Source organism: Pelodiscus sinensis, chromosome 1, assembly GCF_049634645.1.
Source record: "Pelodiscus sinensis isolate JC-2024 chromosome 1, ASM4963464v1, whole genome shotgun sequence".
NCBI classification, from domain to species: domain Eukaryota; kingdom Metazoa; phylum Chordata; order Testudines; family Trionychidae; genus Pelodiscus; species Pelodiscus sinensis.
Window position 1 is genome coordinate 292,532,573 of NC_134711.1, and position 576,364 is coordinate 293,108,936.

At 43.8% G+C, this 576,364-nt stretch overlaps 4 protein-coding genes and 2 long non-coding RNA genes across 9 annotated transcripts; 3 read left to right on the forward strand and 3 right to left on the reverse strand.

The window, feature by feature from the left end:
* Positions 1-7,782: 7,782 nt before the first annotated feature.
* On the reverse strand, positions 7,783-87,448 carry COG6 (component of oligomeric golgi complex 6). The gene is made up of 19 exons (XM_075919116.1): positions 87,066-87,448; positions 85,515-85,658; positions 83,810-83,881; positions 73,311-73,369; positions 61,296-61,407; positions 60,097-60,179; positions 59,749-59,819; positions 59,537-59,630; positions 41,050-41,178; positions 40,870-40,961; positions 35,609-35,673; positions 30,406-30,497; positions 28,260-28,377; positions 26,700-26,831; positions 25,517-25,684; positions 21,396-21,503; positions 20,455-20,508; positions 17,104-17,183; positions 7,783-10,306 (listed from the first exon to the last, which is right to left on the reverse strand). Exons 1-19 carry the CDS (start codon positions 87,210-87,212, stop codon positions 10,159-10,161), a joined length of 1,968 nt encoding a protein of 655 aa, XP_075775231.1. The 5' UTR covers positions 87,213-87,448; the 3' UTR covers positions 7,783-10,158.
* Positions 87,449-115,053: 27,605 nt separating this feature from the next.
* Positions 115,054-356,857, forward strand: LHFPL6 (LHFPL tetraspan subfamily member 6). Its single transcript, XM_075919117.1, has 4 exons — positions 115,054-115,660; positions 117,480-118,050; positions 334,140-334,238; positions 356,252-356,857. The coding sequence occupies exons 2-4, from the start codon at positions 117,666-117,668 to the stop codon at positions 356,368-356,370; spliced, it is 603 nt and encodes a 200-aa protein (XP_075775232.1). The 5' UTR covers positions 115,054-115,660; positions 117,480-117,665; the 3' UTR covers positions 356,371-356,857.
* A 60,978-nt stretch (positions 356,858-417,835) lies between these two features.
* On the reverse strand, positions 417,836-467,107 carry LOC112546093 (uncharacterized). Of its 3 annotated transcripts, XR_012900696.1 has the most exons (6): positions 457,471-457,918; positions 456,720-456,848; positions 456,052-456,193; positions 428,975-429,492; positions 423,235-423,295; positions 417,836-422,792 (listed from the first exon to the last, which is right to left on the reverse strand). It is a non-coding gene; the product is annotated as an uncharacterized LOC112546093 (long non-coding RNA). The 3 variants fall into 3 exon arrangements; XR_012900697.1 differs by lacking the exons at positions 456,052-456,193; positions 457,471-457,918 and adding an exon at positions 466,983-467,107; XR_012900695.1 differs by lacking the exon at positions 456,052-456,193.
* A 6,115-nt stretch (positions 467,108-473,222) lies between these two features.
* LOC142827128 (uncharacterized) lies at positions 473,223-507,134 on the forward strand. Of its 2 annotated transcripts, none has more exons than XR_012901563.1 (4): positions 473,223-473,326; positions 474,020-474,081; positions 497,930-498,071; positions 506,485-507,134. It is a non-coding gene; the product is annotated as an uncharacterized LOC142827128 (long non-coding RNA). The 2 variants fall into 2 exon arrangements; XR_012901569.1 differs by having other exon boundaries at positions 497,930-498,035.
* Positions 507,135-518,187: 11,053 nt separating this feature from the next.
* NHLRC3 (NHL repeat containing 3) lies at positions 518,188-538,176 on the reverse strand. The gene is made up of 7 exons (XM_075919119.1): positions 537,951-538,176; positions 532,874-533,026; positions 527,007-527,154; positions 526,297-526,497; positions 522,154-522,245; positions 520,272-520,384; positions 518,188-519,253 (listed from the first exon to the last, which is right to left on the reverse strand). Exons 1-7 carry the CDS (start codon positions 538,041-538,043, stop codon positions 519,025-519,027), a joined length of 1,029 nt encoding a protein of 342 aa, XP_075775234.1. The 5' UTR covers positions 538,044-538,176; the 3' UTR covers positions 518,188-519,024.
* A 578-nt stretch (positions 538,177-538,754) lies between these two features.
* Positions 538,755-569,022, forward strand: PROSER1 (proline and serine rich 1). Its single transcript, XM_075919118.1, has 13 exons — positions 538,755-539,343; positions 546,961-547,026; positions 547,798-547,866; positions 548,291-548,385; positions 553,077-553,170; positions 553,731-553,841; positions 555,894-555,977; positions 556,625-556,703; positions 557,421-557,516; positions 557,633-557,677; positions 561,265-563,020; positions 563,655-563,802; positions 567,358-569,022. The coding sequence occupies exons 1-13, from the start codon at positions 539,299-539,301 to the stop codon at positions 567,478-567,480; spliced, it is 2,811 nt and encodes a 936-aa protein (XP_075775233.1). The 5' UTR covers positions 538,755-539,298; the 3' UTR covers positions 567,481-569,022.
* Positions 569,023-576,364: the final 7,342 nt, after the last annotated feature.

The following is a 576,364-nucleotide window of genomic DNA, read 5'->3' on the forward strand; positions in this document are numbered from 1 at the left end:
GCTGGATTCAGAATCCATTGTGCACAGTTAGGACCTGAAAATATATATTTATTTTTCTTTTGAATTCAGCTCAATTGTACATGCTTTTACTTTGGTTCTATTTTGCCCACAGAATCTTCCTGAAAGAGAAGTTACTCACATTGCGCAGTAACGATGGTTCTTCGAGATGTGTGTCCCTGTGAGTGCTCCACGTTAGGTGCTGGTGCGACCTCAAGCCTGTGACTGGAGATTTTTGGTAGCAGTGCCCTGCTGTGTTGCGCATGCGCAGTAGTGCTCTCTCACACAGTTGATGTCTATTGACTGCATGTCGGGTGCGGCACGTCTGTTCCTTCTCTACCTTGGCTATAGCTCCAAGGAAGCTCCAAAGTAGGGGAGGAAGGGGGATAGAGGAGCACATCTCGAAGAACCATCATTACTGCACAAGGTGAGTAACTTTCTCATCTTCTTGATGTAGATATTGGGATAGAGAGTACGCTTATTAAGTTTGCAGATGATACCAAACTGGGTGGGGTTGCAACTTCTTTGGAGGATAGGGACATAATTCAAAATGACCTTAGCAAGTTAGAGAAATGGTCAGAGGTAAACAGGATGAGGTTTAATAAAGAGAAATGCAAAGTGCTCCACTTAGGAAGGAACAATCAGTTCCATATATACAAGATGGGAAGCGACTGTCTAGGAAGGAGCATGGCGGAAAGGGATCTAGGGGTCATAGTGGACCACAAGTTGAATATGAGCCAACAGTGTGATGCTGTTGCAAAAAAAGCAAATATGATTCTAGGTTGTATCAACAGGTGTGTTGTAAGCAAAACTCGTGAAGTCATTCTGCCGCTCTACTCTGCACTAGTTAGGCCTCAGCTGGAGTACTGTGTCCAGTTCTGGGCGCCACATTTCAAGAAAGATGTGGAGAAATTGGAAAGGGTACAGAGAAGAGTGACAAGAATGATTAAAGGTTTAGAGAACATGACCTATGAAGCCAGGCTTCATGAACTGGGCTTGTTTAGTTTGGAAAAAAGAAGATTAAGGGGGGACATGATAGCGGATTTCAAATATCTAAAAGGGTGTCACAAGGAGGAAGGAGAAAATTTGTTCCTCTTGGTTACTGAGGACAGGACAAGGAGTAATGGGCTTAAAGTGCAGCAGGGGAGGTTTAGATTGGACATTAGGAAAAAATTCCTAACTGTCAGGGTGGTCAAATATTGGAATAAATTGCTAAGGGAGGTGGTGGAATCTCCCTCTCTGGAGATATTTAAGAACAGGTTAGATAGACATCTGTCAGGGATGGTATAGACGGAGCTTGGTCCTGCCTTGAGGGCGGGGGGCTGGACTCGATGACCTCTCGAGGTCCCTTCCAGTCCTATGATTCTATGATTCTTCAAGGGGTGTCCCTGTGGGTATTTCACTTTAGGTGACTGAAGAGCAGAGTCCAGCTGCAGAGGTGGGCTTTGGAGCCACATTCCAGATATGGTGGATAGTACTGCTTGTCCCACTGATGTAGTTGGGATCGGGTCAGATATTATGGCATAATGTCCGGTGAAAGCATGCTCAGATGACCAGGTTACTGCTTTACAAATGTCTGTAAGCAAGACGTTATTGAGAAATGCTGCAGTTGAGGCGACAGCTCTGGTGGAGTGAGCCGTGATAGTCATGGGTGATTGTTTGTCGTGAATGGTGTAGCAGACATGGATACATGAGGAGATCCATTTCGATAACCTCTGAGAGGAAACTTACTGTCCCTTAGATCTTTCTGTGATGGAAACAAAGAGCCTCGGGGACTTATTCCAAGGCTTCATCCTGTCGAGGTAAAAGGAGATGGCTCATTAGATGTCAAGAGTTTGCAAGGAGGCAGGGAATGCATTCTTATGCAGTTTCAGGAAGAAGGCAGGTAAGTTTATCAGTTCATTTATATGGAAAGTGGTGGTGACTTTCATTGAGGAATTTGGGGTGGAGTCTTAATGTCACCTTAATGTCCTTACTGAAAATTGTATAAGGGGGATGGGCCAACAGAGCTACTATTTCACCCACATGTTTACTTACTGTGATTGCTGTGAGAAGGGCTACCTTCATAGACATGTGTAGGAGAGAGCATGTGGCGAGTGGCTCAAAAGGAGGTCTTGTGAGACCTTTAAGACATGATTTAGGTCACACAAGGGAGTACAGGGCTTCACTACAGGAAAGGAGTTCTGGAGACCACTTAAGAATCTTTTGGCTATCAGGTGAGAGAAGATGGAGGCCCTGTCCAGAGGGTTTGTGGAATACTGTAATTGCCGCTGTGTGGACCCTTACTGAGCTAAGGGAGAGTCCCGATTCTTTTAGTTGAAGAAGGTAGTCCAATATTTTTTTAAAAGCTACATGAAAGAGTGCTGCACATAAGAAATTTCATCCCACCCAAAAGAAAACTCAACCCACCCAAGGATAGATAATGGTAGAAGGAACACTGTTTCTCAGCCCTCAACCTCCAGGACACCTATTTCCATATACCAGTGTTTCCCAAACTATGGGCTATGGCCCGGTATCGGGCCGCAGGAAAAAAGTACCGGGCCTCAGAGTGGTTGCCGGGGTGTTCCGGGCTCCCGGAGTGCCTGTGTGGTGCCGGGTCGCCCAAGCCCTTGGCCAGCCGGGGCAGAGTCTGCAGCTGGATCTTCCGGCTCCTGGCAGATGCATAGCTAGGGGAGGAGGGGAGAGCCAGCCATCAGAAGCAGCACTGAATGGGGGAATCGGGGCAGGCCAGGGAGATTGGGGGAGTGGCAGCCGGAGGAAGCAGAGCTGGGCAGGCGGCTGGCTGGGAGACCGGGAGGAGGAGTAGGGGAGAAGCGACTGCTGGAAGCAGGGCTTGCCTGGGGCATCGGGACTGTCCGTGAGAGATTGGGGGGCTGGCGGAAGCAGGGCTGCCAGGGGGCATGAGGTCAGGGGTAGGGAGCTGGCCGGGGAAGATGGGGGGGGGGGGGGGGGGGAAGAGGCCACCGGAAGCAGGGCTGGACGTGGACAGCAGGACTGGCTAAGGGAGATTGGGAGAAGCGGGGGAGAACTGGCTGTCCAGGAGCGGACTGGGGGAATTGGGGCTGGCCAGAGGCGCAGCGGGGGGAGCGAATCGGCCAGCAGGGAGCGGGACTGACCCGGCCATATGTGGGTCTCGGGGTGCTACCTCCCTTTCCTCCCCCCGCAAAGCACGAGTGAGTCCGGCCCGGGGATTCTATTGTGCCCCCCTCCCTCACACACACATATCCCCTCATGTAGTTGCAAACTGTCTGGCTGGTAGACACACTCATGCAATCTGAGCACATTTACCAGCCAGGCAGTTCAAAACTACAAACTGATACATCTAGTAATAATACAACTTACCTACTGAGAAAATACCAGACATATTATATGTCTGGTATTTTCTCAGTTTGTTTTTTTTATGTGTTTATATTTTTGGGCTGCAGAAAACAGTAAGGAAAAAAAAGGATTCTAACTAAAGTAAAAAGTTTGGGAAACCCTGGTCTAACCAGCTTTCTGTCTTGTCTGTCTTACAGTCCATTTATCCAATCCATATTCCTTAACTTGCTGGCAAGAATATTGAGGGTGACCATATCAAAAAGCTTTGCTAAAGCTAGCACTGGAGGCTTTGGGAGGACCAGAAACAACTTATTTGAATATTCATCATTTGATTAATGAATATGAAAATGAATGTTACCGGTCCTCCAAAAGTTCGTGAATGGATTTACTGGTCCCCATGTCAAAAAGTTTGGGAACCCCTGCCATATACCATCCATGTGGGTCACAGGTGCTTTCTTCGATTCATAGTCGGCACCAAGCTTTACCAGTACCAGGTTCTCCCATTTGCTTTATCAACTGTACCATGAGTTTTTTCCAAAACACTAGCAGTAATAGCAGCATACCTCCACCACTTGAGGATGATATTCCCTTACCTAAACAACAGTCTATCAAAGGAACTTCCTACTAGGACACACGAGACATGATTCATACCACTATTACTCTGCTACACAACCTTGGGTTTCACATCAATTACCAAAAATCCACATTAGAGCCCACACAAGCTCTAGAGTTTATAGGAGTTCACTTGGGCTATGTCTACACTACATGTTTTGTCGCAAAAGGCAATGCAAATGAAGCGATGATTAGCATTTTCTCACACTTCATTTGCATAATCTATTCTGACTGTTTTTGTGCAAAAACCCCTTTTTGCGCAAAACAGACATGTCCACACTACATGTTTTTGTGCAACAACCTCTTGCACAAAAATGGATTGGAATAGATTATGCAAATGAAGCATGAGAAAATGCTAATCAGCGCTTCATTTGCATTGCCTTGTCTGACAAAACACGTAGTGTAGACGTAGTCCTGGACTCCACCATAGCCAGAGCGATGCTCCCCAAACACAGGTTAGAGGTGCTCACCACTGTCACTGATACAATACGGGGACCACACCACACCATTCCTGCCCATTCTGATGGACCTAACCTGCATGAATTTATCTAGTTGTCTCTTGAACCCTGTTAAAGTCCTGGTCTTCATAACCACCTCTATCAAGGAGTTTCACAGGTTGACTGTGCAGTGTGTGAAGAAAAACATCTTTTGTTTTAACCTCCGGCCCTACATAAGGGTGGTGTGGTCAGGGGCGATGTATGTTTAGCAGAAGACTTCTGCGGTGCCAGTTTTGGTGGTGTTTGTGGTACTCCCACTATTGCTGAGGATGGTGTAGGTGTTGGAGCTCATGGTGATGGGATGTCGGCATGGGCTGGTCTCGGTGCCAGCTTCGGAGCTGCTTTCAGTACCATCATTGGTGCCAAGGTCCAAGTGTGCATGCTTATGTATAGTGCTGTCCTTTACCAGTGCAGTGCCAGAGGTGCTGGGTTTATCGGTTGTACTGGCTGCACTAGGCACGAGAGGTAATGACCTGGCTGGAGATACTTTGACCTTAGAAGTCAACTTCTCTGATGAAGAGGAGGGACGTTACTTTGCTGAAGTGGAAGATTTGTCTCTGTCTGAAGTCTTTTCAGAGGGTAATGGGCCCTCAGAGGGCAATTGAAGGACCTTTCATATAGAAAGGTTTTAAGGCGGTTTTCTCTATCTTGCCTTGCCTGCGCTGTGAGGTTGGATCAATGTTGGCTCTTCTGGGAGAGGTGGCCTTCCCCCAGGCAGTTTGTACATGATGAATGTCTGTCGGAGATCTGCATCGTGTCTCTGCATGAGTTGCACCTCTTGAAGCCTGGGGATCCAGGCATGGTAAAGAGGATAACTGCGAAAGCGGGATTTTTTTTTTTTTTAATAAACAGTAAACGGGTTGAATGAACTTGGAAAGTAAGGAAACCCAACTATTTTTTGTTGTAGATCAAAAAAAAGGGGGGGGGGCAACTGCCGAAGCTCTGACTACTGCCGAGGATGGAAGAGAAGGAACTGAGGTGCCATGCTGTGCGCGCAGTCAACCAACACCAACAAGGCAAGACAGCACTACTGAGCATGCGCGGCGCAGCAGCGCTCTGCTACGAAAAATCTCCAGTTGCTGGCACGAGGATGCACCAGCACCTAAAGTGGAACTCCCACAGGGACATTACTCAAAGAAAAATATATATTTTTTAATTCATTAGCTTTCCCAATTTGATTTTGATACATCATTAATGATGTGAATGCATCCATCCTTGTTGAAATTGAATGCAATTATATAACGGGACCTTTAAAATCTACACACAGTATTAAAAGATCAGATTTCAAGATGCACAGATGCTAAATGGTATGCTTGAGCCATTGACATTATGTATCAGAGTACACTATTTGAAACCTGAAGCCTAATGCATATGCATGCACATTTTCAAATGTTCCTAACCCCCTTCCCCACACCTCCCAAACACTTTAACACAGTATCCTATGTAATTTCAAAAACAACACTTTGGGAAATACATCATTTTAGCCTACAAGTCGCAATATGTAAACCTGCTTATTCATAACTCCAACACCAAATACTTAACTCTATATGGAACGTAAACATGACTCCTGCTATTAGACACTATTATGAAAACAGTTTTTACTTTAATTTTCAGTGGTTGCATATTAGACATGCATACCTGACAGTGAAACCTATGTGAAAGATTGCACCTACAGGCCACGCCACCAGTAAGTACTAGATGAATAATCTCAACCCTACTTTACTAAGTTTCTGCATTCTGCAAACAATAAGCGAAGGATACCATGGCTGACATAACATCTTTTATTGGACTAAAATCTGTTGGTGAGAGAAATTTTTATAAGCTCAATAACTCTGTGTAAACTCAAAAGCTTTTCTTTCTTTCTCACCAAAAGAAGTTAGTCTGATAAAAGACCTCAGCCACTTTGTGTGTCTAATATTGTGGGACCAATACAGCTACCACAACGCTGCATACAACAGCAGTAAGAGAAAGCTAGTTATTTCCCCCACCAATAATTCCATTTGTTACTATACTTATGGGACATCTCACAAGGAGTAAGCCTTAATGATGAGCAGTAGGTAGCTGCAGGATTAGGCCCTCTGCAATGACAACAGTGCTTCACATTTTCTGATGCATATTATAGAAGCAACATGGGTATTTTTTCCTTATCAACTTTTATTTTACAAATAAAAATCACACCTAGCATTTTTTTTTCCTTTCCAAGAGTAAGAGGAAAAAACAGGGTGGAGGAAACATGTCCACCTCGCCCATCTCCTACACAGAGCCATGCATCTGCGGGGCAGGAGACTGCTCTGGTAGCCGGGGTGGAGGAGCCATGTGGTGGGCAAAAGGCTGATTCAGCAGCCTGGGCCGGAGCCACTGTGTGGGAGCCGGAGCAGGAGAGTGGTGGGAGGTAGGTACCATAGTTGGTACCAGTGGGGGAGGCAGTGAGGCCAAGGACAACAGGGGCCCAACCCAGAAGCCAGCTGGGGGGAAGGCACCAGCTGTCTGTGACTGTGGGAGGAGGTACTGCATGCAGGTAAATTCCAGGGGTGGGGGAGGGTGGAAGAGAGGGTGAGGTGTGAGGCCAGGCACAGGTCTCTGGGCAATGTGGGGGGGGGGGGCAAGAGAGCAAGGTGTGGGGTCAGACACAGGTCTCTGAGCAGTGGTGCTTGGGCTGTGGGCCGTAGGTCCAGGTACTGGCTGGCTGTTTTTGGGGGCAGATAGCATATATATTGGTGGCATAGGGGGACATATTGCAAGGCTGGGCTCAACTACAAGGGCCAGACTATGAGCTGGCTATGTGTAGTCCTGATAGGGGCACAGGCAGTGGGGCATACACAGTGAGAGTTGGGGCCAAGGGCAAGCAGGCTGGGTGGATGGGTACAGATGCAGAGGTGGGTGGGTGTGTGTGAGAGAGAAACTGGTGGGTGCCAGAGCGGCACACATCCAAACAAGCATACGTTACTTCAATATTAGTGCACAAGACAAAACCCACTCCACTCACAGATAGAAAATCTTAGAGGAAATACTGGGCATCACCACTAAGGATGAGATCAGTTACTCTAAAGCTTTTGTTGACTACTTTTCCTCAATTATGATCCTTTGTTCTTCACCTTTATTGATCATGACAAAATTAGGTTTTTTTTTTTTTTTTTTAAGTAACAAATTAATGACCTTTCCATTACTAACAGGAAAGGAAGTGTTACTTAAGGCACAACATGGATAAGTCTCAGTCTGGACTCAAGTATAGTAAACAACTTCTCTCAAATCCTTTTACAAGCTATTGCCTGCCTACTGAAGTTTGGGGTCAGTTTCTGTGACTGGAGAAAATATTCATCTAGTCTTTCCTAAACTCTAAAATAGAACAATTGTTCAGTTTCTTGTCTGGTATCATAACCTCATCTTTATTATTGTCTTACTATTTGTTATGCCATTCCCATAATTTAACATGTTAATTAATCAACAGATTACAGTAAATTACACAATGTCAACAAAATGCTTTGCATACATACCATGGTGATGTAAAGATCAAACAATTTAAAGTGTCTTACTTGGTAACAGATGAATTAAAAGTACTCAAGAATTTTCCTTCAGAGCGTCTCAATTAAGACATGTTTTATGAGTTGAGGCTGGCTTCTTCATTTGAAACTTTTTCCAGGCTTGCTGGATTCCTTGCCTTGCCTGATGTTAAAATGATTTCATACTTTTTATTCTCCTTTTAAATTATTCAAGCACCCCAAACATTCACATTTATAACAGATCAGAGTAATTTATTTGAAGACATCTGACGATATTTCAGTCTTCTAGTTAATAAAATATACCACACACTAGAAAAAAAGAACACTGTCATTTGATATTACCACAGCAATTGATTTCTAACAGAATTGGATTGGGATTTTTTTTAGGAATTATTAAATTCTCATTTGCTGCTCTTCTCTGCCACTGTTTCTTTTACAGACATACATTGTGTAGTCAATGTGGCCACTGATTAGCATATAACTGCTATGGAGGCACATTATTTATATAAACCTCTTCAGGTGCCTGTCACAGTTATGGTCAGGTGCCCCTTGCAGATCAACTACTGAACTTCTATGAAGGGAATCCAAGCATGAAACCTTGGATGGATTAAACCTTCCTTGGCCTATGGCAGCGGTTATCAATGCCAGGCCATGGACCTCTAGGGGCTGGGGCTTTCACTGTGGCTGTTAGGAGAAGTGTGTCCTGCCCTGCCTCTCAGCCAACCAGTACAGGGCAGGGACAGGGTCTCCTCCCAGCTGCAGAAGAGCACTTCCCTGCACTGCAGGAAGGCCATCTGGAGCAGCTCCATGAAGCCCTCCTGCCATGCAGGGAAGCGCTCTTCCACAGCCAGGAGGAGACCCTGCACTGCACAGCCCTGCTGCAGTGCAGGGAAGCACTATTTTGGTACTAGTAGAAGACCCGGTTCCTGCCCAGCACTGGTTGGCTGAGGGGTGGGGCAGGACATGTCTCTCCCAATGGCCGTGGTGGGAGGGGTGGCACTGGGCAGAGTACCCCAGCCCTGGCCTCCAGAGCTGCTGTGACGTGGGCAGCAGTACAGGGCTAGGTGAGGGGGGCGGGCAGGCACTGGGGGCTCCAAGGGTAGGGCTAGTGCTGGGTGGCTCTGGAGACTGAGCTAGTAGTGTGAGGGGGACTATGGGGACAGTGCTAATATTGGGGGCTGACACTAAGGGGGCATTTGGCAGGGGTTGGATGCAGTGGTGCTCAGGAAACAGGTATTGGGAATCTGGTGGGGGGGTTCTAACAGGCAAGGGGCTGGCACAGAGATGTTTGGAATGGGAGGTTGGCACGGGGGGGTGGCTTTGAGGGCAGGAGGCTGGTACTGGGGTTTGGTGTTAAGGGATTCTAAGGGGCACGGGGCTGGCACTGCGGCATTTGGGATGGGGGGCTGGCACTAGGGGGGGTCTTCTAGGGCAGGAGGCTGACACTGAGCGGGGTGATGGGGACTCTTTGGGTAGTGGAGCGGTAGCGGGCTCTAGGTGTTAGAGTTGGCACCAAGGGCTGAACATTTTATTTGCATAACTACATATTCATCATTTTCATAATGAATATGTACATATGCAAATAAACTGTTACCAGTCCACTAAAAGTTTGTGAATGGGTTTGCCAGTCCCTGGTATAAAAAAGGCTGGGAACAACTGGCCTATGGCACATTTCCTAGTCACTGACTCTGTTACTTCTACACAGAGTTTCTCAGCCCCACATGTTCAAGCCCCACAGGATTAACGCTGACCCTCCAAGAGCTACCTATTGCTTAAACACACTCCATCCCAGAATTTCACCGGAAAATGTAATCCTAAATGTGATTTACAATTAATTCATTCAGGGGGCACATGTCTTTACAAAGCATATAACAGACACTTGCACCAGAGCCTAACAAACTTTGACTAATTCTATGGTACCGCCCCCAGCCACAGTGTCTCCTATCTGAGGTTGTGGAGCTCTGTTCCAGGTAAGTAGCAGGCCATATTATTTTTCATTTCGACTGGAAAGTTATCATGATTTTTCTTTTCCCTTTCCATAATAAGTGTATAGAAGTGGCCAGATTTCTGTTAAACACATTAAACAAAACCCCCTCACTGCCCTTCAGGCAACTGTATGGTAAAAATCAAAATTTAAAAAGAAACTTGCAAATATTGAGGCCCTTAATATTGAGGGAATGTAAAGTTAAGTAACATTAGGATAAGTGATCTACAAAATTATTTGGAAAATAAGTTTATGAGAGAAGTGTCTGAACTTGATGAGGAGATCTCTGTAGTATGGTTTCTGGATCCTTATATTCATTTGCTGGATTCATCACAGCTGCATATATATCACTGTAGGCTCTGCAGACCAGTTCTGTGGACTGTTTTATTATTTGCTCTCTGAAAAACCAAAAAAAGTTATGTAAACAGATTATACAGTAAAATTAAGATCTTAAATCTACAACAGAATGTGTGCAACTGATTTTCCACTATCCAAGATATTTGGATGCATCACAAGTCCTTCATGTCAACAGTGAAAATAACCAGCTTAGTGTTTACAACAAAAACAATTTTTGCATCTGAGTACTATACACACTTAAGACCATAAATGTGATCTTGATAAGCATGGAATAAGTCTCTATTTCTGCAACATGAAAAATTGAAAAGAATGGAATAAATGACATTTAATTTGCATACATGATCTTAACTCCAATTTAAGATGACTATCAAGTGGCTTTCCTCAGCTGATTTTTTTTTTAATAGAGTCCAAAATGTTTTCCTTCTGTTGTGATAGGCTCTCACAAAATATGGCTCAAATGTTCCCAGTTCTGTCCAACATGCTTTTATATTTTATTTTGAACAAAAACAATATTAAAATTCTGTCATCTTGTTAATTTGCAAGGCTAGAAATGAATGTTACTGAAAGTAGAAGACTGGACATTAAAATCATAACATTCTGATTTCCAGAAAACATTGTATCATTTTAAACAATTAGTATTTTTTTCATTCTACTTGTATGTTCAATTTGCTTTGGTTTCCATAACAACTTGCCTATAATTATGCATATCTACAGTACACAGCTAGATGTAGCTCAACAGTACAGTCATTGTAACTTCTGCTCTGTAGGTTCACAAACATCAGCCATTTTCAATTACATCAAGATGACATCTGGTGTAAAATGCAGTACCAGAGATGACAGCAGAGTTATATCCACTAGTGCCATATTTCAGTTTGGTACTACATCAGCTGGATTAGTGGGATTTAAGAAGTTAATAAGCTTTTAAGACATTTATTTGTAAGTCTTCAACTATTTTTCAGCAATTCCCTACTTTTAAATATATGAATGCTATGCAAGAGATTTTTAGCCAATCCGCAGAAATAAATTATCAAATTGTATTTTCTTTTGATATGCTACTAAGAAGCAGTCCTTTGGATTTCCTAAATGTCTTGGTTATTACAATACATGTAAATGATTCAAACCCATAACTGCAACTTTTGAAGTACTGCAAGTACAGAAATACACTCATTTTTTTGGGTAGATAGGTACCAACTCTCTTTTCTGCACAACCTAAAAATGTTAAACTGCTGATGTGTGAAAATCATTAAGCAAATGTTATGCAACACCTCATCTGGAGCTGGCAAACTAAATTACATAGAATAATATACAGTTACATATCATTGGATTGAAAATCAGTTTATTAAAAATATTTTTATTAAGTACTGAATTGCATCAACACCTGAGCCTTTTCAACAACTGATGTCAGTGGGCCCCGTCACCAATTATTGCATTCAAATTTCAGATGCCATAACATGATACAATTTTTATCATACAAACCATTGCATTTTCTGAAAACTGCATCTTAATTTCAGTTTCTATTTTCCTACTCAAACTAAAAATGTATTATAGTCATAACTACAATATTGATACATAGCTTTCAAACATAGGCATTTTCTTAATTTCGAAAGAAGGGTAATGGGATACTCTAATAAATATGAGAGAGTTTTCTAAAATTTTTTCCTCGTTATAGCACTTAAATGTTACAAATGAATTATCAGAAATAGTCAATAATATGGCTAATCGCTTGCCACAAGTACATGACCTGTTTTATAGAGACAGACAATCATTTTTCAGCTCCCAACAAGATAGAACAAGTGTTCAGCATGCTGGCATGGGGTAGATTTATACCCCAGTTCGTTTTGAACTAAGTGCTCTCACAGGCACATTCAGAGTCTGGTATACTACCACATAATTTATTGTATTAACAATACATTTAAAATATAGGGTATTTTGTCAGTTTTTACATTAGCTTTTCTCTGGACAGTCTTCCTGATGTCCTGACATCATCAACCCCTGTCTAGCTGTATTCCACATTCCTTTCTTTCTTTCCTCTGAAGAGTATCAGATATACTTCTACATCGGATGGCTGTTTGGAAGCCTACATGAAGGCTGTGTCTAGACTGGCCAGTTTTTCTGGAAAATCAGCCGCTTTTCCGGGAAAACTTGCTAGCTGTCTACATTGGCTGCTTGAATTTCCGCAAAAGCACTGACTTCCTACTGTAAGAAATCAGTGCTTTTTGCGGAAATACTATGCTACTCCCGTTCAGGCAAAAGTCCCCTTTGCGCAAAACTTTTGCGCAAAAGGGCCAGTGTAGACAGCTGAGATTTGTTTTCCACAAAAAAGCCCCGATCGCAAAAATGGCGACCGGGGCTTTTTTGCGCAAAAGCGTGTCTAGATTGGCACGGACGCTTTTCCGAAAATGCTTTTAACAGAAAACTTTTCCGTTAAAAGTATTTCCAGAAAATCATGCCAGTCTAGACGTAGCCAAAATGTGTTGGTGCTGTTAACTCAATTACTAATAGATCCCACAGCTGCACCATTTATTTACTTCTATTATTGATCCACAGCTGCTCAAAGTAGCAGGGTCCATGAGATTCTGCATTTCTGGAGGTATTCTTGGTCTCTCTCAGTGGGGGTGTGGGGCTGTTGCATACTTGTCTGTCTAGCTCCCCATGAACTGAGATCACTGAGGTTGTCTCCTGAACCTGCTCTGCCATTGCTGTGGTGCTGTTCTGCTGACTCTTGTCATGAAGGGCTGAAAGGCACTGTAGCTTACACACCATTTTCTCCAGGAACTGAGAATGATAGCTGTGGCTGTAGCTGAGACTGTAGAGATTAGGAACATCTGTGGATAGAACAGCTCACTGAACAGGCGAGGAAACAGGCGAGAGAAATGCTATTCTCTCGCGCTATATAAAAAAGATTTTCCCGCTGGATGACAAAACGACATCATCATGCTCTCTCACTCTCTGGTCGTGAAAGCCCCGCTTCCTATGCCGGGGTCAGCAACCCATGGCTCCCAAGCCAAATATGGCTCTTTTGCAACTCCTCCTCAGTCCCCCTTTGCTCCGCTGCCGCAGCAGGGAGCCCATGCTGGCGCTCCAGCCTCACAACCACCTTGCGAGGTTGGAGCATCAGCGGTGGCCTGGAGGACAGAAAGCCCCAAAGCTCCCCACCAGATCCGGTTTGGGGGGGAAGAAGTGCAGCTAGAAGCAGCTGTGCGTGCTGCCGCTTCCCTCCCCACTCTCCTGGCTGGGGGAACAGAAGCGCAGGGACGCTACTCTGGTATTTGGCCAATAGGAGCAGCAGGCGGTACCTGAAACATGGGGTTGGGAGCCACGTGAAAGCAAGTAAGTGGCCTCCCTCTCCTAATCCCCAGACCCCTCACTCCCAGCTCACTCACTCACTGCCCTGCTAAGACCCTGAACACCAGCCCGCTCACTCACCCCTTTCACTGAGACCCTGCAAGTCCAACCCCCTCACTCATACCCCCCAAGCTGAGACCCCTCACCCTCAGTCCCCTCACTCACCACTCTGCTGAGACCCTGTACTCCCAGCCCAGATCCTACTTCCCCCCCACATTCCTTCCAAGAGCCCGAACCCTCAGCCCGCTCACTCACCACCCTGCCGAGATCCTAAACCTCCAGCCCACTCATTCATACCCCAAGCCAAGACCCTGTGCCCCCACCTCCCTCAAATACTCCCTCCACCAAGACCCTGCGTCCCCCAGCCTACTCACTCATCACTCTGCTGAAACCCCACACTCCCATCTCCTTAAACCAAGACCCTCTGTACCCCCTGCTCTCTCACTCATACCCCCCCAGTTGATACCCAGCACCCCCAGTCCGCTCGCTCACTGCCCTGCCAAGACTCTAACCCTCACCCCCCTCAAGCCAAGACACACCCCCAGACCTCTCACTCACCACCTTGCTGAGACTCTGCACCCGCGGCATGCTCACTCATACACCCCAAGCCAAGAACCCGCATTCCACCCCCCTCACACATACCCTCCACCGAGATCCTGCACTCCCGGTTCCCTCCTGTACCCTCCCCCCTGGCCAGACACCCTATCCCCATCCTGCTCCTGCACCCTCCCCCTTAACTCACACCCTACTCTCAACCTGCTCCTGCACACTCTCTTGCTCCTACACCTCTCCCCTGGCCAGACACCCTATCCACTCCCAATCTGCTCCTCCACCTTCCCTCCTGGCCAGACACTGCACCTTCACCCCACCTCCTACCCAAACCTTGCACCTTCACCCCCTGCCCAGATCCTGCACCCCCATTCTTAGCTCAATCACTGGCAGCCCTGTCCTACACACTTAACCCCCATTTTTGGCCTCACCCCAGAGCTTAGCCGGGCCCACAAAAGTCCACTAACCCTGGAACCACATAGGAGTTAATCTGGTATGAAGTCTTGAACCTTAGTCTTCCCTACCCCTCCCCCCACCATGGGATTGGAGCACCAGGGTAGTGAGGTGTTTCAGTTGGGGGGCACATCAATGAGGGTTGGGGTTTTTGGAGGGTTGGAGGGGAGCTGGCGAGTACAGTGGCTGGGGGGGTGTTGGTGTGTATAGCAAGCAGGGGGCACAGTCCCCTAGTGATTCTTAACTTTATAGTTGCAAAAATAATTTTTCAGTCATATATACAATTATTTTAGTGGCAAGACAGTGTCCTGTGCAACACATACATGCAAATGGACAGTTAATATTGCTGATTCTATAGTATTAAAATAATACATTCAATGTCATAGTAACAGTTTTTCATATGATACTATATAATCTGTATTTTCACAAAGTGCCAAAAATAGCGACAAGACACTTTTTGATCATGTAGCCTCTATAATTTTTTTTGCATGTAAATGTTATATAATATCTTCACGAGCTTCACATTTAATTGGAAAGAAATTTTTGACATATCCTAGCCTCAGGGTTGAGTATGCCCATATCTGTCATTTTAAAATATTTTTATGAAAACAAGAGGAGAAAGATCCATAATAAAATCCTTACTTTGAATATTAAAGTGGAAGTTACAAAATTCAGCAAAAACTAATTGTAGCACTATATTAAATGACACAAGAATATCAGTATTTTACGGTGATGTGCAAAGAGGTTGCAGAATTCTGTAAAGTTGATGTAGAAATAGAGATAAAAAATGTTATATGGGGAATTGCATATTTCACATATCTTTGCAAGGCTTATAAAATAACAAAAGCAATTCCCAACAGCGATAAAAAACTGATAATGATGCAGGGAACATACTCTAAATCAGGGGTGGCCAACCAGTTAGACACGAAGAGCTAAAAGAACTGTGGATAGTAGTGCAAAGAGCCACACATCCCTCCCCCAGAGCCAGGTACCTCCAGCCCTCTCCCTAGCCCAATGCCCTCCCTCTCCTCCAGACCCAGACCCAGGCCCCCCCAGACCTCTCCCATTCTAACCCAATGCCTGGGTCTCACCGGAGCTACCATTGCCACAGCCACGCACTTCTCCCTCCAGGAACTGGGGCGTGTGTACAATGCAGGCATGTGGCTCCGAACAAGCCGTAACCCTGATAGCTGCATTTCTGTGAGCAAAGAGCCGCACCTGGCTCAAGAGCCACAGGTTGGCCACCTCTGTTCTAAATAGATTAGTCTCAGAGAGGCAGCTATATAAACCAGGTTTTCCCAACCTATGGGTCGCCATTACATTTCAAAAGGGTCGCCAGGTGTCTCCCCAGGTAGCTCTTAAGGAGCCATTCACACATTTTTTGAATTGCCCAGGGTCACCAAGTCTTCCTCAATTGTCAAAATGGGTCCCCATCTGGAAAAGGTTGGGAACCGCTGATATAAACGAGTGTCCATACTATCAAAGCCGTTATTTTGAAATAATGGGTCATGGAATTCGAAATCTATACTCCTACTGTTCATCAGGAGTAACGCTAATTCCAAAATAGTCATTTCGAAATAATAGTAGGTGTGGACATTCCAGTGTTATTTCAAAATAATTACTCCCAAGAGTAATTCAAACTAATTACTCCCCCGTGTTTCCTGGGGCTCTAAGTCCAAGGTAGTTCATCAACAATAATGGAGCCTGCTATGGACTAGTTTCGAGGCTTCCCTGTACTGTGGACATGTTAACTCCTGATTTAACAAATTCGAACTAAGTCAAATTGAGTAATTTTGAAATACTTTCCTAGTGTAGACATGGCCTCAAAGACTAACAAAAATATATAGTGTCATGAGCTTTTGTGGGAAAACCCACTTCATCAGATGATGAGTTGGAGCAGAAATAACAGAAACCAAGTTATTTATAACAGAAATTAGCGAATGAGGCTAATTAAGTGGGCTTCAAGTGTCCCATACTTAGCTTTTGATGTAAAAATGCAGTGTTAAAGGCAGAGGAGAACTGTGAAGTTAGTGTGACTCATTGGTTCACCAAGGTCAGAAGGGATCTTTCTGATCATCCAGTCTGCCTTTCATAGAACTTTGCCAAAATAATTACTAGAGCAGATTTTTTAGAAAATCATCCAATCTTGATTTAAAAATTGTCAGTGATGGAGGATTTATCACAACCGTATATTGTTCCAATGGTTAATTACACAGTTTAAAAATGCATGCCTTATTTCCAGTCTGTATTTGTCATGTCAGTATGTTGATGGACTCTGGAGTAGCTAATTTAGAAAATTATAAAATTACCCCTTACTAACTTCTTGCTCAAGAAAGTGTAACCAAAACAAATTAAAATAAAACCTGAAAGCATATCTGAACAGCATTTACAGTTGAATAATTCCACTTCTAACAGTCTGCTCTATTCCACTCATGTCTTTGTTTTTGCACACCAAAAAGGCAGAGAACAAACATTCAGTCAAAACACTTACTTCACAGTAGCGCTAAGAAGAAAATTCAGTTGTGGCATTAACAGATTATCGGGAGCAGACAAGTAACGATCAAACTGAACCTAGAAGTAGTAATAAAAAGTTAAGAGAGTTTGGCAAAATATACCACCCCAAAGCACCAAAAATATTTTACAGGAATGTAGGTTTACAGGGAGGGTTTAGTATATTGTTCATTTGCAGAAACACAGCTGCAATTCCACTCAACACAACTGAGTTGCACTGGTGTTATTTTACAACATAAAATGAAGAAAAAAAGGCTACATAGACATAATAAAAGGGTAGATTTTTGTCTGCAGAATCTTTACTTACAGTGACAGTGTATGAAACAAAATATACAGCATGACCTACACAACCCAGTGTAAGTGTTTTAAGCCTAGAGTTCCAAAAAAAATACTTTTTTTCATTTATGAACTCAGCAAGTTTTATATGGAAATCACTGGATTCAAGTAGCTGTGGAACTCTAAAATGCCATTTGTTTATGTAGTCACCTTTTCAGAGAATTGTACTTTAAAGTTTTTTTGAGAAGATTGACAGTTCATTTGTAACTAGCTATTGAACTGTGAGATTGCATCTGTGCCATTTAACATTTGTACATTCTTTAAGATGAAAAGCATTAAAAGATAATTTGTTTTTAAACTTACAGTGTAATGAAACTTAACACCCCCAAAAACAAACAAAAAATCAACTGTGACGTAGGACCGGGACCTAACTTTTGAGCTTCACTGAATTATTTGCATAAAATGAAAACTTTACTTTTCCCTATTATTTATAACTATAATTCCTATATTTCAAAGCACTGAGGCAAAAGAAATTTCAGGTGATTAGAACTCATTAGAATTACTATTTGCTCTCGGCAATTCAAAATATTTCACTGTGTAATATTATTGTATGTAAAACTGGTTCTCAAGGCTTAGAAACTTGATAGCCTTATTACCAGTTCACAAATAAGCGTATATTTATACTGCTTCATCAGGTTAAATGCTCATTATCAGCTAGCAGGAGTAAAAGGGAGGGGGGAAATTTTTAGCCCTTGGTGGCCTCACTGAGAGCACGGAGGCAACAGACTGGATTTCTTAAGTCAGCCTTTTCCACTGGAGCAGGGATTTACCTTCCTCAGACCTCAGGCCCAAATGGGCTGTGCCCTGGGCATGGCGCTCCTACCCCTGACTTTTGTACCTGCAGGGTTCCCTCCTGGTATCTAAATGTGTTCCTGCTCTCCAGTAGTATGTCATAGAATCATAGAATCATAGAATAATAGGACTGGAAGGGACCTCAAGAGGTCATCGAGTCCAGCCCCCCGCCCTCAAGGCAGGACCAAGCTCCACCTACACCATCCCTGACAAATGTCTATCTAACCTGTTCTTAAATATCTCCAGAGAGGGAGATTCCACCACCTCCCTTGGCAATTTATTCCAATATTTGACCACCCTGACAGTTAGGAATTTTTTCCTAATGTCCAATCTAAACCTCCCCTGCTGCACTTTAAGCCCATTACTCCTTGTCCTGTCCTCAGAAACCAAGAGGAACAAATTTTCTCCTTCCTCCTTGTGACACCCTTTTAGATATTTGAAAACCGCTATCATGTCCCCCCTTAATCTTCTTTTTTCCAAACTAAACAAGCCCAGTTCATGAAGCCTGGCTTCATAGGTCATGTTCTCTAGACCTTTAATCATTCTTGTCGCTCTTCTCTGTACCCTTTCCAATTTCTCCACATCTTTCTTGAAATGTGGCGCCCAGAACTGGACACAGTACTCCAGCTGAGGCCTAACTAGTGCAGAGTAGAGCGGCAGAATGACTTCACGAGTTTTGCTTACAACACACCTGTTGATACAACCTAGAATCATATTTGCTTTTTTGGCAACAGCATCACACTGTTGACTCATATTCAACTTGTGGTCCACTATGACCCCTAGATCCCTTTCCGCCATGCTCCTTCCTAGACAGTCCTCCTAGCACACTACTGAACTGATTGAAGGAATGGCTTTTTAACCTATTCCAGCTGATCCTTGATCTCCTCCAGGTCTTTTAATTAACCTAAGTGCCTCCACTAGTTAACGTGGATTCTTGATAGATTCCAGGTGTCTTAAGGAACCGGAAGTTGGCCTTATTTGGTTACCAGGGAAACAGGAACTTGTTTAACAAGAGACTAATATACCTGTTTTCTGCTACTCTCTTGGCCTGAGTCATGCCACAATATGTGTTATGACAGAAGGCACTCCTAACAGAATTAAGCCAAACTGTGTATTTGGTTTTGATTCTATGACCCTTATAGTCATAGTTATGTTTTCATCTAGCTGTAGGTCTTAATACATCATATTGTTTGGAAAAGAAAAAAGATCATTCATCTTAATCAGAAATTATTCAAGAATACAATGGGGCATTTTGATTCAAATGGTAACGTTTGTTATTATAAAGCTGATTAAAAGACTTGAAGAGTTTACATTTTTTTTCAACTGTTTCCATAGCAGTCATGTCACAAAGAAATTCTGTAATGTTATGTTGGGTCATTACTATAGTCCAAGAAGTTATATTGCATCACATAATAAAAACAAACAATCAGGGTTGTGTTTTTTGGAATAGTTTCATTGTTTCTAATAGTGGGCATTTGACCTGCTGAAGTAGTATAAATATAAACTTATTTGTGAACTGGTAATAAGGCTATCAAGTTTCTAAGCCTTGAGAACCAAAGATTTACTTACAATAATACTACACAGTGAAATATTTTGAATTGCTGAGAGCAAATAGTAATTCTAATGAGTTCTAATCACCTGAGATTTCTTTTGCCTCAGTGCTTTGAAATATAGGAATTATAGGTATAAATAATAGGGAAAAGTAAAGCTTTCATTTTATGCAAATAATTCAGTGACGCTCAAAAGTTAGGTCCTGGTCCTATGTCACAGTTTCAGTACACTGTAGGTTTAACAAATTATTATTAGTAAAGAGGTTAGACTATCAGCTATAGTGAGATACTGAGGAGAGGAATTAAACAGTGAGTTGATATTTTTTCCAGACAGGAAGAGAGAATACTCATCATACAGCTACCCAGAAGTGCAGGACCCATTACAGGGGAATAGAAGCTCTGCCACAATAGCTACAAGTTTAATTTAGTATATTATGTATGTTTTTCTTAGAATTTTTTCTTAAACCTCTTAGAGAGGGATGGATGGATGGATGGATGGATGGATGGATGGATGGATGGATGGATGGATGGATATTAAGCTACAAAAACATAATGCAGATTCTTAGATAAATATTTTAGCTTACAACTATAACAATATCCCTCCAAAAGTCAGAGCAACAACACGGCTCGATATGAAATTGCAAAAAGCTCACCATTGCAGCCTTCAGTGACACTGAATCCAAACTAGGCATGTTTGCCAGAGGACCCTAAAAATAGGTAATCGAAATAAACAGTGTTTTACACGAGTGGATAAAATGTGAAAATAATTATAGATTAATATTTTATTGTAATCCAGTACTAGATTGTAAAATCTTTGGGAACAGGGAGCATGTCCCACTACCTGTTATAATGGCAACAACTACACCAGCAGGCATAGGAAAGCAGTAATACATTCACTAAAACAGGCCACTTATTTCCCATAACTTTTTTAAACTAAAACTGCGTTCCTCATGTGTCCTCAAACCATCCTCTCCTCTCTTTTCATTACCAAATATCTCTACAGTCCCCACCATTTTGCGGTATTATAATTTGTTTCATGGAATCAATATAATCTAGAACAGAGTTTGAAAACAGGTTTAGAATAGGAATGGGCCTCTGCTGACCAGGAAATCAAATTTAGTATCTTAATGGGGATTACTAGGTTTTAAAAATGCTTGTTTAACATTATTTCCCCACTGTGTTGGGGATTCTCTCTCTCTTCTCCCTCCCTCCCTCTCCTCCACAGGTTTAGGAAACAACAACAGTAAATCTAAGTACCCTCCTCTCCATACTACCCTCTCTCTAAACACATGCTTAATTTTCATTTTTAATCATGGAGACCTCTTAGGAGAATTTTGAGTTCACTGAAGTTAAGAGACAAAAAACAAAAATCTGTCTGAAAACAAAGAAATGTAATAATATTTGTAATATCACAAATAAGCTGCATGAAAAGATGAGCTAAGATTCAAGGGTTTCAGCAGATAGTAAAAAATTGGCAAGCTAGTTCTGATGATCTTAAAGTTGAGAGTCACAACTGAGAACAGACAGTTTGACTGAAACTGTTGAAAGTGTGATGCTATGTATGCCATTCACTGCTGAGAAAGTAAATACTTACATGCTCTGGTTTGTGCTGCTGTATAGACTTGTATATGCAACTTAGACCGGCTCTAGTCAACACACAGGAAGCTTGTTCATTTATTAGAGTATCCAAATGTGCTTCAATCTGAAATTTGAAAGCAAGAAATATTAGGTAGAAATTATTTGTACGCTACAAAGTGACAGTTTAGTAGTCATCCATAAAAATCAGCTCAGCATAAAAGGAGAATGAGCACCTACATAAAACAAATATGCTAGCATATTTGTTCAAGAGGATTTTGCCAAAAGCTCTACGTAGGCAGACCCTGTGCTCAGATGAAACCCCCTCACTAACTCTAGAGGTGGTTGTCTCGGACATGCCGGTCTATCCATATTGTAATACTACGTCCTAAATGTTCAAATCTGAAAAATCCATTGCCATGAAAGACAAACATTAAGAATTTAATTCTTCAAAAAGTTATACAAGTTGAACCTCTCTAGTCTGGTTTGGCTCCGTTTAGGTCCCAAAGGTGTCAAAGAATTTGTTGGACCATGGGAGGTCAGTATTGTCGAGCCTCATTATCAATATTTTCACTGCTTACTTGGCTCTTAGAAGACATTTAGAGGTAAATTAGAGCTAAACAACACAGAACACAGGGTCACGACTAGTGGCTGTAAACAAACTTCATGGGAAACTAGGCTGCACACATAAATGGCCATTCAGTTATTAAAATCATGCTGGACTTCGGATGTTGCTGGACCAGAGAGTTCTGGACTAGAGAGGTTCAATCTGTTGTAAAATATCAAAAATGGAATGATATAGTTCATTGCAACTACATGACAGAAATATTTAAATTCTTATTGAAAATGCTGAAGAGCGCAAGATATAGCTATATGATCAAACAAAATAATAAAATCATTAAATTGCACAAAGAAAATAAAAACAATCTAAATCAGTTAGAAAATCAGTATAGGATTAAAAGACCATTTAATTTATTTTAAAGAAAGTTAATTACAAGCACCTATTCAAAAATGAGGCAATGAAGAGCTGTATATAAAGTCAACTTTGCTTTTATCATCTTCAGAAAATGCTTCCCTATTACTTCTGAAACATCAAAAATCCCATATATTCATAGAATAAGAACGTAAGAACAGCCATCCTGGGTCAGACCAAAGGTTCATCTAGCCCACGGGTGGCCAACCCATTTAACAAAGAGAGCCGAAACAGTGGCGGAAGAAATGCAAACAGCCGCACCAGAATTGTCAAGCTAAAAAAAAAGGAGGCTGCCCCTTTAAGGAGCAAGCAAGCTTAAGCTTTTTAGCCATATCAGGCTCCCGGTGATGGCCACTATCTTGGGCACAGTTTTGAATCACCGACCCGGTGAGCATAGGGAAGCCGGGGGAAGGGAGGGAAAGCCAGGGGACATTTGGGGAGGGCACAGGAGTGGCTTCGTAAGCCACACTTTTTGGGGGGAATAGCTGCGTGGCTCATGAGCTGCGGGTTGGCCTCAGCTGATATAGCCCAGTATCCTGTATTCTGAAAGTGGCCAACGCCAGATGCCCCAGAGGGAGTGAACAGAATAGGTAATCATCAAGTGATTCCTCTCCTGTCATTCATTTCCAGCCCCTGACAAACAGAGGCTAGGGACACCATTCCTACCCATTCTGGCTATTAAGTATCGATGGACCTAACCTTCATGAATGTATCTAGTTCTTTTTGGAACTTGTTGAAGTCCTGGTCTTCACAACATCCTCTGGAAAGAAGTTCCACAGGTTGACTGTGGGCTGCGTGAAGAAAACTTCCTTTTGTTTGTTTTAAACCTGCTACCTATTAATTTAATTTGGTGACATCTAGATCATCCTATTGGGAATAATTTTACAATTTTTGTGCAACTGCAACTTTGCTGGAGATTATAAACAAAGAACCCAAATACAATCAAATCAACCTAAAGAAGCAGCAATTTTCTTTTTCAGGTTTGAGTGGCCTTAGAAAGAGGTGACAATATATACTTTTAAAAAATACATAGTCCTCAATTTGCTTAATTTCTCTTCTAGTTTATACAAGAAACCCAAACTTCTATTACAGCACAAAGAGTCCAATTTAATAGATATAACTGATACAGAACCTTTATTAGGTATCCTACAAATGTTTGATATCAAGAGAGATCATAAACTTCTAAAGAATTTATCGAAACAAGACTATAATACATATTTTGCTCCTGATCTCTTAGGAAAGCCTAGTATCTGAATACAGTGATTTCAATTATCTTAAAAAGGTCTCCATTTTCCTATTCAGTAAATTATTCTTGATGAACACACCCAATAACTGCTTCCTTTTCTACACTCATCTATTTTAAAATCAGTAACATTCTTTTGCACGACCTCAAGATATCCCTTCCAATGTAGTTCTGTAAAATGTTTCCAGAAAGTGAATCTGGATTAGTAGCAAATGTTTCCCACTTAGTCTCTAGGTCTTGAATTGCAGAACAAACGAATTCTAGAATTATCTTAACACTCACTACTAGTTTGGTTTTAGACTAACTGGATTTTTTTATTAGTTCAAGTACCACTTCAAGTACCACAGTTTGTAATGCTAATGGCATAGTGGTGACAATGAAGAGGCATAAGGGATAAACCTCCTATAATATCCTCGTAAATATGACAGGAGAGTCACTAATTAAAAACTTAGGAAACACAAGGGGTTTCTTTGGATAGCAAGGAAACATTTTAAAGAACAAACCTGGACATGGGATTCAAGTTGTGGGCATTAATCTCTAAATATGGGTTGTGCCCAATGTGTTCCAAATTAAGTTTAAAAAGCCTATATTTGAATGTCTTAGTGAACTGTGGATAGTGTTACGATTACTTATTTTAATATTATAATATTACAATATTTTGGTATGTTTAGTAAAAAAAATATTGGGGGAGGGGAGAAGCTAGTATCTAATCCTAGCATGGATGTATTCCCAGATATAAGGAAATAGAATTTGATTACTCATAATTTGAGGCCAGAAAAGCTCACCAAATTGTCTAGTTCAAGCATCTCAAATTCATGGCCTATGATCCATCCACAGCCGGAGCAGCTGCATAATTCAGCCCAGGAATCGTTTAAACTACAATAGAGAACTGTATTTTCTGCACCACCTCAGAGGCAGTGCAAAGGCTTGGGGAAGGCAGGGGTAACAGAGGAGCTGAGGAAAGGGGGAGTAATTGCTGAGAAGAAACCAGGATGTCAACTTGGCAGGTTATTGTGTATGGACAGGAAAAGTATGAAACAGGATTTTAGGGAGATGGGGAGAGACTGCTGGAGCTTTTCACATGCAGACCCTGCCTGACCCTTAGCATCTCCCATTCAGTCAGATATATCTGTTGCTGTCCCCGGGTATCCCTGCACCACAATATGTCCTTGCACACCCCAGTCCATGAGCTCCACCACCAAGACATCATCTCTCTCCATCCTCATGTGTCCCTGAACCCCTCTTCCCAGAGGCCCTGAATTTCCATTTTACTAGCCCTTATGATCTCCTCTGTGATCCCCACAGCAGACCAATGCTATCAGTCTCCCCTTATCTCCTCTCTTTGTTCTGTAGCTGATCAGAAGTGGCTGCTCTGCTCTAGCACCATAGTGCCACATGGTAGAGAAAAAGGCAGAAGCTATTTTCTGCTAATTAATTAAAAATATGCATGGCACATTAATTGTGTGCACACAGAAGTGCAGAATTCCCCCCAGGAGTAGGTCATTAGGGATGTTTTTTATATTGTTTATACTTCCATTTGCTTTAAGTATTTCAGATCACTTGTCTTAAAATGAGTCACTAGAATAATAAATACTTTCACTTATATTGATTTACATTCAGATAAAAAACAGAGGCCAAAATTTTCAAACCTGAGTCCTGAAACGTGACTCCTAAAATCAATGTTTAGGTGCCTAAGAAAGAGGTGTAATTTTCAAAAATGCTATGCACTTTCAGCTGTCACTGATTTTAGTCGAAGTGGGGCTGTTCAGCACCCATGAAAATGCCTCATTTAGGTGCCTACATATGGATTTATAAGCCTAGCTTAAGGCACCCATATTTGAAAATGCTGATTATGCCTGCTATTTAAGTCTTGCCGGCTACAAAACAATATGAGATTAGCTTTCTACTTATTGTTGACACTTACCTGAAATTGTAACATTTCCAGACGTTTGTCAGTGAATTCAAAGAGAGCCAGGGTAGTCTTCATCATATAAAGTGAATTTACCATGAAGGTTGCCATGTCAGCTGTGCCTAAATTACTAGCAGATACAGTACACAGCTGTAATAATGGATCTAGCACACAAGACAGAACCTAAAGGGAAATATAAACAAGAGGGGAAAATGTTTCATGAGATTCTAGACTTGTGGGATAATGACCATTTTGTCTTTATCAATTTATTTTCCAAAGCAAAACAAAAAGAAATGAGATCTAGTGGAAAATAGCTCTTGACCAGCTATCAGAATGGTGGGTGTGGCAGAAGAACCTGAAAAGAACAAATTTTACCCTTGCAGGAGATAGAGCAACTCAAAAAGAAGACTGGGGATGCACAGAATCAAAGAAATGGCTGGGAGGGGCCAACAGGACATCTGATCCACCAACTGACACTGGAGCAGGACCAAGCATATGTTCACAGTATAAATGTAACTTTGGAAAATACGTAAACTCTCAACAGGATAGTAGAAGATGGGAATTGCATTATGGCATTCCATGTTGTGATATAACTATCCATTTTATTAGCCACAGTCTTATCAGTATTACAATCTGGGGGTGGGAAAGAGCCTAAAAACAGTTGGGCTACGCCTACATTGGCATGATCTTCTGCAAATACTCTTTAACGCTAGAATTTTTGATTTAAGTATTTGCACAAGAGAGCGTCTACACTGGCATGTGCCTTTGCAAAAGAGATGTGCTTTTGAGCAAGAGCATCCGTGCCAGTGTAGACGCTCTCTTGCTCAAGAAAGCTCCAATGGTCATTTTAGCCATCGGGCTTTCTTGCGCAAGAAATTCATGTTGCCTGTCTACACTGGCCTCTTGTGCAAGAACAGTTGTGCAAGAGGGCTTATTCCTGAGCGGGAGCATCATAGTTCTTGTGCAAGAAGCAATGATTTCACACATTAGAACGTCAGTGTTCTTACGCAAGAAATCCCCGCCAGTGTAGACAGGCAGCATGTTTTTGCTCAAAAGTGGCCGCTTTGGCACAAGATCGCGCCAATGTAGACACAGCCACACAGACAAAACAAGAAATTCATGCCTCTTCAGGATTTTGTATATTGATACCAACTATATACATATTTCTCTGTGCTCAAATGAATTGTACAAATTATACCTGCACAAAGTCAGCTTGACGAGCATCCAGGGGCACAACAGATGAGTCATGGGATGCCAGAACCTCTCGTAGCAATGCAAGTGTTTGATTCAGTGCAGAGCTTGGGCCAAGATCAGGTGGTGGGAGTTCAACCTAAACAACCAAGTGTTTATTCTCTACTTGTGTCATATTCACAGGAAATAATAAGCAGCATGTATCCCTGTTACTAGGTATCAATCAGCTATTCATAAAGCCACACAGTCAAGCAGAGATGGCATTCAATATTTTGACACTAGACAGATCAATAACTTTTTCAAAATATACTTGCTTAAAATACCACTTATTACTCACTCTCAATAAACAAAACCAACCTTCTCTTAGCATCTCAGTCATGGTCAGCATTAAAGTTAGCAACTAGCATCATGGCTGCTTTAGAAATTAGCAAAATTAAAATCTGTAGTGGCTTGTAAACTAAAACGAAGAGGAATGGTAATACAAACTTCACAAATTATTTTTATTGAAATTTAGAGTGTGAAGTGACTAACTCGTTATACTCTTTATATAACACTTGATAATGGAGAAATAATTTAGACACCTTGTACAGTCTCCAGGGGAAGAAAAGTAATCAAAGGAATAGAGGTTATCAAATAGAAAAAATCTTGCAATGACTGTGCTACAAATTCCCCACAGAGGCTAGGATAACAGAACTTTCTTGAATAAAATCTTAACCAAAAATGGAGGACAATTTTCCTCTTGTTCATACACTTTCATAATCTGTATATTTAGTAAACAATTAAGGCACGTGAATCATCTCCCTGTTGTTGATTAACAGATTGAACAAACAGAAAATGTAGATCACATTCCTTTTGATAGGACATAGCTCAATGGTACAGCCCAATCTGCGGCTCATCAGGGTTCTATGGGCAGCCCACAAGACATTTTGTTTACCACTGTAAACACAGAGGGTTGCGCCAGATTCTTCTGGCTTCTATCCATTTTTTTGTACCAGTACTACTAATGTAATATGCACATATAGCAAGGTGTATGCTGATTGCACAACACTTACTGTAAAAGCTGTGTGCTTCCTCTGCAGCCAAAGCACTTCTACAATTCAAATGGTACACCCGGCTTCTAGACACAGAAGTAGTTTCCTCCTGGCCGCAAAAAAAGTGGTTTACTGCGCCGTGGGAGGGCTGTGCAGCACAGGATCGCCTCCTAGCTGTGGAGGAGTGCTTCCCTGTGTGGCAGGAGGGCCACGCAGAGCAGCTCCATGAAGCCTTCCTGTCACACAGGGAAGCGCTGTTCCATGGCTGGGAAGAGACTCGCTCTTGCCCAGTGCTGGCTGGCTGAGAGGTGGTGCAAGACATGCCTCTCCCAACAGCTGGGGTGAGAGCGGTGTACCCCCGCCCCAGCCCCCAGAGCCGCTGTGGCTCAGCAGTTGGGAACCGCTGCTATAAAGGGCACAGCAACATGGTCAACTTTAAGATAATGAAACAAAATGTAAACAACTGATCTTTACTCCATTAAAGAAAAATTAGGATTTCTTTTAAAATATGACACGTTTACATTTCTGAAACAAACCTTTTCCATTAGTTTACTTGCATGTAGGCTCAGACTATTGAAGAATATCTTTTTGCTTAACAAATGCATTTCTTCTATTGTGATTAACAATGTGGCTGCGCTGTTTCCCACAATACCACTGAAACCGAAAAGAAAATATTTAGTTAAATCCAAGAAAAATATGAATATTTTAGTCAATATAATGTTCAAGAATATAACACATAGGGTGTGTCTAGACTACTGAGTTTTGTCGACAAAAGTGGACTTTTGTCGACAAAACTATACCAGCGTCTACACTACCACTGAGTTCTGTCGACATAATGTCGACAGAACTCAGCAGTTTTGTCGACGCTGGTACACCTCATTTTACGAGGCATAACACCTTCTGTCGACAGAGTTCTGTCGACAGTTATTGCCTGTAGGGTTGCGTCTAGACTACAGGGTTCTGTCGACAAAGCAGCTTGCTTTGTCGACAGAACTCAATGTGTCTGGATGCTCTTTGTCGACAGAAGTTTTGTCGACAGATACTGTCGACAAAACTTATGTCGACAAAACCCAGTAGTCTAGACGTACCCTAAGTCTAAAAGATGGAAATGCAAAGTGAGTTTTCATAGAGGAAACTGCTTTCCTGTTCCTAGGAAACAGCTTCCCCTATTATCTAATTTTAATAATTTGTACGTTAGGATGATTAGTGAGAACAAGCATTATCATCCAGGATAAAAAAAATAATATATTCATTAAAATAATATTGGCATTACAGTTTTGCTAAAAAGGAAACTTCTTAAGCATCCAATTCAAGTTTTGCCTTGGTTGGTTTTTTTGGTTCGTTTTAATGTTTAAAACCAACAAGAGAAAATGCTAATTTTTCAGTTATATAGCAAAAAATGCCGTACATATGTGCTATTTTATTTGTTCAAGATGAGCTAGAAACATGCTACTGTTTCTCTAAATAAAATGGAAAAACACTCAACTATGTTTTTGCTATAGAGAACAAAGTCTAAATATGAGAAGTATTGATAGTGTCATTACACCCCCATTACTTTCCAAGTAAATGTTTCTCCTCATGTACAAATTGTACATTTTTAAGTGTTAGAGTTCATGCTTTGCTACTGGAAATGTAAAATTTACTGGATATACTCACAACTATTTTATACCCATATGCCATGAAACTTTTCTGTACACTTTTTGCATATGAGCTTGTCTTCTAAACTAAAAATGATCCCAAGTTCAACTATTATATCTGAGTGGGACTAATGTGACAGCCTTAAAAAATAGCTGCTTGGTTTTCAAAGGACCACCAGCCCTAGAAACGTCACCACCTCTCAAATTAGACCTTCCTACAGTAATGCTACCCTTTTGTTTGTTCTATTTTTTGACAAAACCACTTGGCTAGTAAAACCAGTAATATAATCTCTGACCCTGAAACAATACATTACAGACAGTAATACCTACAGTTAAAGGTGCCAAACACTTCTCATTACAAGACATTTTTCAGTTGTTTGTAATTACCAAATTTTTCACTGTTTGGGCTAAAAAAATTATTCTGGTTTTCTTCCTCATCCCCTTCTTTTGGAAAGTTTTAGCAAAAATTGTTCAGCCATTTTGAGAACAACATTAGGGGAAAATACGTTGTTTAACTTATGCTAAAAAAATTCTTACAACTGTTTTAATGAGAAATTACACTGTTTAATGCTTTAGAGTAGGGCAGGTTGACTTTATGTCACGAATACGTTTTTTATCATTCCCATGAAAAACTACCAGGATAAAAGCATGGGAAAACAATGTACATATTCAGAGACTTGTAAAGAATTCGAGTTGAAGCTAAGATTTGCACAGGTAACTTTAATTCTGGCATTTCCTAACTTTTGAGTGTTTAATTTTGTAATCTTAATGTTCTCTTAATGTAGTTTTTGTGTACAGTTCAATTTCTATAACACCACAAAGTGATAAAGAATGTCTATATGCAGACAATTTTTTTCTGCTTACAGACAGATTTTTTTTTAAATCATTGCTGTCACAGGTCAGAGTTGTCTCTCCGCTCCATATGCTGCTGAAAACAGTCAGAAAAACAAAGCAAAATAAACAGAGGCAGTATTTTTTTACGGTATCAGAATTGATGCATGTTCAAACAGATGGTTTACTTAATGTGTTTAGTAATTTCATATACCTGATTGTATGATGATAGAACTTGAGAAGATTAGAAATTTTGTACAACAGAACTGCTCCTGGTTCAGCAACAATCACCTGCTCAATTCTGACCTTTTGGAACAAAAAATAATCATTTTTAGTTACATGCATATTGTGAAAATGAGCCTCTGTGCTTTTAAATGCATTAAAGATATTCATCAACAAACTTTGCAAGAAGCATAAGAACATTACATTGTCCATTTATATTGCAGGATTCTTCTTGAACGGTGCATTTCTTTGCAGCAAGCTGTAGGACAAAAAACAAGCAGGTGTTTGCCACTCCTTACAAATGCCCCTATTTCCCATAGAGTTTTGAGTGTAACTTGTTGCTGGTTATCTGTATATAAGATGATCATTTTCTGGATTAGCATCAGAATATTGGAATCCCACCTAACCCTGACTGGCAAGAAGAGCTGCAAAACTCCTAACATAAAACAGATCATCAATGGTGGCACTCAGACACACAAAATAATCAGAACTGATATATTCAGGGGTTTATTTAGGTCATTTTACTGATTTAATCTCACTTCCTAGTCATGACCTCTTACCGTACTTATCTTGAAAAGAAATGCTAATGGCAAGTAAGCGGATATATCCGAAGCTAATACAACACATTTATTTCTCAGAGGGGTAGCGGTGTTGGTCTGTATCTGCAAAAGCAAGGAGGAGTCCTGTGACACCTTAACAACTAACAGATTTATTTGGGCATACGCTTTTGTGGGTAAAAGCCTCTTTTTAAAATGAAGTGATTTTTACCCATGAAAGCTTATGCTCAAATGCCACAGGACAATCCTTTTACTGACTTGTTGACTAGATCAAGTGTTGCTGGGTTACAGAGCACAATAGGCCTCACTTATTTTGTCTCTGTGGCACATGCAGCCTAAACATAATCATAAGGCAGCTGTCCCAATTTCAGTTTTTAGGCTTTTATGAAGCAATCATGGCCAGTGACCACTATTCCCCCATGCGCTTCTATGTTACAAATGTATATACATATTGCTAAACATTCATCATCCTTCCAAAGGATTTGTCTGCTAATCAGTGTGGCATTTCAAGGACAGATTCACAAGGAAAATTAGACACAGTGACAATAAGTGTGACATGCCTTAATTTTAGGCTCCTAAAAAGTCATGGGAATTCAGAAAGCCTGAGTTTGGCATGTAGGCTCCCTATATAATGACTAGGGAAAGATAAGTGCATCAGAATGGCATTTACAAAGCCAGCACAGTAGGCAGCTCCTCGTCTAATTTAATTAATATGAGGTGTCAAGTGAAGGACATATACGAAACTTTACCCCCTTGAGGATACAGTACAAGCTTAAGTTTGGCTACAAGGAGGCATTTTCCTCTTTTTGGCTTCGCGTCTGCAAAGCCTTTCGGCATTAGGCAGTTACACATTTTAGCAAGAAGTTGCAGAGAGACCCTCCTTTGTAACAAAGTCAGGGTACTCACCAGGAATGTCAGAGCCCCCAGTTCAAATCACTGGTTCCTGGGTCTCCCATATCCCAGGTGAGTACCGTAAACATCGAGCTAAAAGTTACAAGTTCTCACTCCATAGGCAAGCTTGCCAGGCTAACACCAATCATCACACTTTCTGCTTTAGGTTTTTGTTGTTGTGTGCTATAGCAGGACAGCTAGGATGTTATGTACTGTATTTTCTGGCGTATAAGACTACTTTTTATACTAAAAAACATCCCCCAAAAATCGGGGGTCGTCTTATACACCGGGTATAAACATACAGGCAGTCCCCGATTTGCAGGTACGAACGGGGCTTTTCTCGCCCCGGAGGACACGGACTGTGGGACCTCGCGGTCCCGCTGCCCATGTACTCTGGGGCGAGAAAAGCTGCTCCGCGTCTCCCTGGTCTGCAGACCAGGAAGATGCGGAGCAAAGCCGCGGAGGGGCCCCGCTGCCCGAGCCCCTTCGCGGCTTTGCAAAGCCTCGGGGGAAGCCGGCAGCGGGACAGCCCAGACGCGCCACGGCTGTCCCGCTGCCGGCATCCTCAGAGGCTTTGCTCCCGGTGTCTCTGGTCTGCTGGAGACGGTCCCCAGCAGACCAGGGGCACCGGGAGCAAAGCCGCAGCAGCGGCGGGGTCTCGCGCCTCTGCGGCTTTGAAAAGCCTCAGAGGCGTGGCACACCGATGGCGCTGCGGCTTTGCTCCCCATGTCCCTGGTCTGCTGGGGGGGGGCGCAGCTAGTGCGCCCCCCCCCCCAGCAGACCAGGCTTTTGTTGTGGACCCTGGGGCAGAGCAGCTGGGGTGCTGCCGGTTGGCCTCTTAAAGGGGGGTAGTCTTATACGGCGAGTATAGGCGAAAACCTATGTTTTAACTAGAAAATTAGGGGGTCGTCTTATACGCCCAGTCGCCTTATACGCCGGAAAATACGGTATTCCAAATTTAATTGTTTTAGTAGGATATCTAGACCTCTTAAGTAATAAGAAAAAAATATGTTGTGATTTTAAACCACAGCCTCGTCTATGATGAAATGGAATGATTTGTTTTGCATTAAATTGCTTGTGTTAACAGCCTTACTTTTTATATTTACTCACTTATTTTAGACACACAGGATTGAAAATAGTAACCTTTAAGATCTACAAGCATAAATATAATATCATTAAGTAATAGGGAAAAATTCTATTCCCTATAACTACATTATTTCTTCAAATATTAGAAAATTACAAGAAAAGACATGCTTATAAGTAAGCCTAAACCATCAAAATCATATGCAATCCTGTATGTATTAATATGTAAGCAGGGAAGAAAAAATAAGTCTCTTAAAACACAAGTGCTACATTAACGCCTGTCATTTAAATGATTACGGAAAAGAAGATGCTGTGGTATATTGGCAGAAACAACCTTAGAGGTTGTGAAATACAATTTTGATTGCATGAATAATGGTGCTTTCTCCTTTGCCTCTTCTTTTATCTCCCCTCTAACTCCTCTATCCCTCTCTTAATTATTCACATCTCCTGTCAATGACATAGGAATATGTCAGCCACTGCCTGCCTTTTAATATTTAGATCACTAGACATTTTACAGTATTAGTTAACTATTCAGATAAAATACAATTCCTGGAAATAGCCTAATTCTTCTACTTTAAAACACTTGATTTATAGATTACTTGTAAGTATGCCTTATTAGTAAATGTACTAATTTTAAGTTAATTATCCTAAAGTTATTTTTGTGGAGTCTGAATTATAATAAGCATGGCAATAGCATGGATCTGTTTTTTAGGTATTTCCATCACATTTAATGAACAAGAGTTCATTTCTTTTCTATGCAATGAAGTAGAACGATTCAAAATACCATGGAGTCCACTAATCTCTCATTTCTTGCACAATTTACACATTAGGAATCTCAGTTAAATGTATTCGTCAGTATTTTACCCAAAAATAACTGAGTGAAAAACACAAAATGCAATATTGTAAATCAATTTAACTCTAAGTTCAGAAGTTTTCTTTCTTTTCTAGAAAGAAAAGGGAAGCTTTTATTACCAATCTCAAATCTGAACACCCTTGCACTTTGGAAGATATCAGATATTGCGCAGAATGCCCCAGAACCATATATAAAATGGGAAGACCTTTTCACTTACACACGTGCTATAAGAACAAATTTAATAAAATCTAGGGCCCTACCAAATTCAATCCATTTTGGTCAATTTCAAGGACACAGGATTTTAAAATTACAGGCAGTCCCCGGGTTACGTACAAGATAGGGACTGTAGGTTTGTTCTTAAGTTGAATCTGTATGTAAGTCAGAACTGGCATCCAGATTCAGCCGCTGCTGAAACTGATCAGTTTCAACAGCGGCTGAATCTGGACACCAGTTCTGACTTACATACAGATTCAACTTAAGAACCCCAGGCGTCCCCAAGTCAGCTGCTGCTGAAACTGATCAGCAGCTGATTCCAGGAAGCCCGGGGTAGAGCAACTCTGCCTCGGGCTTCCTGTAGTCAGCCGCTGGTCAGTTTCAGCAGCAGCTAACTTGCGGACGCCTGGGGCAGAGCAGCTCAGGTGCTGCTGGGTTGGTCCAGTAGCGCAGCCCTCTGCAGACCAGGGAGACGCTGAGCAAAGCCGCGGAGGACCCGGGGCCGGACCTGCGGCGCTTCCAGCTGATCTGGAAGCGGCCGCGGGTCCGGCCCCGGGTCCTCCGCCGCTTTGCTCCCCGTCTCCCTAGTCTGCTGGCTCCCCAGCAGACCAGGGAGACGGGGATCAGCTTTTCTCGCCCCGGAGGAGGCGGGCGGCGGGACCAGGCGTCCCGCCACTCCAGTCCTCCGGGGCGAGAAAATCCCTGTTCGTAACTGCGGATCCGACGTAAGTCGGATCAGCGTAACTCGGGGACTGCCTGTATAAGTGTCATGAATTCAGATATTTAAATCTGAAATTTCACAGTTCTGTAATTATAGGGATTCTGAACCAAAAAGGAGTTATGAGGGTGGAGGGGTTATTGTAGGGGGTTACTGCAGATTACAGTTCTGCTATCTTTAATTTTGTACTGCTGTAGGTGGTAATACTACCATCAGAGTAGGGAAGTTGGAGAGTGGCAGCTGCTGGCCAAGCACACAGCTCTGAAGGCAGAATCACCGACAGCAGATGTACAGAGGATAGTATGGTATGGTATTGCCACTCTTACTCCTGCAGTGCTGCATGCAGACCCGGGCCTTCAGTCAGCTGCAGCCACTCTTCAGCTGCCCAGCTCAGAAGTAGCAGTGGAGAAAGTGGCATCACATGGTATTGCTGCCCTTACTTTTGCGCTGCTGCTGCCTTTGGAGCTGGGCATCCAGCTAATAGCCACTGACCTCCAGCCACTCAGTTCTGAAAGCAGCACAGAAGTAAGGGCGGCAATACCATGACCACCTTAAAATAACCCTTCAAATCTCTTTTTGGTCAGGGCCATTTATTAGAGAAAAGCTGGTTCCCCCATTAAATCTGTATAGCATAATGTAAAAGCACACAAGACTAGATTTCATTGGGTGGGAACCCGATTTCACAGTCTAAGACACGTTTTCCATGGTCATGAATTTGGTAAAGCCCTAATAAAATCCCTCAGTATTCAAATGAGGTATATACCTACTCGGTTATTGTCTTCAGTTGAAACATATGATAAAATAAATTTTGCAATAAAAACACAATACACCTGTAATACATGGAAGGTGCACACAAGCACACACAAACAAAATTCTCCACCTTCAGAGGTCTGCAGACACCTTCTGTGATGTGCCCAACTACTTCTTGAATATTTTCTTCCACACCTACAGTTAAAAGAAAACATACGGTAAGCATTATGCAAATTTACTTTCATTTATTTTCTCTCTCACATTTGCTACTTTTGTTTTTCATAAGTCATACCTCTCCATAAAAACGGATTTGCGTTCACCCCAAGAATGAAATCTACCAGTCTATGACAACTTTGAGATTCACCATTCAAGAAATTCAGAAAGCCATATTTCCAACTTCACAAGATAGCATCTTAGATGAACACTTTAGTACTCTATATTCAAACATAATTTTGAAAATATATTTAATTCTTAGGAATACGCACAACAAAACAAACTAAAATAATCTAGCAAGAAGTTGTCATCATGCCTCTCCAAATTTCAGAACTTCGTGAGGATAATGGACAAAAATTAATTCCATCTGAAGAAGCTCAAAAAACAGTTATAATTTATCTTTGACAGGGTAAAACCCAAAATAACAGGAGTCCACACCATTAAATACATATACATTATGTGTTCACCACACACTTTCTTACTACAGCACATAGTTATGCACTGAGACCTTAACTAGTTCAAGTGAATAGTACAAACAAATCTTTATCACAAAACAAACCAACCAATAATAATCCCTATTGTCCTGCCTTGTCATGAAACAAAAATGCACTGCTGAATAGTAAGCAGAACTGTCATAAATGTATTCATCTGGAAATACCTGCTGAACAGGTCTCAATTTAATATTGACTCAAAATATATTATCAGAGTCAATACATCTCTAATTGTAATTTAAAACCCATCAATACGAGTTCAACCTCAGATAAGGCCCACGTGGTAAATTGTAACTAAGAGTGGTTAAGACGTAATAAAATCAGGTGACAGTACGCCACATGTGACTTCCCTATTTTACATCAAAACAGATTACCTGTCAGACACAAATTATGAATATAATAATCCTTGAGAAGAAAGATTATGGACAAGCCACATCATTTTATATTGACTGAGAGAGGTTGCTTATACAGACGCAACTAAAACACAGCAACTACACTCAATTAAAGTTGCAATGTACTAAACTGATAAATCAATGGCCACTCAGAAATATAACAAGTAAAAACATTGCCAATAAAGAAAATCAACTGACACAATAGAACATGACGAATATATTTTGTAACTTCTAATATCTAAAAGAGATGTACCTAATTCTCCATTTCCCTTTTAAGGACACATTTTAGTGCTCATCAGCACAACAATAAATTCTTGCCCACATACACAATAGTAGGGGAAAAACAGGTTAAAAATGGGGGAAAAAGTCTTAATGCATTAAGGTTAAATTTTAAGTTGAAGAAAATTCAGGTAGGAATTTTCTAAAATTCAGGTTTACAAACAGCAACAATGATCTGATCATGTTGCAGGTACATATAGGCATTATTTTTTCCATTTGATATGATAATTTTCATTTAATAAAAATAAACCTGCCAACTCTGTTAATTGCACAATAGTTTATCACACTAACCCAAAAGGTTACAGAATACTTTTTTTCACCCCCAAAGTCACAGAGCTTTAGCAGGCACCTGCACAGAAAGCAAATATAAGTCACAGACAGGAACAAATTAAGTATCTTGGTCCCACTCAGTTTTGGCTGATACTTTCCAGTGGAGTCCCTTTAACTTCACAGGATGGGGAAGTCTCTGTTGCTTCCCTTGAATAGAATTCTTGGAATTCTCCCTTCCTGTGGAGTTCAGGAACTCTGCAATAGAGGAAAGTCTCTGCTATTTTTTTCTTCTGGTGAAACTAATCTCCACAGTAGAAGAGAGTCTGCCTTTTTTCTGCCTCTCTAATGTATGGGGTTAAATTTCTTTGCACTTGCCATTAGACCTTTAAAATTGACAACAGCACAGTTGCTGGACTAATGTAAAAGTTTCACAGTTTGAAATGCAACACTTGTAAATGGTTTTAAACATGGGAATGTGCTATTTGACTATTCAAAAATAAAAGGCAGTTTTCTTAAAATGTGAGCTTAGACTTTTCACATTTTTCTTCACATGTCACTTGGGCTTTGAACAGTTTCTTCTTCATCAGTACCAAACCTCCATTCTCCCCACTCCTCTCCACCCCCTCCCAGCCAATTTTGTAGGAAGGGCTGGCCATGTTTTCAAATTAAAGGAAATTTTCAATTGATAAGTACATTTTTCTTAATTGTTGATGGATTTGTAGTCTCTAGGGGAGCTTATTTAAAATGTGAATTTTGGGAAGCAGACATTGAAGTTAACTATTTAATCTAAAAAATTATTTAAGCTAGAAATTAAATTGTGGCATCTTACTGAGCTCAGTCGGTGTGCAACCCCCGTCTTTTGAAAGCAACACTTAGTTGAGGGTTAGAAAATGATCTTGTATTCTCTTAGCTGACATCGTGTGACCTTGTAGGAGTTTTCCATATCATCATCTTACTATATATTTAGAAATGCGTGGCTATCTGTGATTTCATTTGTTCAAGATCTTTCCTAAACAGTAAGAACTAGGGCACCAAATTTGGTATGCAGCTTCCTCTTATCATAACTTAAAGCAAGGTCAGGGATCGGTTGTGCCAGGAATTCGATTGTTTCTTATACAAAGGAAAGGGAGGGGTCTGGCAGGATGATCACTGCAGAATGATCACAGGGGGACAGCAAAGAGACAGAAATAGGGACCAGGATGGCTAAAACCCCATTGGACCAGCAAGGGACAGGGATGAAGGAAGGGACAGCTATTTTACTATACATTTCAGAAAGTCTGTCTGTTGGTGTGTCTGTCTATATGTCTGTCTGCCCCCACCTTTGGGACAGCTGCAGCACCATAGACAGGCACTTCTCATCTGGCCCCAAATTACTGCAGTGAGAGAGGGCTGGGGTTATCCTCTCTCCCTGGGGCAACCAGCATACCAAACCTCTCATCCTCTACCCCATCTTAGGACAATGATTTAAATGAAGAAAAAGAAAAACATATCTGAGTTAAGGACCCAAGCAATATAGTGTAAATCTTCTAGTTTCTTTATATGATGCATATAATCTCCTAGCTCAGGATGTAGCTACTGCTCATGGCCAGATCCAATTTCCACTGAAGCCTTTCTCTTGATTTCAATAGGAGTTGGAATAGGCTCTTAGCGAGCAGTCTCACCAAAAAGGCTTCTTGATGATTTGGAATCCTCGCTCACACAGTGCAGGAAAATTTTAAAGCAAGACATCAGTTTTTAACATCTTGTACCGTATTCTCTCCAGAATGCTTAAAATTTAGAGAGAATGACAAGTGACCTATTTTTGTGGGAAATTAAATTTTACTATCAGCTTGAATGATGGCTTTGCCTTAGGATTACATTGTTAGAGTGAAGCTGTCTACAGGAGGCTCCAAGTTTTGGATAGCCTCTCATGTGTTCACAGTTAGGTACCAGATTCTCCCAGGAAATGAAACAGGAATTTGTCAGACACTCCTCTCGTGTACTCTCATCTTCATATTCTCAGACAGGTTGCTTCAATCTATGGCTAAGAGTGCCTATAGTTACAGACACTAGTAGTGTGCGTGTGTGTAGGCAGAGCATCTTGCCCCCAATTCCGATCATGTTACATCAGAATGGAGCATTTAAGTAAACAGACTTAAACTCCCAGTATATTGTGATTTCAGAATGGGAGTTGACCCTCTGGGGAGGTGTGTGGCTGTAAGGCACAGCTTGCAGAAAAAGCAATTAACTCATTAAACGCCAGCTCTTAACTGGTTAACCTTTTTAACATAGGGCCTACTTCTTCGCCCCATCACAGCTGTGGGTTCCTGCCACGACCATGAGGTCCCAATGCCGATGCAGGGTCTTGCCACTTGCCCTGTTGGCCCCTCCACTGGCAAGGCTCATATGACCTAGCATGACTTCACTGTCAAAGGCTGGTTAACTGGTAAGCATATCAGTAAGCCTGCTTACCAGTATGCTTATTGGTTAACGGATAATCATTCCTAGCACCCAGATGGATTCTGATTCCAGTTCTCAAAGAGCTCTTCCTTAAGAGTGTCTGTCTTCCTGCACAAGAAGCAGAAGCATGGGGCTACCTTGGCATGTGTAAAATTAAAGGAATTGATGTGTCTTTTCCTCTTGCACACACCTCAGTCACATCTGGGCTTCTTGCTTCCCCTTCTTCAGTGGCTGATGGAATTTGCAATGGGACATCCATCAGATTGTCAGTAAATAAATTATTAAATCAGGTATATAAAAAAGTGTTCTACTTTTATAGCATGCCTATAACAGGAGCAAAACAATTGATAATGTGGAGAGAGCTGGGGATAGGAGTAGAAAATGTTTAAACATTTTCAAAGGCCAAAATATTCATAACCCAAAATTATGACTAAACTTCCACACTTCTGACAGGCCAGGAGAACAAGGGTGCATTAAACAAACCAGATTAAATTTAAACCCCAGGACAGGACCCTATGAACCAGTTAAGGTTCAAGCAGGTCTTTGTATCTCCATATAACAAGAACTTGGCCTTGACTGGTAATTCTCTATGCTTGTTAGAGATGAGGCATATATGCCCAGCTGTAACAAGACCCTGACTGTAGCTTTAGAGAGATGTCACAATTCTACAGGGATTACCATTGTACTACTGACAAAAGTGCCAAATCTGCCTCCAGAACTGAAAGCAGATTGAAGACTCTGTACAGGCTCTGAGGACTAGCTGATGCAGAGGAATTTGAAGATTATGGAGTTGCATAGTTGTAATCAGGGATCTAATTTGGATTTTGGACCATTTTAATAATGACATGGCACAAGATGGAAGGAATCCAGACTTGACTCTTAGGCTGAAGAGGAGCATGCACTGCTGGCTGCTATAAAAATATTTGTTTACTAGAAAAAGTAAATCAATTATCAAAATACCCAAGTTACAAGCAGAGTATTCTACAATGGCATTTTTACAAAGTTCTTTTTCAGAAAAGTACTTGTGTTCTGAAGTCTAGCATGAAAAGTTCCCTTCTACATCTAAATATACTGAGAGGGTAGGAAAATTCACACATTAGTGAACTTTGAAATATTCTCTTTGATTTAATGGTTTTCTTCCTAGTAAACTGAACTATTGCATTTTCTGAAATATTTTCAATACCATTCACCCTCAGTGGAGCAACTGAAGCCTACTCTAGGAGTTGTGTCGTAGTTTTCTAGTATATTGCTCACCACTATTTCAGTTTCTACAGATTTGCAAAATATTCATTAACATCTAATAATACCTTGAGTAGTTACAAGCTTTAGCATAGCTTCCAGATGTTCTTTTTCAGAAGCAGTAGCTTGATGCAGCCATGCCAACATGTCTCCTACATATCTAAATAAAAACAAGAATTGTTATATACAGGATTTATTGTATGATTGACAAAAATATTCTGTAATGCACAATTTCATTACTATCCTACCTCAAAGGATCATGGGAGTGCATTTCTATAGGGCGGGGAGTACCACTTGGTCCTCCTCGGGTAAGAGCATCTATAAAGCCACGGACTACTGCACTTCTTCTAGCTGTTCCAAACTCATCTAGGGTATACCTATAATTGAAACAAGATATTTAGAAAAAAAACATTTTCTCTCTCAGAATATACATTAGCCTAATTTAAAAGCATTGTTTATAACCATTGATTTGGCTATACATAAAGTTGTATTGATGTTTCCACTATACACAGTCCAAATTCCGAGGTTTGTGATTTAAGCTGTAAAAATATGATTCATGAAGACACACCCTCTCTCTGAATTTTTTTCCTTTATAAGAAAAATCAAGCCCTCCTTTAGGCATGGCTCTCTGGCCAGATCACAATAGGGTTTCGAATTTATAATAGGACTGAATAACTGGGTACTGTTCCCAGCAGTCATCCAACTCACTTTTCCAGTAGCTAGTTAAGAAACCCAGGTTTCAGCCCAAGGACACCACACCAGCAACCCTGATCTATTCCATCCCCATTACTTCCACTTTCCTTGGCCTTTACCTATTCTAGCTCTATCAGGCTTCCTTGTCCATTCTTCTCTGTGTACACCTTTCCCTCAGGACCAGGATCCCGGGGCCTCTATTTTCTCCATGTTTCTTCCTTTCCCTCTCTAAACCCCGAGAGTTACTACAGGCCTTCATGCTGCAGTGCTCTTTCTGCTGGCTTTACACTAGCCCTGCTTGCTTCTGCTCAGATAGGCTTCATCCTCAATCAGTGCTTGTTCATCAAGCCTGGCTCTTCTTTAGGTGTGGCCTGTCAGGTTACTTACCCATTTGGGGCCAAATTAACACTTTCCAGGTTAGTGTGAGGGGAAACCCCATTACACAACTTCCTTTAAATTCTTCATTAACAGAGTCCCATATGAATCATTCCATTTTGCTTTCAGTCTTTGAGAACTTCCCTGGTGTTCCAATACTTATTGAAAATCAGCATTCATGGTCCAGAGGGCTTCATTCCCTCTTAACATTTGTGGATGCTAAGTATCCAGACCCAATGACTTAAATATATTTTACTTTAGTCTAGTAGCTACTGTTTAACATCCTTCTGAATTACTATGGAAAAGTGTACCGTCATAATATTGTGTGATTATGTTATCTAGTTTTTCCCAAATATAGAACACATCCACCTTTTCTGCATTATTATAGGCAATGCTGCTATTTTCAACTAGTAAAAGATCAATACCACTGTTATAATTCTTTTTGCATTAGGGATATGAATCCTGTGTAATTGGTTAACCTGTTAACCAATTAAGAGAGGCCATTGGAGCACTGCCTCCCCTTACCCCCAGGAAAGAGCTGGAGCAGCCCCTGCCTGCCACATCCTCTCCACGCTCACCACAGACAGGGGCTGCTCTGGACACCTTGAGAGCCCATGACATACTTCTGCCTGTGGATGGGGAGCTGCTCCAACCCCCACTGGTTAACCGGAACTGGGTAAGCATCAGTTAACCTCTCACACCCCTATTTTGCATACATAAACTCCTTGTAATAGGCCCTTATCTCTACTGGGTATACATATTTCCTTATATTCTTTTGCATCTCATATCCATTTTCTACAATTCCTAGCTTCTGGTTTACATTAATAACTATATTTCCTCTTTCTCTGTGCGTTTTTTTTAATTTTGCTTTTACTTCCCTTCTAAGCTTGTGAACTGAAAGCAAATACATCTTGAAACTTTATACAAATTCTGGCAATCCTGTCTCTTTGCAAAAAGGAAAAAGTGATCATATATTTATCAGAATGTTTTAAATTGGAGCTAGGATTACTGTCTCCACAGAAGAAAGCTCTACTACATTTTCCAGAATGCTGTGAATGCTTCCCAGGATCACGAGTCAGAATTAGGAATTTTAAATTTAGATTAATTGGGTAATCAAATAGTTGATGCAATTTGCATAGACTATTCGATTAGTCAATAAGGGCATCTCTGACTTACAGCCCCAGGGCTGTTGCCACACTTTAAAGGTGAAAGCACTGCCGGGAGAACGGGACCAGAGCTGGAATCAATCAGTCCCCCACTGGCCCTGTGCTCCCTACTACATTTCAAAGCAGCAAAACCACATGGAGCCTGGGGTCAGTGGGGGAGTCCCCAGCTGACCCTGGGCTCCACGTGGCACTGCCTCTTTGAAATGCTGCATGCAGCCCGGTGTTCCCGGGCTGCATGTGGTGTTCCAAAGTAGCTCCACATGGAGCCCAGGGTCTGGCTCTTTCTGATAGAGGCAGCAAGGTAGGGGGAAGGGACGAGTTGACTAATGTGTAAACTATCCAATAAGCATCTGCTTATCGGCTAGTCGACTTAATCATTCATATCCATAGTCAGAATCACATTCTGTATTCCCTAAAGTAAAGAAGGATTTGTGGTTGTCATGTGCCTAGGGATGTAAGCGACTAGTCAACTTCCCAAGTCATGAAGACTCCAGTCGTATGCGGGTTGATATTAGCTTGGAAATACAATGTGCTAAAATCAGAGCGCCCTTAGAATAGTTGGTAACAGACAAAAAGAGACGTGGAGACTTGCAGATCACCTGTGTTTTGTCAATATAAAAAGCTAGAGCCCGCTGAATGTCCAAGGTGTGAAGCCTGGCATCTCTATGAGAGGTGTGGGGCTCTGGGAAGAACGTAGGCAGGACTATGGGCTTGTTGATATGAAAGGAGATGCTGACCTTCAGCATAAATGATGGGTGAGGTCTTTGGCAAATATGGTGTATGGTGGGTCTGCCCTCAGGGCCCCTATCTCACTAACCCTTCCCACAGAAGTAATGACCACTAAAAACAACACCTTCACGGTAAGGAGCAGAAGTGGACAAGTGGCCATCGGTTCAAAGGGAGGTCTCATGAGACAGTCTAGGACAAAGTTTAGGTAATAGAGATTGAGAAGGCCTTTGAGGAATCTTCTGGTGACTGGGCAAACACAGATGATCCATTGATCTGCTCATGGAAGGCCAGAATTGCTGCCAAGTGCACCTTGACATATGAGATGGATAGGCTGCTGTTCTTTAGGTAGTATATGCAGTTGAGGATCGAGTGGAGAGGTGCTTTGTGAGGAAGGATGCGCAGTTGTTGGCTCCAGAACATCAGGGCTGCATCTAGACTGGCAAGTTTTTCCGCAATGCTTTTGCAGAAAAACTTGCCAGCTGTCTACACTGGCCGCTTTAATTTCCGCAAGAACACTGACGATCTCATGTAAGATTGTCAGTGTTCTTGCAGAAATACTATGCTGCTCCCGTTCGGGAAAAAGCCCTCTTGTGCAAATGCTTTTGCGGAAGAGGGCCAGTGTAGACAACGTGGTATTGTTTTGAGCAAAAAAGCCCCGATCGCGAAAATGGCGATTGGGGCTTTCTTGCGGAAAACCGCATCTAGATTGGCACGGACGCTTTTCTGCAAAAAGTGCTTTTGCGGAAAAGTGTCCGTGCCAATCTAGATGCTCTTTTCTGCAAATGCTTTTAACGGAAAAACTTTTCCGTTAAAAGCATTTGCGGAAAATCATGCCAGTCTAGACGTAGCCAAGTCTTTCCATTTGTGCAGGTAAGTGTTTCTGGTAGATGGTCTCCTGCTGTGGAGGACGGGTCTTACTTGTTCTGAACAGCCGGCTTTGGCACCATGAAACCAGAGAGAAGCCAGGTGTGAAGGTGGAGAGTGTGAAGTTGAGGTTGAAAGAATTTGCCTTCGTTCTGAGAAAGGAGATTGCGTTGACATGGGAGTTGGTAAGGTGGTTCTACAGATATTTGCTGGAGAAATGGGAAGAGGAAGTTATTCACCCTGTGCAGTAATGATGGTTCTTCAAGATGTGTGTCCTCATGGACGCGCACTGTTGGTGTCAGGCTTGTCCGGGTGCTGCAGAACGGAGATCTTTTAGCAGTCATCTGCCAGACCGTGCATCCATGTTGGTCGTCTCATGGCGTTTTGCGCCATTTCTGGTCACACCGTCTGGCTCCCGCCAGTTTCTCCTCCTTGTCGAGGTCTGAAACACATAATCAGAGACTCTTAAGAGGGGAGGAGGGCAGGTCATGGAGCACCCACGGGAACACACATCTCGAAAAACCATCGTTACTGCACACAGTGAGTAACTTCCTCCTCTTCTTCGAGTAGTGTCCCCGTGGGTGCTCCACTGTTGGTGACTCCACAACAGTACCCTGGAAAAAGGAGGCAGGGTTCCGAGTCAATGTGTTGCTGCCGTTGAAAGGACTGCAGAGGCAACTGCTGCATCAGTCACAAAAATGTTAGAAAGTGCATAGCGTTTTGCAAATGTAAATTCTGAGGACCATGTGGCCGCACAGCAAATGTCCTTGAGGGGGATTCCCTTGAGGAAAACAGTGGAAGACGGCATTGCCCTGGTAGAATGGGGCCTGACAGCATGTGGAAGGGTTTTGTTTCATAATGCATAGCACCACGTAATCCAGGAGACGATTATTTTCGATATATGTTGTGCTGATAATGGGAGATCTTTGTAACGGTCGGCTTACAGACGTCCGGAAGAACCGAGTACTTTCGATGTAAAAGTCCAGGGCTCGACGGACATCCAGAGAATGCGGTGCTGTTCTGAAGAATGTGGTTTCGGGTAGAATATGGGAAGGAATATGGGCTCGTTTATATGAAATTCTGAGTTAACTTGAGGTAAAAATGCTGGTTGGAGTCATAATATGACTTCTTGAGGCATAAAAACAGTATAGGGAGGGGACACCGATAGGGCTGCCAACTCTCCCACCCTGCGTGCTGAGGTTATTGCCAGCAAAAATACAATCTTCATGGTTAGAGTGGGTAAATCACACATGGCTAAGGGTTCAAATAGTCACCACATTAAAGGTATCTAGGACCAATTCCACGGGTCCAGGGGTTGCCTATGGCATGGGAAGATATTGGCCAATCCCTTCATAAATTGTCTTGTGATAGGGTTCAAGAAAACAGTACAGTCGTCCACAGGTTGTCGAAAAGCCATGATTGCCGCTAAATGGACTTTCAAAGAAGAAAGTGCGAGATCCAGGTGTTTGAGGTGGAGAATGTAGTCCAAGATGGATTGCACGGGTAGCGTGTTAGGGTCTAGCTTCCTGTCCAAGCACCAAGAACAGAACCGGCGCCATTTGTGCAGGTAAGTGGTATGCATGTTAGATCTTCTGTTATGTAGGAGAACATGCCAGACAGCCTGTGAACAACTCATTTCTCCTTGTTGGAGCCAATTAGGAGCCATGCCGTCAATGTGAGGCGATCTGGCTGAGGATGTAGCAGGTGCCCATGGTTCTGTGTCAGTAGATCGGGTCGTCTGGGAAGATGAAATGGGGGATGGAGCAACATGCGGAACAGTTAAGGAAACCATGTTTGATGCGGCCGGAAGGGTGCCATTAATATCACTCTGGCTCCATCCATAGCTATCTTCTCCAGAACTCTTGGAATCAAAGGAATAGGAGGAAACGCGTATAGGAAATGCTTTCCTCTTCAGTTAGAATCGTCATCTCTCTTGGATGCCAGACCGATGCCCGCTCTTCAACAATATTGAGGGCACTTCACGTTGTACTGAGCGGTGAAGAGGTCTATGGATGGATATCCCCAGCAGTTGAATAGCATGTGCAGGATGTGTGGATGTAGCTCCCATTCATGCTGCTCGGTAAAATGCCTGTTGAGGGCATCCACTGTGGTATTGTCCTCGCCAGGGAGATACGCTGCCATAATGGCAACTTCGTGCCAGTTGCACCAATTCCATAAACAAATGGCTTCCATGCACAGGAAACGGGACTGAGCCCCTCCTTGCCTATTTATATAGTATACTGTTGTCATGTTGTCCATGATGATACGCACCACGTGGCCGTGGATAAGAGGAAGGAAATGTTTGCAGGCGTTGAAGACAGCTCTCAACTTGAAAAGGTTTATATGTTGAATGGACTCCTGTGCAGACCACCAACCTTGGGTCTGTTTGTAGTGGAGATGGGTGCCCCATCCAAATAGGGATGCATCAGTTGTGATCTGCATGGTTGGCTGGGGTCAGTGGAAAGGTATCCCAGCCAACATATTGTGGGGAATGGTCCAACATGTTAACAATTCCTTAACCATACATGGCACCACCACCATCTTACGTACATCATGTTTGTGGGGCACGTACACTCTCATCATCCATGCTGGAGGCATCGAAATTGCAGTCTTGCATGTGCCACAACATACATTGTAGCTGCCATATGGCCCATGAATTGTAGGCAGGTAAGTATGGAAATCCTTGGACTGGTGGTGAGAACTTGAACAAGGTCTTGAATAGTGTGGAATCTGGTGGTGAGCAAGTATGCACGTGCCGTGAGTGAATCAAGTCAAGCCCGTATAAATTCTATGGACTGTTGTTGTGTCATGGATGACTTGGGAACATTGATTATAAGACCAAGTGCCTCGAATAGCGCCCTTGCCATGTTCGTGGTATGGAGTGCTTCGTCGAAAGAAGGCGCTCTGAGACAATCGTCCAGGTAAGGGAATATTATGATTCCCAACCGTCGGAGGAATGCCGCTGCTACTGCTAGTGTTTGAGAAAATCCTGGGAGCTGAAAAGAGGTCGAATGGTAAGACCTCATACTGGAAATGCTCGGATCCTACTACGAAACATAGCAATCACCTGGTGTGCCGGATGGATAGTCAGATGGAAGTAGGCGTCCTGTAAATCGAGGGATGCAAACCAGTCCCCTTGGTCGAGTGCCGAAATAATAGTTGCTAATGTTACCATCTTGAATCGCTGTTTGCAAAGGTACCGATTTAGCCAACAAAGGTCCAAAATTGGCCTCCAACCCCCTGACTTCTGAGTTAGAAAACAGTGGGAATAAAATCCCTTCCCTTTGAATTCCTCTGGTACCCTCTCCACTGCGTCAATATACAGCAGACAAGCCAACTCTTTGTCTTAGATGGCACTTGTGAGAGGGGTCCCTGAAGAGGGACGGGAAGGGAGGAATGAGGAGGGGGTGAAGTCAATGGAATTTGTAGCCTGATGCGATCAGATTGTCTGGTCTGTGATTATAGCGTCCCAACGATTTTGAAAAGACCTTAAACGATGGTGAAAGAGTCTGGTGGTCATGTCTCGGCCTACTGAAATTGGAATGGCTTGCAATCCCTCGTTCGATGCATCAAACCTGCTGCCTGGTGTTTTGCGGATTAGATGGCTTGTTGGCTTGTGGCCTCCGTCTCTGTTGATGCTGCCTGGGGCGCTGCTGTTCGTAGTGTCTGACCTGTGGTGTCGAGTAAGGGAAAGTCCTCTGTCTCTGGTAAGGCGTATATCGCTTGCAACGGTAGGGTGGCGTGTACATGCCTAGCATCCTAAGAGTTGTACGGGAATCCTTACCTGAGTGTAACACCTGGTCAGTTTTCTCAGCGAACAGGCTGTGCCTATCGAAAGGGAGATCCTCTACCTTTGATTGAAGCTCCTTTGGCACCACTGCCATGTGGAGCCACAAGGCCCTGTGCATGACCACTGATGTGGCTGTGGCCCACGCTGCCGCATCCGCAGTATCAAGGGTGATGTGTAGTGCCGATCGGGAGGCCGCATAACCCTCTTGCACAACAGTCTTGAGTACCTGATGCTTAGTGTCTGGTAAGTGTTTGAGGAGGGGAACTAATTTTGAATAATTATCAAAATGGTGGTTGGCCAATAATGCTGCATAATTGGCCATTCTCAATGTTAAAGTGGCCGATGAATAGACCTTCCTCCCCAAAAGGTCCAGATGCTTACTATCCCGGTCTCCAGAGGGGTTTTTATATTGCGGTGGTTTGGTTCTTTGTTGCACAGCGTTGACAACAAGGGAGTTAGGCTGTGGATGGTTAAATAAAAACTCCATGCCTTTTGCCGGTACAAAATACTTTTTGTTGGCCTTTTTATTTGTTGCTGGAGTGGAGGCAGGTGTTTGCCCTATGTCGTTGGTCATTTCTAGGATTGCTTCGTCGAATGGTAAAGCCAGCCACCTTTGATGTTTGTGAGAGCTGAAGATTTCTTAAGAGATGGTGCTGCTTCTGCTGGACCTCTGATAGCTGCACCTTTTGGCTATTGGCAATCCTTCTAAACAGATCCTGAAATTGGCGTAAGTCGTCCGTGGGTGAGGAGTCTTCAGGGAAGACAGCATCATCAGGTGAAGAGGAAGAGATGTCTGCAGGAGAACAGTCTTGTGGTTCATGTCTGTCTGACAGATGTCCCTCTTCTGGCTCAGACTGAAGTGTTATGGTTGGCTGGTTTCCTGTGGATGTGGTGGCCTCACCATAGAGGGAGAGGGAGAGATAGTTTTGTCACAGGTCGCATGTGTCCGATGATAGAACAGTGACTTGCATGAAGTAAGGTCCGGTGACTGTGAATAACAGCTGTCATGACGACTGTGTCTATGCCAACAGTCATAATAGTGTGGGGCGTATCTGTGGTGATGGCTGCATTTGTAAATCTCTTGGTACCTGGAGCTGGTGGAAAGTGTGGGGGAACCTTGGTGATCTGGATCTACTCTGTGAGTGCACCGAAGAGGATGATGGATAACGGTGCCGATGGTAGTTTCCAGGAGAAGGAGAGGCACTTGGTGAGTATCGGTGAATACTGGATGTAAATTGGCCTGAACGGATTGATGGAACTGGAGAAGGTAAAGGTGGTACAGGAGAGAACACAGCCTGTTGGCAATGGGGTCGGTAACTTGTGTTTTCCGATGCACTTTGGTCGGTGCCGGAGAATGTTGTTTTGGTGATGATGGCAGTGTCGACGTGGGAGTTGGTGTCGCCTGGGGAGTTGCGTGGGATGATGGTGCCGCAGTTGGTGCAGGCTGGTTCATCAGTGCCGGGGCAGCCGGTGACGCATGAGTTGTCGCTGATGTGCATGGTGCCGTTGGCACCATGTGAGGTTCCAGTCCCGGTGTAAGGCTCATCCCGGTCTGGGCTGCATGGCTGTTGCTGGTGCTGGTTGTACTGTTGGTGCCGGGATTGGTGCCGACGAACTGCGGACTTGCTATGTTTGTTCTGTCGGCAGATTGTAGTTGTGCCTGAAGTGCCAGGTTTGTCTCCCATGCTCATGCGGATTGCTGGCAGGGAGTGAGAGCGAGAAGGCCGTTTCTTAAAATGCATCGCCTTCAGAGAAGGACGATGTTTGGCTGCTGGTAGCAATCATGAAGGGCTGGGGGAGTCTGTTTGTGGCTGGAGCGCCTTATCAAAAAGCCGCATCTCCCAGTCCCATCGCGCTCAAGCAGTAAGCTTCAAGCAGTGGGGACATTTCTGGGGAATATGACCCTCGCCCAAGCACTTTATGCACGATGCGTGTCAGACGCGGGCATCAGATCATGGCATGTGCCGCACTTTTTGAAGCCTGGTGATCCCGGCATGACTTCATGAAGAACGTCCTCGTTTTTGTTTTTCTTTCTTTCTTTCTTTCTTTCTTTTAAGCAAACGCGCTGAACTATTATATACAACTACTAGCTAACTAACTAGGTAACAACTGCTAACTATTTATAATTTTTTGTCTCTCGATTCCAGACAGGATTAACATGAGAGGGAGCTCTCTCCGTTTGCGCCCGAAGACGGTTAGGAGGAACTGGCGGGAGCCGGACCATGTGACCAGAAATGATGCGAAAAGCCGCGAGACGACCGATGCACATGCGTGGTCTGGCAGATGACTGCTAAAAGATCTCAGATCTGCAACGCCAGGACAAGTCCGACACCAACAGTGGAGCACCTACGGGGACACTACTTGAAGAACCAGGCCTGCCTGGACAAAAACGGGGCTATTAAAATGACTCAAGCCCTGTCCAACTGAATCTTGGGGATCAATGGGATTAGGAAAAAGGCATAATACAGGCAATTAGGTCCAGGCAATTAGGAATGCATCACCCATGGACCCCTTGCCCAGTCCCGCTCAAGAGCAAAATCGGCAACATTTGGTATTGTTTGTGGCTGCAAAGAGATCTACTTCTGGGTAGCCTCATCTGTGGAGGATGGATTCTGTCACTGTTGGATGCAGCTCCCTCTGATGGTCTATGGACAAATTGTAACTTAAAGCATCTGCCCAGACGTTGTTGATCCCAGGTAGGTGTGATGTCTTCAGGGTGACTCCATAATGGATGCACCAATTCCAGAGATGCATGGGTTCTGTACAGAGGGATTAGGGACGTGAGCAACCCTGCCCATTTATATAGAACATGGTGGTTGTATTTATTGTCCATCAGAATATGTACAGTGCACCCCATCCATTACCATCCAAAATGCCTGCACGCATTCCTGACAGCTCTGAACTTGAGAAGGCTGATGTGCAACATGGCCTTGCATGGTAACTGTATGCCCTGCACTGTGTGGTGGTGAAGGTGTGTGCCCTAACCTATCAGTGAGGCGACCATGGTGATCTGTACTGACTGTTCAGGTTGCAGGAAAGGAATCCCCGTGAGGAGTTGCAGGGGGAAGTCCACCACTTGCTTGGGGATCGTGATAGGCTTCTGGAGTAGATGTCGAGATGGTATGTAAACTGCATGGTATGGAAATGAAGCCATGCATATTGGACCACATATGTAGTAGCGGCCATGAGGCCTAACAGAGGCAGATATGAACAGTAGTAGACAGGTTGGTGGAGTGGGTAGTCACTAGGTCTCATAGCACAGTGAATCATTGATGCAGTAGATAGGCCTAAAGCTGATATAGAATCGAAGCGAGTGCCAATGAATTAGATATCTTCAACAGGCTCTGGAATTGACTTCTGTTTGTTTATAAGGAGACCTACGCGATCGAATAGATGTCTGGTCTTCGAGATCATACTGGATATCTCTGCTTGTGTGTAGCCTTTTTAATGGTGCAGTAGTCGAGATATTGGAAGATGATGATTCCCTGTTGACGAAGATAGGCTATCACTACTGCAAGGACCTTTGAAAAGACTCGAGGGGCAGAGGATAGGCCAGAAGGAAGGACGACGTATTGAAAATGTTCCTCCCCCACAATGAAGCAGAGGTAACACCTGTGGGATGGATATTTTGCGACGTGGAAGTATGCATCTTGCAGGTGAAGGGCTGTGAACCAGCCCCCTTTATCCAGTGCAGGAATAATTGAAGCCAGCGTAACTATTTTGAAATGCTGTTTCCGCAGGAATTTGTTTTGCTTCCGGAGATCTAAAATAGCTCCCTGTATGCTTTTGGATCAGGAAGTAAGCTGAATAAAACCCTCTTCTCTGGTATGGATCAGGGATCCTCTCTATTGTTCCTAGTTGGAGGAGCTGATTGATTTCTTGGCTGAGGGATCTCATGAGAGGGGTCCTCGAAGCGGGATGGGGAAGGGAGGCGAGGTGTGGGGAAGTGAAGTGAAGGGGATAGTGTAACCTGTACTGATGATTTCTAGCACCCACTGGCCTGATGTTATAAAGTCCCAATGATGGAAAAAGGGACACATCCTGTAGTCGAACAAGTGCTTCTGGCTTATTCTCACTGGATGGATGGGGACGTTGGGCAGATTCTCAACCAAGATTTCAAATTTCCTGTTTGGAGGACTGGGAGCTGGAGGAGCGTGATTGAGGTGGGCACTTCCTCGGAGGCCTCTGCCTGGATTTATTGTAGTCATATGGTTTACGTTGAAGCCAGTTGTAGTAAATGTCTTTGTTCCTGTTGTATGAAGTGTCTCTCTTTCACTGGTATGGTGGAGTGTACATTCCAAGGGTGCGAACAGTTGTGCAAGAATTTTTATTGCTATGCAGGATCTCATCTGTGTTAGCAGCCAACAGCTTTTTGTTTGTCAAAAGGGAGATCCTCCACCTTCATATGAAGCTCCCTGGGCACACCTACAGCACGCAATCAGGAGGCTCTCCTCATCACCACCGCTGTGGCTGTCACTCTTGCCGCTGTGTTGGCTACGTCTATTACGTCTGTGTTGGCTACTTCTATCGGTAGTAGTGCCATGCAGGTGCTGGTATGCCCCTCATGAATTACTGCCCTGACGATGGGCCTCTTAAGAGTTGGGAAGGTGCCCCATCAGCTTGGCCAGCTTGGAGTAATTGTCAAAGTCATGATTAGCTAGCAACGCAGAGTAGTTCGCTATTCTGAGATGCAAGGTGGCAGAGGAATATCTCTCTTTGCCAAATATGTCTAGTTGTTTTATATTCTTTGTCATTGGTTGCGACTTGAGTTGAGGAGCTTTTGAGCATTGATTTGCTGCATCCACCACCAAAGAGTTTGGCTGGGAAGGGGGAAATAGAAAGTCCAAGTCCCTAGGAGGGATGAAATATTTCCTGTTGGCCTTTTTTATAAGTTGGCTGGATGGAGGCAAGTGTCTGCCAAATGATGTCTGATATATCCATTATTGCTTCAATTGGTAATGTAATTCTTCCCTGCGAGGAGAGATGGATGTTCTTTAGGAGACAATGCTGTCTCTCCTTTATCTCCTGAAGCTGAACTTCCTGAGTAGTGGCCACTCTTTTTAAAAGTTCCTGAAATTGTTTCAAGTCATCAGTAGAATGGTACCTCCTGGTATTACAGCCTCATTGGGAGATGAGGATAAATCATCCTCTGAGGAAAGCTGCAGGGCTTGCTGTCAATGTGCTTGTGGGGAATCTGACTCTCCTCCTCATCTTCCAATTCTGCAGTATTCAAAAGGGTATGGAAGCCTCTTTGGTGACACAAATAGGCGCCACAGATTGGTGCCTGCGGGGTTTCCAATACTTCCATGGGGCCCACTGGTGCAGATAATGGGGAGGCAGAAAATGTCAGTCAGGGTACCACTGTGGGTGGTATGGTCCCTCATGGTAATGGTGGAAATGATGAGATGTAGCAAGAGAGGAATGTTGTGAGGAGAAAATGCTCCTCTGAACATAATCAGCGACTCCAGCGTTTTTATGTAATAACGGAGACTTAATATAGCCGGGAGATAGACAGGGAGAGCACAGCACAGCAGTGGCAAAGGGGCTGAGTACTCTCAACTTCAGATGATAAAGCATGAATGTCTTCAGCTTGCTCGGTGTGGATAGACAGCTGCACCTGTGCTGCAGCATCTGGAGATGTCATCTGCACTGATGTCAGCGTAGCAGAAGGCTGTGCCAAAGACTCATGGGGCTGTCTGACAGGCAGTTTCCCGCTCTTTCCCAGTGCCGAGTGTTGCAGCGCCACATGCGGCAGTGCTGGGGCTTGCCAGCATGATCTCTTTGGCGCCAACAATGAACGTGCTGGCTGAGAGCGAGCGCAGGGTGTCGTCGCAGCTGCGCACGTTAAAGCCCTCGGCACCAAGTTGGCTGTGGTACATGGCACATCCCTGCTGGCCAGACTGTGGGAGCGGTTCAGAGGCAATGATCTCACCAGGGAAACCCTCGCCTTGAGATGTTTGTGAGACGAGGGAGACACAGAACTATGTTTCGGCAGGTCCCCTGGGTTTAAAGAGGGCTTCAGAGCCCACTCAAAAAGAATCATACAGAGCCGAAGCTCCTGGTCCTTTCTAGCCCTTGTTGTAAGGCTCCAGCAGTGATCGCATTTTTATGGGGCATGCGACTCCCACAAAGAGCATATACAGACCATCATCCCCATCCAAGGCAAGCTTGGGGTCATTACACTGGCAGTACTTCTTAAAGCCCTGAGAACCTGGCATTGTAGTAGTGTGGTTCTTTTCTGTTGTTGTTTTGGTCGTCTGTTTGTTTCTTCTCTCCTGTTTGAAGAGAGTGAATGCTTGAGGTGAGAGAGGAGCTTGATCTGCAACCAAGGGTGGTTAGCAAGGAACTGTAGTGGGAGGGAGGAGTGGGGAGAGAGGAGAAATTGGGCCATGCATGCAAGTTGGCAAACCTCCTTCAGTGCATGTGTGGCCCGACTGACAACTGCTAAGAAAAGCTCCAAACTGCAGCTCCAGGGATGACCCGTCACCAAGACTGGAGCACACAAAGGGACATCACCACAAGAAGAACTTGTCCACACCCATGATAAGTGGATATCAAGTAAACTAAAGTCATGCCAGACCATGGATGTTGCTAGACCAGAGAGATTCAACCTGTACTTAAATGTTTGCATAATCCATTGTATTTTTACCTCAAAATTAAGTCTGCTTGCCAGCTATTGTTAAAAAACAAAACCCATGTTTCTGCTTGATGAATCAAGTGAAAGCTGTATTTTTAAATGAATGTTGGTACTCAAAAGAGTATTGCCCACAAAACAGGGACAGTGGTGCCCTCTCTTGAAAAAAAAAAAATAGCACAAGGCCAGAGGTGTTTTCATGACCCAAATTGATTCTTTTTCCAAGCAATAAAATCATGATGATATGGCAATTGATAAGGTCTTTTAATTTTGTTCACATTGGTTTTGGGAACTGTAACATCACATTGACAATTATGTTTGCAAGGGGAAACAGAAAATAAATGTTCCCTCTTTTCCCTTCAATAGAATACAATATAATTATAACATAATTCTGTATTGTATAAAAATTCAGCAATAATTATTATCTGCACTCTAAATGGAGTCTTTACTACAGCTTTATAATAAGTATTCATTATGGAAAAGGAAAATAGTATTTGGATTCTTTTAGCTTCTCCTCCAACAATAGGCCAAATTCCCAGTGGAGCTATAATTACAGATGGGGGAGGGAACAAGGTGGAGAAAACCTTAAAACAAATCAGCAGGGAAATGTCTCATCTTGCTGTGGCTGCTCATGAGTCATCTACAAAACCACGCTTTTCAAATTTGTTTTTATTCTAGTTGGGGGGAGGAAGTGAAGATCCAGATGAAGCATTTATTTCAGTTGCTCTGGACAGACTGAAATTCCAGGAAGTGAATTGTAGGTCAGTAGTGCTATTACATTTTATTAAACTTAGTTAGCAAACCCCAAAACATTAAAAGCAAAATTGAAGATGTTTTCTACTGTTGCCTCTTACTGATTTTCCCAACTGCTGTTCGTCTGAGGAAGAATCTATATTAAAATGTAAGGACAAGTTTTCTATAAACACAGCTGTTTTCAGTTTGCACGACAGCAGTGTTTAAATCTTTGAAAATCTCATCAAGGAGGACAATACCAGCTTTGAACACTTTTGAAGTGTTGGTTCCACTACTAGGTTATTTACAAGAATGGCTGTGGGGGTTTTGTTTGTTTTAAATAAAAAAAAAAAAAGAGTAAAAAATATACCCTTCAATTCAAATCACCATAACATAGTATCAATTTATGTACATTTTCTCCTTTGTTTGCCATCTCACTGGCCTCCCAATTAATCAAAAATAAAATAAAAAGTGTAAAATGTTTAAGTATTTCTCAATTTTAAAATATAATAAACACGCACAAGAAATGAAATATCTAAAATACTGATGTTTCCAGAATACATTGATTTTACAACTAATTTGAACACATTTTTTCATTGCAACCTTTGTGGCATAAAATACTACAATAATGACAGACATTATTGCTACTCTTGAAACACATTTAAATAAAATGCTATAATAATTTCCTACCTATTTAAAAGCACACTTAGCTCAAGTTAGCACACACTTGAGCCAGTCTAACTCAAAACCATACTCAAGTTACACAGTGATTTGATTAGCAGTACAGATGATTAGCTGCAGATCAGTTGTGGTATCTTGGACTACTGCATTCAACAGCACTACCAGCTTGACTTGCAGTTAAGGATGTGAACGGATAATCAGTGAACGGGTGATGCTTACCAGGTAACAATTAACTGGTGCCCAGAAATAGCCCCTCCCCTACCTTGGCCATGGCTGCTGCAGGAGGAGGGCTGCTCCAGCCCCACCAGGCCCCTGCATGGGGCCAAGAGTTGGCAGCCCCACATGGGTCTGGGAACAGAAGCCAGGCTGGGATCCCTCTTACGGATGTAAAATCCTGCTTAATCAACTTTCAATCCTCCTCTCCCTTTCCCAACTAGCCAGATCAAGCTTCATGTACTGCTTAATCTGTAGGAAAACTTGTTATAGTCTTTACAACAGGTTGAGCTATCTCACTCAAAAAAGCTGAACATAAATTAAAATGTTATTCCTAGTTAGGTAGAAGCTTTATAGCCAGTAAATTATATCACAAACTACCACCTCTTTTCTTTTTTGTGTAAGCCTACTATTGTCTCTAGAAGAGATCTAGAAATTCTTAGTTGAAGCAAGCATTAGTATTTATTCTTTGAGATTTAATGAAAACACCCTATTGGTGTTTTGAAAGTGTTTACCTTTTTATTTATAGAAAACCATTTCTTTCATTTGCTACATTTTACAGCAAAATCAGACATCTGACTTGACCATACAGAACCTTCAGATGATATCTGAAATATATTTCCCACAGACAGTAGTACTGGATTACCAAAGATCAGAAACTTTCTCTAAAGGTTAATAACATATCACTGCTTTTTCTAAGGTTTTGAAGTAGGACCATTTAAATACAACACTGTGTTCTTTGTACAGGTTGACCCTTCCTGGTCTGGCACCTTCAGGACAAGACCAGTCTCGGGTGAGGGGAATTTGCCAGACAACTGGAGGTCCCTGACACCAGCCCCATAGCCAGCTGCTGACTCCTTCAGCCCAGCTAAGCTGCCTGCTGGCCAGCCCCAGTTCCACTGCCAGGTGGCACACCACTCAATCTGGCTGCTGCTACCGCAGCTCCAGCCCCACTGCTGGACAGCACGTGGCCCTGTCTACACTACTTCTGCCGGGCTGCCACGACCCCAGCTGGCTTCCCCTCCTGAGCTGCTGCAGCCATAGCCCTGGCCCTGCTGCTGGGCAGCAGGCAGCCCCAATCACACTGCCACTACCGCTGCCCAGGCTGCTGCGCCCCCACTGCTGCCACCCAGCTTACTGCGGTCCCACTGCCTCCCAGGCTGACATAGTCCCAGTCAGGCTTGCCATTCAGCAAATACTGCAGAAGTGCTACTAAAATGACAGGGAATTAGCATGGTAAAGCATCTGTTAACCGCCAAACAAATTATTCTCTTTTGGGGGGCTAAAAGGAGACGGAAATAATTTTTATTTCTATTTAAAATTACTTTCATTTCAAACTACATCTACATATAATTACTGAAAATTAACACTGCATTTAGGTCACAACATAGTAATACAATAGTTGGTATAAGATAATGAATGTCTGATGTTATTTCAAGTGTTTGATATTAAGCGTGATTTTTTTTTTTAGGTCTGCCACACAATATTGCTCACAAAGGCCTTAATTCAGCAAAGCACAAAAGCCCCTACCTAACTTTCAGCACTTAAGTAGTCATATTGAAGTCAAAGTGAGTGACTAATTGTGTGCTTAAAATTTGATACACAATTATTTTGCTCTACCCTGGCTGAATGCAGTACAAAGCATAACATGGGAACATGAACAGCCCAAGAAAAAACAAAGACAGCTCTGATAGTGCCACCTTGTGGTCAATACTTTTGTCATCAGCAAACTGGATTTAGATTAAAAAGTCCTGTTAGAAAATTCTGATAAATTAATCATTCACTATAAAAGATAAAGTTATTATAGCTTGCCCAGTCCATTTACGGTAGGGCAGGAAATGAACAAATGAAGTTTTCTTGATGACAATGGAAAAGTTGAACATAATAGAGTCTACAGTTGTCAATAGAAAGTTCTTCCTTTATACAACAAACATTTATATTTTAAAAGTTTTAAAGGTAGAAAGTTAAAGCATTCAAAAGTTAGAAAAAGCATGGAATTAACTTCTGTGTTGGTGAGAAATGTTGAGCATAGACCAGCAGAGAAGGTTATATGAGAAAGATGGAAATCTGGGGGAGAACACACAATTCACCTTGATCCCCATTAATACCAGTAAAGAAATGTACTTGTGCACTTTGAATCAAATCCTGTAAATCCTGGCTGAGGCCTTGATTGGGAGTTGCTAATAATTCAGGAAATTCAGATGATCTCCATTTTAAACCACACACACTAGTTTTACTTCAACTTTTTTAAAGTAATGCACTGAACAAGAAGACCTAACATCTTCAAGTGTCTTCTTTATATGAAAAAAGCATATAGTTAATACAATGCTTTTAATAGACTATTATATTTTGCATAATAGAAACTACTATCAGTATTGATAGACTCTTGATAAAATTTAGTATGATTTGGCAAATTTTTATTTTCCATAAATAAATGGGGTAACTGGATAACTTGAAACCTATACTAGCCCCACTAAACCAAATAAAACAAACAAAAACAACTCTTAAATGAGAGCACACACTCACAATTTAATTGGATGAAAGTATAACTGGAAAAAAATAACATTTTATTTTATTTGAAATAAACATTTGAACATTTTATTGGAAATAAAACCATTTGCAGAAGACCAGTAGTGAGAATTCTTGTACAGTGATTACACAAACAAGATACAGGAAGTTTAGAGATACTAAACCATGCTTTTCTTCAATGTTGATGTCAGACTAATAATCATGATGTTTGTTACCATTGTTTTTACAGGTATGATGTACCTGTGTTACAGACTTGGAATGGATCTATTTACTAATAGAAGAAAAGATAACCTTTCATGTGTTAGAAATGATCACAAATGTTTACTTACTTATACAAAACAGGTCTCTCCTGCAGGGCTTCCATGGCTTTGGTAAGAACTGGAGAAATGTCACATGATTCTTGTGTCAAAGTCCTACATTCACCTATAAAAAAGCAATACAATATCAGATAAACCTCTGCTATTTAGACAGTAAGATGGTGTTATTTAAAAATAACTAAATTTAAATCATAAAAACAAAAACAAAAAAAGTGTAACCCTACTTTGAACCCATCTGTAAAGTCGTTCATAAGAAGTCTCTTGGAGCAAAGCCATCTGTTCCATAATTTCTAGGCTACAAAATAAAAGTATGTTATTAGATGTTCATAGAAGCATATAATTTAAAAGTCAGCATTATAAAAACAAGGATATTTCAAAATGAACTATAGGACTGTTCATTGTTTTTAAAGTTATAGACTAACACAGCTACTTCTCTGAGACTTGTTATATTTATGTGTACATTGTTAGATTTACAGACCTTCTGTCATCATCTGAAAGAACAAACAGGGCATCTCCATACAGTTACTGTTTTAACTATTAAACGACTACTCAGTTATTCAAATCAAACTCACCCTGTTCTCTGTTGGTTTGTACGAAGAAGAATCTTAACATCATCATGAATTTGCTTTACTCTTCCTAATGCCTTGAAAAAATCCTTTAAAAATGAAATTCATGATTTAAAGCATTTCCAGTTTTTAAATAAAAATAAACTTAATAACCATATTAAAATGCTATACTGGTGGTTGCACCGACAACTATTTTGATATTAGGAATCAGCAGTTTTGGATGAATTGGCATATACAATTGGGCAAATGTCACTTTCACATGTGATCTCACAGCAGCCTTGTAACAATCAAAACCACAGGTACTGTCCCCTGTCCCTTCTTCTCTATCTCTCCGTTTCTCCTATCCCCACGCCTTCAAGGGCCACAGAGACAGCCCCTGACCACTTACCAAAATTTATGGAGTGACCCCTGGCAAAAATTATCGCCTGCACCGGGTTAGGGTCTAATCCAAAATCCAATTAAATCAATATAAAAGACTCAGTGTTTTAGTAGGCTCTTGAGAAGTAAACATTTGTGAAAACTGTTTTATGAAAAATTCTGCATTTTGAACTTACTGCTTTCTATCATAACTCGAATGTTTCTAATATTTGGTATTTTAACACATATGATCATGATCATTTAACATGTTTTCATTTGTGCTTTCATTAGTATTGTTTATTGCTTTCTGCTCCATGCTTAATAATACTCTGACTGCTAACAGGATGTCTGTGGAAATGAGATACTGAGTCTCAGCAGGTATTCTGAATTTCAATGAAAGTTTCCATGTAACTAAAATAATAAAAGCTATTAAATATACACTCTGGATATTTTAATTGCTTTTGCCATAGAACAATGTGCTTTTTTAAGCAAAAACATATCAATATATTTAATAGCTTAGTTTAGAAGGTGACCAAAAATAAATGAGTCAGCACCTAATATTTCAAACAACAATAAATGAAACAAAGAGGGAAAGTCCTACTTTAAATCAATGTAAACAATTTCTATATTGTGGTAGCCAAGCAAAATATATACACACAATAGTGGTACTACATGATGTGAAAGCATCATGAACAGCTGTTTATATGATCAAGAAAGAATTTTAAACTAAAAATAAAGAATATGAGACTTTAAAAAATTCTGTTGAAATAGGAGGAGAAATACAACATTAAAATATCAATTTGTTGTGTATTAGCTCAGTAGAAAACTTATAATACATTATTAGTTACCTCAGTAATTGGGCCATCTCTTGTGCCTCGAAGGAGGTTCATTTCATCTGGGGTCAGCTGGAATTTTTCTATGAAAGCACCTACAACTTGTGCTTTCATTTCTAGTCTTTGACTGTAATAAAAGTTTCAAGGATATTAGTATTTTATATTATGTCCAACTTATTTAGCATGCACTGAGCTTTGAAAACATTAGTATTTTATAAATCAATGCTCTCTTCCCTTCTAATAATGCAATCTTGCCCTCTGACAATTATACATGGTGTTACAATGTAAGTATCTACAAAGGTCACACAAAATCTTCATTGGTTTTACTTGACAATGTGAGCCATGTATTTAAAAGTAAAAGACAGCTATTAAAATAATTAAATTAGCATTTATATTATAGATTATCTGGCATAGGTAGCCACACTTCCATAGTTCAATATATGCCTGTCATTTCCTTTCATGAAGTTCACCAAGAAAGTGAAGTCTGCCTAAACCTTCAGAATACTAGAACTGCACCAACTGATACATCAATTAATCCTCTTTTCTGGAGAGCCAATTCAATTTCTATTTAAGCAAACAGAATCAGAAGTAATTAACTAATTCTATATACTGTACCATCAAAAACATACTACCCATATACCATTGTTTCCCTTGCCCCTTATGGTAAATCTCACAGGGAATTAAATGAAAAAAAGTATCTGAGCAGGTAGTATCTGTGTGCACATTGGGGCAAAAATGCAAGGCAATGAATGTACACAGCAGGTTTAGTTACACTGTACATGACTGGGCAATTGTGCTAAACTTGAGCAAAGAATCCACATTCCAGAATTCTAGACATATGCTCTACACAAGTTCTATTGACCAAGCATATACGAGGTGTCTGAAGGAAGGCTGGAAAAGATGATAATGTCAATGCAAAATGCATGGTTCCAGACGCTAAACCTCCAATGGAAAGGAAAGACATAGCACCTCAGTGCCCAAAGAACACACCCTCAAATTTTTAATCGAGTTCTGGAAGATAAGCGTTCCAGGGAAGTAAATTACCAGAAGATTTACTTGATGTTGCTCAAGTCACTAATTCAATTCGTTTTTCTTTTGCTTCATTTAAATCATTTCTCTGGGGTGGGCCTGGGAATGAGGGTTAAAGTCGTCCCCGGATAGAGAGGATTCCCCCAGCACACTCTCACAGCAGCAGTTTGGGGCCAGGAGAGAAGTGCCTCTCCATGGCTGCTGTAGCTCCAGTGGGCACAACAGCTCCCTCCCATTCTGCGTTAAGGAAAACAGTCCCATTCCAGGTAGATCCCATTTCCTGCCACTACCAAACCATGACCATGCTTTAATTTAAGAGTTAAGATAACCACCACAGGCGGAGGGCTGCTCCAGCACCATTTGGCCCCCCATGTGGGGCTGCCAGCTCCCAGCCACAGCAATGCATGGGAGGGCCCTGCTGGCCAGCAGCACCCCCCCAACAAGAACGCACCTGCCCTCTCCTACCCATCTGGCTGGAGGAAGCCCAGCCCCAGCTCCCTGCCCCCCCCCATTAGTACCTCCTGCTGGTTGGCCCAAGGGCAGTCATCCCAGCACCAATCTCCCCACCCTGTGAGGAGCCACACCAGTGGGGAGGGGAGGCAGACCCCTCCCCCCATAAGTAGCTGACAGGGTGTCTAGGCAGGCAAGCACTGGCCCTCCCTTGCCCCGTGAGAAGCTGCTAGAGGGCCAGGCAGGGAGGCTGAGCAGTGCAATCCCCTCCTCCCAACACACCCTATGAGGAGTCACCAGCTGGGGCAGGCAGCCCTGCTCTTGAAGGATTCACCAGGGCAGTGTAGCCCCGGGACCAAGGAGAAGCTGCCATCAGAGCAGCACCATCTCCCGCTACCATGGGCAGCTCCAGAAAGCCCCCCTCCCAACTTCTCAGCTCCCTGACCTGAGCTCCACTGCCCTGAATCCTGCGTTCCCTGCCTTGAGCCCCCCCCCCCCACTTCCCATCCCCTGCTTTAGCCCTTCACCCTTTACCCTGTCTCCTGTACTCCCACCCTCACCCTTCAGCAGCCCCACACCTGCCAGCCCTCTGCCCTGATTCCTACACACACACACACACACACACACACACCCTGCCCTGAGCCCCTCACATACCCAAAACCCTGCCCCAACTCTGCACCTCCACATATTGGAAGCTCACTGCCCTGAAGGACATGAGTAACACTGAGTACAGCTTCTAGCATTTAATAAAATATAATCTATTTTAAGCTATCCAGGAAAGTTGAAGTTGAAGAACTTAGGGTATGTCTAGACTACATGCCTCTGCCAAAAGAGGCATGTAAATTAGACTACCCGACAGTCAATGAAGCAGGGATTTAAATATCCCCCGCTTCATTAAAATAAAAATGGCCACCGCGCTGTGCCAGCTCAGCTGATCGTCAGCACAATGCGGCAGTCAAGACACGGATCAGTTGATGAGGAAATATTTTGCCGACCGATCCCTTATGCCTCGTGAAACGAGGTTTACAGGATCAGTCAGCAAAGGCTTTGCTTGCCAACCGATCCGTGTCTTGACTGCCGCGTTGTGCCGACGATCAGCTGAGCCGGGACAGCGCGATGGCCATTTTTATTTTAATGAAGCAGGGGATATTTAAATTCCTGCTTCATTGACTATGTCGGGTAGTCTAATTTACATGCCTCTGTCGGCAGAGGCATATAGTCTAGACATACCCTTACTTACTAGCTTGGGCAAGAGAGAACTGTAAGCTAGATGTGTAAAATCACAAAAACAAACACCTAAAGAACATAGCTGTAGGAATGAACTAACAGAAAGGAGACTACCAAGCATATTTTGCTCTTCTCTAGGGTCAGTGAGTCCCAGAGAGTTTTGTAAATATTAAGCCTTGAAATACGGTTGTATGGGAGACAATGGATATACAGGAATAATTCAATTCACTACTGAAACATGACCTCCAGTGAAAAAAGCAGCTAACAGTGTGCAGCAACACTACAAAATTATTTAGGGTAGCAAACAAACCAAAACTGCATAAAAGAACCAAGCCAAACTATGCAAATATATTTGGAATTTGACCACAATATTAATTAATTATTGGAGTGGTGGCATCTCCAGTTACAGAAAGCAGTAAGGATTTCTGCTTTATATTTCATCTAAGAGTTGGCATTTCCAGCAGTATGGTATCTGTTCCACATCAATACTCTGGGAAGTCTACCTATATAATCCACAAAGTCTCAAATCAGCAGATTACTTAGCAGTAGGGATGTTAAATTTTGATTAATCAGCTGATCGAGTAGTCGATGGAATTTCTGACTACTCAATTAGTCAATAAGGGGGGTGCTTGCTATCCCGCTGTGCTTCTCCCTTTGAAATGTACAAGAGTTACCCACGGCTCCTGTGCATTTTAAAGGGAGCGACACAGCAAGTTCACTGCCTCTCCCCCTTTGAAATGTACAGGAGCCACCCACAGTTCTTGTATATTTCAAAGGGAGAGAGGCAGCAGGAACCCATGCCAGCAGGGACGGAAGCAGTGCCCTCTGGCAGGGATTCCCCTCTATGCCTCTTCCTTTGAAATGTACAAGGATCGCAGGTGGCTCTTGAACATTTCAAAGGGAAAGGAACAGCAACAGAACTGGTGCAAGTGGGACTGTTACAATCCCCGCTTGCACCGTTTCCCCGCTACCTCCTGCCTCTTGCCAAGACAATGCTGGAGGGAACTGGCTTTTAAGAGGCAGCAAGGGAGACAAAGCAACTAGTCAAGTTCCTACTGAACTACCTGATAAGCATTTGCTTATGAGGTATTCAACTAGTCGCTTACATTCCTAATCCTTTCAGGGTGGTCACCCTGATCAGGAGTGATGCTGCACTTCATATTCACTTTAGATTCAGTATGTTCTTGGTGACAGTCTAACTGAACCACAAACTGACCCACTTTGAAATCTCACAATAATGAAATAAATTTAGTAAAACACAGACTAATGCAACATGCAGTACAACAAAGATTTGGGTTGTTGAATATCAGTGCTGCACAATGTATGCAGCAAAATATGCAAGAGCCTCTAGGTGGCAGCAATGTTTTATCTTATACAATATACCAATTGGATTATAGCAGAAAATGATTAAAACAAAGATTCTGTAAGTTTGTGTATTTAATTTCCGTTAAAATCCTGTTGCTTATTTATTTTGTTAACCAGATTGACATGCCACGGATAACTTACTTGAAGTAGTTAAAATCCCTTTCTACATTACACGTCCTTTTCCTAGATCATAGCTAGGCTTCCAAAATATGTTAAAGCTGTTCTTTAAAGGACTGTGTGTAACAAAGGACCTCTTTCCTTTCCAAGGGATTTAAGTTAGTTGCTTAAATCTAGGTCCAGAACCAGATTATGCCTTACTTATATATAGGCTTGGCAGAATTTGGTTTTTACTTTTTTATCATTTCCATGGATAATAGTGTTGTATGTTTTAAACACCTTTCCTCAATTTTTATCTAGTTACGTTTCCACAGTGGCATGAAATTATGGGGAGGTTTAATTAAATTTAAAATTTCATAAACCACTGAAAACAACTTGTCAACATCACATATCCAAATATCCTTAAATGAACATATAACTGTTCTTACCATTCATTCTTTAGTCCATTTGTAACAAACCTAGTTAAAAAAGCCTAAATCACTAGTTTTTGACGCTGAAAGGTTCTCTAACAGCATGTTCCTTGCTTTGCCTAGGGATGTTAGTGAGTACTGGATGTGCCCACTATAAATTGCCCTCATATACATCTGTTCCACACTAGTCATTGATGCTTGTAGGAACTGATGCGTTGTAAGTCCTCCCATTCCCCACTCTGAAGTCTTGCACACACACACAAATCAAAAACAATTTGTGCAAATGGAAGCCAGCCGTGGGAAAAAAATTCCCTGCTTTACATTCCAAAAAACGTGAACTTATAGTAAAACAACTTATCTTGGACTTATAGCGAGGATGGCCTGTAGTCGAGTGGAGTACCCGACTACTCCCTCCCCCCCACTCCCTCACTGCCTCTATCACAGGCAGCAAGGGGAGGAGGAAACAGGAGCCGGTGCTGAGGGGAGCCAGCTTAAAAGCCGGTTCCCCCCAAGCAGTACTTTTTCCACAGTGCTCCCTGTTTCACCCACCTCCCCCCACGCACTGCCTCTATCATAGGCAGAGGCTGTTCTGACAGCAGCCCCTGTTCACTGCTACTGGGGTTGGCAGCACAGAGGCTACTCTGGCAGCAGCCCCTGGCCACCACAAATAGGGACTTCTGGGCTCGGCGCAAGATGGGACAGAGCAGTCCTGACTTGTGCTGGTCCAGGACGCTATACCTCTGCCCAGCAGCTCTTACTACATTTAAAATGCAGAGCCGTAGCGCAGGTGGCTACTGGAGCCAGCACGAGCCAGGACTACTCAGTTCAAGCTCCAGCCATCTCTGGGAGCTTTCCACACTGAAGCTTTGCAGAATGGCCCCATATCAACTAACTAGTCGTGTAGTCGATACAAATTGTATCAACTACATGATTAGCCAGATAACCGCAATTTAACATAACATCCTTAGCTTTGCCTATTTGTAAAACTCAATTAACAATGGAAATATTTTGTTGGGTTCTAGTGAACTATGAAATAGATGCTCACTGACAAAAATTTAATCCTTCCATGTCTACTTATATTGACTAGCACTTTATTGTGAAAGCAGCTGCACTGACTTCAACATAAATAAGGTTGACAGATTCTAGCGCCTAGAGAGCAGAAGATTGTAAAATGAAACAACATCCTCCATATGGGAGTGTACAGCACTGATATGAAGTCACAGGTTTTTGAAATGTGTATATTTTCTTGAACAATAGCATACATGTAAACTATGTAGTTAAAAAAATTTGGAAATTAGCATTATAGTTCGAAGAGCCATCAATTCAGCAGACTACAGCAAGTAAGCACAATTAAAGATATTGCTAATGTGTATGTTAGCAATACATAAGGTATGTGCAGCAGCAAAAATTAGACAAAGAAGCATCTCTTTTGTATATGACATAGTTCAAAACATTTGTCTAGTGCTTGGCACAGTTTTTCAGGCCCTCCTAACAATGGAAGATAATTTTTAAATGGTGTGCTGAGCATGTACAGCATACAGAGAGAATGAAAATACTATATTGCTATGAAAGATACAATGCTTCCTTTCAAAAGTTAACTCTGGATAAAAAAAATCCAACACATCATGCAAACATACCACCAATTTGAGGTGGGGGGAGGGGGCAAACCAGTGTTGTACTTTAAGTTCTCAGGGGGAAACCATTGAAGAGCAATTTCCCAGTTAATAGTTACCATGGAAACAGAATACTTGGTGAGAACGCTCAAACTGCTGGGGAAATTATGCACTTCATGCACTTTTCCCTGGAATCAAACACAAAAGTGCTGTTTGTTAGGATTATCACCTAGACTCCTCAAAGTATGAGGCAGAGGAGAGACTGCCTTTTCTAAGGTTCAGTTTTATACTGCAACTAAATATTGCCTGGCAATCTGTCAGGTCTCCTTCAAATCCAGAGCCACAGCAGCACATTCTCATTCCTTGAGAAATTAATTTCAGTTTAATGCACTAAGGATTGATCATATTTTAAAGCTTTGAAATTTACAAGTTTCAAGATCAAAGTGTTTTAAACAAAAACAGCATAAAAAGAGACTATACCAATCATTTTGAACCCTCCTCCCCTCCCTCAGTAATTAGGAAAATATTGATCTATGCTAACTGTTCAGGGAATACACAAAATGGAACATAAGATTACTTCTTCTAGAGACACTAGTAAGTGCAAGGAAACCATCCCCAAACATGCACATCAATTGTAAATAGGACACAATGTTGTAAATGAAGAAAGGTGATGAATCATTTGTGTTTTATATTTTAACTATCAAACATACATTTTAATACAAGTGGTTAGAACCATGAATTGCTTATGCATTCACATAAGTCATAGGATATGATAAAGACTATACAAATGGAAATATGGGGGAAAAAATCACATTGAGTAGCCTCCATACAAGATGATAACAAGATGGGTGAAGTAATTTCTTATTAGGACAACTGTTGGTGAGACACAAGCTTTTGAATTTACACAGAGGCCTGTGTAAACTCAAAAGCTTGCCTCTATCACTGAAAAGTTGGTTCTATAAAAAAAAGTTTCTCTCACCCACTTTGTGTCACCAATATCCTGGGATCATCATGGCTACAATACTACATACATAATACAAGATGGTCAGGCCTAATTTACAATATCAAAAGATCTGCATAAGTACTGGCATAAAGAGACTAACCTTCTACTAAGGATGTTTAAACGCCTTCATGGTTACAAGCCGCCTCCCACTGCTGCCTCTGTATCAAAGGCAGCATCATGGGGGGAAGCAAACGGGAGCCCACTAAAATATTTCCTTGCAGAGCTGGCTGACAGAGACAGAGACAGAGACAGAGACAGAGTGTGTGTGTGTGGGTGCGCATGCGTGCGTGCATGCGTGGTCAATCATGTTAACCGATAAGCACCTGCTTATCAGTTGATCATTTAGTCAACTACAGTATCGCATCCCTAAGGTTGGAAGCTCTGTGTTTGTTCAGAATACCAACAGGTTCAATCTGTGGAATCCGTGGGCTATTTACTATCCAGTTTAAGGGATTTCTTGCACGTGTGAATTTATAAATTACACTCATGCAACAACATGGGCTTTCAAAAATACTGAATTAAATGGCCATAAACCAACCAAACAGCCATACCAAATTAAAAAAAAAAGTTCACAGAAATCATTTTTTCAATATTTCACAATATGGCTCCAAAAAGAAGGTTCATACTGACAACAAGAAAGTTGTTTTACATCAAATAACTTCCATTCCTTGTCAGGATGAATCTCTTTTTGTAAGCCACATGATTAAATATCACTTTGAGTCTGATGCTTGTTTACAATCTTTTGGCAATGACAAAGAGCCTTAAAATGGGTATGTATGCTTACTGTAATATTTGCAGTGATGTAAAATAAGGATCAGTACATTAGTATTTAATACATACATCATTTTCTCTTATGATGAAAAGTTAATATTCCAACTAGCACTAATCTACACAACATTTCCCATTGAGAACTTAGCTGTTCAAGAATCATAGAAATGTAGACCTGGATGGGACCTTGAGAGGTCCCCCGATACCTGGGACAAGACGAAAGATACATAAACCATCTGTCACAGTTTTCTGTATATATAAATTGCTCTTAAAGAACAATTCTTAAAGACTGATTCGGGATTCATCTCTGTTGTAATACAGCATTATATTTAACAACAAAAACTCTTGATAGATAATGTTCAATAGCAGTGCAGGTGGCCCACTGCTGGCATTGTGTAGAATAGACCAATTTCCTAATGTAGATAGTTCAAAATACATCAGTTATATGTGTGTGTGCTGGTAGTTCATCGTTGATTACGACGATGAGATGGTCATAGTTCTCATATATGGCTACACAGGACCACTGACAAGGGGGGCAAAGGGGCAATTGCCACAAGGCCCAGAGATTCAAAGGGGCCCAGAGCTCCCGGCCACCGGCTGCACTGGAAGCTGGAGTCCCAGACCCCTTTGAATTGCCACCAGAGCACCACTCCATGTGGCTTTGAGGGTTTGGGGGAGGACATGCAGTGGTCCTGGCAGCAATAAGGACTGACTGCCCAAGGCCACGGCCCTTCCAGCCAAGGCCCTGCCCTTTCCAGGGGTGCCCTCCATAGTCCCACTGTAACTGCTAGCACAACAAAGTAGTTGTGTTCCTGAAAAAAATTCTACTTTAAGCAAAATGATGTTGAGCAAACTCAAATTTCACCATAAGAATTAATGAAAACAGGGGAAGAGGTTAGGTTCCAAGGATATTTTTTTCAGCAGAGAAAAGGCAGAATATATACACACTCACTGAATGTAAGTTTTAAAAGACTGTAAACAATTTAGTACTCTATACAGCAAATATAATTGTGAAGCTTGCTAGAGGTAGAAGGTGGAACATTTTCCAGGGAACATGCTACTAAATGAGGAACTAGCACTCGGCTGAGCCTTTCAGGGTTAATATGTTGTTAATGGTGTGTCTCACTCTGGAGGCAGCATAGATTGAGGCAGAAGGGAAGAAATAGACTCCTGGAAGTGACTGCAAACACTTTCCTATGGAAACTGAACATGGTGATGAACCCACACTATCCTGCTGGAGTGGTGAACCAATCTTTATTCTGGATGGGGCATACTAGGGAAGTCATCACAAAGACTATTACATGATTAACTGATAAGCCTGGGCTTATCGGTTAATCTTGTCAACCACATGCATTTCCCCATCCCCCTTGCTGTCTCACAGTCAAAGGCAGCAAGGGGGAGGGAGCGGAAGCTGGTGCCCTTGAGGAGCTAGCTTAAAAGCAGGCTCCCCACAAGTGCCAGATCCACCTGTCTCCCTCCCCCTCCCCCGCCGCCCAATCTCTGCACTGCTGTCTCTGATAGAGAACTACTGACTAGTCATGTAACCACTAAGACTTCCATGTGGTTACACAACTATTAAATTACACAATAGCTAACATCCCTAGTGCATGCAGGGCTGCACAGCAAGGGGTGTGAGAGATAGACACGAAAACAAAGATGTACTCACTATGTGTGTATTTGTATGAGTGAGAGATGTGCATTACCCTTTTAAGCATGCTGGCCCCACTTCAAGTACACCGACCTTATAAATATACCAGGACATCCTGATACAAGATTTGGTAGATGTGATATCCTGTTTTATGGAGTTGGGGTGTGGAGTGGGGGGCTTGATCAGGGAGGGTGAGGGGTGACATCCTAACATTATCACCCCTTTATCCCCCTATAGTAAGCAGGGGATTACTAGGAGCAGCTCCAAAGCAGACGGCAGGAGTAGTGGGCAGTGGGAAGAGGAACAGTTGAACTGCAGATTCCCAACCAAATACTGTACCTTATGGGGAACTCAGGGTAGCTGATGTGGGGCTGCCAGCCCATCATGATTCTAAACCCCCACAAGGACAGGCTGTTTTGGAGTCATAAAAAAGGAATAGAGAGTAAGACAGAACATCTTATTGCCTCTTATTGACTACTGCGTACAGATGTGATCCCCTCATCTCAAAAAAGATGTATTGGCATTGAAAAAGGTTCGAAAAGGGCAACAAAAATGATTAGGGGTTTGGAACAGGTCCCATACGAAGAGGTTAAAAAGAATGGGACTTTTCAGCTTAGAAAAGCAGAGACTAAGGGGGGATACGCTAGAGGTCTATAAAATCATGACTAGTATGGAAAAAGTGAATAAGGAAAAGTTATTTATTTGTTCCCATAACATAAGAACTAGGGGTCAACCAAATGAAATTAGGAGGTAGCATGTTTCAAATAAACAAGAGAAGTTTTTCTTCACAAAGCACACAGTCAACCTGTGGAACTCCTTGCTGGAGGAGGTTGTGAAGACCAGGACTTTAACAGGGTTTAAAAAGAACAAGATAAATTCATGGCGGTTAGGTCCATCAATACATACTAGCCACAATGGGTAGAAATGGTGTCCCTAGCCTCTGTTTGTCAAGAGCTGGAAATGGATGACAGAAAAGAGATCATTTGGTGATTTACCAGTTCTATTCATTCCCTCTACGGCATCTAGCATTGGCCACTGTTGAAAGAGAGCATGCTAGGCTAGACGGACCTTTGGTCAGACTCAGTATGGCCATTCTTATGATGGAGGAAGATCAAGGTCTTCTCTTTTATAAGTTTCTCAAAATTATGAAGGATACACCAATCAACTAGTCTATTGAGTAGACTACTAAAGTGTTCAGCCCATTCTAAACAATTTCCTTCTTGTCTTTGATGAGGATATTACCATTTGCTGACTTCAAGGGAGCTATACTAGATTTAGATGGTCCATAGTTTGCTTTAAGAGAGTCAAAGAATATCTTTATGTTGCTTGGATCTGCTGAGTGTTGGACTTCTGCACCCTTCTTCTCCCAACACTCATCATGCCTTCTCCTTAGTTCAGACTGAGCCTTGTTCTTGTAGGTACTAAACAAATCTTTGAGGTGGAAGAAAGTTTATTCTGCCATTCAACAAATGTTTTATGCTGATCACTTAGGAGTTTGGAAATGTAACTGTTTCCAGTGACATGCTACAGTAAGTTACCACAAAGATTTTTCTAAGCAAGCACATTTGTTCATAAGATAAAAGTGTATCAGAGGAAATATAGTAGATAATTTTAAAAACTACAGACATATTAAAAAAATCAAACTTTGCAAAAAAGACTGAGGGTGAGAAATTATTTTGGACAAAGGATTGTAGTCTTAAGTTTTAGCCCTTAAAAATTGTTATACTCTGGTTTATTTGTAATAATTTCTGTTTCTCTTATTCTTGCTTAATATCAACTTTATTAATAAACTCATTTTGTTTTATCTTAAATTCATTTAAGAACTGTTATATTAAAATAAGGTGTCTCCCCTCAGCTGAGCCAACAGGCTAATGTGTATACTGTCTCTTTGGAGATGGGTGGAATAGATCATTTCTGTGCATGTCTAGCAGAGGAGACTGGACAGAGGAGCAGGGGAGGGTAGCGGCCACATAACCCCCCTCCTTCCGAGACCCTCCTCACCCACACTCTGACCTGCCTCTTCCTCCAAGCAATACAGCCCACGGGACTAGCAGGGCGGATACCAGAAGCAGGGGTCCGCCCGCCCCTCCCTCCCCCACACTCACTGGCAGAGGTACGGGAAGAGGAACAATGACCCAGAATCTGGGGGGAGAAAAGGACCCTAGCAGCTGGGGGCAGCCTGGGAGGAGAGAAAAAAAGGTCCATGCCTTCTGGCCTGAGCCCCTACTCATCCACACAACCCCCACACACACCCAGCCCCCAGCTCATGCACTCCTTCCTTCCCTCACATCCCCAAGGCCCTACCCTGTGTCCTGCACCCTCACTATGCCAGTCCCCTGCCCTGAAGGACCAAGATAATGCAGATAAGTCTACTAGTTATAAATAAGATAACGTACATACTTTTCTGCTTGTAGCTTTGTCGTCTTCACCATCAAATCCTGGGTCTGTTCCTTCGCTGCCTAGAATATAATTGGAATTATTGTACTTATATCAACCTTACATGCACTACCTAACTAATTCAAATTCTACTTTTTTTTTTAAATACATTTTAAAAACCCTCTAATTACAAATAATTTAAATGAATTACTCTTAACTGCCTTGTTATAAAAATGTTGCAAAAAAAGCAAATATGATTCTAGGTTGTATCAACAGGTGTGTTGTAAGCAAAACTCGTGAAGTCATTCTGCCGCTCTACTCTGCACTAGTTAGGCCTCAGCTGGAGTACTGTGTCCAGTTCTGGGCGCCACATTTCAAGAAAGATGTGGAGAAATTGGAAAGGGTACAGAGAAGAGCGACAAGAATGATTAAAGGTTTAGAGAACATGACCTATGAAGCCAGGCTTCATGAACTGGGCTTGTTTAGTTTGGAAAAAAGAAGATTAAGGGGGGACAGGATAGCGGTTTTCAAATATCTAAAAGGGTGTCACAAGGAGGAAGGAGAAAATTTGTTCCTCTTGGTTTCTGAGGACAGGACAAGGAGTAATGGGCTTAAAGTGCAGCAGGGAAGGTTTAGATGGGACATTAGGAAAAAATTCCTAACTGTCAGGGTGGTCAAATATTGGAATAAATTGCCAAGGGAGGTGGTGGAATCTCCCTCTCTGGAGATATTTAAGAACAGGTTAGATAGACATCTGTCAGGGATGGTGTAGACGGAGCTTGGTCCTGCCTTGAGGGCGGGGGGCTGGACTCGATGACCTCGAGGTCCCTTCCAGTCCTATTATTCTATGATTCTATGATAACAATCCTTAATCAATTATTTCCTAGTTTTCAATATTTAGGCACTTAGATTTATATGCTATTGCTCAGGTCCTTCAGGGCAGGGGGCAGAGGGTGCAGGGAAGTGTAGGAATCAGGGGAGTGGGGCCCAAGGCAGGGAATGGGGGCAGACAGTGGATGCTTCCGAAGCCAGCGAGGCCATGCTGTCCAGCTGCTGGCTACTGCCCTGGGCCAGGCCAAGGTGACAAGGGCCGTGCTGCCCAGCCAGCAGCTGTTGCCCTGAACAATGCCAGGGTGGCAGGGGCTTTGTTGCCCAGCTTGCAGCTGCTTCGCAGCTCTCCGGGGTTGGAGAGGAGATATAGGTGTCTCTCACTTGCTGGCTGTCCCTCTGTGGTCATTCTGCAGCATAAGAGTATGTCTACACTAACAAGTTTTGTTAACAAAACATATGTCGACACCCAAAAATCAATTTTTGTTTTGAAGGTGTTCACACTTGCTTCCTCTATTAACAGATCACGTCTACATTGGGAGCACCATCACCGACAGTGTGAGCAGTACACTGTGGGTATGTGTTAGAGATGTTAGAGTATAGTCATTTAAATCAGGGGTCTCCAAACTACGGCCCGCGGGCCGCATCCGGCCCGCGAGGCCCTCTCATCTGGCCCGTGGAGACCTTTTTGTCTGGCCCCGCCTTCTTCCGCGTGCACCAACCGGAGCCAATCAGGCGGAGGGTGGCTGCGGCGGTGGAAGGAGAGAGCTTGAGTCCGAGCATTGGTGTCAGCAGGAGAAACGGATTCGCAGGCGGCTGCGCAAGGCCCCAGCGCGCGCACGGGACAGCAGGTAGCCGAGGTCAGGGACGGCTCCGCGTGCCGCTTGGCCGGGCAGGCGAAAAAGGGGGGTCTCGAAGGCGGGCTCCGGATCAGACCCGGCGGCAGAAGATCGCGGGAGGCTGGACGGAGGGGAGGAAACCCGACAGTGGTTTCTCAGGGGCTAGGAGCGAGGTGCTACTTCTCCGGGGGCGGGGCTGAGGAGCTGGTGCCCATTGCAGGAGGCGGTCTGGTTGCTGTGGCACAGCCTCTGGGTGACGCTGTGCCGTGCCTAGCGCGCTGCCCTGGTCCCTGCAGTGCGCCCTGAAGAAACATCCCTCTCCCTTCCACGTCTGGTCTCTCTCATCCACAACCCAGAGCAGCACCGCCCTGCCGGGTATCAGTCTGTGGGAGCGTTGGGCACTGCTTTCCAACTTCCTTTACCAAGTGATAACGTGTCTGCTTTCAAACCAGCTTTTCCCATTAAAATGCATGCCCCTTGTTCCATGGGGCTATGTTACAAATTGTCACCTCATTCCCTGCATGATAGGAGAGCGATCACATCTCTTCAAGTGTGAGTGTCTTAGGCTGAACATATTGCCAGGATTATGTTGCTTACAATTTTCATCACATTGCGCAGGTGGAAATGAGTTCTCAGCAGTTTCCCCGTTCTGGAGCCCCTCCTGCAGGACTAGGACAAGCATCACCCCCAATTTCAAACAGTGATTTCTAAAGCCAGAAATGTCTGCTATTTTGGCATCCAGGAAACAATTTCACCATTCACACTAATACAGGTGTTCATGTGTAGTGTATCAATGTGTTATTAAATAATAACTGAATAAAATAATATTAAATAAATAATTAAAAACAACATCCATGTTTTGATTGTTTTTTATTTGGACCTCAGGTGTGTAGTCGGCCCCCGAACTGCTGTTTGATAGTTAATACGGCCCTCGGGCAGAAAAGTTTGGAGACCCCTGATTTAAATGATTAACCGATAATCCAGTCATCGGTTTATCCTAGCAACTATACGCACTCACCACCACCTTGCCTCTGTACCTCTGACAGAGGCAGAAGTGCGGAAGGTGAGGGGGTAAGCAGGAGCTGGTACACGCGGGAAGCTGGCTTTCAAACCGCCTTCCCCCCTTTGCTGCCGCCTATAGAGGTATGGGGAAGGCACAGGCAGGATGTCAGAGCAGCCTCTGTTCACGATGGGCCCAGGCTCGCCACGGACAGAGGCTGCTCCATGGGATGCAGGGGCAGCCTCTGTCCGCAAGGAGCTGGGCAGAGGCTTTTGCTGCCCCACACTGCTTCCTCTGCATCAAAACCAGCTCCCCACATGGACTGATTCCTGCCTGCCACCACATGCTTGTACCTCTGTATCAGAGGCAGAAGCATAGGGTGCCAGGGGGCTCAGTGGGAGTGGGGCTAAGAGAACACTGGCTGGTGGCTCCGGCTCTGGCCCCGCCCCCAGGAACCATTGAATAATTGTGTAACCACTAAGATTTGGTGCACTTACATGATTATTAAATTAAACAATATCTAACATCCCTAGTATGTATCCCACAGTGTATTATTGTGGGAAGGCAGAGCTGCTGATCCCTGTGCATGTTAGGATTCCCTCTGAGTTCTCCCACAGCATTCTCAACTGCTAGGAACAGAATCATGAGAAGTTCTGTGACTGAGGAAAGTCAAAGCAGCACAGCATATTTCTCTCCCCCCTCCCACTATGTTCTTAACACAAGGCAGAACAAGAGCATTGTAATAATTTGTTCTTTGTTTGTTCCCCAAAAGAAACAGCTCACTCAGCTGTCAGATGCTTTCCAGAACTTTGAGAGGGGAGAGGTGTTTGCCTGCAACACAGAATAGATCAAAATACTGAGCAGAACCATCAGGGCAAGCATTGTGGGATACTGGCAGATGCTAGTTCTGTCGACAGAACAAACAGTAGAGTCTACACTGGCTTTTTGTCAACATTAAAGAGAGGAGGAAAAGAAAAAAGTCTCTCGTAAAGAGTGGAACTTTTTGGTGCTAAAACTGGGTGTTTTTCCCCACTAAGAGTCCCATTGCAGTATGAACGCTCTCACTGTCTTGTCACCAAAAGGCAGTTTTTGGCAACAAAACTTGGTAGTGTAGACAAAGCATAATGCTTCCTACTATTAAAGCCCTTCCTTTCCGTTTGATGAGAAACTATCGCATTCCACTCGCGTGCCATTGTTCTGACACAAACAAATCCTTACCTTTCTTTACATTATGAGGAGAGGAAGTTTCATATCAAATCTGATGGTCCTCTATCTTACCGTTTAGGAGAAGATCTTGAACAGACTCTCGGACAGATGGTCAGAGAGACAGCTGCTCAAGCACTCTCAAATATACAGTAGATTATTAGACATATTACAAATTCCATTTAAAATTGTTGCCACTACTACAGAACCATGTAATCACATAATTAGTTTCAATTATTTTACTTGGGCTTTTAGTTGCAATTATTTTGTGCTACCTATGAGGCTGACATATTCATCTGAATGAAAACAGGCTCAGCTGTATTAAATTATCTATTTTCACAGAATAAAGAAACAGCAGTGCTTGCTAACTCTATTCAGCCCCGTTCCTTGGGCAACCCTCAAGTTTAGCATACCCAGCATAGGTTCTGAGTGCTCCTTGGCACTCAGAACACAACAGATTCATTAGAGTCACCTACCCAGATGACAGCCAAAGCTGTGACTCTCTCTAGTGTCAAAACTGACACAGACCTACGACTTTGAATCATAAAGTCATGAGCTCTATTTTATTACTGTTACACCTTCTTGAAACTGGAAATACCATTCCAGTGACAGACAGATAACATCCTGTGCTGCTTTGACATCCAGTGACATCCTGGCTAAAAAGCAGGGCTCAACAATTAATGTAATCTACTCACTCGTGGCGAGTAGATTACAAGCCAGCACAGCTGTGCAGCGCAGTCTGCACATGCACAGCTTGCCAAACCGCGCGGCTTGTGAGTGGGGCTCGCTGCGGCTTGGAGAGCCCTGCTAATAAGCATTGCTGGACCTATCCCCCATGAATTTATCTAGTTCTTTTTTGAACCCTGTTAAAGTCCTGATCTTCATAACATCCTCTGGGAAGGAGTTTCACAAGTTGACTCTGCGCTTTGTGAAGAAAAACTTCCTTTTATTTGTTTTAAACCTGCTACCTATTAATTTCATTTGGTGACCCCTAGTTCTTGTTTTAAAAAAAACAAGTAAAGAACTTTTCCTTATTCACTTTATCCATAACAGTCGTGATTTTGTACACCTCTATCATATCCTTCTTAGTGTCTTCTTCTCTAAAATGAAAAGTCTCAGTCTTTTTAATCCCTCTTCATATGATATCCATTCCAAATCCCTAATAATTTTGGTTGCCCTTTTCTGAACTTTTTCCAATACCATGATAACTTTTTTGTGATTATGATGACCACATCTGTACACAGTATTCTAGATGCGGACATACCAAGGTTTTATATAAAGGGAATAAGATATTCTCTGTCTTATTCTCTCTCTTTTTAATGATTCCTAACATTTTGTTTGCTTTTTTAACAGATACGGCACATTGAGTGGATGTTTTCAGAGGACTAACCACAATAACGCCAAGATCTTGCTCAAGTGGTAATAACTCATTAAGACCCCATTTTTGTATGTATAATTAGGATTATATTTTCCAATATGTATTGCTTTGCATTTATCAACATTAAAATTCATTTGCCATTTTGTTACTCAATCACTTAGTTTTGTGACATGCTTTTGAAGCTCTTCACAGTCTGTTTTGGTCTTAACTATTTTGATCAGCTTAGTATCATTTGCAAATTTTACCACCTCACTCTTTACCCCTTTCTCCAGATCATTTATTAATATGTTGAATAGGACTGGGCCCAGTACCGACCCATATGGGACACCACTAGTTACTTCTCTCCATTTTGAAAAATAATTTATTTCTACCCTTTGTTTCCTTTTAGCCAATTATCAATACATGAGAGGACTTTCCCTCTTTTCTCATGACAACTTAAGTAAAGTAAGAGCATTTAGTAAGGGATCTTGTCAAAGGCTTTCTGGAAATCTAAGTACACTATATCCACTGGATCCCCCTTGTCCACATGTTTGTTGATAGCCCCAGAGAACTCTAGGAGGGCATGATTTCCCTAGTAAGGCATGATTTCCCTTTTACAGAAACTATGTTGACTTTTCCCCAACAAATTATGTTCATCTATGTGTCTCACAATTCTATTCTTTACTATGATTTCAACTAATTTGCCCAGTAGTGATGTTAGACTTATTGGTCTATAATTGCCAGGATCTCCTCTAGAGCTCTTTTTAAATATTGGTATCAAGTTAGTATTTTTTCCAGTCATTTGGTATAAAAGATGATTTAAAGGAGAGGTTAAAAACCACAGTTAGCAGTTCTGCAATTTCACATTTGAGTTCTTTCAGAACTCGGGTGAATGCCATTTGGTCCTGGTGACTTGTTACTGTTTAGTTTATCAATTTGTTCCAAAACCTCCTCAAATGACACCTTAATCTGGGACAGTTCCTCAGATTTGTCACCTAAAAAGAATGGCTTAGGTTTGAGAATCTCCCTAACATCCTCAGCTGTGAAGACCTATGCAAAGAATTCATTTAGTTTCTCCACAATGACTGTATCGTCCTTGAATGGTCCTTTAGTATCTCGAACATGCAGTGGCCCCACTGGTAGTTTAGCAGGCTTCCTGCTGCTGATGTACTTACAAAATATTTTGCTATTACTTTTTGAGTTTTTGGCTAGCTGTTCTTCAAAATTCCTTGTTGTCCTTTATTATATTTTTACACTTCATTGGACAGATATTATGTATGCTCCTTTCCAGGAGACTGGACTAGATGACTTATTGACTGGATCTCTTTCAATCCTACATTTCTATAAAACATTTTCCTCACTAACAATTATGACACAACAATCAAGATCAGCGAAAGAGTTTGAGAATAGCCCCTAGATTTTAACTGGTGGTATGGAAATAGATTAATCATATTACAGAGTACTTAATACTCAGCCATATGTCCAAGCCAGGGGCAAATGATCATCAAGGTATACCATAAGGCTCAGAAACAGGTTGTTGTCTAAAGGTATGGGTAGGAAAGGGAATTTAGAGAGAAGAGGCTTAGAGTAGTTTAAAAAAAAAAAACAGTTGCAAGTTTTTTAGACGGTGTAAAAAAGTTCTCCAAATCTATTAACATATTTGAGAGAGTTTATCTGTGTTTGCTCAAGAACTTTTCCTAAACAGTATGAGTCAGGACCCCAAATTCAGTACAGTAAAACTCCCATTAGTCTAGCATCCAATGCTCTGGCACTCCTGATGGTCAGAAACCCGGAAGTGTTCAGGGCAGCCGGACAAATGGAGCTGCTCTGCACCCGGCTTCCCCGATTCAGCCACTGCTGAAACTGACCAGCAGCTGAATCGGGGAAGCCGGGGGCAGAGCATCTGGGGTGCTGCCGGGTTGGTTCCGTAGCACTGGCCCTCGGCACTGCGGGGCCAACCCGGCAGCACCCCAGCTGCTCTGCCCCCGGCGTCCCCAATTCAGCCGCTGCTGAAACTGACCAGCAGCGGCTGAATGGGAGACGCCTGGGGCAAAGCCGGACTATCGGAAGGGGGGGGCATCACCCCCACCCCACCCCAGACCCTTCATAGCCCCCCCTTCTGATAGTCTGGCATATCTGAAAATCCAGCACCCCCTGGGTCCTAAAGGTGCCGTATTATCGGAAGTTTACTGTATATAGCTTCCTCTTGTCATAACTTAAAGCAAGGTAAGGTTCTGGTTGTGCCAGAACAATAGGATATAGTTGGAATGGGATTGTTTCTCCTAAAATCAATCACCAGGAAAGTGAAAGGAGCTGTCAGGCGGTGCCTTCCCTCCTGTCCGGAACTTCCCCAGCTTCAAGCCTCCCTCCCCTGCAGCGCCCTTTAGGGAAGGTGGAGAGTGGGGCAGCCTCTCCCCACACCCCAGCAATGAATATGGGTACATTGCTGGAAGTTTTTCCTCATTCTGGCTGCAAAGTGCAGGAGGCAGACAAACCAGGACCTGCCCCACAGCCAAGGGACATGCACCCCTTCCCCCGCTGTGTCTGCTGGAGCTGCAATGTCCATGAAGAGGCACTTCTCACTTAGCCCCAAGCTGCTGTAGTCCTCTCTCCCCAGGGCAGCCTGCCCCATCTCAGAGCAATGATTCAAATGAAGCATGTACATTTTCATTTTATTCCACACCCCCAAATAAAAATGAGTTAAGAACCCAAGCAATGCCAGGTAAATCTTCTAGTATTACATATAAAAATAAAGCATAATATTATTCAGAAGTTTCTTTCAACCTTCTTACACTGTTTAGTTCTTATTTCCCATTATCAAACTGCCTTTGATTTATCTATCACTCAATGAATATTTTTATCAAAGGAGAAGTGTAATGAGGGGAGAAGAAGCCAGGGAGGAAAGAAACATCTGTTATTAATGAAGTTGCATTGGAATGGGACTTTGGCTAGGCACATTTTCTCTTACTGTGTAACGCTGAAGATACTTTTCACTAAGCCCTGTTAGATTTTCTTCCATTGTGATTAGTTAATGTACTACTAGCCATTGTCTAAAAGGTAGTTGAGCATGCATGCTATAAATTACTCTTCAAAACCAGACACTCTCTAATGCCAAGAAAGTATAATTAACCTTAAAGCAAAAAAGGAACAAATCAAAGAAAACATGTTTTTAAATATGCATGATTTTTTTTTCCAAAATGCACTTTAAAATGCATTTACCTTTTCCTTGAGTTTGTTAGGTTCTACTAGATTTTAGTATGCTAACAAGAAGTATAATACTGTGTGGCTGGATTATGAAATTGAATGCCTTTAGGACATTTTAAATCTGAACACTGTCACACAAATGTAAAAAAATCAGAATAAAGAAATGCAGCTTTTCATGGTCATTACAATGAAATTCAGGATTAAGGACTCAAACATGTTGTGAAAATATTATACCTAATTTTTTTCTCCAAAGTTAAATATTTTACTTATTTTCCCAAAATTACATAATTTAAAAAAAACCACAAAACACAGGCGAAGGTATCAGCCTTCTTTATGAAGAACATGTCTTTTGAAGAAGTCAAGGTCCTAGTGTCCTTTTGGAACTGAAATACAAATTGCTAAAAGAAATACTAACCCCAAAACTGAAGAGAACAATGTGAAAGAGTTTAGTTCAGAGCTGGCTATACACATCTGTACACATGTCTTACTTATTTAGCACACAAATGTGGTCAAGAAGTTGCACGTACATAGAATAAGAGAGATGCAGAAGTGTAGCCAGTTAATCAATAAGCTTGATACTTACTGGTTTTATTAACGGTTAAACTGTGTCTGGAATCCTGGCTGCTGGTCCACCATGCAGCTGGACTGGCAACCAGGACACTAGGTGTACCAGAATGCTGGGACCACAGGCCGCAGCAGCACTGTGAAAGCAGCAGCATCTGAGACCCCGGGATTCCAGCCATGCCCATGTATAAAATAGGGGTGCTGTCACAGCCCTAGCTCCCTGATTAAACATTTAATTGTGTAACCAATATAATTTTAATCAGTTACATGGTTATTAATTTTCATAACAGTTGCATACACACATTAAGGGACAAGATAGTTCATTATACTACATAATTTTTAGATTCAAAATTCAAGTACAGCATTCTTATCACTTTTTCCTGTCACATAAAACAGCAGTTCCCAGCAGCAGTCCGCTACTCACTGGTTACTAGGCTGCAGTGGCTGCCAGAACTCAAACTGGCTGTTCAAGGTAGCTCAGCTCTGGCAGCCATGGTGGCTGAGGCTCAGCAGCAGGAGGCGCCTTCCTCCCTCCTCCATGCTTGAGGAAGGACAGGGGATTCGAAGGAGGGAGCACGTGCACTGCCAACAGATGCTCCCCTTGCTCACGTGGCCGCTTGTGCAGGTGGTGGCACCAGGGCTGAGGCGGCGGCAGAAGAGGGTGGAGTAAGAAGTGCCTCGCTCTATCCTCCCCCCTTCAATAATGGCAGCCGGCTGGAGCTCCGCGCTCTGCTCGCGCGGATGCTTTTGCCAGCAGCAGCACTGAGGTGATGGCAGGAGGAGGCGCCTCCTTCCTCAGTAATGGGGGCCTGGACAGCGCTCCTTATCCCTAACCCCACCCGTGGGGGAACAAGACACGCTTGGGGAAGTAGGAGGTATGAAGGAGCATGCATGCTGCCAACGGTCGCTCCCCTAGTCCGCATGGCAGTAACAGCCACGCTCTCTAGGGGGCAATCTCGCTCTGGGGAGTGTTGGGTGAGGGTGTAGTGGAGTCACATGGCAAAAGGGTGTTGGCATGGGCTATAGAAGTCAGAGGTTAAAGGATCAAACAGCATGGGGAGTAGATGTGGGGGTCAAAAGGAGTTAGGCACTAGGGACCAAGGGACTGGGTTTGGCCTACGCAACCAGGTATTTGCATAATGAATATGAAAGACAGGCAAATAAAATGTTGCTGGTCCACCAGAAGTTTGTGAATTGGTTTGCCAGTCACCAGCATAAAAAAGGTTGGGAAATACTGATATAAAAAAAACCTGATGGATACTTCAATACTCAAAGAAGCATACACCCATAACTGAAACTGAAGTAGTAATATGTAACTCCCCCAAAAGTTGAATGCCTTTTCTTTAGAGCTCAAAAATACACTAGTTATTGTACTAAGAACAGTTACATTAATATTCTAGCAGTGCCTTAACAGAACAGTTAAAGGAATAAACTTTTTTAGTTACTGTGATAACAGAAAACAGTTAAGTAATTTGCCAAGGTGCAGTGGGGAAAGATAGGTAAAAACAGACATTTATTCCTGCAGTACCTGCAAACGAATGGTCATGTCCTGACAGCAGTTGCTCATTGCCTGAACATCTTCATTTATACTTTCAAGCTCCTAAGAATAGAAGAAGATTGGTAGTTTATTTTATTGGTATGTATTTTTAAATAGTAATTCTATATCAAGTCCACAGTTTGAATCTATCTACATAAGTTTTAAAAATGCTAATATGCATGATTTATCTATGTTTCATCAATAGTTCCCCTTCCTCACCTTCTAAGAAGTGATTTAGTCCAGTTTTCTTCTTAGATGTACTTTTCCTAGATTTGTTTAATTTCACTCAGTGGGACTATCAGTAAGGAATTTAGGAATAGACACACAAAATTGCCATTTTATTTTCCAAGAAGCAGCAGGCATTCTATCTTCCATGATGCATCAGCATCTGTACAGAGTATTCAGTTCACTGCGATTCCTGTACTAGTCAGCAAAATATGAAGGACCTTTTATTACTACAGAACAAACCTTGCCCTGCTTTCGTTCTCCAGTGCCCATCTATCACACTAATACTTTTTTTAATTGTAGTATAGATTGAACCGCTCTAACCCAGAACTCTTTGGTCTGGAAACATCCGTCGTCCGGAATTATTTCAATTAACCAAATGTCCACTTTTCATGGATGTGGCCAAGTTCCCACATTCCCATAAAGTTCGTTTACAACCACAGGTCCTAGCTCTCAGTGTTCTGTGCTGTTATTTAGCCCTAATTTACTCCTAAATGTCCTCTAGCAGCCCAGTAAACAGTGAAAGCGTTGGTAATGCTGTTAGATAATATTGATCTCCCGTGGCCCAGAAAATTCTCTCATTCAGAACAGGTCAGGTCCCAAGGGTGCCAAACTAGAGAGGTTCAACCTGTACTGAGTAAAGAGCATCTGTTTTGCTTAGTCTTAGGGAAGACACTTTCAGTTACCATATATGTAATAGTGGTCGATTAATCGATAAGCAAAAGCTCATGCAAGGTCTGGGACCTATACCTGCTGTGGCTCTGCATTTAAAATGTATAAGGAGCCAGGAGGGCAGGCAGCCTGGCGCAGTTCTGGCTCACGCTGGGTGTGGGAGATCAGTGCCCTCCCTCATCCTGGACAGAGGCTGCTGCCACCACATGCTTCCACCTCTGTATCAGAGGCAGCAGCGCAGGGTGACCGACAGCCAGTCCGCGAGGGGAGCTGGTTTTTAAACTGGCTCCCCTCACAGACCAGCTCTCACCTGGCACCCTGCAGTGCAGAATGGCAAGGGGCTCGTTGGGAGTGGTGCCAGATTGCACAGGATGCCAGCCCCACCCACAGGGATCACAGAATAGTTGAGTAACTGATAAGAATTCATGAGGTTAATTGACTATTCAATTAATTGATATTTAACATCCCTATTACCAAGGGCTCTACATATTTACATGCACTTAATCAAAACATTTCCAAGAAGGCCTTAGCTCCAGTGTATTTATGTTCATAAATAAAAGTGATGAACAGTTTACTCATGGGGAAAAAATGGTTGAATTATTGAAGATGCTGAAACAATTCTACTAAGAAGGTAAATTTGTTTTGAGACTTGTTTTTCACATAATCAATCAGTACTAGTGAGACAACATCTTTTACTGGACCAACTTTCATGGGGGAGACAGATGAGTTTTCAAGCTTACACAGCTCTTTTTCAATTCAATTCTAGATTTTTAAGATGATTTATTAACAATAATGTTACCTCCTTAACTTGCTTGAAAATGCAGACAAATTCTTCATTTATGGCTAAGCTACGACGCTCAATGTCTCCACGCAAGTTTCTTCTGGTACGCAAACTGTTTTCAACAAAAAAGGTTGAAAGAGCCTTGAGAGCTTCCAGCATTTCCTGTACAATATAAAAAAATAACTAAAACTTCTTTTCTGACATACAAGACACTAATGTGTATTCTTTAATCGGTTAGACCATTACTTTTTTTCTTTCCAAATTCTAATATCATGTGATGCATGACTGTGCCAGTCACAAATCAAAATTTAGATTAACACTGGGGATTTGAAAGTAACTGTCTACATGGTAAACCCATGAGTCTGGGCTCATCAGTTACAACACACAGTTACACAAAGTGCCCCAGCTCCCCCAACGCTGCTGCCTTTGTCTCTTTTAAGACAGCTCCCCGCACACACCAGCTTCTGGAGAACCAACTGCCCCCACTGAATGTAACCACTGAAAAAAGAAATCAATAGTTACATGTTTACTTGAAAAAATAAATTTTAACATCTCCAATTAACACAAATAATTAACTGCAAAGTGTTCTTCAGTGTGTTCTTCAGTTCATTATGGTCCAAAAAGTGTGGATAACACCTGCTGTTAATTTTAAAACAAAATACATGAATTGTAGTGTCCAAGTAATAGTCTTAGAAATGAAGGTTCACACACACATAATGTAGATAGTATTTATTGCAATTCGTATTGCAGTTATGAGATATTACAACTACCTGCTGAATATTTATTGCAATTCGTATTGCAGTTATGAGATATTACAACTACCTGCTGAATATTGTCTGTTGCAAACTGCTGACCATCCTGCAAGATCTCATTAAAACGAATCTGGACAATACCTCATAACCCATTAGCCCAATTAAAAGGGTAAATGTGTACTTTGAAACATTTGCTTCCATGACTGAAGCTTGTTATAGATTTCTTGGAGGACTTTCAGAAAGAAATCTAGGCGCCATTCTATAAGCTAGAGAACATACTGATATTGTATCCATTCCATCACTATTGCAGGTTTTACCCCCAAAGGACCAGCCATCTAAACCATGGGATGCAGACCTGAGCCTCACCTAGGTTCTTGTACTCCAATGAAAAGACGATGCAGAAGAAAAGAGCAAAGAGTGTAAGTCTGTGCTGGGGGAGACAGCACCATCCCTTCATTCCAACATTAAGCTGCCCCTATTCAGGATCAGTAACCTGCCAGGCCCAGTACAGTGGGTCAGGGTATGAACAGCTGCAGACAGCTGCTTTAGGGCTGTATGAAAGCATCTCAACAAGTTCCAACCACCACACCACGATGGGTACCGAAGTCAGTCAGGAGGGATTCCCCACTTCCCCGGGATTCTCAGGGGCCACCAAGTGTAACGCATCTCTCTCAGGCACGTGAACCTACTCCCCCTCCCCCCCACACTCTCCTGCTCCTCACTCCCACCCGGGCATCCCCCCATACTCGCCCCCCGTCCGGCCTGTCCTCGGTCCCCGACTCCCAGCCCCGCTTCCCCCAGGCCGTTCCCCTCTGACCTTGTCGTTGTCCAGCCGCGTCTCCAGGACCTTGTGGAGCTTACGGGACAGCGGGTTGCTGCCGGGGGCCGCGGAGCCGCTGGTGCCGGGGAGCCCCTGAGAGGGGCCGGAGAGCGGAGCCGCCACCTCGCCCCGGCTCTCCGCCATCTTCCCCTCCCCCAAGGAAGCAGCCTGGCCGCGCCACCTCACCGGGAGCGGAGCCGCCCCACACCTGCCGTGGAGAGACCCAAAAATATGCCCCCCCGGAAACCAAGTCCGAGGAATTGGATTCCGGCGTGTAGGCGCGCGCGGGGGACAGGGCGTGGTGTGACACCAGAGCGACTGGAGGGCGGCTGGCTCTACAGAGACGCGCGGGGAGGGGGAGACGTGGGCGGGGCAGCATGGCGGCGCACGAGGGGCGGGGCGAAGGTTGGGGGCGTGGCTGTAGCGGCGCACGGGCGGAATGGGTGCTCTGTTAGAACGACGGAGCCTGAGCGGGCACGCCCGGTTGGTGTCGCGCTCACAAGGCGCGTACACGGCAGCGCGCGGCTACGCGCCGGGTTGGGAGTCTCGAGCTGGGCGCGTTGCCTGGCGCGCGCAGGGGCAGGAGCGCGGCGGGGGAGCCGCGCACGCGGGCCTGCGGAGATCCGCCCTGGGTGCCCTGTGCGAACGTATTGCGGTGCCTGCTCACGCAGTCAGGGCCCCCTTGGGGTTACCTCCCTCCGCCAGCCTCCCCGAGGTGCCTAGGTCCCAGGTGTGGGCACCTAAGCCCCAGTGTAGGCGTCCGTGGAGGAGAGCTCACCCCGTGTAGCGTCACTCGGCACCGGCGGGCGGGGTGCGTCCGTCTCCTCCGTGCCTGAACACCTGCCCCTTGCCTCAGCCCAGCAGCGACGCGAGTCGGGGCAGACAGGCTTTTGGTGCTTATCTTGCCTGTGGGGCTGGCCTCTGCGCAGAGTGGGTCGGGTCAGAATCTGGTCCCCCTTGGAGTGGTGGTGAAAGAGTGGAACTTTGGGACTGGACCTTTTGTGTCCCGTCTCGCAGTGGGTACCCTAACTCGTGCTCTGCAGTCTTCCTTTTACATCAGGCCTGCACAACTTCCATAGCGGCGAGGGCCATATCACTCCAAAGAAAGTGTCAGCGGGCTGCAAGTAGGGATGCTCTCTCAAAAAAAAAAACCGAACACGCAGGCTAAACATTTTTGTTGAGCAAAAAAAAAAAAAAAAAAACACCACACGTGTCTCCACTTGGCTTCCTGGCATTTGTCTCTCCTGCATCCTGCCCCTTAGTGCCTTCCCCTTTCTCCTGACCTGCCCCCCTCCCCTACCTGGCTTCTGCCTTCCAGATTGTGGGGCTGCGCGAGCCTTTTTGAATCCGGCAGTCGCCGGCTGTGATGTCATGACGCCACGTCACGCCAGCGTCTTGGTGTCTGCCAGCGTCCCAGCATCTGGCTCGCGTGCCGCCTCCTCGCGCCGGAGCTGCATGCAGGCAGCCCGGCAGCGAGAATCACTGCACTTCCCCCTGCCCGGTGGTGTTCCGCTCCTCCGACCGGCCAGCAGATCGGATGGGGCCGCACAGTGAACCCCTGTGGGCCGCATGTGGCCCTTGGGTCGTATGTTGTGCAGGCCTGTTTTACCTGATGGTGGTTTCCCCATTCATAAGTCATTGATTGGGTCAATCATGGGTCACTAATCAGAAATAGGTGCTGTCATGCAGCATGTAGTGACTTACAAGTGTGAGTGTCTTCCCTGAGGTAAAAGTCTCAGAGGAGTAGCTGTATTAGTCTACAACTGAAAAAAAAACTTAAAAAAACAACGAATGGTCCTGCAGCACCGTAGAAGCTAACAAAAAATGTAGATCGTATCATGAGCTTTCCATATTTGTATTTTTGGACCCCTTGCTCCACTCATCCGAAGAAGCGGGCTGTGCCCACAAAAAACTCATGATGAGATCTACATTTTTTGTTAGTCTGAAAGATGCTGCAGGACCATTTGTTGTTTTTTAGTTTTTCCCTGTTATAGGCAATCAGAAATAGGGTAGTCACTCCAAACTGGTGGTGTATTGTATACAATGTTCCCTTTAATTTTGTATGTTTGGGTGCAGAATGAATTTTGATACGTGCACCAAATATGGAGGTTCTGCACATAGATGATCAGTGGTGGGGGTGAGGCTGAAGGGTTTGGAGTCTGGGAGGGTGCGCAGGGTTGGAGGATGAGGGTTCTGACTGGGGAGTGCAGGTTCTAGGGTGGGGCTGAAGATGAGGGAGTTGGGATGTGGGAGGGGGTTCAGGGAAGGAGCAGGGGGTTGAAGTACAGCAGGCCTGGGCCTGGTGAAAGGTGCCTGTCTGCTAGCTGTGGCAGCTCTGTTGTGGCTGGGTTGGGCTGGAGGAGGAGCACATCTGGCTACACAGCAAGTCGATGCTGCTGGGGACAACAAGGGGAGAACTTTGAGAAGGTGCCTCTCTCCCAGTTCCCTGCTGTGGCTGGAGGAGCACATCCATTCCCCCGGTGCAGAAGTTGTCTGCTCGGGCCGGAAGAGTGCATCTTTCACCCCAGGCATAGCAGTTCCCTGCAGGGACCAGTGCAGCACATCCCTCCCCAAGCTGGAGCTGGTAAATGGTTTACCAGCATCACAGGTGCCTCCATACAACCTGAATGCAGAACAGCGAGTGCAGCCCGGGGCCAATGGGAAGTCCTGCTAACTCCAGGTTGCATGTGGGTGTGCCAGCTTTGAAATATACAAGAGTCCTCAGCGGGAGCTCTTGTGCATTTCAAAGCGGAAGCACACTCATGGAGCCCGGGGTCAGTGGGGGACTCAGAGTCCCCCGCTGACCCTGGGCTCCATGTTGCACTGCCGATTTGAAATGTCACGCAGAGCCCAGGGTCAACTGGGGACTTCTCAGCTGATCCGGGCTCCGCACGGCATTTCGTGGATCCCGGGTTGAGCTGGAGATTCCCCAGCTGACCATGGGTTCCTCACGGCATTTCCCCAGAATCCGGGGTCAGCTGGGGACTCCTCAGCTGATCCTGGGTTCCACGGAAATGCCATACTCTCCTGGAGGAGACCCCACCTCTGTCCAGTACTGATTGATTGATGTGTCAATTGATGTGCGTTAACGCCTGCAATTAACACATGCACCAGGATGGAATATACAGATCCAGCAGATTGTAACATTAACATTTATAGGTTACATGAAGTATTTTGTTTAAAGCATCTGTCCTGTAGATATAAGGATTTCAGCCTTCAAAGACCTCAAGCTATCTTTAAAGCACAGTAAATGTTGGCTGCATTCTCACTGGTCTTTCTGAGTGCACCCCCTCATCTTAGACTTTTAGCCTTTACTTCAGTGGGGTAAAATCCCTCACTTTTCTCATTTACAAAGCAGGTTTCTTGGTAAAGCATCCCTATTTGCTAACTCTATATCCTTAGGGGGTCCAACTGTTCTTAGAAAATGCAAGTGACTTCCTTTGGGACTCAGAACACATTCTTCCAAACAAAGTATTATTTATTGAGCTGTCAAACAATTTTTAAAAATTACAATTCTGCAATTAATTGGGCTATTCATAATAGTATAACATTTTATATATTTTAGACGCTTACTACATTTTAAAATATATTGATTTCAATTACAACACAGAATAAAAAGTATATTTGCTCACTTTGTATTTGTTTTTATTACAAATACTTACACTGTAAAATACAAAAGAAATAGTATGTTTCAATTTCCCTATTATAAATACCACAGCACATTCTCTTTATCATGAAAATTGAAATTATAAATGGAGAATTATGTACAAAAAATAACTACATTCAAAAATAAACTTTAGAGCAGAAATGGGCAACCATGATTAGTAACTGAGCCGCATGAGTGTCTCTCCATCTCAGTGGGCTGCATGTGGCCTACACATCTCCCTCTCTGTCCCACTCCCAATGGTGGATATAAGGCAGGGCGAGCAGGACGGCTGCCCTGGACCCCGCGCTTCAATAGGCCCCGCGCCGAGCAAGCGGCGGCGCAAGCGTCTGCTTGGGCCCTGCGCTCCCCATGCAGCACAAGGGTGTAGCGTGGGGCCCAAATACCCGCTTGAGCTGCTTGCTCCCGCATGGCGGCCCAGCTGAGCAGCACAGCACTCAGCAGAGCGCCACGGTGGGAGGCGAAGGGCATGACAGAGGCTCCAGGTCTCACTCCCTGGCCATGTACGTCACTGCCCCACCCCCTTCACATCTCGCCGTTGCACTCGGCTGAGTTCTGCACCATTCAGCTGGGCCACCACGCGGGAGCTAGCAGCCCTTTGGGCTCCGCGAGTGAGAGGCAGGAGGGGGAGGAGAAGAGAAAGAGAGAGTGAGAGGCAGGAGAGGGAGAAGAGAAAGAGAGAGATGGAGAGAGGCAGGAGGCGGAGGAGAGCTGAGAGAGAGGCGGGAGACAGACGTGGAGGAGAGACCCAAAAATCCCATCTTATGATGGGCTATTGGCTAGTTTTTTTAATAACAAACGTTTAATATTGATATGTGAAACGTGTAATGAAGTAATGTGAATATGCAACGGGCAACGGATTGAAACTAATTTGCGCACGCACTACTACCTGTCGGCTGTAGCTATGGTGCATGCGCCATGTCACTCGCTTCGTTTTTTACAGATAAATAGCAATTTTATAAGTGTAAATTCGTCGACAACCCCAAATTATAAAATTATAAAATGACTAGCAGAGTGAGAGATGCAGGTAGAAAATATTTCTCGGGAAGCCAGAAATTTGAAGAATGTAATCTCAGTGTAAAAGATACTATGGAAAAATTGAAACTAATAAAGAATTACTTAAGATCTACTATGAGCCAGGAGCATTTTGTAGGTCTTTCGATTATATTGACTGAAAACGACCTGTGTAAAGAAATGGACTGCCAAAGAATGTGCTGCCAAAAGAGCTAGACAGCTATAATAGACTTAAATACAAATGAATTATTTTAATTATTAATGCAGAATTTTGTTTAAGAATGACTTATAATATAATTAAAATAAAAATTATCCAACTAAATTAAGTTTCTGTCAAATTTACCCAATTCACATTTAATATGAACATAGCCTTCAATTTGCGCATTAGACACCTTTTTTCTATTTTTTTTCTCCAAAGGGGGGCCCCACGAAATTGTGCTGCCGTGGGCCCCGCAAAACTCTCTTCCACTCCTGCTCACTCCCCTATGTGCCTCTTATTTTTTTGAAGAGTACTGGATCTTTCAAAAAAGGGTTTTTTTTCTGAAAGAACAGCATCTAGACGGCGCTTTCACTTTTGAAAAAACCTTTCAAATGCAAATGAAGAGCGGGATATTTAAATCCCTGCTTCATTTGCACTTTCAATCTGCCTAATTTACATCCCTCTTTCGACAGAGGGATGTAGTTTAGACATATCTCCAGTGATCAGAGCCACATGGGGATAGCTAAATTCCCATGAGAGTGAATGACTGATGATAATGTGGAGGCACATGGCACATTAGATATTCCAGACCTCTACTGAAATTCTAGGGATTTCTCAGCAGGTTTGATCCTTCCCATGGTAAGCCTCAACCCTCACAAAGGAAGATTAACAAGGAAATGCCACAAGTTCACAATCCTGTACTCAGAGATGAGCAGCCTAAAGTAGCTGCACATTTTGTTCTTTCCTAGTTGTAATTTAAAAATAATAAAGATATAAAAAACTTAGATGGGGCTAATGCAATGGGTCTGCACCCCAAACTGTGATTGTCAGGGGATGACTAACCTACTTGGATGAGGTTTCACAGAAGGGAACGTCATTGAGTCCAGTTCCAAGGAGTTAATTAGCACACAAAGGTCAGGTCTACACTACGTGGAAGATCAATCTTCTGGGGTTAGATTTAGTGGGTCAAATATAGACCCGCTAAATCTAACTCAGAGGTTGCCCCTGTCAGCACCAGTACTTCTGCTACTCACAAGGAGTAAGGAAAACTGACAGGAACATTTGTTGTGTGTGTGTGTGTGTGTGTATGTGTGTGCGCGCACCGACGGGAACATTTGCTGGGGGGAAGGGGACGGGGGCGTACGTGGAAACACAATTTAAGATATGTCAATTCCAGCTACATAATTAATATAGCTGGAGTTGCGTCCCTGAAGTCAATCTTCTGCTATCTTCGGGTATGTCTACACTACCCCCCTAGTTCGAACTAGGGTGGTAATGTAGTCAACCGGAGTTACAAATGAAGCCCGGGATTTGAATTTCCCGGGCTTCATTTGCATGTTGCCGGGCGCCGCCATTTTTAAATGTCCGCTAGTTCGGACTCCGTACCCCGCGGCTACACGCGGCACGAACTAGGTAGTTCGGACTAGGCTTCCTATTCCGAACTACCTGTACGTGGAACGAGAAGTACAGGTAGTTAGGAATAGGAAGCCTAGTCCGAACTACCTAGTTCGTGTCGCGTGTAGCCGCGGGGCACGGAGTCCGAACTAGCGGACATTTAAAAATGGTGGCGCCCGGCAACATGCAAATGAAGCCCGGGAAATTCAAATCCCGGGCTTCATTTGCAACTCCGGTTGACTACATTACCACCCTAGTTCAAACTAGGGTGGTAGTGTAGACACACCCTTGTAGACTAGACCTAAAAGAGGGAGGGTGTCTTGGAGGTTATGGAAGGACTTGCTTAACATGTTTAACATGTTTGGAACTAACCTCAAAGGCCCTGGGTCTTGCTTTGTTTTTTCATAATAAAGCAGGGCTGGATGAAGGCATATTCTGTATGAGCCTGGGGCTAGGCTCCTTCAGTCTCATGATGAGATCAGAATCTCATTTTTCATTAAAAGATGGGATTGCTCTTCCTCATGGCTGGAATGAAACATTTGAAATTATGGCCTGAGTATTCAGACAGCCTGAATCAATAATTCTAAGCAGTGAGATGCGCCAAGTCATTTGTTGCAACTCTGAAACCTTCTGCTATCCCAAAAGCCACAGCACACAGGTGTTACCGAATTGTTTGTATAATGCTTAATGAGCAGGTTAATAACATGTATTAATAGATTAAACATCTGTATTGCCTATGTACTAGCCTCTACAGTATGTCAATCAAAGTATGTAAATCATCAACAACTGTATGATTTGAAAATCAATCTTTGTATTGTGTATAACTGTACTGTTTTTGTTCCATTTTAAAATCTAATGCATATTCATGTGTTATTGGCAGTTGCCTTTGCCGAGCGTCAGTTGCTGTCGTGTCGGGGCGTTGGGCTTAGGCATAGGTTAGATCTAGAGGGTGAATGAGAGAGAGAGGATCGCGGAATTGTTACGGGAGAATGAGTGGTATCTAGTAAGTTAAGTTAAGAGTATAGACCAGGCGGAAGGCCTGAGTCTATCAATTTAGGTTAGGTTTAGGTAGTTTAGTATTTTAGATAGCTTAGATCACGTCATTGAGCTTGTTCGTTAGGCTGCGTCGGTCCACGCACGTCGGCCGTCGTCGTGTCTGTACGTCGGGTGCGTCGCATGGTAGTTAGGGTTTTATTTTAGGATAGGATTAGGTTAGTCAGAGTCTAGGTCATCCATCGTCTGATCCAGCTGCCCGAAGCGCAGGAAGAGTCATGACCAGCGGAAGGCGATCATCGCACTCTACTCCGGTGTCTTCGAGGGACTCCTGGTTGTACCTCTCCAAGGGCCCAAAAGGACCTAAGGATCGAGGTTGCCAGCTTCAGCGTCATCAACATCGTGGGGCTCCTGGCTGTTCCTCTCCTGAGGCCCGAAAGGACCAACAGATTGAAGTTCGCCAGCAACACCTCTATCGTCTCAGCGCCGTAGACTCTGGTAACCTTTATATGTGTTTGTAACTAACTGTTATTTGCTTGTTTGATCTTTTGTACAAAATATATTCTTGTGGTTGAAATCTAACAAAATCTAAAGTGTTAATTTCAAGCACCACATACCAATCTATAACAAAGGAAACCCAATGAGAGATGAGGGAGAGAGGGTCTGCATTTGTAATCTTCGTAAATGTTAATTAGGCTAATTGGATGATACATTAGCTCGGGGGAGCTTAACAGTTGTATACGTTACTTTAGCCGGGTAACACAGGAGAGTTTATGTGGGAAGAGTACATGTGGATTGTGCCTTATGCCCCGCATTGCCGTAATTTGATACATTTTCCAGATGTTTGAACTCTATCAAGGCATGAGAATCGTGCCATGATCAGCCCAGCTTGTACTGGTCCATCACATAGCAAAACAAAGGTGGGATGCTTGCCCCTTAACGTCCTAGGATCTAACTCTGCAGCCCTTAGGCTTTGTGTGATATCCTGCTCATGGCGCTATTGGGCCTGTTTCTCCTCTCAGTTACATAACTCTATGTAGCTCTAATGAAGTCACTGGCCCTGCACCAGTGTCATTCAGCTGTACATGAGAGAAGAATCAAGCCTGTTGGCCTCAAGGGTATCCATAGCGTGAGCCAGTATTACGCAACTTAACAAAAGCTTTCAAAACCAGCCCTATAATTAGCCATGTTGTTTTCACTGTCTGTGCTTCATGCCACACACGCAGCTTAGAACTATATTGCAGCACTATCAGTTTCATGTTTTAGCAATTCCCCCTAGAGCTTTGTATATATTGGAACTACATATACATACCACATTCTTGAGTAACTTGTTCATAATTCTTCAATCATATTTTATTTGCTAGGAATCTAGGGTGAGTGTCAGAACTGATATGGTGAATTATTAAATACAAATGTTTAATAGCAAATATTACATTGTATGAACAAAAATTCAGGTCTGATCATAAATGAGAGTTTTCTGTACCCCAAGTGAATATAGCTATTCACTTTTTTATGCCTGGTGCATTCATGAGTAGGTTTATATAATAAAAGTAATATAAATCGAGTGGTAGTTGCATATGTTAATATGAATTAAAGGTACAGACATACATTACATTTAGAAAAATCCATCTATTATAGGAACAACCTATGTAAGGGATTTGCCTGCAATTCCATGAGTTGGAGCAGTATCTTGTATTCATTCCATGAGGCATGAGGGGGTTATATGTCCTGAAGGAGCACACACCCTGAAATCTGTACCTCTTCATCCATGGTAACATAACCTTTGAATATGTGCTCCCATTGGACATCTGTCCTGTGCAAAGTCCTTTCTGAAAGGACAGCAGATATGTGGCGCCTAAGGGCCACTATCAAGCTTAAGAGTATGGCTAGACTGCAGGGTTTTTCTGGGATAGGTATCCCGAAAAAACTCTGCCGCATGCAGGGAACGTGTCTGCTCTTCCACTTTTTTTTTTGCGGAAGAGCAAACGTGATCTTTTGGAAGCCCTATATTCCTCGTTCCATGAGGAAGAAGGGGGCTTTCAAAAGAGGGTTATTTTTCTGCAATTTGGCCCAGTCTAAATGGGCCAAATTTCAGAAAAGCATCTTCTGACAAAAGTATCGGAAAAAGATACACAAAATGCGCTCTGCATTTTGTGTATCTTTTTCCGATAGATCCTTGCAGTCTAGCCATACCCTAAGGGAAGATGTTCATATGCTAATGGGAAAGGGGTCTGCTGTTGGTATAGTTAATCCACTTCCTTTCAATAGCACTTTCTACACAGGGTGGGGTTATGTCAATATGTCTTCAGTGCTCATCCTTTACTGCAGTGGTCACCAACCAGTACGTCGGGATCTACTTGTATTTTTTAGAGCCTCTGACAGATCATCCTGACTGGTTTGGCCAAGAGGCTACAGCACTTCAGCTGCCCCTCCCTGCACTGCTGTGCATCTCCCTTTGCCATGGAGCTGCCTGTCTCCAGGAGCCTCCTGCTTGCAGTGCAGCACAGGGAAGGGAGAAGAGGGGGCGCTGATGTCAGGGTGCCCTATCTCCCACCCTGTATTCTATCGCCACAGAACAGAGGCAGAGGACACAACAGAGCTTGGGATGAAGGTGGTTTGCTGGCTGCTTTTGAAAGTGGTGCATGGCCAGGGCAGGGGTGAGTCTGCCTTAGCCTCACTGCACCACCACTCAGGAGCCCCCTGAGGTACGCAATGTCCAGTTGGAGCTAGCTCTGATCCCCTGCCCCAGACCTGAACCCCTCCTCCACCCCAGCCTCTACCGCAGGCTCAGTTCAGAGCCCCTCTCACACTCCAAATCCCAGAGACCTGTGCCCTAACCCTCTGCCCCAGCCTGGTGAAAGGGAGGGAGAATGGGGGAAGGAGGAAGGGAGGACAGAGTGAGAAGGAGCAAGGCCTCGGAGAAGGGGCACGAAGGATGTGGGACAAGGGTATTTGGGTTTGAGGTAGATCCTGGATTGCACTTAAATTCAAAAAGTGATCTTGTGCTTAAAAAGGCTGGTGACCACTGCTGTACTGCAATCCTCTATAGAGAGAGCCAGCTTCCCTTATCTGGCTCTACAGTTTCTCACTCCTCCACTTCAGACCTGCCAGTTGGTCTGCAGCCATTCTAGGATCCTTTGAATCTCTCCTCAACTTCTGTTCTTCCACCTTCATCTCCTATTCTGTCCTTCACTGCTCTGTGTTCCCTTAACATCCAGACATCCTCCATCCAAACTCACAAATCTCTGGTGCCACTAATTTCATAGTTCTTACTTCCCAGCCAAAAATCTGTTTCAGCTTCAGAAGGAACATGTTTAAACCATGTACAAACTCAGATGTAGGTCTGTGAGCAAAAAGATTTTGTTATTTAAAAGTTTTAAAAATCCACAACCGACACCTCAAAATTAAAGTGGATAAAGTGATAGTCACCAAGATGAGCAAAGTTTAAAAGTATTGTTAAATTGACGAATGAGTTGACAGAATCAAGGCATACCTAAGTGTCAGAAGAAATTAACATCTGAAACACAACTGTGAGATAAGTCTTACTCCTTGCCAAGTCTGATTTATGCAGGATGAACCATGAACTTCTATGAAACCAAGTGATGGTCTCAATATATTCCATCACTCGTTATCTTTAGCGGCATCTACATTTCCTTCCAGTTGTCAATCTTCCTCCTTCCCCTCCCTCGGTGGACTTATTAAATAGTTTTATCCATCAGAGTTCCTTTGCCAAAGCAGCTAAGTGGTGTCTAGAAAGTAGAATTTTCTGTTGATTTTCCTCATTCCACGTCCTTATTTTGGCAGAAGCAGACCAAAAAATAACTGTTAGCACTGAGCACAGGAAAGGGTACAAAATCATGCAAGCTCTCTGCCTAGGGATGTTACCTTTTACATATTATCAGGGATGTTACCTTTTACATTAAAAAAATCCCCTCTCTTGTACTTAACCAGTACCGAACACCTTTTATCTCACATTTCAGCCAGGGGTGTAGTGCTGCCTAAGAGGGGTCTAAAATCTAGGCAGCCTGTACTGGTTTAGAGTGCTGACAGAGAGATGGGTAGGCCAAATCTGAGTGGTGTTGCAACTTGGGGCATGAGGTCATGCCACCACTCAAATCTGGCGCAGCAGCCCCTCGGTCATGCATGTCCTGTATTTTTGAAAGACAACATTAGTAATCCTAACTCTGTATACTACAAACAGGAATCTGATCTGATCTATCATGCAGAAAATGGGCATGTAGTTTGTGGCTTACAACCTGTGAAATGACCAGACCCAGCAAATAAAATAATATTCTTTTGCAATACTAGCAGCTTGTGAGGCTCAATCTGTGCTTGTCAAGTACATCAACATTCCTGTGAAATAGATATGTACCAGATGCTTCAAAAGTCTGGGTGGCCACGCAAGTAGAAAGTTGGACTGAACCAGAAACAGAGTGGCTGGAGCCAATGACTCCACACCCTGAGGGAACAGGGAAGCCAAAGAGCAAAACAGCTCTGACACTGTCCTCTTAAGTGGTGGGAAGCAGGCGCCTGAGGGGGCTGCATGAGGACGGGTGTATGATGGTGGGGAGAAAGGATGACTACAAGAAGGAAACCTGATGTGCCCTTTCCTTTTAATCACAAACTTTCGACCAGCAGAGAGTTCCCCTGCACAAGAGGAATTTTCCACCAGCTGTCTCCCTTGTTTTAAGGCCACTTTGTTTCATGAGCAGCCTGGAAAATGTGGCCCACAGTTAACTTTTATTTCTTTAAACTTCACGGGTTTTGAGGGCCTGGTGGCATCGCTATTCTTCTCTTGCACTCGTTATAGTCCTTGTGAGTACAGGTCAATGTTTGAAGTTCTGGTCTACAAATTGGGATATGTGAAGCACAGAGGCTAAACAACTTTCTAAAGGTCACACAGGGAACTTATTAAAATTTTGGGAACAGAAGACAAGATCTTGCTTTCACCATTAGTCATGTGACAAAACATCATGCTGCATAATAAAGTTTACAAAGAATGCCATGTTCTCTAGGACTTGTAGATAAGCTTGTGCTCTCTCACTTGAAGATTATTGTCCTGCCTCAAAATCAGCAACATGAAAGATCAAATATGTAATGCTGAGTCACCCACCTGGCTCAGGATCTGGAAAACACCTGTATGTTATGGCTGACTGAAAAGATAACATACAAAGTCAGTTCCTAATTCAGCTCATACCAAACCCATGAAAGGCCAGATCTGGTTTACTTCACTCTGGCAAAATGCCCATTGACATCAGGGCTGTGTGTTGCTTGCAAAGAGAACAGGATTCTGTCTAAAGTATATTTGGAATTAGATTTCTAGTGAACTGTGATTTTAGAGTTAACTACCAAGGTTATAATGCAGCTGTGCACTATGACACCATCACCCAAATGCTTAGCAGTTTGGGTAGTAATATCATACTCTCACAAATTACACAGGTTAGGACTGCCTGAAGGTTAATTTAACTTACACACCTGACTTTAAAACACCTTTCCAGTTTTTCATTTAAAAATCAGTGGTGCTGCCTTGTTCACAGCTACTTTCACATTTTTTTCTTCTTCACCATCTCCTTTTTTAACTTTCACTTCCAAGTCTTCTCATGTCCTTCCTCCCATTCAAATCCAGACCTCAGAGCAGGCTCCATTCTCCAGGAAGAGGCAGGGCTTCAGGCGGAAGGGTCGGGACCAGAGCTGGGGCAGCCAGCCTTCAGCAGTGTCTAGACCAACTCCTCCCCTCCTTTCCCGCCTGCCCCCATGAATCTGGAGTACACCAAAGGGGGCTCCAGTGGCAATTTAAAGGGTCCAGGGCTCTGGCTGCCACCACTACTGCAGTAGAAGTGGGTGTGGCCAGGAGCCCCAGGCCCTTTTGAATCACCAGGCCCCAGGGAAGTTGCCCCCTTTACCCCTACCCCTGTTGACAGGTTTGTATCAGAGGCACATCTCACTTTGTGCCAAGTAACCCATGCTGCTGAATAACAATATCTACATTTATTGTTCTTCTATATGATGGGATTTAGCCATGATTCTTATTAGTGATAACGAGAATAATAATGCTATCCCTGCTTTTGACCTGAGTTGTTAGCCAAATTTGGAGTGGGTTGTTGAGGATAAAACTATGTTTATTTACAAAGATTATGTATAATGTTTGGTTTCCCTGAAAACAGGAAGATTCAAACAGCAGGGAAACAGTTCCTTTGATCACTGATCCAAACATGCTTTCCAGCTAGCTATCTTAAATGTTTTTCCTTTTATTTAAAAAACAACAAATAGTTCTGTAGCACTGTAGAGACTAACCAAAAATGTAGATGGTATCATGAGTTTTTGTGGGCACAACCCACTTCTTCAGATGAATGGAGTTAAGGGGTCGAGGATATAAATAAATAACAGAGAAAGAGAGGGGATGGGGAGGTAAAGAGAAGGAAAAAAATATTGTCAATTTGAGTCTCTGTGCTACATGAGGCCAATAGAGTGAGCTATACGTACCCAGTGCTTCATGAAGCATAATGAATATGCAAATAAAATGTTACTGGTCCGCCAAAAATTTGTGAATGGGTTTGCTGGTCCACAACATAAAAAAAGTTGGGATCCACTGCCTTACTCCATTCATCTGAAGAAGTGGATTGTGCCCATGAAAGCTCATAATACCATCTACATTTTTTGTTAGTCTCTAAAGGGCATGTCTACACAGCAGGGCTAAACTCAAAATAAGCTATGCAACTTGAGCTACGTCTATTGTGTAGATTATTTTGACTTTGGGCACATCTACACAGCAGTTATTTTGAAACAGAGCACTCTTCCCCCAACTTCCCTTACTTCTCATACAGAAGTCAGAGTAAGAAGCCCTGTATTTCAAATTTATTTAAAAATAATGGGCTTGCTGTGTAAACACGCACTGCATTATTTCAGAATAACTAACATTATTCCGAAATGATGCTGCTGTGTAGACATGTCCTAATGTGCTACAGAACTATTCGTTGTTTTTTACGTTTTTTCAGTTACAGACTAATATGGCTACCCCTCTGAGACTTTCCTTTAATTGCCTTTCCAGCCAGCTATCTTAAGGAGAGGGGGATGGTCATGCCCAACAGTTCCAATGAGGTTTAACCCAGTCCATAACTACATACATGACTACTAACTCAACAGTATAAGAATATAGAGCTATTGAAGATAGTAGTTGTTGACATCAATGAGACTAGGAGTAGGGATGTAAACTGTTGTTAAGTATGTTTAACCAGTTAACAGTGGAGCAGCCTCCTGCTCCATGGCATGATGCAGTCCTTGCCCGAGGCATGGAGGGCCCAGCTGGGCTACTATAGCCCAGCTGGGCCCCCTGTGTTGTGGGCAGCTCTGGCTCAGCTGGGCCTACCACGTCACGGGCTGCTCTGGCCAGGCTGGGCTGCGCTACGGGCAGGGGCTGCTCAGGCCAAGCTGGGCCCACTGCGCCGCACCACGGGCAGGGAGCTGCTCAAGCCCAGCTGAACTGCTGGTTAACCAGTTACCAGTAAGCATCACCCAGTAACAGTGATGCTTACTGGGTTATTGGTTTACCTGTTACCCCTTTACATCTCTAGATAGAAGTAGATTTGCAGAGCTCAGTTGTGCAAAATGCTGAACTCTCTGGTTCCAATCCAGTAAGCATGCGCTTCAGTGCTTTGCTCAATCAGAGCCAGAGCACTCAGCACTTGACAGAACTGAGCCTGCAATCTCTTATTTTTCACCCATCAAAGTTACATCAAAGTGCACGTGGCTTGATGTTTGTGGGTAAGTTACATTTTAAGGAATGGTTAAAGGGGACGGTAGCAGAACTGGGAGCTCTTGCAGCACCAATCAAGGAGAAGTGAAAGGGTTTGGAAAACATGTCTCACCCAAGCTAGGGAAAAGACAGAGAACAGAGAGGATCAGCTTCCCACCCCCATTTCCTTAGGCGAAGTCCAGATTTGAAATGAACATGGGATGCATACATGAGTCATGACATGGTTTCTGAATATAAACATGCTCTTGGATCTTCCTCTCTTGAAGCAAACGAGCACACAAAAATGGTTTTGCTGATATCTAACTTTATTTTAAAGGGCTCTGGACATTTAAGGATATTTTGAAAAGAAAGTCCTCGGGTTCAGTGGGTAATTTTCCTTGAGAATGATAAACTGCAAATTAAATGGCAAAAAGCAATTAATTATTGAAGTGATAATATCCTTCTAAAGGTTAAGAGGTAATTTAAACTAAATACCTATGAGCACATTAACTGAGTTACTATCTTCCCCCTTATAAATGATAACATTAACAATCTCATTAGTTAGATTTTTCACTGGGAAAGAAGAATACTAAAAAATGCAAATATACAGATGACTCACAATACGTGTGTATGTGATTTTGCTGCAGCATAGCATGTAGTGAAAATTATTTCAGTGATTCACAATTAAATGTCCTCTAAAGAGCACAGAACATAAATACAAATGGAAACAAGTGCCATTTGAAGAATGATTCATATTTACAAGGATAATGTTGGCCAGCCCCAAAAGTCATTTCAGACACCATGCATAAGCTGTATAACAAGAATTAACTATTGTGTTTATATAATAGCCCATAATCATTATTACTATTGAGACATTGATAAAGTACTCTTTCTCTAAAAACATTTCAAAGTGCATTACAAACTAGGGGTTTTGTTCTTCCCTAGGTGAGACTAATCTATATAAGAGAGTAACTTACAGTTTCCAAATCAAGAAATGAGAACTCCTTGACTTTCAACTCACAGGCTATGTCTAGGATACCTCTGATATCCCGTAAAAACTCTGCTGTGTCCAGGGAATGCATTTGCTCTTCTGAAAACAGGTCAGATTTCGGAAAAGCCTCTTCCGAAAAAACAATTGGAAAAAGGTACGCAAATTGCGCTCTGCAATTTGCGTATCTTTTTCTGATAAAAAGCAGCAGTCTAGACGTAGCCACAGTTATGTGGAATTTTTCCCACTAGAAGTGGGGCCATGGAAGATTTCAGGGGTTCCAATTTCATAGATTTCCTGAGAGCCCTGCAATTCTCAAGGGATCTAAAGGAGGGAAGAAGCTTCTCCTTGTTAACAGAACCAGTCTTTGTTATAATCAAGAGGATTTTAATCTTTTTTTAACAGCACTCTCTAGCTGTTTTCCTTAAAGATGGCCTTGAAAGTGTTAACCATGATGACCCAGTCAAATAATCTCTTAGGAGTCAGATAGACTTCACCACAGCAAGAAGCTGGGGGTTGGGGGTGACGAAACCTAAAGATTCCTTCTACCAAACTTCCATACACCCTACCTTATACACACACACACACACATATATACATATACAGGCAGTCCCTGACTTATGCGGATCTGACTTATGTCGGATCCGCCCTTACGAACGGGGCTTTTCTCGCCCTGGAGCTCATGGGCGGCGGGTCGCCACCCGTGTCCTCCGGGGCGAGAAAAGCTTCTCCCAATCTCCCTGGTCTGCTGGGGGGGCCCAGCAGACCAGGGACACCCGAGCAAAGCCGCTCAGGTGGCGGGAGTCCTGCTGCCTGGGTGGCTTTGCTCGTTTGCCCCGGAGCAAAGCCGCCCAGGCAGCGGGACTCCCGCCGCCTGGGCGGCTTTGCTCCTGTCCCCCTGGTCTGCTGGGGGGGTCCAGCAAAGCTGCTGGACCCCCCCCAGAAGACCAGGGACACCCAAGAAAAGCCGCCGCCTTGGCGGCTTTGCTCCCGGGCAAACGAGCAAAGCCGCCCAGGCGGCGGCTTTACTCTGGTGTCCCTGGTCTGCTGGGGGGGTCCAGAAGACCAGGGGGACAGGAGCAAAGCCGCGGAGCACGCCCACAGCGGGACAGCCTAAGCGTGCCTGGGCTGTCCCGCTGCGGGCGTGCTCCAAGGCTTTGCTCCCCGTCTCCCTGCAGACCAGGGAGACAGAAAGCAAAGCCGCTGAGCACGCCCACAGGGGGACAGCCCAAGCGCGCCCAGGCTGTCCCGCTGCGGGCGTGCTCAGCAGCTTTGCTCCCCGTCTCCCTGGTCTGCTGAGAGACGGGGAGCAAAGCCTTGGAGCACGCCTGCAGCAGGACAGCCCGGGCGCGCTTGGGCTGTCCCCCTGTGGGCGTGCTCAGCGGCTTTGCTCCTGTCCCCCTGGTCTTCTGGGGGGGGGGGTGCAGCTAGTGCCCTTCCCCCCCAGCAGACCAGGCTTTTCTTGCCTACCCCTGGGGTAGAGCAGCTGGGGTGCTGCTGGGTTGCTCTAGTAGCGCCGAGGAGCCGCGCTACTGGAGCAACCCAGCAGCACCCCAGCTGCTCTGCCCCAGGCGTCCCCAAGTCAGCCGCTGCTGAAACTGACCAGCAGCGGCTGAATCAGGATCTGTCAAAAAAGGCTTCCTTTCTCGACAGATCCCCCTCTAGACTGCCGCTTTTTGCATCAGGTCAGGAGTTACCTTATGTGGCTGCTGCCTGAGGCTATCTGAGACCTGTGCTCCCCCAGACAGAAGGTTCTAAGGTTTCCCTACTTGCTTGCCTACCTCGCTGAGGGACAGCAAAGCATTTTTTTCTCTGCGTGATCTGGTTGCCCTCACTCAGGACACCACACCACTCTGCAGCACCCTGGGCATTCTGATGCATCTCCTGGACGTGTTGCTGCAAGCCTGGCAGCACGTTCTGCAAGCAGTAACAGTCTCCCTGGTCTACCCCACTGGGGGCTTGTGCCTCATTCCTCCCTTACATCCTTCCACTTACCCCTCCCTAAGCACCCTTCCTGTTATACAATAAAAGACACGTGTGTTCATTACAACAAAACCTCTTTATTGAACAAAATTGGAGTGGGGGGGGGGAAGGAAACTGAGGTGAGATTGGGGAAAGAAGGTGGGAGAGGGGAGGGGGAGGCAAGGGGAGGAAGTGGGAGGAGAAGCTCAGGGCTCAGGGTTGGTGATCTCACTGGCCCAACTGTCTCCCAGCACCATAGGTGTGGGGACCTCAGCATCCCTGTGGGTGTGGGGAGGGTGGCGAGGAATAAGCAGGAGGGGGAGAAGGAGTGGGAGGACGAGCGGTAGCTGTGGAGGTAGCAGGGGCTGGAGCAGCAAGACGCAGCAAGCTCTGCCCCAGGATCGACGACCACCTGGGGGGATGGACCATCCTGCCCTGCAGGATGCGGTCCATGGCATCAGAATAGGGTCAGGGGTCTGAGTCTGCCCCTGCTTGGGAGCTGCCCTTGTGGCCCTGGCATACACCTGCTGCAGCTCATTTATTTTCATGCGAACCTGCTCCTGGGTTTGGATGTGGCCTTTGATGGCCAGGCTGGCAGCCATCCCCCTGTCGATGGTTGTGTTCCTTCATTTAGTGCAGAGATCATGGACATTGGAGGCCTCCCTCCAAACGTGAATTAGGTCCCTGATCTCCGCACTGCACCAGACAGGCGCCCGCCTTTTCCGGTCCCTGGCAGGGTCCTGGGAGCTGGCAGACTGGGGAGTAGTGGAGGGCTGGCTGGCACTGGCTTATACTGGGGCCAGTGTAGTGTAGTGACTGCTGGCTCTGTCTGGCAGGCTTGGAGCTGGCACAGGCACTGTGGCCAGAGTCTACCCCTTTAAGGGCTCTAGGGAGTGGGGGAGGGAGAGGAATTTACTTGGTTGTGCCCAGAGTGGCCACCAATTTCAAAATTGGTACTATTCCTCCTGGAATGAGGTTTACCAATTTCAAAATAAGCCCTCCACTATTTCGATTTAATTTCGAAATAGCAGTTTGGCTGTGTAGACGCTGGTAAAGTTATTTTGAAATAACAGCTGTTATTTCAAAATAACTTTGCTGTGTAGACATACCCAAATAGAGTGTCCACACTTATTGGATGCTGAATCGCATTTAAGGACACTCGGAAGCACTTCAGGCAGGGCATCAGGACAGCACTCACTTCCTTGAGCTGCTTCCTGAAGCTATTTGAGGCTCGAGTTTAAAGGGACCCCCCTATACAGTTGTGTCTTGGGTTCCTCTCCTTTGCCTACCTCCTGGAGGACAACAAAGCTTTTTTTCTGCCTGCTGTGGTTACATAAGAACATAAGAACGGCCGTACTGGGTCAGACCAAAGGTCCATCTAGCCCAGTATCCTGTCTACCGACAGTGGCCACCACCAGGTGCCCCAGAGAGGGTGGACCGAAGACAACGATCAAGCGATTTGTCTCCTGCCATCCCTCTCCAGCCTCTGACAGACAGAGGCCAAGGACACCATTTTATCCCCTGGCTAATAGCCTTTTATGGACCTAACCTCCATGAAATTATCTAGCTTGTCTTTAAACTCTATTATAGTCCTAGCCTTCACAGCCTCCTCTGGCAAGGAGTTCCACAGGTTGACTACACGCTGTGTGAAGAAGAACTTTCGCTTATTAGTTTTAAACCTGCTCCCCATTAATTTCATTTGGTGTCCTCTAGTTCTATTTAGGGAACTAATAAATAACTTTTCTTTATCGGCCCTCTCCACACCACTCATGATTTTATATACTTCTATCATATTCCCTCTCAGTCTCCTCTTTTCTAAACTGAAAAGTCCCAGTCGCTTTAACCTCTCCTCATATGGGACCCGTTCCAAACTCCTAATCATTTTAGTTGCCCTTTTCTGAACCCTTTCCAAGGCAAAAATATCTTTTTTGAGGTGAGGAGACCACATCTGTACACAGTATTCAAGATGTGGGCGTACCATAGTTTTATACAGGGGCAGTAAGATATTCTGTGTCTTATTTTCTATCCCTTTCCTAATAATTCCTAGCATCCTATTTGCCTTTTTGACCGCCGCTGCACACTGTGTGGAAGTTTTCAGAGAACTGTCCACGATAACTCCAAGATCTCTTTCCTGATTTGTCGTAGCCAAATTAGCCCCCATCATACTGGACATATACTTGGGGTTATTTTTCCCGATGTGCATTACTTTACACTTATCCACATTAAATTTCATTTGCCATTTTGTTGCCCAATCACTCAGTTTGGTGAGATCTTCTTGGAGTCCCTCACAGTCTGCTTCTGTCTTGACTATCCTAAACAGTTTTGTATCATCTGCAAACTTTACTACCTCACTGCTTACCCCTTTCTCCAGATCATTTATGAATAAGTTGAAAAGGATTGGTCCCAGGACTGACCCTTGGGGTACACCACTAGTTACCCCTCTCCACTCTGAAAATTTACCAGGTCTCTTCTTGAACAATTTTCACAAGTCACGTTGCAATGTGAGCACTCACACAGTTTTGTCAACAAAAGGCACTTTTCCTCGACAAAACTTCCCAGTACTTGAGCAGCAGGGCCTAAAGACTTTTTAAAAATCCATTTTTCCCTGCTGTCTCCTACCTTGATAGATATACGGGTTGAACCTCTCAAATCTGGGATTCTCTGGTCCAGCAACTTCTGTGGTCCGACAGCGCCATAGATATTGTTGGACCAAAGAGCCTTGGAGGTGGGAGCAGGGCTGGGGAGCCCTGGCTGGGCCCGATGCAGCTAGACCAGGTGGTTGCCAGGGAAGTTCCCAGCCCAGCCAAGGAAACCCAGCTAAGCCAAATGGCTAGGGAATTGCAGCCCAAGCTGGGGAATCCCAGCTGCAGTGGGGCTTCTGGTAGCCCGGCCAGGGACATCCGCCTCACCCTCCAGTGGCTGGCTCCCGGCAGCAGGACAGCCCCGGCTGGGAACCCCAAGATACCCCTGATGGCACCGGGGCTGGATTGGGCAGCCCCGACCGTGGAACCAACAGCTAAAGTGGGGCTGGCAGAAGAGGGCAGACCCTGCTGGGAAACCCAGGGAGTTCCCAGTGGCAGTGGGGCTGGCCATAGCAGTGGCGCAGTGTGGCCAGGCAATCCCAGCCCATGGAACCCCCGGCAGCAGTGGAGCTGGCGGCGGCTGGGTAGCCTCAGCCCAGGAACCCTGGGGAACACTGTGTGGCAGTGTGGCTGGCAGTAGCCAGGCTGTCTTGGCTGGGAACTCTGGGAGACCTTGAGGCATGGGGCGGGCAGCAGGATGGGGAGCTCGTGCCAGGCCAGTGTTAGCGGGGCCAACGGCAGGGCAGGGAGTCCGAGGGAGAGGAGCCTGGGAGTGGAGCAGCCAACAGAGGAGCACCGACCTCCCCTGGTCCAGCAAATTCCCTTTGGGACAGCTCAGGTCCCGAGGGTGCTGGACCAGGGAGGTCCAACCTGTACTATCCAGTAGCACTACAGTCCAGCACTGGATCTGAGTTACTAGCATTAGTGATTGTCCAGTAGACAAAGTGCTACATAGTCCTGTATTGTGTCCAGTAGATGTCACTGCTGAGCAATACAAGCCCTAATCACATACTCCTGAGCAACACACACTTTCCTGTGCTTTGATAACCTGGGGAATAAGATACTTCAGTCTCTGATTCTATAACATGTCTCCTACTTGGCTGAGACCTCTGATGGAAATTTTAAATAAAAGATGCATTGCTAAGTATGTGCTGTTTCATTCATTAAACTACCATATTTTTCCAGACATGAGCTCCCACAAGGCGTATGAAAGAAATCATTGCAAAAACTATACTTTGTTATAACTCCCAGTGGATTTCTTTTTACACTGGCATCAATGGAGTATTGATGATTTAGTTGTATATTACTCTGGTGAGCCTGAAAACTTGAATGAATAAACTAACCGTCCTGAGTTGACCATAAGCAGAGAAAACAGAGAAACAGTAGAACAGTTCTTGCAGAAAAAGAAATCCAATTTCTAACCCAGTCATTCCTGTTTTAAGAGAGGATTTTTAAATGCATCTGCCAACAATAGAAATGTTGCTATCATGAGATGCTGGCCACATTCAAACTAGAAAATACACACCTTCTCATTTCAGATCTGATATGGCAGCAAAACTGTACAGGTGTACTTGGATCTGTCAATTCAAATTCGGCTTCCTAGCTTGCCTCAGCTTTGAAATTTGCAGAGGTTTGGATTCAAGGGTCTGATTTTGTTATATAATTGGTTGACTATATTGATACTAATTTATATGAACCAATCAGTATAGTTTAGGATAAACATATTTCATGAGCTACTATCATTTTTATTTTATTAACCATAATCCGAGTTCCTGTATATGTATCTAATCTATATATTTAGATACTGTATTACTATTAAGATGTGGTTGTATTTAAATAATATTGTATTATCTTGATCATGCCTTCTGCATATAACATCATATCAGTGGCCCTGTCTATAGACTTCAGTTGAAACTACTTTTAATTCAAGAACAGGCATGGCCTAACAATTCAGTTCTGTGAACTTCTGAGCATATCTGGCAGAGTGCACAGAACCACACAGAATCATGTTTTAAACACATGCTTGGGAGAAAACCAGATGAAGGTCTGCAAAGGAAAAGATACTCCTTTATCTCCTTGTGAAAAATGGTGAAAAATGCGATACATTGTTGGACATTTTATTTTGATTTAAGTCCTTGAACATATTCTCTCCTGTGATACCTAAACTGACAGTGAAATATCTTTTGTTGTTTGCTTTGATTAGACAACTAATCTGTCCTTGAGTGTGATTGTGTGTCCTGATCTGGGTTTGTTTACTATACAGAAAGCTACAATTACATGTTTTTCTCTGTTGGTTCTGCTGTGCTGATTAGTACAAAACAGTCTTTAGCATGTTTCAGCCCTGCTGCTATGTATCATGACCATCAGATATGGTGAGAATTACTCTCTGCATGCCCTACTAATAAAGAGTTGTTTCTTATAGTATATTCTTGAATGTTTTGCCCAATCCTGCTTTTAATGACTCCAGCAATGGGTCTTTCATGTAGTCATTTGCCTACTATTTGCCTTATTGGCATTCTTTTAGGGTACGTCTGCACAGCAACATTATTTCGAAATAACTAACGTTATTTCGAAATAACAGCCTGCATCTATACAGCAGGCAGTTATTTTGAAATAATGTCAAAATATTGTCAAGCTGGAGAACTTCTTACGGCGATTCCTGTAACCTTCATTGTATGAGGAGTAAGGAAAGTTGGAGGAAGAGTGTTCTATTCCAAAATAAGTGCTGTATAGATGCTCCCAATTTCAAAATAAGCTATTGATATAGTTCAGTTTGCATAGCTTACTTTGAATTAAGCTCTGCTGTGTAGATGCACTCTTACTGGCCTTCTCACCACATGGGATAGTTTCAAACAAGCAGAATGGATTTTAAAACCAGCTGGAGTTTCAGGAGAGACATGCTCTGGAGACAAAAACTGCTCTTGTAGCTAGTTTAGTTAAATTTGGTTTGAGGTCATTTCACTAAGCTAGTAATAGGAATGGCTCCCACTACTGGAGCGTTGTGTACCTATGGTTCCAAGTACTTTTGAAACTGATTTGAATGTTTTGATTAATTTCCCCCATATAGACACAAAGTGCAGTCCATCCAAAAATTGGAAGGAACAGTGAATGTTGCCATTTCATTGAAAGATAAAATGCTTTGGGATGGATGTAGAATCTTGTTCATTGTGGCCCCTTATAGAATAAGGGTACATCTACACTTGCTCCCTAGTTCGAGCAAGTGTAGACGATCCTGCGCTTCATTAGCATAATCTCACCTGCATGTTTTTCCGCTCAACAGCTGATTTGAACCAGGAAATGTGCTCCAGGACACATTAGGTCAAATCAAACACCTTGGTTAGAACTAATGTTACTCCTCATTTTTTGAGCAGAATAACTGTTGAGTGGATAGTACAGTATGATGGGGGCTAATTTGGCTACAACAAATCAGGAAAGAGATCTTGGAGTTATCATGGATAATTCTCTGAAAACGTCCACACAGTATGCTGCGGCAGTGAAAAAGGCAAATAGAATGTTAGGAATTATTAAGAAAAGGATAGAAAATAAGACACAGAGGTTACGTCTAGACTGCAAGCCTCTTTCGAAAAAGAGCGTCTAGACTGCAACCAGTACTTTTGAAAAAGCAAGCCGCTTTTTCGAAAGAAAGCACCCAGGCAGTCTGGATGCTCTCTTTCGAAAACGCCCTGTTTGCATTCAAGAACGCCTTTTTTCAAAAGAGCACTTTCGAAAAAAGGCATTCTTCCTCGTGAAATTAGGTTTACCGCCATCGAAAGAAAAGCCGCGTTCTTTTGATTTAATTTCGAAAGAACGCGGCTGTAGTCTAGACGCAAGTGAAGATTTTTCGAAAAAACCCTTGAGTCTGGACACAGCCAGAATATCTTACTGGCACTGTATAAAACTATGGTATGCCCACAGCTTGAGTACTGTGTACAGATGTGGTCTCCTCACCTCAAAAAAGATATTTTTGCCTTGGAAAAGGTTCAGAAAAGGGCAACTAAAATGATTAGGGGTTTGGAACAGGTCCTATATGAAGAGAGGCTAAAGTGACTCGGACTTTTCAGTTTGGAAAAGAGGAGACTGAGGGGGGATATGATAGAGGTATATAAAATCATGAGTGGTGTGAAGAGGGTGAATAAAGAAAAGTTATTCATTAGTTCCCATAATATAAGGACTAGAGGACACCAAATGAAATTAATGGGTAGCAGGTTTAAAACTAATAAGCAAAAGTTCTTCTTCACACAGCGCATAGTCAACCTGTGGAACTCCTTGCCAGAAGAGGCTGTGAAGGCTAGAACTATAACAGAGTTCAAAGAGAAGCTAGATAAATTCATGGAGGTTAGGTCCATAAAAGGCTATTAGCCAGGGGTAGTAATGGTGTCCCTGACCTCTGTTTGTCAGAGGCTGGAGATGGATGGCACAAGACAAATCGCTTGATCATTGTCTTCGGTCCACCTCCTCCAGGGCACTTGGTGCTGGCCACTGTCGGCAGACAGACTACTGGGCTAGATAGACCTTTGGTCTGACCCAGTATGGCCGTTCTTGTGGGATATTTAAATCCCCACTTAATTAGCAATTTCGGTCGGCCACATTTGCATCCCTAGCTCGAACTAGGGAGCAAGTGTAGACATACCCTAACAGATGTATTGGAGCATAAGCTTTCATGGGCAAAGACCCACTTCGTCAGATGCATCTGATGAAGTGGGTCTTTGCCCATGAAAGCTTATGCTCCAATAAATCTGTTAGTCTATAAGGTGCCACGGGTCTTCTCATTGTTTATGCAGATTCAGACTAACATGGCTTCCCCTCTGATACTTGTTCATTGTGAAATTTTCATGAATGGAAGTTGCATTGTAGCAGCTACCTCATATGTATTTGAATATAAATGCTCCCTTAAGATTGAATATACAACGTGTATAGACTACATGTGGTTGAGACATGGTTAGCATACTAAGCAAAGATTAAGGTACACTAGTGTAAAGGCGACAATGTCAGAGAAACCACTCCATATCTAATCCAGACACTTTTGTTTTAAAAGACAATTTTAAAAACCACCTAGGAATGAAGGAAATCTGTTTCCACAGTGAAGGAGATAGATTGCAAATGCCCTTTACGAATAAATTAATGTTTGTGTAGTTGTCCCCAGCTTTAACTAAAAATCGCCTTATATATGTGAGTATATTTTTTTTCATTAACATTTTAACAATTTTATATGTGTCTAAATCAATCAATGGCATAATTTAGACACATTTATCACTACACTTCTTTCAGGACCCAGTTCTCTCAATGGGAGTTTTGCCTGAGCAAGGAGCACAGGATCAGGCCTTAAACAATGGTAATTTAAAAATAATGCCCTATAATAATAATTGCACTTATAGAAGCTTTCAATCTTAAAACACTTTACACATCTTAAATGTCACATGTCCCTGATGAGAGTTGACTACCGTCATCATTTCCTGGATAGGAAAAAGCAAAGAATGGATAGATCAAAAATCTACATGTGCAAGGTGCTGACTGGCCAGATGTCAATTGTAGTGAAGACTCTGTGTTTGTCAGGAGGTGTTCAACGCTTTGAAGGAAAACATTCTGAGACTATACCTAGACTGCAGAGCTTTTCCGGGATACTGGAGCAGTTTCCGAAAAAGCGGACATGTTCTTTCAGCATCCCTGTATTCCTCTCCATGACAGGTATAAGAGATGTTCCAAAAGAGGAGTTTTTTCCAAAATTTGGCCCTGTGTAGATAGGCCAAATTTCAGAAAAGCTTCTTTCAGAAAAAAAAGTGGAAAAAGATACGCAAATTGCAGTTTGTGTATCTTTTCCTGACTTTTCTTTGCAGTGTAGACATAGCCTAACTGATTGGGGCAGTGTCACAAAGAAAGTCAGTGGCATAGTCAGCTAAATCATAAGACATTGGACTGGGATTCTATGTTTCTAGATTCAACTCCTGGTTCTACTGCAAATGTCTTGGAAAAATCACCTCATCTTTTTGTTCATCGGTTCACCCTCTGTAAAACCAGAGTAACAACATTTCCTTTGCCTATCTTGTCTAGTTAGTAAAGCATTTAAGAAGATGCTTAAACCTAAGCTTGTGTGTCAGTGTTCTATTGAAATCTAGTTTACTCACAGTTTAAGGTCAGAAGGGGCCTCTACAATCTAGATAATCTAGTCTGACCCCCAGTATAACAGACTGAAGACGCTTTGGGTCACAGTCTCTGTTTGAGCAGTACCTAGACAACAGACTGCAGCTCTTGGTCAAGGCCTCTTGGTGATACTGGAATACAAAGAGCAGACTAAAAATATAATATCCCTGATTTCCAGTATCTTGTTCTACTCATTAAACCAGACTCTCTCCATTTCTCCTTGAAACAATGTCCCTTAAGGAATGCACTTTTGAATTGTATGATGAATGGTCATTCTTTCCATACAATTTAAAGATTGCTTTTAGCTGTCTTGAGAAATAAATGGGCTTGATATTAGTCTGATTTTAAAATTTTGATTTAAAAAATGTAAGTATTATTAAAAACAATTGCCAGCAAAGTAGGTCTGTGATCTAAATCTGAACATGGGATTTCTTTAATTTAGCATCAGTAATATTCATGACCAGTACTTAAGTAAAACCAACCATTGTGGGCAGGAGGGATTGAACTTGTGACCTTCGGGGATTAAAACCATGAGCTTCTACCAGATATGCTAAAAACCAATTTTAAGCTAAAGCAGAGCATATTTTACTCTCCTCTGTCAGTGCCTCAGGGTTACAATTAGATCACAAGCCATGTTCCAGAATTGAAAAAGAAACACAAGAAGGGAAATTTTGCATTTCTGCTATAGATGTGATTTAATTCTGGCATAAACGTTTCTTTTAGTCTGGAGGGAAAAAAAACCTTATTCAAGTTAGAAAGAAAACAAAACAAAGCAGGAAAAATTTCATTCTCAGTGACTTTCAAAAAAGTTTGCCAACTCTCCCTCCCCCCCTTTGGGACACTTTGGGAAATGCTGCAGCCTATAGCCCTTGGCATGATGACCTATCAGCCCTGTGGGACTGCTGCTGCAACATTAGCTAAACTCCCACCCTCTTCTCTTAGGATAGGCCAGAACCATATTTCTCCCTGCAAAGCAGCTCCCAAAATCGTCCTGATCAAAGTGCAGGAGCATCAGCTGCAGCCTCCGCTCTCTCTTTCCCCCGACCCCCACTTTCTATATGCAGTGGCGTCCTCAGTGGATCAACCCATCTTCTTCCATTTAAGGTCTGCAGCCCGCACCCCTCTCTGATCTTTTCCTGCTCTCGCCATCATCTCTCCCTGTCTGCCTGGAAGAAGCCTCCCCTCGCAAGAGACACAGACCAAGCAGCAGCAGCAGCGCGCCCCGCTGCAATGTAACTTTCTCCGCTATTCCTCTGCCTACGCCTCCACCCCCCTTCTCCCCACTCAGCGCTCCCCCCCCCCCAGGAGTCTTGGGGGGCGGAGCCTGGGCGGGGCTCCCTTGACTGATGCTTCTCTGGGGAGTTTGACACCCACTCGCCTGTGCTCCCCCCCCATGTCCCGCCGGCTGCCGCGCCTGCAGCGGGGGCCCGCGCGGTGAGAGCAGGGCAAGGCAGCCGCGCGCCCTGCCTGCCTGGAAGCCCCTCGCGCGGCCGCCTCCCCGCGCCCGCAGGCACAGCCCCCTGCCGGCCGCGCGGTGCCACGCGAGCCTCCCAGCCCCGCGCCGCCCCCGCCTCCAGCCCCGCTCGCCCCGCGCCGCCGCCACCGCCGGGCTGCTCCCTCGCGGGCAGGGAGGGAAGTTCCCCGCGAGCCCCTGGCACAGCGGGACCGTGCCCGCCTCTCCCGGCCCGCGGGCTGCCCCGCCCCGCTCCTGAGCCGGGCGCTGCTGGCTGGCTGGTGCCTTCCCAGCCCAGGGAGCGCTGCTTGCCCCGCTGCAGCTGGCGGAGCGCCGCGCCCGGACTTGGAGCTGGCCGGCTGCTGCCTGGTGTCCGGCGCCTTCTCAGCTGACGGGCAACTTCAGGACCTGGCCAGTCCCCGCGTCCGGATCGCTGCGCTGCACCGGCACTTGCAGCTGCCACGTGAAGCAGGTAACGGGGGTGCTTCTTAGGGAGGGGGCTCCGCTGCAGTGCCTGCCCCGGACAGGGTTTTTTTTTTGGGGGGGGGGGGAAGACTGCGGTTGGGGGAATGGGAGAGCAGCCCAAGGGCTCCGGAAAGCTGGACGGGCTCAGATTTCAAGTTGACACTGACATAAGGGGCACATTGGTCGGCTCCCAAAAAGTCCAGCGCGGCATGAGGTTGTTCTTCTAAACTAGCAAGTCACTCCATGAATATAAGCAGACCTGTCTCGGGCCAGAGCTTGCTCCTCGGGAGCTTTGCAGCTCACTTCCCAGGGAGGAGTAGCATCTGGCACCTTACCACCAAAGGCTCCATATTGTCCTTACAGCTCCTGATCTTTCCCAATAGTGGAAACACTTGTGTCTTGATTATTATAATAATCAAATAGGGATTTGGGCTGCATGAGCCCCAAAGATAAAGACAGCCTCTGGTCAAAAGAGCATCTGGGTCCTCCTAAAGAGACATAGAGGAGACTGGATACACTGTGTCCCGTTTTCTAGGTTTTCCTTCCTGTTATTGATCTTTTATAGGTCTGAGGTGAGGTAACTACATACAGATTGTGGATACAAATACCTACTGAGTCTTCTTCCTGAGAATATACTTCATAGCAGAGGATTATCTCTCTTAAATAAATAAAAAAGTAAACAAACTTTCGTATGGTATGCATGGTTTAATTTCATTTTAAGACCCTTTCCTACATTCCCTACTGGTAAAAATGCAGTATTAATTGTATTGCTTGTACATAAAGTGCATTCAACTGACTAGGCATGTAGCCATGGTGTAAAAAAAAAAGTAAATAGCTGTCAGAATTCATTTGGCAGAAGCTGTGAGAAATGATCCTAACCACACAAATGCTATTGGACTCAGACTTAATGATCCATTGTGGATTTTAAAAAATTATTCCCACAACTTTTGGAGAGTAGCGATTAGTTCTGAACTGTAATTGGAAGTGGGAGGATGCTAAGGTGCTACATTAGAAATATGTAATTGTCAGAGAAAGAGACCTGGGAGTCAGGCTGGGTTCCTCAGATCTTGCTGAGTGATCTTTAGCAAGTCACTTGCAGCCGAAAAGGTGAATGTGTTTGCATCTTTTAAGTAACACTTGTTTGGGTTAATCAACTTGGGATCATTTTGGACTAATTTTAAGAGGTACTAATACACTTACAACTGCCTTTGACTTTAGCTGGAATTATGGATTCTTAATATCTCTGAAAATCCAGCATCTGAGCACTGTTGTACCAAAAATTCCTTGATGTCTCATTGTACTCATCAGTGAGTTAGGTGCTTTAATACTACTTATCCAACTTCTCTATAGCCTCAATCCTGCAAAGACTTATTCAGATACTTAACTTTACTTTGAGTCATCCCATTGAATGCATAGATATAAGCATGTGTGTAAATCTTTACAGGATCAGTGCTTCAGCTGGTAAGGATTAAATAGATGAGATGTTTTCCTTTCTCCTGTTGCTGTGTGGAAGACCAATAGAAACAACATAGGAAAATGATGTACTAACTTAATACACAGGGGGACAGTGAAACTGGCTCTACAGTGCTGGCAAATGACCATAGTAAACAAAATGGAATATTTATCCCTTATCTCTGTCATTTGTGGCAACTCTGGGTGTTATTTGTAATACATTTTGAGGTAGAAGAGGGATTTATGTCAACAATCTCTCATTGCTTTGAGATTCTTGGAAGGGAAGTGCTACACAGAGTGGAAGTAATTATTATTTATTGTATTACTTTAATATTATTGAGTTTTTCTTTTCCTCCTTGTTGTTATTTAACCAGGGACCTTCACCTTCATGACAGAAGAGTGTGTCATGGCCTTTAGGATTCAAGATTTTAATAGGCTGAGGATTGACCGAGACTGAAGGATTCTGGGTTACTCATAAATCTCTCCAAACTAAGACACACCCACCCTTACACACACTCCCACTCTCCTCATTGCTACTGTTATTGGTTGTGAGTAAAAAGATGGCATCCAGCCTTACTTGCACTGGGATGATTTGGGCACTTCTCTCCTTCCTCTGTGCTGCTGCCTCCTGCATAGGATTCTTTATGCCCTACTGGCTATTGGGGTCCCAGCTGGAGAAGCCGGTGTCCTTTGGCACTTTCCGGAGGTGTTCCTATCCAGTGCGGGATGAGAGTCGCCAGACTACAGTGATGGTAGAGCAGTGTGGTCGCTATGCATCCTTTCAGGCTATCCCAAGTGCTGAATGGAGGATCTGCACTGTGGTGACGGGGCTGGGATGTGGCCTCCTCCTTTTGGTGGCGCTGACTGCGCTCATGGGCTGCTGTGTGTCCGAGCTCATCTCCAGAACTGTGGGCAGGGTAGCAGGAGGCATCCAGTTCCTGGGAGGTAAGTCACAAGCTTCTGATTTTTGTACTGTGCTTGTACCGTGACTGCATTATTTCCCCCATGCTTACAACAGCACCTCTGCAGGTTGCAGTCCACCTTGTTCATTCTCATGTACTGAAGTTTCTGCCAGGCTGGCATGTAACCTTTTGGAACAGTATGCTGCATTAAATCACTTACTACTGGGATTAGGTTGTAAGAGTACAATTAGATTGTAAGTTCTATGGGGCTTTTGCCTTGTGTTTTTGTTTTCAGAAATGTTGTTGACTTCAGTAGGGTTCTGCACAGGGGCACAGGGTCTATCTACTTGGACCACCTGCAGGGTCAAACCCCAGATTCCAACAGGAGAATCTTTATTACAGAATAGAGTGATCCAAAGCTTGATTCTCAAGTCCCAGGTGGAGTCTGCAGTGCTAACAGTTTAAGGGGATTTTATTTTCTTCTTGCTTGAGAACAGATTTAATTTCAAAGTTCCTGAGATGTTACACTTGGAACCCCACATGCTATGTTTATAGAGTCATTTTTTCAGAGTAAATCATCACTGCATTGTTGTAAGTGCTACTGGAGCATTGCATATGTTTGAGCAATATTTTCCTCTTCAATAACCATTCACTTAAATGAAATTTTAGGCTGAACTATTTACAGTGGAGTTGGGTGTTTCTCTGGCATTCAGCACAGAAACCATAAAAGCTGTAATATTTCACACATCCTGTGATATCTGTATCTAGAAGTGCAAATTCAGAAAGCACAGTTGTGTGCTTCATTGGGATTTGTAATTCTCTTCCTTCCAAACAGAGGCTCATGCACTAATGAAACGGAAATACATTTTAAGTGTATCATTGCAAATGTGGCTGCACTATGCATATTAAAGTTGACAATCAGGGGAAAGGAAGGCTATCTGGGCCAGATTCTGAGTTTGTGTATGTTGTAGCTCCATTAAGGAGCTCATTTATACCATCTGAACATCTGATCCAAAGCTTTAAAGTAATTTCTAGACTTGGAAATAAACGGACACTGTTGCTTACCCTTCTCTCTGCTGTGTGATCTACCAGGCATTTCTGTATTTAATATGGCTCACAATATGGAAGAAAATAGCAACACCTTGAGTGATAATTATGACAGTACCTTATAGTTCCAGAAGCTCACTTTGTCACAAAATTCCACCCTCTTCTGCGCCCCCAGGCAGAGGGATGGAGATGTTTGATTAAATAATATTTGTGATCCCACTCAGACTGGTTATTTTCAAGTCCACCTCCTGCAAAGGTTTCACTTCTGATTACTTTTTAGCCACTGTGCTGTTTTTAATTTGTCTCTGATCAGATTATTTTAATTTTAATTTATCCAGTTTTCTGGCAGTGCTCCCTCCTTTCTGCAGGCTTGCTGGCTGAGCTGCTCCTGCTTCTGATTACATTCCATGCTAGTGAAATATGACAACCTTCTCAGTCAATGTTGAGGAAAGGGGAACAGGAAGAGTGGAAAACTCACAAATCTTTGCGGTTTTTGTCTTGTGCTGAAAGGATTCCATCCCTCTTCGATGGAGACTTGGAATCAAATGTGAGGCAGGAAGAGGCATCCTTAAGGTTACAGTAAAAGCCAGTGGCATTTTACAGCTGTGCAGGACAGCTTTCCAAGGAGGGGTGGCCCTAAGTGTTCAGAATTTATTTTTCGTGGGTGCTAATACAGAAGATCAGTGAACTTATGGTATAAACTAAAATCACAGACAACTGTACTTACAGTTCAGAAATTACTTACCCAGCATGTGTCATTTCCCTCTCTACTAGGTTTTAGAGTCGTCTCTGATTTCATGCAGACTGCTGGAAAATGCGTAAAAAATGAACAAATTGAGAAACCAGAAGATGCATGAAAAACAATTTAAGATAGTAAGGATGTAGGAGACAGGAGGTTCTGGTCGGTCAGAAACTTGGACAAGTTAAAGGGACGCTGTCAAAGTAAAGAGCGAATAGTCCTGCAGCACCTTAGAGACAAACAAAACATGTAGATGGTATTATGAGCTTTTGTGGGCACAACCCACTTCTTCATATAGAGCTCATGATACCATCTACATTTTTTCTTAGTCTCTAAGGTGCTGCAGGACTATTTGCCATTTTTTAAGTATTTTCAGTTACGGACTAACCCCTCTGAATCTGTCAAAGTAAAGAACATGGGTCTGAGCTTTAACTGGTGTAAAGCACCATAGTTCCAAGGTCTTAAGGACAGTTTACACCAGCTGAAGATTTCTCCCAGTTTCCTCCCCAAAAACCTCACTATTACTCTACCTGTATTATTAATCAAAACCTAGATTATTGAAATAAAAAGTATGTTAACTATTTAATGTGCTTTTCCTTTTTACACTATTTGTTTATACTTTTGCCTTTTACTCAGTTTGGCAGTGACTCTAGGTCCATCAGTTTCGCCTTCTGTTTATAGATGTTTTCGCTTTCCAATTGTCCTGCACCAGCACACTGATGCTGAATGTGCCGCCAACAATTCAGAGGGAATGTTTGAATGTAAAAGTATATTAACTGACATTAAACGCAAACATAAAAACATGATAGATTTTTCTAACTCATGGTGGGTTTTGATACTACTTTTACAGGGCTCTAACTTTTAAAAAAAACACTAACTTGGGTCAATAAAATGACTGGCCAAATGTCTTGAGATGCAGTTCTGATACAGTGTTTGGGAGGGAGCCGGTGTTGACAAATTGACCTCATTGTCCTCTTATTGAGATGATGTGGGTGGGCAGTCTAGTAGACACAAGGCATTTGTCTCCTCTCATATCAGGAGTAACTCCAGGGAGATCCCTGGTAAACCCCAGTGCAAAACCAGTTTCGCCTGTACGAGTGAAATGATACCAAGGTTTTACAGCTGCAGGTTTCACAGATTTGTTGCTGTATGTAGCAACCAAAGGTTAGTTACTCATCCATATTTACTATAAACCAACTCTTCTCCTAAAAAAAACTGCAAATCCCCACAGAATAGGAACAGCTGTTAAAAACTGGTTTGTCTAGCATTTAAGAGAATTATTTACTGTTTCACATGATCCCAAGAGTGGAGTCTGTATATATTTTAAAACAATACTAGTATAATATCCTGTGGAGGTTCTTAAATTTTTTCAGACTTAACAGAGAGATTGTCTTGTGGTCTCTTCCCTCTCATTTTCAATCACACACTCCATTTCCCATACTGTTTATGATCAGATGATATCATGACAGTAATTACAATTACTTACATAGAAAAGTAACATTAGGAAAGTGTTTAATGTAGATTTAATTTCTTCTTACACAGTTAGCAGCAGGAAAGAAGGAAAAGGCGCCAACAACATTTGGCCAGCCTGCTCTCTGTGGTCCATAGATCATAGTTTGAGAAATTGTTGCCACTGTAGTTGATGTTGGTACACTTTACAAGCACTTGTGCTGTATAGCTTCTGAATACTAACAACCAATGTGAAAGTTATACTGTTTATAACCTCTTGAGGGCACAGTTATGTAGCTGCATACAGGCTTTGCTGAGAACAGCAAGCTCAATGTATCTACCTGGTTTATTCTGACTGTGTGGAAGATTGATACATATATCATGTACCTATAATAGACTATATTGAAAGGTACGTCTTTAAAAATTACTATTGAGAGCATGACTGGAAAAAGGCAAAGTTTAACAAGTCTACAGCAAACCCTCCTCTGTAATTATTGATCCACTTTTCTTTTCACTGCAACTTGGCAAGTAAATTCCATTCTGATGGGTACAGTGGAAATTTGCAAGTAGATAGATTAGATATGACATACTAATGTGATGAATAAGTTCACTCTCTGAATGTGGAGCAATCCAATTAAATGCATAATGAACTAAAAGATTAACCAATTTTATTACAAGCAGTGTATCAAAAGATACAAGTATTTCACACACAGTACATTTAAATAGCATTATCTTGAAACACCTTTGGGAAGTGGCTAGCAAGGTGACTCTTCATAAAAAGGGTTGTCCATACAAAAGAGAAGGGACAAAGTCTGCACTTAGGCAAAACTCCCTTTCATTCTATACTGAGCCACATTCAGGAGAGACTGAATTGATGACCCACCATCTCTGATACATCTGTGAATTAGATTACACCCATTAGTCTTAGTTCTGGGATGCACGTTGTCACAGAGTATAATGAGTGTCCCTTTTTGGCTGCCCACCAGGAATGTCAAAGGGACTCTAAGCCTTTGCACTCTGCATTCCCAAAGGTGTTTCAGGAATGTGAGGCATGAATGTAGTCCAGCCATTGCCCCCAACTTTAGGCACACTCACACGGCCCAGACTTTCTATCTGGCTCTCCCTCTCTCTGTTTTGGGACCTGCTGTCCAACCACCTACCCAGAGTGGCTGACCCTTCAGACTCCCCAGTACTCAAACACACTCTCCCGCAGAACTCCACCTCCAAGAAGTTATGCTTCTGGATTACAATTTAACTCTCTCAGGGGCACGCAGTATTTGTGAAGGACTCTCTCTGTCAGTAACTTACTCTTACTTTGTTCAATTTATCAAATTTTATGCTCTTTGTATTTCATCATATAAAGCATAGGAGAGTGCAGATGATACAAAACAATAAAATCTCCTGCACACAATGTCCCTCATTAGCTCATCCTTCCCTCGAGAAATCATCTATATTCTTCAGGCAAGAAGAATCCTCCATCTCATTGTCTCCTTGCTCCTGCAGCAACTTCCTGTATTTTAATGTAGTGCAAGATGGCTCTGTCTCCTCTCATTTCCCCGATGAGTGCCTTTATAGAAGTAGGGATCGCCTAATTATTTTGCTCTGCCTTTTGCTGATTTTCCATTATTCTTAACCTGCTCATCCCTTAAGACAAGAAGAGAAAGTGTCTTCTCTCAGGTAGAGCAAGCCTATTGCCCCAACGTGTTTTACTTTGAATAGCTGATCACAGAATGCTGATCATTCACCATAGTCACTGGCCTGGGACAGACATGACACAGCCCTGCTAATTCATCAGGGAGGAATCAACATACATATGACATAGTAATTTCATAAAATCAAAATTCAGAAGTGATCAGGTGGAACTCCAGGTTTATTATGGCACTTGAAAAGGGAGTTGCTTGTCTGTAGGTAATTCTGTTGTAACTGACTAGGTTATACTATTGTGATTTTCCAGTAGTTTTAACAATGGAATTCCACGAGTTCAGACAAGAGTTCTTTTTGGCCATAGGAGGAGCCAAATGAACCAGCCTTGCAGATCTGCTCACAGCTCATTTCTCACTCTTTGTTCTCTTGTGTCTACACTGGCAGGTATTGCACCAGTGGGTGCATAAATGCCTGGATAACTGTTCTCAGAGAGTAGTTATTAACAGTTCACAGTCATGCTGGAAGGGCATTACAAGTGAGGTTCCATTGGGGTCTGTTTTGGGACTGGTTCTGTTCAATATCTTTATCAATGATTTAGATGATGGCATAGCAAGTACGATTATTAAGCTGGGAGGGGTTGCAAGTGCTTTGGAGGAGAGAGTCATCATAATTCAAAATGATCTGGACAAACTAGAGAAATGGTCTAAGGTAAATAGGATGAAGTTCAATAAGGACAAATGCAAAGTACTCCACTTAGGAAGGAACAATCAGTTTCACACATACAGAATGGGAAGAGATTGTCTAGAATGGAGTACTGCAGAAAGAAATAGGGGTCATCGTGCATCACAAGCTAAATATGAGTCAACAGTGTGATGCTGTTGCAAAAAATGCAAACATGATTCTGAAATGCATTAACAGGAGTGTTGTGAGCAAGACATGAAAAGTCATTCTTTCACTCTATTCTGTGCTGATTGAACCTCAATTGGAATATTGTGTCCAGTTCTGGACACCACATTTCAAGAAAGATGTGGAAAGACTGGAGAAAGTCCAGAGAAGAGCAACAAGAATGATTAAAGATCTAGAAAACATGAGCTATGACCGAAGAATGAAAAGAGAAGACTGAGAGGAGACGTGATAGACATTTTCAAGTATCTAAAAGGGTGTTTACAAGGAGGAGGGAGAAAAATTGTTCTCCTTGGCCTCTGATGATAGGACAAGAAGCAGTGGACTGAAACTGAGAAAGTGGCACCTGTACCAGAAGACATCAACACTGGGGCAAACTAGGAGAACGGCATTGTTTGATGTTACCGAGTAGGAATATTACATTGGCTTTATGTTTAATTTACGAGTGGCTCACAGCAGCTGCAGTTCACTCCAGCTGCCCCATCTGTTTTACATAGGCACCCCCTGGAGATAGAGTTCTGTGTACATTTGTGCAGACCACTCCTCTTTTTGGCTCAGCCTCAGCAGTCCTGGCTATTACAGCTTGGCTTGTAGAGCCAGCCACTATGGTCATTAGTAGTAATGTTTAAGGCCCACTTTACACCAATTTTACACAGATGCAGCTGTGTGTGTATATATATATATATATATATATATATATATATAATGCAACACAATACAGCATGAAGCCCCTTGACTCCAGTGAGAGTTTTGCCTTTGCAGGTAATGCAGGACCAGGCAGGCCATAAGTAAGGTGGCTAGCATGGAAAGTTATGATGAAAGGAAAGATATATAAAATGCAGTGCTTCCTGAGCAGGCTTTGCAGCCCAGATGGTAGAACATTAGGTAATAAGACCCCTGCCTATATGAAGAAAAAAGTGACAAATCCAGAAGTGAGTCTTAGGTGATGTAATTTACACACTGTGGGCTCCGTAGTGTGTAGATTACAACAATTTGACCTCTGTTACATACATCACACCCCCCCCCTTTATCAAGTGTAATTCTCCACTCTAAATATTATCTTGTTTGGCCCATTGAATCTGACTATAAAGGAGTCCAAGTTAACATACTCTTATACAGATCAGACAAACGTATAAATGTAGGCTCTCCTATACAGGCAGTCCCCGGGTTACGTACAAGATAGGGACTGTAGGTTTGTTCTTAAGTTGAATCTGTATGTAAGTTGGAACTGGCGTCCAGAGTCAGCCGCTGCTGAAACTGACCAGCGGCTGACTACAGGAAGCCCGAGGCAGAGTTGCTCTTCCCTGGGCTTCCTGGAATCAGCCTCTGATCAGTTTCAACAGGCTGAATCTGGACGCCAGTTCCATACAGATTCAACTTAAGAACCCCAGGCGTCCCCAAGTCAGCTACTGCTGAAACTGATCAGCGGCTGATTCCAGGAAGCCCAGGGCAGAGCAACTCTGCCTCGGGCTTCCTGTAGTCAGCGCTGGTCAGTTTCAGCAGCGGCTGACTTGGGGACGCCTGGGGCAGAGCAGCTGGGGTGCTGCTGGGTTTCTCCAGTAGCGCCGTTCCTCGGCACTACTGGACCAACCCAGCAGCACCCCAGCTGCTCTGCCCCAGGCGTCCTGATTCAGCCGCTGCTGAAACTGACCAGCAGCGGCTGAATCAGGACGCCTGGGGCAGAGCAGCTGGGGTGCTGCTGGGTTGGTCCAGTAGTGCCCAGAGTGGCGCTGCGGGACCAACTGGCAGCGCCCCAGCTGCTCTACCACAGGCGTCCAGAGAAAAGCCTGGTCTGCTGGGGGGAGGGCGTACTAGCTGTGCCCCCCCCCCCCCCCAGCAGACCAGGGAGATGCGGGCGGGGGACCGAGACGCACCGCGGTCCCGCCGCCCGGGTCCTCCGCGGCTTTGCTCCACGTCTCCCTGGTCTGCTGGAGACCAGGGAGATGGGGAACAAAGCCGCGGAGCACGTGGGCAGCGGACAGCCCAGACGCGCCGCGGCTGTCCCGCTGCCGGCGTCCTCAGAGGCTTTGCTCCCCGTCTCCCTGGTCTGCTGTTCTCCAGCAGACCAGGGAGACGCAGAGCAAACCCTGTTCGTAACTGCGGATCCGACATAAGTCGGATCCACGTAACTCGGGGACTGCCTGTAGTCACTTGTACTCACACTCCCCTCTAAATTTGATCCGTTTTGACTTTGTGGGCCTAAACTTTGTGTCTTCCTGCCTTTGTCAGCTGAAAGAGAAAGGAACAGATCCTCAGGTGCTGTAAATTGCCACCGTTCCATTGAAACCTAAGGAATTATGACAAGCTTTCATCAGCTGTCCCAAAGTTTTGCGGCTGTTTGGTTGGAACACTGGCCGAAAATGAGAATGGTTCCACGCATGTATGTAACTGAAAGAGATGTTAATGGGTGCGTATTCATTTGTTTACAGTGAACTGTGCTATTTTTGCAACAGTTTTTACTACTACAAAAAGCTTCAGCTATGTAAGGAAAAAATTCCATGCATGCCAAATTTCAGCCTGGAGCAATTTTTTTACAAGTCAGATTACAAGCCTCTGGCAAGTGAGCTGATAAGGGAAATGCTGACACATACAAAAATCAAAACCAAAACGAATGATGCTGCTAAAATATTGAGAAGAGAAGCTTTCCTTCTCTTTTCTTTTGCTGTTGATGCTGAATATAAAAGGACAGTATGGTGTTTTGATTATTGTTGCAGCTGTTTGGTTTTTAGGCAGAATTTTTATTAAGACCAGACTTTTCGATCTAAAGAAGATCCTGCATATATTAAAAATGCTTGTTTTTTTCATTTTCCAGCTCCTTTTCCATACTGGAGCATAGTAAGACTTAGCATTCGCACGATGCTTTACATTTCAAAAGGTTTTACAAACTAATTAAGCTTGTAATTAGTTTGAGACCTGAGGTCAATAAGGAAGTATTATCTCCATTTTACAGATGGAGAAACTGAGTCACTGTTATGCCATGTGATTTGTTTAAAGCCAAAAGGGTGTCAAGGACAGATGAAGAATTAGGAGATCTTAGCACAGAATGAATCTCATGCTTAGCTCATCAGTAGACCTTGCTGTCTTGTACAACAAAGTCAAATGAAAAGGGTCATTTGTCATGCTAATGAAAACCTTTAAGATACTGATTCACATTAATAGAGACTGTGGGACAGATTCTCAGCTGGCATAGATTGACATTGCTTCATTGAAATCAGGCCTGAGTTTGAGTTATACCAAGAGAATTTGCCCTAGTAAGTAAAGGTGATTCTATCAAGTGGGGTCTCTGTACATTTTGTCAATGTGGGACTTGATCCCTTTCATAACTATTATAAATATAATATCACTCTTTTTAGAGGCTGCATTGCAGCCCTAGGAACCCATCCAACAAAGCACTTAGGGCCAGAATGTTAACCTTTTATTCACAATCATTCACAGTTACTCACCTTAGTCATCTCACTCACCCATGCATAAATGCTTGGCTGGCCTGGGGCTATAAGAACTTTGTGGGTTGTGAAACGAGACAGGTCCAGGAAGGGTTAACCTACTGCAGGCTCAGTATTCAAAGCTTGTTTGGACCTTATGTTGCTCAGAAAGCTACCTAAATATTCTGCTAGGATCAAGCCCCAAGAGCAGTGATAGAGAATTACATGGTAAGAACATTTATTCTAAAATAAACATGATAGAAAATATTCCATAGTCACGCTTTTAAAATATCAACAGTTCAAATTAAAATTACTTAGAAGGAGTGAGGCAAATTCTGTGCACCTGTGCTGTGGTGTAAATCTGGAGCAATTCCGGTGAAATCAGTGGAAATACTCTGCATTTGTGTTGGAATAAATGTGACAAAAATGTGGCCCAGAGTTAGTACTTTTGTTTTTATGTTGAAAGACTTAGCTCACTGTGCTTTCCTGAACACCTTTAGGTGTCTGAATGTTATTGGAAACTTCACTGACTTACTGACATGTTGCAGTATTTCCAATTAACGTTGAGGTCATGTGCCCAGATTCCACAGACAGTGCAGGATTGTTCCCGACAGCACATTTTCCTGGGCTTTGTCCAATCCAGTTTTAAATGACTTATTAATGGGGCTTTTCTCGCTTCCTTTGGGAGACAGTCTAATAGGAATTCCATTAGAATTTTTTTCCTGATATTCAGCCTACATTTTCCTTTACTTAATGTCTTTTCTAGTACTCTTCTGTATACACCTCCTTTTACCATCTGAGCTCTTGGGCTTTGGCTTTTGAAAGGCTAATGAAACCCTCTTCTAACTCTTTATCATGAAGGTGAGGTCAGACACATGGTTTGCAGACTAGCAGTGCCTCCTCAGCCCCAGAGCATGGGGAGGGCTGGTGCTCCAGGGCAGCAACACTCTGACCCCCCCTACCCTCAGTTCTGGGGGTGGAGTGTGGTCGGGGCCAGACTGGCAATGCCTTTCCCTGCCTAGAATACCGGCCACCCATGGACTCATGTAACTCTTCTTACTTCCGAGGAGTTGTCACAAACTTGCCCTACTGTAACTGAGAGCAGAATTAGGCTGCTCCCCCTCGCCATTGTGTTTTCCTTTGAGACATCACTGAGGGTATGTCTAGACTACGGGAGTTTTCCGATATACCAGAGATATCCTGAAAAAACTCCACTGCGTCCAGGGAACGGGTCTGCTCTTCTGCTTTTTTTTGCGGAAGAGCAGACGTGCTCTTTTGGAAGCCCTGTCTTCCTCCTCCCATGAGCAAGAAGGGCTCTTCCGAAAAATTTTTTTTTTCCAAAATTTGGCCCAGTGTAGACGGGAGCACAATTTGCATACCTTTTTCCGATAAAGCCCCATAATGTAGACATTAGGGTCTGCTCCTGTTGAAATCAATGGGAAAATTCTTCTACTCCAGTGGGAGCAGGAACAGGCCTTATGGGTCAAACCTGGCAGCTCTTCAGCATAGTCAAATCCTACTCAATATAAAGAGATCCAGGGTTGCTCAGCCTTTTCAAGATGGTGCATAGGGTTGCTAGGTGGTTTGAACAAAAATACTTGGACACACTTGACATTACATCACAATCTATATTACATCTTATTTAGAAAATACCGGACATTTATATTTTCTCAATTTGTTTCCCAAACAGAAAGCTCAAATACTGGACTGTCGGGGCAACCCTAGTGGTGCACAGAATTTTTCAGGATTGATTCTTAGACTCTGATACTGCTTGCGCATGTGCTTAACTTTAACTTCAGTGGGGCAATGAACCTACTTAGCATGTGCTTAAGTGCTTTTCTGGATCAAGGCCAGAATGCTGAGTACCTTGCAGAATTGAGCAGTAGGTACCTAAACGTGTTATTTTTATGATAATTGATTACTTTGATTATTGATTAGTAAGTAAAATTTACTGCTGACTAACACAGAAAATCTTTAACTGAACTTATTACAAGTAGGAATATCATGGAAATCTCACGTTTATATATATGTATATAAACTTTAAAAAATATTATAAAATACTCTTATTTCTTGTTACATGAATCAAAATCTTCCAGAGAGAATACAAAAGAAATGCACTGCCCTGATAAACATTCTGTATCGTTGCTGTGGTAATGTAAAGATTTGACCCTTCTTTTGCAATCTGACAGTTCAGTTGTCTGGTATTGTCCCTGAATAAAGATGCCTTTGTACTATAAAGTGGCATTGTTAATTCCAGAAGAATGGTTTTCTAATCAATGCAAAGGGATATGGAGTTTGTCCCTTGCTTTAAGGATAAAGGATTTGAGATAAAGCCATGAATGATCAGTCTGGAATGATAAAAGCTGCTTTTAAAATAAAGCTTTCAGTGAAAGAGTATGAAACCTGCTTATGCAGTAGAGTACAAGAAATTGAGCCTGAGGTTTCCAAGGAAAGTGTGTTTTCTGACTTCTTCACTAGTTTGGGCTTTTGTCTGTGGCTGGAGCTACTGAAAGCCAATTTGGGACTAAGATTTTTTAAAAGAGAATGAACTTGATATTCAGAACAGCATGGGTTACTCAGTTTGGCCACAATACAGTAGAACTCCAATTATCCAAAGTGTTTTTTAAAAGCATTCAGATTAAAGGGGTTGCAGATACTTTGAATAGCAATGCATTATACTAGGGGACCTCAGTGAGTATGTGCGAGGGAATTTATCGTTACTTTGGTTTAACCAGGACACAAAGGAGATTAAATCCAATGTGGAATATGCATCCTTCAAACACTGTAATACTTTTATAAGCTTTAAAAGCCATGAAGTGATGTTTGGAGATTTGTATATCTGCCTATGAAAATTTGCAGTTTAATATGCAGTTATTTATTATTATTATTATTATTATTATTATTATTATTATTATTTTATTATTTAATGTAGCTCACAGACAGCATGGGTGGTGGGTAAAGGCTCAGCTGGGGAAGGCAGCCAAAACCCTGCCCCTTCTACCCAAAGCCACACACCTTCCCTGAAATCATGCCCCTTCACAACATTCCCTTTGCAAGCCCTGCCCAACACCAGCCGAGGGCTGGCTACTGTGAGGCACAGCCCCAGCCTTCTCCAGTTGCTAGGGAGCCGTGAGGTATGTCCCCAGCCTTCCCCGGCTGTTAGGCTGCCCTGCATTGTGGCCCCAGCCTTCCCCAGCTGCTGGGTAGCCAGGCTGCCATGTGGTGTGGCCCCAGCTCCTCCGAGGAGGGGGATGAAGCACTGGAATGGGTTAACTAGGGAGGTGGTGGAATCTACATCCCTAGTGGTGTTTAAGTCCTGGCTTGACAAAGCCCTGGCTGGGTTGATTTAGTTGGGATTGGTCCTGCCTTGGGCAGGGGGCTGGACTTGATGACCTTGTGAGGTCTCTTTCAGAGCTATGATTCTGTGATTCTTTGACTCTAGAGTAGTGTAGGCAGTTTTGGGAAAGCAGTGCCTTCCCTTGCCTATATTACTCGTTGCCTATGCAGTACAGCCTAGTTCGGGGTGGGCAATAATTTTTGACCAGGGGCCACTTCAGAAATTTTTTAAGTAGCCCCAGGCCATCTCAGGTGGAAGGGGCAGGGTCAGGACACTTCTTTGCTTCCCCGCCACAGACTCTGATTGGCTTGGGAGTGGGAGGAGCTTGTGAAGTCTTTGCCTTCCTTCCCCCTCTCTTCACTCCCTCCCCCCAGAGAACTGCTAGCTGTTCAGAACAGCTGGTGGTTCCCTCTAGGCACCTGCACCCCTGGCAGTGGGCAGAGACTTTGTGCTTCCCCCTACTCCGCCCTAGGTCAATCAGGGCCTGGGGTCAGGGGGAGCAAGAGAAGTCTGCCCCCGCCCTGTGAGAGAGCGCCGCGCTTAGAGTAACCCGCCATCTGAGCAGCAGTGGAGGTTGTCTAAGTGCCAAGCACCTCACAGGGCTGTGGGAGCACATAGTCTCTCGTTCCCGCCCCTCGCTCAGCCGACTCTAAGTGCCACATACTCCCCTGTTCCTAGGCCCTGATTGGCCTGGAGGCGGGGGAGCGGCAGGCAGGGCCGGCTCTAGGCACCAGCAAATCAGGCAGGTGCTTGGGGCAGCACTTTGCCAGGGGTGGCATTTCAGGTAAGCAGCTTGCGCCACCCCCTCAACGCCTAGCCCCGCCCTGCCAATTTTAAAGGGCCACAGCCCTGGGCCCAGGCTGCGCAGCCAGATGGCACCAATGTGCGCCCAGAGCGTGCTGGCCACCCCTGTCTCCTCTCCTGCTCCTCCCCGGCGGTCGCTAAGCAGCTGGCGCTGCCCACGGCAATGCCCAGCTCCGCCCCGCTGATTTTAAAGGGCTGTGGGAGACACCACGGCTGCGCAGCTAGGGTTACCAGGTAGACACTACACCCCCCCCCCCCCCAAAATACCGGACACTCTTGATCGTGGGAGGCGGGGAAGGGACCGGCCAGGAGGAAGAGGGGGCAGGAAGCAGAGCTGGGAGGGGATCGGGGGCCTGGGGGTCTGGACGGGAGGAGGGGGGGCCGGAGGAAGGGGAGTGGGAAGCAGAGCTGGGGGGGAGGTGCGGCGACTGGCCACAGCCGGAGTCCAACAGGCCGCGCCCCATCAGGCACTCCCTCTAGTTGCTAGTAGAAGCCTGGGGCAGGGGAAGGGGCTGGGAGCCAGTCCCTCTGCCCAGCTTCTGCAGGCAACCAGAGGCTCCTAGCTGGGAGGCAGGGCCGCAATTGGGCTTGGACCCTCTGGTTGTATGAAGAAGCCAGGTGGGGGGAGTGGCTGGGAGTCCTGGCCAGTGCCCCTGCTCGGCCTGGGTTTTGCACACGACTCCCAGCGCCAATCGCGGCCACCTCCCAGTCGCTTCCCCGCCCCCGCCAGGCTTCCCTCTGGCGCCCGGCCAGAAATTCTGAAAATATCGGACATTGCACGTGTCTGGTATTTTCTGAATTTAGCTACTGGACAGAGGATGCAAATACCTGACTGTCCGGTAGAAACCTGGATACCTGGCAACCCTATGTGCAGCCAGCACCGGCACCATGTGTGCTTGGTCCTGGAGCCTGCTGGCCAGCCCTATCTCCTGAGTCCTGCTCCTCCCCAGCAGCCGCTACCTCCTCCAAGAGCCTCTCCACTCCAACCGGAGGCTCCGCTCTGCCATGCCCACAGTCTGGACCCGGCCATCAGCCACTCCTCCACCTACATCGTGTGGAAATCCCAGGTAAGACGCCCCCTTCCTGCCTAGGATTGCAGATGTCCGGTAGGACAGTCTGGTATTTTCAGCTCCTGTCCGGTAAAAAAAATTCAGAGAATACCGGACCCCTGAGGTGTCTGGTATTTTCTGATTTTTTTTCCCTGACCAGGAAGCGAAAATGCTGGGCACAGTCAGTGGTTGGCCTCTCCTCCAGCCCGAACCCCCCTGGCACTCAACACGCTGAGCCCCCTGACTCCAGCCACCATGCTTACCTGGTTCCAGAAAATGGCTGGTGGCCAAAACACCTAAGGGAAGCTTCCCTGTTTCTATCTTAAAGGCAACACATGCTGTTTTATTTTATTTTTTTTGGCCTAAGTCCTTTTTTTTTTTTTTTTGCTCAACAACTTCGGTCACCCCCCTCCCCCTTTTTCCCCTTCAACAGAATCCCGGTGTTGTTGTTGTGTTTGTTTGGTTTTTTTTCTTTGGCAGGGCGGAGCGGGGGGGCAAAAATTGTTTTGCTTGGGGCAGCATAAAACCTAGAGCCGGCCCTGGCGGCAGGACCTCCACGGGATTGATCAACCCACTTGGCGGCCCGTGGAGATCCTTTTTGCCCACCCCTGACCTAGATGCTTCAGCTGAGATCAGGGCCCCATTGCTTAATGCATTGCACAAACAGAGAGTAAGAGACAGTCACTGCCCCAGAAATGTTGCAGCTGAAAGACAAAACGGGTAAAAGGAAAGGGATACAGTACCTGTATAGCATAGACAGATGCTTTGCAAATGTCCTGTTCTATGATTTTTATTTGTGTGGTTTAGATTTTTAAAAATTCTATTATATTGGGGCAAGTTTATGTATTTTAATGTATTATAATGTATAAATATAATCAGACATTTCCAGCTCAGATGTTCGGTGCAAGGAAGACTCCTGAGACTACTGGAGTACAAATAGTAATTATAAGTTTTCAAGTTCTTTTCAGTCATTTGTAATGTCTAGTTTTAGTCCTACACCTGCTCAGATCTTAGCTCTCACAGCAGTCATTAGCTTTGCTCCCAAGTCTTAAGGACTCATTATCTCACACAACCAGAGTACATCACTAGAAATGGAGCAGTACGTGGGTAAAGGTCTGTATTTCTAATTCCAAGCATTCAAAATCATGAAATGGGTTCCTCAGAATCATGAGATTATATAATGGCAAATTCAGGGTTCTTTTGGATTTTGAGCCATTAGTATTCATGTTTTTCTGTATAACTCTGAGGGCTAAAACTTTTTTTTTTAAATGAAGGCTGAGACTTTCTTGCAATCCCCTGACTTCAGGGCAGGGCTGTGAAGAGAAAAACTAAATCTCATAAAAGTTAGCTGTAGAGAAGACTGGTGTGATAAATGAACCAATCCTATCTTGAGTTTTACAGAGCCATTCAGAAACACATGCATCAGCTTGACTTCAGTGGAGTTACTCCAGGTTTATAGCAGTGTCACTGACAGCAGAATCTGGCTCACTGGACTATAAGGCTCACACTGGTGGAAACCCCTAGTAGAGTAATTGGTAAACTAGAATCAGGCCTTGAGACAAAGTAGGATGTATGTCTGTGCTTCCCTGATTTCCAGCATTGCTGTAGGGCAGCTCATCCCCTAAATCACAGCAGCCTTGGAATGCTCAAAGTTACACCAGCAAATAACTCTAAGTAACCATGCAGTTTGCCTGCTCTTTTGTGCCATTGCTGTTTAATGGGACTGAATAAAGTTCGACACACGTGTAAATGAGGGTTGCCAGGTGTCCGGTTTTGAACCGGACAGTCCAGTATTTGAACTTTCTTTTTGGGAAACAAATTGAGAAAATATAAATGTCCGGTATTTTCTAAATAAGATGTAATGTAGATTGTGATATAATGTCAAGTGTGTCCGGTATTTTTGTTGAAACCATCTGGGAACCCTGGTGTAAATGTTTGCAAGGCTGGACTCATATTTCTTAATGTGGCTTCTATGGGATGAAAGATCATATCTACTAAACATTCAGAATAATTATTTATTAATGTTTTATAATGGAGTGCTGCTTTGGAAGCCACTCATTTTGTAAGCAATGAGCCCTATCTTGAATGGCAGCCATTCATTTCTCATTATCTTATTTTATTTTTTCTGCTTTACTGGCAGTAACGTAGTCTTCATTCACTTACCACATCAGCACATTTGAGACCAGGGCTGCACCTAATTTGTGCTGAACTATTAGGAACTCCGTTGGATTTCTCCCTCTTTTCTGTAACAGAATGAAATAAAAAAATGTGTCAGGAAGAAGCGCTTCTGTGGTGCATTCAGTGATCTGAAAGAGCTGTGACAAACCTTAAACTAGGCAATGCAAATTCCATATTGTGCACTAAGCCCTGGGATCTGATCTATGAACACAGGAAGTCTGAAGGATAAATTCTTTAACTTTTCATCTCATGCATAAAAATTACATTCTGTTTTGATCTCATGGCAGAGAAAAGCCACTCTGCTTATCTCATCTACCCCAGTGGCTAGTCTGATTACAGAGCTCCCCTTTTTGGCACCTTTTTTAATTCAGTTGGGCTGCCTGTGCCCTTGGCGCTCAGTGGGTTTCATTAAGTTTCACAGCAGTTAGTTTTCATTCCCTGCGTGGCACTTTTTTTTTTATCAACATTTGGCTCTAGCGTCATTTCAGGCAATTGTGCTTTCTGCTAAGCACTTGCATAATAATAATTTTGCTGAGCAGGTTTGGAAAGAAGATTCTGCTCTGATTGCAACACTGTGTAAAACCGAATGAATAGAAAGACATTTCAGCTTTCAAAGTATTTTTTGCTTGTGGGGATAAAACAAAATAAAAAAGATGCTTCTGCTTTTCTCACAGTTGATATTGATTTTGAACACCACAGGTATCATAATTGCAGAGTAATATACTTGTATGGTGGTTGCAAATTCTATTGCCTGAGAGATAATGGCATTTTTTCTTTCAAGTGGAATTAGTGAATAACCAATACTGAGCCAAAATATTTCTTTATTATGGCAGGTCAAACTTTTCTGAAACTGTAAATGATCCCTGGCGTTTTGCTGGTTGGCAACTGGATATGAATTACTTTTGCAAGATAAAGGTCCAAGTTTTCGAAAATGTGTTCTTAACGTCAGGGGTGACGACAGCCCCTGCTCGCCCAGGGAGAGATGTTGGGGAGCCAGGCTCCCAAAAGGGACAGGGTCTCAGAAAGAAGGGGTGGGGCTGGGCAGCCAACCCTGAAAGCCACCTGGGCTGTGTGTAGACTGCAGGGTTTTTTCGAAAAAAGTAGCCTTTTTTCAAAAAAACTTCACTTGCGTCTAGACTACAGCCGTGTTCTTTTGAAATTCAATTGAAAGAACGCAGCTTTTCTTTCGATGGTGGTAATCTTCATTTCACGAGGAATAACGCCTTTTTTCGAAAGTGTTCTTTCGAAAAAAGGTGTTCTTGAATGCAAAGAGCTTTTTCGAAACAGAGCATCCAGACTGCCTGGGTGCTCTCTTTCGAAAAAGCGGCTTGATTTTTCAAAAGAAGAGGTTGCAGTCTAGACGCTCTCTTTTGAAAAAGCCTCTTTAGAAAGAGACTTGTAGTCTAGACGTACCCCTGGAGTGCACCACGCTGGCCCCAGGCACAGCTGGGCCCTGGAGCAACTGGTCCCTTTGCCTCCACCATTGGCGATGGGCCTACTTAAGGTTAGGCTCCTGATATTACATTTGCCAAAGTGATCAGTGATTTGGGGATATCTTATTGGAGACAATATAAAGGCTCTCTTTTTCAGTGAGTAGTTGCTTAATGCTTTTGAAAATTAAGCCCCTTTACATTTCTTACATAGACACCCAAAAATGAAGTTGTCCAGAAAATCACTAGGCATTTTGAACATAAAGGTCTGAAAGGTCAAATTTTGAAAAGCACCAAAAAGACTTACGAGCCTAAAGCCTGGCTTACAGTACAAAGTTAAGTAGACATAGGGCAGTTTATACAGTTTGAACCTCTCTAGTCCTACACTCGCAGGGTATGTCTACACTACCACCCTAGTTCGAACTAGGGTGGTTAATGTAGTCATTCGAAGTTGCAAATGAAGCCCGGGATTTAAATATCCCGAGCTTCATTTGCATCTTGCCGGGCGCCGCCATTTTAAAATCCCCGTTAGTGTGGACTCCGTGCCCGCGGCTACACGCGGCACTGAGTAGGTAGTTCGAATTAGGCTTTCTAATTTGAACTACCGTTACTCCTCGTGGAACTTTTCCACAATTCCCTACACTGAAAGTTAAATTGTCCTAAGCGCTCCTGATGAGGATGCACCCTGCATATATAAGGAGTGTAGATTGAAAAAAACTGATTCAATTACTGCAGTGTCTGTACATTAGCATAAGGTAGGTTGACTTAATTTGGTATTGTAGACTAAGTTCCACTTCCAAAATAACATAGAAGCCTGTATTTCATTAACAGCCAGAATTAGACTCCTAAATCCTTTTTAAAAATGGGACTTTTGGTCAAAATACACATAGGTGCTTTTTTAAAATGTTACTTTATGTCCTTAGTTAAACCTAATTAAGTGGCTTAATTTTCATTTATCTGGAATTCTCCTTGCTTGTACAGAGGCCTTGATGAAAAGGCCTCTGGTCACCGCAAGTTACCCTGAGGTTTGGCAGGACTCCTCAACTCATTCTGCAAGTGGCCATTCTCCAACTCCAAGGGAGCAACATGGATGTAAATCCATGAGGTAAACCTTCTGGGACTTACTGCAGGAAAGGGCCCCTCAGCCCAGCATGTGTGAGACCATTTTGTGTGGCAGTTGGTATGATTACATTTACTCTGTGTGCAAGAGTTACAGTTCATGAGAAATGAGCAGGGTGAGATGTTCCAAAGAAGAGAGCCAAGCAAGTCTTAATATGACTGCCAGGGAAACTAGGCCACTTTGAAGCAAGCGACCAGACTCTCAGCTACTGAAAATCAGCATTAGGCTGAAATCTGTGGAGTTGTGTTGATTAACGCTAACTGGAATTCTGCTCCAAATGCTTTTCTCCCCCCAGCCAGCTCAGCTTTCTGAATCAGGGTCTGATGGGCAGGCTGAAATAGATGAACTAGTAGTACTCTTGTTTACAGATTGACTGAAGCTGACATCAGTATGAAATCAGACACAATTAGATACTACGCTTTCTTCTGATAAACAGAATGTAGGGACGTAGAAAGTGTCATCCTGGGTCTCAGTAATTTCCATAGGGCTGGTGCACCCATGGAGTTGGCACCTATGGTAATTACTGTGACCCGGAATAATATTATTATTATTATTCCTGTTATTGTTGCTACCCATTGACAGAGGTCTTCAGTCTCTGCCTCATCACTACAGAATGCTAGAGGGACCCACCGTCTCCTTTGGTTCCCTGCTCAGGGATAAGAGAGTTGTTCAAATCTCCTGCTATTTCTCTGGACTGCCACCTATCTCATGGCTTTACAGGCTAGGTATCTCCTTCCTGGTAATCTTCTCCTATCCCTTCTGGTGGACAAGTGGTTTCTCTGGGCAGCTTCCTCTGCTCTTACCTTATGGCTGCGTTTCTCAAATTGTGGGTCCCGATCCCCCAGGGGGTCGTGAGCAACTTAGAGAGGGGGTCGCGGTATAATGAAGTTTGCGAACCCCTGGCTTATGGTATTTCCTCACTGTAGCTTTCCATCTCTCTAGCACCCACCTTAGTCTGACTGCACTGCAGCCTTTTATCCCACTCTCTTTAGCTGGCCTAGAGGCTGCAGCAGGGGGAGTGATGGCTCCTTTTTAACCTGGTAATGTCCATTCCCTCATAGGACTTGTACACCCCCCTTGCAGGCAATTTTATAATAGGTAACTAACCCTTTTATATAATATATGAAAAATGTTTTCTGCTCATTGGCAGCCCTTTAAGAATCAATAATATTATAACGGGCTATTTGAAAATGCAGATATTATACTGCATCCACCTTAATTCTTGCACAAGTTTGTATTGTTCTAAGATGATGAATTCTGTAAGTCGATGATAAAACCTGACAGTCTAGGTCCTTAGCCCTGGTCTACAGTAGGGAGTTATTTCAAAATTACTCCTTTTATTTCGAAATAACAAGTGGACCATCCACACTACCAAACCTGTTATTTCAAAACAAGGGGCTGGTTATTTCAAAATAATAACTCCTGCTTTCCACAAGGAATAATGCTTATTTCAAAATAGTTATTTCGAAATAGTGGTAGTGTGGATGGTTCACTTCTGCTATTTAGAAATAAGTACTCTCCAGAGTCATTCAAAGTAATTACCCCCCCGTGCTCCTTGGGGCTCTAATTTGAGGTAGCACATCCACATTAAGGGAGCCTGCCTTGGTCTAATTTCGCAGCTTCCCTGTAGTATGGACATGCTATTTCAAAATAGTTATTTTGGGAGTTACTATTTTGAAATAAGTTATTTTGAAATAATTTCCTAGTGTAAACATTCCCTTACAGTTTTTCAGCTAGAAAGACAAAAATAATGTTTAAGATACAAATTGTGATAGGCTGTGTATGTGATGCTTATGTACATACATGCACAAAAACAGAGGATGATTAATATTTTGGAATCTAAATTCAAATTAACACTTGACATTCCTATATGTATCAAGGTGACATGAATCAGAACTCAAAGGTGTACAGCTTTATTATCATGCTCACAAAGGTAAACATATAACTCATTTAGAAATAGATCACTGAAATACAGAATGTAATTTGGCATTGAAAGAGGGATATATTAAATTAACTGTTCTGTGGATCAGATTCTCAACTGTTGTTGATCAGAGTAGCGGATTTATACCAATTAAGAATCTGGCCCAAATGGGTGCAAAGCTCCATTCACTTAATATGATGGAAACCTCACTTAAAAATATTATCATTTTAAAGATGTAAAATAATCTCTTGAAACAGTTCAGATAAGCAACCTCCTTCAAATATACCAACTCAGGATATTCTTAGTCAATGAAGCTTAGCATGCAAATGCTTTCACTTCAATTGCCCTCATGAGGATAGTCAACATTTATACTTAGTTGTGATTATAGACTATATTAAAGACTTTGCAGTCTCTCTTTGCAATAAAGATAAGATATCTGAACAAGCTTTTGTAAAAAAAATTAAAAAGATAATGATAATCTTTGGATATTTCAAAAGATTGTAAATTCACAGTGATTGAGAGGCTGTTTGAAATACAACTCAGGGCAAATCTACTGTGCAGAGAGTCAGATAAAGTGGATGAGCTTTTTGAGCAATTGTGCTTTTATTTCTTCTTCTAAAATGAAACCCTAAAGCTGAAATAAATTTATAATTGTTAAATCATTCCTGGTCTCCCCGGGAGGACACGAAAAAACGTATGTTGGTAAATAAGTCATAATTATCCCTGATGGACATGTAAGTTATTCAATGGAGAGTAACAAGAAGCCAGCTGTATTTTTCAGGGGTAATGTACTTTATGATTATTTTTATATTTAGTTTATTTTTTGGATCTAAGAGTCTTTGTGGACCTTTTCAAAATAGAGGGAACCTCCTAGTAATTAACCAATTCTAAATGAAGGCATGCCTCCATTCCCAGTCTGAAAGGATGGCAGATCTAGGGATGCAATCGTGTAGTCGATTAACCGATTAACTGATAAGCAAAAGCTTGTAGGTTAATGCTATAGACTACATGCATTCCCCTGTACTCCTTGCCAGTACATTTTTTAACAGGCTGGCCAGCTGCCCGGCTCAGTCCTGGCTTGTGCTGGGTCTGGGACCTACCCCCGCTGCAGCTCTGCATTTAGGAGCCAGGTGGGCAGGCAGCCCTGGCTCATGAAGCCATTCATGGGACACCTGGATGCGAGCAGGGAACTCTTTAACTCCTGCCTGAATCGGGCTTGCTACCAGGTGGAGTGTGCCTTTGACCATCTGAAGGGAAGATTTAGATGCCTGCTCACTTGGCTGGACATGGGGGAACGCAACATCTCCAATGTGGTTGCTGCATGCTGTGTGCTGTACAACCTTCTAGAAAGGAAAGGGGACGCCTTCCTCCCTGCATGGGGGACACAGGCTGAAGGCACTTTGAGCACTTTGAGGTGAGGCACTTTGAGCAGCCCTGGACAGCTGCCATCTGGCAAGCCCACCAGTCAGGATTGCAAATCCGAGAAGCCCTGCAGGAGCAGGTCTCACAAGGAGGCCGATGATTGTGGGATTTCCCCATGCCTCCAGTGCCTTCCTCTCCAAATCCCCTCCCGGCCCCACATTCACGTTGCACACTGAAAACAGAGACAGGTGTTGTTGAAAAAAAATGTATACAGTTTACTTCACTGTGGATTTGTTACAAAACTATAAAACTCTTGTATTCAGAAAAATAAATTGTTTTTGTTAACAAAATAAAGTGCTCCCCTTAATGACTTTCACAGGGGGAGAGGGGATGTCAACCTGGAAAGGGGGAGGGAGGCCCACAGCTGAGGATGCCGCCTAGGATGAGGAGCCCCTGCCACCTTGGCTGCGGAGGCCAGATCAGAGTCAGATGCTCCTGCGGGCTGGGATAGTAGGGGGCTGGGCAGGAGGTGGGGCTGTAGCTGAGTCTGGGATGGCAGGGGTTTGGCGAGGGGGACAGGGCCTGAGTCGGGGGGCAGACTGAGCAGGAGGAGCAGGACCAGGCAAAGGACCGGAGAAGGCCATGACCTCCTGGATCGCAGCACAAATGTCAGTGTGCTGCTGGGCAAATTCCTCCAGCAAGCGCCTGTGCCACTCTGCCTCTGCCTCCATCCGTGGCTCATTGAGTCCTGCATCCCTTGCAGGACCGAGATGTGCTGGCGCACCAGATCCAAATAAGTGTGCCAGTGCCGATGGGTTCCCTGCAGCCGTTGGGTGGTGGGGCAGGTGTGGCACTCCCCTCCTGGTCAGCTGATCCAGCTGAGGAGGACAAGAGGGAAAAGTCGTCAGTCATGCATGCTCACGCTTTCCCTGAGAGGACATGCCCTCCTTCTTTTCAGTAGGCAGTGGCTGTCCTAGGGTCAGAGGATGCTCATGTGGGTCTCAGTAAGGCATGGTCTGGCCTGACCAGCAGCCACGGCCTCCCTGGAGCCCAGAAGGTGTGCAGGCCACCGTCCTGTGCCCTCCCGCTCCATACCCTATGGCCAAGCAGCACAGACAAGTGTCAGGCCACGGTTGGGGTTCCCACAGAGTGCTGAGAGGCCTGAAGCTGTGAGGCAATCCCCGCGTCCCCAACCCATGCCTGCACCTGGCATCATTGCCTGCAGGAGCAGGTGGTACCTCGCAGTCATTCGGGTGCAGGGGTAGGACAGCTCTCCCTGAGGGCGGCCATGGGTGTGCCCCTGCCCCCCGTCCTAGGCTGTGATCAGCATGACATGTCACAGCACTGCACCATCCACTTTGCTCCCACCTGCTGTGCCCTGTGTTTGTTGCACCCTCACAACACTCACCTTATGTTCCCTCCTTGGGGTCCAAAGTTGTCTGGGAGGCCTTCTGAGTTTGGGCGTCTGGCTTCTGGGTGCTCCTGGTGCTGTCTTCCTCCTCCTGTTCCTCCTCTTGGCGCTCCTGGTCATCTGCTTGGAGTTGCGGCCGCTGCTGAACAGGGGTCTCCAACCCAGACTCCACAAGATACTTGGGAGCCAGGGGTTCCCCTGCCCCCAGGGCTACGGCTAGACTGCAAGCCTCTTTCGAAAAGGAGCGTCTAGACTGCAAGCAATACTTTCGAAAAAGCAAGCCGCTTTTTCGAAAGAGAGCACCCAGGCAGTATGGATGCTCTCTTTCGAAAATGCCCTGTTTGCATTCAAGAATGCCTTTTTTCGAAAGAACACTTTCGAAAAAAGGTGTTCTTCCTCGTGAAATGAGGAGTACCGCCGTCGAAAGAAAAGCTGCCTTCTTTCGATTTAATTTAGAAAGAACGTGGCTGTAGTCTAGACGCAGGTGAAGTTTTTTCAAAAAAAGGCTACTTTTTTCAAAAAAACCCTGCAGTGTATACACAGCCAGGATCTGGTCCAGATCCTCATGGTAGGCACAATAGTGTGCCATTTTCCCAGAGTTGGAGCTGCGCTCACGGGCCCTGACGTATCCCTGCCTCAGCTCCTTCACCTTTGCCCTGACCTGCTCCAGTGTGCGGAGGGGGAGGGGGGGTGACTTTTTTTAGCCAGGCCTTCTGCCATTTGGGCATAAATGTCCACATTCCTCTTGCTGGACTGCATGGCCTGGAGGGACTCCTCCTCAGCCCACAGCCCCAAGAGGGCTTTGATCTCGGGCCCAGACCAGGAGGGTGCCCGGCGTTTGGGGCCCCTAGCTTCCTGTGAGGCTGTGTCCCTGGAGGGGCTAGGGGTCTCTTGGGGGGCTTGTCCCTGGGACATGTCTCCCGAGTGTCCCTACCAAGAAGAGCTGCGCAGTCAGGGTCCTGGCTGGAGCTGGCTTGCTGCCAGAATGCTAATCCTGGGTGCCTGTGCCTTTTAAAGATGGCTGCAGGCAGGAAGAATAGAGCTGAAACCTGTGGCAGGAGTGTCCACCAGGGCTTCTTCCTGGAGACCTTTATTGTCGACATAAATTCTCCCCTGCATCCACACTTATCTTTTGTTGACATAACTCTGTCGACAAAGGCGTTATTCCTCGTAGAATGAGGTTTACTGCTGTTGACAAAACTGCCGCGTTCTGTCAACTTACTGTCGACAGAACTCAGCGGTAGTGTAGATGCTGGTATAGTTTTGCTGACAAAAATCCACTTTTGTCTACAAAACCCTGTAGTCCAGACACACCCCTTATGCTAAGCAGTCTGTTGCCCCTTGTGTTTCTCTGAGTGCTTTTCCATGTGTTAAGCTTGAAAGCTTATCTCTTTCACCAACAAAAGTTGGTCCAATAAAACGTATTATATTTTACCCACCTTGTTTCTCTAATATTCTGAGACCAACATGCTTACAACCAGTGGAGCTGTCAGCCCCTTTTGTATTGCCAGGCCCCTGGGCAATTGCCCTATTTGTCCTCCTCCACCTCATCCCCGTTGGGGGGCCTGACTACATCAATACTGCTAACAGAGATTACAGGTCATTTTTAATTCATATAGAGGATACAGAATTGCATGACATCTAAAAGCTCCTGAGTCCCATGAAGAGAGGGAGAGGTGTTTGCTTTGAGAACTCAAAACCTTCAGTTTTACTTGGAAAGTGGGATTGAATTGAAGTCAGCTAAATGGATAGGCTGGGTAGTCTGCAGTGACCTGGAACACAGTACACAATCCAGAAAGGAAAACAGATGTTGACATATGTGTGAAGTGTCAACAGGTTTAAATGCAAATTCACTAATTCCAGTCAGAATTTTCCTTGCAAGTTATCCCCAAATACCTGGAGGTAAACCTGAGAGGATAGACAAAATCTTTAGCTTGATCCACAGTTTGTTAAATTGATGCTGTCAGGGCTGGTCCCTACTCTGGCACTGTGAGTGCATAAGATGAAGGTCCATAAGAGAGACACCTTAAATACCTTGCCCCAAGAGACTCTGTTTACAAAAACTTCTGAGAGCCACAGATGCACTGGCTCTGAGAAAAACAAAAGCTGCCACCACAGACTGATTTAAACCCTTAAAAAAAAGCAACCCAGGGAGGAACACTTAAATTCCTTCCCCAGGGGCACCCCAAACTCTTTTGCTCCAAGAGAGCTTGAAAAATGAAGAGATAAACTACAGTCTCTGGTAGCTGACCTCTTAATCTGAAGCATGCATACACACACACAGACAGACCTTTTGTTTCTTTCCAGGACACAAGACTCAAATCATCTCTTTAAAAAAGCTGATTTTATTAACAAAACAAAAAGATATACTTGATAAAGCATACTTAGTTGCTAGGTGTTACAGAGTAACTGAGTAAAACAAATGTAAACACATAACATCTCTGGGTATTTTCTTAGAGGGCATCTACGCAGCAGCGTTATTTTGGAATAATGGCCGTTATTCCAAAATAACAATGCGAGCGTCTACATAGCAATTTTGTTATTTTGAAATAAATTTAAAAATAACGGATGGCTTATTCTGACTTCTGTAAACCTCATTCCACGAGGAACAACGCCTATTCCAAAATAGCTATTTCGGAATAGCAGTAGTGTGGATGCTCCAACTGTTGCTATTTTGAAATAGCTCCTCCCCAGGACCATTCAAACTGATTACTCTCCAGTGCCTCCTCAGGCTCTAAATTGAGGTAGCACGTCCACATTAGGGAAGGCTGCCTCAGACTAATTTTGAGGTTTCCCTGAAATGTAGACATGCTATTTCGAAATATGCTATTTCGGAGTATTTCTTCCGGAATAGCTTATTTAGAAATAAGTGTGCAGTGTAGCTGTACCTTTAGATAGTGAATGGGGGAGAGAAGGCATAGATTCACACAGAGAAGTTTAACCAAACAACCAAAACAAATATAAATACCCTGATTGCGACTGAATACCCTTTTCCTCCTACTCACAATCTGTGCTGATCCATCCTTCAAGGCCTAGTGGTGGGCAAATTCCAGCCCGTGCGCCGGATTCGGTCTGCAGGGTTAGTACCTAGCGGGTCACCACCTCCATGTTTACCTGCATCTCTGCAGATATCAGAGGATTGCAGCTTTACTTGGTTAGTCCTTGGCGGGCCACCACTGCTATATTTACATGTGCCTCCACAGGTGTTGGAGAATCACAGCTCTGGTTGGCTGTGAATCTCCATTTTTGGCCAATGCAAGCGGCGGGAAGCAGCATCCCAGTCTGCGATGCTTCCCACCACTCGCATTGGCCACGAATGGCAATTCACAGCCAACCAGAGCTGTGATTCTCCAACACCTGTGGAGGCGCATGTAAATATAGCAGTGGTGGCCCGCCAGGGACTAACCTTGTGGACTCCTGTTTTTTTATTGCCTATCCTGATCTAGCCTATGGATGTATGGTTTTCGGGGTGGGGATTCTGCTCTTCATGGGTGTTTGTACCACACCTGGCGCAGTCCTGACTGGGACCTTTGTATACTGCACTAGGAATATGAAGAAATAATATATCTACTATATATTTTATTGAGTTTGTCTGTCTGTCTATTTGTCTGTTCAAGAACTCTTATACAGTAAGAACTAGGACCACCAAATTTGGTATACAGATTCCTGTTATCATAACTTAAAGCAAGGTAAGGGTTTGGTTTGCCTGGAAAATGGGATGTGCCTGGGATGGGTTTGCTTCTCGTGAAACCATACAGAAAAGAGACAGAATCACCAAGTAAGTAAAAGGGGCTTGTGCCCCCGAGGGACTGCTCAGCTCCGAGCTTCCCACCTCCTAGGCAGCCTTTGGGAAGAGAAGCGTGTGTATGGGAGGGGTAGCTGAAGCTTCCCCCCCTCCCGCATCCCGATTCTTATGGGAACATTGCTGGCTGTTTCCCTTCATCAGAGAGTGAGGGGAAAACACATAGTTTGCTGCATTCCTCATTTTGGCTGGGGAGTGCAGGGGCCAGATGAGATGTGCTCTTTGCGTTCACTCCCTGATATGTTCAGCTGCTGTATGACCCTCAAATCTTTTTCATTGTCACTGCTTCTTAGGATAGAGTTTCCATCCTGTAAGTGTGACCTACATTCTTTTTTCCCAAATGAATACATTTACATTTAGCCATATTAAAATGCATATTGCTTGTTTGCAACCCATTTCCCAAGATCTAGATTAGTCTGGATCAGTGACCGAGCCTCTTAATTTTTTGCACTCTCCCAATATTTTAGCAGTGTTGATTTTATGTTTTCATCCAGGTGTTAAGATAGTGTTAAGACCAAGCACTGCTTCCTGTGAAATCCTGTTGGGAACAGACCTGTTGATAACAATTCTCCACATACAATTATTTTTGAGACCTGTCGGTTTTTAATCTATTTAATGTATACAGTGTTACTTTAATATTGCTTTATTTTTTAAAATAAAATGTCATATGGTACCAAGTCAAATGCCTTTCAGAAGTCCAGAAGTCCAAATACATTACATCAATACTATTATCTTTACTAATCAAATTTGTAATTTCATTTAAAAAGACATCAGATTAGTTTGACAGGAGCTGTTTTCCACAAAACCATGTTGATTTGCATTAATTACATTACCCCTTTTTAATTCTTTGTTAATTAAGTCCCATATGAGCCGCTCTATTATCTTGCCTGTGATCAATGTCAGACTAATCTCTGGATATCTGGATCTCTTCAAGGAGATTCTACTCTTCCTACATGCTGAGAACAATTTATGAGGCACATAGACTAGATCTATTATGCAGATCAGAGAGGAGATTTTAGCCGATAGATCTTATGGCCTGTAATAATTTTTAGAGCCTTTATACCTTAATCTGTTTTGTAAATACATTTTCAAAAGATTAATGCTATGTGGATTATTTACTCTTTTCAAACGAGCCATCAATATGTGTGGTGTAAACTCATATTCAACCACACTTTTAAAAATGTATCTTTGATCCCAGAAACTAATAGCTCTATGGATTATACCATGTCATGTAATATATGATACTTTATAGCAGTCCATAATATACAACATTAGGACAGAATGGTGTGTTTTAAAAAGTTGTGATTGTGCATGAAGAATGGATGATTTTCAAGTTGAAATTCCAGCTAAAAGAAATCTTCAAAGCTCAACAACCCCTTTCTGTCCCATCCTGAAACCCTTTTTCTTTTTTCCAGTGTGAGATTTTTTTCTTTCACGGGTTGCATTAGGTTCAAGAAGTGAGTGATAAAATCAACTAACTGTAATAGAGGCTGTGGATATTCATCAAAATACAGCACTGTGAATGACCAGATTCCTAACCCTGCGCACCCCCTTCCAAGTCTCCTCAGTCCCTCCCCAGCCCTAACACTGGGGTTACTGTTGCACTTGTTCTCACCCAATATTTCAGGTGTGGTATTGCAAGCATTTTTATCATGGATACCTTCTCCAGCCTTTTCAACTGCTGCCAGACCAAAATGCTTACGTACTATATTACAATTTAAAATCCAAGTGTGCTTTCAGATTTCAGTAAAAAAGGATTTTTTTACACAATAAAGGTATTTCTTATAACACTGTTTTATTTAACCCCTCTTTTTGTTATGAAGAATGATTCAGTCGTTAGAGACCATATTCCTCTCAGTGCAAACTTTGTTCATACTGATCTATTTAGCTCCATTGATTTCAGAGGAAATTCTCCAGGTTCGCAGTGTGGAAACTGAGATCACTGTCTGGCCCTTTGCAGTATGCTGCTCTTAAATCTCTAAAGGCTGTGAAGGCACAACTCCATTGACTTAATGGAATTAATCCACTTACTCCGGTGTGAACTTGGCCCACCATATACAGCTTTTTCTCCCGTCACTCAGATTTGTTTGCTTTCTAATATTCCACAGACTTGACTAACTGTGTAGCTTTTAGCCCACTGAGGTTTATGGACACTGATCTCATACTGGGGTTTAAGTCACAATCCATAAAAGGCAATATTTACAGAACCACCTAAACCCCAGATCCTAAAAGATATTTTTAGAAACCTGGCTCCCACTGATTTCAGTGAGATTTAGGCACCTAAATGCTGTTGATGACCTGATCTTAAGTGATTTAGGTGCTTAAGTCTCACTGATCTTCAAACACTGGACACTCCAAATTCTCATTAATGGAGTGTCCAGATTCGGTCAGGCATATGTACACTATTTGAGTAGCCTCATTGAAGTCAGTGGTACTATTTTGGTCCAATCAAAATTTCCAAAGATAGGCTAGATTTTCATTTGAACAATAAACATTCCGATTAATTTAACAGTTGGTTAAACAAACTATTAAATTAGCTGAAATAATTAAGGCTGCAACAAACATAGCATTTACCTTGAAACAATGTCTGATTTTTCAGTAGTCTCCAATGTGTCCTGATTTTTTTTTAGTCTTAATCTGCCTACTGAAACTCAGTTTCTCACTGGGCAGTAAATGCTCTGTCATTAAAACTGCTGTCGATATATATATATTATATATTGATAAATATTTATTTATTTTGACTCTAGCAAATCACTGCTATTTATCTGTAATAACAACAAGTCTTGGTACTTATATAGGACTCAGTCTCTTAAAAGCTTTGTATAGACACTGATTCTCACAATAACTCTGTGTAGATAAGTGTTATCTTCATTTCACAGATGGGGAGGTTGAGGCAAACCGGTCTGCTGATTTGGTCAAATGTGAAGAAGGAGTGAACAGCAGAATTGGGTTTGGAACTCAGGGATTTGATTCCCATTGTCGTGATCAATTCATTGAATATGTATGTCCTATGTATAAGAACAAAATTTACCTTATTTTTAAATATGTGCAATGATGGATAGATCAGGCAGATTTTCTGGCAAACCAGTACTTGCAGAGAAGTCTTTTTTCATATATTACTTTTGTTTTTAACCTTTCAGTTTTAAAAAAATTCTTGCTTCACCACAAAAGCCAGATTCAGTCTGGTTTTGATTAGTAACACAAATAGTGGTAGAAGGCGTATGGCACCTACTCCCTTTGCACAGCCCCTGCAATTGCAGTCCCTCCATTTCGCCTACCCTTACTCCCGTGGCCATGTGCAGCACATTATGGGTGTGATGCAGAGACCACTGAAGTTCAAGGAAGAATGGAGCTGGCCACTAAAGAAATGGTCAGAAGGGAAGTGAAAGAGGAGGCCTGGCAGTTCATAACCACCCGAGGCAAGAGATCATTCTGCATGGTTGGAAACAGGTAAGGTTAGGGAAGCTGTGACTACCAGAGAGAAGAGAACATCCCCCACAGCTAGATGTTTTAAGTTGATGCCAAGGCCTCAAGATGGAATCTATGGAAGATACCTCTGAAGATCCAACATGTTGAAAGGAATGGAGAGATGTATGGAACTCAGGTATGGTTGACAGCTTGGCCCAATCTGTAAGGCAATCAGGCTTACCTGCAAAGAGTTCTTTAGGCGTCCAAGGAAAACAGATGCCCTTGTTGGAGATACAGTACCCAGAAAAAGTGAAAGAATATTCTGCAAGGGAGAGTTTTTAAAACATGTTGGGAACAAAAAGAATCTGCAAATTGGTATTGATACATTTCTAGATGGAAATGATAGACTTATCTATAGTAATAAAGAAAAGGCAAAAATGGTCAATAAAAATTTATGTTCTGAAGTTGGAGGAAAAACAGAAGATACAGGTTCTTTGTATGGTAACAACAGTCATTTCATTCCATTAATATTGGTTGCAGGATGATAAAAGAATCTACTAAAATTAGATATTTTTAAATCCTAAGGTTCATATCTTTTTTATCCAAAAGTTTTAAAAGAGCTTACTAAGAAGCTTGGTAGATGATTAATGTTGATTATCAATAAGTCTCGGAGCACCAATTTTTAAAAAGGGTTAAATGGGATGACCCTGGCAATCACAGGCCTGTCAGTTTGACATCAATTTGCAGGCAAGATAATGGAGCAGCTGATAGGGGACTCAATTAATAAAGAACTAATGGAGAGTAATGTAATTAATGCAGATCAACATAGGTGTATGGAAAATAGATCCTATCACTAAAAAAGATATCAAATTAATTAGAAACTCACCCTATATTTAACTGTAAATAAGATGTGAGGGAATGTTCACACTTGCCTTGAAAGGGCTATGGTAGGCTAAGAAAAGGGCCCTTTAACCAGACAGGGCACAGCTGAGTGGAATTGCCTGAAGTAATCCCCTGAGAAAATGAGGTGCTGAGGGAGAAGGTTCTAGGCTGGGTTTATAAAGACAGGAAGCTGATAGCAGAGGAGGTGGCAGACAAGTAGTCTGCAGTCACTCCCGCAAAGAAAGGAGGTGTGTTTGAGGCTATCTGGACAGGTAGCCTACAGTTACTCTCTGGAAGAAGGGAGTTGTGAGACTGGTAAACCCAGAGAAGGGGGGTAGAGCCAGAAGGCAAGTAAAGGCTCAGGAAAAAGGCAGCAGGGTTCTGGAGGGTGCAGACCCTGGCTGCTATCAGAGGGTCCCTAAGTTGGAACTTGGAGTAGAGGGAAGGCCTGGGTTCCTCTACTGGTCAGTAGGGAAGTGATATGGGCTGGATGGTGAATGGGAAGATTGTTTGAGCCCATTCATAAGAAGAACTTGGATATATTAAAAGGTGGTAACACGTACAGTGACCTGGCTGGAGGGCCACTCCATGAAGGAGTATCATCCAGAATTTCAGAGACAGAGAATGCAGCCAAGAGCGGCCAAAGGGGACCCTAGACCTGGAAGGAACTAATTATCTGACCGTCCAGGAGGAGGCCTCTAATGGTGTGAGGACACAGGGAATCATCATTGAGTGGGGCCATTGCCAGCAGGGTCCATGGCTGTTTGCCGGGGTGGGGAACCTAAGGCCCAGGGACCAGATGTGGCCCTTGGCTTCCTTGGATCTGGCACCTGAGACTGAAGCCCCTCCCAGGATTGGGGAGCACGTGCTGGTGCTCCAGCACCTTCCCCAACCTGCTGCAGGATTGGACCACACAAAATTTACTAGCCAGGGCCAGCCTAGGCTCTGGTGGAATGTGGGGAGTGTTGGGGCCACGTCAGTAAGGGCTTGTTTGATTTTTGTTTTGTTTCCCATTTGTGTGTGGCCCCCTCCCCCGACTGATTTTTCTGTGGGTCAGCAGCCCCCGACCCAAAAAAGGTTCCACACCCCTGCCCTACGCTATCAGTTACCTGGAATTAAAAATTAAAATCAACACTCATAAAGTTTGTAGGGGACCTAAAAATTCAGGGAGTGCAAAAAATGAAGAGGATAGGTCACTTATTCAGGGTGATCTAGAACACTTGGTATACTGTGTACAAGTAAACAATATGAATTTTACTATGGCTACATGTACATATATACATCTGGAAACAAGGACTCTAGGCCATATTTGTAGGATGGCAGACTCTATCATGGGAAGCAGTGACTGGTTGCTTTTCTAAAAAATCTGCTCTAGGAATTATTTTGGGGAAGTTCTATGGTCTATGCTATACAGGATGTCTGATTTGATAATCACAATGGTTTCTTCTGGCCTTAGAATCTATAATGTTAATACAAGTCTTTCCACAGACTTCAATGGTCTTTAGATCAGGCTCCAGAGGGTTTGGGGCCATGTGTTGTCCAGACCACAAATCCCTGGAGCAGGACTGGTTGCATGGGGACTCTCTAAAACAGTGTAGAAACTTCAGAGGAGTAGCTGAGTTAGTCTGTAACTGGAAAAACTTAAAAAACAACGAATAGTCTAGCAGCACCAGAAAGATTAACAAAACATGTAGGGTATGTCTACACTACAGTGTTATTTTGAAATATCTTATTTCGAAATAACGCATCTAGACAAAAAGTGCATTTCAACATAGCATTTTGCTATTTTGAAATAGCACACCCACACTGATAGGATGCTGAATCGCATTTAAAGCCAGCCAGAACCGGTTCTGGCAGGGCATCAGGTCAGGAGTTACCTTGTACGGCTGCTGCCTGAGGCTATCTGAGACCTGTGCTTAAAGGGATCCTCCCCCCTTGGACAGCCGGTTCTAAGGTTTCCCTGCTTGCTTGCCTACCTCTCTGCATTTTTTTCTCTGCATGCTCCGATTGCCCTCACTCAGGATACCACAGCACTCTGCAGCATGGAGCTGGAGCCGCCCCTGGGCACTCTGGTGCTTCTCCTGGACGTGTTGCTGCAAGCCTGGCAGCATGTTCTGCAGGCAGTAACAGTCTCCCTGGTGTGCCCCACTCGGGGCTCGTGCCTCATTCCTCCCTCACGTCCTTCCACTTACCCCTCCCTCATCCCCCTTCCTGCTGTACAATAAAAGTCACATGTGTTCATTACATCAAAGCATCTTTATTGAACAAAACTCTGGTGGTGGGGGGGGAAAAGGAAATTGAGGAGAGACTGGGGAAAGAAGGTGGGAGAGGGGAGGAGGGAGGGTGGGAGAGGGAAGGGGAAAACCTGGGAGGAGGGAGCTGGCAGGGGGAGGCAAGGGGAGGAAGGGGGAGGAGAAGCTCAGAGTTGGGGGTCTTGCCGGCCCAACTATCTCCCAGCACTGTGAGTGCGGGGGCCTCGGTGTCCCTGCGGGTGTGGGGAGGGTGGGGAGGAAGAAGCAGGAGGAGGAGAAGGAGTGGGAGGAGGAGTGGTAGCTGGAGAGGCAGCAGGGGCTGGAGCAGCAGGAGGCAGCAAGCTCTGCTCCAGGGTCGATATCCACCTGGGGGGCACGGACCATCCTGCCCCCCAAGATGCGGTCCATGGCATCAAAATAGGGGCAGTGGTCTGGGTCTGCGCATGGTTGGGAGTTGCCCCTTGTGGCCCTGGCATACAGCTGCCACAGCTCCTTTATTTTCATGCAAACCTGCTCCTGGGTTCGCATGTGGTCTTTGGTGGCCAGGCTGGAAGCAATTCACCTGTAGACAGTTGCATTCCTCCGTTTAGTGTAGAGCTCATGGACATTGGAGGCCTCCCCCCAAACCTGAATTAGGTCCCTGATCTCCACACTGGACCAGGCAGGTTCCCGCCTTTCCCATCCCCTGGCAGGCTCCTGGGAGCTTGCTGACTGGTCCTAGGGAGCGGTGGAGGGCTGGCTGGCACTGGCTGCTTGGTTCCTGCTGGGGCCACTGGGTCAGGTGCAGCAACTGCTGGCTCTGAGCTGGCAGGCTTGGAGCTGGCACAGGCACTGTGGCCAGAGTCTACCCCTTAAAGAGCACCAGAGAGGGAGGGAGGGAGAGGAGTTTTCATTGTTGTGCCCAGAGTGGCCACCAGGGCACCCTGGAAAGGCTGGAGGCCCCCTATTTCGTAATAAGTGTCTACACAACGCTTATTTCGAAATAGCAATTTCGAAATTGGTGCTATTCCTCATGGAATGAGGTTTACCAATTTCGAAATAAGCCCTCCACTATTTCGATTTAATTTCGAAATAGCGGTTTGGCTATGTAGACACTGGTAAAGTTATTTCGAAATAACTTTGCTGTGTAGACATACCCGTAGATGGTATCATGAGCTGAAGAAGTGGTTTGTGCCCACGAAAACTCATGATACCATCTACATATTTTGTTAGTCTTTACGGTGCTGCTAGACTATTTGTTGTTTTTTAAAGCAGCGTAGTAATGGATATACACCCCGAGTATCAGGTTATTCTGTATTTTCCTTGATCAGTGTGGCTCTGCACTGGCCTTGACCCTGAGCTGTGCTTACGTGGCTTGATCTAGCCCTACATCATCATTACTCTTTACCATCCCTGTAGTAGTTACCATTCTATTAAAACTTATAATTGTCTTAATGGTGTCTTTTCCCCACTTCATATTGCACAATCTTGAACTCTGCATGGGACTCATTACAAAATAACGTACTCCTCCATGCAATGGTGCCTTTTGGTGGTTTGGTGTCTTCTGATGAGCTGATTAGACCCATCTCAGACTCAGTGGAAAGAGGCATAAAATCCTATGTCTAGGCAAGAGAGTAACAAATGTCAGCCCTCATATCTGGGATTGCAGAGAAATCCAGCCTGGGTGGAAGGCCAGAGGGGTCCCCCCGATAATGATTTTCCCTTTCAGGAAGTAAGAATCTGGTGTTGTACTGGAAATGAGCAAACTCATTAAGTGACTCCTTACTTACAGATGGCTTCAGAATACTTATGCACAAAGGGAAAACAGTTGCTGGAGGCTTGCTTTAGCTTGTGACAGCAGGACAATAAGCATGGGTTAGTTATTTCCTACTGAGGCTGGATGGGGAACTGGTCATGTTGTAATATGAACCGCTTTGAAAGACTAAGATGTGTTAAACTGACAAGGCATGTGCACCAAAACACTGTGCTATAGCTTGTGTGTGCAGAGAAACAGGCTAGAATAGACCTAAGAAATATATTTCAAATGATGTGAATCTTAGGTTCCATTAGGTTTGCATTCAGCCTACGTGGGCATGTCTACACTGAAAAATTAAGATACGCAACTTCAGCTATGTCAGTCGCATAGCTGAAGTTGAAATATCTTAATTCGGCTTTTGATGCTGTCTACACAGTAGGAAGTCGAAAGAGGAACAATCTTCCTTCAACTTACTTTACTCCTCATGAAATGAGGGTTACAGGAGTCAGAGTAAGAAGTCCTCCATCTTGGCGTTATTTCAAAATAATGGCTTGCAGTATAAATGCACACTTTATTATTTTGAAATAACATTAGTTATTCTGAAATAATGCTGCTGTGTAGACATATCGGCTGTGTCTACACTGGCATGAATTTCCGGAACTGCTTAAAACGGAATACTATTCCATTTTCAGTTTTTCCGGAAAAGGAGCGTCTACATTGGCAGGCTGCTTTTCCGGAAAAGCCCTTTTTCCGGAAAAGCGTCTATGGCCAATGTAGACGCGCTTTTCCGGAAAAGACTACTGGGCTGTCTACACTGGCCCTTTTCCGGAACAGTGTTCTGGAATAAGGACTTATGCCCGAGCGGGAGCAGAATAGTTTTTCTGGAATAGCGGCTGATTTTGTACAGTAGAGCGTTGTTGCTTTTCCGGAAATTCAAGGGCCAGTGTAGACAGCTCACAGCTTATTCCGGAAAAGAGGCTGATTTTCCGGAATAAGTGGCCCAGTGTAGACACCGCCATCCTGTATGTCAATAGTGTTCTTTAAGTGCTTTGGGTCATAAGAGTAGACAGAATTCTTACTCTGATACAAATAAGCATTTTCATGCCTCATATTTTGAGTACAGGAATGGGATTTTGGTAAATTCTGTTTCAGATTCTGAACTTTATTTGGTGACAGTTGCTCAACTTGCCACATTAATAACTAACTGTATTAATAAACCAAGGGCAGGAGGAACTCGAACACTTGATTGAAACCTTGAAAAGGGAGAAGAAGGAAAATGCTCCATGTTTCCCACACACACTAAGCACTACAAACCTGATATCACCTTATCGTTGAGGCAAAGCTTGCAACAAGAAAGGAAAAGGTGAAATATTATTTTTTTCTTAAATACTCCTTATTTCATGTTAGTCTTTTTTATAAACCTAGCTTTAGATTCTTACACAATCTGAGCCTCCAATATCATCAGGGTTGGCCCTTGCCAGCTTGAGTATATTCTGTATTCTTTTAACTTGTCTGGACTTTGCCTCTGCTCTCGATTTTGCTTCTGTGGTTTCTTGAACTTGTCCATTGTATGGACAATATGTTACAAGAGATTGTCTCATGAACCCTGGCCTCTCCCATTCGTGATTCTGTGGCCCACGTTCATTCTACACAGCCATGTAAGAACTCATAGTATCCCAATAGCAGTTAGAAATAAGGATGAGACACCAGCACTAGTTTTCTTCAGACCACTAGCAAGTGCTTCATGTAACTCGGTGGCCCATGGGCCACAGTTTGGGAACTGATAAGTGCCTGCTCTGTATGTCAGGTCTTTCTTTTTTTTAATCATACCTCATGCTGGGTACAGCCTCTCACTGTGCCAAGCACCTTGAAATCTCTTCATAAGGCCCTCCAATATTAATCTACTTGCTCTGAAGTGCTCACTCTTGATCTAAAAAGACCACTATCAAACTCTGTTCCTTACAGGGTTTTGTATTTCTGTTTCTTAGAATATCAATGGTTCATCTTCCTTTTCTGAAGCCACTTGATATACAGTTTATAATTTCCTTTTTCCAAGTATGCTGCTAATCTGACTAAACATCCAGTGAAGGCAATAATTCTATATGCATCATGTCTTATGTGTAACTAACCAGGTTTTCCTATTGGTATAACCATCACTTGCTTCCATTCTGCTGCTAGTATTTGTTTGCCCCATATCTATCTATATGTTCTAGAAATGTGCATCTGCCTGTCTGTTTGGTATACAGATTCCTCTTATCCTAACTTAAAGTAAGGTCAGTGTTTAGTTGTGCCAGGAAAATGGAAAGTGTGGGGAATGGGACTGTTTTCCAGAACATGGAAAGGGAGAGTACAGAGAGGAGGGATGCAATATTCACAGTCACCACTGGGGGCAGTGAGTGCAAGACAGAGTATACTGCAGAGCCCCAGCTCACCGCTCTCTTGGTGGTTGGCTGCCTGCATCTTGCCCGCCAGACCAGGTAATTGGGGTCACCAGACTGGGTAAGTGGGGCCTCAGTTCCCAGGAGACAGCTACCTCCAACCCCGCCTCGTCCTGGGAGGGAGAAAGGAGAAAGCCCCCCTGCCTCAGGAAGGGGTGGGGAGAGAAAGACCTGCATTCCTGGAAGGGGGTTGCAGGATGGGAAGGAGACCCTGGTGGTCCGTCCTGCACTTCCACCATCTGGCCTCCTGCCCTGAGCCCCCGAATCCCCAAGGCCGTGCCCTCACTCCACCCCCAATACTGCCAGCCCCCTTGCCCTGAAAGACCTGGGCAACACTGGGTAAGTCTTCTAGTATTATATAATTTCACTGAAACTCAAACTCCTTTCCAGTTGGTTGTTAACATTGCATCACGTACGTTGCATATGTAGTCTTTATTTACTTTTGTCTATAGCTATTTTGGATTCCTATATGCTGAAATTTTCATTCAGAACTTCATCTTTTTAGTCTACCCAGCCATGTAAGAGCTCACAGTTTTCTTCAGCAAACACTAGTTGTTTTTTTTTTGTTTACAAAACTCTTTACTTTGATCTGCACCACTACTGACTTTTTAGAATTATTTTGCTAAAATGTTCGCTTTTCCTGAGTTAGAACTTTCACCTTTATCATTTGCTGTATCCCATTCATTCCTTTCACTTGTATGCCTCTGAATCCTGGGAATCTCTGTTCATTTCCCCACAATACTTTCTCCAGGGCTCTCTCTCTCTCTCTCTCTCTCTCTCTCTTTTTGACTTTGTAATCATTCCTTGTGCCACTGCTTTACATCTTTTATAGTTCACTAGCATTACCCGTTCCATTGTGATGGTAGACGTACACATGGCCTCCTCTCTCCCTTCTTTTCCCAGGGGCGGGGAGGCTTGGGTCGGCTTGGGCTGCGTGGCTGCCTCTCTTCCCACGGCTCTGGGGCTGCAGTGGCTGGAGCCATGTGGCCTCTTCCCTCCACACTGCTCCTGGGGGAAGGGAGGCACAGGCCCTGTGTCTTCTTCCTTCCTCACTGCACCAGGAGTGCTCTTCCCCTCCCCATGTTGGTGGTGGTGGGGCATGTGCACATGGCCTCTTCCCTCCCTGCTGCTCCCGGGGGGGTGAGGAAGCTTGAGCCATATGGTCTCTTCCTTCCCTGCTGTTCCGGGGATGCTGGGGCAGATGCGTGCACTCTCCTCCCCTCCTTGTGGTGGGGGGAGGGTGAGCGTGCTTGGCATGCTGCTCTTTTTCTTCCCCTCCTCGTGGTGAAGGCAGGGCTGTAGGTAGGGACAGGGGCCTGTCTCCCCCTAGACATTTCTCAGGTCTTCTCAAAAGTTCTCCATGATGGACATCTCTTCTTTTATAATAGTATAGATTAAGTCCTTGCTATTTGTTGTGCTTTTTGCTTGTTTGCCTTATTTCTTTAATTGCTGCTATGCAATTTTTTTCAATAGGGAACTGGAATTCATTGGCTGCAAGTCCCTTTATTATATCACAAAATGTCTCTAGATTATCACTTATACAGTTGGTACTGAGATACTCAATGTAATTACTCTTAAAGAGTCCTCAGTTTACTTGTCTAATGCTCCAGGTAGAAATTGCATCAGTGTTTTCAACATTGCAGTGTCCTTGATATGCAATTAACAGGGAAATGATTACTTCTCTTACATCATCTTTATAGATTTCTAAGTTGCATTTATTTGCTATACAGTATTGCTTGGTGCAGTTCCCAGAATTACATGTGTTAAGGTTCTATACACCAAATTAAAACTAGCAGGTGCACCAAAATTGGTCAGTACCAGGCTGTGCATGTCAATGAACTGTTCCAGGCATTTGCTATTAGAATCAGTATTCCTGGTTCTTCATAATTCATTCTGGCTATTAAGATCTTCACAAATAATATATGGATCTTTGAAACTCTTACCCAACTCTTCCAATTATAGATTGTTTTTTAGGCTTTTATATGGGTGGTAGACGTTGCAGATTCCTATAAAGGTGCTGTTATTTTGCAAAGGAATCTCAATAATACACTCAAAAGTTTAGTTCTATACATCAATGTCAACGTAAATAAGGCCTCTCTTTATAAAGAGACAGACTCTTCCTCCTCTTGAAAGTTCTCTGTTATATGTGATTACATTATATCTAGGAATGTTAACAGCTAATTGGCTAACTGTTTAACTGATAAGCGATTGCTTATTGGTTAATGGTCCCGGTTAATCACAACAACCCCCCCCCCCCCCGGCGTGCTCTGAATTTAAAACTTGGACCAGCAGGCTGGCTCAATCCTAGCCCACTAGTCCTAGTTTTCAGTGACAAGCATGCAAGTGAGCTGCCTGCCACCCCACGCTGATGCTGCTGTATCTAAGGGTGTGTCTAGACTACAGAGTTTTGTCGACAAAAGTGGACTTTTGTCGACAAAACTATACCTGCGTCTACACTACCGCTGAGTTCTGTCGACATAACGTCGACAGAACTCAGCAGTTTTGTCGACGCTGGTATACCTCATTTTACGAGGCATAACACCTTCTGTCGACAGAGTTCTGTCGACAGAAGGTGTTATTGCATCTAGGGTTGTGTCTAGACTACAAGGTTTTATAGACAAAGCAGCTTGCTTTGTCGACAGAACTGAATGTAGTCTAGACGCTCTTTGTCGACAGAAGCTTTGTCGACAGTATCTGTCGACAAAACTTCTGTCGACAAAAGCCTGTAGTCTAGATGTACCCTAAGGCAGCAGCGCAGGATGGTAGCGCGCTTCCCAGGATTGGAGCCAGGAGGGCACTGGCTGCCAGCCTCACTCCCAGGGGGGGCATAGAGTAACCTTGTAACAGCTAAGAAATTTAGTGGTTACGTGATTATTAAAATAATCACTTCCTAACATCCCTAATTATATCCTGGAAGTAGTTCTCACTTGCCGCATTTCTTGAACACATATCACATGATGTTTATTTTCCTTTTGAAAAACAGTTGTCTTTAATTCCTAACTATGTGTCATTAAACTACGCGCATTTCAGCAAAACACTGTTAGAGCCATATTGTTTATCTATATTTTCACCTTAATTTAAAATCATATGAACTCAGTATATTGTGAGATTGCCTGCATGCAAATAGCCTCACCTCTGTTACAAACTTTCTCTCCTTATACTACAGGCAGTCCCCGAGTTACGCGGATCCGACTTATGTCGGATCCGCACTTACGAACGGGGCTTTCTCGCCCCGGAGCTCGCAGGCAGCGGGACCGCCCAGAGCGCAGCAGTCCCGCCACCTCGACCTCTGGGGCAAGAAAAGCTGCTCCGGGTGCCCCATGTCTGCTGGGGACCGTCTCCAGCAGACCAGGGACACCCGGAGCAAAGCCGCAGCAGACCAGGGACACCCGGAGCAAAGCCAGAGCAAAGCCTCAGAGGCGCGGCACCCCGCCGCCGCTGCAGCTTTGCTCCCTATGTCCCTGGTCTGCTGGGGGGGGGGGCGCAGCTTGTGCGCCCCCCCCCCCCAGCAGACCAGGCTTTTGTTGTGGACCCTGGGGTAGAGCAGCTGGGGTGCTGCTGGGTTGGTCCTTCAGGGACCTACCTGGCAGCCCAGCTGTTCTGTCCCAGGCTCCAGGTTCAGCCGCTGTTGAAACTGATCAGTGGCTGATTCCAGGAAGCTGGGGGCAGAGCAATTCTGCCTCCAGCTTCCTTTAGTCAGCCCCTGGTCAGTTTCAGCAGCAGTGGCTGAATCTGGAGCCAGTTCTGACTTACATACAAATTCAACTTAAGAACAAACCTATAGTCCCTATCTTGTACGTAACCCGGAGACTGCCTGTAATCCCCAGCTCCTCCCCCTGCTGGGATTCATCAATAATTGGGTGCAGGTGACTAAACTAAGCTCTCCATCTCGTTAGGACTTTTTTGCCAGCACCAGGTGTACAGCCCATCACACAGATTATAATAGATACATGTTCTCAATAGCAGTATTCAGATTCTTGCCTTATAACATTTGTTTCAACCACTTTTCTGAGTCACTGCTCAAGAATATGGAACATTGTCATTATTCAGTAGATAATTTAGAGGATTCATTATTTTTTTTTCTCTTAAATGAACAGCCATCCTACAGGTGAATTTCAAAAGTCAGACTTATACACATTGGATGTTTAATGAGTACCACTAAAACAACTGCATTGGTTCTTTCTGTGTTAGTATCAAGCTTATTCTCTGGATTGGCTGTCAATGCACCATGGACATTCTGTAGGTGACAATTAAACTCCACTGTCTGGAGGAAAGAAAATAGATATCAAATTTCAAAATTAAGGCTTTTTCTAATATTGTTTTAGTAGTTTAATTTTGCATGCAATCATAATGCAGGCTGACATCAGTTGTAATGCCTAATGCCATGTTACTTTATTCTGGTTTTACCAAAACCTGGTTGTTAGTAAAGACTTAAGATCAGACTGAGAACTTTTTCAGCCTTTTCAATTTGAACCCATAAAGTAGTAATGAAAATGTGTCAGAGAGTTGTCAGTTAGTCATTATTATGCTTAAATGTTTGATGATGCCAGTAATACCCTCATTAGTACAGTACTAAAATGAGACATGTCACTTTTGTGTCCTCACTTCTTCTTACTTTACCTGACAGTATGGAAATAGGTTTCAAATGCTACATGCCTTACACGAGTGTTTACAGATTATAGGAACCTTCTGTCTTCTGCTGTAAAACAATGAGCAAACTTTCTAGATCTATATTTTACAAGAGAAGAAATTGCAGAAATGTTTCCTCTGTAGTGTGTTGCCAGTGACTTTGACTTACTCTAATATTGCTACTCCCACACCCCTGTGCGGACTGTCAGAGGCTTTGGAAATTGCATAGGGTTTTGTAAGGCAGTCACCTGTCCATTAATACAGAACTAAATTCATCCAATATATTTCATTCAGAATTAGCTCACTACTGTTCAGTTGCTGAAAATGTGAGTCCCGTGTCCAAGTAGTCAGTCAATTTCTAGTGAGACATGGTTCTTTTGAAGCATATTATATTTATATTCATTTATTGATTCTTCTTATTTTAGCTCACCATATATATTTTCTGGCTTCTGATCCGGTGCCAAGATTTTAATGAGTATCTAAATAGCAAAACCACAGAACCAAAATTATAGCTGGTGTTCAGTTTGCATTATTTTAGCCTACCTTTGTCACTTCAAATTTGTAATGTATGTAGAACAAAGAATCCCCCCCATACACATGCATATACCCATGCGTGCACACACACACGTGTATGTGTGTACACAAAGTTATTGTGGTAGGAAGTAGCATTTTATAATGTGTGCGTGACAGTTTTTAATGATCAGTGTCAGAACAGACATTTACAGATGCATTTCTGCTTATTAAACATGGCAAGTATAACAACTTAACTCATGTTCTTATAGGTTTACAGAACGTTATATTCATGGCCAAATTTGCTAGCAGACAGATTAAAATACACTGATACACCCACCACAATGGCCTTGCTTTCCCTTTTTCCAGGGCTGGGCAGGAGCTCTGGTTGGCAGGTCTGCAGGGCTCCCCTCAGTCCGGAACATGCAGCGTGGGCTCAGCAACTTTATCCCCCCCCACTCCACACCTGCGGCAGCTCACGCCCATACTGTGGGCTTGCCCGGCGCTCAGGTGTGCTGGGCCCGTGCTCCGCTCAGGGCCCGATCCTGGCTGTCCTGCTGCGTTAGCGGCTCTGCTTTGAGGAGCGGGACCAGACCTGCTTCTCCCTCCCAAAACTTTGCGGGCTGGGGGGGAAGGGAGGGAGCCACCCTCCTGCGAAGTGAGCCCAGCTCCCGTCCGGAGCAAGGGGAGAGTCTGGGGGCCTGCCCCTCCGAGCCAAGGCAGGAAGGGAAGGGAAGGGGAGGAGGGGGTGTGGCAAGAGGAGGGGCCGCCACCGGGCTGAGTAGAGGCAAGAGTGCTGGGGTCTTGGGCATATCCAGGCGGCCCGGGGGAGGAGGGAGGAAGAGGAAGGAGAGGACGCAGCCCCTCACAAGGATGCAGCATCCGGAATCCACCAGGGAGGGGGCAGTGCACGCGCCAACCGCTGCCAAGACAAAGAGCGGAGCCCGCCTGGGAGCCTCCCACCCCAGCTGCCACCACTGCTGCCATTGCTGCTCTGCTCCCGCCCCTCAGCCAGAGCGCGCCGGGCCCCCATCCCGCCACGAGCCAGCGCCGGCCGTATTATTCGACATTTCCGTTATCCGACCATCCTCCGGTCCTGTTTAGGTCAGATAATCGAGACTTTACTGTATCTCTAACCAATAAATTACATTCTTTCCCAAGATTTCTTCAGAATTTGACCCCTGGTTTAAAAATCAATTAAATCTCTAGTCTTTTTTGATTGCATATGTAGCCATCTCGCTTTCAATCTGCCAGAGGCATCTTCAACAACCATGTGGCATCAGCTTAGCCTGTTGTTGAACCATTCTTTACTACTGTCCAGATGCCCCGTGTAAGGCTTCATGAGCAAGGGCTATAAGGGGTAACTCATGTCCCCTAATTATTTGTGGGTTCAAAAGCACTTGATGGTGGCAGCAGATTTTATCCCCAAACTCTTAAGTTTTTTAGGATTTTGGGGGGGAGTTTTATACCAAAGCCTGGAAAGATAAGGTTTTGGGTTTGCTTTTGCAGTCCCCCAGTTCTGCATTCATTGTGTCAGAGTGGGGAATCAGCCTTGACAATGTGCCATCTGTTGCACCACCACAGTCTGGAAAGCCTATGTCAGCAAAACCAGCCACTATGTCATCCACCTTTTCCAGGGCACAGTCCTACGCAGCAAAATGTAATTTATTGCCCGGCACACTTGCATAAGTGCCTCCCATGACAGTAGACTTCCCAAACTGATTTGCAACTGAAGAGTAGCAATCAGGAATCACCAGCTTCAACAAAGAAATCGCACCATACTTCACTACTGAGACAGCAGCTCTCATTGCAGGTATTCTTGTGCTGCAGTTCTGGGGCTACCTCAGCACACAGTCCCCAGGAAAGTTGCTTTATGCATCCAAAAGTTCTGTGCCCACTGATCTTCATCCCATACCTGCATAACAATGTGATCCCATCATTCAGTGATGTTTTTCCCTAGCCCAAAAGCAACAATCTACTGTGCACAGCTGCTCTGTGACAGCCCTCTGCAATGCCACTTCACCACTGTCCCTATCACTCACATTGAAGTCTGTGTCCAAGTCTTCATCCTCTGCTATCAGGTGGACAAGTAGCTCCGCTGCCATGTGAAACGTCCTAGGCACATTGAATACAACATGGGAGAGAAGTCTGGGATCCGTGATTTCTCACAGCAGATGCTGGCGTTCACAGCAAGGATTGTCATTCAAGGAGTGCGAAAGTAAGCCAGAAGCCCAGAGAGGGCTGGAAAGCAAAGAGTGGCAGACAGGATGCTTTTCACGTTCCCAAAATGCCAGTGTTACAGTGCACATTCCCACAGTGCTTAGCGACTGAAGGTGATGCCAGGCCCTGTGGGAGGCTTACCGACATTGATTTACTCTTTCTGTCAACAAAGGAGCTAACAATATGGCCATGAAATGTCAACAGTAGGTGGTAGAAAAAGAGGTTTGACAAGTTTTCAGTTTTGGCAACTTTTACATGTCAACAACACTTTCGTTGCCAGACCTTTCCAATGTAGACATAGCCTAAAAGTCAGGCAGTGTAAATACTGCTTGTTGGTACTTTTGTGCACAGAAAGCTTCCACTCCCTTACTCCTAAGAGGCCTTTGCTTTGTCAGCAGGAGTGCTCTTCTGCTGACAAAGCACTGTTTACACTAGTATTTGCCGACTCAAAGATTTTGTCCCTTTGGAGTAAGGGACTAAGCATCTGTGAACGACAAAAGCTTTGTTCACTCAACTGCCAGTGTAGACAAAGCCTTGGTGTGAATGGGCCCAAGTTACCAAGAAATTGAGATAACTATCATCAAGAAATTGAGATAACTTCATCATGGTTTACCACTCCAACAGTTTTTGTACCATCTTCAGATGTTAATCAATATTGATTTTATATTTAGCTTCCAGGTCGCCGATTAAAATGTTAAATAGCTTAGGCCCAATCCATTTTCAATATCAACCCACTAGAAACACACCTATTGGAAGAGGAGGATTCGCCATTGATAACTGCTTTGCCAATTAGTAATTTTTAATCCATTTAACATGTGATTTATTGATATTTTTAGTGCTAGTTTTTTCAAATCAGAGTCAGAATTGTAGTATCTCAGAACCATGCTTTAGCAATGACACTGTGCATTTTTTTGCCTATTTTTGGATCTTTTTGTGTTTTCCATTTTAGTCCATTTAGCACTTAACCATGACGACTTAGTAACTGTGCCATACCCATAATCACCCAATGTGGAAATACAAACAAAATTACAGATAACTGCACCTGCTGTGTTCATGATTATGTTATATATTTTAAAAGGCCTGACAAACAAAAATGTCTCTGTTATTGACACCCTCCTCTGGAAACAGAAGATTATATAGCTCCTCATCTGGGAACAACACATTATATGGCATCATATATGATGTATGCCTGTTTGTACCATGTAATGCTATCCCTGTGCTCTGCCTGTCTCTTCTGGTTTTCTTGCCTGAACATTATAAAATCACCAGAAGTCTTCAGACTACCCACTTAATACTGTTTTTAAAGCTTTAGCCTCTATGATTATTTTGGTCCCCAATCTCACACATCTATATTGAACAGTCTGAGTCACTTGTCAGCCCATAATCCTAATTTATTCCAGTCACTTTTGAATGTATTTGCTTTCTTCCTTTGAAGGAAGGGAATATCTATGTGCCTTTTGTCTCCAGCTGCAAAACAACAGACTGTTTAAACTATATTTTTCAAGAGTCAGGGTACGCTTGAATTTCCTCACCCCTTTTCTTCAGATGGGTGATTGTTTTCAGCTATGAAAGCAGCTTTCTTAATGTGTCTTTACTCCCTCTTTTGATTTTATTCTGCACGTTAATTCAGGTTTTTCTTCGCCTCTGATTTTGAATAGATGTTCTCATCATCTCCTCCTGATGTGAGATTGAATTGTTCAATAGATGGTTTCTTTCTCTGGATCATACTGAGAGCCCTCTTGCTCAGACAAGTAGGTTTCTTTCATTATTGTTACTATTGGGCCTGCTGCATTCATTACAAACTGGCAGCCACAAGCTTTGTGCATAATATATTTTTCTGTTAATACGCTCTCCCCTCTGAAGTTTATTTTTCTCTCAGTACATGGGATAAATGACATGCATGGCTGCTATTAATGGTAATGGGAACTGCAAGTGTAAATCTCCCATGTGTCAAAATGAGAGTATAGCCTCATGTCTTCATCTTATACCTCATCCTATTGAATTTTGCTCTGTACTTTTCTCCTTTGGATTTGGATTTTCTCCTTCCTCGTAGAATGAGGAATACCGATGCCAGAAAAAACCCTCTGTTCTTTCGGGATTTTTTGCGCAAAACCGTGCTTGAGGTGTGGACGCTCTGCGAGGTTTTTTTCAGAAAAATGGACGTTTTTCCGAAAAAACTCTGTAGTATAGACAGCCACAGAGAATGAATTTTTCCTAGCCTTGAGCCTGATAGTTACACTGACTTAACTTTGTAGTGGAGACCCACCCCTAGATAGTAAGCATAATCACATGAGAAATACACTGATATACCTTATGAACCAACCAAACAATGAAGGTACCAATCATTCTTTGTCCGTGTAGATTCTGATGTTAGTACTCTTCCTCTCTAATTGCTAACTATGGGTATGTCTACACTACAAAGTTAATTTGAACTAACAGCCATTAGTTTGAATTAACTTTCATAGCGTCTATACATACAAACTGCTAGTTTGAACTTAATTTGAACTAGCGGAGCACTTAATTCGAACTAGGTAAACCTCATTCTACGAGGATTAACGCCTAGTTCGAATTAAGTAGTTCGAATTAAGGGCTGTGTAGCCACTTAATTCGAACTAGTTGAAGGCTAGCCCTTGCCAGGTTGCCCTGGTGGCCACTCTGGGCCAAACCAGGGAAACTCTTTTGCCCCCCTCCCGGCCCCAGAGCCCTTAAAGGGGCACAGTCTGGCTACAGTGCTTGTGCCAGTTGCAAGCCTGCTAGTACCCAGCCAGCAGACCTTGCACCTGGCACGGCATGAGCCAGCCACCCGCTGCCCATCAGCCCTCCGCCTCTTCCCAGGACTAGGCTGGCGGCTCACAGGAGCCTGCCCAGGGCCGCAAAAGGCAGGCACCTGCCTGGTCTAGTGTGGAGATCGTGGACCTCATCGAGGTTTGAGGGGAGGCCTCCAACGTACACGACCTCCACACTAGGCACAGGAATGTGGCCATCTAGGGCAGGGTAGCTGCCAGCCTGGCCACCAAAGGCCACATGCAAACCCAGGGGCAGGTTTGCATGAAAATCAAGTTGGTTCAGTGAGACCCCCAACCCTGAGCTCTGAGCTTAGAACATAAGAACATAAGAATGGCCATACTCGGTCAGACCAAAGGTCCATCTAGCCCAGTAGCCTGTCTGCCGACAGCGGCCAACACCAGGTACCCCGGAGGGGATGGACCAAAGACAATGATCAAGTGATTTGTCTCGTGCCATCCATCTCCAGCCTTCCACAAACAGAAGCCAGGGACACTGTTCCTACCCCCTGGCTAATAGCACGCCATGGACCCAACCTCCATGAATTTATCTAACTTCTCTTTAAACTCTGTTATAGTTTTAGTCTTCACAGCCTCCTGTGGCAAGGAGTTCCACAGGTTGACTATGTGCTGTGTCAAGTATCAGAGGGGTAGCCGTGTTAGTCTGCAAAATCAGCGAGGAGTCCTGTGGCACCTTATAGACTAACTGAAGTGTTGGAGCATAAGCTTTTATGGGCAAAGACCCACTTCATCATCCATGCATCTGACGAAGTGTGTCTTTGCCCATGAAAGCTTATGCTCCAACTCTTCAGTTAGTCTATAAGGTGCCACAGGACTCCTCGCCGTATGTGCTGTGTGAAGAAGAACTTTCACTTATTAGTTTTAAACCTGCTGTCCATTCATTTCATTTGGGCTGTGTCCAGACTCCATGCCTCCGTCGACGGAGGCATGTAGATTAGCGAGATCAGAAGAGGGAAATGAAGCCGCGATTAAAATAATCGCGGCTTCATTTAAATTTAAATGGCTGCCCCGATCTGCCGATCAGCTGTTTGTCGGCAGATCGGGAGAGTCTGGACGCGATGCCCCGACAAAGAAGCCTTTCTTCATCGACACAGGTAAACCTGGTTTCACGAGGCTTACCTGTGTCGATGAAGAAAGGCTTCTTTGTCGGGGCATCGCGTCCAGACTCTCCCGATCTGCCGACAAACAGCTGATCGGCAGATCGGGGCAGCCATTTAAATTTAAATGAAGCCGCGATTATTTTAATCGCGGCTTCATTTCCCTCTTCCGATCTCGCTAATCTACATGCCTCCGTCGACGGAGGCATGGAGTCTGGACACAGCCTTGGTGTCCTCTAGTCCTTCTATTATGGGAACTAATGAAGAACCTTTCTTTATTCACCCTTTCCACACCACTCATGATTTTATAGACCTCTATCATATCCCCCCTCAGTCTCCTCTTTTCTAAGCTGAAAAGTCCCAGTCTATTTAGCCTCTCTTCACATGGGACCTGTTCCAAACCCCTAATCATTGTAGTTGCCCTTTTCTGAACCCTTTCCAAGGCTAAAACATCTTTTTTGAGGTGAGGAGACCACATCTGTACACAGTACTGAAGATATGGCGTACCATAGTTTTATACTTCCCCTCCTCCTTCTTCCTCACCTGGCTATATTGGAATAAATTGCCAAGGGAGGTGGTGGAATCTCCCTCTCTGGAGATATTTAAGAACAGGTTAGATAGACATCTGTCAGGGATGGTGTAGACGGAGCTTGATCCTGCCTTGAGGGCGGGGGGCTGGACTCGATGACCTCTCGAGGTCCCTTCCAGTCCTATTATTCTATGATTCTATGATTCTATGATTCCCTCTTCCAGCTCCCTCCTCCCAGGTTTCCCCCTCCTCTCTTCCACCCTCTCTCTTCCCCTCTCCCACCTCCTTTTCCCAGTATCTCCAGGGGTTAATCCCCTCCCCCCCAATTTTGTTAAATAAAGAGAGTTTCTGTTTTTGACCACACGTGTCCTTTATTTTTTACATCAGGAAGGGGGGTTAGGGAGGGGTAAGTGGAAGGAGGTGAGGGAGGAATGGGGCACGAGCCCCCGATGGGGAGGACTGGGGTGGCTCTGCGGGCTCCTCGGGGTGGAAGCTCTCCTGCAGGGCCTCCTGGATCCTGACAGCTCCCTGATTGACCCCCCCCGGATGGCAGCCTGCGGCAAGTGCAGCCGGGCTGATGGCTGAGTGCTGTGATGTGCCGAGTGTGGGCACTAAGGGCACTCCAAGACAGGACTGCTTTGCTGTCCCTCATCGAGTTAGACAAGCAAGCGGGCAACCCTGAGAACTGTCTGTCCTTGGTGGGGGTCAGGTCCCTTTAAGCACAGCCATTGGCTAGCCTGAGGCAGCAGCTCCACACTCTAAGTCCTAACCTAATGCCCTGCCGGCACTGGTTCCAGCCATCCTTAACTTCAGTTCAGGGTCCACTCAATGTGGACGTGCTATTTCAAATTAGCAAAACGCTAATTTGAATTAGTTTTTAGGTCTAGATGCACTAATTTGAATTAGCTTAGTTCGAATTAGTGCTGTAGTGTAGACATATCCTATGGTCCTTGTCTGCTCCTTTTAACTGTCCAGTTTTTAGGTACTTATAGATTATCAGTTTTGCCTGTTACATACCAGGTCTGTTTTCCCTTCGATATTTAAATATCCACTGCCTCCTTTTGTTCCCCCCTGCCATTTTTTTCCTTTCCACACTCCGCCCCCCCCCCCCCATTTATTTTGGTTCTGGACATACAACACTCCGGTCATATGAAGAAGTGGGCGGTGCCCACGAAAGCTCGTGATACCATTTACATGTTTTGTTAGTCTTTAAAGTGCTACCAGACCATTTGTTGTCTTTTAAGTTTATTTAGTATACTGAATATGCTACTTTTTAAATACAAATGGGGCAGACGAAAAGTGATACAATGTGGTTATTTTACTTCCTTAAACTTATGTACAAACTGCATAATTGGTGATTATTTTTGTATTTTAAAATAGAAACTAGAGCCGTATATTTATAGAAAATGGTCAATTACACTATGTGAGCATAGTATAAAATGCACAGTGGGCTTGAACCAGCTCCCATTTAAGAATATGGCAAAATTCCCATGGACTTCATTGGAGCAGAATCAATCCACAAGTGCTGGCTTTCTATGACAGCATTATCCTTATTATTACTACATGACTATTTATTAATTTGTATAGCATCCAAACAGACAATTTAGGGATGGCTAAGAGAATGTTTCTGCCCTAAAGAGATTGAAATCAACGAAACTATGGTGTCATGGTTTTTATGTTGTCTATTGGGCTAAATTCTATTCTGCAGCTTCCATGGAAATCTGAGTCACATTTAGCAATCACTTTAACATTGGTTTGAGATATACATCAGCTATTTATTAGTTGTTTATAAATCAGGTGCACATAAATGTAAGTATGTTCTGATTCTGCTGTCACTGGTTTTTCACTGGAGCCATTCTCAATGTTAACCCATGTAAATCAATGGAAAGTTAGGCCTACAGATTAGATTTTTAAATTGCAAGGATTCTTTCCACATTCCTATTCTTCTGACCAAGTTAGCCCCTGGCTGTGTGATCCTTGTATTTTACTTGGGTAAAGAAATTGGTAACCTAGTTTAGAGAGACCAAGACAAACCTTACTGTACTTGAAACTAATGTAGCCAATTGTCTAATGTAGGAATTAAACTGTTTTAAAGAAAAAAATTAGCATTCCATACTACATTAAAACTTGTAAATAATGATGATAATAATGCCCAGATTTTATATAGGTAATATCTTTTAAATGATATATTCACACTATGATAAGAATGTGTGAATTGTCTTCTGTAAATTCATGTTCTTGTTGTGAAAATACCCAGTTCAATCAGTAGTCTTTAGCGAACACTTCATTATAAGAAATCTTTATGGAAAATGGTCACTTGGGAAGCAATTATTAATAATAACTGAATCCGTCATCACTGCTTTTGATCTCCTACATGCATGGATCTTCACTTCTAATCTTCATGTTGCTGACAGTGCAGCACAGTTCAACTATAGCTTTGATGCCAATAAGAACAAAGGGGCTTTTTAGAAATATTCAGTTCAGCAATTACTGTCATAGTCCCACACCTCAAATAGAGTTTTGTGTGTGTGTTCTTTGCACTTAATGCATTTATATTATCCTCATAAGTTAATACCGGCTTCCCACTTCTTTGCAGTTTTCAAATGAGAATTGTTTACTAATAAAGTCTACCATCACTAGGTGTTTGGAGGGTGTGTGTGAAATGTACAGTTACTTTGCAATCACGGTCAAGATAATAGCTGGGTCATTTCCTGCCTCAGGCAGGGGATGTCTGCCAAGCAGATACTATGCTCTGCCAATAACACTGCATCTTTCCACATCCCCACAAAATTAATTTTTCTTGAGGCTTTGGATAATTTACCTTGTCTAATGAAAGTACAGTCATTTCAGAAGCTACGTGCAGAATGACTCTAGAAACTTGCATTGTAGCAAGCACGTGCCATTGTAAAAAAAATATGGAAAGAAAAAGTTCATTCACTGAGTTGGTAATGGTTTGTAGTTTCGTTTTCTCGAGACGTCTGAGAAGGGAAAATAAAGTCTACAATGGGACAAATGCCCACATGAAGGCAAAGGATATTTGGAAGAGGCCTTAGAGTCAGGGAGGCAAAAATTGTGTATCTATTGTTCACTCAGCCCATCAGATGAAAGTCTCAAGGGGATCTCTGTGATCCAACCTATCACACCTGAGTATTACAATATTTTTATTAATTATTATTAGTTATTATCTAACTAATAAGGGACATCCTCTTTGGCTGCTTTGCCTTTCCCTCCATTGGCAGTTTGGCTGGTTGAGCCAGGTAGCCCAATCATCCTTGAGTTTGCCTAGGCCAGATCGTCCCTGCTGGAATGTTCCTGCAAAGCCTCTATGTTGGTCCTCCACATCCTCAAACACTTTTGTTATCTTGTATTTATATCATTATATTCACAGCATCCAAAGGCCTCTGTCTAATCACCTGATTCATAAAATAAGGGGAGGGGAAACTCACATTTGTAGTTCGTGGGTGAAGCAAACTAGCAGGCTATTATAGCCTGAGATAATTAAAAAACTGTAGGATTTGCCATGCCAGCCCACACTTTTGTTGCATCAGTTCTAGTATCCTGCCTTTGGCAATAACCAATGTCTGATCTTCAGAGGAAATAAAACCTACCCTTCATGTGACACCTTAATACACTAAACAGTTTTGCAGCCTTTGATGGTATAGGAGGGAGGAATTGCTTTTTGACTAAAGCAGTGATCAGTTAATGCCATGGGGTATTGTGATTTTATTTCCTGTATCTTAGCATGTAAAACTATAAACGTTCATTCAATCATCCAACTCATTGTTTAATCCAAATTTAATTTCAGATGGAATCTAGTTAGCTATGTGGCTTCTAATGATTGAGACCAGTATATGGGACAAAGGCTGTCTGTCGTGGAAACATGTATTTGTACTCACCTCATGGATCAAGCATCCTAAAATAACCACAAGTCTCCTTTTGGAACTGACTGTGTCTTAAATGAGGGTAACCAGAACAATGGGCTGGATTTCAGAGTGCATCTGATACACACAGAAAATGGATGGGTGTGTGTACAAAGAGGTTTTGAAATGTGGAGTTAAGGCAGCCCTAAGTTTGCTCTAAATTATGACTGATTGTAAATAGCTACATGGGATTAAAACCAGAGCTGAAGATCAGCATAGCATTGGAACGTCCCAGCACACCCTCCGTCTCCATGATGCTGGCAGCAGAAAGAGGCAACTGGGAAGAGCCCTAAAGCAGGCTCTACAGCTTGACTGGGGGACCCTTCGTCCCTTGGGCAGGGTTATGCTGGTGATGCGAAACAATGCAACTGTAAAATCTGGCTCAAGGACTGCTGATACATGTTGTTTCCAAACTCTGGAATTGTTTAGCATTATCTTGCCTGGACAATATCTATCTTTTGGCCTCTTTTGAGAAGTGACTGGAATATACATCACAGATTACACATATTGAAGCCCAACTCTGAAAATATGTGTTTCCAACTCCCATAGAAAATCAGTAGGAATTTTGCCTCTTCAGTAACTGCAGGGCAAGGCCCTGCCTGAGTGCTGCATTGCTTGTATGCACTTTCTGCTGTGTTGTAGCAGTTTTATTTCCAGAAGATTATTTTGAATGCCTGCAATTGTATGCTGGAAGTTTGCCACCGTTATTCTGTGTCTATATTCTCTAGGGATTTGCTAATTGTTTTGGTGGAGTTAACTGCATTTTAAATACACTTTCCATTTTAAATGTGATCCCTGTAGCAGATTCAATCAGTAACAACATAATCAACCTTCTCTTCCTCTCACTCAGCTCCTGTGTGAAAACATCTGATGCACTGTACAAGTGTGAGGTGGCTGTGGAGTTTCATTGACCTAGTTTATCTTTCTGTCAATTTAAACAAGAAGAAACTCCTCAGTAAATCATGTAATTACGAGGTGTACAGAGAAATGAACCTGCAGGCTACTAGATTAGGATGGCACTGCCTATAGTTAGTCTCCTTTGAAGCGGAAAGATTCCCCGTGGTACTTTTTCTCTTGGTGATTATTTTCCTTGATTCCTTCACAGTGGATTTATGGATTTGCTTTTGCATTAATCAACATGATTCTTAGTCCATACACAAATCACTTTTTTATATAATGTGTCCTGCCCACTGTAGAAATGCCTTCGTTTCTGTCTGGAAATGTCTAGAGACTTTTTTTAAACAAACCTTAAAATTCCATACATTATTTTTATTCACAAAACTGATTCTCATTTTATGAGTATAATTTCATTTTAAATGCTATTCAGTGGTTTTTGCAGCTGATTAAAGCCGTTCCGTCTAATGTTTTGTATTCTCTCTTCACACAGAATGCTGATTGTCATTTTAAGACAATTGCTTGTGTTTTTTATCATCTCATGATTTTTGGACAAGTGTTTCTGGGACAGTGAGGGTACATCTACACAGCAGCATTATTTCAGAATAACTAATGTTATTCTGAAATAACACAGTGTGCATCTACACTGCAAGCCATTATTTCAAAATAATGGCATGCTGGAGGACTTCTTACTCTGACTCATGGTAACCCTCATTTCATGAGGTGAAAGGGAAGTCGTAGGAAGAGTGTTCTTTCTTCGACTTCCTGCTGTGTAGACAGCGCCAAAAGCTGAATCCAGCTATTTCGACTTCAGCCACGCAATTGACATAGCTGAAGTTGCCTAGCTTAATTCGACTTTTGCCCTGCTGTGTAGAAGTACCTGGAGAGTGCAAAAGAAGACAGAGAGTGGAAGGAAGGAGGGATTAGGAAATGTAAAAATAATTGTACACATATTCATTGTAGCTTGTTTGATATATCAACAAACTGTAGGTCTGATCCTCCATTCTTTGCAATAGAATTTTTTTGAGTCCATAAAGATAGCTGGACTAAATCTTGGACAGGTTATGGAGTGGCTGCTACTTGCCCGATAGCTAAGATTGCAGCTAAATTTGTTCCTCTCTTCCTCCCTCCCCCATGGTTAGTCATTGTTTTTGGAACTGTGGCATAAAATGCTTGCCATGTAGTAATAGATCACTATAGTTCTGAGACCTTCCTCACAAAATACCCTGTAGGAAAGAATTAGGTGCACTGAATGGAAAAGGCATCAATTCTAGGCTGACTTCTTTAACTGAAAGTGTTAGTATTTAATATTAAGGGTTCTTTTCTGTGCTCATCACTATGATATCTAATTGTCTATAGGAACTATGCTTGCCTCTTTTTTTCACAAACTCATCAAAGAGTGGACTAATGCAATTTTCTGTTCCTCCCGTTCACTCATTTGATTTAGGCACCAATAAAATCAGCAATAATCAACTTTCAGCCAACAAATACATTCTCCAATCAACTTTCAACCAACAAATACATTTCTCGATCTTTAAACTGGTTGCTCAAACCCCAATACGAACAAAAGTCTGGATCTGCCAAGAGTGAAAAATGCAAGCCATATTAAAACAAAGGTGTGCAAACACAGTAGTTTTCTTCCCAAATAAACTTTTGAAAAATTCACTCAATACTGGAAACTGTTCACTTTTTCCTCTCTCCCACCCCAAAGCGCAGGTTTAAAACAGATAAATCCATCTTTCTTTCTTTCTTTCTTTCTTTCTTTCTTTCTTTCTTTCTTTCTTTCTTTCTTTCTTTCTTTCTTTCTTTCTTTCTTTCTTTCTTTCTTTCTTTCTTTCTTTCTGTTTAGCTATTTCCAAATTCATAGTACCCAAACCCTCTGACAAGCAGAAGAATCTTTGGAAATTTTGCCAACTACTGAGAATAAAGTGTTATATCAGAGCTATCAAAATGACTGATGAAGGATATTAAATTTGTTATCACAGAAAGCATTTTATATTGTATACTTTATCATGGGACATTTAATCGCCAGCATTTTATCTTGAGAGATTTGTAACCACCCATGAATGTTACAGAGAGGAGGCTCCAAACAATTGTTTATTTTAGCTAAGTGAAGATCCTTTATTTGATAAGTGGAGTAAATAACACTTTGCATTACATAATTTTTGTAATAATATAGGTTGGACCTCCCTGGTCCAGCACCTTTGGGACATGAGCGGCCCCAAACCAGGGAGTTTGCTGAACGAGGGGAGGTCAGTGCTTCCCTCTAGGCTGCGGGGCTCCTTGGCTGCCAGACTCATGGCTAGCTCCCGCTCCCAGGCTCCGGGGCTCTTTAGTCCAGTAACATGTGTGGTCCTGCTGCACCATGGATGTTTCCAGACCAAGGGGTCCCAGATGTGAGAGGTTCAATCTGTACATGTACTCTGTAAGTAACTATGACATTTTGTAGAACAGCAAATCTTAAAACTAAATTGATGCCTGGATTAAATATTGATGATGAAATGTGCAGGGCAAGATGTCATGGATCTGTATGGTCCATGGAATACTGCAGCATCCTAGCATCTGGATTCTACTACCACATAAAAGGAACCATTGAGTTGTCCTCTTTCCATACATTGAACAAAGAGCCACTGACAGCTTAAAGTGTTTGCCACATAGCAGGAGCTCTGATTTGCAATGGCAACATTTAGAGGGCCAAATTCTGGTCTTGGATTGACTTTAATGGCGGCACATACATCCAAGGGCAGTTGTAGTGCACCTTTTAATGAAGGAGTCTCCTTTCCTGACTGGTGGGGGGGCAGAGCTGGCAATTTAGTATGGCTGTTACAGAGGCAGTCGCACTGGACACTCTCACCAGTTGACATGTGTTTGTTTTCTGGTATACATTTTGTCTTCTAAATGGAATACACACCCTTGACTCTGGTATCCACCCCTACACACCTGACCTATCAGATTCTGAGTCTGTTTAAATGCAAGGCATACCGATCTGTTTACCAAAGCTTTTTATGAGGGAGCTGGTTGTGGGGGTGTCCTTGTTTGCATCCACTCTTAAGGGTTGGCCTATGTATTATGTTTTCTTTTTATGATTTGTGTTTCTACATATGCCTCCGGGTTGATGAGGGTGGACCCTCACCTGTTTAAAAGTAATTAAATAAAATGTGTCATCACTTTCGTGAGCTCAGGAGGCCTTTTGACCCTTGAACTAAACATTTCCAAAAATAAAATAAAAGTGTCAGGACACTGGAGGAATTAACTGTATCACCAAGCCTAGCTGGAACAAAGCCAGCCTCTCAGACAGAGGGTACTGGATTCTCCCATTGATGGAAAATGATACCAAAGTAAAAATCATGCGCTGCTATCTCACAGGATCTATTTGCCTATCATCAGTACTGGGGACTCGGAGTGCACATATTAAAAAAATATGCATAATCAATCCTCCTAATCATGCACAGGGGCCAAAATAGTCAACCTGGGCACCTAAACCCATTTGTGTTTGTTTAGATTTAAAACATTAAAGCCATCTGCCCAGGCCTGAAGGTGCTAGGATAAAATTAATTGTACAATCAGTACAATGAAATTAAATCTCAGCAGCATTACAATAATCAGTTTCACAGGAACCCAGCCAGCCACCAACTGCCTAAAAAGCATCCTTCAGCCCTTTTTTTGATACCTAACCAACAGTGGTCTGAAACCAAATTCCTGTCCAGTTGTGTTTCCCCGGGATTGCTAAAAGTCTGGTATCTTGCATTTAGGGGTCTAACTTTAGACAACAATGTTTGAAACCTGTAATTCCCATAAGAGAATTGACATACAATTGACTCCCCTCATAAAAACTCTTGGTGAGATCCTGGCCTCACTGAAGTCAGCTGGATTTTTTCCATTGACTTCACTGGAGCTTCACTGGAGCTATAACTTCATACTGAGTGTGGAAGTCTCCAGTGGATAATACATTGGTGAGTGAGCAGAAAGAAAATGCAGTGAGAACACCAGTGGCTCTACTTCAGAAGGAGCAGGGCCTTGCTTTCAAACACATTTTGTTAAGGATCTCAACTCTATTTCCCTTTCCCCCTCTCTTTTCCTCTTCCTCCTGAGATTTTTCAGGAAAAACAGTGTCTCTGCTCCACTTTCTCATGTATATAGATCAAGGAATTTATAGCTTTAAGAATATACATATAGTTCAGTTCCCAGCTAGATGGGTGTCATATATAACAATCAGTGGCCATTATTCTGTGTTCATACCAAGCTGTGAAATGCAGCATTGGCTGATATAAGCTCCCTGGCCATACCACAGCTGAATGCCAGTGTTCCAAGAGTACAGGAAGATGCAAACAGGACATAAATTCTCCTTCTCTGTTAACAAATGCACTAATTATCGTGACTCTTCCATAGGAACAGCATTCTCATTTCACCTGCTTTTGGCAGAGTGCAGTTAAATGGCTACAATGCTTAGAGGTCTTTAAAAAACCTTATTTGATCTAGGACATGCAACTATACTATGTTCTTTAAGCCACCCTAAAGAAAATGGATTACCACAAACATGTGAACGAGAATATAATTGAGGCAAAATTGCCCATGGGACTAATCAGAACACTGATTCTGATTTGCTTTTCTCACTGGTTCCCTCTTGGACTGTGTTCTGTCCATTTGGCATAGTAATACTCATTACTGAAGAAATATAACTCCTATGTGCTACTTTGAAACTATACACAGCCATTTTGCCTGAAAGCGTAGCAGTCCAAATTTTCCAAGTAGGTAAACACTAATTAATCATCAGATGATAGTGTTGCCAGATACTTTCACAAAAAATCAGGAACATGGCAGGGAAAAAATTGGTTGAGTAAAAAAAATACCAACCAACCAACCAACCAACCAACCTACCATCCAAAAAAAAAAAAGTCACAGTGCCTTTAAAATCTCTGCATTTCCTTCCAAATGCAGCAGGGGAACAGTGTTACCACCGTCCTTCCATCTGAGAAAAACAGAAAATACTGGATATTTTGGTATTTTCTGGGTTTTTTTTACTGGACAGAGCCTGGGTTTTTTTTACTGGACAGCCAGAGATACCGGACTGTCAAGGCGAAAACCGGACACTTGGCAAAGCTGCCACATCACCTCTGTCAGACTAAGGGCCTTGTTTTCATTTTAGAGAAAATAGGGCCTAGTTTTCAGAGGTGAGGGTGAACACATACCTCCCCTGTTGGAGCCAATAGGACCCGGGGCAAGCACACACAGCAACTCAAATGATCAAATTCAGTAATTCATGACTCCCAGATATTCTCACTCTATTTTAACCTTGAAACTTCGACATTCCAAATACACCTCTATCTGGGTATGTCTACACTACAAAGTTAATTCGAACTAACAGCCGTTAGTTTGAATTAACTTTCATAGCGTCTATACATGCAAACCGCTAGTTCGAACTTAATTTGAACTAGCGGTGTGCTTAATTCGAACTAGGTAAACCTCATTCTACGAGGCTTGTGCCTGCACCTGGCACAAGATGAGCCAGCCACCCACTGCCACCCAGCCCTCCGCCTCTTCCCAGGATCAGGCTGGTGGCTCCAGGAGCCTGCCCGGGGCTGCAAGAGGTGGGCGCCCACCTGGTCTAGTGCGGAGACCGTGGACCTCATCGAGGTTTGGGGGGAGGCCTCTAACCTCCACGATCTCCGCTCTAGCCACAGGAATGCAGCTGTCTACAGCCGCATGACTGACAGCCTGGCCACCAGAGGCCACATGCGGACCCAGGAGCAGGTCCGCTGCAAAATTAAGGACCTGCGGCAGGCCTACTCCAGGGCCTCCCAGCCAGTGGGCGACCTGGAGGCATGCCCTCACTTTGAAGCCCTGGACTACATCCTGGGGGCTCATGCAGTCCATGCCCCTCGGGTGGTGATCTGCTCCAGGGCAGAGAGACCCATCCTGGACATGGAGGAGGAGGACGCCGAGAGCCAGGAGCCTGCAGGGAGCCTGCCCAGGACCCAGGATCCCCGAGGCACCCCACAGAGCACATCGGCTGTGTCATCCGAGGCCAGGGAGGGTTCTACATATGAGTGCCATCATGCTCCCCTTATGGGTATGGAGGGCGTGGGGGGAGAGGGAACCCAGGGACTGTGTGTTTGTGCCTTGCCCACCATGGAGCAGCAGCTGGGTGTCATGCAGGGGCCCTGGACCGTTCCCCACACGACCTCGCCTTGCAGAGGGGGGGCTGGGTTTCACCCACCGTGTCCCCAGGGAGAACTGACCACCACTCTTGTTTCACCACAACTGCAGCACCTGGGACTGCAGGGCGCACCACCCCGCTTGCAACAACCACCCGCACCTGGACCAGCATGTGCACCAGGAACCTGGACAACTACCAGCGGCGACACCTGCAGCTACTGGAGCACCAGATCCACATCCAGGAGCCCTGGGTCTGGGAGGACCTGCGGCTTCGGCAGCGGAGCTTGGAGGTGCTGGAGGAGCAGAGCCGTGCCCTCGGAGGTCACTTCCAGACCCTGGTGGACAGGTTCCTGTCTCCTCCTGCTCCAGCCCCTGCGGACGCCCCAGCTCTCGCTCCTCCTCCCACCCCTGCTTCCCCTCCCGCTTCCTCCGCACCCCTCGTCCCTCCTGCCCCACCCTCCACACTCATTCCCCCCCAAAACCCCCTCACCTGCAGTGCTGCGAGACGGGAGAGCCAGCAGGACCCCCAACCCTGAGCTTACCCTTCCCTTCCTCCCCTTCCACCCCCTTCCAGCTCCCTCCTCCCAGGTTTCCTCCTCCCCTCTCCCACCCTCACTCCTCCCTCCCCCACCCCAGTTATGTACAATAAAGAAAGATTTTTGTTGGCAAAACAGGTGTGTTTATTTGACATTAGGAAGGGGGGTTAGGGAGGGGAAAGGGGAAGGAGGTGAGGGTGGAAGAAGGCCCCAGTGGGGCATGCAGGGAGAGTTCAGTCCTCCTCCTCCACCTGGAAGCTCTCCCGCAGGGCTTCCCGGATCCGGACAGCCCTCCACTGGGCCTCCTGGATGGCGGCGGTGCGGGGCTGCACGTACTGGCCAGCCATGTGTTCAGCCTCAACCATCCAGGCTGGCAGGAAAGCCTCCTCCTTCCGCTCACATAAATTGTGCAGCACACAACATGCTGCCACCATGGGAGGGATATTGTGCTCAGCGAGGTCTAGGCGGGTGAGGAGGCATCGAAATCAGGCTTTCAGGCGTTCAAAGGCCCCCTCGACCACGATGCGGGCTCTGGTAAGCCTGGTATTGAAGGCCTGCCAGGAGGCATTGAGGTGCCCCGTGTACGGCTTCATGAGCCAGGGCTGTAGGGGGTAGGCCGCATCCCCCACCAGGCAGATGGGCATGTCCACGTCCCCGACCTTGATGTGGTGGTCGGGGAAGAAGGTCCCGGCCTGCAGCCTCTGACACACGGAGGAGTTCCGGAACACCCTGGCGTCGTGTGCCTTGCCGGACCAGCCCACATTAATGTCTGTGAACTGGCCCCGGTGGTCACACACGGCCTGCAGGAGGACGGAGAAGTACCCCTTGCAGTTGATGTACTGGGAGGCCTGGTGTTCCGGGGCACGGATGGGGATGTGCGTCCCGTCGATGGCCCCCCCGCAGTTGGGGAAGCCGAGGGCGCTGAACTCCCGGATGACCATGTCCGGGTCGGCGAGGCGGACCACCCTGTGGAGCAGCACCCAGTTGATGGCTTTGACCACCTTTAGAGAGACACAGCAAACCACAAATCACTGGGGCACCCGGGTGGTTGGGAGTGTTCATTCCCTGGCACTACCCCACCCCCACTCCCGGAAGCAACCCCCGCAGGTAGCGTGTAGTACGGCCGGGACAGACCAAACTCTCCTGTGTGGGGCACTTTTGCCTCCTCCTCCCCCATTTTCCCTGGGGTGGCCAATCCTCTCCTGCATCCCCTCCCCCCCGGCCCAGTGGCCAGTGGGTTCTGTACCTGCATGAGAACTGCTCCGACGGTGGATCTCCCCATGCCAAACTGGTTCCTGATGGATCTGTAGCTGTCCAGCGTGGAGAGCTTCCACAGGGCAATGGCCACACGCTTCTGGAGGGGGATGGCGGGCTTCATGCGAGTGTCCCATCGCCGCAGAGCAGGGGCGAGCCACTCGCAGAGTTCCAGGAAGGTGTCCTTCTTCATCCTGAAGTTCTGGGTCCACTGTTGGTCTCCCCAGTGCTCCAGGACGATGCGGTCCCACCAGTCGCTGCTGATGTCCAGAGGCCAGATGCGGCGGGGCATGCTGGCATCCGGGCGCTGCTGCCGCTCCTCCACGACCCCCGGGGAGGCCAGGAGGAGAGGCAGGGGGCTGACGTGCACCAGATGGTGCAAGGCAGCCCCCACCCATTGCTGGCAGGCTTGCAGCAGCAAGTCCAAAAACTGGAGCAGCATGCCCAGGGTGAGCTCTGGCTCCATGGTGCCAACTGTGGCGGTCGCCCGAATGGGAACCACCGACACAGGCAGGTGGAGAGGAAAACGCTTTGCTGTCCCTCGGTGAGGTAGGCAAGCAAGCAGAAAAGGTGAGAACCGGCTGTCCAGGTGGGTCCCTTTAAGCACGAGCCTCAGATAGCCTCAGACGGCAGCCACACAAAGCAACTACTGACCTGATGCCCTGCCAGAACAGGTTTCAGCTGCCCTTAAATGCGACCCAGCGTCCAATCAGTGTGGATGCGCTAGTTCGAATTAGCAAAACACTAATTCAAATTAGTTTTGGGGTCTAGATGCGCTAATTCGAATTAGCTTAGTTCGAATTAACTAACTCGAACTAAGTTAGTTCGAATTAGTGCTGTAGTGTAGACATACCCTCTCAGATATGTATTTTAACCAAAAAACATTGTTTTTAATATGCAAGAAGGTAGAAAACTTGATTTCCCCTCTTCCTTCAATTACCATCTCCACAAAGCTCAGTCAGGAGCCGAGACTGTTTCTAAGTTTCATATAACATTGTAAACATTTATTACAAAAAGAATGTAATTGCTAGGGAGCAAAAATCTGCTGACTGAAGCATTACATTAAAGGTAGCCTTTACATTTATCACCACTACAAAATTTTCTATTAAATCAGATTTTTAACTATTTAACTCTTTGCAGTGTCTTCCACAGATCTGTGAGGTTGGGATTAAATACAGCCTGATTCTCCACTGTCCTGTGCAACCCACACACCTTCTGAGGGTGGTGTACTATCTCATCTAGTAGCATTAATAGATAATACAGAGATAACAGAATCTGCTCTATAGCATTAGCTAATAGCCAGCTGGCTTTTAGATCATGTGGCAGAGGTTCATCATCATGCACAAACCTCCAGAGATCCCAGTTTGGTTTTGCCTATCAGAGTTACATTTGCTTAGTCATTTATATAGGCACAAGCAGGACAGAGAGTGCTCCTAAATCCCAAGGGTAGAACTCACTGTACACCCACTTGGCATAAGGGGTAAGGCAATGGAGAACCAAGGCCAATGTGAGTAATCTCCCTAGTTTTTCTCTTTGGCTATGTCTACACTATAGCCTTTTTGCAGAAAAACATATGCAAATGAGGCTAAGCGTGAACTATGCCATGGCTCATTTGCATAATTAATGAGCACCCATTTTTGTGCAAAACCCCCCTCTTGCGCAAGAGTCATTCTTCTGGAAAAAAATGTGGAAGAATGGCTCTTGCACAAGAGGGGGTTTTGTGCAAAAAGGAGCAGTGTATACAGCTCCTTTTTGCGCAAAAGCCTCTTAAGCAAAAATGGGTGCTCATTAATCATGCAAATGAGGCATGGCAATATTCCATGCTTAGCCTCATTTGCATATGTTTTTCTGCAAAAAGGCTATAGGGTAGACAAAGCCTCAGAGTATGTCTATACTGCTCAGCTATTTTGGGATACCGGAGGTATCCCAAAATAGCTACCCGTGTCTACCTGCGTCATAGTACAAATTGTGTCTTATTTCAGGTTTAGGGTGCTGCGTTGTCGCTCCTAGTGCAGTCATTTGGCATGGAAAAAAAAACACCCTAAAAACCTCTGTATCACAGAGAGTTCATTATACCAGAAGATAAGTACTGGACTGATAGCCACTTCCTACAATGTAGTAATGTTCTGTATTTATGATAAAAGGGAATACCATTAATTATTAGTTGCTCTCGTGAGAGATGTGCTACAGGGCATCCTCCCTATACATCCAAGATATGTTTCAAAACACATGGATGAATAGCAAAACAATGTAAAACGGGAATTTTTTTCCCCACGGCTGACTTCCATTTGCACAAATTGTGGGTTTTTTTTGGCATTACATAAGAATGGGGAATGGGAGGACTTATAATGCATCAGTTCCTACAAGTGTCAACAATGTTAGTGTGTAACCAGTGTATACCGGGGCAATTTATAGCAGGGATGCTCTGTATTCTGCAAGTGTATAGAGTTCAGTGTAGCTACCGTATAAAAGCTGTATTTAATGTGCCAATGGTAAGTCCTATCTAGCAGGGAACACATGTTCATAACACGTGTACATGGAATGCTACTTCATTTCCTATTTAGCCTGCAAAGCACATAATGTATCTGATAAGAATGGGCACCCCTTGAGGGATTTCTTATCTTAATTTCACAAGTAGGGCTAACTAGAGTTTTCTGTTTCAAGAAGCTTTTTATTCAAAGCGAACAGCTTGAGATGTGCTGAAGCTCTGAGTGGAGAGTGAATCCAGGCATCATAGATTTAAAATATATCATGCTTTACAGGTATGAGCAGGAGGAACACAGAGGCACACTGTACAGGGTTGTTGCTTGAAAACAAAAGCATTATTATATGTTGTTTGTTTAATCTTATTGATAATCTGTTTCCCCCAAGAAAACAATCATCTTATACCTGTGCCATTTAGTAGCCAGGAAAGATCACAATAAAATAAAGTCCTTTATAAATGTCCCTAACATTTAGCCAGACTATGACACTTAGTCACGATGGTTTCCAGCATATATGTTCAGAGTCTTTTGACCCAAAGAAAACCCTTTCAAAGCTCAAGAAAACAAAGTAACTTCTAAGAGCATGTGTCTTGTTTGAACTCCACAAAGCAAAACATAGCAACAGTTAATAGAACATCTCTTGCCTTGAACTCCACTATACCTTATACTGGTCTGCGTTAAGTAAGATCATACTGTTTGAAAAACGTGGCCATTTGAAGAAACAACTCCATGTGACACAAAAAGGAATCCAGCTTCAGCAATGTGCCTTACATTTAACCATAGAAAAGACAAAGTGCATTAATTTGTTTTCTCCAGAGCTATTTGTAGAGGTATTTTTAGAGTGAATAAAAGTGGTGGAATCTGGCCCTAAAGCACATAACAAAATGAAACCAATCCTTCTCCCGAGCACACTGTAATTCAAGGACACATTGCTTTTAAAAGTGTCTATTTTTCTATATGGAGGGACAACGTTAAAGAAATAACCACCCATAGAGAGATCAAATTCCAAGTGTGTCACAGCATACTTGAAGCAGTGGAAACATTTGAAAGGAAATGTTTGAAGTCAGAGACTAGAGGGTCAGAGCTAATTTGTGCATTGTCAAACTACCCAAAGGCAGGCTGCACATAAATGCTGTTTTTTCTGCTTTAGTTTGTCATCATTGCAAAAACTGATTCTACATTCTGTGAACCTAATATTTATAGGCAAAGGTTACCTGATGAAAAAACAAGCTGAACTAAAGTACACTTTGTAATCACATAATTTCTTCTTGCAGCAGAACAGGATGACGGTTGTCATGTCTTTTGATTACAATGTTGTTTGTAAATTAACATTATATACTTAGTCCAAAATGCTCACTTATCAGAGATCAAAGCTTTCATCCATAGGCATATATTTAACTTCAGAATGAGGACTGAACTAGTTGGTAGTCAAAGTTGACTTCACTTATTTAAATGTGTTTGAGAGTGTATGTTTCAGAGAAGTACAAGCTTTTTCTTTTCTGTGCTGCTATATTAGACCCTAATCTCACATGTATTTAACATTACACAGAAACTGACTTCAGTGGGATGACTTACACATTCAAAGTTAAGCATAAATGTGTGTTTGTAGGATTGGTGTCTCAGCCTGGTTAGGGTTACTTACTGCAGACTAAGATTCAACATAGTAGTGCCAGCAAGTGGCAAAAGGCTGGTTTTCCTTCAAGCACAGAGCTGTAACCGAAGTTGCCAACTCTGGCCCACACTCTTCTCATTGATGATCTATTCTGGCTTTACACCAAGGTAACTGAGAACAGAATTTGGTCCACAGTGGAACCAGACTGTTTTCCATATACACTTGCCACATAGTTTAAGAAGGATTAGATTCAGGAGACACATCCTTAAATTGTAAGGCTAGCAGAAATATGGAACTAAAGGAATATGTGTAAGACCAAGTGTAAACGTTCTGGTCAGGGGCGTGCTTGTCCCTCCTCCCTCTCGCCCTTAATCCCATGCTCCCTTCACCCTGTAGGTCGCCTTCCGGCTTCCTGTTCAGTTATTCTTGCAGCCGACCGGCCTCTCTCGCCTTGGAGGACGGTTCGCCTCCCACAATGGGAAGAGGGGGGTCCGGGCCCACCCCCTCTCACGGACCCCAGCCCCCTCTCATGGACCCCAGCCCAGGGCCCTGAGGACTCGGACGTTATGGTCGTCCAGTCCGGCTGGCGGGGCATCTGTCTTAACGCGCCAGCCCGCAGGCTCTCTTTGCCCGCCCTGGGCTGCTTCCTCTCCCCAACTGGGTTTGGCCCGCCGAGTCAGGGCTTACCTTCTCGGCTTCGGGCCCATTCGTTGTCCTGTCACGGGGAGGACGCTCTCCGCGCTCCTTCCTCCCTCCCACTCCTCCAGCCGGCATTTAAATCCCCACGCCATGGCTTGTCAGCGGGGCCCCGCCCAAGCCGGTGTGGAGTCGCTTCTGGCCTGGCGCCATGGCCGCGGGGTGATGTCACACGCACCGTGATGTCACCGGGATTTCCCGGCTTGCCTGGACGTCTTGCGGCCGCGGCCACCCAGGAGCACCTCGCGCACCGCTGCGCGGCTTGAGTCGGGGCTGCTCGGGCGGCTGGCCGTGACCTGCCCGGCTCGACGGCTTGCGGCCCCGTCCCGAGGGCCGCCAGGCACACGGCCCCTGGATGCTCCGAAGTGCGAGGCTCTTCTGCCCCGTCACACCAAGACTAATAAGAACAGCCATAGTGGCTCAGACCAAAGGTCCATCTAGCCCAGTATCCTGTCTGCTGACAGTGACCAATGCCAGATGCTTCAGAGGGAAGGATCACAGGTAATCCTCATGTGATCCCTCCCCTGTCACCCATTTGGTGTGACACACCAAAGTATGCTGGCAAGAGACCTGTTTTCTGACCCTAATTAACTTGCTTAAACACAATGCACGTGGGAGGGGATCCATTCTTGGCACCCATTACAGTTACACAAGGAAAAACAGTTGCTTTTCCCTTAGGGAAGGAACTGAGAAATTTGGTAGGAAAACAGGAAAAATATTTGTACAAATATCTAACCACTGCAGTAATATACTGTTTTGAAAATTTACTGTAATATCCTTTTAAAAATAAGCATCTCCTCCCCCCCAAAAAAAACCCCCAGCAGAAATGTTGGGCCCGGTGATTTCCCCCTGATCCTTGGCTCTTGTACTTCTGAGAAGATTTAAGAAGTAAACTCTGTCCTGCCTTGGGAGGGCTACCTGCCATTTATTTTATTTTTTTTAAGCACTGCTATAAACCACAATGTGCAGAAGGACCAAAAAATAGATACCATCATGTAATAAGTCACTGTCATGTGTTTCAGTTTTCCAGCAAATATAGTAATTTCCTGTTTTAAAGTTGGTCTGTTTTGTAGAATGCTGATTCCTCTCAGATACATGTCTTCCATCAGCTAGAATATGCTTTTGGAGACATCCTGTGTAAACAGATTTAGCTCTTTGGTTACCAGGTCTCTTCTGGTAAGTGTCTCAGGGATTCAGTAATGAACTCCTGGAAAACAATAATTTTCCAAGTCTAAATTAATTCCTGCTGGCTTGGCTAATAACACACCAGGCTGGACACCTAGGTTCAGAAATATCCAAGAAAGGGTGGGGTTGTTTTGGTGTGGTTTTTTTTTTTTTTTTTTTTTTTTTTTTTTTTTTTTCAACTTTTGCCTTTTCGGGACAGCAGGAGCTGATGGTGTTCTGGCTTTCATGGTCTAGTTTCAATAGATTTTTGGCTATTTTTATTATTCCTGTGTATTTTTATAGCACTGAAATTATATTTGGCACAGTACAGACATGGAAGCAGACAAGGGGTCAGGGGTCCATTGCACTTTTGGTAGTTATTTACAGTCTGTTGTGTTGGCAGTATATATCCTTCCATGCCCTTCCTCACTGCACTCCACCTCACTTGGCAGTCGGGGCGGCCCGTGAGGCTAGGCAAACTAGGCAGTTGCCTAGGGCACTGCCGGTCCGGGCGCCCCGTGATTATGTCACGGCCATTGACGGCTGTGCAGGAGGGGGCGCCGATTGCGCCTTCTGCCTGGGGCACCAGCTGCTGCAGCCAGACTCAGGCCGCTCCTGTTGGCAGTCACTGTGCACTGGACTAAATGACTACACAGAATGCAAAGCCATAGAGAACAAAGTCTTCACAAACTAATGAACTGAAGATGCTGAACACCTTCAACTCTCATTGAAGGCCTCACCTCACTCAACCCCCCTGTTTTAAAGCCAACAGGGAAGATCTGTGGGCGTTCCATTTGGAGTTCTTTCCCCTTTCCTCACATTAGGGAGAGACCCCATTATGGGAGAGACTGTGAATCCCACCCACAAACCAAAGGGATCTCCATGAAGCCAGATAATCCATGCTCTGGCCTTCAGTGCTTCACCAAACTTACCAGTATTGTGGCTCCATTGGACTAGGACTCCTTTCCTAGACTGTGGCAAACCATGGGACACTGGATGTATTCCAGGGCGATATCTGTGGGACTATGCTTTGCATGCAGCGGCGGCCCGTCAATACAGGCGACCTAGGCGGTCGCCTAGGGCACTAAGAAAAATGGCTCTTGAGGGCTTTGGAGGCGGGGGTGCCGATCGCGCGTTTCGCTTAGGGTGCCAGTTGCCGGCAGCTTGTCTAGGGCCACTCCTGTTTGTGGTTCTCAGCCACTGCCTACCCAGTCTCAGTCCCCAGCCCTCAGCACAGAACCTGGGCAATGCAGAGGAGGCTCACTGGGGCAGAATGAATTCCAGACTGCTTGAGCTGTCCATACTCTGCCTCTTCCTCCAGCACACACCACAGACATCATAAAGAAAATGTGCAGGGGCTGAAGGAAGAGATGGTGCCAGAAAGGCAGGAGATCCCCTTTCTGCTCAGAATGGGGATCCCTCGACTAGGAGATAGGCTGTAGGACAGCACTGGACTCTAAGGGTGTGTCTAGACTACATGGCTCCGTCGACGGAGGCATGTAGATTAGACAGATCGGCAGAGGGAAATGAAGCCGCGATTTAAATGGTTTCACGAGGCATTCCTGCGCCGATTGACAAAGGCTTCCTTGTCAACAGCGGCGCGTCCAGACTGCCCCGATCTGCCGACAAACAGCTGATCGGCAGAGCGGGGCAGCCATTTAAATTTAAATGAAGCCGTGATTATTTAAATCGCGGCTTCATTTCCCTCTGCCGATCTGTCTAATCTACATGCCTCCGTCGACGGAGCCATGTAGTCTAGACACACCCTAAATTTGTAGTTTTCTCCAAAGAGCATCCCAGGCTGCTGAAGAAGGTGCTGGTTATGTGCAAGGCAGCAGGAAGGAGAGGAAGGAACAGGAGAGAGGAGAGAGTCCCATGGAATGGTGGTTAAACACCCTAGGCCAAAGTCACTTCATCAGGAAGACAGTCCTGTTGACATTTGATAATGGTTAGAATCATGGTCAAGTGGTTCAGAGTGTTTAATATCAAAGCCTATGGCTCTTTACCTAAAAAATAAAGCTCCCCTTGCATCACATACTGCCAGCTCATAGGGTTGTCCAGTATAGATAATTTCTTGTGTGAAGATAGTCCTTATGTTAACAATTCATCTCTGTCCAGGGAGGAGGGAGGCCCCTCTGCCTTACTGTGTCCAGAAATCTGTAGTCAATGGCCCACAGCCTCTTCGCAGGGCAAACAACAGTCAACAGCCTGGGCTCTGATCCCCTGGCAGGGGCAGAGAAATAAGTAAACATTATCCCTAAGCCTCCCAACAAGGGCTGGCAGCAAGCAATGATGTAGGGCTCCTGGCTAGAGCAGTTAGTGATATAACAGTCTATAGAAAGTCCTTCTGGTCTCAAGTGAGTAGACCACCCCACCAGGTAGGGTTGGCTGCATAGGGGTAGAGGGATCTGGTCCCTCCCTACTCACCAAGTCCCAGCTCATGGTTCTACTTGTGGCTGGTGGTCCCATCATCGTGTCAGTCAGGGAGATCACTGAAACACACTACTTTACTTCCTGGCAGCACAACGGGATTGAAGTCTGCTTGCCCTGGGCTACTTCCCACTCCACTTAGTTCATTTTGCTCTGATGAGGGGGACTCGGTTATCACACCTTGCAGTCAGGTGGCAGCCACTTCAGCCACTCCTCGGCACCCTCTATCTCTTTGCTCAGTAGGTGATGTTTGGCTCTGCTATTAGACAAGGATCCTGCAGGGGTATTCCAGCATCAACTGAGCTCCAGGACTCTTTTCTTATAGGCTATGTCTAGACTGCAGGCTTCTTTCAGAAGAAGCTTTTCCGGAAGAGATCTTCTGAAAAAACTTCTTCTGAAAGAGAGCGTTCACACTGTGAAAGCGCATCGAAAAAACCATATGCTTTTTTGACAGGTAGCGTCCACAATGAATGGACGCTATCTCGCATGTAAGCTGTGATGAGTGGCCATCAGAGCACCTGTGCTTTTTCTTCTTTCCTCTTCTTGCTAAAGAACTCCCTCTTCCTCATCCACACATGCCTTTTTCCGAAAGAGTTCTTTTGGAAAAAGGCTTATTCCTTGTAGAAGGAGGATTACCAATGTCAGAAAAAACCCTGTTCTTTCGAAAGAACACGATTTCAGTGTGGATGTAACTCAGGTTTTGTCGGAAAAATGGCCATTTTTCTGACAAAACTCTTTAGTGTAGACATACCCCCAGTTCCTGTCCCACCCCCAGTGGGTATTCCAGTGAGGCAGGGGGGACAAGGGACTTGGAGGGAGGTGTCCCTCATTATAAGGTCCGGAGGGAGGTCACTCTGCTTCACTACATAGCAATACTCATATTTCAAATACTCAATCACGAGTGCAGAACCCATTTTTCAAATATGCTGTGCAAAGATGCTGAGTATATCTATGAAAGCGGAAACACTGAAATACAGTGTCAAAAAAGAGGATATTTGTGTTCATTAGAGTGAGGCCATGTTGTGAGGCCATGTTCTCTAAATAGTTTTCATCAGTCTGTCATTGATTCAGGTGCCCTGCTTTTCTCACACTTTTTCTGACTCTAGTGCACTCGTGTCAAAAAGGATAAATTATTAAATTAAGTTCTGGAAAATCTTATTTGCACAGCAGAAGTTATTTGTCCTGCCATTGAATTTCCTGCTGTATTGATGCAGTCTTTGATCTTTTGTTCCAGGGTTTTAAAAGCAGCCATGCCACATAGTCTCTTGCAGGTTGATAGCCGCAGCGCTTTGTGAATAATCTACTTTAATGCCAACTTGCTTTGGGTGCCTTGGAGCTCATGGTCTGAAGATTCCTAATTTAAATGGACAATTCTGTGGAGTGTGCCTCTCTGTTTTAAACTACATTTTTAGCATACATCTTGCCACTCCATTTCAGCGGCCCAAATTCTTGGCATTGCCACAGAAGCCCAGTGTGTGATTTATCTTTCTTGAGCAAGACTTTCTCCAGTGCAGATTTAGTTTTGAAATTCTGCCTGTCACAAGCGGAACAAAAGCAAACACAATTATTTACACACAGTTAATACTTTACATCCCATTTGTTTTGTTCATTAAATCTGAATGAGCCAATGAATGAATGCCCAGAAACACTTCTGTAAACATATCCACCTATGCTATAAAGAATATACTGTAATTATTTAGAAAAATGAAAACTCTGTAGGGTCCAGTAACAGCCAATTAATTTTTTCACCCAAGGACAGATCATGCCTCAAGAAGATCTATTTTTATACTTGCTGATACATTATTCCTATACTTTTTTCTTCCTGCCTACAATTTTGGACAATTCAGAATAATCTGAGTTATTTTACTCTCATGTCTAAGCATTGCATGAGTTAACATAGAGTGACTTGCAAATAACCCTGAGGAAAGCCAGCTAGGAATGGTAACAGTATTATTCCTAATACTACAAGAGGCTTCATGAATGCTGCCCTTGTAACAATTTTTAATTAACTTACTATCTTCCCTGTCTGCAGTGAGAAGCAGGAAACTGTTTCAATGGGAGTTACTGCCTCTCTGTTTTATCCCTCATAAACAACAATCCTGGAGTGGAAAGGATTTGAAGACGCTCCTTTTAAAGGCATGATGTTGTTAGGAGTTAGGAATGTCAGATATACTGTTTTTTTTGCCATTCCCTTTTTACTGCCTATATGCGTTTATGCAGCATTACTGATTTACCTTGGCAGTTGTCACTCGTTATGTTTGCTGCAATGAAATGTGCAGTGACACGAGAGATGTAGCATTTCTAGGTTTTCTGAAGGACCAAAGAGAATTAATGTGTTCAGGGGCGGATACAGGGCAGGGCGAGCGGGGCGGCCACCCCGGGCCCTGTGCTTCAAGAAGCCCCGCGCGTGCGCCGTGGCAAAGGGGGGCCCTGTGAAATTGTGCTGCCCTGGGCCCCACAAAATGGTCATCTGCCCCGGATGTGTTTGTTGCAGTATGACCCTCAGGCTGTGTCTACACTGCAGATCTTACAGTGGCACAGCTGTACTGCTTCAACTGGGCTGCTGTAAGGTCTCTTGTGTAGCAATTCTATACTAGTAGGAGAGTTCTTCTGCCAGAATAATTAAACCACCTCCAACAAGCAGTGGTAACTGTGTCAGCAGGACTGTATTTTCTGCCAGCATAGTGCTTTCCATATCGGTACTTTCATCGGTGAAACATAATGTCAGGTAGGGGTGTGGTTTTTCACATCCCTGATTGACAAAAGTTGTACTGATAAAAATGCTAGGATAGACATAGCTTTGTTATATATTGCATCTGTTCTGGCCGGGTGCTGAAAGAAGATCTAACTCTGATTTTGCCATCTGCCTTAAATTGTCATAATCCTTCAAAGCTGGAGCCACATTTTATGTGTGATTTATGTGTTTAATTTGTCAACTTCTGCTGCTTGGAAAGCAAGTCCAGAATATTTTAAATAAAAGAAAAAGTATCCTCCTCCCAACAGAGACTCTGAAACAGCAATCTAATCCAGGCAGGTGACTATTGTACCTGCATGAATTCCTATTGAAGTCATTCCTGGTGGGATTAGGAGGGTGCCTGGTTCCACTCACACCCTTCTGAGTGATACTGCATTAGCTCTGCTCATCTCACTGTTATCACTATGATTAATTGTATTACAGTCGCATCAAGAGTCTTTCAGTTAAGATAGCCTATTGTGCTAAATCCTGTATGAACAATAAGATCCACTTATGGGGCTGGATCTTAGAGGTACAGGCAGTCCCCGACTTACATGGATCCGACTTACGTCGGATCCCTAGATACGAACGGGGTGAGGCAACTCCCGCACATGCACAGCAGCATTCCCGGGGCTCGCTCACCTGGGTCCTAGGATCCTCCTCCTCCTCGGGCCGGCTCCGACTGGGGTCCCGCAGAGCTGCCGGGCAGAGGAAAAGTGCCTCCCCACGCCCGCTGCCCCCCCCACCCCCCTGCCAGCAACAGGCTGCCCCCTCCCCTGAGCAACAGGCTGCCGAACAGACAAAAGCAGCCTCTCTGCCCCTCCTCCCCTCTATACATGCCGGGCTCCGGAGCGCAGCAGCGTCCCCGGGGGCTCGCTCACCTGGGTCCTAGAATCCACCTCCTCCTCCTCTTCGGCCGGCTCCAACTGGCCTCTGCCTGCAGCAGCTGGCCACAGGGACAGGGATCCCGCAGAGCTGCCGGGCAGAGGAAAAGTGCCTCCCCACGCCCGCTGCCCCCCCCCCCCCCGCCGTAGCCTCGCATCCTGCACGCCTCTCCCCTCCCCCCTACCAGCAACAGGCTGCCCCCTCCCCTGAGCAACAGGCTGCCGAACAGCAGACAAAAGCAGCCTCTCCGCCCCTCCTCCCCCTATACATGCTGGGCTCCCTGGGCAAACAAAGACTCCACCAAAACAAACAAAGTGCTGGCCTCATTGTGTTAGCAAAAAAAGGACCCTCCTCCTAGAACCCTGGGTGGTGTGTGGAAATAAAAGCTATTAGCTCAAAGCATGGTGCAGAGCTGTTTGGTATTTGATGAGTTACTCCTTTAGTCCTGAGTTTGTCACAGGGACAGAAATAGATGTGAAATCTTCTGAACAGGGGAACAGACAGCAAAACAAACATTAGAGGGGAGTTAACCTTTCCCTATGCTATCCAAAACTAAAAAAAATGTTTGGCTAGAGTTTCCCCTACAATATGTACCAGTTCCGACTTACATACAAATTCAACTTAAGAACAAACCTACAGTCCCTATCTTGTACGTAACCCGGGGACTGCCTGTATATGCAGAGATAGATATCATACTGTATATTTTAGAAATATGCATCTGTCTGACTGTCTATCCATCCATCTCTGAGTCCATTTGTTCAAGAATTCCTCCTAAACAGTTAAGAGCTAGGACCACCAAATTTGGTATGCAGCTATCAAAAAAGCAAAGTCAGAGTCTGATTGTGCCAGGATAATAGGATGTGCCTGGAATTCGATTGTTCCTCATATAGTGGAAAGTGAGGGGTCTGTTAGGAGGGAATTATACTCCAGAATTACCAAAGGGGACAGCAAGTGGCCAGAGATGGGAACTGGGACAACTGTAACTCCATTGGGCTAGCAGGGGCAGGAGAGGAGAAAGGGACTGCTATTTATTATATATTTCAGAGAGTTTGTTTGTGTGTCTCCAGCTGAGCCCGCTGCAGTGGCTATGGAGAGGTGCTTCCTACCTATTCCAAAGCTGCTGTGGCGAGAAAGGGCTGGGATTGTCCCTCTCTCCTTGGGGCAGCCTGCAAACTGAATCCCTAGATCCACCCCAAAGCAATGATTTAAATGAAGAAAAACAAAACATATTTGAGTTAAGGACCCAAGCAATTCTGAATAAATCTTCTAGTATAGTATAAAATAAATACTCAGCGAAACCTTCTTTACCCCTTAGTGCTGTGTCGTAAACTCTTTATCTTCCTGGTATCACTCCTGGCTTTCTCCCCAGCCTCTTCCAGTTGTCCCATAACCTGCATGCTTTGCAAAGGAGTTAGGGGAAGTGATCCCAAGTTGTGAGCTGCATATCGCACCCCGTGGACTACATTCTGTTGCACTGAAGGAGGCAAATGAGCACAAGAGGATTCACTGTATTTCCAAATTCAGCTCTAATTCTGTCCTGCGCTCCACCCTGGTTCCACCCCCATTGCTGGCATTGACATCAATGGAAGCTGTCTGCAAAGGCTTCTTAAATTAAATCTGCATGTATCCTTGCTCCTGGAAAGGAGAAGCATTGACAGAAACAGCTCCCATGCTGATACCAGCTACAAGAAGTTCAAGTATTCAGTGTATGAAGTGAAATTGGAAACAATCTGTTCTTATCTCAGTGTTGTACTTTTGTTTCTGTCTTTGGAAACATGATGGCTTCCTGTGGAGCGGAGCCGTATTAGGCAGCACCTAGTATCTGTACAAACCTAGGGGAGGGAATAATGAAAGAAGTGCTGGACTTGTCAACAGCAGTGAGACAAAGAGTATTTTTATTACTAATAAAATCAAGAAAATCTTTACTGTGCAACAGGTGGCACTGCATGTGTCAAAATGCCAGTACCACAGACACAAGAAAGGAACCTTTTATCTACGTTAGTTTGTCCCAGGAGGAATCCTATGTATTTGTTTTCTTGCTTGCTACTACATCAGTGTGCCACAGCATGCCCTCACTTATTGCTTCATCTTGGCCAGTGGCTGCTCTTCTAAGAAAGCCACCTGCAGCTTGAAAAGCCACCCATAAGCCATCATAATTTGGGGCTAGAAATGGGAGAAGGGGTTTAATGTGCTACTAAATAAATTCATGTTTGCTCAGTGGTCTTGCTGGGGGTTTTGTTTGGTGTCTGATCCTGTTTGACGATTAATTCTTGTGAATTAAGCGCAGGGTTGGGCAATCAGCAGACCACAGGCTGGACATGGTTCACTAGTTAGACTCTTACTGCCCTCTCCTGATTTAGCATAATGTAGATTTCTGGTTCCCTAATAGTGCTACGTTCCAGGTTACAACAGAAGAAACCAAGAAAGGTGCTAGCTAAATTGTGCAAAACAATGGAATTCAATAAACGAACTTTTTTTTTACTCCCTGTTTATAGTAACTTCTTGGGAGTTTGAAAATTAAATCTTCCTGCAAAAGGGACACGACCCTGCTTGTGACTGAGCAGGTACTTAAGTGTTTTGATACAGTGTGCTCTCCACCAAGAACAACAGATTCCTATGGGCCCAGTCCCACAGATCCTTATGCACATGAGCGGTCTATATGCAAATAATCCCAACTGAATATATCTTGAGAGTAGGGACTGCTCACAAGAGTAAAGGCTCACAACATCAGGTCCTGAGGACATAAGAAACATCTGCTGGTACAGTGCATGAATACTGGGTGCAGAATATTCAGTAGAGATTTGTATTGCAGATCTGAGTGCAAAATATTGTCCTGAGTTTGTTTCTCTTTCATTCCCTCTTACTCTGGATTTGTTTGTAGATGGTTGCTGATGAAATGGCTGCTGACATAGCATTTTAAAATTTATTTTAAAAAATTGGATCATTGCTTCTTCTTTCCCCTGCCTTCCCAAAAAAACACATGCAAGCAATTACATCGACTTTAGGTAGAAAAATGTGGGAGGACAAATTCTGGGACAGCATTTTAAATGTCCATTGTTCATGCTGAATAAGTTAGGATAGTTGCAAAAAAATGGACACATATGTGAGATAGTGAGTAATATAAAAGTCTGAGCAGAGGGAAGGAACTAAGAGGCCCAGATCAATCCTTGCTATCGGAAAATCCATGGCAGGATTGCAGGGGAAGGAAAACAAAACTCAGTTTCCTCCAGAATTCTTCTGGCAGAGAAAATCTGGGAGTCAGATAGGAAGGGGTGCCCTCCTTGAAAGAAGCAGAGGATTCTCCCCTGCCTCCCAGCATACAGCCTCCAAGAAGCCAAACACCATCTGCATGAGTGCTCTGCTCTTCCTGATGCCTTCTGATGCCGGGGCTCCTTGTCTAAAGGCAGGAGTCTTCACAAATGGTCTCAGACTGCACAACAGGGCTCACAATGTAACTTTTCCCTCTTGGACCCATTCCTAGCTTGACTCTTCTCTTCTGTAGGCTCCAGGAACTAAGAGGGAGGGGGTAATGCTGTGGAGGAAACTCGCTTTCTTCAAATTGAAGTTGACATAGCCACAGAGTATTTAAGAAACATTTGCTCATGACCTTCTTGCTCCCAAAGCTAAGTGCTAATTTGCATGATGCATTTCATTTGACATTAGTATTTACTGTCAGAAATGCTGACTTAAGATGCCAAGAGGTAAAGCCCTGGACATAGCATTGTATACAAAGTTATTTAGGAAAGCTACCCAGGCTGTACTAATAGAGCAAGGCAGGGCTAAAAACTCTCAACCCATCAACCCACAATTCTGATTAGAGCTGATATAATTTTCCTTAATATATCTGTAAAGCTTTTAAAGGGGACAGCACAATGCAGCTCAGAGATTCTTTGCTTCTTAAAGCCAAGATGTTAAACAACCCCTGTGGATAGTATATTAATAGTTTCATAGGGGATGTATACAATGCTCCCAGACTGACCATAGGAGAGAGCCTTCAGCCTTGGTCAGGAGACTTGGGCTTTTGGTGGTCATGGTAGGGCTGTAAAAATAATTATGTAGACTGCACTTTGCAGTTGTGGGTGGAGTTAGAGTTTGAGCTCTGACATCCATCTGCTCCCAAGGCTTCAGAGCTTGAGCTGCAACAGCTACACCAGTGTTTCCCGATTTTATTTGGCCACGGAACCCTTTTGTATGATAAAATATATTGCAGAACCCCTGACTGACTGTGCACACAGTGCTGAGTAGTGACATCATCGTCCCCACTCTCTGGCTATGCTAGCATTACACAGGGACACTTATCGTGGCAAACACAAATGAAAATTGTTTTCAATAAAATTCATAAATGAATGAAAATTCCATTCCATTACAATAATTCTGCTTGTAATGGAATTTTCTTGTGGAACCCCTATTTCACTTCGCAGAACCCTGGGGTTCTGCGGAACACCATTTGGGAAACACTGATCTATATACACACTACATATGTATATTTGTAAAATAAACAGCTCAAGATAGACTTACACAAAGTAAGATGAATGGTTTGTGTGTCAAACTCTTTTTAAAGCTTCCAGTTCCATATTAGATTTGAGAAACAGTGATCTATACAGTTATTGGGTATGTCTACACTACAGCGCTAATTCGAACTAATTTAGTTCGAATTAATTAATTCGAACTAAGCTAATTCGAACTAACGCATCCAGACTAAAAAGCTAGTTCGAATTGCTTTGTGAAGAACAACTTTCTGTTACTAGTTTGAAGCCTCCTACCCATTCCTTTCCTTTGGTGTCCTCTAGTCCTTCTATTATGGGAACTAATGAAGAACTTTTCTTGATGCACCCTCTCTACCCCACTCATGCTTTTATAGACCTCTATCCTATCCCTCCTCAGTCTCCTCTTTTCTAAACTGAAAAGTCCCAGTCTCTTTAGCCTCTCTTCATATGGGACCTGTTCCAAACCTCTGATCATTTTAGTTGCCCTCCCCTCTCCCAGCCTCTCTCTTCCCCTCTCCCACCTCCTTTTCCCAGTCTCCCCGAGTTTTGTTCAATAAAGAGAGATTCTATTCTTGACCACACGTTTTCTTTATTTTGTACATCAGGAAGGGGGGCTAGGGAAGGGTAAGTGGAAGGAGGTGAGGGAGGAATGGGGTATGAGCCCCCGATGGGGAGGACTGGGCTGGCTCTGCGGGCTTCTGGGGGTGGAAGCTCTCCTGCAGCCCCCCAATTGCCCCCTCTCCCCAAATGGTAGCCTGCGGCAAGTGCAGCCGGTCTGATGGCTGAGTGCTGTGATGTGCCCAGTGTGGGCACTCAGGGCACTCCAAGCCAGGACTGCTTTGCAAGCGGGGAACCCTGAGAACTGTCTGTCCGGGGTGGGGGTCAGGTCCCTTTAAGCACAGCCCTCGGGTAGCCTGAGACAGCAGCTCCACGCTCTAAGTCCTACTCTGATGCCCTGCCGGCACTGCTTCCGGCCATCCTTAACCCCGGTTCAGGGTCCACTTAATGTGGACATGCTAGTTCGAATTAGCAAAACGCTAATTCGAACTAGTTTTTTAGTCTGGATCCGTTAGTTCGAATTAGCTTAGTTCGAATTAACTAATTCATACTAAGTTAGTTCGAATTAGCGCTGTAGTGTTGACATACCCTAGTATATGTGCTCTGCCCTACCTTTGCTAAGCTGCTGTAGGATTTAACCCAGGGGCAAGGAGTGTTGGTTCGGATTAAAGAGGCAAAGCAGGCTTTTGAAAACCTGGGTCAAGACCCCTGTTGGATCCAATCCAGAGCTTATTTTGATCCAAGGAAGTCCATAATGATTCAAACTGATGCATGCAATCAAGGTCTAGGTGCGGTTATGCCCCATGAGGGATGTGGCATCCTGAACTCTCACCCCTATGGAAGCAACACATTGCCAGATCGAGCTAGATTTCTTGATGATGGCTTTTGCTGTTGTCCTCTTCCAAGTTTATTTAGTGGGAAGACAGTTTACTTTAGAAACTGGACATTTGCTTATTCTGGACTTCTTTCGTAAGGCCCTTAACCTACTGAGCATGATGCTGCAGCAGTGGATTATTCAGTTGTAGCAGAATGACTTTAATTTGATACATCTCAAAGAAATGCTGTGTTTAGTCATTCTTCTGGGTTGGCACCCTTCTATGCAGAAATGCCAGAGAACTTTTTGCTGAAAAATATGCCATTTGATTAAGGGCACTCCATAGATGTCACTCTTTAAGATGATGATTTGTGCAAGCTGATCACATGTACAAACAAAATGGACGGACTCGGTCTTTAAGAGAACTTGGTCTACATTCTACAAAATTGGGTTCCTAGCTCACAATAAAGACATGTGCTCCTTGTCATATGCAGATACTTGGGTATCTTATGTAGATACTTGGGTATCTTATTCAAGTACCCAAGAGATCATCCCAGCAGCATTGTGACAAGAAGTCCTGCATGTGGCTCCAGAAAGGCATTTGGGAATTAAATAAATGAAGGGATTTTTGCATAGTTATGCTTGGTGGCCAGGGGTGCACTCAGACTTTGAGCAAGGTGTGAAGACATGCTCAGATCACCCAGTGAGTGGAATGACTGTTTCTCCAGCCCCTTTGAAACCAGTAGTTATAGTCTTGGCAAAGAATTGCAGTGGATATTACTGGTCCCTCGGCTGCACTGAATGCACACAGTTGATTATTGTGGACTAGTTATCACATTACCCCTTTGCATTTGTAATTTCACATGACCCCTTAAATGTCATGCCTAGCCTCTTCATTTGTGATGTTTTGCCTATTTGAAACCTTGTTTGAGATAATGGGGCATCTTTTGTATCAAGAGAGTTTGAAGGTTTTCTGATGTGTATTGGCATAGTACACTGTAAATCTGGTTTGTATCATCCCCAAGGAAATGGAAAGACTGCACGAGTCTCAGAGGCTGCTGCTCTGGGGTGCATCAGAGTGTAACACTTGGGCACTCGGATGCTTTTGAAAATCCTACTGGGCACTTCTCTGCATCTTTAGGTACTTTGATAAATTGGCTCTTAATTGCCTAGTTTGCACAATGATTTTTTTGCAACGCGATGAGGTTTTTTTTTCTTAAAGCCTCATCTGCTGGAGTCATGTGAATATCTGAATAGTTTCTAGAAAAGCAGGAAAACATGACCTTTAGTGTCTCCAGCTACAGAAGACCCATAAAAACAACAACAGTTACTCTTGTCAAAAGCCTTGTTATGTTTCAACCAATCTCTTGATTTTGGGGGTAAGCCTGACACAGAATTATTGAATGCGTGGGACAGGCAATACAGCTTTTGGCACCCACATTTGAAAACTGTGGATCAGATAATTGTTATGTCTATTTCCATTTCTTTTTTAGATGATTATAACAAATGTACAGAAATGTAAATACCAGCTGTGCATGCAAAGAGCACAGGCAAATATTCTGGCTGGAAGCTGTTCAGTTGCTGCAGTCAGAAAAACAACAGTTCACTTAGAAACTTCCTTTCTATTCTGCAAGCTTTGCTCTTTCTCCCCTTGCACCCATAGTAATACAAGAATGCGTGCACAGAGACACACACACAAAACGGAAGTCAAAATACTGATGGAAGTTGGTCTGACAGAATATGAGAGAGTTGCAGGAAACTTTTTAAGTCCTACTTGCCAAGTTTCTATTCAAACTGAAGGGATCATGCAGTCAGCACAACACGTGGCAATGGATTGCTTAAAAATAGAGTACTTATGTCAAACGTGGAGGAAGTATTGATTGAAGCCTGAAGAGGAGTTAGTGCTTCCTTCAGTGTTTCTAATCTGGCTAAGTGACCCATACAAAGAAACCAGCTGCAGATTTCTTACTTGGCTGTCACCTGCAAGTGCAGAGCAGACAGGGAAAGAAAATCAAAGAGATGTCAGGTCACTGCACAGCAAATGGAATTTAATGTAGAAAAGTAAAGAAAACAGCAGACTAAAAATGTGAAATGAATGGAACTAGCAAGAACCGCTTAGAAAAGGCCCTTAGAATAGCAGTGGCTTGGCATACTAAAAGGCCTGAACTATTGACAAATGGATTTCCAAACGGTAAATGAAAAGCTGGAAAATTGCTAACTTCTCCTCCTGGAGCAATGAGATTCTAGGTTTAAAGGCATAATTCTTAGCAAGTGGATTATGATTTCCAAACTCTCTTTGTCAGGGTATTGGACCTGTTCCCATTTCCTGTCTCTTAGTTCGAAATAACCTGGTAATGTAGACATAGTCTAAGTCACTCCCATTACAGACTAATGCATGTGTTCGTTTGGCAAAGCCATTGAGGCAGAGCAGCACTGAGGTTATTCAGTAAATCATAAGCTTCCTTCTTGAAGGAAATAGAGCATTAAATAGAAAAGCTTGGTGAGCTTTGATGAACCTAATGGCTGTTCTTGTTCCATTGCTTTTTAGTAATTACATCAGGTGGATTTCTCTTTGTGTTTGTATATATATGTGGGTGTTGTGTTATGTCATGTCTCCAGTACATCACCTGGACTCTCACTTCAGGGAAGTTTCAGGCAACTGTCACGTGGGTATGTCTACAGTGCAAGACTATTTCAAGATACCAGAGGTATCCTGAAATAGCTACCCCGTGTCTTTTGAACATGTCTGCTATTGCAAAATATAGTGGACGCACTGTTTCGGCATTCCTGTAAACCTCATTCCACGAGGATTACGGGATGTCTCAAAATTGTGTGTTATTTTGAAATTTGGCACTGTGTGGATGTGCCAAACTTTGTAATAGCCTAATTTGAAAAAGAACTGAAATAAGATACGCAATTTGTACAGTGCAAGTTACATATCTTATTTTGAGCTAAGGGTGCAGTGTAGATGCACCCCAATTGTTCTTCCCAGAGTGTATTTTGCCACTGAGGCTATGTCTAGACTGCAAGCCTCTTTCGAAAGAGGCTCTTTCGAAAGATACTTTCGAAAGAGCCTCTTTCGAAAGAGAGCGTCTAGACTGCACATTGAACTTTCGAAAAAGCGGCTTGCTTTTTCGAAAGAAAGCATCCAGTGAGTCTGGATGCTCTCTTTCGAAGAAGCCCTATTTACATTGAAGAACGCCTTCTTTCGAAAGAGGAACTTTCGAAAGAAGGCGTTCTTCCTCGTGAAATGAGGTTTACCGCCATCGAAAGAAAAGCCGCGTTCTTTCGATTTAATTTCGAAAGAACGCGGCTTGAGTCTGGACGCAGGGGAAGTTTTCTCGGAAAAAGGCTACTTTTCCCGAAAAAACCCCTGAGTCTGGACACAGCCTGAGAGTTAAATGGAGAAGAAGGAGCACTATGGCCTATAAAGATGTTGTACTAGGAATACAGGAAATCAAACCAGGATTTGCCAATTAATTGGAATGAAATCAATAGAAAACAAGCAGTATTTAAACACATAAATCAGCGCTTCCAATAACTGATGACGTATGTCACTTAAAAGGTATGTCTACACTGCGGCGCTATTTCAGGATACTTCTGGTATCCCAAAATAGCTATTGTGTGTCTTTTGAACAAGCCCGTTATTTTAAAATATAACGGGCTCGCTACTCCGACGTCCATGTAAACCTTGTTCCACGAGGATTAAGGGACGTTTCAGAATAGTGTTTTATTTCAAAATTTGGTGCTGTCTACACAGCGCCAAATTACAAAATAAGCTATTTTGAAATTAACTTGAAATAAGCCATGCAATTTGTGTAGCTCAAATTGTGCAACTTAGTTTGAGTTAAGGATGCAGTGTAGATGCATCCTTAAGGGACATGGATTGCTCACCCTTGCCCATCCCTTTCTGTGTTGTCTCTTCCCAAGGATTGTTACCTTTCACACAGATTCCTTCTGAGGAGTGGAGCAGAAGGATGAGTGTTGTTCTCTCACCCAATTTCAGGCCCAGCCTCTCTGCTGCCTTTTTAAGAAGTGGTCTTTTTGGCATCTATTGTGTATAAATTGTTTTTTCTTTGAACCCTGTTCCTACGTTACAGTAACGACAAAAGCCACTGAGGAGCTGAACAGATGACAATATGTCATATTGTGCTCTTTTGGCAGAGAATGTCAGTTTCCACTGGAAAGTATTGATTCTGCAGATCACTGATGAGTAGGTTGAACCTTAACCTTCCACAGAGAAATTGAGCTGATTCAGACTGTCGAAAGGGTCAGTTGGGCGGGTGGAATTTCCCAGCTAGTGATTATCTCTGTAAGGTTCACCTATGAAAGAAAATTCCCACCTCCTCTTTCTCTTCAATTGGTCTCCAAAGCATTTTTTCCTGAGACAGCTGCTTCACCCCAGCAGAGCGAACGCTGCTGATGGGCTGCACCATTTTCTTTAAGGGAATAATGAACAGGCCTTAAATCAGGAGGTGAGCCTGGATGAGCGTGAACATTTTTGAATACAGCTGCTTTTGGAATGGCTGAAGTTCAGCAGCCTGGATGAGAGCACTCTGGAATGAGCAGAGTCATGCACCTACAGCATGAGGCAGTCAGCCGGATAGATCACAATTCACTAAATACAATTCAACTGTAAAACTTCCTGCCCATCTCTGTGGATTAGGGATGTAAAGGACTAGTCAACTACCCAATAAGCCTATGCTATTTGGTCACTACAAGTGCTCACTCCTTTCGTTACAGACTCTGCGATCTATTAGTTAATGCCAAAGCTGCACTTGCTATTCTCCTGAAGAATGGGCTGTATGTAACAGCCTATGCTTATTGGGTCGTCAAGTTGACAACTTGCATTCCCCCCACCTTTTTGCCTCTGTATAAGCGGGGGTGGGGGGGCGAAGGAGAGAAACAGGAGCTGGTGTTGGGGAAGCAGGCTTAAAAGCCGGTTTCCACCAGCACCAGCTCCACAGTGCCACCCGTTCCCTGCCCCCTGCTGCTGCCTCTAGCAGAGACTGGAGGTGGTGGGAGGGGCTGCTTCATGGCAGTAGTTCCTGTGTGTGGGAAGTCCCAAATCCCGGCTGCAGCCCCCCACGCACAGGGGCTTAGTTCTGGCTTTTGCCAGGTGTGGGACAAAACCCTGCCGTGGCTCTGCAATTTAAAACTCCATAGGAGCTAGGGAGCAGGCTGTCCAGCTCCGACTGCCTTTTAAATTGCAGAGCCAGAGCGGGACTTGGTCCCACACCCGGCACAAGCCGGAACTGAACCGGGCTGCCTATTGACTAATTGAGTAGTTGATAGAAATGTTATCAACTACTCAATTAGTTAAATATTCATATTTTAACATCCCTACTGTGGAGTATGCACGTTACCTTTAAATCCTGACCATCTTGTAGAAAACATTGCTGAGAGTTTTCTTTTGTTTTAAACTGTTCTGAATTTATATCAGGACCATTTTGTGGGGACTCCGTCCAAAAAGCCCCCGAACTCCCAACACTGCTAAGAGTTGAAATCCTTCTAAACATGAGTTATAATCTATGCTTTATATCCTGATTTGTATTTTCTACCATATCCTGATTTGTATTCAGCTGAGTTTTGATATTTTGTATGTATCTACTTTGTATTTTGTTACATATTTCTCCAAGTCAGCAAGTCAAACCTTAAGCATATTCTTAGCAATTAACTCTCATTTTGAAGAGTCACAATTTTCATCTCTCAGCTCCCACCCAAACATTATTCTGTATTCTGGCAAAATTATTGACAGCTGGAGAGCTAGTCCCTTTTTCCCTAGTGTCTAATTTCTGGAATTAACTTACTAAGAAGGTAGTTCACTTTGTAATGGTAATACGGACAGGTGGAACTGAACCTGGGACCTCTGGAGCTTAGTGCATGACCATCAGTTTGTATTAAAAGCCAGCTGGGTCTCAGCTAAGGCTGTGGAGCAAGCTCTTTCTCTGTGGTCTAAGTGCCACTGCATGGGACAGTGAACCACACCCAGTAGGTGTATGGGTTAAAACTACATACTGAGACTTCATATTAACAGTCTGCTTTTGACATCCCAGTGATGTGTGCTATAGAAAACTTAAAACAGATCCTAACAATAAGAGCATAGATTGCTTCAGAAATAATATATGAATATGGGAATTGCCATGGTGGATAAGTCTGATGTTTCATTTTGTTCAGTATCCTGATCCCAATAGCAGCTAAGAAGAAATCCTTCAAGAGGCAGTTAAGGGAAAGTTTCCTCTGAACCTGCACTATCTAGAATAGGCCCACCAACGGGGGGTAGTGGATGGGGGGGGGGGGGGGGGGAAAGGAGGTTGTTGTCCGCGCCTGGGGCTTGGTGATCCACAAGGACCTGGCTGCTGCCGCTACTGTGACAGTGGCTTTGGCTGGAGCCCCAGCCCATTTAAATTGTTGCCAGAGTGCTGGGTGGCTAGCTCAGTGTGGTGACTCTGGTCAGCCTTGGGGCTGGCTGCTCCAGCCCTGCCCTTCTGCCCTATGCCTCACCCCTTCCAGGAGCGTGAGGATGGCCCCTCTACTCTCAGGGGCCCGGCAAGTCTGTCAGCCCCCCAGCCTACAATTTTGAGGCTTAGGCCTCCATGCTTGAGGCTTATTATCTCGTCCAAGGCTCATGTCTATTATTTTTAATATTGACAGGTATATCACTGTATATTTTTGTTATCCCTATAACTTAAAGAAAAAAATCTTGCTACCAAAGACATTACCAATTAATAAAGGAGTAGCTGAAGAGCACATTCATTTTAAGGCTTTTGCATGATGGGGTGGACAAAACTAGGGCTGCCAGATACTTAAAAAAAAAAAAATACCGCACATGGCGGGAAAAAAAATTGGTTGTGCCAAAACATAAAAAAACCAAGGGACCAAAGTTGTTGAGCAAAAGAAAGAGGCACTGCGCCTTTAAATCCTCACACTCAAAGCTCCCCCCCACCAGACGCAGCAGAGGAGGAATGTCCGGAGCGGCCTTCCGTCCGAGAAAAGAAGATGTCCAGTATTTTCTGGTTTTTTTACCGGACAGAGACCGTGCCAATCCCAGACACTTTGCAACCCTAAACTGAACAGCTGTGCCACATATTGGGACTAGGTACTTTTCATATGACCTGTGTTATTTTGTCTATTGAATTGAAAAGGATACTGTGCCCAGAAAAGTCCACGTGAGTGAAATTAGATTCAGTATTTCCTTAGAGTGAGGTCCTTCTGTGAGCCCATTTCATAGTTTGGTTTGCAAAGCTGTAAGGAGATCAAGTGACTTTGCTAAGGTCACATACTGAGTCAATGTGTTAGCCTTAATGAGATTTTTAGTCTCTACAAGTGCTCACTCCTTTCATTACAGATTCTGCGATCTATTAGTTAACGCCAAAGCTGCACTTGCTATTCTCCTGAAGAATGGGCTGTATTTAAGAGACTTTATCACAAATGAGGGGTGGAAGTGGGGGTCATAGGAGCTCAGTCTGGGTGTGCTGTATTTTTTTTTAAACAAGAGCATAAGACACAGCTACAAAACAGAGGTGATGGTTTCTAGGGTGACAGATGTAAAATCGAAGGATGCATAACCTTGAGCTTGTGAAATCAAGTCAGTGCATAGTCCAACACACACAAAGCATGTAGCTGAATCTGAGGCATGAGCAGCAGAATGTGGGGTGGCTTGTAAATAAATTACCTCATTTCAGTGGTATGAAAGCTTTGCTGGTCTGGAAATATTTGGTATTCATTTCTTGGATGTACAAAATAGCTGTTGAGGTTCTTTATGCTGTGTTGTTGCTCTAGGGCCTTTGCTTTGCTGATAACATACGTTAAGTGTGATTTACAGGAACCGAACTAGGAAGATCCACCAAAGGATTGAACAAGATGAAAACATAATTAAACCTCCACAGAATTTGATCTTTGGGGAGTATGCACAAAGAAAATAGGATGAATTTAATTTACATATATATACAGTAGATAAAGCAACACATATAATTAATTCCACAGGAGCCCCTGCATTGTGTAACTTGTTTTGCTTTGTTTCTAATCTACGATTACATCATACAGCAGGGATACCTGACAGAGGGAAAGCAGTCATGGTGTGTGTCATGAGGAAGGCTTTGAACCTACAGTGATCTGTTTCTTTAAAATACAATGTTGGATCACAGCTCTTTGAAACATTTTCCCTAGGTGTCTGACATCCATTCTTTAGCCAGGCCAAGAAAGAGTGCACTCAACCTATGGCTCTGCAGGCAGGCAGGCAGACAGGCAGGCTTGTAAGTCTTTTGGCGAGAACCTGCCTCTGGCACCTCAGCCCCTCTCTTCACCAACCTTCTGCCCCACACTCCTCCCCGCTACTCAACATGCACCCATATACCCCCTCCCAGATCTGGCACCCCATCTCCTGCCTGAGATCACAGTCCCTTAGCCTAGATCACATCCCAAAACCCTGCACTCCAGTTCCCTGACATAGGTCACAACCACCTCCTTCACCCAAACTCCCTCCCAGACTCCATTCTCATTCCTGCACCTCAGTCCTTTACCCCACGCTCCGTTCTGCACTCTTAAGCCCCGCATCTCCTCCATTAATACCATGCAAGAGTGAGACCCCTCGACCACTTTCCAAAATCTTGGGAGTGGCTCCCTGTCAAAAATTATTGCCCACCCCTGCTTTAGAGTGAGGTCCTTCTTTCAGCCCATTTCATAGGTTGGATGGCAGAACTGTTCATCGGGGAATAGGGGTGATCTGGCACCACATCCCCTCTCCTCCACATACAGTTCTATAGCGTTTTTCTAACCCATCTGCCAGGACGGATGCAGAAGAACACATTGTAGACAGAGTCCTGGAATATACTAAAATACCTGGCCACAGATGTGGACCAAAGGGGGTGTAAACTGCTGAATTACATGGAAGTGCTGCAATTTATGAGCAAAGGAGACTCAGGGAAAGAGCCTGCATTGTCCATCAGATGGGTTAGGGTTATTTGACCCTTTATTGCATTTGACCCTTAATGATCTCTGGGTAACTCATTTTTTTTGTCCCTTCTATGTGTAGCATGCAAAAAGGAAACCATGGGGAATGTGATGTTAACACACAGATAATCACTGAGCTAGTTAATCACTTTGCATTGATTTTTCTCTAGCTACTTTGCTTCCTGGCAGAGATAATTAGAGAGGAGAGTGAGGATATACAACAATATTTTTAAATTATTACAAAATCAAGGCTTGCATTTGCATATTTGCTGTTGTAGTTGCAACATTTGCAGAAGGTTGGGGACAATAAGGGGCACAGTCTATTTTCTAATCCTTGTGTCTAGTAAATAGAATATAAAAGCTGGCCCAGCTCTGATACTTGGAATATCAATAAAGGTGACTGAAGGCTAATTTGACCCAATAATGCATCTGTTAATTAATTGTAAAGTACATAGTTCTGTTGTGTGCAGCTGCTTTGCTGCTCTGTAGAACAAAGAATCTGAGTCTCGAAAAAGGATTTAATACTTCAGTAGAGTGGTATTTTCTAGTGACACTTGAGTCTGCTGGAGATATGTCACCTCTTGGTGAAACCATAGTTCAGATCCTTGTAGAATGTTTTTGTTTATGAAGTTTTCCTTTTGGACAGACATCTTCATGGCCAGCAAAACTTACTTGTGCAAGAATATAATCAAATAATTGCGAGTTTGCAAAGGAGATTTATGGAGCTTGGAACCATGAAAAACTAATGGCTACTGGATGCATAACTGCTTTCAAAATCAAAATCCTTTGTGGACTGAACTGAGCAGTCAGTTTTGTTAGCTGTGTGGCCAGCCCATCATATGGCAATGAGGTCACTATTAGTAAAGGACAGAGATTCCCGAAAGAAAAGGAGTCTTGGCCTTTCTTGCTGCTCAGACTCCAAATCATTCAGATTTGTATCTCTAGGTACTCCCTGGGAAAGAAAATTAAAATTAAAGCTACTTTCACTAACAGGTGCTGGTGGCTTCCAAGCTAGGAAATAGTCCACTGAGCCAAATAATTTAATACCTCCATTGTGACATACTCTGTGTGTGAAATTCAACCCAATGCAGAGGACCAGCACAAAGCTATACCACAGGAGTCACCCTTGCACCGACAGACAATCATAGTACTTCAGTGGGACTTAATTCACCCCATGTCAACATTGAAGTCCAAAGGCTATAAACCAGTAAGTCCTTCAGCCCTGTGCACAGATGTGAATTGAGCCCATAGAGGGAAATGAATACAACTGTATACCTTGATTAAAACATTTTCTTAAAGGACACATTTAAAAAAGTAGCCAGGCTTCAAAATACTGAATTCTTTACTTTCCTGGTTTTCAGGGAACTGGCAGTGAAAGGGTTTGTTTCCCCCCGGAGAATTGACAGGAGGCATTGTGGTCTAATCCAAGTGGATCAATGGACTTTTTCATAGCTCGGGAGACCCTGGCACATGCTAGCAAAGGAGCTTTGATGAGCTCGCTAGATGATTCCTGGGTAGATTAGCATTTTCCTCTCATAATGTACTCCTTGTTATACAGATCTGATGAAAACTGTACTTTCAAAAGGACTGCTAGCTTTGAAAAATAATAATTTTCAAAGCACCCAGACCAAGAGTTATGACGGAGTTGATTTCTGGCAGCTCTGTGCCAACCCTTCCTCTCCTGTGCTAGTCAAGCCATTGCTGCTATGTCAGTGTAAAAGCTAAATTGCTCTTATTGCCATGCCAGGCCAGATAATCATTTACCTTTTCCATGCATTATTCTGTCTCTTGGTGCTCAAATTATGTGTGTGTTATGTAGGTGCAGGTAGGTTTAATTATTGGGGTAGTTCCCATCACCTTTTCTCCCTCAGCTTGAAAACTGAAGGAGCTTTGAGTAGTTTTTCATACTATCTAGCAGAAAGATTGATAATTGAGTTCACAACTCTAAGGCTATGTCTTCACTAAACAGAAGATTGATGCTGCCATGATCGATCTTCTGGAGTTTGATTTAGAGAGTCTAGCCAAGACTCGCTAAATCAAACTCAGAAGGTGCCCCTGCTGCTGGCAGGTACCCCAGCTTCTGTGAGGAGTAAAGGAAGCTGAGGGAAGAGTTTGCTCCCATCATCCTCCCTCTGTGGGGATGACAGGAAACCTCAAAACAAAGTATGTTGACTACAGCTACATAATTAACATAGCTGGAATTGCGTATCTTGATTCAACATTCCCTTTTAGTGTAGACCTGGGCTCATTTCACATAGGTGATTCTCATGCTTCATGGTAACTTTGGGCCTCAATTAATGTTTAAAAGTCAGCCTCAATCTGTTACATGACTTATTTTAATCCAAAACTGTTTGGTCTTTTAAAATCTTATATGTATGAAAGTTCCTCCTCTCCTGGTCTTGTCCCCAAAATATGAGCATGTTACTTTTTACAGTACATTGCAGAGATGTGAAAATTAATCAACTAATCTATCAACTATTTGACAAGGGCACTTCCGCTTTGAAATATAGCAAGAGCCCACCTGGCTGTTGCTACATTTCAAAGGCGGAAGTGCTGCACAGCAGGGGCTCTTGTGCATTTCAAAGATTGAAACACCGCATGGAGTCCAGCACGCCCTTCTCTTCTCCCACCTTCCTGCTTCTTCCTGATAGAGGCAGCAAGAGGAGGGGAAGCGATTAGTCGACTAATGTGTTGACCATCCGATAAGCTCACATCCCTAATACACAGTAAAGAGACCAACCAAAACTGAACAGGCATTAGCGACTATGGTGCTACCACCATATAGATGAGCTCAGATTTGAAAGGTTCCCATTGTTTGCTGAAATGATGAATTCCCTATTTTTTTTAAATCATGTAGCAACACAGGTCATTTGTTCCAAAGAGCTGCTGTCAGTAGGGTTACCAGGTGCCTGGTTTTTGCCCGGACAGTCCGTTATTCGTGCTCCCTGTCTGGTAAAACCCCCCAGAAAATACTGGACATGTAAAATGTCTGGTATTTTCTGTTTTTGTTGGACGGAAGGCTGGCAGGGACATTCTTCCCCTGCCACTTCTGGTGGGGGCGGACTGGGGAGGGGAGGAGCAAGGAGCATGGGTATTTTTAAAGGCGTAATGTCCTTTTTTGTTTGGGGTTTTTTTGATCAAACAGTTTTTTTCCTGCCATGTTTGGGATTTTTTGTGAAAGTATCTGGCAGTTTTTAAGTCCACTATCACAAAGGACTTATTGGGCAAAATGCTGATTCAGGTTTTATGCTGGCAGAATTCCCTTTGGCTTCTGTGGGAGTTTTTCAGGAGCAGAGACTGAAAAAACAAACCCCGAGTAGGTCTCAAGGAAGCATAACTTGAATCTGCTGTGATCTGGAATGTTCCACCAACAAATTGTGGCAGTGGTGAAAAATTGCACCATTCTCACAAATGCCAGATTATAAACCATGAGATAGCTTATTATGTATGAAGGGGTTGGTGTGTAGTATGCTGATTAAGAGGGCACAGAACCTTGTTTATGTATGTCAGTACTTTAGAACACCCGTTTTATGTCACAAGTCCCTTCTCCCTTTAATACAACCTCAAAATGGAGAATTTAGGAAAAATTCTGACGATGAAACTACAGTGTACAATACATGCTGTCTAAAAATTAGAGATACTCTGTAATTTTAACAAGGCCTTAGTTTTGTTCCCAAATATCTCAGCTACCAGGCCTTTTACAGTTCCAGTGAATAATAAATGCTTTAAAATGGCCATGCTTAGACTCATGACCTTTGAGATTCTTTTCAGAACGATTTATTTGCTACATTGCAATTTCAGGAGATAGCCTAAAAATCTCTCCATGGGGGACCAGAATAGCACCCTTAGAAATGTATGATTGTTTGAAGGGATTATAAAGATTAAAGAGTGTTCAGGGTCTCTTTAGGCAGAAGCTGATTTGCAAATCTGAACAAAAAGCAGATTTTGAAGTAAGTAATTTTGGAAGCTTAATGTTGCCTTCCACACTGTGTTCCCCTAGTGCTGCTGTTAATTAGTTTATAATCTTCTGTGAGGTTCTGTGCTTCTGAATGTGTCTATAAGGGCCTGATCCAAAGCCCTTTGATGTCAGTGGCAGCCTTTCTATGGGCTTTGGATCAGGTCCAAATGCATATCATATTGGATTACATGGTACCTGTGCTTTCTCCATAGTACTTAGCAACAACAAAGCCGCCTCCCAGGGTGTGCTGTAGAACAAAGCGAGCTTCACAGAAGAATGTGAGAGAAATGCTACAGAAGCAGTTTGCTCATTCTTAGGCTCCTGCTGCTTCTGTTGCCCTAAGAACTGCTGCCTTCACACTTCATGCTGCCGGTATCACTGCCCATGTCAGGATGTGCCAATTATTATAATCACATGACAAAAGCAGGTCAGAAATCTCTAGCATTTACTTTGACCCTAGAGTCTTGAAGGCAGTTCTGAACCAAAGCCGAGTTTGTGAGATGTGACTGAGTTGGGCTTATAAGGCACAGAAATGCCCACATTCCCCCACCCCCACATGAAGGCTACTCTAATTACTTGCTAGGAGCCCGGTGGGCTTGCGTCAGCTACATAACAGCAGGCATTATACTAAATGCAAATAGCCTCCGGGGGTAACCGTGTTAGTCTGTGACTTTAACAAATGAGTAGTCCTGTAGCACCTTAGGCTGTGTCCAGACTCCATGCCTCCTTCGACGGAGGCATGTAGATTAGCCACATCGGAAGAGGGAAATGAAGCCGCGATTAAAATAATCGCGGCTTCATTTAAATTTAAATGGCTGCCCCGATCTGCCGATCAGCTGTTTGTCGGCAGATCGGGAGAGTCTGGACGCGATGCCCCGACAAAGAAGCCTTTCTTCATCGACACAGGTAAGCCTCGTGAAACCAGGTTTACCTGTGTCGATGAAGAAAGGCTTCTTTGTCGGGGCATCGCGTCCAGACTCTCCCGATCTGCCGACAAACAGCTGATCGGCAGATCGGGGCAGCCATTTAAATTTAAATGAAGCCGCGATTATTTTAATCGCGGCTTCATTTCCCTCTTCCGATGTGGCTAATCTACATGCCTCCGTCGAAGGAGGCATGGAGTCTGGACACAGCCTTAGAGACTAACTATATATTTATATAGATATATATCATCATGAGCTTTCATCAGCAAAACGGAAAGCTCATGATACTGCCTCTCTATATATTAAAACAACCCTTTTCCTGTGGGATGATAGAGTGATGTCATCATCACTCTGCATCCCGCCTGCCTCCTCCCTCTCTCCTCCCTACCCTCTTTTCCAGCTCAAGCCCGACTTCGCTGCTTCCCCTCGCCACTTGGAATTGCTATTTTAAACCAAGCCCCTACTTCCCTTCTGCCACGCCCAGCCCACAGGGCTTTCAATGCCAAGAAACATGGCACAGTATCTGGCAGACCCCACATCACAGCCATCTCAGCCCAGGGGTGGGGCGTGTGCAGTGCTCAGGACAGCAGCCCAGGAAAAGGCAATAGGAGCAGGGTTTCCAGCCGGGCTTATGTGCCAGCAGTGGGCTCTTGGAGGGTCCCCCGCCGCCAGGCTCTTGGGGAGCCAGAGTGCCCAACTGCCCGGAGTTTGGTGGCCCCCACGATGACTCACCCCCTCCACAGCGGCTGCACTTTTCCTGGCTGCCAGAGTACTGGTCCCGAGGCTCCTGGGGAGCTGCCACGCTGACCTGTCTGCTCCTTCCCTTCCTCTCCCGGTGGGCGGGTGGACGGGTAGCCCTGGCCTTTGAGGGCAGGGTTGGGACAGAAAGCAGCAGAGGCAGGACCGCACGAGGGAGAGTTGGGACAGTGCCCCCTCACGCTGCTGATTTCCCCACTTCAGCAGGTTGCAGTGCCCCAGAGCGCCATGTGCACACACCTGCACCTCACTTTGCCACACACACACACACACACTACGTGCACCTCACTTTGCTCCACACAGTCTGCCCTGCGCCTCTCCGGTTTCCAGTGTTAGAGCTGGGCCTGGAAGAGGTGGGGGATTAAGATTGGGTGAGCAGAGAAAGGGCTGGCAGAGGAGGGGGAAGTAGAGGGACCCTGGTTCACATGGGGGAAGGGGTCCAGGCTGGTGGGGAATTGGGAGGGGAAAGGGGTTCGGGCTGGTCGCAGCCTGGCCCTCACTGGTGGCCTAGAGTTTGGGGTTGCCTGCCCCCTGCTAGAGGGGGGTTGGTGAGCAAGAAGGGAGCACAGCCCCCTAGTGTGTGTGTGTATAAATGAATGGTCCTGTAGCACCTTTGGGACTAACAAAAAATGTAGAGTCTCGATTATCCGACCTTCCTTTATCCGACATTCCATGTTATTCGACCTGCCTGTGGCTGCCCAAGGCAATTGCGCAGGCAGCAGAGCTGAGTGTGGAAGGGAAGGCGCCGGGCAGTGCGGAGACAAAGGCGGTGAGAGAAGAGGGAGGAGGGAGCAGGGCCATGCGGCAAGATGCTGGAGCCCAGCCGCCCCCGCCCCCTGAAGGTCGCGGGGAGCCCCGATCTCCCCCATCCCCTCTGGCCAGCAAGCGCTGCCCCCGACCTCCCCTGTCTCTCCCGGCCAGCCGCGCTGCCCCTGACCTCCTTGATCTCTCCCGGCCAGCCATGCTGCCCCGCGGCTGGCCGGGAGAGATAGGGGAGGTCAGGGTCAGCGCGGCTGGCCGAGGGAGGTTGGGGGCAGTGCGGCTGGCCGGGGGAGGTTGGGGGCAGTGCGGCTGGCCGGGGGTGGTCGGGGGCAGCACGGCTGGCCGGGGGAAGTCGGGGGCAGCGCGGCTTCCCATGAAGCAACCAAGCATCTGCAGAGCAGTAGCTGACGGGGAAAATACCATCCTTCGGTCCCGTTTAGGTCGGATAATCAAGACTCTACTGTAGTATCATGTGCTTTCATGAGCACAGCCCACTTCTTCAGAAGAATGGAGCAAGAGGTCCAGGGGTGCAAATAAATAGCAGAAAAAGAGGGGAGATGCAGAGGGAAAGAGAAGGAAAAAAATCTTGTCAATTAGAGTGTCTGTGCTAAATGAGCCTAATAGAGTGGACTGTCAGTGCCCGATACTTAGCTTTTGATATCATTAGGGTGTTGAATATAGTGGCTCATTCAGTTCATGTCTTTGTTCACACATTGATTAAATGTGTCTCATTTGCAAATGAAGGCAAGTTCTGCAGTTTCTCTCTCCAGCTGGTTTCTGAAATTGCTTTGGAAGGGTATAGTCAGTTTTAGATCCATTAGTGAGTGCCCGGGCAAGTTAAAATGTCCCCAGTAGGTTTCTATGTGTTACCATTTTGAATATCTGATTAACATCCATTAATCCTTCGTCATAGAGACTGTCCAGTTTGGCCAATATACATGGCAGAGGGGCATTGATGGTATAGATCACATTAGTTGATGCGCAGTTTTATGAGCCTTTGATGTGGTGGCTTATGTGGTTAGGTCCTGTGATGATGTCGCTTTTGTAGATGTGTTGCCAGAGTTGGCACCGGAGTTGATTGCAGGGCTGGGTTCCTAGGTGAGTACGATGGAGGTGTGTTGTGTGGTTACTGGAAATAATTTGTTTCATGTTAGGGGGTTGTCTGTGGGTGAGGAGTGGCCTGTCTCTCAAGGCCTCTGAGAGTGAGGGATCATTTTCCAGGATAGGTTGTAGATTGTTAATGATGCGCTGGATGGGTTTAAGGTGTGGGCTATAGGTGATAATTAGTGCTGTTTTGTTAAGTTGTTAGTTGGGTTTATCTTGAAGAATCTGATGCCTGGGTACTCATCTGGCTCTGTCAATCTGTTTTACTAAATGCAACTGTTCAGCCAGTAGCTCTCCTCATTGTAGGTAAGATACTATTATAATTATGGCCGGTAAGAGCAGAGGTATAAGTAAGTGGGTGCGCCCTGGGGTGCAGCTCTGGCAAGAGCTGTCTGAGCTATGGCAAAAGCCAGCAGGGAGCTATTTAAAGACCTGGCAGGGAAACCGGTTGCAATAGAACAGTACCTGTAAGAAATTTAGGTTATTTTCACCCCTGAGTAAGAGTCAATTGCTGTGCATACATAGGAGATTCCTTAGTGCAGTTCTGGACCTAGATGGATCCTGTAGTTCTCTGTGGCTCTTTTGCTTTCAGAGTGACTGAACAAAGCCTTCTCACACGGAAGGTGTCCCCAGGTCCTGCCCCAGAACTTGCAGTCACAGAAAGGACTCTGTGGACTACACAATAGGACTACCAAGATCTACAAGTTGCATAATACAATGTTCTATTTTGATAAGGGGGGGAAGCTGCTCACATAAAGCCGATTTTTTTCTTATTGTTGTGACCTAGTCCTTTGGCCTGTGATGTCTCATTTAGCACGATGAGCTTTCGATGTGTAGACTGCAATATGGCCACTTCCATACAGGACAACCCCACGCAGAGTTGGGTAATGTGATTTTCCATGCTTTGCCAACAATAGATATGTCTGTTCAGGAAACAAAAGAGGCATAACAGAACTTAAGTGTATAAATGAGACCATATCTCTCCTTATATTTACAGCCTGGGTGGCTCTGTCATCTTTGATAACACCAAAAGGACTGTTTGCTCAGAAAACAGTCTCACATTGTTCAGGAAATTACCATTTAAATTTATTTTAATTTATTGAACATCTACTATTCGGCTACCCACAGCAAGGAAGCATTGGAATGTATACGGAACAGTGAGCCTGATGAAGCCTAAATCAGACTTCAATAAGGGAATGTCATGTTTCATTAAAAAGCCTCTCCTCACCTTCCTTTTTTGTGCTATCAAGTGAAAATAAAATGAGGGTTATAATTACATGACTGCCTCCGCTCTGCATTATCTGTGAGATCTGTCACGTTTTTTCCCCACATCTTTTCCTCACCTTTCTGTCTTTACTGCTCTGTTAGTGCAATCCACAGCTGCAGTGAACAGGCAGTTGACTATCTGTGGTCCTTATTTATCAAGGGGTGGAAAGCTCAAGGAATAAAATACTAATCTGTGGAAAGTACCTTGATAATCCTCCTGATATGGTTGTATAGAAAATGAGGTGGTACCTTTCGCTTCCCATCTTGTGCTGGAGCATGATATCAGACTGAGGTGAACTCTGGCAGATGTCCGTCTTCTTTCTGTATGGGTCATATTGCTGCTCTCAGCCCCGCACTGCTGCTTTGGATTTACTGCATTACAGCCTACAAAACTCTGTCAGGATCCTCAAAAAGTCTTGCTTCTCCTTAAACAGCTAAACAAAGGTCACGTGTAAATAGCAGCCATAATTTTTTTCATATAGCCTCGAGCCTCACTCCCTTTTCATTCCCATTCCTCCATATTATCCATGTTCTTCCTGCTTCTTCCTTTCTTTCTTCTACTTTCTTTGCCTTCTTACTTCCTTCTCTTGCTTCCTACCCTTGTTGCCCCTCATGCCTTAGTACCCTCCCCATCAGCAGTCCCTCCCCCCCAATGTACGTGGCATTTGTTTCCCCTTATTTTTTGTCTGTCTTGGCTATCTTGCCCCAACCCGCCCAATCCTGCTTTGAGAACCACACAGTTAAACTCTTACACCCACATGCTATGCCAATGACTTCAGTGGGGCTCTTTGCAGGCACAGGAATTAACTCACTCTGCTCTCTGTGCAGTATCTGGACCTCAGATTGTACATGGCTTGGGACAGGGAATAGCTGATTCTGTGCATTTGGACAGCACCTAGCATAGTGAAAAATCCCCATCTTCACTGAGGTATTTAGGCATTAGTGTCTACAAACAAGTAATCACAATGAAAGATTGCACAACATTTGCAAATTGTTTTTTGGCAAAATGTTTTCCCTCCTGATACTCATTCGAGTACCTTGCTGAGAGTGTTGCATCCACCATGGCTTTGCCTTTTGAACATTAGAAATACCACTATGATGCTTAAGTCTTTGCAGTCAGGGGCAGAAATGAGCATTACTTTTGACTCCAGAACACTTTTGCTTTGTTTCTTCATCTGATGTAGCTTCTTCCAAAAACAAAGGGCACCTGGGCTGGAGTAAAGGAGGGCTGCAGTTAAATGTGGAAAAAAGTGGCCAATGGTCTGACCCAAAGCTTGTGGTAGTCAGTGGAATAACTCCCGTTGACTTTTGTGGCTTTTAGATTGAGCCTGAAGAACACTCAGGGGCATAACTCCAGTTAGGCAGGTTTTGTATTCAGAAGCGCTGCAACGTTACAGATATCCCCAGTCTCTTGAGAGTGTAACTGTGACAAGCAAACCACTTACAGTATATTGCATTTGCCTAGTGTAGTTACAGATTTGCTATGCCCAAAATCTTCACTGGGATTTCTCTGGTATTTGTAATGGTCATATTTGACAGGAGCCCCAGAGAGCGATAATAGCAGCATCTGGTTGATAGTTTCTGTAGCATTAGAACAGGAATGTTCATATTTTGCCTGAACTGATGGTTGATGAGGCATAAAACAGGGGTAATACCAGCAAAAAATGACCAATAGAATGGCATAAAATATAGGATAGAGTTGTCTCCATTGCAACTTACAGTATTTCTGTTGGTAAATTTTCCTGCTATCACCCCATTCTTCTATCTACAAAATATACTGATTTGCTGTTTTGACATTTATACCACCCTTTATATCACCTGTGAATTTAGCCTTCAAATTTTCTCAAATGATTTAAAATCTAAGCACCACTTTTCAATTTCAGGTTCTGGAAAGTAAACCAATATAGGGCAAATAAAAACCAGTTCGTTATTATTACCTTGGATAAAAAAATATGAGTGCTAGATGTGACAGTTCCTGTTTTGAGTTAACAGTCCTCCCCACAGACAGTCCCAAGCAAGCATTGTGATTTTTTTTCCAGTTTATTTCCTGTTGTTGCATTTTTAATTGGCTTGCATCAGATATTTAGCACCAGCAATTGAATGGAACATGAAAACATGGATACCTGGTGGCACCAAATATGAAACTTATAATTCTTAGATCTAAATGTATGGATATTTGAGGCAAATTCGTACTATTGCATGCAGATATATAATATACAAATAGGGCAAGGTAGTTTATAAACACACGATCAAAAGCAATATAACAAGATTTTCTTGTCAGTATGTATGTGTGTTTTTATCTTTTAATGTCCTTGCCTGGAGAACCATCATTTAATATGGTTTTCTCCTTGCTTATGTCTGCGAATAATAAATATAAATTGTATTAATAAACCCTGGTAGGTAGTTTTATTTATTAAACAAAATTTTCAGAAGTGTCAGTCAATGTGTTGCTGGTTTGCAGAATTTTAAAAGTCTGTTGTTTCATTTCCCAAGTCTGGTGTTTGTGCTGAGCATCTGCAGTAAAAGTTTGTTCTCTGCTGTGCAGGGCCGGATTAAGACATGCTGAGGCCCTACACTATGACAAGTTTAAGAAGCCCAATAGCATTACCCCAAAAATGTGTATTATTCTAACAGAAAGGCCAATGACAATAGCAATAATAAATTTTTATGTCAGCATATGTACCGATACATAGGTGAGGATGCAACTAATAACTAATATATATATATATATATATATATATATATATATATATATATATATATATATATATATATATATATTTGGTATTTAGAGGCCCTTCATAAGTGGAGGCACTGAGTCTGTAGCTTTTTTAGCTTGTGCATAAATCCTGTGGAACTGCTAGTCAAGGTGGCCTACTTTGCTATCTTCTAGTGAAATTAACAAGCCCAGATCCCCTTTTGATCTGTCTTTACTACAGTGGAGAATAAAGCAGTTTTAATTGTTCTGCTTCTGACTTCTTTCCTCCCCTCCTCTTAGCAATAAGTTTCTCCTCCCATATTGACTTTGTGCATGCACACAGATCTGTTTTTGAATCAGTGGGTTATAGCCTTGCTCAAGATCTGTGACCATACTTGGAGCAAGAATTCATTGTGCACACTCCACGTGGTAAATGGCATAGGAGCTGGCTGCAGAGATTTGGGTTTTTTTCTTGTGGGTGGGAAATTTATACAAATAACTCTCCTCTCCTAAGAGAAAGCTTATATTGTTTGCTGACTGTTGATTTTTTCCTGCAGACATTAATATATCTATTATGGGTGATATTAATAATTGACAGAGAGCAGGAAATACAAACAATTTTAATCTCAGCTTCATACATTTATTTAACACAATGTATTCATTTTTAATGGTGTTATGGATTTTTAAGTGAAAAAAGCCTTCATTCTATCACCAGGCTGTGATCAAGTTCTTACATTCCAATGTAGGGGAAACAGTTTAGAGGTGACCTGGATGCATTTAAACACAACCTTAAACAATTATGACACTTCTGCAACTTACATGAACTTGTAAAAACTTTTTTTCAGAGGCAACTTCCAAAGTGTGATTGCTGGAATGAATTCACACAGATATGCGAATTGCTCCTGTGTCCTCCAGACACACAAAAAGAATTCCTCAGACAATCTTTATTAAGTTACCAGTTCTGTGGGGAATGTCAGCATTTCCACAATTTAATCTAATAGGATTTCGGGGATTATACAAAAAACTTATACCAAAAAACTAGCTCCAGTAGCAGAGGACTGACAATGATAAACCAAGCCATTTCTGCTGGGACCTAAACAGTGTCATGGGGACTCAGCTTCAGGCATTCCTGTGTGAAAATTTTAACTGTAACATCTCTGTGGGATCTGTAAAATGGAGAAAATAATATCTACTTTCCTACCTCCCAGAAGTGTTATGAGGATAAAAGTTGTTCATGCCTGTACATTTCAGAGTCTCAGCTGGAAGGTATGCTAGTGCTCCAGTGTAATTATTACTAGATAACAATACCTTCTAATACTGATGAGAGCAGATCTGTTTTTTAAAGGGCAGCCAGCATAGTGAAGGTCAGAGAATAAGTGCAATTAGATGTTCTTTTTACAGCAAAACTTGAAAACAAATAGGGAATGTTTATCATGTTTAATGCAGGGTGCTGGGATTGGGACTTTGGGGATCTTTGACTCTGTTACTAACTTGCACTGTAACCATGGGGCAGTCACTTAAGACCAGATTTACATTGGGAATTAGCACTTAGTGGGGTTCTTAGAAGCTCTAAAGATGCTTTGGAGCTGCATCTTTAGGTGCCTAAATATTTTGAAAATCTGGCGCATAGGACCCATTCTTACAAGATTCCTTAACACCTGCTCAAAGGCCCTGAGTATCCTTGTCTCTCAGGATGCTCAGCATCAATCGGGGTCATGCTCTTAACCTCTCTGGAGTTGTTGTCATTAGTATATTAGATTGTGTTAGGACATCAGTGTGATGGGTTGAATCATGGAGATCCGCTTGAGAGTGTCACTTGGTGTGCTGATCGTATCACTGAGACCACCTACCTGCCCTCTGGAGTGCTTCACCACCCTGTTCTGCTGGGCAAGATGTTCTGAACTCCCCCAGCAAAATAATAGAGTTGGGGTAACAGCCCTTCATCAGAGTAATACAGATGCTGATGATAGCTCAGCTGTGAAAGGCTCACCTACAGGGACGTGGCTGCACCCAGGAGCACAGCCCTCAAAAGGGACCAAAATCCCAAGTAAATCAGTTTTCATAAAAGTTTTATGCAGAACAAGCTCATAAAGATGTTCACCCCCTTTATCAATGAAAGAGATATGTGCACAGCTTGTGTCCCTACTCCTACTCCCCCCAGGCAATAATTATTTACACTGGACCTGATAATAAACAAAAATGTTTGTATTAAGTATAAAAATGAAGAATTAAGTGATTGCAAGTGAAAACAGGCTGATCAAAATAAGTTACTAAGAAAAAAATAAACAAAAAACATCAGCTAAGCCTAGTACACTAAGAAGAGTTGTTACAAAACATAATTCCTCAACTTAATCCTTATTTCAGGTAAAATTCTTCAAGTCAGAGCTGATCTTTTCCAATGAGATGGGTCCAGCAATGCTCCTTCATCCCTCTTATTAAGGTTCTCTTTTTTCCAGGTGTTTTTATGTATCTTTTTAGAGTGGGAGACAGTTTCAAAAGCCAGCTGAAGACAGTCCTTGTTTGCTCCTCCTCCCTTAAACAGAATTTCCCCAGGGTGGGAATCCTTTCTTCAATTTTCCCCACTCCCATAGAAAAATACCAAATTCAAGATGGAGTCCAGCACCAGGTAGCATGGTCATAGAACTTTGTAGGACTGATCTCAGTTTGGGCTTATCGGAAAAACAAAACAATTTACAAATCATGGTCTTGAGTACTGGGCCATTAAGTTCCTTAAATACCACTAATGGCTTTCACTAGAAGACCTAGAATAATAAAACAAAAAGGTTTCCACTTAATATTTCTAATTTTGCATAAAGAATGATATATGCACACACATTGAATATACATATTCAGGGATTACATGCCCTATTTTGATAGATTACTTGCCCTATTTTGCATAAAGCATATTTGAGTTATCCATGTTCATATTCAAAACAAATTTCTATAAAGAGTATGCGGGCATAGCAACACAATCAGCTTTAGGTATCATCTGTACTAACAGGATGTTAAACACAACCTCAATCAATGTAAGCAGAGGCAAATTGTGTTTAACATCATGACAGATGGTCAAGGTTAAATGTATGGCTCCAGTGGGGTTCATCCAGGATCTGACTTGATGCTAAACAGGGAATGTGATGTGTTAGAGCACTGAAGTCTGCTTGGGGTTGTCACTCAGGGCATGTGTACACAGCAGGGCTAACCTCGAAATAAGCTATACAATTTGAGCTATGCTAGCTGCATAGCTTAAGTTGAAATAGCTTATTTCAAATTTGGGCACATCTTCATAGCACCTGTTTTGAAATATAGATCTCTTCCTCCGACTTCCCTTACTCCTCATACAATGAGGTTTACAGAAGTCGGAATAAGAAGGCCGGTATTTTGAATTTATTTCAAAATAATAGGCTTGCTGTATAGATGCACAATACGTTACAGGCAGTCCCCGGGTTACGTACAAGATAGGGACTGTAGGTTTGTTCTTAAGTTGAATTTGTATGCAAGTCGGAACTGGTACATATTGTAGGGGAATCTCTAGCCAAACATTTCTCCAGAGCTTAGTTTTATTCTCCCACACCTCACTTCCCTTAGTCCTTTATTCTCAAGCTGAGGTGTCTGCTGAGAAAAGCTGCTCCGCATCTCCCTGGTCTGCTGGGGGGGGGGGGGGGGGGTGCTAGCTTTGTGTCTCCCTGGTCTGCTGGGGGGAAGCAGCTAGTGCGGGGTTACCTCACCCCGTTTGTAAGTAGGGATCCGATGTAAGTCGGATCCATGTAACCCGGGGACTGCCTGTATTTCAGACTAACTGATATTATTCCAAAATAATGCTGCTGTGTAGACATGCCCTCAGTGTGCTAATCAAGTCACTGATGCCCACCTTCCTGTCCTCTGGGTCTCCCTACCAATCTGTTCTGCTGGGCCAGAATGTCTGGTGTCCCCCAGCCTAGGTACAGAGTTGGGGTTACCACCCCCCCTTCCCCCGGCAGAGCAACATATATGCAGAACCAGCTCAGCACTCAGAGGGCCAATGACAGCACCCACAAATTGAACCCCCAAAAGGGACCAAATCCCCAAATAAATCCATCTCACTCTGTATAAAAGTGTTACACAGTGAAAGTTTATACAGTTGCCCTCTTTATCAATGAAAGAGAGGTATGCACCGCGGTTGCTTCCTGCCAGGTAACAAGTATTTACATTGGTCTTGATAATAAACAAAAGTGTTTTTATTAAGTAAAAAAATAGGATTTAAGTGATTGCAAGTGAAAACAGACCGATCAAAGTAAATTATAAAAGAAAATAAACAAAACATGCTAAATAATCCTAATCCACTAAGAAACTTGTTACATGCAAAATTCTTACCCTAGCAGTTGTTTTAGTCATCTCTTTCACAAGATAGCCCGCCTCCGAGCTTGGGCCCAGTCCTTCCCTCTGTTCAGTCTTAGATTTTTTTCAGCAGGCATCTTGGGTGGTAAATGGATGGGAGAGGTCTCCTGGTATCTGGCCATTCCCTCTATTTTTTGGTTCCCCCCTTTTTATCTCTTTTGCCCAAGGCCAGAATTCTTTGTGTTCAGTTCAGATTTTTCACATTGAGTGGAAAAGTACCAGATCCAAAATGGGTTTTTGCTTCAGGTGGCTTGGCCATATGTCTTTGCAGGACCAAACACAGTCTGAGCTTACAGGAAAACCAAAACCATAGGGAGGTCATTGACTTGATCATTGAGTCATCAACTTCCTAAAGCATCACTAATGGCTTTTACTAGAATACATGGACTGATCAAACAGATTTTCACTTAATATTTCTAACTTTACATGCAATAAAAATACATGCTCAGAAATAGGATATACGGTTTTAGCATATTACAACTTTTTAAACGATATGTTAGATAACCCACTTTGCCTAAAGAGTTTTGAGTAATGCATATTCATATTCATAAATCAGTCTTCATAAAGCATGGGGTGTGACCAGAAAGTCCCTGCTTACAGTGTCTGCAGAGTCCTGTTTGGTAGCATGATAGTTAACGTGACTCTTCAAGACTGTGTTCCAATATGACCTGATTCTCTAGTGAAGGTAACTTTGCATGTGTCTCAGTTGCAGTGTTTACAAAGTGTGTGTAGCTTCTACCTACCACCGGAGCAACTATGAGGTGTCCTGTGGCACCTCAGAGACAAACAGATTTATTTTAGCATAAGCTTTCATCTGGCAAAGATATTTTACCCACAAAAAGCTTGTGCCCAAATAAATCTGTTAGTTTCTGAGGCTACCTCCAGACTGCATCCCTCTATCGGCAGAGGGATGCAAATCAAGCACTTCGAAAGTGCAAATGAGCCCAGGATTTAAATATCCTGGGCTTCATTTGCATACTCACGTTCCAGTGCTGTACCAATCACGTGCCGTTTCGAAAGTGAAAGTAAAGTCTAGCCGTGGCTCTGATGACAGCAGGGAGCTTTTTCGGCAGATCCTGTATTCCTCAAAAAATGAGGAGCGCCAGATGCAAATGAAGCTCGGGATATTTAAATCCCGGGCTCATTTGCACTTTCAAAGTGCCTAATCTATATCCCTTTGTCAGCAGAGGGGTGTAGTTTAGACCCACCTTGAGGTGCCACAGGAGTCCTCATTGTTTTTGCAGATTCAGACTAACATCACTATTCCTCTGACACTTAAAGGGTGAGGCATAGTTAATAGGAAGTGTATGGATAAAAAGAGTGATAGAAGTGCAAGGTATGATAATTGAAATGGCAAAACTACCCAGCAGGCCATTGGTTTTTCTTGATTAACTGAGCCCAAGCAAGTTGTAATAAATGAATTAATGCTTAAATGTTTTGAATTGGAAAAGTGTTTATGCATATGGGTGTAGGCTGCTGTGATGTCAGTGTGGTTCACTATCCCTTGCTTATTTTGTATGGGATGCATTAAAATTTAAAATCAGTTGTGAATCAGAGGCTTTCCTAATTAGATGATTAATTTTAATCTATTGTATATGTGGGAATGCAGTTTAACAACAGGAGAGGGAAATTGCCAAGGTGACATGAAAGGGTTTGAACCTTATTTCTAAGAGTAATCTTTCCTCATGGAAATAGTCCCATTAGATTTCAGAGAGTGAAAATTACTCAGTGGAGCAAGGTTTTTCAGGATCAGACCCAGAGTTATTAACCTACAAGATTGGCATTCAAATCCAATCACAAAATAGCATTAATCAGAATACTTTTCAAGGAAAAAAACCTAAACATAACAGTAGAAGTTATGTTTTTTCCTGGAACTGCTGCCACATTAGTGATGTGGTCAGGATAGATTCAAAATGGGGAAAAACAAGTATGTATTAACTGGTGCACAAGTCTTCGTCTCACCAAAGCAATTAATTGCTGTATCTTCCTATAAAACAGTGAGGATCCGGCCTACAATGGGGAGCCATTTAAAAAAGTTATCTAATTGTTCCCCAAAAGCAGGGCTGATAAGTGACCTTGCCAGGTCTTGTGGGGAGCCAGCTCTGGGCTCCCTGCCCCCCAGAAGGGCGGGGCCTCAGACAGAAGATGTGGAGCTGGGGGCTAGTTTCCCTCAGACAGCCCATCAGTGCCACCAGGGGCTCTGATGGTGAAGGGCTTGGGGCTCTAGCAGCTGCTACTGCCACTGCTCTGGTAACTGGGGGGCTCTGGGCCCTTTGAAATTGTTGAGTCTAATGCAGCTGCCCACTTTGTCCCAGCCCCATTGGCGGCCCTGCCAAAAAGAATTAGTTTGCAGAAAAGATTTCAAAGAGGGAAGCAAAAGAAAGAAGAGCAACTATCATTCGTGGGAACAGCATCCCTTCTCTTCATCCAACCAACTGAAATCAATAGAGTCATACACGTATATTTGATGGGACAATTGGATTTTATCCCCTATCGCCTATATATCCTTTTTCACTTTGAACTCTTCCAGTTTCTGCTTTTGAATGAAGCTGATCCCACAATGATATGTAAGGCACCTGTATTTTCTCCGTCTCCCCTTACCTCTTTAACCACTGAATGTAAGTTATTTATCTTGGCTTCTACCTATATCCCAGCCCAAAGTTTAACCACGGCATTGGCCGAAGGTACTTTTATTGGTATGTGGTGGCAATTTACTTCTTTGGTGGGATGTTAAAACTGATCTATGGCTCAATCTGCACACCCCACAAAAGGTGATTTTTCAATTTTATTTTTATGGTGCTTCAATTTATAGTCAGTAGTTAGATTTTGTATCAGTTTATACATTTTAGATGGCAACACCCTGTAATTTTAGTGTAAAGGTTTCTTGTAGCCCACCTGCAGACTGTTTATTAAAGAGACTGGCAATTTTTTGTACTGTGTCGCTCAACAACTTTGTAGCACCTGTGGTTTAATATTCTAGAGTATTAATCAGAACTTATAGGCTGTGCCATATATTTCTCCATTACCTGCCAAATAAATACTTATTGGTGTCCAAGACACTGAAAAGGAAATATTATCTACACCGTTGTTAGTTTACTGCTTTTCAGCAGTAGGTAAACTATCATGTCCTTGGAGGATTCTGCAGCTCTTTGGAAGCTGCATGTGGGTTTCTCCTAGGAAAAGTCTATTTTATTTATATATATAAAAAAAACCTTTTAATAGGTTCTCAAGAAGCATATTATGAATTTTAGAGACTAGGATATGCAAATGCCACAGTGTGCCATGTGTTATTTTATTTATGGCACATAAACTTTATGGAGTATGGAAAAAAAAGATGCCGGTTGTACTGAGTGCCACAGACAGCAGTCTAGTAAACACTGGAATAAATTGTATAAGAAGGTTGTGGAATCTTCACCACTAGAGATATTTCAGAGCAGGTTAGACAGACATCTGTCAGAGATGGTCTAGATCGGTGTGGGCAATAATTTTCGCCCGCAGCCACTTGAAAAATTTTTGAAATTGCCCTGGGCCATCCCGGAAGGGATGGAGCCTAAACAAGAAGGGGCGGGGCTACCCCACCCCCAGACCATGATTGGTCTGGGGGAGCTTTTCTGCCCCCCCTTCCCACTAGGCACCCATGCCCTGGAAGAGGCTTGGCACGCTCCCCCACCCACAGGCCAATCAGGGCCTGGGATGGGGGAGCGTGGGAAGCCTCCTCCTGCCCTTCGAGGAGCATGTGGCACTTTAAAGTGCCACAGGTTCCACGCAGTCTCCTCCGCTCTCCCCTCCCCCCCCCCCCCCCGCCTTGCGAGTGGCACATGGTGCTTCAAAGCGCTATGTATTCCTGGCAGGGCGGGAGGAGGCGTCGCATGCTGCCCCCACCCTCAGGCCAATTAAGGCCTGGGGGTGGGGTAGCATGCAATCCTTCGCCACTCTGCCCCCGCCCTGGAAGCAGAATTTGAAACATTTTTGAGGAAGAAGGGATCTTGCACAAACTGGGGGTTTTGCGCAAAAAGGCGCTGTCTACATAGCGCTTTTTTGTGCAAAAACCTCTTCTGCAAAAAGGATCGGAAGAGAATACGCAAATGAGAGCACGAGATATGCAAATGAGTGCTCCATTTGCATTTCCTCTTCCGGAAAAATATTCAAAGCCCAGTTTTATAGTTGCTATTTTTTCCCACCAAATTTTCAACAAACTTGCTTGTTCCGTTTAGAGAAGGGTGGGCCTATATCCTCTCCTCTCTCCCACAAAAGGTTCCGAATACCCCATAGTGTTACGAACCTGGGTTTTGAATCCAAGAGTAGCTACAAGAGGACAGGAAATTAATACTATGGTCTTCCTTGAAACATAATGCCCGACAGTCTGCTTGTAGTAGCAAGGCTGGTGCAAAAGGAGCTGTAGGCGAGGCCTAAGACTCACTGAGGAATACCTCCAGTGCAGGGATTCTGTGCCATGCACAAAGCTGGTTCTGCCAGCTTGGAACTGCCTTCACAGATGCTTGTGACAATCTGGGGCAGCGGTGGATAGAGAAGGAAGGGAGCAAGAGCTGGAGTGGGTGAAGCACACAGGACCTGTGGAAGTAGTGATGCGAATGAGGGCAGCCCTCAGAGCTAACACGTGAGCCCTCATACATCAGGGGCTGACCTGGTGGCCCCCAAAGAGGAGAGGCATAGACAATACACCCCAACTGCGTGTACTAGTACAGGGAAGATCCTGCCCATGTTGTCAAAATACCTTTATTTTCATTTGGGAGGCCGTATGTAATAGATGTCAAACAGCAAGGAACAGGGAACCATATCCAGAAATCTCTTTAGCATCTTCTTTATTTCCTCAAAGGGTATTTGTGAAGTCACTGATACAGCTAAAGGCTAAAAGATGTAGTAGAAACAAGAATCGGGCCACATAGAATCCCCAGCCTGTGGCAGAGTTCCCTTTGCTGGCAATGAGATATGGTCCTAATGCACTGGATACTGGGCCCAAGTGTACTGGAGACCCAGGAGGTGGCAATTACAAGAGGCTGCCCTTATGCTTTCTGAAGACTTACTAGGTATTTCCCACAATATATCTGACAACCCATAACTCCAACCAAGCATCTGCAATGATGCTGTTCTTGGAAATAACAACTAATCACTCTCATTTCCTGCTTCTAGCTCATTTAGGCAGTGAGCCCTTAGGATATAATAAATAACATGGTAGTTTGATGTACTCATATGCCTAGCCACTTATTTAAAAATAATGCTGCAGGTAGCCAGTGGGAGCTATCCATTATTTATTAGTAGCACTTAAGAAGGCGAATGCTATAGTAAATACAATTGCAAAGCACACGTGGCCATCTCATAAGGCTGTGGAATTTAACTCAGTAAGTCAAATTTCAGAAGGCTGTTCCCCAAAAGGGAAGGACAAGGCAAGTTTCCTGTTTCAGTTCTGGGTGCTTCAGTGCTCACAAAGAGGTTGCTTTGCAAGCCAGTGTTGTCTGTGAGGATGGCTGGGAGAGACCAAACTGCAAGTTTTATGTGTGATGATGCAAACCCTGGGCCCACACACTCTTATTCTGGGCATATTGCTCCTAGGGATGTTAAATTTAGACTAATTAACTAATTTAATAGTCGATGGGATTTCCATCAATTATTCGATTAGTCTATAAGGGCGCCTCCGCTTTCGAATTGTAGCAAGAGCCCTGAGGCTCTTGCTACAGTTCAAAAGCAGAAGCCCCGCAGGGATCATGGGACTTTCTTTTGAAATGTACAAGATTCTTTTGAAATGTACAAGATTTAGGACTCTTGTATATTTCAAAGGATGAGGCGCTGTGCTGGCCCCCTGCTCCCTGTGGCGCCTCAACCTTGGAAATGTACAAGAGCCACAGTGGGGATCTTGTACATTTCAGAAGGACGCCCTGCAGGGAGCATGGGACCAGCGTACTCCCCCGCTGGCCCCGCACTCCCTGTAGCATCTGAGCCTTTGAAATATACAAGAGCCTTGGCAGGGAAACCCCCCGCTGGCCAGGGCTCCCTCTGGGGCCTCTGCTTTTGAAATGCACATTTGAAAAGCAGAATCACAGCAGAGCAGAGCAAGTAGAGACTGCTTCAGTTCCTGCTCTCGCCGTTTCTGCTGTGCCTCTACCTCCTCTGCCCCCCCCACCCTCCGCAGAGATGGTGCTGGGGGGAACCGGCTTTTAAGCCGGCTCCTCCCAGCACCGGCTCCTGCTCCCTCCCTTGCTGCCTCTTTCTGATAGAAGCAGAAAGGAGTGGGGAAGTGACCAGTCGTATCACTAGTCGACTATCCGATAAGCTTATGCTATCCGATAAGTAGAACTACAGAATTAGAGTTTTAGGACAGGGCCAGCCACTGTGGCCAATGGATTTTGGTGTGTACTTGCTCTGACCTACCACAGCCCATGGTCCCACTTCTTTGTACCACCATCGGTATGCCTCGCTCCACCACAGGCTCTTTCACAAAACAGTCCCTTCACATCAGGGATGCAAATCTGCAAAGCACTATCTGGGGAGGAGCCAAGAAGGTGGAATTTCTTGTGTCTTCCCTCTGTAGATCCCCATAGGATCCAGCTATAATCTACCATTTTTTTAAGCATCTGTTTAACACCAGAATTTAGCCCCTATTTTGCACTGTGATGACAAAACTCAACTTTCAGTGTTTCTTTTTTATACTCATTGTACCTAATGTCAAGAAGAGGTGGAATATACCATGTATAAAAAGGGGTCTCAAATTTTGGAGAAGGACAGTGCTAAGTACAGTATGATTAATCAAATTCTTTGGCTAGTTTATTAGGACATTAAATATACTCTAGTCTAGCTGTTTTATAGTAGTATTTTGCAAGTTTCTGTGAGGGGGAAATCAGGCTCTGTTGTAGCAATCTGATCACCCCAACTCCAACCCAACAAGTGCAATAAATATTTGAAGCCAGCTGCCTGAGAGGAAATGAGAGAATTAGTGTGTGGTTGCAGGAAGAACAGAAAAGGGGACATTTTATTGCTTTAAAAGCACCTACTCAAACTTAAAACAGCTGGGCTTTGGTTGAGGCTTTCAGAAAATAGAAACCATCTGTTATTCCTATGAGCATTTCACTGAAAGAATGATCTTGTGGCCAGAGAACTTGGTAACCATGAAAAAATATGCATGTAATAAATCACTTTCTATTTTCAGAAAGAAATAGCTAATGAATGAAGAGCTATGAGAGTATTATAACCAAAGGTGGGTCTGAGGAACAGAGTTCAAAGCCAGGCCTGCATTGCCTCAAAGCATGGGTCTTTCCAGATGAGAATTCTTAGTTTGGGTCCATCTTAATAATTCTAGAAGAAAAATAATAATTACCTCTCTCCCCATCTTTTTTTTTCTTTTTTCTTTTTCTGTCCCTGGAAGTACTGGGATCCCTGCAGGTGAGCAGGCAGGCAGCCAAGCATTGTTTCATTGGAACTTCATCAAAATTAAAATGTCTCTATGAAATGTTGCATGCCGTGTTGTTGTAGCTATGTCAGCCCCAGGATATTAGAGAGAAGGCAGGTGAGGTAAAATCTTTTATTGGACTGACTTTAGTTGGTAAGAGAGAAAAGCTCTCAAGATCCACAGAACATTTCTTCAGGGCTGGGAAACTTATTCAGAGCCCTGGTCTACACTAGGACCATATTCCGAAATATCCCCCCCTCTCTTTGAATTTATAAGTGGTGAATCCACACTATCAATCCCGTTATTTCAAAATAATGGGCTGCAGAATTCAAGCTTTGTACTCTTGCTTTTCATGAAGAATACCACTAATTCTGAATTAGTAATTTCTAAATAACCTTAGTGTGGATGCTCCGGTGCAGCTGATTAAAACTTATTGGCCTCTGGGAGGCCTCCCGCAGCTCCCTAGAGTGCTTCCTGGGTTTCTAAGTCCGAGGTAGCATGTCCACATTAACAGAACCTGCCTTGGATTAATTTTGATGCTTCCCTGTAGTGAGGACCTGCTAATTTGAACTTGTTAAATCGAGAGTTCTTGAGTCAAATTTAGTAATTTTGAAATAGTTTCCAAGTGTAGATATAATCAGAGAATCACAGCTGAGTACAAGATGGAACAGATTGTTTAGAATAAGTAATTAAAATATTTCATAGGACTTTTCAAGGTGAAGTCACTCAGATGCATCCCTCTAGTGCAAGAGTGGGCAATAATTTTAGAAGAGGGGCCCACTTCACAAATATTTGAAGTGGCCCCAGGACACCGTGGAAGGACCGGGTCTTCTGGCAGAAAGGGCAGAGTCAGAGCAATACCCGTGCTCTCCCCCCCTGATTGGCCTGGGAGCGGGGGAGCATGTGAAATCTTTGCCCCTTGCACCCAGGCACCTAGAGGGAACAGCCAGCTGTTTTGAACAGCTGGTGGTTTATTCCAAGTACAATGCGCCCCTTACAAGGTGGGAGGAGACTTCGTACACTCCCCCATCCCCGGGTCTTCTTGATAGGCCTAGGGGCAGGGGAGTGGCTGGGAGGCCGCGGACTAGATCAACTGGCTTGGTAGGCCAGATCCAGTCCATGGATGCTCTCTTGCCCACCCTTGCTCTAGTAGTCACAGGAAGGAAAAGAATGGTGGGGGGGGGGGGGGGGGAGGGATGAAAGCTGCTTCAGGTGTGGTTAGTAGGTTATAGATTGTTTGCTATAATAAGATGTGCATCCTGTGTCTCTTTTTAGTGCCTGGCAAAGTTTTAAGTGTCCTGGTTTTTCATGGTGTTGAGCAGGTTCCCTTTGAGAACGAGGACTGAGTGGTCAGATACAGAGTGAGAACTTTGTCTTGCATTGTTTTCCTGTGTGACTTCATTTGAGAGTGTAGTGATGGTCAGTTTTAGCCACATAGTTGCAATTGGAGCATTTAGCTTAGTGGACAAAGTATACCATGCATTGGGATGGACATGTGTAGGACCCAGGGATGTTGAAAAGTGTGTTGTGGGGGTATTAGTCATTTTAAAAGGAGAAATATGCATGCAGGTTTTGCATCTTTTGTTCTGGCAGGGTCTGGTGCTGCTTTGAGTTGGTACATCCTGGTTCATGAGCTGTCACCTTGAATAGTCCCTTGAAATATGGAATTACTTATGCTAAACAATCTGTTCCATCTTGTATTTAGCCATACCCTGACTAAACTTCCCAATCTGGAAGAAGAACTGTATGTAAGTGTCAGGAGGTGCTCCCGTGACCGCCACCCCTCACCGTGCCTCAGTGCCCCAATCGACTGTCTTCACTCAGTCCATCGCTGGACCGCCTACAGTCTGTCTCGGGTGTTCATCACCGGCATCACCATCGCCCTCCCCTGAATCAACCGCGACCTTCTAGTCCCCGCTTATAGTGCCGCCACGACACCCCCGTTGCGGCGACAAGGGGTAACGTGGGGGGAGAAGAGGGGGCCCAGATCCACCCTCGCTCATGGGCCCCAGCCCAGGGCCCTAAGGACTCAGATCCGTAAAGGATCCGGTCCGGTCAGTGGGGCGAGCCGCCAAAATGCACCGACCCGCCAACCACACCGGGTTCCACCCTGGGCTGCTTCCCTTCCCCTGAAAGCCTCTCTACCATGGAGCTCACCTTCCCCTTTATGGACAGGACTGCTGGTGGAGGCGCAACGGTTCCTAGTGGTGGCTGGGTGCTTCCTCCCGGCCTTGGGCCTTCTGCTCGGGCGTAGGCTTCTCTCCCGGGCTCGGTCTCCTTGGTCTGGGCTGGCATGCCTTTTTGAATGACCGCCGCCACCCTAACCGTCCTATCATGGGCAGGGGCCGTGCCGGCGGCTTGCCCCGGCCCCACCCAATGCCGGCGTCCCCGTGTCACGTCCCCGACCCGGGACGATGTGCACCCCGCCTCCTTCCTTGGGGGTGGGGCCATTACTCGCTCCCTCCGCTTGCCCCGGGGCACCCCTGACGTCGCCCCTCCTGACGTCAGCCCGGGGCGACGGCTGAGTGGCGTGGGAGCAGGTGGCAACACGGGTGAGCCTCCCCGCCGCGGCGGCTGCCCAGTGCTTCCCCGGCCGCGGAGAAGGGACAGGGCGAGGACGCCCCGTCGCAGTAAGGTTGAAAGCTTGTCTCACCACCAGGAGTTGATCCAGTAAAACCCATTACTCACCCATCTTTTCTTCCTGCCTCTTTGATGAATCAGAAAATTCCTATAGAAAAAAAAAAGTTTAGTTGGAATTTTTCCAGACAGTTCTACTTTCTAGCTGTTGCCTACAGGATTTCTGCCTCCTCCAGGCCCCCAAAATATAGGGTGAAATCCTGGGCCCATCATAGTTAATGTGGCATTGGAGTTTGGCTGGGTTAACTTGCCATGAATGTTTCTATTGTGAAACCTCTCATTTCCTCACTCATTAATCTTTGAAGAAAACTGACCCTCAAGCAACATGAATTATGGTACAGTGAAATCACCTTTAAAAGATATTCCAGGCCTGTCATTACCTGATGATATAATTAGGGCTTGAAGAGCATAATGCTGCGACCCCCAACGAAGTGGGATGGCAAGTGTTTATTAATGGGAACCAGTGCAAGCAGAGTAGATTCTAAGGCAAAATGTGTGAACTTGTTAATCAGGAAGCTAATCACGGCTGCCTCAGGCTGTTCAGAGGTTAGGAAGGCAAGCATCCCAAGTGATTCAGTGGAATCGGATGCTCCACAATTGGTAAAAGGCAATATTGCTGTGCACAACTGTTTCAAATTCAGATAACACACCAAAATAACCTTCCTGAATTGTTTCCAACCTGGAATGCATAGAGAACCCATTCTCAGGATGCTTGTCCCAGAACCACACAAGTGCATTATTGCACCACGGATGCAGTATGATGTCCTAGGAAGGAAATAGATACAGAAGTTGGGTGAAGATGATCTTTGTGGCATTCTCCATTTAATTGGAGGGGCATAAAGTGAAGTGCTGCTGTAAAATGTCTCATGTAGCTGCTCTGTGCTGAAGAGAGACAGCGCATTCCTGATGATAGAATTAAACCCCCTCCAAAGAGTAACTGTGTAGGCAGAAGAGGCTGACATCATCTGTTCTTTTATCACACCCTTGCTTTGAGTGACGTAAATTTTGCAAACATAAGTGGTAGTGTTGACATGGCCCTAGATAATAAGATCTCTGGGGAATGGATTGTCTTTTTGTTCTGTGTTTGTACAATTCCTAGCCCAGTGGGGTCCTGGTCCATGATTAAGGATCCTAGGTGTTATGATAAAACAAATAAATAGTAATTATAAACTCTGCAACACAGCCCATGTCCAGCTTTTGCTGTCTGAGTAGGTCAAAGCTTAGTTTGTGACATAAATCACAAAAGTTTCCTCAACAATATAGCATTGTCTTGTTTTAAGCATTCACATATTAATAGTAGGTGTAGGATGCTAAAGTTTCCAGGTACACTGAGGCAGATCTGGCACTATTACCTTTAAGACAGGCTTTTAGTAATTATATGTGTGTTGTCTTGCTGAATACAGGAGCAGACAAGCCATGCATTTGAGAGAAAAAAGAGCAGGCCTGATAGAGAACCCATGCTAACAAATACTTGCCATCAAATTGATGGTGCTGAAAGTGTTGCTATTCCTTCTCTGAGTACAGGAAAATATCGTACACATGTGTATGCTGAAGTCTACTTTATTGATCTTGGACAATGAGTGTTTTGTGTTCCTATAACCAAACTTGGTTTGCAACCTTGAGACTGTGGTGTGTTCTCTGTAAATTGTCTTATAGCTACTAAGTTTTCCTCTGTAAGTTTATTTTGTATTTGTTGAGACATAAAGAGGATTTGGAAGGAATTATTTTCTTCTTACTGAATAAATACTGGCCTGCAATAGCATGAGTTTGTTAACCCTTCAGGGTGGACTGCAAAGCCATCGTTTCTCCCATTTATTTATTTAAGTATTTCTCAGAGATTATCAAGTGTTCCCAGAGCAGTGGCAGCTCTTTAATAGATGGTCAGTACAAATCTAAATAATCAAAGGCAAAATTTGCCTCAACGACAGAGGCCATAGTATGAGATGGCAGGCAGCTGTGGCACCCCAGGACCAAGGGACTGTAGCTTCTACTCTTTGCTCCTAGGGGAGAGAGGTTTACTGTGGTGTGGTACTAGCAATAAATGTTTGTCTTATTCTGCTGGTCACTAGTGGGGATGGATTCTCAGCCCTTCTCCAGCTACACTCTACCCACCTAGTCTGAGCAGAGAGTAAGAGGACATGTAGCTCCCGGCAACCCCAGGGAGGGGCATAATGGGGAGGCTGTTGCTCTTACCTCCATGCAAGAGTGTGCAATCCAGTCACAATCTAACCCTACATAAATACATTTAATGCAGTTTTAAAAGTGAAATTTGCTAATGAATTTTATTAAGAATCTAAGCCACCTATTTCCAAAGGCCGGGTTAGTTTTTAAGAATGTTTTTAGTGTGACTCTTCAACGTTCTATTGTTTCTCAATGTATCGATGGGAGACAGTGAAACAAAAACCTCAGTTCAAGCCATGGAAGATAGGACCAGCCATAATTAAAATGTGCTATTTACTAACAATTAAGTAAAGACAGGAATAAATGATCTCATTTTTGGTATCTGAGCTGATTTGGCTGAGCACATTACTCAGTTTTGGGGAATGCATTGTATTGCCAAGACGGATGGCACATACATTTATCACTATTAACTGCTTTGGGATGAATTTCTTTCCAGTAACCTCTTTTCTCTGTGAGACTAACTTATTTTCAAGATATAAATCCAGTGTGTGAAAAACAATTCTAGACCCAGTCATTGGAGACCTAAAAGCACCTCTCATTTGCACAGAGGGACATATGGCACTTGCCATTTGAACCATAAGATCTTCATATTTCACTGTTATCCTTTACTTATTTAATAGCATAAGGGTGCATCAAGCTTGGAAAGGAAAACAAGGTCCTGTTTCAAGAAGTTGAAATGGCAACTCCTCTGCTGTTGGATCTACCTTGGTTGTCAGTGGAAATGTTGCAGGCGGATGCAAAATTTTCATATCTTGTATCTACGCTTTAGAATCTGAATCTGTGTTTAGATACCTAAATAAAAACTTTTGGATTTTTGAAAGCTGTAGACTCTCATCATCAGCTCCACAGAACTGCTGCAAATTAAGGCTCTTTAATTTTGGTACCTAAATATGGATTTAAATGCTTGATCCCAGAAGCTCACTTCTGGTTTACTCCAAAAGAATATGGTTTATGCCGAAGGGAGAAAGTGGGGAGAAGAGAGGGAAAGGAGTAGAATTAGTGAAAAAGGAGAGGTGAGCCCACGTGAGCATTTACTCTGCTTTGTCCAGTGAGAAGCTGAGTCCGAGTTCTTGTGTGTTAAATGGTTAAAAAAGAGAGTCTCTAATGGGCAGGCTTGAGAGTGGAAGACCCAAGCAGGAGTTAGCAATGAAAAGCTAGCTGAAAGAATGGAGTCTGATTGGCATTTATGTCCCAATTCTGTACCACTGAAATTAAAAGATTAACTGTTAACTTCGGTGGTGCTGTATCAGCCTTTTCATACTGTTATTATTATTTCTGACATCCAAGTAGCACCCATGAGCCCTGTGAATCAGGAACCCACTAGGCACTCTACAAACACAGAACAGATAGTCCTTGTCCCTAGTTTACCATTTAAGTATAAGACAAGAGACAACAGATGGATACAGACAAACTGATGGGGAAGTACAAGGCAACAATAAGACAGTATTGGTGGTAGGCAGTGGTCACAGCACACCAGCAGCCTAATGAGGAAATGAACATCCAGCTAACTATTTGAAGCACTCAAACACTTTTGTAGTTATCTCACTCCATGGTTTTCCAGTGCCCACATCACTGTGATAACTAGTAACTGCCTGGTGCCTTAGTAAAAGTGTCACATTAACTCCCGGTTGTGGGAGGTTTATGGCAAACCTCTCTGATTTTTGCTCCAGCTGCAAGAATAGTGTTGTTCAGCAATATGGTAGTGCTGGTCTGCTGCTCCTGTTATTATTAGAGCTCTGCATATCCGCGGGTATCTCTGGATATCTTCCGAGTGGGGAAGGAAGGTGCTGGCTGTCTCTCAGCTAGAATACCTCCTCGCAGCTTTGACACAGACTGACAATGAAAATGTTGTCCTTCCTACTAGAATCGAGCCCATGGGGCTTATGAAAAACACATAATTGGATGCAGCCCATGTTCCCATAAGCCAATGTGTGAAACAATAAGAAAAGGAGAGAAAATCTCGTCAGTATGCTAAAAGAGAAAAGTCCGTTTTTAAAGAAGACATTAAATCAATTTAAAAGGAGGTAGTTAACTTATCTCTGCAAAATCCAAATTGCTTAGACCCCAATAATCCACTTTCATTATTAAGTCAGTTATCTGATCATATGAGGGTTTTTTCAGTAGGTTTTATGTAACTACTGTCCCAGAAATGAGCCTATATCTGCTCACAAGTGAGGCATCTCTACCTCATAAAAGTGGAATGACTGTGGAGTGCTTGTGTAATTGTCCTCTTCGAAATGAACACCATTAAACTGAGAAGAATACCTCATTATGCAGCCAGGGAAGATAAGTTATAACTGACACTACTTGTTGCTTTGATCAGTTATTATGCCTGTTATAGAAAGCAGGAGTTTTAGCTATGCTTAAATAACTCATTATAAACATTAGCAGAAAAGTTAAATTGAAGTATTCAGCAGAAGCCTTGTTCCAAATCAAGTGACAGTCAAGCACTGGCACAGAAAGAAAATAATTGCTAAATATTTTAGTCACCTCAGAGTCCTCAGTCAATGCTCGCTTTTCATTTTCAGCTTATCCTGCATTCTTGCTCACTGTGCATTGATTAGTCCACAGTTTTCCATTATGACATGAAGCTGCTTCTACAAATTTCCATTTGTTTGTAAAGCAAATGGGCACACTGGCATCTGAACCAAATATACTTGTGTCTGATTCTCATTTTTTGGAGTGTTGAAATATTAAATGGGGCCCAAGACTCTGGTGGTTAGTTTGGAACATTCTGTAGCGTTGTGCCCCAGATATTCTCCTGTCTGCTTCTGATCAGGGCACTCTGAGCTAGCATCTCTGCCTGCTCTCCTACTGTGAAATGTATGAGGTGTGATGTACAATTGACTGTCAGGGATGATAAGTTCAGACATGGAGGTTGCAGGAACACTTTTAAGATTTTTTTAACTTTAAATGCTGTGTTAACAGAAATTTTGTAGCTTTATCTCCATCACTTCTCATTGTTAAATATCAGGGACTTTAAGCTAAAAAATACAGTAAGAAATTAAAATGTTATCTCTTCTTGTAAATAATGATGGGCCAGAACTTTACCACAATGGAGAGTTATAGGCAAGTTCCATTTCTGTCTCCCTGCACCAGCCTAGGACACTGAAAATGTCCCTGCCCTGTGGTCTGTATGGAAGAGACTCCAACAGCATTGAAGATCTAAGGTGAAAAGATGATAAGTGGACTGTGCAGGTAGCTTAGTAGGAGTTAAGGCAGGCAACATGCATTCCTCCTGGGTAGGGTCCCTTCTATGGCTTCTACTAAGTAGGGCTTCCAGCCAGCAGAGGAAGGAGTTGAAGGAGCCCTGAGCAGCTGTTTATCCTGGCAGACACCCCTGGATGAAGACTGTTCCTTGGCAGAGCTGGAATTGCCCTTCATCACAAATCCAAGCCTTCTCCCCTTCACAATCTGGAAACTGCTAGTCAGTGCTTCTTCAGGGGGTTACTTCATAGCTATGTTGTGAGGGGCAGCTCTGAGGTAATTTTGATGATCCCCCCACATTGAATATTGCTTGTTAATGATGTATTTCCCCCCCGGTGCATACAAACATCTCCATAGTCCAGGGAATGCCTGAAAAGTTGACTTGCAGAATGGAACAAAATTCTGTGCTGCTTCTTGTAAATAAATATTAGGGACTTTTCTTTCTTCTCCTTTAATTTCCCTATAGAGTACATGAAAAATAGTACTAACTCGTTGCTGGCGAACTTGGTGAACTATGTGTACTAGGCCTAATTCTTAGCTACTCTGTTTCTGTACTTGGGGCAGGGATGTGGGGGGTAAAGATACCTTTAAGTCACCTTGGAAATGATGGTGCTGTGCAGGGGCCTGTTGGCTCCTGGTATAAGATTGGCAGCTTCAAGGCTCCTCTAATTTATGCTCTGCTTCCCATAGCCCCCTAGGACAGGGATGGCCAATCAATGGCTCATGGGCCAGATGCAGCTTGCCAGGGTTAGTCCCAGTTGGCTACCAGATGCTAACTCTGGCAAACTGTGTTTGGCCCACAGGCTGATTATTACCCACCCTTGCCCTAGGAGCCCTGGGAGGCACAAGAGCCATGGTGTAGTGCACTCCAGTCATGCCACTGAGCCATTCCCTATGCTGGAGGCTGGAAGCAGGGCCACTATGCTATCTGTTCTTCACTTGGGCGGGGGGGAGGGAGAAAGGGCTCTGCACAGGTGTCATTTTCAAGGGACCATTTCTGCTCATGATTAGGCCCCTCTGTGCTGCCTGACAGGAATAAAAGTCTTTGGCATAAATGAGGCTCTGATTCCCACTAGATTCCTGAATGCAAAACAAGCCTCCTGTTTAGGATTTTGCAAAATCCTGTTTGGCATTTCTTAGAATTCCTCCACCCTCCACCACCACTGCTACTACTGCCTCCTCCCCATCATCATTATCATCCAGGATCCTCACCTTCAGCTCCCCTTTTATATCCAACATGGACTTGTTAACTGGCTAGCTGGCATGGTGCTCTCCCCCAAACAAAATAAAAACAAGGGGGATGCAATGTAGTTTGGGTTCCTTTCAGAAACATGTCATAGTTCTCCTTCATTCTGATCCAGTGTTCAGGGAGCAGGCATTAAGCCCTCTGGCTTTAAATGATTAGTTTGTAAGTCAGGGAGGGCAAAGGGGTGGTCTCTTTAGCACAGTTGGGAATCATTACTCCAGGTTAATTGCCATGGGTATTTATATAGCAAGCATCAATCAACTCGGTGGCATATGAGATCCTGTTGTAAAAACTGGCCTTTGTCCAAAGAGCATGAGAGGACTTTTGTCTTAATATGGATTATTTTCATTACCTCAAAAATATCCATTGGATGGAATGCTTTAGCAAAACTGTCAGAATGTTCCAGGATTCGGAATGGGGGCTAGTTTATGAAAAAGAGTGAACTAGGATAGGAGCTAGTCATAGATAATAACAACTTGGCTGTAATGGGGGTGTCGGTTAGTAATGGATGATAACACATTGCCCTTGTTAAGGGTTACTAAATCCTGTCAGAGAGTGATCAAATGAAGGGTAATAATGCATGAGCCCAATTTTACTAGTTGGTGTGAGGGAAGATATCAAAGAAAAGCTGGTTTGCGAGGCTGGTATTTCCTCTGTCAAATGGAAGCTACTTCTAAACACTTTGTAAAGAACCTCTCCTCATGGGACTGACCCTTTCAAAGCTCAGTGTTTGCTAAGTGAGAAAAGCTCAGGCTAGGAAATTAATAAATGCTAATTTAAACATTTACATAAAGGAAACAAAAGCAATGGAGAAAAAACAACCAGTAGGAACTGTTAAGAAAAGGCCTTCATCTCTTGAAGCCTGAACCTTGTACAAAGGATGTAAGGGCCAAGTCTCCAGACCCAGACCATCTGTCACTCTCCAAAATATACTCAAGGAAAGGCCCCTTTGCATGTAGATTTTCCAGTCATATGCAAGGGGTGGCTTCCGTTGCTTTCATGAGACCATCCATATAGCCCTGTGGAGGGCTCTATGTACAGTCCGGAATCAGAGCACAGAATTGAGACTGCCTGAGTGGGGAGGAGTGGACAGGAATGTTCACCATCCTACTCTCGTCTTACAGAAACTGGTCAGGGAAAGAGACCCAAGCTGTATTTTCTTTCCCATGGGCCCCTCTTAAACCCTGCTGGGATGCCCAGTGGCAATGGTATTCTGAGAGGCAAAGCCAGCGTGCAAGCTTTGGGACTTCCATAAGGATGACTCCTGATCTGCTGTGGTTCTGAAAGGTTGGGGTTGGGATCAGGAGCGGTGGAACAGTTTGGATAGTGGGGATGCTGAGAGCCTCTGAACCAAACTGTAAACTTTGTATATGATGGAAAGAACTTCAAGCCAAGGAGTGCGGCAGCATCCTCAGCACCTAAGACTGGGACAGTCACCTTTTCCAGGGGATTGATACTTCCTCCCTTGCTTGGATCATATAGGAGATGGCCATGAGGGAATCATTGTGGAGATTTTCTCCCCATCAGTCCCTGCCTGGGTGGATTTTTCAATGGGAAGTGAATGATCTGGGCCTCTTTTTTTTGCTTTGTCCTTATTCAGGCAAATCTCCCACACAAGTGAAGGCCTGAAGCTTTCTGAAGCCAAGGGAAATGAATCGAATGACAACTGAACTCTCTCTAAGAAACTGAAGAATTTACAACTTAATAGTTACATTGAGCGAGTGTGTTTAGAAAAAAGAAAATTTATAATGCTATAAGGAATGTCCACAATCTCATCCTTCATTTTTAAAAAATTGTATTATTTAAACTTTTTATTGCATTTCCACAGCCCACAAGATGCAGCGTGCACAATAGCAGAGTCATAAAAAAGCACTGAGTGTACATAAAACATCAGCAAGCACAGGCTTTGTGACAGAAATTGCTTCATGCTATTGTGCTTTTATACAAGAAGATAAAACATCCAACGTTTAGACTGTCCACCAATCTATAAGTCCATATTGACAATCTGCATTCCACCAACTCCATATTCCAGCACTGCCAGCCGAAAAAATCTGGTAAATGTCTAATTCAATAAGGTTTTCTTTTTAACATTCTTTCCCTGGAAAACTTGAGCAGTTGGGATGTATGAGAGGGGAACAGATTCGTATTATCCTCATAAGCAGAATGCATTTTCCATCACTGATCTGTGGTAGCTGTGATATTTCCAGCATGCTAGGGCTTGCCATTCAAATGATAGATTGATCGTTGGGTAGAGGGGAGATGAGCAGAGGAAGAACAACAGGGGAAGACAGAAAGAAGAATATGGGATGGGAGAAGACAGACAAGAGGAATACAAAATATTAAGAGGAGGCAGAGTTAAGGAGACCAGTTCATAGCTCACTTACACCAGTTTTACAGCAGGCTTAAGACATGTCACTCCAGCTATGCAAAATGCATTCCTGGAATTGTTTGTCAGCAGATCGGGGCAGTCTGGACGCGCCGCGGTTGACATGGAAGCCTTTGTCGACCAGCGCAGGTATGCCTTGTGAAACCAGGTTTACCTGCACTGGTCAACAAAGGCTTCCTTGTCGACCGCAGCACGTCCAGACTGCCCTGATCTGCCGACAAACAGCTGATCATCAGCTGGTCGGCAGAGCGCAGCAGCCATTTTAATTTAAATGAAGCTGCGATTATTTAAATCGCGGCTTCATTTCCCTATGCCGGGTAGCCTAATCTACATGCCTCTGACAACAGAGGCATGTAGTCTAGACATACTGTTGCATAAATTGCAAGGTTTCGTCCCCTTGGAGGCTAGTCTGATTTACCCCAAGAAGAGAGTCACACTTTCAGGCTGGGTCCAACTCAAGTTTATTGGTTGCAACCACGGTACGGCTAAGGAACTCAATGTTCAAATCAGAGCCGACCCCCAACATCTCATATGCAGGGGTTTTTATAGGGTTCACATCCTTCCTGGTTTAGGTGCCTTAACATGATAGGTTACTTCATTTTTTGACGTTTAGCATTCCTATAGGTCAGGTTAATTTTCCAAACGAGGTTAAATACAGTGCCTACTTGCTGACTTTGCGGTTACAGCTGTATTACATTCATTCACTCTTGCTGAACAATGGGCAAGCCATACTTCCCTTTTCCCTTTCCTGCTTGAGCCGGTCACAAGTTTAAAGGATGTGGAATCTATCCATATCTCTACTTAACAGAAGACTGGTTTCACCTCCCCTCGTCTCCTTATTATAAGTTATTACCTGTGACAGGCCTTGACCTTTGTCATGTCTTACTCCTATACAAATAGCAAATATATCTAAGCATTAGCAATGTATGTATATTGTACGTGCCCCTCATAGGGGAATCAATGGCTCCGGGGGATTTGACTTCCCTTTTACACATCAATTCCCCCCTCAAGAGGCTTTCTCTTTCTTATACCTCATCAGTTTCTTCTTTGGCTAATCTTTGGTAATGTACAAGCATTTCACGGTTGACAGTAGTCAATACAGTGCGACATATAGAGGCAATTATACAAGGTATAAAACAGGGCATTAAGCATAATATAATCACAACAAAACAAAACTAAACAGGAATGTGTACCAACATAGCACAACAAGAGTTTTCCTCTTTTTCTTTGAAACAGTCGTGGTTCAGCATCATGCAGGGGAGAGGTTACTAGCACATCACCCTGTAATATTTCGATTCTTCTGGTGTCCAACAGGTGGGAAAGCAGGACCAGAAGGGAGAGAGGCTTATCAGCAGTCGGGGTAGGATCATTTTGCAATGGGAAGCATTGGCTAACAGTCAGTTCTTGGCACTTCACAGCGCTGATGGACATAAGAGTCTTTATTCTCTGAGCCAAAAGCCAGCTAGCTCTTTTGGAACCAAGGTTATTTCCTAGGAATAAAGCAAACCATAAAAACAATCCCACGCGGTTGCTTGATACCGGCCTTATCAAAGTGAGGCCTTTTTGGCATGTGGTTGCCAGGGGAACCAGGGTCGCAGTTACTGCTGTAGCATACGCTTCTCAGGCTGACTTAATTATTTGAGTTTGTCAGTCCTTAGCAAGATACCATGGACTGCCTCAGTTTACTCCTATAGTTCTTTTCTCTTGACTTTGGGGTTCTTCTTAATCTACTAGGTTAAATACAACAATTTAAGGGATTTTAATTTACTCTGGAAGTGCTGGTACAGCACTATCATTATTATAAATGTTAAAATCAAAACTCTCTACATAATTTGGCAAACACTATTCAAATCCATCCCCAAGATATTTCGTCGCCTTACTGGCACTGCCCATGATTATAGGTTTGACCTCTACTGCCTGGTTGAGTGCTGCAGAGATAGGTGTTTGGCATGGTCCACGGTGTTTCCCTATCTGTGTGTACCTCAGACGGCTAGCCCCAATATATCTTTGGGCATTGGCCACCAACTTCTTGATCTTTGCCTGCAGGGCCAGTAAACCCTCCTCTTGGTACTTACTTCCGCCATGCCACTCAGCATCTCATGTGTAGTTATCTCCACTACCAAAGTGCGATATGTCCACATTCTATTGACGGTTAGGCCGCTTGATGAGGGACCGTTATGCACACAGATGGATATACAGAGGGGCAGGATGGAGTGATCTGTCTGGGTAGTCAAACACCAGTAGGTACCGTTCATTTGGACCAGCTCGATGTTCATTTGTTTTTCTATGACAACCACATCAAGCCTAGGCAGATTCGTCATGATGTTAAATGGGCAGGTACATAAAATTTCCTTATCAAAGTGGGTGCAACAATCCCTGGGTATAGGGAGGCTCCCACACCTTCAGAATAAGCAATGCCTTCTATTCTATCTATATGCCCTTGCTTTGGTACAAGCAGGGAGGTTACCATTCTGATCTGATCTGAGTGAGGAATCCTCAGAGAGACCAAAAACAAATGGTTGTACTATGCCCTGTCCAGGTGGGCCTTTGGGTCCTCATGGATTCTCTCTTTCCCTACTCCCATGGGTAGGCACAGGGGAGATTGGGGACTCACCACCATAAGAACTAAGTGGTAGTGGCTAAAGCTTACCTTATTCTTCAATACTGGCCTTCTAATTTCTTTATTTTACTTCTAATCCAATTAGTTTCTGGTCCAAACATCAGGTTAGGTCTACAGAGCTGGACAGATCCTTCAAACTATTTAGGATCAATTGATTAGCTTGGCTGGTGTGTAGGCCTTTACGGGCACTGGATATTACTGCATTTACAAGTCTGGATTCTCATACAATTTCTGGGCTATGACATAAGTGTTGCTGATAGGGTTACCAGGCTCAAACCAATCTGCGATGGTATCTGCTAAGCCTTGTCATTGCCTAATCAGGCATTTGCCAATTTGATTAACCAGTCTAGCACACAACTGGTCTGTACCAGTGTGGAACATCATCAAGGTAAGGACCAGTGACAGTTGTCCTTGTTCTGGAACAGGGGCCTGTTCAGGGCATGGTGCACAACTGGGAGGCTCCATTTTGTCCTTAAAGTCCTGGTTGATGATATCCAAATGAGGGCAAGTTAGCAATGGCCATTAAAACAAAACTAGTCTGGTGGGAAGGAGCTAGTACTGTCTCCCATCCTTCTGTTGACGTGATGTACTCCTTGCTTCCTTCCAGTTCTTTTTGTTCACCTGTGGAGACATTGTTAACATTCTCCTAGCCTAAACAATTTTCTATTCACAACATTTGCAATACGTATTACAATTAAGACACACAAGACAAACTTGGACAGAACACAAACACATGTCATGACACAGAACCATGGCATTTTGTTGTTGTTTTTCTTCAACTGGCGCCAGCGCTTTCTGATGATCTGAAAGACAAGAAAACATTTCTCCCCCCCCCATCGGGGTGGCCTATTATAACTTAAAATACTGCCTAAGATCTGCTAGGGGAACAGGTTACAGCTAGTTCCTTACCATTTTCATGTGCGAGTGAGCTGCAACTTTCTGAGAACAAGAGCGCTTCATCGGTACTTGTGACCTTCCACTCCCTTGAATTACCTTAGAGTTGCTAGCCCTCCCCAACAGTGGCATGGTTCAGTTTCCCTCTCGTATTGCAGACCGGGCTCTTTTTTTTCCTCTTATGATCTGTCTTGATCCTGCTAAATTACTTTTCTTAATTACACAGATTTGTCTAGCATTAATTTGGTAAGGAGAGTGGGCTTTCTAATTAGCCCCCACACTTCCTAATTCTTTTCAGTATATGATTTTCATAACATCCAGGCTGCAGCAGTTGAGTTATGCTGCTGGCTCTGGGGTGAATCACTTGCTCATGTTCTGTAAGGAGATTTATGTTGCAGAATGTGTCTCCTTGTTAGGGCAGATTTAGTTTTTAGTGATTACATCTTCACATTCAATTTCTACTGGTTGACTTTTGGGTGGCTTTTAAGTTACCTTCCCCCACGCCCTCAAGCCAATTATAACGGTGTGTGAGGGAAAGGTTTTAACTGTTTGTTATGTTTTTTTCCTCTGGATGGCCCCCACTCATATGTTGTGAAACATCTTTGGGTTGCCTGCGTTTCTAGCCGTAGAGGCTGTCGTTATCTATTTGCTAAGAAGGGCTTGAGAATTTCCTGAAGTTGCTTGGATTCGATCCTTGCTCAAAGCCCGCATTCCCTTTTCAATCTCATAGCTTAGGAAGGTGCATATTTGGGCCTTCTCTTGTGAAACTTTATATCCCTTCTTCCCTAGGGCATTCAACAGGGGTTCCGTTGCCCTTTTTCCCTTTTGCATATCAGGACTGGTAATCAACAAATCATCAATATACTGGAGGAGAGCTACCTCAGGGTGCTGCCCCCTCCAGTCTTCTAAGTCTTTTTGCAATGTCGTCCCAAAAATATGGGGGGATGACACAAAACCCTGGGGCAACACAGTCCACAACAGCTGGGTTTTGTGATGGGTGTCTGGGTCTTCCCATTCAAAAGCAAATAATTTCCAACTACTTTTGTGTAAAGGTATAGAAAAGAAAGCATCTTTCAAGTCTAATACCGTAAACACTGTTGTGTCTGCTGGAATTTGTGTTAAGATAGTGTGTGGGTTGGGGACCATAGGATGGTCTACAAGAACTTTCTTATTTATTGCCCGTAAGTCTTGCACGAGTCTATGAGACGCTATCTGGTTTTGGCATCCCTAAAATAGGGGTGTTGAAGGGAGAGGAACTTTCTACTACCTAGCCATATCTTTTGAATTGTTCGATTAATGGCTTTAAGCCTATCCAGGTGGCTCTTTTTTCTCTCAGGGGATATGGCTTTACACCCACAGAGCCTTCTCCTTCAAAGAGAGGAATTCTTACTGGAGTCACAAACTTTGCTCGGGCAGGGGTCTCATCTGCCCATACACATGGATTGACTCCTTCTAAGACCTCAGTCCCTTTTGTCTCTAACAGCATTTCAGCTGCACAGAGAGCCATCTGGTAATTTGAGCCCTGTTTCACCGGCAGCTGCACTACATTCTGATCACTACGGAAGAAAATTTTAGCTTGCAGCTTAATTAGCATATCTCACCCTAGCAGGGCAACTGGGCATGCAGATGAAACAACAAAGGCATGCTCTAGCATAATAATTTTTTTTTTTTTCTAATCTTCGTGAGGAGGGGTCTACATACGGGTAGCCTGCTTCTCTTTCCCTCAATTCCTTCCACTATCACATGCTTTCCACTTTCCTTAGCTGAGGGGGGTTTTACGGGAATCATAGAAAATGTGGCTCCAGTATCCACCAAAGCCTCATAGTCCCTGCCACCCACCCTTATTTTTACCATGGGATCCTTTCGAGCTTTAGCTCGTAGGGTAGTGGCCTTAGATTCCCGTCCCCTTCAACTAGATTCTTCTCCGGAGGATTCTGCCCGCATCTGGCGGTTCTCCGGTTGTCTTTTCTTCCCCTTTGCCTTCAATTTTTGGGCAGTCTCTCTTCCAATGTCCTTTTTCCCCATCAGTGCACACATCCATCAACTGCTACCCGTCCCTTTCCTTTCTGAGGGGGCCCCTTATGGTCCGGCCTCTGGTTGCTGGAGAGTGCTGCAGCCAGCACTGCCATCTGCTTCTGCGCTCTCTTATCTTCCCTCCTCTATTACTTCTCTAAGGGGGTACTGATGGTATGATGATCCCGGATCTGATGGGCCTTTTCGCAAGAAGTATTTTTTTGCCTGAATTGAGTAGTCCACCCTGTTGGCTCAGCCCCCCTCACTTCAGCCTCTGCAGGGGGGGCTGAAGTGAATCCAGGACCAGCAGGAGTCTGATAAGGGGGGGGTAACTTTTCAGATGTAAGTTCACTTATGATTTCAGAGTTACTGTTTCCTCCTGAAGTGGCAGGAGGGGAACAATTCTCATTCTCTCTAATAGGGCTAGACCCTCCTGAAGAAGAAGGGGGTTTCCTCTTCTTTCCATAGGGCTCAAATTCCTCATCACTAGAGGGAGCCAGTATTCCAGGGCGTTTACCTCTCAAGGTCTTTGCCTTTGCAGCCATGACCTTACACACACCCATACTACATTTTAATATCCATTTTGGTCGATCTGGACGTGGAATAACCAACAATCAATATATGGAAGTGATCCCACTGTCCGTCCCGCGTCACAACGCTATGTGTTAGGGATACCAGGTTTACATCAAAGGAGCCCGTATCTGGCCATCCGACACCAAAAGTAGGCCACTCAAGTTGACAAAATTTAATTAACTCATCTTTTGCCATTTTTACTCTATAGTCACTTTTAAAATTACTAAAATTCTGTAACATGCATCCCAATGGGGTTGCGGAGTTTTCTATCCGGGAACTTCCCGAACCCATATCTATCTATTTATATATATTGCGCGCACACACACATACACAGTCAACAAGCTTTTATCGCGGCTCCGTGTGTCGATGGAATGACACCACACCAGCTTTTAGCGTCCGAACTCAGAGAGGGTCCAGCGCTTGGCTGCCTCACTAGAGACACCGGTGTGCCCTTGTGGAGCCGTGACACTTAAGACGGGCCTATTAGACAGCAACAAATATAGACAAACAGGGGGCTTGGAGACTCGCTGGGTCACGAGGTTCGGCTGACCCCCCTTGCAATCAAGAAATCCTGGTCATCGGGTTTCCCCTTGCAGGATTCTTGGGGCGGCTGGAGTCAGCTTAAGTCTCAGACCTGGTCAGCGACAGTTATGCTTACACACAAACCTGTGGTTTCACAATTTAGGTTTCCAACAAATCATTTAAAACAAAGAACAAGAGTACTCCTACTAAAAACAAAAGCAATCCACTGGAGTTTTCCTAACTCCTCATAACTTCCCCACGCAACCCACGGGTTCATGGTGTTCCTTCTGGGGCTTACAGAGGCTTTTACCATTCGGGTGCGACCCGCCTACCCTATACGTGTTTTCCTACCGGATACACCGTGTTTATTCGAAGTTCCTACTGTCCTCGAAGGACAGTTCTCGAATTACCAACACTACCCAAAACACAGGGAATTATCGGTATACTCACTCTGTCTCTGCCCCGGCGCCTTCTCTTCGGACCTTACAGCCTAGTTGACTCATTCAATAGAGACTCCTTTAACTTTCCGGATGTCCCGACTCACGCTTTCGGTGCCGTGACGGACTCAAACAGTCCGGTGCGCACTTCACGGTCACCTACAGCGAATCTTGTCGTCCGACTCCGGAGTAGTCCAAGGGAGGTCCCATCTGGGTCGCCAATTTGTTGCATAAATTGCAAGGTTTCGTCCCCTTGGAGGCTAGTCTGATTTACCCCAAGAAGAGAGTCACACTTTCAGGCTGGGTCCAACTCAAGTTTATTGGTTGCAACCACGGTACGGCTAAGGAACTCAATGTTCAAATCAGAGCCGACCCCCAACATCTCATATGCAGGGGTTTTTATAGGGTTCACATCCTTCCTGGTTTAGGTGCCTTAACATGATAGGTTACTTCATTTTTTGACGTTTAGCATTCCTATAGGTCAGGTTAATTTTCCAAACGAGGTTAAATACAGTGCCTACTTGCTGACTTTGCGGTTACAGCTGTATTACATTCATTCACTCTTGCTGAACAATGGGCAAGCCATACTTCCCTTTTCCCTTTCCTGCTTGAGCCGGTCACAAGTTTAAAGGATGTGGAATCTATCCATATCTCTACTTAACAGAAGACTGGTTTCACCTCCCCTCGTCTCCTTATTATAAGTTATTACCTGTGACAGGCCTTGACCTTTGTCATGTCTTACTCCTATACAAATAGCAAATATATCTAAGCATTAGCAATGTATGTATATTGTACGTGCCCCTCATAGGGGAATCAATGGCTCCGGGGGATTTGACTTCCCTTTTACACATCAATACCCTTAGGTTCCTTTGAAAATCTCACCCTTAATTGCCATGGGATCTGCTCATCTCCTCTATTCTGCAGTACGAGGAGATCTAGATGAGGTAGATTCGGTCCAGTAAGGAAGGAAATGGATAATGTTGACCATTCATCACTGTGTTCCGGGGCCTAGCTGGGTGGATTGAAGGAGGACTGATCTCATCAGAGATAGCAGGTCTCCCTGAAGAGGGTTTTCAGATATTGTCAGGCAAGAACTGCACCGGAGATCTACAGGAGCTGTGCAGCAATGAGTGCCACTTGCAGTAGTGTGCCTCAGCCGGTGTCCTGAGATCTGTAGGCCCAACTCACCAAACTGTTCCTCAGAGTTCTTAGGGGCCAGACTCGCTACCTGTTCCTTAGAAGGAGGACAGCTCCCCCTACTCTCATTACAACAATTCAGAGGAAACTCTGCAAGTTGAAACTCAGTTTTCTATCCCCAAAATGTTCCTCCCACTCACCACAAGTAGGGAATACCTAGCCTCAGATAAACAAATATATTCTCAACTGATGCTTTTGTAAGGGGACTGTTACCCCTTACTAAAACTCTGTGGGAGTTTTTGGTTTTCCAGCTCGCAGTATCTGAAGGGGAAGAGTTCATGAGACTGACTGACCCCAGAGACAATGGAAAGCAGCCAACACTCCAGCTCAGCCTGATTGACAGGTTGGACAGGCCAGTGAGGAAGGGGAGAGGCCAGGCCCCATCCTCCCTGTGAGCTGGGATTGTTCTGGCTCTCTCTCTGAACAAACAAGCTGTGTGCAGAAGAGGTCCTGCAAAGACAGAGAGCTGAAAAGAGCAGTGCAAGCTGTATGAAGAAGTCCTGCAAAAGGAACAGAGAGCTGAGACACTGCTAAGAGGAGTGCAAGCTGTGCTGAGGGGCAGTTTTTGCAGCAGCAGAGCCAGGCATACACAACTCAAGGAGAGCAGACCCTGTGTTGAGCAGCAGACTGGCTGGGCTCAGAGAGCAAAAAGGAACAGAGAAGCAACACAAGGAGCTGGAACTGGCCAAGCAGCACAGCTTGCAGCTGGATGTGGTGAGCACCTGGGACCAGCAAAGTGTGGGGAAAGGCTCTGGACTGGGAGAGGGGTCTGGCCACTTCGAGCTTGAGACTGTGTGGTCACTACCAGAGCTAGCGTGTCCAGCCTGTAGCCCCCTGCAGCATATCCAGGGCCTCTAAGAAAGAGACTGTGGACTGTCCTTATACTCTGCAGACTGCTGTTTTGATGTCCCTGTGCTACAGAGCAGAGCTGTGTGTTCTCATTTAACCATTCTCATTTTTTTCTTATTCTTTTCTCTTTAATCCGTTGTTGTTTAATAAATTGTATTTGCTTTGAACCTTATGAAGTGATCACTGGGCCAAGAAGGCCTGCAGTGTAAAGAGAGCATCTCGGAGTGGGGACACCCTAACTCCTGCCCCTAGTGACTACAAGGTCAGGGATTAAGCCCCAGGAAACCTGGGCCCAGCCTTGTTGGGGTTTCAAGGGCTCTGCTACTCAGGAGAGTGGAAGGGGAGCCCTTAGGATCAGGGAGCCGTGGGGTAAAGGAAGTGGGAACGGGGACTCAGATCCTTTCGCTGGTTCATTTCACTGGGGTGTATAGAAGCCAGGAAAGTTCCCCACAATAGCGGGACCATTCCCCCGCTTACACTTTGATTAGTCTAAGCAACACTTATTAAAATGAAGTTGTGCTGAAACTCTGACTCAAAGTTAGGAAAAACTGAGTAAGCACCATGGGTATTTTTTCTTGGCAATGAAAAATGACTCCACTGTAGATATACAGGGCTGTGTTCACTGGGGCAGTGTGTCTTATTTTGCATCACACCACCAGAGTGATCAGTTACATCCACTGTAACTGGGCTAAAGCAGGCTCACTGGGGCCCCTGCAGTGGAACAGAACCAGTGTAGGTGCTCCTATGCCACCATCCTTCTTGTTGATAGAGCAGCTGGGGAAAGGAGGTGTAGCTAGAAGAGCAGAGCTGTGGTTGGGCCTCCCCTCCATTCCAGTGACTCTCAGCTGCATTTTTCAGCAGTCTGAGGCTATCAAGTCACTCAAGCTAGTTTAAAGGGACCAGCCTTGCACAGTGGTATAAGCAGGATCATGGAAATGCAAAGGGTATGCTGCAAGTTTCCCTGACACTATCCCAGCTTCTTCTGAGGGCTCTTGATCTGTATCCAAGGATCTGATCCATTTCCCCTCATTCAGTTTTCCTCTATAAAACTTTATCAAGATCTTTAACCGTGTTGTGATTTTTGCAACATATTTAGAATATAACTGGGGCCAAGCAACATTTAAATACAATTCACTAATAATATCTTCAGACTGACTCCACAAGCCTTAAGACGGAGGACTCTCCATTTTGGGCTGTAAGTGGCCCTGTCTCTAAGCAATTTGTCCTGAATTGATGCTCTTAGAGGTCATGTCTATACTGGGGTGTTATTTCAAAATAACAAGGCGAGCATCCACACTACTAAACCTGTTATTTTAAAATAATACCTATTGTTTGTAAAGAGAAATAAACTTATTTTGAAATGTCTACACCAGCCCAAATGTCCACACTGCTATTTTTATCCCTGTCATGTATGAGCAGACCTAGGCTCCGAATCTTGCTGCCAGGGATTTTTGTTTTTTTGGCTATGTGGAAATGCCTTGTAAAAATAGCACGTAGTCAGAACTATCTGCACTTTGGAGGCTAGGGTAATACATAGTAGGTATTTCTTCCAGCTGACAAAATAATCAAGCTGTTACAAAGCAATCTGGGTATCTCTTAATATATTTCTGGACTTCATCTGCTGGAATCTCTGGAGGATGGTGAGTCTCCAAGGTGATTAGGGTTTTGACCTTTCTTTTATTGCCATAGCAACCAAACCTATCTTAAGTGTTTAAATTAGTTAATCAGTCGTGGTCCCTGATTTACGTAGTTGACAGCCTCTATCTCTGAAAACTACTGACTCATTGTTCTTTCTTGACTAATATGGGCCTTTATTACAGGAGGGTATTCCCAAACATGAAATATCTGATAGAGGAATTCCTTCCTCTTATAAGCCTAACATCTCATGCAGGGCTAATTAGCTTGAATAACTACTATGGCCATGTTTTTCCTCCTCCACTCAGTCTTTATTCTGGTTTTCAGCCCTGGGCTATCAGAGGGGGGCATCATTTAATGGCAAAGAGTACATTCCCCAGTTATTTTAAGAAAAGAGGAAGATTTTTTTTGAAGGACCAGCCTATGGCAAATTAGATCAAAATGCACAAATAAATTTTAAATGAAGTCAAAATATCAACCATTTTGTGTCCGATGGGCATGTTCTCTTGATCCACTCTTTTCCTCTGAGAAGCAGTGTGAGATAACGAGTTGAGAACAGGGCCAATAGCCAGCATATTTTGAGATTTAATACCAGCTAGGCCACTGACTTATTCTGTGGTCTTCGATAAAATAATTCACCTCTACATGCCTCAATTTCTTTGTAAAGTATGGACTGCAATACCTATCTTCCTGCAAAACTGGAGGGCTAATTAGTTAGATGTTTGTTTTAATATTTATTTGAAAATGACTAGTAATTCTTCTCTATTTTTTTTTCTCTGTCAGCTAACATATAAAAGACTTGGAGTCACCCCTTCGATTTAAATGATACAGTGTGTCATTCTTATTTTTCCTGTCATTCTTATTGGCTTAAATAAAATAGGCTCTGGATCAGGCCCTCTCAAACTAGTACTTTTATAACAACAGTCTAGTAGCACCTTAAAGACTAACAAAACATGTAGATGGTATTATGAGCTTTTGTGGGCACAGCCCACTTCTTCAGATGACTGGAGTGTAGGAAGTCCAGATCCAAGGATAAATAAGGGAATGAGGGGGGAGGGAGAAGGAAAAACATTGAGTGGAGGAAGAAAAAAGAGACAGTGAGTAGATAAGCTTCAGAGGGGTAGCTGAGTTAGTCTGTAACAGGAAAGACGTAAAAAACTACAAATAGTCACGTCTGGATACTTTTTTGGCTCTATTGATCTGTTTTTTCACTTCCGCGGGTGGGTATTTCAGTTTTAAGGATGCTATAGATCCTGTAGGTGTTTGTCTCTGTCTGTGGGGTTGGAGCAAATACAGTTGTATCTTAGGGCTTGGTTGTATACAATAGATGGGAAATGAGAGGCATGCACAGAATGCAAACACTTTCCCCTCACTCCCTTAGCGTCTGGGGAATGGGATGAAAAGCAAGCCGCGTCCCAGAGTGCATGGCTGCTGCCCCCCACATTCCAGAAATGGCGCCCTTGCTAGGGAGGAATTTTCCCCTAGGTCAGTGACAGTAGCCGGTGGGGGGATGAGGGGGAGCTTCCTTTACAGCAAGGATGGGGAACATCAGGTCTGGGGGCTGAATGTGGCCCTTGGCTTGCCTGAATCAGGGCTCCCCCACCCTGAACTGGGGACCTGGCGCCTACTGTGGGACTGGAATACACAAAATCTACTAGCCTTGGCCCCATTACTCTTTGGTGTGCGAGGGGAATGTGGGGAGTGTCTTTCTCCTTCTCAGTCAGGGGCCACATCAGTGAGGGGTTGTTTTTTTGGGGAGGGAGCTTCTCATTTGTGTGCAGCAACCCCAACTGATTTTTCTATGGTTTAGCGGCCCTCTACCCAAAAAAGGTTCCCCATCTTTGCTTTACAGTTTGTGGGCGTGGGTCCCTTGTCAGCATTATGTGGCTATATCTCAATCTTTTCCCTTCCACTACCAAGGCATCAGGCACTGGTGTACCTTCGTTCCTCCTACTCTCTTCCTGTGGCACATATTAGTCTAGTCTCCTGTGGCTTATACTTCTCTGATCTAATTTCAGGTGTTGGGGTTAGTGCAATACAGAGGTCAGATTGAATTCTAGGCAGTCCCTTCTCGTCTTAAATTCTATGACTCTGAGGCTATGTCTAGACTACACAGTTTTTTCAAAAAAAGCCTTTTTTTGAAAAAAACGTCATGTGCATCTAGACTGCAATCTCGTTCTTTCAAAATTAAATTGAAAGAACGTGGAAGTTTTTTCAACAGCGGTAAACCTCATTTTACGAGGAAGAATGCCTTTTTTTGAAAGACCTCTTTCAAAGAAAGGTGTTCTTAAATGCAAACAGGGCTTTTTCGAAAGAGAATGCCCAGATTGCCTGGGTGCTCTCTTTCAAAAAAACAGATCGCTTTTTCAAAAGTCTTGCGGATGTCTAGACCATCTCTTTCGAAAGAGGCTTTTTCAAAAGAGCTCTTTCAAAAAAGCCTTTTTCGAAAGAGGCTTATAGTCTAGACGTACCCTGAGTGGAGAGTACCTCTTGGTTAAAAAAAAACCAACAACCCGGGAGATTAGCATGTTCATCCTTGTTGCCTGCTACGATGCTCTTAGGGACTTGTTCATCTGGGCCAGTTGCTAGTGACATGCCTTGATAATCACAGTAAACCACATGTTCTTCGTGTCTTCACGCAAACAGACTGGTAATGAAAATGAGAGCGCTCACTCCTATATCAAGGAGTTGCTGGTACCAAAGTGAATCGTTTTTCTTTTGATTAGCATTTTTAGAGTGACCTTGCTGCATTCTCCAAGGGGATTGTGGCAGCTGCATGTCACATATGGTCGCATTTAACTCCTTTCATTTTCTCAGCCTCCAAATACAGCTTTTATTGGGACTTTTCAAGACGTTCACTTTTGCTACACAGTGGCAAGCTGGGATTGTCCTGTTCATCTTCTGAAATGAAAATGTACGCATCACTGTCTGCAAGATAGAATCCTCATTTTACATTCCTCATTCAGTACTAGCAAGACAATTATCAAGGGTAAGGGGACCTAAGGGGACAGGGAAAGTGATAATTCATAATGGCAGCCCATCTGTCAAAAGTAAGGGATTGAGTTGCAGCTAAGAGAATCAATTAGATCCAAGTGATTTTCACATTTCTGCTTAGACCCTTGCACCTATTTCCTCTCTAGCACTAATAGGGTTTCCATTTGGGGAAACATTGATGGAAACTTTGATCATGATGTTGAGTCTTTGCCACGTGCACAGGGGGCTATCAAAGGAGTTGACAAACTGTATTTGAAGTTCCACTGAACATCACTGTCAATTTTCAGAGGGATTAATTAGTCATGACTCTCAGACTGAGAATTTCAAGAGCAACTCAAGGAATGCATTGCTTAATGTAAAATGAATGAGGTGGGGTACGGAGGATGGGTCTTATTCTTTACTTCCATATTCTGTAGTGTTTAAGCTGATTGCAGGAATTGAAGAGTTCAAAGGTAGCTTTGGCACAGGTTGGCACCAGGTTGAAGGCTTTACATCTTGTCTTGTTTTCTGATTTGACACTACTGCAGACAGGCACACATCAAACCCTTTGTGAAAGTAGGAAAATCAGACATATCATTATAGCAGTATGCCAGCTTTCAAATGGCTAACTGCTGTAAATCATCTGTGGTTTGCTAACACCATTATCAGTTGCAACATGATTTTGGTTCAGTTGGGGATTCCACATGACCCTTAAAAGTTCTAGCAGCATTTGAAAAGTAACTGTAAAAAAGAGGAAGGTATGGACTTGGATAGTGTCTGTACAGATAAGGGCAAACCTGAAAGACGTACAAGACAAAGCCACCATTTTTTATAGTAAATAGTATTTTAGAGGTAGTTTGTGTTTGACTCCCAGTCATGTTCTTTGGCCTGATAGCAATTGTGACTTATTCTGAAATAGAAAAATATCATGGATAGTGTGGAGGCAAAATACTCAGCCCTGGGGAACAGATGGAGGCCTTTACATCACTCTACGGCAGCCCTCATGCAATAACATATGTTCATGAGACCTATGTGAGAAAAAAAGTGGGGTAGGGAAGGACTCAATGGGTAAGAGAAATCCCTTCAACAAGAGAAAATGCAAGAATCCTGCCCAGACCACCATTTTAAATGGATAGCAGTGAAGTCATTGACTTAATCTGATTGGTCAGAATTGTGAAGTGACATCAAATGAAAAGGACTGGATAACAAATGCATGTGAAAGGAAATAAACCAGAGTGTATCTGTGTGGTCCATGTTATTCATATGGAATATTTTATTTTTTGTGCAGATTAGGTAGATGACCAGGGAAGATTTTCTTACATGTTATTTCACATTCTGTTGCTGCCCTTTCACTTTCCTTCTTCCTGTTTTTTCTGTTTATTTTTCCTATTTCTTCATATTCCTGTAGTTCCATTTCCCTCACCTTCTCTGCTTAAGTTTTTCCAGTGGTTCTTTCTCTAAAAAAAGAAACAGCTCCTCTTCTGCATCACCATCTGCTCTCTCTCTCCTCTGTGGTTTCCTGCTGGATGGATGTGATTAGAAATACATTGCAGGTATAAACTGTTCCTGCAATATTTCAATGTAAATGCTACAAGAACAGCTGTTCCCACAGTGATAAAATGCATTCAAAATAATGGAAATGCTACCAAACTGGACACAATACTTTAAAGCAAGATCAAGTCTTACCAAAATTCCTCATTTTAAGATCTGGGGATCTAATCTGGAAGGTGTCCAACCATTAGAGGAGTGAGGGTCTGGATTACACATGAAATAGGAGCAGTGGAGTTACCAACCTAACACTAAAATAGATTTTGATAAGAATATGAAAGAAACAGGACTCAGTGACCCAAAAGATCCTTTTCACCTCTATGTCCCTAAATTAATCACCATTCCTCCACACCTTATGTTAGATCTCAGAACTTTTTTCTGAACAGTATTTCTTCCTATTCCTCTTTCCCTTTTCCCCTGACATCACTTCCTCTACCAGTCAACACACATCCACCTCCCCAAAGTGCCTCCACGCATTCAAGTGACATTTAAAGATAATTTCAAACCAAGCCACATTCCCAGCAGTCTTGAACTCCCATCTGTCTCCATGGATTTCTCTGAATCAGAGTTACAGAGACTCTACTTTGTGGTTCAGCAAGGTCTGCATATTCTGAGGAATATTAAATGGGTGCTCTGTGGGCATAGGAGAAGCAACTGCTGGGAAAACAATATAAGAGTCCTTTTTTTTTTTTTGGCTAGTTAAAAGAAATGTCAGGAAAGTAACAAAAAAACTCACCAGTGATGGGAACTGTGTCAGAATCAGAACAGAACAAAATGGAATAGAATATAATGGTATTTTCTGTTGCAAAAGTTTCCATTTATATATATTAACAAGGACCTTCCTTAGCATTTGGCATCTCATTTGCAGGTATCTTCTGAGGGCTTCTTATTCTGAATCACTTTACTCATTCTGAATTCTCCAGCCAAAGTAAGTTGAGCCAGTTAATCAGTTTCTCCAAAGCCAAAGTAAGTTGAGCACAGTTTTGTCCCAAAGGTAAGAGCCAGCCCAAGGTCAAAAAGCATGTCTGTATAAGTACACTAGATTCATGCTAGCCACCACATTGAATAAAACATGCTCATTCTCCTTCTGTCTTTGTGTCTGCTAATAAAATGAGAAAGAAATGTGAAGACCTTCTTTTCTGTAAATATGGTAGCTGAGTTGTTTAATAATATATTTCACCCAATATTTAATTTCCTTGATTTCTTTACTTTTCAACTATGTGTTTTCCTCATTTGAAAGAAGCTTTCATTTCATAGCTTAACGCTGGCAAAAAAAACCCCACTTTCATCCGCTTTCTCATTTTGTAATGCTGTTTGCCACTAATAACTCATGCTGATAATGTACACACTTCATAACATACAATAAATACCACTGGGTATACTAGGAGAAAGGTAATACAATGTTTGACAGCCCAGTTCTCTGGAGGAGAGAAATCATAACTGTTTTCATATTGTGTCTGCTTTATTGCTTTTGAGCGGTTGCTTTCTCTGGTGCTGCGTACTTTCCAGCTGCACTCAGTAAGCCAAGTTCTACTCTCTATAAATCTGGATTAACTCCATGGATAGCCAAAAACAAACAACCCAGCCTACCCCAGATTTACACGGGTGTAAGTGAAAGAAGAATTTAGTCGAGCCTGGTCCTGTTTGGGGGTGTGAGATAGGCATACCTGCTCAGGAATTGGGGACAATCACAGTCCTTCCATGTGGAGAGTAAAGATTACCCAACTGTAGCAGTGCTGCAGGCTCAGAAGAGTAGGGAGATGTGAGCTCACTGCTCCAAGGGAGGAAATTCAGTCTGTACTCTGTCAGACAGTGGAACTGGGTGGCCGCACTTGTCAAGAGTCATTGGGTGGGATTCTGTGCGGTACCTCTAATAGAATTCACAGACAGAGGAAGCAAGCCAAAGTGATTTTAAGCTCCCTTTGAACCGTACCCAGGGCTGGGCAGCTGCCACAGACGGAGAGGCCTCTGACATTAGTTAGATGGCCCTGCGGGCCTGTCTAAATTATGGCAGCCTCCGGTGTTTGTCCTATGGGCTGCAGTACTTCATACACCAGGGCTTGAGATGGGTGCTTAGAAAACAATTTTATAGCTATCCTTCACAGTGTTTAAGCCACGGGGAACACCACAACTGGACATGCAACTTTTATAGAGGTTCCCCTCCCCCATCCCTTTTACCTGCTGAAAAGGGGGGGTAGACCTAGGGCTGCCAACTTAGTAATATTTAAAAACTGGCCATTCCAGCAGGAGTGCCTGAACCTCCCCTTCTCTGGCCAGTCCCCTGAGGCCCTACATGCTTTCACTCCTCTGTCCCTCTCCCTTCCTGCATTTGCCCTCTCCCTCTGCTCTCAGAGGCTACATCTAGACTGGCATGATTTTCCGCAAATGCTTTTAATGGAAAAGTTTTCCGTTAAAAGCATTTGTGGAAAAGAGCGTCTAGATTGGCACGGATGCTTCTCCACAAAGCGTCCGTGGCCAACCTAGACGCGCTTTTGCGCAAAACAATTCTGAGCTGTCTACACTGGCCCTTTTGCGCAAGAGGGCTTTTGCCCGAACGGGGGCAGCATAGTATATCCGCAAGAAGCACTGATTTCTTACATGAGATCGTCAGTGTTCTTGCGGAAATTCAAGCGGCCAATGTAGACAGCTGGCAAGTTTTTCCACAAAAGCAGCTGCTTTTGGGAAAAACTTGCCAGTCTAGACACAGCCAGAGTGTATTGGGAGGAGCTCACCTACAGGGCTGGGAGCTGCTGCTGCCTGATGCAGGTAGCTAGCTGAGTACAGGCTGCTCCACCCACAATAACCAGAGTTTGTGTCTCCAGCTCTAGATCTCATCTGACTAGACACCATCAGGTCCCCCTTTCCAGCAGACTTTCCAGTCAAAAACTGGACTACTGGCCACCTTCGTCATCCAGATTTCCCCACAGGAGCTTTCTACCTCCTGACCGCCATTAGCCTCAGGGTCTTCCCTGCAGGAATCTGTCATATTGCCTGCAGTCTCTGTATGCTTTCCTGAACTTCCTCCTTTCCTTTCAGCCTTCTGCTGCTCTTTATAGGGCAATACTCCTGATGTGTCCCAGATGTGGCTCATACTGTAATCAGACTTGGCTAGCTTCGGCCCTTAAGGGCAGGCTGGCTTGTTACATGTCTTAAGTTATGCCCTAGAAACTGATGCACCCAAAATGATTAGCCACTTAGAAAATGTTGGCTTATGGTTACATAGGCCATTTCTCTCTCTTTGCTGAAAATTCTTTTTTCTTCCTAATTCGTATGGTTTCACAAACTGCTAACTCAGACTCCAGTGAAAGATAAATACTTTTCCAGTATTAACTGGAGATGCTAACAGCCATGTCAAAGATGTCATTAATGCCTGCTGTCTGTGCTGTGCTGCTTAATCCTGACAGATGACACACCTGTCAGAGTAACGCCAGGAATAGAAGAAATATAAAAACATTTCAGTATAAAGACAAACACAACTCATTCTCTTTCTGCAGATCTTTCTGGAGGGTTAAAATTATAGCTACAATTAGATTAAACAACATTTGAACCAAAATATTAGATGTGGGTCCTTCAAACAGTGAGTCATTTGATGGATGGAGATAATTTTATAATACACCCACTCGGATGTCTTCATTTCCAAAAGAGGATCTTCAGATGTTTAAAACTCTCTCAGTTATTCTGAATCTGAATGCTAAAAGAATGGTGTATCAATTAGGAAGCAAGTGCTAAAAGAATGGTGTATCAATTAGGGAAATGTAGTCCTAATTGTGAACTGCATTTTTAGATATACTGGACAATTTTCACCATCTACATTGGAATGTGAAGTTACTTTCTTGTCATGGATTTCGTTCCTAAGTCTCATTAACTAGGTCATATGGTTTACTACTTACAGCAGACTAGTGGGAGTCTGTATGGTCTGGTCTGTTTCTTAACCTTGTCAGGGCCACTGATTTCATATGTGTCTGATTCCTTTTAACAAGTCATTGACACCTTTTGGTGCCTCAGTCAGTCCAGATGGAAAACTGAATGAAATACAGGAACTCTGAAAACTCTATGTCATCTCTCAGCTGAGTTCTGCTGGGTAGATTCATTACATGTGAAAGAATTTTGTCTCTGCCATAGAACTTCAGGTGATGCTAACCACACCGTGACACCACTGTATTAACCAAAGCTAAAAACTTTGCATAATATAAAGAAATTACTTATAGAGGACTCCAAAAAAGCTGAGACCCATGTACAGTAGAACCTCAGAGTACAAGCATCTTGGGAATGGAGGTTGTCCATAACTTTGAAATGTTCCCTAACTCTGAAGAAGTTGGTGCTTACATTCATTTACAAGTTTAATTCTTAACAGATTGGAATGAATAGAGATATCGGATGGCTTGCTCACTACCTTCCACATCCTAATGACTTAACCAACCAACCAACCAAACAATGGAGGTGCTAATTATTCTTATCAGCCTTTTGTAACTTGAACAATCTAGTCACTGTCTTTTTTCTCTTTTTTCCGCCCTCCTTCGTCCCACCTTCCCTTATTTTTTCTGGGATCTGGACTTTTAATACTCCAGTCATCTGAAGAAGTGGGCTGTGCCCATGAAAACTCACGATACCATCTACATGTTTAAGGTGCTACCAGACTACTTGTTGTTTTTTAAGTTTTTCCAGTTACAAACTAACTTGACTACACCCCTCTGAAGCTTCTGAAGTAGTAGTTATGAACATCAGCCACATGGGGTGGTTGGAGCTGCAGCGACTGGGTTGGGGGATGTTGGGGCTCTGTGTAGGGATGGAAATTAGGGTTTCTGACCCTTAGGGGTACCACGGCTTAGAGCAGGGGGCTCAGAGCTTCTGCCCCACATAAGGACTAGGGTCCAGTGCCTTAGACTTGGAGGGAGCGCTGGGGCTTCAGCTAGACTGAGGACTTCCAGTTCCACAGGGTGTACAGTTGACTGGTAAGTCTGTCATTCTGGTGTTTGTATCTTAGCAGTTCTACTGCACAAGGAAAAAACCCTAAATAAAGACCTCTGTTGTGAGGAAGCCAATCAATAACTACGAGTATCTCTACGCTGCAAAGTTAATTCGAAATAACAGCCGTTATTTTGAATTAACTTTAATAGCGTCTATACATGCAAACCATTATTTCAAAATTAATTCGAAATAGCGGAGCCCTTAATTCGAATTTGGTAAACCTCATTCTGCGAGGAGTAACGCCAAATTTGAAATAGCTATTTTGAATTAAGTGCTGTGTAGACACTTAATTTGAAATAGGGGGCCTCCAGCAGTGGCCTCCAGTGGTGGCCACTCTGGGCACAACCAGGAAAACTTACTCTCCTCTCCCCCAACCCCGGAGCCATTAAAGGGGTAGACCCTGGCCACAGTGCCTGTGCCAGCTCCAAGGTTGCCAGCCCAGAGCCAGCAGTGGCCACCGGGGCCCCATACCCAGTGGCCTCAAAACATGAGCCAGCAAGCAACTGGCAGCCAGCCCTCCACCGCTCCCCAGGAGCAGTCTGCCAGCTCCCAGGAGCCTGATGGGCTGAAGAAGGTGGGCGCCTTCCTGGTCCATGGTGGAGATCATGGACCTTATTCAAGTTTGGGGGGGTGATGCCCCCAACGTCCACTATCTCTGCAATAGACGGAGGAACATGGCCTTCTATGGCAGGATAGCTGCCAGCCTGGCTACCAAAGGCCACATGCGAACACAGGAGCAGGTTTGCATGAAAGTCAAAGTCCGGCGAGACCCCCCAAGTCTGAGCCCTGAACTTTCCCTCCCACTTCTTCCCCTTGCTTCCCCCTTCCAGCTCCCTCCTCCCAGGTTTCCCTCTCCCCTCTCCCACACTCTCTCTTCCCCTCTCTCACCTCATTTTCCCAGTCGCCCCCGAGGTTCATTCCCCCCCCCCCCCAGTTTTGTTCAGTAAACCCAGTTTCTATTTTTGAACATACGTGTCTTTTATTTGACATCAGGAAGGGGGGTTAGGGAGGGGTAAGTGGAAGGACGTGAGGGAGGAATGGGGCACGAGCTCCCGGTGGGGAGGACCGGGAGGCTCTGAGGGCTCCTTAGGGTGGACGCTGTCCCTCAGGGCCTCCTGGATCCTGACAGCCCCCTGATGGACCCCCCAGATGGCAGCCTGCAGCAAGTGCAGCCGGGCTGATGACAATGACGCCACAAGATGCACCAGCATGCCAGAGACAACTCTGGCTCCATGTGGCCAAGTGCTGTGCTTTCCCTAGTGCGGGCACTCAGGGCACTCCAAAACAGGACTGCTTTGCTGTCCCTCATCGAGGTGGACAAGCAAGCGGGGAACCCTGAGAACTGTCTGTCCAGGGAGGGGGTAAGGTCCCTTTAAGCACTGAGCTCAGTTAGCCTCAGGCAGCAGCCCCACACACTTAGGGTATGTCTACACTACAGCACTAATTCGAACTAACTTAGTTCGAATTAGTTAATTCGAACTAAGCTCATTCGAATTAGCACATCTAGACATAAAAACTAGTTCGAATTAGCGTTTTGCTAATTCGAACTAGCATGTCCACACTGAGTGGACCCTGAACCGAGGCTAAGGATGGCTGGAAGCACTGCCGGCAGGGCATCAGATTAGGACTTAGAGCATGGAGCTGCTGTCTCAGGCTAGCCGAGGGCTGTGCTTAAAGGGACCCGACCCCCACCCAGGACAGACAGTTCTCAGGGGTTCCCCGCTTGCAAAGCAGTCCTGGCTTGGAGTGCCCGGAGTGCCCACACTCGGCACATCACATCACTCGGCCATCGGCCCGGCTGCACTTGCCGCAGGCTGCCATCCGGAGGGGGTGTCAATCAAGGGGCTTCAGGAGAGCTTCCACCCCGAGGAGCCTGCAGAGCCAGCTCAGTCCTCCCCATCGGGTGCTCGTACCCCATTCCTCCCTCACCTCCTTCCACTTACCCCTCCCTAGCCCCCCTTCCTGATGTACAAAATAAAGGACACGTGTGTTCAAAAATAGAAACTCTCTTTATTGAACAAAACTGGGGGAGACTGGGAAAAGGAGGTGGGAGAGGGGAAGAGAGAGGGTGGAAGAGGGGAGGGCAACTAAAATGATCAGGGGTTTGGAACAGGTCTCATATGAAGAGAGGCTAAAGAGACTGGGACTTCTCAGCTTAGAAAAGAGGAGACGGAAGGGGGACAGGATAGAAGTCTATAAAAGCATGAGTGGTGGGGAGAGGGTGCATCAATAAAAGTTCTTCATTAGTTCCCATAATAGAAGGACTAGAGGACACCAAATGAAATGAATGGGTAGCAGGCTTCAAACTAACAACAGAAAGTTCTTCTTCACAAAGCAAATAGTCAACCTGTGGAACTCCTTGCTGCAGGAGGCTGTGAAGGCTAGAACTAGAACAGAGTTTAAAGAGAAGCGAGATGAAGTCATGGAGGTTGGGTCCATGGCGTGCTATTAGCCAGGGGGTAGAAATGGTGTCCCTGGCCTCTGTTTGTGGAAGCTGGAGATGGATGGTACGAGACAAATGGCTTGGTCATTGTCTTCGGTCCATCCCCTCCAGGGTACCTAGTGTTGGCCGCTGTTGGGAGACAGGCTACTGGGCTAGATGGACCTTTGGTCTGACCCAGTACGGCTATTCTAAGCTCAGGACTCAGGGTTGAGGGTCTCAGTGGGCCACCTTGATTTTCATGCAAGCCTGCTCCTGGGTGGCCAGGCTGGCAGCTATCCTGCCCTAGATAGCCACTTTCCTGTGCCTAGTGCGGAGGTCATGGATGAGGTCCACGATGTCTGCACTAGACCAGGTGGGCGCCCGCCTCTTGCGGAGCCGGGCAGGCTCCCGGGAGCCGCCAGCCTGGTCCTGGGAAGAGGCGGAGGGCTGGGTGGCAGCGGGTGGCTGGCTTGAGCCGTGCCAGGTGCAGGGTCTGCTGGCTGGGTGCTGGCAGGCTTGCACCTGGCACGGGCACCGTAGCCAGCCCGTGCCCCTTTAAGGGGCCCGGGGCCGGGAGGGGGGCAGAAGAGTTTCCCTGATGGTGCCCAGAGAGGCCACCAGGGAAAGCTGGGGCGGGCTAGCCTCCCACTCGTTCGAATTAAGTGGCTACACAGCCCTTAATTCGAACTAGGTAATTCGAACTAGGCATTAGTCCTCGTAGAATGAGGTTTGCCTAGTTCGAATTAAGCGCACCGCTAGTTCGAATTAAGTTCGAACTAGCGGTTTGCATGTGTAGCGCCTATCAAAGTTAATTCGAACTAACGTCTGTTAGTTCGAATTAACTTTGTAGTGTAGATATACCCTAAGTCCTAACCTGATGCCCTGCCAGCACTGGTTCCAGCCAACCTTAACTTCGGTTCAGGGTCCACTCAGTGTGGATGTGCTATTTCGAAACAGCAAAACACTATTTCGAAATAGTTTTTGTGTGTAGATGTGTTATTTTGAATTTGCTTCATTCAAATTAACTATGTATTCGAAATAGCGCTGTAGTGTAGACTTGTAGTGTAGGTCAGTAATGATACAGCAAGCCAGGGTATGAATCTGCAGAACAACAGCATGCTGTATCATCCTGTGAGGACACTGTTAGAGTACCTGAATATGCTTTGATGTATTCCTGTTTGCAAATGGTATGAGTAGGAACAAAGATTTGATGGGAGTTGCATTTATAAAGCAACAGGAAGGTGTAATTCTCAGCTCAGGTGGGTGTGTACACATGCCAGCTCTGCTCTAGTGAGTGCCTAAAATAGAAGCATGGCCTCAGAGGCACGGGTTTCAACATGGGCTAGCCACTTGTGAATGTACCTAGGTGGTCAGGTGGGACTGTACTTGGGCAGGTACCCTGAGCTGTCTTACTTGATAGTTTTAGAGCTAGCACATGCATTTCAACCAGAGCTGGGAAGTACATCTCTCAGCTGCTATGCAGAGGGACCCTTAGTGTCTGTGAAATAAAGAGGGGCTTTGTATTAAATATCAGTGTAGACGATTTGGGGCTGTTTGTTTCTTTTTAAATTCATTCAGTGGTGTTTCACGAGATACCTCTTGTGAATACTATGCACTCAACTTTCACAGCAGCACTGCGGAGTTGCTGGGTTGGGTCCCCTCTAAGGGTATGTCTACACTACAGCACTAATTCGAACTAACTTAATTCGAATTTGTTCATTCAAACTAAGCTAATTCGAATGAGGGCATCTAGACCTAAAAACTAATTCTAATTAGCGTTTTGCTAATTCGAAATATCATGTCCACATTGAGTGGACCCTGAACCGAAGTTAAGGCTGGCCGGAACCAGTGCCAGTAGGGCATCAGGTTAGGACTTAGCATGTGGAGCTGCTGCCTCAGGCTAGCCGAGGGCTGTGCTTAAAGGCACCGGACCCCCACCCCGGACAGACAATTCTCAGGGTTCCCCACTTGCTTGTCTACCTCGATGAGGAACAGCAAAGCATTTGTGTCTTGGAGTGCTCTGCTTGCCCTCACTCAGGGCACCACGGCACTCTGCAACATGGAACCAGACCTGCCCCTGGGGACTCTGCTGCGTCTCGTGGACATGTTGCCAGCAGCCTGGCTGCACTCTCTGCAGGCTGCCATATGGGAGGACCATTGAGGGGATGTCAGGATCCAGGGGGCCCTGCGGGAGAGCTTCCATCCTGAGGAGCGCTAACAGTCTCCCCGGTCTGCCCCACTACGGGTTTGTGCCCCATTCCTCTCTCTCCTCCTTCCACTTCCCTATGTCAAATAAAAGACATATATTTTCAAAAATAACAATTCTCTTTATTCAACACAACTGAGGCGGGGGAATGAAACTGTGGGGAGACGGGGGAAAGGAGGTGGGAGAGAAGGTGGGAGAAGAGAGGGGAAACCTAGGAGGAGGGAGCTGGAAGGGGGAAGCAAGGGGAAAGAAGGGGAGGTGAAACTCAGGGATGAGGGGTGGAGGTCTCTCCGGGCCAACCGCCTCCCAGCAACTAGCGGTTTGCGTGTATAGACGCTATAAAAGTTAATTTGAACTAACGGCTGTTAGTTTGAATTAACTTTGTAGTGTAGATATATACTTTGTTGAAGCTACTCTCAAACAACTAACTCATTTTATCATGCTGGGAAATCCCTTGAAATAATGTATTCGTTTTAGGACAGGCGCTTAGGCTTCTGGGCTTCAGGTCCTCTGGGGTAGCGCAAAGTACCTGGAAAGATTTAATTGATCCCCTGAAGAATTCTTTTATTTAAAAAGAACATGGGGAAGGACTGTAGATGCTGTGTGCTAGTCCTTCCTCCTGCTGGCCCAAGGTACAGGGTTATTTCTAGGACAAAGGGGTCAACCCTATACTCCAGTGATCCTAAAGTATTAGAACAGGTTGTGGAGTCAAGGAGCAGCTGGGTATAAAATAGAGTGACTTGGGCCATGTCTACATTAAACAGAAGATCGCTGCTGCCGCAATTATTCTTCTAGAGTTTGATTTAACTAATTTAGTTAAGACTCACTAAATTGAACTCAGAGGGTACCTCCGCCAGTTGCCTGGACTCCTGCTTGTGCAAAGAGTAAGGGAAGCTAAAAGGAGCATTTGCTCCTGTCTGCCTCCCACTGTGGGGACGGCGGGGAAACGTGAAACAAGGTATATTGACTCCAGCTATGTAATTAATGTAGCTGGAGTTGTGTATCTTCATTCAGTGTTCCCTAAGGGTATGTCTACACTACCCTCCTAGTTCGAACTAGGAGGGTAATGTAGGCATACCGCACTTGCAAATGAAGCCCAGGATTTGAATTTCCCGGGCTTCATTTGCATAAGCGGGGCTCCGCCATTTTTAAATCCCCGCTCGTTCGAACCCTGTGCCGCGCGGCTACACGCGGCACGAACTAGGTAGTTCAAACTAGGCTTCCTAGTTCGAACTACCATTACTCCTTCATTTGCAAGTGCGGTATGCCTACATTACCCCGCTAGTTCGAACTAGCGGGGTAGTGTAGACATACCCTAAGAGAGTAGACCTGTCCTGAGAATCATTTTCTGAGCTTTACTGAACGTATACCAGCTGCAGTCGAACATCTAGTCAAACACTATAGTCACAAATGCTGCTCTTATTAATTATTATAATTATATATTATATATAATTAAAATAGCTGATTTCACAGATGAGACATTCCTTTAATAGTGTTTCAAACCTACTATAGTTCACATAATTGTCCAAGCTAATGGGTTTACACAATGGAAGGCCAGAATACAAAAGATGGCAGCCAACTGTAGGACACCCACATGTGCCCTGACTTTGGAATGTATGTTCCTGATTCTTATTTGAACATCCATCAGCAGAACGAGTCATGGTACAAGTAAACAGACTTCCTTGTACTCCCCAGAATGATTTGTTGATGTGCACTCCTACCAGATATAGAAAGGAAGGAATTTAGCCTAGAGTACAATTTGTTAATGATGCCAACCTATTGCACGATTTCTCTGTCATACATTTATTCATCCTCTTTGTTGCTCTCTACATGTTGAAGTTTTTTATTTTTTTTTACCTTAGCATAGGCTTTGTGCGCCAGATTGGAAAACCTTAATTTATATCAGTTCACATTTACTCACCCAAGTAATCCCACTGACCTCGGCAGGATTATTCAAGTGTTTAAGTGTTCACTGTACACAGTCAGGACCTATGAAATCTGGCCACCATCTTTGTATCTTTGGAACCTTAAAAAGAAAACATATGGCTCACAAAGGATACTGATTTATAGCACATCTGGAAGAGTTGCAGAGTCTGATGTGTTTCCATGGCTAATAAATGTCTTGCAGTCATTGGAGAATGTACACAGTTATTCCCAAACAAAATAATGCATGGAATCACTTCCTTCCTCAAACAATTATTTTAGTTTCATTGATCCTGCTAAAAGATTTTAACTTGCCTTTCGGGAGAAAAGCCAAAATGAAAATCAGCAGTAAGCATCTGTTTTCCAGTATTGCAACCAGGTCTCTGCCATGTTTCCAAAACAAAGCACTTTCAATTCAGTTGATTTAAATACAGTTTCCATTCGTAGTTTGTCAATTGGCTGTAAGATGTCAAAAAATGTTGGTTGATCTTTAGAGCACTGGATGAAATGTGGTTAGTAAATCTGGGCATTTCATTAGCTGCAAGTCAGCTTGAAATTTGATTGTAACACAAATGGTCCCGCAAAGGTATTTCACATGAATAAGACATCAAGGGGTTTGTTGTCTGTTGCTGGATTTATTCCTTGGAGCAGAGTCATCAATCTTTACTGTATTTTGATATTAAACATAGGAGGCCTGAATTGTATTCACATTTAAGTCTCTTTACACCACTCTTGCAGTTTAAAAAAGCCTTAAAACATGTACACTCATTTTAAGATATCTTTGCCTTTCCAGAATAGTGCAGAATAGGTCAAATGTAAATGCAAATCAGGCCCAAGGACACTCTGAGCATGTCTATACTAGGAAATTATTTCAATATAACTAAATTAGAAATAATAACTCTCAAAATAACTATTTCAAAATAAGCTTATTCTCCAAGGGAGGCAGGAGTTATTACTTCAAAATAACCAGCCTCTTATTTTGAAATAACGGGCTTGGTAATGTGGACACTCCACTTGTTATTTTGAAATAAAGAGAATTATATCAAAAGAACTCCCTAGTATAGACCAAGGCTTACACGCCACCATGTAGACCTTTTTTAGCTCTATTTAGCCTGTAGGCTGTGTCTAGATCACCTGTCTTAAAGGTATAGCGCTCCTATCCACCTGGTTATTTAACACCAATTCCCTTATGGGTTTTTAAAGACAGGTTTAGGTTGATCTGGATCTTTCCTCCAGCTTAGCAGGGTGTAACTTCCTTATTTTCTTCTGATATTAATTTATTTGGCAGTGCCTCCATCTCCAGAGGGACTGACCACCACAGTTGGCCAATATCTTCTTCATGCAGGAATAAGGCCATGTCTGTTCTCAAGAGTTCTCCAATGACAAAGGAATGTATGGGTCAGGTGCAAATTGCAGTAACTCTGCTGAAAATCCTAACTCCTGATTTTCTACCCTAGCACTGAGGTACAGTAACAGCAGGCAGCAGTCCTGAGCTAGCTGCCAGAGCAGAACATGTTATGTGGTGACTGATTTTACTGAAGGAGAGCCTGGCTGGGTAGGGAGAATGCATGCAGAAAGTTTAAAAGAAAAAGGAAAAAGAAAAAAACTTAGTCACTTTGAAGAGGGAAATGACCAGACTGAGGGATGTTGCTTCTGGGTACCCAGAGGTCAGTTGTCAGGTAGAATGGACTCACCAGCTCACCAAACAGCCAGCTTCTTCTTTCAGTGGCTAGGTCTGTACTCCAAAATGACTTCTTCCTTCTCAGAGCACTTGTGGGTACTTGCATCTCGCTGAAGGGCTTCCTGGTAACACTACCTCTTCATCCTGGGATTTTACTTGTAAGTCATTTGACTCTCACTCCTTCCTTTCTCAGACACAGCTGCTGCTGTGAGCAGGCATGCTGGCGGCCATCCAGGCTCACCTGCTGTCATTCCTTATGGCTCAAAGTAGTTTATCTCCTCTCTCCCTCTTGGTTGCCTAGTAGACTGAGTCTGCCCATGGCCCCTGCCTCCCGCAGACAGTGCTTTTCCCTGAGGGTATGTCTACACTACCCCCCTAGTTCGAACTAGGAGGGGTATTGTAGTCATACGGAGTTGCAAATGAAGCCCGGGATTTGAATTTCCCGGGCTTCATTTGCATTAAGCCGGCCGGCGCCATTTTTAAATGCCGGCTAGTTCGGACTGCGTGCCGCGCGGCTACACGCGGCACGAACTAGCTAGTTCGGATTAGGAAGCCTAAACCGAACTAGCTAGTTTGTGCCGCGTGTAGCCGCGCGGCACGCAGTCCGAACTAGCCGGCATTTAAAAATGGCGCCGGCCGGCTTAATGCAAATGAAGCCCGGGAAATTCAAATCCCGGGCTTCATTTGCAACTCCGTATGACTACATTACCCCCCCTAGTTCAAACTAGGGGGGTAGTGTAGACATACCCTGAGTTAGTAGGTAAGCTCAGCGCTGGCTCTAGGTTTTTTGCCGCCCCAAGCAAAAAATTTTTTGGCCGCCCCCTTTTTGTCTGGGGAGGGTCTTCCTGCAAATGTAGCTTGCAGGGGCTGCACCTTGGGGCTGCCCACAGAGAACTCTCAGCACCCCAGGGCCAAGCGCAGGCTCCAAGCAGCCGGGTGCGGGGCTCCTAGCTCGGGGCGGCATCCACGGGGCTCCCTGCTCGGGTGATGGGGCCCCGCCGTGGCGGAGCCCCAGCGCCTGCCGAGGCCCTGAATTCCGCTCAAGTGAGCCAGCTGCCGGGAGCAGCCACCAAGGCTGCGGCCCGCCCCGCCGGGCTCAGCGTCGCCAGACGTGGTAGCCCTGAGCTGGGGCAAGGCTCCCAGTGCCCCGCCCTGCCCTGCTCTCCCAGCACCCCGGGGCCAGGCGCCCTGCCCTCCCAGCGCCCTGCCCCGCTCTGCCCTCTCCTCCCAGCACCCCAGGTCCAAGCGCAGGCTCCGAGCAGCTGGGCACGGGGTTCCCAGCTTGGGGTGGCCTCTGGGAGGCTCCCCGTCGCCCTGCTCCTCCTGCGGCCCGGAATGCCACCCCTGGCAATGTGCTGCCCCAAGCACCTGCTTGTTTTCTGGTGCCTAGAGCCAGCCCTGGGTAAGCTTCTTGGGAATTGCAAAGTGAGAATGCAAGAAAAAGCATTTTAACCACACTCTGCCAGTCTTTTACAAATTATTCATACATGTTTGCTGAGTTTGGTGAAATCCTGGCCCTGTCAAAGACAATGGAAGTTTTGCCATTGATTTTGATGGAGCCATGATTTTACCCAGCTACTTTATTGATACCTCTTAGAGTCCAACTATTTATTGGTTCCTTCTTGCTCTCTCCAGCCAATTGCCAGTAGTTATGGGAAGGCAGAGGAAAGAACGAGAAAGAAAAAGGGAGCCAGATTGTGGCAGTCTCTTATGTGGGTATGTGGACAGAGCTTGGCAGCAAATGGCACCAGAAGCCTTCTTCCATTTGTATAGCCTGAGTAAGGCCAGGGCCAACTGTCTTTTCTCCTTCTGTGTGCCCTTGTGGGCTCACAGCAACACAAACAGAATCCCAAAGCAGAATAGAACAGAACATACTGCTCAGGGAGCTCCCACTGGGTGTGTCCACACTAGGAAATTATTTCAAAATAACAAAATTCAAAATAATAACTCCCGAAATAACAAAATCGAAATAGCATGTCCCTCGTATAAGGGACCCTCAAAATTAGTCTGAGGCAGGCCCCACTATTGTGGACGTGCTACCTTGACTTAGAGCTCCAGGAAGCACTGGGGAGTAATTACTTTGAATTACTCTGGGAAGTAGTTATTTTGAAATAGCAGCAGTAGAGCATCCACATTAATGCTATATCAAAATAATTATTTTGAAATAAGTGTTATTTCTCATGGAAAGCAGGAATACAGATTTTGAAGTAACTAGCCTGTTATTTTGAAATAATGGGCTTGGTAGTGTCGACGTTCTACTTGTCAAAATAAGGAGAGTTATTTCAAAATAACTTCCTAGTGTAGATCAGGGCTATAGGGCAGTGTAGGTTTGTACTGTATATTTCATTCAGGACTCTGTCTTAACGGAATGATACAACCTCCCTATATCCTGGTGAGAAAATAATGCAGTTGGCCATGGCTATATTTTCTGCTTGAGGAGATGTATTACAGTCAAACTTCAGAGTTATGTACACCTGGGGAATGGAGGTTGTTCATAACTCTGAAATGTTCCTAACTCTGAACAAAACATCATAGTCATTCTTTCAAAAGTTTACAGTTGAACATTGACTTAATACAGCTTTAAAACTTTGCTATGGAGAAGCAAAACGCTGCTTTTAAACATCTTAATTTAAATGAAATAAGCACAAACTATTTCTTTGCCTTCTCACTTTTTTATACTTTCCCTTTATTTTTCGTAGCTCATGTTTAACACAGTTCTGTATTGTACAGCAGTGTACCCTCTAATTCTTCCCAGCCTTGAACAGAATGAATTTTGTTATGTGCACAAATATGGAGGTAATGTGAGACACATCACTTTCATATTGGTGCACATAAATTGAATGTGGTGGGGGTAGGGCCAAAGGATTCATAGTAAGGGAGGAGGCTCAGGCCTGGGGCAGTGAGTTGGGGTGCAATACTGTGAGGGTTCTGGCTGGGGTTGCAGTTTCTGGGGTGGGGCAGTGGATTAGGAGCTATGGGCTGGGGTGCCAGGGCTCTGGCTGGAGTACGGGCTCTGGAGTTGGGCCAGGGATGGGGAACCCAGGCTGGAGTAGAAGGTTGCGGTGCAGGGGTAGGAGGATTCTGGCTGGGGATATAGGCTATAGGGTTCAGGAAAGATTTGGAGTGAAGAAGGATGCTCTGGAGCTAGTGTGAGGAGGGAAGACTCTCCCCAGCTCTTTCTCCTTGCAGCAGCACCTGGATGTGAGAGAACAAGGAAGGGCAAGATGGGGGGTAGGCCAGGCCTCTGGGCCTGAATGGGAGCAATAGATGGATGGGGCCAGGGACAGGCCACTGGGGCTGGATGGGGGACAGGGATGAGGCCACATGGGGGCTGGGGTTGGGTCACATCAACCAGATGGTGGATGGGGCCAGGTAGCTGGGGTGGGATAGGGGTTGTGGCTGGATGGGGATCAGGACTGGATGAGAATCAGGGCTGCCTCCCATAGCAGGATTGGGGCCGAGCTGCCGCAGCAGGAGTCAGGTCAGTGCTGGACTGCCTGTAACATGACCTGGTCTGGAGTCCAGTGGCCTCAGATAATTGGAGGGCAGTCTAGTTTGGGGCTAGGGGTAGGATAGCCCTCCCCTGGCTGCCACAGATCTCTGGTCTGTACAGCTTAATGGAGTGCCTTTGTGGTGCTCAATAGGTGGCCGTGCCACTTACAGGGATTTTAGTTGTACAGTATTTGTTCTTTGTTGTTGTTGTTCCTGGTGTCTGACTGTATACTTCTAATTCCAAATGGGGTGTGTGGTTAGCCTGTCACGTCATACTCTGGTGTTTGTCATTGTGAGGTTCTACTGTATTGCCTTTTCTTTGCTATTGTTCACTTAATTGACAATACCATAAAACTCCAATAGTCTGGCATCCAGTTGTACGGCACTCCCGTTAGTCCAGCATCAAAATGGCAAGAGCCTAGTGAGTGAGCTTCGGCAAAAACGAGTCACAAGGCAGCAGCGGTAGCAGCTGAACCGAGGGAAACCAGACGGGACCGAGTCAGTCTGCCACAGGCATTGTCTGACGCTTGACAGTGCTTGTGCTACAATAAAAAGAGTTAAAAACACTTTATATACAGTATATAGTACCTCTTGATACTCCAGCATATCCGATAATCCGGCACCACCTAGGTCCTAAAGGTTCCAGATTATCGGAAGTCTACTGTACCTCTTTATTATCCCTTGTATCTTTTCCAAATAGTAATTTGAGAGATTTGTGGAACACCTTCTTTGGTGCTCGTTCTTCAAAAAGTTCTCGTTCAAAATAGATGAATTCATTTTAAAAGCGAAAGATGGAGAGAAAAACTATCACAATTTTCAGATAGTTTCCTCTGTTCATCTTAGTAAAGGCTGATTGGCTGCCATTTTCCCTTGTTTCTTAGCCATGGAAAAGATTCATCACTGTTATATCCTTAGTCCTTGTATAAAATAAAATAATTAGTATCCAAACGATAATCTTCTTCAGCTATGCCTCAAAATAAAATCAGGAACAAATACACTGAGATAATACTCAGTCTTTGGTACCTCCTTTTTAATCCTACAACTTTAGAACTTGATATCAATATGTTTTGTGGCCCAGTTAATTTCTTTCATTCAGCTGGTCCTCCTGATTTAACAAAGCATTTCTTTCATAATGTACGGGAGTGCAACTAAAAAGAAAAAAAAGACTTTGCTGTGGTTTAAACTTAGCCCTACTGATGTGCCAATACAATGCTTATCTTTGTTTTTTCTAACTAGCACATTGAATTCCTATACAAAATTGGCAGTACAATTTCAGTGCTAAAACTGCTGCTATATCTTTCAGACTTTAGTAATCTTCCATATATTGAATCCATACTTCTTCATGCTTTCAAGGCCTTAAATTGCTCAAACTTGACCTTTACAGATGACATTCTCTCCAGAGCTAGTAAAAAAAATGGAATTCACAATTGCACAGCTTCTTTTTTTATCGCCATTTGAAAAGTTTGAAATTTTCAGTAAAAATTTTTACAACAATTTCAGCCTGTTATTTCTGGCCAGATATAAGATTCATCAAATAAAATTCCCAAAATTTCAACTGATTTTCACCGAAGCAAGAGATGTTTTTGTGAACATAATCTTGAACAATCCACTTCATATTTGATCACCCCTACATCTCCTTCCACACTTCCTCCCACCTCTGAGCCACTGTTGTTTCCCTCTTCTTCCTTCAGACTTTCTTCTGTTGTGCTCCCCCATTCATGATATCCCCTCCCAAAACACACTCCAACAGCTCCCAAACAGTTACTTCTCCCATGCTGCCTACAGGCAGTGAATTCACTTAGTCTACTATGTATTTGAGAGAGTTTGTCTGTATGTGCATCTCTGTCTGTCTGTCTGTCTGTTCAAGAACTAAGGCCAGAAAATTCAATATAGTTTTCTTTTATTATAACTTAAAGCAAGGTCAGAGGTAGAGATGTTACATTTAGTTTAATCAACTAATCAGCTAATTCCCAGCTCGTGCCCAGTCCCCGCTACCCCTCTGTTTCCCCTGCCCCCCGTGGAGCCAGTGCTGGGGAGAACCAGCTTTTAAGCCAGCTCCCCCCAGCACTGGCTCCTGCTTCCCCCCTTGCTGCCTCTATGAGGCTACGTCTAGACCACAATGTTTTATCGGAAAAAGGTACGCAAATTGTGGAGCGCAATTTGCGTACTTTTTTCCGCTAGTTTTGTCGGAAGAGGATTTTCCGAAATTTGCCCCATCTACACTGGGCCAAATTTTGGAAAATCCTCCTCTTTCAGAAGAGCCCTTCTTCCTCGTGGAAGGAGGAAGACAGGGCCTCCGAAAGAGCACATCTGCTCTTCCACAATAAAAAGCGGAATAGCAGTTGCGGAGTTTGCCCTATGCCATTATTTGTTTCTGGAGAGCCCCACTCACACTTTGGGAACTCAGTAATAAAAGGGAACTTCTATGTTACTCCTTTCTAGCAACACATAGGTATCTGTCTTGTACATTTGATTCCTTCTCCTATTTGATAAGCCTAATTCTGACCTTAGTCGGGGTTAGTGGTTACTTTTCAATTGGGGAGAAAGACAGTTATCTGTAATTCATTATTTCTTGTCCCCTGATCATTCAAAAAGGATCACCATGTCATAGTAGCATAATGGTTTCATTCATCTAAAAATGGGACCTGTGGTTGGCTGCAATAGAGGGGCCTATGTCAGTTTCACAGCAGAAATTCAGCAAAGCTCAGTAAAGTAAATGGAGTGTTTCAACAGCTTTGAATAGGTGACATAACTAAATTATTTGAAAACATAGAAAACCTTCTCTAATGATGATCTTTCTATTCCTTTCAAATTTCTTAGTGCAGAAATAATGGCAGAGCCATAGTTTATATCTCTTTTGAAGTCTGCAGAGCCACATATCACTTTCTATCCAGGTGCAGTAGTCCTCATGTAGTCAGCAGGAATTTTGAACATGGAACAAGGGCAGTGCATAGCCCTAAGACTTGTGAACATTGTGAGATGACAGGTTCCACATTTACTCATTAAGATGATTCTTGCTTTTCCTCTCGGTGACTATATGTAAATGAGATGCTAATTATATAGAGCCATCTGTTATATTTAAAGGATTAAAGTTTAAAGCTGTTCTGTAGAAGTTTGTTATTTTTGAAGACCTACTTTGAGTATAATTTGTATTCAGAGCAAAGTTCAGGAATGCAGTGAGGTCTAAGGGTTGCCTGTAATAATGGTCTGAACCAGAGCTTTTTTCTCTCTTGAGAAGCCTGTGACAAAGAATTTTACCCACCTTTGCCACAGATGTTGTTGGCATTCTTTGGCATCTGCTACAGGCATATGGAATATACATTCACTGGATATATTAATAAGTCCTCCTTTCCCAGTCTCAAGTAAATTATAGCAAGAGGACTGGTAACCATTCTGCGAGCATTCCTACAAATGTATTTACCACAAGTAATCTGCAGAGTATTTTGTGAAATTGTCTGGCACTTTTGGATGGGGGGGAAAAGGAAAGGAACATACTTTTAAAGGTATCGTATTCCAATCTGGAAGTAAGACGATCTTTTTGGAAGCCTTTCCTGTGCATCTAGACTTCAGTGTTGTGAGTGGATAGATTCAGCCACAGTAAAATAGAAATATTGTTTCATATTTTGAGCCTGAATTCCTGATCTGGAAAAAAGGACCCTCACATAGAGAAGATCTTGGGCACTCAGTAAAACACAAAGGATATATCTACACTACAGAGTTTTTTCAGAAAAACAGCCGATTTTCCAGCAAAAACAGGTTTTTCCAATAAAACCTGAGTTACGTCCACGCTGCAATCACGTTCTTCTGAAGTAAATCGAAAGAACAGAGGACTTTTCCTGGCATTGGTAATCCTCTTTCTACGAGGAAGAAGACTTTTTCCGAAAGAGCTCTTTCAGAAAAAGGTGTGTGTGGACGGAGAAGAGGGAGTTCTTTTGAAAGAAGAGGAAAGAGGAAAAAGCACAGGTGCCTATGAGGCCACTCGGTCCATAGTAATCACAACTTAAATGCAAGATAGCATCCATTCAGTGTGGATGCTATCTTTCGAAAAAGCAGATCGCTTTTTTGATGTGCTTTTGTGTGTGAACGCTCTATTTCGGAAGAAGTTTTTTCAGAAGAGCTCTTCCGAAACAAGGTTCTTCCAAAAGAACCCTGCAGTCTAGACATAGCCAAAGAGAAAAGATGTATATCTTCTAGCAACTGTATATCTTTCTCATGATTTCACTGTTCCTAGTTTTTTCTGATCTTATTTGAATGTTGCTGCCTCTTCCATCTTCCTTAAGAGTTCAATGTTTGGGCCAAACCCTGACATCAAAGGGAATGTTTATTAAACTTAGAGCTTGTTGGAACTGTTCAGTAGCAGGGCCATCTGGCCAGTTAGTGCATGGCAAACTAATGCACAGGAAAGTCCCACCTTGGCTTGACTCAATCACTGGATAGACATGGTCTTAGTTGAAAATCTGGATATGAACCTTGAGTGTTATTGTCTGCTGCACACACTTCAACAAAACTAACTGCAACACGGAACACAAGTGAGTTTCAAGGAGAGTTCCCTAATTCCTTTCTTACACTTTGCTATCATTGTTTCATAAGCACATAGGTACCTCAAAAATCCTTGAGATATATTTCCTGTTAGCGGTCCGTGCGCAACAAGGTTCTATAGTTGTCAGTGGAGGCTGGTGACACCTTAACAAGCATATACATAAACCTGTCATGTAAACATTTCAGAGCCAGGTTAGAGGTGTGGGTGATGATGATGTACAGGGTAGGCAAGGCCTACCAAAACGACTCTCCACTGCCTGACCTACTTCATTGTAGTGCTCTGAAGAATACGGTCTGAACAGCTTCAGTTATTCAGGCAACAGCTATTACAGGCTGGAAGGAATGTAATCAATTTATATTTGCATATTGGTGGCCAGATTTTCCAGGATCTACCTTTCTGTACTGATGCTGTCACCATCTATATTCACTCACTGGTAATAACTTAAGAGCCTCTTTTGATAGATGTGGTACTGAAAGGATGCCTAATACAATGTGACATCCAGCAGAAGATATAGGATTTGTAGCACAAGCTGGCTGGCATATTCTGAAAGATTTATCAGAGATTTTTTCCTCCCTCCAGACTGGGATTTTATGTAGAAGATTTTTTTAATATTAAAATTTTCTTTTTTCTGCACTGTCTTTAAAATAAAACCTTTGGGGCTGTTAATATCTCTGATGTTATTGCTTTGAAGGCTGCATAAAAAGAGTTTAAAGGAGAAAAAAAGCTTTTTAAGGGCTCATTCAGAGCATTCACAGTTAGTGTATGACTTTGTAGTGCTAAATATGGGTAGAAACTTTGACATAACAGAGGTTCAGGACTTAAGGTTTTGCATGACAGTTTGAGCAGATGTGCATTTCTTAGTGTTGAATTTTCATGTATTCAGATTCCATTTATTCATATTCAAAACTCCTCTATAAAACTCTCTGCAACTCTTTTTTTCCTGTGCATTGGTCTATAGATTATGAAATACAAAAACGTGTCCTCCTGCTTTTTATATAACTTATTCTATAAAATAATTATAATTCACCTTTTTAGTTGAGAAGAATATTTCAGAAAATGTAACCTCCTCATTTGTTATGAAGCACCTTATGAGCCACAGTGCTAAACCAGGACCAGGGGCACTCTACAAAAAACAATACAGATAGTCCCTCCCCGCAAGAGTTTCCAGTGTGCCCACTTCTTTTTGACTTAGAAGGGAACACTAAGCAATGTCCACAAACTCGTGATTAAAAATGTAGCTCTAATTTTCAAATCTGTCTGTAGAACAGCAGTTGGCAACACAGCCCATCAGGGTCTGTGCTAGCAGACCACAAGACATTTTGTTTACGGTCACTGTCCATAGCCACAGCCCCCTGCAGTTCCCAGTGGTCATGGTTCACCATTCTCTGCCAATAGGAACTGTGGGAAGCGGTGGCCAGCATGTCCTGCGGCCTGCAATGCTTGCTGCAGCTCCCATTCGCTGGGAACCGCGAACTGCAGCCGCTGGGAGCTGCAGGGGCTGTTTCTGTGGAAGTGAACAAAAACAAAATGTTTTGTGGCCTACTAGTGGATGACTCTGACTCCTGCTGTAGAGGTGAATTTAGTCTCACATCTTGATCTGGCAACAGTAATGTCATAATCACATAAGATACCATGATTGTCTTCCTATCTTCAAAAACCAATATGTGCTTTTGTTATTACTGAAGTACCATTAAATCTGTTCCTTGAGTCTTAAGCCTCTTATTCTGTCCTTTCCCCCTTAATTCTTCCTAATTATATACATAGAATGATGGAGTCTAAATTAGCTGTTACCACTCAAGAGAGAGAAGTCTTGGAGTCATTGTAGATGCTTCTCTGAAAACATGCACTCCATGTGCAGTGGCAGTCAAAAAGCAAACAGAATGTTGGGAATCATTAAGAAAGGGATAGATAATAAGGCAGAAAATAGCATATTGCCTCTGTATAAATTCATGGTACACTTATATCATAAATGCTTCATGCAGACGCTGTCGCCTTTTTTCAAAAAAAGATATAGTGGAATTAGGGTTGCCAGGTCTCCGGTTTTCACACGGACAGTCCGTTATTTATGGCCCCTGTCCGGAAAAAAACCCAGAAAATACTGGACATGTAAAATGGATGGACGGAAGGCCAGTGGGGACATCACTCCCCTGCTGCATCTGGCATGGGTGGGGGGAGGCGAGGAGCCCGGGGATTCTTAAAGGCGCAGCGACCTTTTTTTTGTTCTCCCGGGATTTGGGGTTTTTTTTGGTCAACAAGTTTGGTGTCCCGTTTTTTTGCTCAACAACTTTTGTCTCCCTTTTTTTTTTCTTTTTTTTCTCAACCAGGTTTTTTTCCTTTCATGTTCAGAATTTTTGGTAAAAGCATCTGGCAAGCCTATGTGGAATTAGAAAAGGTTCAGAGAAAAGCAACAAAAATTATTAGGGATATGGAACAGCTTCTGTATGAGGAGAGAGAAAAAAACCTGTGACTTTTCAGGTTGGAAAAGAGATGAGGAAGTGTTATTTACTCTCTCTCATAACACAAGAACCAGGGATCAGTGAATGAAATTAATAGGGGCAGGTTTAAAATAAACAAAAGGAAGTATTTCTTAACATAACACAATCAACCCATGGAACTCTTTGCCAGAGGATGTTGTGAAAGTCAAGACTGTAATACGGTTCAAATAAGAACTATATAAATTCATGGAGGATAGGTCCATCAATTCTTATTAGTCAGGAGCATCAAGGATGGGAATGGGCAGGATGGGATGGATCACTTGATGGATATTATTCATTCCCTCTGGAGCATCTGGCATTGGCTACTGTTGGAAATAGGGTTACCAGATGATTTCAGAAAAATACCAGACACACTTGATCTCAGATGGGGGGAGGGAAGGGGTTGCTGGAAGGAGGTCGGGGATAGTGGGGCTGCCTGGGGGAGATTGGGGGGGGATGACTGGCAGGAAGCAGAGCTGGCCAGGAGGAGATTGGGGGGAGCAGGGCTGGCTGGGGGGAACTGGCCAGTGGGGAGCAGGGCTGGCCGGGGGTGATCGGGGGGGGGGGACCAACCGGCGGGAAGCAGGGCTGGCCGGTAGGGGGTTGGGGGGGAGTGGGACTGGCCGGGGGGAACCAGCTGGCAGGGATGGTCAGGAGGGGGTCGGGGGGAGCGGGCCTGGAGGGGGCGGGGACCAGGCAGTGGGGAGTGGGGCTGGCCTGGGCGCACGCAGATCCTGGGATGCTGTCCGTCCTGTGCACGGTCCCAGTGGGGCGCATGGGCAAGTCTGGCCCCTGAGATTCCATCCTACCCCCTCCCCGTCCTCTCTACTGTGTAGTTGAGTACTGCCTGGCTGGTAGACATGCTCATGCAGTGTGAGCATGTCTACCAACCAGGCAGTACACAACTACGAACTGATGCTCATTATAATAATAAAACTTACTTAATTAGAAAATACCGGACATTTATATGTCCGGTATTTTCTCAATTGGTTTCCTGGACAGAAAGCTCAAATATCAGACTGTCCAGTTCAAAACCAGACACCTGGCTATCCTAGTTGGAAAACAGGATACTGGGCTAGATGGACCTTTGGTCTGACCCAGTATGGTTGTTCTTATGTTCTATCTATGGGCAGTTGGGATAATTGGACTTACAAATTTACCCTAATGGTGAGCTCAATTATTAGCAATATGTGAATGTTCGTAAGATGTCACAGTAACCTATAAAACCTGATATTATGGGAAACAGTATGACAGGGAGACAGACTGAGTTAGTCAAAATAAAAAGGTTAACTTATATAGTTCAAGGACAGTGTTAGGGTCATGACTGGTAAAGAAGAAAAGCGTGGAACCAAAAATGAGTGAGCCAAAATTGGTGTGTTGTAAATTAGGCCTAATTGGTGCACAAAATAACGAGAAGATGGGCTATTCCACCCACCACTTCCTCTGTGGGTCCTAAAGGAAGAGACATTCAGGAGAAAAATAGGGTATGGGAGCGAACTTCCCCATCATGACTGCCATTTCCGCCATCTCTTGAGGCCCTAGGATTTTGTCACTCTGATCCTGAGAAATGTCTTCACCTGACCATGCCAGAGAGGAACTCAAATGACATCCCCATATCTGTTAGTTCCAGCTGAACTCCAGACATCATCTGGGAAGAAATGGAATCAGATATTAGCAACAGCAGCTCCAGTCCATCTCAACTAAATTCTTTTTTCACCAAAAGAACAGATATTACTATAGTTGATACCAGACTGTTAAATAAGAAGTTTTTTTCTTCTAAAAACCCTTTCCAGCAAAAGGGAAAGGGAACCAGAGATGTTAACATAAAAGCTTTACTTAATCATTTATATTTCAAATGCTTGTTTTCTTTCCTTTATTTAACTTTAATAAATGGTTAAAAGGATTTTAATTATATGTTTGCTATGGTCCTAAACAAAGTGAAGTCTCTGTATACCAAATCCTGATTTTTTTTAATAATCTTTAATGGTGGAAGCTGTCTGGGTTTTGTATCTTTTGACCTATATATTCCATTTAAATTAATACAATCCCATTATTTTAGTAGCTACTTTTTCATGAGGTTTGCCACATCTGTTTGGAACACTCTTTCCTTACTCTATGTCTTAGAGTCACTTTCTCTGTTTAAATCTTCCCTTAAAACTTTTTTCTAAAGTGCTCTGTAATGTTGTGTGCTGTGAAACAATAAGAGAATACCATTTATTTAAATATTTTGGATGTTTTCCAATACATGATTTCTGTTACAACACAGAATACAAAATGAACAGTGCTCATTTTATATTTATTTTTTTTTACAAAGGAAAAAACAAAACAAAGGGAATAGTATCGTTCAATTCTGCCATTACAAGTACAACTTTTGAGCTTACACTTCAGTCAATTGCTCAAACAAGTTTGTTTACATTTGCAGTAGATAATGTTACCGGCTTCTTGTTTACACACAAAAATGATAACAGATGTTAGCATAGCACTGTCATAACTAACGTCACAAGATTCATATGCCCCTTCATGCTTCAACTACCATTCTGGAGGATGTATCCATGATGACGGTGGGTTCTGCTAGATAGTGATCCAAAACAGCATGAACCAATGTATGTTCATCATTTTTATCATCTGCGCTAGATGTCACCAACAGAAGATTGATTTTATTTTTGGGTGGTTCAGATTGTGTAATTTCTGCATCAGAGTCTTGCTCTTTTGAGACTTGTCAAAGACACCTCATCCCTCTTAGATTTTGGAAGGTACTTAAGTTCTTAAATCTTGGGTTGAGTGCTGTATCTATCTTTAGAAAACTCACGTTGTTACCTACTTTGCATTTTGTCAACTCTGCTGTGAAAGTGTTGTTAAAATGAACCACATGTGCTGGGTCATTATCCAAGATTGCTGTAACATGAAACATATGGCAGAATGAGGATAAAATAGACATACAGTTCTCCCCCAAGGAGTTCAGTCAAAAATTGAATTAACACACTTTTACAATAAGCATCATCAGCATGGAGGTATGCCCTCTGGAATGGTTGCTGAAACATGAAGGGACAGGTGAATGTTCTGCATATTTGTCATATAAATACCTTGCAATGCCAGCTGCAAAAGTGTCATGTGAATGCCTGTTGTCACTTTCCAGTAACATTGTACACAAGAAGTGGGCAGCATTATCTCCCACAGATGTAAACACACTTGTTTATCTTAGCGGTTGGCTGAACACGAAGTAGGACCGAGAGGACACGTAGGTTCCAAAGTTTTAAACTGTTTTGGTTTTGAGCGCTGGTATGTAACAGAAAAAGAATATACATTTGTAAGTTACATTTTGTGTGTTCTGTATACTTTGTGTCCTGTATTGTAACTGAAGTCCATATATTTGAAAATGTAGAAAAACAGTGAATACATTTCAATTAGGATTCTATTGTTTTTGAGTTAATTGTGTGAGTTAACCGTTATTAATCAACAGCATTAATAAATTGTATTGTAAGGAATCAGAAAGTTAATACAATGAAAAATGCCTACAATTCACTAAGCAAGTTTTCTGGCTCTGAACAATTTACTAGGTAGAGTGCTCTACTTACATGGTATCTCGGAGATTCAAACTCATAATTTATGGATGAACAATATGAGCATGAAATCTAGCTATATCTTGATCCATTATGTAAGCCTCCATTGTGCTGTGGTCTTAAGGCTGATTTCTTAAAAATTCTTTCTAAATCCAATTTCAAGAGGGACTATTAATGTGGCTGCTACATTCTAGTCCCTTAGAAAGGCAAGATATCCTTCTGAATCTACAGTATATTTTAATTGTATTATAACAGCCTCACTAAGGAATTACTTCCACTAAAATATTAAGAAAGGCTGATTTGCAGTCACCTCCAAGTGATATTATCCTCTTTACCAATGTCATATGTACCTGGTGTATTTGAAAGACATGCATTTTCCTATCGAATGCAGAGTTTGTAGTATAGCCTTACATTTTGTTAATTTCAAGCAGCATTTCTTTAAGGCCAGTGGAAACAGAAAACAAAATTTCTAATGACATTTGGATCACAAGATCAGTCTTCTTCAGGACAGGTCTGTTTAAAAAGATAGTGATCAGATTCTGCCAGCCTGACACAGAATAGTGCTTTATTACTTGAACCCGCCCCATAGTCTGTGCCAGTGTTCAGACTGCTAGCTTTCTGTTCAGCGAGGGCTGTGTTCTGAAATCCTGACTTACATTGGGCAGCCCCCCTTACCTGTTTGAATGTTTTCCTGAGCTCTAGTGTGATTACATATGGAGGGACTGTTTCATGAGTAGGAATTACAGAATTGGATCCAGTATTGGGGAGTATGGATGGACAGGTTGGGTAATTTGCAAGAAGCTAGCCCTCCACCCCCACCTCAGCCCACACAAGGCCCTATCCCAGTTGCAGTTCCTACTCCCAAGGAGATATGACACCAAAGGCCTCAAGAAAGACACCCTGGCTCTGTTTATTACAGCCAGCAAAGTGGGAAGGTTAAATTAGGGGAACATGCTGGATTAGCCTAAAGGACAGGACACCCTGTGCTCTGTTTCACCCATAGTGGGATTGTGCATCTGCGAGCAACAAATAGGGCTGTGCTCTTCCAAGCAACCACCTGCTTAGGCTTGTGGTTAAATGCTTCACTTTAGTCTTTAGTATTTTAACAGAGTATAACTGGACAAGGGCAACCATAGATTCAGGTGCCGTGCATCCCTGTTTGCACATCACTAGTTTGAACCTAGCTCAGATTAGAGGCAACTGGAATGTTTTCCAATTGGATGGCTGGGGTGAGGGGGAGGCGGGAGGAGAGGTGGTGGTGGATGGAAATCTTTATTACCAGAAAAGGCATCACATTTGCTATGAATGACCACCATCACTCTGACATCGTTGGCCAAAGATCCTGAAAGCTGAACCAGCTTTTCTACTATGGACAGAGAGGGTCCCTTTACCTTTATAAATTCTTATCACTTTTACTAAATAAGCATAAACGGTACTTATTGTATGTAGTAGCACACTATAAATTAAATCACATTCTTAAGATTTTTTCTACATTATTTTTCTCCGGGGAATCATAATCCTCTGTTTAAAGTGGCTGCAAAGACAGATTTCTTGATCATCAGGTCCTGTATTTCCTTAGTTATGTTCAGTCTCTCCACACTCATTGTGTAGGAGCCAAGGTGTCTAACTCAGACTTTGTGTATTTCCGTGATATTTTACTAACTCCCTTTGTGTATTCCGCCTTTGTGTTCTCTCTCTCTCTTACACACACTCTCTGACACACACACTTCAGTAGAATTTGAGTTCTACATAGTAGCACGTATGAATAATATTATACTCAAAAGAAACTCGGTTGAAATTAGTATACTAAAAAGTGAATTGATAAAACACATGTACACATCAATACACCATTTCTATCCATGCAGAAATGAGAATTATGAAAAACAATGCCTGCCCTGGATAACTCATTTTTCGAAGGAGCTTATGGGAAACAACCAATGATTTTAGCTTTTGGTTGGCATTTTCTGACCTACTTATCATTTCAGCTGCCCAAGATATTGCTTGAAACATTGGAAAACCTTGATTTGCTATGCGAAAATCTGTGAAAAGAACATTAGAGGAGAATACATTCCAGAGATTTAAAATGGCAATTCTTTCATGGTTTATCTGCTTATTAAGGCTGAGCAAAGAGCTGAAATAGAAAATGTAACATCTCCTTCAGCACTGAATAGTCATATGATTTGTTTAGTGTCTTATTTGCCAATGAGAAAATGACATATTAATACCTTCCTTTGTCTGAAATACTAGTGCTTACACTGCTGTTTTTCAGACACTTGATCAGGTACCAAAAAATATCTTACTGGACTTTTTCAATGTAATCAAAAACAGAGGCTATCTCTGTGTTTTCTAGACCAGCTGCCTCATTCTCTGTTCGCTGATGTAAATGAACTTTGAGCCTGTTCAGTCATTCACCCATGCATGGAGCAAGGTTAATGTTCTGATAGGAATTAAAATAATTGTAATTTTTGTGGATCAAATTTCTTGGAGTATGAAATATAATACCGAACAAAAGCAATAATTCACCTATCAGAGTCACCCTGTAATGACATTTCTGAGTTGTTTCCTAATTATTTCACGATACTGTGCCATCAAATCTTAATACATTTTATTAGAATAAGCATGTGTTTTATATGACACGAGCAGACAGCTTGACAGAATGAGTGAAGCACTCCGGGGCTTTTCTTGGAAGGTGCTCTTTTATTGTTTGACTTACTGGGTCTTAGAATTATTTTTTAAGAATCTGCTTCTATGTGTGATAAGCATATTTTCATCCTGAAAACATGGTAAGAAACATAACTCATGCAGGAAAATAATATTCATTAGTACTGTGCATACACAGTTAATATAATGTTACAAAAAATTACTCTTCGAATGGCATTAGTTACTTTCATAAATACGACACTAGTCAAGATGCCATCTTACTTTACACAAAGAGAATCCTATCAAAAAATTTTTTATTGTTCTTGGATAAACTAAAGATAGTCTATAAGGACTTTATAAAGGAATTCATAATGCTGTTCTCTGAGGAAACAATTGGCCTGATTCTTGTTTACATTGGCCATTTTGCCTCACTCTGTTAAGTGGTTTTAGGGCATGTTTATATAGGAAGCCATTTTGAAATAACTAAAAGCGATTTAATAATACCCAGAATAACAAAATTGAAATAGTGTGTCCATACTACGGGGAAGCCTTGAAATTAGTCTGAGGCAGGTTCTGTTATTGTGGTCGTGCTACCTTGACTCAGAGCCCCAGGAAGCACTGGGGAGTAATTATTTCAAATTACTTTGGGGAGCAGTTATTTTGAAATAGCAGCAGCGGAACATCCACACTAATGCTATTTTGAAATTAGCATTATTCCACAAGGAAAGCAGAAGTACAGATTTTGAAATAACCAGCCTGTTATTTCAAAATAACGGGCTTGGTAGTGTGAACACTCCACTTATTATTTCAAAAATATGTAGACTAGGGCTTAGTGTACCAGGCCTCTGGGTATATTTCTGCTCAGTTATGCATAATTAGCAGTAATGAGGGTTAGATATCTATGATGAAGGGAAATGAAGTTCTAAAATATTCACATGCTTATCAGAACCACTTCAGTTTTCAGAATTTGGTGGCTACCCTAAGACTTTCATGTGAGATTTCCTGAAGCTTCTACTTCAGTCGGGTCAGAAATGCACACACAACTCCTCCTCTCACGGTGTTTTTGACACTGACTTGTCCACAACAGACAAGAACCAAGAACATCAGGAGCCCATGAAAATGAAATATAATTATGGTTACTAAATAGGGGTATGTCTACACTACCCCGCTAGTTCGAACTAGCGGGGGTAATGTAGTCATCCGCAGTTGCAAATGAAGCCCGGGTTTTGAATTTCCCGGGCTTCATTTGCATGAAGCCGTCCGGCGCCATTTTTAAATGCCGGCTAGTTCGGACCCCGTGCTGCGTGTAGCCGCGCGGCACGGGGTCCGAACTAGCCGGCATTTAAAAATGGCGCCGGCCGGCTTCATGCAAATGAAGCCCGGGAAATTCAAATCCCGGGCTTCATTTGCAACTGCGGATAACTACATTACCCCCGCTAGTTCGAACTAGCGGGGTAGTGTAGACATACCCTAGCAGAATAGATTTTCCATAGGTATCCCTCCTCCTTGGCAAGCCCAAATACTAACAACAGAGTTTGTTTTTTCCTTCATTGGAAATTAACCTTGAATAAAGATTTGTGCAAATGTATTCTTTGGGTGCTATTCTAATAGGATGAATTTCACATGCCCCATCTCTGTGCCAACCCACACCGATGTGCAAGAGATAGAACAGCTCTGCCAATCTGGTTTCATAGTAGCTGTTTTAGTACTTATGGTGGAGTAGCAATTTCAGCTGCTGTTCATGTCCTACAGTGGGAGTTAGGAACTGGAACTACCACATCCAAGTAATATTTTTAATCCAGTGCATCAGCCCTACCTTAAATGAACCATTTGGGTCAGCCTGGGTGGAGCAGGCCTGCACTCTGGCATTCATGGTGAAGTCCTGTGTGCTCACTATGGTCATCATTCCTTGTAGAGTGAAACTGCCAAACTTCTGCTGCATGGAGGCCTGTCACAGGATGGCACTGGGTATGTAGGAGGGAAGAAGCCAATGGACCGTGGCTTTTAGCTGACCTCAGATTTAAATTAGGGCATCTAGGCCATAGAGGGAAGAGAGACCTGGTGAGTCACAGCTACCTGGGAAAGAGCAGGTGAGAATTGCCTGGGAGTGAGAGAGTCAGATTGGCAGCTGAGAGCTGCCAAAGACCAGGAGACTGAAGGAAGCAGATGGTTCCTAGGGAAGGCAAAAGGCAGGAGAGCAGCTGGGGAGAGGTTTCCTAGATGACTCCTCAAGCCAGAGAGTCAGGGATAGAGAAGGCTGATGGATAGAAAGCAGCAGTGGAGGCTGCCTGCTGACTTCACACTGGACATCCCCCAGAGTGTAGACATACCCCCAGAGACAAGCACCAGAGAGGGCTGAAAGTAGGGAAACAGTAGGGAAACAGGAAGACCTGGACACAGGGGAACACAGAGGGCTGGGGCATGAGGGATGCTCCCCTGGTGAACATGATCTCCCTGCAGAGAAGTTGGTAGGGCAGGGCAGGTTTCCTGCTGGCAAGAGCAGAGCTGTCCCCAGCTGGTAGGGCTAGGTGGTTGTTCTGATAGAAGAGGACTGACAAGGAAGGAGTCTAGGTATGGCAGCAAATATTTGACAGCACATGCCATACTTCATGGACAAGGGGATGGACACAGCGTGTTAAATGGCCTGTGCTTGGGGACTTCACTACGTTTGTGATAATAAACCAGTACTAAGGAGGAGTACTGTTAGGAGAGCTGTCTTGGAGTTACTGGAGACTCTGAAAAAGGGAAACTGAGGCTGGCACACCTGTTCTGCTGCAGCCTGCTACTGGAAGGCACTTCAGGTGAGTGGCCTTGTGCCTTGAATGGGTGGGAGAATTTCAACATAGCTGCTACACGCAAGATTCGGATTTCACATGGAATTTTGCCCTAATGTCATTGGCTTCTGAGGAATGTCTCCTGATTTCTATCTGTATTTCTATCCATATAAATGAGAGTATTCTTAGGACCATGTTACCATGTTGTCAGTTCCCACAATTTTATTGGGAAACTTGGTGTTTCTGTTGAAGTTCTAGATCCTGAAGACAGATGATTACATGAGAATCTCAACTTCGAGTTTTTGTCCCTTAAGGTTGTGGAGAAAACTTGAAAATGTGGATCTTAAAAGGCTCAAAAGCCAAAGAGCAGATACTCCTACTTCCCCTTTATTTATTTGATAAATTCATCATTTTGTAAGCTGATTCATGGGGGCCTCATTTGTGATTTATGGATAATTGAGGTTGGCTGTACTACATGTTCTGTCTACCTCATAAAGGGCCTAATCCAAATCCTATTGAAGTTAATCGATATCTTTCCACAGACTTCAATGAGTCTTGATCAGGCTGTATGTGTTCTTTCTGAGACTGTTTAATGCAGGGGTTGGCAATAATTTTTGACCGGGGGCCACTTCAGAAATTTTTTAAGTGGCCCTGAGCTGACCTGGAAGGGGTGGGGCCTAAATGGGAAGGAGTGGGTCTTCTGGCGGAAGGAGCAGGCGAGGACACATCTGTACTTCCCCACCCACAAACTCTGATTGGTCTGGAGGTGGGGGAGCATCTCCCTCCCCCCCCCAGACAGAACCACCAGCTGTTCTGAATAGCTGGCAGTTCCTTCTAGATACCCAGGCCCCTGGTGGTGGGAGAAGACTTCACATGCTCCCCCCTGCTGTCCCCAGGTCAATCAGGGCCTGGGGAGGGGAAGCACGTGAAGTCTCTCGCTCCCTGCTCCCGCCCTGCAAGGGAGCACTGCGCTTAGAGTCATGCATCAGCTGAGTAGCAGCTGGCAGTTGACTTTAAGTGCTGAGCCCCTCACAGGGTGGGCAGAAACTTTGCACGCTCCCACTCTCCACCACCAAGCCAATCAGGTTTTGGGGGTAGGGGTAGCATGCGAAGTCTCCTCCTGCCCTTCCAGGAGTGTACGACACTTCTAAGCACCCTGAACTCCTTACAGGATGGGGACAGGGCAGGAGGAAATTTTGTGCACTCCCCCACCCCCAGATCCTGATTGGCCTGGCGGCAGGGGAGCGGCAGGGCCTCCATGGGCTGGATATACTCACTTGGCGGGCCGGATGCAGCCCATGGAGGGCCTTTTGTTCACTGCCGGTTTAGTGAAACAAATGTAGACAAATCTTTAGTAGTCTTTAAAACTACAGTGCTCCAGAGAACACTGGAAGTTTTGGAAAGGCAGGAACTGTGCTCTCAAGTGAAATATCTCTCTTGTGGTGGCGATAGCTCTGAAATCCATGTCCTCTAAGATCTGTTTCATTGTCCATCCGCCAAATTGCCCCAACCCCAGATATTAATAATATACTTATTATTGATGAAAGTTGATATTAGTTCCCTATCAAAATAAGCACGTCACAACCCTGCAATAAAGAGGAATCTATGTGCTGATGATTCTAGAATATGATCTAATTAAATTGTATTTTGCACCTTTTTGCTCCTTCATGTTAATCTCCCACAGAGCTCTGGATTAAATGGACTGTTTACATGCTGTAATCCCCACAGTGGGTTTTGCCATTGTGGGATTTTGATGTTAATGCCAAGGAGTCAGTGAGCACTGAAAAGCCAAAGCTGTTTAATTTTTACTGAGCTAATGCAATATTGTGAGGTTTCTGTGGCTAAATCAGATATTTGATTTAGATAGCTCAAGAAAATCCACAGCTGTTATTTAGAACATCAAGAACTCCTGTCTTAACGAGGGATTTGCAGATGTCTGTCATTCCAAGCATTGGATAATAATCAGTGTCTGAACAAATTCAAACTGATATTAGCTTCTGCTGTTTTTAATATGCAATTTCCACTTGCCCCATCTGCCACTCACATTACAAAAAGGAGATGCTTCAATAAAATGAGAAATTTACATGCTGTCTGAAAAAACCACATCAGCTCCCCGTTTCCAGAGCCAGAAGCAAGTGAGATCACAAGTACACTTACTTCCATAGGAGATCATTTAGAGGTTCATTAAGAGCCCACTGAAATCAGTGGACAGACTTGCACTGATTTCAATAGACTTTGAATCAGGCCCTTGCCTCTAAACATCCAAACAATTCCCCCCTTATTTTATTTTTTTTTGTGTGGGGAGAGAGTCCAATATTTAAAGACTAGCTGGAGTTACCTAGCGTTGCTCGGGAAAGTGGAGGAACAAAATTTAGGAAAACAGTAGTCCATTATCATTTTTTGAATGGTAGAAAAGTTGCACTGAGTTCTATAGGGATTAAAATATATATAAAAAACGTATAAAACAACCAATTTTACATGTTATCAAATACTTTATTGTAAACTTTATTTTTTGTTTCATTATTCTTAACAAATATGTACAAATTTTTTCCACTTCCAACTCTTTAACACGCAACATAGAGTTGTCCATGTGAAAAGCAAGATGTCTCCAAATCAATTCCAAGTACTTTCAGTGACTGTCCTTGTGTATCTACACGTTCAGGTGCTCTTGATAAAGCCATTCTTTTTGCACCTGCAGTCTTTCTTCCTAGCTGCCTTTTTTTTTAAATGGCATAATCTTTTTGTAAAATGGGCTAAAAAATGTAATTGATCAATTTTTTTAGGAAAAATAATATAAGCCGTTCAATAATTAAAGTGAGTTACCGAAAAATAGAGTGAGTATACATTGTTGAAATATAAGTTGACAGTTGATATAACTGAGGTGAGGAGCCTGAGGGGAGGGAAGAGGAAAGGAGTTGCGTGCCTGCCTCTGGTGCCTGAGCCCGCCCTCCGCTTCCTTGTCCCTCTGCCAGCCTTAGTGAGTGACTGTCCCTGCTGCTTCCCCCGGGAAGCCGCTTCTCCCCGCTCTGCCAAGCTCCATGCAGCCCCGGGGAGAGGCGTCGCTCTCTCATCTCTTCCCTCCCACCGTACCTTAAAACCTTCTCCTCATAAAATGTTATCCCATGCAAAGTTTGGTTGCGGTAGCTCTTATAGTGTCCAAGTTATTAGCGCACAAACATACAAACATTCTCCTTTATATATTAGATTCTTCTTCCTTATAGACAAGTTCTAGGCCAGGGGTTCTCAACCATTTTTCTTTCTGAGGCCCCCCCCCGAACATGCTGTAAAAATTCTACCGCCCAACTGGGCCACAACAACTATTTTTTTGCCGTAGGGGTCCCTACAAGCTAAGTTGCACAGGCTTTGGCTTCAGCCCCAGGTAGCAGGTCTCAGGGAAGTACAGGCTTTGTGCCTTAGGCCCCAATGTATTTAACACCAGCTGTCTTTGGTGGATCCCCTGAAACCTGTTTGCAGCCCTGCAGAGGCTCAGACCCCTGATTGAGGACCACAGATCCTCTTCCCTCCCCTCAAGCTTGAAAGTGTCTCTGTGTCTTAGGTATTTATAAAATCCTTCTCTTCACCCCCTCCCCCCATTATAGTATCAGAGGGTGTGTCTAAACTACATGGCTCCATCTATGGAGATATATAGATTAGGCTGATCGGCAGAGGGAAATGAAGCCACAATTTAAATAATTGCGGCTTCATTTAAATTTAAATGGCTGTCGCGCTCTGCCAACCAGCTGATGATCAGCTGTTTGTCGGTAGATCGGGGCAGTCTGGACACACCGCTGTCGACAAGGAAGCCTTTGTCGACTGGCGCAGGTATGCCTCGCGGCTTCATTTAAATTATGGCTTCATTTCCCTCTGCCGATCAGCCTAATCTACATGGCTCCATCGAAGAAGCCATGTAGTTTAGACACACCCAGAATGTGGCACAATCATTCATAGATTCTAAGGCCAGAAAAAAACATTGTGCTCAAGGCTAATTTCATGAATAGCATAGGCCATAGAATATCCCCCAAATAATTCCCAGAACAGATCCTTTAGAGCAAAAACCAGTTTTCATTTAAAAACTGTCAGTGATGGAGAATCCACCATGCTCCAGAGTAAATTGTTCTAATTGTTAATTATTCTCATTGTTAAAAATTTACACCTTATTTTCCATATGTATTTGTCTAGCTTCAATTTACAACCATTGGATCTTGATGTACCTTCCTCTGCTAGACTGAAGAGCCCGTTATTAAATATTTGTTCTCAACATAGGTCCTTATACACTGTAATCAAGTCACCGCTTAACCATCTCTGTGTTAAACTAAATATATTGAGTTCCTTGAATCTGTCACTCAAAGGCATGTTTTCTAATCCTTTCATCATCCTCATGGACAGGGCTTGACAAACGGCGGCAAAAGCTGCTCGCCAGCCTCGCACTGCGCATGCGCAAGAGCCGCATTATGCATGTGCGCTCCACCGGTAAACAGGGCGCCGGGATGAAATCTACTCGCCACAGGCGTGTAGATTCAGTAGTTTGTCGAGCCCAGCTTATGGATCTTCTCTGAACCTTCTCCAATGTATCAACATCCTTCTTGAATTGTGGGCAGCAGAACCAGGAAGATCAGTGTGAAATACAAAGCCAAAATAAACTCTTTACTTCTGCTTTATTAATATAATGAGCATCCTAAAATCCTCATGAGGTAGGGGAAGTTCTTTATTCCCCCATATTATTATTTTACAGGTGGGCTATTAGGCAAAGAAACTAAATGACTCACCCAAAGTCACACATGAAGTCTGTCAGAATAGGGAATGGGGGCCTCCTGACCCCCAAACAAGCAACATAACCACTGAGAATAAGGCCCATTCTTTCGCAGCTCCCTCAAATAATCTGGATTTTGATTCCATTCGTTTGTAAACACGTGTAAATTAGGCTACATACATGAGTTTGTACACTCATTTTGTTGAATTTTTAACTACCCATCACAGCATTTTAAAATTCTATAAAAAGTAGCATCTGATTCAATTAATTAATGAATTTAAATGTTCAGAGGGGAAAAATAAACCCCATTAATAAGACTCTTCAGTGTCACAAAAATAAAGGAATTCATGCATCTTCCCACAATTGTGGTGCCAAAATATCCAATGGCATTATCTCTTAATGATATAGAGATGCCCTACATGCAAAGGAACACCAGTTACTTCCACTCTTTCTCCTGGTAATGCTTTAAATCTTCGAAAAGTAGCATATCAATGACTCCATATCTCTAATCCTTTTTCATGCTGTAGCACTATGAATCATATGCTGATATAAGTCCCATTTTACATCTTTGGGGCCTAATCCTGTAGTCTTTCAGCATCCCACTGTTTTTAGTGGGACTGCTGGCAGAATAAAGAGTTGCTAGATTGGACTCTCTGTAGGTGGGAACTGAGGAGAGGGGGAAGTTTCTTCCGAATTGGAATGCAGCCCACGTGGGAATTCTTCTGAACCAGTTCACTAGGCTACTTGGCAGGGTTACAGTTCATCCACGTACTTGGTGATAAGAAAGATGTGATTTTGTGTTGAAAGATTAAAGGCAGAAGGCGGGAGGAAAAAAGAATAAAGATGAGGTCTGTTTAGAATGACTCATTCAACTAATGAACTTTTGCAGAAGTAGTAAGAAGCCGCCTTCCTTTTCCACTTCTGAGCGCGTCAGGCCCGCTGATTAAAGTACATCAAGTTCTCAAGTAAATAAATAGCATTTTTCAGAAGTTAGATATTAGTGAACTAAAAACACCCTTCACCTCTATTATAATCTTTCAGAAATGTACAGTATCTCATTAACCAAGTTTTCCCTGTCCAGCCTTCTCCTGGTTTTATGCAGCTGTTGTGACCTAATTTAGCTCTGTCAATCAAACAGCTCCATGCTAGTTAACAAGGCAGAGAACTATATGGTTACACTGCCCAGTTTCTGTTCCATAGCAATGACTGCCTGCAGACCTGTGCCTTTTCACAAAGGTGCTGCAAGTGCACCCACATTCATAAGAGGATCACACTAATCTCCTTGCCTATGAATTGGATGTCATGGAAAGTAGTAGCATGAACTCGTTTAGCCAAGGGAGGGGGAGAGAAGGGATCTCAGTAGAATTTTTTTTTAACGGTTTAGATTTTTTTCTTAAATTGCATTCACAACTAAAACTGGAATGATATATACTGTATATTAATACAGTATTGTTTGTCTGCAGCCTCTTCCATCTGTATAAATTAAAAATGTCAAACTAGGTCCTATTCCTTTGAGAGCCAGAAGATGCTGACCTGGTTAAAATAAACAAAAGGGTTATGGGACTTTGACCGAAAGCATCCTTGTATTAATACCCTATACATTAATGTAATTATCTTTTTGGAAAAGAAGCCTTGTGAGGTATCATTTAAAAATGATTAATACACTGATCATTAATATTCTAGTGTACTGTGCGTTCAACATACGTGTCAAGAGTTATGAATATGAGCTGAAATGATGACTTCAGTGTGTTTACCAGACAAGTCTGGGGAGAGGGAAAATGGTTTCTCAAAGACAAAGAAGCTGACACTTCTAGCCAGTGGTCATCAAAGTTGATTGGCAATAACTTGTCAGGCGGCCATTTTTTTGGGCAACCAAAATGGCAGGAACAAATCTGTATTTTGGAATAATAGCATGGACCTCTTTCGCCACACAACTCCATGTTTCCATCCTTGTAGCTGGAATGAACTTGATCTCAGGGAATTAGGGATGTTCATGAGTAGTCAAACAGGAGCCAGTGCTGGGGGGAGCCAGCTTAAAAGGCCAGCCACCTGCCCACGCCCCTTCCCCCCTCCCCCCCCGCTGCCTCTACCAGGGGCAGCCAGGGATGGGGATAGGGGAGGCTGCTGCAAACAGTCTCTGCCTGCGGCGGGCCAGGGTTCACTGTGGGCAGAGGCTGGTCCGGCAGCAGCCCCTCTCTACTGGGGCCCCAGCATGGAGCTGTCTCCTTCTTGCGGTTAGGGGCTGCTTCAGCCAAGCAGCCCCTGTTCACAGCTGCCAAGGATTGGGCTCCTGGAACTACCCCTGCTGCAGAGCAGTCCTTATTGACTAATCATGTAATCAATACAAATTGTATCGACTACGTGATTCGTCAGATAACTGCAATTTAACATCCCTACAGAGAACCCTCAGGAAAATGCATTTCAAAGGGAGACTGGACTGTAAAAGTGAGGAGCCAAAACACTTCAAGATACTTCCACCAATCTTTTGCCATTTCACCTAAGGAAACAAAGGAACCAACCCTCTGATTTTGCAGGAGATCCTGGCTTGAGAATTTGGTTAGCCTTGGGTGGGAAACAGAGAGGCTCTGACCTTGAACCAACTCTAACTTGTTAAGTTTTAGCTACTAGGAAGCATTTTATCTTTATTTCTCTTGCAACCATTTCTGTTTTTAATACTTTTATATTTGTACTCACTTTAAAACTCTCAAATTGTAGTTAATTAAATTTGTTTAATTTTTAAACTAAACTAATCCAGTGTGTGTGTTTAAACTGAAGTATTTGGTAAATCTAGTTAAAATGGCATCCAAAGTTAAGACTGGGTTCAAATGTGTTTCTGGAACTCTCATCAGGTAACATCATGGGAAAGGTTCAAGTGTTCATCTAGCTCTGTTTCACCACTAACAACTGATGAGTGTCTGAAAGCAGAGCAGATATTTCCACCGTTAAAACCTCTGGGACACAGAACCTATTCTTGTTTCTGTTTGGTTAGTAGGTGTTAAAACCTTTTTAATGCATTACGTCAGCACCTAGGGTGTGTTTATACTACGGAGTTTTTTCGAAAAAAGTGACCTTTTCTCAAAAAAACTTCACCTGCATCTACACTGCCATCACGTTCTTTTGAAATTAAATTAAAAGAACACAGTAGTTTTTTCAAAATCGGTAAACCTACTTTTACCAAGAAAGCTTTCTTTCTTTCTTTCTTTCTTTCTTTCTTTCTTTCTTTCTTTCTTTCTTTCGAAAAAAGGCATTCTTGAATGCAAACAGGGCTTTTTCTAAAGAGATCATCCAGGTTGCCTGGGTGCTCTCTTTCGAAAAAGTGGATCGCTTTTTCAAAACTCTTGTGGCTGTCTTGTGATCTCTTTCAAAAGAGGCTTGTAGTCTAGACGTACCCCTAGAGACTGCAATGATGGATTCCTTAGAAATGCCCAGGACAGAGAGACATCTTCATCTACTATTAGAGCTGGGTGAACTATTTATGGTGAATGATTTATTAGATCAGTTCTTTCTTCTGTATCCAAATTATCTGGTAACAGACTTGGATTTTCACATACATTCTCCACCACCAAACAGTCATCATCTTTCTGGATTATGAGGTTAAGGACAGGATTTATAGCACCAAAGCAAAATGCAAGGCTTCCTATGCGCAGAAGGCTGGAAAAGACCTGCCTCGGACAACATTTGCTAATCCAGAAAGAGAAATAAACCCCCAAGGCTATGTTTACACTGCTCCTATTTTGCACACAAAATATGCAAATGAGGCTAAGGGTGGACTATCGCCACGCCTCATTTGCATCATTAATTAGGCTCCGTTTTTGCACAAGGGGCTTTTGTGCAAAAAGGAGCCGTCTGCACGGCTCATTTTTGTACAAAATCCCCCACTTGCAGAAGAGCCACTCTTCTGCATTTTTTTCAGGAAGAACGGCTCTTGTATAAGAGTAGATTTTGTGCAAAAACGGAGTCTCATTAATTATGCAAATGAGGCTCGGCAATATTCCACGCTTAGCCTCATTTGCATATTTCTTGCACAAAACGGGCACGGTGTAGACATCACCCAAGTGATTACAACCTATCACACCTTCAGAACAAAACACAACACTCACCTATCCCTATCCTTGCTGGCTGGAGCACAGAGAGGGAAAGATAACTTTACTGTTACTTTATAATAATCACATTATCACTCTGGGAGGCACTTGAAGAACATGGTAATTGGTGCTATACCAGCGTCCAGATAAACACAAACGGAGACAACCAGATGCAATGCCAGGGCCACCCGGATAAGAATCCAACCCAACAACCTTTGTAAATTGTAAAGATTATTATTGTTTATTATTTGCATTCACTAGCACCCTTAGGAATAAACAAAACTTGGAGTCCCACTGTGTTAGGAGGGTACAGAGTAAAGGACATTCCCTGCTGCAAAGAATTTAAATCCTATGGATTACATTATGCTATTTGTACACATTGCATAGGTGCATTGCTCCAAGGCAGAGCTCTGGGAAGCATTAAGTTTCAAATGCACCCCTTAGAACCTCTGGCCTATAGGCCACTTCTGGCCCGTCATTTAAACCCAACCCCCCTGCCCCAGGTTGGAACCTCCTCCTGCTTCTCAACTGCCTCCTAGGCCCCACCCAAACCCTCCTGCACCTGGTCAGAATTCCCTCCCAGACCCTGCATCTGCACTTCAGTTCCCTGCCCTACACTCCAAACCCCTTGGCCCCTGCCTAGTGCCCCCTCCTGCAATGTAAACCTCTCATCCCTGCCCCAGAGCCCACACCCCCATACAAAGTCCTCACCCCCCTGCACTCCAACCCCCAGTCCAGAGCCCCTTCCCACATCCTGAACCCTTCATTTCTGTCCCCACCCGAACCTCTGCACCCCTCTGTGGAGCTGGAGCTGTGAACATTAGCTCACCCTGCTGTTGGGGGGAAGCCCAGAGCCTCCACGTCCTCTTCTACCTGTGGCCTGGGATTGATTTTTTCTGAGTCAGTGATCCTGGTGGAAAAACGATTCTCCATCCCTGCCTGAGAGATACAGCTCCTCACAGGGCTCCTTGGTTGTATTGGGGAGGAGGGATAAAATGACTCTTCACTGTGGGAAGTGTACTTGATATTGTAAATTGTGTGTCTGGCTCTACTTTGTGATATGAAAAAACTTGTAAAGAGCATTGTTGTCATTCCTAGGTAGTTCTAGCTTTGGAAAATATCCAAATACCACTGTATTAGTGTCAGGTAACTAGCACAACAGTGATGGGGAAGTCCTTAAAAGGCCTGTCTCCTGGTCATTCATAAACCATTATATATGTTCCCATTGGCACAGCTTAGCAGAGGTGCCTTTTTTAGGCACTAAGATGCAATGAATCTATTTCATGATTGTTAGCAGCTCCATTTTCAGACAATGCTGATAGTTGGAAGAGTCTCCACAAAAAGGGATTTGGAAGGATTCTTAACTCCTTGTCAGAGTAATGCGTTCTCAGTTGTGATGAAGTTCTTTGTGAGTGCAGTGCTTTTGTTTAAAAGGACTGTTTCTCAGCTTGTCCTGGGAGTTAAGCTATCTTCAATAGTGTATATAATTCACCATGGCAATGGGAATTTAATTTTCTGCTTTCTGTGCTCTTCTGGATACTTAAGCCAGCCTCCTAGAATTATAGGAGTGAAAGGGACTAAGAATGTAAAAGGTTAAACAGTTAACTGGTTGCCCAATTAGTCTTATCAGAATGCTTACAGGGTAACCAGTTACCTGGAAGGCCTCGCACAGTTGGCAGGGCTAGAGCAGTCCCCCCGCCGCCCATGGCTGTGGTGAGCTGGGGCCAGGCTGGAGCAGTCCCCATTGCCACAGTGAAGCAGGACTGAAGCAGCGCCTGCTGCCCACTGTGAGCCAGGGCTGGGCTGGAGCAGCTCCCCGTCCATAACAGATAGTTAACTGGTTAAACAAACCATTTAACTGGTTAACTGTTTTAGGTGGTTTTTACATCCGTAGAAGGGACCTCGAGCAGTTATGTAGTCCAGTCCCCTGCCCTCATGGCAGGATTAAGTATTCTCTCAACCATTCCTGGCAGGTATTTGTCTATCCTGCTTTTAAAAATATCCAATAAGGGAGTTTCCGCAACCTACCTGACTGGAAGTTTTTCCTAATGTCCAACCTAAACTTCCCTTTCTACAATTTAAGCAGGTTTGCTTTTTTGCCACAGGCTGTGTCTACATTGGCATGATTTTGCGCAAAAGCATGCTGCCTGTCTAGACTGGCGGGGAGTTCTTGCGCAAGAACACTGACATTCTAATGTAAGAAATCAGTGCTTCTTGGTCAAGAACTATGATGCTCCTGCTCAGGAAAAAGCCCTCTTGCGCAACTGTTCTTGAATTTCTTGAAATAGGCAACATGAATTTTTGCGCAAGAAAGCCCGATGGCTAAAATGGCCATCGGAGCTTTCTTGCACAAGAGAGCGTCTACACTGGCACGGATGCTTTTGCGCAAAAGCACATCTCTTGCGCAAAGGCACATGCCAATGTAGACGCTCTCTTGCGCAAATACTTTAACGCGAAAACTCTTGCGTTAAAAGTATTTGCGCAAAATCATACCAGTGTAGACGTTGCCCCAGTGTTTACATTAATGACATATTTAGCTTGTGAATTCCTTTCTGTAGTATTCCTTCCTAGGCAGCCATTTCCCATTTTGTATGTGTGCAACCGATTGTTCTTTCCTAAGTGGAGTACTTTGCATTTGTCCTCATTGAATTTCATCCTGTTTACTTCAGACCATTTCTCCAGGTTCTCCAGATCATCTTGAATTTTAATCCTATCCTTCAAAACACTGGCAACCTCTCCCAACTTGGAATTATCCACAGACTTTATGTGTACTCTCTATGCCATTATCTAAATCATTGATGAAAATATTGAACAGAACAGAATCTAGAACCATTCTCTGTGGAATCCCACTCATTATGCCCTTCCAGCATGACTGTGAACTATTGATAATTATTCTCTGGGAATGTTTTTCAACCAATTGTGCTCCCACCTTATAGTAGATCCATCTAGGTTATATTTTCCTAGTTTGTTTATAAGAAGTTCACGCAAGAAAATATCAACGCCTTAGTAAAATCAAGATCTATCACATCTATTGTTTCCTTCCCATCCACATGGCTTGTTGCCCTATCAAAGAAAGCTATTAGGTTAGTTTGACACAATTAGTTCTTGATTAATCCAAGCTATTATTTATCATCATATTATCTTCTAAGCGTTTGCAAATTGATTGCTTAATTTTTAGCTCCATTATCTTTCTGAGCACTGAAGTTAAGATGACTGGTCTGTAATTCCCTGGGTTGCCCTTTTCTTCCTTTTTATGGGTGGGCACTATATTTGTCTTTTGTCAGTCCTCTGGAACCTCTCTTGTCTTTTATGACTTTTCAAAGATGATGGCTAATGGCTCAGACATCTCCTCAGTTATCGCCTTGCGTATTCTAGGATGTATTTCATGATAGATGTCCAAACACTACTAACCTTTTTATTGAAAAGTTTAAAAAAAATCACACAGCACTTCTGTCTTTTCCACATTTTCTGTTTTTGTTTTTCCCTTTCACCATATCCTTGGTCTTCCTCATGCTTCTAATGCATTTGTAGAATACTTTCTTGTTACCCTTTATGTCTCTAGCTAGTTTAATCTCATTTTGTCCCTACATACTTGTGTAATTTGTTTATATACATCCTTTGAATTTGAGCTAGTTTCCACTTTTTGTAAGACTCTTTTTTTTAAAGTTTTAGATCATTGAAGATCTCTTGGTTAAGCTAGGGTAGTCTCTTGCCATATTTCCTATGCAGTGGATTAGTTTGTTCTTCAGCCTTTAATAATGTCTCTCTTCTGCCAACTCTCTTGAACTGTTTTTCTCTTGGATGTGCTTCCCATGGGATCGTACCTACCAATTCCTGAAGTTTGCTAAAATCTGTCTTCTTGAAATCCATTATCTTTATTGTGCTGTGTCAGGGCTGTTTCCCACTCTAGCACGCCGAGTGCAGAAGGTGAGAGCCTTTGAGAGAGCTTCAAAATCTTGCCTGTACAGGCACTGGTTACAAAAAAAACCCTCTCCTCCTCCCCCCCGAATCATAATACACAGATTTTGGGGAATCGCTGCTACCATCCAGTGCTTTTTTATCCCTAAAAATCAGGGGTGAGCATTTGAAACCACCCCCATGGGTAGGCCAAGCTCTTTTGCCCCAAAAGAGCTTGAAAAAAGAAAAGAAAAACAAGCTGCAGGGGTAGCTGACCCCTCAGTCAGAGGCATGCAGATACACACAGACAGACCTTCCAGGACAAATAAATAAATATAAAAAATACAAAAAATAAAGTGATTTTTATTAAAAAACAAAAGATAAACTTGATAAAGCATACTTGGTTGCTAGATGTTACAGAGCAACTAAGGAAAACAAATTAAAACATAGAGAAAAGTCTCTGGACACAATACAAGGTAGTAAATAGATTCACACAGAGCAGTTCAAACCAAACCACAAAATAAAGAAAAATTACCCTGAACGTTACTGGATTCACTATTCCCTTTACCTGCTTCCAATTTTCTCTTTGTTCAGTCCACTCCCATGCCCCAAATTCCTTGGAGACATAGTAGCCCTGCCTGGGTTTAAATCATTCTGTCTCTCTCAACTCCTGGTTTATCTCTACACACAAGGAAAACTAGCAAGGAATCTATATCCAATTCAAATTTCAACACTCTTATCTCGATTGGTTCTCCCGGTCCCCTGGCCAACACCTTTTTTAGCTATCTAAGTTTAACCTCTTAGTCACTGGGTGCTGGTCAGAAGTCCTCCTGTCCATTACATGCTGTTTTGTCCCTTACCATTCCTTACAATCATCAACTCCATCATTTTGTGATCACTTCTGAAATAAAAAATATTGTCTCCAATACATTCTAAGAACTTGTTGGCTAATCTGTGCCCTGCTGTGTTAGTTTCCCAACCAGATGTCTGGTTAATTTAAGTGTCCCATCACAAGTTCTTTGCTTAGATGATTCTGATAGTTGTTTAAATAACACTTCAACCATCCCATCCCCCTGGTTAAGTGGTCTGTAGTAGACTCCTACCATAACAGCACCCTTATTTTTATTTCATTTGTCCTTACCCAGAGATTTTCAGAAAGTCTGTCTCTTATTTCCATCTCAACTTCAATTCAAGTGTATACATTTTTAATAGATAAGACAATACCTCCTCCCTTTTCCTTTTACCTATCATTCCTGAGCAAGTGGAACATTCTGGTAATATTATTATAGACAATGTCATTGTGCCACTAAATACTAAGGCTATGTCTACACAAGAACGTTACTTCAAAATAACATAGCCCAGATCTACACAGCTGGCACTTATTTCAACATGATGTTGAAATACTGTCAAGCTGGAGGACTTTTTACTCTGACTCCCATAACCCTCATTTTGTGAGTAAGGGAAGTCAGAGGAAGAATGCTCTGTTTCTAAATAAGTACTATGTAGACAACACCAAAACTTGAAATAAGCTACAGTATTTTAAAATAAACCACACAATTGACATAGCTCAATTTGTGTAGCTTATTTCGAGTTAAGCCCTGCTGTATAGATGTGCTGTAAGGGTGCTACGCAAATTGCGTTGCTTATTTCAAGTCAGTTTCGAAATAGCTTATTTCAAAATATGTTGATGTTTACACAGCACTTATTTTGAAATAAATCACACTTCCAAAACATCCCTTACTCCTCATGGAATAAGATTTACAGGGACGTCAGAATAGTAAGCCCGTTATATTTCAAAATAATGGGTACGCTCAAAAGTGCTGTAGTGTAGACTTAGCTGAAATGAATGAATATATTAAGCCAAGGCATTTTGGACTGCTGAACTGCATGAACGTTTTTCATTACAATCATGAACTTATTTTTCTGATGACATATGTAAATTATACTTATTAGGCAGCTAAGCAAGCAATTATAATAAATGTGAGACGTACAATAGCTACTTTGTTCATGAGAACGAAGGGAATTATCTCTTAAGAAATCTCTGCCAACACCAACTGCCTTTTGACTGGAGAGCCTCTTCATAATACAAAACTGTTCTTCCTTGATTATGGAACCTCAATCCTATGCTTTTCCTTCTTGACCTTTCCTACTGCCCTTTAACACAGCCAGTAATAACCTTCTTGACTTGTTTCCTTCCTTTGGCTTTCATCCTCTTTTGGTTTTCTGCTTCTTTGGTCATACGTTCAGCATTGCTTTTGGAGGGTTTATACTTGTCTCTATCACTTTTCTCTGTTGTTGTGACAGATATGGCAATTTCCTTCAATAACCTTGGAAAAGCTTATTGAATTACTCTTAATTAGCTTTGGAGTCTGTTATATTAAATGCAAAGGTTGTGCAGTATTGAGGGCCTAGATCAGGCCCGCAGTGCAGTTTCGGTTTATACGGGGCTCAGCACACAGTCTGCGGGTAGGATCCTTTGAACAGGGCCTCCACTGGGAACACGCTCCACAACAGTGAGGCATCTCCCAGGCAGGGTGCGCACTGAAAGACACAAGTGAACGGGCTGGCTGGAACAGACCGGTACAGAGTTTTGGCATTTCTAGACCCAGGGAGGAGGTGCCAGGAGTGCTGATGCATTGTGGGAAATGCTGGCTGCTTATCCTTGTGGGCAGTGCTGACTGGCCACGTTTGGGTCTGGCGCCACGGCTTAAGTCTTAATCTTTGTATTCATGCCCATCAGTGTGAAATAAGCTATTTGCATATATATTTTCATGTATATGCAACCACACTTGAGTTGCGTCCCTCGGCATGTGCTGTGAGTATCATTGTGGCCCCCGGGGCTTCCAAAGGATTATATTGAACAATGTGGCAGACAAGAATGGTCTTTTGGGATACGACAGGCAAAATGGTTTTCCTGGGAAATCTAGAGAGAGAGGAGAATACTGATTTCCTGCCCCTGGAAATGCAAACCCCCAACTTTTTAAAGCTATGCTCTGAGGAGTAGGCCTGTATTTTCTAATTATCTGTTACTTGAGGCCACAGTTAAAGGTGCATAAAGGAAAGGCTGAACTATTCATGGTGGCTCTAATTCTAAGCTGAGGTTGTTATGAACTTGTAAAAACAGAAAAAACCCTTTTTGGGATTTGAAGGTCTAGTTTTTACCAGAGCCCATGCTGAAGTTGGGGGTTGTGATCTCTGGAAAGCTTATTAGCATGCATGTAGATTCTTTTATTGTTATTAGCAGGGCTCAACAAATAATGTAATCTACCTGCCCATGGCGAGTATATTGCAACCCAGAAGAGCCGTCACAGAGCGATCTGCGCATGCACAGAACGCAGAACGGCGCGAAACTGCGCGGCTGGTGAGTGGGGCTCACCGCCGCTTAGCGAGCCCTGATTATTAGTATGTTTTCTCTGTCATGCTTTTACCTTAACAGTAACTATGCTAGCTTATAAAGGGATGTATGGTAACCAGTGCTCCCTCTAAGCTGTGCGGCAGCAGAGCTTCACAGGTGATTTATCAACCCCACCCAGTCAGAGGCCCAGGGCTCCCTGCAAGGCACTCACTGACTGGGTGGGGCTGATTAATTATATGTAAGGCTGAGTTGCCCCGCAGCTCATAGGGAACACTGGTTTCCACCCAAGGGAGATGATGATTGACATGCTGGGAGCCTAGAGTGGGTGCCTTTAAAGGGAATTCAGGTACAGCTGTAGGGTTGCCAGATGGTTTCAACAAAAATACTGGACACACTTGACATTACATCACAATCTACATTACATCTTATTTAGAAAATACCGGACATTTATATTTTCTCATTTATATTTTCTCAATTTGTTTCCTGAACAGAAAGCTCAAATACTGGACTGTCCAGTTCAAAATGGGACACCTGGCAACCCTATACTGTTGCTCTGAACTGTGACAGTGCCAAACTCATTTATTATCCTTAGCCCACTCATCTTGTCCCTCTTACACTATAAGGATGCGTCCACACTTCACCCTTATCTCAAAATAGCTTATTTCAAATTTTGGCGCTGTCTGGGCTTTTGCGAGGTGTTGAATGTCTCCTAAAGCCAAGCACAAGCAGCTGCTTGAGGCCAGTGGAATCTGACCTCTCTGGAAGTATCTCAGAATATACACTCCAAATCAGCTTTATACTCAGGTCAGATTGGGTACGTCTAGACTACAAGCTTTTGTCGACAGAAGTTTTGTCGACAGATACTGTCGACAAAGAGTGTCTAGACTACATCCAGTTCTGTCGACAAAGCAAGCTGCTTTGTCGACGTGGCAGTGTAGACGCAAAGGACAGTGTAGATGCAATAACACCTTCTGTCGACAGAATTCTGTCGACAGAATTCTGTCGACAAAAGGCGTTATTCTCATAGAATAAGGTTTATAGCCGTCAACAAAACTGCTGAGTTCTGTCAATGTTATGTCGACAGAACTCAGCAGTGGTGTAGATGCAGGTATAGTTTTGTGGACAAAAGTCCACTTTTGTCGACAAAATCCTGTAGTCTAGATATACCCTTTGTACTGATGTTAGTCATAATGCATCATTGCTTGATGCTCTGACATCACAGTGATGGTTTTGATACAAGAATCTAGATAGCTTCACATTTCCATTTTGACTCACAGTCAGAGCCAGCGCATTTAGATGCAGGTCCATATGACTGGTTAAAATGCAGATGTAGGCAGTTCAGGAATAAAGGGTCAAAGGAGTCGAACAAAGGAATATCAAGTAGGAATATAGAGGGCTGATTCTGGAGAACTTGGACGAGTCCAGATTAGGTGTCGACACTTTCAAAAGGATGTTGAAAAATTGAAGGGAATTCAGTGAGAAGCGCCAAGAATTATTCTTGTTCTGCATATAGATCTATTCAAAATGTTCTGGCTTTGGGCCAGATTAAATTAGACAAACTGCTCATTAATTCGAGTGAGAAGAGTATAATCCAGTCCTTTGTTTTAGCTTGTCACAATGAAATTAGTAATAGGAAGATATTAAGAAAAGTTTAGGCTGAGTATAATGAACTAGGGCTTTGATTCACAAAAAAAACCCTTTTGAGGAAAGCATTTAAGCACATGCTTAACTTTAAGAATGTACTTAAGTGCATTCCTGAAGAGGGATGGATTTAAGCATGTACTTAAGTGTTTTCCTGAACTGGGCCCCCGGGGAAATGATCTTTGCTTGGAAACTTTTAAAATCAGACTGGACAAAGCACAATTTTTAGTACAGATAGAAATAATCTATTGTAGGAGACAGTGTGCTACAAAGTACTGAATACAAGGTTCCACTGGTTGGGAAGTAGACTGGGTAAAACAGGGATTGTTTTTTTTCCATCTTTGATGTCTGCACTTCTGTCGAACCTTTTAGTCTCTGATGACTGGCTACAGTAGTTTGACTCGATTATGTGCCTCCTATTTCGTTTCCCATTGCTAATCTTCAATTAATACTCACAGGGCATCTGTGATTCCCATTTGCATATCACTCTCAGACGTGCGTTCTTCAGTTCATAAAACGTCAGTGCTTTTTAAAAAACCCTTTTAGTAAATTTCCATATAAAGTTGAACTCCAGAGATAATTTTCCACCAAAATTAGTATATTTTGATTCGTTTTAGTGACTTTTTTGGTTGAGTTAGCCTGAGCATTTCAAAAAGCACCTCCCACTGCAATTGTGGTTTCAGATGGGATTTTTCCTTCATTATAAACCACAAATGTGTACACAGACTTGGAGTGTATGCTCTGAGGTGGGTTTTCAAAGGCTTAAAGGATACATACCATGACACTTCTACCTAAAAATGTGTTATCTACATCTGTTATCAGTAGAATTTAAGATTACTGTAACCGAAGGCCAATACAGAATAACCATCTATTTTAGTCTGGTTGTTGTTGTTGTGTAATGGGATGTTGGACTATCATTAAATTGGTCCATTGGTTGTTCAAAACCAATATCCACCTTACAATCCATTTAACCAATCCATACTTCCTTAACTTGCTAGCAAGAATATTGTAGGAGACCAAGTCAAAAGCTTTGCTAAAGTTAAGCACATCCCCAGTCTTCCCTTATTCACAGAGCCAGTCCTCGGAGCCATCACAGAAGGCAATCAGGTTGGTCAGGCATGACTTGCCTTGGTGAATCCATGTTGATTATTCCCGATTATTTTCCTCTCTTCCAAGTACTTCAAAATGGATTATTTGAGGATCCCCTCCATGATTTTTCCAGGGACTGAGGTGAGGCTGACTGATCTATAGCTCCCTGGTTTGTCTTTCATTTAAAGATGGGCAGTACATTTGACTTTTTCCAATTGTCCGGGACCTCACCCAGTCACCACGAGTTTTCAAAGATAATGGTCAAAGGCTCTGCAATGACATCTGCCAATTCCCTCACCACCTTCGGATGCATTATATCTGGATCCATGGATTTTTGTATGTCTCACTTTTCTAAATAGTTCTTAGTAGTTTTCAGGGAGGTGTGCAGTCCAGGAGCTGTGTTCAATTCAGGATCTCATCCTGTATATGCATGCTGTGCCACAGCTCCTGAGTGCCCCTTCCACCTCTCAACAGGAGAAAAAACAATACTATCTCCTCATGGGTGAAGTCTAGGAGTGGTGCACACCTGCGTTGTTCCATCAAGGCTGGACTACAGCCCGTTTTGCGCTTTACGGGGTTGTTCTCTCTCTCTCATATCTATGTTCTTTTAAAACTGGATGGAAGGAAACACAGCCCTAACCATTTTGTCAAGTCAATGGGAATTTGAGTTCAACCTGCAATAAAATCCCAGGTTCCAGTAAATTGTTCTGTTCTGTTGTTGTGCCCTAGTTCGCTGAAGCAACAATACTTACGTTGCTCTAATTTCTAATACCTTGCACCAAAAGATCTTAAAGCATCTTAAAGATCTGTATTAAGCTTGATACATCCCCTCACACCATGACTTTCGGAACTATTTCCCTATTATTCCTATGGAGAATAAATGGTTTAGAGACACTAAATAAATCACATGTGGTTACACAGGAAGACAGAGGGCCAGGAATATATCCCAGGTCTCTTAATTCCTCAGTCTTGTGGATTGGACACAAGCATAGCCATGGCCCCGTTGCAGTTGTGCATTACCTTTTGTGAAATGTTATCCATGCTGCAGTTTTTTACTCAAAAGAAAACATTGCATTTAAATAGCCCACTATGAAGCAACATATTATTCTTTATTCTGTTTCCCCCAAAGCATTCCCTCTGCTTTTTGAAACCATCCCAAGAATTAGAGCAACTTTGTTTTTTTTCCACGCTACCTTGGCTGGTGCAACATCACTTTCTGAAAACTCAGAAACAGCAACCCAAAGAAAGCAGGGTGAAAAGTACTGTTCACGGCTAGGGCATTTCCACTTCATTACCCCTAAAAGTACACCACTGCCTATCTGTTCATTTGCATTCAACCCGTTAGTCTGGCTTCCAGGCCTTCCCTCTTTTCTGAAGGTGACAGGATGTCACAAGGAAGTGTCAGGCCAGCAACAGTTTGTCTGTCATGGTCCACGCCTATTTGAACTTGATTTTTGCCTAGCGATGAATCAAGCCACAGGAGTCCAGTCTGGGAATAAAAAGCATTTCATGAAAGGAAACTAAAGCTGAATTGTTTTCAGCCTCCTTGGAAATATGAACATGTTAAAACTCCTCCCTCCCTCCACACCAACCCCGCTTTCTTTCTAAAGGTAGAACAGATACAAAAGGGGGCTTGCATTATTTATTACAGTGTCTCTGGATCACATAATGAGAGCTATAAAGTATGTAAGAGTTTATAATTGGCTATCTGAAAGAAGCAATCCTATAGGGGCCATGTAAGGATCTAATAAATTATGTTTAATTAAAGTGGTCATGCCAGAAATATTAGAAGATTGCTTTTGTTTGGAAGCAGAAAGGAAATCCTCATTACCACACTTTCTTCTGCCACCAATTTTATAGTTTTCAGCAAGATTTCTGCTGCCCCATTTAGGATTCCAGACTTGTTCAAGTTGCAGAGTAAGCAGTTACCAATGTACTTATACAAATAGAAGCATAAATAGAATTTATCTAAATTGCTTTATTAATCAGCTTTGCTAGAACCCTTCCATCCAATGTAATGTTGCTTTTAAGAGGGGATCTCAGAGTTCCTCTCCACCTTTGATTCATCAGCTTTCAGAAATGAAACCTTTCACTTTTCTGCTTGGGGGATATGACACGGCCCCACAGCCAGCTTTTCTGAGCACCAAGCAAGGTGAGGCAGGCAGGGAGCCTGGCTGAGGCTCCCGCTGGCCAGACCTGGTGGCTTAGCAAGTCATCTCTGGCCGTGGGCCTGATTTAGAGCCTCTAATTATGATGAGGCCCCATTGTGCTAGCTGCTCTGCACGAAAACATGGGGGCTGTGTCTAGACTGCATTCCTTTTCTGTAAAAGGGATGCAAATTAGACACATCGCAATTGCAAATGAAGCGGAGATTTAAATCCCCCCCGCTTCATTTGCATAAACATGGCTGCCGCTTTTTATTTTAAGAGGAATAAGGGATCTTTCGGAAAAGGCTTTATTTTCCGAAAGATCCGCGTCTAGACTGGCGCTTTTTTCCGGCAAAGCTCCGAGCCGGAAAAAAGCGGCAGCCATGTTTATGCAAATGAAGCGGGGGGATTTAAATCTCCGCTTCATTTGCAATTGCGATGTGTCTAATTTGCATCCCTTTTACGGAAAATAAGGGATGCAGTCTAGACACAGCCAGGATGTATTCAGTACACTTAGTTTGAGGTGCATTACAAATAATTGTTGCCAAGGGGGAATATTCAATTTATGTTGGCAATATGCTAGAATCAAATGATGGGTAAAATTTGGTATATATTTGAAGGACTAGAAAAGAATGAGAAGGAAAATTTTAGAAGCACTTCCACTCACCCAGGACTGTGAAAATCCTAGGAAGTGGGAGCCAAATGCACTGAACAAGATAAATGGAGGCTTTGTGTCTGAACTTCTGGAAGTAAATCAAGGAGAGTCAGCACAGCCTGCTCATGGAAAGCCTTGCTCCCAAGCTGGGCTTGGGCTCGCTACACAATGCACAACTATGTCAAATGTCATTGGCGTTTGTAGCACATAGGCATTTGCATCACAGTAAACAGAGCTGTACACAAAAGCACCTATTTATTTCAGATTTTTAAGTATAAAAAAGCTACATATTCAAGCAGAGACCAACAGCACAAGCAGCCCGTGAGCAGTTGGTACATATCAGAAAAAATCATCTTTTTTTTTTTTAGGAGAGAGGTTTTATAACACTACAGATAATGTTTACTAAATAAGAGATGATAAAAACCTTGTTTTTCCTCTGGATGTTTCCAGGCCCATATTCTCTAAGTATTTAGGCTCCTAATTCCTACTTAACTCAGTGGGAGTTTGGCACTGGCATATCTTTGTAGATTTGGGCTCTAGTCACTTACCAACAATTACAGCTCCATTACAAGGGACCTCTAAGCTGATCTTAGTTCCATTTTATGGCTTGTTGTTTTCTGGATTCAGTCTGTGTTCTCTATGGGTAGGTCTAGATTGTGGTTTTTTTCTGGGATACTGGAGGTATCCCAGGAAAAACTCAGCCGTATCCAGGGAACGCGTTTGCTCTTCCGCTTTTTTTTTTTTTTCAAATCAAATGAGCTCTTTCAGGGAGCCCTGTATACCTCGTTCTACGAAGAATAAGGGCTCCTCTGAAAGAGGAGGCTTTTTCCACCATTTAGCCCCATTTGGTGGAAACGCCTCTTCTAGAAAAGCAATTGAAAAAAGCTATGGAAATTTCAGAGTGCAATTTGCGTAGCTTTTTCAAAAAAAAGGCTATAGTGTAGACCTAGCCTATATGCTGTTTTTGAAGGGCCAAATACTACTGCTATTTTGAAACACTTGCTTTTTTCAAATAATCTACAAATATTAATTAATTAGATGATATTTTGTATATTGAAGGGGGTCATTCATTGTTCATAAAGCATCATTGCTGACAGGCTTTTAGAATGTGAGAGTAATAATAAGCTGTTAGACCCACACACCGGAGCATACTTCCAGCTATAGTAACTAGATTTGTCACCAATTTCAAGATGTCCCATGTAACTCCCTTCTTTTCTTTTTGAGTTAGACACAACGGGCCTAATTTATCACTGGGTTACTCTAAACCCATGCTGATATTACTCCAATATTCTATGTAGGGCCACTTTTTATGGGTACTTTTTCACAGCTTTAGATGCCCTCTACAGTGGGAGGCTATGGAGAGTGGGCAATTCTGATGTTCTCCATACATATGAAAGTTCCCTGGAGGTGCGTGTGGAAGATGGCAAAACACTCAGAACAATGAGGAGGCTTTTCAAGAATGCTCAGCGATCTCACACTGAGCCCCAATCAAGTCAGAACTTCTGAACTAACCTTAGGTTAGGTGTACCATGCTGCAGGGAGGGAATTAGAATAGGCACTTTCCCAGTGCTCACCATCTTTTCCTTTTGCGAGGGGTTCTCTGTGTGCAGGATTTTGGTAAGCATTGAGGTGGTCTAGGGCATTACATACTTACGGCTCTTTCTAGATAATGATAAAATGGAGGTGCCAAGAGCTTTTGAGCTATGGGTATGTGGAATATTCCTAATAAACTACTAACTTTTAAAAAATATGAGCTAACCACAGATTGAAAAATTGCCGTTTCTGAGCAAAATATAGCTGATGTGATGTTTTTTCAGTGGAAATTAGGCCAGTGAGTGAGTGCAAAAGACACACATTTACTTTTTTTTTCATCTGGTTTCAAAGGGAAAAGTAGCTTTTTCATAGAGGCTGCGTCTAGATTGGCATGATTTTCCGGAAATGCTTTTAACGGAAAAGTTCTCCGTTAAAAGCATTTTCAGAAAAGAGCGTCTAGATTGGCACGGACGCTTTTCCGCAAAAGCACTTTTTGCAGAAAAGCGTCCATGGCCAATCTAGACACGCTTTTGCGCAAAAAAGCCCTGATCGCCATTTTCGTGATCGGGGCTTTTTTGCGCAAAACAAATCTCAGCTGTCTACACTGGCCCTTTTGCGCAAAAGGAACTTTTGCCCGAACAGGAGCAGCATAGTATTTCCGCAAAAAGCACTGATTTCTTACAGTAGGAAGTCAGTGCTTTTGTGGAAATTCAAGCGGCCAGTGTAGACAGCTGGCAAGTTTTTCCGGAAAAGTGGCTGATTTTCCGGAAAAACTGGCCAGTCTAGACACAGCCAGAATGTGCATGTAAAGCTAAATGTGAGATAAGTGAAATCATGCAAAACAAACCTGAAGATATGTTTGCCCTTTGTGCTGTGACAGGAACAATTTTGAATGTCATGGAATTCTCATTTGAGCCCACTACTGACTGTTACCATCCTTCCAATTCAGAATGCAGTGGCAGAAAATGGGACAAGAGCAATGTTCATCTTAAAGGTATAGGGGGCACCATCTGACTCACTTCACAGGATGCTCGCAGTTGGTTGGACTGGGCCAGATTTCTTTTGATTACGTGTGGTTAATTGCAATACAAAGGCCAAGTATGATGATACTACAAAGGCTTATTCATGTACTTACTTATATACTTTCTGAGTAGTCCCGTTGAAGTCAATGGGACTCAAAAAAGGCTGTGAAACGAATCATGCAGGTGTAATGGTAAATATTAAATTACGTTTTACCTCTCCTCCACTATCTCCATATATTTTTACACCACTTCAACTGTCTCTGATTTATCTATCTGCCCCACAGGGTACCTGGAGACATTGATTTGGAGGTGAGGTGTCTGCATATCCCTTTGGAAGTTGTGCTAATAGTTCTATAAAATATCCCAACATTCACCTTCAGAGCCTCATAACTACCACTGCTACTATGTGTTTTTGGAAAGTCAATGAGAACTCACAGTGAGAAAAGTTAAGCATGTGCTTAAAACATTGCAGGGTCAGGGCACATGGTGGACCACCATAATCTGAAATAGTGGGAATAAGAAAGGTGAGCTAGAACCTCAAATAGTGTAAATTGACACAGTTTTGTGGACTTCAGTGGAGTTACACAACAGTTTACAACTGGGGGGAATCTAGCTCATTATCATCTTCCTCCCAAGGCTTAGACATATTCGCAGGATATAGACAGAAATGCATCAGTCTCTGTTCTGTCTTTAGTTTCTGGACATCTCCTTCCTGAAACAAAAGAAACCAATGTCAGTTGGACTGAAAGTGTCCTTGGCTAACTGTGCCCCTTGGTTATATACCTTGGACCAGTCCCTCCATCACTGAAATGAGTTGATGATCGCATCAAAGTGAAGGACTTGGCTAAGACAGAGTATTATTGCTGTAGTCGGCATCTCAGACTATTGCTCATAAATCACTAGAGTAATTTCATACACTTGTCACTGTGAAATACCTCGGGACATCGCTGGGTTATATGTGTGGCATGGCAAGGTAATTCCACAGGTTCAGTCTTAATCTGTATCTCAGGATGCTTTAGTGGTTAAAGAACTGGACTGGGATTCAGGAGATTTGGGCAAATTTATGGCTCTGCAACAGACTGGAGAAGTCTCTAAGAGTTATGTCTGTGCTGCACATGCAGGCTGAGCTCTGCCTCAGATCAGTAAGCACTCAGGACCCAGTCCTAGGACCCGCCGAGGGGGGTGGTTGAGAGCCCAAGTTCCACTAGCCTCAGGTCCAAGCCCTGTTATTTTGCATTGTGGATACAGCTGAAGCCGCAGACCTACAGCAGAAGGCCTGCAGAGTGCAGGATGGGCACATTAGCAGGGCTGTGAGACCTGGGTCCAGGAATTGTAAACCTAGTTTTACAAGGCAATGTGGCTACCCAAGCATGAGCTTGGAACACTGTGTCCAGAAGCCTGGGTCCTGCAAACCTGGTTTGCACATACCCTTTGTGACTTGTCCACACCCCAGCATTCCGTGAATTGTTTCTGTAAATCTACCGGACACTAGCCTGGTGTGGCTCCAGATGATATGCCTTCATAGTTCAATAGTGGCTTTGAACTAAGCTAGTACCTTTTCAAAGAGGATTTAGCTCACAGCTCACCGGTGAACCGTTCATGTGCATTACTAGGGCCAACAAAGACACTGAGGCTACGTCTACACTGCAATGCTATTTCGGGATACTGGAGTATCCCAAAATAGCTATCCCGCGTCTTTACAGCAAGCCCGTTATTTCGGGCTTGCTATTCCGAAATCCCTGTAAATCTCATTCTGAAAGGAGTAAGGGACGTTTCAGAATAGCGCTTTATTTCGAAATTTGGCACTATGTAGGCAGCACCAAATGACAAAATAAGCTATTTTGCAAGTAACTTGAAATAAGCTATGCAAATAAGCGTAGCTCAAATTGCATATTTTACTTCGAGTTATAGTGCAGTGTAGACACACCCTGAGTCTGCAGCAAACTTATGCAGAGTAGATTCTCATCCCAGCATGCTGTGAACTAAGGCCGTGTCCCTGCTACCAACTGTGGTCTTCAAAACCTGCAGCAACAAAAGAATGAGCGCCTACACAGGTTAGATGTATGGCATGGCAAGGTTATGCCACAGATTCAGTTGTAGGGTTCTGCCCACATGGTCCTATTTTCAAGATCTGGGCCTTAAATTGTAGCATCTTTGGAACAGGGAGTTGGGACTGTGTCATATTGTGTATGTGCACATGAGCAATCCATCCTCAGCGGTGGCCTCTAGAGGCCACTGAAGTTCAAATAAATAATAATAATTGATCTGCCTTGTCTCTTTTCAACAAATAGCACACAATTTCTTAACTTATTTTATATCAATAGTTATCTTCGTATTTAACAAAGGGATTGTATGTAAATACATGACTATGTCACGTGACTTATGCAGTTCTAGCCTGTTTGAACTGTCAGCAATTTGGGTTTGAGCCATAGCATGTTGAGGGAACACACACATGGGCTGTCACAGACAGAAGTCTGATAGTGTGTGAGGACTTGCTATATTTTTTTCAAAAGGCTAAGACTGTGCAAATGGTGAGCATGGCTGTCTGTACAAAATGAGCTCCCAGTCAAATTCCAGATTCTCTTTGAGCATCCTTCATGCATTTTGGTTCCAATCTGCACCTCAGATTGTTGTTCTCATCCTAGCCCCATTTAAAGCAAATCTTGCCAGTCAGGCACAGTTGCATGTTCATTTTGTAATGGAAGAAACCTTTGCCAGGAACTAGCCAGACAGACGAGTTCCATTTGGCTTGGAGCCCCAGAGCCATGGCAGAGAGGCTGCTTGGAGAAGGCAGTGCTATCTTGTTTCCCCAGCAATGACTCAGATTTGATATATGGATCCAAAATGGCTCACAGGACTCTGACTGCAATGGAGTTGATCTGCTGTTACCCCCCAACTGTCAGGGCCTCCTCTGTGAGGAGGGGCAGGATTCAGGTGGTTGTTGGGGTGGCTGCAGCATTTGGGCATAATGACAATATACCCCGACTGAAGAGAAATCTCAAAATAAAGTTTCTGTAAAAAATAAATTTTCAAAAATACCTGGGTGTCCGAAGAAGGGGCGACAATATCATGGAGTTGGTGAGGGAGAGTTTAATATTTTCCTCTAATTTCCAAAGAGAAATCCAAAGCCCCACATACAGCAGAGATCACTTCACAGATCCTACCCCATGTGCTACCCATTGCTCTCACCTTGCGATTTCATGTGTCTCCTTCTCCCAGTCAGGCCTTTTTTTCGTGTTGCCCTTAGGCCTGGGAAAGCCTCTCTAGAGCCAGGCACAGAACAATCTCTCTCTCTCTCTCTCTCTCTCTCTCTTCCCCCTTCAGGTCCCTTCTCAGAACCTGCTTTGACTTAGCTTTGCTAACTTGCACTCCAACTCCACTTGTCCTGTGCTTGTGCCCAGCCCAAACCCCCACCTCGAGTTCCCAAGCTGGTAACTAATAGGGGGTGTGTGCAACAAAGCAAAACAAATCGCATGGGCAGAGATCTGTCTTCTGAGATTTGCACCTATTGTGCTATATAAAGATAATACAGTCTTGTCACGGATAACATAATGTGATGTAACCTCTTTCTATATATACAACATTTTTCCTACCAGGCGCACACCCTCATGCTCTCTGGCTGAGAAGGCTGCCAGAGAGAGGGGATTGGTGAGCATAGCAAATAAGGGGCGCAGCCCCCAAGAAAGATACCGGAGAGAGGGGGTTGGTGAGCATAGTGAGCAGGGGCATATAACTTCTCCTGCTAGGGTTCTAGTCTGGTGCTGAAGATGCTGCTGCGCTACTTCTATGTAATATCTGGAATCTGTTTACCTGACTTGTACAACTGAAAATAGCTGATTTGCTGATTTGTACAACTGAAAATAGCGATTGGGCCTGATTTTCAAAGGTGCAGGGCACCTGGGTGGAGTCATGGAAGCTGCAGGTTCTCAGAACCCCTGAAATTCAGGCCTCCAGTGCACAGTGTTATAAACTGGCTGTTTTATTACCTTTCTGTATCAGCAGCTGACTCTACCCTGAGTTTTACTTTTATCAAGGAGCAACCCAGCCATTTACTAACTCCCATTCCAGGTATTAGCAAAGCTGCCCTTTAACTCCCCTCTGAAGTATTTAATATTATTTAAAAAGCTGTCAGGAGCAATTAGAGCAAACGGGACTGTTTCCCATAGGTAACACGATAGCCAGTAAGAGGGAATTCCCTGCAGGAGCCTGAAGCTCCTCTTCAGTAATGAACATGCCACCTTTGATCAAGTGAAAATCAAAGTGAAGGGAAGATTCTTCCACACCCTCTGTCACACACTGTGCATTTGTTTCCCACACACAGTTCAAAAGGGAAGGTTCAGATTCTGAAAACTACATTTGATTCTTTTTTGATACACTCAGGCTACAACTAAAGCTGCTGGGGAGGATTGCAGCTTTTTGCCGTGCTGGATGCTTGCATCTGACAGGCATTTATAATGCCTTCTTCTGCCTGCACCTCTTTATTCTTGCTGCCTGAGGCTCTTCTTTCATATATTTTCTGAAAGGCGTGTGTGTGTTGGGGGAAAGCTATTCTCCCATCAGCGATCATGCTCTGACATTTTCTCACATCTGAGACAAAAAGGAACTTATGCTCACAATGTGAAAATGGCTCCAAACAACAGGGAAAGTTCCTTGCTGGCAAGACACTGATGGTACGTCTACACAGCAGAGTTATTTTGGAATAATGTGTGTTATCCCAAAATAAAGTTATGCGCTGTCTACACAAGAATCCCATTATTTTGAAATAATAGGCTTCTTGCTCCGACTTCCTGTAAACCTTGTTGTACGAGGATTAAGGAAGTCAGTGGCATAGTGGTTTATTTCTAAATCAGTCCTGTGCAGACAGTGCCAAATTTCAAAATAAGCTATTCTGAAATAAGCAACACAATTTGCTCAAATCATGTAGCTTATTTAGAGGTACGCGCTACTGTGTAGATGTACCCTGACTGATAAAACAAAAGGAAGAAAACTAACAAAGCTGGAAGCTTTTTACATGTATTTGTATCAAACCTGGGGATTTGAGTGTCAAGTGAAAGGCTGGGCGGTTTGTGCCCTGTGTGAAAACCCAGGAACAAATGGGCCAAAAGAGAGATAAAGTTGGAGTCAAGATCCTGGCAGAAATAAAGAGCATGATTTTGGTTTTACATTTTTTGGACCCCTCCCTTGGCTATCTGTTTATGCTGAGGATCTCTCCAGCGTTCTGCTTGACTGTTTGGAAGACAATCCTGACCAGCCTGATTTAAGGATTGTTTTTATTTAAAGGGCTATCGTTTCAGTTGTGTGGACCTGCTCCACCTTATGGGCAGTTTTGGCAGGAATTCTGAAATTCGTGACCACTGCAACTGTAACCCACATACCTCCTAGGAGTGGTTCACTGTCCCATGGAGTGGCACTGGACCACTTACAGAGGGAGAACAATGAGTTTGCTCTACAGCCTTAGTTGAGAGCCAGCTGGCTTTTAGCTGAAGCCATAGAGGCTCATGCACTAAGGTCCAGAGGTCCCAGGTTTGGTTCCACCTGTCAGTGTTACACAACATCTCTTGAGGGAGTGCTGCATACCACCTAGTGGTGTCCAACTCCACCGTTAACTAACTGTTCCTCCTGACCCCCAGTTAGGGAGTTTTGCTAGGAAGGAGCAGTCATTGCACTCAGAGGAAATACAGGGACAGAAACAGGACGGCTTGTGTCCTCACTACCCCATGCTGGAGTAGTACTGTAGGGCCTTTAGTAGCTGGATCTGAAGGAGCTTGCAATAGAAACCATTGAACTGTGTGTCAGTGCAATCTTCTCTAAGGTTCTCAAACACAGATTTTAACCCACAGTCCCTTAATGGGAGTCTGCAGACTTTCTATGAAAATAGGAGGGGGCTGCATATATCAGGGATGATCTAGATGGTGCTTGGTCCTGCCGCAAGGCGGGAGACTGGACTTGATGACCTCTCAAAGTCCCTTCCAGTTCTAAGATTCTATTATTCTAAAAATTTCCCTGTAATGTTTGTAAAGGTATACAAATGGGGATCACAAGTGCACTTTTGAGGGCAGTGCTAACCCCTAAGCCTCCCCCCCCTCAATAATTAGAAAAGTTAGAGCTCTTGTCTAAAGAGTTTGAAAACTTTCTATCCTGAAGCAGTTTTATCTGCTGTACAACAAGGCAGATACCAGTGATCTCACTTGGAAACCTTCCTTTTTTCTTCTCTCCTGGAAAAAACCTCCCGATTCACAATTTAAGTGGTTGAATTTCCATGATGGAGATCACAGGCAAAACTGGATGTTAGAACTTCTGCCTGAAGAGGAGAGCCTGGGGAACTACATACAAGAGAAAGGAGGATTGGAGTATTCCCAACTGTAACACCATAAAAGGAGAATTCTGTAGGTATCTGCAGATCCTTGTTTTTTAGGAGAACTGTTTCGAGTGAGCCTGCATGACTAGTAATGGCAAAAAGAGCACTGGAAGGATTATAAACACGGTTTGGTGATCTGTCCTTATTTTCATGTCCCCCTTGAATTTGAGATTTATAACGTCAGATGATCAGCAGCTATACTCAAATTCACTTTGTCTGCAGTATTTTAAATTTATTGTACATACTTACAGACATGCTGGAACAATTCATATAGTGGAGGAGCTGAGAGCCATTGAACCAATCTGTAACCACAGATAGAATGGAAACCACTTCAAGCCAGAGAGTGCAGCAGCTCCCCCAGCACTCAGCACCTATGAATACTCGAGTCTTTTCTCTAATATAATTAATCAGGATCACCTCCCTCTGAATGGGAGTTTTGCCTGAGTAAAGATAGCAGAATTTGACTACTCTGTCTTAGTATTTCACTTGAAATTCAGTTCAGTTGCAAGGGTGCACCTCTAAGCCAATGACACAACAATCCACATCCAGCTCAATCTCAGTTTCATATCATAAGTTTCCTTTTATAATGGCTGAATGCTTTAGAAACTTTATGTAAAGGAGAATTTTTAAGCTGCTTGGAACAGCAAGTCAAACTCTGTGTTGCATTTGAAACTTGTTTTGGAAAATATCATAGTTCTAAAATGACAGATGGGAATGTGAAAACTGCCATCCTTGAAGTTTCAGAATAGTTTACAGGCAAAATATGTGAAAGGGAAAAATCATAATGAAAATGGTCTTGAAAGGAATGAATTTCTTTCAGTTACTGCAGATAACCTGGATCTTTGTCAGTAAAGCAGTGTTTGAATTGCCCCGGGGGAGGGGGGGGGCGGAACCTTACAAAGATTTATTTTTGGTAATGTCCCAAACTATGTCTTAAAGGGAAGTGGGGAGCAGAAGAGAGGAAAAAAACAAAGACATCTTTAAAGGATGCTTATTCTCTGAAAATTTTAAAATAAACATTCCATTGTGAAGTTCAGTTGTTGTTTTCTCTCAATGATTTGCACATCAAATTTGCTCAAGTCAAGAAGTTCTTTTGTTTTTTGTTTATCCTGCAAATTCAGCCTGGGATCTTAAAAGTCAAGATGGTTTTTTTTCATCTCATGCTTCACTGCCACTAATAAAAACGTTGTGGGCCTTCAATTACATCTGTGCAATCCATTTGCTGTTACTTTCACATTATACCCTTTGAGACACCTGTGCAGTCCCATGCCTTTCAGTGGGTTTGCAGGGCGTGTAACTGATTGGAAGTTAGGAAGCAATTCCATTTAGGAGGCACAAGATGAATAACCAGGCTCTTCAATCATGAGTGCTGCAGCACCACTGGCTTGGAGCTTGTCTGAGGGAAAGCAAAGCCTCTTTCAAAGAGTAAACTAAAAGGACAAGTCTGAAGTTTAGCACTTTCATTGCAGTCATGAGTACCACTTCTGTCCTCTGTAATCACCATTAGTTTTTCCATTATACTCCATTGAATCCTGTGCTGTGTTTTGGCTCCTCCTTTTAAAGAGAGGGGATAAAGTAGTTGAAGATTTATTTTTTTATAGGCCTTAAATAAGACAACAATCGCATGGACTGCCATCATGCCATGCGTGCGCAACATAATAAGAGAGGGCTTCAAGGAGTAGGATGATGGACCTGACTTTACAATAGTCAAAACTAATTAATGTCTCTCAGCGTATTAATCCATTCTGTTTATTTTTTCAGGCTTGTCTAGACCCAGACAATTCTCCATGATTTTAATAGATGTTAATATTTTATCTCTGAGTGACTGTCTGATTGCCTAATGACACAAATCATGTCTATAATTTTAAAGATGAAAAAGTGTCTTTAGTTCTGTGCAAAAGATGCTAGTGTAATTGCTGTCTGTAGTGTTCCTGCTTAGCAGTATCAGCCATAAACAACATCTATTTGTAAGTTAATTGGTTTTCAGTCACAGACTCCAATCCATACAAACATAAAGCACTTTTAAAGTTGAAAGTGGAATTAAAACACAAGTGCAAGTTATGCCTACAGCATGAGCGATAGTGAAGGTTATTGTCTGTTTTGTTGCAATGTGTCTATAATAGGGGTGGATGAGGCTCACTCACTGGCATTTATTGTTCTACTACCCATCATGCTGATGGCTGAATGCCATGTCAATTGTAGGACCCTTGATTTTGACCCAAGGTCTGCCTGTCCATTCATCTCAAGTTTTACTTGTGGATTTTTTATGATTTAGGTATTTCTCTGATCGCTTAAGGCTGATTTCACTGTGTTAGGTTCTGCACCACACAATGCATAGATTATATTCTAGGAATCAGCGTACTTGATTGACTCGTGTAGAGGCCTGCAAATCTGCATATATCTGCATGGGTGGTTGGTGCAGCTGGGACTGGGGGAGGCAGGACCACCTACAGCTAGGGTTGCCAGATGGTTTAACAAAAAATACCAAACCTCCCCCCCCCCAAAAAAAAAAAAAACACCGGGAAAAAATTCTGTTGAGAAAAAAAATGGCCCCGCGCTCCTCACTCCTCCACCCCCGCCAGACGCGGCAGAGGAAAATTGTCCCCACCGGGCTTCCGTCCCAGGGGAACAAGAAAACCGGACATATCACATGTCCAGTATTTTCTTTTTTTTTTAACCGGACGGGGGACCCGAATGACAAACAGTCCAGGCAAAAACCGGACACCTGGCAACCTACCTACAGCCCCGCCCCCCACTGCAGAGGCCCCGCCACCCACAGGGAGGGGAGGAGGCGAGGCAGGGCAGCATGCTAAGTGTGCCCCCACCCCTGGGAATGGAAGAGGTGGGGCAGTGCGCCGAGCACACCCCAGTCTCCCCGGAGCAGTGGCGGAGGGGAAGAAAGGCGAGGGAGTGCGTTTGTGTGGTGCGGCTTCCGCACCTCCCTGGAGCACCAAGGGCGGGGAAGAGAGGCAAGGGAGCACATGAATGTGGCGCAGCTCCCCTGCCTCCTCAAGGCATCGGGGGAAGGGAGGAGGCCATGCGGGGGAGGGAAAGGGCCACACGTTTCCAGCCTCCCTGGCTCAGAGCACAGGGAAGGCGGGTGCTGGGGGCAGCAACACTCCGTCCCCAGAACGCCTACAGCAGCTGTTCTGGGGGCTGAGTTTGGGCATGGTTGTGCCTAGTGGTTTGGGAAGGCAAAGCCTTCCCCTGCCTAAGCCACCAGACGCCCATGTATACCTGCTTTATATCTGCGGGTATCTGCATCCACGCATGTGGGTGCTGATATCCATGGCCCATTTTTGCGGATACGGATGCCAATGTGGATAAAAAATTTTTATCTAAAACCCTGCAGATTAGCAGACATCTGCTTTATATCCTTGGGTATCCACAGATCATTTTTGTATCCAGGCAGGGCTCTACTCATGTGCAGCTGAAGAGATTGAGTAATCAACCTAGCACATGCTAGTACAAATGCTGTCACAAGGCCCTGCCTTCTGATTTGCAGAATCCCCAAGGTGAAGGAAAGAAAGCAATTGGGCTATGTATAGCTTCTCTACAATACTGCTTCTGGCAGGAGAGATTGGGTCAAGCTGGGAACAGCAAAGTTCACGTGGTCTGTGTGGTCACCAAAAGAGGAGGGACCACGTAGCTGCTTGCTTTGCTTATGTTTAATGCTATATATGACTATCACGAGAAAAGAAGTCTCAGAGGGGTAGCCGTGCTAGTCTGTAACTTTAGAAACGAGCAGTCCTGTGGCACCTTAGAGGCTAACAAAAACTACAATAAAGGAAGTGATTCACAGGTTCTTGGCCTGGTCACAGAATAAGGAGCCCTTCACTGCCAGTTGTGAAATTACCCCAGAAAGCTGCTGATAGTGCCAACTCATCCTCCACTACCCAGCATGCCATCCCAAACAGATTTAGATATGCTCATTACACCGCAGGCTTTGCAAGGACAAGCTAGCCTTCTCCTTCTGAATGATCCCCTCGCATGTCTGAAAGCTGTGATGCTTCTTTGTCAATCTGCATTTTATGGACACATCGGCATGCTTCCTGTTCCTTTTTTAATTTTCTTTTGATGATTGCAATGGGTAACAAAAAGGACAGATGACGGTAATTACAACAGGGTGCTTTTTTTCTAAAGAATGTCACAGGCATTCTAAGCATGTTAAGCAGCTGCCTGGCTGGGTGGGGAGAGTTGGAAAGAATAGCAGCTAAATGCTTTTAACTATAGGGCAGGCCAGGATGTGCACCCTGGAATTAAATCGGTGTCAGCTCTCCACTGAACTTTCCAAATTAGGCTAAGGTTTTGCTTGGCTTTCAGGGCTGTTAGATTTAATTCAGGTCTTAAGAGGAGGCTGCTGCCATTCAGCATAAGCACTATTCTTTGTGGCTAGCTGAATTGTCTGCAAACTTCCATGTTAAAAGTATCAGGGTTGAAAACAACTGGAGATTGTTAGGGTTTCCAGATGGTTTCAACAAAAATATCGGACACATTTGACATTACATCACAATCTACATTACATCTTATTTAGAAAATACTGGACATTTATATTTTCTCGTTTATATTTTCTCAATTTGTTTCCCGAACAGAAAGCCCAAATACTGGACTGTCCAGTTCAAAACCGGCCACCTTGCAACCCTATAGATTGTAAACAGGCTTGATGCTCATACAGGTCCTGATCCAGTCCATGGGGCTTCACCAATGCCAGTCGGATTACAGGATAGGCGCTATAAGGCCTGATCCAGAACCTATTAAACTCAATGAGATTTCAGTGTGCTTTGAATCAGATCCTTATTTTTCTTACATGTGTAATATTAAACAGAGAAGCAGGGATTTAGGCATCTGCCTCCCATTTAAATTAATGGACAGTGTGAGATTAACTCTTGTGGGCTACTTTGAAAATGTCAAGCAGTGCTTCTCAAAATAAGAAACAGTGAGACCCACTGTATATTTGTCATTAGAACTCATTCATCTTACTGTCAGGTGTTCCATGCACCAAACAGTCCATTTGGGCTCAGGTTGTTTCTGTATTCTCTAAACAGAACTTCTGTGTGCCAAACAGGCACATACTTCTCTGGCTGGTATATCTTCCCCACTCTCTGCACTCAAGCAGTGACTGCCTGTGCTCCAGGGTCTCATCATGAGCTTGACGTCTACGCAAAGCTAATCCTATTTTGATCTTACCGAGTCTGTCAGGAAGTGTGGAAAGCTCTGCAATATTGGTTGTTCTAGATTAATAAAAAAATCATTTCTTGGCTGACAGGGGCCAATTTAGCTACATCAATTTTTCACTAAGGAAGCAGTAAAGTTAGGTGGCAGCTTTCTGATTGATCTCACTGTCACTGCCTGGAGTCAGAAGTTAGTGCAGGCTTATAGATAAAAGAAACCACCGTGGCTGGCTTATATTCCAATAAAAAAGTGAATGTTTGCTTGTTTCTGAAATATAAAACTCACTGGGAATAGGGAAAAGATGTCTCTCTTTGGAATGGGGAGTTGATCTGGCCTTCACACAATTATTTACCATTTTCATTTTGGATCATTAGTTCCAGAGTGACATGAACATGGTAAGAATTGGAAGTCAGTGCAGTGAGTTAGTTATTGAAAAAATGAACTATTTTTAACATGGTGCAATCATTTGAAAGAGTGCTGCTTGCACCTGCTGCATCTCCTTTGGAGCTGCTTAACATTTCAAGGGTCATGCCACCATACTTTGGATTGTTGATCAGTTATTGCCACAAGTTGTGTGTGTACATGAAGGACTTTGTTTTTGATCTCACACTGGTTTCTTCCCACTAACTTCCAGATTTACATAAGTGACTGAGAAAAGAGCCAGACCCAGTGCCTTTAACTCTGCAGTCCTTCACCATGGCAAAACACTTCCTTTGATGTGTATTGTTTTGACTGTCCAATACCTCAGAACTTCCTGAAATAGTATAATTAATATTAATATTAATTCATATTTCAGTTACAGGCAGCAGTCTCATTCAGGTCACTTTTGTGCTAGGTACTTTACAAACATAAAGTAAGTGACAGTAACTGACTCACAATGCTGATAACAGTAAAAATGTATACAGGCAGTCCCCGGGTTACTACAAGATAGGGACTGTAGGTTTGTTCTTAAGTTGAATCTGTATGTAAGTCGGAACTGGCGTCAGCCGCTGCTGAAACTGATCAGTTTCAACCACGGCTGAATCTGGACGCCAGTTCTGACTTACATACAGATTCAACTTAAGAAACCCAGGCGTCCCCAAGTCAGCTGCTGCTGAAACTGATCAGCAGCTGATTCCAGGAAGTCTGGGGCAGAGCAACTCTGCCTCGGGCTTCCTGTAGTCAGCCACTGGTCAGTTTTAGCAGCGGCTGACTTGGGGACGCCTGGGGCAGAGCAGCTGGGGTGCTGCTGGGTTGCTCCAGTAGCGCGGCTCCTCGGCGCTACTGGAGCAACCCAGCAGCACCCCAGCTGCTCTGCCCCAGGCGTCCTGATTCAGCCGCTGCTGAAACTGACCAGCAGCGGCTGAATCAGGACGCCTGGGGCAGAGCAGCTGGGGTGCTGCCGGGTTGGTCCGGAGCGGCGCTGTGAGACCAACCCGGCAGCCCCCAGCTGCTCTACCCCAGGGGTAGGCAAGAAAAGCCTGGTCTGCTCGGGGGGGGGGGGCACTAGCTGCACCCCCCCCCCAGCAGACCAGAGAGATGGGGGTGGCGGGACCGCCCAAGTCCTCCACGGCTTTGCTCCGTCTCCCTAGTCTGCTGACCTGGGAGACATGGAGCAAAGCCGCAGAGCACGCGGGCAGCGGGACAGTCCAGGCGCGCCGCGGCTGTCCCACTGCTGGCGTGCTCCGAGGCTTTGCTCCCCGTCTCCCTGGTCTGCAGGGAGACAGGGAGCAAAGCCTTGGAGCACGCCCGCAGCGGGACAGCCCGGGCGCGCTTGGGCTGTCCCGCTGCGGGCGTGCTCCAAGGCTTTGCTCCCCATCTCCCTGGTCTGCTGGTCGGGAGACGGGGAGCAAAGCCACGGAGCATGCCCGCAGGGGGACGGCTCAAGTGCGCCCGGGCTGTCCCGCTGCGGGCGTGCTCCAAGGCTTTGCTCCCCATCTCCCTGCAAACCAGGGAGACGGGGAGCAGCTTTTCTCGCCCCAGAGGACGGGGGCGGCGGACCGCGGCGCATCTGTGCGTTCCGCCGCTCCCGTCCTCCGGGGCGAGAAACGCCCCGTTCGTAACTGCGGATCCGACATAAGTCGGATCCGCGTAACTCGGGGACTGCCTGTATATATATAATCTGCAACTTTGAACCAAATTGGGCCTTCATATATACAAATATAAATACTTTTAATGGGAGTGGCATGCAATATCTGACAACAGAATATATCCCTTTCTTCTAATAAACAAATGGAAGGTGTTTTGACACATTTATTATTTTAATAATAAAACTTTGCACTTCTTTAGCCCTATCTTTCTGATAATCCCAAAATATTTTACAAACATAAATAACAAGGAGTCCTGTGGTACCTTCTTATAGATTAACAAATGTATTTGGACATAAGCTTTTGTGGGCTGGAGCCCACATTGTCAAATGCATCTGACAAAGTGTGTTCCAGCCCATGAAAGTTTATGCCACAGGACTCCTAATTTTTGCTTAGGCAGACTAACATTGCTACTCCTCTAAAACTTATCATTTTAGATTCACATTATGCCTGTAATATAAACTAGAAATATAATCCCCATTTTACAGGGAAGGAGACTGACATGAAGAAATTAGGCCAGGTCTACATTATAGAAGAAAGCCAACCTAAGATACACGCCAGCTGTGAGAATAGAGTAGCTGCAGTCAAAGTACTGTGAGTCGAATTTCTGCAGCATCCCTAATGAGGGAAGTCTATGGGAAAAAATACTCCCATCAATTTCCTTTACTCCTCTCAACCCCTTGGAAAATTGGGGTTCAGAGGGGCACCATCAGCCATTGATGTTGTATTTCTTTGCTAGACCCGCTAAATCAAACCTCAGAAGATCAATCTTTGGAGCGTTGATCTTGGGGCAAATACAGACCTGGACTTAAAGCCACAAAGCGGTCTATGACAGCCAGGAGTAGAATGCAGATCTCACCACACCCACAAAAGATAGCTTGGATATATGTGAGAAGGCTGCTGTAGACTTAGTTGTGTAGGCTCAGAAATGCGGCTTGCTTGCCACTATGCTACAAATGTAAGGTTTGTTTAAATCCACCGCTGTGTCAAAGAGAAATTAAAAGCCGCCACACCAAAAGCAGTGAATGAGTTCTGCCTGTGCTAACTGTGCACATAACGTCCAACATGTTGCACAGAGACAGAAAACAGGACCAAAAAAACCAAGCCTCTTTAGGATTCTGCTGTACTAGGGATCCAGCAAAATACAATCCTTGTCAACTAAAGAAATAAAACACCCAATCCTGGGTATTTTGCCTTTGACTTCATTGTGAGCAGGCGGAGCCTAAAATTAATAGCCAACTAAAAAATGATTACAATTGAGAGCCAATATATGGTTAACAACAATATATATAACGATAGTAGGTTCCAGAGCAGACACTTCAATAGTCAGGTTTCTGTAGCTGTGGTAGAAGAGTCATTTTCTAGGTCACTGGTCCGTGAGAATTTAGCAAATATAAAATATTTGTGAACTCTGGCAGCACTGCTTACATAGTATTCCCATCTGGTCAATAGAGAATGATATCTATGTGACCTCCAGAGAAAGCCATTCCCTTGTCATCTGTGTTGCTGCAATGTTATGTGGGGAAATCTGGATGAGAAAATAACATAAAAGATTAGCTCTCGGAAGTGAGATAGTCACTGCAGCGTATCCAAATGATCTGTGGGAGAGACTCCTCAGTACAAGAGGTTGGCCTATGAAAGGCAGAGTGGGTGGGAAATGTTTGGAGCAGTATTTGTGAAAAAAACAGTCACTAAAACAAAACCTAAATGGAACTGGAAACAAATAGCCCTTTATGTGTTTAACATGCAGCCTGTACTTCTTTACCACCTGATGAGAATAACTGGCAAAGCTCCTCTAACAGTTTGTTTTGCCCTCCTGGCAGAAATAACATTGTTATGTTAATAGTCCTTTCACTTGAATGCCATGGTGCTCTGCTGGCTCTGAATGGAAGGAGTTTTGAAGGAGGAGGAATTCCCACCCATTTTGCAGTTTAGGGCTTTCTTTGGTATCTTGATGCTTTCCTAATGTCTTGGAGCTATGTATTTTTGAAAAGTGAGGTGATTTCATGCCCTGAAACACTGCTGAGGCTCTAGTCCTTTGTTTCTTTCTTCCGCTCACCATTTTGTGTCTTCTTTGCCCTACTGTCCTGCATCCCCAGAACCGCCTCCCTTCTCCTAGGCACCAATGCAGCACCCTTTTCTACTTCAGGGCCCACCTTTGAACAGTTCTCCCCTTCCTTTGTTAATCTCATGCCCACGTTAACTACTCCCTCTCTCATGCCTGCCGTAATTGTTTAAAAACAGCAGCACAAGAAGGGTTGCCAGGTGTCTGGTATTAACCCGGACAGACCGGTATTTTTGCCTCTTGTCTGGTAAAAAAATTCAGAGAATACCAGACACCTAAAATGTCCATTATTTTCTGATTTTTTTCCCCGGCCAGGAGGCAAAAATGCCGGGCACTGGGCAACTCTACAAACACTCAGCACCCGGCTTCCCGCCCTCCCCCCCTCCAAACCTCCCTCTGGCTCCCAACACCCGCAGCCCCCTGACCCCATGCTTACCTGGTTCCACAAGGCTGCCGGCACAAAATGGCTGCTGGTATCTCCCTCCTCCCCCCCCCTTTTTCCTTCAACAGAATTTTTTCCTGGTGTTTTTTTTGGAAGGTGCTTTTTCGGTATTTTTGTTTCAACCATATGGCAACCCTACGCAAGATCTTCAAATAAAAATCTGGATCTACAATGAAAGAATGAAAAATACAAAGGACCAGATTCAGCCCTGGTGTAAACAGATACTTCTCAACTGATGCCAGCAAACCTGTGCCTGCATACATCAGCACTGAATTTGGCCTATAAGCATGAGTCACGCCTGATCTAAATACTTATGCTCCAACAGTATGGATTGTCTCCCCCCTTTTTGGTCTATTGCCTCCTCTGCCCCTTCCCCAGCATCTGTTTATGATGATGATCCTTGTGAGAATATGCTCGTCCAACCCCTGTATATTAATAATACCTAGCACTTACATTACACTTTTCTTCAGTAGATCTCAAAGTGCTTTGTAAAGGAAGTCAGTGTCATAATCTTCACTTCACAGATGAGAAAACTGAGGCAGAGGAAGGTTGAGTGACTTGCCCAGGGTCATCCAACAGACCGGTCGCAGGGCCAGGAAGTCTCCTAACTTCTCCTGAAGCCTGGGGCATACACTAGTTAAAAGACATGATTAAGCTTCTAAATTGCAAGCTCCGTAATGATTTTGTTGACCTTTAAGTCTGCAAAGAGCCATGTGTCCCTGTAAATCAATTAATTTGCAAGCTTCTATAAGGACATTATCAAAATGAAGCTAAAAAATAAAACTAGGCAGTATATTACATGCCCTGTAAGGTTTCCCCTTTTAAAACTGCAGTAAGTTAGCTGTCTCCAAATAGACTCTGCTGTTTCAGCCACTGCTTTCAGCTAGTGTTGCCCGATAGTCTCCCAAAAAATACTGGACACATGGTCGAGCAAAAAAAAAAAAGGGAACGCAAGATAATAAGTCATACTGCCATCCTCCTCCCGCCTCCCCCCCCACCCCCGTTTTGGGGCGCCCAGAGCAGTGATCGCAACCCCGCCTCCCAGCTGGGACTCCCAGGCTGGGAGGCAGAGCCATGATCGACTCTGGGAGTTTGTGATTGCGCAGAAGCCTTACGGGAGCAGGGGGAGTGGCTGGGACTCCCCTCACCTCACCTAGGCTACTGGAGCGCCCAGAGCGGCGATCGCGGACCCACCTCTCAGCTGGGACTCCCAGGCTGTGAGGCGGGACCGCCATCGGCGCTGGGAGCCTGCGATTGTGCTGGGAGTACCAGCCACTCCCCCCGCCCTCACCAGGCTTCTGCGCAATCACAGGCTCCTATCGCCGATCATTGCCCCGCCTTCCAGCCGCTCCCCCCCGCCCACTTCTGTCCGGTGCACAACCAGAAAAATCAGAGAATACCGCACATTGCACATGTCCGGTATTTTCTGATTTTTTTACCAGACAAAGAGCACAAATACCAGACTGTCCAGTAGAATACCGGACACCTGGCAACCCTACTTACAGCAACAGCTGAGAAGAAAGTTTGGTGCTGACATATCAGAGCATGCTGTGAAGGGGAAGCTTCCAACATAGTACAATAATAGGTGAAGTGGTTCAGGGGGAGTTCACTTGTGTTTGCTGAAGTGGTTCATGGAACTTGTGTGTTCTGGGTTCTGGAAACATGAATTGATCAAGTGACGTTATTTTAGTCTGTTTTGGCCCTGGACTATGTGAAAGAGAAAAACGATGAAGGATTAGAATGGTTAGACTTGAATGTTGGTTCACTTTTTCATGTTGGAACAATTGTAGAGCATGACTGATTGTTGTATTAATTAATTGGAAGCAATGAGCTTTTAAATGCTGTGATTAACGTGACGCTTGTTTAACCGTATGCTGAATTTTCCAAACAAAATATGTAGCAGTTTTGAAGCATAAAAAGGAAAAATCCAAGCTAGCTACACAGTTTGTTTTCAAGTAGACTCATTGGGTTTGTCTACAGAGAAGTGTAAACACAGGTACTTGAGCCTAACCCTCCTTGCTTTCACCCACCTAGAGCTTGAATTTAGGGTCTCTGCATGTATGCAACCCTGGCTTGACTCGGGTCGGGGATGTCTTCCAGCTGTATCCCAGGGTTCCATGGGACAACTTCCTTAGTTCTCTGTATTCCATCTGTGTTGCAATCTATTGCGCTCTGTAGCAGACAGAAGCCCCACCTCTCTTTGCAAAAGGCAGCAGCTCTGGCCAACATTATCTGCTGAGCACTGGTCTGCAAGGGCACTATCAGAGAGGCTGAAGGGTTCGTAGTGGAGACCGATCAGACGAGGCTTTTTGCAAAGAGTGCTGCTTCCTGGTCATAAGAGCAAAGCCAGATTTGGGTGCAGCTGCCAAGATGTTGGGGGTCATCCCTCTCCTGGCTATGTTGAGCTCTGCTGCTCCCCATCCCTCCAGGCAGCCGCTTAGTCCTGCTCCACTCTCTGTCCCTTGGTCGCAGGTCTTCCTGCCCTCCTTGGGCTGCATATGGAGAGCCGCCTATGCCTGGTGAGGATGGTGAGTGGGAGCTGCCCCAAAATTTCTCCACTGTCTCCCAGGGATCCTCTGTTTCTGCCTCCAGGGCATGGGCAGGGAGGAGGGATTCCCAGGGGGTGCTGCAGCATGCTGCTCCCCAAATCTGGGGATGCACTTCACCAGGCTGTGTGGGGTGCGGGTATTTTTCCTCTGACACCTACATTGTACGCCACACTTCAAAACAAACAGAAAAATAAACAAACAACCCAAAGCCCCTTCTAAAATGGGAAAAATGTACAACATTTCATTTTCATTGATTGACAAGCCCTGGAGACTGATGTCCTCAGTATCCTCAGAACAGGTGCACACGAGCATTTTCCTGCCAATGTGGCTCAGCCTGGAGACGGAGAGCCCACCTCTCAGATGAGATGGCAGTTCAGTATGAAGCCTTCACAAACCGCAGTCAACCTACTGAGACAGCCCCCAAAGGAGCAAATTATGCCATCTGTGTGCTCGTGCTCCTTGTGGGTACCAGAGTCCCATCAATAGCATGGCCTCAGGTTAGGAAACAGGGTGGGCAGTGGATTTCTCACAGTGCAACACAGAGTAACACCCTATCAAATCCACAGCCATGAAAACCCCATGACAGACTGTGAAATCTGGTCTCCCACTGTGAAAGTGATGCATGCTTTGCCAGTGTTCCCAGCACATCTGCCTCATGATAAGGCTGATGCCACCCTTTCCTGTAATTCCAAGTATTGATTTTACCTGCTGGCCGTTATTATGGTAATGATCATGGGTTGTAGTAAATCTTGTTTTCCTCTCTCTCCACAGGCTTGTTGATTGGCTCTGGCTGTGCCCTCTATCCATTGGGTTGGGATAGTGAAGAAGTGAGACAGACCTGTGGTAACCTTTCCAACCAGTTTGAATTGGGTAAGTGATTGTCAAAAGAGCTCAGTGCCTTTAAATTCTATCTCCTCTATTGTCACTAAACACAGAGAGGCCTATAGAGCAGGTCTGCAGGGAGCAATTCTTGCATATTTGCTGGATGCTGGTGTATATATTATTGTATTGCTTAATAGAGAGGGCTAGGGCATGGCACTCCTTATAACTTTACTAAGGATATTTTACCATGGAACATCACAGATACACAAAAGGGAAAAGCTCTTTGAAAGCAGAATCTCTGAAGATAAATTAGAAGAAGTTTCATTAAAAGAGACCCAGGAGTGACAGAAGGCAGAAGATTAGATGTGAATTTGCAATGGAGTATGTCAGCAAATAAGTCAGTAGAGTTTTTAGCTGCATGTGCTCAGGCATCATGTTGCAGAGGAGTGCAAAAGCGGTGGGAGATATTCACAACAAACTAAAACCTATGCAGACTGAGCATTGGGTTTGAGGTTTGATGTATTCATGGAACTCAGCCTATGTCTTTGAGAGTTTGGGGCATGTAGGTTGTTTATTCACACACATGGGAAACTGGTGAATTTCCTTTCAAGAGCCTCACTTCCAACAACAAGCCACTGGATTTAACTATTTCTTATTCTAGATGTTCTCAAGTGGTCTTATCTCTTGTTGTGGAGGGGGGAATCCATAGTATAGTGTGAGGCTATGTCTACACTACATGTTTTGCCGGAAGAGGCAATGCAAATGAAGTGCAGATTAGCATTTTCTCGTGCTTTATTTGCATAATCTCTTCTGATCCGTTCTTGTGTAAGAGGTTTTTGCACAAAAACAAATAGTGTGGACGTTTCCATTTTGCGCAAAACCCCCAGGAAAAGGATCTTGTGCAAAAAGGCGGTTTTGCACAAAAAGGAAACGTCCACACTGCTTGTTTTTGCACAAAAACCTCATGCGCAAAAACGGATCGGAAAAGATTATGCAAATGAAGCGCAAGAAAATGCTAACCTGTGCTTCATTTGCATTGCCTCTTCTGGCTAAACACATAGTGTAGACATAGCCTGAGGGAACCTCTCAAAGGTGCAGAAGGGCCAGCCATGGCGAATTGCATGCCCTAGGTGGCTCCAGTGCATTGAACTCAAATGTCCGAGTAAATGAGCAGGGATGTCTTTGCTTTCAACTACTGCAAGCAAATCTGTAGGGTCACTCTGTGAATCCTTTCATAGCCTGCACTTGGCAGAGTTTGTAGTTCCCTAACAATAGTGCCTTTCTTAAGGATTCTGGCACACCATTCATCAATCTATACTTGCCTAGTAGGGGAGAGGGGAGGGCTTAAGAACAAACCTAGAGTATTTTTTAATTTTGTACAAATATTTCAACCAGGTTTAAAGCCAAACAGTCCCTCCCAAGATATGCTTGTCCTTGGCTCAAAAAGCTACTTATGTGCGTAAGCAATTGTTTTGACCTTGGAATGCAACAGGTTGCCATGCACAGCCTAGGTTGCCGAAAATGTCTCTTGGTAAACTGGGATATATTCTAGAAATATTATCTTGTCTGTAAATAAATGTCTTAATTGAACTATCCTTTGCTATTAGCATGTCAGAATATATTGTCTTCCAAACAATATAACTGAAAATTTCTTCAGTTATTCTACAAATATTTGCAGTATGCAAGCACCAAACATGGAAAGGCATAAAGAAAAAGAAGCTGTAGGTTAACAATCAGAGCGCATTTCCCAAGGGCGAATAATACTGTGGAATGCTCCCTCAAAGGAAGTAGAGCAGTGGTCTCCAACCTTTTTATGTCCAAGATCACTTTTTAAATGACAGACCAAGCCAAGATCTACAGCCCCGCCCCTTCCCTTCCTTGAAGCCCCGCCCTCTCTATTCTCCTCCTCTCCATCACTTGCTATCCCCAATCCTTATACTGCTACTTTTTTATTATTATTATTCTGTAGTAAGAGGTTTTTCCAACATTTGGCCTGTCTACACTGGACCAAATATCAGAAAAAAAACCCTTCTTTTGGAAGCCACCTTATTCCTTGTGGTAAGAGGAATATAGGGGTGACCAAAAGAGCCTGTTTGCTCTTCCACTAAAAAAGCGGAAGAACAAACGCAACCCTGGATGCAGAAGAGTTTTTCTGGGATATCTCCAGAATCCTGAAAAACTCCTGCAGTCTAGCTGGACCCTTGCTGTGTTGAGACAGGATGTGTAGGCTCTGGGGTGGGCATGAGGGATTTGGGTGTGGGAAGGGGTGAGAGGTGCAAGCTCTGGGAGGAAATCTGGATGCAGGAGGAGGTGGAGAAAGGGACACTGGCTCAGGGAGGGGGCTCCAGGCTGGGCAGCGTTGGGATACTAAGCAAGCCACAGGCTTGCAGATGTGAGGGTGCAGGAATTTGGGTTGGGGTATGTGAGGGGCTGAGGGCAGAAGGTTCCAGTGTTTGATAGGCTCAGATCTAGGGTCCAGGGAAGGGGGAGTGCAGGAGTGGTTGTGGCCAGATGGGGGCTTGGCCGCAATTGGGAGTTTGTTGGCCAGGCTTCGTTTTTAAATAGAATACTATGTTAAACACAAAAAGTTTCTGCATTGTCTTTATTTATGAGATTGGCAGGGAACCTGCCTTGAGTCAGGGGTCACTGACCCATAGAAAAGTCATTTGGGAGCAGGGGACACAGTACTGGGGAGGAGTGCTAGAGGGTTCTGGGGCAGGGAACAGGGTGCCAGTGGGGGCAGGGGAGAGGGGGCAGGATGCCAGGACAGGTTTCTGCAGCAAGGGACAGGGTGCTGGGGGGGACAGGTTTCTGCAGAGGGGAGCAGGGGGACAGGTTTCCGTAGTAGGAGACAGGGTGCCAGAAGGAACTAGTTTCTGCGGGGGGGGGGCAGGTTTCTGCAGCGGGGTCGGGGGGACAAGGGAGAGGGAACAGGGGGCCAGGAGTGCGGGGGACAAGTTTGGGGCAGAGGAGAGGGAACAAGGTTGGGGGCAGAGAGTTCCCTACACCAGCCACGGAGGGAAGCCTCCGACCTGCGCGCCCTCCGGACTGACTGCAGGGCAGCCGAGCTGGAGGGAAGAGAAGCAGCTGCCCGGCCAGCTGGCCATGGTGCTCAGCCAGGGTGCCACCAAGCAGCACGTGGCAGGCACAGAGGGGAAGCCGCCCAATCAGCTGGAGCACGGTTCAGCCTCCTCGGGGCTGAACGCCACAGCCAGCAGGCCAGGCAGCTTCTCCTCTGCGCCAGCCCACAAAGAGCGTGGTGCACCCTGGCTGAGCGCCATGGCCAGCTGGCCGGGAAGCTGCTTCTCTTCCCTCCAGCCCGGCTGCCCTGCGCTCAGCCCAGGGAGGCTGCGTCTAGCTCCAGCTGTGAAAGCCACAGTCATCTGGCTGGGGTGTTTCAGCTCTCCCGACCTCCCAGCTCCCACCATTCCTCGCAGCTACTCGCCTGTGTTGTTGCTCAGTGAGTAGCTGCTCCTCAAATGAGGAAATCTAATGTAAATGTACTGCGCAGGTGTGCAGTTCAGGGGCTCAAGAGCTACTCTTAGAGCCCCGGAGATCTACCGGTAGCTCATGATCTACTGGTTGGTGACCAGAGGAACTCCATTACTGGTTAAGGTGAGACAGAGCGTTAGAAAGTAGACTGCTGGGAACAATCCTTATAGATCTTGAGCATCTTTGATTTCAATTATTTCATTCTAAGTACCACCATTTTGCTCTTGCCAAAGTACAGCAAAAAGCTACAGTTCCCTGCTCTTTCTTGAGAAAGCACCACACAAAGACAGTTTTGTGTGGCAGCTTGAGTTCTTTCTGATGGCACCAGCTATGAGACGTTTCTAATAATTGTATGTTTGAATAACTTCTTGGTGGGAGAGCTGTGCATTCAGTGAATTTAGACATGGCCCCTGCCCTCTCTTGTCCACTTGCCATGACTCATGAGCCTGGCATGTGAATAAGTCAGGCCTGGTAACAATACATTCAATAAGAGAACCCTTCTGAAAGAATTCAGCTGTCAGCTTTTTCTTCCAGGAATGCATAAGGAATATGAACAGGAGACATGTAATAATAATCGTGACGCTCGATACTCTGCCCGTATTTACTGGATTTGGAGACTGTAAGGCATCTGTTATGCACACCTAAGCTTGACGAGAGTCCCAATTGTGCTGAATGTTAGAATTTTATGTTACCATAATAATTAACAGATTAGAATGAGACTAGAAATCTGCTAAAAGTCTTTCTTCCGGATTATACCTTGTCTGAATTTAAATGCTTGGCTTTGTACTGTTATGTTTACATTGGTCGCTGTTGGTGCTGTGTTACATTGGCAGAGGAGAGGTTACCGGGACTGCATACTAACCAGATTGGTCATTTCTTTTAATTTAACCCTTACAATTATCAGTTGCCCAAGTCTAAGCTTTTTTATTTAATCATTAGAGACTAGTGTTCTTGTTATAGCTTTATGGCTGAAACCAGTGTATCTGCGAATCTGTCTCACTAAGTCTCAAGATGTATTTGAGTAATTATTGCTTTCATTTGAATATTTAATTTGGTTAAGCAGCAGCCATGTGCTTTTCCCTTTTGAATCGGCAGGACTAGTCACCTCCAGTACTGCACACAAGCTATGTTTAGACAATATGCACAGAAAGATGAACTGAGAGTGCTGAGGGACAGATGCTTGTCAGCTTCTGAGTACGTGTGCTGTGTGTGCGTGTGGAGTTCCTTCTGTCACCTCTTCACTCTTTTGCAGGGGCTAGCTAGGATCTAATGCTAATACTCTCGCAGGTTCTAGCTGTCTGCAAGGGCAGAGAGCTGGCAGGGCACTGAATAGGACAGCTGCTGCATCCTCCTCAAGAGTATCAGAGCTGCTGCTCTAGCATGGACACTCCAGGAGCACCTGGAAAATATATGCCAAAAGGGGTGGCAGAATGGAACCCCACAGGACTCTGTATAAGATGAGCCAACAGAACTCAGAGGCCTTTCAGAATGGAACCTCATGAACTCGGGGCAACAAAATCATCTACCCACAACAAATAACACAGTCAAATTAGCAACATCATAGAAAATACTACTGCTGTCTCCCATGACACGACATCTGGCATTCAGCCTTCACTGGTAGTTATCAGTCAACATTTTTAGCTCAGTTTCAAGGACTGGAACTAGACTGAAAGGGATTCAGGAAGTCAGATGGTTCTAGATGAACCCAGAACCTAGCACAATCTTCTGGGATACCTCCCCATCACACACACACACACCCAAAAACAGAGCGAGAGAGCTAGAGGCAAAGTGGTATTTTGCAGACTTGTCTGAGTTTCATCAAGTGGTGATTTCTTAGGCATAACCATTTATAAAATGGCTAGAAGACCAGTCCTTCTAGTCTGGACAGGGTCAAGAGTAAGCTATTTTTGGCCTCCATCACAGTATCATTTTAGGAATGTAAACTTTTCAATCCCACATTTCAGTGGATTTTGAGTAAGTGTTCTGCCACTCTGTGACAAATTAACTAGCCAGGGAGGAGGCTCTCTCAGTACCTTTGACTAGGGTGGTACAGGGAAGGGTGGTGGTAGAACAGTATGTGAGAAAGCAAATAGAGACACAACAAGGAATTGAGTCAACATGCAGTGGTGGCAGAAAACAACTGGAGCGCTGCAGAGAACTTGCTGAGACGACAGAGCTCACATGAAGCTGTTGCAGGGAATGTGGGCCAGGAGGAGGGCTGCAGGAAGCAGCAAAGACTCAGAAGGATCTTCTGTGACTGTAGGGAGCTCCTGTTGTGATCAAAGAAAAGCCAGCAGAATGGATTAACTGGAGGGAGAACTGGAAACTCTGTAGTGGGAGGAGGACTAGAGCAGTCTGAAGCAAGATGACCACCATCCTGGTGCTGTATCTTTAGGATGGGGAGATAACAAAAATGGCTGGTGAATCTGGGATTTCAAGTCATGAGATAAAAAAAGTGGCCAAATTTTGCATCATGGAAGACAAAGCTAGACAAAAATATTTCAGGAATTAATAGTTGAATGTAGTAGACTTTAAAGAAACACAACTCCAATGTACAAAATAATGTAGATGTAACTTTGTGCACAGACAGGGAGAATAATAACTGTGCTAAAAACCCAGAAAGAGTATAATCCTAAATGGATGCATTAGATAAGAAGTGATTGTTCTTGTCTGCAGGAATATTGACAAAGGCATCAGACTAATCAGACGCTCTAAGCACAGCTGAGATAGGTCATATTGTGAAGGGAAAATAAAACCCAACTTACATGTAGGCTGCATCTAGACTGGCAAGATTTTGCGCAAAAGCACTCGCTTTTGCACAAAAACTTGCCAGCTGTCTACACTGGCCGCTTGAATTTGCACAAGAGCACTGACTTTGTAATGTAAAAAACAGTGCTCCTTGTGCAAATACTTTCACACTCTCACTCAGGGATAAGCCCTCTTGCGCAAGTATTTGTGTAAGAGGGCCAGTGTAGACAGGCACCTTAATGTTTTGCGCAAGAAAGCCCAATGGCTAAAATGGCCATCGGAGCTTTCTTGCGCAAAATCGCATCTAGACTGGCCACGGATGCTTTTGCGCAAAAGCACTTTTTGCACAAAAGCATCCGTGCCAATCTAGACGCTCTTTTGCGGAAATACTTTTAACGGAAAAACTTTCCCGTTAAAAGTATTTCCGCAAAATCATGCCAGTCTAGACGTAGCCATAGATTTCAAAGCAGCATTTAATATGGCTGCAGGGAAACTAATTGTGCTTTTAATTTACATACAAGTAGATATTTGTTTTCTTTTCCAAAAATTTGACTTGGCACTACCATAGCTTGATGCTTTCTTTGAAATTCATTTAAAAGTGAATTTTGTTCAACTGCCTTTATTCAGTTGGATTTGACGGATAGCACCATGTACAACATCTTCATTTTTCCATCAAAAGAAAATATTGGTACAGATAAATGCATATATAAATGGAGTTGTGTTGTAGCTAAATATGTATGGCCAGGTACAATTCAAGTAGTCCTACCCTGGATCAAATAACCTCCATAGACTCAGGGTATGTCTACACTACAAAGTTAGTTAGAACTAACAGACGTTAGTTCGAACTAACTTTCATAGGCGCTACACTAGCGCTCCATTAGTTCGAATTTAATTTGAACTAACAGAGCGCTTAGTTCGAACTAGGTAATCCTCATTCCACGAGGATTAAGCCTAGTTCGAACTTACTAGTTCGAATTAAGGGCTGTGTAGCCCCTTAATTCGAACTAGTGGGAGGCTAGCCCTCCCCTGGTTTCCCTGGTGGCCACTCTGGCCAACACCAGGGAAACTCGTCTGCCCCCCTCCCAGCCCCGGACCCCTTAAAGGGGCACGGGCTGGCTACGGTGCCCGTGCCAGGTGCAAGCCTGCCAGCACCCAGCCAGCAGACCCTGCACCTGGCACGGATCGAGCCACCCACCTGATGCCCCCCAGCCCTCCCCCTCTTCCCGGGACCAGGCTGGCGGCTCCCGGGAGCTTGCCCGGGAACGCAAGAGGCGTGCACCCGCTTGGGCTAGTGCGGACATCGTGGACCTCGTCCACGACCTCCACACTAGGCACAGGAAGGTGGCCGTCTAGGGCAGGAGAGCTGCCAGCTTGGCCACCCAGGAGCATGTGTGCATGAAAATCAAGGTGGTCCACTGAGACCCCCGACCCTGAGCCCTGAGCTTACAATGGCCGTCCTGGGTCAGACCAAAGGTCCATCTAGCCCAGTAGCCTGTCTGCCGACAGCGGCCAACCCTAGGGACCCTGGAGGGGATGGACCGAAGACAGTGACCAAGCCATTTGTCTCGTGCCATCCCTCTCCAGCCTTCCACAAACCTTGGGCAGGGACACCACTCCTACCCCCTGGCTAATAGCACTCCATGGACCCAACCTCCATGACTTGATCTCACTTCCCTTTAAACTCTGTTCTAGTTGTAGCCTTCACAGCCTCCTGCAGCAAGGAGTTCCACAGATTGACTCTTTGCTTTGTGAAGAACAACTTTCTGTTATTAGTTTGAAGCCTGCTACCCATTCCTTTCCTTTGGTGTCCTCTAGTCCTTCTTCATGGGAACTAATGAAGAACTTTTCTGTATGCACCCTCTCCACCCCACTCCTGCTTTTAGAGACCTCTATCCTGTCCCCCCTCCGTCTTCTCTTTTCTAAGCTGAGAAGTCCCAGTCTCTTTAGCATCTCTTCATATGGGACCTGTTCCCAACCCCTGATCATTGTAGTTGCCCTCCCCTCTCCCAGCCTCTCTCTTCCCCTCTCCCACCTCCTTTTCCCAGTCTCCCCCAGTTTTGTTCAATAAAGACAGATTCTATTTTTGAACACAATTGTCCTTTATTTTGTACATCAAGAAAAGGGGCTAGGGAAGGGTAAGTGGAAGGAGGTGAGGGAGGAATGGGGTACGCGCCCCCGATGGGGAGGACTGGGCTGGCTCTGCGGGCTTCTGGAGCCCCCCGATTGCTCCCTCTCCCCAGATGGCAGCCTGTGGCAAGTGCAGCCAGTCTGATGGCCGAGTGGTGTGATGTGCCCAGTGTGGGTACTCCGGGCACTCCAAGCCAGGACTGCTTTGCAAGCGGGGCACCCCTGAGAACTGTCTGTCCGGGGTGGGGGTCGGGACCCTTTAAGCGCAGCCCTCGGCTAGCCTGAGACAGCATCTCCATGCTCTAAGTCCTCCTCTGATGCCCTGCCGGCACTGCTTCCGGCCATCCTTAAGCCTGGTTCAGGGTCCACTTAATGTCGACATGCTAGTTCGAATTAGCAAAACGCTAATTCGAACTAGTTTTTTAGTCTAGATCCGTTAGTTCGAATTAGCTTAGTTCGAATTAACTAATTCGAACTAAGTTAGTTCGAATTAACGTTGTAGTGTAGACGTACCCTCAGCCTCTGTGGAAATGAGGCTGGTGTAATAACCTAGCTAGATGGATGGATAGGCAGACTGGGGTATATCAGTAGAAGAGCCTGGAATATACTAGACTCATATGCTACTGCTTTTTTGTCAGTCAGAAAGAAAGCTGCAATAATAACTACATTAGCATTTGGTTGCAGGCTAAATCAGTTGGCACAAATGATATACCAGTCATAAGCAAGTGCTAAGGAATTCCAGTTCTTTCACATAAACGGGAAAGATCAAAGTCATTTCCATCTCCTGTTGTAGCATATGCTGTTACTGTTATTTATTTATTATTTATATGGAGGAGCTGTCCAATCGATCCAAATCTAGATCAGAGTCCATTGTGGTTCTGAGCTACTAGCTGAAAGAAGTTGATTCAGATACAGAGGATCGTATTTATAGCTAGAGCAAATAGCAAGTCATTTACTCTAAAAGGATCTCACCTAAACAGTTTACAATGCATTTAACTTGTCTGAGCTAGATGTAGTACCACCTCACTCAGGGACAATACCTGAAAAGCAAAGTTCCCAACAGAGAAGGGCTTTACAGATTGGCAAAAGCTTGTCAAATATCACAAGGAATTTGCATTAAAATTAGAACTGTGCAAAATACTTGCAACAGCCTTTAGATTTTGCAAAATCTAAACCACTGTTGTGAAAAATTTCTGAAATGCTGCTGACTTACTTAAAAGCCAGGAGTGTCTACATGGGTAAGAGGAGACTTTAAAGGGCACAAATAGGAGTAAGACACCCAAACTCTTTTGATGTTCAATGGGTTCCTTTATAAGCACACTAGATGGTGACTCAAAAGATGTAAATTCTGTTCTCAACTCTGTCCCCATTCTAGTCTTCTCTCTGTGCCTGTTTCCCGTCTGTAAAATGATGATGATAACACTGACCCTGCTTTGTAAAAGCATTCAATCTATTGATGAAAAGTGCTAAGTATTGTCAAAAACACAAAGGCAATTAATGACAATCACCTCAGAGAATATTCTGAACAGACTCTCTCAGTAAGTATCCCAGCACCAAATGGCACAGTTGCATGTTTTTGTGGGACCAACTATAGTTTAGGCTTACAGGAAAAACAAAACTGTTTACAGATCTTTGTCTTGAGCGCCAGGCCATTAAGTTCTTTAAGTACCTCTAATGGCTTTCACTAGAAGTCCTAGCTCAGTGGTTCCCAACCTTTCGGGGCTGCCAGGCACATGTGCCGCGCGCCCAGGGCAGGGGCCGCCCATGAGCCACACACCTGGGGTTGGCACCGTGCATGCGCCGGGGGCGGGGCTGGCCCAGATCATTCCGCGGGCGTACATAAATGCCCCGGCAGGTGCCATTGCACCCGCGGGCACCGTGTTGGGGACCACTGTCCTAGATTAACAAACAGGTTTGCACTTTATATTTATAACTTCCCTTACAAGAAAATACATGCACACAAATAGAATACACATGTTCAAGGGTTTACAAGCTCTTGAATGATAGGTCACAAACATATGGGCGCAGTATACAGATCAGTGTTTCTCAACCTTTTTTTATAAAGTACCTCTTTTTTAAAAAAAATTATAAGTACCCCCAGTACCTACAGTCTTCAGACACACAACATTTTTTTCTACCATTTTAACACATTTGTTTCAACAACTTAATCATAGTGGGCAGGCAATGAAATTTTGGGGTGTAAAAAGTACAAAAATAACAAAGTGCTGTAAAACTTAAAACAAAAATCAGTTTTTCTCCAAATTTCAGTTATGTTGATGTACCCCTAAGGGTGCTCAAGTACCCTTAAGGGTGCTCAGACCACTGGTTGAGAAACACTGATATAAATGATAAAGCCCCACTGACCAGTCAGAAGGCCCATAGCTCCAATTATTTATGCTGCCTATCAATTCGCTTGACAAAGCCAAAAGCTTTCAAAGGGCTGGTAATCATGCAGCACTAGGCTCAACAATCGCCCCTTAGCTCCTGATGGCGCCAAAACCCCTTCCTTCTTCCTGAACAGGAAAGTTAATGCTGTTGTGTAAAATCTAGTCTTAGCCCTGAGCATAGCATCATTCCAGAACATGCAGCTTGAAAGCATGACAGCTTATTTAAGTGTGAAGGTATTTTGAATATTTTTGATTGTTGGAGACATTCCATACGCACTCCACTCAGATTTTGAGCTTATGGGAAGAAAGATACAAATCATTTCACTGGATTTTTTTTTAACTCTAATAAATATACTGACTACATATGTAATTGTGGACCTTGGTCTTCCTGTTAAAGCTTTCATTTTAACAGCAGAGAATATCAAATATAAAAAATGATATTTATAATGCTTAGCAAGACAGAGTCCCTCAAAGCAAAATACTGTATCTGATGAATTAATTTAAGCCCCAATCCAGCAAAGCACTTGAGCACATGCTTAACTTTCTGCATGGGAGTAGCCCCCTCGAGATCACTATGATAAAAGTTAAGTATGTGTTTAAGAGCTTTGCTGGATCAGGGTCCCAATATGGTAGCTGCTGTTATAGCTGCTATAAAAATATAAATCTGGAGAACTGAATGTTTTTGATCTCCAGTGTATCATTTCTCCTGGAGTCTTGCCATTTGATTTGGCCTCTAGTGTAATCATTTGAATGTTCTCTAGCCTGCCCTTTACAAAGCTTTACCATCCTTCTAAAAGGGAGAACTTAATGCAAAAGTGAAGCAAAAGTCATTTCACAGGTTAAACTGCAGCTAAATTGCCCAATTATTGACAACCCACAATCTTTCCTTAGGGGGCAATGGATTAAAATAGCTGGTACATGCAGCAAAATGAAAACACTGGAGCAAAATCACAAACTAGACCATTTTTTCCCCCTCATGAAATTAAAAATTACAAGGGAAGTATCACTGTTTTAGTGAAACACTTGGCGGTTTGATGTAGATGATTGTTAATTTCAGTAGGCAAATTTGAAAGTCTATTGTTGGCTTGAGAACTATAATTAGGACACCACAGAGATCACTTCACCCCTCCCAGCAGCAAGCTCTTCTTTAGTGTTATAGCCCCATTCTTCAGTCTCCACATGTACATCAGCTTATTTTAGCAAGAGACTCCCCCTGCTTCTGGCGCTTAATGGAAATAAATGAGCAATAGGTTGATTTCAGGTCACTAATGCTCTAAGGGCAGTGTCCCAATGTTCTTTCAACCACCCTGCTGTACTTCCCTGTCCCTTTGCTTGTTCCTTTTGACACCACTCACGCTTGTGAGCTTGAAAGAGCAAAAGGCTGCCTGTTTGTTCCTTATATGATCAAAGTGGTGACCATGTTCATTGGGGCATATGGAGCACAGCAAAGGGAAAACCATGGCCTGCCAAGTCCAAGGTTGAATGTGCATCTTGTGTGTCTTCAGCAGTGCTGTGACACTGATCTAGCAGCTCATCATCCATAAACTCAGGCCTCACTAAATGACCCTTATCCTCTGCCAAAGAACAAAAGTTGAATTCACCCTACGCAGAAGTCAAGGCTCCTTATTTCTGCCTCTGTCCGTGTTCAGTGAGGCTTAGGGCCTTGGCATGACTTCACACCGAATGTGCCAGCTTTTGAAAATCTTTTACTAGCACACAAAAAAAAAGGGGAGGGGGGGGAAGGAGCTTTTCCACGTACGAGCAATCATTATTAGAGAAAAGGTCTCTGTTGTAAAATCTAGCAATCTGCACCTGTCATCATCTCTGGGCACATGTTGGTTAAAATACACAAAGTAATACAGTAGAATATAATATATATATATAACCAGCTTCCCAATTCCTCCCCAGTAGCCTGAAAACAGACACACATTCTGACCTTGGCAACTGAATTCTGCTTGTCAAATTTCCAGCTGAGCTTTCCATAGGATTCTTCTTCACTCTGTACTTGTAAGGTGAAACTGAACCCGGGAACTCTGAGGCTTAGTGCATGAGTCTCTACAGTTAAGCTAAAAGCCAGCTGGCTACAAGACTTCTTCTGCACCTTAGGATATAATTCCTCATCTTTTGTTTCCAGAGTATTATAATGATTCTCCTTCACCACAGTGGATGAATTGGAAGGGAAAATTGGATGGAAGTTTGGAAAGGAATTTGGGATTCTTTAGGAAGAAAGGAGCTAAGTCAATGTTATAAATGGCTGTCAATGGGCAGGAAGACATACGGGAATATGCCCTATTGGCAGGTTAAACTCTTACTTTTGACTTGGCACCAGCCAGATTGCCATGGTGTAGGGGAGCTGAAGGATCTCCACAGTGGGACTCAGACCTTTGCTGGGTCGTAGCACTCCTAAGGAGTCTGGTCCCTCATACCTGCCACAGAGTGGTATTCTGCATTCTGCTTGTCTGAGTAGCCACAAAAGTGGGGCCTAGTAAGTGGCTAAGCCGGGCAGCCCTCCCAGGAGTGGATTATGGCATAGGCTGCATAGGCCTGTGCATAGGGCCCAGCTCCTCACCATTTGTTTGGGTCAGAATTGCAGCTCTCACTTTTTAAAACAGTTTCCAGGCCCCAGCCCTATAAAGAAAACCCTGAAAACAGGCAACAAGTTTAACTGTGCTGTGGTGTCTGCCTGAGTCCTGCAGCCAGCCTGATGCAATTGCTCTAAGGCGAGAGTTTCCCATTCATCTTCATAGGTTCTACTCTCCAATAGCCACTGCTCTGGGAGTGCTGCCAACACCAAGAGAGAATGGTGTGTGCCAGAAATGTGTGTGTCAGGGCTGTGGCCTGCCCCACCCACCCAGCCTCACCTACTGCTGGGGTAAGAACTGGGGCAGCCAGCTTCCAACCCTGCCTTGCTAGAGGGCAGAGGGAACACTTGCTGTCATTCCCACTGCTCCAGAGGGAAAGATGGCCTCTGTTGCTGCTCCTGATGGGAGAAAGAGCCTCGTGCTGCTGCTCTTGCCTCTATGTGAGGAAAGGGGCCCCCTGATTCCCCCCATACCAAACGTGCAAGGAAAACTATGCTGCAGGGGCTGCAACGTCATGATGTGCGTAGGACCCAGGAGTGCCTGGAAGCCCACATAGAAATGACTGTGGGATGGGTAGCTGTCCTGAGGTGAGAGAGCAAAAGTCTCCTTGCTCTCTGAGGGGGCAAACTTTCCCAGATAGATGCTGCTGCTTCTGCTGACTCTTCCATATCTGACCTGGCGGTGATCTCAGTCTGCATGGGCTGCTATAAATCCCTCCGTACCATCAAGAAAACCTCCCCTCCACCCCTGCGCCTGCCACAGAAGAGTGATAGCTCTGTGCCTATAGTGCCTCCCCTCCCCCAGGTGATAAGGGAGTGGGTTCCTGGACTCCATCCCCAGAGCAAGGGGAGAGGTTGGGGGTTAGAGACTAGCCTCTTGTGTGCCTTCCCCCCAATTGGACTTTCAGTTGGACTGAAGTGACTCAAACAGAGCTCCTCAGACAGCTCCATGCCACATAGAGCAAACCAATATCCAAATTTGGCCTGCTGGGAAGTTCTTTTCTTTGGCTGGCATGTGGAATTGATGCTACTGTGGGGGCAGTTTGGGGGAGCAGTTTAGAACTTCATTACAATTTTCAGACTAACAATGATAAAGGCAGAGGACGATTCCGTACGGTTGTTTCTGAGGAGGCAAGTCAAAGTCCCAGACCTTGGCTATTTGTTGTGCGACCTCCATGCACTGCTACAAACAAAGAGACTCCAAAGCTGCCTGTAGTGCAGGTAAACAAACCACTAAAAGGAAACAAAATAAAATACTTTGACCCTTCTGATTTGCGTCTACTGCAGAAACCAGCCCCACAGCCTCTCTCTCTCTCTCTCTTTCTGGACTTGGCAGGCGATGGGGCTGTCTGTTCCACTGCTAACCTATTTTCAGTGCCAGTAACCTCTATTTTAACTGTCAAGTCTTGTTTTCCTCTGCATTGAAAACAGCTATTTGCCGCCCAAGTAAGCTCTGAGGCTTGCCTGACGAGCTATTATAGACAGCGAAGGGGAACAATTTAAATAGTTTTGCTTCTTTCACTTCTTGAAAGGGTTGTAGGCAAGCCAAGTCCTCTAATTGACTATTTCCCCGTTCGGATGAATTAAATATAGGTGGGCAGAACTCTTGGAGGAGGCGCAGAGACTTGGTTCAATAAAGAGCATTGGTAGGAAACTCTGAAACCCCAACGAAACCACTCTGCTGATACTTTGCACTTTTTAAAGTCTCTCTTCACTAGCAGCAGCAAACACTCCTGCTCTTTCCTTATGCAAAAAGACAACGAAGGCTCACTCTTTTGGAGGTCCCAAGTGTGTAATGTTGCCATGCTTGTTTTGGCAGGTTAACATCATCGTCTCTGTTGTAGTGAAACTGTCCAAAACTGGTTGAGTTGTCTTCTTTGGGGAAATGGGTCAGTAGACTGAAACATTTTTGCCATGCGACATGTCACACACAGTTTTAGAAATGTTATTATTTTAGTAGCACTCTTTTAAAGAAAGGAGCACAAGCCCTGCTTTATATTTTGACAGGCTTGCATCAGTTTGTATCGTCATAGATTTACCATGTTTGCTTCTAGTGTGAACATAAGAATGGCCATACTGGGTCAGACCATCTAGCCCAGTATCCTGTCTGCCGACAGTGGCCAGTGCCAGATGCCCCAGAGGGGGTGTACCGAAGACAATGATCAAGCAATTTGTTTCTTGCCATCCTTCTCCAGGCTTTGACAACAGAGGCCAGGGGAACCATTCCTTACCTCCTGGCTAATAGCCTTTTATGGACCTAACCTCTATGAATTTATGTAGCTCTTTTTAAAACTCTGTTATAGTCCTAGCCTTCACAGCCTCCTCTGGCAAGGAGTTCCACAGGTTGACTCTGCGCTCTGTAAAGAAGAACTTTTTTTTATTAGTTTTAAACCTGCTACCCATTAATTTCATTTGGTGTCCTCTAGTTCTTATATTATGGGAACAAGTAAATAACTTTTCTTTATTCACCCTCTCCACACCACTCATGATTTTGTATACCTCTATCATGTCCCCCTCAGTCTCCTCTTTTCTAAACTGAAAAGTCCCAGTCTCTTTAGCCTCTCCTCATATGGGACCCTTCCAAACCCCTAATAATTTTAGTTGCTCTTTTCTGAACCTTTTCTAATGTCAAAGTATCTTTTTTGAGGTGAGGAGACCACATCTGTACACAGTATTCAGGATGTAGGAGTCCTATAGTTTTATATAGGAGCAGTAAGATATTCTTTGTCTTATTTTCTATCCTTTTTTAAATAATTCCTAGCATCCTATTTGCTTTTTGGACTGCTGCTGCACACTGCGTGGACGTTTTCATAGAACTATCCACGGTAACTCCAAGATCTCTTTCATGATTAGTTGTAGTTAAATTAGCCCCCCAACAAATTGTACGTATAGTTGGGGTTATTTTTTCCAAATGTGCATTAGTTTACACTTATCCACATTAAATTTCAATTGCCATTTTGTTGCCCCGTCACTCAGTTTGGGGAGACCTTTTTCAAGTTCTTCACAGTCTGCATTGGTCTTGACTATCTTGAATAGCTTAGTATCGTCTGCCAACTTTGCCACCTCGCTGATTACCCCTTTCTCTAGATTGTTTATGAATAAGTTGAATAGGATTGGTCCTAGGACTGACCCTTGGGGAACACCACTAGTTACCCCTCTCCATTCTGAAAATTTACCATTTATTCCTATCCTTTGTTTCCTGTCTTTTAACCAGTTCTCAATCCATGAAAGGATCTTCCCTCTTATCCCATGACAATCTAATTTACACAAGAACCTTTGGTGAGGGACCTTGTCAAAGGCTTTCTGGAAATCTAAGTGTACTATATCTACTGGATCCCCCTTGTCTACATGTTTGTTAACCCCTTCAAAGAACTCTAATAGATTAGTAAGACAGGAGTTCCCTTTACAGAAACCATGCTGACTTTTGCCCAACAAATTATGTTCTTCTACGTGTCTGACAATTGTATTCTTTACTATTGTTTCAACTAAGTTGCCTGGTACTGACATTAGTTTTACTGGTCTGTAATTGCCAGGGTCGCCTCTAGAGCCCTTTTTAAATATTGGCCTTATGTTATCTGTCTTCTAGTTCTTGAGTACAGAAGCTGATTTAAAGGATAGGTTACAAACCATAGTTAATAGTTCCGCAATTTCCCATTTGAGTTCATTCAGAACCCTTGGGTGAATGCCATCTGGTCCCGGTGATTTGTTACTGTTAAGTTTTTCTGTTTGTTCCAAAACCTCCTCTAATGACACTTCAATCCAGGACAGTTCCTCAAATTCATCACCCACAAAGGACAGTGCAGGTTTGGGAATCTCCCTAACATCCTCAGCTGTGAAGACTGAAGTGAAGAAATCATTTAGTGTCTCTGCAATGGCTTTATCGTCCTTGATTGCTCCTTTTGTATCTCGATCGTCCAGGGGCTGCACTGTTTTTTTAGCAGGCTTCCTGCTTCTAATGTACTTTAAAACATTTTGCTATTTCTTTTTGAGTTTTTGGTTAGCTGTTGCTCAAAATCTTTTTTGGCTTTTCTTATTACATTTTTACACTTGATTTGACAGTGTTTATGTTCTTTTCTATTTACCTCAGTAGGATTGGACTTCCACTTTTTAAAAGATGCCTTTTTTTCTCTCACTGCTTCTTTTACATGGTGGTTAAGCCACGGTGGCTCTTTTTTAGGTCTCTTACTATGTTTTTTTATTTGGGGTATACATTTAAGTTGGGCGTCTATTATGGGTGTCTTTTAAGTTGGGCGTCTATTAAGTTGGGCGTCTTTGAAAAGTTTCCATGCAGCTTGCAGGGATTTTACTCTAGTCACTGTGCCTTTTAATTTCTGTTTAACTAACCTCCTCATTTTTGCGTAATTCCTTTTTGAAATTAAATGCCAGTGTTCTGGACTGCTGAGGTGTTCTTCCCACCACAAGAATGTTAAATGTTATTATATTATGGTCACTATTCCCAAATGCTCCTGTAATAGTTACCTCCTGAACCCGATCCTGCGCTCCACTCAAGACTAAATAAAGAATTGCCTCTCCCCTTGTGGGTTCCTGTACCAGCTGCTCCAAGAAGCAGTCATTTAAGTCATCAAGAATTTTATCTCTGTATCTCGTCCTGAGGTGACATGTACCTAGTCAATATGGGGATAATTGAAATCCCCCATTATTATTGAGTTTTTTATTTTCATAGTGTCACTAATCTCCCTTAGCATTTCAACGTCACTATCACAGTTCTGGTCAGGTGGTCGATAATATAGCGCTACTACTATACTCTTATTATTGGAGCATGGAATTACTTATCCATAGTGATTCTATTGAACATGTTGATTCATTTAAGATTTTTACTTCATTTGATTCTACATTATCTTTCACATATAGTGTCACTCCACCACCTGAACGGCCTATTCTGTCCTTCTGATATATTTTATATTCCGGTATGATTGTGTCCCACTGATTGTCGTCATTCCACCAGATTTCTGTGATGCCTATTATGTCAATCTCCTCCTTTAATATAAGGTACTCTACTTCACCCATCTTATTATTTCGACTTCTAGCATTTGTGTAGAAGCACTTTAAAAAATTGACACTGTTTATTTGTCTGCCCTTTCCTGATGTATTAGATTCTTGTATATGTGATTGTTTCTTGTCTGATCTGGCCCAGTTTATCATCTCTCGTCCTCTCTTTCTGACTAAAACCTAGAGAATCTCCATCAAAGGACTCTCCTCTAAGAGAAATCTCTGTCCGATCCACGTGCTCCTCCGCACCAAACGGCTTTTCCCCTTCTCGTAGTTTATAAACTGTTCTATGACCTTTTTAATGTTTAGTGCCAGCAGTCTGGATCCACCTTGGCTTAGGTGGCACGGCAGCAGGCTGGGGAAGAGGTGGAGTGTACAGTGAGGTACGGCTATCTTTATTCACAGAGGTTTGAAATTGCACACAGGTGATCTCTTTACATGTGTGCAACTGCACTGAAATCAGTGAGGTCTGTACAGGTCTGAGGGCCTGCCTGCCTGCATATCTTTGCAGGAGGAGGGCAACATTCCTCCATTTTAGCAGTGGCTGGTGTAGTGTTATTTGTTTGCCTCCTGTTAAAGCAAATGGAAGTTACCAGGCTAAAACTCATGAACTGCACATTTACTCCAGCATAGACAAATGTAGTTTTGGTTACTGACTACACTGAGCTAGTAACAGGGTATAGGGCCTTGGGAATCAACTCCTTTTTTCACAAGCTACAAGTCATAGCAAGGATGAATTTGGCACACCGCCCCAATTCACAACTACTCTGTGGAAAAAAGTTCTAGAGTATATTCCCTTGACAATAGCCCAGATTCCATATTGGATTTGATGCTAGGTGGGTACATTCCCTAGGGTCCTTTTACCAATTTGGCTCAAGTCCACATTCCATCACAGACTTTGTCTGTATAAACATTGTGTAATAAATCCATATTGTAAATCACTAAAAGCTCCTGAGATGCTTATGCCCATTCTCATTAGCTGTCCTATAGGCAGGATTGTGTGGATTTGTATCGTTTTATGACTTGAACCTTTTTCAAATAGCCATGTTTAGAATTTCACTTATTACAATAGGGCTTAGAAGTACCAGTCAAGACTAGGCCTCAGTGTGTTAAGCACTAAATCAGTGTTTCTTAAACTTTTTAAGACCGAGGAACACCAGACAATAATTTTTTTTTTATGGGGAACACCAAGGATTTTTTTGTTGAGCCAAAAAAAAAAAGTCGGGGGCAGGGGGGAGAAGGGTCGGGGGAAAGTTATTGAGGAAAAAAAGGTCACCTGCCCCTTTAAGGGCAGCCATTTTGAATTCTGTTATTCTCCGTGGCACACCTCCAACTGCCTCACAGCGGAACACAGTTTAAAACACACTGCACTAAATAAATGCATCAAGTCATGGTGTTACTGCCCTGAGATATTCACAGCCATCCAGTACCTTACATTAGCACTATCTGCCTGTCTATTAGAGATGCGTGCTTCAGTCTGGATGTAAATCTATCTGTCAAAAATTCCTCCTAAATGATAAGAATTAGGGCCACCAAATTTGGTATGCAGCTTCCTGTTATTGTAGCTTAAAAGCAAGGTCAGGGTTTGGTTATGACAGGAAAATGGGAAGTGCCTGGAATGGGACTTTTTTCCAGAACATGGAAAGGGAAGGGGGCAGAGGGAAGAAAGACATGTAGCCCCCCCCCACCCCAAAGTAGTGCTGGGGGGAAGATTCCCTACCCCCCCTCCCCCCCGACCTCCTTAGTGATTGCCGCTCTCCCCCTCCTCTAGACCCTGACCAAGACCCCCAACCCTATCTGGTAGCCCCATCTAAAGAGAGCCTAGGGCCAGGGCCAGGAAACATGCCCTGGCTCCGGACAGGCTGCACTGCAGGCCAGAGCTGGTCCCCAGAGCTCTGCCTCCCTGCAGACAGCCTGCTGGCCATAGAATCATAGAATAATAGGACTGGAAGGGACCTCAAGAGGTCATCGAGTCCAGCCCCCCGCCCTCAAGGCAGGACCAAGCTCCATCTACACCATCCCTGACAGATGTCTATCTAACCTGTTCTTAAATATCTCCAGAGAGGGAGATTCCACCACCTCCCTTGGCAATTTATTCCAATATTTGACCACCCTCACAGTTAGGAATTTTTTCCTAATGTCCAATCTAAACCTCCCCTGCTGCACTTTAAGCCCATTACTCCTTGTCCTGTCCTCAGAAACCAAGAGGAACAAATTTTCTCCTTCCTCCTTGTGACACCCTTTTAGATATTTGAAAACCGCTATCATGTCCCCCCTTAATCTTCGTTTTTCCAAACTAAACAAGCCCAGTTCATGAAGCCTGGCTTCATAGGTCATGTTCTCTAGACCTTTAATCATTCTTGTCGCTCTTCTCTGTACCCTTTCCAATTTCTCCACATCTTTCTTGAAATGTGGCGCCCAGAACTGGACACAGTACTCCAGCTGAGGCCTAACTAGTGCAGAGTAGAGCGGCAGAATGACTTCACGAGTTTTGCTTACAACACACCTGTTGATACAACCTAGAATCATATTTGCTTTTTTTGCAACAGCGTCACACTGTTGACTCATATTCAACTTGTGGTCCACTATGACCCCTAGATCCCTTTCTGCCATGCTCCTTCCTAGACAGACGCTTCCCATCTTGTATGTATGGAACTGATTGTTCCTTCCTAAGTGGAGCACTTTGCATTTCTCTTTATTAAACCTCATCCTGTTTACCTCTGACCATTTCTCTAACTTGCTAAGGTCATTTTGAATTATGTCCCTATCCTCCAAAGAAGTCGCAATCCCACCCAGTTTGGTATCATCTGCAAACTTAATAAGCGTACTCTCTATCCCAATATCTACATCATTGATGAAGATATTGAACAGTGGGAGTGTTCATGGAACAGCCATGGAGTGGAAGGGGCTGCTGGAGACTGGGGCCCACCCCCAGAGCCTGGTCCCCCCAGACAGGCTGCAGGCCATGGGGTAAGGCTACAGAAGGCTGGACTCCCTGGAGCCTGCAGGCAGCAGGGAAGCTGCTAGAGGCCAGGGCTAGCCCCCAGAGCCCTGCCCTACCCTCTGCAGACAGCCTGAAGGCTGCAGCGAGGGCTGCTGGGGATGGGGCAGGCACCCACAGCCTGCCCAGCCCCAGACAGACTGCAGGTCATGGGAGGGCCTATGGAGTCTGGGGCTGGCCCCAGAGTCCTGCCTACCCCCCAGCAGACAGGTTACAGGCCGCGGGAGGGGCCACTGCAGGCTGGGGCCAGCCCCTGGATCTCTGCCTTCTTCACCCACCGTCTTCCCCTCCGTGGACAGGCTGCAGGCCATTCATTTTATTTTCCAAAACAAAAATGAATTGAATTAAGGGCCTGAACAATGCCAGGTAAATCGTCTAGTATTTAATAAAAAAGCAAGAAGATTCCAGTATACTCAGACACCAAAATCATGAGCACTTAGATAGATTAGATAGCATTGATATCTGGCTGGCTGGCTGGCTTCTACCACAATGGGAAGGCTTTGGATGAAGGTGCATAAATATAAATTGCTTAAAAGAGAATGAAACCAAAAAGCTGATACAGGGGCTAATATACATGGCACCTTCTGCCATATTTGGTTACTTCTACTTTCATTTCCCTTTTACTGCTCCAAAAGGAAAGAGCGAGTAACATTATGGTGAAAGCAAATCTCCCTTCTTGAGTAAAACATTGTTCCCTTGGTTTGTTTGTTCCTAGGTACTTGTGAAATTGGCTGGGCTTACTACTGCACCGGAGGAGGAGCAGCTGCTGCTATGTTAATCTGCACTTGGTTGGCCTGTTTCTCTGGCAAGAAACAGAAACAGTACCCTTACTGAGGCTGGCAGCCTGAGAGTCCAGTCTAGAGAATGAGTGAGCTTCGAGAGGCCGAAGTGACTTGCAGATTTCTTCTTCTGAAAAAAGTGCTTTAGTTCCTAACTGCAGAACCCTCAGTCTGAAACGAGAGTGGACATGGTCTAGGTCAGGATGTGAGGTGACATTGTGGGTTGGGATGGGATGGGATGGGAGTCTGGAGGTATGGACCAAATGCTCTTGTTTGCCAAGTTCTTTCTTGACAAAGTATATTTCAGGTCTGTTCTGGAAGAATATAATTTTATGAACAAGGAATGTTCCTTTTTGATAAATTGTGAAGGTCTGGGTGCGCGAATGAATTGAAAGACTGGTGAAAAAAATATTTGGGGTAGGATGCAATCTTCCAAAGTTCCACTTCAGCACAACACTCCTGAAAGTGTGTGTGCATTCACACACACACACACACACACACACACACACACACACACACACACACACACACACACACACGCAGACCATGGCACAGAACAAATGAAATGCAAACTTATTGGTGCATTTTTCTTTCTTTTTTTATTCATTTGATGGTTTTGAATCCAATGTTATACCACTTTTTAAACTATATATGAAACCTAATAAATGGACCAATAAGCCACTTTAACAGTATTTTGTATATTCTCTATACTCTTCCACAAAACATTTATTCACTACTTATTCAGTCCTATAGAACTTTTATGTAGCTTCCGTGTTTTCACCTTTATTACGAAAATGCAATTTTTTTACTCAGCATATGTAGGGGCTTTGCCTATGGTACTATTATGAAGGACAGTAAACAGATATCTTTCAGACCCTGGGGAATTCCTCTCATGGTACTGTAGGATATTGTTGGTTACGTAAGATTAATGGGAAACGTCTTCCAGATATAGAATTTGTCGTTGTTACGTTTAGCTCATGTTGTTGTATTGTGCTGTATCATGTTTATTATTTCAATATCCATTTTTGTAAACAAAATATATATATATAAATGTGCTATTATGTTTGTATTTGAAAATCTCTGTAAATAAATTTTTCTCTGCTCAATATTGGAAATGCATTATAGTGTCATTGGATGACTCCGTTCATTTCTTAGTTCTCCATAAAAATGTCTTGAAATAATCACATCCTTCAAACTCCTCTTGGTTACATTCTGACCCTAATGTATACACAATGTAACTCCTAGAAGAACCTTTCACAGTTATATAATATCTTTCCTTCAAAAGGAGCATTAACCTAGCAGACTGATATACAAACTGTTCACAAGTGACATCATCTGTCTTTGGGATGAAATATGGCAACAATTGATGGACAAAGCCACACAACACCTTTCAGGACAGGAAAAGAATGACAGCAGATCCAACCAAAGATTATATTGCCAGTCTTAGATAGGAAGAATGCAGTTTTGGAAGACCATAATCATGTGAATAAGTCAAAAGAATCCCAGGACTCAGCCCCCCTGCACGCCGCTCAGCTGGGTGGCCGCATGAGAGCAAGCAGCGCAGACCTCTGTCAGAACGCCGCGCTCCCCATGCAGCACGGGGGTAGGCACCGTTGAAGTGAGAGGTGGGTCGCCCTCGCCACTGCGGAGTGGCCCTGCTCTGTCACAGAAGCAAACATGCTGTCCTGGTCGTCCTGTTCTCCAGGTGGCATGCACCTGTACGGTGGGGGTCACGCAGTGGGGGTGGCGAGTCCCTTTTTTGTCTGGTGCGTAGGGTTTTCTATAATTTGTCGAGACTTGATAATCACTATGTTTGGGAAGGGCCACGTCACCTGTGCCAGGGTTCCTTCTGCCTACTGCGCCTGTAGACTAACAGGCCACCTGACATGGGATACCTCTACCCAGATCCTGGAGTGGATTTGCAGAGACTGTGGCCTTCATTTCCCACATACAGAAAGCCAGGCTGAGGGAAGAGGGACCATCCAGTATGAAAGGTGCCTGCTGGTAGAATGTCTCAGGCAGAAGGTTGAAGAGCTAAAGGAGGAGATGGATAGGCTGAGGAGCATCCTTACCCATGAGGAATTCCTTGAGAGTATTCATGTGGAGACATCCAGAGCTGAAGAAGCTATGCAGCAACAGGGGACAGCTGCCACACCACCGGGGGGGTGGAGGAGTAGGAGATGGCTCTGTCACAGGAGGGCGCTGGTTGCTAGTTACTTCTGGCAGCAGGCAGTGCTCTACCTCTACTCCCAATCCACCCACCATGGTAATTGAGAGTAGTTATGATACCCTGGAAGTGAGAGATGAAGAATTAACCCCTAATATGGAGGAGGAAAAGCCATGTATCTCCAAGGCATGGAGGTCTGTAGCCATCAAACCCAGGAGGAAACGTGGGGTAGCATTGGTTGGAGACTCTCTTCTGAGGGGTGCATCCATCTGTTGCCCTGACATGGCATCCTGGGTCTGCCAGAGGCCTGTATCTGAAACATTATGGAGGGACTGCCAAGGACAAACTGGCCTTCTGACTATTGCCCCATGTTACTCATTGTTGTGGGCACTAATGATACTGCTGGGTGTCACCCTCATCAGATTAGAAGTGGCTACAGAGCTCTGAGAGCATGGGTGAAAGTGCTTGGAGATCAGGTAGTGTTCTCTTTAGTCTGTCTAGGGCAGGATCCCAAGCAAAGACAGACGCAACCTGAACATGAAAGCCAGGATGCATATATGGTGTCCCTGGGAGGGCTTTGTCATCCTTGACCATGGGATGCTGTTCCAGGAAAAAGGACTGCTAACCAGAGATGGGGGCCACTTATCAAGCAAGGAGAAGAGCATATTTGGATACACACTGACGAAAGTGAGTAGGGCTTTAAACTAGGTTCAAAAGGGGCAGATGACCAAAGCCCAGAGATAAGTCAAAACATGGAGACCTGGGAGAAGAGTCAGAATTTGGGGATAGCGTAGGCTGTAACAGCAGGGATAAAGGAGAGACATGACAGAACTTGCAAGGAGGGGAGGAATCAAATCAGAATCTTGGATGTCTGTATACTAATGTGAGAAGTACGGGGAATAAACAGGAAGAACATGAAATGCTAGTAAATAAACAGAACCAGGGCTCGACAAATTAGGCTATCTACTCGCTCATGGCGAGTAGATTTTAGCCTGGCACGGCCATGCAGCGCGGTCAGCACATGCGCAGCATGCACTTCCGCGTGGCTGGCAAGCGGGGCTCGCTGCCGCTTGGCGAGCCCTGAACACAACTATGACATAGTATCACAGAAGTTTGCAGAGATAATACAGTTGACTAGAATATTGGTATCGAAAGGTATAGGTTACTCAGGAAGGACAGGCCAGGAAAAAGGGAGGAGGCATTGCCTTATATATTAATAACTAGCAGGTGAGGCCCGTTGTTGACCAGGCAAAGTCATTTTGTACAGATTACACTTACAGAAAAGTTCAAGAAATTAAATCTATGTAATAGAATTGTTTATTAATGTGCTTGCAAAAGGGAAGTAAAAGAACTCTTTTAAATTTACAGGATTTAAACTTCAAACATTATTCATTTTATTGAATAATTGCTGTATATAGTAAATTTGAATCAGAAACTCATAAAGCTTCCATTACTCTTTCCATAATTAATTTGAATTATTTTGTTATTTGTAATAGTAAAAATTTTCTTTGCACTAAAATGACAGTTGAATGGGCAACTCGATTTTAATCTTGTTAGCAAATATTTTTATGAACTCTAATCATAATAGTCATGACTGTTTTCCAATAAAAACAAAAATAATTATTTAAATCTTCCTCCCAGCATAGTCTGGTGTAAAAAATAGTGCATTCACTTAATTCAAGTGGCAGATTGTTTATGCAAAACTTTATTTTGCACAACTAAATGCACAAACAAACTCTTCAAATATATAGTAGATGTATACACTTGGGCTACATCTACATTGGCATCCCTAACCCTAACCCTATTCCTTTCAAGTAGGAATAAGAGATCCTCCGGAAAAGGGCTTATTTTCCGGAGAATCATGTCTAGACTGGCGCTTTTCTCCGGCTTATCCCCAAGCCAGAAAAAAGCGGCAGCCATGTAAATGCAAATGCCGCGGGGGATATTTAAATCCCCCGTGGAATTTGCAATTCCGAAGTCTACATTAGCATCCCTTTTCTGGAAAGGGGTGCCAATGTAGACACAGCCTTGGACTGAGGTGGAGAGGGAAATAGGAGACAGACTTGTTGAAAGTCTCTGGGTAAAGATAAAAAGAGGGGGGTGGGAGGAAAAACGAAGGGTAATGTCATGATAGGGGTTTACTACAGACCACCAAACCAGGAAAAAGAGGTGGATGAGGCTTTTTTAAACAATTAACAAAAATCATCCAAAGCACAGGACTAGATGGTGTTGGGAGATTTCAACTACCCAAACATCTGTTGGGAAAATAACACATCAGGGCACAGATTATCCAACACGTTCTTGGACTGTATTGGAGACAATGTTTTTATTTCAGAAGGTGGAGAAAGCTACTCGGGAAAAAGCTGTTCTAGATCTGATTTTGACAAATAGGGAAGAACTCGCTAAGAATTTGAAAATGGAATTTCATCCAGCATGGGTGAACGTGATCGTAAAATGATAGAGTTCATGATTCTATGGAATGGTAGGAGGAGGAACAACAACAAATAGATTTCAAGAAAGCAGACTTTAGCAAACTCATGTGAAGCTAGTTTAAAAGAAAAAATGGAAGACATTTGGCAGTTTTTCAAGGAGACATTATTCAGGGTAGAAGAGCAAACAATTCCACTGCACAGGAAAGCTAGGAAGAGACCACCCTGGCTTCACCAGGAGATCCTCAATGATCTAAAGATAAAAAAAAGAGTCCTACAAAAAGTGAAAGTGGGTCAAATTAAAAAAGGCTGATTATAAACAAATAACATAAGTATGTAGGAGCAAAATAAGACAGGCGAAGGCACAAAAACGAGATCAAACTAGCTAGAGACATAAAGGGTATCAAAAAACATTCTACAAATACATAAGAAGCAAGAGGAAGACCTGGGCTAAGGTAGGCCCGTTACTCAATGAAGAAGGAAAAACAGTAACAAAAAATGCAGAAATGGCAGAGATGCTTAATAACACCTTTGTTTTGAATTTTGCCAAGAATACTGTTGGTGATTGGATGCCTAATATAGTGAATGTCAGTGAAAATTGGATAGGATCAAAAGCTAAAATAGAGAAAGAACAAGTTAAACATTACATAGACAACATAGATGTCTAAGTCACCAGGGCCTAATGAAATGTATCCTAGAATACTCAAGGAGCTGACGAAGGTGCTATCTGAGCTACTAGCTATTATCTTTGAAATGTCATGGAAAACGAGAGATTGCAGAAGACTGGAAAAGGGCAAATATCGTGCCCATCTATAAAAAAGGAAATAAGGACAAGCCAGGGAATTACAGAGCACTGAGCTTAACTTCTGTACCAGGAAAGGTAATGGAGCAAATAATTAAAGAATAAATTTACAAATATCTAGAAGGCAATTAAATAAGAAATAGTCAACATGGATTTGTCATGAATGTAAATTGCCTAGGGAAGTTACAGAATCTCCATAATTGGAGACTTTTAAGAGCAGGTTTTACAAACACCTGCCAGGGATATCCTAGATGGTGCTTGCTCCTGCGATGAGTGCAGGGGGCTGGATTTGATAACCTCTTGAGGTCTCTTCCAGTTCTATGATTCTATGATCACCAATGGGATAAGGATCTTGGGTTTTCATGCCATTTGAAAGAAGAGATATACAGGCAGTCCCCGGGTTACATGGATCCGACTTACATCGGATCCCTACTTACAAACGGGGTGAGGCAACCCCGCGCTAGCTGCGCCCTCCCCCCCCCCAGCAGACCGCCAAGACGCGCCGCGGTCCCGCCGCTCCCAGCAGACCAGGGAGACGCAGAGCGGCTTTTCTCAGCGCGGCTACACGGGGCTCGAACTAGGTAGTTCAGACGAGGTGTACCGGTAGTTCGGAATAGGAACCCTAGTCCGAACTACCTAGTTCGAGCCCCGTGTAGCCGCGCTACACGGGGTTCGAACCAGCGGGGATTTAAAAATGGCGACTCCCCGCTTATGCAAATGAAGCCCGGGAAATTCAAATCCCGGGCTTCATTTGCAAGTGCGGTATGCCTACATTACCCTCCTAGTTCGAACTAGGAGGGTAGTGTAGACATACCCATATTTAGCTTCTGGTCCACTATGACCCTTAGATCCCTTTCTGCAGTACTCCTTCCTAGACAGTCACTTCCCATTCTGTATGTGTGAAACAAATTGTTCCTTCCTAAGTAGAATACTTTGCATTTGTCTTTATTAAACTTCATCCTATGTACCTCAGACCATTTCTTCAGTTTGTCCAGATCATTTTGAATTAAGACCCTAAAAGCACTTGCAACCCCTCCCAGATTAGTATCATCTGAAAATATAATAAACGTACTCTCTATGCCAATATCTAAATTGGTGATGAAGATATTGAACAGAACTAGTCCCAAAACTGACCCCTGCAAAACCAAATTGTTATGCCCTTCCAGCATGCCTGTGAGCCATTAATAACTTCTCTCTGAGAATGGTTATCCAGCCAGTTATGCACCCACCTTAAAGTAGCCCCATCTAGGTTTTATTTCCCTGGTTTATTGATAAAAGGTCATGCGAGATTATCAAATGCCTTACTAAAGTCTAGGTATACCGAATCCACCATTTCTCCCTTATTCACAAGACTTGTTAGTCTATCAAAGAAAGCTATCAGATTGGTTTTACATTATTTTTTCTTTACAAATCCATGCTGGCTGTTACCTATCACCTTATTATCTTCCAGATGCATCCAGTAACATCCATGTCTAGAGAAGGACTAAGTCTTGAAGTTACAGATATGCAAATAAAACAAGGAATGTTTAGTCAGACACAATCAGATTATTTTCTTTATTTCTTGAGTTTTTGGTCTTCTCTGTGCTGAGCACATGTACGTACCCTCTTACACTGTAACTGAATTTCCAAGCTGAATTTCAGGGAAGCAATTCCCTATGCCTTTAATTATTTTTTCACTTGCTCTGAAACACCCACCAGCCAAGCAAAGTTTCACCAAATGTGTGTGTTTGTTTTTTAATAAAAATTACCTTTTAAGAACATGGTCTGATTCCTATGTCGTAGGAGATGGAGGGTTCTATGTACATGTGCCTAAGACTGCACACCCAAACTACTAAGAGAAACTAAAGTTCCATTTTCAGCTGATCTCAGCAGCTGGGTTTCAAGCTTTTCACGGGGGAGAGGGGAGTTAAAAAGGCTCAAGAGCACCTCAGAGGAAGGTATTCCCAAATGCACCTTCCCGGGTACACAAAGGGGAGGTTGCACTTGGTTGGTGATAGCGATATCAATCCAAGGCTGAGTAATTTGTAGCCTTGGGGAGTTTTAATGCAAGCCTTTAGTAGCAAGGTATTTTATGGTCTCTTGTGGGCCCCCATCTTCTGCACTTGAAGTGCCAGAGTGGATGGAGAAAGGCCTTGACATATGTATACTGAAAATTATATTCTTGAAGTTTATGAATTGAGACCCATCACTAGAAATTGATAAATCAGATTCTTTCAGGCAGAAGATGCTTATCTGTCAGTCCATGTAAATTACGTTTTGTATAGTTTACTATGAATGCTTATTTACAATCAGAACAAAAGACTAATCAAGACTAGCTGCCAGCTCTTGCCAAAGCTTTAGGCCTCAGCCAAGCATTGGAAAATTCATTGCTGGAAACCAGTCAGATTCACCTGTGTTAAGATGGGTATTGGACTTACAACAGTGTATTTAGTGTTTAGGTTTTAGATGTTGCTTGTGTAAGCAGGATCAGAATAAGCTCTTCCCTGACACCTGTTGGTGAACTGTGGCAAGTCGGGGTCAGGATAAGCCACGGGCTGTGTCTAGACTGGCCAGTTTTTCCACAAAAGCACCTGCTTTTCCAGAAAAACTTGCCAGCTGTCTACACTGGCCACTTGAATTTCTGCAAGAACACTGACTTCCTACTGTCTGAAATCAGTGCTTCTTGCGGAAATACTATGCTGCTCCCCTTCGGGCAAAAGTCCTTTGGCGCAAAGTTTTTGTGCAAGAGGGCCAGTGTAGACAGCTCAGATTTGTTTTGCGCAAAAAAGCCCTGATTGCGAAAATGGCAGTCGGGGCTTTTTTGCGCAAAAGCGCGTCTAGATCGGCATGGACACTTTTCCGCAAAAGCACTTTTTACCAAAAAGCGTCCGTGCCAGTCTAGATGTGCTTTTCTGCAAAAAAGCCCCGATTGCCATTTTTGCGATCGGGGCTTTTTTGTGCAAAACAGTTTTTAGCTGTCTACACTGGCCCTCTTGCGCAAAAACTTTTCTGGAAAAGGGACTTTTGCCCGAACGGGAGCAGCATAGTATTTCCGCAAGAAGCACTGATTTCAGACAGTAAGGAAATCAAGTGGCCAGTGTAGATAGCTGGCAAGTTTTTCTGCAAAAGCAGCTGATTTTGCAGAAAAACTTGCCAGTCTAGATGCATCCACTGTGTACTGAGGGGAGCCTGGTGTCATACTGCTGAAGAACTGAAATCTACTGTGAGCTGAAATCACTGTTGCTGAGCTACTAGTAGAGCAGATCGTGGGACGTATAGCGGAGCAGTTTGCGGGGGCAACTGGTGGATGCAGGCAAGCGGCTGGCAGGGATGGGCGGCTGGTGGAGCAGCTGCGGGACCTACCAGCTGGTGGCCGGGGAGCGTGGACCGAGGAGGGCTGGCAGAGCAGACACTGCTTGGTGGAATGGCTGGAGCAGCTTACAGGACAGCAGGTGGAGTGTGGCAGAGTGATTTGCATCAATGGCGGCAGCAGAAACCTACGGAGAGGCGGAGCCGCCGGTGGACCACATAAGGTGTATCGACTCCTGCCCCCTCTATTGCACCCAGGTTGGGATGGTAAAACCCTGCCAGGTGAACTTTTGAACCGTGGGGCAGCACTGACCTGGGGCTGAGACTTTTGGGGTGTCAGACTTTTGGGAACTTTGGGTGATTTGTGGCTGTGGGGGGGGGGTGTCTTTGCTCATGTCTGGTTTATGAATCTGAGTTGTGGTGTTTTCCCACTTCAATGCTGATGTAAGTTACCTTGTGTTATTAAAGATTTGCTGCTATACCAAGGCTCTGTGCTTGCGAGAGGGGAAGAATTACCTCTTTGAGGCACCCAGGGGGGTGTATAAGATTTCCCAGGTCACTGGGTGGGGGCTGGAGCCGGCGTTGTATTATGTTGATGGTAGGAGAGCCCTAGATATTGAACCCGGCCCTTGCTGCAATTAACTTGTCCTGGCAGAAGGGTTACACTTCCATTAATTTTACTAATATCGTTATCACCAGTTGTAAGGTAATATTAAGTTTTTGCTTCATGACAGTAAAAACATTTGCCCCTTGTTACAAACTCAGGTCCCATTAACCAGCTCATTAGAGTTCATAGTGTGAGCACTTAGGGTAACAAACTTTACTACCTTCAAAGCATATGGCAGATTACATTTTAAGCTGTTAAATTCAAAGCAAATTAGATATTTATGGAAAACATACTTGAAAAGGTGCTACTGTATTTATCCTGGTGAATTTCCTAGGGAGGGAGGAGATGGTTGCTATTACAAGCTCAATCTTGCAGTCATTACTCAAGCAAAACTTCCATTGACTTAAGTTAGATTGCAGGATCACCCTCTATGTTTGTGTTTTGAATTTTTTTTTTTAACAGAAAAATCTCCATTCGAAACATATGTTTTAGGAGAGTCCATTTTAATTGTGTGCTACATTGAACCCTGAGATCATAATGCTGTCTATGGTTCTGAGCACCCCAGTAACAGAAGGACACCCACCAGAGGGTGTAATACTTTGGTCTAATTTTGGTATGTGGATTTATTTTGGTTTAATTTTGGTATGGGTGCTGGGTGGTATTGGTGGTTTGTAACATCCAGGAGTCAGACTAGAAGATCTGCTGGTCCTTTTCGACCTCAAATTCTGTGAGTGCCAAAATCAACAAATATGCATGCAATGATAAATATGCATAGCTTAGCTCATTGTGATTTTGGTGACTCTCAGCCCAGACCAGCAAATTTTGACAAACCTGAAACTTGATTGATCATCCATCTAGGAAGGCTAAAAACCAGAGATGGTCCAATAAAAGGACTGTTTTTCACAAAAAGTTCTCACCTGACTCAGAACTCAAGGAGGGATTCACAAGGGTATTTAGGCACCTAACTCCCATTGAATAAGGTATGTAGATACTTTTGTGAATGTCACACTCAGTGTTTGTCTGAGAACCCCACTCGCCACACTTTCCTTGCTTTCAGTCCCCTACCCAAAAAATCCCAATGTTCTACCCCTCGATGAACCTTATCAAAGGTAAGAAGGATGAATCACAGAGTGCATTAGGCTGAGAAGATGGAGATTAGATGGTTTAGGGAAGGCTGAATTGTGGGTTTTCCTTGGAGATACAAGTTCAATAAACTCCAGCCTTCAGGTGTTGATTCATTTTTCTCCTAGGAATTCACAGTCTGGGATTCTGTTCACCAGCTGGTTTCAGGGAGTGAGCCTGTCACACTTGCATCATCCTAACAAACACAAGAGTGAAAGCAAACAAGATTTTGGGGCCACGTGGATGAGGAAAAGCGGCACATAAGCTTTAATTCGACTTCCAGAATCGTCTCCTGAGGGAAGCTGTGGAAGATCTATCCCTTAGTCATTTAAAGCTAGAACGGGCAAAACACTATGGCTACATCTAGACTGGCAAGTTTTTCCGCAAAAGCAGCCGCTTTTTCAGAAAAACTTGCCAGCTGTTTACACTGGCCACTTGATTTTGCACTAAAGCACTGACGTTCTACTGTCCGAAATCAATGCTTCTTGTTCAAATGCTTCGATGTTCCCGTTCGGACAAAAGCCCTTTTCCGGAAATGTTTTTGCGCAAGAGGGCCAGTGTAGACAGCTAAAAACTGTTTTGCACAAAAAAGCCCCAATGGCGAAAATGGCGATCGGGGCTTTCTTGCGCAAAACCGTGTCTAGATTGGCACAGATGCTTTTCCGCAAAAAGTGCTTTTGCAGAAAAGCGTCTGTGCCAATCTAGACGCTCTTTTCCGCAAATGCTTTTAACGGAAAAACTTTTCTGTTAAAAGCATTAGCAGAAAATCATGCTAGTCTAGACATAGCCTAGGATGTCTGGAACAAATCCTGCACTCCCAAGGAAACTGCCACAATTAGGTGCCTGTAACGTTTATAGTTTCAGGGATAAATGTCATCTTCTGTAAGTCTCCAGCACCAGGGCCAACAGCTTCACCAGGTCTCTCTACCCCGGAAGAGGCGGAGACTCAGGTGGAAGGGGTGGGGCTGGGGCTAGGCAGCCCTCAGTGCTACCTGGAGAGCTCTGTGCATCCCCCCAGACAGTCGGCAGTGCTCCCCGAAGAGTGACAGTCCAGCACTGATTTAAAGGACTCCGGGCTCTGGCCACTGCTGCAGTATCAGTGGTGGTGATGCCTGGGAGCTCTGGGCCCTTTTCTATCACCTGGCCCTGAGGCAGCTGCCCCTTCCCTCCCCCGCCTTGGGTGGGCCTGGTCTCCGTTCTAGCAAGCTAATTATTCAGGGACCAACTGTTGACAAACATAGCTTTTCCATTATTTGTATGTATTTGTTAACTAAACATTTAAATAATTATGTATGTTGCTCTCCAAAAAAAAAAAAAAAAAAAAAATGAAGACATGGCTCCATAGAAAAACTTTTTAAAATCTTGGTCTATCAAGGGAAGGTAAAGAGTTCTTTGCAGCACTTAATCCTCCATTGTCTCATTTCCCACTCCCTAGGAACTGCACAGAAGTCACTTGCCAGTACAATTGACATATCAGCCCAGAGTTGGAAATGCTCCATTATAAATACTTAGTTGAATGACAGACAGACAATCTGCGTGTCAACATAATCGTTAACTCTCCCGCACATACTTAACCTCTGAGAGTGACAATGGTGAAATTAAATGTAAGTACAAAAAGCCCATGACAGTTTAATGTTACTCTTTCAGCAGAGGATATAAAAGATATGATTTCTAGTAAGTATTATGCATTTTATTATTATTATTGTTATTCAAATGATGATGGATTAGAGAGAACAAGGAAGAACTGGAGACAATTTGTTTTAAAATGCTACCATCTGAGTGGGGAGATGGTTAATACATTAATCACAAATAAAGGGGCCCAGTCCCATTTTCTGAGGATGAGGATCCCACAAAGATCAATAGGGAGTATTAGTGGCGTAAAGACAGCAAGATCAGACCTCTTTTCAGAGAAATTTTTCCTGGACATTTCATGGCCCTGGAGGTATAGTTATGTTAAGAACACTCCCAACATCAAGTTCACACAGTCAGTCTTCTTCAGGTGCTGGGGAAGGAGCCACTCTCTTGAAAATGCCACTCTCTTGAAAATGAGCAAGGACGCCATTTTGGGAGGAGGGGTGAGGGAGAGAAGCAGCCATGTATATCAGGATGCTGCTTACTTTTCTTCCTGCTCCCCTGACTATCAGGAAGCAAGGGGGAAGTACTTGGTTTCTGTGCATGCTTCTCACTCCTGCCTGGAGAACAAAAGGGGCAGAGGAGTAATTCACAGAACCCACGTATATGCCCTTGTTCTCTGATAATCAGGGGAATGGGAAGAAAAGGAAGCAGTGTCCCAGTATGCTTGGCTGCTCCATCTCCCCACTCCCCCCACTCATCCCCCAAAATGGCACCCTCGAAGATGGACCTTGCTGAAGCTGGAAAGTATGTCTCTCATCAACAGCAGTTGGACCAATAAAAGATATTGCATCACCCACTTTGATCTCTCATATCCTGGGCCTGAAATGGCTACCTCAGCACTGCCTACATTAAAGCAAATAATTACAAGGGGAAATGATTATTCTATGTTGGGACACAGCGAGCCCATGAGGAGTTAAAAGATGTGCTATCTGCAGGAGTGTTTTAAGCCCAGATCCACTGAAATCAACTTGTCTAACTACTTTGGAGGATCTGAGGTGTAGACACTTCTGAAAATCTCCTTGGCACCTAACTGCAGCCTTTGGTGCCACAATACCTTCAACAATCTGATCTAAGGCTCTACAGGAAACGGAGCTCAGTTCAACCCGCTCCACAGTAGCCAACAAAATCATTTTATTCACACTTTGTAGCCACCCAAATGTTTAATTAACTGTATGCTTCAGAATGCTGTGAAACAGCAGCTCTTGTGCTGGGTATACAAGGTCATGCCAGGGAAGAATTTTGGTCCAACCAATCATTAAAGAAATACACTTAGCAATGTAAGATAATTCTTGCTTGAAGGAAAAAGGTTAGAAGTGTATAGCACAATTGTCTCTTGCAATTTTATGCTAGTGTATTTACATGACCTTCTAAGCCCAGACATTTACGCTGGTGGTTACAAAGTCTCAATCAGAGATCCCAGATATAATCACTCATGCATAGTGAGGGTGTTGCAAATACAGTAGCTAGTAAAGGGAAAATAGCTGTTCACATAAGTACTTTGTTGTGTATTAAGATTCCCATTGATTCTAGTGGGCTTTGGAGAAGATTTTGACTGCCTTATTCAGCTCCTGGCAAATGGCAAAACACCCAGGCTATGTCTACACTTGCACCCTTTTCCAGAAATGCTTAAAACAGAAGTTTTTCCGTTATAAGTATTTCCGGAAAAGCACGTCTACATTAGCAGGATGCTTTTCTGGAAAAGCACTTTTTCCGGAAAAGCATCCGTGGCCAATGTAGACACGCTTTTCCACAAAAAAGCCCCGATCGTCATTTTCGTGATTGGGGCTTTTTTGCAGAAAAGACTACTGTGCTGTCTACACTGGCCCTTTTCCGGAACAGTTTTTCCGGAAAAGGACTTTTGCCTGAATGGGAGCAGCATAGTTTTTCCGGAAAAACGATGATTTTACATTAGATCATCATTGCTTTTCCGGAAAAGCAAGCGGCCAGTGTAGACAACTCACAGCTTATTCCAGAAAAGCAGCTGCTTTTCCAGAATAAATGGCCCAGTGTAGACACAGCCCCACTGAGCTGATAAGTTCAATTAGGCCTTAATTCAACCAGAGAAACGCTCTAAATATCTCACCTCCTATCTTGTGATTCATCATGGCTAGTCTTAGGCTACGTCTAGACTGGCACGATTTTTCACAAATGCTTTTAACAGAAACGTTTTTCCATTAAAAGCATTCGCGGAAAAGAGCGTCTAGATTGGCACGGATGCTTTTCCGCAAAAGCACTTTTTCCAGAAAAGCATCTGTGCCAATCTAGACACGGTTTTGCGCAAGAAAGCCCCGATAGCCATTTTCGCCACCGGGGTTTTTTTGTGCAAAACAATACTGTGCTGTCTACACTGGCCCTCTTGCACAAAAGCATTTGCGCAAGAGGGCTTTTGCCCGAATGGGAGCAGCATAGTATTTCTGCAAGAAGCACGGACAATCTTACATGAGATCGTCAGTGTTCTTGCGGAAATTCAAGCAACCAGTGTAGACAGCTGGCAAGTTTTTCCACAAAAGCGGCTGCTTTTCGGAAAAACTTACCAGTCTAAATGCAGCCATGGTGACCCCTTTGTTGCCTTGGGACTTCCCCAGAGGCAAGGGTCCCTGCTTACTGAGTCATTCTCATCACAGGCAAGTCCCAAGTAGGGGCAGGAGGGGAAGACAAACCCCCTTTTCTTGGCCTTTGGTTTGTTCCCATCTTTCTGGCAGGGTAATCCTTCAAGAGGGGGGTTGGAGAGGGGTCAGAGTCCAGTCCCGCCCACTCCACTGAACTCCAGCACAGGGGCCCTACAGGAGGGGAGGCTGGCAGGGCTTCTTGCCCCACCCTAATACTACTACCTCTCTCCTGGGCCACTTCACCCACTGCTGCCTTCTATTATCTTTTACCTTGGGAATGGGTTGAGTAGGACTCCTCTCAAAACTTTCCCCCCTACTGTCTGGGAGGAAAGTTTTTATAGGGACCTGGAGGCCTTAACTAGCAACAGGTGCTTAATTAACCCCTGTTGCAGGCTGACTCCAAATTAGGCCGCCATTGTCTGCCCTGATTGTTGGGCTGTGTTCAGGTGAGTCTTGATGGGAAACAAGAGGGCATTACCCACCTCCCAATATAGCTGCCTTCTATAAGCTATTTGCAGTTCACAGGCTGTGGTCTGCCACAATACATCTACAAATCTCTCAAAATGTCTCTTTTGATCTGTTTATCTAACTATACACTCTATAAACAATGCATCATCTCTAAACACACATTAAAAGATGCCAAAAAGTCAAAAGACATGACATAATATGGGAGACAGGTATTAATTTGGGGATCACATTGTCACTTAATGTAGATTAGGAATTTATTGGTATAAAGCCCCTTTCAGATGTTTATATTCATTTTACAAGCAGTACAAGCTGGTGGAATTTGGTAATAGAGTGCATGTTTTGCAGTGTGGGCCCGTTTGTGAGTAAATAACAAATCCTTATCTTGCTCATTCCAGAGGGAAAAAGTGAAATGTGAATTAATTAAAATAATGAGCAATGGTACAAAAGATGTAGAATGTGCAGAGTGATGCAAGGTTTCCTTTTTGAAAAGTGTGTCACTGGGATGAGGAGATGGGCTTTTATATTTTGCTTGCAACAGTTGAGTAGCCAGAAGGGCCCACTGGGGTGAACCCTGTCTTTGGGTGGATGGGCAAGAATGGAGGGCAGGGGGAGTGGGACAGAAGAGATGGCACCACACATACACCCCAGCCAGCCTTGGGGGAGAATGGACACACTGGCTAACAGTCCTAGGGATGCACCTGGAGAGCAGGATATACACACAGGGCCGCATCGTGTTCTGCTGCCTGCCCATCATTCCAGCCCTGCTACTCCCACTCCCCGGCTGGCTCACTGGGCAGGTTGATGGGAGGTTAGCCTGGATGCAAAGTGGATGGGCCATGGGCCACTTCTGCTGATCCGTGCCTATGTTCAGGGTTTGCAAATGAAAAAGACAAAGAACAGAAATGAACAGCCATGCTGGTGATGCAGTAAGTGTGTCTGCTAGGGTAATGGGGAAGAGTTGGGGAAATGACATTGTAGTCGAGCGGCTGAGAGGAAGAATCAGGAGTCAGGACCTCTAGCTTCAATTCCTAGCTCTGCCCCTGAGGATATGTCTACACTACCACCCTAGTTCGAACTAGGGTGGTTAATGTAGGCAACCGAAGTTGCAAATGAAGCCCGGGATTTGAATTTCCCGGGCTTCATTTGCATCTTGCTGGGCGCCGCCATTTTTAAATGCCCGCTAGTTCGGACTCCGTGCCCGCGGCTACACGCGGCACAGAGTAGGTAGTTCGGATTAGGCTTCCGATTCCGAACTACCGGTACACCTCGTTCCATGGTACTACCGGTACACCTCAAATTCCGGGCTTCATTTGCAACTTCGGTTACCGACATTAGCCACCCTAGTTCGAACTAGGGTGGTAGTGTAGACATACCCTAACTGACTGTGTAAGTCATGTATTTGTTCTATGCTCCAGATTAGCCTTCTGGAAAACGAGTCTCACAATAAACATTCTTTTTGTTCTGTGGCTGTACAACACCTAGCACAGAGAGGTTCATGGCCCACAACTGGGCTTCTCCCACAAAGAACAAATAATAATAAAATTGACCACTCTGGACTGAAGTGAGATTTAAAGAGCCTTTATTAACAGTGTAAAATAATCTCAGGAGCTAAGGAAATCTGAGTTGAAAAACAAGATATCATTAGGACAGCATCTTTGAAAGGGTGAAATATTTGCAATTGCCAGGAGATAAGGGACCAGCCAAAGAATTTAGACCATCAGACATAGCAAGCTTATATGCTTTCAAATAGCTGTCAACACATCATTTGTCTTCTGACTCTGGGATTAATATTCTCTCCCAGTGCAAGCAGGAGTGTTAGCACAACTGTGCCATTTAGAATACTTGCTTTCCTCTTTCTAAAAATCAGCTGTATTTCTTGCAAGGAGCTTGTGACATCCGGTGCCCTGTTTGTTGAATCACAAGTCTGCATCTTTTACAGATATGTCAGGGAACTCCCTTTGCTATCTTTTTTTCATGGACCATTATTTCAATGACAGTCAGGTATTTCCTACTACGCTTCCCACCAAGCTCACAGGATCTGTGGCCAGTAGTGTCACTGTAAAGTATTTCAGATTGTCTCGTACTTAGGCAAAGTTTTAAGCGGTTCTCTCACTAATCAATTAGAGCCTTCCACCACAAGTTCCAGCAGTGCCCTGCTCTAAATCCAGTGATTAATAATAGCTATAAACTCAACTCCCATCATGGCTGCTGTGGTTGCCATGTACCTTGTAGCTTATTCAAAGCTGTGATGTTGAAACTATTTTTGGGGTAGGGAGGCTAAGCTGCACCCCACCTCTGGACCTGCTGAGATCGGCTTGCTAACTCTTCCAGACTGAGCAGACTGGACTTCATTGCTGCATCCAGTCCGGGGGAGTTCGCAGCTGCAGATCCTTGAGCTGGTATCGGTATCCCAGGGCTTTGGGACCTGCAGCAGGGCCAGCGGGTCTCTGAGGAATGTTGGAGTCCATGGGGCAAGCAGGATCCTGGGGCTGGCAAAGCTAGTGGAGCCAACAGGTGGCAGGATCCCATGGGGATGGCAAAATGCTTGGGGCCAGCAGGACCCTGCAGGGGCTGCCTGGAAGCTAAGACCCAGTGCTGGAGGACCTGGGAGTAGGGCCAATCCCAGGTGCAGTGAAGCCAGGTGCATAAGCTGGGGGTACTGCAGCACCCACTCCCCCACCCCTACTTCCATGCCTATGATTCAAAGACAATGCTAGTCATCCTGAGCTGTCTGTTTTCATGCATTGTATGATTCCAGTGAATGGGACACTGTCTGAGAGTATGGATAAAATGAATGCTGTGATGCACACGTGCAGTGACATTTTTAAAAACAGGGACCAATATTTTAGTATTTTGCCAAGAAACTGTTAAACAACCAGTTCTGTGTGCCATTGCCTAGAAAAAGCACTTTATTCTCTCTCACTAGGCTCTGGTTTACACTAGGGAGTTATTTCAAAATAACCCCCCTTATTTCGAAATAACAAGGCAAGTGTCCACACTATGGCTGTGTCTAAACTACATCCCTTTTTCAGTAAAGGGATATAAATTAGGCACGTTGATATTGCAAATGTAGCTGGGGTTTTAAATATCCTGCACTTCATTTGCATAATGGCAGCTACTGCTTTTTTTCGGAAAGGGCTTTTAAAAAAAAACCCAGCAGTTTAGACGGGACGTTTTCGACAGAGGAGTACAGGATCTTTCTAAATGGGGCATTTCTGTCAAAAATGCCCCATCTAAACTGCCTTTTTTTTTTTCAAAAAAGCCCCATTATGGAAAAAAGCAGCAGCCGCCATTATGCAAATGAGGCATGGGATATTTAAATCCCGGCTTCGTTTGCAATATCGAAGTGCCTAATTTACATGCCTTTACCGAAAAAGGGATGTAGTTTAGACACAGCCTATCAAGCCTGTTATTTCAAAATAATGGGTTGGTTATTTTGAAATGATAATTGTTGCTTTCCATGAGGAATAGTGCATATTTAAAATGAATTATTTCGAAATAGAATTAATGTGTCATTCAAAATAGTTACTCCCCAGTTCTTCCTGAGGCTGTAGTTGAGGTAGCACATCCACAGTAAGGGACGTGCCTCCGACTAATTTCAACGCTTCCTCATAGTATGTACATGCTATTTCAAAATAGTTATTTCAGGAGTTCCTAGGGTAGACATGCTCTAGTACATTTTATTTTCTCAGTCTATTGGAGGATGGTGTCATGGCACTTTAGTCTCTAAACTGTAATGCCTCTGGATATTGTCAGCATCTGCTACTGCAGGGCTGCTCAACTTTGTAAGCCCTGGTGAGCCACAATGATACTCACAGCTCATGCTGAGGGCTGCAACTTAAGTGTGGTTGCATATACATGCAAATATATATGCAAATATATGCAAATAGCTCCTTTCTCAGGGTACGTCTAGACGACAGGCTTTTGTTGACAGAAGTTTTGTCAACAGATACTGTTGACAAAGCTTCTGTCGACAAAGAGCATCTAGACTACATTCAGTTCTGTCGACAAAGCAAGCTGCTTTGTCGACAAAACCCTGTAGTCTAGATACAACCCTAGATGCAATAACACCTTCTGTTGACAGAACTCTGTCGACAAAAGGCGTTATGCCTCGTAAAATGAGGTTTACCAGCGTCGACAAAACTGCTGAGTTCTGTCGACATTATGTCGACAGAACTCAGTGGTAGTGTAGACGCAGGTATAGTTTTGTCGACAAAAGTGGACTTTTGTCGACAAAACTCTGTAGTCTAGACACACCCTCAGGGTACGTCTAAACTACCTGGCTCCGTTGATGGAGCCATGTAGATTTGTTTTTTTGGCAAAGGCAAATGAAGCCCCGATTTAAATGATCGCGGCTTCATTTAAATTTACATGGCTGCCGCGCTGAGTCAACAAACAGCTGATCAGCTGTTTGTCGGCTCAGCGCGCTAGTCTGGATGCTCCCCTGCCGACATCAAAGCCCTTTGTCGGCAGCCCCGGTAAACCTCATCCCACGAGGAATAACGGGGCTGCCGACACAGGGGTTTGATGTCGGCAGGGGAGCGTCCAGACTAGCGCGCTGAGCCGACAAACAGCTGATCAGCTGTTTGTCAGCTCAGCGCAGCAGCCATGTAAATTTAAATGAAGCCGCGATCATTTAAATCGCGGCTTCATTTGCCTTTGCCTATCTGCCTAATCTACATGGCTCCATCGATGGAGCCATGTAGTCTAGACACAGCCTCAGTGTTGGGCATGAATACATAAATTAAGGCAAGACTATACAACATGCAGGCCCCATTTAAGTCATATTTCTGATATTAATAAAATGCAGTATTTACCCAATTTCCATCCATATGACAACACTTTTAATGAGCAATGACTGTCCAGGAATTTAACTACTAAAATGCATATCAACAGAAGACCATTTGTGATGGACCGGGCCAGGTCTGGGCACCACTGAGGGCGTCCGCTCAGGGCGAATTGCTCAAACTCAGTGCTCCTTACAGCCCCAGAATGGAGACCTTCCCAAAAAGGCCACAAACCAGTCACACTGAGCACTTTAGCTGCCAATCTGGCCAGCTAGAAGCCTCACGAGCAAAACCCCTCAGACACCCCAGCTCTTCCTATGCCCCAGTCAGCCCCAGGCCTAACACACAGGTGAGGGGTTATAGAACCTAATTTCACCTACCGTGAACCGGTTCTTCTGGTCCCAAGAAACCAGCCACAGATCACTGGTCAATTTACACTCTGGATCTTACCCACAAGGTCATGCTGAGCCAACCCTTTAGAATCTACAATCTAAAGGTTTATTAATAAAAGAAAGAAAAGCACGAGAGTAAGGTTGTTAAGGAGAATACATGACATGCATCGAATCACCAAGTTCTCAATGCAGGCTCTTAGCAGAGATGTTATAAACTGCTATCTTAAATGTCTCTGGTGTACATCCTATGTGAGGATGGATCCACGGTTCTTTCCGGCTCGTCGTTCCCTGCAAGGCTGCATCTGGGATCAGGAACTGAACTCAAGACAAAATGGAGCCTGCCATATGGCATTTTATATCCATCCCTGGTCTCTTCCAAGCTGGAGTGGGTCACATGGCTCAGTGACCTATCCTTGTGTCCCAAGCCAGCAATCATTATTCTGGCTGGTCTGCAAGCATCCAGATTCATTCTTCAGGTGTGTATTGGCATCTAGAGATCTATTGTCCCTGGAGCCCCGCTCATCAGCATAGCCACTGAACAAACATTCCTGGCACATTGCTCTGCCTCAGACAATTTTCCAGCATCAACACAGAGGTACATATTTATAACTCCACATACAGGTATCATACAAGTACATGAATAGCATATAGAGAATCAGTAGAACATAAGCTTTCATGTGACACTTCACATGACCCCCTTTGTACAGACTTTTGGGGCAAACCCCCTCTCCCCATGGGTGCAACAGTGATCTTTAGAATCCCATAACGTGACACCATTATATTAACTACTTTTTTGCTTTGGCTTCACAACAGTCCAGGAATTTAACTACTAAAACACACATCAACCCAAACCTCACCACGAGCTGCAAACAAACGGGCCTCATGTTGAGTAGGAGTATGCTACTGTATGTTATGGGGCTGTTCTCTGGCACAATTAGTCTCTCCAGAGGTATTGTGGTGGAATCTTAGCTAATAGTGTCAGATCACTGAGGCAGACATTTTCAGTAACTTGATTTTGTTTTGCCTCTAGCCTCTAGTTGGATAGCTGTGCACAATTTACAAGATCACTTGATGATTACCAATTCTGTTCATTACCTCTAGGGGATCTGGCATTGGCCACTGTTGGAGGACAGGATACTGGGCTAGATGGACCTTAGGTTTCACCCCGTACGGCCATTCTTATGTTCTTACAAGCATTAAACAAGTATTAAATGCAGGGACTGGAAAGGATCAGAGAAGAAATTACTGGGATTTGGTTCAGGAATGAGTTATTTACAAACATTAATTCATGGTTAGAAGGCAGTTTTCACTTTCATTAAATAAAGATCCTTAGAATTCAAATTCTCCCTAACGTACCTGCTTCAATCCACCTAATGGAAGCAATACTGAGCCCTTAAACAACTGGTTACTAAGCTCTTTTTGTTCCTTACTGCACTGTAGACATTGCTATTCATGTCCGAATGAGCTTTATCTGCTGAAATTAATAGTCTGTCCTCTTGCATGGCCATGGAAAAGGGCCTAATTTCAGGGCTAAATGATTTCAATACAAATGCTTGCTATAAGAAATGCAGTGGGCCACTATATCTAATCAATAGGCCCTTGCCTTTGTGTACTACACTAAACCTAAGGGGACTGTGGCCCTCATGGTGGGGAAAGCCACTGGCCTTCATTGCTGGAAATCACCGGAGCTAGGGTAATGCAGATGGGTAGTTTAAACAGCGATGAGCGAAATGGTAGGTGAGAAGTGCTGTGATTTTCAAGTACTATTTTTCCATTCCTAAAACACTAGACCCGTGCAGCTTCCCGAGTTACATGGTTTCTGAGGGTGTGTCCACACTGCAAGGCTTTACTCGAAATAAGCTACACAAATTGAGGTATATCAATTGCGTAGCTCATTTTGAAATAGGGAGCATCTACACAGCACTTATTTAGAAATAGAGCACTTCCCTTACTCCTCGAACAATGAGGGTTACAGGAGTCAGAGTAAGAAGCTTGACAGTATTTTGACACTATTTCGAAATAACTGCCTGGCATGTAGATGTGGACTGTTATTTCAGAATAGCACTAGTTTTTTCAAAATAGTGTTGCAGTGTAGTCATACCCTTAGGCTGTGTCTTCACTGGGCCACTTATTCCGGAAAATCAGCCACTTTTCCGGAATAAGCTGTGAGCTGTCTACACTGGCCCTTGAATTTCCAGAAAAGCAACGATGCTCTACTGTACAAAATCAGCCGCTATTCCGGAAAAACTATTCTGCTCCCGCTTGGGCATAAGTCCTTATTCTGGAACACTGTTCCGGAAAAGGGACAGTGTAGACAGCCCAGTAGTCTTTTCCGGAAAAAAGCCCCGATCACGAAAATGGCAATCGGGGCTCTTTTCCGGAAAAGCGCGTCTACATTGGCCACAGACGCTTTTCCGGAAAAAGGGCTTTTCCAGAAAAGCAGCCTGCCAATGTAGATGCTCCTTTTCCGGAAAAACTGAAAACGGAATAGTATTCCGTTTTAAGCAGTTCCGGAAATTCATGCCAGTGTAGACGTAGCCTTAATGTTTTAAACTTACTGTTTACTATGTTATGCCATGTGACTACATGTTGCTTTCTATTAGCAATGCATTGCTTACACTTGTTTGCAGTGCAAAGCGCTGGTGGTCTTCGAACATGTTGCTCAAGAGTAATGTGCTAATGCATCAATTGACAGCACACTTTTTTTTTTCTGGGACAACTGACTATGGGTTCAAGTTTCAAAACTGCAGGCAATATAGCCCCTAACATCCAGTGCTGGCTTTGTACTCGTGGTCTAGGTAGATGCAGCATTCACTGACTTCAGTGGGGTTGGGATTTCAGCTGATGTCTTCTGGAAGGAAGCGACATTTTGTGGAAGTCCCGTCTGCCATTGCTGTGGGCTGCATATGTAGGAAGCTGAGGGCCTGTAGAGTCCCTCAGGAATGGTACTAGCACAGTGAGTCTTACTCTTCCAAGATGCCAGCTTCTAGAGGGACCAGTTCAACAGTGACTGAAAGTCATTGCAATTTGTTAGCTGTTCAGTGGCCTACATGAAGGGATCCCAGTCATGGTCACCTGGGATCAATACCAGTAATGATTGTGTGCTTTTGATTATCTCAGCAGATAGGCCAAAAAAGGGAATGATCCAGACTCCAGAGACTGAGCTATACCTATACCCATAGGTAGAGCTGTGGCATGTTGAGGCACATGGGTAAGGGCAGTTTGGGAAGCTTGCTCAGCCCTTCCCTGTGCTAGGGAGGCAGTAGGTATTGGCTGTTGCCATCAAGTTTTTAGTTTGCTAGAGTTGTGAAAAAGTGCTGGAACTACTGTACTCAAACCAGAGCCAGTCTGTATGATACACACCAAAAGCACCAGTTTACAAATAAAGACAACATTTAAATCAAGGCTTGGAGGGACTGCCGCTCAAAGGAGCTGATGACTGTAGAGATCAGCTTGGCTCCAATCCGACTGCCCGCCCACATGAAAGAGAAAGTAACAGCTCATTAAAAAGAAGCGAAATTCCTCAGGAGTAAAGCTCATGCCAGGTTCATGAAATGAGCCATACCCTTTGCCCACTGATGTCCATGGACATTCCTAGGAATGATCGAAGACAGAATCTGGCCCTGTATGTTTCTTCATGTGTTTTAAGTGAAATTAAACTGAAACAAATGAGTCATGCTCTGTGCATATAATAGACTTCATTGTGTACCCTCCCCCCCCTGCAAAATTAAGGGGAGATGCCTATTGCTATGAAGATTCTTCTAATGTCTACTGTGCATGATGCCATTGTTTACACCATTTTATTGTCTCTTGAGTAATGGAACTTGTGATCAAAAATCCTTTTTGTGGGAAAACAATGTCACCTCAGCTACCTGAAGGATATCATTAATGGCTTTCTCACATTGTCTGTTGGCTTCTTATTATCACACTCTTCCAGGAAAAAGTGAGTGTAATGAAATCAGAGAATTGCTCAGAGACTGTTAAACAGAAGCAATATCAGGGAGACAACAAGAGAACTGAATTATTTCACCGCTTTCCATGTTACTCATATTAGTGACAAAATGCCACGTTAGTCTCAACTTCTCAGTAGTCTGCCTTGTGATTATCATAGGTGAGGGATCTTGAAAGAGTTTGAGAGCCACACTGGGTACTGACATCATATACATCTTAATGAATTAAAATAAAGATGTCTTAGAACAGTGGCTCCCTATCTGGAATGGTGCCCATGTTCAGTCTTTTGCAATCAGCTAGTGCTGTGTGTCCAATCCTGCCTTCGTTGCAGGTCAGAGCATGCACAGCAGAATAGGAGTCTGCAGACACATGCTGATGCAGCCTAATGAGTAGTAGCCCATATCAGTAGCCCCATGGAACTGCATTTGGGCTTTATAAATACCTTAGGTTAAACAGAAATCTGAGTTTCCTAGAAAGGCAGAATTGCACAGTAAGGTTGAGACATAAGAACATAAGAATGGCCGTACTGGGTCAGACCAAAGGTCCATCTAGCCCAGTAGCCTGTCTAATGACAGTGGCTGGCACAGGTGCCCCAGAGAGGGTGGACCGAAGACAATGATCAAGCGATTTGTCTCCTGCCATCCCTCTCCAGCCTCTGACAAACAGAGGCCAGGGACACCATTTTATCCCCTGGCTAATAGCCTTTTATGGACCTAACCTCCATGAAATTATCTAGCTTCTCTTTAAACTCTGTTATAGTCGTAGGCTTCACAGCCTCCTCTGGCAAGGAGTTCCACAGGTTGACTACACGCTGTGTGAAGAAGAACTTTCTTTTATTAGTTTTAAACCTGCTACCCATTAACTTCCTCTAGTTCTGAGATGGCAGCAAGCAGCAGCAAGTCCTCTAGTTCTGAGAGGGCAGCAGCAAGACCTTTTGTCCTGTAAGTCCTAGCTCATCAGTAGATCTCCAAGTGCTTTACGAAAGAGTGCAGGATCATCTCAAAGTTTGGGAAACCGAGGCACAGAGGAATCAGGTGATTTGGTCGTGGTCATGCTACAGGCCTTTAGTAAAGGTGCAACAACTGTAGATCTCCCATGTTCCAGTCCAGTGCGCTACCTATTGGGCCATATTCCCTCCATGTAAGCAGAGCTTCCTATTTGCTGTACCCACTAACTTTTAATAAGCAAATCCTCAGCAAAGTGTTCAAAATTTTTTCTTCTTGACAGTTTGTCTGAGTCTGGAAATTGCCTTTCAAATGGTCTGTGTCTACACTGGGCCACTTATTCAGGAAAAGCAGCCGCTTTTCCAGAAAAACTTGCCAGCTGTCTACACTGGCCCCTTGAATTTCCGGAAAAGCACTGACGATCTACTGTAAAATTGTCAGTGTTTTTCTGGAAAAACTATGCTGCTCCCGTTCGGGCAAAAGTCCTTTTCCGGAAAAACTGTTCCGGAAAAGGGCCAGTGTAGACAGCACAGTAGTCTTTTCTGCAAAAAAGCCCTGATCGCGAAAATAACCATCGGGGCTTTTTTGCGGAAAAGCGCGTCTACATTGGCCACGGACGCTTTTCCGGAAAAAGTGCTTTTCCGGAAAAGCATCCTGCCAATGTAGACGCGCTTTTTCTGGAAATACTTATAACGGAAAACTGTTCCGTTTTAAGCATTTCCGGGAAAAGGGTGCCAGTGTATACGTAGCCATGGTGTCTGACACCAATTGACTGCCTAAGTGCATTTGCTATGACAGCTGTGTCTGGTTCTGACAATTGTCCACAAACACAACTATTGACTATATTATTTTCTCTGGAAAATTAATGCATTTGCACATGATACTAAACTGCTCAAGATAGTTAAGACTAAAGCAGACTGTGAGGAGCTTCAAAAAGATCTCATGAAAGTAAGTGATTGGGCAACAAAATGGCAAATGAAATGTAATGTTGGTAAATGTAAAGTAATGCACATTGGAAAAAATAATCCCAACTATATGTACAATATGATGGAGACTAATTAGCTACAACTACTCAAGAGAGAGATCTTGGAGAGTTCTCTGAAAACATCTACTGAATGTGCAGTTGCAGTCAAAAAAGAAAACAGAATGTTAGGAATCATTAAAAAAGGAATAGAGAATAAGACAGAGAATATCTTTTTGCCTCTATATAAATCCAATTTATGCCCACATATTGAAAACTGCATACAGATGTGGTCACCTCATCTCAAAAAAGATATATTGGCATTGGAAAAGGTTCTGAAAAGGGAAACAAAAATGATTACGGGTTTGGAACAGGCCCCATATAAAGAGAGATTAAAAAGACTGGCACTTTTCAACTTAGAAATGAGGAGAGTAAGGAGGCAGAAGAAGAGAATAAGGAAAAGTTATTTACTTCTTCCCAGAACATAAGAATTAGGGGTCACCAAATGAAATTAATAGTGAGCAGGTTTAAAACAAACAAAAGGAAGTTTTTCTTCACACAGTGCATGGTTGGTCTGTGGAAATCCTTGCTATAGGATCTCATGAAGACCATGACTTTAACAGGATTCAAGAAAGAACTAGATTGATTCATGGAGGCTAGGTCCATCAATGGCTATTAGCCAGGATGGGTAGGAATGGTGTCCCTAGCTTCTGTCAGAGGTTGGGAATGGGTGATGGGAGAGGGATCACTTAATGATTCCCTGTTGTGTTCCCTCCCTCTGGGGCATCTGGCATTGGTCACTGTCAGCAGACAGGATGCTGGGCTAGATGGACCTTTGATCTGACACAGTATGGCCGTTCTTATGTTCTTATTTCTGTTTCATTGTTTTAATTTTCTCGTCATGCCACTTCCTTTCATTTCAAATCATGGATGTTAAAGCAGTGAGCCACTGCCAAAAGTTTAACAAGGGGCCTTACGAAAAATTCCCACCTCAGCTTGTGACACAGCCCAGCTGCCAAAGATGCTTGTACTGCAGAGAAGTGAGACACTATTTTTATGGTTTCCCATTTAAACAGCAGCAGTTTCCCATAATAAAGAGGGAGTTGACACCACTTGGCCTATAAATTTATTTTAAGTGACTTAGCTGGAAAAACTGACTATAAACCCTGTCCCTGAAAAATAAACTGAGTAGTTACATGATGATCAGCTTGCCTAATCTCGGATGGCGGGTGTGCATCTGTAATGAGAACTTTTGCAGCGTGGCCATGACACAGTTTGGTAGGTGCAAACTGATCCAGGCAATATGTAATATCTGGTTCTCCCCTGCTGCCATTTTCAACTACCCCACACCCATTTCAAATCTGTACACACCTCCCATTCATTAAAACTCATGCAGCTTCTCAGTAATTCTTCCAGCTCTCACTCCCTCCCCGCCCTGTCTAATTAATTCAGTTCGGTCTCTTCCTTCCCTCCGATTTGTCTCAAGTCATTGCCCCAAGCAATTAATCAGTTCTGTGCCCACCCCTCCCCTGAATCAATTCAGTTCTGCTCCTGACCAATACATCTAGTCTGACTGCCAATGTCATTTCAATTATGTTTCCTTCCCATCAATTCTACCGCTCTCCCATGGTGCATCGATGAAGAACGTAGGAACTGCAATGCCAATCACACCGGGGGCCAATCTAATTCCAGTCGCCTGTCCCTGGCAGTGGCCAGTATCAGAGGTTAGAAAGAGACTCTTCCTAAACCCAGCCTGTGGTTTGGACAGTTTACGTCTCGAAACAAGGGGGTGTTGTCCCTTGGGACCACTCTCATTCTGGAGCTCACAATGACCTTTGAATCCCACCCATCAGAGCAAAGCTCTCTACTGACAGAAATCTACCAGCAGGAGAGAAAAGGAGATGCATCACTCCCTGCCTCAACAGCATCCAGCAAACCCTATGTACAATAAGCAGCCCCTGAATCACTAGGGCTGGCTCCTCATCTCCTGTCCTTGTGGCTCCCTGAGCTGCAACATCTGTTCATTACACAAGCGTTGGGTAGCTGAGGGGAAGGATGTTGTTGTTGTCATACAGTTCCAATTTAATTTTTATTCGACTTCCTGTAGTGCTGGGTCTTGGGTCTCTGCCAAAACCACCAAGAGTAATTTCCCACCTTTGTATTACTGTCCTCTCAGGAGCTTCCCATCTGCTTCATTTCATCTACTTAGGTAAAGTTAGGTTTGCTCGTTCTTTACTTCCAAAACCACTGTAGTGTTTGCTTCTGTTTTTCCAGATATTAAGGTTCTGTACATATTGACTCATGATCCTCCTGGCCACATCAGTCTCATCCCAAAGTCGTCTTCATGCTCTACTCTTTGCAGTTTTGTAGCAGTGACTTTACATCTGTCGAAAGAATTAAGGGTCTGCTAATATTCCCACCATAAATTCCTACTTTTATACTCAGTCAAGGCACTCATCAGCACTTCGTTTTCCTATAAAGGAGGAATAATATAAAAAATTCAGTAGCTGCTTTAATGTATTTCTATGTACTGCATCCAGGGAAAACACAAGTGCCGAGGCATCTAATGTAAATGAGTTCCATTTAATGACTTGATTTTCTCCCCCTTTTTATTTTATATTCCATTTCAGAATCCATAAATAAAAGAGAGAGCAGCCACAAAAACCTGTGTCCTGTTTGCTGGGGAGTATAAGTCTGCCTCAAGAAATGTGTCCATGGAGTTAAAGAAGGGAACATTAGGTTGATTATCAGGAAACAGTGCTCACCATGAAAACCTAGCTGTCTGCAATGTACTCTCTCAAGGGAAGTAGAAACAATCCCACTGCTGATTATTTAAAATTGGACTGGGGGAGAAGAGAGAACACTGGGATACACAGGGCTTAAAATGGGCTGGAGCACATGGAGTCATTATAGATGTTTCCAACAGTTATAGGACTAGATTGTGACTAATCTTGGTTAAACACCTGCTAATCCCCCCCCCCCGACAACTGCATTTGGAATCCCCAGGACTCAGTCTGAGAAAGGGTGACTAAGCAAATTCTGTGCACCCCATGCTCCCACCCCTACTGCTAGCAAATGGATGGGAAATAGACAGAACGCCACGGGGCCCTGGTTTTACCACCCACCCCCTGTCAGCACAGCAGCCGGTAGTGGAGAGCCAGCACACGAGGGAATGTTACAGGCCTTCCAGTGCCCTTTCAGGGGTGGGGAAACTTTTTTGGGTCAGGGGCCGCTGACTCACAGTAAAATTAATCAGGGGCCACACCCAAGAGAGAAGCAAATTAAAACAAAACAAAAACCCCTCACTGTCGTGGCCCCCCGACAGAGAAGGAGAAAGACACTCCCCACAGTCCCCTCGCATACCAGAGCCTTGTGGGGCCCAGGCTAGTATTTGCTCCAGACCCCACATGGGACTGCAGGTGGGCGGGAGCCGCAGGCTGCATCCAGCCCCAGGGCCTTAGATTCCCTACCCCTGTTTTATAGGCTGCAAACAGGAGAGTTGACAGCCTTGCTGGGCACGGTGTGGGGGTCTAGTTCTGCCTTCCTGGAAGGGGAGGTGCCTCAGGCTAGAGGTGGGACCAAGGCAGTAAGCTGTCAGCACCGCCTGGAGTGGTGTATGACCTCGCCCCTACAGGCCTCAGTGCTGCCTATAATGTACTGCGTGATGCTGCTGTGGTGATTTAAAGGGTCCGGGGCTCTGGGTGCCACCACTGTGGCATTAACAGCTGCCGGGTGTCCCCCAGGCCCTTTTGAATCACCAGGCCCCAGAATGGTTTCTCCCTTTGCCCTCCCTGTTGGTGGGCCTGGCTATAAAAGGAGTCACAATTAATTCCCCCCCAGAAGCACAGGGGAAACCGAGTATCTTAACTGCTTCCTAGGATTCTACCAGAGGCTGTCCTGGCCATAGACAAACCCGGGATCAATTTGAAGCAGGTTGCTTGTTGGGGAGAAGGCAAAATGCCAAGTTCCCTGAGCCTCGTGGTGCTGGTGACCCAGCATTTCTTGGAATTCATTCTGCAAACATTCAGTGGGGAATGAACCTGAGCAGCCACCAGATAGACTCAATGTCCTGACAGCTCTTTTTCATGTCCAGGATCAACTGCATGATGCCTTTCAAAAGTCAAAGTGCCCCTGAACCAATGGCTTATTGGGTTGACATCGTTAACGTGAGTCAGTTTCATAGCCAAGTGAGTTCTGTAAGCAGCAGCGTATCCAACTGCCTTTGACTGCCCAAACCTGAGAGATAAGGGACCCAGTCTGCAGCTGGGAGAAGCAGAAATGTCCTTTAAAGACAGAACTACACTGCAATGTAAGATCAGGAGTCAAACTCAGGCACAAGCCTAACTCCCCTTCCATCTATGTGCAAATCATGCTCACCTAGGCCTTGGACCCAGGACTTCATGCGGATGGAAGATCCCAGCATGAGTCAAGTCAGGACCCAGGGTTCGAATCCTATTGCTTTGCAGTGCTGACGCAGCCCCCACTGGACTTGTGGTTCTGAAGTCTGCCAAAAGTACGGTACAGATTGACTTTGTTCTCTGGACAGTAAAGTTTTCACACACTGCACCACAAACGAAGGGCTAGGGCATCAGGCCACATAATGCAGTACAGAGGCTAGTGCCCCAAAATTCAACCACTGCTAAACCTGGGGTTACAAACAAGTATGGATACTGAAGTCCTAGATTAGCAAACCAAGCAGCTGGTAACTGAAGGGCTGCTACCACCAGGCTTACAGTGTAGACAAACTCAGCATGAAAATGAGTGACATGCAAACCCAAGATCTTTGGCAAGACAATTGGGGAACCTTAACCACACAGCTGCCCTTTAGCTAGAAGGCTGAGCTGTATCTTATTTAAAACCCACCCCCCTGCAAGCCAGACAGAGCATATCCTGCTCACTTATTTCCCTGTCATTTCTTGGCATGGTTTTTGCAGATCCTTATGGTTCAGTCTCTCTTTCAGAAGGTGATTTAGGAGGATGCCAGCAGGCCCAGAACCCTGATGGTGAGGCTTAGTCTTACCTGTGCCAAATGCCTCTCCTGTTCTTTAGTCACCACACTACAGTCACATGACGGGTTCTACAACATTGTTAATCCTGCTGGGCGAGGCATGACGTCTTCCACTTGCATTTTGCTTCTTTACTGTCCCATCTCTCACTCCTTGCTCTTCCAGTACAGGCTTAACGGCTGTACCTAAATTCAGATTGGGGATGGCAGGAAGCAGAGCTTTTGTTAATAGTGCCTTCAGGCTATGGAATTTGCTGAGAGCAAATCACCCAACTGAAACATTTCTCACAGCTGAAGCATTTCACTCAGCCTGTTTTATCTCCCTTTATAACAGGGCCTTTTATGGCTATGTATAGCTCTGTGGTGAATAGGGTGGGTAGATGTTTGCCTGCCTCCCCTCCTTCCCGTGCCTCGCCCTCCTCCTGGGTTAATTGTCAAAGCAATTCTGAACAAATAAAATTTCATTCCCTTGCATCCACTGGTACAGTATTTTTAGGCCATATCTATACTAAAAATTAGCCTTGAGTCAGCCATCAATGGCACTTATATTATGTAACCTGATCTGTCCTGGTTTATAGAAGAGCTAAACTTAACCAATGTAAATTAGGGCTTTTTTTGTCAACACTTTGGGTTGGATTGGGACAGCTATGCTATCTGATGGCCACCCAAACGCAGATGGGCTGTGTCTAGACTGCATCCCTTTTCCATAAAAGGGATGCAAATTAGACACGTCGCAATTGCAAATGAAGCGGGGATTTAAATCCCCCCCGCTTCATTTGCATAAACATGGCTGCCGCTTTTTTCTGGCTTGGAGCTTTGCCGGAAAAAAGCGCCAGTCTAGACGCGGATCTTTTGGAGAATAAAGCCTTTTCCGAAAGATCCCTTATTCCTTATTTTAAGAGGAATAAGGGATCTTTCGGAAAAGGCTTTACTTTCCGAAAGATCCCCGTCTAGCCTGGTGCTTTTTTCCGGCAAAGCTCCAAGCTGGAAAAAAGTGGCAACCATGTTTATGCAAATGAAGCGGGGGGGGGGATTTAAATCCCCGCTTCATTTGCAATTGCGACGTGTCTAATTTGCATCCCTTTTACGGAAAAGGGATGCAGTCTAGACACAGCCATAAGGTTTTAGAATCAAACCCACACTGACAAGTTTAAGTAAGTTTTTATTTTCATTATTTATCATGCATTTATCACCTAGTCTCATTTCTGGGGTCTGGTCAGGGTCATACCCTCCATCTGAAGAGCAAACATTGACCTATGTATTGGCCCAGGCTGCATCTAGTGGGTAAGAATACCTCCAACCATCTTCCATGAAGACAACAAAAATATGCAGCCCTGTTTCTGTTTTAGGGGAAAAATCTCAGAAGGGTAGCCATGTTAGCCTGTATCTGCAAAAAACAAGGAGTGCTGTGGCACCTTAGAAAATAAGAGATTTGAATCTGTTAGTCTCTAAGGGCTTGTCCGCACGACTGAGAAGATTGACACTGCTGCAGTTGATCTTCTGGGGTTCAAATTATAGGGTCTAGTGAAAACCCGTTAATTTGAACTGAGAGGGCACTCCCATCGGCACTGGTAGTCCTGCTCCTCACAAGGAGTAAGTGAAGTCAATAGGAGCATGTGCTCCCATCAGCCTCCTGCTGTGTGAACAGCACCAACATGTGATTTAAGATACCTTGACTCCAGCTACATAATTAACATAGCAGAAGTTGCGTATCTGAAGTCAACTTTCCCCTTTAGTGTAGACCAGGCCTAAAGTGCCACAGGACTCCTTTCTGTTTCAGGGAAACTCACATTTAAAGATCTTTTGTGAATGTGGCTAAGGAGACCAATGTTTCCAAGTCATCCCCAATGACTCTCTCGCAAAGTTTGGTGAAGAGCTCAGTTTCATTCTGAAAAATCTTGGCATTTAAATCCTCCTGGTAGCTACTTGCAGGGAGGAATGGGGTGGAATGGGGCAGGGCAGAAAGTTGTGGGGACAGGCGGGCAGAGGCTGCAGCCTCAGAACAGGTCCCATAGACTCAGAGACCACCCCACCCCCAGTGTCACTGTTCCCACAGCACACAGAGACATGGCACCCTACTGAATCTTATTGAACCTCCCTGCCAACAGCTGCAGAATTACCCAGTACCACTGAATGACCAACCTGTAATCCCAGAGAGACCCGTAACCTGAGACACCCAAGCTGCGTCTAGACTGGCATGATTTTGCAGAAATACTTTTAACAGAAAAGTTTTTCCATTAAAAATATTTCCGCAAAAGCGCGTCTAGATTGGCATGGATGCTTTTGTGCAAAAAGTGCTTTTGCGCAAAAGCATCTGTGCCCAATATAGACGCGCTTTTGCGCAAGAAAGCTCCGATGGCCATTTTAGCCATCTGGCTTTCTTGAGCAAAAAATTCTTACCTGTCTACACTGGCCCTCTTGCGCAAGAATACTTGCGCAAGAGGGCTTATCCCTGAGCGGGAGCATCAAAGTATTTGCGCAAGAAGCACTGAATTCTTACATGAGAATGTCAATGTTCTTGTGCAAATTCAAGCGGCCAGTGTAGACAGCTGGCAAGTTTTTGCTTCTGCGCAAAAACTTGCCAATCTAGACGCACCCCCCCCCCCAAGTCCTACTGAATCTCACCGCATTCCCAACATCACAAAGATCCAGTGTAGATACCGATGTCATCAACAAAAAACTCAATGTGACCCAAATGGTGCATTTGGAGCACTAAGCAGGGCCCTGAATGCATCATTTGGGGCTCTCAGCAGAGAAGGTGAAGATGACAGAAGAAAAGAGGGAGAAATAAAAACCAAAACCAAAAAAACTTTACAAAAGCCCAAGACTAATTGCACCATTTGAAACCCCCTTCACATGGTCTCAGAGGTGATGCAATAGTCAGTTAAGCAGGGCCTGATCCCTACTCCAGTGAAATCAAAGGAGTCTTTCAGTTGGTCTTATTGGGCTTTGAATGAGGCCCTCAATGAGAGAAATGCAATCTTATTAGTTTCCTGCAGCTGTTGAGGGCAGCAGCTCAGTGCATAACGTGCACAAAACACATAGTTGTAGGGGAGTAAAATTTGGGTGAAGGCCAGAGTAAGCCACTCTAGAAAGTATCATGAGATCATTAATATGCACATGGAGATGATAGGACCCCACCAGTCACTTATGGGATTCTGAGAATTAATAAAGATTTGAGCAGAGCTTTAAAGGTGAAAAGGTCTATAGAGGGACCAAGTGTCATCTTTTAAACCTGATGGCTAAACCACTGCGCTGTCCCTCTCCAGGTGTCCTTATTACATACCCCAATTTGAAGTTATACCTCAGCATTGCCCCACTTGCAACAAGCCTGTATTTCAGCTCTGGAATTAGGGTTTGCTAAAGGGAAGACTTTTTTTCAGACAAAATATTTAGTAAAAATGTTTTCCCATTAGAATATTAGAATATTTTTCAATAAATATTTTCTGATCACTTTGGCCTGGAATTTATCTGGCATTTATTTTTTCTGGGGCTGTTTCTTTCCTCATGCCATGGAGGTTGAGAATGTATCGTACTTCTGTAATAGTGGCTGCTGCAGTTAGCCAGAAATATTTCATTGCTCAACAAGACTGAAAACTTGCATTTCAGATTGCAAGGCCCTTTGAGCATGAACCATGAAGATTTGGGAAGCTAAGTAATAGACAGTGGATTTGCATTTTTATTTTTTACATGGAGATGAATTTGGAATTATGGAACAGCACCTTATTTAGCTGTTTCTGTTAAAATAATCAGCAGAGTTAAGAAAGTGGAAAGTAAAGGGCATGTTATTTCAAAATATCTACCCTTATTTCAAAATAATAAGGTGAGCATCCACACTACCAAACCTGCTATTTTGAAATAAAGGGCTTGTTATTTCAAAACAATAACTCCTGCTTGTAAAGAGCAATAGTGCTATTGCAAAATTGTTATTTTGAGAGTTAGTATTTCAAAATAACTTATTTAGAAATAACTCTCATGGGGTATGTCTACACTACCCCCCAAGTTCGAACTAGGAGGGTAATGTAAGCATACCGCACTTGCAAATGAAGCCCGGGATTTGAATTTCCCGGGCTTCATTTGCATAAGCGGGGAGCCGCCATTTTTAAAACCCCGCTGGTTCGAACCCCGTGCAGCACGGCTACACGGGGCTCGAACTAGGTAGTTCGAACTAGGATTCCTATTCCGAACTACCGGTACACCGTGGAATGAGGTGTACCAGTAGTTCGGAATAGGAATCCTAGTTCGAACTACCTAGTTCGAGCCCCGTGTAGCCGCGCTGCACGGGGTTCGAACCAGCGGGGTTTTAAAAATGGCGGCTCCCCGCTTATGCAAATGAAGCCCGGGAAATTCAAATCCCGGGCTTCATTTGCAAGTGCGGTATGCCTACATTACCCCGCTAGTTCGAACTAGCGGGGTAATGTAGACATACCCATGTAGACTTGCCCCAAATGACCCTCATCAGGCTTCAAAGTTGAAGTCCCATTGATAGGACTGTGGCAGGTCAAACATACAAGAGCTGCCATTCAGGTTCCATGCAGACTCAGGTTTACAGCACCCTACCATTGACACTCAGTTTATGTTTCTCTACGTTTTCTTCACAATTATAAGAAATATACCTTTAGAAAAATAAAACAAAGCTTCAATGCTTGGAGGAAATTCATTAGGTGGGTCTGGTGGCAATTCTACACGGGGTAGAATTGTGGAATACCTGGGGACGGCATTTCCTTGACACAAGATGGAACCCAATTGCATGTATTTTATAAATCACAGAGGGGCCACAGTACTGATTGGGGACTTTGAGTACTGCAACAAACAAATGGTGATGATTTATGGATAGTTGCAACTACAGATGGAAAGAAGAAAGTATTAGTTCAAAGTCTGTTCCCCTTCAAGTGCCTGACATCTTTTTACTTATGAACATTTTAATGTAATGAAGTTGCAAATCATAATCTCCATGTTTTTTGGCCTTGGAAATAGCAAGGAAGTTTTTTCAGAAATCCACAAAGCTTTAAAAACAGATAAGGGTCACAGGTTTTCTTCATATCTATCAGCACCCCAGGCTATTACACCATTAGTTCTACAAATACAAAGAGGCATCCAGATTTTTATTCCTCATTTCTTTATTGACGAAGTACTTTAATACATTATTCTACAGTGGAAGTAAGTATCATATTAGAAAGATTACAGTGGGAGTCTCACTAGGTTCACTGATGTTTCACACACAGTGACGGCCTGTCAATACAGGCAAACTAGGTGGTCGCCTAGGGTGCCAAGATAAACGGTCCTTGAGGGCTTTGGAGGCGAGGGTGCTGATAGCATGTTTCGCCTAGGGCGCCAGTTGCCGGCAGCTCATCTAGGGCTGCTCCTGTTCACACATTTAGTCCATGTTCAGAGTTCTGCTGGCCTAAGCAATGTGAGATATTGATGGAAACATGTATTGCACTTTCAATACATGAAACCCGTACTTTCTGACACTCTCCTTTATAGATAATCATGGAAGTAAGCTTAACAGTAATGTGATTGGAAGAAAGCATAAATTATTGTACATTTACAGTTTTAACTGCTGCTTTCATGTAAAAAGTGCTTACACTTTATTTTCTTTTTTTAATTTATAATGTTAATGTTTCTAAATACATCAAATATACAAAAATACCAGACCCATCATAATACACAAAGTTAATAAAGAGGGTAAAACAAAGTGAAAAAGGAGAAGAGGGAAAGCTACATATCTAGTTTCAGGGTCTATATTAAGCACAGACCAAATTGCTCTGAGTTTGTCAGGCGTTCCCTTTCTGTGGAATGGCAATTGTTTGTTAGCTGCAGGGTCAGCTATATCACTGAGCCAGGCATCAATATTTGGTGAGGACAGACTTTTCCGTTTTTGGAGGATAACTTTTTTAGCAACCAATGCTGCACACTGCCTTGTTATCAGGAATATATCCATGAGTGAAACTTAAGGGGTAGATCTCCAATTTAGCAAATAATATCTAATTGGTACTTTCATCTACCTCATACCAGAAATTCTTGACAGGGGGGTGCTCCAAAGCATATGAGCTAAGGTAGCACAAAGAGAATTACTTTTCCAGCCATGATCAGAATGTATGAGGCCCATCATCAATAGCCTTTGTGGGAATCAGTACATCCAGGAAACAGACTATTTCCTATTTCCAAGGATGCCTGACTTAACAAATAGAAGATATGATAATTTTTCAAGCTGGGAAAATGAAATCCTTCCAGAAACAGGGGAAGCTGTAATTTGTTCAGAGCCTGTGTAGGTTTCCTACCAGCTCTCCAAAGGAATATTCTGAAAATATTATTGGATTTCTTACAATAAGTTGGAGAAATAGAAAAAAATGGGAGATGCCTCAGGTCATAAAACATTCTGGACAAATAAAATTCAGTATATTATTTTACCCCACAAACTGAGGGTTAATGAGCTCTATTTCTCCAAATCATTATTCACTTGGGGTATGTCTACACTACCCCGCTAGTTCGAACTAGCGGGGTAGTGTAGACATACCCTTAGGCAGTAATTGGATCCATGTTTACCTTTGGGTTGTTCTGAATATTTCTGAGAATCAGTATTCCTAATTATTTCATATAAAGGGATTGCCATTGAAAGCCCTAATTTGAGAAAAGGCTTCGGTAGGCATATTTGTTAATGCCTAAGATTTCTTATTTACTCCTCTGTTGCTAAACCAGATGCCAGCTCTTGTCAAGTCTGCAGATGTCACCTGAGCACTGACAAACTCATAGCTGGAAACTAAACCAGCTAGCTTGCATGTTCATTTTGTCCAAAATGAGTATTAGTCTGATAAGAATGGATTCTGTGATTACACTCTGTAAAATGCTTGTAAGTTGCTGTATGCATTAATGTAATTTATAATGTCTCAATTCCATGGTATAAGGAAATATGTAAGTTTTACTTTATAGCTTTGAAAAATGTTTGCTCTCAAGTTATGAACCCAGGCATGGGAATCTGCTCTTCCCCCATCCATTCAAGAAGCCTATCAGGATTAACAGGGCCATACAAAGGATGGGTGGATAGCTCTATCAGACCTTGGAAATGCTGCATGTAAGGGAGCTTGTCTCTTGGACTGGAAGGCCAAATGTAAAAAATAAAACACTGGTCACAAGAACATTTTTCGCCCTTTTGCTGTTTAAATTCTTGCTGGGCCAGAGACACTAAACTAGGACAAAGATCACCAAGGATTACTCCTTGGCCCAGTCTGAAAAGCATTTTGATTTAACAGATTGCTACATCTTTGTCATATTTAGGATCCATAGATGGTAATTCATTTGTGGGCACATGCTTACTTGCTTTAACCTGTGAATAGCTCTCTCTGTTTCCTAGTTAATAAACCTTCTGTTAGTTTTATTTCAGCACTGGTGTAGGAGATGAGATACAATTGATCTGAGGCATGTGATTGATCCCTGGGAAATGGACATAAACCTCAATATTTTGTGATCTTCAGTACAGGTGACCAGCTATCACTAAAGAACAGCTTGCCTGGGAGGCAAGATAGACTGGAGAGTCTGAGGGGACTGTCTGTGACTCCATGGACAGACTTATATTGATCCGGAAGTGTTATTTGTTAGTGAGTTGATTAAATCTAATTACAGAACATACCACCAGTTTGGGGTGTCTGCCGTGTTTTATAACAGTTTGCCCTGACAAATGCACTCCTACTTGTGAGCTGCTCCAGACAGTGCAGCAACCCCAATTAATTGTACACCCTGAGAGAAATCCAAACTTACTAATAGAGGTTAGAAGTTAGGAGTGATAACCTCAGGCTTAGTTCTAATGTAAGGGTATTGTCTAAATAGGGGTACGTCTACACTGCAGAGCTACTTCGGGATACCAGAAGTATCCTGAAATAGCTATTCCATGTCTATTTGAAGCAGCCCATTATTTTGAACTAGATTTTGACCTTGTTCCACAATGGTTAAGGGGTATTTCAGAATAGAAAGTTATTTTGATATTTGGTGCTGTGTAGACAGCACCAAATTATGAATTAAGCTATTTTGAAATACACTCGAAATAAGATATGCAATTTGTGTAGCACAAATTGCGTGGCTTATTTCAAGCTAAGGGTGCTATATAGACGCACCCGTAGAGTATAATTTTGTGTTCTGTTTGTCCCACCCTGATACCATGAATATGTTGATTTGCTCAGATGGCAATGACTGAAGGTTCTAGAAGTCAATCAAATAGAAGAGGAGAAAGAGGGCAGCCCTGCCTTATACCTCTCTCTAATGGAAATAGGATAACTATCCAGGAAGTCAGGTGAGTATAAAAGCTTAATCCAAGCAATACATTGTTTACTGAATCTAAATTTTGCTAACACATGAAAAAGTCCCAGGCTATACAATCAAAGGCCTTTCCAGAATCTAAAGAAATAATAGTTAAGAGTTCTTGAGAATCTCTTGAAGCAACTATCATGTCAATCTGAGCCATGTCTATGATGAAGGAAGCTTACTTAGATAATGTGTACATTGTTTGCTAGAACTTTGTCCAGTCACAAAGCAAGAACTTCAGCTAAAATCCTAGCATCACAACTGATTCAAGAAAAAGCTTTTTAATTACTACATAGTCCAAGGTCTTTCCAACATTTAGGTACAACTGAAATTGTAGCTTCTCAAAGCAAGCATGAGTGCTAGCTCCTTCTTGAACTTATTCAACATCAGTGGACATATTTAAGAATCTAAATGCTAAAGTTTCAGACTATGGTGTCCAACACACTTGCTACATGTGGCTATTTGGCCGCTTGAGTGTGGCTAGTTGGCTTCAATAATAAAAACTAAAAAATTGTTGTATTCAAAAATTTTTTTAAGTATATTGAATTTTAACAAGGGTACTTTTTTGACCTCCCCAACAATATTGCTTATTTTTGCTTTGTGTTGAAACTGAACAATATTATTTTTTCTAGAATTGCATCCGTTATGAGAAAGCATTAGTAACAAGTCAAACAATGCTGAAAACAACAAATCATCAGCAGAAACTGCAGCAAAGAAAGAGAGAGATTGGAAGGACATCAAATGTAAATTTCAAGAGAAATTGGAACTGGAATATGCCATCATTGAGGTGAATGAAAAGCCAACGTGTCTGCTATGTCATACAATAATTCTTGCAAATAAGACTGACAATGTAAGAAGGCATTTCTAAGGGGAGCACATTGATTTTGATCCAGTGTATCCTATTGAAAGCAAAAAGTGAACTGATAAAATTGGTCAGCTGAAATTGGATTTTGAAAAGCAGCAGAAGGTTTTGAAGCAGTTTCTATCTTCATCTGAACTGGCAGTTTTGGCCAGCTAGAAAGCAGTGTGGATATTTGTTCGCTGCAAGAAGCCATTCTCAGATGGAGATATGGTGAGGGAAATTATTTTCTCTGTCATGGAAACCTTACTGGAAAATCATAATGAACAGATGTGAAATAACATTTTGCAGAGCATTCAAAATTTGCAGCCGAGTCACCGAACAGTTGTACGTTGGTCGAAAGATTTGTCTATTGATCTCAAAACCCAGTTGCGTGCTGAAATTTATCAGTGTTTGGCCTCCTTGGTGGCACTGGATGTGTCATGTGACATCAGTGACACTGCTCAGCTAAATTTTTCTGGATTTGTTTTGGAACAGAAGATTTCCAGATTCGTGAAGAACTGCTATCTGTATGTGGGTTGAGAGATTGTACCCATGGATCTGATAATATTCAATACTTTCAAAAGTGTCTCAAGTGATTTCAACTTGGATTTAGCAAAATTGGCTTCTGTTAAAACTGATGGTGCACCAGCTATGATGAGGAAAAAATTCTGGATTTGTCTCTCTTCTGAAAGAGCACCTGCAATCTAATAAAATGAACAGCAAATTGCTTTTCCTGCCACTGTATTTTGCATCAAGAAAATCTGTGTGCCTAGATATCCACAACAGATACTCTGAAAGACTTAATGGAGACTGTGCTCTGAATCATCGCCAATTTGTGGAATTTTTGAAAGAAATTGAACATGAGCATTCTGAAATCGTCTATTTTGCCAATGTGTGATGGCTGAGTTGTGGAAAGGTGCTTGAGCAGTTCCTTGCACTGCTTACTCCAGTCAGAGACTTTCTTGTCAAGAAAGGAAAGCTGGACAGTTTTTGTGCCATTGAAGATAAGTGGGGGCAATTTGATTTGCGGTTCCTGACTGATCTCACCTGTCATTTATGTTAACTCAATCTGAAACTTCAGGGAAAGGGGAAGCTGATTTGCGATGTGGCCCAGCACTTTCAGGAGTTCACTTCTAAGCTACAGCTCAAATGAAGGCAGGAGAATTCACTCATGTCCCAAATGTGCAGAAAATTACTGGACATAGTGAATTTGAGTGTGATGAACTTGATTGTCCACATGATTTGAGATGGCTTGAAAACCTGGCAATGAAATTCAGTCAGCCTTTTGCAGCTTTTGAGAGCTTCATCTTGGCATTTCAATTCATGAAAAACCCATTTCAGTTTAGTGATAGAAATGTAGCAGTGTTAGTCTGGTGTAGCTGAAACAAAAGACAGGACTATGTAGCACTTTAAAGACTAACAAGATGGTTTCTTAGGTGATGAGCTTTCGTGGGCCAGACCCACTTCCTCAGATCAAATAGTGGAAGAAAATTGGCACAACCATATATACCAAAGGATACAATAAAAAAAATGAACACATATGAAAAGGACAAATCAAATTTCAGAACAGAAGGGGGATGGGGGGGGAGGTAAATGTCTGTGAGCTAATGATATTAGAGGTGATAATTGGGGAAGCTATCTTTGTAATGGGTAAGATAATTGATGTCTTTGTTTAGACCTAGGCATAAAGTGTCGAATTTAAGCATGAATGACAGTTCAAAGGATTCTCTTTCAAGTCTGGTGTTAAAAGGTCTTTGAAGCAGGATGCAGGTAATCAAGTAATTGAGACAATGCCCTTTCTGGTTGAAATGGCAAGAAACTGTTTTTTCTTTGTGATCCTGTCTAATATCGGTTTTGTGGGCATTGATTCTTTGGTGAAGTGTCTGAGACGTTTGCCCAATGTACATAGCAGACAGACACTTTTGGCACATGATAGCATAAATTATATTTCTGGATGAGGAGGAATATGTGTTCTTGATCTTATAACTCAATTGGTTAGGTTCCATTTCAGTTTGACACTGCTAATTCTCAAGTCCTTGTCAGTTTGCTTGGCCTGAACAAATGTTTGTTTGAAAAAGATTTGCTCACTCTTCAAAGCCAAGTCGATCAGTCAAAAAGTGAATTGTTTTTGACAATGTGGGATGCACTTTTGCAACAGAATCAGTTTGCTATTTTGAAAACGGCAGTTGCCACACTTTTTTCCATGTTTGGTTCAACATGGCTTTGTGAAGCATCATGTTCTATCATAATGTACATCTAGTCAAAATATTGGTCATGGGTACTGGATGAAAAAATGGAGGCTGAGTTGAGTTGTGGTCTCAGTGAAACGTTTTTGCCTGATTTCAGAGGGTTAGAAGTGAAACAAAATTGTGAAGTGTCCCATTGACTGAATTTCTGCGAAATGTGATGACTTTTGTTGATTAAAAGCAATGTTGAAGAGTTCCGTTAAAATTAAAAGACAAGAATTGGTATGTTTGGAGAATCTCAGAAAATTATTTACATTTTCAGAATAATGTGGCTAGTTTGCTATAACAGTAGCCACTATAATGGTCACTGCTTCAGAACTGCTTGCACACCATGGCTGTGTCTAGACTGGCAAGTTTTTCTGGAAAATCATCTGCTTTTCCAGAAAAACTTGCCAGCTGTCTACACTGGCCACTTGAATTTCCGGAAAAGCACTGACGATCTTATGTAAAATCATCAGTGCTTTTCCGGAAAAACTATGCTGCTCCCGTTTGGGCAAAAGTCTTTTTCCGAAAGACTTTTGCGCAAAAGGGCCAGTGTAGACAGCATAGTTCTGTTTTCCGCAAAAATGACCCGATCGTGAAAAAGGCGATCGGGGCTTTTTTGCAGAAAACCATGTCTAGATTGGCCATGGACGCTTTTCCGCAAAACGTGCTTTTGTGGAAAAGCATCCTGCCAATCTAGACGCGCTTTTCCGAAAATGCTTTTAACGGAAAACTTTTCCGTTAAAAGCATTTTCGGAAATTCATGCCCGTGTAGACGTAGCCCCCACGTTTAAGAGAACTCTGTAAAATTCAGCTGGGAACCTATCTATGCATGGATCTTTCTTACCTTTATCTCTTCTATAGTCTGAGTCAGTCCCATGATTTCTAGAAGGGCATCTAAAAGTTCCTTCAGAGTGTCAGAGATCTGGGGCAGAGACAATCCACTAAAAATCTCGGATATCTTTACTGATTCCCTCTTCTGCCAATTATAATTTTGAATAAAACTACCCTTTATTTCCTTTCAAGCAGTGAAGAAAGAAGGAAGTCTTTCTTCCTTCTTTCACCAGCGAAGATTTTCCAAAACTTTTTTGTGTGTGTACCAGACCCATTTCTTTCTTCTCTCACTGAGGTTCTTTTCTGAAAGGAAAGTGAAATCAACATGTAATAAGTGGATGGATTCTATAAATATTCACCAGGGAAATGCTAATGAGTTCAGTCAACTGCATCTTTCAAAGGGCTTGAAAAGTTGCTATTCCTTTGCTTCTTCTACCAAATGTTGCATCCTTTTTCATGATAACAGATTGTGTATAGTGGGAGGCATCTAAACCATTTCCAAAGGAAAATGTTCAGCGATCCCCCCCCCATAATTACTTTATTGCAAATTGTTTCAGGATTATTTTTAATTGGAAGTAATTTGTGACGAGTCCAATCCAAGTCTTGAATAAAGAAAACATTTGCTACAGATGTGCATTTAACTTGTACCGTTAAAGTCTACTGCAGAATTTACAGTGTTTATCTGAACTTTTTATCGCTGTTACTCAGGGTGCCCTTTGTCTTATAAACAACTCCTGTACATTCTCAGTATCTGTTCTCTAATTCAAAGAACTACTGCATTTGAATTATCAAAGAGCTGAGGCCCATTAGTTAAAAAAAATCCAGCAAATACTTTTCCGACATTCAGGCAAATAAAAGTGGAACCCTACGATTAGAATCTGACACTGTAGGACAGCTTAATGTGTGCATATAGTCTGAGCATGCTAGAGGGAATGGCTTCATGATCTGAGCAGCAGATTTGAGTAACCCTTTCCATCTTCAAAATGCTTTTGCAAGTCCGTTCTAACCAATCCTCACAATGGAATATTTCATTTTACAGCCAGGAAAACTGAGGCAAAGAGGGGTAGTGGTAGTGGATGTCATTGTTAAAGACAAGACGAGAGCTCTTCATAACTCATGCTCAGATCACGTGCTCTCTGAAACTTCCAGTTTTTAGCTTTCCTCAGAAATCCTGGCTGAGTCACAAACTTTCGTCCTGCTGGGGCAGATATATTCAATTCTGTGTAATTTCCTGTGTGGAGTCTTTCAGATAAGAAGCTTAGAAAACAAATTCTTACACGGCCAAGATAGATAATGACACTTTTCATAAAGATAAAGGTTTAACCTGATGTCCTTGGCCAAATTTCTCATTACCCTACAGTTATGAATTGCATGCTGTACCAGATGTCTGCTTAGCTACTACTGACCTCCACACTTCAGTGCTGCTGAATATTTATGGTCTCTGGGAACGTGGGATTTGCCAGACTGGCTCAGATCGAAGGTCTGTCTAATCCGGTATCCTGTCTCTGACTGTGGCTAGCACCAGAACCTTGAAAGGCAGGTGTAAGAACCCTGCCATGGGCAGTTGTGGGATGATCTCCCTACCCGCATTAGGTCTTATACTGATCGCTAATAGTCAGAGATTGTCTTAAGTCCTGAAACATGAGGCTTAACATCCCTTTCACAATTTTTGTCAGTATTAACTATTACAGCACTGAATAGTTTCGGTACCCACATGAGTGTCCAGTGCCTTTTTCAGTCTTGTTAAGTTCTCACGATCATTGATTTTCTCTGGCAGTGAGTCTAATTACAGTTGAAAGAATTTCCTTTTATCCGTTTTGAATGTCACCTTTTAATTGAATGGAATGTTCCGGCATTCTGAGGTGGGCAGAACAGAAGCTCCGTATCTGCCTTCTCTAGACCAGCATTTCTCAAAGTGGTCCACAAAATCGGAGAATCGCTTTGTATTTACTGGTGCTGTGGCCACAGAGCCTTGCAGCTCCCATTGGCTTCAGTTTGCCATTTACAGCCAAGGGGAGCTGCGGGAAGTGGCTTGGGCTGAGCCACCGCTGCCCGTGGCTCCCCTTGGCTGCAAATGATGAACGAGAGCCAATGAGATCCGTGTGGCTACCTGGCTGTGGTGCTGGTAAATAAACAAACCAGAGCGGCCTGTTAGCAGGTTTCTCAGAGTGGTTTCATGGACCACCTTGAGAAACACTGCTCTAGACCATGCTTTATTTTATACACTTTTATCATGTCTCCGTTCCAAGGTAAACAATTCCAGTCTTTTCAATCTCTCTTCATGAAAGAGCTTTCTTTGATCTTTCTGGTTGCTTTTTCCTTGAATCCCCTTCCAATTCAGCAAATAACCTTTTTGAGATCAGGTGACCAGTACTACATACACTCTTCCAGAAGAGGTAACATTATTGATTTATATAAAGCCATTATAATATTCCTCATTCCTTATGTCTCATTCCTTATGCTCCCAAAAAACTTGTTCCTAGGCTCTTTTTGGATCCAAGGCAATACTTTCCTTTTCAAGAATTGATTACTTAGCTTTTTAGTAGCTACTAGTGCCGGACCTTGTCTTAATATTTTATGTCCACTGGTTCTTCTTTATCCACTACTTTGCTAACATGTTCAAAGAAGTCTAAGGGCATGTCTACACTAGGAAATTATTTCAAAATAATTAAATTTGGAATAATAACTCCCCAAAAAAACCAAAATCAAAATAGCGTGTGTCCACTACAGCGAGCCTCAAAATAAGCCCGAGATACGCTCTGTTATTGTGGATGTGCTACCTCAACTTAGAGCCCCAGGAAGCACTGGGGAATAATTATTTCAAATTACTTTGGGGAGTAGTTATTTTGAAATAGCAGCAGCGGAGCGTCCACACTAATGCTATTTCAAAATCACTATTTCGAAATAAACGTTATTCCACGAGGAAAGCAGGAGTACAGATTTCAAAATAACCAGCCCGTTATTTCAAAATAGCGGGCTTGGGAGTGTGGACGCTCTGCTTATTATTTCGGAATAAGGGATGTTATTTCAAAATAACTCCCTAGTATAGACAGGACTTAGTGATTAGTGAGACATGATCTTCCAAGTATTTTGCTACTTGGAATACCCAAAAAATCCATGGTAGTAAAAAAGAATTCAAACAATTCAGATAATTCATTGAATATCTAAGCTATGTCCTTATTTTGTTTAATTGCTCCCTCCCCTCCTTAGTGATCCAGCAGACTCACTCATTCTTTGGCAGGCTTACTGTTTCTCATATATTTTAAAAAATCTCTTGTTTGTTTTTATACTTTTAGTTATTTGCCCTTCAAATTCCATTTTGGCTCTTGCACTTTCCATCTTACTTTATGCCTGCTGCAATTTATGCTTGTGTTTATTGGCTTCATGAAAGTCAGGTTTCCAAATGTTAAAGGATTTGTGTATGGCTCAAACACTGCTGTTTCTCAGACTGCAGTATATAAAGCACGTTGGAAATGTATGACTATAAGAATGGCCGTACTCTGTCAGATCAATGGTCTAGCTAACCCAGTATCCTGTCATCCAAAGGCGCTGATTAAAGGTGGGGTGTATGATGAAAATGCTCTTAATTAAATAATCTGCATATTTTCCAATGCATAGGAGAGTGGCTGCTTCACAGAGCCTCAGGGGGCCTCAGAGCAATCCTGCATATTGCCCCTCCCGTTTCCCTTTTGGGATCCCCAAATAACCTCTACAGAGGACTTTTGCAATATAATCACTACTGCCCTCCTTAGGATCTGATTTGTTAACCTGAAGTTCAAAACTTAGCACGAAAGTCTTCCCTTCAGCCAGATTCAGCCCAAGGTCCATTGCTCTGGTTAGAGTCCTTTCTGTCTTAGCAGATGATTCCCAGCCCAGCCGAGCTGAAGCATTTCTCCAAGTTTCAGCATCTTCCCTGCAGTGGCCTCCTCAATCTCTGTAGTCCCACTACAACCTCCTCAGCTTCTGCCATGCTTACACTCTTTAGGGCATTGCCCAAGTCCACACATATGGGGCTTAATCTGTAACCAATGATTGGCCCCATCTCTTCTGCCCACCTGCAAGCTGTCCTGTAACAGAGGGTTACAATAAAGTACTCCAAAGATTTCAGTCTCGCTTTTCTTAGACTGTTGGTGAAATACCTGGTGTAAGCACAGATCTGGTTTTCTTCTTCCAATCACTCCCTTCTAATAACTAGCACAGCATACTGGATCCCTAGCAGGCATAATCACATTCATCTCTATGCAACACACAAGCTGCACTTCCATGATGTGGCTAATTAACTGTTGGATATATATGGATTTCACATCTGCAGGTTTATTAGCAAAATGAAAGCCACGTGAGTCTTCATTACATAAGAACATAAGAACATTTCTCAGTGGTTTTTTAAAATAAGACCTTTGGCCCTTCCAGATTTTCTTTGGAACTTATTTTCCACTGCTACATGCAAGCAATTATTGTCTGATGTCTGGGAATTTCAAATATACACCATCTGTTACAGAACCCATTAGTCAGCAAGACACACACCTAGCACAATTTCACCAGTGTTGTGATAGCCAAGGTAAATTCAAAGGGAAATCTGAGAGGCAGAGCACATTGTATTCATTAGCATGGTTTCTCTTTCATGGTTTGCAGGGAGATACACACAGTGGTCTCCTCAGTTCACAAAACCAAAAGTGAGGGAGTTGGTAGGACTGGGTCCATACCAACTTATTCACCTCAAAATAGACCTGGGAATTATAACTAAAACATTGACTGGCAGATTCAAGGGTTGCATTGACAGAGGTCTCCTTTTTTCCCTACCACTGTCCCAATACTTCCGGATCAAAATCTCTGTTCCTCTGACAAGGAGAAGTGGACAGATAGCTCTTTGGCCATCTTTTTTAATGAGGAAGTGAAACATATAGTAAGTTAAATTTGATTTGAATTGACCCTGAACTATGTAAGGAAACAAGCTTTGGTAGCACCAAGTGGCTCCTATTGAAAAGCTGAACACAATGCTCCTTTTCATTCTCATATGTTTCTATTACATTAAAAAAATAGAGCAAATTCCTTCTGCAGTTTTATTTTAACTTATGTAACTTTCCATAAATGGTAACTAAAGACTGTGGGACATATTTTAGTTTTATTTAATCTGGTGTAAATCCAAAGTGACTCCATACACTGTCAGAATTATTCTAATGGAGACCAGAATCTGACCTTCTAGCTTAGGGTATGTATACACTACAGGGCTAACATCAAATTAAGCTATGCAACTTCAGCTATGTCAATTGCGTCAAAATAGCTTAATTCAGCTTTTGGTGCTGTCTACACAGCAGGAAGTTGAAGGAAGAACATTCTTCCTTTGACTTCCCTCACTCTTCAGGAAATGAGGGTTATCATGAGTCGGAGTAAGAAGTCCTTCAGCTCAACATTATTTTGAAATAAAGGCTTGTAGTGTAGACATGCACTATGTTATTTTGGAATAATGCCGTTGTGTAGATGTGCCCTAAGTGTCTAAACTGCCTGCAAACACAATGACGTCAACCCCCATAAGAGGTGATAGTAGTGTTGGAATTTTTTCATAGCTTTCATTGCCTCAGTGCAAAATGAACCAATGCGTTTTCAACACCTGATTATCTTTGCCATCTAAACATAGTCTGCCTTTAATGAAATATTTGAATTTCTTTTTGGAAGCAAAACATAATGTTAAGACTTGGTACGTGCTAAGGAATGTTCATGTTTATGTTTCAGACCTTTTTAAAAACCACATTTCTGTTATTAATTTTAGAACCGTTCACAGTATCTTTCTATAGCATTCTGGGATGGCAGATTTGAAACTTTCCACTGGTTAAACTAATACTGTGTATAGTCCTTGGACATTAGCCACGGGAAGTGTAGCCTCGTGATTAACATGGGAGGGGCATATTTCAAAGGTAGAGCATTCCCAGTCTGTTGAGCTTGTACTCTGGCCGACAGTACCGTTTTCCATCTCTCTGATTATTGATTATATTTTTCCATTTTTCTGTGAGGGGGAAAAAGTCAAAATGACTAAAAAACAAAAGTATTTCATGTGTTAAAAAAGCCAAGTTCTCAGCATTAGAAAGAACAGTTCAGCCAGATTTGATTTCTATAATGCCTGCTGCAGTAGGAAAACCCTTGAAGTTCCTGTTGTCCCCTTTTCCACAGCATTTTGTAGGCTCCATAATGAAGAGGGTTTAGGATATGGGACTAAGCAGGCAAAGCCTAGAAGCCGTAGAGTGGGGGGATGGCTGCGTGCTGTGTTTTCATCCCTCCTAAATCCCTGGTGCTTTTGCAGCATGACAGTAATTTACTTGCTTTTTCCCTCCTGAGCTGAGGAGCCCTTGGTGAGGTGGGAGTTTTTGGCCAGAAGGATATTGCCTGGGATATTGGCTGGGAACAGCGATCTGTGGCCAACAGGAGCCATGATCACCAGTACCTGTGGCCAGGCACTTAAATATAGCAGTGGCAGCCTGCCAGGGGTTAACCCTGGTGAATCACCATCATGTTACTGCCCACCCCTGGCTTGCAGCCTTCTCCAGACATGCTCCTGCTTGTCTTCCTGCAACAGATCAGTTCAGCATAAACAATCTTTGAAAAGAATTACTATTTCACCAGAAATCACTGACCTAGAAGAGCCTCCAACTTCACCCCTCAGCCAGTTCTCCTTGATTCACTGGGATTATCAACTCCCAATGGTGTTGACTCCTGCTAACTACATTTAATGCTCATCATTAAATGTCTAGATGGTCTTTGTATAGGTCTTCAGTTTTTATTAATGTCTCTAGAGGCTTGTGGTCTGTCACTAGCATGAAATTAGCAAGATCCTGAAATTATCTTGTGAACCTCTTGCATGCCTATACACTCCCTCTTTATTTGGACATACCCAATCTCAGCATCTGAAAGCCATCTGCAACAGTGCTCCGTGGGAGTCTAGTCATCCTTATCTAACTAGAGTAGCACCCTACTGAGATAATAACTGCTAACATCTGATGAAAGGACTCTACAATGCCAGTGCTATGGATGTGGTCAGTAGTCTTTAGATCCTCCTTAGCATGCTCCTATGCTTCATCCCGGCGCCACAGCAAGTTTGTTTTGAACAAGTCGTGAAGACAGTGACCTGCTGAGATCAGACTAAGAATGAATCAAAAATTTGCTCATACTGAGGAAACCAGTCAGCTGTGTTATATTTTAGGTGTCATTTCACTTGTAGCTTTGGATCAAGATTTTTCAGCAGATGCTAATGACCCAGTTTTCTGGGTGCCCAACCTAATATGCCTCCAAAAAACCAGATCCTTTTAAAAAAGTGTTAATTGCCCATCCTCTTAATATCTCACATTGCACACCCAAGAATGGGGGTAACAAATCACTTGTTACTACTGAAAATCTTTGCCTTGACTTTTTTTAGATCGGCTCTGACCCACTTTTTAATCAATCTGATGTCCTATGATCTGTAGTCAGGTTTGTTATGCTATATGTTTTTCTCCAACAGTTTCAATTACCTTTCGAGGTTGTTTTAACCTTGCACTATTTTCCTCCTCACACTTTAAATAAAGCAAAAATATCTGTAGAAACTTCAGATTCATACAGTTGTACAGATTCTCACTGTCATGGGGACTGCTGGTAGTGCTACTGCAATAAAAGAAGTTTCTCCATCATAATTGGTCATGGTCCTTTAGAGTTGCATGTTCTGTAGGCCTAGGACTTAATTCATCCCTATACTAAACCAGCCTTGAAGGAAACTGAAGGTATGTCTACACTAGCCCCCTAGTTCGAACTAGGGAGGCTAATGTAGGCATTCGAAGTTGCAAATGAAGCCCGGGATTTAAATATCCCGGGCTTTATTTGCATTTTCCCGTCCGGGCGCCATTTTTAAATTCCCTTAGTCCGAACTAACTGCCCGCGAACTAACGAGGTGTAACAGTTCCACGAGGTGTAACAGTTAACTTGAACTAAGGACTTAGTTAGAGTTAACGTTTGACTGCCACGTGTAGCCGCAGGCAGTTAGTTCGAACTAAGGGGATTTAAAAATGGTGCCTGGATGGGAAGATGCAAATAAAGCCTGGGATATTTAAATCCCAGGCTTCATTTGCAACTTCAAATGCCTACGTTAGCCTCCCTAGTTCGGACTAAGGGGCTAGTGTAGATATACCCTCAGAGATTTCCTTCAACAAAAATTGAAGGGAAAAACATGCTTTGCTGCTGCTAAGGCATCCTCACTTCAGGAATGCCCCTCACAAGAGTTATAGCACCAATAGTTGTGGAGACACCCAGGGACAGGTAACTTTAGGGAGGAAACAGAAAAGCCCCAAGAATTGGTAACATAGATAAGATAAGCTCTCTCGGTGAATTTATGCTGACCATCTGCACCAACAAAGATCCTAAATGAGTTACCATTTGGTCGTGATAAGAGATAAAATGTAAAAAGAATTGAGAAGGGAGGAGAAAACATAGGTGTCCGTGTGTGATTGGTTAAATATTAAATAATATGAGAGGTTAATGAAGTTAAAGGAGGTAGTTGGTTTTACCATATAATATAACTAAAACAACAATAACAAAAAAGCTTTTGTGGAACAAACGTTGAACTGCAATTTAACATTAAGCTTCTACAACTTTTTGTCCCTCTTCCTGCCTGTGATTTGCAAAGGCACTGCTGAAAACCCCCAGACAAGAGGATCATTACTGGCCATAGGGTGAAACTTGGGAGGAGAGAGATTAACATTTAAAATAGTTTCACAAATGAACCCTACTTCATGTTGCTTGTAGTTTTTTTGCTTTTCCTTAGTACAAAGTTCAACTAAACTATAAGTGGATTTCCATCTCTGTTATCCTGTTTTCCCCTTAGTTTACTCCCAAATTCTCTTGCCCTATAGTGGTATATTGGAATTGCAAACTATCATTTTAAGAGCTGGGAATTTCCTAGTCTTGCTTGCAGCTTGGGACTTTGGAGCAAAGTTTGCGGTGAGAGTCATCCTCAGAAAGAGCCAGAGTTGTGCCTCTCTTCCTTCCCTCCTTTGGGTATTACTGTTCTGAATTCTCAGAAATTAAGTAGTACAGGTTGAACCTCCAGTCTGGCACCCTCTGGACTTGGCTGATGCTAAACCAGAGAATTTGCTGAGCCATGGGAGGCCAATATTGTCTAGCAGCATTACCAACACGCCCATTGCTTACTGGGCTCTTAGAATATATTTAGGGGTAAATTAATCCTAAATAACAGCAGAGAACACTGAGCGCCAGGACTGGTGGCTGTAAACAAACTTTATCGGATCACAGGAAACTTGACTACACCCATGATAAGAGGACATCTGGCTCACTAAAATCATGTCAGAGCGTGCCGGACTAGAGAGGTTCAACCTGTATTACTCTGCAACCTACTCGAATGGATTGCCTAAGGAGGGGGTAGAAACTCCAACCTTACAGGTTTTTTAATTGCCTTGCTCTCATTCCTTTGTGCTTGCCCTGACCTGAAATGAAGTTAGCTTGCTCCAAGCTCTGGTCCATTATTGCTGACTAGAGCACTTGCAGGCTGCAAGGACAACCACGTGCACTCTTGAATGGATATAATTGCTCAAGAAGGAAGCTTGCTTTTCCATTTATTGGGAAATATAAATAGGAGCATTATTAATTTGTATTCCAGCAGTGCCCCAAGGTCCATTTACATGGATGAGGTCTCACTGTGCCCAGTGCTGTACAAAGAGGTCATGAGAGGCAGGCCATCTCACAGAACGTTCAGCCTGAATTCAGCCAAGACACAATAGTTAACCAACAAATGGAGCTGAGGAAGAGGCGAACAAAGGAAATAAGGCCCAAAGATGGGGACATTGTGTTGGGAAATTAAACACATCTGCCATTATGCATTTCTTGTAATTTAAAGGATGGAGCATGTGGATTCAGTCTGTCCTTTGTGTGAGGCACTGCATGGAAGAAATTGGTTCTCAGAGAGGCACGAGTCCAACGCTGCTCCCCATGTCCCAGTGGGGTAGCAATCTGCTAGTAGCCCTTACAATTAGCAGATCAGTGCTACCCCACCCCCTCATCAGGGCAGCTTAGCTGTGGTGGCTAGAATGACAGGGGCACAGTGTAAGGCCCATCTGCTATGGGAAATAGAGGGTATGCAGTACCATCTTCTCCCATGTGCCTCAACTGATGGTGCAGAAAGGCCGGGGAAGGTGATTTTTATGTCCTCTTATGCTCCAATGTAGCTTCACAAGCCTGGATCCATTGTGTGCCTAAGCCTTTTTAAATAGTTTTGTGCCTGTCTCCTGGAGTCCATGGGCCAGTCTCCCCGGAACAGCTTTTATTCCACTGAATTGATGATGGTGGTGATGCTGCATTACAGACAGTGCTTTCTAAACATAAATAGACATAGTCAGTCCCTGTATGTAATCCCCTTTGAAAAACAGATGTGAAAAAAACAGGGAGGGCACAAAGAACAGCCACAAAAATGATTCTACAGCCGGGAACGTAAGGATCTCAAGTAATTTTGTTTATCCAAAAGAAGATTGAGAGGTAGCTTGATTCAGGTACATATGTAGTTTGATGGGGAGAAAATACCAGGTGCTAAAATCTAGCAGAGAAAGACAAAACAAAACTAATATCTAGAAGCCTGACAAATTCAAATGAGAAATAGCTACCCATTTTAAACAAGGAGGGTGATTAGTCATTGAAAAAAGCTATCAAGGGAAGTAACAGATTTTCTCTCTCTAGAAGTCTTCAAGAACTCCTTTCCGGGAGATAGGATTTAGTTACACTTAAGTTATTGGGATTCATACAGGGTAACTGAGGAGAAATTCTACAGCCTGTGTTAAACACAGTCAGACTAGATGATCTAACACAGGGGTCGGCAACCCCCAGCATGTGGGAGCTGATTTTCCTTGGCACGCAGGGAGGGAGTTTAGCCCCACTCCTTCTCCCTTGGCAGCCGGGAGCCTGTGCCACTGTTCCTTTAACATGCACGCCTATGCGGCAACGCACAATCTCAGCCCGCCCACCTCCGCAGCAGCACTCAGTCATGTGGTACGATTTTTTAGATCCAAGGGAAACCAGGAGAGTCCAGAGAGTCTTCACCGTACTAATGTATTACAGGCTATAAGCAGTTAACATAGTTGTTTAAGTTTCACAAGCCTTAAAAACAATTACTACACAACTTAAAATCTTTGGTCTAGAATGTAAAGTAATTACTACAGTGCAAAGTAATGCAAAAGCAATTAATAGAAGATTATTATAAAACAATAGTTAAGCCTAGTTCACTTACACTTCACCCATATGCTACTTATAGTACCAGGCAGGAGGTCGTGGTTCCTTTGATTCCCACGCGTAGGAACGCGATGCACTGGGGTCGCCGGTGTGAAGGGGTCCATTACTTCTAGTTACATCAAAAGCAGGACCTGTGGGTCGATCCTGCTCATTCCCTCCCACTGATTATCTTTTCTACACCTATATTTATACTTGACGTGGTCGTTCTAGTAATCCGACCAATTGCATTTTGCATAAGATACCTATAATGCCAATATTTAGGATACATTTTGCTGTGCCAAAATATTGCAAAAGTGCTTAATGAATAGTTTTTTGGCTGTCTCTGGAATTTTTCTCTTATAAAAAATGGGATGTACTAGTACCAGGTTCTTTCTGGTCTTCTTTTCTGGTCTTCCCAGGTCCCATGGGAAGCAAGACTGATGGGAAAAACGACTGAGGAGAGTTGGAAGTATTTCAAAGAGATGTTGTTAAGGGCCCAAAAGCAAACAATTCCACTGTGTAGGAAAGATAGAAAATATGGCAAAAGACCAGCTTGGCTTAACAAGGAGATCTTGCATGATCTCAAAATAAAAAAGGAGTCCTATAAAAAATGGAAACTAGGACAAATAACAAAGGATTAATATAGGCAAGCAACACGGGAATGCAGGGGCAAGATTAGAAAGGCAAAGACACAAAATGAGATCAAACTAGCTACAGGCATAAAGGGAAACAAGAAGACCTTTTATAAATACATTAAAAGCAAGAGGAAGACCAAGGACAGGGTAGGCCCACTGCTTAGTGAGGAAGGAGAAGCAGTAACAGGAAACTTGGAAATGGAGGAGATGCTCAATGACTTCTTTGTTTCAGTCTTCACCGAGAAGTCTGGAGGTGTGCCTAACGTAGTGAATACAAGCAGAGAGAGGGTAAGTTTAGAAGATAGGATACACAAAGAACAAGTTAAAAATCACTTAGGAAAGTTAGATGTCAGCAAGTCACCAGGTCCTGATGAAATGCATCCCACGATACTCAAGGAGCTGATAGAGGAGGTATCTGAGCCTTTAGCTATGATTTTTGAAAAATCATGGCAGACAGGGGAGATTTCAGAAGACTGGAAAAGGGCAAATATTGTGCCCATCTATAAAAAGGGGAATAAGAACAACCCAGGAACTACAGACCGGTCAGATTAACGTCTGTCCCAGCGAAGATAATGGAGCAGGTAATTAAGGAAATCATATGCAAACACTTGGAAGGTAATAAAGTGATAGGGAATAGCCAGCATGGGTTTGTGAAGAACCAGTCATGCCAAACTAATCTGATAGCTTTCTTTGATAGGATAACGAGCCTTGTGGATAAGGGAGAAGCGGTGGATGTCATATACCTAGACTTTAGTAAGGCATTTGATACGGTCTCGCATGATATTCTTATTGATAAACTAGGCAAATATAACTTAGACAGGGCCACGATAAGGTGGGTGCATAATAGGCTGGATAACCGTAGTCAGAGAGTTGTTGTTAACGGTGCTAAATCCTGCTGGAAAGGGATAACAAGTGGAGTTCCGCAAGGGTCTGTTTTGGGACCCGTACTGTTCAATATCTTCATCAATGATGTAGATATTGGGATAGAGAGTACGCTTATTAAGTTTGCAGATGATACCAAACTGGGTGGAGTTGCAACTTCTTTGGAGGATAGGGACATAATTCAAAATGACCTTAGCAAATTAGAGAACTGGTCAGAGGTAAACAGGATGAAGTTTAATAAAGAGAAATGCAAAGTGCTCCACTTAGGAAGGAACAATCAGTTTCATACATACAAGATGGGAAGCGACTGTCTAGGAAGGAGCATGGCGGAAAGGGATCGAGGGGTCATAGTGGACCACAAGTTGAATATGAGTCAACAGTGTGATGCTGTTGCAAAAAAAGCAAATATGATTGTAGGTTGTATCAACAGGTGTGTTGTAAGCAAAACTCGTGAAGTCATTCTGCCGCTCTACTCTGCACTAGTTAGGCCTCAGCTGGAGTACTGTGTCCAGTTCTGGGCGCCACATTTCAAGAAAGATGTGGAGAAATTGGAAACGGTACAGAGAAGAGCGACAAGAATGATTAAAGGTTTAGAGAACATGACCTATGAAGCCAGGCTTCATGAACTGGGCTTGTTTAGTTTGGAAAAAAGAAGATTAAGGGGGGACATGATAGCGGTTTTCAAATATCTAAAAGGGTGTCACAAGGAGGAAGGAGAAAATTTGTTCCTCTTGGTTACTGAGGACAGGACAAGGAGTAATGGGCTTAAAGTGCAGCAGGGGAGGTTTAGATTGGACATTAGGAAAAAATTCCTAACTGTCAAGGTGGTCAAATATTGGAATAAATTGCCAAGGGAGGTGGTGGAATCTCCCTCTCTGGAGATATTTAAGAACAGGTTAGATAGACATCTGTCAGGGATGGTGTAGACGGAGCTTGGTCCTGCCTTGAGGGCGGGGGGCTGGACTCGATGACCTCTCGAGGTCCCTTCCAGTCCTATTATTCTATGATTCTATGACCTGGTCTTGCTGTTCTTTACAAGTTATGCATGATTGGGCAAGCACTCCTGACTCTTCCCCACCCTTTTTGGCCTGGCCTGCATGCGTATGTGCACCAGACTTGAGTCAGGCCTAGGGTTTGCTTTGTTAGAGATCCATACTTTGGACAAGGCCAGGACGAGGCCTAGCAATGCAGGAATTGTGGTTCTGGTCAAGGGAGGGTTGTTCCGGCTCCCCTACACACTCACTTTCCTCCTGCTCCTGGAAGGTGTCATAGCTGCTCCCACTGACAGGGACGGCCCAGGGCTGCATTGGGAAGGAAGGGCGGGGTGGTGGAGGACGGGAGTGGGTGTGTGGGTAGTGAAGCTATGGGCAGCCTGGGGACCGGGGGGACTGGTGCGGGAGGGCGGGTGTTGCAGCTGCATGTGGCCAGCGCCATGTTGACGGCTGGCTGCTGCTGGGGCTGAGATCACATTGAGGGGCAGATGGCGATTCAGGCCTAGAACACATGGCGGCTGAGTAAGTTGCTGCTGCAGCATGTTGAAGCTGCAGACAGGTTGGGGACCGGAGGAGGAGAGTTACAGCTGCTGGCCAGGGCCACATTGGGGGCTGGCTATCACTGGGGTGAGGCCGCATTGTGGGACAGATGGCGTTTCAGACCTAGAACATGTGGCGGCCACAGCACATTGAAGCCACGGGTGGGAGGGCTGGGGACCAGAGAGAGGGAGTATTGCAGCTGTGGGTGGGTTGGGTACTGAGGGGAGGGTGCTGAAGCTGGCAGGCGAATGGGTTGCTGCCACTGGGAATTGGAGTGGGCAGGTGGGTTTCTGCCGTTGGGGGTTGAAGCCAGGGGTTGGATATGTATTGCATATCCTGAAAAAACTATTGCTCTTTGCATATGCATAGTACTGACTGGCTTGTGTACTGCTTAAACCATCAAACTATGAGCCCGAGATTGGAGAACTCAGCAAGGCCAAGGATCACACTAAACGATCTGCATCTTAATGTATTTATTAATGAAGCTGCTGTAAGTAGCACTATTATTGACTTTAAAAAGTATCACTTGGCACCCGTACATAGAGGTGAATAGGTCAAAACTTGGCACTCCACCTCTGAAAGGTTGGTGACCTTTGATCTCATAGGTCTCTTCAGGTCTTACAAGCTATTCATTATTCCCGGTCACAAAGTTTGCAGACTACAAAGAAGCAAAAACAGAGGAAGTAGGGGCTGATGGGCAGAAAGGAAAGGCACAAGTGATGGCATGCACATGTACGCTTAGTCCTGTATATTTTTCTTGAGAAAAGGGAAGGGTGAATGTGGATTTTGTGTTTGTATTTGATTTTGGAGTGTAAATAAATCAAGATTCTATTTTCAAGGCAGTGCTAACAAGACTGGGTTTAATATCATTGCTATTACTCTTCATGTGCTTTGACACCAGTCCTGCATGTAGAACATTTTTTTCATCTAAATACCTGGTGATTGACCCCATCAAAAATTGAGGAGAATCCAGTTTTTATGTAAGAAACCCTTACACTCGGGTGAGTCAGACTAATATAAATCTAGAGTGTATTTTTAGGATGTCAGTGGCATTACTTCAGCTTTACTCCAGGATAACACAGAACCGAACATCTCTTTCTGTGCTAAGAGATGCCACAAAAGATTACAACTGCTGATTCCTAATACTTGAAATGCTACATACACAAGCAGTTCTAGAGTCATTGCCAAAAGCAATTTTCCAGTTTATGTTTGGAGCCTTGGCCAGTGGCCACTCTGCCTGTAATATCCACGATACTAAGAAACTGATATAAATGTCCGATAATAACTATAAAGATGAAGCACTATGCAGTAAAAACCCGAGCTATGCTGAACAGACCAGTTTAGCACAACCCACTCAGGAAAAGAGAGAGAGAGAGGTCATCATGACACTTTATTCACAAAATGGATGCTCTAGCTCTGAGACAGAGGCTATGTCTACACTGGCGGGTTCTTGCACAAGAACGGCCAGTCTTCCGCAGAGCATCCACACTGCCTGCCCACTCTTGCGCAAGAAGATTTACAGTAAAGCGTGGTAAGAGAGGGCTTCTTGAGCAAGAGCTATGCTCTTTTCTAACAAGTGTAACCTCTCTTGCGCAAGAGGGCAGTTTGGACACGTGGCAGGGGTTTCTTGCGCAAGAAAGCCCTATGATTAAAACTGCCATCAGAGCTTTCTTGCGCAAGAGAGCGTTCACACTACCATTGATGTTCTTGCACAAAAGCACATCCCTTGCACAAAAGCACATGGCAGTGTGGATATGTTCTTGTGCAAGATCTTCTTGCACAAGAAGCTGCCAGTGTAGACATAGCCAGAGAGTGCAGAGAAGCCGGTGGACCCTGTCTGCAAGACCAAAGACAGGTGAGTGCTAAAATAGGAAATTCAGACGGATGAACCTGACAAAGAAATGATGTTTCCATGCAGTAGGAAGTATCTGATGTGGCTGCAGACTCAGTAACAGCTGAATCGAGTTGCGGCTGATGGCAAGCCAGCAAAGGGTGCCCCAATTATCTGTGATTGTCTTCAACACTAAGGCTATGTCTACACTGGTGGGTTGTTGCGCCAGAAGTATGCAAATGAGGCTAAGTGTGAAATATCGCCGAGCCTCATTTGAATACCTAACGAGTCGCCATTTTGTAGAAGAGGCTCTTGTGCCACACGGCCCCTTCTTGTGCAAGAAAAACCTTCTTGCGCAATGCTGTTATTCCTGAAAATAATCAGCGTAGTGGCATTGCGCAAGAGGGGTTTTCTTGCACAAGAAGGGGCGGTGTAGACAGCTCCTTCTAGCACAAGAGCCTCTTGCACAAAAATGGTGGCTCATTAGGTATATAAATGAGGCTTGGCGATATTCCACACAGCCTCATTTGCATACTTCTGGCACAACAACCCACCAGTGTAGACATAGCCTAATTTTCTTGCTCAGGATCAAAGGAGCCTCAGGTCTGTTACCCTATGGATGTTAAGTGGAATTACACTTACAGCAGCGCAAAACTGGTGAAGAAAAGAGGAGAATCAGGGCCATTATATCTGGATTTTCTATAGCAAAATACTGATGCTATAGGTATGGGGTAACCGCAGTTCATTGCACTTATGACAGAACTGTTCACCTTTAAAGCTTTTTTATATACATAAATGAATGAAGAACCCTAATAACCCTCTCAGGGACATAAGTAAATTACTCACATTTTACAAATAGGGGAACTGAGGTAGAACTGTTTGCAGACTTGCTTAAGGCCAGTCACTGTAAGAGTTAAGGTTAGAATTTACAGCCCCTTAGCCCTCTTTGGAGAGTACTGCACTGCATCTCTCAGCTGCGCATGTGCTGTGCAAAAGAGTGTTGCTATGAAATTAAATGAGAAAGCTGTCCCTATGGCTTTCCATGGATCTTGCATTCTGCAGGCATAAAGTTATTGTAAGATCTATGAGTGTGAGCACTTCATTGTGGGAACAGAGGTCTATAAGTCACCAAAAAGTAGCTGGGATCACACTCAGCAAACACAAGAAATATAGGGCTGCACAGGACCTCAAGAAATCAAGTCTAGCCCCTTGCTCTGAGGAAGGGCCAAGAAACCTTGACCATCTCCAACAGGTGTTTATCCAACTTGTTCTTAAAACCTTCTGTTGATGGGGATTCCTTGACCTCCCTTGACATGAACCTCTAAACAAACTGCACCTACTTGTTCTTTACCACATACAGTTTATCATGAATATTTGATTTTAAATCAACGCTCAACTGAAGCTACCAACTTCATTATCACCCTAGCAGCACTTTCCCCCCAATCTCTGAGGCCTAATACTCCTGCCTGAATTCACTGATGGGCTAGATATGAGAAAGTTAGACAAGTATCCAAACTGCCCATTCAGTTCAGATTTTTCAGTTCAGGTTTAATTTAAAACCAAACAGACATTTCAAATGACATTAATAGCTCTAGCACCCATAGAATAGTCACCCCCTAGCAACAAAACAGAACAAACCCTGAAAAAGCAGCTGCATCCACTTTTATAGGGGAATCTTGTTGAGCCTAATTAGGGTCAATTATAGACTGGCTTAATTCACCTGTGGGTTGTTTGAGCTCAGCTTGCAAGTATAAAAGCTGCATTTGGGCTACTATAGGGCAGGTTTGGGGCTGCTGACCTACAGGGAGAAAGAGAGCAGGAGGGAGGAAAAACAACACCCTCCCTCCCTCCCCCCCCCCCCCAAAACAACAACAACAACAACCACCACCACCACCACCCCTCCTCCTCCTCCTCCTCCTCCTCAGGGGGCTACACACAAGTGAGAAGCTGAAACAACCAAATCCTCACTGGTGTGGCCTCAACTGAAGAGAGAGACTCTCTGTGCATTCCTCTTGCACTCTGGAGCCTAAGATGCTAGATTTTGTGTGCTCCAGCTCGGGGGGCACCAGATTGGGCTCCCCAATGCTGGGGGGGGGGAGCCCTGAACCTTGTGAACTTGATCCAGGCAAGCCGAGGGCTGCATCTGGGCCTTAGACTCCCCACCCCTGCTCTAGGGCATAGGCACATGCACAGAAATGTGAATGGAGGAAGTGGTCAGTTTCTTTAGAAGCCATTTGTTTACTTTTCTGTAGAAGAATGTTCATAAGAAATGGTTTCTGAATCAGGGATATGGTCCAGGGAGGCATTCACAGAAGTAGTTCCCTTTGCTGAGATTTTAGTTAAAAAGCATTGTCCAAATGTGTTTTCCTCTAGTATAGAGGCTTGCTTAGGATAAACTTTTGACGACATGTAAAAAATTATATTTTCTGTTTGTATAATGTGAGACTAAGGAAGTATGACATAAACCTTCTAGAACAGAACAATCCTAGCTTGAGAGTTGCTTAATCTAAGATGCTTCTTACTGTTTGCATGTTTCCTTGCATTTATCAAGGCCAGATAAATGTAGGGGCTTTAGGGGCCTGCAGCGTAGGGTTCCGGGCTAAGGAGAGGAGGGCCACAAATAGAGCAGCTAAAGCTCCAGCAGCGATCAGGTAGGCTGCCTGCATGCCATGGCCCCATGCCACTCCCAGAACCCCATCTGACGGCAAGTCTTTGCTTGCTCCTGGTAGCAAGTGAGACTGCTCCACACACTGCCCTTCTGCCCTGATGAGATGAAGCTGAAGCTCTGCATGTTGCCCTTGCCTGCAGGCACCGCTCCTGCAGTCCCTATTGGTTGGGAATTGCAGCCAATGGGAGCTGTGGGGGGTGTCTGCAGTCAATGGTAGTCACCTCTCTCCCTTCCCCCCAGGCCACAGCCTAGGACATGCTGGCAGGTTCTGGGAGAGAGGGCCTTCCTAATGGGGCAGCTGCCTGAGGCATGTGGCCTACACCTGATGCCCCAGCCTGGAGTCCCCTCCAGCATCCTAACTCCCACCCAGACCCTGCATCCCCACCCCATCCTCTGCCCTGAGCTACCTCTTGCACTCCCAAGCACATGGCCCCAGCCCTGGAGCCTCTGGCTGCATCTAGACTGGCATGATTTTGCGGAAATACTTTTAACGGAAAAGTTTTTTCCGTTAAAAGTATTTCCACAAAAGCGCATCTAGATTGGCAAGGATGCTTTTGCGCAAAAAGCACTTTTTGCGCAAAAGCATCCGTGGCCAGTCTAGATGCGATTTTGCACAAGAAAGCCCCAATCGCCATTTTAGCCATCGGGGGCTTTTTTGCACAAAACAGTTCTTCCCTGTCTACACTAGCCCTCTTGTGCAAGTATTCTTGCGCAAGAGGGCTTTTTCCTGAGCGGGAGTGGGAGAGTATTTGCACAAGAATCACTGATTTTGTACATTACAAAGTCAGTGCTCTTGCGCAAATTCAAGCGGCCAGTGTAGACAGCTGGCATGTTTTTGCACAAAAGCGGCCGCTTTTGCTCAAAATCTTGCCAGTCTAGATGCACCTTCCATGTATATGCCAAACTCCTCATCCCTCCCCAGCCCCACTTCAGAGCCCGCATCCCCAGTCAGAGCCCTCACTACTTCTCAAACCCCAAACCTCTGCCTGAGCCTGGACTACCTGCTCTCTGAATCCCTCATTTTTTGGCCCTACCCTGGAGGCCTGCGTGTCGCCACTCCCTCCGGGTGTGATCGTTTTGTTTTAAATTAGGAAAAAGACTGTATATCAGGGCCCATGAAAGATAATAGCTTTGGGCCCCCAGGGGAATTAATCCAGCCCTGCCTGTACTCTGTTTATGTTCGCATGCTGTTTGAATCATGTAGAACAAAACCAGTCATTAGTGAAGCCAAAAATGAGGTAATCACTGAACACGCCTGGGGAAGACACAATCTCTGCCCTAGTTCATAAAAGTACTTCAGCTACACAGAAGAGTCTCTCACTTATGTCCATTAAACATTAACTTCAGATTGTGTTACAAGGATATCAGGCATAGGGAAGGAAACTAGGCAAGTGGGGGTAAGTTGGGTGCCAGCTGCTGGCCTTATGCACGGGGGGCTCTGCAGTTGGCCCTGTGCACCAGGTTACCAGCTGCCACCCTGCACTCCAGAGGCTCTACTGTATCCATCTCTGCATGCCCTGGTCCCAGTTTGAGCCCCATGCAGCAGGGGCCTCTGCGGCTGGGTCCACGTACTGGGTTCCTGGCTGCTGCTGCACCCAACAGGAGCTCTGCTGCTGACCCCATGTGCTGGGGTCTCACTTTGAGCTCTGTATGCTGGGGGGGCCTCTGCTGCTAACTCCATGTTTGGGGTCCTGGCTGCTGGCCCCACATGCCAGGGCTTTGCTCCTGGACTCAGCTGGGGATGGGGGGTGGACAGGTGTAAGGGGGCTCAACACCCCCATGTTTAAAAAGGTTCCTGCACCATTGATACCAGAGCAGATTATGCCCAAATACCATTAAATTCACCTTCCCTGTTTTAATTCTTCAAAGCCAATGAGGAAGTCCAATCAGGGCTATTGTATTAAAAATCCTCCGTGCCTTGTGGGCAGTAACGAGTACACACACACAAGTATTGCTCTGTTCCGAAAGCCAACACAGGAACCCTTTAACGCTTGACATGTACTGCATGTGCAGTTATTGCCGGTGTTCATAGTACTTGTATTTCTGACAAGTAGAATAGGGAATGATGGCAAATACCCCTATGTGTGTTTCCAGAGGCATGGGCAACACATAGTTCTGAAGCTCATTGACTGTACTTTGCCAGTTGGAGCCAGCTGAATATGCTACACTGGAATTTCCATTTATGGGACAGATGGTATTTCCCTATGCTTAGAAAAGAACATGCCACAGCTTTGCAAAGACTGTAGAGTGGCAAATGGCAAATTGATAATACCACCCCATTATACAGCCTGGAATGAAAAGAATGATATTTGTTTAGCTTCTTTTTCTATAGTGGTGCCAAAAGTCCATCTAAAACTAATCCAAGGAAATCAACATTATGAGTAGGGATGGGAGACCCAATACTGGAAACAAAAGACGCAAGTCAAACACTTGCCAAAATTTTTAATGGAAGGATTTTGGATCCTCAAAAATATGGTTGACTTAAAAAAATCCATATGCATTTGCACTTCCTGCTTCGCTGGAGGTGGAAGTACCAGAATAGCACAGAAAGGGTTGTTCTTGTAAGGTAATATTAATGTCCTAAGTTACTAGAGTCCATCAAGACAAGGAACTGAGACTCTACACAGATATGAAAACCATTAGCTTTGTTAATTATAACAAATCATATCTGTACTAGTGAGAAGTCTGGTCCAAAGCACCCTGAAGTCAGTGAAAAGGCTCCCATTTACTTCTCAAATCTTTGAATTGTCCTGTAGGTGCATTCCCACAGCACTGACAAAAATCCTAAAGTCCTGGCCCAGGATGCAAAGGGTTCAGTGTGAAAACTGAGAAGAATCCTCTGAAGATAATCTCTATGGTAATTGTTCCAAAATTCTGATCAGGAGGGTGGAAAAGAGATTCCCATGACATGTTACTCTACCACCCAGGTGTTTCAGAAGTGTAACTGAAGCTAGAATTAGGTCTTCAGTATGGACTGGTGGCAACTAAAACACAGAATTTCTAACCTAGAAAAAAATCTTTACTGATTCATAGCAAATGGTAATTAAAATATAGTAGCTACAATTTTATGGCAAAAAATTGCAGTTAGTTAATAATAGATCTGAACTTTTAGACCAGCTGGTTCCAAAAATGCAGTAACTGCAAAAGCAAATCTATTATACTGTCTAAGTATATGTAATGCTTTATATTGAATAGGAAGCATATTCTCACAGGATTCACAAAATTTATGTATCTATAATAGCAACTAGGGCAGGAACAAATTCTGATGTCTTTTACTCCAATGTGCAATGAGAGTGAAACACGGTACTCATTATTTACACAAAAATATCCAAGGATCGAAAGCTGATTCTGTACCATATAGAAGCAAGGGTGCTGGAACAATTGTTATAATGGGAGTGCTGTGAGCCTTTGATTCAAACTGTAAACCCTGTGTAAAATGGAGACAATTTTCTATACTACTAGTCCTAGTGGCGGCATCCCACAGTCTGGCACCTGAGGCAGCTGCCTCAGTTTGCCTCATGGTAAGGCCAGCCCTGCCTTAAAAATATGTATTGTTCACACTGGTTGGACTCTGATAGAGATCATTAACTTTTAGCCATTTTCCCCATTGGGCACAAGTCATCTGCAAAGTATGGTATCTTAGGGGGAGAAGCTATTTTATATATTACTAGCGGGCTGTGCCCATGCTCACTACGCTCACCAATCCCATTTCTCTGGCTATAAAAGCAGGATGACATCATTCTGTCAAACTTTTTTTTACATTTAGAGAGAGATTTGTATTATACTTTAGTGCCTAATAGCCCTAGTCATGGACCAGGACACCACTGTGCTAGACATTGTACAAACTCAAAACAAAAAAAGCTTTATCCTCCAAAGAGTTTATAGTCTAATTATAGGACATATGATAATAGATGGGTAAAGTCAGACAGGAAAATACAAGGATATAATAAAACAGCAAAGTTGGATCCTTGGAGACATTTCACCATATTGGAATCTATTATCTTGCAGTTTGTGCTCCATGTTTTCATCCTTCTTCCCCAGTCATTTTGGTGTCCTTTTTAGGGTGTAATTTTCCTGGTTGGGTTTCATATGGGCTTGACTTGCCTAGCAACCCCATAGGAAGGAAAGAACCATCTTATAGTAGGCTTATCAGCCTAGTGACAGGTAGATTATTTAAGGGGATGTCACCCTCTCCTCAGTGCTGTCCAATATGCAGTCTTCCAGAGTCTAGAGATCATTAAAGTCCAGAAGATCATGATACATGATTCAGAGTGTTCGTATTCCTCCTGTGGGTTCACTCCACCAAGTTTTTCAATTGATGATCTGGATCTAAAAATAAGAAGCAAGCTGTTAACACCCGACCACCCATGTTCCTGTTCCCAGAGCAGCAATGTTATCCTGTGTGTGTGTTATAGACCCATAGCACTTGAGGTCTGGGCTTTAAGCCCTTAGTGGGAAGTAAACTACAGAGCTGTTATATTCTGTTTAGTTCTGTTTATCTCCCTTGTTTCCCTTCCCACCTTTGTAACTTATCCCTAAATAAACTTCTCACCTGATTTGCACACTTACCATTATCTCCCTCTCTATTTTAATGTGATCTTAAATGTGGGGTAAAGATCCAATCTAAGGGGCTCGATCGTGCCAAATAATACATTTAAACTGTTATAGGCCCACCTATCCTGTCACAAAGCAAAATCATGTAACAGGATAAGAGAATAGTCAGTAGAATAGTTAGTTAGAAACAGCATACTCATAGTCTTCTCAAACTTACCTACTTCCATCAGCTTATTCACTTACACTATCAAAACATTCAGAGGGGCAGCCGAATTAGTCTGTAACAGGAAAAATTTAAAAAACAACAAATAGTCTGGTAGCACCTTAAAGACTAACAAAACATGTAGATGGCATCATGAGCTTTCATGGGCAAAACTCACTTCTTCAGATGACCGGAGTATAATAAGTCCAGATCCAAGAATAAGTAAGGGAAGGAGGGGGGAGAAAAAGAGAGACAGTGAGTAGATAGTTCAAATAATAGTCCCTTTGTCCATAACAGAAAAGAACACTCCCATCTTAAACTGCAGTTGGTTATACCTTGATTGGCTGGAATAGAAAAATCAAAGCTTTTGTATGTGTCCCACATGGCAGCAAGGGGGTTTCCTTCATTGCAAACTTTCCATTCCCAGAGTTTAGGATTTCTAGGTATTGAGAGACTATGAAATTTTCCCAGAAAGGCAGCTGGCATTTCCTTTCCAAATTAGGACTGTTAGCAAGCACAAGACAGACATATCAGAACTGCACCACTGAAATTGCAGATGTTATAAATACAAGGGGATAGTCAAAGGTTGTTAATTTTTATGTGTATAAAATGTGCACACACAAGGAGAGAATATAAAAACAGATGCATTGGCTCCCTCTAATGCTTTGCCTATAATGTTATATTGAACACTGGGAAGGGTTTTTTTGTTTGTTTGTTTGTTTGTTCAGTACTCTCTTTAGCTATTTATATGGGCGTTTGTGTGTGAATTCAGTGCCTATTAAGACAATTGTTTGAAAGCACTGGCTGAACAAGCCGTGGTGCAGTCAGGCACTCTATAAGCTTTCCTGCAGTTTGTTCAATTATTTTTTATTCCATTCTGCAAGGTTGCTGTTTTTGGACACTAGGTTTTATCCTGAGCGGAGGTTGTCAGTGAGGCCGAGTATATTGTCCTTTAAAAATACCAGACCCAACCATTTCTTTTGGAAATTAATCTCTCATTTCTAAATTAAATGCGAATTTCAAAAAGTTAGAAATAACTCTAAGTAAAGCTGGCTGGGGATTTTCCATCAAAATGATTTTCTGATGGTTAAATCTAGTTTCTACAAAGTTGAAATTCTCTGTAGTAAAAAATTCAAGTGTTTCAATTTTAGGTCAGAAAAATCTAAATGCAACATTTCACTGTGGGTCAGTTCAGCTTTAGCTGAAAGACATGGCTTTGAAGTGAATGGTTTTATTTCCAATCAGTTCAAAATTAAATGAAATTTGCCTGTGATAAATCAGTCTTCCTTCTTATTGAACCACATGGTGCATCATGGAAGTTTTCACGGGCCTATTGAACATCATGAAAGTTGTTGTCCTGCTAGGGTCGCCAGATGGTTTCAACAAAAATAGCAGACACACTTGACATATCACAATCTATATTACATGTTATTTAGAAAATACTGGACATTTATATTTTCTCATTTATATTTTCTCAATTTGTTTCCCAAACAGAAAGTTCAAATACTGGACTGTCCAGTTCAAACCGGACACCTGACAACTCTAGGTCCAACCAGCAGGCCCACCCTATGTCAAAGAATGAGGATGTGTGAAGCACCCAAACTACAGCGGCCCATGGCACCTTAGACTGAGGCAGTTTATGGTCAAACTGGCTTGAATGAAACATGAAGAGCTATGCTTTCCTCTTAACTGCTTTCCTCTGTATTTCAAAATACAGAGCACAATATATATACCTCTCCCTGCAGCTGTGTACCCACAATGCACTGCTAAAATAATTGACAACATTTTTTTCCCACATACAGATGCAGAAAGGTTTTCAAAGACTCACCACTGTTATTTCTAAGGGTATGTCTACACTTGGGCTGCGTCTAGATTGGCATGATTTTCCGGAAATGCTTTTAACAGAAAAGTTTTCCGTTAAAAGCATTTTCGGAACAGAGCGTCTAGATTGGCAAGGACGCTTTTCCGCAAAAGCACTTTTTGCAGAAAAGTGTCCGTGCCAATCTAGATGCGCTTTTCCGCAAAAAAAGCCCCGATCGCCATTTTTGCGATCGGGGCTTTTTTGCGGAAAACAAATCTGAGCTGTCTACACTGGCCCTTTTGCGCAAAAGCTTTGACTGGGAGCAGCATAGTATTTCCGTAAGAAGCACTGATTTCTTACAGTAGGAAGTCAGTGCTTTTGTGGAAATTCAAGCGGCCAGTGTAGACAGCTGGCAAGTTTTTCCTGAAAAGCGGCTGATTTTCCGGAAAAACTGGCCAGTCTAGACACAGCCTTGCAGTTCATTGACAAAACATTTGTCATTCCCAGGTGCTTAACCCTGTGCACCCCCAAACAACAAAGTTTTGCTATGGGAGAGGCATAAGGATCTTGTGCAAAAAGAAGTTTTTGGGCAAAAAGGAAATGTCCACACTGTTTGTTTTTGTGCAAAAACCCCTTGCGCAAAACCAGCTTGAATAGATTATGCAAATGAAGCATGACAAAATGCTAATCAGCGCTTCATTTGTACACTCTCTGATGGCAAAAGCCAGCAGTGTAGACAAAGCCCAAGTAAAAGTGTGAACACTGACAAAGCTAAACCCCTTCATAGTGGGTGGAAGTACTTTGTCGGCCAAAATGCCAACAGTGTTTGTACATACTAACTTTCGTGAGAGCACTGGGTTGATACAGACTTGTTGCTAAAAGCTGCAGTAGTGTAGACATACCCTTAATTACATGTACCCACACTGAGGAAGATTATGGGCCAGATTCACAGCCCTGTTTTGTGGTGGAGTCCCCAGCTACTGTAGAGTCAAAAGAGCCAATTCTATCATCTCCTTTTTTCACAATTCCTAGAGCTGGGAACATATGAGGGGGAGAGAGCGGGAGAGGGAGAGGGACGATAGTTAGGAGATAGCCATTCTTACCATTTTACTAATTACAGGGGCATAAAAACAAAGAATCAAAATCACAGTCTATCTGTTGTAACAAACAGAGGCCTTGTTCTTAAGCTAAGACGTTTGACTAAGCTGCAGGAGAAACCATAACCTGGGAAACATGCCATCACATCTTGGTACATTCCAACCAACTCACATTGAAAAAAGGCAGTTATGGGCCTGTTGGAAAGATGATCCAATCTAACACCTCAAGATAAAGGGAAAAGCCTGGGAAATTTAAAGGAAACCTAGGTTAATAGCTCTCTGTCTGGAAAGGACCCACTTACCAATAGATGGGGTTTCTTTATTGCTTTGTTATTATGCTCCCCATCTCTCTGTTGCTTATATCTGTATTATCTCTGTCTGTTTTAAATTATTTTCATCTTCTGTATAATTAATTTTGGTGGGTGTAAACCAATTAAAGTGGTGTGATATACTTGGTTAGATTATCATGTTACAATATGTTAGGATTAATTAAATTTCAGTAGAATGATTGGTTAAGGTATACCTGAAAAATATTATTATGTATACTGGGGGCAAACAGGAAAAGGGTGGGAAAAACAAGGGAACAAGGAATAAAGGGAAAGGAAACTGAATTCATGCTTGCTGGAAGCTAACCCCAATAAACATTGAATTGTTTGCATCTCCAGACTTTGGGTTTTGCTGTTCTCTGTTCATGTGGAAAAACCAGTGAAGTGGGAGGGTGAATTGATAAGCCCTCTAAGGGCATGTCTACACTGCACACTTATTTCAGATTAAGCTATTTCGGAGGAAATACTCCAAAATAGCTTATTTCAAAATAGCACGTCTACACAGCAAATGCCCATCAAAATAGCGCTGAGCTATTTCTAAATAGAGCATCCACACTCATTGGATGCTGAATTGCTTTAAAGGACACCCAGAAGCACTTCAGGCAGGGCATCAGGACAATACTCACTTCCTATAGCTGCTGCCTGAGGCTATTTGAGGCTTGAGTTTAAAGGGACTCTGCTGTACAGCCCTGTCTCAGGCTCTTCTTCTTTGCCTACCTCTTGGAGGCAGAGCAAAGCCTTTTCTCTGCCTGCTCTGGTTGCCCTTACGGACACCACAGCACCCCTGCCTCCTGCCGGATCTGCCTCCCAGAAGTCGACGTCTCTTATATGTCTTGGTGCAACTCCTGCTGCAGTTTCTGCAGACTGCCTTCCTGGCACTGCAGGAACAGGACCCCCAGCTCCTTGTGGGGCAATTCCTCACCCCTCTCTGGGTGCTGCTTAATGCAGCTCAACCCCTCTCACCCTCCTGCCACTTCTGGCGACTGGACACCAGCTCTGACTGGTGGGACTGGGTTTTCCTGGAGTAGTGGGACAACCAGTAATGGCTCCAGAATTTCCATATGCGGAAGGACACTTTTCTGGAGCTGTGAGAGTGGCTCATCCCTGCCCTCCGGTGATGCCCTCTGGAGCTGTGAGAGTGGCTCGTCCCTGCCCTCCGGCCCCCCACATGAGACTCATCCTCCTCCTTCAGAAGCGGATTGCCATTATCAACTGGAAGCTTGCCATGCTGGACAGCTACAGATCCATCAGGAACCAGTTTGGCATGGGGAGATCAACCACTGGGGCCCTGGTCATGCAGGTATAGCATTTTCAGGCTATTGTCCCAGGATGTGGTTGGACTGCTGGAAGGGGGATCCCTAGGGAAGGAGGAGTTGAGGTGATGGGGGTGGTGGAAACCCCCTCCCATGGAGGTTTCTCAGTCCCGCCTTCACAAAGCCCTGAGAGTAGATGGGGCAAGTTGGGGCTGCTCCTAGTGTGCAGTGGCTGGGGGGAAAAGGGCTTGGGGCTTGGGGGCCTCCCGATGGGCTTGGGGGCCTCCCGATGGGCCTTGGGAATCCTGTGATTTTCTGATTGTTCGTCTCCTTCTACAGTTGTTGAGGGCCATCAACACCCTCATGATGTGCAGAGTCATCAGCCTGGCCAATGTGGACCCTGTCATTGGTGGCTGTGCCACCATGGGCTTCCTCAACTGCAGGAAGGGGGGCTATTGATAGCACCCATATCCCATCTGGGCCTCCAATCACCATATATCGGAATACATCAACAGGAAGGGGTACTTCTCAATGGCCCTGCAGGCCCTCATGGACACCGCAGCCAGTTCATGGACATCTATGTCAGGTGATCGGGAAAGGCGCACGACACGCGTGTCTTTCAAAACTCCAGCCTCTTCCAGAAACTGCATGCAGGTACCCACATCCCAGAGACAAGAAGGCATGGGAAGGTGCAGGCCAGACTGGGAGCCTGCGGGTGGGATGGAGGCCATCAGGTGGCTGCCCTTCCCTCCGTGCTGCACACATGCTGGCTCTAACAGCGGTGGCATCCCACAGGGAGAGGACTTGTATCCTTGCCTGCTGGAGGAGAGGGGGGCACGGTGTTGGGGGGAGGTGTGTGTGAGCGGCAGATGCTCCTACACCTCACCGCGCTGTCCCCAGGAGTGGATGCTGCCCCAAGAATGCAGGTGTGCCCTGGTGCCATGTGAGGCACTCCGAAGTTTGTGTGTGTGTGTCTCCGTGTCCCCAGCCTCCTTCCAGCAGTGGCTTGTGGTGGGAGGGTGCTCCACCCCGGAGGGTGCCTCACTTTGGTGTCAGGAGCAAGGCAGGCCTGTCCAGACACCCTGTGAGCAGGAGCACAAGAGTCCTCTGTTGCAGCCTGCTGTGGCTGTGTGCCTCAGACTGGCACTCCACATGCTCCCATGTGCACAGGCTTCTGCGCAATCCCCAGGCTGAGAAGGCTGAGCGAGGAGCGTGCAGTTCCCCCTTGCCACACACCACCTCCACCCATGTGTATCTAGGGAAAGTAATGACACTCACCTGAGGGGCCTTCCCCGGCCTCGGATGATGCCTGGGAGACATCCTGGGTGGGGGGTGCAAGCTCTAGGGCGAGTAAGACCTCTTGGCAGCAGGCACTGAGCTGGTGCTGGCTTCGTCCAGCTCCTCCTCCACCTCTTCCTCACTGGCTGTGTCCCCCAGGAGGGCGACGACAGGCATCTCCAGCTCTGAGTCCACAATGAGAGTGGGGCAAGGGACTGACCTGCCCCTTAGGATGCTGGTGGAGCTGGGTGTAGTACGGGCAGGTTTGTGGTGCTGCCTCAGAGCGGGAGTTCACTCCCTGTCCTTGGTATAGGCCTGCCTTAGCTCCTTTACCTTCATGCATACCTGCTTCTTGGTGGACATGTGGCCATTGGTGGCCAGGCTGTCAGCCATCGAGATCCTGGAGGGTTGCCTCCTCTCTCCAGACCTCAGTGAAGTCCAGGATCTCTACACCAGACCAGGAAGGCGCATGCCTCTTCTGTCCCCAGTCAGGGTCCTCGGAGCTGACTGCTGGCTCCCTAGGAGCAGAAGAGGAATCAGTGGGAGCAATGGGGTTGTTCATGGAGGCCAAACATGTTGGTCTGGCAGCTGCTGTGTGGCTCAGGGCTGTCAGGGCCGGCTGAGAGTCACAAGCCCTTCCCCCTGTGGCTATAGCTTTAAGTGCTGCAGGAGAAGGGGGAACACAGTTTTGATGAGTGTGGCCAGAGTGGCTAGCAGGGCACTTGTGGGAAGGGCTGGAGGACTCTTATTTCAAAATAATTCCATCTGCCCTGTCTACACACACCCTATTCTGAAATAACTATTTCAGAATAGGCGTTTTTCCTTGTACAATGAGGGTTACAGAATCCAGAATAAGATGCCAGTTATTTTGAAATTATTTTGAAATAACAGGCTTGCCATGTAGAAACTCGCAAGGTTATTTTGGAACAATGCTGCCATGTAGACATGCCCTAACAGTGTGTGGGGGGAGGGGGGAAAGGAGGGGCAGGAGGGTGGTATCAGAAGAGACGTTAGAGCATGATGTGCTCAAGCAGTCCCCAGCTAGTGTGTAATCAACAGGGGATCTGTAGCCAACTGGTGCCATTTGGGGAAGGCCCTAAGCTGCTCCAAACTGATTCCAGAGATGGGACTGGGGAGAGAACACACACAGATTTGGATGGCTCCCTGACAGCTTACCCTCACTGGTGTGCCAAATCTGAGCTGAATTAAAAAATCAGCCATTTTTTAAAACATGATATGTAGAAATCAAACTTCCGTTCTTTAGTGAACACATGCAACCTCACATCTGCAACTCTTCAGACAGACAGCTGAGAGAGACTGAGTGGAGTTTTACCAGCCCAGAACCAAAAGTTTGCCACTTGCTTCAGAAGAAAACTAGGAAATCTACCCAAACGGTACTTGTTTTCTCTCAAAAGAACTACAAGCACACAAAATAAACCATCTTGTTAGTCTTTAAAGTGCTACATAGTCCTGTTTTTTGTTTCAGCTACACCAGACTAACACGGCTGCATCTCTATCACTATTCTACAAAATAAATGGGTTTTATAAGGCAAATTTGCTCTCAACCGTAATGTTCAACATTCTATTAGGAACTGTGAGGGCAAGTCTATACTACAAAATTAAGTTGACCTAAGTTACCTCAGTGTACAGCCACTGCCATAATTGAATCAATTTAACGTGTCCGCTCTATGCTGCTTGTATTGGCGGTGTGCATTCTCGCCAGGAACACTTCTGCTGATTTAACTGAGTGTGAGACTGGCTCCTAAAAGGCAGGACTAGTCAATGTGAGCAATGTAGTGTCTATGCATTGCCCTAAATACATCAACCTCAGCACTATGCTTCTCATGGAGAAGGCATTATTAAGTTCCTGTAGTCGATGAGTTCAGTCCGTGGGTGTTATATTTTAGTGTAGACACTTAAGAGTTGTGTAGGTTCTCTCATGTAGCTCAGGGCTGAGTCATTTGATTTTCTCTCTCTATATATAAAACACATTTTCCTGCGGGATGACAGAGTGACATCATTATGTCGCTCTGCGTCCCAACACCTGCTTCCACTCTCAGCTGCATGGCCACCTCCCTCTTCCTGGTGCTCAAGGGGAGGGAGTGCTGTGCAACCTCCCCCTCCTGGTGCTCCGGGGGGGATGTGGGGTGGAGCCAGGGTTGCCACTGTCTTGGCCCGGCCCTGGATGCCAGCAAGAGAGAATCAGGGCTGCTATGGCCTTGGCCCAGTGGCTGAGGGGTGGGGGGGAGGGAGGGCCAGGGTTGCCACGCTGCAGTCTAGGCCCAGCCTTCCCTGACCGCTGGGGCGGGGGGGAGAGCAGGGGGTGCCTACTCCCAGAAAGAGGGGGGTTGGCGAGCACAGCAAGCAGGAGAACATCCCCTTAGTATCTGTTAGATAATATAGGGATGGGGATAACAATATTTATGATTGGAAATAAAAATCCTTCTGCTGCAATTAGGTTGACTGTTAAAAATGAAAGCAAAAAAGAGAATGCTTTATGAATCTGAAGGGTTCTCTTCCTCATTTCCATGAGAAATAAATACATAAAATGATAGATGTGATAACAGTTATGGTAGATAGGCTTCCAGTGGAAGGGGCATCTTTCATAATGAGATAAAAGTGTTATTTCAGTAACTGCCAAAGCTTGAGCTAGGCTCTCTATAGAAGGAGCTCTTATCTTATCACCAAACACAGCTGTAAGCTTTACAAATGGATCCTTTTGGCTGCCTGACTCTAGCTCCTATTGTTAAAGCCAGTGTTAGAAAATTAATATGCAAATAACTCTACAGTTTCTCATCCTTGGGCTAAGTGTTGCAGCTTATCTGGAATTTAGTGACACTTGAGGTTACATGCTAAACAACTGAAAACTGAAACACATGATAGGAAAAAATAATGTACTATCACAATTCTTGAACTACTAAGTGTAAGGTTTGTTTAAGATCAGTAACTTGGATTCCCATGGTGGGATTCGATACAGTACAGAACTAGATATGACGTTATGGACTAAATTGTGTGTAAGGGTCAAATAATTTAATCTCACTTCCTGTACATCACAATCCATTAAATTCCACCCAATTGCCCCTCTACCGAACACAATAACTTGTGTTTGTCTCTAACTTATCTTCCATTCTTGATCTGAAGACTTCAGGAGATCAAAAACCCACCACTTTCTTTGGTACTTTATTCCAATTAGTCACCCACACTTAAAAATTCTGAGAGAGATAGCTGTGTTAGTCTGTCATTTAAAAAATGAGTAGTCCTGTGGTACCTTAGGGTATGTCTAGACTACATGGCTCCATCTACGGAGCCATGTAAACTAGTTTACCTGGCATAGGCAAAGAAGCGGGGATTTAAAAAATCCCCGCTTCATTAAAATAAACATGGCTGCCGCACTGTGCTGAGGATCAGCTGATCCGGCACAGCACGGTAGTCTAGATGCGGATCGATCGACTGGGGGAGCCTTTGCTGACCGATCCCTTATGCCTCGTGAAACTAGGCTAACAGGATCGGTCGGCAAAGGCTTCCCCAGCCGACTGATCTGCGTCTAGACTACCGTGCTGTGCTGGATCAGCTGATCGCCAGCACAGCGTGGTGGCCATATTTATTTTAATGAAGTGGAGATTATTTAAATCCCCGCTTCTTTGCCTATGCCAGGTAAACTAGTTTACATGGCTCCATCGACGGAGCTGTGTAGTCTAGACATACCTTTAGAGACTAACAAAAATATGATACTATATATACTTTTGTTTGTCTCTAAGGGTATGTCTACACAACAGCATTATTTTGGAATAACTAATGTTATTTCAAAATAACATAGTCCACATCTACACACACGCAGTTATTTCGACATAATGTCAAAACAATGTCCAGCCAGGAGACTTCTTACTCCCAATTAGATAGAAAGGGTACTAGTGCAAGAATTTACACAGACAAAGAGCTGTTGGCACCTTCATTGATCTATGCCATCAAATGCCAGCAATGCCCCACAGCTATATGTATTGGACAAACTGGATATTCCCTATGGGAAAGAATCAATGGACACAAATCCGATATTCATAAAGGGAACATACAGAAACGTGTTGGAGAACACTTCAGTCTACCTAATCACTCTTTAAAAGATTTCCAGATGGCTGTCTTGTCACAAACCAATTCTACAAGCCAAATACACAGAGAGGCGTTGGAATTACAATTCATGCACAAAAACAATTCCTCTTCTGATCACCTTTTCAACAGAGATAACGGATGGCTGGGACATTATCAACCTAACATTCAATGAAGGTGCCAACAGCTCTTTGTCTGAGTAGATTCTTGCATTAATATCCTTCCTATCTAATTGCTATCCTTTGATCCTTATCTGCTTCTTTTTAACTATCCAATCTTCAGGGGCTTATAGATTACCAGTTCTGCCTACTTGTTTTTCCCTTTGATATTTTCATATCCTCTGCTCCTTGTTTTCCACCCCCTCCTTTTTTTCCTTCCCCCCTCTTCCTTTTCCCTATTTATTTTGGGTCTGCACATCCTAAACTCAAAACTCCGGTCATCTGAAGAAGTGGGCTGTGCCCACGGCAGCTCATGATACCATCTACATATTTTGTTAGTCTATAAAGTGCTACCAGACCATTTGTTGTTTTTTAAGTTTACCCTGTACATACTAACTCGGCTACCCCCTAAAGCAAGAAAATAATGTTATTGAACCATGCCAGGCAGTTGGCCCTGGCTTGTCCACACCATTAACCTGCTGAGGACCACAGAAAGACACAACCTGAGGCAGGTCTTCTCTGACACAAATCCTATTGCCTGCAAAGGCTCCCCCATGCATCAGAGAGCAATTCTAGTTAGTGTCACCCACCACTGACATAGATGAGCCTGTTTAACTGCTCCTCTCTTGCCTTTTCCCATCCCTATGGCATGCTCTGTCAAGACAACAGAAGCTCTGTCTCTGGTGCTCCTACCCCATGCATGCTGTTTTCTCAAGTTCCCTTGGCACAAGTGTAGTTGGAGAAGTTGGTCACACACAGTGGCTGATCTTTGAATATCCCTATATTGTATGTACATTTGCACGCTACCCCATATGCAAACCCCTGAATGTCCCTCTTACCTCACACATACCCCACCCCACATGTAGATCCCCTGAATCCCCCATCTTTCTACCTCCCACCCAGTCACTCTCCACTTACTCCATCGTCCATTAACAAGTCATTCCCAACCCCTTACCCATCACCCTGGGACCTTCCTCAGCACTGAGCAGCATCCCCCCAGCTCAGGGCTCCAGTCCCATTCTGGGATAGGGAAGTTTCTCCCAGTCTCAGACACCCTGAGATTGTGCCGTACAGGTTTGGCCTAGACAGAGGGATGATGGGCCAAATTTGAGTGCTGTTCTAAGTTCCCTTTGAGCTGTGAACTTGTGTGGCTGTGCAGGGACTCAGGACTGATGCGCATGGAGCTGCTTGTGGCCAGGGGAGAGATACACTCCTTGGTCCCCAGCAGGGAGCCCCCTGCTATTCTCAGCAGCATGGACCTGGTGTATCCAGGAGAGAGGCGCCCCTCCTTTGGTACACCTCAACCTCACCAGAGCTTCCAAGGCCAGCAGAGAGATGCCTCTCACCTGGCCCAGAGCGGTGGTGATGAGAAAAGACTGGGGGAGCCATCTTTCCCAGGGGAGTCTATATCCCAAAGCCCTCATCCCCAGCCCCATCCCAGACCCCGCACCTTCAGTGATAGCCTTCACCCTGTACCTCAACCCTCTGCTCCAGCCATGAGCACTCCCCTACACCCAAACCCCTCATCTCCAGCCCCACCTCAGAGCCTGCACCCCCAGACAGAGCCCTCCCCCTTCTTCCCCCATGAACACTCTCCTATACTCCAAACCTCTCAGTCTCAGCCCTGCCACAGATCATCATGTGAAGAATGAATTTTGTTATGTGCACCAGTATGGAGGTGATATGTCACACAGCATCTCCATATTGATGTACATAACAAAACAAAATTCATTCCGTACATAGACATACAAATTAGAGGGGACACTGGTGCTGTTGTGTCCAGGCATACAGAATCAGTGCTAGTTTTGTTTTTGTTTGGGGTGGGAGTTTCTCCTCAGATGGGGGCCCTCCCTGTACAAGTGCACCAACTGCACATTGGCTAATGAGGGCTTGGGTGTTGGATACCAGCACCCAACTTCCTTGGACTTCAGTGTAAACCATATGTATCACAGAACAGAATGTGGCCTTGTGAGTCTAAGGCCAAGTCTACAATGCAAATGCTTATTGGATACTCAGTTGACTAGTCCATTTCCCCCCTCCTCCCCACTTGCTGCCTCTATCAGATAGAGGCAGCAAAGGTAGAGAGGATGGGGAGAAGGGGATCAGCTGTTCAGAGCTGCTGCTTTAAACCCCAAGGCGACATTTTAAAGCGACAGCCACTGCACAGTTGATTTGGACTCCTCGGCTGACCCCGGGCTCCACGGTGCTGCCCCTTTGAAATACTGAGGCGGCATTTGAAAGGGGCAGTTACTGCACATCTTAGCTAGGGATCAGCTGTGTAGCGCTGCCTCTTTGAACACTGCTTCGGCATTTCAAAGGGGAAGCCACTGCTGATCCCAGGTTTAGCTGTGCGGCTGCTAGGCCCTTTGAAATGCCACCTCAGCATTTCAAAGGGGCAGCACTGTGGAGCCCAGGGTCAGCTGGGGTTTCCGCAGCTAATCCCGGGCTCCGTGCGGCATTTCAGCAGAACCCGGGATCAGCTGCGGAGTCCCCAGCTGACTCCGGGCTCCATTGCTTTGAAATGCACAAGAGCCCCCTCTGGGGACTCTTGTACATTTCAAAGCAGGCACCTGCGTGAAGCCCGGAGTGAGCGGGACTTCCCTCTGGCTCCAGGCTGCATGCAGAAGTGCCTATTGACTAGTCAAGTAGTCGATGGAAATTCCATCGACTACTCAACTAGTCAATTAACCACAATTTAGCATCCGTAGTCTACATTGGCACTTTATAATGCTGTAACTTTCTGGCTCAGGGATGTGAACATGCCTCTTTCCCTCTGCCCCACTGCAGCAAGTTACAGCGCTGTAAATAAAGCACCACTGTGAACCAGGCCACAGTGCTGAGAGATGTGATCCCAGTGCCGTTAGCTACTCCCCTCATGGAGATGGTTTACCTAGTGTTGGGAGATCTCTCTCCCAGCACTCATGCCATGGCCACACTTTCAATCTAAAGCACTGTTGCAGCTGCGCTTTAAATTGTTAAGCGTAGACAAAGCCTAAGGTATGGAAGCCATGCACTCTGTCATCAGTGACAGTTACCTGATTTGGTGAACGTTGGGTACTAAAGAAAATAATTATGTAGAAAATGACGCAAATATTTTTCAGAATCTGTTCAGGAAAACAAACCATCTGGCCTCTCTGCATAAGCTTTCTGCCTATTGCTCTTCCCCTGCTGTGTGGCTCAGGCGAAATATGTCACTCATCTAATAAACAATTATAAATAAACAATAGGGCGTTCAAATGAAAAATGTTTCCCCAACCAAGCCAAATAACTCTAGGGAAAGCAAAAAGAAATGCAATGCACAATCCTCGCTGTGTGGAGTGTTGGAAAGGTGGTGTCTCACCTTTTGGTACAACGGAGACTCAGAGCTGGCCAGAGAAACCACTTTTAAAAAAACAGTAGGTTCTAACATGGATGAAGGCATTTATCATTCATATTACATTAATGTCTAGAAGCCCTAACCAAAATCAGGACCCATTTTTCCTAGTCATTGACTCCTAGTAAGAGACCAGTGCTAACCCAAAGAGCTACAAATCAAGTAGACAAGATAGTCAAAGGGCAGGAAACACAGAAACTGAGACTCATCCAAGGTCACACAATACATCATTGGCAGAGCTGGGATTAGAACCCCAGTCTCTTGAGACCCACTCTACTCCCCTAGCCCACTGTCAATTTTTGCTTTTTTTTAAAAAAAAATACAGTTCTAAATGTGCCTCCCTCTAGCCCCGTGTCTCTCATACTAAATCCAGATTGTTGTACAGTGAGACTCTTTCTGTACCTTCCTTGGCCGGTCTGTAGGTCACAGAAAAAGTATTGCAAAACCCAGTAATCAGAGAGTTGCTGGTTTCTTTGAGATACGAGGCAAACTGTTAGGGGTGAGCAGCTCTCGGGCATACAGATGTTCCTCCAATATCACAAAGAAAGAGATGAAAAGAATGTTACATTATCGGTAGCCAGTCCCATCCATAATCGGACTGCTGTGTTCATTAACAGGATTGCCTTATAGTGTCACCTCCTGGGAGAGACAGCAGTAGATTTCCATGGGCTTGTGAGTCAATAGGCCATGTTAACTTGGATACTGCTCTGTTTCTTCTTCATTCCCTAAGCAGCCAGAATTCAATGCTCGTACAAATAATATTGGAAAACACAGTGCAATTTCATTGTGAGTTTGATTTCCCAGTAGACACTAAGCCACATACCGTAGTGCTTGGAGGCCAAGACCCTGGCTACTAAAAGATTAAAGAATTATTCTTTTTCAGACAGTATTTTTAAAGAGACATGGGTCTGGTTCTGCACTTTGTTATAACTTTGCAACCCAGTGGAGTTGGATGAGCTACATCAATGGAGTTATTCTGGATTTATACTAGTGGGAGGCAGAGACGATTTGGACCCAGGAGGTTGCACAGCTGTAACTAGGGGCAAAATTTGGCCATGTATGTTTGCATGGATACGCCTTCATACAACTGGGTAAACTACTGAAATCCTTGCATTTCAAGTAAAACCATCAAATAAAAGCAGAATGCCATTATGAGTCTGTTTATACTGAAGTCATGAGCAATCTTCCCTCAATTTTTTCTGTCTGTGTGCAGAAAAAAAATTGTTATGTGCACCCAGGCATGTGTGGATGTGCACCACAAGTTGAAACACATGTTGTGGGTGCTCTGCTAATCAGCTGGGCATTGTTTGACTCTCTCCTGGAGAGCCACCCAAGCACTCAGCTGACAGGGAACACTGGTCGCAAAATGTGAATCGCCCATGAAGACATAACCAAACTAGTCTACTGGGCAGTGAATCATGGACATCAGCTCAGGTTTGCCAACCAGTTAGTCACTGAGGGTATGTTAATTCGAACTAAGCTAATTCGAATTAGCACATCCAGACTTAAAAACTAGTTCGAATTAGTGTTTTGCTAATTCGAACTAGCATGTCCACACTGAGTGGACCCTAAACCGAGGTTAAGGATGGCCGGAAGCAGTGCCGGCAGGGCAGCAGATTAGGACTTAGAGCGTGGAGCTGCTGTCTCAGGCTAGCCGAGGGCTGTGCTTAAAGGAACCCGGCCCCCACCCCAGACTGACAGTTCTCAGGGGTTCCCCGCTTGCAAAGCAGTCCTGGCTTGGAGTGCCCTGAGTGCCCACACTCGGCACATCACAGCACTCGGCCATCAGCCTGGCTGCACTTGCCGCAGGCTGCCATCCGGGGGGGAGGTCAATCGGGGGGCTGCAGGAGAGATTCCACCCCGAGGAGCCCGCAGAGCCACCCCAGTCCTCCCCATTCGGGGCTTGTACCTCATTCCTCCCTCACCTCCTTCCACTTACCCCTCCCTAGCCCCCCTTCCTGATGTATAAAATAAAGTACACGTGTGTTCAAAAATAGAAACTCTCTTTATTGAACAAAACTCGGGGAGACTGGGAAAAGGAGGTGGGAGAGGGGAAGAGAGAGGGTGGGAGAGGGGAGGGCAACTAAAATGATCAGGGGTTTGGAACAGGTCCCATATGAAGAGAGGCTAAAGAGACTGAGACTTTTCAGCTTAGAAAAGAGGAGACTGAGGGGGGATATGATAGAGGTCTATAAAAGCACGAGTGGTGTGGAGAGGGTGCATAAAGAAAAGTTCTTCATTAGTTCCCATAATAGAAGGACTAGAGGGGTACGTCTAAACTACATGCCTCTGTCGTCAGAGGCATGCAGATTTGTTGTTTTGGCAAAGGCAAATGAAGCCGCGATTTAAATGATCGCGGCTTCATTTACATTTACATGGCTGCCGCGCTGAGCCGACAAACAGCTGATCAGCTGTTTGTCCGCTCAGCGCGCTAGTCTGGATGCTCCCCTGCCGACATCAAAGCCCTTTGTTGGCAGCGCTGGTAAACCTCATCCCACGAGTAATAACGGGGCTGCCGACAAAGGGCTTTGATGTCAGCAGTGGAGCGTCCAGACTAGCGCGCTGAGCGGACAAACAGCTGATCAGCTGTTTGTTGGCTCAGCGCGGCAGCCATGTAAATGAAGCCGCGATCATTTAAATCGTGGCTTCATTTGCCTTTGCCTATGTGTCTAATCTACATGCCTCTGACGACAGAGGCATGTAGTCTAGACACAGCCCAAGACACCAAATGAAATGAATGGGTAGCAGGCTTCAAACTAATAACAGAAAGTTCTTCTTCACAAAGCAAATAGTCAACCTGTGGAACTCCTTGCTGCAGGAGGCTGTGAAGGCTAGAACTATAACAGAGTTTAAAGAGAAGTGAGATAAAGTCATGGAGGTTGGGTCTATGGAGTGGTATTAGCCAGGGTGTAGAAATGGTGTCCCTGGCCTCTGTTTGTGGAAGGCTGGAGATGGATGGCACGAGACAAATGGCTTAGTCATTGTCTTCAGTCCATCCCTCCAGGGTCCCTAGTGCTGGACACTGCCGGCAGACAGGCTACTGGGCTAGATGGACCTTTGGTCTGACCCAGTACTGACATTCTAAGCTCAGGGCTCAGGGTCGGGGGTCTCACTGGACCACCTTGATTTTCATGCACACCTGCTCCTGGGTGGCCATGCTGGCAGCTATCCTGCCCTAGATGGCCACTTTTCTGTGCCTAGTGCGGAGGTCGTGGATGAGGTCCACGATATCTGCACTAGACCAGGCGGGCGCCCGCCTCTTGTGGATCTGGGCAGGATCCCGGGAGCCGCCAGCCTGGTCCCGGGAAGAGGCAGAGGGCTGGGTGGCAGCGGGTGGCTGGCTCGAGCCGTGCCAGGTGCAGGGTCTGCTGGCTGGGTGCTGGCAGGCTTGCACCTGGCACGGGCACCGTAGCCAACCCGTGCCCCTTTAAGGGCTCCGGGGCCGGGAGGGGGGCAGAAGAGTTTCCCTGGTGGTGCTCAGAGTGGCCACCAGGGAAAGCTGGGGAGGGCTAGCCTCCCACTAGTTCGAATTAAGTGGCTACACAGCCCTTAATTCGAACTAGTTAATTCGAGCTAGGCGTTAGTCCTCGTAGAATGAGGTTTACCTAGTTCGAATTAAGCGCTCCGCTAGTTCAAATTAAGTTCAAACTAGCGGTTTGCTAGTGTAGCGCCTATCAAAGTTAATTCGAACTAATGTCTGTTAGTTCGAATTAACTTTGTAGTGTAGACATATCCTTAGAGCTCTGGACAGGCTTGCTCAAGCTGTGCTGAAGCCTGTGTAGCCATGACTTCATTGCTTTCATACCCAAGCTAGACAGATTAAAGCTGGCTCTGGTATGTCTATACAAACTGCAATCACTCCCTGTGACTGCAGTGCAGACATATCCTAAGGTAGACCATGATCTCACTTACATAGGTTCAAATCAAGAGAAACTTGGCTGAACTCAATGGGGCATCAACACTACTATCTGCATGCCAGGCCATAATTAGGCCCCTACATCTAGTTATTATGACAAGTAGTATTATTACAACACAAATCCTCCAGATCTTCCTTGGTCCTGTCCATTGTAATGATCTCTGGTTAGAATACTTCTGAAGTGAGAGACTGGTCCAGCCAAACATTTAAGCACAAGTGCATAGTCTTAAGCATGTGACTGTACTCCCATGACTGTATGGGCTCATCTAGACTACACGGAAGATTCGAAAGAGGCTATGCAAATTCAGTGGGAATTTGCATATCTTCTTCTGATCTCACTTTCGAAAGCAGAGCTTTCGAAAGTGAAAGTAATCGAGACACGTTTTTCGGCAGCCCCCCCCTTTTTTTCAAAAAGCCACGTAAACTCATTTTTTGAGGAAAAGTGGTTTTTCAAAAAAGGGCGGGGTAGCCAAAAAACCCCCGCGTCTGGATTACTTTCACTTTCAAAAGCATGAAGAGCAAACCTATATATTTACCAATGGAGTCCGCTAATAGGCAGCAGACGAGTTAGTCAGCTTGAACATGAGTCGTTAGAGCTGAGATTGCCATTATTTATCCAAATCCAGGTTTACTTTGCATTCTGTCAGGGAGAAAAAAATGGGGAGCAAATTTCTGTCTTTACTTGGGGAGTATCCAACAGCATAGGGGTTTTGCCTGAGCAAAGACTGAGGTCTGCAGAATTTGGCTGCCACAGCGAACCGTACACAACATGCTTTCCAAATCCTGGGTAAAAGAAGTGAGTAATGTACACTGTATCTCACTAGTGCAAATAAAAGACATGGTCATATGTTTCCTATTACACATTGTTTGACAGCTGCCAGGAGTGGCCCTAGATGAGCTGCTGGCAACTGGCGCCCTAGGCGAAACGCACGATCTGTGTGCAATCAGCGCCCTCGCCTCCAAAGCCCTCAACAACCATTTATCTTGGTGCCCTAGGCAACTGCCTAGTTCACCTGTATTGATGGGCTGCCACTGACAGCTGCAAAGTAGCATCTTCTGTAAGTCATAAGCCAAACACTGCTGCACAAGGCCTGCTTTGGGCTTCAGGCTGGAACCGGAAATTCAGCGTGGAAGAAGAAGTTGCTGTTCAATGAACTTTGGAAGCTGGATCTGTGCAGTGGAATGTTTGGGTATTGAGCAACGGAAGTATGTGGGAAATAAGCACTAGCGACTGCTTTCTGAAAGCACTCACATGAGTCAGCAAGCAACGGCATGTGCTGTCAGCCCTCACTGGGGACAGCTACACAGAACAAAGAAGCTTTCTCACCAGCAAGTCTCAGAGTCCAGGCCAAGTGACTCAGGCTCATGCTGCATGGCTAAAAATAGCAGCATAGACATTCCTGCTCAGGCGGGAGCCTGAGCTGTCAGACCTTCCCTCCTTGCTAGGTGGTCCAATAAAAGAGATGACCTCACCCACCATGTCTTGCTGATGTTTATTTGCTCAGATTATGCGTGCCAGAAGTAGCCCAGATCCGTACAAGGCTGACTTTGTGATGTGCAATGCTTCAGAAAAGAGCGGGATCCCGTGCTGGTTGGTGAGGGAGAATGGTAAGGGAGAACACCTCCCCTCCTAGGCCTATTGTTAGAGGTTGGAAGTGGGCCATGCTGTGAGTTATAGAGTCAGCACAATACCACAGGGTCTCCTAGAAAGGATGGGAACACAGATGATTACTCTCATGGACCGTGGCAGGGGCAATCATACCAAATGGTTGGACAAGTGGTGGTCAGGCCTATTGGTCAGTGCCAGAGATAGGATCCAGGAGGCAAAGGTGAGAGTCAGGAATCAGGAACTGAGCATGGAGGCAGGGCTGTAGCACAGTGGAGCATGGTAGAAGCAAGGCTAGGAACAAGGCAGGAGAAGGAGCGATCACAGTTTCGGGCATAAGCATTGAGCAGCTGCTGGCCATGCACTATTGCTGGGTTTAAGAGCAGTCCTGGAAATGCTGCTCGGGCCAAAGAGGCAAACAGTCCAGTTAGGGGTTTCAGATGAGGCTAGCTGATTGATTCAGCCCTGCAACAGGCCCTCAATTCTTCACAGTACCCCCCTCCTTGAGGGTTTCTCCCCGGGACCTTAGGGACTGATATCTCAGGAAGAGCCTGGTAGAAGTCCTCTACAGGTCCAGAATGTGGATGGTTTCAACCAATTCCCAAGATCAGTTGTCCATACCGCAGCCCTCCCAGTCTACTAGGTACTGGAGATTTCCCCTAATTTGTGGGAGTCAAAGATTTGTTGGATGAAGTGTTCTTCTTGCCCCCAAATAGTTAGGAGAAGTGGTGGTGGCCTGGAGCCATTTGAGAATTCAGTATGTGGCTTGAGAAGGGAAGTGTGAAGATGGATCTTGAGTAGTTACAGCTTGAAGGCCACAGGATTGACTTAGTCCAAGATCTTGAATGGGCCAGACACTGGTAATCAAGTTTGGCTGCCAAGTGGGATTATTTGAGGCTCCAGAGAGATAGCCAGACCTAGTTCCTCACAAGTAGGATGGGGGCAGTCTGATGGCCCTGGTCAGCACGGCATTTGTAAATTTCCTGTGACAATCTTAATTGCTGCTTGAGCTCTTGATGTACGTGGCACAGATAGGTAGTTCAGCTCTGGCTGCAGAGATGGGTGAGTTTGTGAATATGGTCAAGATGAAACTGAGGATGAAAATTGGTAGTTTTCAAAAAATGGGCTTTGTTGGATTGAGCTATGGGTTACTTTGCTGTAGGTGAATGACACATAGTGGAGTAAAGAAAACCAGCCATCCTGGTGGTAATTCAAGAAATGACATAGTTACTGAGGGTGCGTCTAGACTGCAGGGTTTTTTTCGGAAAAACGGCTGTTTTTCTGAAAAAACTTCACTTATGTCCACACTGCAAGCACGTTCTTTTGAAAGCAAATTGAAAGAACAGAGGGTTTTTTCTGACACTGGTAAACCTCATTCTATGAGGAAGAACGCCTTTTCCGAAAAAGCTCTTTCAAAAAAAGGCGTGTGTGGATGGGGAAGAGGGAGTTCTTTTGGAAGAAGAGGAAAAAGAAAAAAGCACAGGTGCCCTGGTGGCCATTCTGTCCATAGTAATCACAGGTTAAATGTGAGATAGCATCCATTCAGTGTGGACGCTCTCTTTCGAAAAAGCAGATCGCTTTTTTGATGCGCTTTGGCAGTGTGGACATTCTCTTTCGGAAGAAGATTTTTCAGAAGATCTCTTCTGAAAAAGCTTCTTTTGAAAGAAGCTTCCAGTGTAGATTTACCCTGAGGCTTCCAGTTTCATGCACAGTACCAGGGAGACATGCAGAACTGCAGGGTCTTGAGGTATGGATGAGATAATGGTGCAGGGAGGAGGGGTTTCGATTTTTTAGGAACTGGGGAAACTTTTGGGAAAGGGGGAGGCTATCCAGGAAGCATGGGCTCCACCTAAGCCAAAATGGAACCAGACTGCTGGCACTTAACACAGAAAAATCATAGAGCAGTCTTTAAATTAAGAGTTGGGGGGAAGCCAACAGATGCAGAACAGCACATGGATTAGACAGACACATCCCTTACGGCAGGATCTATTAATGGAGATTCTCTATGTTCTAGTAAAGAGGAGAGGATGGAAGATTATAAAATACAGGTAAGATCTGATGAGAAACAGTCAAATGAAAGAGTCCCATTCAATAAGGTCATGTAATGGAATATAGGTAAAAAGGGACAAGTTTTTTAAAGTGCTTATATACCAAGGCTACATGTCTAAATAATAAGATGGGTGAACTGGATTGCCTTGTATTAAACAAGGATATTGATAAAATAGGTATATCACAGAAACTTGGTGGAATGAGGATAATTAACGAGACATAGTAATACCAGGGTGTAAAATCTATTGAAAGGTCAGAACGGGTTGTATGGTGGGGAAGTGGCACTATATGTGAAAGAAAGAATAAAATCAAATGAGAGAAAAATCTTAACTGGGCCAAACTGTACCATAAAGTTTCTATGGAAAGAAATTCCATGCTCTAATAATATGAATATAGCAGTAGGGATACATTACTGACTACATGAGCAGGATAATGATAGTGACTATGAAATGCTAAAGGAGATTAAAGAAGCTATTAAAATAAAAAGCTCAATAATAGCGGGGGATTTCAACAATCCCCATATCGACTGGGTACGCATCTCCTCAGGATGGGAGGTAGAGATAAAATTTGACAGCTTCTTCGATCAGCTAGTCCTGGAACCCACCAAAGGAGAGGCAATTCTTGATTTAGCCCTAAATGGAGCACAGGATCTGGTCCAAGACATGAATATAGCTGGATGATAATAGTGACCATAATATAATTAAATTTAACATCCCTGTGGTGGGGAAAGCACACTGCAGCCCAACACTGAAGCATGAGGAGGTTAGTTAAAACAGAATTAAAAAGGTTCAGTGCCAAAAGTGAAATCTCTGTAAGCTGCATAGGAGCTTTTTAAAGACACCATAATAGAGGCTCAACTTAAATGTATACCCCCAAATTAAAAAAAAACAAAAAGAAAACAAAAAATGCACCACGGTGGCTAAACAACAAAGTAAAAAGGAGAGGCAAAAAGGTATTGCTTAGAAAGTGGAAATTAAATACTAATGAGGAAAATGGAAAGGAGCATAAACTCTGGTCAATACAGTGTAAACATATAATTAGGAATGCCAAAAAAAATTGAAGACCAGCTAGCCACAGACTCGAAAATGATTCTGGCTGGGCTGGCATCCCAGAAATGCTCAAGATCCTCTGATCTAGGAGGAGTCAACCCCTGCATGTGCCAAATGCTGCACAGCTAAGCGCTGGAGTAGTGAAGGAGAGCAGTTTCCATCCTGTTCATGCCTTGAACCTGCAGGCTTCACAACAGCCCCCTGGGTGGCTATTATTTCCCTGGGCACCTCCCCTCTGAGCCACCTTTCTGGGAGGGTGCACTGGAGTCTCTGCAGTCAGGTTCCCTGGGTTCTGGTGCACAATGCATCCTTACAACTTAGCTCCTCCCTGTCCTTGGAAGCAGCTGGAGAGAGGGGGCTGTGACCCTGTGTGCCCCCCATGCTACCATGGGAAGATGTGGCACCAGCTGGTACCAAGAAAGGCAAGTCTCTCCCAAGGGTCCACTCAGGGTCTACCCAGAGGGTGCCAGGCAGGAAAGGTCGGGTCAGGGCAGCGGCAGATATAGGGCAGGGCAAGCGGGGCGGCTGCCCCGGGCCCCGCTCTTCAAGAAGCCCTGCGCATGCGCCATGTCAAAGGGGGCCCTGTGAAATTGTGCTGCCCTGGGTCCCGCAAAACCCTCATCTGCCCCTGGGTCAGGCAGCCACCCCCCTGTGCTAAAGAGGTTTTCTGGGAGCGTGTGTGGTTTCCCCTCCCTCAGTGAACCCTAGAGCCTTAAATATAAGATGGTAAATAAACTACTCAGTATTTCTTTTGAACAGGGGCTTTAACAAGTCAACTTGATGTTAATTGAAAGTTTGTACTTCATGGTTCCGATTGATTGCCCTTGAACTCACTTGAATACCAGTCATTTTACCAGGTGTCCCTTCGGTAACATAGGAACATATGATCACTCTAGACCAGAGGCTTTTGCGTGAAAGAGCAGAGACCACACAAGCTTTGGTCAGTCTGGAACCTGCCAACAGAGAGGAGCAGCAGCAAGGACTTATGAATCTAAAATATCAGCTACAGCAGGAATTCAAAGGGTCCCTGACCAAAAAGGTAGACAGCCACTTGGATGAGCATTGGAGCCAGCCAGAGAACATGGGTAAGACTAGACATTTACAGACATTTTTGCTCTATATGTACCCTACAAAGGGCTGAAGGGGAGAGATCAGACTGCCTGAGGACTGCCTAATTGGTCTCAAATGGAGGCAGCGACTGGGACAAAAACACCTGTCAGTAAACTGGGAAAATTGGGTTTGAAGACTGGACCTCTGGGATTTGAGCAAGAAGTCTGGGTGACTGAAATGGATGAGCTAATAATTAGCTTGCATTTCATTATGGCTAATAACTATGTAATCAATGCCTGAAAAGGTGTCTTACAAATTCAGTCTGAGGAAATTTCTATTAAAGATATGACCCAGGAAAGACAAATGGTTGGCAGTGAATATATTATCCTGTCCCTGGGCTCAGAAATCATTATCAGTACTACAAGCTGTGGGAGCTTTCCAGCTAGGGAAAAGTGGGGAGTGGTTGTAACCTGATTTGGGACCCAGGGACTAGGCGGAATCTAGATTTGAAACAAGAAGTGATCCCTGTTCATTTGTTGCAAGGTTTGGACAAGCAGCAAATAGTTAAAAAAAAAGAAAAAAAAAAAGAGCCCAGCCATTGTGAAATGTCAACCAGTAGGTCTGGTAAGGTATGTCTACCCTAGCTCCCTAGTTCAAACTAGGGTGGCTAATGTAGGCATTCAAACTTGCAAATGAAGCCCGGGATTTAAATATCCCGGGCTTCACTTGCATGTTCCCGGGTGGGTGCCATTTTTAAATCCCCTTAGTTCGAACTGACTGCTGGTGGCTACACTCGGCAGTCAGAAGTTAATCTGAACTAAATCCTTAGTTCGGATTAACTGTTACACCTTGTGACGACGTGTCGGGATTTTCCCATCTCCTGCACCCCCGAAATGGCATGAACAGACTTCACCAGCCAGTAGAATGGAGGTTGTTTATTGTTCCTCCAGCACAGCGCAGCACAGATGTAATCTGGTTACAGGAACTGGGGCTAAGAGGCCTCAGTGCCCCCCTTGAGATAGGGGAGTCCCAGCCCCCTCCCCAGCTCCTTCTTCCCTGCCTTCCAGCCAGGAACTAACTCCCCCTCTTCCAGCCCTGCCCACAGCCAAGGCCGCATTCCACCTCCCTTTGTTTCTCCCCATGGGGGGCCGCAGGTCAGACAGGTTTTTGAGTCACCTTTGCATAATGAGGTTTTCCCTGCTGGGTCTTGCTCCAGACAGCAGAGGTCACCACAGCCCAGCAAGTACCCCCACTACGTCACACACCTCATTGCAGGAGGAGTAACAGTTAATCCGAACTAAGAATTTAGTTCAGATTAATTTCTGATTGCCACGTGTAGCCGCAGGCAGTCAGTTCGAACTAAGGGGATTTAAAAATGGCGCCTGCTCGGGAGCATGCAAATGAAGCTTGGGATATTTAAATCCCAGGCTTCATTTGCAAGTTCGAATGCTTGCATTAGCCACCCTAGTTCAAACTAGAGGGCTAGTGTAGACATACCCGTAAGTACTAGACTAAAAGAAAACTACAAAGGAAAAGGGGAAAGAATAGTGCAGCTATGGGAACAGAGTTTCTCATGTACCTGTTCCAATGCCATACTATAGATTTAATCAGAGAACAACAGAACAGTTCAAGGGGCTTTCTGGTTAGCATTCCGAAGCTGTTTTTCTGCACTGGTCCAGCACAAGACTGATACTAGATGAAACTAAGGGAAGAGGCACTACAGGCCATCAAGGTGATGTATCAAAAAGGAATAATGGAATCTTCCTTCTGTCCTTGGTCCTCACCCATAGTTCTGGATAGGAAAACGGATGGCAGCACTGAATTCTGTGTGTGACCTCACTTTAAAGTCACTTTAAGGGATTCTTATTCATTACCATAAATAGATGATCCCCCTAAATGCTGTAGCAGGTTCAATCTATTTTCCACAATGGTTCTTTGAAGTGGCTACCAGAACAGAGGGGGAGTATGATTTTATGGAGTCCCCTCCCCATCACATCTTCCTGAAACTGTCCCCCTCCCCCAGCTGGGGAGCCAGGTCAGGATGAGGGGACATGCCCCACTCCACACACCTGCCTAGTGCTCCTGCCAGGGAGCACAGTTCAGCCACAGGGCAGATGTATTTAAGCATCTGGCACAATGGGCTATAGGTTCCTCACCCCTAGTTTAGAGCCCTGCAGACTCCTGGCTGGGGTGACAGTGCCACTTGGTGAATTAGCCCCTGGGTAGGGCAAAGTAAGAAGCAGGTCCTGGGAAGGGCAAGGACAAGTCTAGAGCCTGGCAGCCAGAAGCAGCACTCGGGGAATTGATCCTTTGAGCAGATTGAAGCAGCAGGCTGCAGTCCTGTGTGGTGCAAAACAAACCAACAGTCAGGCTATGTCTAGACTGCAGGCTTCTTTCGAAAGAGGCTCTTTCGAAAGCATCTTTCGAAAGAGCCTCTTTCAAAAGATCGCGTCTAGACTGCAGGCGGATCTTTCGAAAGAGAAATCCGCTTTTTCGAAAGAGAGCACCCAGCGAGTCTGGATGCTCTCTTTCGAAGACGGCCTCTTTACATTGAAGAACGCCTTCTTTCGAAAGAGGAACTTTCGAAAGAAGGCGTTCTTCCTCGTGAAACGAGGTTTACCGCCATTGAAAGAAAAGCCACGTTCTTTCGAAATAATTTCGAAAGAACGCGGCTTGAGTCTGGACGCAGGGGAAGTTTTTTCGGGAAAAGGCTACTTTTCCCGAAAAAACCCCTGAGTCTGGACACGGCCTCATAGGCCTTACTTCCCTCTAGGGACATAGAGCAAACAGCATCCTGGGTTCCTGAAGGTCTTCACAATCAGCTAGTCACTTGGAATGTAGTCTGGCTGTCTGGGCTCTACTGCCAGGAGTGTTGCAGGCACCTCTGAAGAAGCCTGCAGTGTACGTCCTTATACCTTTGTTGCCAGTCCTGACTGAGCTGGACAGCCTCTTTTTATCTGGCGTCTCTATCTGGATTATGTGCCACAGGAGAAAGGGTGTTGTGGCCTCCTGGGCCCACAATGATTGGTCTGTCCTCGTTGGCCCACATGCTGTTTGTACATCCTGTCACGAGGCCATTTCATTGTCATCTCCAGTGGCTTTGTTTCTTGCACTGTTCTACATAAAAACACCTGTTCTCCAGACCTGCTCTAGATGGCAGCCATGTATCATATCGTCAGTTCTGGCAATCATATTTTGGTGTGGGCATCAGTTATTCCAAAATAACACTGCTGTGTAGATGTACCCTAAGAGTTGATGAGTGATTGTTAAAAAGGCATAATACTAATAGCTTCTTTGTGGGACAAAAATGCTTAATCTGCTCCAGGCTTATATTGTTGAGTCCAGATGCTTTTCTGTTCTTCAAGTGACTTATTCTGTCCTGGAGTTCATCTAGTGTGTATGGCATGTAGAAATGATTTTCTTCCAGATCATTTTGCTGTCAAATTCATATTTTAAGCTGCTTGTTCAGAGCTTTCCCATGAAGCAGCAGTTGGCATGCCACCTGATTGGCTGTGTTGTTGTGGAGTTGTTCTGCTTTCTTTGGAACATTATACAACTTGTGAATGGCCTGCCATGTTTTCCTACTAGTTTGGGTGATGTCTATTCCTTCAACTGATTCTTTCCATTTCTGTCACCTTATTTCCTGCAGATTGTTAGCTAGGGCTGTCTCTGCCAGACTAGTGTCTTCAAAAAAAAAAAAAAAAAAAAAAAAAAAAAAAAAAAAAAAGAATGAAGTGTCCTGTGGCACCTTAGGGCATGTCTACACTGGGGAGTTATTTTGAAATAACAAGGCGAGTGTCCACACCAAACCTGTTATTTCGAAATAGTGGGCTTTTTATTTCGCAATAAGCTTATTTCGAAATAGCTATTCTGAGAGTTATTATTTCGAAATAACCTGGTAGTGTAGACATAGCCTTGCAGACTAAGCACTGTATTACAATGGTCTACAGTATTTTGTTATTTCAAAAGAACAGCTGTGTCTAGACTACAAAGTTCTATCGAAAAAGATATGCAAATTGCAAACTGCAATTTGCGTATCTTTTTCTGCTTTTTCTTCCAAAAGAGGCTTTTCCGACAATTGGCCCATCTACAACGAGGTTTACAGGGAAAAACGCGTCTGCTTTTCCAATTTTTTTTTTTGAAAAGCAGATGCATTCCTTGGACATGGCAGAGCTTTTCCAGTATACCTCCGGTATCCCAGAAAAACTCTACAGTCTAGATGTACCCAACAAGTGGAGCATACACACTACCAAGCCTGTTATTTTGGAATTATGGGCCGGTTATTTCAAAATAATAACTCCTGCTTTCCACAAGGAATAACGCCTATTTCCACTGCTGCTATTTTGAAATAACTACTCCCCAGAGTCATAAAGAAATTCTAAATAACAGGCTTCTTACTCTGACTCTGACTCCTGTAACCCTCATTGTATGAGGAATAAGGGAAGTTGGGGGAAGGGTGCACTATTTCAAAATAACTTCTGTGTAGACAGCACCAAAAGTCTCAATCAATTATTTTGACTTAAGCTACTCAATTAGCGTAGCTCAAGTTGCATAGCTTATTTTGAGTTTAACCCTGCTGTGTAGATGTGCCTTAAGGTGCCACAGGACTCCTCATTGTTTTTGCAGATAAAGATACAGACTAACACTGTTACCCCTCTGAGACTTCCAAAAAAGGGTTTCTCTGGAACATTTGTTGGTATTTTTTATATTTGCCTGCTAGCACAATACTGAACCTTAGCTCAGTTCTAGATCCTCAAGCTATATGCCTCTTTTAGGTATTATACAGTGCTTTCACAAAGAGATCATAATTCTCTCTAAGTCAATTTTTCCACCATGAAATGCAATGCAATAATTAACCAATATTACTGTTATCTTCTCCTTTTCTCTTATTAAGGGAAGATGGATGTGTGTTTCATAAACCTATATCATCATTATGGTACTCCAGGACATACTCATTAAGAAGAATGATACAGACAATTAAAAATTCTCATATTTTTTTATTCATGGTTAAGAATGTGAATGAATAAAACTCATAAGTTATTGGTGCAATTTTGTACTGAAGATTTAAAGAGGATCACATGGTTTGCCAGAAAGAGCTTGCATAGTATGAAAATACTAGCTAATAACTTAGGTTTTCTTGTTAGCTTTCAAATTTCTATGTGTTTAACAGACCTGCTATATTTCATACATCCTGTATAAACACATTGAACGGACATATTGTTTAGGAACTGAGAATTTATTTTTGGTGCTTCAGAGCTTTACTTGGCTCACTGACTCCAACTCTGAGACCTCTGATGGGACTCAGTATCAGTGCTATTGGATAACTGAGTAGTAAGGAGAGCACGCATCTCTAAACATCTTCCTGAGCTGGGCTCGCTTGAGTATATATATTGTGAAACACTGGAACAGCCATTCCAGAACAGACTAATGGTGAAAGACTGGTCTGCTATTCAATTCGTAATGCCAACTACTTGCCAGTGTCAGATTCTTTGGGAATGACCTAGGACTCCCATAATACATCTAAATGTGCAGACTACTCTTTTTCAATAAGGCATGCAAAGACATTTTTTCTGACTTCGATTGGGTATCGGTTTATTCCCTGAAGCATGGGAATGGGATGCTTTTTATAGGCTTTTATCCTGAGAGGTGCAAATATCATTGAATCATAGAATCATAGGACTGGAAGGGACCTCGAGAGGTCATCAAGTCCAGCCCCCCGCCCTCAAGGCAGGACCAAGCTCCGTCTACACCAGTGGTCTCCAACCTTTTTATGCCCAAGATCACTTTTTAAATGACAGACCAAGCCAAGATCTACAGCCCCGCCCCTTCCTTGAAGCCCCGCCCTCTCTATTCTCCTCCTCTCCATCACTTGCTATCCCCAATCCTTATACTGCTACTTTTTTTATTATTATTATTCTGTAGGAAGAGGTTTTTCCAACATTTGGCCTGTCTACACTGGACCAAATATCAGAAAAAAAACCCTTCGTTTGGAAGCCACCTTATTCCTTGTGGAAAGAGGAATAAAGGGGTGACCAAAAGAGCCTGTTTTCTCTTCCACTAAAAAAGCGGAAGAACAAACGCAACCCTGGATGCAGAAGAGTTTTTCTGGGATATCTCCAGAATCCTGAAAAACTCCTGCAGTCTAGCTGGACCCTTGCTGTGTTGAGACAGGATGTGTAGGCTCTGGGGTGGGCATGAAGGCAAGAGGAAGACCAAGGACAGGGTAGGCCCACTGCTCAGTGAGGAGGGAGAAGCAGTAACAGGAAACTTGGAAATGGCGGAGATGCTCAATGACTTCTTTGTTTCAGTCTTCACCGAGAAGTCTGGAGGTGTGCCTAACATAATGAATACAAGCAGAGAGAGGGTAAGTTTAGAAGATAGGATACACAAAGAACAAGTTAAAAATCACTTAGAAAAGTGATTTGCACTTGTATTTCACCCATCTTCCCAACCCTATTGCACACATTAACAAATTAATTCTAAAGACATTCCCCGGAAGGGAGCAATTTTAATCTTGATTTCACAGAAAGCTGAAGCACAGAGCTTTGACGGACTCCGGGCTGCAGAGAGGACCTTAGATGAAAGTGTTGATGAAAATGGGAAGTTTGAGGCTCCTGTGCTGTGCTCAGAACATTAGACTCAAACAGTCAGACCCTGTCTGATAAAATGGAGGTGGGGGGAGGGAGGAGGTATCTAGTCTCATGATAAACACAAAACTGAAACAAAACTGCCAGCACAACATAACCAATGTTACCAGAAAAGTTAGAAAAGTTAGATGTCAGCAAGTCACCAGGTCCTGATGAAATGCATCCCAGGATACTCAAGGAGCTGATAGAGGAGGTATCTGAGCCTTTAGCTATGATCTTTGAAAAATCATGGAAGATAGGGGAGATTCCAGAAGACTGGAAAAGGGCAAATATTATGCCCATCTATAAAAAGGGGAAGAACAGGAAACTATTTTAGCAACTTTCCACCCTATTGCTTACCTCCTGTAATTGCTCAAATTGCTTAGTTATTACACTGCTGTTTTCACAAAATGCCCTTTATTAAAAGTGCAGAATGTTATCGCTCTGGGCTGCTCTACCAACAAGGAAGCAGCATAACGTGTAGTCATGATTTAAAATTAACTCAACAAAGATTTAAACTAGATGTTTGTTTGGAAAGCTTCCCTTTCCATCTTCCAGGGAGCTGGTAAAATATGGAATTATTGGTCATGTGTCCTTATGGAAAAATTCTGCAATTTAGTATGCTTTCTAAATAACTATAAATCTAACCCTTAGCTTCTGTAGCTGGGATAACATTCTCTATTACATTTTATAGGTTGTTTACAGTAATTTATGGAATCAGTTGTAAAGGGTTTTTTTTTCTGTAAGAGTAAGAATAATGATTTGCACTTGTATTTCACCCATCTTCCCAACCCTATTGCACACATTAACAAATTAATTCTAAAGACATTCCCCGGAAGGGAGCAATTTTAATCTTGATTTCACAGAAAGCTGAAGCACAGAGCTTTGACGGACTCCGGGCTGCAGAGAGGACCTTAGATGAAAGTGTTGATGAAAATGGGAAGTTTGAGGCTCCTGTGCTGTGCTCAGAACATTAGACTCAAACAGTCAGACCCTGTCTGATAAAATGGAGGTGGGGGGAGGGAGGAGGTATCTAGTCTCATGATAAACACAAAACTGAAACAAAACTGCCAGCACAACATAACCAATGTTACCAGATCAATTCACCGTCCAGGGCAGCCCACTGCATGTCCTGGAGGTCAAAAGTCCCAGGCTCTTCCGCACTGTAGAGGAAATCTGTTCACGAATTGAGGGCCCCTCACAGATGAGTCCCCCTTCTCTCTGCAAATAAGAAAGTTCCAGTTCAGGTGCCTCCTCTGCTTGCAATGTGGCATGAGGGGAAGAGTGATCCTCTCAAGGCCCCATGCACTGCAGAGCTATTCGACACAAAACCAATGCCAGAAACCAATACCCAGCCAGTGCACATCATAAGGTCCAGGTGTCATGTGCAGCCACTAAGAAACATCACCTAATAAGTACACTGCCTCATTTGGCATCAGTTTAGGTGGATCTAAAGCGTGGCTACATGTGGAGCTTATTGCAGCCATCCAATCTTGCTATGAGAAGAACATGGAGCATGGAGGCAAGGTCCAAATTTGAGAGAAGTAGTTGCAATCTCTTAGCTAGGTACAGGCAGCAAAAAGTGTTCCTAGTGTGATATGAGCATTGGACAAAAGCTACTGGATGCAAGGACAGGAAAATATACTCAGGCAATATGTTTGTTGGCAGCATAGTCTGCACTATAAGGTGTGGGCATGGAAGAGAGAGATCGCTGCTTCTCCTCATCCATAAATTCTGTACATTTTGTCTTCTCTTACTATAGTCTGACTAATATTTTAATAAAACTCCCACATCTTCCCTGCCCAGCCACAGTGCAGTGTGATCCATGACTAAAGCAATAAAACCATTATAAAACACAAAGATACCTATGGACTCTTAAAAACCACCCTGGAAGTTGAACCCTCTTTCTCATGTAACAGAGCACTGTCATGTGTCTAGGCATGGGGCTAGGATGAAGCATGACTATTCCTATTGACATTAATAGGACTACTCTGAGGCTTAATGAGACATGCTTAAATACCTTGCCAAGTCAGGGCTTAGTACAGGGTAAAAGGAAAGTCGTGTGCATGAGGTCCGACAATGGTTACAAAGAAATTAGCAGAAGAAAAGGTTTCTGGCCTTGCTGAGAATAAGGAGAGGTGGAGGATAATGGATGTTGAGAGGTAGCGTATTCTACTCCAGAGGGACTACTGCAGTGATGGTGTGATTATCTGCTTTCCTCCAAAAAGTGCAGTGGCTGTCTCCAAAATGCAGGTGGTTTCAGATAACAGATATCCACCAAGAGAGAACTTGAGGAGAGGATCCATAATACAGCCAAGCCCTAGCATATTGGAAAGCTTTACAAGCAAACTGTCCTAACTCATAATCAGTGTGCCCCAGAGAGCAAACATTCTGCTGCATGAATAGAGAATGGCTGGAAGCCCTACTGTGAGGGAGTTACAATAACCAAACCCCATGATACTGAGAGTGTCTATTGTCCATACAAGGTTGCTGGAGAATAAACAAAGAGGCAGGGGGAACATATTGTGCCAGTTAGGAGGAGCAGGGGGCGGGAAATCTCTGCATCTCTTCCAGCTCACAATTTTCCATGGAAAGGACATAGCTCAGGGCTAGATTCCTAGCCTGGCTTGTTCTCCCCAGATAAGCCCCTTCAATAAACAGAGACACTGCCTCTTATCAATAGCCCCCTTCCTATTAATGAAAAAGTATGTTGGAGATACTTAGATTGGCCCTCAATAGGGTTTGTGGCATTGCCTCCCGCAGTTAGTCCCTGATGCTGGCATGTGCTAAGCACTTCCGGTGCTCTGGTTAAGCCCTTTCAATACCTGTTGCCATCAAAAGACAGGACTATGCAGCACTTTAAAGACTAATAAGATGGTTTATTAGGTGATGAGCTTTCGTGGGCCAGACCCACTTCCTCAGAGAGTATTAAAGGCAATCACTATGCACATAGGATCAAGCCATTATTGATCTGGCACCCTAAGTGGGCATGGTGAGATTTGGAGACACTCTGCAGTATTCAGGGCCAGCTTCAGGATTTGTCCAACCTCCCAACCCAAATCTACAGTCCACAGTGTTTGCATCTTCACATTTCAGCAATGCACCGTGAGGCTCTCAGGAACTGGTGCAACATTAAAATACAAGCTCACCTTGTTGTACTGCTGGGAATAACTTCACACATTTTGGTTCTGTAAAGTAGGCTTGTAGAACATGGGAGGGCAGATTAAGAGTGATAACCAGGATGGGATTGTTCCAAAGGACTCATGCAACCTTATACTGCTGAAGACAGCCCTAGCAAATGTAGAATTAGGATTTCATGAAACTAAAAACAAGAACAAAAAAAATTCCCAAGCTGACCCTGATTCTTCTCTGCCATGCACCATATGCCCATCATTTACACTTGAGCAGTGGTTGTAATGTGCTATCAAGTCAGAACGCTGGAAATGATAACTCAGCGTGCAAGGCAATGAAGAATCAAGCCATGAGTATTTATGCCTCAGCTTAGAATGGCATCAGAGCTTAAAAATCTGTAATTAGCAAGAGATACAGTACAATAACCAAACTGGTCTCTTGACAGTATCACATTTTATAGTTTGGATTCATGGATCCTGTTAGAGGCAATGCATCTTTTATCATGTCTCCTTTATGATTTCTCTGCTCTGGGCAGTCACAAGAAAATCTGAAACATCAGGAAAAAAATTAAGATTCAGTGGCAATATAAATAGCAAGAAAACAGCATGGCCTAAGCTCTGAAAAAAGAGTTATGAAAAAGGGAGAACATTGTTAGAATGCAAAATATGGCATAATTTCAGCTCACCGCATAACTGTTGAGTGTTATCAAAGTGGACTGACTGTGATGTAAAAGGAAACAAAGTTTTAACTGAAGAAATGCAGACTCAGAAGAAAAACTTCAGACCAAATGCTGGTGCAATCCTCCCAGGAATCCCTGCAGAAATTCAGAAAAACTTTACATGTTTCATATCATTTGTTTCTTTTTGCATCTGAAAAAAACACACTTGCACCTTATTAATGGAAATCAATTAGAAACAGTCTGGGAATCAAATAGAAGCCAAATGAAATGCAGAGTTGACTAGAGGCTCTGAAGGAAATGTGCTTTGTGTTAACCAGGCTATTAGAGAAAACAAAATCTGAAAGTGCTGAGAGCTTCAAAGACATGTCATGGCCCCAGTCCAAATTCCCAGCAACACACTGGGCTGAGATAGATTCACTGGGCTGTCATTTAACCCTTTCATTTCCTAAAGAAGGTCATGAGAATTAAATATCGTGTATACAGTATATAGAAATACATCATTTTTCATTCCTTTGAAATTAGTAAATTGGGGCTAGATCAAATTTTTCATTTTTCACTTAAAAGCTACTTAGTATAACTGAGAGCTACATTGGCTGAAAGACTGAGCAAAGAAGAGTGTAAACAAGAGAAATTGCAGGGACTGGATTTGTCGTTTCTCTGCAGGAGCCTTTGTTGTTAACCACACTACAGTACAATGTTACCCTAATGTCTGGCATTTGATATAGAAGGGAAGCTATGGAAATCCAGGAGTACTCACCATTGATTCTCTGAGCAGAGTTCACTAAATCAAGAACTGTGCCCCCCTCCCCACTCCATGGAGAGTGGGTCACAAGAGACAGAAAGAACGTCACAATGATCCCTTTCTGTAGCAAGTGGAGGAGGTGTCATTGGCACCCAGTCCCCATCCTTTCAGCCAGTTGGGTGCTGGCTTTTTGAGGCCAACAGTGCCATATTCTCTTCTGATGTTAGTCCCATCAATGTCAATAGCAGAGAGCTTGGCCAGAAGTCCATTTTGTTAGCCTGGGCTGCGTTCCTAATGTCTTTTCATGACCTGGAGCGGGAAAGAGGGCAGCCACAGGCTCCCGGTGGGAATGAAAGGCATTTCCAGCATAGAGAGGGAAGGATTTTGGGAGGTTGGAAGCAGCAGCGCAGCACAGACTAAAAGAAAAAGTGAAGCATGAAGGCTGTACACAATGTTCCAAAGAAGTTTCTTTAACAGAGAGTGGGAGGCAAGCAGAGTGACAGCTAACAAATGTCTACCAAGTGATTCGTTAGTAAGTAGGACGCGCATTCTGAAGGGAAATGCAGGGCAAGGGACTGCTCAGCACACACAGCATCTCGAAAAAAGAGGTGAGAGAAATTGGACAATGTAAAATTAAATTGAAATATACTCAGAAAAACATAAGGGTTTGAATATGTGCACAGGGAATGAAGGATAGCTCAGTGGTTTGAGCATTGGCCTCCTAAACCCACAGGTTGTGAGCTCAATCCTTGAGGGAGCCATTTAGGGAGCTGGGGCAAATCTGTCAGTGATGGTGCTTGGGCAGGGCACTGGACTTGATGACCTTTCAAGGTCCCTTCCAGCTCTATGAGATAGGTATATCTCCATTTGTTATATTAAATCCTAGCTCCATTGAAGTAAATGGTAAATTGGGGACAATGGGAGTTTTCCCCTTGACTACATTGGGGCAAAGATTACAAGCATGGACACACACACGCGCTACTTACATTTGTATTCTGTAAGTGACCGTGTCTCTTCTTTAGGCACTGGCATACACGCTACATGGGGGATTAAGTGCCTTCCATTTCCCATGAGAAAACAAAACCTTGGCAACAATGCCTCTAACTTAACCAAACAACCATTCCCTTAGGTGCATATATATGGATACTTCTCTTGGGACCTGCACAACTGAGTTCACACAGGCATCCAGAAACCTAGGCAGACTTCTACTGTCAGGATTGAGGCTCAGCGGTGGAGCAAGAAAAGGAAACTGTACACTGCTGTCGCTTATATATACCTCGTCTAGAGATGAACAGAAGCCTTCATTCTCCATTGCTATCGCCCTATCCCATTTCATGAGCATCAAATCAACACTAGAAAGGTTTAAAAGGAAACAAGCTCTTTGTTAAGTATCAGAGGGGTAGCCGTGTTAGTCTGAATCTGCAAAAGCGACGAGGAGTCCTGTGGCACCTTATAGACTAACTGAAGTGTAGGAGCATAAGCTTTCGTGGGCAAAGACCCACTTCGTCAGATGCATGTAGACTACAAGCTCTTTGTTATGTGTGTGTACAGTGCCTAGCACAATGAAGCCCCAAGCCCTGATTGGTTCTTCAGGCACCCCTGCAATATAACAATTCATAACTATACAAGTATTACAACCAAAACAGAAGCACACGTTTGGATAAAGATTTTAGTCTCACTCTAAGGCCCTAAAAAAGAAAAGACAGGGTTTCTTTTTTGAGGAGACTGCAATGAAACAAGGATGTGTTTGCTCCCATGAGCCTTTGGGTAGCTGTGAGAATTTCTGAGGCAGGACAATGTCATGAAGTGTATGCGCTAACGATGATTATGTAAAATTCTGGCTCTGAATCGGCATCTGTGCTTTGTTCAGAAGGGAAGCATGTGTGTATTATGTGTGTGTATATATGGGTAAGTAGTAGATGTTAGAGCTGGTTAACAGTTTTTGCATTATTTCTCCTTTGAAAAGTTACCTTAATTTTTTTTAATTTGCAATTTTTAGGGTTTTTTTTAACAAACCTGAAACCAAAAATGTTAGGATTCCAATTTTCCTTCCTTCTCCCCTCCTAACCTGCAACTTTTCTAATAAAAAAGGAGACTAGAGAAAAAAAGAAGTGGAGTAAAAGAAAATGGGGAAGAACAAAGTGAAAGTAATGGAGCAGAAAATAACTCCACCACCAAACAGAAGACCCAAACCATTTTAAAATGGAACATTTTTTATAATGTTTTTTCAGAGACTATGTCGAATAAATGAAAGCTCCTTCTTTTTCAGAACCTAAGGAACAAAATTATGATAGTTTTGTACAAAAGCATGATTATTTTCAACCATCTCTAATTATTGTATAACTAGCCAATTAGCCCGTCATAAGATGGGATTTAAGGTCTCTCTTCCACGTTGGTCTTCTCTCCTGGGCCTCCAGTCTCTCACTCCATGTCTCTTTCTCTCTCTCTTCTCCTCCTACTGCCTCCCCCTCTCTCTCACCTCTCCTCTGCCTTCTGCCTCTCTCTCCATCTCTCTCTTTCTCTTCTCCCCCTCCTGCCTCTCACCCTCTCTCCGCTCTCCTCTGTCTCCATCGGGGATGCACGTTCGTCCAGACCCCGCCCCATGGGCATGTACATCACCGCCCTGCCCCCCTTCGCCTCCCACTGTAGCGCTCGGCTGACTTCTGTGCTGCTCAGCCTGGCCGCCGTGCGGGAGCAAGCAGCGCAAACGGCCTCTCCCTCTCTTCTCCTCCTCCCACCTCTCACTCTGTGTTTCTCTTCTCCTCCTCCTGCTATGTCTCTGTCATGCTCTCTCTCAGGGTGTGTCTAAACTACATGGCTCCGTCGATGGAGCCATGTAGATTAGGCTGATCGACAGAGGGAAATGAAGCCGAGATTAAATAATCGTGGCTTCATTTAAATTTAAATGGCTGCCGCGCTCTACTGACCAGCTGATGATCAGCTGTTTGTTGGCAGATCGGGGCAGTCTGGACGCACCGTGGTCGACAAGGAAGCCTTTGTCGACCAGCACAGGTATCCCTCGTATCCCTCACTGTCCTCTGCCTCCTCCGTTCTTCTCTCTGTCTCCTCTGCGTCCTCTGTGTCTGCTCCACTTTCCTCCTTTTGAATCTGGCGCCCTTTCCTGATGTCAGAGATGCACACTTGTCCAGGCCCCGCCCCCTGACTGTTTCCTCTGGGTGGCGCTGTTGCCTCCCGCTGTGGTGCTCGGCTGACTTCTGCGCCGCTCAGCCAGGCCGCCGCGCAGGAGCAAGCAGTGCAAGCGGCTGTTTGGGCTCCGAGCTCCCCATGCAGTTCCCTTGCGCTGCTTGCTCCCACATGGTGGCCCGGCTAAGCGGCGCAGAAGTCAGCCGAGCGCCACGGCAGGAGGAAACAGCGCTGCCCAGAGGGAACAGCCAGTGTTTCAGTGTTACAGAGTCACAGACATTGGGCTACTATATATATTACATTAGCACCCAGAAGTCTTGATCAGGGTTCTGTTGTGCTGGGCATGTACAAATATATATAAAAGATGGTCTCTAATCATGGAACTTGTAATCTAACTAATGCTAAGATCTGACAAGTGGATGAACAACAGAAGGAGAGAAGGTGAGGAAAAAAGAAGAAAAAAGAGACAGTAATAAGAACACAAGGCTGCATAGATTAGCTGTATACATAATTTATAGCCTTCTGTTTTGTTAAATTCACAAATAAGTGAACAGGAGATTTTAATGGATCTGTCAGAGGCCACCTGCTTAATCATGATCATTAGGCAGTCAACCAAGGGTAGCAAGGTGGGTTTTGAGATGTGATTAAAAGGACAGAGTAGTGTCCTTGCAGATGGATTCTGGCAGAATGTTCCATGCATACAGAACACCACAGGAGAAGATACAAAGTCATTATGAGCAGACATGCCAGCATGGAGGCTGCCACAGATGAAAGAAAAGCAGGAAGATGGCTGTTACAAAAATAAAAGCAGAGTTATTGTATAATGTCCCATTTTGACCCCCTCCATTTATAGGTTTTAATTTTTTTAATGAATCAAAACAAAATTTTGAGTGCAGATCCAGTAACTTAATCATTGTGTTTTATCTTTTGGGGCCATTGTTCAGAGGAGTCTTTTGCTGCCTTTGATTTTATTTGTTGTTTGTATTAGTGTAGTATATAGGGAGCCCCAGTTGTGGGCTAGGACTCCACTGTGCTAGATGCTGTACAATCACAGAACCAAACAGTGGTCCCTACACCAGAATCTTTACTATTTATGCATCAAAGAAGACAGAACACATGGATTCTGACAGACTGGGGAGTACAAAGAAACAGTGAGACAATATGGTCAGTACATACGATGATAATGGCTGACCAGAAATCAATCTTTACTTATCTCTTTTTCAACATGGGAGACACTATGAGCTGGTTTGCAAGTGCAATTATTGATTTCACTCATTGCCGGGGGGGGGGGGGGGGGAGGGGAGAACCTTGCTATACTACATTGCAGCTTTCCTTAGAGTAAAGATACCTATTGTGAAACTATGTTTAATTACTCCAGGGCTAGCCTCAAAAGATAATTTGCAGATGGCATCCCAATGTGTCTCAAATCACTTTTCTGTGGTAGTATTGGGCAAACACTTTGCTTATGCACACTTTTGAGGCTTTTATGAGTAGGATCCTATCAAATTCATGGCTATAAAAATAATGTGACAAACCATGAAATCTGGTCTCTCCCTGTGAAATCTGGTCTTTTGTGTACTTTCACCATATACTATACAGATTTCAGGGGATAGACTAATGTTTCTCAAATTGGGTGTCATGAACCAAAAGGGAGTTGCAGGGGTGTGTGTGTGCAAAATTATTTTGGGGGAGTATTGTGTAATGAGTCTGGGACAGCAACATGGCCTCCCTCTGACCCGGAAGAGGAAGGGCCCTCTAAGACCCCTTGGTGGGTGGGTCCATCCTCACCTAGCCCCGCCCACAGAAAGCTAGAGGGAGGGACTAGGAGTATAAGAGCTGAGAGCTCAGTCAGCACCCAGAAGCTGAACAGGTCAGATGCTTGGCTCCAGCTTCTGCAGTGAAGGGCTCTGTCATGCTGGTCCTGATGGGAGGACTGGGTTGGGCTGCCAGAACCCCTGCTAGCCCCTGACCCAGGCTGCTGAGACCGCTGCCATGGCTTGAAGACACTCTGAGCTCTCCAGGACCCCCGCTGGACGCAAATGATTGGACCGGTCCACCTGCGCCCCTGCCTGAGCTGGAACCCATGGACACCTTGCCAGCCCCTCTGTCACCAGCGGACCCCGAGGAGCAGCGTTCCCCCCCCCCCGCCACCCTTCCCATATCCCCTCTCCCCTGACCCAGGGCTGGACCTTATACACTGTTAGCCTAGGCTGCACATCAACTTGGGCCTTATACCCTCTCACTTGGTCAACGGCTAGGCTGAGGCATGCCACACAAACTTGTTAGCCACTAAGGCACTGCGACTGCCCTCTGTAGGGGCACTATAGGAGTCAGTGTGGCCTTCCACTGCATTGTACCCTTTACAATTGCCATGCTTACTACTGTGCTGCCTTCAGAGCTGGGCAACTGAAGAGTGGCAGCGGTTGGCTAGGTGCCTAGTTCTACGGGCAGCAGCACAGAAGTAAGGATAGCAATACCATGCCATGCCATACTTACTTCTGGGCTGCTGTTGGCAGCAGCTTTGCCTTCAGAGCTGGGCTTCTGGCCAGCTGCTGCTGCTCTCAACCTCTGCTCTCCAGTGCTGCTATCAGAGCAGCACAAAAGTAAGGATAGCAGTACTGCATCCCCCTCACCCCCCGTACAGTAACCTTGAGATCTCCCATTCTCTTTTGGGTCTAGACCCCTAGAATTCCAACACCATGAAATTTCATATTTAAATACAGGCAATCCCCGGGTTACATGGATCCGACTTACATCGGATCCCTACTTACAAACGGGGTGAGGCAGCCCCGCACTAGCTGCTTTCCCCCAGCAGACCACGGAGACGCGAAGCTAGCGCGCCCCCCAGCAGACCAGGGAGACGCGGAGCGGCTTTTCTCAGCAGACACCTCAGCTTGAGAATAAAGGACTGAGGGAAGTGAGGTGTGGGAGAATAAAACTGAGCTCTGGAGAAATGTTTGGCTAGAGTTTCCCCTACAATATGTACCAGTTCCGACTTACATACAAATTCAACTTAAGAACAAACCTACATTCCCTATCTTGTACGTAACCCGGGGACTGCCTGTAACTGAAATCATGACATTTATGATTTTTAAAAATTCTATGACCATTACATTGACTAAAGTGGGCTGTGAATTTGGTAGGGCCCTATTTATGCATATTACTAACAGCATGAAAGGGAGACTGGTGAATGGAGAAATAAGCAAAACATGGACTAGAGATGTAATTTCATTCTAAATAATGGTGCAGAATCTGTATGAAACTTTATTTTTATGCCAGGGCAGCTCTAACATGGATTCATGGATTAAATGGTACCCATGGAAATCATGAAGCTGCAGTTGCAAACAGGCAAGCATACACTTCTATCAGCCCAGTGTGGAGGGGAGGACCTGGGGAAAAGGGCGGGGCTAGAGAATGAGCTCATCTTGCTCTCACCCCACAGTGGAGGCTTCTGTCCCATGGAATTGGGCAGAGCTTCCTGCCGGTTATTACATCATGGCGAAGGGTGGTCAAGCCAAATCTGAGCGATGCTGTGACCCTGTGTACCAGGTTCCAATGCCCAGAGTGAGGAGGGGATGGACAGGAACCATGGTGGGATGAATGCAGGGTGGGCCCACACTCCAGCCCCTGCTGCCATGGAGCCTCCCTCTCCCCCACGCTGGGAGTAGGGTTGTGGTGCCTGCTGGAGGTGGTTTGTGCACCCACTGAACTGGGAGGCCACATCCATCCCTGGTTTTAGGACATTTAAGACCAAGATTTCATTTGGTCAGTGAAACACTCAGAAACAATTGCTTATAGTCTTACTGTTGAGGAGCATCAGCAAGTGGCAGCTTTGTCATTTCTATAACCTGCAGCAAACTGCTTGCCTTAAAAATGCCCATGTTTCCTGACTACAAATCACATTTCAATAATGTATAGCCACAGGAGAGCACAGTTCTCATTCACTCTAAGAACTTCTGCTCTGCTGCTTTCAGGCGACCCCTAGCATATTTATTACCCCCTTGTTCTTGACAAGGAGCTCAAACACCAGAGCGGGGCCTAGACTCACATGAAAGGCTTTGCCCCCAAGAAAGGGAAAGAGGAACAGAGAGCGAGTTTCTGATTCTCTGACCAATTACAAGAGCCCCAACACTAGGAAATTATTTCAAAATAACTTATTTCAAAATAATAACTCCCAAAATAACTATTTTGAAATAGTGTGTCCACATTACAGGGAAAACCTTGAAATTAGTCTGAGGCAAGCTCCATTAATGTGGATGTGCTACCTCAAGTTAGAGCCCCAGGAAGCACTGGGGAGTAATTACTTTGAATGACTCTGAGAAGTACTTATTTTAAAATAGCAGCAGCAGCAGCAGAGCATCTACACTACCGTTATTTCAAAGTAACTATTTTGAAATAAACATTATTCCTCATGGAAAGCAGGAGTGATTATTTTGAAATAACAGGCTTAGTAGTCTGGACGCTTCACTTGTTTCAAAATAAGGGGAGTAATTTTGAAATATCTCCCTAGAGTAGACCAGGGCTAAATTCTAATCTTGTATATCATGAAGATTATGATAGCATTTAAGCAGTAGCTGATAGACATGAGCAATAACCCCTGTAAAAAGAAGAAATGCCTTCCACAAACAGTAACTCTGAAATTACTGGTAAATGGGAACCTCTCGGTACTGTGGATTCACAGGTGAACTTTATATCTGCTTTTTCTTGGATTCTAGACAGGAGCCTTAACCATATGTCAATAAATTTACCATGACAAGAAGACAAATTACAGCCCAGATTACAAATCCATCTAACATCTAGCAACAGTGATTAGCAATAGATGTTTTATAGTGTGTTTATCTTCCCACAATATTGGTTATAAAATAATCAATGAAATGAATAACCAGCTTGATTACACCGCTATTTCTCATGTGACGCCTCAGCCCCCTCCTCTGAATAGAGCAGGAAAATACTTATTTTATTATTACCCAAATGAGTTATGCTTGTACCTTTTTCTTGTTCTCATCATCAGTGTCATAAGAAGAGATTCATTTTGTGCTATTTCTTGTTCTCTTTATAATCTTTGTCACTAGACTATAGCATAGGATCAGAATTTTTATGCCTCATGTATTCTCTGAAAGATTATGGTAGTAAACTCAATTGCTTTGACCTTCTCAGTGTTTTATAATTTAATTCATTGGCCATACCCATTCTCTCTCCCTTACCCACATCTCCTTCTGCCTGTTCACAGCCTAACTAGAAGACTTAGCCAGCATTGCTTGGGTCTGGCACAGGGATGGGGGTGGGGATAGAGGTAGGAGGGGAGTATGCAGGCCTCCTTCCGGTGCTGTCCAGGCCTGGCCTGAATCTAGAGGTCCTGGCGTGGGGCCAGAGGGGGGGGCTGAGTAGAAGTAGAGGGGGCCCTGTCAGAGGTATGGGGAGCCCAGGCAGAGGCCAGGAATGTAGGGGGCCTAGTGAGCTATGCAGGCCTCCTGCTGCCATTCCCCAGGCCTGGCCCAGGGATGGGTAGGAACCATGCAGGCCTCCTGCCAGCACTCCCTGGGGCCGGACCAGGGGCTAGCGGGGTTCCCAGTACCATTCTGCCTCATCTTTCTGACAAAGCTTGCAAGGGGAAAACAGAATAGCAATGCACATGTCCCATCTCTTTCCTAGAACTATAACAAGGATACAAACCGGCACAAATACCATCTTTGCTTATGACAATGAATGAAATGGGCAATGGGACAAAGATAGCCTCTTCTCTGCATTTTCAAGATTATGAATTGCTGATTCTTTTGGACACGGTATATGTGTTTGGGTAACATGGATAACAGCTGGAGTAGTGACCTGTTAATTCCTTCAGTGCTGGTCTTCCCTTGCAGGTACCTCTCCTGTTGCCACCCTATTAATTACTCCTAGGAGCACCCAAACATAAAAAATCTGTGACAAAAATGTATAAATTCTGCAAATTTTATTTGTCAAAATAACACTTCATAATCATACCAGTTTTAATTATTTTGTCAATTTATTTAAAAATACCTGTCAGGAAGTATATTTGCAACAATACAGACAGACAGACAGACAGACAGACACACACACACACACACACACACACACACACACACACAGAGAGAGAGAGAGAGAGAGAGAGAGAGAGAGAGAGAGAGTAATAATTCCCCTGGGAGTAAAGCAGTAAAGAAACACCTCTGACAACCCAGCTCCCGTTTGCCCTCTTCCCTACCCAGACTGCAGGACAGAAGGCCAGATACCCATAATCTTTCTCCCATAGCGCACTTGTGCTCCCCCAGTCAATATGTTTGAACCCCCCTCCGCCCAGAGCTCAACCATGGGCCCTCCAGACCAGATACTGATCCCTTCTACCAGAGTAGCTGTGCCCTCCTTACCTACAACCCCTCCTCAAGGATCCAGAGGGAGAAACAGCTTGATGCTTGCTCCCAGGGTTGCACTGAGTTTCCTGAGCCACACTCTCCTTCCCTCAGAACATGCTGAGAACTAGAGTTGCCAGGACCCCTAGATCCCTCTCCTTCCCCTTCCCCAGCTGTATCTTCTATGGACAAGCTGGGGTTTGCTCAGTCCCGTCTCCCCCTACTGGTGATTAACAGCACTGCAGCCCACTTCAGTAGGTGACAGTAAATACTGTTGTTTCAGAGGGGTAGACATGTTAGTCTGTAACTGCAAAAAACTTTAAAAAAAAACAACAAATAGTCCTGCAGAACCTTAGAGACTAACAAAAAATATAAATGGCATCATGAACTTTCGTGGGCACAATCCACTTCTTTAGATGAATGGAGTTAAGGGGTCCAGGTTGCAAAATAAATAGCAGAGAAAGACGGGATGGCGAGGGGAAAAAGAGGGAAAAATAGTCAACTAGAGTGTTCATGCTAAATGAAGCTGATAGAGTGGGATCTAATTTAAGTACCCGATGCTTGGCTTTTTATGTCATTAGGATATGGAATGTAGCGAGTAATCCAGTTAAGGTCTTTGTTTAAACCTCTATGCAGGTATCAAACTTGTAAATGAAATTAAATTCTGCAGCTTCCCTTGCAAGCTCATTTTTTAAATTGGCTTGTAATAATAGGGTAACTTTGAGTTCCATTAATGAGTACCCGTGCAAGTTAAAATGTTCCAACAGATTTTTGTGCATTACCTTTTCAGATATCTGATTTGTGTCCATTAATCCTTTGTTGCAGAGACTGTCCAGTTTGGCCAATATGCACAGCAAAGGGGCATTTCTGGCACTTGATGGCATAGATCACATTGGTGGATGAGCAGTTATATGAACCTTTGATGTGGTGGTTTATGTGGTTAGGGCTTATGATGTAGCTAGTATATATGTGTGGACAGAGTTGGCACCAGAGTTGATTGCAGGGGTTCCTGGAGGAGTATGATGGAGGTGTGCTGTGTGGTTGCTGAAAAGAATTTGTTTAAGGTTAGGAGGTTGTCTGTAGGTGAGCAACCTGGACTCCTTAACTCCATTCATCTGAAGAAGTGGGTTATACCCACGAAAGCCATCTACATTTTTGTTAATCTCTAAGGGTACGTCTAGACTACACCTCTCTGTTGACAGAAAGATGTAGATTAGGGACATCGAAATTGCTAATGAAGCGGGCATTTAAATATCCCACGCTTCATTAGCATAAACATGACTGCCGCTTTTTTTTCGAAACTGAGCTTTTTTTAAAAAAAAAAACCCTGGCAGTCTAGACACGGATCTTTCAAAATATAAACCCTTTTTCGAAAGATCTTGTATTCATCAAAAAATGAGGTTTACATGATCTTTCGAAAAAGGGTTTGTTTTTCAAAAGATCCACGTCTAGACTGCCATTTTTTTTCGAAAACGCTCCGTTTAAAAAAAAGCAGTGGCCATGTTTATGCTAATGAAGCGTGGGATATTTAAATCGTGCCTAATTTCAATGTGCCTAATCTACATCTCTCTGTTGACAGAGAGGTGTAGTCTAGACCCAGCCTAAGGATCTGCAGGACTATTTGTTGTTTAATTTTTTTAGTAAATTCTGTGTGCATGTTAATTTATGCAAATTTCTGCATTGGTAAATACATCTGCCAGGAGTAATTATTGTTCCAAGGCAATGGAATGTTAGGGATAATAAGTGTGCTCTTCCAGCATGTCCTTTGCTCACCCAGCTGCATAAGTGGAATGTACTCCCATGTATAGTACACTCATTGGTAGTCCATCATTTAAATGAATGGACAGCAATTATGTATTTTCACAGGCTCAATGAATGCAGGGAGCCCTTTTGATTTACTACAAAAATTTGGATGTGAGCACCGAAATTGAATTGGTTTAGCCAGCCCATAAAAACAAGAAACAATTAGGTGGTTTAGCCAGCCCATAAAAACAAAATAACAACAGAGTTTTTTCTCCTCACTTACACAATGAACATCTACTTTTCAAGAGACTTATCAAGAAATATGGACATTCTTTCCTGCATCAAGATCTGCTTGGCAAGAAAAGGAAGAAATCAGGGAGTGCATTATGGCTTTCTGATTTTCAAGCTATACTGCCATGACTTATGAGAGCTGACTATGGTCCCCTAAAAACCATGTACTACCTGAAACTTAGTGCAATAGTATTCAACTTCACCCCATCATTCCCTTCTCATTGTGGGGGGGGGGGGAGGTGGTTGGCATAGGAACCAGCTGAGAATAGCTTCTGCCAAAGGAATTCTTAGCTTGGCAAATGTAGCCAGATTCTAGCTTCTTTGAACTATTCATGTGACTATTATAGACCAGAGAATCTTCCCTATAATATTAATTGGAAGATTGTGAAAGAGGGAGCACATGATATTGTGATGAAAGACAAACTTCTTAAACTGTCACCACAACCTACTTATCTAGAATTGTCCAAGAATTATAATGAATTCTACAAAACATCAATACACCAAAAACATGCAGATGAGAGACCATAAAATGGGTGTTGAGGTTTACAGGAAAACAAAGTTAACAATTTAACCTTAATTTTAACCAATTTACCTTTAATTAATTTAACCTAAGCTTAAAAAATAATTCCAAGGTGGGTCAAAGACAAATCAAATAGAGACCATCATAACAGCCCTTATACTGACCCCATAACTTTCACCATGAGGTTGGCCAAGTGGCTGTTTTAGAGGAACAAGTGAAACTAACAATTTGACTTATTTGAAAAATTCAGCAGCTGGAAAAATTGTTTTTATTTTTGTCCCCCACAAACTGGTGCCTGTATTCAGCCAATGGACTCTGAGGAAAGCAGATTAATGGCTTGATGGCTAGCTAATGCTCTGTATGGGTACGTCTACACTGCAGTGCTATTTTGGGATACTTCTGGTATCCTAAAATAGCTATTCTGCATCTTTGAAACAAACCTGTTACTTCAAAATATAACGGGCTCGCTATTCCAACGTCCCTGTAAACCTCATTCCACGAGGATTAAGGGACATTTCGGAATAGCAGTTTATTTCAAAATTTGGTGCTATGTATACAGCACCAAATTATGAAATAAGCTATTTCAAAATTAACTCAAAATAAGCTATGCAATGTGCATAGATGTACCCTATATGTGTAAGCTGAATGAACCTGCTGTGTTACTGAATGTCCTGGGATTCTACTGGAGTTCAACAAGATGTGCCAAAAATCATAATAGCATAGCAGGTGAAGTGGGTGATTAGTAAAGGAAAAGTTAGATGAGTCACTCACTTTGTGAGTAAAACAAAGGCATCATTTTCTCAGGCAGAGGGACAGTGGTATATAATTGCAGTATAAAATCCATGATACAAATTATGTCTGAAAAGCTAAAAACACAAGAAAGAGCTGGTGATAATTTTTATAGTGAAATATTTTAATTTAAATCTGTAATATGTAAAATATGTCTGTAAACAAATGGACAATGCAAGGAGTGGACCCTATTCCCTCCAAGAGTAAATGGTCAGTTGTGACATGAACAGTTTGGAGCAGAAGCCATTGTAAAATGACATGTAGCAAGCTAAGTGATCATGAAATAATAGAGTTCATGCTCTTAAGGAAAGGTAGAAGGGAGACCAGCACAATTGAGGTAATGGATTTCAGGAAGGCAGATTTTGATAAGCTCAGAGAACTTGTAGGTAAGGTCCCATGGGAAGCAAGACTGAAGGGAAAAACAACTGAGGAGAGTTGGAAGTATTTCAGAGGGACGTTGTTAAGGGCCCAAAAGCAAACAATTCCGCTGTGTAGGAAAGATAGAAAATATGGCAAAAGACCAGCTTGGCTTAACAAGGAGATCTTGCATGATCTCAAAATAAAAAAGGAGTCGTATAAAAAATGGAAACTAGGACAACTAACAAAGGATGAATATAGGCAAGCAACACAGGAATGCAGGGGCAAGATTAGAAAGGCAAAGGCACAAAATGAGATCAAACTAGCTACAGGCATAAAGGGAAACAAGAAGACCTTTTATAAATACATTAAAAGCAAGAGGAAGACCAAGGACAGGGTAGGCCCACTGCTTAGTGAGGAGGGAGAAGCAGTAACAGGAAACTTGGAAATGGCAGAGATGCTCAATGACTTCTTTGTTTCGGTCTTCACCGAGAAGTCTGGAGGTGTGCCTAACGTAGTGAATACAAGCAGAGAGAGGGTAAGTTTAGAAGATAGGATACACAAAGAACAAGTTAAAAATCACTTAGGAAAGTTAGATGTCAGCAAGTCACCAGGTCCTGATGAAATGCATCCCAGGATACTCAAGGAGCTGATAGAGGAGGTATCTGAGCCTTTAGCTATGATTTTTGAAAAATCATGGCAGACAGGGGAGATTCCAGAAGATTGGAAAAGGGCAAATATTGTGCCCATCTATAAAAAGGGGAATAAGAACAACCCAGGAAACTATAGACCGGTCAGTTTAACGTCTGTCCCAGGGAAGATAATGGAGCAGGTAATTAAGGAAATCATATGCAAACACTTGGAAGGTAATAAAGTGATAGGGAATAGCCAGCATGGGTTTGTGAAGAACAAGTCATGCCAAACTAATCTGATAGCTTTCTTTGATAGGATAACGAGCCTTGTGGATAAGGGAGAAGCGGTGGATGTCATATACCTAGACTTTAGTAAGGCATTTGATACGGTCTCGCATGATATTCTTATTGATAAACTAGGCAAATATAACTTAGATAGGGCCACGATAAGGTGGGTGCATAATTGGCTGGATAACCATAGTCAGAGAGTTGTTGTTAATGGTTCTAAATCCTGCTGGAAAGGGATAACAAGTGGAGTTCCTCAAGGGTCTGTTTTGGGACCCGTACTGTTCAATATCTTCATCAATGATGTAGATATTGGGATAGAGAGTATGCTTATTAAGTTTGCAGATAATACCAAACTGGGTGGGGTTGCAACTTCTTTGGAGGATAGGGACATAATTCAAAATGACCTTAGCAAGTTAGAGAAATGGTCAGAGGTTAAACAGGATGAAGTTTAATAACGAGAAATGCAAAGTGCTCCACTTAGGAAGGAACAATCAGTTCCATACATACAAGATGGGAAGCGACTGTCTAGGAAGGAGCATGGCGGAAAGGGATCTAGGGGTCATAGTGGACCACAAGTTGAATATGAGTCAACAGTGTGATGCTGTTGCAAAAAAAGCAAATATGATTCTAGGTTGTATCAACAGGTGTGTTGTAAGCAAAACTCGTGAAGTCATTCTGCCGCTCTACTCTGTACTAGTTAGGCCTCAGCTGGAGTACTGTGTCCAGTTCTGGGCGCCACATTTCAAGAAAGATGTGGAGAAATTGGAAAGGGTACAGAGAAGAGCGACAAGAATGATTAAAGGTTTAGAGATCATGACCTATGAAGCCAGGCTTCATGAACTGGGCTTGTTTAGTTTGGAAAAAAGATGATTAAGGGGGGACATGATAGCGGTTTTCAAATATCTAAAAGGGTGTCACAAGGAGGAAGGAGAAAATTTGTTCCGCTTGGTTTCTGAGGACAGGACAAGGAGTAATGGGCTTAAAGTGCAGCGGGGAGGTTTAGATTGGACATTAGGAAAAAATTCCTAACTGTCAGGGTGGTCAAATATTGGAATAAATTGCCAAGGGAGGTGGTGGAATCTCCCTCTCTGGAGATATTTAAGAACAGGTTAGATAGACATCTGTCAGGGATGGTGTAGACAGAGCTTGGTCCCGCCTTGAGGGCGGGGGGCTGGACTCGATGACCTCTTGAGGTCCCTTCCAGTCCTATTATTCTATGATTCTATGATTCTAAGCATTGCCATAAAGTTATGAGTGAATGCACACTTATGGTTATTTACTAGTGATTGCCAGGGGAGATATTTAATGACGAATCAACCTAATGAGGCAGGAGGAGCAAAAGTATGGTTTCATTAATATTGGATGCCAGTATAGCTGCACTTTTAGCAGATACACCTGCCATAAACAATATAATTTAAAATGGTGCAGTATGATTTCAATCAGCACAATGTACTCCAGTTTGAAACTAAGGAGAGCTACTCTGTTGGGAATTGTGTCCAGCCTGCATCACCTGCAAACATAAATAGTCATACTTTGCTCCTGGGTGTATGAGTGCTCATTGGCTCCTGGCCAGAAGGGGTGGAGCTAAGCCATAATAAGTAGACTGAAGGAGCTCAGTTGCGGGAAAGGCTGGAGTGGCGACACAAGTCTCTATTCTGGTGAAGAAAAGCCCAGGATAATAGGCAGTTATTGGGGGGCACAACCTGATAGACATAGTGTAGACTCTTCAAGGGAATCCCCAGGTAAGGTTTTGCAAGTAGAAGGAAAAGCCTTTAGTAATCTAGGGTGTAAGAATAATTAAATAGGTTTATTTTTATTCCTTTACAATACCCCAGAAATGGTTTGAACTTTGTATCTTGGCTAGAAGGCTGAGCCAGAGAAGACCTGGAGATTGTCTGTCCCTAGGGAGGTGCTCCAAGAATTAGTAGACCCCCCTTCCCACCCAGTTCCCTTAGGGTTTATATTGAGGCAGCTATACCAGAAGCTGAAATTCTAGTGAAGATAATCCCTATGTCTTTTGTTCTGTTGATCAATGTTGTATCTGTTCTCACCTTAATATGGCAGGTTTTAAAGACTTACCAATGTAGCGGAACTAATAAGGGTAAACTTCCTCAATGCAGCTAATACAATGGAGTTGGCTGGAAAGTTGTAATAAAGTGTGAGGTGTCATACAGGATAACAAGTGGTCTGGCACGATGTTGTGGCAAAAATGTCATTACTTTTAGAAATGGTCCTGAACTAAAATTCCAGGTGCAAATATCCCCATAATCTGGATCCACACTAAATATATTGGCTCCAAGGCATGATCTGTGAGCAACTTTAAAAATGGCTAGCTAAACTTTTACTGCAGCATATCAAAATGCAAATTTGGACACCCAAATAGCCCCTCCTTTTGCAAAAGAACCAACATGGGATCCTCTTTCTCCTCCCTACAGAGCACTCTGCAAAGCTGAGAAGGGTAGAATCTTGACATCCAGTGTCTCCCCTGGCTGTGGTTGTAAGTATTCTCATGTGTCAATTTACTCCTCTCTCTGTGGCAATACCTGACTTGCTGTGTGTTTTAAAAGATGTATATTGTACCTCTGCTGCCTTCTTTCCTCTGACAGCCAGGCAAGGGTGCCATTTCGGGCGGGGGCAGCAGCCGTGCGCTCCGGAATGCAACTTGCTTTTCATCCTGTTCCACGGACTGTCAGGGAGTGAGGGGAAAGTACTTACATTCTGACCATGCCTCTCACACCTGGCTGGTGAAAGGAGCTCACCAGCCAGGTGTGAGAAGCATGCCTGGAATACAAGCACTTTCCCCTCACTCCCTGACAGTCTGAGGAATGGGATGAAAAGCACGTTGCATTCTGGAGCGCACAGCCGCTGCCCCCTGACCCTCCGAAAATGGCTCCCTTATAGCCAGAGGCTGCTGGAGTGGTGAGGCCCTCTTGTCCTTCCTGATTGAGAAGTGGAAGGGGAACAGGATGGGAGGAACCACCACCACACACTCTTCTCCTGTATGAGCTTGAGAAGTGTTCAGTGCGGGAGGCAATTTCCTCTGAGTCTGGGGCACTGGTGAACAATATTTTTTGATGGGGGGGGCCACTCCAAGAATTTGGCAAGTGGTCAAGGCCGCACTCTTTCATAATATTAATGGAGGAAGTGCAAGATCTGGGATACAGATTAGGAGCAAAAGGTAACTTGGGGTAGGGGACTGAGAGGGAGTTTGGGATCTGGGAAGGAGTTTGAGTGAAGGAGGGGATGGTGGCCTGCGACAGGAGACTGGAGTGCAGGAAAGGGTGCAGAGTCTGGGAGGAGGTAGGGGTGCAGGAGAGGATTCTGACCTGAAGGAGGAGTGTAGGAGGAGATGCAGAGTTTGGGAGGGGGTTGTGACCTGGGGCAGGAGTGCAGGGTCTGTGTGTGCAGGGATATAGTTTATAACCAAGGGTAAAGGATTAGGGTGCAAGGTCTAGGAGGGAGTTGTGACATGGAGGCATGTCTGAGGAGGTGCTGGGTCTGGGAGAGGGTATAGGTGCAGGGCAGAAGTGCAGAGGGTTTCAGGTAAAGGAGAAGGGGAGCAGAGGGTTGGGGGGGATGGAGGCGCTGGGGTGCCAGAGACCAGCTTTGGCCGGGAAGTGCTTACCTAAGCAGCTCCCAGTCAGCAGCCCTGCCCACTAGGCTCCTCAGCCAGTTGGAGGCCATGTGTGCTGCTCTAAATGCTGTGAGGAAAGGGGGGAGGGATATTTCACATGCAGCCTGTCCTGCAAATATGCAGCTCCCATTGGCCGGAAATTGGCCAATGAGAGCCGCAAAATTATGCTGGAGGTGGAGGCAGTGTGCAAAGCCTCCCTCTCCTCCAGGCTCATAGCATTTAGAAAGCTGCTCTGAGCAGCATGTGGGGGGCAGGACAGACAGGGAGCTGGTTTGAGGCTCCCACTGCATCTGTAGGCTGGATCTGGCTGTCTGGGCAGGAGATACTGGAGACTGTGCATTTAAGGGCTGAACTCCTGAAGACCACATGGGGAAGAGACAAAGACAACCCAGAATAGGAATTGTCATCACCCCCTTTCTCTGTAGAAGGGAGAAACAAAAGGGTTAGTCGTTAGGGCTAGAACTGGCTCACATGCAAAGTTAAAATTAAATAAATATGAATAGCTCAGTGAAAAGATGGTTTGATAACTGTCCATGAAAGTCTAAAGAGGGCAAACTCTGTTTCCAATGATGCAGGTATAAATCTGGAGTTACTTGTATATAAACCACATGAAATTACTTTGGGTTTACACAGGTATACATGAGACCAGAAACAACTCAAATTGTAAAGTGGTTAGGGAACATCTCCCATATGTATTCAGAATTCAGTGACAACTGCAGACAGATTGAGGGGGTAATACTTCCTCTGCAGTACTCACCAAGTCCAAGACTCTTCCCAATGTGAAGCTGAAAGGACTCTTTGTATAAAGGGAATGCCTGAGTAACACCCACCAGATAAGCTTTACCTCAAGGTTAGACAGCTGTGTGTAGATGGCCCATTAAGCACATTTCACTGGAGCAGTGAGCCACAGAAGAAACTCATCCTGCCCAGCAAGTCTTCCTGCAGAAGCCTCTGAATCTGAAGAGCCAGTGACCACCCCCGTCAGTCAGTAAGAATGTGATATGTTCATGTGACCCTGGACTCCATCTTGGGCCAGTTATTTTCCACAAACAGGGGCTTCAGGCTTTGTTTGGGGAAATAATTTTCCATGCGCATGGCAGAAGACATTAAAAAGGTTACTAAGAGATCTCAATTTGTCTTCATTTCTTGCTTCATTTCTCTGCACTGCATTTCTAACAAGGGGGTTCTAAACAAGGACTGATGATCCCCAATCTGTTTGGGTGATTCCAGAAAGACTTTAGCAAAATAGCGGTTTATGCCATTGTTGCTACAAACCTGATAAGAACTTTGCAATCATATGCATGTATATGAGCTATTAGCCATTTATAACACTCCTCTTTTATTATTAAACCTTTAGTTTTTAATTACTAAAGGGTAGGCATCAGCATGATTACTGGGTAAGATTTGAGTTACATATGGACCTGGCTAAGTGGCTGATCCATTGGGATTAGAAGGATCAGATATTTAATTACACTGGTTTTCAGTAAACACTCATCGTAAAGTCTAATGCCTCAGTGAGCCAAGGAATGGATTTCCTAAGGAGACTTGTGTTTTTGACTTGTTAACCACTGGGGTGAGACAGAAGTTTACTTTTCCTTCTGGCATGGTATAATCTAATAAAAAAATAACCATCAGTTTGGGATAAGACCACAATAGTCTGTTCTAAATTTGGTTTTCTTAGCTGTGGCCCACAGAGGCTTGGTAACACTAGCTCTCTAAGGGTATGGCTTTGAAAAACGTAGGTCTGGAGAAACTGAGTTTCCAGACTCAGTGTTTCCAAGCTCATGATACTGCATCTGCACTGTATAGTGAACCTGCATTTAGAGTTTCTGGTCCCAAGTCTTCCAATATCACCAATCAATCCATCAACTTCTTGTATCTTTCTTATGAGACCTAGCACGGCAACCACACTGTGACGAAAGAGTTGTCAGCATCCAATCCTCTGATCACATAAATGTTAAAATTAAAGTTTTTGTCTATGTATGTTTCTGTGGAAAATTGTCCAAAGCAGTTCAAAATACTTTCAGTGCTGAGTATCTGCTGGTTTCAGTTCTGGAAAGGGTTTAAGGTGATTGTATCCCTTCTGATATGACTGTTTGCATCTGAATCTATTTTAAAATAAACAGTGTTTCCACAAATATTCACTTCCACCCTCTAGGCTGGTTCTTTGTCATTAGATCTGGTTGATCCCAGGAAAAAAAATGGATCTTGACGCAGTGGTCACTTCCCTAGCTGTCCTTGTGTGACATACAGGGACAAAGTCCAGATTTTGATTTGCCTCTGTCTGGGCAATGGACTGAATTTTCACAATCTCAGTGTGTCATTGGACCAATGGCAGAAATGGTTTTGTGTGGACAGGGGAGTCAACAGCCCTGCTGGGGCCCTGGCAAGATGCACGTGTGTGTAGGAGCTCCATGCTTCCCGGAAGGTGTGGGGTCTAGTGCGGAAGGAGCAGGACTGGGGGCAGCCAGCCCTCAGCATGGAGTTGGGCTCAAATAGCAGTTCCTATGTTCATAGTAAGCTTGGTTTAAATCAAAATTTTCGGACATCTGTGTGGACATTTATTAACTAAATGGGTTTAAAATCACACTGCTGAAACCCATGCGTCTTTTTCTTGTTGACAATCCTCTAGTCAGTGAATACTTTTGAAAAGACAATGAAATCAAGAAAATTGCAATCAGCTAGTAGTCAGCTTGTGAACAGAAAGAGGTTGCAATCTGAATAATAAATTATTCACCAATAAATAGTCACTCAATTCTAAAGATGAATAGCTCTTTAAAGCATCCTTAGATTGAATAGACAGATGCTGCATGTCATACTGTTACATGGATTTGAATGTAATGGGAGTTAACTTTGAAAAGACAGTGCATTCAAAGAGTCACTATGAATAAATGGATTTTTGTTTTATTATCCACGGGGAGGTTAATTTAACAGTGCACTACCTCAGAATGGGACTAGCTCTGGCTGGCAGTGTCCAACAGAACTAAAATGGCTTGTATTTGTTATATTGTTGTATGTATGATATAAAAACCATACATGCCTCTGAGTATTCTCATATCAATTTAACTTGTGATAATCACTCAGCAGCAGCAAATACAGTTTAACTCCACCAGCCAACAATAATCAAATGGAGGTAACAATTTGCTTCAGCCAGTGCGGCAGACACTAAACATTAAACTCTAAACACTCCTCTCATTTCTAAGCTTTATCCAGGAACATGTCCACAACTCCACCCCCAATCCTATCAAACAAGTGGCATTTATAGCATGTCCAGAAAGCTGTCAAAATTCAGGCTATTACAACAAGGCATCCAATCTGAGCACCGCTGTGGACTGCAGCCATGGCAGTACAGGTTGGGGAGAGAAGTGATCTGTCAGATAGGCCAATCCCAGGCCCAAGTGTCCACTTCCTCTTCTTTAGCAAAAGATGGACCACATATGAGTCCAGTGCAGTGACTGTACCTGGAAAGTTAGTGTGTGTCTTCAGTTGTCTTCTGCCCTAAGATATTCATGTACAATTCTCATTGATTTCAATGAGTGCTGCAGGCATATAGCTGAGGGTGAAATGTGCCTCTAAATACCTTGGAACAATGAATGGAATGGACAACGCTTATCACATGCTCAGAAATTACAACATCCCTGTAGATAAATTACTTTGATTATTAGAAGACAATGACATGTATCTATTTATATTAACATATCTTACATTTATATAATACCTTTTATCTAAAAAAACCTCCAAAGTGTCACATAAAGTAAAACCTAGCAATGTAGCACACAACACTGCACACCGAGAGATAAGGAAGAGTGCTAGATCCACTGGAAACTCAAGGGGGAATTTAAAGTAGGCAGAGTGTATTTGACTAAACTACAATTTGACTAGGATTCATATGCCTACTCAGCACGCCTGGTATTTTTAATGAGTGCTGTTTTTCAGAACCTGGATTGTACATTTTGTCTTCAAATATGATGGTTTATCCTGAATTACTCAACAACCATTTTCCACAGCCATTAACATAGGGAAAAATCTGGAAGTCCTTACCCAGTATCCATCCTTATTTACACAAACTGCCATTGAGGTCACTGATTAATATAAATTGAAATCAACAGAAATTTGACTGTGTACAGAACTCAATAAAAAGTGAGTAGGGAGATTAGGATTTGGCCTGTGGCTATTATGCACTTTTATTAGGGGTATTTGAGATTTGCGTGGTAAAACTGTTTTTGGATATAAAATTAGGATTTGGACTAAAAACATTTTCAAAAGAAGTGTCAGCTTCCTGAAGAAAGCTTTTTTATTTTAAAGCTAAATGCCTAAAAACTGAGCTGTTATATATATATATATATATATATATATATATATATATATATATATATATACACAAATTGCCATTTGGTTATGCAATGCCCATGCTTCATGTGATCTGTAGTTTGGTTTCTGCTCTGCCCCGGGCTTCCTGGAATCAGCCGCTGATCTGTTTCAGCAGTGGCTGACTTGGGGACCCCTGGGGCAGAGCAGCTGCGGTCCTGCCGGGTTGGTCCCGCAGCGCCGTCCTTTGGCGCTGCGGGACCAACCCGGCAGCACTCCAGCTGCTCTGCCCCAGGCGTCCCCAAGAGCAGCTGGGATGCTGCCGGGTTAGTCCCGCAGCCCCGAGGGGCAGCGCTACGAGACCAACCCCGCAGCACCCCAGCTGCTCTGCTCCCGGCTTCCCTGATTCAGCTGCTGGTCAGTTTCAGCAGCAACTGAATGGGGGAAGCCTGTCCGGCTGCCCCAGCACTTCCGGGTTCCTGATGGTACCGTACCATCAGGAGTCCCGGAGCATTGGATGCCGGACTAATGGAGTTTTACTGTACCTACATTTGCAGGGGGTAGAGGGGCTGACTGATTTTTTTTAATGTTTTGGGATGTCAATTTTCTTCAGTGGAAGCTTGGACCAAGTATAGAACTTCAGTATTTGCCTGACAATAACAGGTTACCTGTATTAATAATAAGTCATATCTGGAGCTGTTGGATAACAGTTAAATATTGTGATGACAACTTTACCAATGGGCATAAAACTCCCTGTCTAAAGCAGACTATTCTTAGATTAGCTGATTTATGACACCTCTTTCCAATTAGTAACTAGACATTGTCCCTGATGCCTAGGTACTCCAACTGGATACATGTTGCATAAAAACATCCCTTTAAATGATGGATTTGACCCAGCTCTGCCTATCCTTTCGTCCTATTACCAAGAAAATATAAAACTTGCTTGGCTGATGTTTTGTTTAATGAAAAAGAGTTGATAGTCTTGTGAATAGCAGTATGTTTTTTTTTATGGGCACACATTATTCATTCAGATACACTGCAGCAGGACTTCTGGAGTATGCACCTTCAGAAAAAGGCAGATGAATATTCGTAATGCCTTTGTTTTGCGGATACCAGTGATGCAATTAAATCATAGGAACAAACCTTAAGAGAAATGAGAATGCACATATACTACAGGTTAAACCTCTCTAGTCTGGCACCCTTGGGACTTGACCAGTGCCAAATCAGAGAATTTGATGGAGCACAAGAAGTCAATATCATCTAGCAGCATTGCTGACACTTCCACTGCTTACTGGGCTCTTAGAAGATATTTAGAGGTACAGTCGAGCTAACCAACAGCACAGAACACTGGGGCTATGTCTAGACTGCAGGCTTCTTTCGAAAGAGGCTCTTTCGAAAGCATCTTTCGAAAGAGCCTCTTTCGAAAGATCGCGTCTAGACTGCAGGCGGATCTTTCGAAAGAGAAATCCGCTTTTTCGAAAGAGAGCACCCAGCGAGTCTGGATGCTCTCTTTCGAAGACGGCCTCTTTACATTGAAGAACGCCTTCTTTCGAAAGAGGAGCTTTCGAAAGAAGGCGTTCTTCCTCGTGAAATGAGGTTTACCGCCATCGAAAGAAAAGCCGCGTTCTTTCGAAATAATTTCAAAAGAACGCGGCTTGAGTCTGGATGCAGGGGAAGTTTTTTCGGGAAAAGGCTACTTTTCCCGAAAAAACCCCTGAGTCTGGACACGGCCTGAGAGCCAGAACTGGTGGCTGTAAACAAACTTTATGGGACGATGGGAAACTTGGCCACACCCATGGTAAGTGGATATCCAGCTAATTAAAATCATGCAAGACCATGGATATTACTGGATCAGAGAGTGCAAGACCATGGATATTACTGGATCAGAGAGTGCTGGACTAGAGAGGTTCAGCCTATAATAAACTCACTTCCAAGGCTATCAGAGTTAAACTAACAATTAGCATCTCAGATGCTTTCAGAGATCTGAGGGAACACACATTAAATATGACATTTGAAAGTAATACAAGGTATTATAGCATATAGTACCAGCTTTGGAGGAGCCTGACAGCTAATGAAATGATCAAAGTAGTTTGATGTGTCTCATTTTCACACACAGAATTAAGCTATTTTACAACCAACACAGTGATTTCTTTTTGTGACTTCCTGAGGGAGCAGATTCCCAAGTGGAAATGGCTTATGTGACTAGCACAGCATCACAGTATCTTTTTATTATTCAAAGTTAATAACTAAATAAAAATCACACAGCTGAAGACTGGAGGATAAATCCAACTGCATGTTGGGTTTATTTTTCCAAATCAGTTTGCAAATAATCTAGCAAATAATGAGTGTGAAGTCTTGAAAATTAAAACCGTGCAGGGGATTAATTGCTTGTATGTTTTTCAGTGGGCTCTGCAGTTGAGCTAGTTGTTAGCAGGGAAATGTGTGCCATTCTATATTGTCATAGCACAGGTGAGATGAAGTGGGAAGAAATGGAATTTTTATGTCAATAGGAAATAAGTTATGAAAGTATTAAATTCAGAGGATTCCCATGAAGCATCAGCATTGTATTGTCTATGCCAACTACACAGAGTAGAAATAAAGCCAATCTCTTTTATTATTTTCTACAAGAGAATTTATGGAATTAATAATTAAATTGGACTGAGACACATATGTTTATAAATAAGTGTTTGAAATTCTTAAAATCCCTCAGAAGTACTGAATCCTTAACGACAATAGCTCAGAAACTGAAATACTGCATGCCCCACCAATGTTTTAATAACTTATTTTTATAGCAAATTTCACCCCAAGGATCCTAGATGCTTTGCAAATTAAACTAAATATGGGAAATCCTATTACCAACCACAGAAATAATTAGCTTATGGCAATGAAGTAGAGCAGCTGTGTTGGCCTAGAATCCCTGAGTGGTTTATTTTTTATTTTTTTTTTCTCTGGAAAAACCTTGTCTGAGTTGAAAGAGGTGTACCGAATGCAAACTAGATAATTCATTATTATTACTAATAATTACTGATTATTTGTACAGTATCAGTAACGAGCTTAGGAGCAGATGCCTGATTAGGACCGTAAAATAATCTAAGAGTTGTCCAACAGTCATAGACTAATGTTAGATCTATCGATGTACAGATCCAAGTCCTTGACTTGGAGAATATCACCCACAACATTTGGAAACTTTAGAAATTACCGTGACCAGAAAGCAATGGTCCATTACAGAAATGGAGATATGAGAATGTGTTGGCAAGACAGGGTATGTCTACACAGTGGGACTATTTCAGGATACTGGAAGTATCCCGAAATAGCTACCCTGCGTCTTTTGAAGGTGCCCGCTATTTTGAGGTATATTTCTGCATCCCTGTAACCTTCATTCCATGAGGGTTAAGGAATATCTTGAAATAGCACATTATTTCAAAATTTGGCGTTGGTAGATGCACCAAATTTCAAAATACGCTATTTTGAAATTCAATTGAAATAAAATATGCATTTGCATAGTGCAAATTGCATATCTTATTTCAAGTTTAGAGTGTTCTGTAGATGCACCCTTAGGGAAAATAGACCTTGAATATGTAACCCACACCTAGGCTGTCTACACCGCTTCCCTCTTCTGCAAAAGCCTATGCAAATGAAGCACAGATTAGCATATTGCCACACTTCATTGCATAATTAATTAGGAGTCCTTTTTGCGCAAAACCCCCCTCTTGTGCAAGAGCTGTTCTTCCTGAAAAATTGAGGAAGAATGGCTCTTGTACAAGAGGGCTTTTTGCACAGAAACGGCTCCTAATTAATGCTTCATTTGCATAGGCTTTTGCGGAAGAGGGAAGCTGTGTACACGTAGCCCTAGTGTGGTTCACTGTCCCATGTAATGTCGTTTAGACCACTTACAGTGAGCGATAAGACCAAAGGAGTTCTCTAGTCTAAACTGTGCACCAGCTGACTTTATAGCTCAAGCTGTAGCAGCTCCTACATTAAGCTCCAGAAATCCCAGGTTCAAATCCACCTGATGGTGATTAAAATACACAACCGTTTCTTGTCCCTCCTGCTGTCTCCTGGCTTCCTTCCTCAGTTAACCCTGGACATGCCTAATCTCAGCCCACCAAGACCAGCTCTGCTGTGTGTTGAAGTCTGCATACGTACTGCAGAGCCAACTAGGAAATGGGACCTATTTTCTATTACATGTTTTTGAATTAACAATTTTTCCCCAAGAAATAATTGACAAATTATCATTCAGATCTTGCATTTTCTTTCAGTGCTGTCAACATCGTCATCTTTAACTTTGAACTTTCTTTCTTCTCACACATCTATAAACCAGCCAAACACAATTTCTGCCACGTTTTCAGTGCACTTGCACACTGTCTTGCCTCCCCTTCTGCTGAAAATCCTCATTAGGCCTTCACCTTTTCTCCCTTTGACCACTGCAATTGAGTGCTGTAAGATCTCCCCAATCTCCAGCACTCAAGACTCCAGAAAGTACAGCATATAGGGACTAACACAGCTTTCATTGAAATCAGTGGAGTAACTCCCATTGACTTCAGTGGTACAAGATCAAAGCCCTATCCACATCATCCCATCTTTAAATAGCCCTACCTATCCAAGAAGGGTTTCAGTTTGTATCTCTTGTCCTGTTGAGTGAAAAAGAATATGTAAAAGCACACACAGAGGTGGCTACATACCCCAATCCATTTCCATGCAACCCAATGGGACCACATTGTTTTCTTCTCTACAGGCCCTAGAGAAGGTGAGGTCAGTTTAGCCTAGTTTGCCTACTTAGGCCTTGTCTACATTGAAAGAGAAGGTAAAATTTATTAAGGCTGATATTTTAGCACTTGATTTGGTAAAGTTGAAGGTGCATGTCCCCACTGTGTCCAAGAATTCAACACAGTTGGAAGTAACATGTCCCCAGTAGCATAGCTACTGTTGACTTTGAGAGCAAGGCACTGTGGGTTTTTGCTATCCCACAGTTCCTGAGCCCCTATGCATTCTGGATTATGCTCCCAGTACATACTGTTTACAAAACTGTGCAGAAGGTGGTTCTGGGTACATGTCCGCATGTACTCGTTCCCCCGCCCCATTGAAAACAACAGCAAACAGCCTTTTTGCACCTTTTTTTCCTGGGTTATCCATGCAGATGCCATAGCAGCATAAGAATGGAACCCATTGCGGATCCCATTGAGCAGCAGAGCATTCTGGCCATCATATTATAAAATCATGAGTGTTCTGGAGAGGGTGAATAAAGAAAAGTTATTTACTTGTTCCTGTAATAGAAGAACTAGAGGACACCAAATGAAATTAATGGGTAGCAGGTTTAAAACTAATAAAAATACGTTCTTCTTCACACAGTGCACAATCAATCTGTGGAACTCCTTGCCAGAGGAGGCTGTGAAGGCTAGGACTATAACAGAGTTTAAAGAAGAGCTAGATAAATTCATGGAGGTTAGGTCCATAAAAGGCTATTAGCCAGGGGGTGCCCCTGGCCTCTGTTTGTCAAAGACTGGAGAAAGATAGCAGGAAGGAAATTGCTTGATCATGGTCTTCGGTATACCCCCTCTGGGGCACCTGGTACTTGCCACTGTCAGCAGACAGGATACTGGGATAGAGAGACCTTTGGTCTGACCCAGTATGGCCGTTCTTATGTTATATTAACCATAGTGAGCCTTACACTGAAGTATATCCAGAACATACCCAGGGTTCACAAGAAAAGCATCTAATTTGACTTTAAAGGCCCTTAAAGTCGACAAACAGGATTGATGGTGTGGACACATTGTTTAGAAATTTAACCTAAAGCTGTTAAGTTCCACCTAAATGCCAAGTGTGGACCAAGCCTTACACTCCCATTGTTGTGTCTTAATTGCTTTCTTCTTGAACTGCGTGAAGGGGTCAGTGAGCTGATAACAGCTGCCATGCATACCACATTCCACACCAGAGATTCCTGCATGGAGGTCGCATTTGAAATTATAACTGCAATATATACCCCTCAGGGGGGTGAGGGTTGGGGGAGAGGGGCAGTTAAGATCCTCTAATGCAGGGGTTTTCAAAGTTGGATAACGGTCTGCCCAGGTACACCACTGGTGAGCCATGAGACACTTTGTTTATCTAAGCATCTATAAGCATGGAGCCTCACAGCTCCTGTTGGCTGTGGTTTGCGGGGAGCTGAGGGAAGTGGCAGCCCATAAACATCTTATGGCTTTCCAGTGGCTTACGCAAGTGGGCCCATGACCTAACTTTGAACACTTCTGCTCTAATGAAAGTAAAATGTATGTCAGAAGAAAGTAGTAGAAACTAGGGTATTACAGTCTATACTTGATCCCAATAAGTTCTGGAAGTCAAGGGAAGTAGAGGCTTCATTCTCATATCATTGTTTTTTTTATTTATCGTAGTTATTTTTATTAATGGTACAGGAGAGTATGATGGGGGGAGAGAGCACAGGCTCCATGTTTCAGTTCTGGTGCCCAATACCACAGTGACTGAGAGCAGCAATTGCAAGGAGTCTTGCTCATTCCCTGGGGTGCCGTGCTGGAGCATGCTTAGTCATGCTGTGTGGATGGCGCATCACAATCGAAGGCAAACAGAAGCTGCAAGGGCTCTGGGCAAATGTAGTCTTTGCACAATTTAGTGACACAACTCTGTGCTTTTGCTGACCGTGTGTAGACTGAGATTTTTCCAAATTTGTAACTTTGACAAACTACACACATTTTGCCTAGAACCAGCAATGGACATCTCTGGCATAAATTCAACCTTCAGAGCTGTTAAAGCTAACTGGGAATCACCTGAAATGCCATTCATTTGTTTCAATACCATTTAAGCACTCTGATATGAAAATGAATAATCTACCAATGGGAAATGTTATTTATTTTGGCGTTGACGGGCCAAAGCAATCTATTAATTCTAGCATCTATTCTAGCTTCCAACTTATTGACAAATCACCATTTAAAAATTCATTATATTAACATAACTTGGCTGGATCTTTGCATGCTTTAGGAATGAACCACTATTTTGCTGAGTTTTTCAAACTGGGGGGAACAGATTCTTTGTAAGGTGTTGCAAATCATTGCCAACATTGGGATCAGCTTAAAATTCTTCCGAGAGTTTGGTTTGGGCTTTTCAAAACTCCTTCAGCTAGCAACTTGTTTTGCAGGCACAAACTCCAGAGACAGCTTGTGTTTATATTTCAAAAGATTTCAGGAGTCAAATAGATCAGGGAAAAATTGAGCCATTAACTGTAAACGTACTATCTGGATAACAACAACAACCTGAGGTCATTTTTTGTGGCCTTTCAAATTAGGTTTGGTGGAAGTCAAGTCGTTGAAGTTACTTGGTATATCTCTCCTGTTCTCTGATTGACTCAGCATTTGAGTGGCTTATGTGTTCAGATAGCTGAGTAGAAGTTATTCTCTCTTTTCTCTGCGGGATTTTGTGGTCTGCCAGAAAATAGCTTGAAAAATAGCTGAGACTCAAATTTTAAAAGTGTCCATCAATTTTGGGTGCTCAACTTCAGAGGCCTACTAACGGTCTGATTATGAAAACTATTGGGCACCCTACTTGTCAGTGGCAGCAGTCAGTGCTCCCCAAATTGCAAATCTGGGGCTCTGGGCCCCCAAAATGGAAGCACCAAAAATTAAAGGACAATTTTGAAAATTTTGCTCATCAGTATTATGGTGACCCTCTGCCTAGGAGGAGAAGGTATTCTCGACTGAAGTAACATGCAAGAGTTGGTTCAAGAAGTAATCATGGTTGAACCAACTACTGTAATAACAGTGACCTCTGTTTAATTAAGTTCAGCATCCTTGTGGAAAGAACAGCAGGAAACACACACACACATAGCCCAGAAACACTAACACTTAGAAAGGAGGGATTAAATGAAAAAAAGAGGATGCTCTCTTACCTTCTCTTGGGGAAGGTTAATTATATGGGATAGTGTGCCACAGAGTCTGGTGGGGGGGTCTCCATCTGTTCGCTTACACTTTCTCTGAGTAAGCTTCATATGAACCATTACTTTTTGTGAGGAAAACCTACAAATATCAGTACAAAATTAGTCATGCTAATACCTGGTGTTCCCTCTAATTTTTCCTATCCATGTGTGGAATGAATTTTGTTATGTGTGCACCAATATGGAGGTGATATGCAACACATCACCTCCATATTAGTACACAAAAAAATCATGTGGTGGGGGTAGGGCTGAGAGGTTCAGTTTGGGAAAGGGCTCAGGGCTGGGTCATAGGTTTGGGGTGCAGGCATATGAGGGCACTAGCTGGGGGTGTGGGCTCTGGGGTGGGGCCAGGAATGAGGGAATCAGTGCTTGGGCAGAGTGTTTGTATGTGTTGAGGGGGTGGGGGATGAGGAATCCAACTGAAGGTGTGGGCTGAGGATAAGAGGTATGGGTGCCAGGCTGCCCAGGAGTTATAATGGGGAGAGAGGACGCCCTCAGCTCTCTCTTCCCATTGCAGCCCCTGAGCTAGAGGTGGGAGAAGTGGCTCTTGCTGCTGCAGCAGCTCCAGGGTTTGGGGCTATGGGATAGGCACTTCTTCCGTGGCTGCAGCAGATCCAGATGGCTTGGGTACAGGCTGGAGGAGGGGCGCTTGTCCCCTGGCTGTGACAGGTCAGGGGCTGGGCTGAGTTGGGGCATGGGGAGGAGTGCCTCCCCCCACCTCAGCCATTGCAGGTCAGGGAATGGTTTACATTTGAACTGGGGGAGGGACACTTCTCCTGTGGCAGGTTTACTGTGGCTGGGTTCCCTGAATACTTCCATAGCACTTAGGTTTACAAGGAACTTAGCCAATAACCTGAGGTAACAATGTGCTACAAGTTTATATAGTCATTTTGATAAAAACAGATTCATTGCAACGTGGGGCAATCAAGAAAAAAACAAGTGTAAGAAAACAGTAGGAAAGAATATTAGTTACTAGTGTCTTAGAGCTCAATAATGGTAGGTGGAAATGTTAGTTGAAGCCCAGTTTGGAGAATGAGGCTTGTAATGACTAAGAATCATCTCGTCGTGTTTGGATTCATTTAAAAGCACAGTGAACTTGCTAAGGTTTGACTTTGCAGATTCTGCTTACAGTAAAACTGTGTTTGTTTTTGACAGGACTGAGGATTCTGTGTTCATTTATATGACTCTTCCCTGCAAACTTTCAAACAGTGCTGATGTCTTTATAAAATAGGAGGAATAAACAAGGACAACTATAGGAAACTGTCAGCGGGATGTGCGTGACTCAGACTTGTGCCACTTAACAAGATTCAAAACTGGCTGCTTTCAAAGGACACAAAACATGACCTCTCATGTTCCAGGAGGGATCTTTTCAACTCTGGTGTTATCTTTGAAGTAAACATGACAGAAATTCTCACTCCTCTTGTCAGTCAGAAAGGACCATCTGGTACTACACTAGAAAAATCTTCTATTAAATTCGCCACCATGCTAATTAAAGTATGACAAGAGGATGGTTAAAATGCCAGATTCTGGGAAGATATATCACTGTCTTTTTACGTGGTTAGGCAAATGTTTAATTAAGCCTGCAGCTTCTGTGTCTGCTCTACCTACGAACATATCTAAATCTCATTTACCTGTAAAAAGAATGTAGCTATCAGTGTGTTTCAAGGGGTGAGCAATTTAAAACAGAGCACATACATATGTACATGGTTTAATTATACACATCAGTAACTTCATCAAATTTACTACAAGCTATTGCACTTCTCTTCCTTGCATGATTTAATTTTTCACCATACTTGCCAGCTTCAAAAGACTAGCTGCTCTACAGTTTAATATGTATTGAGCTATTCCCAATATAACCATATTGAAACATGGCCTACGATATACAGGAAGTCAGACTAGATGATCTAATTGTTCCTTTGAGCCTTAACATCTATAGATACTTGTAACCAGGGGGCTAGGATTCTGCCATCTTGACTCATACTGAATACTACTTTACACCAGGACTAGTCTATTGAAACCAATAGGAGTACTCCCCGAGTAAGATACTCCCCTACCAGCTAATGTGGCAGTTTGGAGAGGAGACTGCTTGGGACAGTTTGCCTTGGAAGGCTTTAATACCCTAGAAAGGGAGGACCATGGGAATTTGGCTAGGGGGCCCAAGTAACAAACAGGAAACTGCAGTTCCAGAAGCAAGAGAGGATCACAGGGTAAGAGATGGAGACAGGTGGAAGGATTGCCAGAGGGAGGTACAGCACCTGGAGGGAGCTAAGACCCAGAACTGCAGGGAGGAGGTGCTCTAGTGGTGAGTGGACCCCATGACAGGGTGGCCAAATGGGTCCAATGTGCATACTATTCCTATGCAGCTGCACTAAGGGCCATATTCTGATAACTTTTCCTGCACTCTCAGCTTTGCCACAATATCTGGGTGACCTTGACCGAGTCACGTAGGGTAGAATTTTCAAAAATGCTTAAGGTCCAGATTTCTAAGCGTGCATCTACACTGTACCCGGAGCTCAAAATAAGCTACACAATTTGAACTATGCAAATTGTGTAGTTAATTTCAAAATAGCTTATTTTGAAATTTAGTGCTGTCTACACAACCCTTATTTCAAAATAAGCTATTTCAAAATGTCCCATACTCCTTATGGAATGAGGTTTACAGTGATGCTGGAAAAGCGAGCCCATTATATTTCAAAATAATGGGCACACTCAAAAGACACTGCCGTGTAGACATAGTCTAAGGTTCTAAGGAGTTGATCTGCTCAGCATTGCAAGGCCTACATCCCATTTTTTTTAAAAGACTAGAGGCCCTAATGCACATCAGCCTTCAGTGAGTTTAGGCTGTTAATGGTCAGGTTTACAAAAGTATTTAGGCATCTACGCTGAATACCTGCTTTTGAAAATCCCCTTAGGCTCCTAAATATTTCTAAAAGGCTATCCCTATGTGCCTAACTCATTTTTGAAAATGGGATATAAGCCCATTTGAAATGGTATCCTTAATATCCTTATATTTCAGTTCCCCATCTGTAAAATGGGTATAATAATATCCCTTTGCACTGTGTTGACTGCTTAGATTAGAAAGCTCTCCAGAGCAGGGATTTTACTCAGGTATACCTGGTCTCATGTAGGGATGTAGGCATTACTATAATACAAGTAAATAATGACCAGTATTATTTCCAGTTAACACACCAAAATGAGTAATAAATGCCTCATGTTCTATAGGCAGTGTGCCAATCGTCTGACAAGTTCACTTCTGTAGAAAACAATATAGACAGACACCAGATAAACACAGACTCATGTGTGGCCTTTGCAGCTGGAACACTTCAGGGATAAAATTAGGTTTGAAAAATGGTTCAAAGGAATAGAGGAGGGTCTTGGCACACAAGGAGTTGAAGGCTGGGGGGTGGAGGAGCATAGTAAAGAAAACACATAGCTAAAATTGAGTTTTACCACCAGAAGTCTTGTTGGATTTATCCCTTCAGAGGAATGAAAGGAAAAAGTGCTCCGTGAAGAATCCAAAGAGATGTGGGCCAAAGTAAAAGGAGCAGGCAAGGTGGAGTAGAGCAATCTTGAAGGAATGAATGACGTGGGCACTGATTCTGTAAGGTGCTGAGCCTTTTCACTTGTGTTGAAGAAAAGGAGAAGGACAGGAAGGGCTCCTAGATTGGGTTGATAGAATATTGAACAACAGGAGATTATCTTAGCAGCAGCACTTCTTGGCTATGTCTAGATTGCATCCCTTTTTCGTAAAAGGGATGCAAATTAGATGTATCGCAATTGCTAATGAAGCAGGGATTTAAATCTCCCTCACTTCATTAGCATAAAAATGGCTGCCGCTTTTTTTGGCACGGAGCTTTGCCGGAAAAAAGTGCCAGTCTAGACGCGGATCTTTCGGAAAATAAAGCCTTTTCCGAAAGATCCCTTATCCCTCTTAAAATAAGACTGGCACTTTTTTCTGGCAAAGCTCTGTGCCGGAAAAAGCGGCAGCTATTTTTATGCTAATGAAGCAGGGATTTAAAACTCCCCCGCTTCATTAGCAATTGCGATACGTCTAATTTGCATCCCTTTTACGAAAAAGGGATGCAATCTAGACGTAGCCCTTTCATCTGGAGGGAAAAGATGTGAGATGAAGGGAGGTCACAGAGGGCGCATCTACACAGCACCCTAAACTCGAAATAAGATATGCAATTTGCGCTACACAAATTGCATATCTTAATTTGAATCTATTTTGAAATAGCTTATTTTGAAATTTGGCACATCTACACAGTGTCAAATTTCAAAATAACGTGCTATTTCAAGACATCCCTTAACCCTCGTGGAACAAAGGTTACCGGGATGCCAAAATAGCACGCCCGTTATGTTGACAAATATTTCGAAATAATGAGCATCTTGTGTAGACATAGGGTAGCTATTTTGGGATACCTCTGGTATCCTAAAATAGGCGTGCAATGTAGATGTACCTAGAGAAGGAAATTCCAAGAACCAGGGTTCTGTTCACAGGAAGGAAGAGAAAAGGATGGACTACAGAGTTGTTATAGAGGAAGAAATAAAATATGTTGATTTAAAATACCATAGAACCATTTATTCTTGTGTTTTGAAATCCTATCCAGTTTATCATGTTCTTCTTCTTTCAGGAATCCAGTCAGCTCCTTATCATCCACTTTCTGTTAGAAGGCTATGTCCTTTTCTTCCCTTCTGCTTGTAGGCAGCAGAAGTGACCCATAACCAGACATTGCTAACCCATGATCACCAACCACTGCAGGAAGCAGCCAGTGTTGGCTGGAAATGCTGTGGGGGAAGGAGGAGATGTGCTAGAAGCCTGCTGGCCAAGAAGAGGCACACACACAGCAGGGACTGCACTGATGGACCAGCAGCAAGAGAGACTGGGCTCACACGGTGCAGCTTTGCACACCCACTCCTATCGTCAGCCTCTGGACCCCCACCACTGGCCGCTGGTCAGTGTGTAATTGGCCAGCAAGGATACAGACAGCAGTAGCACCCACCAGTGCTGATGGGAGGGGAGAAGCAGAAAATATGAAACAATTTCCCCCTTTTTTTAAAGTAGTGACATCTGCAGAGGGACTTTCCCTTTAAAAATGGGACGTCAGGTCACCCTAATAAAGGGGCATGAGCACATTCCTAGTCCTCGTTTTGTTCCTCACAAATGTGTGTCTTTTACTTCAGTATCCTTCCAAACTGTACAAACTGGACAGTCCATCATTTTGATAAAGGAAAACGATTGTGCACCAGCCTCATTATCCCAAATGGAACGTCCTACGCACTTTATTTCAAACACACACTGGTACAGATAACACAATAAGTTAATTAACTACAGAAAAATCGATTGTAAGTGATTTCGAGTGGCAATGCATAAGAGGCAGGATTGGTTATAAAAGAAAATAATAAAATGCAAACAGCACAGGTGGTGAGAGAAATGTCCAGGTACAAGATCAATATTTTGGGCATTAGTGAAATGAGATGGACTGACTCATGGATGCTAACACTTGGTTCAGGGGAGACTGTCTGTTACTCTGGAAGGTCAGATGGGTAGCATCAAGAAGGGGTTGGCATCATCATGGATATTCAGGCTAAGAAGAGCTTTCTGGGATGGGAACCAGTCAACTCTCGTATCATCAGAACGAGATTCTTTTCCAGCTACGCCAAAACCACCATTATTCAATGCTATGCACTCACCGAACAAGCTACAGAGGAGGAGAAGGACTTATTCTATAGCAACCTGCAAGAGCAGATAGACAAGACACCTCGCCACGACATTTTGATCGTAATGGGGGATCTGAATGCAAAAGTCAGGTTGGATAATGAAGGCTACGAATCCTGCATAGGCCCAGAGGGTGTCTGCAAAAGAAACGATAATGGACAGCGTTTTGTAGATTTGTGCCTGGAGAATGGTCTGGTGCTAGGAGGCACTGTCTTTCAACATACGACAATACATAAGTTGACCTGGATATCTCCAGATAGAAGGACTTGTAACCAAATTGATCACATTGCTATCATCCAGAAGTGGAGAAGATCCATGAGAGATGTCCGAGCGCTGAGAGGAGCAGATGCCAACAGCGATCATCATCATCTTCTTTGGAAGCTGCAGCTCAAGCTGAAATGGCTGAAAAGGACAGACAGAAAGACTGGTGGCCAGTTATTTGACTCCGGTAGACTAAAACATCCAACAGTGAAGATCCAGTTCACTCTAGAGCTGTCCAACAGATTCAGCCTGCTTGAAGACCTGATAGCAGATTATATTAATATCTATTGTGAGGAGATCCAGAAGGTATACCTGGAAACCAGCAAGATTGTACTGGGGAACAAGAAGAAACAGAGAAGGGAGTGGATTTCAGATGCTACATGGCAGCTTAACCAGCGCATACTTGCAGGCAGTGACGAAGATAAAATAACAGCTGTACAGGTCTACAGGGACCTAAATGTTGCCATGAAGAGAAGTGTACGAAGAGATAAGAGAGCTTATGTGGACAGTATTGCCACAGAGGCCCAGCCAGCAGTAGAGGTGATACTAGGACAGTGTACAAGATCACCAAGACACTTATAGGAGACTTTACCAACAAGTCTACTGTAGTAAGAGACAAGAACGGGAAAATGCTGGTGACAGCAAAAGAACAGCTCAGCAGGTGGACGGAACACTTCAGGGAGACTCACAACAGACCAGACCCAGAGGAAGAGGCTGACATTAGAAGTATGAACCTTCAAGTAGACATGGAATGTGGGGACATCAGTGAGCTGGAGATAGCAGATGCTATCAAAAAGACGAAGGGCAACAGAGCGCCCGGGGAAGACCAGGTCACTGCTGAAATGCTTAAGGCAGACCCCAAGGCAAGCGCACAAGCTCTGAAGGGTCTCTTCAACAGGCTCTGGGAAGAAGAGAGGGTACCGGAGGCCTGGAAGAAGGGCATCATTGTGAAGTTACCCAAAAAAGGCAATCTGTCCATCTGTGGGAATTGGAGAGGCATTAATCTGCTGTCTGTGCCGGGAAAGATTTTCTGCAGAGTCCTGCTACAGAGAGTGCGAAAGGTCATTGAGAAAATCCTCAGGGAAGAACAGGCTGGCTTCAGAAGTGGAAGGTCATGCACGGACCAGATCTTCGTCCTATGCACCATAGTGAAGCAGTCAATAGAGTGGAACTCTTCGCTCTACATTAACTTCATCGATTTTGAAAAGGTGTTTGATAGCATCCGCCACCCCTCACTCTGGAGGATTCTACAAGCATACGGGTTCCCTGAGAAGGTCATTAACATCCTGAAGGACCTGTATGCTGAGAATCAATGCTGTGTGCGACATGAAGGACAGCAGAGTGACTGGTTTCACGTGAAGACAGGGGTCAGACAGGGCTGTGTAATCTCACCTGTTATCTTCCTTGTGGTCATCGACTGGGTGATGCGCAGAGCCACTGAGGGCAGATCAAGGGGAGTGCTATGGGGACTGACTTCTCGGCTTGAGGACTGTGACTTCGCAGATGACCTGGCGCTTCTCGCGCATGATCAGCAGGACATCCAAGAAAAGACCGACATTGTTGACTGAACAGCCAGAAGCATTGGGCTCAGAATTCACCCTGGCAAGTCCAAAGTGATGAAACTGAGGACAACTAACACCGATAAAACCATCGTCCCGGGTGAAGAGTTAGAGGAAGTAAATGACTTCAGGTATCTCGGCAGTTACATCTCGGCGGACAGCAACATCAACAAAAAGATCTCCGCTAGAATTGCCCTGGCAGCGCAAGCCTTCCAAATGCTTAACATTTGGAAGTGGTCACTGTTGCAGAACAGGACTAAACTGAAGATCTATAGGTCGAATGTGCACTCAGTCCTGCTGTATGCTGTAGAGACTTGGAGGACTAACAAGAAGATTGAGAGCAGACTCAGAGGCTTTGAAGGACGGTGCCTTCATTGTATCCTCAGAGTCCGCTGGGAACAGCATGTTACCAACAAGGAGATAAGCCAACACACCGGCATCAACAATGTTGTGGACGAGATCAAGCAGAGATGCTGGAGATGGCTGGGGCATGTCCTTCAGATGAACGAAACAATACTCCCTCATGTGGCACTCAGATGGATTCCACCTGGAAAGCGTGAAAGAGGGAGGCTGTTGGGCACCTGGAGGAGGACTGTGGAGGAGGACATGAAAAGGAAGGGCACGACCTGGGAAGAAGTCAGCCGGCTTTCTCAGGACTGTGAAGGCTGGAGAAGATTCGTTGGCACCTTATGCTCCATCAGGAGCAAAGAGAATTAATAATATAATAATAAAAGCCAATGGCTAACTTAACAAACTAACAGAATTTAAAGTGAAAGTTTTCCTCACCAAACGCTATGCGGCTACAGTAAATTTCATGGGCTGGATTTCCATTAGTCTTGGAAGCTCTCCCCCTTAGTTCAGCATCTTCCAAGTATTGGTGTCATGAGCAGAGAGATAGGAGGAGGAGAGGTGGGGTAAAGGCCACTGTCTCTCATTGTTAGAACACTCTCCCTTCTAGCAGGATTACCTCCAGTTAAGGTGCAGGCAACACACAGTCTCTTGTGGATGAACCACCTCTGTGATGAAATGTAAATTTCTGCTGCTAGAGAATGACCACTTAAGCAGTTGATAGCCCTTTAATACCCAGCTGAGACTAATATATGTTTGTCTCTGAAAATCTAGTTTCTGGGTGTTACCCAGAAATACAACATATTTCAGTAACAATCATTCAATTTTATGTCTTCACCTATAGTATTGCGCCACATATTTTAATGGGACAATAATGTTCAGCAGATTATGACTTTTCACAAGGTATATTTTGTACAAGATTTGTCATAGCATTATAAAAGTGATGACTGCCACACTCCCTTGCATGGGAATGTAGTCTAAATCAGTGTTTCTCAACCAGTGGTACAAATACCCTTAGGGTTACTCTAAAGAAGTCTGGGGGTATGTCAACACAACTGAAATTTGGAGAAAACTGAATTTTTGTTTCAAGTTTTACAGCATTTTATTATTTTTGTACTTTTTACACAAAAACATTTAATCACCCACCTGGCTACAATTAAATAGTTTAAACAAACGTGTTGCAATGGTAGAAAAAAAAATTGTGTCTGAAAACTGTAGGTACTATGGGTACTTATAATTTTTTTTTTAAAAAGGGGTACTTTATAAAAAAAAAAAAGGTTGAGAAATGCTCATCTAAATCAGAAGTTAGCCTGAGTCTTGGACTCATCTGGCTACCCTATCACACATTCCCACAGCCCAGCAAGATTCACATGCCTCTTGCTGAGCTATGTGAAGGCACCAGGCATTTGGATATAGTTGTGCCTTGAAGCCACCTGGGGCCTTGTGAATAGACAGCAAGTTGGCACCTCCTTCTCCTGTCTCACTGCTTCCCCTCCTGGATCCCAGCCAATGGACAAAATGGCATCAGCAGCAAAAGATGAGGGACACAGTGGTCTCCTCAAGGTTGCTTACCCCACTACTACCAATTGGGCTGCACTGTGCCATCACAAACCTCCATTCATCCCTGTAGTCTAGGAACTTCAATATCCATTTCTCTCACAGTAGACCCAACAAACATGTTCAGTACTACCTAGCAGCCAACCAGCACCCCCTCATTGCTCCCCAGGCACCCCAGTGCTCACCTGACTAGTCCAGTAGCCACCTATGCTCAAACAATCACCTTACAGCCTTAGGCATCAAGTAAGCACACCTCCAGCTTCGTCAACTATTACAGGCACTTCAGCATGCTTACTTACTGCAGCCCACTCATCCAGCACTTCAAGCCACTTGGCTAGCCCAGGTGTACCATTCCCCAGCCATGACCACTCACAGTTTTCCTTCCTAACTTCACCCTCACAGCTATCTCCCAGTCATCAGCCTTCCCCACAGATACCCTATCACCTTCCCATCTACCCCGCCATCAAGTATGGACACTTCCGCCTGGTCCTATCCTGCCCACTGTTTGGGGAAGGGTATATAGACCATAACCCAGAGGATATGCTTATATGCAAATGATTACACAAATTAGCCCATTTTGTGACATTGAATTTGAATATGAACATGCTGAACATTGTTGAATCCACTGTTGTGTGTGTGCCCCAAATTCTACGAAAAGTGGGCCAAGTGAGGGGTTTATTGAAAGCTTATGCCTTGCTGGTTCTGTTTATGCTGTTCACATGGATACATGATTTTTGCATGTGAAGTTATGAATATTAGTAATATACTGGATTATAACAATGATCCTAGAGGCTCCTCCATTTGTCTTCACTCCAGCTCTTCACTTCAGAAACATCTTTGCTTTGAATTGGGCCTGGAAGGGTTGCTGACCCAGCCTAACATAGGATGTTCTCCAGAGACTTTTCAGATAGCAGTTTATTCCATCTCTGCTAAGAGCCTGCCTCAGGACTACATTGTGATTGGCGTATGTAATGTGCTTTCTTTCACAATTCTGTTCTCAACCTTTTCTTTCTTTCTTTGTAGATTCTAAAGGATTGGCCCAGCATGGTCTTTTGGGTAAGATCTCAGGTATAAATTGTCCTGAGAATGTGGCTGGTCCTTTGGTATTGGAAGAACCTGTTTGGATGTGGTGAGATTGGTTTTCATAACCTTTCATCAGAATAAGGTACAGTACTGGTTGTGGCACAGAAGAAGCTAGAGTGTCTGAGGGGATTGCTTATATGACTTCCTGCTGACCAGTATGGCAAACAGAACTGGTCTTTTTGACTGGTTTGGTGCCTTATAGTGAAGGACCCCCAGTCTTGGGCTGCAAGTAGCCCTGTTTCTAAGCAATTTGCTCTGAATTGACTCTCTCTGCGGTGCCCCCAGGAACCATCATATTACAGCCTATTAAAATATTAGCTAAAAATGAAGTCAGGAAGCTGTACAACACTCAGCAGCTTTCTGTACTCCATATATGTCCTGTCTGAATCTCTCTCTCTCTAGCCCTTAACATCAATCAGTCTGAGTACTTTGACGAGACATGTTGGCAACAGCAGGCTAGCACTGACTTACTAGCACCAACCCACCAACTACCTATTTTTCTTTTAATGCCTCATTTTTGCAAAGTGAATGAAGTCTGCAAATTACCCTTCATGAAACAGAAATTTCAGCTCTGACTTTATACATGAAGTTTACATATTAGGATATGTCAATTCCCTGAAGTGCTTCTAAGGCATCATGCTGGCCTCCATTGTTCACTTTTCTTGCCTCTAAGCTCAGGAATATTTTCCTCCCAGCACTTCTGTTCTTTGAGGCAGGAGGAGGAAGTGGTGAAACATTCCACAAGGACACTATTTTTGCACCCCAGAATAAAAGCAAAAAGACAGTTTCATTCAGCCTCTTCTACAGTCACATGTGCAAGATTTTGGGCGCACAGCGTTGTGTGCTCCAGATTTCAGAGCTGTGAATGCAAGTAGCTCTTTTGCATGCAAATCAGGTAATTAGATGTCTGAGATTTTCTTGGGGAAAAATGCCATTTGCAGCTGTACTGCTTTGCTTTTGTGGGAGCAAACGTATGTGTGCCACAAGCAGTAATCTCCAAAACTAGTGTGCACAAAATCTGCAGGCCCAAATTTGAGACCAGGGTAAAACCTTTTTGAAACATGGCAATAAATTACTAGTACCAGCTGCTGACAGGGTCAGGCAGTTTCATACTGTACCAGAGCTTGCTGCTTTTCAACACAGCATCTATAGGAAAGAATTCCTGTGTTTCCAAGAAGGGAAAGGAGAACAATTAATTCAAGTGTGAAGTCTGAGTTTAAGAAACATCTTAGAAAATTGTTTCGATTTGTAACCTGAAACCTATTAATTATTACATGAATTATAATATAGGATCCACAAACAGACAGGATAACTAATTATGAGTCCAGTCCTGTTGAAACTAGGCATATAAATACCCTTTTCAAAGTTAATCAGTTAAATTATATGATTTTAACTGTTTAACCAGTTAATTGGGGTCCGGACAGCCCACGCCGTGGAGGGTGGGGCTGCTGCACCATGGGGCAACTCCAGCCAGCTGGGGTCCCACTAAGTGCTAGGTGGGAGGGGGGGAGCGGTTGCTCCACCTGACCACAGCAGGAGAGGGGCCTGTGCTCCCCGCTCGTTAACCAGTTACCAGGTAAGCATGCCAGTAAGGCTGGATCTACTGAATAAAAGAGGAATACAGTATATAGAATAGCTACCAAAAGATGCCTTCTATTTCACTGGAGCAAAATGGAATAATAAGTAATTAATAGGGTAAATCATAGAGTAAGACTGTAAGGGACCTCAAAAGATCCTGTCGTCCAGTCCTCTGTGATCAGGGCAGGATCAAGTATTATCTAAACCAGAGGCAGACAATAATTTTTGATGGGGGGTGGGGGGAACACTCCCAGAATTTGGTAAGTTGGCAAGGGCAGCGCTCTTCCATGATATTAATGGAGAAGGTGCAGGATCTGGGTGCAGAAGGAACTTGGGGTAAGGTATTGGGATGCAGGAGGGGATTGTGATCTGGGTCAGGAGAAGGTATGGATACTGGAGAGAATTCTGACCTGGCCGAGGGATGTAGCAGGAGGTGCAGAGTCTGGGAGGGGTTTGTGACCCAGAACAAATATACAGGCGATTGGGGTGCAGAGTATGTGAGGGAGTAGTGGAGCAAGAGGGTAGGCACAGGCTGGGGTGCCAGAGGCAGGCTGTGGCCAGAAGGCACATGCCCGGGCAACTCCCAACCAGCAGCCCAGCAAGTTCCTCAGACAGGCTTCCTCCCTGTCCTTCCTCCACAGGTTGCTCAGAGCAGCTGGCTGGAGAGGCCATGTGCTTCTCAGAAAGCTGGGAGCTGGGGTGGGGGAACACTTTATGCACTACCTGTCCTGCAAACAGGCAGCTTCCAGTGGCAGCTGCAAGATTGTGTAGGGGATGAGTGCAGTGAAGCCCCTCGCCCCAGGTTCACAGTGTTCAGAGAAAGACACATGGCCTCTGCCGCCAGCTGCTCTGAGCATCATGCAGGGCTGGAGTAGGCAGGGCACCTGTCGGATGGGGCTCCCACTGGGCTGCAGAGCAGAGCCAGTAGCTTGGTGGGCCAGATAAAGCCTGCAGGCATATTTTGCCCACCCCTGATCTAGTCCATCTCTAAAAGGTCTTTGTCTAACCTATTCTTAAAAATTATCTCTACAATTATGGAGATCCCACAATTAGGGTTCCCTCTAAGCTACGCACCTGCACGGCTGCGCACAACAAATTTTAGGCCCATGCACCTCGGCTGCAGAGCTGCACGGCAGCACTCACCACCACTCACTTTCCTGCTGGACCGGTAGCTGAGTGGTGGTGGGTTCTGGGGGGCACATGACAGTGGGCAGGCTGCCCTGCCCCTGTTTGCTCCGGCTGGAGCTGGGGTGTGGTGAGGCCGTCCCTGCTGGGGCAGCCTCTGCCTCTGGTTCCAGTGAGAGTGGGCCGGAGGCCATGGCCCAGGTGTGTTGCTGGGGGTGACTGCTTCAGTGGCCAGGACTGGGGCTGGAGCCCCACAGTTGGGGGAGGTGGCGGCAACAGCACTGTCTAGGTGGGCAGCCACCAGCCCTGGCTACCTTGCCCCAGGAGCTGCCAGTCAGCCCCAGTTCCCCCCTTACCCATGGGTCGAGGGACCCGGGCAGCCCAGCCCCAGCCCTAGCCCTTTTTCCCATAAATAGCTGCTGCAGACCCTTCATCTCTGCTTTCCTCCCCAGCAAACAGCTTCCTGGGGGGTCGAGCAACCCAGTTATGGGCCTATCCCCTGGAAGGAACCACTAGATGAAAGGGCAGCCCAGCTTCAGCCTCCCCCCAGGGAGGAGCTACCACCTCCCCAACCTCTCAGCTCCCCCATCCTGAGCTCCCCCTCACCCTGAATCCTGCACCCCGTGGCCTGAGTTTCCCCCTCAACTCCCACCCTCCTGCCCTAATTCCTGTACCACAGGATCATCCACTTTGTTAATGATCCCTTGGTTTATTGTATATGTGTTCATAACTGGTGAATGCCACAGTGGTGCACAGCCTAACAAGCGCACATGACGTCAATGTGGGTGCACAAGACAAACCTCACTCTGCTCACAGATGGGAAATCCCTAGACCTCTTTCTGTAATACTCGTTCCTAGGCAGTCATTTCCCATTCTGTATGGATGCAACTGATTGTTGCTTCCTAAATGAAGTACTTTGCATTTGTCTTCATTGAATTTCAGCCTATGTACTTCAGCACATTTCTATAATCTAAAGATTATAATTTAAAATGGTAATAAATTTGTTCAGATCATTTTAAATTATAATCTTATCTTCCAAAGCATTTGCAACGCCTCCATTAACATTGTCTGCAAACTTCATGAGTATGCTCTCTATGGCATTATCTAAGTCATTGATAAAGATATTGAACAGAATTGGACCCAGAACCGATTCCTGCTGAGCTCCACTCATTGTGCCCTTTCATGTTGGTTGTGAACTACTGATAACTACTCCAATCAGTTACACATCAACCTGCTAGTCATTCCATCTAGGTTGGATTTCCTTAGTTTGTTTATGAGGTCATGAGAGACAGTATCAAAAGTCTTACTACAGTCAAGATATCCCACATCTATGACTTCCCCCATCTCTACTAAACTTGTTACTCTGTTAAAAAAAGATATTAGGCTGGTTTCATATGATTTGTTCTTGACAAATCTATGCTATTACTTATTACCTTCTTATCTTCTAGCTGTTTGCAAATTGATTGCTTAATTATTTGCTCCATTATCTTTCTGGGTACAGAAGTTAAGCTGAATGGTCTGTAATTCCCTGGGTAGCCCTTATTTCCCTTTTATAGACTGGCACTATATTTGTCCTTTTCCAGTCCTCTGCAATCTCTGTGTAATGGTAATAAGTCTGCATATCAGTAAGTCCTTTTATCTTTTCTGTTGACAAAATAAAAAGGATAAGGGAAATGTCTCACCTTTTGTTTGGAGAATCTGCATTAATGTCAGAAGGAAACTTGAATAGTAGTGCTAGCATTATATGTAAAAAGATCTATTCACTTACAGTACATCTAGATTCAGGGGCGGATGAGAGTTTTGCGGGGCCTAGGGCAGCACAATTTTACGGGGGCCCCCCTTTGGAGAAAAAATAGAAAAAAGGTGTCAAATGTGCAAATTGAAGGCTTTACTTTCAATTAAATGTGAATTGGGTAAATTTGATAGAAACTTAATTTAGTTGGATAATTTTTATTTTAATTATATTGTAAGTCATTCTTAAACATAATTCTGCATTAATAATTAAAAATTTTCATTTGTATTTAAGTCTCCTCCCCCTCCTGCCTCACTCTCTCTTTCTCTTCTCCTCCCCCTCCTGCCTCACTCTCTCTCTCTCTCTTCTCCTCCCCCTCCTGCCTCACTCTCTCTCTCTTCTCCTCCTCCTGCCTCACTCTCTCTTTCTCTTCTCCTTAATCCTTCTCCTCCTGCCTCTCACTCATGGAACCCAAACAGTCGTTTGGGCCCCGCGCAGCATCCTGGCTGAATAATGCAGAACTCAACAGAGCGCCGTGGTGGAAGGCAAAGGGGGGCGGGGCGGTGATGTACACAGCCAGGGGGAGGGACCTGGAGCCTCTGTCATGCCCTTCACCTCCCGCCCCCTGGCCGTGTACATCACCGCCCCACCCCTCTTCGCCTCCTGCCGTGGCGCTTGGCTGAGTTCTGCGCTGCTCAGCTGGGCTGCCGCGCGGGAGCAAGCAGCTCAAGCGGCCATTTGGGACCCACGCAGCAGCTCAGCGCGGGGCCTATTGCAGCGCGGGGCCCAGGGCAGCCTCCCCGCTCACCTTGCCCTATATCTGCCACTGTCTAGACTACAAGACTCTTTCGAAAAAGAGCATCGAGACTACAAGCAGATTTTTCGAAAAAGCGAGCCGCTTTTTCAAAAGAGAGTCTAGACACTCTCTTTCTCAAAAGCACAGTTTGCATTCAATAGCACCTTTTTTTCAAGAGTACTTTCGAAAAAAGGCATTGTTCCTCATAAAATGAGGTTTACCGTGATCGAAAAAACTTTACTTTTGAAAGAACGTGGCTGCAGTCTAGACGCAGGTGAAATTTTTTTGAAAAAAAACCTGTAGTCTAGACACACCCTGACAGGTCAGTTCTACAGCTTGTAAACAGCAGACATTCTGCAGCAGCAGAAACAACACATCCAAGTGTTAATAACCCCTTGGTGCAGGAATACCTACCACTAAGTTTGTTACAGTAGCTAGCACAGCAGGGTCCTGATTGTGACAGTGTCTCTGGGCAGTGTGGTCATATTAATAGCATTAATAAAATGAAATTAATTGGTGTAGCATGAAATACTAGTTTAATTGTAGTCAGTAAGAGTTTTGCCACTGACTTCAGTGCAGCTGGGGATTTCACTTCAAATAATTTAGTCCTTCATTGAAAATATTCCTCCTTTCACTAGAGCAAACTAACAATCTCAATATGTTTGAAGGTCTCATTTCCATTCTATCTGAGACCATACAAGTGTAAAAAATATGTGAGTCTTAACCAACATTGTGCAAAAGTTTCCACTTAAACCCTAAACACCCCTGAAATTGTTGTACCAAATAAAAGCAAGCAGGATCTTATGAGGGGGATAAGGCAAAAAGCCACATTTATTGTAAAGATAATAATAAAAAAACAAAGAAAAGATAGAAGCAAACAACGTTGTTTAACTACTTATTCCTATCACTACTTAACCCTTATACACTTGTATATATATATATATATATATAACCATTCATTCATACATCCATTCATTCAAGTTCTGTGTATAGTTACCAGCCTGGAAGTTGCTTGTGACAGGATACTGGCCAGGTACTCTGTACACAAGTGATGGTAGTGGGGAGCGAAGTCCTGATCAGATGCGCATCTGAAGCTCCTGGTGAGCTGGCAGCAGAACCTTGGACTCTGATTCCATAGTTTTTTAGTCCAGTTCTTATAGGAATTTTTTCCTATGCCAGTCTATGGAAATTGCTGTATCATGCTGATGTCTCCAGGGTGGCTGCCAGGTGCTCATCAGTGATCTCATCGGGTGGACCTCCAGTTTCTCCACTTGACACCTTTTGGTTGCACTGGCACCTGACGCCTTCTTCAGCCCTTTGTTGCTGTATTCTCAGGCTGGCACCTCTTAGAACCATTCACTCATCATTCAAGCACTCTCTCTCTCTTACATACATTCCTTAATGTTTCCCATACAATGTTTTTGTATAATAATAACTTTACATATATCAGAGTTGTAGTTACAAAAAGTTTCTGGGTGGTATTGCTTAAAACATTCTCTGAGTGCTGAATAAAGTTAACAATGCCCTTAGTCAATTACAGGGCTTGGCTCCCATAGCAGAGTTAGTGGCTTGACAATGCATTGTTACAATGTATCTCTGCAATGTTAATTTCAAGCAGCCCCTTGCACAAACTTGAGCATGCCCTGGAGCACAGAGGGGGGGGGGGGGGCTGTTTCTGGTTACATAGGATTATATTTTTAACAGTTCTAAGTTACATGACCTAATACATTATATTCTAAAGGGACAATAATAATAATAAATCTAAACATTTAACAATCTTAACAAATAATAATAATAAGAATAAGAATCCTAATAAATCTAAACACTTTAAGTTGTGGGGAACAAATTATGGGGAGTTACTTCCATTTGGAGGAATCATTTTTAATACATTAATATGTTATCCCTACAAAATCAGATTTCAGCAAATAGTCCATCCTTCCTCCTGTGCGTCAGGCACCTGCTTGTTAGCACTGTTATCATTAGTGATTCAGGAGAGAAGTGTCATCCAAGAACAGAACATGTGTTTGAGATACAAGTATACAGACTACATTCACAACTTTAGATAGAGATGAGACATGTCCTTAAACAGGATAATCATACTTAGCAAATGATACCTTTCCACTTAATGCCTTATATGACATACTTTATAGCAGACTTATGGAAATTATGTAACCTTAGTGATGTAAATGGTCACCTTTCTTATACACAGCATTACACCATGTATTTCAATGGACTCTTAAAAATCCCCACTTTAGTATTCTTAGATATTTATTACAGCAATACAAACCAGAAACCAATTCTGCTCACCTGTGCCCAGGGAATAGCTCAGGAGAAATGTTTTAAAATATGTAACTGTTCATGAAGATGAAAGCAACTTAAGTGTTACCTTAATACAAATTAATAATAAAATAGTAGCAGTGAAGCAGCAGCAGCAGCAGCAGCAGCATTGGAATGGGGAAAACTCCTATCGCAGCTGGCTGAAGGAAATTATTTGCTTAATGTTTGCAAACTATGTATGGAAAATGAACACAAAAGGCACATGGATACTGTCACAGGAATTTCATTTTAAAATCAGAATATGTGTGGAAGGTATTCACTTCATTGTACTTATTAAGCATTTTTCAGATATTCTTCAACATGTTCTGCATGTGTGGGGGCAGAAGGAGCTGGGAAATCAAAGCTAAGAGGTTATGATTTTCTATAAGATCAACTCATTTCAAACAAACACATGCGGTGGGTCAAACGATTCAGCAGATTACAAAAGCAATTAACTTGAGTAATTGACTGTATCTTAAACACGATTAATATATTTGCTGAAATATGGTACAAAATGATCATAGATTCCAGGGTCCTTGAACAAAGACTTCTTGTTTAATAGATAGATTGCAAATAATACAAAATATAGTTGCAGAGTAGTTTGAGAACAATTAAAAAAAAGCCCAAATAAAAAAGGAGAAACCTTGCCTCTTGTTAAATAACAGTTATTTAACATTTATATCATGGTGATACTTAAAGTATGGCAAAAAGGGATCTAGGGGTTATAGTGGACCACAAGCTGAATATGAGTCAGCAGTGTGATGCTGTGGCAAAAAAAGCAAACTTGAAATAGCGAAGCCACTGATGGGGGGGACATGCTGGCCTAATCAGTCCTGGGAGGATGGTCAGGCTACTATGGCAAAAGGCTCGATCACTCAATGGTAATGAACTATAGAGCTGACAATGGGTTCCCCACAGAATCCTAATTCCTCTGTTTTCCTTTCCTAGGGAGCTGGGAGACTAGTACTGCCCTTGGTTAGCATTACTTCCAATGGATCTGCCTACATGAAGGAGAGAAATGGGAGGACCACGACTCACTCAGCAACCCAAAATAACAGATGCCTGCATGGAACTGGACCCAGTGGGTTTCAAGGATCTAAATTGTTCCCAGCATTATTACTATTATTATTTTGTATTTTGCTTGGGGATGTTGAGGGGAGGGGATTGTCAACCCAGGCTGAGTGGATATGTGAGATACTGAACCAGCTTCAACTCTAGAGCGAGCATTGGGGCTGGCAACCCCCATGCGTCAGTGTAGTGGCTGCAGAATGGGGATGCCCATTGAACTGCAGATGCAAAGCTCAACCAGACTGTGGAGTCCAGGCTTGAGTCCCCACCTGGGAGGGAGAGCAAGGTCAGGTTTTAATTTTTTTTCACTGCATAAAAAGAGAGACCCCAATGCATTTACCCTGGCTCCAAAAATCCTTCAACTTACTAAAACATCCAGCAGGGAACTCAACCAAATCCAGCAGCCAAACTACACTGACTGCATAACAACCATGAACCAAGCCAATCTATCTCAGCCTGTGATTTTTAAGTTGATAATGTCCCTTTCATTTTATCCTTCATCAACTCCCCAGCTGGTGTTTGATTATCTATATTAAAGGCTAATAAATTCTTAGCTAGGAGTAAAGCAGCAGCAGCATTTTTTCAACACTTATCCATTCAGAGTTTAGCCCGTTTTAATTATTATGCTTCATGAAAGCATGCCTTTCCTGCCTTTTTCTGTCTTTCTTACAGAGGAAACAAGATCTAGCAACAGAAAATTGATCAAATGCCAAGTCAGGCTGTGTGTGTGTTTGTACTTAGTTACATATCACCAATTGCCACATTTGATTTGGAATCTAATCTGTGCTTCAGATTTGAAACTGCTAACATGAGAAGAGCATCCATCTAACGCTCTGAATGCATGCAAATGTTGATCACATTTAATTTGACTTTGCTCATCTGAAGCATGACCCAGTGAGAGGATATGTTTCCAATCTGTCTCATGGACTCATGCCTCCATTAAATCGCACTATAAGTCTAATTATATTTTGAATGCTTTTTACCTGAGTGCATATATAAGCACACAATGAAAAAAAGAAAAAAACCCATTCCATAAGATCCACAAGCAAATTCATAAAAAATAAACCATTTTAAAAGTTGCTCAGAATTCCCCATCTGTTGATTTTTTTCTCCAGTGTTTTCTCTGCACCTACATTTTAGATGGCAAACTCTTTGGGTTGAACACTGTTTTTGTGTATTATACTGTGCCAAACACATGTTTGAAACTCAAATAATAATGAGATAATAAACTGGAGACTTTTGACCTTTTGGTCAGGCTGAAAACATTTTGCTCCTTTGATAAAGCCTTTCCACTATGCTAGTACTGTCCCTTCCCTATCTCAAGCAGCACATCCCACAACCAGAAGAGAGAGGAGAAATGAAAACTCCATAAAGCTAGCAAATACCTTAATATAGCAAGTATTAGTGTTTGTTAGATTGGTGTAATGGGAGTTCTTGGGTACCCACAATGTTCGGTCTTTAGAACGTTAGCCCATCAGGAAAAGCACTGTTAGTTTTCTATGACTGTATAGCACCGAGCAGAGTGAATAACCTCAATCTCTAATAGGACCTTAGGGCAATACCATAGTATAATAATTATTAGTACTCCACTCTTTCCCAAACTAATTGGCATCCACACTATCCTAATGCAGCATTAAAACAGCCAAAACCCAAGGAATTATGATATAGCTATATCTAAAATCCAACAATTTATACTGGTTCCTCTCAAATTCTCTTTCTCTTTCATACTATAAATGTCGTGCTCATCAGCGCCTGTGTATTTTATCCTGATTTGAAACCGTATGTCTTGGATAGTTCAGTATCCAGGATTCTTCTGTAGGTGTCCCCTCTTGTGACAATGTCACCAAGACTGCCAGTTGTGGCAAGGTTTTGTGATGTGAACACCTATTAGAAATTAGGCTGAAACTGAATATCATAGAAGCCGCTACACTGCTCTGAGATGGAAATGACTACCTATCTGAATTACAACCACAACCAAAGGCTGGGAGGTAAAAGCCTTTGAAATCTACTGTTATCTACTCAATTACCCCATGAGCTGTGTCAGAAAATTGGAATGGAAATTCCTCTCTCTGACATCAGAATTTCATAGCCAAACTTTTCTGATTGTTCACTCTGTTCTCCCCATTTTGTAACAAGAAAATGACCCAACAGAAAGGATCACGTTTATTTTTATTCACATTACTGATGACAGGTTAAAAAGTGAAAAAGCAGGTACTATCTGCTGGGTCATGTATTTACATGAGGATACAGTATAGTATGTGATGTTTTTCAAGTTAATTAAAATGTAGCAACGATGGAGGCTAGGTCCATCAATGGCTATTAGCCAGAACGGGAAGGAATGGTGTCCCTAGCCTTTGTCAGAAGCTATCGCAAAACATGTACAACTGCGATGGATCATTTCACGATTACTGTTAGAGGGCTTATCCCTTCATCCACCTGCTTCCTTGGTCCTTCTCATGTGAACAGAAAACACCACCACCCGAAGTCTGGAGATGCAAACAATTCAATGTTATTGTGCTTGCTGGAAGCTAACCCCAAATCCTTTCCTTTTTCCCTTGGTTTTTTCCCCCCTGCTCACTTCCTATTTGTTCCTTATATAGTAATATTTTCAGGTGCACCTTAACCAATCATTCTACTGTAATGTAACTAACCAATCCTAACATATTGTATCATGATTATCTAACCAATTATATCCCACCTCCTTAATTGGTTTATACCAAGAAACATTTCGATACAGGAAATAGAAATAATCAAAGAACTAGACAGAGCTATACAGATAAACAATAGAGATGGAGAGCATAATAACCAAGCAATATTCAATAGGACTGTTTGGAATGTGCCAAGACTGGTTTCCCAACCCCTGCTGCTTAACTAAAGGCCTTAGAGCTCAAGAATGAGGCCTCAGACTGTGATTTTAATTCTTGGATCTTATATAGGCCTTTACAGACAGGCCTGAAAATCTATGTCCTAACAATTACCTGTTCTGTTCATTCCTTCTTGGGCACCTGGCATTGGCCACTGTAGGAAGACAGGACACTAAGCAAGATGGATGTTTGCTCTGATTGAGTATCGCTGTTCTTATGTTCTTAGCTTCTTAAAAATTATCTTCAACTGTTTATCCAGCTTTTAACCTATTTTATTGATTATCCAAAGCTATTTTAATCTGATAGCATCATCTGTCACAAGCCCCATGGAAGGTATGTCTCCACTGCAATAAGAGACCTGCATGGCACTTCCATGACAGGCCTAGCTCAGCTGGCTTAGGCTGTGGGGCTAAAAATTGCAGTGTAGACATTTGTGCTCAATCTGGAGCCTGAGCTATAAGACCCAGTGAAGTGGGTGGGTCCCAGAGCCTGGGGTCAAGCCCCAGCCTGAGCATCTACACTGAAATTTATAGCCCTGCAAACCTGAGCGAATTGACCTGGGCTCTGAGTGTGCTGCATGTTTTTTACTGCAATGTAGATGTATCTTGAGAATGCAGCTCCTGGGCACAGTATAATCTCTGCTCTCACAGCAATTCCTTGTATCTTTTGACAGCGTACAAATAACACTGGGGATAAGACACTACTGACTTTATAGAAGAATTGCCATCGCAAATCATGTAGGATAGAACCACACCTCTAACCTATCCCTTTACAAATACTTAGTAAAGAAATATTCCTTTTACAAGAATTATATTTTGGTGAAACATGCTTATTGTGTGTGCCATTGCATTACAGGAAAGATGCACATGGATACCAGCTATACTTGCTTATAAGCCAAGTACATTAACATGAATATTGAGGTTGATCCATATGTGACCAAGTCACAAGTATATATGTTTCTAGCAGCACACATATAGCTACTATAGATTCATTCCAGGCAGGTAAAGATGGGCCAGTAGCAGCTACCTAGGGATCCTGAATGTTTGAAGGAGGTTCTTTCATTTAATCCTAGATTTTTTTCTAGAGTTTCTAATGATCCACAAAACTTAGGGTACGTCTAGACTGCAGGCGTCTTTCGGAAGAAGCTTTTCCAGAAGAAATCTTCCAGAAAAGCTTATTTTGAAAGAGAGTGTCCAGACAGCAAAAGCACATTGAAAAGGGATGTGCTTTTTCAAAAGATAGTGTCCACACTGATGTGATTAGTCTGGACAGAGTGGGCACCAGGGCACCTGTGTTATTTCCTGGAGGCCTCTTCTTTTGAAAGAACTCTCCCTTCTGCAGCCACACACACCTTTTTCCGAAAAAGTATTTTCCTCATATAATGAGGTTTACTGCTGTCGGAAAAAACCCTCCGTTCTTTCGACTTTTTGTAGAAAGAACTCAATGGCAGTGTGGATGCAAGTATTGTTTTTCCAGAAAAACACTGCAATATAGATGCACCCTTAGACTGTGGCTGGAGTTCCTTGTGTTTATCTCAGCCCAATTGCAACTCTGGATTGTGGAAACTATGGTATGATTCTGTGAAGCAGTTTTTGGTTCCCCTCCCTTTCCATTTGATGTGAAACAATTACATTCCTTGCACTTCCCATTGTCCTGGCCCAACCAAACCCTGACCTTGCTTTAAGTTATGATAAGACGAAGCTGCATACCAAATTTGGTGGTCCTAGCTCTTACTGTTTAGGAGGAGTTCTTGAACAAATGGATTCACAGACAGATGGATGGACACACACACACTCTCTAAAATATATAGTAGATCTTAATATTTTCTTGGGTTAAATAAATAGTAGTGATTTGATCATAGTCTGCAAATACAGGAAGTTGAGATTCCTAACAGATAAACTCAGTATAGCAGAAAAAAGGCAAAACTCTGTGGCTGGAATCTGAAACTAGACAAATTCAGTCAGAAATAAAGTGAACTTTAACAGTGAGGCTACTTAACCATTGGAACAATATTCCTAAAGTGGTGGATAATACAGCATTTGAAGCCCTTAAAGAATGTATTTCTAAATAACCAAGCTATAGCTGAAACCGATATTACGGACTTGCTATAGAAACTGCTAGGTGAGGTTCTGTGGCTTGTATTATGCAGGTCCTTCTTGCCTTAGAATCTATAAAACTGACATAGTCCAAGACTTATAGCTTCAGTTAAAAGGCACAAAAAACAACAAAAATCACTGCCATTGGGGTTGAAACTGACCTTCCCCCGGGGTTTTCTCGATTAAATGAAAAATACAAAATACTAATTTGGATCAAAACATGTAGAATCAGTTCAGATTGAAAATTTGATTTAAAAAAATGTCAGTTTGAAACAAAGTCAAAATGATTCATATAGACACTTCCAAAAATTGTTTTCTATTGTTTTTTGCATTTAAAACTATTCAATGAACTTAACCTTAATTTATGAGTAGTTTTATTTTAATCAGATTTACTATTTGCTCCTTCTTCTATCGCTATTTTTATTATTCATACCTAGTTGTATGGATGCTACTTAAGTCTTCAGCATTGTGGCAAATTGTAACATACTAAAAATAAAACAAACAAAACAAAACAACAACAACAAATGGTCTGGCAGCACTTCATAGACTAACAAAATATGTAGATGGTATCATGAGTTTTCGTGGGCACAACCCACTTCTTCAGATGACTGGAGTTTTGAGTTTAGGATGTATAGACCCAAAATAAATAGGAAAGAAGGGGGAGGGGAGGATAAAAGGAGGGGGTTGGAGACAGGGAGCAGAGGGTATAGAAAATCAGGAAGGTAGACGGAAACAGTAAGTTGGGTAGTTAAAACGAAGCAGATAAGAATCAAAGTCAATTGATAGTAACCTTCCTGACATAGGAATCTAAACAAAGAGCTGTTTGCACCTTCATTGACTGTAGGTTGATAGTGTCCCAACCATCCTTCATCACGATTGAGTCCATTAGCATGTGAATTGAATTTGCAGATGAACTCGAATTCCAATGCTTCTCTGTGTATCTGGCCAGTAGAATTGGTTTGTGACAAGACAGCCACTTGAAGATCTTTTAAACATTTGGCAGTGTTATTGCAGATAAATGATGATTGCTGAAGTAAGGCCTGATTCTAACAGCTATACGGCATTGATCACACCAGGAATTCTCATGGAGTGAGCTATTACTCAATGGCAGATTATGTACGGACGATAGGACGGGGATGAGAAATCAGAATCAACACGCTTAATTCTGAGTTAATTTTCTGGCATTATTTTACTGTTACAAACATACCAGTAACTCCTCCTGTGGACACTTAACTGATTTTTTTTTTAAATTGTCACTTCCAAAGCAACAAACTGAATTGAAATCTTTAGTATAAGGAAGAGATGAACCAGTTTAGCTGGTACTGAAAGGATTTTGTTCAATCAGAAAATGTAATGGAAACAAATAAAAATAGCCATAAATCTTGTAAAAGTGCACAAATCAATTGTAACAGAATTATCTGGTTTGAAGAGTGAAAATAAATAACAATTGATTACTGTTAACTTTTAGATGTGATATGTTGTTTGCTCTTGCCTTGTATTGTACATTGAAAATGCCAGCCCTCACTAATAGAGGTTTGGTGCCCTCGTGTGTTTCAAATAAGCAATTTCAGTAACTGCCAAACCTTACCTCTTCACAGTGTTGCTGTAGCCATCTGGGTCCCGAGATATTAGAGGGGAAAGTTGTTGAAGTAATAATAGACATACCTCCCTGATTGATTGCAACCAATCCTAAATTCTCAGTCACTGAGGGCATGTCTACACAAGAGAGCTACATCAATTGCGTAACTTAAGTCGAAATAGCTTATTTTGACTTTTGGTGCTGTCTACACAGCAGAAAGTCTGAGAGAGCGCACTCTTCCTCCGACTTACTCCTCGTAAAATGAAGGTAAGGGGACAGATAAGAAGTCTTTCACTTAGACATTATTTTGACATTATGTCAAAAGAACTGTTTATAGCAGTGGTCCCCAACGTGGTGCCCGCGGGCGCCATGGCACCCGCTGGGCCATTTATGGGAGCCCGTGGAGCAATCTAGGCTGGCCCTGCCCCAGGGTCGCGGCACTTGCCCGTGCTGGCCCTGGCCCTGGGTGCGCGGCACATGCCGGTGCCAGCCCCGGGTGCATAGCGCCTGGGCAGCCCCTGCCTGGGGTCACAACACATGCCATTGCCAGCCCCGGGCACACGGCACCTGTGCGGCCCCTGCTCAGGGTCGTGGCACATGCCGGTGCTGGCCCCGGGCGTGCAGCACCTGGGTGGCCCCTGACCGGGGTTGCGGTACAGGCCGGTGCCGGCCCTGGGCACGCGGCGCATGCTTGGCCCCATCCCCAGGCCCGTGAGCGGCCCCGCCCCCAGACGTGCAGCAAATGAGCAGCCCCACCCCCAGGCGCCCGGCATCCCCAAAACGATGGGGACCACTGGTTTATAGCAAACTATGCTATTTATCAGTTATTCCGAAATAACACTGTCTTTCAGGGTACGTCTACACAGTAATCTACATTCATTCCTATATTTGCTTTTTACAACTAGCTCTCTGTAGAACTTTTCATGAAGGATGTACAGAGATATTTGGATAACTAAACTGTATTGTTAAATGTATTCACCTTAATTTGGGTTATTTCACAGCATGTACCACATGTATTTTATTACTCTTAAATCAAACTTTGTATTTTTAGATAATCTAAGAAGCATACCCATAAGTATAGTCACTTTTTCTTTAACTGTGTATTATATAATTTAACATTAGCTTTAATAAAATGTTTAAGTCTCCTCTTCAAGTTCTGTGTAAGCCTGGAAGCGTGACACTTTCACCCACAGAAGTTGGTCCAATAAAAAAATATTACCTCACTCACCTTACAGCTCTAATCCACAGCTGGGCAATAAGGCAGACAGAGGCGGTTTGCCAGGGTTAGCCCTCGGTGAGCCGCTGACACTTTATCAGTATATCCACAGGTACGGCTGCTTGCAGCTCCCGTTGGCCATGGATCATGGTTCCTGGCCAACAGGAGCTGCAAGAAGTGGCAGCCAGCATGTCCTCCCACTGGCTGGGAATAGCAAACTGTGGCCACAAGGAGCTGCAGGGTGGCCATGAGGTGATGGTCAACATCAGAAAAATGTTTCGTGGCCCACCAGTGGATTACCTTGGTGAGCCAAGAGCCAAAAGTTGCCCACACCTGTACTAAAGCAGATTATCCACAAATCATCCACTTTTAGGAAATGGGGAATACACAATTTCCCTCGGCAGGTTGTTTCAGTGATTCATCCGCTCACTATTAAAAATACATGCCTTATTTCTAATTTGAATTTGTCAGGCTTTAACTTGCAGTCATTAATTCTTGTTATGCTTCTCTACTTTAGAGCCCTTTAGTACCTGGCATTTTCTCCCTGTGAAGGTATTATATACATTGCAGTGCAGTCACCTCTTTATCGTCCTTTTGACAAGCTAAAGAGTTTGAGTTCTTTAATCCCACATTGATTTCAATCTTAATTTTATATCTGGATTTTTTTAAAGACTTAGTTTAATCCTCAATAAAAAACTCAGTTTAGCTGGAAATGATTATATTGTTGTTTTCATATCAAGGCTTATGTAACTCAATCATCATAATTAGTAGTCTGAGGGAAACATGATAAACTGTAATAATTAAGATTTATGCATCCATTTCCAATTTCTTTTTCTGGATAACATCAATAGTAGTCACAAGAGTGGTGAAATAGGATGAGAAAAGGAATACAGAATTTTAACTTCAAAGTGAGTAATTTTATTAACACGTGTGCAAACAGGCAATATACAAAACATTTAATTTAGATGAATAGTTTGTGTTTTCTGGTCTGATTCTCCTTCCCCATTTTTCTTCAGATCAAAAAATTCCATGCAACCAAAGTCATCACACCAGGCTACAGAAATAAGGACAGCACTTCCAAACTGTGGAAGGTCTCCCATTGTGGAAGCCTAATTTACGTTTTTTGCCAAATTATGCTATACTGTAATTTTGCTCAATTATTATTAATAAATCAGTTTCAACTAATAATACAAAAATAGGGATTTAGACAGTGCTCAAAAAGTTAATACACTTATTAGTCATCTCTTGAAGTAGGTCACAAGTACAGCAGTGAAAAGGAGTTTGATAATTTCATACTAATTACCAGGTGACATCCATATATATACCACAAGCCCCTATAAACTGAACACCACACTTTGGCCTAGAATTCTGAAAGGCATTTAGACACCTAACTCCCACTGATTCCAAGGATGAAGGGGTCAGCAAGGAGATCAAACAACTATTCAAATTATCCCTCGGCGTATCTCTGTGGCTTAATGAAAAATATTATTGTGATGTTTAAAAAAAATATCAGAGACTCACTTTTATAGGGTAACACAGATAACGAGCCCTCTACATTATTTGAATGAACCATGCATCTTGCTGAAATCTGGCCACCAGCCACTGTAGCAGAATACCAAGTCAGCCCATATCTATTCAGCCAAAAAATGGTTTTTAAAAAAATAGATGTTTGAGTGAAAACTCCCAAAGACACAGAGGTCTCAAAGGCACATGTAGAACTTCGTTATTTGTATCACCTGGAAGGCTTCTTGAGCTACCAGTAGATATCTGTTGGTACAATGACTTTCAATATCACAAAGATCTATACAAAGGAGGAGTGTAAAAATGTAATAACTGTTTAAAAATTTAACCATGTAACTGCTAAAAATCCTAGCAGTTACATGGTTACAAGCACTGCAGACTCCGCAGTACAAAGCTTATATATTCCCCCCCCCCCACTACTATGGCCAGGCCAGAGTGGCCCACTGCTACAGGCAGGGGCTACTTCAATCAGACTGAAGCAGCCCCTCCCTGCTTCATGCCCAGGCCCACTGAGGACAGAGGTTGCTCTGGATGCCTGGAGCTGTCCCTGCCCACATCGGGTGGGGAGCTGCACCAGCCCCTACCAGTTAATCTTTCCCATCCCTATTTTATGCTAGGGATGTGAGTAGTCGACTAACAAATAAGCCTAGGCTTATTGAATAGTCAAGTCGACTACTCGCATCCTGCCCCCCACCTTGCTGCCTCTGTATCAGATGCAGTTGGGGAAGAGGGGAACAGGAGCTGGTGTTGTGGGGGAGCTGGCTTAAAAGCTAGTTCCCCCCAGCACCGTCTCCGTGGTGCCGCCTCTTCTCCCCACACACACTACAGCCTCTTATCTAACGTCCCTTATCGAGTATTGAGTAATAAAAATTCTATTGACTACACAATTAGAGAATTACCCACCTCTTAACATCCCTACTTTATACTGCAGAGCCCACAGTAAAGCCTCCCTGACAGTAGGGCCGGCAGCCCGGCTCCCTGAGAGCCAGTGTGTAACTGTAATGGAAACCAATAAGCTGATGCCTATTGGTTAACAGTTTAAATGGTTACATTTTTACATCCCTAATACAAAGCCCTCTTTCTTCAGGATTGCCTGGCTCCAAAGCAGCAATAATGTCAAAATATGGTAACCAAATCTGACTCTTCCTTGATGATTCAGGTAAACTGTTGCTATAACATGTTACATGAAGATCTGGACACTTTAGCAAGAAAGGTCTTCAAAGCTTAGTTGAGGTCTCATCAGTTTATGCACTAAGCAATATCACATTCAACTGCTGAGACATCCATGATGAACACTTCCTGTCCCAGTGGTTCCACCTCCTATACTCTTAACCTGCAAAGGTGGAACAATTTAGTCTTTCTTGACCTACTACTTGCATCCAAAATAGCCAAGGAATCAGGGCAGTCATGTGAAAAGGAAAATCTCCCAGATCATTCTGCAAAGAATTAATAGCTCCTGACTGAATCTTTGCAGCCAGATTCTTAGATGAATCATATTTTTCATAAGACGAGTCAATTCTTGACTACCTGAAATACATCAAAGAACTGATGCTCTTGTTTCGCCCCTTTTATACTCAAGGCAGAATACTCTGAAAGGCTACATAGCAACACCTAAAAGGCATTGGAATTAATGTGGAATAAGGATGGGGTAGACAGAAAGATATATATTTTTTGGAGAAGATAATGATGCTAACTTACACAACTCAAAACCCAAACTGGATTCTGGAGAAGAACGATAAAGACAAAGACTCTGGACCAGGCACAAAGAAGTTTGCAAGTTCTGTGCTATAGAAAAATAAACAGCTGATATATCGGCAGAAGTCCCTCAAAAAGAAGTGGAAAGTCATGGCTGAGTATTTAGAGAATTGTCTTTGAAAAAATGAAGGCAGAATAAAAGATTAGCCTGGGTTCTAAAAACAAGACTCCAAAGGCCAAATATTGCTCTAGTCTAGACAATGTATTTGTGTTTCAACAAAATTAAGAGAACAAAATAATGTTATAGGACCCCAGGTCTAAGGCAGATTAAAATACACACCTCAGGGATCTCTTATATGCTATACTTCCAACACATTCTACTTTGAGGCCTTGCTTACACACAAAAAACTTGTACCCATTTACCTAAAACAATTTAGAAACTCAAGTTTGTGAAAAAAAAAAAACCCATCAGTGTCACTTCATTATGAAAACAAAAGGAAAAACTATGTAGCACTTTAAAGACTAACAAGATGGTTTAATAGGTGATGAGCTTTCGTGGGCCAGACCCACTTCCTCAGATCGTGGGTCTGGCCCACGAAAGCTCATCACCTATTAAACCATCTTGTTAGTCTTTAAAATGCTACATAGTTTTTCCTTTTGTTTTAGCAAGTTCAGACTAACTCGGCTACCTCTCTATTACTATACTTCATTGTGAAGATACTCTTACTCCTGTTTAAAGTGTTTTATATAGAGTTGGCTTAAATTAGTAAGGAATTGATGCCTTTGATGTCAACAGCAGCAGTAATGATTACCTAAGGTAGATGCCAGAGATGCTAAAGCCTCAGCACTGACCTGTATCAGAGGTCTGCCTGAAGCCACGGAGACATGTTGCATCTTTTTGTTCTGATTTCAGCCAAGGAAACCTGAAGCAATGTTAAGCTAGAATCCAGAGCTTCAAGAAAATTAAATATGTAGATATTTCTCTTTGCCAGCTAGGACCTTCGGATATAACAGAGTGCACTGGCTAGGCAAAGGTGTCACAAGATGCTCCTCGGACTGTGGAGCAGAGTGACTAACAATGGAAATAATGTCTAGACTAACAGAATAATTACATACTCAATGTCTTATGATTTATCAAGGGATAAGAGGAAAAACTACACTGCAGGATAAAACATGGTAAAAATCTCATTCTCCAAATCCCCCAAACTAACAAATATGAAACAAAACACATAAAAATGCAAGCAGAGACAAATTGACAGACCAACAGCTCCCTGAGTTTGACACAGAAAATAAGAGTGAGGGCAGGTCACAAAACAGAGTTATTTTATGCATTCTAGTGGTGCAACATGCTGCACTTCTGAGTGGAAGCACAGTCTCCAGTGAATGTAAGGAAACACAAGTCTTGTAATCCAGAAAAAATAGCTTGTGCTGAATGACCAAAGAGAACCATTAGGTTGAGGGTACATATTTTTGTACTTGTTGTGCACCAATTTCTGCAACATAAATTGCTCCAGTCTTCACATTTATATCCACTAGATGTGGCTTGACCTCATCAGCAAGCTGGATTGTGTTTACCACATTGCAATCTCTAATGGAGCCTATTGGTGGTGCCGCCAAAATAGACACTCTGTTAATATTCAGCTGAACTACAATCAGATATTCCTCACTGGCACTTAATCTGAAAACAAACAATTAAATAAATTAGAATTAACATATCCTTAGAACACTTCATGTTAACACTGCTATGTGCTTTCAAAAATTATTATCCATATCTAGGTGAGCAAATAGCATTCACATGCAGTGTAGGCGATCAGCTATCTAACTTTTAGATCTGGTCCTGCAAATCTGAGTTTTAGGGTACCCTCATGGGTAACCCATGTGTCAGTCACTTAAAGTCGAAATGTTGAACTTTCCAAATCAAATGAAAATGATCTGACCGTTTTTAATCTTATACTGCTGTAGAATATACAGAGTAAGTATACAGGACTTGCACTACATGCTGTGGCTGCTCCTTCGAGCTACAGATTTTAGGATAACAGTAAATGAATGCAAACTGAATTTAGGGCATAGCTTTTGTACATCTGAGAAAGGGTGCTACAACAGGCTCCTAATTATGTTCCCTAAAGTTTATGAAACTCACAGCTTTTAATTAAAATGAAAGTCCAATGCACCAGTCAACTCTACATAGGCAGCTCCTATGTAGTCATGTGACTACAAGGATTAATTTTTACAGGGCCTATTGCAGGATTGTGTGTCAGGCCCTAATTCCACAGCAATTCCACTTGCTAATTCCAGAGCCTGAAATCAAGCATCTGCTATCAATTTAAAGTAGTATGGACTCTTACAGGAGAAAATGTAGTACAGTAAAATCTGTGTTATCTGGCACGCTCAGGGAATCGGGCATTCTGGTTATCTAAATTCCGGGACATCAACCTAAGCGCGATCTGGTGAGATGCTATGAAACTAGTAGGTCTCAGGCTCCATCTGGGGAGATGCTCTGGAAGCTTCCGAAAAGGTCAAGCACAGTGGTGTGCAACCTTTTTGGAGCTGCAACCCCTGTGCTGCAGGGGCTGCCAAGCCCCTAGGAAATTTGCCAGTTTCTAAAGTTTTCTGGATAGTTAAGTGCCAGACAGCACATGTTTTACTGTATTCTGTTTCCTTTTAAATGTTTTTGTGGAAATATATAGTTACAATACCTGACAGAAGAGGGACCATCTTCTTCAAAACAACTTTTCAGGGATCCCAGCCATTCTCCTGTGACTTTATCAAAAACCTGTATTCTTTTATTTCCTCGGTCAGCAACCCACACCTGTTGTACACAATAAATACAGTTGGCTATAAACGGCTATGTGAAAAGCATCAGTTCCTCATACACAGGCCAAATATAGTGAAGAAGAAAGGGTTACATCAGGAACAAATTTGGCTCTGCTTTCATTTTACAAAATGGACTAATCAGGTATTAATTCTCAGACCTCCTCCCTCAAAAAAAATTCTTAATCACTGAGGGCATGTCTACATTGCAGGGCAAAAGTCGAATTAAGATATGCCACTTCAGCTACATCAACTGAGTAGCTGAAGTTAAAATAGCTTAATTCGGCTTTTGGCACGGACTACACAGCAAGAAGTCGAAGAAAGAACACTCTTCCTTTCATTTCCCTTACTCTTTGTGAAATGGGGATTACAGGAGTTGGGAGTAAGAAGTCCTCCATCTTGCCATTATTTTGAAAGAATGGCTTGCTGCGTAGATGTACATTTTGTTATTTCAAAATAACATCAATTATTCTGAAATAACGCTGCTGTGTAGATGTACCTGAAGAGATAATCTACATTCATTCCTATATTTGCTTTCTACAACCAGCTCTCTGTACAACTTTTCATGAGGGATGTACAGGAATACCTGTACTCATATTCAATATTAAGTATGATGTAACTAAATTAACAACTGCTTCTTTTTCAACTAAGCTAAGTGATGAGCAGGGTCTAGGAGGTCTGCATCTGTAGACATGCGTGTGCAATAATACTTCAAAAACTGGCTGGCATAGGGAATTGTGGTTATTGGTTATCTTCAGGATGTCCCTTGTTTAATCAGAAATGTGTGAAATAGATTTTTTCTGTGGACTGTAAGGGTGTGTCTAAACAGCAAAGATATTTTGGAATAACAGCCATTATTCCAAATAATTATGCAAGCATCTACACAGTAATTCCGTTATTTCAAAATAATTTCAAAATAACAGACAGCTTATTCCAACTTCTGTAAACCTCATTCTATGAAGTATAACGCCTATTCTGAAATAGCTATTTTGAAATAAGGCATGCATAGATGTTTCACTTCAGCTATTTTGAAATAGCCCCTCACCAGGTCCATTCTAAGTTATTCCTTCTGGGGCACTAAATCAAGATATCATGTCTACATTAGAGAAGACTGTCTCGGACTAATTTTGAGGCTTCCCTGCCGTGTAGATGAGCTATTTCGAAATAAGCTATTTTGGAGTAACTATTCTGGAATAGCTTATTCTGAAATAACTGTGCAGCGTAGATGTAGCCTTAATGGGTTGTAATAACGTACTACTAAAATTAAGGCATTACATTTATTGCAGTCACTGGAAGAATGAAACTGTTTTGTTATAGACAATCATATCCATCAGAGTCAATTCTCCCATTTTGCAGATTCTGTGCATCTTATGGAAACAGAATGGCAATGACAACATATTATGGGGACTTCCTTCTTCCTGCCTCCATGTAGTGCAAATCCTTTAACGGTCTATAGTAGTAGCCTCCTCCTGGGGACTGTAAGAAGTCAATGAACATATGTACGTGAAGACTGGTCAAGACCCTCTCTTACTATTCCAGCCACTTCTAGAAAAAGTTTCCAATGTGAAAAAGTTAAGACGACTGCTCCCATGCTTAAAATTGTATGCAGTAGATTAGATCTAAAAATTAAATATGAAAGAATGGCACTTTTAAAGGGGTTTTTTTGGGCAAAGGACATTAAATAGCAAAAATACATTTATACATATATGGGAGAAGGCATAAAAACGGTCTCTAAACCATTAAAAATAGAGAGTTTTAATTCTTTACCCGTCCAAAAGAATCCACTGTGACACTGTGAGGAATGTTGAACTGACCAACACCTGTACCATTTTCCCCACGCAGCCATATCTCATTGAAATCTAATAGCAGAAATCATGATAAATAATGAAAAAATAGTTTTCACTTTTATTATGCAGTATGAATGAGTGAAATTTTTTTGTCTTAAATTCCTTCTAAATTATTCATAGCAATAGAAGTATAAGTTATTTTTATAAGACAGGCCTTTAAACTAGCAGGATTTAAACACAATCTCCAGGAGATAGTCCCAATGACCTTACTCCTAATTTCAAACGTTACTATTTATAAGGAAACAATTCTATTTGTGGTCACTATTTTTTCCATGTAGGATATGTTTGTTTTTCATTTTATTAATGCATTTGGTGTCTGCGTATGTTAAAGAGAAAGCTACTGTATCAAACAGAGAGAAAGGGGGGAAGCATCTCTCTCCAAATCATGCTAGAGACAGCGAATTTTTTAAACTAGAATAAAATACAATGCTTAGATGTATCTGTCTATTGCTCACAATAAATGGAAAAATATAACTGGCTATATACAAAGGTCTACTTTTGCAGAAAAACAAAGTTCATGGTCATGACAATGTATTGGTTTCTTTAAAGATTTGTTTCTTCAAAATAGAATAATAGTTTTAAGATGCATGAATGATAGAAGTATGACCTACAGCAGGGCTACTAAACACATGGCCCGTAGGCCACATGCGGCCTGCGGTGCGGTTTGGGTTTACACGGGACTCAACATGTGGCCTGCGGGTGGGATCCTTTGAATACGGCCTCCACTGGGAACACACTCCACAGCAGTGAGGCGTGTCCCAGGAGGAGTGAGCAATGAAAGATGCAAGCAGACAGGCTGGCTGCAACAGATGGGTACAGAGTGTCGGCATTTCTAGCCCACAGGGAGGAGGTGCTGGGAGCACCGGGGCATTGTGGAAAGTGCTTTGTATTTATCCCTGTCAGTGTGAAAGAAGCTATTTGCATATATTTGCAACCACACTTACGTTGTGTCCCTCGGCATGTGCTATGAGTATCATTGTGGCCCCCGGGGCTTCCAAAGTTGAGTAGCCCTACCTACAGAGTGAAAGATCCTAGTAAGCCTCTGACACAAATCCTAGCAAGCAACCCTCCTGGCCATGAGATGGAGTGCTCTGAGGGGGAATCCAAGGCTCTGCTTCCCTAGAGACATGAAGGGCATTTAAGTTTCTGAAGCTCCAGCAGGCTGCAACAGTTATTTCTCCCTTAGCTTCTCTGGCACATTTCTAGGGCACTGACTCTCAGTCTGCCATCCTTCTTCTTTAGTACTAGATGTTAGCGTATATCATTTAAATGATTAACTCATAAGCCAGGATTTATTGGTTAATCCTAATGACCACGTGCATTCCCCACCTTGCTGCCTCTGATACAGAGGCAGCAAGGCCGGGGAGGCAGGAGTTGGTGCCCATGGGGAAACATCTTTTAAGCTGGCTCTCTGCACAGCAACCTGCCCCCCTCCCTTGCTGCCTCCCACAGAGGCAGAGGGAGGAGGAGGTGGGATCAAGTGCTCAGGGCACTGGCATCATGGAGCCACCTCCCTGCTCCCACTGCTGCCTCTGTATCAGAGGCAGCAGCACCGTGGGTGGGCAGGCAGGTTGTTGGCACAGCTTCTGTCCACAGAGAGCTCAGCCCTACCCCAACCCCCATGGACAGGGTCTACTGTCATGGACATAGGCTATTCCATAGGATGCTGGTGCAGCCTCTGTCTGCAGGGAACTCGGGGCCCTCATGGACAAAAGCTGCTACTACCTCATGCTGCTGCCTCTGTATCAGAGGCAGCAATGCAGGATGGCAGGCGGGAGCCAGTCTATGCAGGGTCATCCCCATTTAGTACACCCTGTCAGTACTATTGCTGATCTCTGAATTACTAGAATACAACTTTCTCCCAGAACTCCACTCCTAAGCCTGAAGCTTTTGGAGCACAGATTAATTCTTTCGGGGACATGCAGCAATTGTGAAGCAGTCAACACACACTCAGATACTTTGCACAGAGTAAAGATGTAAATGGTTAACCGGTTAACTGGTAAGCCTCACCCTTAATGGCTCCAGCCAGATCGAAGCAGTCCCCGTCCGCCACAGGCACTTCAGCCAAACTAGGCTGGAGCAGCCCTCTTGCCGCCCCGTTTAATCAGGTTTAACCAGTTAACTAATTAAAACAGGATTTTACATCCCTAGTACAGACTAACACATTAATACTCATTTATACTTACTCATGTCAAGCAAGCACAGGATAGTACAAATAATTCAAAACAATGTTATAGCTAGGGATGTTAAACATCGACTAACTGGCTAATTGAATAGTCCTTGCATTGACTATTCGATTAGTTGATGGGGTATCTCCAACTTTGAAGTGTAGCAACAGCCCTAGAGCTGTTGCTACACTTCAACGATGAAAGTGCCACGTGGAGCCCAGGGTCAGCTGGGGACTCCCCTGATGACCCTAGGCTCTGTGTGGCGCTGCTGCTTTCAAACGCCACATGCAGCCTGGGGACACCCCAGCTGGTCCCGGGCTGCACGTGGCATTTCAAAGTAGCAGCGCTGCGTGGAGCCCAGGGTCTGGCCCCAGGGCTCCAAGCGGCACTGCTGCTTTGAAGTACCTTCTTCTCTTCCCCACTGCCTTGCTGCCTCTGTCTGATAGAGGCAGCAAGCGGGGAGAAGCAACTAGTCAACTAATGATTGACATCCCTAGTTATAACGCATGCGTTTTACCATATCATCCTTTGCTTGGGAATCTTTATGGGCCAGTTGTATCTAGACGGGCAGGATATGTTGGCCACTAGCTCATGTTGGCTGTTACCTACTGGGTGAGGTGTCTCTCCTGGAGCTTCTCACCCAGCTTTTTTGACATTGCTTGTCTCCTGTATTCCTCTTCCTCTCTCCCTATACACCTACGGATTCTCTTATTTAAATCCTTCCTGGTCAAGTGGCTGCCTTTGTTTTGTTTCTCTGTCCACTGCTCTTACTGTCTCCCATTCCTTCAGAGAAATCAGCTAGTCTGATCTTCAATACAACTCATGCAGTGTTCCCAGATATTTGCACCTGAACAGGCTCACTGTGTCCTAAGCACCTCCTGCTGTATCTATCTGGTATGCATCTGCTACAGGCCCTGTCAGCAATGGTGAATCCAATAGGTATAGGCATTCGTGATTAGGGATGTAGTCGACTATCAGATAAGCCTAGGCTGATAAGCTTATCAGGTAGTTGAGTGATTCAGCTACTTGCTTCTCCCACCCCCTTACTGCCTCTGTATCAGGGGCAGCAAGGGGAGAGGAAGCAGGAGTTGATGCTAGGGGGAGCCAGCTTAAAAGCTGATTCCTCCGGCACCATCTCCATAGTGTGCAGTGCGGGCGGGTGGTGGTGGTGGGGAGGGTGGAGGGAGAGAGAGAGGTGTATCAAAGGAGGCAGAGCAGCAGCGGTCCAGGAGCTGGCCTGCACTGGCTCTGGGAGCTACTCCAGCTGCAGCTCTGTGTTTTAAATGTAGTAAAAGCCAGGTGGCCCTTTCTACATTTAAAATGCAGAGCCACTGTGGTCCCAGTATGGTCTGCACACCTGACTCCTACTACATTTAAATTGCACAGTCGCAGTGGGGGTAGCTCTTGAACCCAGTGAGAGCTGGGACAGAGCACCTCCCCTTATCGACTAATTGCATAGTCGATAAAAATTGTATTGATTACTCAATTAGCCAATTAGTCGTTTTTTAACATCCTTACATGTGATATAGCAGCTCTTCATAATACAACTTCAGAATATCAACCAGAATTCATAAGTTGAATTGAGATAGCCCTAATTCATCACAGACCCAATTCTTTAACACGTACACATGTTTAACTTTAAGTATGTGAATATTCACATTGAAGACACTGGGACTACTCACATGCTGGGGTCTTAATCTTACCAATACAAAGAGAATACAGGCAAGGGTTAAAATAGCAGTGACAGATATAGATAATCAATGGACAATTTGTCAAAAAACGTTAATGTGCATAAGATCAGCTACGCAGTTAGCAATGCTGAAATTTAAAACTAGTACTATTAGGCCTCTAACATTTCAGACATCAGCTCTCATGTTTGTGCTCTTTCTACGTACCTTGGGACAATTTGAATAATCTGTTGTTCATTCCTCCATCTCCATCCACAATGTAGATCTCTCCCGTTTGCTCCACAAATATTTCTGCTGGCTGATCAAACTGCAGTGGATTCAAACCCGAGCCAGCTTTTCCTGGAGTACCCAGGACTTGAATAAGTTTACCTGAAGAACTGTACTGTTTAACTGTGTGCCCATACTGCCCTGTATTTAAAAAAGCAGACTTTTCTCAGTAAAACTATGGATCTTTGATGTCAAAATAGTAATAAGATAAAAATTCATTGTTACTTAAAGAATAATGAAACAGAACTAAGTAAACTCAGTAGTGAGAAAATAATTGCAGTTTAGAGAGGCATCACACATACGTATGCACAGGACTGGACCCAACAGGATGGGACAGAGGACAAAAATAAAGCATAGAGTTGCATGTTTCTTGGCTCTGCTCCTCAAGTAAGAGATATAAATGTTGGCCACAATTATCAGCTGTGGCAAATGGGCAAATGGCACAACTCATGAGCCTTCAAATTGTTCTACCTTGTACTGGAAAACTGTATCAGCACACAATTAGGATTGGGAGAGCACGAATCTGGCTTAGTGTTCTTTTGATACCTTATTTAATCAAACCATTGCAAAGTACTGTTCAGAGAGATACCTGCAAAAAAGAATATTTTCTCAGTGGCATAATATTTTTACCATGTTCCCATTATACATACCAGTTCCAACATCTGTGATCCATACTGAGCTCTCTGTAGGACTGTTGATTGCAAAGATACCATGTGGCATTTCAAGTGTGGAGTTCCATGCATACAAGAAGTATCCTTCATCTGAAAACACTAATACCTTTGGTACATTATCCCCTCTCTGAAAGTGTACACAAAAAGGGAAAATTGAAAACATGGTCTTTCATCAAGCATAAAATATTAACTTTGATAAATTTGTTTAAATGTTAGTAATTTTTATGTAATTTTTTTTATAAACATTAATAATTCTCACACACATATCCGAAGGGAGAGAGATATGGACCTCTGCCCAAGAGAAACGTTGGCTGAGGAGCCATAGACCTAGAATAGTGCTCCTGAGGGAGCATTAAAGGATGCAACTGCCCAGGACAGTGACATATGTGATGGCAGCATATGTGGGATTTATGTCAATGTGAACTGCCATAAGTGCCAACAACAGTGAAAGCAAGTACCATAGTAGGGAAAACCAGAGTGAAGTCTCACAGTCTTTTGTGGAAAGGAATAGTGAAAAGAGCCAAGCACAAATGAATTACGAATAGCTGAAGAAATGTCAGCTGGCTGAGCTACACAGAGAAAGGCAGCTCAACACTGAGGACCAAAGGCACAACTAGTAGGTGTGGCTTGCTGTATGTTCATGAGAAGTAGGAAGTTCAAGTTGGTAGGGACCATTCAGCTCACTGGCACAGGGTCTAGCAGACAGGGGAAATCTTGACTATTTGGATGAAGCATGGAAGAGGCTGACACAGGCAACCAAATCCCTTACTGCAACTGGGATCCTGGACAAGCCCAGATGCTGACCAAGAGAGGTTACAGCTGGATAGGGACTGTTTGTATCTGGAAACCCATGTGCTCACCGACCAGGAACAGAAGCATGAGCATGAAAAGTAGAGATGTCAGCACAAGCATGCAGGGAAGGAGAAGTACTGTCAACATCAATTCAAGATGGAGACTGTGAAAGCAGGACAAGTTAAAGAACATAAGATCAAAAAAGAGAAACTGCACCACTATGGTCTGGTAAGTGGAGCCACTCACTAGTCTGTCTGTCCTGGTAAAACAAAGACTCCAAATTACTTCATCGCTTCAGGAAAGGGGATGACATGGATGTACTTTTAAATGCTTTTGAATCATAGGGTTGGAAGAGACCTCAGGAGGTCATCAAGTCCAATCCCCTCCTAAAAGCAGGAATAATCCCAACTAAATAATCCCATCCAGGGCTTTATGAAGATGGGACTTAAAAATCTCTGGGGATGGAGATTCCACTACCTCCCTAAGTAACCCATTCTAGTGCTTCACCACCCTGCTAGTGAAACAGTTTTTTCTAATATGCAACCTACATCTCCCTCCCTGCAACTTGAGATCATTGCTCCTTGTTCTGTCATCTTCACAACTGAGAACAGCCTCTCTCCATCATCTTTGGAACCCTGCTTTAGGTAATTAAAGGTTGCTATCAAATCCCGCCCCCCTTACTCTTCTCTTCTGTAAACTAAATAAGACCAAATCCCTCATAAGTCATGTGTTCCAGCGCTCTAATCATTTTGGGTACGTCTAAACTACATGGCTCCGTCGACAGAGCCATGTAGATTTGTTGTTTTGGCAAAGTCAAATGAAGCCGCGATTTAAATGATCGCGGCTTCATTTAAATTTACATGGCTGCCACGCTGAGCTGACAAACAGCTGATCAGCTGTTTGTCCGCTCAGCGTGCCAGTTTGGACGCTTCCCTGCTGACATCAAAGCCCTTTGTCGGCAGCCCCGGTAAACCTCATCCCATGAGGAATAACGGGGCTGCCGACAAAGGGCTTTGATGTCGACAGGGGAGCGTCTAGACTAGCGCGCTGAGCGGACAAACAGCTGATCAGCTGTTTGTCAGCTCAGCGCAGCAGCCATGTAAATTTAAATGAAGCCGCGATCATTTAAATCGCGGCTTCATTTGACTTTGCCTATGTGTCTAATCTACATGCCTCTGACGACAGAGGCATGTAGTCTAGACACAGCCTTTGGTTTCCCCTCCACTGGACTGCCTCGAAAGTGTCCACAACCTTTCTGGAATGGGAGACCAAGAACTGGATACAATACTCCAGACATGGCCTCACCAATGCCAAATAAAGGGAATAATAACTTCTCTAGATCTGCTGGCAATGCTTCTACTAATGCATCCCAATATTCCATTAGCCTTCTTGACTACAAGGGCACACTGTTGACTCATCTACTGCTTCTCATCCACTGTAATCCCTAGGTCTTTTTCTGCAGAACTGCTGCATAGCCAATTGGTACACAACCTGTAACAATGCTTGGGATTCTTCCGTTCCAAGTGCAGGACTCTGCACTTGTCCTTGTTGAACCTCATCAGATTTCTTTTGGCCCAATCCTCCAATTTGCCTAAGTCACTTTGGATTATCCCTACCCTCCAGTATATCTACCTCTCTCCCTATCTTAGTGTCATTTGCAAACTGTCTAAGGGTGCAATCTATCCCCTCATCCAGGTCATTAATAAAGATTTTGAACAAAAATGGTGCCTGAACTGACCCTTGGGGCACCCCGCTTGATACTGACCACCAACCAGACATCGAGCCATTGAGCCCAACAATCTAGCCAGCTTTCTATCCACCTTACTGTTCACTTATCCAATCTATACTTCTTTAACTTGAAGTGGATCTGAAGGACTACTCCTACCAGAATCCTTTCTGGAGTTGGAAAGTGACTGTTGGTAATTTCATTGGTTTGTGCATAGGTTCTTTCATTGTTTTAATAAGCTTTCTCTGTAGTGCTTTCACATTATGAATAGATGCATTTACTTATAAAGGGCTATGTGGTGACTTCCAACTGCTACCAATTGTGTTGCGCATAAATGAGAGAGAAGTGTGCATATATGAGAGAAAACAAAGTGAAGATGCTAGCTTGTTTAGACAGTCTATCTTGCTGGGAATATCACATTCTAGCCAGTGAATTGTGCAACCTGGAAAAAAGCTTGGTCAGAAGAGCAAAAGAGATCCAGTATCTCCCTAAGAGAGGTAACAGCTGAGGAGCTGGGAGACTAGAGTGGGTGCCCTTGAGGGATTATGCAGGGGAATACAGATTAAATTCCCCTGAACTGTGATATCACCCACCACTCTAGTATCTGAGTGCCTCACATTCTTTGATTTATTAATTCTCACAACACTCCTGTGAGTAGTATTATGCAGATGGCATATAGGGACAGAGAAAGACTAAGTATCTTGCTCATATTAAAAATAAATGGTTGTGGCATAGCAGGAATTGAACTCAGATCTCCCCCAGCCCAATGGACCATCCTTTTTCTGTGATTTACTGAATTGAGGCAGGGCTGGGAGGAACAGTAGCACAAGTGACCTATATAGTTGTTCTCCTTGCAGGCTTCTATAGAATTTCCCTTTTAGGTACTTGGAAACTGTTATGTCCTCTCTCAGTCTTGTCTTTTCCAATTATTTCAGTCTTCCCTCATAGCTCATGTTTTCTAGACTTTTAATCATTTGTGTTGTTCTTTTCTGGACCTTCTCCATCTTTCTTGCAATGTGGTGCCCAGAACTGGACACAATACTTCAGCTGAGACCTCATCAGCACAGAGTAAAGCGGAAGAATGACTTCTCATAGCCTTGCCCACAACACTCCTGTTAATGCTTCCCAGAATCATTTTTCTTTTTTTACAACAGTGTCACACTGTTGCCTCATATTTAGCTTGTGGTTCACTATGATCTCTAGTTCCCCTTCTGCAGTACTCCTTCCTAAACAGTCACTTCCCATTTTGTATGCTTAAAACTGATTGTCCCTTCCTAAGTGGAGTACTTTGCATTTGTCCTTATTAAACTTCATCCTATTAACCCCAGACTGTTTCTCCCAGTTTGTTCAGATCATTTTGAATTATGACCCCAACTTCTAAAGCACTTGCAATCCCTCTCAGCTTGGTATCATCTGCAAACTTTATGGGCGTACTCTCTATGCCAATATCTAAATCATTGATAAAGATACTGAACAGAACCAGTCCCAAAACTGCACCCTGCAGAATCCCACTTGTTATGCCCTTCCAGTATGACTGTGAACCATTAATAACTACTCTCTGAGAAATGTTATCCGTCCAGTTATGCACCCACCTTATAGTAGCCCCATTGAAGTTGTATTTCCCTAGTTTATTGATAAAAAGGTCACATGAGACTGTACCAAATGCTTTACTAAAAGTCTAGGTATACCATGTCCACTGCTTCTCTCTTACCCACAAGGCTTGATATCCTATCAAAGAAAGCTATCAGATTGGTTTGACATGATTTGTTCTTTACAAATCCATGCTGTCTGTTACCTATCAATGTATTATATTCCAGATGTTTGCAGATTAATTCCTTAATTATCTGCTCCATTAATCTTTCCTGACACAGAAATTAAGCTGACTGGCCTGCAGTTTCCTGGGTTGTTCCTATTTCCCTTTTTATAGATAAGCACTATATTTGCTCTTTTCCAGTATTCTGGAATCTCTCCTGGCTTCATGATTTTTCAAAGATGATAGAGCAGGTATCTGAGACATTAGCTATCAGTTTCTTGAGTATTCTAGGATTCATTTCATTAGGTCCTGGTGACTTGAAGACATCTAACTTCTTTAAGTAATTTTAACTTGTTTTTTCCCTATTTTAACTTCCAAATCTACGCCATTTCCACTAGCATTCACTATGCTAGGTAAACAGTCACTACCAAACTTATTGGCGAAAACCAAAAAGAAGAGGTTGTTCAGCACCTCTGCTATTTCTACATTTTTTTGCTATTGTTTCTCCCTCTTCTTGTAGTAGTGGGCCTTCTCTGTCCTTGGTCTCCCTCTTGCTTCTAATATAATGTGTTCCATGTTGTAGGCTTATTGATTTGGAGCTTATATCGTTGTACTTGCTATTTAAGAATCTATTTTTTAAAATTATAAGCCTTTAAAAATCATAAAAGAATCATGCCCAGCGTGCACAGAAAAAACCTTCATATCCAGAACTACTTTAAATAAACGTATACTATTAATAACCTTAATCAAATTTACATCAAGAATATAATACACTAAACTGTTACAATCATCTTAAGTAAGGATGTCAAGGACTAGTCGACTATCCGATAAGCAAAAGCTTATCGGATAGTCGAGTCGACTAATCACTTCCCCCCCTTGCTGCCTCTATCAGACAGAGGCAGCAAAGGGAGGAGGGGGGAAGGGGTACTTTAAACAGGCAGTGCCGCACAGCTGATCCTCTGCTCAGCTGGGCAGCACTGCCCCTTTGAACGCCACCTCTACATTTCAAAGGAGAAACCCCGCAGTGGGCTCAGCTTGCCCAGGCAACGTTCAAAGGGCAGCACTGCACAACTGATCCCCAGGGGCTCAGCTGTGTGGTGCTGCCCTTTGAATGCCATCTCCATGTTTCAAAGGGGCGCTGTGAAGCCCGGGGTCAGCTTGGGAGTCCCCGGCTGACCCCAACTCCGCATGGCACTTTAAGTCCCCCGCTGACCCTGGGCTCCATGCCGTGCTGTGGCTTTGAAATGAGCCACCACTGGGGACTCTTGCACATTTCAAAGCTGGTACACTGCATGCAGCCCGGAGTCAGCGGGACTTCATGCTGGCCCTGCACACAAAGTTCCGCATTCCTCCTTTGAAATGTACAAGAGTCCCAGCGAGGACTCTTGTACATTTCAATGGAGGAATGTGGAAGTGCCTATCGACTAGTCGAGTAGTTGATAGACATTCCATCGACTACTCAACTAGTCAATTAACCGCAATTTAACATCCTTAATCTGCAGTACAAATGGTAATTCCAGAGCGAGAAAAGCAATTTATTGCTTGATAGGACAGAAATCCAGTGCTATTACTTACTTGTGCAACATAGACCAGACCACGGAGAGGATCAACAGCAACACAAAATGTTTGCCCAGTGAAATATTCTGGATGTTTAGGCCAGCCTACATCTAGCTTGTAAAGCCGTTGTTCTATCGTCCGAGGAGAGTAGAAAGCAACTGCTCTTAATATCTTAAAAAAATTAAAAGTAAAAGACTATTAACAGTTAAATTCCATGAGGTGGAATCACTTTCTATAACCCTTTAGCTTCTGAATAATTATTATTAGGGTAAGATTTTTCAAAGACAAAAATGGCAGTTGGGTGTCCAATTTCCACTGAAAATCAATGTATGTTAGCTATCTAACTGCTATTTGGGCCTTTGGAAATCTTCCTTTTTCAAGCCAAGTTAATCAGCATACTTGAAATGTTAAATCAAGTGAACATACACCAGTTACTTAATAACAAATGTTATTCTGACATGGCATAGTCTCTGAACATGTGAGAGAAAGGATTGGATTGTCTCTAAACAGTCCAAAGATGCTGCAGAAGGAATTGTTTCTAAATAGTTCAGAGAAGCTATGGAATTACCGAGGCAAAATTACACAATTGTTTCCTGTTTTGTTCAGTCTTCGGCATTTAAAATGTACTGAGTTAGTTTTAAAAACTGGACCTAATGGAAGGTGCCAAGCCCCTGTAACAATTCTGGACAGTGTGTTCCCAGTAGCCTGGTGTATGCTGCAGTGTTCACCCTAATTTTTCCATTCATGAGCAGTGTGAGTTTTGTCTTATGCACCAATACTAAAGTCATATGAGCTTGTTTGGAAGTGTGCCACTGTGGCACCCATCAGTTACTAACACACACATATATATAAAATGTTATGGAAGAAAAAAATATTAAATCAAGGAATAATTAACAACGGGCATGACTTTAAGTGTTTATTTAATATGAAGTCAAATAAAATTAATACAGCAAAATTTAAAGTAGCCAGCTTCCTCTGTTTACAGCCTTCTCCCAGACACTCCCACAGCTGGACTAGATGATTTCTTGGGCTCCCTTCCAGTCCTATGATTACTATTGGAATGCAAAACACCAAGAGGATGTAGACGGGTTTGCTAGCAATATCAAGAGTATGAGATCCAGCAGAAAAGTTTGAATTACAGCATCTCAACTTTTATTAGGATACCAAGGCATGGCCACAGTGCATCAATGCAGGAATGCTGAAAGACTGAAAAAATGTATCTAAGCCTTCTATATTTTCCATCCTGCCAGAAGCAAGACCAGTTGCTGTTGTAAGGCAATTTACAGCAATTAACAAACAAGTCATTGTATGAAACTGTAGTTTGTACTGACCTCACTTATGCTTCTCATGTAGACTACTGTAAAACCTGGCAAATACAGGCGGCCCCCGACTTGCGACGCAATCAGTTCCTGGAGAAGCGTTGCAAGTCGGAAGGGAGGGGGTGTCGTAACTTGAACCCGCATTTACAATAGGTGCCGTGGTAAATGCGAGCCAAGGATGTAAGTTTGGGGGGTTTTGGCCCCTTCTGCACTTACAAAAATGGTCGTAAGTGCAGGGGTCGCAACTCAGGCCGTCGTAAGGTGGGGGTTTCCTGTATCTCGATGAGTTGATCTTTCCCTTGGAAGATCTCTGCTTACCCCCCGAAAGATATACATATCCCTGATGGAGAAACACTGGAGAAACCTACAAGTTTTGTCATAATCATTTTCTGTTTCATTGTATGGGCAAGAACATATGTTGTTTTTAACATCAGAGTGCCAACAGATGATAGATTTATGATTCCTCTACCACTTAAAGTAATTTTAGTTTTCAGTTCAGGAAAAAAAATCAAGGTGAGGTTTGGAAAAAAGGAACCAAAAGAATTCAGTTTACATTTCTTTTCTAGTAATAAACAACGGGACAATTTTTGCTAGACATTTGCTATACAATTTTTGCTATACATTGTCTAGGGACAATCTATGCTATACATTTTCTAGGACTCATGTCACCTAAAGGTCTCATTCAAGTTCTTATGGGTTGGCATTAGACACTGATGGCCTGATTTCTAGAAGCGCTTGGCATCTGTGCCAATGCTATGTTTTCATACGAAGCACTCATTTCTTTGTTCATATTGTGCAGCCGCCTAAAAACACACAACCCCGGTCCCAGCCCACCGGAGCAAAGCAGCTGCGCCCCATATGGCCCCAACCCAAGCCCACCAGAGCAGAGCAGCCACTCCTCACATGGTCCTGGCCTGCCCAAGCAGCTGCCTACCACATGACCACATCCGCCGGAGCAGCCGTCCGCCACATGGCTCCCAGCCCCATCCACCGAAGCAGCCACGCCACTCTCCAGTAGGAAGGCACGGGCGGCTGTGTGGCTCTGGGGAGGAGGTGGGCAGGCTTAGAATGTTTGGTGTGCTGCTGCGCCAGCACGCACCTTACGGGGAACCCTGGTGTGCTGGCTAAATGAGGTTACTCTGAATTGCATTCAAGACAATTCACCCCAAACATCCTGTGTAGTGATATTGTTTTGAATTGGGTAATACGGAAATAAGTCATAGCATCTGTGTTTAAAGAGGTTGTGTGAACAGAGTGGTGGAGGCTAGATGTAATTTCTCACTGAAGGAGACCCAAAACCTTTACTGAAGAAAACGCTTGGTTACTAGCCCTGATAGTCACCTGATAGTCACAATATGCAGTTAACTATCGATGCCCACAGGGATGGAGAGGCATCTATGCTTCACCTCACCTTTCTCCAGAGGTAGAATGCTGGATTGTGCAAGGCAAGCAGGGGAAGAAGAATAAAAAAGGTCAAAGAACCCTAAATGCTCCCCCAAGCCTTAAAAGAATTATTACGCAAAGTTCTGTATTACTATGCCTACTAAGGAAGCCATTTGTCAAAAAAAACTTTCTAAATCTTTTTTATCTGGATTGTTACAGACATACTTGCTAACAGGTATTTTGAAATAAATGACCAAAATACAGTAGACTTCCGATAATCCGGCACCTTTTGGACCTAGGTGGTGCCAGATTATCAGATTTGCGGGAGAATCAGGAGGTCCTGTACAGCTGCAGGCCTTAACAACTGGCCAGGACACAATCTCCCTCCCTCTCCCCTCCCCTTTACTCTTCCAGTCTCCTCTGTGTTGTAACCTGATCCTCCTCCCTCTCCCCTCCCCTTTGCTGAAGCAAAAGGCTTTTCTCTATACTGTAACACAATCCCACTCCCCCCACCCTTATGCTCAGTCTCCTTATAGCCAGCATGTGTCCCACTCCCCGCCCCCCAACCTTATGCTCCGTCTGGTTACAGCCAGCACGTGTGCTGAGTGGCAGGCTTTTTAATCAGCTGGTCAGGAGCGCTTGGCATTTTGATGCTGGAGTATCGGGAGTGCTGAACAGTTGCATTTCGGACTATCGGAGTTTTACTGTAATTGAAACTAATGTAATTATTTTGTGTTATTTGACAAATAAAATATGCAGAATATGAAAATTCTGTGCACAGAATTTTTAATTATTTAGCACTTCTCCCAGGATCATTTCTCTAGGGTGCTTTCACCTTAAGAATAAATGTGTTTGCTTATAAAGGGCTATAGGATAACTTGCAATTGCTGGCAATTATGCTATCCAGAGCCTTCAAAGAGAATACAAAGTGTAAGGGTCAGGAATTTTAACGATTGGGTATTTGAGTAAACATGTAACCGCTTGAAATTTCAGCGGTTACACGTTTACACATGGAAGGGGGGAGGCAGAAGCAAGTGCTCATGGAGCATAAAAGCGGGCTTCCCACAAGAACTGGTTCCCATATGCCCACCTCCCGCAGCCTCTAGAGAGGAGGGGACAGGCGACTCAGAAGAGCCGGTTCCCCGCGTGTATTGGCTCCCATCTCCCCTCTCTTGCTGCCTTTGATTCCTTTCCTCCAACACCATGAAATCCTTTCTTCTGTGTCCTTTACAAATTTTATATCACACTCTTCACCATGCTGGCCAGGTCACAAATGAAAATATTAACTAGTGCCAGATTCCTGCATGGCCCCACTAGATAAACTTCCTCAAACTGACAGCAAACTAACCACTATCATCTGTTATGTTCCCACCTTACTTACATATTGTAAGAGTGCTTACCTGAAGCAGCGCCTATGCAAAGGCCCAGACAGACAGTTCTGCACCCTGCTCTATCTACAGGCACCATCCCTGCAGTTCCCCAAGGCTACAGTTCCAGGCCAATAAGAACAGCGGGGACTGCATGCAGAGTCCCCAGCTGCTCCTACGCATAGGAGCCAGAGGGGAAACATTCTAGCTGCATCCTGGGAGCCCCGAGCTGTGAAGCGTAACTGGGAACCCGCCAGCCCTGCTATGCAGTGGCTCCCCCAACTAGACAATCAACAGTCTAGGCCACTGATTCTCAAACCTTTTGGCTCACAGCCCACCCTGCTCAACAAAAACCTTCCCCTGGACCACCAACCAACCACCCATGAGGCCAAAAGAGGTGTAGGAGTGAACTGGGGAGTTTGGGCGTAAAGGGGATGGAGGAATGCTTACCTGGCTCTGAACGACTCAGCGATCCCAGGCACCGCTCCCCCGCGCCCACTGGCCAGAATCCCAGCCAATGGGAGCAGCAGGGAAAGCCTCCGGGCTAGTGGTTTCATGTGCTGCTGTTCTCCCACCCCAGGGGAGGGAGAATGGGGGAGCATGGAGCCACTTCCTGTGCCCACAAGACGGATCTGGCCTGCAAGACCTGGAGCTCACTTCCCCCCCCCCCCCCCGCAATAGTGGGAAGCCAGCACTGGGGAGGAGGGGGACTGGAGTGCCAACACAGGGGGTACTGCTGGGGGGGGGGGGGGGGAGGGGAAGCAAGCTCCAAGCCCGCAGCTATGGAACCACAGGTCTGGGCAGCGGTGCTGACTGGAGCCGCCAGGACCCTTCTTGCACCAAGTGTTCCACTCGCAACCAACCCAGAGGGCGGGACACCAGCCCCCAGGCGTGTCGCAGGGCAGAGCCAGGGTGGGGCTGACGGATGGGGGGGTACAGAGCGAGCAGCCGTGGGGGGCCAAAGCGCTCCCCCCTGCGCGGGGCCTGGCAGAGGAGGGGGAGCCCCGCCCCGCGGCCCAGACTCACCTGGGATCCCGACAGCGCCCCATAGAAAACCAGCAGCGCCACTAGGACGGTGCCCATGGCAACCGCTAGCCCGCGCCTGCCTTGCCGCTTCATGCGGCCCGGGCAGCGTCATCTGTCACCTGAACGTCCACCGCCCCGAGCCGCTGTCGGCTGACGTCTGCGGGAGGCCCCGCCCCTTAGCGTGCGCGAGCCGCGTGTAGCGTTGCAAGGCCCTACTGGTCCCTGAGGGCAGCTTTGTCACGTGGCACAACAGACTCGCTAGGAGCATGTCACGTGACTCCGGAATGGCGAGGTCAGAGCTCCCTCCCAATTTTTTTGTGCCCAGGTTGCTCTCCGTAAGGGGTGACTGCTTGAGTGCCTGAGCGCAAGAGAACATCGCACAGTTGCCCACCGTTTTCAAACAATGTATACCAGTCCCCTCGGCGGGATGCTAAGAGTAGGGCATCATGAGCTGTGCAAAAAAGAAACCATTCCGCTCACCTTCAGACTTTCTGCTCAGGCAGCTAGCAGTGGGGAGGGTCTCCGCCACAGGAAGGGACCTCAGATATACACTAGACGTGGGTTGATGATGTCATTGAGGCGCGACACGTGGGCATTGCGGACCCCAGTGGCGAGGAGGAACCGTGTCGCCTCTGGTTATTATTGCTTGTGCTGGGCTCCCTGTCGCTTCCTTGCGGTGGTGGGGGCCGCGGAGCTGGGCGCGGCGCGTGCTTGGGGTTGGGCGCGGCAGGTCCGGAGTCGGGGCCACTTCCCTGGCGGCCTCCCCGCATCGCGCCAGTGCCCCGTGTTTGGTTGCTGCTGGTAACAAAGAGCCGGGAGCTGCGCGGCGATGGGCAGCGGGGGCGCCCGGAGGCTGCCTGGCCTGAGGGCCGCGCTCTGACGGAAGCGGTAGGAGGCTGGAGCAGGTGCACAGCCCCGTATCCCCGGCGGCACCTGAGCCAGGCGCTGCCCCGCTCTCACCCCTCTTCTCAGGGCCCCTCTCTTCCTCCTCGTCCGCCCTGTTTCTTCTTCTTCTTCTTCTTCGTTCTTCTTTCCCCGTCCCCCACTTCCCTCCCTTAATCTGCCAGTTGCGAGGCAGGGAGCGCCAATTCCCGTCTCCTGATGAACCGTGCATTAGACCAAGCATTTATATCGTGACTGAAATCCGCGCTATTATCCAAAAGAATCACATCCCTTGCGCTGGCTTTTTTTCCTACCGAATTTTTATTTTTATTTTTTTTGCATCTCTGTAAAGTGTCTTTCTTCAGTGCTTTTCTTCTACAATAAAAAAGACACTACTGCAGTAAAAGTCTTGCCTGGATGTATTTTTTTCTTTAAATAAAAATCTGCATTGGATGAACAAGTAAAGATGGATAAGAAATCATTTGAGACCGTGCTTGATGAAATTAGAAAGGTAACTTTTTACACATTCGTTTTAATTGTGTAACTGCAAATTCCTTTTTGGAGTACAGTTGATTTGCCTTAATTTTTGTTCCCTGTGAAAGGCTGGAAAAGCCAAATTATTGTCTGCTCTTCAAAGAGCAGAAAGAAATACAGAGAAGGCATACCGGTGTTTGCTTCATGTAAACCAAATTTAGTCTAGTTGCGACTTACCTTGCCTAGTATTTGTTTCTATCTTCATGTTTTCATTGGTGAGTGATGGTCTCCTGACATTATGTTGCTCAAAAGTTGAATAATTCATAAATTCATTCAATATTCTTAAAACTGTAAATGTATAGTAGATATTTGTAAAAAGTGGTTTTCAAAGACTTAATTTTTTTCAAATGGAAATGGAAATCTTAGTCTGCAGATCCCCCAGAGCTCTGTGGACCACAAGTTGAAAACCATCGTTGTTTGATAATGACAGACTTTTGTGGGCCCCTTAGATATAGTTAGTATACCCCTTAGTTCATAGATTACAGTTTAAAAACCAATGTTTTAAATTATTTTGTTCTGAATTTGTAAGTAATGTATTACATTATAAAGTTAAAGCATGAGAGTGAAAGACCCCTGATCTGCATTATGTTTCTTTCTGTTTTAGAATTCTTGTGAATATTCTGTCTAGTCAGTTAACCACTTGAAACCTCAGGTTTTCTCAGTCTGTAATTGAAATTAGGCATACTGTGGGACTTAGTTCATTCATGTTTATAAGACGCTCTGGGATTCTTAGATGAAAAGTGTTAATGGAGTTAAACATAGTGTAGAAGCTTTAATATTGATCCCATATTGTGCATTTTGTACTTCTTAACTGACTTTTGATAATTTATGACTTAAAGTTTTTGAATGCTTATAGTTTGCTTAGAAAACCAAGACCAGATAACAGGCATTTCAATATTAAACTAGATCATGCTTCATCAAAACATTTGAGACAGGCTTACTTTAAAATATTTAAATGGACTTGCTGATTCTATAGCTTGCATTCTCATCCCAGATGTGATGAAAATATAAGGAATGCTAATATGATCCATATATTCTAGGGATATTTTAAATTTTCATCACTTTTTTCCTTAACCAAATGTAAGCAATTTGTTTACAAAGTTGTGTTATGGAAAGTTAAACACTACTATTATTCTGTATGGAATTTAGGGATGTAATAGTGTAGTTGATTAACAAATAAGCAAAAGCTTATCGGTTAATGCTATAGACTACCCATATTTCCCCCCTCCGCCTTGCCAGTACATTTTTAGCGGGCTGGCCAGCAGCTCCGTTCAGTCCTGGCTTGCGCCAGGTCTGGGACCTATCCCTGCTGCAGCTCTGCATTTAAAGTGTATTAGGAACCATGCGTGGAGGTAGCCTGTCTCAGTTCCAGCTTGCACCAGGTCTGAAAGCTCAGACTCCTGACGGACAGGCAGCCAGTCTGCGAAAGGAGCTGATTTTTAAACTGGCTTTACTTGCAGACCAGGTCCTGCTTGGCATTCTATGCTGCTGTCTCTAATAGAGAGGCTGCAGCACGAAGTGGCAGAGGGCTCCTTGGGAGTGGGGCGGAGCACACTAGGTGTTGGCTCCACCCCCTGAGGACTATAAAATAGTCAAGTAACCAAGAAAAATTCATGAGATTAATCGACTATTCAGTTAACCGATATTTAACATCCCTAGTGGAATTTGGATAACACTGACATTTATTTGTCTTTACATGTAAATAAGCAGAGCTCGACAAATAATACAATCTACTTGCCTCGGGCGAGTAGATTGTAACCTGGAAGAGCCGGGTTCGGGCGGTCTGCACGTGCGCAGATTGCCGGACAGCACGGCTGGCAAGGGGGGCTCGCGGCGGTTCAGCGAGCCCTGTAAATAAGCCTTATTTTTATTTATTACCCACACTTTATTTTTTAAATATACAATTTTACAACATTCATAGGGCCCTACCAAATTCACAGACATGAAAAATGACTGTGAAATCTACTCTCCCTCTGGGAATCTGATCATTTGTATGCTTTTACCCTATACTATACAGATTTCCCAGGAGGAGACTAGTGTTTCTCAAATTGGGGGTCCTGACCCAAAAGGGAGAGGCAGGAAGGTCACAAGGTTATTTTAGGGGTCTTGTATTGTCACCCTTTATTCTGCACTATCTTCAGTGCAGGGAAACTAGAGAATGGCAGCAGATGGGTGAAAGCAGAACCTCTCCAACAGCAGCACAGAGGTAAGGGTGGCAACATCATACCATGCAATACTTCTGTGCTGCTGCTGCTGGCAGCAGCAGCTCTGCCTTCAAAACTGGGATCCTGACTTGCAGCCACTGCTCTCCATCTGTTCAGCTCTGAAGGCAGTGCCACTCCCAGCAGCAGCGCAGAAGTAAGGGTAGCAGTACTGCAACTCTCTCCCTATAATAACTTTGCAATCCCCCCTCTTCCACAACTCCTTTTTTGGTCAACCCCCTACAATTATAGCCCTGGGACATTTCAGATTTGTATACCTGAAATCACAGAATTTATTATTTTTAAAATGTTATGACTGAAACTCACTAAAATGGACTTTGAATTTGGTAGGGCCATAAACATAGGGGTTCCATTCAGATTCCATAATTTAGTGTTTTTAGAGTGGCAGCAACATCCAGTCTCGTGTTGAATTACAAATTTTGACAGCAAGTAAAATGAAGGCATTATCTTAAAATAACACTCGGAAAAGTGGATCACACATTCAATTAATTAGTTATATCATTATTCAATAGCCCTGCTTAAGCTGGCATAATTTTTTAAAAATCATTCTTGAAACCACAATTCTTTTAGAGAATATAATGTTTTGAAAAATAAAATTTTACTTAGTGCTAGTGAAATTAAATACTTATTAGGAGTATGAGGCTAAATTTTCTCCAGCAGATATTTTTGATCAATGGTAGAAAAAGAAATTCATAAACATTGTAATTTTTAAAATAGCATACTAGTTGGTTAAATTAAATGTGGGTCTCTAATTGTAGATCAAACATTTTCTTGTCTGACAAACAGCTAGCCTGAAATGTTCTGCAGGAATGTTCTGCTGAGTTAATGATGATGAGCGAGTTGCTTAACTTGTTTGTCTCCATTTCCCAATATTTAAAATGGGTTTAATATTTCCAAACATTAGATATGTTGCGAGTCTTAACTCATTATTTTAAAGTGATTTCAGTTCCTTGGAGGCACTGTAGAAATAATTAAGTGTATATAAGAGAGAAACTAAGTATTCAGGGTCAACTTTAAAAATAGAATGTGTCTCCCTGAATTCCCATATCAATTTTTGCAATTTCATTTTATTTATTTTAAAATATGTTCTTTCTGCTTTTCATTATATCAGCGTTTCCCAAACTATGGGCTGTGGCCCGATACCGGGCCACAGGAAAAAAGTACCGGGCCTCAGCATGGTTGCCAGGGTGCTCTGGGCTCCCAGAGTGCCTGTGTGGCGCTGGGTCCCCCAAGCCCTTGGCCGGCCTGGGCAGAGTCTGCAGCTGGATCTTCCGGCTCCCGGTGGATGCATAGCTCGGGGAGGTGGGGAAGGAGGAAGGGAGAGCCAGCCATCAGAAGCAGCACTGGACGGGGGAATCGGGGCAGGCCAGGGAGATTGGGGGAGGGGCAACAGGCGGAAGCAGAGCTGGGCAGGGTGCTGGCCAGGGGAGATTGGGAGGAGGAGTAGGGGAGAAGCGGCTGCTGGAAGCAGGGCTTGCCTGGGGCATTGGGACTGTCCATGAGAGATTGGGGGGCTGGTGGAAGCAGGGCTGCCGGGGGGCACAAGGTTGTGGGTAGGGAGCTGGCTAGGGAAGATGGAGGGACAGGGGGAAGAAGCGGCCACTGGAAGCAGGGCTGGACATGGGCAGCGGGACTGGCCAAGGGAGATTGGGAGGAGAAGCGGGGGAGAACTGGCTGTCCGGGAGGGGATTGGGGGAAGTGGGGTTGGCCAGAGGCGCAGGATGGGGAGCAAATCAGCCAGCGGGAGTGGGACTGACACGAACATATGCGGATCACGGGGGGCTCCTCCCCACACAAAGCACGAGTGAGTCCGGCCCAGCCCGGGGATTCTATTGCCCTCCGCCCCCACACACACCCCCTCGAGTAGTTGCGAACTGTCTGGCTGGTAGACACACTCACGCAGTCTGAGCACATATACCAGCCAGGCAGTTTGAAGCTACAAACTGATACATCTAGTAATAATAAAACTTATCTAATGAGAAAATACCAGACATGTTATATGTCTGGTATTTTCTCAGTTTGTTTTTTATGTGTTTATATTTTTGGACTGCAAAAAATAGTACGGAAAAAAAGGGTTCCGACTAAAGTAAAAAGTTTGGGAAACCCTGGTCTAACCAGCTTTCTGTCTGTCTTACACTCCATTTATCTAATCCATATTCCTTAATTTCCTGGCAAGAATATTGTGGGTGACCATATCAAAAGCTGGCACTGGGGGCTTTGGGAGGACCAGAAACAACTTACTTGAATATTCATCATTTGATTAATGAATATGCAAATATGCAAATGAATGTTACCGGTCCTCCAAAAGGTCGTGAATGGATTTACTGGTCCCCGTGTCAAAAAGTTTGGGAACCCCTGCATTATATGAAAAAACTTCATGCCAACAAAAGGAAACTTCAGCTATGCTACTTGTAACAATAGTATTTTTTTTCTGAAGATATAATTTTTCACATAGCCTCCCATTAAATAAAACTCAGATTTCTGGGAGTTATATTTTAAAGATACCAGCTGCTTTTGGTTTAACTTAAAATACCTTAAATGAAAGTTTTATCATGCTACTGTTATTCAAACTGTTAGCAGCTTAGCTCTGAACATATAAATAAAGGAAAGTTTAGCCCTGTTTCTTGTAAGAACCTACAATCCAAGTCCATTTCTAGTGAATTATTGATGGATATGCCCATTGACTGAGTAGGACCACTCCTGTAAAAATTGTAAGACCAGGTCTGCAGACTGTACCAGAAGGACAAATTGTTCTTGTACCCACCTTCAATTTCCTTTGTGGTCAAGGTGAGATACTTTTTTTTTTCTTTTTCCCAAAGAGTTGTGGCTTTAGAACACTATTTGAGACGATGAATAACTGTACCAGTTTCCAAGTGCCTGGGGTGCAGGGTTTAAAGAAAGGGTTTAATGCATGAGCTGTATCTTGAGTAACTTTTTCCTAACTGGAAAAGAACTTGAGAACAGCACTATTTATCTGCAGCCATGTCTTCACTATAGCAATTACAATGGTGCAGCTGTGCTGCTGTAACACTTCTGTTGAAGTCATTGTAAGATGGTCAGTTTAATAAACTCCTGCTGCTGTGAGAAGTAGTAGCTATGTCAATAGGCAAACACCTGCCGTCATAGGGTTGTCCACACCACTGCTTTGGTTAGTGTAACCTATATCAGACCGGTATGTGTATCATTCACACTGCTGAGCAATGTAAGTTATACCAAAGTAATTTGTAATGTAGATGTAACCTGAGCCTTTACCTGCAATTTCTGAAAACACAAACTCACGTATTGTTCCCATGAAAGTATTCTGTCCTTTTTAAGAAGTGATCTTAGTCATTGACTCACATGAAATCAGGCATCGTTTTTATGCTGATGACTTGTAGTGTAAAAGCTATATCTATCTCCCTCACTCCAATCATATATCGCTTCTTGGATAACTTAACTCCTGTTGAATATGCCCAAAATGGAAGTTCTTCATCACTGTCAACAACATGGTCATTATTTCTCAGGCCTATAATCTTGCGACTGTCTGACTCTAATATTGCCTCTAATTTTAAAGGCCTGGCATGGTCCGTAAACTTAGACATCTAACAGATATCATGGTATCAAAAATCATTCACTATAAAAATAATGGGTTAGTCTAGTGCAGTTTCTCTATGCAAGGAACATATCTTGCCCCAGGATTGTCTATCTCAAGTTGTGAGACCCTTGTGCAATTATGATCACTGAACGTTTTTATTTTTGGGCACCCTTTACTCATACATGATCCCAAGACCTGGCCTAATTATTATAACAGTTCTTATGTAGAAATTTTCAGCTGCAATCTCAAACTATTTTATAAAGGAAGTATCATCCCCATTTTATAGATGTACAAAACATAGGGAAGCAGAATGGGACCATGATTAGGGAATTCAACTGGGATTTAGGAGATGAGTTTTATTCTCCTTTCTGCCACTGGCCTGCTGTAAGACCTTGGACAAATCACTTCACCCATCTGTGCCTCCTGTTCGCTCAATTACGTATTAAACATGGATAACAGGAAGCTATTGACAAGATCACATCACTCTCTGGAGCTACCTTTCATGGCCATAAATTTAATTAATCATCACCTTTCTATCAGGGGTAACCATCTTAGTCTGTATCTGCAAAAATGAGTCCTATGGCACTTTAAAAGACTAGCAGATTTATTAGTTTTCATGGGCAAAATCCCACTTTGTCAGATGCATTTTTAAGGTGCCATAGAACTCTTCGTTCTTGTATTTCTAGCAGCCTGTCCCCAAGAAATGCCCATAGTAAGTAGCTCTAGATTCTTCATAGAATTAAGTAAAGCACAATACACACATTCCTGTTCGAGGCACTTAGTTGAATAAGCTGCAGTTTGAATGAATTAACTGCCATCTTGGTTTCAAGAGACACTAGAGCACGGATGGGCATCAGCCTGTCAGGGTTTGTACCTGGCAGGTTGCCACTGCTATATTTACCTGCAATCGCTGATACCTGTGGATGTGCAGGTGCATACAGCAATTGGGAGCCTATCAGGGACTAACCCTGGTGGACCGGATCTGGCCCATGGACTGGTATTTGCCCTTCCCCACATTAGAGATTTAATATTTAAGATCTGAAGCTTGAAAGGAGCAGTATTGTGGTATTCTTCCAGGCTGAATATAAACAGAGAGATGGTGAACTTTTTAATAGAGAAACAAATTAGGGATGTAAGAAAGTAGTCAATTAGCCGATAAGCAGAAGCTCATAAGCAGAACTGTCTCCGTGGGGGCTCAGGGGAGGTAGAGGCACATCGGGAAACAGCGCCAGTGGGGACTAAGGCAGTCTCCACTTGCACCATTTCTGCTGTTATTCTGGTTTTGAAATGTACAAGAGCCTCACCTGGGCTCTTGTACATTTCAAAGGCTAGGCACCACAGGGAGTATGGGGCCAGCAGGAGTATCCACTGGTCCCATGCTCCCTGTAGAGCTTCTGCTTTTGAAATGAACAAGAGCCCTACTGGGGCTCTTGTATATTTCAAAAGGAAGACCCACACGCTCTGCAAGGCTTCCGCTTTTGAACTGTAGCAAGAGTCCTGGAGAGCTCTTGCTACAGCTCAAAGGTGGAGACGCCCTTATAGACTAATCAAATAGTTGATGGAAATCCTATCGACTATTCAATTACTTAATCTAAATTTAAAATCCCTAAAACAAAGGAAAATAGTTTTTAATCTTACTTATTTCGTAAAGTCTTCCTCTGCTTGCAAATATTCACATAATTATTCAATAAATATTCTGTAGAATAAAAATCTTGTGGTATAATTGATATATTTTTCTCTTGAATATATTTGTCTTGCAGATGATTATGCTTTAATAATTTTTTCTTTTATCTTTTAGGCTGTGTTGACTGAATACAAATTAAAAGCTATAGAATATGTGCATGGATACTTCTCTAGTGAACAGGTAACATTCTACATAGTGCTATGTGTTTATGGATAATGTAAAATCCAGGAATTACTCTATATACTTATGTACAAAGACAGTTCCTCCCACTGAGCAACTGCAAATCCATATCATATTCACTAGTTGCCATTCTATTAATTTAGGAGATTTGTGACAAATTCTTTTTATACCAGATTTAATCTGGAGTAACATAATAATGGTGGTCTAGATTTTCACCAATTAATAGAGATCAGATTTTGGCTCTTAGTGTGTATAATTGAAATATCCATAGTTAATTTTCATGGAATTCAGAACCTTAATGATAATGGGATATTTTGAACCTATCTTTATGTTCTAAGATCATAAGTAAAGACACTTACTTTGGTTCCGAGTAAGATAATGTTATGCTTTTAAAATATATTTGTATACAAATTTGGATGCTTCTGTTTGGATCTGAATTATTATAATCTTCTCTGAGATTTCTTTTTAAAATGTGTGTTAATATTCTAGTTTGGTATTTGATCAGGTAGGTATGTATTTATAAAAATAATATAAATGTTTATTTAAAATAATTACCTAAAAAGCTATCTTACTACCCAGTGGGATTTTAAGGGATTAGATAAAACAAAAAACACACTAGATACTGCTGTGTAGATAAATATTGGCTATGCATGCACACAGTGCTTAGCAATATCCTACTACACTCTGTGTAGAGTGGCAGGAAAGATATTGAATTTTGTTAGCAGAAAATGTGTATATATAAGAAGTGAACTGTTGGTTTTTCTGTTTCAGATTGTTGAATTGCTGAGATACTTTTCTTGGGCTGAACCACAACTAAAAGCAATGAAGGCTTTACAGCATGTATGTTTTTATGGAGCAACCCTTTGAAATGTCTCCCCTTGTTTCTTCTGCTCTTAGTTTCCATAAGCACATCTATATTCCCATCACATGAATATATTTTGTAATATATGTACTTTTCTCTTCTGAGGGCATCAGCCAGGATGGGCAGGGATAATGTCCCTAGCCCCTGTTTGCCAAAAGCTGGGAATGGCCAGCGGGATGGATCAGTGGATGATTGCTTGTTACAGTGTTTTGCAGTTTGCCAGAATTGTGGCTCTATTTTGTATTCAGTACTTAGCTCATAAGAGTAATGTTCTCCAGAGACTATAAGATGGTAATTGTTTATTGAAATTCAGGATATAACGATTTTAAAATTGCATACTGTACTAAAAATAAATATACTGTCATATATATTTTTTTCACTTTTCCCTGCTTGTTTTGTTAGAAAATGGTAGCCGTTCCGGCATCAAAAGTGGTTAATATCCTTAACTGCTTCACCTTTAGCAAAGACAAGCTTGTGGCTCTGGAACTCCTGGCTTCGTAAGTATTTCTTTTATGTGTTGTATTTACTTATTGATATGTTACTGATTTTACTCAATCTGACTATTTCAGATAAAGGAAAGTTTCAGATGAACCCTTCTGAACAATTAGGGCAAAATGCCTACTTGCTTTAAAATGATTTGATGCTCATGAATGAAAAAAGCAATAGCTGTAGCTTGTAATAATGAAGAGAGGTGTTTTGAAAACTTCCTAAGTTCATCTGTCTTGAACCACAATACCCCTGCTACCTGTTTGACACAACTCTGTTTTCAAAGTTTATGTTGTATTCAAAACCTTTTAGGCTATGTCTACACTGCATGTCTCTGGCAGCAGCATTTAGGGTGATGTTTAGCATCAGTGAAAGGCTCTGGCAGGGACCAAAGGAACTTTACCTAGGGACATGACTGAACAAGGAACCAGAAATAGGTCCCACAGTATCAAAGCACCTGCCACCCAGATTCCTTCTCCTGTTGTGATGGTTTTCTGTCTTTGCCAGCACCAAGTGGAGGCTGATGAGGAGGTCTCGTGACTTTATGGGGTTGCGACTAGGATGTGCTAAGATAAAAAAATGAGGCAGAAAAATGCAGCTAGCACCTCAGTAAAGGGGTCTAGAGAAACCAGGAGAGGGGCTGCAGCCTGATGCACTCTGCAGTAAATGTGTGCTAGTGTCTCCCTCTCAGTGCAAAAGGAGCAAGTGTCAGGAGTTCATGAATAATGCCAGATACATGCCTGTACTTATGACTTCATGGTGGAACCGCCAACTAATATCCCCTGCAGTATGTGAAATCAGAGTGGAGTATAGGTTAACCCATTGAGCATGAGCACCAACATTATTCATGAGTGTCTACAGATGTTTTTTGGACACTGTTCAGAGAAGACCTGTTGGATGACATTCATCTTATTCAGGTGACTTGTCAAGATGGATAGAGGAGCTAGAGCAGGTCCTGATGATGGCTTCCAGAGCACTAGGGGTGAGATGTAGACAGCACTCGCCTATAGGACTTGCTCAAGAAAAGAGAAGCAGGAGAGTAGGGATGTCAACGTGTAGTTGACTATAATTAACCAACAAGCTGAGGCAGCAGCGCTGGGTGGCAAGCAGTCGGTCTGTGTGGGGAGCTTCATCACAGACCAGCTCCCACCTGCCACCCTGCACTAGTGCCTTTGAGAGCGGCAGCAGCGCAGAGAACTCCCTGGGAGAGGGGCTGGGAGCACATTGGCTGCTGGCTGCATTACCAGGAACTATTGAATAGTTGTGTAACTGCTGTTTTGTGTGTGGGTGGTCATCTGATTGATTCTTCTTTGGGTTGGGAGTCTCGACCTGAAAAAGATAACCCACCCCTGTTCTAGGCTTTTCTTATTCATCGCCAGGGCTTGACAAACAGTGGCAAAGCCTACTTGCCAGCCCTGCACTGTGCATGCGCAAGACTGCCGATGAACGGGGCAACCGGCTGAAATCTACTCACCATGGGCGAGTAGATTCAGTGATTTGTTGAGCCCTGTTCATTGCTATCTTGTCCATTGTAAATGGTTTCCTGGATATCCTCCCACCCCCATCTTCAGTAGACATTCTGTTTCTAGTTAGAGTGGCGAGGAGTCCTGTGGCACCTTATAGACTAACTGAAGATGCATCTGACGAAGTGGGTCTTTGCCCACGAAAGCTTATGCTCCTACACTTCAGTTAGTCTTGTAGTGGGGTGGAATGGCCACCCACTGACCCGGAGGCGGAGGAACCCCTCTGGCGGCCATTTTGGGCCCGGCCTAGCCCCGCCCCCTCACCTGTCCGGAAGTCAAGGGGTGGGACTAGGACTATAAGAAGGCTGCCTGGGAGCTCAGTCAGGGCCCAGCCTCCGAAGGAGCCGGAGGCCTGGCTGGAGCTCCTGCCTGGGGCTAGGCTGCCCTCAGCCACCTTCCCAGAGGCCGGCCAGGGCCTCCCTGCCCGGGCTACTAAGGCCGGGTCGGGCCCGCCAGCTGAACCACTCGCGGACCCAGAGGACGGGACCGAGCCGCTGGACCAGCTGGACCCCCGGTGGGTACTGGAACGCCGGGCCGGACAAGCCCCGCGGAACACCACAGAGCTCCGACCTCTTGACCCCTGGATTGGGCCGCTGGCCCCTGCGGAGACGACGCGGGCTTCAACTCCCCGACAGGCCGCTGGGGCTACAGGTACTGGGGAAGAGGAAAGGGGGAGACAAGAGGCGGCCCAGGGGGTAGTATGGGCTGAGAACCGCCCTAGGCCAGCACGTTGCGGGCTGGGGCCCCTGCTGAGCCCGTAGCAGCTGAACGGCTGCATCCAGGGCCCCTGGGCCGGGGCGCAGTGGAGTGGGTGGGCCTGCGCCCCTGCCACCCACCAACCAGGTGGCAGTCTCCCACCCCCTTGCCACAGCTGCAGCTGCACTGCCGGCCCCGCCCTTGAACTAGGAACTCCTACAGACCTGTGGGTTTGTTTGCGACCCGCCTTGCATTGGGGGCCTGGCCGCCAGCTGCTGCCCTACCCTGCTCGAGGGCCTGGGCGTCCGTATGAGGGGTTTGGCACCCGGCCACGATCCGGATCGGACCTTTAAAGGGCCAGGACTCGGACTACTTTAAGGCCTAGTAGGGCCATAGGACGGACTAGCCATCCACTGTACCAGGGCGGAGGATCCGCCTCCTAAAGGCCTGCCGGCCTACAACGAACCATCCCCCGGAAGGGGACAGCTTAGAGGCTATGGTTGTCACTGCCGGAGGGCAGTGACCAAAAGGGCGACGAGAGCCGCACGCTACAGTCTATAAGGTGCCACAGGACTCCTCGCCGCTTTTGCAGATTCAGACTAACACAGCTACCCCTCTGATACTTGTTTCCAGTTAGCAGATTCTAATCCGGTCTCCTAAGGGATGAGGCCTCCCTCATGTCCAGCAACTCATATAAAGCCACATCTACAAAGTGCATTAGCTCATTGCCATTTGTTTCATGCCTTCTGCATTTTAAAAGCTCTTTAAGTATTTTACACTTGGCAAATAATTAACTTTTAAAAAAGTTTTCAGATATCTATTTGAATAGGCATGTTCAGTTGCTAAATCAGAACAGTTTTTAAAAGGCTGCTGTGCAAACATACATTTGGGATGTTTATTGATAGAACACAACTGCCCAGGATCTTTGGATCATATAAATCTATGCTTGTGGACTCTTAGGCTGTGTCCAGACTCAGGGTTTTTTCGAAAAAAGTATCCTTTTTTTGAAAAAACTTCACCTGCGTCTAGACTGCAGCCGCGTTCTTTCGAAATTAAATCGAAAGAAGGCGGCTTTTCTTTCGACGGTGGTAAACCTAATTTCACGAGGAAGAACGCCTTTTTTCGAAAGTGCTCTTTTGAAAAAAGGCGTTCTTGAATGCAAACGGGTTTTTCAAAAGAGAGCATCCAGACTGCCTGGGTGCTCTCTTTCGAAAAAGCGGCTTGCTTTTTCGAAAGTTCCGCTTGCAGTCTAGACGCTCTTTTTCGAAAGAGGCTTGCAGTCTAGACATAGCCTTAGAGTGTGGCTCATAATGTTAGTCTATTTGAGAACTTCTGAATATGCAAATTCTTGATATGAACAGCTATTAAAGCAGAAGCTACTAACACCATAAAAACGTATGTTGAGTTCATGTTATGTTTGTGGTACAAACTAACAAAACAGAAAAATTAAAGTTGATCCGCTTTTATTTTGCACCATTGTGCCTGTGTGTGTCTGACAGCTTTGATCAGTACCATGATGATCCCATTTACACCATATTATCCTGTCAATAATCTATTTTGATGGCAAGGAACTACAATTGTTTCTTTGCTATTAACTCTTCCTGCTACTAGTCTGGAATATCTATGCCATCAGTGTGGTTGCTGCTATCTACCCGGGCCTGTAGGCAGAACTCTGACACCAGGTATCAGAGTGCCTGCTGCACTTTGAAATGTTAGTTGTTTGATGTGACATTTGAAGTGTTTCACTTCCACTCCATAGCATGGAGTGAACTGTCAAGATCTGCTTCTTTCCTATCCTGGAGGAATCTAAAGTTTGAGAATCTGCCACCAGGCACTGGAGAGCAGCAGCCTGGGCCAACCTTGGTAGATGTAGCCATGCTTCTGTGATAAGAATTGTGTGTTAGTTAGGATGAGAGCTGCTAATGTGAACTGTGAAAATAAATTCATCCTTTCCATGTGGCTGTTCTGGCCACTCAGAAATTCTAGTTTGTATTTTCATGTGTATTGTATTAATTTACAAATAATTGAGAGATCCTATTTCAAGACATAAATACTGGTGACACATGTAAGGGAAATCAAGCAAAGGCTAATTGTATTTCTTGAATATGTTACTGAAAACTCTTGAACAACCAATGCATTATTCAAATATGATTAGTTTATAATATTGCAGGAATGTCAGACTGTGTATCACCTGAGAGGCCTAACATGTCTGATTAGTCAATTATAAAGATGTGGAAGCATCTACAAACATCATCAAAAGCTCAATTTTTTCAAAATATCACCACGTTGATCCTTCACTGAGTTTTGTGATCTGTTACCATCTAAGTTTTAATTTCTCAGACATTTTTGCTTTTTTACAAATGCATACACCTCTTTCCGAATCATGCCTGTGCAACTTCATTGCTTTCCGATGCTAATTCCTGATAACGTGTGTGTGACAGGTATATGAAATAACAATAACTATTACATTGCTTTCTTTCTAGCAACATTGTTGATGCTCAGAATTACCGCCTTATTGAGGACTTGTTCAGAATTAACATGTCAGAGAAGAAAAGGTGCAGGAGAATTCTTGAGCAGGTATTAAAAGATGTTCACTGATATTGTGTTTTTTCCAGCCATATGGTCACTGCAGGATCAGGGCTCACATAACGAATAGCTACTGCAGACTGGTAGTTGATAATCTGAAAGAAGTGAGTCTGTGAAGGATGAGAGAACAAATGGTGTTTGTACAGAAAGAGGAAGACTTCCACACAAGTGTTGTGTGGGAAAAGAGAGATGATGGAAGAGATGAGTACAGGCACAATCCTACTTTCTTTAAAATCAGAGTGCTGCCACAGACTGCAGAATTGGGCCCAAAGAATCATCAAAACAAGGTGGGACTGGATAGAGCATATGGCATGCAGCAAATAACAGAGGAGTAGGTAGAAAGAACTAATACAAACCGGCTAAGCAAAACTATGGAGAGTTTTGAATCTAGATTTCCATGTAGCTGTGATCTTTGTTAATGGAGTCTGAATATCACCAGGCAGCAATTCAGATTCTTTTTAAAAGTGCTGAATTTCAGACTCTGGTCTAAACAATACAATACGTTCTGAATTTGTAACACTTTAATTCTCCTTTCTTCGGTTGTGTTGCAGGCTTCCAAAGGAGGCTGTAAAGCCCCTCATGCTATGATATCTTCCTGTGGCATGATTCCTGGAAACCCTTATCCCAAGGGGAAACCAAGTCGCATAAATGGAATTTTCCCAGTATGTGAAATCTACTCAAATTGTTCCTGAAAGTTATTTTGATTTAGGATGTGCTAAGGATGTTAAAAGGTCAATTATCTGGCTAATTGTATAGTCGATACAAAGTGCCGCTGGGCACTTACTACATTTAAAATGCAGATGCGCAGCGATCAGCGTGAGCCAGAACTACTTGGTCCCCGTCTCATGCTAAGTTCAGCAGCCCCTGTTCGTGACGGACAACCCTGTCCGCTACAGATGGAGACTAGTGCCAGAGCAGCCTCTGTTTGCGGTGGCCAGGACTGGTTGTGGGCAGCAGCTTCTGTACACTCCCAGCCCTGGCCGTCATGAACAGACTGCTCCAGCACCAGCCCTTGTTCATGGCATCCAGAGCTGGCCATGGACGTGACTGCTGCCCCAGCCATCCCTGGCCTCTGTGGACAGAGGTTGCTTGGCAACAACAGCCCCTGTCCGCAGAGTGTGTGTGTGTGTGTTAGCTCCCTGCTAGGACTCCTGTGAACAGGGACTGCTTTGCAGGAGCATCCCCAGTTCCCCCTGCTGCCACTGATAGAGGCAGAGAGGGGAGGGCAGGCGGCACCCCGGAGACAGTGCTGGGGGGAACTGGCTTTTAAGCCGGCTCCCCCCAGTTCCGGCCCCTGATCTTGTACCTGGGGGGGCACCCCAGAGAGTATGGGATGAGCAGGGACTGCTTGTAGATTTTAAAAGCAGAAGTGCCCGCAGTGGGAACCAGAGTGAAGAACCAGTACTTGTGTTGTTTCCCACTGTGCCTCTGCCCCCGCAGAGATGGTGCTGGGGGGAACTGGCTTTACCCATACCCTTCCCCCTTACCCCCCTCCAGCACCAGCTTCTGCTCCTCTTCACCTTCCCACTGCCTCTCTCTGATAGACACAGTGTGAGGAGGAAGCAACTAGTCGAGTCTCTACTTGACTATCCAATAGAGATTTGCTTATCGGATAGTCAACTAGTCGCTTACATCCCTAGGATGTACTATAGTATACCTGAACTTTTGTCCCCCTTTCATTTAAATGAGCAACTTGGCATGAGTGGAATTAAAAACAATAACTTTTTGTCATGTATTCTCAGTAAACATTCGTAGTGAACAATTTAAAAGAGGATTCAGATTTATTTCCTTCAGACTTATGTAAGACATCCTTTTATAAAAGGAAGATAGGAAATCTCTAGTACCATAAACATGCTCCTCAGAATCATGGAAACGAAAGGTGAAAAAGGTATATTAGGGAGAGGAACTTTCTGACATAGTATGGGATTGATCTATGCAATACATTTATCAATCTTAGGCCAGGTCTACACTGAAAAGTAAGATCAAATCATGGTATACAACTCCATCTATGTTAATTACCAGGGCTTGACGAACGGCGGCGAAAGCCACTCGCCAGCCCCGCACTGCGCATTCGCAAGACCAGCATTGTGCATGCGTGCGTTGGAAACAAACGGGGCGTCCGGCTGAAATCTACTCGCCACGGGCGAGTAGATTCAGTGCTTTGTCGAGCCCTGTTAATTACATAGCTGGAGTCAACGTAATTCGAGTTTTCCTGCCATCCCCACAGTAGAAGGCTGATGGGAACAAATGTTCCCATTGGCTTCCCTTACTACATGCCAAAGTCTTAACTAAACTTGCTAAATCAAACTCCAAAAGATTGTGGCAGCGTTGATCTTCCGTTTAGTGAAGACATGACTTTAGTTCAGTTTTAAATGTCCTAACCTAAATGCTGTTTGATAACTCCCAGCTGTTTCTTTGGTGAGGTCCCCAGAATTGAACACACAATTCCAGCTGTAGCAAAAACTGTGACTATCTTTAATGTTTCTGTATACAAAAGCCCAGTGATATAATGCAGCCTAATTAAAATGTAATTATGTTGCAAGAAATCGAGAACACAGTTCTGTATTTTGGAGTGCTTGATTAATTGAAGTTAGCAAAATAGCTGTGAATTTGATTATTATTCAGAATAAGACTAACATGAAAACCTTTCTCTCCACTTTCTGCTATTTATTTCTAAGTAAATGCTGAATAACAGATGTATTTTTATGTCTTAGGGAACACCTATCAAAAAAGAGACTGAAGAATGTACTAACGAAGGGAAGGGAATTGCAGCCCGTATACTTGGACCATCCAAACCAGTATGTCTAAAAAATAAAATCTAATACACAATTTCTAAAATATGGTGCTTCATGAGGAAATTTATTCTATGGCAACACAGCTATTTTCCGATTACAAATACTTTTTTTTTTTTTAACAACAAATGGACAGCATAGCACTGAATCTGACATTTTCAGTGTGAGATGAGAAGTACTGTAGAAATGAATGACAGTATTTCTGCTTCCAAGTGTTTCCCAATCAAGTGGCTGAATTTTTTTTTTTTTTTAAAGGACAGGATAATTTTATGTCCTCAGATTACATTTGTAGTTGTTCAAATTAAGAGAAAAATCTAGTGCTTCAGGGCATGAAGGATGCATGGGCCAAGAACAATATTCCTTCCCTTCCCCCCCCTCGCCCTCCCCGCCTCCCCATTGCTAGATTACACAAGTTTATTTTTACAAAACAGTATTTGCCCTTCTTTAAAAGCATTCAATTATTGGCAGCTTCACAGATGGGCAGCAAACATAATGAATCTGTGGTGTGATTTGATATAGCAAATTCCCTTTCCCAGGATAAATAACAGTCCCATCTGAACAGTAGCTTAGCATCTAACTGGTACAGTTTTTGGCAGAGGAACATATTACTTAATGCCTTTTCACTGTTTTGTTCTTTCACTTTTTCAACTTAGGCTCCAGCAACATACAACCCACACAAACCTGTTCCATATCCCATCCCACCATGCCGGCCGCATGCAACTATTGCACCAAGTAAGGCTTCTTTGTGCTTTATCTTGATCGTATTATTTGATCTAGTTTTTAAAGGATCTAGTGTGGTGATACTTCTCTGACTATGGTTACCTTTTTAATTGACTGCAGTTCTAACTTCTGTTATCGCTGTAGAACCAATATGATGAGTATGTTGGCTTCTTTTCTGACTTGTGCATAATTTCAAGAATGGCACACCATTTTGATTGCTGATTCTCTTATTACTAGAGGAGACATGAGTTTCAGAAAAGATGAGGATGATAATAGCTGTAATGTTTTTAGAACCTGATTGAATATAAATATTTGACTTCTGTATCATAAAATCCAATACAGAGTTTATTCTTGGGAAGCTGGATGTGTTCTTTGAATATGGCCATGATAAAGATACGCTGTCCCTTGTAGAGTACATGTGCAAAACCAGTGGATCTATTTTCTTGTAAGTCAGCATGACCTTTTTGCTCTCCCAGATAGTTTCTTGCTCTCTGAAGCAATCTTCTATTGACAGTGTTCTTATGAACCATCAGAGAGCTACCCTAACTAAAACTTACGTTCGAACGCATGCCTGGAGCGTTAAGAGGTTTGCTTTAACTACTAAAGAAACATTTTAGAGTCTTGAATTATTTTAACAGAAAGATGTTGGCTAGTGCACTCTTAAATAATTTGTTTGTATTTATTGACTTTTTTGTTTCAGGTGTATTTATGTTGTTTGGATTTTTTTAGGTGCTTACAACAATGCTGGTCTAGTTCCAATGGCCAGTGTCTTAGCACCAGGCTTACCAGCTCCTCCACCATATACCCCTAATCAAGTGGGATCAGGTAAAGCATATATGCATATAAATGCTGCTGTAAACAAGTGTTTTTAAATATGAGAATGTATCACTTGTTTCTGAAGTTTTTCTGCACTTAATAATTTACTCTTGTTCTCTACATAGAAAACGAAGACCTTTCCAATCAAGCAAAACCTTCTCAAAGTCAAGGTAAAGTACAGCTCTTCAGGGAAAATATTCTGTATTTTGATGCAGTTTAATGCATTTCTTTCAGAAATTTATAAATTATTTTTAACTGTTAAGATATGTAACTTAATCTGTACAGACATTAACTTTTTAATGCATTTTTGTCCAGATACTCTTAGAACAAAATACTCTTAGAAATATTGTGCACTGAAATCCATTTTTAGCAACTGCTTGCAGTTGCTGAAAAAATTGCTTTTTGCCTAATATTGGGCTTGATCAAAGTAGCATTTTCGTGTATGTATGTCCTAATGGGAGATTTGAATGCACAACTGCCAGCATTTGCCGATAGTCCAATATTTTCACAACTTTTAAACTTGTTTTAAATTCAGTGTATGAGAAAAGTTTCATTGCTGCTACAAGTCCCATTCTTATTATGTGGCAGAAACTAAAAACAAAATAACCTGACATTTTTTGAAGCTGAATTTCTCTTTTATTATGCACAAAAGCAAATAACTGAAACAAAGTAGAAAAGCTGTGTTGAAGGAGCTAATATTAAAAATTCTGGGAGAATGTTACCTGTCTGTTTTGCCTCCACCCCATGTGCCCGTGTGTAAGTGCTCAGGAATTTTGATACATTAAAACACACTTTGATATACGCTTGTATGATAAATACACAGATAAATCAGTACAATTAAAAGGACAAGATCCTCATTGAAAAGCATGGTACCAGCAATAATCCTTGGTTATCTTGAACCTAGATTTTTCTGTTATCAACTTTCATGGGTCGGAGTGAAGAATTGTTATCATTAGTTAATTCTTCAATTTAGAGTTCAGGATGAGGTGAAAAGAGAGTCCAGGACATTGGGCACAGATTCTGGCTTTGTAGAAAAGAACAGAAATGATTTTTTTTTTTCATTTGGTTTGCAAATATCAAAGTTGTTTTAAGTTTCAAAATATTTGCCTATGCATCTGAACCTCTCTACTCTGGGTGTTCCTGATCAGGGAACACCCATGACACAGACTCTGGCAGGGAAGAAAGAAGCACCTCTGCACACTGCTACGCCGCCTCCTCCCCAGCTGGGAGAACAGCAGTGCAGCGAAGTGTTTCTCCGGAGCAACAGGGGAGCAGTGCCCGGAAGCAGCAGGGGGTGCGGAGCCTCATGTGTCCCTGGAAGCAGGGCACCAAATAAGGGCCCTGTCCTGTCCCCCTCACACACCTTCCTCTCTCCTAGACCATATCCCACCTCCGTCCATGGTCCTCAAAATGTCCTTAATACAGCATAACCTATTTCCCACAGTTGCCAAATTAAAGAGGTTCAAGTGTATCAATTTAAATAGTATCCTAAGATCTTACAGCTGAGTTTTCAGTGATGGAAAACTTCTGGTTATAAAGGAGGTACATTTAAGCTACGTCTACACTGCAGGCTTTTTGCGCAAGAACTGATTTGCGCAAGCATTCTTGTGCAAAAGGTCTTGTGCAGGAGTGCGTCCATGCTTCCATATGCTTTTGCACAAGAGATGTGCTTTTGCACAAGAACGCCCATGGCAGTGTGGACGCTCTCTTGCACAAGGAAGTTCTGATGGCCATTTTAGCCATAGGGCATTCTTGTGCATGAAACCCGTTGCCTGTCTACACTGCCTCCTTGTGGAAGAATTCTTGCGCAAGAGGCCTTATTCCTTGTGGGGTGAGGAATAACTCTTTTGCGCAAGAAGCCCTGTTTTCCGACGCTTTACTGTAAATTTACTCGAACAAGAACACGTGCAGTGTAGACGCTCTGCAAGTTTTTGCGCAAGAACACCTGTTCTTGCACAAAAAGCCTGCAATGTAGATGTAGCCTTAGTGTATAACATGGAGTTAAAGAAGCAGTGAGTTTTGCCTCCTGGGTCAGTCTTGTGTTCATGGTTAAACAGAACATGTTAATTTCTAAACAAAATAAAAAAATCTGGGTTTTTAAGGGGAACGACCAATGATTACAACATGCATTATTTCTAAGCCACTATGGAACAAGAGAATTAAATTAAAAGTAATGGGAACAAAGAACACATTTTTAGGGAAAGCAAGGTTATAAAAATGCCATGGAAGTGACTAGAATTAAAGAGCTCAATCCCTATGTAGTATTTAGTTAGCACTCGAAATTGGCTAAAGTACACGTTTTTGAGGTATTGAGGTCAAACAGTTCTTAGTCATGAAAATGTTCACTATGAAGATGGGCCTATTCATATTAGTAAGAGTTTGAAAAGCCGTAATAAGCTTTGAGACACCAGCTTTTAGACCTAGATTTAGTGTCTTCACTATTGTTTAATCAGTTAGGGTGCCTTCCTGCTTTTCTCTAATGATCATCCCTCTTTATTTATCTTATAGGGTTGATAAAAGCTGAACTTTGTGGTGTTAGCTGTCATACAGTGGCACTCGAAGATGGGACATTTGATCCCCAGTTGGAACAAAATGTTTTTAGAGATTTTGTTTTTATGGTCAAGTTTCAGTGTTAGATTAGTGAACCTGTAGCAGGCATGAATCTCATAGTGCACTTGATATGCTGTCCAGATTTTGATATACAGAATCAAAAACAGTGAAAGAATTAAACCTACCTACCAATAAAATGAAAAGCAAGCTTCTAAAATTATCTACTCTGCAATTGTGGACTGAATTCCAACAAATCTCTGTAAAATCCTGGGCTACGTCTAGACTGGCATGATTTTCCGCAAATGCTTTTAACGGAAAAGTTTTCCGTTAAAAGCATTTGCGGGAAAGAGCATCTAGATTGGCACGGACGCTTTTCCGCAAAAGCACTTTTTGCGGAAAAGTGTCCATACCAATCTAGATGCGCTTTTGCAAAAAAAAGCCCCGATCGCCATTTTCGCGATCGGCGCTTTTTTGCGGAAAACAAATCTGAGCTGTCTACACTGGCCCTTTTGTGCAAAGCTTTTGCACGAAAGGGACTTTTTCCCGAATGGGAGCAGCATAGTATTTCCACAAGAAGCACTGATTTCAGACAGTAGGAAGTCAGTGTTCTTGCGGAAATTCAAGTGGCCAGTGTAGACAGCTGGCAAGTTTTTCCGCAAAATCAGCTGCTTTTGCGGAAAAACTTGCCAGTCTAGACACAGCCCTGGTGTTTTACCTGTTGTAGAATTAGCATGAACCCTCATAGAGCTCATGCAGAGAGCAGAAATGGTACCAGTGCTGTAAACTAATCCTACTATGGATCCTGCCAGATATTAGGGGCAGGAATTAGCTGTTTCCCTGTCTTATATAGAGTTGTCTCCGGGAGCATGCTTGAAGATCTAAACTGTCTTGCACTAGCTCATGAAGAAGTTGTAAATATCCTAGAGTTGTTAGTTGTTACCCACAATTGCTAGTGTGGGTAATAGATAATCATTGAAGGGAGTCACATAGATGTATGTAGTCTACATAATATGTACTGCACAGCACGTATCACTTATGTATATACAACTGTATTTTATCTCTGTAGCCTTCTGTGTACATTATGTACATACAAACATGTCAGTTACTGCTTGTGTATCATATTTTATAATTATATAAGTTGCATTTGTGTTGAATTGAAGCATTTCTGTCAGTTTCAAGTATTCTTACCAGTTTTGTTTCTTTGCAGCTTTTTCTGCACAAGCGAATCAGCTCTTTACTGCTCATGGTTCTAATCCTTCAACACCTGCTGCTACTCCAGTCCCTACCCCATCCCCTGTCAAGACGTTAAGCCATCCATTAGCATCTGCAACTGCTGTCATTCCTGGGATGAGCATGTCTACCCCTGTGCTTCCTGTTTTCCCAGGGCAGGTCTCCTCTTCCATCCATACATCTCAGCCATCAACCCCGACCCCATCTGTCATCAAATCACTTTCATTGCCTGGTGTTCCTGTCACATCTGTTCATAGTGCAACTTCCATCCCTATTCCTGCAATTTTCTCTGGACTGGCTTCTATCCCTGCTGCTACATCAGCTCCACAAAGTTCTTCCGCACCATGTGCCACACCTGCCTCTAATGAAGCTTTTGCATCTGCTTCTGCACCATTTGCTGGCCTCCCTTTTTCTGCAGCCTCTTCAGTTGCTTCAGTTAGTAATCCTACTCCGTTGTCATCAGTTTTTGCTGGCCTCCCTTTGTCCTTGACCCCCACTCCTCAAGGGATATCTAGTCCCATTCCCTCTGCAATTGCTAGTTCTCCTGCCACTAGCATCTCTGGCCCGCTTAGCTTGCCTAATCCAATTCTGTCTGTCTTAAAGGGATTTCTGACGTCAAATGATACCTCATTAATCAATGCTTTACCTTCTGCTGTGACAAGTGAGCTTGCTTCTTTATCTGCCCTTGCTAATCAAAGCTCTGAGCCTCCCGCCTCCTCTGTAAACAAATGTTATACTCCGTCTGCCACACCAACACCACAACGTTCTTCCACACCAGGGCTGGCCATTTTCCCGGGTCTTCCATCTCCCTCTGTAGCCAATCCTAGTTCCACTCCCCCAACATTGCCAACGCAGTCACCGTTAACCACTTCCCCATCTATTATACCAGTCAGCTGTGGCTCCTCAGTTGCTCTTTTGCATGGTGCGAGCCCCACTAATCCCGAGCAGCAAATTTCAGTTGCCTCAGCTGCCACAGGTGTTCCAGTTCTGGTCAAAACTGAACCCATGAGCCCTACTCTTTCAGCCTTCAAAGGCCCTTCTCATTCGGCTGGCCCTTCTCATGGCACGCTAGGTTTGTCAGCACTTGGGCGTGCCTATACCTCAGCAACTTCAGTGCCAGTCAGTTTACCTAGTTCCCTTAATCCAGCATTATCAGGTCTCTCCTCTTTGAGTGCTCCTTTAAACAGCTCCACTTCTCTTACCTCCATTTCCCTTGCCCCACATGCTTCCTCTGCTCCTGTTGCACCAGTATTTAATGGATTGCCCCCTTTCACGTCGCTAACCAGTAACTTTGCTTTTACTGGTAACCCAGCACTTACGCCACCGGTCACTGTCCCGGGGTCTTTGTTAGGCACTCCATCTACCACTGCTTCATCTATGTCTGCTTCTCATTTGACTTCTACAGCAGCTGTTCTCTCAGGGCTCACTGCTTCAGCAACAGTCTCTGCTCCACCCTTTCCGCTTAACTTGTCCAGTGCCGTCCCCTCCCTATTTTCTGTTACCCAGGGGCCTCTGGGATCATCAAACCCATCCTTCCCTGGTTTCCCTGTCTCTAACACACCCACTGTCACTCCAGCTCTCCCTTCTTTCCCTGGCCTCCAGGCATCTTCTACAGTAGCAGCAGTTGCACCGCTGCCGGCAGCTGCCACAGCCCCATCTCCGGCTCCGGTCCTGCCAGGGTTTGCCTCGGCCTTTAGCTCAAACTTCAACTCTGCACTTGTTGCACAGGCTGGGTATGTTTGTTTCTGAAGGAGATCAAAACCATTTCTTTCTCAGCAAAACGGATTTACTTTAGACATGGATGGTATTTCCAGGCATAGTTATAAAGTACTTTTAATATTTTAAATCGATACTTCAGCAGTAGATCTCCATCTGTCTTTAGCATTTAAATGAGGAGACCAGTCTATGTTTTGTATCTAGTATACATGATCCCAATTTCTATCAGGTCCAGTTCTGCAAGGTGATGAGTGTCCTCCTCTCCTTGTTGAGGGTATTTGGCACCTCCAAGGTGCTAGGATTTTGCAAGAATGGGTTCAAAATATGTATCAGTTGACATACTCAGGTAATAACAGACAATAGCATAGCCCTTTCCGTGTCAAGAAAATCATCCACGACATTTTCACCTACAAAATATTTGTGCAACAGCAGGTAACTGTGTACACAAGAGACTAGCTTGCATGTTCAAGTTGCATGTGTATACCAGGCCCTGGCTTGTACCTGCAAACATTCATTGGGTGCAGCTTAGATGTCCTGTTTTGGAAATTTAGTTAACTGAGATTTAGAAAATCAATGCTATTAGCAAGTTAAGAAATCTAGGATACAATATTGTTGAAAGTGTTCCTAATCACCATGTCTTGGTGATTTCAGCTTGACTTCTGGTCTTCAAACCCCAGGAAACACAGTTTTCCCTGGACTCTTGTCTCTTCCTGGTATCCCTGGATTTACCCAAAGTGCCACACAGTCTTCCCTGCAAGAATTGCAGCATAGTGCAGCAGCACAGTCAGCACTATTACAGGTAAGCTGTGTATTTCTTCATACTGTGCTGTCTTAAGGTCTCACTGGAGCATTAATTGTTCAATATTGAATTTTTGCTTTTAAATTATAGCTTACTTTAAATAATTGGCAACAAGGCTGATATAGTATACTTTGATTATCCAGTGTCCAATTGTCTGAAGATAGTCCTGTCTGCCAAGAGCAACAAATCCAAGTTGAACCTTTCTAGTCTGGTACCCTCAGAATCCAACCAGTGCCAAACAAGAGAATTTGTCAGACTATGGGAGGTCCATATTGTCTAGCAATATTACCAACACTTCCTTAGAATCAGAGGGGTAGCCGTGTTAGTCTGAATCTGCAAAAGCGACGAGGAGTCCTGTGGCACCTTATAGACTAACTGAAGTGTAGGAGCATAAGCTTTCGTGGGCAAAGACCCACTTCGTCCAGATCAGCTGCTAGAAGTGGGCCTCATCCTCCTTGATTGGATCCACCTCGTCATCTCCAGCCTGATCCTGGCCTGCATATTTATTCCTGCCTCTGGAAATTTCCACTACATGCATCTGACGAAGTGGGTCTTTGCCCACGAAAGCTTATGCTCCTACACTTCAGTTAGTCTATAAGGTGCCACAGGACTCCTCGTCACTTCCTTAGAAGTCATTTAAGGGTCAGTTAGAGCTAAATAACAGCCCAGAAGACTGAGAGCTTGGCCAAACCCATGACAAGTGGACATCCGGCTACCTGAAATCATGCCAAACTACAGATGTTGCTGGACTAGAAAGGTTCAACCTGTATCATCTGATACACTTAATTTGCCTTTCTCTGAAGGCTGTGGCTCTTTCAAAACCTTTCTTAGGGATAGCATTGTAAAAGTGGGGCAGAGGAAAGAAGGAAGTGAATCTGACACTGTAAAATGTGTAATATTTTTGCTCTAGGGCACTGACTACCTGGTTGGGATTCTGTTCTGTTCCTAAAACTAATTTTGTGATCTGGCAAATCACTTAATCTGTGCCTCACTGGTTTTTACTAAAAAAGGTAAATTGTGCCCAGATACATAACAAAATGAATATTTCCTACAAGGGGAAAGGAACACAAACCAAAAAGAGGAAGAGCAGGTTAAAGAATATTTAGATAAGTTTAGATGTATTTAAATTGGCAGGACCTGATGAAATTTATCCTAAAGTTCTTAAGGAGCTAGCTGAAGTTCGGAACCATTAGTGATTATCTTTGAGAATACATGGAAGATGGTCAAGGCTCCAGAGCATTGGAGTATGACAAATATAATACCTATCGTTAAAATGAGGAACAAAGAAGACCTGGGGAAATTAGACCAGTTAGCTTAACTTCATTACTGGGAAGGATACTGGAACAAATTATTAAGCAATCCATTTATAAGCATAAAGAATAATACAGTAAACTTCCGATAATCTGGCACCTTTAGGACCCAGGGGGTGCCAGATTACCAAATATGCTGGACTATTGGAAGGGGGGGCTATGAGGGGTCCGGCTCTGCCCTAGGCGTCCCTGATTCAGCCGCTGCTGGTCAGTTTCAGCAGCGGCTGAATCAGGACGCCTGCAGCAGAGCAGCTGGAGTGCTGCCGGGTTGGTCTGGTAGCGCTGACCCTTGGCGCGGCGAGACCAACCCAACAGCACCCCAGCTGTCCCCAAGTCAGCCGCTGCTGATACTGATTAGCGGCTGACTCCAGGAAGCCCGAGGCAGAGCTGCTCTGCCCCGGATGTCCTGGAGTCAGCCGCTGGTCAGTTTCAACAGCAGCTGAATCGGGACGCCAGGGACAGAGCAACTGGGGCGCTGCCGGGTTGGTCCAGTAGCACTGCACCTCGGCGCTGCGGGGACCAACCCGGCAACACCCCAGCTGCTCTGTCCCAGGTGTACCCAAGTCAGCTGCTGCTGAAACTGATCAGGGGCTGATTCCAGGAAGCCCGGGTCAGAGCAGCTCTGCCTTGGGCTTCCTAGAGTCAGCCGCTGGTCAGTTTCAGCAGCGGCTGAATCGGGGACAGCTGGGGGGCTGCCGGGTTGGTCTCGCAGACCTGAGGGGCAGCGCTATGGGACCTGCCGGCAGCACTCCAGCTGCTCTGTCCCCGGCTTCCCCGATTCTGCCGCTGGTCAGTTTCAGCAGTGGCTGAATCGGAGAAGCTGGGGGCAGAGCAGCTCCAATGGTCCAGCTGCCCGGAGCACTTCTGGGTTCCTGATGGACCATCAGGAGTGCTGGACCATCAGATGACGGACTATCGAAGTTTTACTGTAGGTTGTAAGGAATAGTAAGCAATGCCTTTAAGAACATATTATACCAAACTATCCTGATTTCCTTCTTTGAGTGGCCTAGTGAATGGGGGAGAAGCTGTACATGTGATATCTTGATTTTACTAAGACTTTTCACAGTCTTACATGACATTCTCATACCAATGCAGGGAAATGTAATGTAGATGAAATTACTGTAAGGTGGGTGCAAAACTGGTTGAAAGTCTATATTCAGAGAAGTAGTTATCAATCGTTGGCTATCAAACTTGGAAGATGTATCTAAGGGGGCCCCACGTGTTTGTCCTGGGTCTGGCATTAGTCAATATTTTCAGGAATGACTTGGATAGTGATGGAGAGTGTACTTCTAACATTTGCAGATGACACCAAGATGGTACAGATGGCAAGGACTTTCTTTACTACACTTAGGAAGGACAAATCAAATGCACAACTACAAAATGGGGAATAACTGGCTAGGCAGCAGTGCTGCAGAAAAGGATTGGGTGATTACAGTGGGTCCCAAGTTGACTATGAATCAACTGTGTGATTCAATTGCAAAAAAATGCTAAAAATCCTTAGGGAACATTAACAGGAATGTCTTGTGTCAGACACAGTTGTGCCTCTGTATTTGGCACTAATGAATCCTATTTTGGGTACTACACTTCAGGAGAGATAGGGACAAGCTGAAGAGAATCTAGAAGAGAGCAACAGAAATGGTAAAAGGACTTGGCCTCTGAGGAAAGACTGAAAAGAACTATGCATATTTTAGTCTTGAGAAAAGAAGACTGAGAGGTGGTTCTGAAAAGTCTTCAAATTATATTAATGGCGATTATAATGAGGATGGGGATCAATTGTTTTCCAAGTCCGCTGAAGGTGAGACAAGAAGTGATTGGGTAAATCTGCAGCAGGGAAGATTTAGATTAGGAAATCATTTCTAATTATAAGGATAGTTAAGATCTGGAATAGACTTCCAAGAGAGGTTATAGAATTCCCAACATTGGAAGTTTTTAGGGACAATTTATTTCAACACCTGTCATGTTTAATTGGCCCTGCCTCTGCCACAAGTCCCTCTTAGAGTCCCTTTCTTCCTTTCCATTTTTATGATTCTGTGTTTCAAGGTAAAATTGCTGTGTACTTAAAGAACCTTCTATACTTATATATACTACCTGCCCTTGTCTCCTGCCTCTTTAGTAAACCCAAAATGCTATTCTGAAGTTGTTCTTGTTAAATTTTCTGTAACAGAAGCAGGAATAATTCTCTGCATGACTTTCTGTTTTTCCCCTAAATTCCTTTCTAATCTGCTTGTTTTCTCTTTTTTTGAAGGCTCATTCAGCTTCAGCTCTAGATAACTATCCAGCTCAGCCTGATGGTTTTGCTAGCTATCCCTCTGCACCAGGAACACCGTTTTCATTGCAGACGAGTCTGCCCCAGAGTGGATGGCAATAAAATATCTTTTTCTTGACAAGCAAGACATATGTGAAGACTGCAGTGGTGGCTTGCCAGAGCCTTATCCTGTTGCCATTAAGTCATTGTCAAAATACAAACTGACTTCAATGGGGACATGATCTGGCCCAGAAATTGGGACAGAGAAGGAAGACAAGAGTGAAGAGATTCTGGGAAACTGTATGAGATTACAAAGAAAGCCAAGATTTTAAACAATTTAGGGTATGGTCCTGTGATGGTTCAAATATCTTCACCATCTGCTGCAGCTAGGCACTGAATGTTTGGTTCCTCACAGGAGCAGTCCCTTTAAACACAGACTTCCTGTGTAAATAGAATGATTGGCAGCCAAATGGTGTGGGGAAAATGGTATCCTAAATAGCGTGTGGTATTTTTCACCCATCATTCTTTTCAAATTTGTATGATATGTGTGGTGATGTAGAAAGAACTTCTAGATTGAAATTAGACACTTAAAGCTGTAGACAATCCTTAGTCTAGATGCACCTCTCTTGTTACCATCAGTAAGAGGTGTGTACACAGATTGAGGTCCGTGTATGGCTCTTAGGATTTATTCTCTCCTTCATATGCATGAGTAACTCTTTATTAGTATCAGTAGTATGTCAAGGGGAGACTAGATCAGGTTCTTAAAATGCCATATGAAATGTTATGGGCCTGCTGCTGAACTGAATACTCCTCTATCTGAGGCAGAACATAAAGAAGGCAGAAAATGATGCTGTAATGTATTTTGGGATAGGAATGATTACTTTAATTGAGTGAAATTTAGCTAGCGAGGAACACTTTTTTACAGAAATGCAAGCAAGCCTTTCATTTTGCTTCCATGATATGTTCTTTATCATCCCTCTATGTTAATGGAAATAATTGTATTGCACATAGACTACCTGTCCATCACTGTTTGCAGCAGGCTTTTGTGAATGTTTACAGTAATGGACCAAATTTTGCTCTCATGTAATTAAAACTTGGTTATGTTTAGAGACGTAACAAGCATGTGAAGTGAGTGGAGAATTTGGGCCATGAATTTTAGCATTTTCCCTTGAAAAACGTTCATTATTTTAAAGATAAATAATCAAATGAACTGCATTGGCTAGGAATGATATGACAGCATATGAAAAGGTCTTGCTTTGTAAGTAAAATGCAGCGTGTGCACTCATGATAATTGTAGTACCTGTGGCAGTGTATAACACATCATTGAATATCATCTGTTTAAGAAAACATTGATCAAGTTCTAAAAGACAATAGAGATGATGATATGCAATCATGTGGTTTTTAAAATAAACTGTAGAAGATATACTGTAGAACAGTTCTGCACCTAGAATTTTACTTTTTTAAAGATGGATTCTGCTGGAAGACGTTGCTAATGTATTTTCTTTCAATGTGTGAGCAAACTTTTTTAAAACATGAACAGGAATTCCTGTATGAGTTTTTAACACAGTTTTTTAAAATAAGTTTACACTCATGGCACAAAGGCTTTAGTGACTATTTGCCTAGTAGTTTATAAAACACTTGAATAAACAATTTTTTACAAAGAAATTTCCTAAAGTTTTATCTTAGATTAATTGAAGTGAGAGATTCTATGGTAAAATATAGAATATTCTGCTGAACATAATCTAGTTACTTAAAAACAAACAGTGTGACAATACAATAAATATCCTCAGTATATCTGAATCAGGCCAGTATTTAAATGCATTATTTGATTCTCTATTACTTTAAACTGCATGAAGCAGCAAAAAGAGTGACACATCTGTTTTCACATGTCTGAAAGATAACTTATCATACAAAAATCTTTCCCAGCAAAACAGTTGTTGCATAAATGCTTTGATGCTGAAGGTGAGAGAGAAGTCTTCACTGTTTTCTTCAATTTGGATCTAATCATACATTGAATTGAAAAACCTCATTTTGTTTTTGAGGTCATCTTGTGTGTTCAGCTATCTTTTTCCAGACCTGCATTTCATTGCACAACTATTACTGTCTAGCACTTGGTTAGTTTTCAGGAGGAAGGACAGGTAACAGATAATGTTTCTTGTTTCAGTTTAATATATTTGAATGTAAGCATTGTGTACTAGTGAGGATAAATATTATCAGATATAAAGCCGCTCCATTTTGGGGACGAGAATATGTGGTTGATGTCCAGAAACATTAGGGCAATTGACCAAATTTGGATATAGTGCAATGGTGGCCCAAGGGTGACCTGCAGACCATTGGGGTTCTGGATGCGGCCCATGAGACATTTTACCATTGCCCGTGCACAGTGTTGCTACATTCTGCTGGTTTTCATCCACATGGTTTTTTTTCTTACTGGTATTACTAAAGTGACACACACGAAGCAAGATGAGGTGCATGTTGATTGCAAACAACATTGTGAGAGCCGTGTATCTAATCGAAGTTCTGTTACAATTCAGTCATCATACCCCGCAAATAATAGATCTGGCCCTTGAAGCAGACTCTGCCACAGAGCATAACATTAAGCAACAGGACCCTGATCCCATCAGCAGCTTCAGGCCAGCTGACATTCCAATTTTTAGCCATTTCTCTGGAAAAGACTTCCCATTCTGAGCCATATCATGCTGAATAATACAGGCCATCCTCACTAAGTCCAAGGTATGTTCCAAAACACTTGGGCTACGTCTACACTGGCCCCTTATTCCTACTTCAAAGTAGGAATAAGATCCTCCGGAAAAGGGCTTTTTTTTCCGGAGGATCGGGGCCAGTGTAGATGCTCTTTTCCGGCTTTTTTAAAAGCCGGAAAAAAGCGGCGGACATTTTTATTTAAATGCCGCGGGGGATATTTAAATCCCCCGCGGATTTCCCTATTACGGCTTCTGAAATTAACATGCCCCTTCCGGAAAAGGGGCCAGTGTAGACGTAGCCTTGGACTTATAGCAAAACAATTTAAAAGCGTGAAATTTTTTTCTTGCGGCTGACTTCCATTTGCACAAATTGGGATTTTTGGGGGTGGGTTTTTTTTTTGGCATGCAACATAAGAGCAGGGAATGGGAGGACCTATAATGCATCAGTTCCTATTAGCGTTAACGACTTTAGTGTGGAACAGATGTATACCGGGGCAACTTATAGCAGGAACACCCTATCACTCTTAAGTATTCTTGGTGATTAAAATTGAGACAAATCTCTGTTTTAATTTTTCTCCCCAGATGTAAACATTGTATTCTATTACCCAATTATTAACCTAAACAGGATGGGCTATCCTGTTTTTTTTTTTTAAATAGATTCCCTTCCAAACAGCCGATGAAAGGGCTTCTCCCAGACAATCCATCCAAGGTTTTACCCAGAGCCTGAGAACTGCCACACTGGGTCAGATCAAAGGTCCATCTAGCCCAGTATCCTGTCTTCTGACAGTGGACAATGCCAGGTGTATATTGGCAAGGACTTTTTACTTAAATCAACTGTTCCAAAACTTTGCTAATGAGGTTCAGGTTGCCTTGTGGTACTTCCTGCTATTCCAGAACACCAATGTCAGCTACACACAATATCAGAAAACCAGGAAGTGAAGAGTTAAAGTACTACAAATTCAAAGTAGGAAATACAAATACCAATCGGTTCCCCTAGAGCTGGCAATAGCCACAGAGAATGTTTCAGTAACGGATACCATATTAAAGGAAATGGAAAATAACTTGGAAACTGCCAGTTTATGTTTTGGTCCACAAATTTGAATCGCTGCAGCATTTCAATGCATTCCAATTGCTGTGTTCTGGGTTAGATGTAGCTGTTTTGATGGTAGAGGGAATGGCAGTTGGTGTAGACTGGTGGAGTTATTTCACTGAATGACGAGAGGAGCATGAAAGATCCACAGTGATGTAGTCTGCACTGAGTTCTGCAGGTTGTGTCAGTAGTGCTACACAGGGGTCTTACAGGAATTATTAGTCAAGTAGTACAGGCAGTCCCCGGGTTACGTACAAGATAGGGACTGTAGGTTTGTTCTTAAGTTGAATTTGTATGTAAGTCGGAACTGGTACATATTGTAGGGGAAACTCTAGCCAAACATTTCTCCAGAACTCAGTTTTATTCTCCCACACCTCACTTCCCTCAGTCCTTTATTCTCAAGTTGAGGTGTCTGCTGAGAAAAGCCGCTCCGCGTCTCCCTGGTCTGCTGGGGGGAGGGGCTAGCTTCGCATCTCCTTGGTCTGCTGGGGGGAAGCAGCTAGTGCGGGGTTGCCTCACCCCGTTTGTAAGTAGGGATCCGATGTAAGTCGGATCCATGTAACCCGGGGACTGCCTGTACACACAAGCGTGGTTTCCATGCCTTAATGAGGGGGAAGTGAAAGCAACGCCTTAGCAGGCAACATTAGAGCAATAAGGAGGGGAGATTTTGCAATCTGGAGTGGCATGGGTGGAGTAGAATCTGAGTACAGTATAGGTGTAGGCAGCTCCTGTTTGCTATGCCTGCTCTAATCTGAGGTTTGCTTTACTGAAAAGTAAGTACTAGACTTTTGTCCTACAGTGCTTACGTGCCTTGCTCTCAGAGGTGTGTAATACTCCAATGGGAAGAATGCTAACAGGTATGTTACTGCTGTGTTGGGGCATCACTCAAAGAGGGCAGGGTTAGAATTGCATTTTAGGAGCAGCGTGTACCTCTATGTTCGTGTTTCCTGTTTTCAGATGCTTAGATGTAACTAAACCTGATACTTTGAAAAAGCACAAGGCATCATTAGGCAATAGTATAGCTGCATTAAGAAGTGTTTTGGGCAATTATTTTCCTGGTTCTTTTGAAGATAGTTTCTCAGCCCTTGCGTGTTACACAGCCCTGCTCTCTTCCTCCACTGCCTCTGTCTCCTTGTCAATAATTAAACCTGCCACATAAGACACTGGAAGCACATTAGGCTCTTCAGTGTCCATGTGTTATCTCCGTCGCCCACCTTTCTGCGTGTCCAGCCTAGCCTTGTCCTGCCTTCACAGCTCACCTCCCCATGGACGGGCAGGTACTGGCATAGGATTCAGAGACTGTCAGGGAGCCATGTTTTGAAGAGGGTAGGAGTATAGGAAAGATTAGGGAACTGAGCTGAATTCCCCAACTTCATAGCTTTTACTCCCTTCTTCTCTCCCCATGCTTTCCTGTATTGCTCTGATCTCATCATGGTTCAAGGAAGAGAGTTCTGGTTCCTTCCCCTAATCAGGGAACGGTGATAGGAGGAGAGCCCCTGAGACCACCTGCTGTGGTCTGATAGAGTAGCCATGATGAACTGTTGAAGAGTTTGTTGAGATGGGTGCAGGTGGCACCAGAGGGGTAGATGTCCAACTTCCCTCCTCTATTAACTCCTTTAAAAACGTGTACGCATTTCAGATGCTTCCTCCCAAAGAAACAGAGTAGGAAACTAAAATTAAATAAATATATAAAATAAACTGAATCACCAACTTCATGAAGGAAAATACAGACACTCAGAGAAAAGAGAAACACTGTCTGCTTCATCTTCCAAGAGACATACTTGTTATGATCACCATCGGGATTTCTCAATAGGCAGCAGGGAGCAGTGATTATTACTGTTATGATTCAGTAGGTTTCACGTAACTATCAAACCTGTAGAAGACTGTGCAGATATTGTTTCTAATGGACAGCATTATTTTTAGTAAAATCAGGGAAAAAACCCCAACCCATTTTCTGAGATGGTGTTACTTGTTCAGTGCCTCCTTCAGGAACACACAAAATATGAATCTAGATTTAGCCCCAGCTCCCTCCCCTGTTCTCTAAGAATTCAGTGTGCTTATACCACATAAAGCTCAGCTCTCATACCTAAGCATTCTGGGGCCTGCTCAGTGCTTAGGTGGGAGTCCTATAAGGAGAGGCTACAGGTTTCATGATGCGGTATTGGGGAGGGAGTCGGTTTTGAATTCATCCACTGCTATTGTGCCACTGGAAATGTCTTTCAACTGAGGCATGGGACCCTCTGATCAGTCATGGACATTGACCATTACGTGAGGAAGAGGAAATATGTCTTGGACAGACTCTACCTTGGCTGATCAGTAGCCATTGTTCATGTGCATATGGGCCACTTCCAGGTTAATATCCTGCACCTGCTTCCCTGGGTACATCCTGCAGCCAAAAGGAAGCCACACTTTTCTGTGGCCAGTGTAGCTTTGTTCCCAAGGAGCATGCTCTGCAGGGCTTCTGCTGGCTGGGGAAGAGGCAGATTTGGTCCAGCTGTACATGCACCTGGATGAAAGCCACCAAGTGGCACTAAAGAGTTGGAACTGGGGAGCAGCAGGGCATTAAGTTAAATTGCCCAATTTTTGCCCCAAGAAAGGAATTTATAAGTGTAGCCCAAGGTCCAGTGTGTTTCAGCAGCAGTCCGAGAACTACAAGTTGTGGACTACAAACTGCATCATGTTGGGAGAACTTCCTGGTTCCTGCCAGGATGTTCCCTCTGCCCCCAGCAGGGACTGTGCTAGAAGCAGCACATAGGCTGCATGCACAGAAAAAAGGCTGCTGAACTGTGATCCTGTTCTATGTTTTTTTACAGGTAGGACCAGGAAGGGCTATAGAGCCCCCTAAGAGGAGTTTAAGTGACACAAAGGGAGAACCTGGACTTGGTAATTGTGGGGTTTAGTTACTGTGGGGGTTGGAACATGTTGTAAGGGGGCTGGGTTGTGTGCTGTAACCTCTGCCCCCGGGAGGGTCTCAGCAGGGACTGTGCTAGAAGCAGCGCACAGGCTGCATGCTGAGAGGAGGGGCTGCTGAACTGTGATCCTGCTTTGTTTTTTACAGAATAAAGCCTGCTCCAGGTGGTTTATCTGAGTGGGTCTGGTCTGAGGTGCACACACACACAATACACAATGCAGAGCACACCAACCAGCCTCAGGCTTAGCTTCCCACAAGCCTTCCCCTATGCTGAATAACCTCACACTGGGCTACCGAACGGGGGGGATTACATAGGTATAGCCCAACAAGTTGCTTGTTGCCTTTCAAAAGTAGCCCCATTGGTCACAAATTCCTGAGTGGCAACACTAAGGCTATGTCTACACTCGCGGCTTCTTGCGTGAGAAGTATGCAAATGAGGCTAAGCGTGGAATATCGCCGAGCCTCATTTGCATATCTAATAAACCGCCATTTTTGCAGAAGAGACTCTTGCACCAGAAGGAGCTGTCTACACTGCCTCTTCTTGCACAAGAAAACCCCTCTTGAGCAATGCCGCTACGCCTATTATTTTCAGGAATAACAGCATTGCGCAAGAGGGGTTTTCTTGTGCAAGAAGGGGCAGTGTAGACAGCTCCTTCTGGCGCAAGAGCCTCTTCTGCAAAAATGGTGTCTCATTAGGTATGCAAATGAGACTCGGCGATATTCCACGCTTAGCCTCATTTGCATATTTCTCACGCAACAAGCCGCAAGCATAGACATAGCCTAAGGGGCTAAAGAGTCTGGCAGCTCACAGTGGCACTACTCTTTCCTCAATCTCTATGAGGCCAGGACAGGGATGAGAAGCCCTGAGAGGGGTGGAAGTGAAGTTGGAGCTGTGTGGGTTGCACAGATAGGGGAAACTGGAAGGACAGGATTATTTGCAGGACAGGGAAAGAAGTAGGTGGGGGTGAGAGCTCCTGGCTCAGGGACCAATATCACATTGCTCAATACATTTGGGAGCGTGAACAACACAAGATCTGCATGCATTGTATTTGTAACTATATTTATCTGGGATATCAGCAAGAAAAGGTGGGTGAGGTAATAGCTTTTCTCAGATATTGGTCCAATAAAAGCTATTACCACCTTGTCTCTCACACAATGGGCAGGGGATGTTCAAGCTCAAAAGCCAGACCAAAAAACACAATGTAATCTTTATTATTTTATATCTCCTGATTTTTTGAGTCACTTTTCCTAATTTTTGAAGGGTCCGATGGATCATTTTTGAGCTCCTAAAGTTGGCAATAAAGTTGTCATTCTAAAATTTGTCTCTTATTTTCAACTGAATATGTTCTCTGCTGGATAACAACAGATGCAGCAAATAGGTATAAATGAGTATTCTCACCACATGGGGAATCTTTGTAAACTTATGAAGTCCAGTTTGATTTTTATGAACTCTTTCTCTGGGTGTGTCTAGACTATAGGGTTTTTTCGAAAAAACTTCCCCTGTGTCTAGACTGCTGCCGCGTTCTTTCGAAAGTAAATTGAAAGAACGCAGCAGTTTTTTTGACCGTGGAAAACCTCGTTTTATGAGGAAGAATGCCTTTTTTCGAAAGTGCTCTTTTGAAAAAAGGTGCTATGTAATGCAAACTGTGCTTTTTCGAAAGAGAACATCCAGACTTCTTGCTTTTTCGAAAGTACTGATTGTAGTCTAGATACCTTTTTTTTGAAAGAGGCTTTTCCAAAAGTATCTTTTGAAAAAGCCTCTTTTGAAAAAAGTGTGTAGTCTAGACGTAGCCTTAATGACTGTATTTTTCAGTATAGGTTAGAACGGCTATGTCTTGGTAAGACCAGACCATGACAGTGAATCTGAAATGTCTTTCAGGAGGTGCCATCAACTTTTAATAAATTTCATCTATGAGAACAAGGAGGTTGCTTAAAAAAAAAGTGGGTGTGGGTGGGAGGACAAGGATAAAGCAAGCTGGTTCTCCCAGTTTGTTTCCAGGGCTGTAATGGTCTTGGGAGTCTGTCATTGTGCAATTTATGAGCTCTGTGTGGGATTATGATGTCTGTGAGGTTATGTTGATCACCTTTACTGGCACCATGCCTCACTCCTCTTGTGTTAAGGAGCTTGGACAAGGCACCTGAGTATCTGTCTTTGAATAAACCATTTACAGCAGACTAGATCTTGCCTGAACAGAACCAGGGCCATGCTACACCCCAGATGAAAGCAGTTTTCACCAGCTTGTCTGCAGAGAGCTAAGGCTGTGGGCTGTAGGGGATGAGGGCCGTTCCAGTTGTGAGTGCCCT

Coding starts and splice junctions, on each gene's coding strand:
- COG6 (XM_075919116.1), bottom strand. CDS start 87,212: ATGGCGGAGAGCCGGGGCGAGGTGGCGGCTCCGCTCTCCGGCCCCTCT. Junction 59,631..59,748: donor ACTTTACAGATGGGTTCAAA/GTAGGGTTACAC, acceptor GCTTTTTTATAG/GTGAATGTAGGACTTTGACA. Junction 20,509..21,395: donor AGCAGCACAAACCAGAGCAT/GTAAGTATTTAC, acceptor ACCTATTTTTAG/GGTCCTCTGGCAAACATGCC.
- LHFPL6 (XM_075919117.1), top strand. CDS start 117,666: ATGGCATCCAGCCTTACTTGCACTGGGATGATTTGGGCACTTCTCTCC. Junction 118,051..334,139: donor AGGCATCCAGTTCCTGGGAG/GTAAGTCACAAG, acceptor CTCTCTCCACAG/GCTTGTTGATTGGCTCTGGC. Junction 334,239..356,251: donor TTCCAACCAGTTTGAATTGG/GTAAGTGATTGT, acceptor GTTTGTTCCTAG/GTACTTGTGAAATTGGCTGG.
- NHLRC3 (XM_075919119.1), bottom strand. CDS start 538,043: ATGAAGCGGCAAGGCAGGCGCGGGCTAGCGGTTGCCATGGGCACCGTC. Junction 527,155..532,873: donor GTCTGGTCTATGTTGCACAA/GTAAGTAATAGC, acceptor GTACACTTTCAG/AGAGGGGATAATGTACCAAA. Junction 519,254..520,271: donor GATGGTCCCTCTTCTGTCAG/GTATTGTAACTA, acceptor GTTTGTTTTCAG/ATTAAGTGCCAGTGAGGAAT.
- PROSER1 (XM_075919118.1), top strand. CDS start 539,299: ATGGATAAGAAATCATTTGAGACCGTGCTTGATGAAATTAGAAAG. Junction 539,344..546,960: donor TGCTTGATGAAATTAGAAAG/GTAACTTTTTAC, acceptor TTTATCTTTTAG/GCTGTGTTGACTGAATACAA. Junction 547,867..548,290: donor CAATGAAGGCTTTACAGCAT/GTATGTTTTTAT, acceptor TTGTTTTGTTAG/AAAATGGTAGCCGTTCCGGC.